At 56.6% G+C, this 557,500-nt stretch overlaps 8 protein-coding genes, 1 long non-coding RNA gene and 1 other non-coding gene across 18 annotated transcripts in view; 5 read left to right on the forward strand and 5 right to left on the reverse strand.

The window, feature by feature from the left end:
* Positions 1-7,595, reverse strand: part of MPC1 (mitochondrial pyruvate carrier 1) — a 10,118-nt gene extending 2,523 nt beyond the window's left edge. Inside the window, exons 1-2 of the mRNA XM_066248241.1 lie at positions 7,405-7,595; positions 1,783-1,786 (exon numbers count right to left, since the gene is read on the reverse strand). Of these exons, the coding sequence (XP_066104338.1) occupies positions 1,783-1,786; positions 7,405-7,475 (75 nt within the window). The 5' untranslated portion in view covers positions 7,476-7,595. The remainder of the gene's footprint in view (positions 1-1,782; positions 1,787-7,404) is intronic.
* A 9,787-nt stretch (positions 7,596-17,382) lies between these two features.
* Positions 17,383-269,364, reverse strand: RPS6KA2 (ribosomal protein S6 kinase A2). 5 transcript variants are annotated; one of them, XM_066248033.1, is made up of 24 exons: positions 269,066-269,364; positions 264,395-264,454; positions 227,648-227,698; positions 101,650-101,766; positions 95,169-95,250; positions 69,738-69,818; positions 67,493-67,572; positions 62,847-62,953; positions 60,820-60,857; positions 58,213-58,355; positions 56,142-56,212; positions 46,720-46,808; positions 46,092-46,156; positions 45,211-45,313; positions 35,009-35,139; positions 34,063-34,188; positions 30,577-30,666; positions 28,753-28,911; positions 26,951-27,112; positions 25,544-25,620; positions 24,363-24,480; positions 22,461-22,598; positions 19,370-20,438; positions 17,383-19,338 (listed from the first exon to the last, which is right to left on the reverse strand). In XM_066248033.1, the coding sequence occupies exons 1-23, from the start codon at positions 269,126-269,128 to the stop codon at positions 20,313-20,315; spliced, it is 2,277 nt and encodes a 758-aa protein (XP_066104130.1). In that variant the 5' UTR covers positions 269,129-269,364; the 3' UTR covers positions 17,383-19,338; positions 19,370-20,312. The 5 variants fall into 5 exon arrangements, with proteins under 5 accessions (XP_066104130.1, XP_066104133.1, XP_066104134.1 ...); XM_066248036.1 differs by lacking the exons at positions 227,648-227,698; positions 264,395-264,454; positions 269,066-269,364 and adding an exon at positions 209,506-209,545; XM_066248037.1 differs by lacking the exons at positions 227,648-227,698; positions 264,395-264,454; positions 269,066-269,364 and adding an exon at positions 186,446-186,557.
* A 22,882-nt stretch (positions 269,365-292,246) lies between these two features.
* RNASET2 (ribonuclease T2) lies at positions 292,247-321,815 on the reverse strand. The gene is made up of 10 exons (XM_066248358.1): positions 321,658-321,815; positions 321,337-321,520; positions 319,009-319,069; positions 316,270-316,325; positions 314,640-314,697; positions 310,446-310,516; positions 304,537-304,650; positions 302,322-302,367; positions 300,747-300,821; positions 292,247-292,616 (listed from the first exon to the last, which is right to left on the reverse strand). Exons 2-10 carry the CDS (start codon positions 321,423-321,425, stop codon positions 292,437-292,439), a joined length of 750 nt encoding a protein of 249 aa, XP_066104455.1. The 5' UTR covers positions 321,426-321,520; positions 321,658-321,815; the 3' UTR covers positions 292,247-292,436.
* Positions 321,816-334,324: 12,509 nt separating this feature from the next.
* On the forward strand, positions 334,325-362,545 carry CEP43 (centrosomal protein 43). Of its 2 annotated transcripts, XM_066248255.1 has the most exons (13): positions 334,325-334,535; positions 334,942-334,995; positions 338,950-339,004; positions 339,832-339,920; positions 340,604-340,738; positions 343,232-343,315; positions 346,816-346,875; positions 351,590-351,816; positions 355,371-355,483; positions 356,804-356,872; positions 358,916-358,955; positions 359,781-359,871; positions 360,720-362,545. In XM_066248255.1, exons 1-13 carry the CDS (start codon positions 334,434-334,436, stop codon positions 360,798-360,800), a joined length of 1,200 nt encoding a protein of 399 aa, XP_066104352.1. In that variant the 5' UTR covers positions 334,325-334,433; the 3' UTR covers positions 360,801-362,545. The 2 variants fall into 2 exon arrangements, with proteins under 2 accessions (XP_066104352.1, XP_066104353.1); XM_066248256.1 differs by lacking the exon at positions 346,816-346,875 and having other exon boundaries at positions 334,326-334,535.
* A 39,961-nt stretch (positions 362,546-402,506) lies between these two features.
* TRNAG-ACC (transfer RNA glycine (anticodon ACC)) lies at positions 402,507-402,582 on the forward strand. The gene has a single exon. It is a non-coding gene; the product is annotated as a tRNA-Gly (tRNA).
* A 6,175-nt stretch (positions 402,583-408,757) lies between these two features.
* Positions 408,758-423,650, forward strand: CCR6 (C-C motif chemokine receptor 6). Of its 3 annotated transcripts, none has more exons than XM_066247725.1 (3): positions 408,758-408,846; positions 422,187-422,288; positions 422,425-423,650. In XM_066247725.1, exons 2-3 carry the CDS (start codon positions 422,286-422,288, stop codon positions 423,541-423,543), a joined length of 1,122 nt encoding a protein of 373 aa, XP_066103822.1. In that variant the 5' UTR covers positions 408,758-408,846; positions 422,187-422,285; the 3' UTR covers positions 423,544-423,650. The 3 variants fall into 3 exon arrangements, with proteins under 3 accessions (XP_066103822.1, XP_066103823.1, XP_066103821.1); XM_066247726.1 differs by lacking the exon at positions 408,758-408,846 and adding an exon at positions 409,142-409,230; XM_066247724.1 differs by lacking the exon at positions 408,758-408,846 and adding an exon at positions 412,015-412,174.
* A 9,102-nt stretch (positions 423,651-432,752) lies between these two features.
* On the reverse strand, positions 432,753-433,953 carry GPR31 (G protein-coupled receptor 31). The gene is given in 5 exon segments (XM_066247727.1): positions 432,753-432,845; positions 432,847-432,978; positions 433,243-433,496; positions 433,499-433,725; positions 433,727-433,953. Coding segments are annotated over 5 exon segments (933 nt in total).
* Positions 433,954-445,625: 11,672 nt separating this feature from the next.
* Positions 445,626-478,624, reverse strand: UNC93A (unc-93 homolog A). Of its 2 annotated transcripts, XR_010727637.1 has the most exons (10): positions 478,487-478,624; positions 468,791-468,927; positions 466,627-466,808; positions 465,339-465,568; positions 463,440-463,565; positions 460,368-460,576; positions 459,164-459,299; positions 457,891-458,022; positions 446,099-446,410; positions 445,626-445,984 (listed from the first exon to the last, which is right to left on the reverse strand). XR_010727637.1 is itself a non-coding variant. In XM_066247723.1 (9 exons), exons 2-9 carry the CDS (start codon positions 468,875-468,877, stop codon positions 446,151-446,153), a joined length of 1,362 nt encoding a protein of 453 aa, XP_066103820.1. In that variant the 5' UTR covers positions 468,878-468,927; positions 478,487-478,624; the 3' UTR covers positions 445,626-446,150. The 2 variants fall into 2 exon arrangements, 1 of the variants encoding a protein (XP_066103820.1); XM_066247723.1 differs by having other exon boundaries at positions 445,626-446,410.
* A 14,971-nt stretch (positions 478,625-493,595) lies between these two features.
* On the forward strand, positions 493,596-498,113 carry LOC136316017 (uncharacterized). Its single transcript, XR_010727641.1, has 3 exons — positions 493,596-493,787; positions 495,870-495,993; positions 497,944-498,113. It is a non-coding gene; the product is annotated as an uncharacterized lncRNA (long non-coding RNA).
* A 41,422-nt stretch (positions 498,114-539,535) lies between these two features.
* On the forward strand, positions 539,536-541,649 carry LOC136316424 (uncharacterized). Its single transcript, XM_066248462.1, has 4 exons — positions 539,536-540,269; positions 540,503-540,878; positions 541,107-541,553; positions 541,595-541,649. Exons 1-4 carry the CDS (start codon positions 540,056-540,058, stop codon positions 541,647-541,649), a joined length of 1,092 nt encoding a protein of 363 aa, XP_066104559.1. The 5' UTR covers positions 539,536-540,055.
* Positions 541,650-557,500: the final 15,851 nt, after the last annotated feature.

The raw sequence follows: 557,500 nt of genomic DNA on the forward strand, positions 1-557,500 counted from the left end.
ATTCTTAAAATGGATGACAGTTTTTCATTTTACAACTATACAGCTGTCCCAGAATACCAAAATTAAGTTGTCCACGTTTAATAGCAGCGACATCCAACTATCGATAAATTTAATTTCTGAGTCTGACATAAGTCCTGTGACTTTTTGCAATAAATTAAAAATTGTTTTATTAATGTACAATCTGCAAATACTTTAAATTACAAAAGAAACCACACATGGTGAGTTAAACACCCTTTTTAGGTGTCAGAACATTCAACAACTTCTGTCTGTCAGCACCGAGATGAATTCAGACTGCAGGATGCATTTTTAAATCTTACATTTTTAATACTGACTAGTAATTAAAAGCCAGAAATTCCGTAAGAAGTGGAAACCGCAGGAACCACAAGATAAACAAGTGAGAGCTACACTCGGCAGGAGGTGGGGAGATCCTGAAGTGCTTACTTAGCGTGCTTCTCTGTAAGCAGGCGGCCAGCCGGATGGCTATGGAGCGGTCAGACCGCCGACAGGCCAGCAGGGCCGCACGGGGGGGGGGTCTGAGGCAGGCCGGTGGCACGGAACCTCACGGGTTCTGGGTGGCTCATCGGTCCCCTTGTCTTCAGTGCAGATGTGATCACGTAGGGCACCCCGCTGGCCCTCGAACACCTGGATGAGGGCAGCACCCCCTCCTACGCACCAGGTCGCCGTGGGGAAGAGCACCCCCCCCCTCCGCCTTCCTTCCTCCCGTCTCTCCTGGGGGTCACTCCATCTACTCCATCTGCACCCGTCTCTCCTGGGGGTCACTCCATCTACTCCATCTGCACCCGTCTCTCCTGGGGTCACTCCATCTACTCCATCTGCACTCTTATTATTCCAGAGTGAGCTTCCTCTCCTCCTCTTCTGACCAATCCCTCTCCACCTGGGTCTAGTTTCAGCTTCCCCTGTAACCTGTCCCCCCCGCTCTGCCCTGCATGGCGGTCTTGGGGTCCACCTTGTGTGCACAGATGCTGGGCTGTCAGAGCCTGTGGTCACCCTGGGAGGAGCACAAGGTGTCCTCTCGCAGTATGGGGGCCAAGTAGCAGAGCCCACACACCACGTGGGAACTGGGGGTGCCCGGGGGTCTCTGTCAGCCGACAGTATCACAGTGTGGGTGTGACAGGACTGGGCTGTGTGAACAAGGCCCCACAAGGCAGAGACGGCCGGGACGGGCCCTGAGACCGTGCACCGCGGGCTGGACCAGGTGAGGCCAGCTGTGCCCTGTGACCGTGAGCAGTGACCTGTCCTGAGACACCATTCTTAGAGAGATAACTTCAACACTAGCGTACGACACCTCCCTCGTCCTCGCTCTCTGGTTCAGGGTCCCGCTCTCTCCGCCCTTTTCGGGAGCACGTTTGCCCTGCACTCAACTCACCAGTCACTGTTTGGAATTTCATGATTAGTGTCTGAAAGGGGAAAAATGAACATACCTTGGATTAAATGGGAAAATAGTTTATTCCATTATAATGCCTGTATCCCATTATACTTCCTCACCGTGGATAAAAGGACATTCACACAGAGGGGCAGCACCACCAGCTGCCCACTGGTTTGGAACCGCCCTGCCCCCGTCCAGCAGTGGTCAGCCTGCAGGGATGCTGGCTCCAGGACGGACCAGGACGGCCGCAGGACACTGGGGCCCGCGGAGCACGTAACTCAGGGGTCGCGGGGGCCAGTCAGGCTACTCCAAGCAAAGGGAGCCGGGCCCGCTGCCCAGAACTTTGTTAGTGCAGAAACCTGCAGGGCCTGCAATGACGTAGAAAATTTTCTTACCGTGCTGTTTTGTGAGAAATCGCCGAGGTCCAGACAGGGGGACATGGAAGAAAAAAGAAGAGAGGAAAGATCAGACACTTCCACAGGCTCTGCTTCTCCCTCGTTACTCCAGCCCGACACGTGCTCCAGTCTCAGCAGCTAACTAGAACGTCAGCCGCACACACGTTCTTGAGACGGTCTAGCAATATTTCTAATAATGACTATAACCTAATGAAGTTAAACCTTAATTTTATTAAAAATAAGCTTAACCCTTACAGGGCACCAACAGAAATACAATGTAGGTCACAGATAGATTTCTGAAAGGAAAACGGAAGTTGATTGTATTAAGTGCATTTATTCCAACGTATCAAAAGCATGTTGACTTGAAGACATCATCGAGGAGAACTTACTGAGGAGGCGTCTCAGGCTGCACTTCGTGCCAGGCCTCTGAGGCCCGGGGTGTGCCCACGCTCACGGCCAGCACTGCGCGTCCCGATGGCCCCGTTTCCAGTGCCCAGCCGCCCTCTGTGGCCTGTGGCTCTCAAACCACACAGCCCAGGTGTAGGGGACCATTTCTTTGAAAATCACAAGTTGGAGAGACACATAACTGCCACAGAATTCTATTAAGAATAAACTTCCCATTTTCATTTACTATTGGGTTATCACCACAAGGAAGCCCCTAGAAATAGGCATGTAATTTTGTATTCTGTGTACTACTGAAACGACGGAAACTCAAGGGTGCCTGCCGTTTTTACAAGGCATTCAAAAAACATATACATATTTGTTGAATAACTGAATAGTAAAACCTTTCAATGTTAAACTGGTTTTCTGAACATGAAACTTCACACCATTTAAAAATTCACCTAATAGTGAATTATTTTTACTTCTGAAACGGCAGTTCTTCTTGCCAGGATACAGAGCAATTATTCTGTTAAGGCAAGATCTTAAACTTTAGCTCCTAAAAGCGATTCTGAAGTGCAGTGACGCAGTGTTTTGTAAACGCACCCACACCCACACGGCGCTCCTAGGGGTTCTGAGCGGAGAAGGGAGGTGCGGGTCTGCAGCGGGAACCACACCCACACGGCGCTCCTAGGGGTTCTGAGCGGAGAAGGGAGGTGCGGGTCTGCAGCGGGAACCACACCCACACGGCGCTCCGAGGGGTTCTGAGCCGAGAAGGGAGGTGCGGGTCTGCAGCGGGAACCACACCCACAGGCGCTCCGAGGGGTTCTGAGCGGAGAAGGGAGGTGCGGGTCTGCAGCGGGAACCACACCCACAGGCGCTCCGAGGGGTTCTGAGCCGAGAAGGGAGGTGCGGGTCTGCAGCGGGAACCACACCCACAGGCGCTCCGAGGGGTTCTGAGCGGAGAAGGGAGGTGCGGGTCTGCAGCGGGAACCACACCCACACGGCGCTCCTAGGGGTTCTGAGCGGAGAAGGGAGGTGCGGGTCTGCAGCGGGAACCACACCCACAGGCGCTCCGAGGGGTTCTGAGCCGAGAAGGGAGGTGCGGGTCTGCAGCGGGAACCACACCCACAGGCGCTCCGAGGGGTTCTGAGCCGAGAAGGGAGGTGCGGGTCTGCAGCGGGAAGTCACTTGCTGGCAGGCTACACAGACTTCGAAGAGGTTCCATGGTGAACCATCGAAAGCAAAGGCCTAACCAATTATCCCCAACACTGCGTTTCACAGCGAGTCCAAGCTGAGCTGAGCGCTTTACCAAAGCAAAGGCAGAGGGTGGATGACCTTACCGGTCGGAGGGACAGCCACCTGCAGTCCCTGACCCTGAAACATCTTGGTTCCGATTCTGAACACAGGCCTTTCATTGAACTGTATTTTAGCAACAGCACATTTTTTTTCCTACAAAAATATTTTATTTTTTATTTTAAAAAATGTATTGGTTTGAGAGAGAGCTGGAGAAACACTGATTTGTTTTTTCATTTATTTAAGTATTCATTCATTGTTTGAGTCTTGTATGTGCCATGACTGGGGATTGAACCCGCAACCTTGGCATGGCCAGACGATATTCTTACCAACTGAGCTACCTGGCCGGGGCCTCCCTACAAAAATATTTTAAAAGGTGCAGTACTTAAAATCTAAAATGTCACTTTGAAAATAATTTAGTTTTCAATTCAAGACTTTCTCCTCGAATTGTACAAAAGTTCAAATTTTACCCTATTTTATAACCGGTGGCCTTCGTATAAATATCAAGAGATGTGAAAAGGAAAATTTGTTGCCTTCATATGCTGCTCAATCCAAAAGTCCTACATGAACATGATCATAATGTTTATATTAACAGCGATTGGTAACTACAAGTCTACAACTCAACAGCCCTTCTATGTCAGAGACATCCAAACAGAACAAACTACTTAGTCAAAAAATAAACCTAAAAATCGTATTTGTGCAGCCGAACTAGAAGGAAAATAAAAAAGCTCCTTGGTATGTGTGAGTATCCATTCCACAGAAAGATAAATCCATAAGCAATATACAAACTACAACCTGGGGACAGCCTGTAAAACTGTCAGAAAGCATTGATTTTCTATCTGGTGTGCTGCTTTTATTTCTGTGAAGGTTAGAAAACAAAAACCCAGAACATATAGTGTTGGTCGAATAAGTCTGTAAATACGATATACAGGTTTGCTTGCTTATAGTTTGCACTGGGTGTGGGGGACAGGCTGTAAGCAGGCAGGGTGGTTATAGCCTAAGGCAGGGGTCACCAAACTTTTTACACAGGGGGCCAGTTCACTGTCCCTCAGACCGTTGGAGGGCCGGACTATAAAAAAAACTATGAACAAATCCCTATGCACACTGCACATATCTTATTTTAAAGTAAAAAAAACAAAAAACGGTAATATAATATTTAAAATAAAGAACAAGTAAATTCAAATCAACAAACTGACCAGTATTTCAATGGGAACTATGCTCCTCTCACTGACCACCAATGAAAGAGGTGCCCCTTCCAGAAGTGTGGCGGGGGCCGGATAAATGGCCTCAGGGGGCCGGATGCAGCCCACAGGCCGTAGTTTGGGGACCCCTGGCCTAAGGCTTAGTTTTAAGACTAAGCCTTTTCCACCCTAAGTGACTTTGTATCAGAGACTTCCTGTTTGTATATTGGATTAAAGGTTTGGATTTCTACACTATAAAGAGGGGCAGACCAGGAGCTTGCTCTCTCAGTTCCTGACATTAGCATTAAGAGAAGAGCAGAGAAAGGCCACGGGAGGAGGGGAGAAGCAGCTAAGATGGTGGAATGCTGGAGGAGAAGCCAGTTTGTGCAGAGAGAAGGAGATGGGGAACAGAGGTGAATAAGGCTGGTGAGCTAGAAACCTTTGATTCTAGGAAACTCGGATAAGTCAGTGGCTTTGGGAGCCCTGAATGGAAAGGGAAGTGTTTCCCACTGTGTGTATTTCTAGCCCACCGGGTGCAAGCTAGGATTAAAGCTAATGGCCCACCAGTTCTTGGCTCCATTGTTTCATTACCATCTGTCCGAATCCAATGCAAACCTGCACGGGTCAGGCGGCTGTGATGGTGGCCGTGGCTACTGGGTTACACATAGGTAAAGGCTTTCTTGGGTTCACCCATGACCTTGAACTCTCAGGGAGGAGCAAGCTCTCTTCCCCTTGAGAATGATTGATGGGGGTGGGAAAGCAGGAGAACTAACATACAGTAAGTTCTATCTTTTTTTCTCCTTAATTTGGAATGGTGATTGGTTGGTTCAGGATTTCTTCTGAGCTAATTTTTATTTTCATAAGTCTCCTGGGCACCGCCAATCTCAGGTTCATTCCTTACTAAAATTACTGCTGTAACTGTCAGCTTCCTCTGCAAGCCTGTGAGTAAGTCGGGTAATTTATTTGCAGCTTGCTTACAGAGTACTAGAAGGACCCATCACCGGCAGGCTGGCAGCCTTCCCACCTCGACATCCAGTGGGGCAAGGTCTGGAGGTATTGTAGGTGAAGGGCTGTAGGCTGCAGACGTTCACCTGAATCTCATATTCTCACCAACTTTAATCTGGTAGTCCAGCTCACGTTTAACAACAAGAATGTGTGATTTTCAACTTGACTTGGGTGGCCCAAACTAAACTGGGTGCTGGGAAAAGAGACGCCTCTGGCCAGTTCGCCAGCCGCTTTGTCTCTGAAGGTCAGTCACACGGCAGGGAGGGAGCAGCAGGGCAGGGAGGGAGCAGCAGCGGGGCAGAGAGAGAGGCCACGGGCAGGAAAGGGTGCTGCACAGAAGGGGCCTAACACCCTCCCACTGTCCAGAGCCGCTCTTGTGCATGCCTCTCTCCCTCCGGTTCTAACTCGGGTGCCTGTCCTGGCCTCACGAGCCGGTGTTTACAGGGGTCTCGGGTGTTCTGTGTGGTGCCGACAGCAGCCTTCTCACGTGGCAAGTGAAATGTCGAAACCGTGCAATTTCCAAGGTCTGTTCCAACTCGAACAACCTTAATTTGGTAACAGTTTCCTGCTGTCCCGGTTAATGAGTGTAAGTCCTTAAAGCGCACCCACGGAAACTTCTTGGTTAAAATGAACAGTTCACTGTCCCTCAGACCGTTGGAGGGCCGGACTATAAAAAAAACTATGAACAAATTTCTATGCACACTGCACATATCTTATTTTAAAGTAAAAAAACAAAACGGGAACAAATACAATATTTAAAATTAAGAGCAAGTAAATTTAAATCAACAAACTGACCAGTATTTCAATGCGAATTATGCTCCTCTCACTGACCACCAATGAAAGAGGTGCCCCTTCCAGAAGTGCGGCGGGGGCCGGATAAATGGCCTCAGGGGGCCGCAGTTTGGGGACCCCTGTGCTAAGTAATCGACCGACCTGCACTGACACTCCATGGTCTGGGTTCGGCTGAAGAAAACAGTCTTTGCACGCCTATCCAAACACGTCCGTGCAAAGAAATGCCTATCTGATCGCCTCGCTGGGGACCAGACACTGAAGTACAGGCCCTTATCCGCTCCTGCTCTCCCTCCTCGACCCAACTCCAGGAGGGGAAGCGCCGTCCCCTCGGACTCCAAGGATAAGACGCTGGAGGAAACCGGCTCTTTACAAACACGGATCCGAGAACCAGGAAGTTCTGGGGACACCAAAAACGTCCTCCTCTTGTCACTGTGACCCAACAGCGACACGGCCGGACAGCGGGGCCCGGCCCCGGGGTCACCAACACGCCGCCATCGCCTCCAGCACAGCAGTTAGCGACTTAATATCGTTTGACGGCGACATCCCGGGTGAATGTCCCCCCGCCGTCGTGGTAACGCCTCCGTGCCGCACAAGAAGCCGTCGCCGTTCGTTCGCAGAATGAGACAACGACGGAAGGCGGACGAGCCCGGCACCTCCGCCCGCGCAGCGCCTCCCCCGCGTCTCGCCCGAGCACCTGGGCGCACACCTGCGGGCACACTAGGCGCACACCTGGCGGACACACCCGGGGGCACACCTGGCGGACAGGGGCGGCGAGGCGGAGCTCCCACCCCACTCAACCAGGACACTGCCCCGCGGGGTCCGGGGTCCGCGCTCCAGCCCCGCTGCTCGGACTCCAGTCCCGCTGCCCGGGCTCCAGCCCCGCTGCCCCGCGCCCCAGCCCCGCGCCCCGGGCGGCCCCGGCCCCGGCCCCAGCAGCCCTCGGCGGTCCCAGCCCCGCAGAGCTCGTCACCTCATGAGGTAGTCCCGGAAGTCCTTGCTCCGGACATAGTCCGCCGCCTTCCGCACCAGCGCGCCCGCCATGGTCGTGCCGCACCGCAGGCAACCCCCGCCGCCCTCGCCGCCGCTCGGAGTCCAACGACACCCGGCGCAGCGGACAGAGCGGACACTCCACCCGGCCGCCGGCCCGCGTCACGACAGCTCGGCCCCGCCTTACGGCCGCCGGCTCTTGAGCCTATGGGAGGGCTCGGGGGTGGGAGGCGGCCAGCGGATTGGCTCGCGCGTGCCGCACACCTTCGCCCCGCCCCCGCGCGCCGCCGCCGGGGGCGGGGCCTCCGCCGTAAAATGGCCGAACGCGGCCGCGATTGGCTGGCGGTTGCTAGGCAGTGACAATCCAGGGCGCGGCGTCCCCGCAAGGGCACTGCGGCCCGGATCTCTGGTGGGCCTTTGCGGGGCCCACGCCGCCGCGCTCCCGCCGGGGCTGGCGGGGTCTGCACGGAGCAGGGGCCGTAGGGCGGGGCGCGGTAGGGCGGCAAGCTGCGGCGGTCCCGGGCAAAGGCCACACGACCCCGCGACGTGCGCGGGTCGCGGAGGGTACGCGACGCCACCCCTGTTGTGCGGGGTTTTTTTTTCTTTATTTTTTTAGATTGGCCCCAAAGGTAGACGACCTGAGTCATTTAAGCTGCCTTCGGTGGCGGTATCGGAGACAGGGACTCGGACGTCGCCAACGACTATACAGCTCTCTTTAGAGGGTGACGGTTCACGTGGATTGTGGACATGCCCCGTGACGCCGCGGGTGCATTAGAGAGACGCCCCCGGGCGGACAGGCCGGGCTGTGCAGGTTCACGCGCAAGCACGGGCTTGCTCACGGGAGGACCGGGAGCGACTGGCGTCCATCCTTAGCTCAGCAGAGAGGGCAGTAGGTCACGGTGGGTCCACTGGGTGGGACACCATGCAGCAGTTAGAAAGGCTGAGGGACTCCTGTGTGTGCTGATACGGAAAGACCTTTTTAGTGTCCCCAAGAAAAACATCGAGGTGCAGAATTGGGTGTAAAGTATGCTGCTGGTTTGTGCCCCGGGGACGACGGAAATAAAACTTAATGTTTGCAAATATATATAGAGAAGAAATATGAGCAACGACTGCCTGTCAGGGCGATCGAGGGGGGCGAGGGGTGGAGGGGACGTTTCACGGTGTCCTCTTCCTCCTTTTGAAGTTTGGTAGAAGGAACATATGCGAACTATTCGAAGTAAGTGGCATTAAAGAGGAAGAAATGCTTCTGAGAATGAAGCGGCAGGCCGTGAAGAATCACATTCCTTTTCTGCTAGGCTCTCTAAGGGTCATACCCGGCCTTGTCCTTTTGTGAGTGTAGCTTAGTGCACAGCATTGCAATCCCATAATAACACCAGGCAGCTTATTCCTCTGGTGTTCCTAGTGGAAGATCGGAGTATACGACTTAAAGAGAAGCAAAGGGGGTTTAATTATTAATATTAATAGCTACCTTTTGTTGACCACTAGGCACGTGAACATTTTCTCCCCTTCTGTCAACCCAGGAGGTGGGTGGATGGACACGGAAGGGCTTCTTGCATAAAAACCAAATGGCTCCTGCCAGGTTGATGGAGAAAGGAGACATGTTCCTCCTCCTCGCCTGCCCCCCCCCAGCCCCTGCCCCCCCCCCCACCGTGTGACAGCAGGCTTCTAGATCTCGCTGTGTTCCGTCTTGCTGCCAAATATTTTTATTTCTCTCATGATCAGTGATTCTGAAATTTGAGGTGTCAGAGGAATGCCCTGCAGATTCTCAGATGCACACCTCCCCCCACCACCACCCTCAGCCTCAGGAACTCTGTAGTGGACACTTATCTGTATGAACTAGTTCAGAGAGCCTAGTGATGAAGGGACATTCAGAAGAACAGTAGGCCGTCCCAGGGATTACGCGCCTGTTGACCAGGAAGAGTCAGCTCATGGCCTCAGTGGTGGTGCCTCCTGGAGCTATATTGCAACACCAAGTAAACAGCACCAGGGCAAGGGGGGGCAGGGAGGCAGGAAACCGTTCACCCCACGTCTCGGATGTGAATCCGAGTGAGCCTGTAGCTCCACCTCTAAGTCCCAGGAAATGAAAGGGTTAGAGGACCCAGTCAAAGACGCAAGCGTGTCCAGGGAGCAGAACACGAGAGAGGACAACGGGACGTCCGAACTCCTGGGGTCCACACACCCCGGCATGAAGAAGGGACTGACCGTCCAGTGGGCACAGCCCAGGAGAAACACAACAGGAACCACGTGCAGAATGTTAGGCTCTTAGTAGCCACATGAAAACGTAAAAAGAAACAGGTGGATACTGTTTAGTAGTCTGTTTAGTGCAATGTATCCAAGGTGGTTTCTTCTTTTTTTCCTCTTTTTTTAAAATTATTTTATTTTATTTTATTTATTCATTTTTTTAGAGAGGAGAGAGAGAGCGAGGAGAGACAGAGAGAGAGAAGGGGGTAGGAGCTGGAAGCATCAACTCCCTTATGTGCCTTGACCAGGCAAGCCCAGGGTTTCAAACCGGCAACCTCAGCATTTCCAGGTCGACGCTTTATCCACTGCGCCGCCACAGGTCAGAAAGGTGTTGTTTCAATATGGAATCAACATAAAAATTGTTATTGAAATATTTTATGTTCTTTTCATTTTACGTCTTCAACATCTGGTGTGAATTTTAGTCTTACACTTCGTCTCAACTCAGGTACCAAACTGTCACTGGCAACGCTCTATCTGCACTTAAATCTCATGAAATTTACAGCTTAAAAAAGTAGATTCATGTACCCGAGTTCTCCCAAACATATTGAAAAGATTCCCCAAACTGAATCGAGTGCCCCCGAAACTCATTTTCCTTTAACGCCCACTCACATGGACAGAACTAAGCTCATCTCTTTTCAGAAGATTTTACTTTGAAGCAAAAGCAGAATCGGTTTCCAAATGACATCGGGGCAAGTTAAGTAAATTGACCTCCCCTTGTGGCAACTGGGTTGTGTTAACTGTGAATCCCAAGGTTCACTGTTGCACAAGTTGAATGGCACCTCCTCCATTGGGGGGTAAATTTGCACTAATTTACACAACGCTCTAGATCATTACTCAGTGCTCTCTGCCTATCCCTGTAAGCCATGTTTATAAAATCATGGTCACTGATGTGTATTCCAAAAGTTTCAACTGCAAACAGGTTCTCCTCCCTTTCTAGCTAGATCACGAATAACCCTGGAAGTTCATCAGCCTCAGGGGTGGTTCATTCACGTGCAGGGTGACACAGAGTAGAAGCCAAGCCCAGCGCCTCTCATCCTCGACCACCCAACGTTTGTTTGGCAAATGGTCCCTCTATGTCAAGAAGTTCTTGAATTGGAGGTGAAGCCCAAGTCCATCTTTGCGAACCTCCCCCAGGACTGCGGTGACAAGCACTGGCTAACGTCCTCACCACGTTCCCGGGCATTGCTTTCTTCCAATAGTTCATGAACCGACCTCGGCGAGTCAGAGCCCTTGAATATGTTAGCCGAACAATTTAAAAACTCCATCTGGGACAACCCCTCAGAGTGTCTGCCTCAGGAAAAGGAATGCAAATGTGTTTAATATGTATTCCCTTCTGGAACAAAGCAGTAATTGAAACAGAGTATCTTTTGTTTTTGTTGTTGTTGTTTGTTTTTTAAATTCCAGTATATCTCACAATTTTCAGCCAACATAGCCGGAGCGCTGTTCATTGGGATGGAAGCGATTTTTCTCGCCTCTAGCTGACACCCTCAAAGACTCCAGTGTACCCACTCCACGTTTCTGTGTTCCGGGCCCCGGGTTGGCAATATGTGTCTGTCTGCATCTGAACGTCCGGTGTGGGCCTGGGAGGTGCTCACACCCCATGCAGCCCGGTGGTCTTCATTCATTCCCATCCCCTTCCACAGTGGAGTGGGTCAGCTGCGTTTTAACTCACTTTCGTATAACTTGTCTTCAATCTAAATGACGTGTCAGGCAGTCGAAAAATGAACGTCTGTTCTGCATACGTCACATTGGCTTAACATGCTTTTAATGAAGGTGAATCTTCTTTTAACGAACACGAGGGGCGGGCCTGCCCGCTGTTCCCCGTGAGTGGCCGGTGGTTCGTTCCCTCTGCTGCCTCCCCACCCCCGTGTCGCCCAGGCCTGGGCAACGGTGCCCCTCACCTAAGTCACCCCTGGCAAGCCCCCCCCCCCCAGTGGTATCTCTTCTTAGCCTGAAGCCAAAGTGTGGAAACTTGAACTTTATTGACTTTGTCAAGGCCTTAGATGGCACGTTTCCCAACGGGATATAAGCCAGGGAGGTTAGAGGAGCCGGCGGACTTCTGGCATGTGGGCAGTGATGACACTGGGACTGGGACCCTCTTACACAGACGAGTCCAGGACAGGGAGGCACAGACAAAGGTCAGTGTGCCTCCTCGGAAATCTTTTACCCAGAGTTTGGGTTAAAGTTTGACTAGGTGAAGTCTGTTGACTCGACCACAGGGCAGCTTCCACGTGGGCTGCCGGGCCCGGCGTGGCGGTTCTGAAGGGCCTTTCCGAAAGCTGATATTTGGGTCGTCTTCCTCCTTCATCTCTGGCCGGCTCCTATGCTTCAGAACAAAGGACGCGGCCCGACAGAATCATGGGCAGCTCACACAAACCCCCGTGTCCTGGGGTGCTTGGCCCGAAGGAGACGTTGGCTGCAATGGCTGTAAAAGCGACTCTGGACGTGGCCAGAGAGAGAGAGGGAAGCGGTGTGACTTCTCCCCTCCATCCTGTCCCCCTCCCTGTGTTCTGTGCACGGCCACACAGGGCCCCCCGGGCAGAAGGAGTAGCACACTGACACTCCATCCCACATTCCTGTCACAGGAGCCAGGAGACGAGGGTCCCCACGCGGCTCAGCGCCGAGCTGGCACGTGAACCGTGACGGTGACTTCCAGCTGCTGAGCAGAGGCGCTCTCACCCGTCACGCACCGCTCAACCTGAGTGTCAGAATGACGTTTTCCAGGGGCTCCAGGTGGGGTGCGGTGGGGGCAGGGAGGAGGGGGTGTTTCCTGATAAGTGAAAGCAGCTCAGGTCTGCATGTGGGCTGCCACCTGTCTCTGCACTGTGGTCCCTCCCGTCCCGGGCTCAGTCTCACCCGTCCGCCCAGCCAGTGCAGAGTGCCCCGGAGAGGTCAGGCGCTTGCTGGGGCTCAGGCCAACACAGCAGGTGAGGACTGGTCCATGATCACAGTCCGACAGGAGAAACAGGCAGAGAGAGAGACGAAGTTAAAGCCAGGCTACACCAAGAGCCAGGATGGAGACAGCAGGGTGGAGAGACAGCGGAGCTTTGACAGGCCAGGAGGGCAGGAGGTTGGGCCGGTGGGAGGCAGCTTGAACTGCCCTCAGGAGGTCCTGGGGAAGGGAGCTCCAGGCCCCCCACAACTGGGAAATGGCCAGAGTCCATGCGAGGCATCCAGCTGGTCCCTTTAGCACCTTTCCCATGGCCTTAGCGGGTGTTCTCCCTGACCAGCCGGATGAGCTGGTGCATAGACTGCTCACGGGACACCCCGACACGCGGGGGCTCCCTGACCAGCCGGATGAGCTGGTGCATAGACTGCTCACGGGACACCCCGACACGCGGGGGCTCCCTGACCAGCCGGATGAGCTGGTGCATAGACTGCTCACGGGACACCCCGACACGCGGGGGCTCCTGCCGGCAGTGACAGCAAGGGGGTCAACCCAGGGCCTTGATGACGTCGGAACCGTGCGGTACTGTTTCTGAGCAAGAGCTCACAGCTGAGGGGGTGCGATGGGTGTGTGAGTGTGTCCTCGCAGTGCGTCTGTTCACTCCTAACCCCAGGGTGATGGTGTTTGGAGGGGGCCTTGGGAGCAAGTCTAGAGGAGGTCAGGAGGGCAGGCCCCTTACAAGAAGGGCAGAGCATACTTCTGACCCACAGTTTCTCTGGAAGCTCCAGGGAGGTCGTCCTGCTGGGCATGTGGGGAGCCAGGATCGGGGTCCCCCTGACTGCTGCCACTCCCGGACTTTCTCCTGGCGCACAGTGACCCCGGGTACCGGGCGGAGCGTGTGCAGGGTTCGGGGTGCAGAGGTGAGCACAGCCAGCCTCCGACCGGGGCAGGTGCCCAGGGCCCGTGTGGAGGGAGCTGACGCCGCCCTCTGGTGGCAGATCGTGACAAGTGCCTGCGTGGAGGGAGCTGACGCCGCCCTCTGGTGGCAGATTGTGACAAGTGCCTGCGTGGAGGGAGCTGACGCCGCCCTCTGGTGGCAGATCATGACAAGTGCAGGCACACGGACTGCACTTTCCAGAGGAGGCGATGATGTTGTGGGAAGAAGAAACAAATTGTGTGACCCCCCCCCCCACTGCCAACAGGCCATCTCGCTCCTCTGAGCACACCGAAGGCATGTTTAGAACCCCGCGGGCCACCGTGTCGTGTCGGCCGAGCGTGGGACTCGAAGATTCTGGTGCAGAACCTCGTTGAAGCGCAAGCTGAACGAGGAGGATCGGGCGGGGCGGGGGGGTTGCCCGCTGGACTTCACCAAGTGACTTGAAGACACACTCGTGACCAGAATCGGGCTCTGGGGCTTCCCGGCAGCCCTGGCACGGGCCCAGTGGCGCCTCCCCCGACCCGTCCGGATTAGCCCACGGTGCCCACCCCACTTCCCACAGCCCTCTGCCCTCTGCCAGGCCACAACGTCTATGCCACTGACTTTGAGACTGCAAAACGGGATCTGTGATCAACCTGACAAGCTCAGTGGCTGACAGTCACCACCCAGGGTGATCTGATCGTGAATTCCTAACTGGGCAGGTAATGGTAAGCCATCACGATTAGCAAAGGTCGATCTGTGCCGTCAGCAATCCCTGTCCACCATTCACAGGCACCTAGGATGACACGCCTGTGACGCGGGAGTCACCTGGGACGGCACGCCTGTGACGCGGGAGTCACCTGGGACGGCACGCCTGTGACGCGGGAGTCACCTGGGACGGCACGCCTGTGACGCGGGAGTCACCTGGGATGACACGCCTGTGACGTGGGAGTCACTTTCTTTCCCAGAACCCTCAGGGCACACCCAGCCACCAGCACTCGAGACCGCAGAGCCCTCCGCGTCATCTCGGTCCCCGCACACCATTTCCACGTCCGCCGATGTTCATAACTATCTTGTCCTCGTCAGTAGGAAACTCTCTGTGTTCCCTTTTCTCCACTCCTCGAGATTCCCACTGCACGCCCTCCCGCCTCCTGACCCCCCACCACCAGTGGGTCCTGTGCACCTTCCTTACACTTTCTCCTCTGACGCTGAACGCCCCAAAGGAACCGCAAAACCGCCATTCCAGAGCGTTTTCTCAATCCGTCGAGATCCTGCTTCGGAGCGTGCCCTCAGAATGTCGGCTCAAGCCGTCTCTTCTCGGACCTTTCTACAGGCCAGGCTGACAGTGACCGGCCCTCTGCTTCTCTCTCCTCCCACTAGGGTGTAAGCCGGTGGGGGGCAGGCAGCTTCGGGAGCCAGTGTCTGATTCGTCACCTCTCCTGGAGGAGGGATGGTGTCGATAAACATTTGTCTGAATGAGGAACAGCTGGGCCAGTGTCTCCACAGTGGCACCTTTCCTGACTAGTTCAGGGCACGGCCATCGGGACCTCAGTGAGTCCCAGAGGTCCTGGGCTGTCCCAGTGGTCCCAGTGGGCTCAGTGGTCCCAGAGGGCCGTCTCCCTCCCAAGTAGGCGGCAGCCACTCCGAATCCCAAGATCCCTCGGGTTGCTGCGAGGTCAAACTTGGTTATTTTATCCTCAATCTTCCTGAGGGGTCAGAGGTTCAGTTTTCATGACTGTTCACAGAGGAATCTTTTCGTCTGGGTACCAGGGGACACTGGTTTCCTGGGACATGTTCTGAGTTTCAGTGAAGACATTTTGTCCACAGGCTCAAGTGTATGTCGTTAGCAAAACCTACGGCTCTAAAAACATCTTTTCAATTTGTACAAAGAAGCTAATTTTGACTTCAATTTCTTTCTCTCCTTTTTTTTTTTTTTTTTTTTTTAAGTTTTCTTTGGTATGAACACTTACCTTTTCAATGGCTGTTTAGGACTAGAATGTCCATAGTCAGACACGATGAAGAAGGGAGTTGGAAAGCCTGTGGGTTCTGACACACGTGTCCACGTGACCCGAGCTGCCAGTGTCCTGTGAGTCCCCGAGTCCGGATCGGAAACTCTGGGGGAGCTAAGAGCCCGTGAACGGAGCCCTCTCCCCTCCGGAGGGAGAAGCGTGTAGGTAGAATTTCTGGGAAAACACGGACACAGGTGGAGCTCGTTGCCGCATGATGCGTCTGAGCCGGAACCTCGGCCGTAACTCAGCGACCGTGGGGTCTACCCGCCGCTGCACTGAGGACTGATTCCAGGCTGGGCGTCTGTTTACCGTCTTCCCTCGTGGGAGTGAAGTAACAAGCATCCACCCAGACTGGACATATGTCAGAAGTGAGTGGGCCAGAATGGGGACGTGTCCACCCCTGCGGGCAGCAGAGCCAGACCCACTGGGGTCTCTGATTCTGGGTCCCGAGTCTCGAGCTGTTAGAATCCACTCAAACGCGAGGTTAGACTCCTTTTACCTGGAAGGTCACAGGCCTGATGGGATGTGTGTGAGGGGGTGTTGGGCCCGAGAACTGGTGACCGCAAGGCTGCATGTGAAGCCAGGAGCCCCGGTCACGGCTCTGTTCCCAGCCTGACCTCGTGCTCAGCATCTAGGGACGTGGATCCAGTGAAGCTCTGGGACGGCATTACTTAGGACAAGGGACCAGATGAATATGAGCACTCACACACGATCTTCCGAGTGAAAGGCGTGTGGCGGGCTGTTTTCCAACCCACAGAAAACAGGTGTTTCTGTCCTCAGATGCATTTGTGGCCGGCAGCTGACGTGCCCACGAGATGAAGGCAGCAGCCCACGCATGGGCCGGCCTCCTCTCCCGGTGGCCTCTCAGATGACATTGTCAGTTCAGCGTTTGGGGACAGCAGACATGGCTGGAGCAGCTCATTGTTGGTAGGTGGGTGATTCCCTAGGGGCCTGGCATTCGCCGATCTTCTCAAAGACATCGGCACAGCACGGCCCAGGAAGATAGAGACTGCATCATGCTTTGGGGCAAAGGGAGGCCCTAACGGATTGGGGTTCCCTGAGTGGGGGGGGGGAGCTGTGTCATAAACCCATTGTGTGCGCTCACCGCCCCCCTAGGCCCCTCTGTCGCCCTGAGGCCTGGGGGCGCGGGGAGCTGATGTGTGGGGGGACTCGCGCTGCCTGCTGTGTGGGGTCTGATCTTAAAAGGTGAGACGGAGGTGGAGTTCCTTGCGTTCACGGTTGGCCCCGTGATTCCCTGTGGTGTCAGTGCTCCTGCCGGACAGGCGTCTCGGGATGGCAGGAAGAGGCCCTTGTTCTGCCGGGGCAGTGCCCAGACCAGGGCAGGACGGTCTGTGTGTCCCTCACTTGCGGACGCAGAGGGTTAAGTATTGACCATGTGGGAGGAAGAATTAGGTGGGAAAGCGGATGACGCACACAGCAGAGCCTCTTGTTTTATTTCTGTATAAAGAAACGATGGGCAGGTGTGAGGGGCAGGGGGGCGCCGGGCTATGCGTGGGGGACAGGTGCCCAGGGCCGGGGGCGCGGGGCTGTGAGCAGGGGCGGGGGCGCAGGAAGGTGCGTGGGGGCGGAGGGACGGCTCCCAGCAGTCACTGCCCGGCCTCCTGCTTCACTAACAACACTGACAGGCCCCTGTCTCCTGAAAGTGCCCCGTCTGGTTGCGCAACGGGGCCCTGCGTGGAGCGCACACGCACGCACGCGCACGCGCGGCTGTCAGGTGGAGCGGGTGGCGATCGGCCCCACGCCCCCGTCAAGTGCCCGCTGGCGGCAGCGGAGGTGACCGCAGCCGGAGGACCAGGGAGTCAGGAGCTCATCTGCAGACCGAGCGGCAACAAGACCGGAAACCCAAGACGCGACGCCAGAGGAAGGTTACACTTCATAAAACCCACGTTTATTTTTTAAAAAAATCTATTCAGAAAGTCCGGAAAGCATAATAAATACCTGTACAGTGGCCGCCCGGCTCTAACACAGACCGGAAGCGCGAACAGAAGGGAGAAAGGCCCGTAAACATACACGCGGCTTGTAAACAAAGTGCTGGGTCAGGTCCGGGCGGAGCGGAGACATCGCTCCCGCTCCCTTCCCGAGCCGGCGAGGACACCCGTGTCCCCTCCGGCTCCTCCTCGCCGCCCAGGCCCTGTTCTGTCGAGTCTTCATGACCGTGCGGGGGTGAAGGACAGCAGCACGCGGGGTGGGGGACCAGAGAGACCCCAGGGATAGTCCCAGCTCGCGGCCTCGGGGACAACACCGTGTAAGGAACAACACTGGGTGACAGGAGAGCGTGTGTCACTCAGGAAGCCGAACAGCCTCCCCAACGGCAACACGGACGAAGCTCGCTCGGAACCCGGACAGCCTGACCTAAGGACAGAAGTGACATCTCTCTCGCTCTCGCCCATCTGACGTGGGTGGGGTGTCTTGAAAGTGTGCACACCCGTGGGATGCCGGCCAGGGTGCGGTGACACCCGAGGGTGTTGTGAAGGGTCCACTTGGAGGCGGGTTAGAGGCTTGAGGTCTGGGGCTCGGTTTTCTTATGACAAATGCTGTGGTTTTATAATCCAGGGGGTGAGATTTTGTGTGTGAGCAGGGGGGGCTCTGTGACATTCTGTCATCGGTGTGAGGCCGACGGAGCGTGTCGGGGAGCCCCGCAGGGGCGCAGTGAAGACACTCGTCACACCGCGTGCAGACGCCGACCCTGTGGCCACCGCAATCTCACTTTTAGAAGCTTGGTCTCCAGTGTGGTATCGTCACTTCACAGGCTGCCTCTCACATTGTCCTGGACGAGGGTGAGGACATGGAGGTGTTCACAGACTCGGCGGAGCAAGGAGAGGCAGCCGGGCCTCCAGGGCCACATGTCCCCTGCCCGCGAAGGGCCGGGTGGGGGTGATGTGAGCCTCAGGGGTCCCTCTGGAGCCGACAGCTTGGGAGTCAGCCCGCACTCACCGCGCTGCAGAGACGATGACAGCAGGGACACATGCTCCTGCCTCGCATCTCAGTCCCTCAGTGCTGGGCCCCCTGAGGCCAGAGCTTGGGGCCACAGGCCACGCAGACCAGCCAGGCCGGACCCCCTGAGGCCAGAGCTCAGGGACACAGGCCACGCAGACCAGCCAGGCCGAGGGGCGGCAGCTACGGGGGGGGGGGGGGCAGGCAGCAAACACAGACGCGCTGACTCTGGTTGCTGTCTAGAGGGAAAGCCTGGGACCGGGGCCTCTGCTTTTTCCTGTTTCTAACAAGTAAATGAAACAATTCAGACCAGAGCAAAATGACTGTGGGAAAAATTCATCTGAGCTCCGGGGGAGCATTTCCTATCGAGAGGTCAAGAAAGGCTTCAGGGGGCTTCAGGGAACAGGTGCAGGCTCTGTCCCTACCTTTTATATGTCTTGTTCTGGGAAAAACAAAACGCTGTGTGGAATAATTACGCTCACCTGCTAAGGTCTGACTGAAAAGCACAGACCGAGCTAAGGGGCAACTTTTCAGAAAGTGGCACATGTGGGTGTGTCAGGTACTAGAGTGAGCTGAGAGCAAGGGACGAAAAACACAGTGACATCTCGCTGTTTCAGCGAAAACTTGGCTATGACCCTGGCTGTGACCGACAGGTGCTTCCGCAGCCCCGCCGGAGCGCGGAGGGACAGATGGCCGGCTGGCGAGTAGCAGAGAGTTCTCCTGCGGCTGGGAGGTGGCTCCCCGGGGTGGGGACAGGCTGGGGACTGAGGGACACACGTTCTCTCCTCCAGATGGGGCGGAGGGCTGAGCCTGTCACGACCTTATTTAACAAAGGACGGCACAGCCCGCGGGCAGCGGCATTGGCTCCTGAGCGCACACCCCGGGGACACACGGACCGTCACTGAACACCTGCGGGGACACACGGACCGTCACTGAACACCTGAGGGGACAGCGCCCGCAGCAGAACAGAACCACGCAGCACGGCTTCCACAAAGCGCGTCACCTCTCTACTAATAATGCAGCTCCTGTCTCCCGGCCGCCCCTCCTGCCTCCCGTGGAGCGACACGGAGGACTCGGCTCAGGGTCTTGGGGGTCACAGCTTTTCCCTGGATGGGGGAGGAGACCAAGCCAGGCAAACCCACTGCTGTGGGGAAGCGGACCCCGGCTGTCAGCTGACCAGCACCAGGGGCCTCTGTTCCCCATGCTGGGGGCGGGCGCGAGGCCCTCGGGGACAAGGGGCCAGCGGCTCGGGCTCCCCGCTCCTTCCGGGGGACGGGTAGTTCTCGTAAGATGTGGTACCAAGGCCGACTGCAGGCCGGTGCTGGGGCTCCTCCACTGAGACCTGCCGCAGAGGACACAATGCCGGACCTCCGTCGGGACCACGGTGGCGACAGGACAAAGCTCTTTGGGTTTTACCTTCAGGGGACCGGGCTCTGCTCCCCCGTCCTGTCACCCTGCAGGGGCGAGCAGCCCGGGGACCTCGCAGCCGGCCTTTCCCAGGGAGGCGCGGCCACAGAGGCTCCCTCTGACACACGAAAGGGACCACGTGTGGGAGATGTGACCCAGGGGCGGGGCGGGGGGAGGAGACCGTCCTGGTCAGTGCAGACGTGTCCACCTGCGTGAACTGCGGCAAGCGGCTGCGGAGCCGGGAGGAGCCCGCCCGCGTTGGGCACGGGGGCTGCGGTGGCCGAGCCCCTGCGGCTTGCTGGGGAAGGAGGCGGCGAGGTGAGCAGAGCAAGGCTTCGGGAGGGCGCCGCCCAGACCCTCTCGGGCTGAACGAGGACGTGCGGACGGAGCGAGGTGCCCGTGGTCACTCGGGCCGCGCCCGCGGCAGGGTCCCAGGCTGGCGCCCGTGCGTCGGGGACGTCGTGGGTCCCGCTGCGCTACAACCGCGTGGACGTGAGTCTCTTCATGCCTCTGCGCTGGGCCAGGCTGGACGACAGCACAGGCTCCAGCCGCGGGGCCTGAGGGGTCCTGTTCAGAGCGAAGTAGGTGGCCGCCATCGCGCCCTGCAACACAAGGGACAGGCCACGTGACCACGGGGCGCGCTCCCGCTGGGGGCTGGGGGCTGGGGGAGGAGAGACCCCTGCAGACACCGAGTGCGGCGAGCTCACGGCCTCACCACCCTGTCCACTACCATCCCTCACTGGCCTTGGACTGTGCTGCTGATTTGGGGTAAATATTCCAGACTCCCACAGGGCCCCAGGCTGAGGTCAGTAGCCTCCCACTCCCGGCAGGACGGCCGGTCTGCTCTGGGCCTGCTGGGTCCGTGACAGGGACACTCACACCAGGCCGGCCCGGCCGCCTCTGCGTGGCCTCCCTGGAGGAGCTCGGACTAACTTGGGTAACAGCAGCAGGCCTGAGTCTTCAGGATGGTCTAGACCAGTGGTCGGCAAACTCATTAGTCAGCAGGGCCAAATCTCAACAGTACAATGATTGAAATTTCTTTTGAGAGCCAAATTTTTTAAACTTCAACTATATAGGTAGGTACATTCCTTATCGAGGTAGCGCCCGTACGTGGTATTTTGTGGAAGAGCCACAGTCAAGGGGCCAGAGAGCCGCCTGTGGCTCGCCAGCCGCAGTTTGCCGACCACTGGTGTAGACCAATGGTCAACCACAGACCAGCGGTTGAAAACCACTGGTCTAGACTGGACTCTCCTAACTGGGTGACTCCAAGCCCTGCAGGCCAGGGCGCCCCCCACTACTCAGAGGAAGGGTCCTCCCCCCAAACGGGGCCCCGGGAGAGGCGCCTGCCCTGGTGGAGGTCACTTGGGGAATGAAAGCCTTGGTGGCTTGTGTCCTGTTTCTGAGTGCTGTGCCGGGTGCAGGGTCTCACATCCTGCTGAGATGAAGGGGCCGCAGGAGCAGAGTGGAACTGCAAGCTAAGACAGGCACGCTGTGGACAGGCGTACAGGGTGGGGCCAAACACCTCGGCCAGCGGTCTCGTGAGCTCACATGGTGGATGACTTCCACAGCTGACCCCGTAGGATGGGTTTGTCCCCCATGGCTGACCCCAACACCAGGCCCAGAGCCAAGGGTCACCGCCTGGCAGTGAATCCGAGCCTGCTGGCTCTGCGGTGTGGACCCCCAAGTCCGTCCATCTGGTTCGCTGAGTCACGACGGAGGTGACCAGACACGCCTGACTTGCTAAGGACGCTCCAGGACGCGTGACTGCAGGGACCCAGAGGTCGTCATTCTCCAAGGTCAGGAAAACTAAGGCTGGGGATGGTCGAATGGCGAGACTACCCCAACGTGCACAGAACGAGCTGAACCCCGTCTGGGAAGATCTGATCCCTGGGGGTGAGCGGTTCCTGCTGAGGGCTGGGGTGAGCATGTGGTCCGTGTGCCCACCCACGCTCAGCCTACAGCCTTCGGCGTCTCTCACAGCCCCCGGGTCTGGGGACACACGCATTTAAGAGGCGGAGCCCGATTCCGAGCTACCTGTGCTGGGGAAATAAATCCATTAGAATTACAGGAGAGCAGGGTGGGGAGGCAGGGCCAGCGGTCTGGGCCAGTGACTGCCCTCTTCATAAATGAAGCTCTCCTGCCACGTCGCCACGCCTGTCCACGCACCTGCTGTCTAGGGGTCTTTCTGTGCTGCGAGGGGTCGCGTTGAGTGAGGCAGGGACATCTGCTCTGAACGCCTAAAATATTTGCTGCTTGGGCTGTTAGAGAAGTTTGTAGAATTGAGGATTTGGGGACGGGGAGTTTGCACAGCCATGAGACACTCCTTCCACCTCTCTCTCTCTCTCTCTCTATCCCTGTGTCTTCCTTTCTCTCTCTCTGTCTCTCTCTGTCACACACACACAGAGTGAAGCTGATCGCCATGTTAACAGAAGTTGTGACTCAGAGTCCTGTGTGTGACTGCACGTATGTGATGAAATGTGAACACACGCCCACTTGGGATCCTCATCTGGACCCGTGGTCGGCCCCCTTCTGCACACTGCGAGTCTTTAGGTTACTGGGGCGACCCCACAGAACCCTTCCTGGGCCCAGCCCCACCACTGGGCTCTCATGATGCTCGTGAATACCTTCACCAGGTGGACATCCTGTCGGCTGAGCTGGTTTTGGGACAAGTACTCTCTGTTCACAATCCACGGGTGTTTCAGGACCTGAACCGCTGTCAGGCGCTGCTGAGGGTCCACGTGCAGCATTTTGGACACCACGTCCTGTGGGGAAGGTCAAAGGCAGGACAGGAAGGGGGTGGTCCGAGCTGCTCACAGGGCCTCCCCAGCAAAACCCCTTTCTCCCGCCATGGCAAAACTCAACCACGGTTCTTAAGGGACTCTATGCATTTTGGGGTCAAATATTTATTTTCAGGTTACAAGGATGTGACTGACTGGTTTTTAAGTTTTTACCCTCACAGGTTTATAGTGTGTTAAAGATTCTAATTCTAAAAAAAAAAAAATCAAACATGGAGATATATAACAATGCTCATAAGTTACTGCAGTGCTACTTTAGTAAAGGTGATACCTTCCCAGGGGGAGAAGCTGAAATAATAAACGTCCCCCAGATAGTGAGCCAATTCACAACAATGTATGGAGCGACACTGTTATCGGGATGACCCACAAAGATCTGCTACACAGCGGAACTGACCCTCTGTAAGCATCACATACGTCCCACAGACTCCTGTCCCATAGACACGATGTGATCATATGATTGTAAAGCAATAATAAAAACACCTAACGCTGGTAAAACACAGAGCTCCGTGTTACACGTACACATTGCATGACATGTACATGCGTGTACACACATGTGCAATCACCACCGTGGTGGGGCGTCTGCACAGCGCTCACACACCTGCTCGTGTGAGTCGTCGGGATCGTCCTTGAGGGAAAGAGGGTACGTGTCACTGTCCCTAGGTTTTAGGTGAAGATGTTGACGTTTACAGTGTTTGGCCCCATGCCCAAGGAAGGCCCATGACGGAAACCCAGGCTTTCTCCCTGGTCTGCGTTCCCCACACTGCAACACGGAATCAAGGAATTCCGGAGGACGCACGGGGTCAAGCCGAAGTCCTCAGCAGATGTCTGGTTGTAAACCACGACGAGGATATACTACACACTAGAACGGTACCTTTTTTTCCCCATAGAGAAACTGATGCCTTTTAATAGGGGATAACATTAATCTTGGTAACTTCTTAAAGTAAACACCTCCTGGAAGTGTTTCTGTTCTCGTATCCAGTGTGATGACAATGAAAGCAGAGACCTGTGTTGACCTCACCCAGATCTCTTTGCAAAGAAATACGTTTCCGTACCTCCCGCGTGTGGGTTCAGTGAGGACAAGTGGAGGGCAGGTTCTGCTTGTCCCTGGAGGGCGGGGGGCATGTGGTGGGGTGAGCACAGGGAGGAGGGCGTGCCAGGGTCAAAGGTCGGGGAGCGTAGTGGGGGGGGACAGCGCAGGAAGACTTCAGCAAGGTCCTGGGGGGTCTGCACAACCACGCAAAGCCAGTTTCCTACAAATGACCCCTCTCCCCGTCTCTGTCTCTCCGTACACATACTACGTCTTACTGGTCCTGACGCACCCCACCCGTAGAAAACCTGGAAAGTACTAGGACATATTCTTGCCAAACATCATTTTTAGCGGAGCAACCTGGGTTTTATTTATTGATTTTAGGAGAGAGGGGGTGTGGGGGGGAGGAGAAGTGGGAAGCACCTGATCGTAATAGTTGCTTCCTATATGTGCCTTGACCAGGCAAACCCAGGGATTTGAACCGGCGACCTCAGCCTTCCAGGTTGACACTTTATCCGCTGCGCCACCAAAGGTCAGGCTTAACTGAGCAGCTTAAAAAAAAAAAAAGCTACGAGGCTACGTCTCTTGTTCATAGGAAAGGGGTCCTCTAGCTCTGTCACTGATAAAATGGTTACTGTAGCCCTCCCACATGGTTACTGTAGTGCTCCCACACCTCCGGAAGGAGGACTCAGGCAGCCGCTCACCTTGGCCGCCTCGGAGATGGAGTCCCAGTTTCCCCCGGAGAGGGCATACTTCCCGCTGCTGATCCGGGCCAGGATCTCCTCGGGGGTATCGTCCGGACCGTTCGCAAAGGGGGTGAACCTATGTGAGTGACGAGAGGATTGACGGAGATGAGCTTCCATCTCATAACCTTCCGTAAGGCTCACAACGGAATGCTGCCTCTGTGGTTCAACGTAGCCTTCCTTCCCCGCTACGCCCCAAATCCAGGACCCGTGGTGCAGCACAATTTACTGCTTAACGTGGCACTCCCGCCCCTCTTTTCTTGAGGGGAAAAACTCTTTCTTGATAAATAAGTGACAGTGATATAAAAAGAGCGACAGTTTGCTGGGGAATGGCTCGGTCAGCGGTAGGGGTCGACGGGCCGGTGAGGAGGGTGCCGTGGGCCCAGGGTGGGCTTCCTTGGACCCTTTCTGGGTTCCTTGGTGACAGGGTACTCCCGTGGTTTTCCTGGAGATTTGGTTTCCATGGAGATAGCGTACTATCACAGAGGAGAGCCTGAGGTTTGAAGTCTTCGCTAGACCCTTGGTTGAACTCTTACCAACTCTGGGTTTTTTGAAAAATTAATTTTTTGAGCTTCAAGGGCAACATGGGTAAGAACCACAGGGATCTCAGCAGGGACACGCACAAATATAAACTGCGTATGGTGCTTGAGGCCTCGTGACACGTTGCTCTGTCACCGCTTGTGTACCCTGAGACACATCAGTACAGGCACCCCCAGGAAAGCACTGCGTGTGGTTCTAACGGCAATGTTGGGATGCCGGTTCCTTCTTCAAGATGCTGTTTGACCGTGACCTTTTACAGGCGCATCTTGGCTCAAGAGGATGATGGGAAGGAGTGAAGGTACCCGGCCTCCTCAGGGAGCCGCCCCGTACGGTGGTGAGAACATGGTCATGTGGCCAGAGGCCGGGGGGTCCCGTGGGTGAGCTGAGGTCTGTAGCCCAGCCCCCTAATTCTGGATAGATCTTCTACTAAAGAAAATGCATGGCTACACCCCCTAGCCTGTTCTTCGGTCCTCCCGAGAGGGACGGAGGAAGTCGGAGGGTCCGCCCGCGTCCGTGCCCTGGGACAGGCGCTGGGACCCGGCCTCTGCCCCAGAGGCAGGAATGGCCTCATGGGGTGGCCTCTATCTGAGGGTTGGCATTACCCCGCCAGCATGGTGTACAGCAGGATCCCAAGACTCCAGATGTCACACGCTGCGTCGTAACCTTGCCGCTTCAGGACCTGGAGGGGAAGAACAGGTGACAGGTAAGCGCGTGGGGAAGACAATTCAACTTCCCAATGGGACAATGATCGCGGCAGCGTGGGGAACAAGGAGCGTCATTTATTAAGCTAAAGCTACACTAACGTGCTGAACAGGGCTCCCCAAAGACCAGCACCCTCAGAGGGCAGAGCTCCTGCCGGATACAGGACAGAGACAGAAGGAAGCATTTATTTTTGTTTGTTTGTTTGCTAAGTGAGAGGAGGGGAGATAGTGAGACAGACTCTTGCATGTGCCCCAACCAGGATCCACCTGGCAACCCCTGTCTGGGGTGGATGCTCGAATCAACCAAGCTACTTTTAGCACCTGAGGCTGACATGCTCGGAACAACCAAGCCACTGGCTGTGGGAAGGGAAGAGGGAGAGAAGGGGGAGAGGGAGGGGCGGGAAGCAGGTGGTCACTTCTCTTGTACGCCCTGACTGGGGATTGAACCCAGGACATCCATACCCTGGGCTGATGCTCTCTATCCACTGAGCCACCAGCCAGGGCTGGAAGAATTTCATTTTTAAGGCAGAAGCATTTCTTTTTTATTATGGCAAACTAGACACAAAATTTACCATCTTAGCCATTTTTAAGAGCGGCATTAAGCACACCCACACTGCTGTGTACCCGCCCGCACCGTCTTCTCCAGACTTCCTCGTCATTCCAGACTGACACACTGGCCCGTCTAGCACTCGCTCCCGGCCCCCGCCCGGCCCCGACAGCCACCACCCACTCTCTGTCTCCAGGAAGCTGACTAGTCCAGCATTATCCCCTCGTGTTCGCCTCCTCTCACTTCGCAGAATGTCTTCAAGGCGCATCGTGTTGTAGCTTGAGACAGGATCTCCCTCTTTCCTTTTTATAAACTAAAATTTAACTTATTGACTTTTTTTTTTTTAGAGAGAAAGGGGGTGAGAGACATTGATTTGTCGTTTCACTTAACTTATGCATTCATTGGTTGATTCTTGTATGTGCCCTGACGGGGACCACACCTGCAACCTTGGTGTGTCTGGATGACGCCACAACCAGCTGACCTACCCAGCCAGGGCAAGAATTTCCCTCCTTTCTAGGGCCGAGTAGTATTCCACTGCATGGATGGACGGCACCTGTTCACCCATGTGGCCATGAACGTGTGTTGTTTCCACCTCTTGGCTATTGTGGACAGGTAGCAAATAACATGACAGGATGAGTTGTGTTGGAGCAAGGTCATTGGCCGACTCTTTTCTGATTCATTTCTGTTCTTGGATGTTACTGCTGACCGGAGCCGAGATTCTGCCACACGCCAGCCCCTTGCCGGCCCGGGGCCCGCCTCACCTCCGGGGCCACGAAGTTGGCCGTGTAGCAGGGCGTCATCAGCAGCCCGTTCTCGGCGCGCAGCTGCTTGGCAAACCCGAAGTCACAGATCCTGATGGACTCGGGGTTCCCGGACTCGTCCATATACAGTATGTTACTCGGCTTCAGGTCTCGATGGACAACCTGGGAAGGCAGGAGGAGGAGTCCACCTAACCTGGGAGCCCAGGACGGAGGGAGAGAGCGGGAGAGCAGGGTGTGTGTGGGGGGGGCAGCGCTCCAGGAGGTGGGGCTTACTCAGGATTTGTTTACTCTGAGCAGACCGGGCAGTGGGGGCCAGTCAGCTGGGGCGCTTAGAAGAGCCCCCTCCTCGCTCTCACACGGACACTCAACTCCGAGGGGCCTGTCTACACCCCTCGGACAGTGAATGCATATTTGAGAAGGCAGCTCTGCACGGTGAGGGGATGGCTTAGGGGCCAGTGGACGAAAGGAAATGCGGTGAGTGTGGGAAACGGACATGAAGATCACTATTCCCTCGTGCCCAGCACGGTCCTGCAGGGCTGGGTGTCAGGAGAGCAGTGACCGACACAGGGGTGGGGGTGAGCAGCACCCCGAGTCCCCGAACTGCGCTGTGCTGGGTGAGGGGCCGCTGCCCGGCGCAGGGAGGACGGGGTCAGCACAGCTGTGCTGATGGCAGGGCCAGCTGCCCCTCAAAGCCAAGCGGCTGGTCAGGGCACAAAGCAGTTCCTTCTGAAGAGGACGGAGGCTGGCTGCAGGGACATGTGCTGTGCCTGCAGAGAGCTCGGGACCTGAACACGTCCACTGTCCTGGGACAACCCAGCGAGAGGACAAGGAGTGGAGTCAAAAGGACACATGGGAGCCGGCTTGGTTCACAGAGGACCCGTCAGCAGGGGACAAGAGAGCGTGGGTCCAGCTCTAGCACCTGCTCGTCAAACCACGAGCAAACCTGCAGACACCACCAGGCAAGGGCTGCTGTGTCCCCAGACCGCGGTGACCGCACGGGAGGACCCAGACCTCGGTGACCACACAGGAGGACCCAGACCTCGGTGACCACACAGGAGGACCCAGACCTCGGTGACCACACAGGAGGACCCAGACCTCGGTGACCGCGCAGGAGGACCCACTGTGTGGTCCTGGAAGAACACTCCTGTTCAGAGATGACTGCACTTAAACAGGTTCTGGCCACACACACACACACACACACACACACACACAGCTGGCCAGGGAAGGACACCTGTCTCCTGAGACATCCCAGAAGGGAGGGGGCAGGTGAGGAGGAGGGGACCAGCCCTCCCCTCCCCATGAGGCCAAGTCTGCGGCTGAGAACACAAGTTGGGAGGCAGTGTCCAGTGGCACCGGCTGTCCCTCACTCGTGTGCTACTCGGGGCAGGTGTTTAACCTGTCCGTGCACCACTGTCCTCATCTGTGAAGTGGGTGCACAGAGAGGAGCTGAGGACAGCCCCTGGACTGTGACGACGGCTCTGAGGACCTCGGTGGGACTGTCACGTTTATCAACAGTGTGCCTTTGCGTTGGTGAAGAAATTCAAGTTTAAATAGGGCAAGCGTGAGAAATTCTAACATTTCCCTTAATCAGACCCAGGTTTTTGCTGTAAGTGACCCAGGTGGATTTGATTTGCTCCCTTCGCCCCCGATTCACCAGGTGCCCAGGTGACTTTGGCCTAAGAGATACTGTGATGCAGAGAGAAGCCTGGGAGGGGTGGGGTACAGCCTCATGCGTTTCCCTCCGCGCTGGTCCCTCCGCGCGCTGTGCCCTCGCCGCGCGGCGCCCTCCCCGCGGGCCTCACCCCCTGCGAGTGCAGGTAGTCCATGGTCTTGGCGATGGCGCACAGCACGTCGCTGGCCTCGCGCTCCGAGAAGCACCTCTGCCGCAGGATGCGGTCCAGCAGCTCCCCGCCGCGCATCAGCTCCGTCACCAGGTACACGAACTTCCCGTCGTCGTAGACCTGGGAGGCCAAGGGGAGGAGCGCGGGGAAGTCAGCACTCTGCACTCCGAAGCGGCCGCCCCGCCCCCGCAGGCCCGCTGGTCCCTGGGGGAGAGGGACAGCTCCCGCGGGCGAGGGCGCAAAACCAATGCGCGGAGGCTGGGGTCTCAGTGCGCCTGTGCGGGCCTGAGTGCGTGGCCAGTCCGGTCACAGCAGACGCGGCTCTTGGGGAAAAAACCAGCGTAATTACTGGGTAGCTGGGCAGGGAGTATGACAGCGAGGCCAAGAGCTCATGACCGCCTCCCATCAGGTCAGGGACTGGGAAGGGGGACTGGGACACAAGCTCCCAGTGCATCCAGCATCCTGAGGTGGGGGTGGGGGGCGGGCTTCTGGACAGGCCGGTTCTGACCTCCCAGGTCCGCGTGGAGCCGCGCCCTGTGTTTCTGACAAGCCCACAGGCCCTCTCTGCTTAGGACAAGGCTTGGAGCAGCCAGACGCCCGGGGGTCCAGACAAGGAGGGCCGCAGAGTCACAGCTCAGGGTGCAAACAGGGAGAGGGGAGAGCTTTCATTTCAGAAAAGCGATTAGAAAGAGCTTTTGTCACAGTAGCATTGACGCTCTGGCTCTTTCCGTGGTCACACTGTGTGGGCGCAGGTCACGCTGCAGGAGCACCCCAGCACCCAGGAGCACTCCACAGACACGGTGTCCAACACCCACACACGGCTCCGTTTCAGCTGAGACATCGGTGCATTTTCAGAACCAGTTATAAAAGGGGTTTGCCCTGACTCTGAACTCAGAAGAAGATGTAACGCTCGTTTGCTGCACGGATGTCTGAATTTATGAACTCAAATCCTGCACTCCACTTTCGAGAATGCACACACGGTGACGTTCGTCATAAAAGTGGGCTACCACGCTCGGGGACTTTCCAAATTAGTTGATTTGTGCTTCTGGTTCTTCGCAGGTGCATGAACATGGGACGGAGTGGACGGGAGGTGACGGTGACCCCGGGAACAGAGCCAGGCTCCCTTTTCAGCTTTGTTGACCAGGTACCTGTTTCCCGTTCTCCCCAGAAGTGAACGGGTGTCGGGAAGTCCTCCTGCTCCTGGGACAGACGGGGCTCAAAGGGAAACCCACTGTCCTGTGGTTTGGGGTCCCCGATGCTGGAACCAGTCTGGAGTTTGGGGGAGGGTAGGATAACTCTCCCGTCCGGCCCCAAACACCACCACAGCCTGTAGCCCTTTACGGATGGCTGGGGGTGCCTCTCCAGGGGCTCAAATGGGGCTCGATTCCTGCTCGCTTTACGTCCAGGGAGAAGGGCCGCTCACCGCCCAGCAGGGAAGGGAAAGGGAGCTGCAGCCTCCGACCTGACCTTCCCACCCTCTCCGCTTGTTATGTGTAGGGGTATTTAGGAACGGACCGGCCAGGGACCGTGTGCATCTGGACCGGTGGGACCCACACCTTTCGCGCTGTGTGACCGGGGAGGACGGGGAGGATGTGAGTAAAGGACCCGCAGGTCAGGCAGACCGGCTGCTGTGTGTTCGCTGCACGTGCGTGCGGCAGAAGCCAGCTGGGGCTCGTGCCTGGGATGCTGTGCAAGGTGGCTGAACCGGGCAGAGAGCAGCCTTTTGGCGCCCGCTGAGGAAACGCAAAGCCGAAAGCAGGTCGCTGCCGCCGGGAGACCACTTACGTCCTTGAGGGTGATGATGTTGGGGTGCTGGCCGTACCTCAGCAGAATCTCAATCTCCTCCGAGGGGTCTCTTTTACTCTTGTCGATGATCTGGAACGGACAGGGCACGGGCTGTGAGGCTCTCGGACGCGCCTGCGGCCCAGGCCCCCTTCCTCCCGCCCCTCCTCCCCCCTGCCGGCTCACGCTCCACCAGGACCACGCGTGACTGTGTAGAAATGCCCGGTGTTCCGTTCCTTCCCGGCTACCCTACGAGCGGCATTTACGGGAGGCGGGCACGACCCTTCAGACAGGAATTTTAAGGTATTCCCGGGTTGGCTGGAGAAGTGTGGATTTGGGGTGCTGACGCACCACTGACATTTTGGACTGGATCATTTCCTGTGGGAACAGTGGGCAACTCCCATCCCAGCTGTGACCAGAATGTTCCTGGACACTCCAGGGTCCCCAGGGAATCATCCCACTGTGCAGACCTGCCCTGGGTGAAACTGTACTGGCTGTGGTCCTAGTGGTCAGCCAAGATTGTAAGTGCCCCTCTCCCCTCAGTCAGTGGGGACATTTCCGAGTCACCACGTCACTGGAGGAGGAGGTCCTGACTGGCTGGGGCTGGACTGCTTTCTTTTCTTTCTTTTCTTTCTTTTCTTTTCTCTCTCTCTCTCTCTCTCTTTCCTTCCTTCCTTCCTTCCTTCTTTTTTATTTATTGATTTTAGCAAGAGAGGAAGAAAGAAAGAGACAGAAACACTGATCTGCTCCTGTATGTGCCCTGACCAGGGATCGAACTGGCAACCTCTGTGCTTCAGGATGATGCTCTGAGCTCTCCGGCCAGGGTGGGGCTGCTTTTTCTGTTTTTGTCTGTTCTGTTGGTAGATAAGTAGGTCTTGAGTTTACTTTGCAAGCGAGACCTGCTCTACCTGCCTGTTTGTTCAGGAGGCCGACCGCCGAGTCAGCTTGACCTCGCTGTGTCTCTGAGGACACCCAGTGGAGGGCTGCTCAGAACGGAGCAGACGCCCCTCCCACCCAGAAATCTGGATCGCTGGGCTCGCAGATGCGTGGGCGGTGGCCGAGTGGGCAGAGCTACATTCCAGTGGCCCAGCCTGACATCCAGCTCACAGGCCAGGCACCTGAAGGCCACACCCCCACTTCTGTGAGAGGGAAGCCACACCACACCCTGCTCCGCCGTCAGTGTGGGGCGCCTGGCGTTGGGCACGAGCAGCGGCTGCACAGAGCCGTTCTACCGGGACCACGCTGGCCACGCAGCACAGCAGTGACCTGGAGTGCGTCACGGCAGTCTGGGTCGCAAAACACTGAACATTTGCCATGGAAATCTTTCTCCTCCAGGAAACCCAGACCGGCTGTGGCCGCTGTTGGCTCAAATGTGCCGGGAGCTCTGGGTCACTGAGGAGGTGGCCGCCTCCTTCCTGTGCCAGGCTGGTGGAAGCATCTTCCAGACACTGAATCGTGACCCGTGCCGTCTCAGAGAGGATGAGGGACACCCCTGGAAGTTCCGCCAGCTCCGGTCTCCAGCAAGTGTTGTGGCTGCCGACGAGGAGTGGGGAGACCCGCTCTTCCTTGACCACCACCCTCGACCGTGGGCCCAGCCCTTTGACCTGGGAGGACCACCGCTGACATCCCCCCAGAAACCACCAGCAGAGTCTGCCCTCAACAAGGTCTCAGGGTGCTGAGTGATGGCCTTGTAACAGAGCTGAATTCAGGTGGTGTCCGTGTGAGCGCTGCACGTGGGGCCCCAGGGGGACGGCACACCACCGCCTCTGTCAGAGGGGTGTTCTCAGAGACACAGTGGTGGCTGCCCGGGCTCACAGGGGCGGCTCTTCCCCGGAAGGCTGTCTCAGTGGCCAGGCTGGCTGAACAATGGACCCGTTTCTTTGCGCTCTCTGGGGGCTGAACTCCCGATAAACCGGGGAAATTCTGTGAGAAATGACCTATGCGGAAGGGAATGCTAAGAAGCTCAAGAACGCTTATGAAGTGTGGGTGACACACATGTCAACGTGTAAACAAAGGCCCCATCTGAGGCAGAAGGTGAGTCTGCTGTCCTCACTCCTGCGTCCAGACGGCACCTGGGTGGACAACGGTGGGCATCCTTCCAAGCCTTCCATAAACATCCACATCTCAGAAACACATCAGCCCATGTGCCCGGGCTGTGGGGGTCACCAGTTTGTGACACAGGAGGGTTTCCCCATTGTGTGACATGCTGACAGGACAGTTTCCCTCATGCTAGCGTCAACCCAAGTCCTCCCCAGAATTTGATTAAAATTCATACTCAGCTGTCTTCCTCCAAAATCTCCTTAATGTGCTCACGACACCAGACAGGCTTCATGGGGACTTTATCCGTGGAACTCACAAATTTAATCATCCGTCCCTATTTAAACACGCTCTTTTTTTTGTTCTTGTTTGAGAAATTCCAGATAAATCTGTCAAAAAGTCATGAGTTCCCAGCCCAAACTGAACCAAGGGGGCCTGAATTGTCTGCTGCATCTTCTTAGACGGGGGCTGAGTGTACTCTCAGTGTGAGTGCAGGGACACCGGGCAGACATCCCAGGGGACATACATGCCGTTCTCGGGGACGCACCTTTTGGAAAAACCTATTTTCACATATAAGCACGGGCAAGCTGGGAAGGAGGAGGGTCATCTCACTGAGCCGTCATTTTTGAAGAAGTTTTTCAGTGCTTAGAAAAATGCAGCCTGCTGGACAGTTTCTAACTTTTCCCAAATGTTCTTTGCAAACCACAGGCAGTGCCACGGGCTACTCCTTCAGGATGATCCAGAGCGGTTCCGTTACAATGCCTCCAGGCTGGACCCGGCCCCTTGAGAGTCCTGTTCAGCCTCAGGGGCAGGTGGTGGAGTCCAGCGTCTTGTCCAGAGAATGTAATACTTAACGCTTTACCACAAATTAGATTACAATGTAGCAGGAGACTTGAGCTGTAATCCACATTTTTACTCACCAGAAAGCTCAAGAAACTGATGTGTTCTATTTCCAGACCACATATTGAATCTGGCAACAATTAACAGAAGCCAAAGCTACTGTGTAGAGAGTGACAAATTGGATTAGAGATCATTGTTACTATTTACTCTTCTTGACTGCTGAGAGTAAAACCATCAGCTTGAGCCTTTGCAAATGTATCCAGTTTGAGCTTATTTGTATTTCTTTGACTTGATTATTTTTGGTGACTACCTACCTTCTCTCCTGACCGCCTCCCTTCCTTTACCAACTGCAATGCCTGTCCCAACTCTATCTTCCAAATACCAAGTGCCCTAAGCTCCAGAGTGTATGCTGTATAAAGCTGCTGAAGGTGGTCAGTCACCTGGACATTGAATAGAACGGAAAATACTCATGATTTGGAAAGCAATGTTCAGAGGCGTGACCGCATGTCAAAGCAAATGGGACTTCATCGTGTTGGAGCTTGGGAAGGTGACCGGGGGCCACTGTGGGGTCGGCGCTTGCACACAGCACTGCCCGGGCACGCGCGGCCTTACCTTGACGGCGTACTCCGCGTCAGTCGCTTTGTGCACACACCGCTTGCACACGGAGTAGGAGCCCACGCCGATGTCCTCCTTGATCTCATAGCCATCGGTGAAGTGGATGTTGTTCCCGTGCAGCTGCTGCAGGGGCAATGGGCAGAGCGCCGTCAGACTCTCGGCACGGCACATGGTGCAGGCACAACGGGAGGGTCCAGATTGGGCGGCCGGGGACACGGAGGCCGGGAGGGAGCGAGGTCCTCTGACTGAGGCCATGGAGCTCGTAGCGATGGCTCCCGATCTGAATCCCAATCTCCCCCACCTCTCGGGTTACGGTCATTTTAGACACCGCAGCACACGGTGGCGGCTGACGGACCACGTTTCCACCTGCTCTGCCCGTGGTGACCGGGGCAAACCCTCTGCCTCCCCTACAGCGTGCAGACAGAAGGCCACCAACAGTCACGGCCAGTGCTCACTTCAGACACACAGTGTTTTCCCTTCTGAAATATGAAATCCAGCTCCATCCAACTTAGCCTGAATGGGTTCTAAATAAATTTTAATCGTAGTTCTTGTGACGTCTCCAGGTCGGGCTATACTAATAAGGTAGGAAACTCTTGATGAAAAGGCCACCCTCGCTGACCTCCCAAAGGGGAATGCACCCACAAAGAAAACTGTGTTCTCTTGGGACCCTGGCTCGACTCCCCACAGGGAAGACACCCACGTGTGACAACTGTGGGTTCCACCACAGTGCACCCTGTGACCATCACCTCGGGTGAGGGTGGAGCAGGGGAAGGAGCCACGGTCCAGATGCCCTGGATGGAGCTCTGACCCCCGTGAAGCCGGAGGAGAGCCAGGGCGGCCAGCGCCCCCACGTCAGCTGGCGTGGCTCAGGCTGCTGCGGCCCTGGTGCCCACGCTCCCCGCTCCCGAGCTGCCAGGGGTGAGTGGCGTGGGCCCTGGCGTACCTGCACGATGGGATGCACCGTGGCTTTGTGCGGGTCCTGCTGCAGGGGCTCCTGGGCCAGGCTGGAGGCCACGAAACTGAAGCCTCTGAACAGGTGGTGGGCGTTGGCGCTGGGGGGGACGCCCGGGGAGTCTGCGGTGACAGGAGAGAGGTCAGCCTTCCGGGAGGGCTGCGGGTGCGGCAACACCTTGGTGTGTGCACTGCGTGTGCATGTGTGTGTATGCATGTGGCGTGTGTGTGCACATGGCATGTGTGTGCATGTGGCATTGTGTGCAATGTGTGTGTGCATGTGGTATGTGGCATGTGTGTGGTCTATGGTGTGTGTGCACGTGGCATGTGGCTTGTGTGTGCAATGTGTGTGTGCAGTGTGTGTGTGTGTGTGTGTGTGTGGGAGAAGGATGTGGAACCACATAGAGCCACTTTAGTTTGGGTGATCCCAATGGTCTTATTTTTAAATGGCAAAAATACCTAGAACGACAAGTTGAGGATAATCCTTGCTCATAACATACTATTCTTTTTTTTTTTTTGATGATAAAATGGTCTTTTATTCTGAGGTCTTGATGTTTACATAGCTCTTTTTTTAAAATTTATTTATTAAATTTAATGCAGTGACATTGATAAATCAGGGTACATATGTTGAGAGAAAACATCTCCAGATTATTTTGACATTTGATTGTGCTGTATACCCCTCCCCCAAAACTAAATTGTCTTCTGTCACCTTCTATCTGGTTTTCTTTGTGCCTCTCCCCTCCCCTACCCCCTCTCTCCTTCTTCACCCCCTCCCCCCTCCCCCCACCCCCCACCCTTGTTGCCATCACATTCTTGTTTATGTCTCTGAGTCTCATTTTTATGTCCCTTCTATGTATGGATTCATATAGTTCTTAGTTTTTTTTTTCTGATTTACTTATTTCACTCCGTATAATGTTATCAAGGTCCATCCATGTTATTGTAAATGATCCGATGTCATCATTTCTTATGGCTGAGTAGTATTACATAGTATATATGTACCAAAGCTTTTTAATCCACTCATCCTCTGACGGACACTTGGGCTGTTTCCAGATCTTCGCTATTGTGAAACAATGCTGCCATAAACATGGGGGTGCATTTCTCCTTTTGGAGCCGTTCTATGATGTTCTTGGGGTATATTCCTAAAAGTGGGATAGCTGGGTCAAAAGGCAGTTCAATTTTCAGTTTTTTGAGGAATCTCCATACTGTTTTCCACAGTGGCTGCACCAGTCTGCATTCCCACCAGCAGTGCAGGAGGGTTCCCTTTTCTCCACATCCTCGCCAGCACTTATTCTGTGTTGTTTTGTTGATAAGCGCCATTCTGACTGGTGTAAGGTGATATCTCATTGTGGTTTTAATTTGCATTTCTCTAATGATTAGTGATGTTGAGCATTTTTTCATATGCCTATTGGCCATCTGTATGTCCTCTTTGGAGAAGTGTCTATTCATCTCTTTTGCCCATTTTTGGATTGGGTTGTTTGTCTTCCTGGTGTTGAGTTTTTACAAGTTCTTTATAAATTTTGGTTATTAACCCCTTATCAGACGTATTGTCAAATATGTTCTCCCATTGTGTAGTTTGTCTTTTTATTCTGTTCTTGTTGTCTTTAGCTGTGCAAAAGCTTTTTAGTTTGATATAGTCCCATTTGTTTATCCTGTCTTTTATTTCACTTCCCCGTGGAGATAAATCAGCAAATATATTGCTCCGAGAGATGTCGGAGAGCTTACTGCCTATGTTTTCTTCTAAGATGCTTATGGTTTCATGGCCTACATTCAAGTCTTTTATCCATTTTGAGTTTATTTTTGTGAGTGGTGTAAGCTGGTGATCTAGTTTCATTTTTTTGCAGGTAGCTGTCCAATTTTCCCAACACCATTTGTTAAAGAGGCTGTCTTTACTCCATTGTATTTCCTTACCTCCTTTGTCAAATATCAGTTGTCCATAGAACTGTGGGTTTATTTCTGGGTTCTCTGTTCTGTTCCATTGATCTATATGCCTGTTCTTATGCCAGTACCAGGCTGTTTTGAGTACAATGGCCTTGTAGTATAACTTGCTATCAGGAAGTGTGATACCTCCCACTTTATTCTTCTTTTTTAAGATTGCTGAGGCTATTTGTGTTCTCTTTTGGTTCCATATAAATTTTTGGAATATGTGGTCTATATCTTTGAAGTATGTCATTGGTATTTTAATTGGTATTGCATTGAATTTATAAATTGCTTTGGGTAATATAGACATTTTAATGGTGTTTATTCTTCCTAACCATGAGCACGGTATATGCTTCCACTTGTTTGTATCTTCCTTAATTTCTTTTATCAATGCTTTATAATTTTCCGAGTACAAGTCTTTAGTCTCCTTGGTTAAGTTTACTCCTAGGTACTTTATTTTTTTGGTTGTAATTGTGAAGGGGATTGTTTCCTTAATTTCTCTTTCTGACTGTTCGTTGTTGGTGTATAAAAATGCCTCTGATTTCTGAGTATTGATTTTATATCCTGCCACTTTGCTGAATTTATTTATCAGGTCCAGTAGTTTTTTGACTGAGACTTTAGGGTTTTCTATATACAATATCATATCATCTGCAAATAATGATAGTTTTACTTCTTCTTTTACAACTTGAATGCCTTTTATTTCTTCTTCTTGTCTGATTGCTGTGGCTAGGACTTCCAGGACTATGTTAAATAAGAGTGGTGAAAGGGGGCACCCCTGCCTTGTTCCTGATCTTAAGGGGATTGCTTTTAATTTTTACCCATTGAGTATGATGTTGGCTGTGGGTTTCTTATAGATGGCTTTTATCATGTTGAGGTATGTTCCCTGTATTCCCACTTTGCTGAGAGTTTTGATCAGGAATGGGTGCTGGATTTTATCAAATGCTTTTTCTGCATCTATTGAAATTATCATATGGTTTATCTCCTTCTTTTTGTTTATGTGATGAATCACATTGATTGATTTACGAATATTGTACCAGCCTTGCCTCCCCAGAATAAATCCCACTTGATCATGGTGTATGATTTTTTCCATATATTGTTGGATCCGGTTTGCTAATATTTTGTTGAGGATTTTAGCATCTATATTCATCAGAGATATTGGCCTATAATTTTCTTTCTTTGTGTGGTCTTTGCCTGGTTTTGGAATCAGAATTATGCTCGCCTCATAAAAGGAGTTTGGAAGTCTTCCTTCCTCTTGAATTTTTTGAAATAGTTTGAGAAGGATAGGAGTTAGTTCTTCTTTGAATATTTGGTAGAATTCCGTTGTGAAGCCATCGGGCCCCGGACTTTTCTTTGTTGGGAGTTTTTTGATAACTGTTTCGATCTCCTTTGGTGTAATTGGTCTGTTTAAGTTTTCTGATTCTTCCAGATTGATTTTTGGAAGATTGTACGTTTCAAGGAATTTGTCCATTTCATCTAGGTTGTCTAGTTTTTTGGCATACAGTTCTTCATAGTATTTTCTTACAATATTTTGTATTTCTGTTGTGTCAGTTGTTATTTCTCCTCTCTCATTTCTAATTTTATTTATTTGAGTCCTCTCTCTCTTTTTCTTGGTGAGTCTACTTAAAGGTGCATCAATCTTGTTTACCTTTTCAAAGAACCAGCTCCTAGTTTCATTGATCCTCTGTATTGTTTCTTTAGCCTCTATGTCATTTATTTCTCCTCTGATCTTTATTATTTCCTTCCTTCTACTACATTTGGGCTTTACTTGCTGTTCTTTTTCTAATTCTTTTAGATGCAGGGTTAAGTTGTTTATTTGAGCTTTTTCTAGCTTCTGAAAGTGTGCCTGTAGTGCTATGAACTTCCCTCTCAGCACTGCTTTCGCTGTGTCCCATAAATTTTGAGTTGTTGTATGCTCATTGTCATTCGTTTCTAGGAATTTCTTTATTTCTTCTTTGATCTCATTCTTAATCCATTCATTATTTAACACCCTGCTATTTAGTTTCCATGTGTTTGAGAATTTTTGAGCTTTTCTGCTGTGATTCATTTCTAGTTTCATGCCGTTGTGATCGGAGAAAGTGCTTGATATGATTTCCGTCTTCTTAAATTTGTTGAGAGCACTTTTGTGCCCTAACATGTGGTCTATCTTAGAGAATGTACCATGAGCACTTCAAAAGAATGTATATTCTGCTGCTTTAGGGTGAAAGGTTCTGAAGATATCTATTAAATCGAGTTGATCTAGTGTTTCCAATAAGTCTGCTGTTTCTTTGTTAATTTTCTTTCTTGAGGATCTATCTAGTGATGTTAGTGGGGTATTGAAATCCCCTACTATTATAGTATTGCTGTTGATCTCGCCCTTTAAATCCATCAAAGTCTGTTTTATATATTTGGGTGCTCCTATATTAGGTGCATAGATATTTATAATAGTTATATCTTCCTGTTGGATTACTCCCTTTATCATTATGTAGTGGCCTTCTTTATCTCTTACTATATCCTTTGTTTTAAAGTCCAATTTGTCTGATATAAGTATTGCTACCCCAGCTTTTTTTTCATTTCCGTTTGCATGAAACGTTTTTTTCCATCCTTTTACCTTCAATCTGTGTGTGTCTTTTGTTCTAAGGTGTGTCTCTTGTAGACAACATATATATGGGTCCTGTTTTCTTATCCATGCAGCTACCCTATGTCTTTTGATTGGATCATTTAATCCATTTACATTTAAGGTTATTATTGATATGTAGTTGTTTATTGCCATTTTCTTCTTTAAAGGTGTATTCCTTTTTTTTTTTTTTCTGTATTCTTTTCCCACTTTATCTGTTTACACCAGGCCCCTTAATATTTCCTGCAGCATTGGTTTGGTTGTAATGAATTCCTTGAGTTGTTCTTTGTCTGGGAAGCTTTTTATTTCTCCTTCAATTTTAAACGATAGCCTTGCTGGATAAAGTAGTCTTGGTTGTAGGTTCTTGTTCTGCATTACTTTGAATATTTCTTGCCATTCCCTTCTGGCCTCAAGTGTTTCTGTTGAGAAGTCAGATGTCATCCTTATGGGGGCTCCTTTGTAGGTGATAACTTTTTTTCTCTTGCAGCTTTTAATATTTTCTCTTTATCGCTTAGCTTTGGTATTTTAATTATGATGTGTCTTGGTGTAGGTTTCTTTGGGTTTCTCTTTAATGGAGTCCTCTGTGCTTCTTAGATTTGTGAGAGTTTCTCTTGCATTAATTTAGGGAAGTTTTCAGCTATGATATGATTGAACAAAGTCTCTATCCCTTGTTCTTTTTCTTCTTCTTCAGGAACCCCTATGATGCGGATGTTATTTCTCTTCATGTTGTCACAGAGCTCTCTAAGAGTTTCCTCTGACTTTTTGAGTCTTTTTTCTCTTTTCTTCTCTGCTTTCATGCCTTCATTCCAGTTGTCTTCTAACTCGCTGATTCGATCCTCTGCTCTATCTATCCTGTTTTTAATTCCTTCCATTGTGGTCTTTATTTCTGATATTGTATTTGTCGTCTCCAACTGATTCTTTTTTATACTTGCTATTTCTTTATTTAGGTTTTCAAACTCCCCCTCCATTGTTGTTCTAAGATCCCTAAGCATCCTTACAATCATTATTTTGAACTCCGCATCTGGAAGTTTGATTATTTCCATATCACTCAGTTCATCTCTCGAAAGTGTCTCTTGTGGTTTCATTTGGATTGCACTCCTTTGTTTTCTCATCTTCTTCTTCTTTTTTTTATTTGTAGAGTTGATTGAGTCTAGGCTTGGTGTTGTCTGCCTCCAGTTTTCAGTTGTGTTATTTTTAGGTCTTCGTGGGTTGGTATCAGCTATTATTTGTAATCCACTTTCGGATTTGGGTAGCTTTGAAGTCTTGATTTGTTTGTTTTCTTAACAGGTGATAGTCTTGTTAACTGATCTCAGCAGGGGGCTTCCTTGAAACTGTATCCAGGAATGCTGTGGGTGTAACCTGAGACGCTGAAGTCCTCTTTAGCCAGCTAATCTCACTGGGGGCAGGGTGTTTTCTCAGCTTCAGTAGGGGGAGGTGTATCTCAGATCTCCATGGAGACCTGAGTTACTGCCCCTCCTCCCCACTTCTTGTTTTCAGCTGTGTCTTGTTGTGCTGATTGGAGCTGGATAGATGTCCGGAGATCTCTGATCCGGAAGCACTTCAGCTCTGTTTTGTGAAAGGTTCAGTCCCTCCCCCAGCTATGGCCGCCTCCAGCACGGATGAGTCAGCTTGTTTATTTTGTTTCTTGCATACCTTAGCCCCTCACAGTCTGTCCCTCTCCCTGTCTTTTCCACTTGGGAGATAAGCTGGTCTTTTCAACCCACCTTGCTCCCTGGTCGCCAGGTAAGTGGCTGTGAGCAGTAGTTTCTGCTCTTTTTCCTCTGTGAAATCCTCTCTGGGCTCTCAGCCTCACCCCCCTCCTTCCCTTCCTGTAAGCAGAGGAGATTCAGGCACTCCTTACCAGGATTATTGTGGCTTCTCTTGCTCCTTGGTTTTTGAGAGCTGTTCTTGCAGTTCAGTGTTGGTTTTTCATGCTGATTTATTCTAAATTGATTTGTATTCCAGTTTGGTGTTGAGAGCTGGGTGTCTGTGCATTTGCCTACTCCGCTGCCATCTTCTCTCCGGGTCCTGTTTTCTTATCCACGCAGCTACCCTATGTCTTTTGAGTGGATCATTTAATCCATTTACATTTAAGGTTATTATTGATATGTAGTTGTTTATTGCCATTTTCTTCTTTAAAGGTGTATTCCTTTTTTGCTATATTCTTTTTCCACTTTGATCTGTTTACAACAGGCCCCTTAACATTTCCTGCAGCATTGGTTTGGTTGTAATGAATTCCTTGAGTTGTTTTTTGTCTGGGAAGCTTTTTATTTCTCCTTCGATTTTAAACGATAGCCTTGCTGGATAAAGTAGTCTTGGTTGTAGGTTCTTGTTCTGCATTACTTTGAATATTTCTTGCCATTCCCTTCTGGCCTCAAGTGTTTCTGTTGAGAAGTCAGATGTCATCCTTATGGGGGCTCCTTTGTAGGTGATAACTTTTTTTTCTCTTGCAGCTTTTAATATTTTCTCTTTATCGCTTAGCTTTGGTATTTTAATTATGATGTGTCTTGGTGTAGGTTTCTTTGGGTTTCTCTTTAATGGAGTCCTCTGTGCTTCTTAGACTTGTGAGAGTTTCTCTTGCATTAATTTAGGGAAGTTTTCAGCTATGATATGGGATTGAACAAAGTCTCTATCCCTTGTTCTTTTTCTTCTTCTTCAGGAATCCCTATGATGCGGATGTTATTTCTCTTCATGTTGTCACAGAGCTCTCTAAGAGTTTCCTCTGACTTATTTATTTATTTAAATAGAAGCTGGAAACGGGGAGAGACAGTCAGACAGACTCCCGCATGCGCCCGACCAGGATCCACCCGGCACGCCCACAAGGGGCGACGCTCTGCCCACCAGGGGGCGATGCTCTGCCCCTCTGGGGCATCACTCTGCCGCGACCAGAGCCACTCTAGCGCCTGGGGCAGAGGCCAAGGAGCCATCCCCAGCGCCCGGGCCATCTTTGCTCGAATGGAGCCTTGGCTACAAGAGGGGAAGAGAGAGACAGAGAGGAAGGGGGGGGTGAAGAAGTGAATGGGCACTTCTCCTGTGTGCCCTGGCCGGGAATCGAACCCAGATCCCCCACACACCAGGCCGACGCTCTACCGCTGAGCCAACCGGCCAGGGCCTCCTCTGACTTTGAGTCTCTCTTTTCTTCTCTGCTTTCATGCCTTCATTCCAGTTGTCCTCTAACTCGCTGATTCGATCCTCTGCTCTATCTATCCTGTTTTTAATTCCTTCCATTGTGGTCTTTATTTCTGATATTGTATTTCTCATCTCTGACTGATTCTTTTTTATACTTGCTATTTCTTTATTTAGGTGTTCATAATGACCATCCATTGTTGTTCTAAGATCCCTAAGCATCCTTACAATCATTATTTTGAACTCTGCATCTGGAAGTTTATTTCCATATCACTCAGTTCATCTCTTGAAGGTGTCTCTTGTGGTTTCATTTGGATTGCACTCCTTTGTCTTTTCATCCTCTTTTTGTTTTATTTGTAGAGTTGGTTGAGTCTAGACTTGGTGTTGTCTGCCTCCAGTTTTTAGTTGTGTTATTTCTAGGTTTTCTTGGGTTGGTATCAGCTGTTATCTGTAATCCACTTTTGGATTTGGGCAGCTTTGAAGTCTTGATTTGTTTTCTTAACAGGTGATAGTCTTGTTTACTGATCTCAGCAGGGGGCTTCCTTGAAACTGTATCCAGGAATGCGATGGGTGTAACCTGAGACTCTGAAGTCCTCTTTAGCCAGCTAATCTCACTGGGGGCAGGGTGTTTTCTCAGCTTCAGTAGGGGGAGGTGTATCTCAGATCTCCATGGAGACCTGAGTTACTGCCCCTCCTCCCCACTTCTTGTTTTCAGCTGTGTCTTGTTGCGCTGATTGGAGCTGGATAGATGTCTGGAGATCTCTGATCCGGAAGCACTTCAGCTCTGTTTTGTGAAAGGTTCAGTCCCTCCCCCAGCTATGGCCGCCTCCAGCACGGATGAGTCAGCTTTTTTAGTTCCTTTCCTGCATTCCTTAGCCCCTCACATTCTGTCCCTCTCCCTGTCCTTCCCACTTGGGAGATAAGCTGGTCTTTTCAACACACCTCGCTCCCTGGTCGCCAGGCAAGTGGCTGTGAGCAGTATTTTCTGCTCTTTTCCCTGGAGTGAGATCCCCTCTGGGCTCTCAGCCTCACCCTCCCCTCTGTTTCTGTAAGCAGGGGAGATTCAGGCACTCCCTACCAGGTTTGTTGTGGCTTCTTCTTTGCTCCTTGGTTTTTGAGAGCTGTTCTTGCAGTTCAGAGTTGCTTTTTCATGCTGATTTTTCCTAAATTGATTTGTATTCCAGTTTGGTGGTGAGAGCTGGGCGTCTGTGTGTCCGCCTACTCTGCTGCCATCTTTTTCCCTCCTCATAACATACTATTCTTAACAACAACCCCCCACCCCTGCCCACTGCAGACTGAGACAAAAAGCCACCATGGACCTTGGGGTGGAATCGTAAGCACTGCGACCCATGGAAATGGAGCCCAGCTCTGAGGGTCGAGGTTCAGCGTGCTATAGGTGCTGAAGCAGAGAACGGAGGACCCGTCCTGCACTCCCACCCTGCGCCCCGCCGGCCCACAGGGCTCTGCGCACAGCGCAGGCACTCAGCTCTGCGGGGGACGTGCAGGAGAGGCCTCCGGTCCCCTGTGGCGGGGAGGGAGCGAGCGCCTCCCATCCACTCTGACGGCTCCAGGTGCTGCACGATGGGTTCAGAAGCCCGCCCGCTGGGGGACTGGGGCCGGTTCAGGTCCCTGACCGACACGAAAGGACAAGTCTCCGGTGGGGAGGAGACATCTGCATCGTCCGTAACAGACCGGGGGCGAAAGGCTCTCCTCTGCCAAGATCTCGCACAGACCGAGGAGGGAGAGCAGCGTGCCCCGAAGGAGAACAGGGCAGAGGTGGAGCAGCAGCGCCCTCCCACCGGAGAGACGGGGCTCGGTCAGACCGAGGAGGGAGAGCAGCGTGCCCCGAAGGAGAACAGGGCAGAGGTGGAGCTGCAGCGCCCTCCCACCGGAGAGACGGGGCTCGGTCAGACCGAGGAGGGGAGAGCAGCGTGCCCCGAAGGAGAACAGGGCAGAGGTGGAGCTGCAGCACCCTCCCACCGGAGAGACGGGGCTCGGTCAGACCGAGGAGGGAGAGCAGCGTGCCCCGAAGGAGAACAGGGCAGAGATGGAGCAGCAGCATCCTCCCACCGGAGAGACGGGGCTCGGTCAGACCGAGGAGGGGAGAGCAACGTGCCCTGAAGGAGAACAGGGCAGAGGTGGAGCAGCAGTGCCCTCCCACCGGAGAGACGGAGCTCGGTCTCCGATACGTGGGCTGGTACCCATCTCACTGGGATAACACCCGGGGCTGACACATCAGCGAACACTCAAGCCATCATCACACCCGGCGGGCTGGGGCTGGACGTCCTAACGGTGGTGGGGCACAGCGGCCATCCCACCTGCAGAAGGTTGACCGGGGGTGTCACCTGGGAGACAGTGAGCTCTGGTGCTAACCCCTAACCCTATGGCACAGTAGACAAAACATTAAAACCAAACAGAACTGACCACTACTTTCCACGAAAGTGTCCCTGAACCTGGGGTTCTCTGGCTCCGAGGCCTCTGTCCCTCCCTGGTCAGGTGGGGAGACCCCACCGCTGGCAAGAACCACAGGGTCACACCCACTCGGCGCGGGCACACACCTGTGGGCGTCCGGGCCGTGAACTCGGGGTCAAAGTGGAAGGTGTCCTCGGGCCGGCCCACCGCGGGCTTGAAGGGCGGCTTGATCTCCTTCCTGTACAGCTTCTGTGGGATGGGGAGCAGGGCTGAGTGGGCGCGGGGGCCACGGGACGCGAGAGCGTGGGGTGGGGGGCGCAGAGGCGTGTGGACCACACGGCTTCCGGGCTCAGGGACCACAGCACCTCACCCGCTCTGACGTATGCACGGGTGGGCGTCGGATCACACAGAGTTGCAGTTCACGGGGAAGGGTGTGGGGACATGCGACGTGTCCCTCATTTTAGGGCATTTATGGTGTTTAGCTTTGGGCTGTGGAGTTTTTCTCTTCAAGGGAAACCCGGCAGGACAGACTGTGTTGCCTCCACCCCAGGTAACTGGCTGTCCCTCATTCCAGCGTCCAGACCTCTCTGGTTGGTGGGCTGGGGCCCCAACACTGAGGCCTGAGCAGCCCTGCCCAGTGTCCCCCGCCCCCGGAGTCCCTCTCTGACCCGCCCCCCAGGTCTCTCCCCCCACTCTGCATCCTCCCCTCTGAGCCCCCCAGGGCCCCTGCAGGCTGGGGAGGGTCTCTGCTCTGGCCCCGTGAGCAGGAGTGGTTACAGTCCCACGTGAGCCTGTCTCTAACAGGCAAGAACGTTGACAGATCTCAGGCCCAGAGCTGGGGGTGGGGGCGGCCCCTGGTCTGTGTGCCCGTGAAACACCAGGCCTCTCAGAAAGCCCCTGAGAGCACGTCCGTCCAGGGGACAGGTCAACACCCAGCTCCTGTTTGTAGCAAGTGGCTGGTGTGCCCTCCACCTGCCTGTCACTGTGTGTGTGTATGTATGGGGGGGACACCGTGGTGGCCACTTACATTCCAGTCTATGGTCACAAAGAAAGGGTGACGCTTGATCTCCTCCACCCCGTCGCTGCCGGCACCTGTCACAGGGCAACACAGAGTGAGCGCTGGGTGGGGCTGCGGCAGGGGAAGCAGCTGTGCAGGCCCCACCCGGCCGGTGACACCACGGGACAGGGGTCCTGAAGGGCAGCCTGGGAAACCCTTCTGTGAAGAGTATGATGAAAATACACCAGTGCCTAGGTAACCACGGAAACCTCGGAGGTCACGTCCCGTAGGCCGAGATCACCTATGTTAAGAGAGATTCATCTGGGAGCTTCTCCCCTGCGCTGTCCTCGCTGTGGAGTTCCGGAGGAAGAGAGTGGGTGGGCGGGAAGAAGAGAGAAGTGTCGCCACGTGTGTAAAAACAGTGACTTGCAGGAAAGAGTTTACACCACTGGGGCGGCGACTGTGCGCTTTGGACCTGACGTCCTTGGAGCGTGGACGTAGGTGAGAGCATGCCCACCCCCCCCACCCGGACTTCTGCTTCCAGTGACCTTGGGAGAAAGTGGAGCTGGAACAAGACCTGGGGCTGTGAGGGTGGGGGGCGGGGACCCCGCATGTCCCCTTGGTGTCCCCAGGGTGGGCGGCGGCTCCAGCCTCTTACCCAGCCGGTTGCAGGGGTTCCGCTTGAAGAGGGCTCGCAGCAGACTCTGGGCCTCGGCGCTCAGGAACTGCGGCATGCCCAGCTTGGCCCTGAGCGGGACCAGGGTCAGGTCAGCCAGGGTCAGGGTCAGGGTCAGGTCAGCCAGGGTCAGGATCAGGTCAGTCAGGGTCAGGGTCAGGGTCAGCCAGGGTCAGGGTCAGCCAGGGTCAGGATCAGGTCAGTCAGGGTCAGGGTCAGGTCAGTCAGGGTCAGGGTCAGGGTCAGCCAGGGTCAGGGTCAGCCAGGGTCAGGGTCAGGGTCAGGGTCAGGTCAGTCAGGGTCAGGTCATTCAGGGTCAGGGTCATTCAGGGTCAGGGTCAGGTCAGTCAGGGTCAGGGTCGGGATCAGGGTCAGCCAGGGTCAGGGTCAGTCAGGGTCAGGGTCAGGGTCAGGTCAGTCAGGGTCAGGTCAGTCAGGGTCAGCCAGGGTCAGGGTCAGCCAGGGTCAGGTCAGTCAGGGTCAGGGTCAGCCAGGGTCAGGGTCAGGGTCAGGTCAGTCAGGGTCAGCCAGGGTCAGAGTCAGCCAGGGTCAGAGTCAGCCAGGGTCAGGGTCAGCCAGGGTCAGGGTCAGGGTCAGGTCAGTCAGGGTCAGCCAGGGTCAGGGTCAGCCAGGGTCAGCCAGGGTCAGGGTCAGCCAGGGTCAGGGTCAGGGTCAGGTCAGTCAGGGTCAGCCAGGGTCAGAGTCAGCCAGGGTCAGGGTCAGCCAGGGTCAGGGTCAGCCAGGGTCAGCCAGGGTCAGGGTCAGCCAGGGTCAGGTCAGTCAGGGTCAGCCAGGGTCAGGGTCAGCCAGGGTCAGGGTCAGGGTCAGTCAGGGTCAGGGTCAGGGTCAGCCAGGGTCAGGGTCAGGGTCAGCCAGGGTCAGTCAGGGTCAGGGTCAGCCAGGGTCAGGTCAGCCAGGGTCAGGGTCAGGGTCAGTCAGGGTCAGTCAGGGTCAGGGTCAGCCAGGGTCAGGTCAGCCAGGGTCAGGGTCAGGGTCAGCCAGGGTCAGGGTCAGGGTCAGTCAGGGTCAGTCAGGGTCAGGGTCAGGGTCAGCCAGGGTCAGGTCAGTCAGGATCAGGGTCGGTCAGGGTCAGGGTCAGGGTCAGGGAGGGTCAGGGTCAGTCAGGGTCAATCAGGGTCAGGGTCAGGGTCAGGGTGACGGGCCCCGCAGTGACCGTTTCTTCACACTTTGCGGCCCTGCTCTAAGAGATCTTCTCAGAGTGACCGGGCAGGGGAGCAGCGCCCCTTCTGGTCTTAGGTGCTTTTCTGCTTGAAGGTGAGTGAGGGCACTGGAGACCGTGGTAGGAATTAAGACCGAGAAAATTGTATAGTAGCCGTGTAATCATTTCTTTAAAAAATAAATAAAAGTCACTAAAATGAAACCGTAACAGTCCCATGAGTATGACGTTTACTTGGGAATTAACTATGATTTCTAAAACGGCCACAGAAAGGCTTTGGTGAGAACTGGGGCAATGTCCTCACTCTGGGAATCTCTTCTTGAGCTGCTGGGAGACCACTGGGCTCATGTCACTCTGTTCACAACCGGGAAGGAGTTGGGGGAAGGAGGGCTTCATTCACCCCCATAAGGGGGGGTCTCAGGCGCCTGGGGACCTGGGGTCGCACTCTGAGAGCCGTCCCTTCAGAAATGCTGTCACTCCCAAGGGATCGGTCACAAGTCCACGCCTGGGATTTGCTGGAGGGAACCACTGCAGCTTCAGGAAAACGCAAAATCTCATTCCCTTGAACGTGCAGAGGGACGGAGGTCATCGCCACAGCAACAAGGGAGCGGTCCTCAGGTGTCATCCAGCCCACAGTGTACGCACCCTCTCCCCTTCCATTGCTATGGTGACGGAATCTACAAGAACCCAAGCTCGTTGGAGGCCTCTGGGTTTATAAAGGTTATGCGTCCACTTGCTGGGTTGGGAGAGCAGGCGGTGAGGACCAGCGGCATCAGGACGCCCCTCCGCTCACTGCCCGCCCCTCCCCGGAGACACAGACTTGGTCCCCACTCCCAGGCACCCCCACACCGCCCCCCTCCTGGAGCACCCCGGACAGCTGCTCAGACGGACCCCGCTCCTCCCGCAGCCGCCACAGCGGGGCCCGGGCTGGGGTCAGTCAGACTGCTTCTGGGGCACCCAGGACAAAACCCATTTCCTGGTAGATGATTCCCCACGAGAAGGAGGACAGTATGTTTGTACTTCGTCAGGTGGCGACATGGAGCCGCCCCGTCAGGCAGGGGAACTCGGGGGTCTGCACGAATGCTGTCAGCGGTGGAGAAAGGGAGGAAACCCCGCTCTGTGCTGTCTGGAGCCTCTAAGTCCTCTGTCCCCGCTGATTGTGGCCTTGCTTCTGAAGGTCACCAATCATCACACCCTAAAACCCTGCCGTCGAACAGCTTAGCGGGTTCTTCTTGATGGACACCCTGTCTGTGGGGGAAGAGTCCACCCCAGTCCCAGACAGCCCCGTTCATGGTTGGTCATTAACTTCATCCACTGTGGGGTCATTATTGCTGACAGCTTCTAAAGGAGGCTGGTTTCCAAGGCTGGCTCTTGATATCAGAAGGTGCTGGCAGGTGTTGGGGGTTCCTGACAGTGGGTGTTTAGTGTAGAAGGTGCTGGCAGGTGTTGGGGGTTCCTGACAGTGGGTGTTTAGTGTAGAAGGTGCTGGCAGGTGTTGGGGGTTCCTGACAGTGGGTGTTTAGTGTAGAAGGTGCTGGCAGGTGTTGGGGGTTCCTGACAGTGGGTGTTTAGTGTAGAAGGTGCTGACAGGTGTTGGGGGTTCCTGACAGTGGGTGTTTAGTGTAGAAGGTGCTGACAGGTGTTGGGGGTCCTCACAGTGGGTGTTTACTATAGAAGGTGCTGACAGGTGTTGGGGGTTCCTGACAGTGGGTGTTTACTATAGAAGGTGCTGACAGGTGTTGGGATTCCTGACAGTGGGTGTTTACTATAGAAGGTGCTAACAGGTGTTGGGGGTTCCTGACAGTGGGTGTTTACTATAGAAGGTGCTGACAGATGTTGGGGGTTCCTGACAGTGGGTGTTTACTATAGAAGGTGCTGACAGATGTTGGGGGTTCCTGACAGTGGGTGTTTACTATAGAAGGTGCTGGCAGGTGTTGGGGTTCCTCACAGTGGGTGTTTAGTGTAGAAAGTGCTGACAGGTGTTGGGAGTTCCTAACAGTGGGTGTTTACTATAGAAGGTGCTGACAGGTGTTGGGGGTTCCTGACAGTGGGTGTTTACTATAGAAGGTGCTGACAGGTGTTGGGATTCCTGACAGTGGGTGTTTACTATAGAAAGTGCTGACAGGTGTTGGGGGTTCCTCACAGTGGGTGTTTACTATAGAAGGTGTTGGCAGGTGTTGGGGGTTCCTGACAGTGGGTGTTTAGTGTAGAAGGTGCTGGCAGGTGTTGGGGGTTCCTGACAGTGGGTGTTTACTATAGAAGGTGCTGACAGGTGTTGGGATTCCTGACAGTGGGTGTTTACTATAGAAGGTGCTGACAGGTGTGGGGGTTCCTCACAGTGGGTGTTTACTATAGAAGGTGCTGACAGGTGTTGGGGTTCCTGACAGTGGGTGTTTACTATAGAAGGTGCTGACAGGTGTTGGGATTCCTGACAGTGGGTGTTTACTATAGAAGGTGCTGGCAGGTGTTGGGGGTTCCTCACAGTGGGTGTTTACTATAGAAGGTGCTGGCAGGTGTTGGGTTCCTCACAGTGGGTGTTTACTATAGAAGGTGTTGGCAGGTGTTGGGGTTCCTGACAGTGGGTGTTTACTATAGAAGGTGCTGACAGGTGTTGGGGTTCCTGACAGTGGGTGTTTACTATAGAAGGTGCTGGCAGGTGTTGGGGGTTCCTCACAGTGGGTGTTTACTATAGAAGGTGCTGACAGGTGTCGGGGTTCCTGACAGTGGGTGTTTACTATAGAAGGTGCTGACAGGTGTTGGGATTCCTGACAGTGGGTGTTTACTATAGAAGGTGCTGACAGGTGTTGGGGTTCCTGACAGTGGGTGTTTACTATAGAAGGTGCTGACAGGTGTTGGGATTCCTGACAGTGGGTGTTTACTATAGAAGGTGCTGGCAGGTGTTGGGGGTTCCTCACAGTGGGTGTTTACTATAGAAGGTGCTGACAGGTGTTGAGGTTCCTGACAGTGGGTGTTTACTATAGAAGGTGCTGACAGGTGTTGGGATTCCTGACAGTGGGTGTTTACTATAGAAGGTGCTGGCAGGTGTTGGGGTTCCTGACAGTGGGTGTTTACTATAGAAGGTGCTGACAGGTGTTGGGGTTCCTGACAGTGGGTGTTTACTATAGAAGGTGCTGACAGGTGTTGGGGTTCCTGACAGTGGGTGTTTACTATAGAAGGTGCTGGCAGGTGTTGGGATTCCTGACAGTGGGTGTTTACTATAGAAGGTGCTGGCAGGTGTTGGAGTTCCTCACAGTGGGTGTTTACTATAGAAGGTGCTGACAGGTGTTGGGGGTTCCTCACAGTGGGTGTTTACTATATAAGGTGCTGACAGGTGTTGGGGTTCCTGACAGTGGGTGTTTACTATAGAAGGTGCTGACAGGTGTTGGGGGTTCCTCACAGTGGGTGTTTACTATAGAAGGTGCTGACAGGTGTTGGGATTCCTGACAGTGGGTGTTTACTATAGAAGGTGCTGACAGGTGTGGGGGTTCCGCACAGTGGGTGTTTACTATAGAAGGTGCTGGCAGGTGTTGGGTTCCTCACAGTGGGTGTTTACTATAGAAAGTGCTGACAGGTGTTGGGGGTTCCTGACAGTGGGTGTTTACTATAGAAGGTGCTGACAGGTGTTGGGATTCCTGACAGTGGGTGTTTACTATAGAAGGTGCTAACAGGTGTTGGGGGTTCCTGACAGTGGGTGTTTACTATAGAAGGTGCTGACAGATGTTGGGGGTTCCTGACAGTGGGTGTTTACTATAGAAGGTGCTGACAGATGTTGGGGGTTCCTGACAGTGGGTGTTTACTATAGAAGGTGCTGGCAGGTGTTGGGTTCCTCACAGTGGGTGTTTACTATAGAAGGTGCTGGCAGGTGTTGGAGTTCCTCACAGTGGGTGTTTACTATAGAAGGTGCTGACAGGTGTTGGGGTTCCTGACAGTGGGTGTTTACTATAGAAGGTGCTGGCAGGTGTTGGGATTCCTGACAGTGGGTGTTTACTATAGAAGGTGCTGTCAGGTGTTGGGAGTTCCTCACAGTGGGTGTTTACTATAGAAGGTGCTGACAGGTGTTGGGGGTTCCTCACAGTGGGTGTTTACTATAGAAGGTGCTGACAGGTGTTGGGGTTCCTGACAGTGGGTGTTTACTATAGAAGGTGCTGACAGGTGTTGGGGGTTCCTCACAGTGGGTGTTTACTATAGAAGGTGCTGACAGGTGTTGGGATTCCTGACAGTGGGTGTTTAGTATAGAAGGTGCTGACAGGTGTTGGGTTCTTCACAGTGGGTGTTTACTATAGAAGGTGCTGACAGGTGTGGGGGTTCCGCACAGTGGGTGTTTACTATAGAAGGTGCTGACAGGTGTTGGGATTCCTGACAGTGGGTGTTTACTATAGAAGGTGCTGGCAGGTGTTGGGGTTCCTCACAGTGGGTGTTTACTATAGAAGGTGCTGGCAGGTGTTGGGTTCCTCACAGTGGGTGTTTACTATAGAAGGTGCTGTCAGGTGTTGGGGGTTCCTGACAGTGGGTGTTTACTATAGAAGGTGCTGACAGGTGTTGGGATTCCTGACAGTGGGTGTTTACTATAGAAGGTGCTGACAGGTGTTGGGATTCCTGACAGTGGGTGTTTACTATAGAAGGTGCTGGCAGGTGTTGGGTTCTTCACAGTGAGTGTTTACTATAGAAGGTGCTGACAGGTGTTGGGGTTCCTGACAGTGGGTGTTTACTATAGAAGGTGCTGACAGGTGTTGGGGTTCCTGACAGTGGGTGTTTACTATAGAAGGTGCTGACAGGTGTTGGGGGTTCCTGACAGTGGGTGTTTAGTGTAGAAGGTGCTGACAGGTGTTGGGGTTCCTCACAGTGGGTGTTTACTATAGAAGGTGCTCACAGGTGTGGGGGTTCCTGACAGTGGGTGTTTACTATAGAAGGTGTTGGCAGGTGTTGGGGTTCCTGACAGTGGGTGTTTACTATAGAAGGTGCTGGCAGGTGTTGGGATTCCTGACAGTGGGTGTTTACTATAGAAGGTGTTGGCAGGTGTTGGGGGTTCCTGACAGTGGGTGTTTAGTGTAGAAGGTGCTGGCAGGTGTTGGGGGTTCCTGACAGTGGGTGTTTACTATAGAAGGTGCTGACAGGTGTTGGGATTCCTGACAGTGGGTGTTTACTATAGAAGGTGCTGACAGGTGTGGGGGTTCCTCACAGTGGGTGTTTACTATAGAAGGTGCTGACAGGTGTTGGGGTTCCTGACAGTGGGTGTTTACTATAGAAGGTGCTGACAGGTGTTGGGATTCCTGACAGTGGGTGTTTACTATAGAAGGTGCTGGCAGGTGTTGGGGTTCCTCACAGTGGGTGTTTACTATAGAAGGTGCTGGCAGGTGTTGGGTTCCTCACAGTGGGTGTTTACTATAGAAGGTGCTGACAGGTGTGGGGGTTCCTGACAGTGGGTGTTTACTATAGAAGGTGCTGACAGGTGTGGGGGTTCCTGACAGTGGGTGTTTACTATAGAAGGTGCTGACAGGTGTGGGGGTTCCTGACAGTGGGTGTTTACTATAGAAGGTGCTGACAGGTGTTGGGTTCCTGACAGTGGGTGTTTACTATAGAAGGTGCTGACAGGTGTGGGGGTTCCTCACAGTGGGTGTTTACTATAGAAGGTGCTGACAGGTGTGGGGGTTCCTGACAGTGGGTGTTTACTATAGAAGGTGCTGACAGGTGTTGGGTTCCTGACAGTGGGTGTTTACTATAGAAGGTGTTGGCAGGTGTTGGGGTTCCTGACAGTGGGTGTTTACTATAGAAGGTGCTGGCAGGTGTTGGGATTCCTGACAGTGGGTGTTTACTATAGAAGGTGCTGACAGGTGTTGGAGTTCCTCACAGTGGGTGTTTACTATAGAAGGTGCTGACAGGTGTTGGGATTCCTGACAGTGGGTGTTTACTATAGAAGGTGCTGACAGGTGTTGGAGTTCCTCACAGTGGGTGTTTAGTATAGAAGGTGCTGACAAGTGTTGGAGTTCCTCACAGTGGGTGTTTACTATAGAAGGTGCTGGCAGGTGTTGGGTTCCTCACAGTGGGTGTTTACTATAGAAGGTGCTGACAGGTGTGGGGGTTCCTGACAGTGGGTGTTTACTATAGAAGGTGTTGGCAGGTGTTGGGGTTCCTGACAGTGGGTGTTTACTATAGAAGGTGCTGGCAGGTGTTGGGATTCCTGACAGTGGGTGTTTACTATAGAAGGTGCTGACAGGTGTTGGAGTTCCTCACAGTGGGTGTTTACTATAGAAGGTGCTGGCAGGTGTTGGAGTTCCTCACAGTGGGTGTTTACTATAGAAGGTGTTGGCAGGTGTTGGGGTTCCTGACAGTGGGTGTTTACTATAGAAGGTGCTGACAGGTGTTGGGATTCCTGACAGTGGGTGTTTACTATAGAAGGTGCTGGCAGGTGTTGGGGGTTCCTCACAGTGGGTGTTTACTATAGAAGGTGCTGACAGGTGTTGGGGTTCCTGACAGTGGGTGTTTACTATAGAAGGTGCTGACAGGTGTTGGGATTCCTGACAGTGAGTGTTTACTATAGAAGGTGCTGACAGGTGTTGGGGTTCCTGACAGTGGGTGTTTACTATAGAAGGTGCTGACAGGTGTTGGGATTCCTGACAGTGGGTGTTTACTATAGAAGGTGCTGGCAGGTGTTGGGGGTTCCTCACAGTGGGTGTTTACTATAGAAGGTGCTGACAGGTGTTGGGGTTCCTGACAGTGGGTGTTTACTATAGAAGGTGCTGGCAGGTGTTGGGATTCCTGACAGTGGGTGTTTACTACAGAAGGTGCTGGCAGGTGTTGGGATTCCTGACAGTGGGTGTTTACTATAGAAGGTGCTGGCAGGTGTTGGGTTCCTCACAGTGGGTGTTTACTATAGAAGGTGCTGGCAGGTGTTGGAGTTCCTCACAGTGGGTGTTTACTATAGAAGGTGCTGACAGGTGTTGGGGTTCCTGACAGTGGGTGTTTACTATAGAAGGTGCTGGCAGGTGTTGGGATTCCTGACAGTGGGTGTTTACTATAGAAGGTGCTGGCAGGTGTTGAGATTCCTGACAGTGGGTGTTTCCTATAGAAGGTGCTGGCAGGTGTTGGAGTTCCTCACAGTGGGTGTTTACTATAGAAGGTGCTGACAGGTGTGGGGGTTCCTCACAGTGGGTGTTTACTATAGAAGGTGCTGACAGGTGTGGGGGTTCCTGACAGTGGGTGTTTACTATAGAAGGTGCTGACAGGTGTGGGGGTTCCTGACAGTGGGTGTTTACTATAGAAGGTGCTGACAGGTGTTGGGGTTCCTGACAGTGGGTGTTTACTATAGAAGGTGCTGGCAGGTGTTGGGGGTTCCTCACAGTGGGTGTTTACTATAGAAGGTGCTGACAGGTGTCGGGGTTCCTGACAGTGGGTGTTTACTATAGAAGGTGCTGACAGGTGTTGGGATTCCTGACAGTGGGTGTTTACTATAGAAGGTGCTGACAGGTGTTGGGGTTCCTGACAGTGGGTGTTTACTATAGAAGGTGCTGACAGGTGTTGGGATTCCTGACAGTGGGTGTTTACTATAGAAGGTGCTGGCAGGTGTTGGGGGTTCCTCACAGTGGGTGTTTACTATAGAAGGTGCTGACAGGTGTTGAGGTTCCTGACAGTGGGTGTTTACTATAGAAGGTGCTGGCAGGTGTTGGGATTCCTGACAGTGGGTGTTTACTATAGAAGGTGCTGGCAGGTGTTGGGGTTCCTGACAGTGGGTGTTTACTATAGAAGGTGCTGACAGGTGTGGGGGTTCCTCACAGTGGGTGTTTACTATAGAAGGTGCTGACAGGTGTGGGGGTTCCTCACAGTGGGTGTTTACTATAGAAGGTGCTGACAGGTGTGGGGGTTCCTGACAGTGGGTGTTTACTATAGAAGGTGCTGACAGGTGTTGGGATTCCTGACAGTGGGTGTTTATTATAGAAGGTGCTGACAGGTGTTGGGGGTTCCTGACAGTAGGTGTTTACTATAGAAGGTGCTGGCAGGTGTTGGGGGTTCCTCACAGTGGGTGTTTACTATAGAAGGTTCTGGCAGGTGTTGGGGTTCCTCACAGTGGGTGTTTAGTGTAGAAAGTGGTGACAGGTGTTGGGAGTTCCTCACAGTGGGTGTTTAGTGTAGAAGGTGCTGGCAGGTGTTGGGGTTCCCTCACAGTGGGTCTTCCCTATAGAAGGTGCTGGCTGATGTCAGGGGATCCCCACGGTAGGCGTTTCCTACTCACTTGAGGATGAGGGCCATGGTCTCCTTCCTGTCCTTCCCCTGGAATGGCAGGGACCCCGTCAGCATCTCAAACTGCAGAGACACAGAGCAGGGACAGTGAGTTCAGACCAACAGACTTAAGAGTAGAGAGAGGACCCCAGATGGGGTGAAATGCAGCTGAAGTTCAGTTATGCACCCCCAGCCCTAATCAGTTAGGTTGGGCACAGCGGACATGCTGGGGACCACCCAGGACCAGATCTGCACATGGGACGCTCCGTTCCGTGGGGAGCTGGGCAAACAGTGAACAGGGTGGGGGGAAGGCCGAGAGGGTGTGGGTGCGAGGTGAGTGGGAGCTGGGCCCTGCATCTTCTCTGGGGGAATGGAACCCTTCTTCCCCGGTGGTTGGTGTGGAGCAGCGGAGTAAGGAAGAGGAGGGAGGCCGGCTCACTGCCTGGAACATCATCACTGTCAGGGCAGAGTGGCCCCGACTAGTCTTTGACACCGCACAGAAGATGGCACAACCCCCTCTAGTAGAGGCTGCCGCACTCTGCACAGAGTGAGTGTTTGTTTGCCAGGGAGGGAGCTGGTATTAGGAGGGTGCTGGCAGCAGTAGAGCGTTGGCCCAGCTGTGGAAGTCCCGGGTTCAATTCCCGGCCAGGGCACACAGGAGAAGCGCCATCTGCTTCTCCACCCCTCCCCCTCTCCTTCCTCTCTGTCTCTCTCTTCCCCTCCTGCAGCCAAGGCTCCATTGGAGCAAAGATGGCCTGGGCGCTGAGGATGGCTCCATGGCCTCTGCCTCAGGCACTAGAATGGCTCTGATTGCATAAGAGCGACGCCCCAGATGGGCAGAACATCGCCCCCTGGTGGGCATGCCGGGTGGATCCTGGTCGGGCGCATGTGGGAGTCTGTCTGACTGCCTCCCCGTTTCCAACCTCAGAAAAAAAAAAAAGAGGGGGCCGGGCCGCCGCTCCTGAGCATGGGTTTCCTTCTCACACCTGCAGCCCAACTTCAGGGGCCCTGGAAGCGGCGGCCTGGGCCTGCAGGGTCCTCCCAGAACACCGGGCACACCTGACCACTTCTGATGGAAGGAATGGGGGAACTACCACCCTTCTCTTAAGGAGAAGACGCTGAGATGACGAGGGCACTGAAGCCCCGCCCCCATTCCTCGCCTTAGTCGCTGTAAACGAGGAGCAAGCGGCAGGTGCTCATAGGACCTTATTAAATGTGCCGTCGTCTCTGCCGCCGTGACAGGGACATCTTCCACTGCAGGTGGGCGTGCGGATTGCGGCCTGGGAACCATGTCCCGAGCTGCTCTTTCAGGTGGGTCTGCCCCGTGGGGGGAGGGCATCAGTCTGTGGGCTGACAGCCAGCCCCCATCTCTGACCCCGTGCGGCCAACAACCACCAGACCCGGAGGCCAAGAGACCAAAGCCCGTGAGACGTCCTGGGTTTAGCCCAAGTCTCTTCCCCTGCGACACTGAACTCGGGGGGGGGGGGGAGGATTGTAGCCCAGGGGCCCCACAGCCAGGGCACAGCATGCAGCTGCTAGAACGGGCCCAGTGAGAGGGCGCGAGGGAGGGCGGGCAGGGAGGGCCATCGGGGGGCCGGGGGCCCAGCCCATCTCTGTTAGGACTGGAGAACGCTCGTTCTGCACAGCGTCGGGTGGTGTGGCCCCTATTGATTCAAGTTTCTGGATCTACGTGGAGCTGTTTAACTCCGTGTGTGTGGTGGCTCCACAGAGATATTTATGACCAAGTGGAAGGGTTTTGTGTTTGAAATGGAAAAAACTATGTTCAATATGGAAATCACTGCATCCCGTAAAACCCTACACCCCTATGAGCATTAAGAATAGAAATCTGACTCTTAATACATGTGCCCCTTGATTGGATCCCAGTTCTGTTTCCTGGTGGTGGAATGTGGGGTGGGGGCAGAGCAGGCAGCGGCCAGGAAACGCCAGGGTCCATATTCGGTGCTGCCCGGTCCGGAGCCACTCCGGTCATCCGGGTCATCTCTGAAACGGCCCAGGACGGGGAGGGGCGCAGGCGAGCGGGGCGGAGCGCCCCACGGGCACCGGGCGGGCAGGACGGTCCTCACCATGAGCACGCCGAAGGACCACCAGTCGGCACTCTGCGTGTGCCCTCGCCGGTTCACCACCTCGGGCGCCATGTACTCCACCGTCCCGCAGAAGGAGTAGGCCCTCTTGTCGTGGTCGATGGCCTCCTTGCTCAGCCCGAAGTCTGAGGGCAAAGCAGCACACGGCACTTTCAGGCTCTGAGGGGCGCGCCCGGCGGGCTGCAGGGTCACTTCTGTGGGCTCTGCCGGACTGGCCGTCACTTCCACACCCGCTCAGTCTGGCCCGGCCCAACCCGCCTCGGACGCCAGCACCATCACGCTCACGCGTGCTGTGTAAAACCTGGCAGTTGCCCTGGCAACCTTCCTTACACATCTACAGATTCAGGAGTCTTGTAAGGACATCAAGAAATTGTACTTCTTGGGTGACCGCCATGAGTTCCCCAGGAGACCTGGTTTTTAACCGCCCCCCCCAAGTCCGCAGCCTGGGTCTGGGAAGCACGGGGGCCCCATGGGGCGGGAGGGCAGGTGCAAGCTCGGAAGGGGGGGGAGGAGGGCTGCCCCCCCCCCGCTGCGTCTGTGTGTTCACGTTCCTCGTGGGTGGGTGGGGGACACGGTGAACACAAGGTCTAAGGCAGGGGTCCCCAAACTTTTTACACAGGGGGTCAGTTCACTGTCCCTCAGACTGTTGGAGGGCTGGACTATAAAAAAAAAACTATGAACAAATCCCTATGCACACTGCACATATCTTATTTTAAAGTAAAAAAACAAAACGGAAACAAATACAATATTTAAAATAAAGAACAAGTAAATTTAAATCAACAAACTGACCAGTATTTCAATGGGAACTATGCTCCTCTCACCGACCACCAATGAAAGAGGTGCCCCTTCAGGAAGTGCGGCGGGGGCCGGATAAATGGCCTCAGGGGGCCGCATGTGGCCCACGGGCCGTAGTTTGGGGACCCCTGGTCTAAGGCGAGGCCACCTCTCAGGTACGTCACCGTTCAAAATAAGGGTGCCATCCCTCCTCCTGGGGCCACGTGAGGGGGCGAGACTATCGAACACCCTCGCTGGGTCTGCGCACTCGCTGCTTAACCCTTTGAGCAGCACGAACGTTCATGGACGTCCTCGTGCCTCCTGACCGTCCAGAGAACAATGGATTCATTTTAAAAATGTATAAGGCCTAACATTAAAAAAAAAGGCAAATGTGTGTTCTTCTTGTTTCCATAAATTATTTATCAAACAAACATGATTTTACGTTAATAAAACTGGAACTGGAACTAATTTCATTTATTGAAGACAAAAACCCCAACTCACTCCCAGGGGTTCAGCGAGCATGAAACAAACTCACTGCTCAAAGGGTTAAGTGACTTGCTTTGCACGTTCCTGTCTGGGGGGGGGGTGTCTGTAGTGTGTGCCTGGCGGAGGGACACGGTGGCCCCAGAGGGTGGAGGAGGAGAGGAGACGGTGGCAACACCTTGATCTCAGCCCCATGAGACCCCCTCAGACTGAGGCCCCCAGCACTCTTGGGTGGCGGGCTGTGCGCGCTGAGCCACCGTGCCGGCGGTGATCTGGGACAGCAGCTCCCCGAGGAAGCTAACACAGATGGGAGTCATGGGACCAGAGGGTGTGTCTTCAGACTGAACTCGCGTTGACGGGGGAGATGGGTCCCTCAGAACTAAATGTGGGACAGGAATGGGGGGCCGTGACTCTGCTGCAGTGGGACCATGGACACGTGTCCTGAGACCTGAGCGGGACGTGGGGAGCCCGGAACCAACACCCAGTGATGCTGGGTCAGCAGGGAAGGCGCTGGCAGGGTCTTAGCTCGGCAGGAGCGACGACTTGGGACGCCTGCACCTTCAGGACACGGAGCAGCATGCTAGGCCACAGCCAAGGACACGGAGCAGCACGCCAGGCCACAGCCAAGGACACGGAGTGGCACGCCAGGCCGCGGCCAGGGACACGGAGCGGCACGCCAGGCCACAGCCAAGGACACCGAGCGGCATGCCAGGCCGCGGCCAGGGACACGGAGCGGCACGCCAGGCCGCGGCCAGGGACACGGAGCGGCACGCCAGGCCGCGGCCAGGGACACCGAGCAGCACGCCAGGCCACAGCCAAGGACACGGAGCGGCACGCCAGGCCACAGCCAAGGACACGGAGCGGCACGCCAGGCCACAGCCAAGGACACGGAGCGGCACGCCAGGCCACAGCCAAGGACACGGAGCGGCACGCCAGGCCACAGCCAAGGACACCGAGCAGCACGCCAGGCCGCGGCCAGGGACACGGAGCGGCACGCCAGGCCACAGCCAAGGACACCGAGCAGCACGCCAGGCCACAGCCAAGGACACGGAGCGGCACGCCAGGCCGCGGCCAGGGACACGGAGCGGCACGCCAGGCCGCGGCCAGGGACACCGAGCAGCACGCCAGGCCACAGCCAAGGACACGGAGCAGCACGCCAGGCCGCGGCCAGGGACACGGAGCGGCACGCCAGGCCGCGGCCAGGGACACGGAGCAGCACGCCAGGCCGCGGCCCAGGAGGACAGACACGGGTCTGCACCCACTGCTGTGGCGAGAGGCTCCCGCGCCGGGGCTGAGAGGAGGTCACCGAGGGAGACCGCGGGGCTTACATACCTGTGATCTTGATGTGTCCCTCTTCGTCCAGCAGGATGCTGAGAGACAGGAGACACAGAGGCTGGGTCAGCGACCGGCCCGGGTGGCGGTGGGCGGGGCACCTCGGCCTCAGGGCCACGCGGGGCTGTGGGGGCCCCTCGGGGAACAGTCCCCCCGTGGGAGTTGCCTGCTGGCCAGTACACGATTAATCTGACAATCGATGTTTTTATCTTTGCTTTTCAGTGACATTTAATTTTTGCCCAGAAATGAATAACTTTTAAGATTACTTATTAATTTTAATCGGCAACAAAATCTTTTTCCTCCAGCCCCTGCAATTATAAATATATACAGGATTACCATAGTATTTTTAACTATAAAGATCCCTTTGACCTTTGAAAAGGGGACCAGGTCGGTTGGCTCAGTAGTAGAGCATTGGCCCAGTGTGTGGAAGTCCGGGTTTGATTCCCAGTCAGGATGCACAGGAGAAGTGCCCCTCTGGTTCTCTACCCGTCCCCCTTCTCTCTCTCTCCCTCTCTCTCTCTTTTTCTCTCTCTCCTCTCCTCCCACAGCCATGGCTCGATTGGAGCGAGTTGGCCCCAGGTGCTGAGGATGGCTCCATGGCCTCCACCTTGGGTGCTAAGAAGAGCTCAGTTGCTAAGCAACAGAGCAACGCCCCAGACGGGCAGAGCATCGCCCCCTAGTGGGCTTGCGGGTGGACCCTGGTTGGGGTGCACGAAGGAGCCTGTCTCTGCCTCCCCTACTTTCACTTAATAATAATAATAAAAAAAGAGAGAGGACCAGGGGCTCGTGGCTCTCAGCACGGGAGAGCGTGGGCAACCCGCCCCTGCTCACACTCACTGGGGGAAGGCCACCCTCATGCACAGGACATTGCTCCCTCTGTGGGGACACTCGGGGGGGCCTTTAATGATGATCTGACCGTTTGTCTCCATGTGCAGCTAGCTGGTGATGCTGTGTGCTGGCAGAGAGGGCACAGCACCACACCCCACACACACCCCTCTGGTCATAGCAGGGGCGTCCTGCACCCCCTGTGTGCATACCGCCACCTGGTTCTGGGCAGACCCAGACGTCTCTGGTGACCCACTCCACACGTCATGAACACGTCAGGAACTGGGAGGAGTTGGTGCTTCCCTCAGTGAATGCAGGAGAAGTGGGAATGTTGTGGAGCACAGCGAGACCCCCTCCTGCTGAGGTCTCAGGTCATCACCCCGGGTACCTGTACCCAAAGCTGGTGGGTCCCTGCAGGCCCCACCTTGTCCAGGGGCAGGTGTGGACCTCACCGGACAGTGACCCCTGAGTGACCAAACCAGTGACGCTGCCTTGGGGGCGACTGTTAGGTCAGCAGCTGGACCTAGGACAGCCCCCGCTGCATCTCCCCCTCTCCAAGGGGGTCACTCCTCACTCATAAGAAACAAACCGGAAATGGGAACACTGGTGGTTTGGAGGGGTTTTCCTCTTTTCATCTAGACCGGATTGGCAGCACACCCCAGACACGACCTTACAGACAGTCCTTGCTCAACAAGCACGAGTCTTGTTGGAAAGGGGGCCTGGGGAACCGGATGCCACTGTCCGAGAAAGACCCTAGGACAAGCTCGTCTGCCTTGTCCCCTCAGAACGGGCCCGTGTGGGTAGTCGAGGGACTTCCCGAATCTGGAGACCAGACCAGAACAGACAAAGCCGCGTGGGGGCGTGGCTTTGTCTGAGATGTCCCCAGGACGGACAGGGTGAGCCACCTCCAGGAGGGGGGAGCCTCGTGGCAGGAAGGGTGTGTGTGTGTGGTCAGAGGAGAGGGTGTGCTGCCCACCTGTCCAGCCTGACCCGGACAGCAGGGACGTGGGCTCGCCTCCCCAGAGAAGCTGGGGGCGTCCATCTGCTCCCCCACGTGGCATCCCCACATGAGCAGAGCCAGCACGGAGGAGTCCCGGCCTGCTCCCTGGTGTGACCGCCCATGGCGATGAAGTGCTGGGCCGTGCCCCCCCAGGTGGGCTGCATGATGGGGTGAGGGGAGGGGCCCTGCTTTGCTCACTCACTTCTCAGGTTTCAGGTCTCTGTAGATGATGCCCAGGCTGTGGAGGTGGTCCAGAGCCAAGGCCAGCTCGGCCAAGTAGAACTTGACATCTTCCTCCGTGAACATCACCTGGAAGGAGGGAGGGAGGGAGAGAGAGAGGGAGGGAGAGAGAGAGAGAGAAAGAGAGAGTGTGAGAGGCTGCCGAGCGGGGCTGGGAGGCCAGTCTGTGTCGGGGGGGCCGGGACTCAGCCCCACGGGTGTGTGTGCGAGCCAGCCCCCCCGCTCAGGACAGGGTCACCCGCCACCAACAGTCCCCATGTGGCTCTTCGCCTGGAAGTGTGAGTTCTATTTATAATGTTTAGATCAGCGAGGGCAGAAGACACGTCCTACCAAGGTGACGTCACCGGTCTTGTGAGCGGAGCCCTCTCCCTGGTCCTTCGGGCCCTCCCAGGGGTCACCCAGTTCTGGAATGTCCTTCTGGGCTTACGTTTTAATACAAGTGCTTCTGATGGGAATTCGTAAGATTTAATGCTGATCCCAAGCAAAAGCCGGGTGAGGAGCTATTCAACATCTCGGCACTCGCCTCTCTCCCTCCCGTTTGACACCGTCACCTGGGTTTATGCAAACTAGCAGGCTGCTGTCTACCCCAAGGGGGTGGATTCTACCAAGGACGACACGCACACGGTGCAGAGTCAGCGGGGCACCCCGAGCCTGGGACACGGGGCTGTCGGGGTCCATGACTCGGCACCCTGATTCAGGCTAGACAATCACACAAGTTCAAGGTCATCGTCTCACAAGGGCATTTCTCCCTGTCCCTGGCGGCTGTCAGAAGCAGCTTGTACTTTTCATAGCCATCTCTTGGGAAGCCAGACCGTTATCAGAAACCATTTTTCACATTTATCACAAAAAAATCAATGTCACAGAGACCAGACATCCATAGTTCTCTCTGTGACGGCAGACGTATGACATAAACATCAACGCAAGGTCACCTGTTAAGCATGAACCTAGTGCCAGGACAGCCCAGGGACTGGATGGCGACCACGTCAGTCTGACAGAGAAGGGTCACATCCACTTCAGAAAAGGATGCTTCCCCATGAGGCAGGGACACGTGCCCCAGGGCCCTGGCAGTGACATCTGGGTGCCGCCTGCCCTCCCTCCCCCTCCCCAGCCTCTGGAATGTCCTGCTCTATCTTCCATGTTCAACCCGCGCCTTTTCTGGTTGGATGTTTCCTTTCTAAACTGTTAACGTTCATGGGTTTCGTTACAGTCAGTTCTGCTGAGCGCCAACTTCTTCACCCGACTTCCCATCTATCGGCAATGACCACAGTGGTGTCTGCAGTTTAGTGCCCACGGGCAACGGGATGTCTCTACTAGTTCTGAACGCACATCTCAGTGTCATCACGAGTACAAGAGACAATCAGTTTCTGGATGAAAGTGAAACGCCCTCAGGATGTGAGTCCTTGAAGGCGGTCAGTGCGGTGATGGACACCCGGTGGGAGGCTGGCGGGTGGACTGCCGAAGCACTTTCCACGGGTTTCCGTGGACTCTGAACACCAGCTCTGCCTACCCTCGACAACGCACCTCCACTCCGAAATAAAGGGGCTTTCGGGAGCCATGTGCTCCGTTGTGCCGCGAGCCAGGGCTTTTGGCTATTTATTGTTGCCTTCTTGGTCAAGAAGACCGACAACAGGGTGTGTCATACCAGATGCAGAACAAAACCAAGCCCAAAGTGGGCTGATGCTCTGTAGGTGAGAGGGAAGGGGACAGGTCAGTGGACATCAGACAACTGGCAGATGGCAATGACTATGTGCCTTGAAAGAGTGAACACAAGTGGGTTGGTGATGAAGGCACCAGACACCTGCTCCAGAAGGGAACTGGTACCAGTTCTAGAAGGCACCGGACACCTGCTCCAGAAGGGAACTGGTACCAGTTCTAGAAGGCACCAGGCACACGCTCCAGAAGGGAACTGGGACCAGTTCTAGAAGGCACCGGACACCCGCTCCAGAAGGGAACTGGGACCAGTTCTAGAAGGCACCAGACACCTGCTCCAGAAGGGAACTGGGACCAGTTCTAGAAGGCACCAGACACCTGCTCCAGAAGGGAACTGGTACCAGTTCTAGAAGGCACCGGACACCCGCTCCAGAAGGGAACTGGGACCAGTTCTAGAAGGCACCGGACACCCGCTCCAGAAGGGAACTGGGACCAGTCCTAGAAGGCACCGGACACCCGCTCCAGAAGGGAACTGGTACCAGTTCTAGAAGGCACCGGACACCCGCTCCAGAAGGGAACTGGGACCAGTTCTAGAAGGCACCGGACACCCGCTCCAGAAGGGAACTGGGACCAGTTCTAGAAGGCACCGGACACCCGCTCCAGAAGGGAACTGGTACCAGTTCTAGAAGGCACCGGACACCCGCTCCAGAAGGGAACTGGGACCAGTTCTAGAAGGCACCGGACACCCGCTCCAGAAGGGAACTGGGACCAGTCCTAGAAGGCACCGGACACCCGCTCCAGAAGGGAACTGGTACCAGTTCTAGAAGGCACCGGACACCCGCTCCAGAAAGGAACTGGTACCAGTTCTAGAAGGCACCAGACACCTGCTCCAGAAGGGAACTGGTACCAGTTCTAGAAGGCACCGGACACCTGCTCCAGAAGGGAACTGGTACCAGTTCTAGAAGGCACCGGACACCTGCTCCAGAAGGGAACTGGGACCAGTTCTAGAAGGCACCGGACACCTGCTCCAGAAGGGAACTGGGACCAGTTCTAGAAGGCACCGGACACCCGCTCCAGAAGGGAACTGGGACCAGTTCTAGAAGGCACCGGACACCTGCTCCAGAAGGGAACTGGTACCAGTTCTAGAAGGCACCAGACACCCGCTCCAGAAGGGAACTGGTACCAGTTCTAGAAGGCACCAGACACCTGCTCCAGAAGGGAACTGGTACCAGTTCTAGAAGGCACCAGACACCTGCTCCAGAAGGGAACTGGTACCAGTTCTAGAAGGCACCGGACACCCGCTCCAGAAGGGAACTGGGACCAGTTCTAGAAGGCACCGGACACCCGCTCCAGAAGGGAACTGGGACCAGTCCTAGAAGGCACCGGACACCCGCTCCAGAAGGGAACTGGGACCAGTTCTAGAAGGCACCAGACACCTGCTCCAGAAGGGAACTGGTACCAGTTCTAGAAGGCACCAGACACCTGCTCCAGAAGGGAACTGGTACCAGTTCTAGAAGGCACCGGACACCCGCTCCAGAAGGGAACTGGGACCAGTCCTAGAAGGCACCGGACACCCGCTCCAGAAGGGAACTGGGACCAGTCCTAGAAGGCACCGGACACCCGCTCCAGAAGGGAACTGGGACCAGTTCTAGAAGGCACCAGACACCCGCTCCAGAAGGGTTTTTTTTCTAGAACTTGGATCTGATTATCCAGCCCTGGGCTTTGCTCCTCTAATGCTGTTGCCCGAGGGACCATCAGGGAATGGAGGGAGGGAGCCAGCTGAGGTCCCTGGGACCCCACACCTGTCCTGCCTTCTGTATCACGCATTTTGTGGTCTCCTGCAAGATGGAGGAGGTCCTGCTATAGGAGTGGGAGGGGCCTCACCAGGCGGTGACGCAGTGGATAGAGCGTCTGACTGGGATGCCGAGGACCAGGTTCCAGACCCCGAGGTCGTCAGCTTGAGTGCGGGCTCATCTGGTTTGAGCAAAAGCTCACCAGCTTGGACCCAAGGTTGCTGGCTCGAGCAAGGGGTTACTCGGTCTGCTGAAGGCCCACGGTCAAGGCACATATGAGAAAGCAATCAATGAACAACTAAGGTGTCACAATGTGCAACGAAAAACTAATGATTGATGCTTCTCATCTCTCCGTTCCTGGTTGTCTGTCCCTGTCTATCCCTCTCTCTGACTCTCTCTCTGTCTCTGTAAAAAAAAAAAAAAAAGAGTGGGAGGGGGTGGACAGGGGGGAGGGCAGTCTGAACTCATGGCCAGAGCCTAGCACAGCGCTGGGCCAGGTGGTCAGCAGGACCGGAAGCCTGTTCTAAGCAGCGTCATGACGTGCTGGTGCCTCTGTCACTGTTTATAAAGGACAACTGCAGAGACTCAGGAGTGGAAGCCTGAAGTCACCACTGACCCGGGCAGAGTGGAGGGTCTTCCCACCCCCTGAAGCAGGGGCTCTTCCAGGCAGTGAGGGGCCAGGGAGCCTTCCTGCTGTGTAAGTAACATCCTGGGACGTTCCTGCGTCAGGGACCATGAGGTCGAGGGTTGCCCTTGGGGCTGCGGAGAGGCTGCTGGTTTGGGGACCTGACTGGGAGTTCCCAGAGCTCCTCCCGGCTGTGTGGTCCACCTGTGATTAGCATGTTCCTGCGGCGGAACATGAGATATCCGGAGATAATCTGTCCTAACTTCCCGTTCCATCCGCTCTGTCCGGGGCAGTAAACGGAGTGCACGGAAGGTTCTAGAGCTTCACGGGGGCCTTTGGAAGCGTCGGCCTAAGATCTCTCAAGAACCACAGAGTTCTTCCCTGTGCAACTTCTGTGACTTCTTCAACACACACACGCACACGCACGCACACACACGTGCATGCACACACACATGCACACACAGTGCCCCTCAATGCTCTCCACCCCTCTTTGTCCCTGATATCCCAGCAGCCTGTCACCGCCTGTAGGAGGGACATTACCTCTTTGGACAGCCTAGTGAAGAGGTCCCCTCCCCGCAGGAAGTCCAGGATCAGGTAGAGCTTCCCTTCCGTCTGAAAGGCTGTGTGGGAGAGAGAGGGAGCGTGTCAGCAGCCCCGTTCCCGGGTCCCCTGGGTGGCCGCATTCCCTCAGGCTCCGTCTCTGTGGCTCAGACAATGCTGTGTGGTCTGTAATCCTGGGTCACTGCAGAAACGGGCTGGAACAGCCTGGACACGGCTTCCCGGGGGCAGGACTTAGGGAAAGGGACCCAATATTAATGGCTTCTGTCTGTTTCTGTCACTTTTGAGCATCTTGAGATTTTTTCTCTTTCCTCCCTTCCTTCCTTTTTCTAATCAAACAGCTGAGTGAAAGACACAGGGAGACAAGAGCTGGTAGGTTCCTACTTGCTGTCATTATGACCATAATCAACGCTGGGCTCTGGGTACCGCGGGGTCTCGCTCGAGTCCCCTGCTGGCAGGTGTTTGGGGAGGGGGATGGCTGTGACCATGTGACCATATCTGGTCTCCAAGTCTTCCTTCCTTCCCCTGGGTTGTAGTCTTTACAACCCAGGGTTCAAGGGCGCCCACCACGCAATTCCCCCTTTCACGGTGGCGTTGGGGACAGTGGCTGGGGAGGGGACACCATGGCAGTGGTGCTTACGTTCTAGGTCTGGTCACGTCCCCACAATTACGGGCTTACGGTTTCTGTCCAGGCCACCGGCCATGGACATAGCAATCGCCCACTCAGCCAGGGTGAGCCTCAGCCAGAAGGGGCTGGACGCACATGCGAGGGTCCAGAGAGACCACCAGTGTTCCTGCCGGTGGTCAGCTCCGTGCTGCTGGCGCTGTCGCCGGGCATCTATTTCATGTACAGAGGAAGCGTGGCGGGAAGGGTCCTCCTGCTCCCGTCTCCCAAAACCTTTTCTTTCTGTTTTCTAAAAGTAGATGCCGGGAGCATCAGCATGTTGGGTTTTAGAAAACCCTTTTCCAGAACTGTGTCCCTTGAAGCAGGGGTCAAATTCTCTATCTCGAGCTTGGCGGGCAGAGGGGTGACCATCCTCCTCTGAGCAGCCACAGAGCTAACGCAGGAGATGCGTGTAAGTCTTGGTAAGAGGCCCGGTTCTGAACATCTTCAGGAACCCGCCGGCTGCCGGCTGCAACGGCACAGGGTGTTGGCTCCGACCCGGAGAACCAGCAGCCGCAGAGGCAGCAGAGCCACAGGCAGGCCAGCCTCCGTGGGGACAGGATCTAAGGGCAGCTGCCCGCGGGCCGAGAAAGGACAGCGCCCCGGGGCTGCTGGCTAGTTCACGCCCGCTCTGTTATTTCTGCAAGGAGAGGCCGCAGCGCGTCCACACGAGATGAGAGTGTGTCTAGTCGTATCAGAAACCCGCCAGCAGGGGGCAGAGGTCTCCGCCCTCCCTGCCCTGGGCCTTCGCTCCGAGTTCCGTGAGTGTCACAACGGCACCCCAGCCTCACCCTCCCTGGCCTTCAGGCCACCGAGGTGCCAGCTCTGCTCCCTTCGCATTTTCCTCAGGGTGAGCCACCCCGGCAGGGCCGGGAGCCTTCACACAGCCCGGTGAGACCAGTGGTCATCATTTCATCCATTCTTAAATAGGAAGGTTTCGCTCTTGCTCCTCTGAGGAGATGAAGAGGCAGAAAGCCCAGTGAGAAGGGGCGTGAGGCCCCACAGACAAGTGGTTTGGAGCCAGCTGTTTTGATCTGAGCCTCAGTTTTGTCATCTGAGAAATGGGAATGACAACCTTCTTGGAAGGGACGTGTTGCAGCTACTCGCTTTAAAATGCTTGAAGCACGGCCGTCACTGAAGATGCAGGAGGATGTCCCTGCTTCTCGCTTTAAAGAAATCACTGTGTCATGAAGCATTTTGTTTTGAGACAACAGAAAAATGTCTTCCAGTCACCCCAGTCGAGGTCAAGAGTTGTTTTTCTAACCACTAAACCAAGGACAACAGTGCAAGGACAATAAGGTGTAGCGGTCTCACACCAGGTCTTCCAGACAAAAATGAAGCGTCTCGCTCGCTCCTCCAGAGAGAGGACAAGGAGGGAGCAGTGAGGACCCGGGGAGGACGGTGACGCCACCAAGCCTGGGTGCTGCGACTCAGGGGGCGTCTCCTGACCGATGGCTCTGTCCCAATGTCCTCCCGTGACTTGGGGAAGGCGGCCCTAGGTCCTCTGACGCGTGGGTTATTTTACTTTTTTATTTCGTATTTTTATTTTTTTGCTGCACTTACCGTAATGAAGCTTCACAATGAAAGGGTGGTTGACTTCCGCCAGGATGTCTCTCTCCATCTTGGACCGGACTCGGTCCCGGACTGCGGAGCAGAAAACAAAGAGGCGGGCGTCAGGGCTCTGCGGACACGAGATGCAAAACACCGCCGTCCACTGTCCCCCCAGGTTCTCGCTACAGAAACGTTCAGACGAGTACAGAGGTTGAGGTATTAGGGTAATGGGCACCCCAAACCCTTCTGTGGCTCCAACAATGGCTGACGCTTGTATGCGTGCTCTCTACATCAACACACACACTCACACACGTGCACGCAACACGCACACACTGACGCATGCACACGTCAGCCAGAAAATTCTGAAAGCACGTGGTCGGCACTGTGACTCTTGACGCCTCGGGGCAGCAGGACCTCCTGAGAATCGGGACGATCTCATTCATAACTTGTAAGACATCACCCTGAGGAAACCAGCTGTCCCTCCATAATATCATTTAATATCCACCCCGAGTTCAAACCCTACCCAGGTCATTGGCAGCTGGCTTCTTCCTCCCACCTAAGATCCCGTCAAGTTCACACATTATATTTCTAGTTATTAGATTTCTTTCTTCCTTTTGTTCTTGGAATAGAATAGCCCCACACCTTCCCCCCTCTCTCCCCACCATGCTTTTAGGCAGACTTCTTGGTAAGTCCAGGCCATTTTCCTATAGATTCTTCCGCAGCCTGGGTTTTATTGAGTCACTGGTCACTCTAACTCAGAGGTCGGGAACCTTTTTGGCTGAGAGAGCCATGAATGCCACATATTTTAAAATGTAATTCTGTGAGAGCCATACAATATGTTTAACACTAAATACAAGTAAACGTGTGCATTTTATGTAAGACCGACACTTTTAAAGTACAATAAGTCTCTGAATTCTTTTTAATAACGTTGTTATGCTGTTGCTAACCAATGATGAATAAAGTACTTCTCACCATTAACGTGACTTCTGGTGCTGCATGGTTTTGCTGATGGCTTTGTAGTCTGGTTGATACGTGGTGAGGTTAAGCTTCATGCAGTTGTTGAGACTTCCATCTGTTAAACGTGATCGTAGGTTGGTCTTAATGTTCTTTAGATGTGAGAAAGACTGCTCACATGCATACGTAGAGCCAAACATTGTCAGTACAGCAATACTCACACGCTGCAGTGTGTGGTATGTGACGGGAAGCATGTTCCAAGTTTTGACAATCAGCGGGTCTGCGGGTTGAAGTTTTTTCATTTCTCCTCACTTGTGTTTGCTCGCCAACTCTGCTTGCTGTCGTGCAAGTCTTTCCAAATCTTCATTCAGTGACTTGAACTTATTCACCCACATGTCTGAGGCCTTCAGGTCAGCAGCTTGTAGCTCAAAATCTCTGACGGAGACACCGGGGATGTAATTCAGGTTGGCGCTGTCCACTGCACACTCGGGTGGATGGGCGATGAACTTAAAAAGACGAGTGCGCTCACGAAATTCTCCAAAGTGTGCTTTGAATGACTGCAGGAGATTAGATGTGAAGCCTGCTAGCTGCTGGAGATCAAGATGTTGAGCAGGGTCACTTGCTGTGCATGCATCTTTAAACTCTCCCAGTTTTTCAAAGTGTAGTAAACGACCTGTTTCAATGTTGGCAATGAAGAGTTCCAGCTTGTTTTCAAATGCAAACACTGCTTGTTGAAGGGATAAGACTGTATTTTCAACGCCTTACATTTTCACATTGAGCTGGTTCAGATGTTCAGTCATGTCCATGAGATAGTAGAACTTCAGGAGCCACTGTTAGCTAACTCAGGATGCTCAACATTTTTCATTTCAAGAAAAGTCCAGATTTCGCTCAGACAAGCCGCGAAACTGCTAAGCACCTTCTCTCTTCACCACCAATGCACATTGCTGTGCAGAAGCAGACCAGGATAATTATTCCCAACTTCATCCAGCAGTGTTTTAAACTGGCGATCATTTAAAGCTCGGGCAACAATGAAGTTGACGACCTGAATGATCAGCGACATCACCTCACCAAGCTGCTCACCACACATCTGAGCACAAAACGCCTCCTGATGTAGGATGCAGAGAAAACTTAGGATGGGTCTCTTTTCATGTTCACGAAGAAGCGCTACGAATCCTCTGTTTTTCCCCACCATGCACGAAGCACCATCAGTACACACTGAAATAAGTTTATCCATCAGTAGATTTTTTTCTTTAGCGAACTCAGTGAAAGACTTGAATAAATCCTCCCCTCTTGTTGTCTCTTTCATAGGCAAAACAGCAAGACTTTCCTCAAGTAGTGTGTCACCGACAGCATACTTTGCAATCACACTGAATTGGGATAAATGGCTTATGTCTGATGACTCATCCAAAGCGAGAGAAGAGAATGGTGTTGCATTTATGTCCTTAACTTGTGTTGCCTCACTTTGATTTGCCATCATGATGGTACGATCATGAACAGTTCTTGCTGACACAGGCATGTCTTTTATTTGTTTGATTATCTTGTCTTTATCTGAAAAGTCGTCAAAAAGTTCATTGGCAACATCAAGCATGAAAGTTTTGGCATACTCCCCATCTGTGAATGGATTTCTGTTTCTCACAATTGCTAAAGCACCAGCAAAGCTAGCCGAATTCCAGTCACCTTGTTGGGTCCAAACACAGAGTTGCTGCTGACTAGCTTGCACTCTGCACAGTAGCTCTTGACATGCTTTCTTCCTGCTGTCCCCCGCTGGATATTTTGATGCAAATGTAGTGTGGTGTGTGTCGAAGTGCCGCTTTATATTTGACCATTCATTGATGCAATTTTATCATTGCATATTAGACACACTGCAGAACCTGCTCTCTCCACAAAGGCAAATTCCTCTGTCCATTCCTGCTGAAAAGTACGATACTCCTCATCTTTTTTTCTTTTAGCCATCTTCTTCATCAAAAGGGTTTCTGCAATTAGCTAGCTGACTACTTGATTAAAAGGAGGGAAGTTTACTTCCTGACCTCACAACGACCCTTGTACATTACACATTATCCAATAAAAATTTGGTGTTGTCCCAAAGGACAGCTGTGATTGGCTCCAGCCACCCGCAACCATGAACATGAGCGGTAGGAAGGAATGGATTGTTAATACATGAGAATGTTTTATATTTTTAACGTTATTATTTTTTTTATTAAAGATTTGTCTGAGAGCCAGATGCAGCCATCAAAAGAGCCACATCTGGCTTGCGAGCCATAGGTTCCCGACCCCTGCTCTAACTCCCGCTTTCTTGAAAGCTGAGGTTAGGCCTGGCAGGCTTTATGAGATGGAAACTAAACATTTTCACAGAGATGCCTCCTGGGTGACGCTATGTGCCTCGGACGGCGGGGGAGGGGTGACGTGGCCCTGCTCTGCTACGTGATGCTGAGTTCAGAGACGTTGTTAATGTGCCCGGTCATCACTCTCTCGCTGTAGAGATCCACACGCCCCTTTGTAAGTAACGAGTCACCGCGGGTGATGATACTTGGGTATCGAATGACGTGTGGGTTCCCTACCAACACTTCATCCATCGGAGTTAGCTTATGTCTATGACCCCTGCTTGACTCCTAAGGGTGACACAATGTCAGTTTTCTCATTTCTGATGGAACTGGAAATCAACAGGAAGTTTCCTTTTCTCTCTCTCTCTTTCTCACCAAGAAAAACTGTGAACTATGGGTTAAAGAAAATAAAAAGGTTTAGTTTGTTATAACCAATGACAATATTATTCTTCTCAGTGATGACATTGTCCAAAGTATAGCCATCTGGGAATACAGATGGAATTCGAGGCAAAAATAAACATAGAGCCAGACTGGGTGGTGGCGCAGTGGATAGAGCGTTGGACTAGGATGCAGAGGACCCAGGTTCGAGACCCCGAGGTCGCCAGCTTAAGCGCGGGCTCATCTGGTTTGAGCAAAGCTCACCAGCTTGGACCCTTACTCGCTGGCTTGAGCAAGAGGTTACTCGGTCTGCTGAAGGCCCGCGGTCAAGGCACATATGAGAAATCAATCATTGAACAACTAAGGTGTCGCAACGAAAAACTGATAATTGATGCTTCTCATCTCTCTGTTCCTGTCTGTCCCTATCTATCCCTCTCTCTGACTCTCTCTCTGTCTCTGTAAAAAAAACAAAAAACAAACAAAACAAAAAAACAAACATAGAAACAAAAAATGTTGCCACTTGAGAATAAGAACAACTCGAAGATCCCTGTAAGCAAATCGGGTGCCCAGCACAGCGTCTACGTGACCTCATAGGTCCCCACACGGGCAACGCAGGGAATGTCCTCAGATAGGTAAGTAAGAATTGTGTTATGGAGCTGGGCACTTACAGTCTTCCAAACCTGGCCTTGTGACATGCACAGTCACAATTTCATAGTAATATGTCCTTCCCTAAGGACAGCTGTAATAAATAATAGTGACCAGCCCTGGAGAGGCCGTGGACGAGTTGGGACCCTTGTGCCCTGTTGGTGGGAGTGTAAAATGCTGCAGCCACTGTGGAGGACAATTTGGCAGTGTCTTAAAATAGTCACACATGTACCATTATATTTTTAACAGGCTGCTTCTTCGCTAAGTTTCCTTAGGCTACTTAGAAACAATCTTTCCAAACAAGTGGCTATGCTAATTTAAAATAACTCATACTCTGTGCTTGACCATGATTCTCTAAGACCAAATACTATCAACACATTGACCTCATCTAAGCTGTTCCTGCACACGAAGGTAACAGTTTCTGCAAAAATAAACTTTAGTTGCAACGAGAGAAATCTTAGCGGCTTTTCATTCCTTTTACTGTTTCAAATTCACAGTGAAAGAGCGCGGTAATTGAATAACTCTAATTTTAGAATATGAAGATGTGTTACATTTTATTTTAAGCACTGGACAACAGATGTCCCCACGATTCCTTTGTTCCCAGCCCTGCTGCCATGAAAAGCAAACTCAGTTGCTGTTTTTTATCTTTTTTTTTTTTTTTACAGTTAAACATGGTCACCCCCTATATGACCCAGAAATCCCACTCCTAGGTATATATCCAAAAGAATGAAAACCAGGGACTCAATTCCCCTGAGAAAAGGTACCGAGGACTCGGGCGGAGAGAAGCACAGGGACGCAGTGGGAACAGAAAGGTGTCTCTCGAAGGCACCGGCTGAGGAGAGGCCTGGACGGCCGCGTTGGCAGCTTCCGGGGGAGGACGCGTGGGAGTGTCAGGGACAGTCGGGCCGCTGGACCATCCTCCCGATACTCTCAGTCAAGAAGCCTCTCTGAGCAAGCTGCCGTGTGGACACACGGGCTCTGACACCCCCCAGAGGAGGCGGGCTCGTGGTGACAACCTCAGCTGGTGCCTGTGGCCATGCAGGAGTCCACAATGAAACCAGACTCCTGTCACCTGAGGTGGGTCCTCTTCTGGGCAAAGTCCCTGTTCCATCCGCCTGTCCAGACCCCCCCCCCCCAGGAAAGCCGGGCGGCAGAGAACAGGGACACCGTGGTCCTGCACACACCGTGCCATCTCCTCGTCAGGTTCCGCTGCCGGCGCTGGGTGTGATCACCTGACATCTGTCTAGGATGGGTGTTATTGTCATGGCGTCCATGGGGAATGTGGTAGAACTGTTCAGTCACATGTCTGACGGGTCACAGAAAACAAAGGTCATAACAAGCCTGGTGCAAAAACTGGGAAAAGATCTCGTGTTCAAATTTCCATACAGGCTGTCTGGTTAGAGTGGAAAAATAGATATTTCCACCCTGCATTTTACACAAAAAAATAAATCCCAGGCCTATGAAAGGGTTAAACCAGGCGCCGGGAATCTGTTTAATAAAAAGCAGTGGAAGAAACAACAGGGGAAACAGTGACACACTGAGTTACCAAACACCTACGAACTGGCCATCAGAAATGAACACCAACGAGGAGGCCAGCAGAAAATTTCGAGATTATCTGAAACAAACAGAAAAAGGGCCAGGAGCCCAAATAAACAGCCTAAATGCTCTTATTATGTCTAAAACAATAGAGAAAGGCCCCGGGACTCCAGCCCCGGCCGCGGACATGGTGACGCTGAGGAAGCGCACAGGCCGGGAGAACATCGCCACAAATGTGCTTTGTGAGACCGCCTGCACTGGCACACACCCGGCCGGACCCCAGCGGTCTGGGTCCAGATGGGCAGGAAACAGGAAAGGCTGTGTTCGCTCCGGCACAGGGTCTTATCACCGCTGACAACCAGGCATGCAACCGACCGGGCCTCGTTCCCGGGGACGAACGCAGGGACACACGGCAGGGCCAGTCGCCACCCCGGGCAGTGCCCTTCAGGCACAAGACAACACGCGTGAGACCGGCTCTCCAGAGGGGAGCGCGGGCAGCTCCGGCCCCTCAGACACGGGACAACACGCGTGAGACCGGCTCTCCAGAGGCGAGCGCGGGCAGCTCCGGCCCTTCAGACATGGGACAACACGCGTGAGACCAGCTCTCCAGAGGGGAGCGTGGGCAGCTCCGGCCCTTCAGACACGGGACAACACGCTGAGACCAGGTCTCCAGAGGGGAGCGCGGGCAGCTCCGGCCCCTCAGACACGGGACAACACGTGTGAGACCAGGTCTCCAGAGGGGAGCGCAGGCAGCTCCAGGCCTTCAGACACGGGACAACACGCGTGAGACCAGCTCTCCAGAGGGGAGCGCAGGCAGCTCCGGCCCCTCAGACACGGGACAACACGTGTGAGACCAGGTCTCCAGAGGGGAGCGCAGGCAGCTCCAGGCCTTCAGACACGGGACAACACGCGTGAGACCGGCTCTCCAGAGGGGAGCGCGGGCAGCTCCAGGCCTTCAGACACAGGACAACACGCTGAGACCAGGTCTCCAGAGGGGAGCGCGGGCAGCTCCAGCCCTTCAGACACGGGACAACACGCGTGAGACCAGGTCTCCAGAGGGGAGCGTGGGCAGCTCCAGGCCCCTCAGACACGGGACAACACGCGTGAGACCAGCTCTCCAGAGGGGAGCGCGGGCAGCTCCAGGCCTTCAGACACGGGACAACACGCGTGAGACCAGCTCTCCAGAGGGGAGCGCGGGCAGCTCCGGCCCTTCAGACACGGGACAACACGCGTGAGACCGGCTCTCCAGAGGGGAGCGCGGGCAGCTCCAGGCCTTCAGACACGGGACAACACGCGTGAGACCAGGTCTCCAGAGGGGAGCGCGGGCAGCTCCAGGCCCTCAGACACGGGACAACACGCGTGAGACCAGGTCTCCAGAGGGGAGCGCGGGCAGCTCCGGCCCCTCAGACACGGGACAACACGCGTGAGACCAGGTCTCCAGAGGGGAGCGCGGGCAGCTCCGGCCCCTCAGACATGGGACAACACGCGTGAGACCAGGTCTCCAGAGGGGAGCGCGGGCAGCTCCAGCCCTTCAGACACGGGACAACACGCGTGAGACCAGGTCTCCAGAGGGGAGCGCGGGCAGCTCCGGCCCTTCAGACACGGGACAACACGCGTGAGACCAGCTCTCCAGAGGGGAGCGCGGGCAGCTCCAGGCCTTCAGACATGGGACAACACGCGTGAGACCAGGTCTCCAGAGGGGAGCGAGGGCAGCTCCGGCCCTTCAGACACGGGACAACACGCGTGAGACCAGCTCTCCAGAGGGGAGCGCGGGCAGCTCCGGCCCTTCAGACACGGGACAACACGCGTGAGACCAGGTCTCCAGAGGGGAGCGCGGGCAGCTCCAGGCCTTCAGACACGGGACAACACGCGTGAGACCAGGTCTCCAGAGGGGAGCGCGGGCAGCTCCGGCCCTTCAGACACGGGACAACACGCTGAGACCAGGTCTCCAGAGGGGAGCGCGGGCAGCTCCAGGCCCTCAGACACGGGACAACACGCGTGAGACCAGGTCTCCAGAGGGGAGCGCGGGCAGCTCCGGCCCCTCAGACACGGGACAACACGCGTGAGACCAGGTCTCCAGAGGGGAGCGCGGGCAGCTCCGGCCCCTCAGACACGGGACAACACGCGTGAGACCAGGTCTCCAGAGGGGAGCGCGGGCAGCTCCAGCCCTTCAGACACGGGACAACACGCGTGAGACCAGGTCTCCAGAGGGGAGCGCGGGCAGCTCCGGCCCTTCAGACACGGGACAACACGCGTGAGACCAGCTCTCCAGAGGGGAGCGCGGGCAGCTCCAGGCCTTCAAACATGGGACAACACGCGTGAGACCAGGTCTCCAGAGGGGAGCGAGGGCAGCTCCGGCCCTTCAGACACGGGACAACACGCGTGAGACCAGCTCTCCAGAGGGGAGCGCGGGCAGCTCCGGCCCTTCAGACACGGGACAACACGCGTGAGACCAGGTCTCCAGAGGGGAGCGCGGGCAGCTCCAGGCCTTCAGACACGGGACAACACGCGTGAGACCAGGTCTCCAGAGGGGAGCGCGGGCAGCTCCAGCCCTTCAGACACAGGACAACACGCGTGAGACCAGGTCTCCAGAGGGGAGCGAGGGCAGCTCCGGCCCTTCAGACACGGGACAACACGCGTGAGACCAGCTCTCCAGAGGGGAGCGCGGGCAGCTCCGGCCCCTCAGACACGGGACAACACGCGTGAGACCAGGTCTCCAGAGGGGAGCGCGGGCAGCTCCGGCCCTTCAGACACAGGACAACACGCGTGAGACCAGGTCTCCAGAGGGGAGCGCGGGCAGCTCCGGCCCTTCAGACACGGGACAACACGCGTGAGACCAGGTCTCCAGAGGGGAGCGCGGGCAGCTCCGGCCCTTCAGACACGGGACAACACGCGTGAGACCAGCTCTCCAGAGGGGAGCGCGGGCAGCTCCAGGCCTTCAGACATGGGACAACACGCGTGAGACCAGGTCTCCAGAGGGGAGCGCGGGCAGCGCGGGCAGCTCCAGGCCTTCAGACACGGGACAACACGCGTGAGACCAGCTCTCCAGAGGGGAGCGCGGGCAGCTCCGGCCCTTCAGACACGGGACAACACGCGTGAGACCAGGTCTCCAGAGGGGAGCGCGGGCAGCTCCGGCCCTTCAGACACAGGACAACACGCGTGAGACCAGGTCTCCAGAGGGGAGCGCGGGCAGCTCCGGCCCCTCAGACACGGGACAACACGCGTGAGACCAGGTCTCCAGAGGGGAGCGCGGGCAGCTCCAGGCCCGTCTGCTGGGCCGAGCGCCCATGCTGACCAACCCGCTGCCCTCTCTTCGTGGCCTCGGTAACCCCCGGGCCAGATCCATGGGTGCAGAGAAAGGGCTGGAACCCAGGCTGTGCGATCGGATCGGCACGGAAGAAACAAACACCAAGAGGAGCCTCCTGTTTTCTGAGGCTGAGCCCGTGCAAGCTGCCTCCGGACAGCTCAGGGTTCTTCAGCGTTGAGCCCTCAGACCCAGGAGCATAGAGCAGACGGCCGGAGAGGTGGTCCCTTCACCCTCCTGTGCTGCTGGTCAGCGAGCCGTGGAGACTGTGGAGTGACGCGGGCCACACGGTCCCGTCCCGCAGCTCCAGCCCGGCGCACTCAGGAGCCAACCAACGGCCCGGGATGCGACTCTCCCGCGTTCGACGGGTCAGTCTGGAATCGAGCAGGCTTGCTACCGTGGACGTAAAAAGAAAAACATTCCACGCTGTTTTGTGATTTGATAACCATCTGTAGGACTTGGGCATAAAATAATTTTTATTTCTTTTCTGCATTTCCAATCAGCCCCATCCTGCGGCTGGCCCGCCGCATGGGGGTGGGGGCTGGGCAGCTCTGGGGTTTGCTCTGCTCTGCACAGCGAGCTGCACCTCCCGGTGTGGTGGCGACCTCACCCGGCCCTCAGCCATCATGGCCGTGCCGCTGCGACAGAGGTGGGGAGGCCGATCAGCTCACCCTGCTGGACACGACACAGCAGGACTGGAGGACTTTCTGAAACCCTGTCTCCGCCGGCTCAGGCACGTCCTCGTGTCCTCGTGACTCCCGAGTCCCGCACCCTCAGGCACGTCCTCGTGACTCCGGAGTCCCGCACCCTCAGGCACGCCCTCGTGACTCCCGAGTCCCACACCCTCAGGCACGTCCTCGTGACTCCCGAGTCCCGCATCCTCAGGCACGCCCTCGTGACTCCCGAGTCCCGCACCCTCAGGCACGTCCTCGTGACTCCCGAGTCCCGCACCCTCAGGCACGTCCTCGTGACTCCGGAGCCCCGCACCCTCAGGCACGTCCTCGTGACTCCCGAGTCCCGCACCCTCAGGCACGTCCTCGTGACTCCGGAGTCCCGCACCCTCAGGCACGTCCTCGTGACTCCGGAGTCCCGCACCCTCAGGCACGTCCTCGTGACTCCCGAGTCCCGCACCCTCAGGCACGTCCTCGTGACTCCCGAGTCCCGCATCCTCAGGCACATCCTCGTGACTCCCGAGTCCCGCATCCTCAGGAACGTCCTCGTGACTCCGGAGTCCCGCATCCTCAGGAACGTCCTCGTGTCCTCGTGACTCCGGAGTCCCGCACCCTCAGGCACGACCTCATGTCCTCGTGACTCCGGAGTCCCGCATCCTCAGGCACGTCCTCGTGTCCTCGTGACTCCCGAGTCCCACATCCTCAGGCACGTCCTCGTGTCCTCGTGACCCCGGAGTCCCACACCCTCAGGCACGTCCTTGTGACTCCGGAGTCCCGCACCCTCAGGCACGTCCTCGTGTCCTCGTGACCCCGGAGTCCCACACCCTCAGGCACGTCCTTGTGACTCCCGAGTCCCACATCCTCAGGAACGTCCTCGTGACTCCGGAGTCCCACATCCTCAGGAACGTCCTCGTGACTCCGGAGTCCCACATCCTCAGGAACGTCCTCGTGTCCTCGTGACTCCGGAGTCCCGCACCCTCAGGCACGTCCTCGTGACTCCGGAGTCCCGCACCCTCAGGCACGTCCTCGTGACTCCGGAGTCCCGCACCCTCAGGCACGTCCTCGTGACTCCGGAGTCCCGCACCCTCAGGAACGTCCTCGTGTCCTCGTGACTCCCGAGTCCCGCACCCTCAGGCACGTCCTCGTGTCCTCGTGACTCCCGAGTCCCGCACCCTCAGGCACGTCCTCGTGTCCTCGTGACTCCCGAGTCCCGCACCCTCAGGCCCGTCCTCGTGACTCCCGAGTCCCGCACCCTCAGGCACGCCCTCGTGACTCCCGAGTCCCGCACCCTCAGGCACGTCCTCGTGACTCCCGAGTCCCGCACCCTCAGGCCCGTCCTCGTGACTCCCGAGTCCCGCACCCTCAGGCCCGTCCTCGTGACTCCCGAGTCCCGCATCCTCAGGCCCGTCCTCGTGACTCCCGAGTCCCGCACCCTCAGGCACGCCCTCGTGACTCCCGAGTCCCGCACCCTCAGGCACGTCCTCGTGACTCCCGAGTCCCGCACCCTCAGGCACGTCCTCGTGACTCCGGAGCCCCGCACCCTCAGGCACGTCCTCGTGACTCCGGAGTCCCGCACCCTCAGGCACGTCCTCGTGACTCCCGAGTCCCGCACCCTCAGGCACGTCCTCGTGACTCCGGAGTCCCGCACCCTCAGGCACGTCCTCGTGACTCCGGAGTCCCGCACCCTCAGGCACGTCCTCGTGACTCCGGAGTCCCGCACCCTCAGGCACGTCCTCGTGACTCCCGAGTCCCGCACCCTCAGGCACGTCCTCGTGACTCCCGAGTCCCCCATCCTCAGGCACGTCCTCGTGTCCTCGTGACTCCGGAGTCCCGCATCCTCAGGCACGTCCTCGTGACTCCCGAGTCCCGCACCCTCAGGCACGCCCTCGTGACTCCCGAGTCCCGCACCCTCAGGCACGTCCTCGTGTCCTCGTGACTCCGGAGTCCCGCACCCTCAGGCACGCCCTCGTGACTCCCGAGTCCCACATCCTCAGGCACGTCCTCGTGACTCCGGAGTCCCGCACCCTCAGGCACGTCCTCGTGACTCCCGAGTCCCGCATCCTCAGGCACGTCCTCGTGACTCCCGAGTCCCGCATCCTCAGGCACGTCCTCGTGACTCCGGAGTCCCGCACCCTCAGGCACGTCCTCGTGTCCTCGTGACTCCGGAGTCCCGCATCCTCAGGCCCGTCCTCGTGACTCCCGAGTCCCGCATCCTCAGGCACGTCCTCGTGACTCCCGAGTCCCGCATCCTCAGGCACGTCCTCGTGACTCCCGAGTCCCGCATCCTCAGGCCCGTCCTCGTGACTCCGGAGTCCCGCACCCTCAGGCACGTCCTCGTGTCCTCGTGACTCCGGAGTCCCGCATCCTCAGGCCCGTCCTCGTGTCCTCGTGACTCCCGAGTCCCGCACCCTCAGGCACGTCCTCGTGACTCCCGAGTCCCGCACCCTCAGGCACGCCCTCGTGACTCCCGAGTCCCGCACCCTCAGGCACGTCCTCGTGACTCCCGAGTCCCGCATCCTCAGGCACGTCCTCGTGACTCCGGAGCCCCGCATCCTCAGGCACGCCCTCGTGACTCCCGAGTCCCGCACCCTCAGGCACGTCCTCGTGTCCTCGTGACTCCCGAGTCCCGCACCCTCAGGAACGTCCTCGTGACTCCCGAGTCCCGCACCCTCAGGCACGCCCTCGTGACTCCCGAGTCCCGCACCCTCAGGCACGTCCTCTTGACTCCCGAGTCCCGCATCCTCAGGCACGTCCTCGTGACTCCGGAGCCCCGCATCCTCAGGCACGCCCTCGTGACTCCCGAGTCCCGCACCCTCAGGCACGTCCTCGTGTCCTCGTGACTCCCGAGTCCCGCACCCTCAGGCACGTCCTCGTGACTCCCGAGTCCCGCAACCTCAGGCACGCCCTCGTGACTCCGGAGTCCCGCACCCTCAGGCACGTCCTCGTGACTCCGGAGTCCCGCACCCTCAGGCACGTCCTCGTGACTCCCGAGTCCCGCATCCTCAGGCACGTCCTCGTGACTCCGGAGTCCCGCACCCTCAGGCACGTCCTCGTGACTCCCGAGTCCCGCACCCTCAGGCACGTCCTCGTGACTCCCGAGTCCCGCATCCTCAGGAACGTCCTCGTGTCCTCGTGACTCCGGAGTCCCGCATCCTCAGCCACGTCCTCGTGTCCTCGTGACTCCCGAGTCCCGCACCCTCAGGCACGCCTCTCGTGTCCCTAGTCCGCACCTCGCCGTCCCGTGTCTCCGGGGATCCTCAGGCACGTCCTCGTGACTCCGGAGTCCCGCATCCTCAGGCACGTCCTCGTGACTCCGGAGTCCCGCATCCTCAGGCACGTCCTCGTGACTCCCGAGTCCCGCATCCTCAGGCCCATCCTCGTGACTCCGGAGTCCCGCATCCTCAGGCCCGTCCTCGTGACTCCCGAGTCCCGCACCCTCAGGCACGTCCTCGTGACTCCGGAGTCCCGCATCCTCAGGCACGTCCTCGTGACTCCCGAGTCCCGCACCCTCAGGCACGTCCTCGTGACTCCCGAGTCCCGCACCCTCAGGCACGCCCTCGTGACTCCCGAGTCCCGCACCCTCTGGCACGTCCTCGTGACTCCCGAGTCCCGCATCCTCAGGCACGTCCTCGTGACTCCGGAGCCCCGCATCCTCAGGCACGCCCTCGTGACTCCCGAGTCCCGCACCCTCAGGCACGTCCTCGTGTCCTCGTGACTCCCGAGTCCCGCACCCTCAGGCACGTCCTCGTGACTCCCGAGTCCCGCACCCTCAGGCACGCCCTCGTGACTCCGGAGTCCCGCACCCTCAGGCACGTCCTCGTGACTCCGGAGTCCCACACCCTCAGGCACGTCCTCGTGTCCTCGTGACTCCCGAGTCCCACACCCTCAGGCACGTCCTCGTGACTCCCGAGTCCCGCACCCTCAGGCACGCCCTTGTGACTCCCGAGTCCCGCACCCTCAGGCCCGTCCTTGTGACTCCCGAGTCCCGCATCCTCAGGCCCGTCCTCGTGACTCCCGAGTCCCGCACCCTCAGGCACGCCCTCGTGACTCCCGAGTCCCGCACCCTCAGGCACGCCCTCGTGACTCCCGAGTCCCGCACCCTCAGGCACGTCCTCGTGACTCCCGAGTCCCACACCCTCAGGCACGCCCTCGTGACTCCGGAGTCCCGCACCCTCAGGCACGTCCTCGTGACTCCCGAGTCCCACACCCTCAGGCACGTCCTCGTGTCCTCGTGACTCCCGAGTCCCGCATCCTCAGGCCCGTCCTCGTGACTCCCGAGTCCCGCACCCTCAGGCACGTCCTCGTGACTCCCGAGTCCCACACCCTCAGGCACGCCCTCGTGACTCCGGAGTCCCGCACCCTCAGGCACGTCCTCGTGACTCCCGAGTCCCACACCCTCAGGCACGCCCTCGTGTCCTCGTGACTCCCGAGTCCCGCACCCTCAGGCACGCCCTCGTGACTCCCGAGTCCCGCACCCTCAGGCACGCCCTCGTGACTCCCGAGTCCCGCACCCTCAGGCACGTCCTCGTGACTCCCGAGTCCCGCACCCTCAGGCACGTCCTCGTGACTCCGGAGTCCCGCATCCTCAGGCACGTCCTCGTGACTCCCGAGTCCCGCACCCTCAGGCACGTCCTCGTGTCCTCGTGACTCCCGAGTCCCGCACCCTCAGGCCCGTCCTCGTGACTCCCGAGTCCCGCACCCTCAGGCACGCCCTCGTGACTCCCGAGTCCCGCACCCTCAGGCACATCCTCGTGACTCCCGAGTCCCGCATCCTCAGGCACGTCCTCGTGACTCCGGAGCCCCGCATCCTCAGGCACGCCCTCGTGACTCCCGAGTCCCGCACCCTCAGGCACGTCCTCGTGTCCTCGTGACTCCCGAGTCCCGCACCCTCAGGCACGTCCTCGTGTCCTCGTGACTCCCGAGTCCCGCACCCTCAGGCACGTCCTCGTGACTCCCGAGTCCCGCACCCTCAGGAACGTCCTCGTGACTCCCGAGTCCCACACCCTCAGGCACGCCCTCGTGACTCCCGAGTCCCGCACCCTCAGGCACGCCCTCGTGACTCCGGAGTCCCGCACCCTCAGGCACGTCCTCGTGACTCCGGAGTCCCGCACCCTCAGGCACGTCCTCGTGACTCCCGAGTCCCGCACCCTCAGGCACGTCCTCGTGACTCCGGAGTCCCGCACCCTCAGGCACGTCCTCGTGACTCCCGAGTCCCGCACCCTCAGGCACGTCCTCGTGACTCCCGAGTCCCGCACCCTCAGGCACGTCCTCGTTTCCTCGTGACTCCGGAGTCCCGCATCCTCAGGCCCGTCCTCGTGACTCCCGAGTCCCACATCCTCAGGCACGTCCTCGTGTCCTCGTGACTCCGGAGTCCCGCATCCTCAGGCACGTCCTCGTGACTCCCGAGTCCCGCACCCTCAGGCACGCCCTCGTGACTCCCGAGTCCCGCACCCTCAGGCACGTCCTCGTGACTCCCGAGTCCCACACCCTCAGGCACGCCCTCGTGACTCCGGAGTCCCGCACCCTCAGGCACGTCCTCGTGACTCCCGAGTCCCACACCCTCAGGCACGTCCTCGTGTCCTCGTGACTCCCGAGTCCCGCATCCTCAGGCCCGTCCTCGTGACTCCCGAGTCCCGCACCCTCAGGCACGCCCTCGTGTCCTCGTGACTCCCGAGTCCCGCACCCTCAGGCACGTCCTCGTGACTCCGGAGTCCCGCATCCTCAGGCACGTCCTCGTGACTCCGGAGTCCCGCATCCTCAGGAACGTCCTCGTGTCCTCGTGACTCCGGAGTCCCGCATCCTCAGGCACGTCCTCGTGTCCTCGTGACTCCCGAGTCCCGCACCCTCAGGCACGCCCTCGTGTCCTCGTGACTCCCGAGTCCCACACCCTCAGGCACGCCCTCGTGACTCCGGAGTCCCGCACCCTCAGGCACGTCCTCGTGACTCCGGAGTCCCGCATCCTCAGGAACGTCCTCGTGTCCTCGTGACTCCGGAGTCCCGCATCCTCAGGCACGTCCTCGTGTCCTCGTGACTCCCGAGTCCCGCACCCTCAGGCACGCCCTCGTGTCCTCGTGACTCCCGAGTCCCACACCCTCAGGCACGCCCTCGTGACTCCGGAGTCCCGCACCCTCAGGCACGTCCTCGTGACTCCCGAGTCCCACACCCTCAGGCACGTCCTCGTGTCCTCGTGACTCCCGAGTCCCGCATCCTCAGGCCCGTCCTCGTGACTCCCGAGTCCCGCACCCTCAGGCACGCCCTCGTGTCCTCGTGACTCCCGAGTCCCGCACCCTCAGGCACGTCCTCGTGACTCCGGAGTCCCGCATCCTCAGGCACGTCCTCGTGACTCCGGAGTCCCGCATCCTCAGGAACGTCCTCGTGTCCTCGTGACTCCGGAGTCCCGCATCCTCAGGCACGTCCTCGTGTCCTCGTGACTCCCGAGTCCCGCACCCTCAGGCACGCCCTCGTGTCCTCGTGACTCCCGAGTCCCGCATCCTCAGGCACGTCCTCGTGACTCCGGAGTCCCGCATCCTCAGGCACGTCCTCGTGACTCCGGAGTCCCGCATCCTCAGGCACGTCCTCGTGACTCCCGAGTCCCGCATCCTCAGGCCCGTCCTCGTGACTCCGGAAGTCCCGCATCCTCAGGCCCGTCCTCGTGACTCCCGAGTCCCGCATCCTCAGGCCCGTCCTCGTGACTCCGGAGTCCCGCATCTCAGGCACGTCCTCGTGACTCCCGAGTCCCGCACCCTCAGGCACGTCCTCGTGACTCCCGAGTCCCGCACCCTCAGGCACGCCCTCGTGACTCCCGAGTCCCGCACCCTCAGGCACGTCCTCGTGACTCCCGAGTCCCGCATCCTCAGGCACGTCCTCGTGACTCCGGAGCCCCCGCATCCTCAGGCACGCCCTCGTGACTCCCGAGTCCCGCACCCTCAGGCACGTCCTCGTGTCCTCGTGACTCCCGAGTCCCGCACCCTCAGGCACGTCCTCGTGACTCCCGAGTCCCGCACCCTCAGGCACGCCCTCGTGACTCCGGAGTCCGCACCCTCAGGCACGTCCTCGTGACTCCGGAGTCCCACACCCTCAGGCACGTCCTCGTGTCCTCGTGACTCCCGAGTCCCACACCCTCAGGCACGTCCTCGTGACTCCCGAGTCCCGCACCCTCAGGCACGCCCTTGTGACTCCCGAGTCCCGCACCCTCAGGCCCGTCCTCGTGACTCCCGAGTCCCGCATCCTCAGGCCCGTCCTCGTGACTCCCGAGTCCCGCACCCTCAGGCACGCCCTCGTGACTCCCGAGTCCCGCACCCTCAGGCACGCCCTCGTGACTCCCGAGTCCCGCACCCTCAGGCACGTCCTCGTGACTCCCGAGTCCCACACCCTCAGGCACGCCCCTCGTGACTCCGGAGTCCCGCACCCTCAGGCACGTCCTCGTGACTCCCGAGTCCCACACCCTCAGGCACGTCCTCGTGTCCTCGTGACTCCCGAGTCCCGCATCCTCAGGCCCGTCCTCGTGACTCCCGAGTCCCCGCACCCTCAGGCACGTCCTCGTGACTCCCGAGTCCCACACCCTCAGGCACGCCCTCGTGACTCCGGAGTCCCGCACCCTCAGGCACGTCCTCGTGACTCCCGAGTCCCACACCCTCAGGCACGCCCTCGTGTCCTCGTGACTCCCGAGTCCCGCACCCTCAGGCACGCCCTCGTGACTCCCGAGTCCCGCACCCTCAGGCACGCCCTCGTGACTCCCGAGTCCCGCACCCTCAGGCACGTCCTCGTGACTCCCGAGTCCCGCACCCTCAGGCACGTCCTCGTGACTCCGGAGTCCCGCATCCTCAGGCACGTCCTCGTGACTCCCGAGTCCCGCACCCTCAGGCACGTCCTCGTGTCCTCGTGACTCCCGAGTCCCGCACCCTCAGGCCCCGTCCTCGTGACTCCCGAGTCCCGCACCCTCAGGCACGCCCTCGTGACTCCCGAGTCCCGCACCCTCAGGCACATCCTCGTGACTCCCGAGTCCCGCATCCTCAGGCACGTCCTCGTGACTCCGGAGCCCCGCATCCTCAGGCACGCCCTCGTGACTCCCGAGTCCCGCACCCTCAGGCACGTCCTCGTGTCCTCGTGACTCCCGAGTCCCGCACCCTCAGGCACGTCCTCGTGTCCTCGTGACTCCCGAGTCCCGCACCCTCAGGCACGTCCTCGTGACTCCCGAGTCCCGCACCCTCAGGAACGTCCTCGTGACTCCCGAGTCCCGCACCCTCAGGCACGCCCTCGTGACTCCGGAGTCCCGCACCCTCAGGCACGTCCTCGTGACTCCGGAGTCCCGCACCCTCAGGCACGTCCTCGTGACTCCCGAGTCCCGCACCCTCAGGCACGTCCTCGTGACTCCCGAGTCCCGCACCCTCAGGCACGTCCTCGTGTCCTCGTGACTCCGGAGTCCCGCATCCTCAGGCCCGTCCTCGTGACTCCCGAGTCCCACATCCTCAGGCACGTCCTCGTGTCCTCGTGACTCCGGAGTCCCGCACCCTCAGGCACGCCCTCGTGACTCCGGAGTCCCGCACCCTCAGGCACGTCCTCGTGACTCCCGAGTCCCGCACCCTCAGGAACGTCCTCGTGACTCCCGAGTCCCGCACCCTCAGGCACGCCCTCGTGACTCCGGAGTCCCGCACCCTCAGGCACGTCCTCGTGACTCCGGAGTCCCGCACCCTCAGGCACGTCCTCGTGACTCCCGAGTCCCGCACCCTCAGGCACGTCCTCGTGACTCCCGAGTCCCGCACCCTCAGGCACGTCCTCGTGTCCTCGTGACTCCGGAGTCCCGCATCCTCAGGCCCGTCCTCGTGACTCCCGAGTCCCACATCCTCAGGCACGTCCTCGTGTCCTCGTGACTCCGGAGTCCCGCATCCTCAGGCACGTCCTCGTGACTCCCGAGTCCCGCACCCTCAGGCACGCCCTCGTGACTCCCGAGTCCCGCACCCTCAGGCACGTCCTCGTGACTCCCGAGTCCCACACCCTCAGGCACGCCCTCGTGACTCCGGAGTCCCGCACCCTCAGGCACGTCCTCGTGACTCCCGAGTCCCACACCCTCAGGCACGTCCTCGTGTCCTCGTGACTCCCGAGTCCCGCATCCTCAGGCCCGTCCTCGTGACTCCCGAGTCCCGCACCCTCAGGCACGCCCTCGTGTCCTCGTGACTCCCGAGTCCCGCACCCTCAGGCACGTCCTCGTGACTCCGGAGTCCCGCATCCTCAGGCACGTCCTCGTGACTCCGGAGTCCCGCATCCTCAGGAACGTCCTCGTGTCCTCGTGACTCCGGAGTCCCGCATCCTCAGGCACGTCCTCGTGTCCTCGTGACTCCCGAGTCCCGCACCCTCAGGCACGCCCTCGTGTCCTCGTGACTCCCGAGTCCCGCACCCTCAGGCACGTCCTCGTGACTCCGGAGTCCCGCATCCTCAGGCACGTCCTCGTGACTCCGGAGTCCCGCATCCTCAGGCACGTCCTCGTGACTCCGGAGTCCCGCATCCTCAGGCACGTCCTCGTGACTCCCGAGTCCCGCATCCTCAGGCCCGTCCTCGTGACTCCGGAGTCCCGCATCCTCAGGCCCGTCCTCGTGACTCCCGAGTCCCGCACCCTCAGGCACGTCCTCGTGACTCCGGAGTCCCGCATCCTCAGGCACGTCCTCGTGACTCCCGAGTCCCGCACCCTCAGGCCCCGTCCTCGTGACTCCCGAGTCCCGCACCCTCAGGCACGCCCTCGTGACTCCCGAGTCCCGCACCCTCAGGCACGTCCTCGTGACTCCCGAGTCCCGCATCCTCAGGCACGTCCTCGTGACTCCGGAGCCCCGCATCCTCAGGCACGCCCTCGTGACTCCCGAGTCCCGCACCCTCAGGCACGTCCTCGTGTCCTCGTGACTCCCGAGTCCCGCACCCTCAGGCACGTCCTCGTGACTCCCGAGTCCCGCACCCTCAGGCACGCCCTCGTGACTCCGGAGTCCCGCACCCTCAGGCACGTCCTCGTGACTCCGGAGTCCCGCACCCTCAGGCACGTCCTCGTGTCCTCGTGACTCCCGAGTCCCGCACCCTCAGGCCCGTCCTCGTGACTCCCGAGTCCCGCACCCTCAGGCACGTCCTCGTGACTCCCGAGTCCCGCATCCTCAGGCACGTCCTCGTGACTCCCGAGTCCCGCACCCTCAGGCACGCCCTCGTGACTCCCGAGTCCCGCACCCTCAGGCACGTCCTCGTGACTCCCGAGTCCCGCACCCTCAGGCACGTCCTCGTGACTCCCGAGTCCCGCACCCTCAGGCACGTCCTCGTGTCCTCGTGACTCCCGAGTCCCGCACCCTCAGGCACGTCCTCGTGTCCTCGTGACTCCCGAGTCCCGCACCCTCAGGCACGTCCTCGTGACTCCCGAGTCCCGCACCCTCAGGCACGCCCTCGTGACTCCGGAGTCCCGCACCCTCAGGCACGTCCTCGTGACTCCGGAGTCCCGCACCCTCAGGCACGTCCTCGTGTCCTCGTGACTCCCGAGTCACACACCCTCAGGCGCGTCCTCGTGACTCCCGAGTCCCGCACCCTCAGGCACGCCCTCGTGACTCCCGAGTCCCGCACCCTCAGGCCCGTCCTCGTGACTCCCGAGTCCCGCACCCTCAGGCACGCCCTCGTGACTCCGGAGTCCCGCACCCTCAGGCACGTCCTCGTGACTCCGGAGTCCCGCACCCTCAGGCACGTCCTCGTGTCCTCGTGACTCCCGAGTCCCACACCCTCAGGCACGTCCTCGTGACTCCCGAGTCCCGCACCCTCAGGCACGCCCTCGTGACTCCCGAGTCCCGCACCCTCAGGCCCGTCCTCGTGACTCCCGAGTCCCGCATCCTCAGGCCCGTCCTCGTGACTCCCGAGTCCCGCACCCTCAGGCACGCCCTCGTGACTCCCGAGTCCCGCACCCTCAGGCACGCCCTCGTGACTCCGGAGTCCCGCACTCTCAGGCACGTCCTCGTGACTCCCGAGTCCCGCACCCTCAGGCACGTCCTCGTGTCCTCGTGACTCCCGAGTCCCGCACCCTCAGGCACGTCCTCGTGACTCCCGAGTCCCACACCCTCAGGCACGTCCTCGTGACTCCCGAGTCCCGCACCCTCAGGCACGCCCTCGTGACTCCCGAGTCCCGCACCCTCAGGCACGTCCTCGTGTCCTCGTGACTCCCGAGTCCCGCACCCTCAGGCACGTCCTCGTGACTCCCGAGTCCCGCACCCTCAGGCACGCCCTCGTGACTCCGGAGTCCCGCACCCTCAGGCACGTCCTCGTGACTCCGGAGTCCCGCACCCTCAGGCACGTCCTCGTGTCCTCGTGACTCCCGAGTCCCGCACCCTCAGGCACGTCCTCGTGACTCCCGAGTCCCGCACCCTCAGGCACGCCCTTGTGACTCCCGAGTCCCGCACCCTCAGGCACGTCCTCGTTACTCCCGAGTCCCGCACCCTCAGGCACGTCCTCGTGTCCTCGTGACTCCCGAGTCCCGCACCCTCAGGCACGTCCTCGTGACTCCCGAGTCCCGCACCCTCAGGCACGTCCTTGTGACTCCCGAGTCCCGCATCCTCAGGCACGTCCTCGTTACTCCCGAGTCCCGCACCCTCAGGCACGTCCTCGTGTCCTCGTGACTCCCGAGTCCCGCATCCTCAGGCACGCCCTCGTGACTCCCGAGTCCCGCACCCTCAGGCACGTCCTCGTGACTCCCGAGTCCCGCACCCTCAGGCACGCCCTTGTGACTCCCGAGTCCCGCACCCTCAGGCCCGTCCTCGTGACTCCCGAGTCCCGCATCCTCAGGCCCGTCCTCGTGACTCCCGAGTCCCGCACCCTCAGGCACGCCCTCGTGACTCCCGAGTCCCGCACCCTCAGGCACGTCCTCGTGACTCCAGAGTCCCGCACCCTCAGGCACGTCCTCGTCACTCCCGAGTCCCACATCCTCAGGCACGCCCTCGTGACTCCCGAGTCCCACACCCTCAGGCACGCCCTCGTGACTCCCGAGTCCCACACCCTCAGGCACGTCCTCGTGACTCCCGAGTCCCACACCCTCAGGCACGCCCTCGTGACTCCCGAGTCCCACATCCTCAGACACGTCCTCGTGACTCCCGAGTCCCACATCCTCAGGCACGTCCTCGTGTCCTCGTGACGCCCGAGTCCCGCATCCTCACTGCAGGGGCTCTGCCCTGTGGGCTCCTCAGGAGCTTCAGGGTCACGACATTCTGTCCCGTTGACTTTGTCTCCTCAGCCACAGGGCCTGTTCTGGGTCTTCAGGGTTGAAACGTTGGCTCGAACCCCATGGCCATCATCGTCGCTCCCTTCCTCCCCTCCGCACCCCCCACCCTCACCCCCACCTATGATTCCTCTGTCTGTGGACCTGCGTCTTCCGGACCGTCACCCTGCAGGACCAGGGTGGGGGATTGTGACCGGCTTCTCTCGCTTAATGTCTTTTTTTTTTTTTCATTTTTCTGAAGCTGGAAACAGGGAGAGACAGTCAGACAGACTCCCGCATGTGCCCGACCGGGATCCACCCGGCACGCCCACCAGGGGCGGTGCTCTGCCCCCCAGGGGGCGATGCTCTGCCCATCCTGGGCGTCGCCATATTGCGACCAGAGCCACTCTAGCGCCTGAGGCAGAGGCCACAGAGCCATGCCCAGCGCCCAGGCCATCTTTGCTCCATTGGAGCCTTGGCTGCGGGAGGGGAAGAGAGAGACAGAGAGGAAAGCGCAGCGGAGGGGTGGAGAAGCAAATGGGCGCTTCTCCTATGTGCCCTGGCCGGGAATCGAACCCGGGTCCTCCGCACACTAGGCCGACGCTCTACCGCTGAGCCAACCGGCCAGGGCTCGCTTAATGTCTTATCTGCAAGATGCACCCACGTTGCAGCACAAATCGGTATTTCATTTCTTTGTTGCTGAATATGTTCTGCAGTATGGCTACGCCACGTTTTATTTACTCACTAGAGGAAGGATATTGTCTCTGTTTTTTGTTTGTTTGCTCTCTGGGCTGTTGAGAATCGGCCGTGTGGCCATGGCCACCTTGTGCCAAGTGTCTGGTGGCCGCACGTTGTCACTTGTCTAGTTCGCATGCCGACGCGTGAACGGGCGACTCGTGAGACGGCTCCGCGGTTCACCTTTTGAGCCCGTGCGGGAGTGGCCATGCGGCTCATAGACGTGCACGTGACCCTGACCTCCCAGAGGCCTGATGTCACTCCGTTTTCTAGGGGACTCCTGCTCAGTGAAGGGTGATCTGATTAACACTCAGAGATAGAACGTGGAAACCTTCTCTGTTTGTTGTATACTGTCCACACAGCTTTGTTTCCCACGTGTTTTAATGCGTATAGAAAAATGACCAAAAAAAGCCTTTTATAAAAAAATTGTTATTACTAGAATCTTGGCATGTTTTGGCCAAGTTCAATGGACAGTTTTACGAAGGTGATCACAGCTGCAATAAACGACGTTCACTATAAAGCCCATGGTTTAGCTCGTTGCTATGGATACTCTGGATTGGGGTCCCCAAACTACGGCCCGCAGGCTGCACGTGGCCCCCTGAGGCCATTTATCCGCCCCCATCGCACTTCCGGAAGGGGCACCTCTTTCATTGGTGGTCAGTGAGAGAAGCATAGTTCCCATTGAAATACTGGTCAGTTTGTTGATTTAAATTTACTTGTTCTTTATTTTAAATATGGTATTTGTTCCCGTTTTGTTTTTTTTTACTTTAAAATAAGATATGTGCAGTGTGCATAGGGATTTGTTCATAGTTTTTTTTATAGTCCGGTCCTCCAACGGTCTGAGGGACAGTGAACTGGCCCCCTGTGTAAAAAGTCTGGGGACCCCTGCTCTGGATTAACAACCCAGGTATCTGCGTTAAAGCAGAATGCCCAGGTCAGAGGACCCACAGCTTTGCGGGCAAAAGAATTACTGGGACGAGTTAAAAAAAAAAAGTCAAATTCAAGGCTCGGCCCCTGAGAGATCGGGCTTCAGCAGGTCAAGTGGTGCCAGGGAACCCATTTTAGCTCCTTTTTCCTCCCAAACACATGTGGGAGATGCAGCCGCCACTGGGCAGAGTGGTGACCGCTGGCCACGCTGACCGCACCATCGTGACCCCTTCCTCCAGTCTGGGCAGAGTGGTGACTGCTGGCCACGCTGACCACACCGTCCTGACCCCTTTCTCCAGTCTGGGCAGAGTGGTGACCACTGGCCACACTGACAGCACCATTGTGACCCCTTCCTCCAGTCTGGGCAGAGTGGTGACCGCTGGCCGTGGTGACCGCTGGCCACGCTGACCACACCATCCCGACCCCTTCCTCCAGGCTGGGCAGAGTGGTGACCGCTGGCCACGCTGACTGCACCGTCCTGACCCCTCCCTCCAGTCTGGGCAGAGTGGTGACCGCTGGCCACGCTGACCGCACCATCCTGACCCATCTTCCCGTCACCACCCGCCAGCCTGCAGGCCCCCCGCCCCTCCCGGTCCGTCCTGCGTGTCCTCGGTGGAGGAGTGCCTTCCTCCTGTGAGTGCTGTCCTAAGACTGCTCGGTCTCTGTACCCCTGCTCTGTGACTCGTCCTCTGTTGTTACAGAAGACACGTCTACTTACCGCTGGACAGCACGTGACTGGAGCACAGAGCATGGCGTCTCTGCCCCCCCTCCACATCCCTGCTGAGGACACTGTGACACTAAGACCTGGGAATTCAGTGTCGCTTTGACACCTCTGAGTTTCGGGGCCCCTGTGGCCTCACACGAGCCCCCTGCCCTTAGCAGGAGTCCCCCCTCACCCAGAGGGCGAGACTCCCCACCCCGCTGGCTCCCAGGCAAGCTGGCCCTGCTGCACACATCCGGTCCTCCGCCCCCCAGGCTGCAGCCCTGTCTGTCCACAGAGTGACCCAAGCCACCTGTCACCTCCTCCGCGGAACCAGGGGCCACGCCTCCCCTTCTCACCCCACAGCCTGCTCTGCTCCCCGGGAATGGGGGTGGGGTGGGCACGTGGTGGCACAGGTGTGGCCGTCCTGTGCCAAGCAGTGCACGGTCCCTCTCCCACCAGGGGTCAGTGGGAGGGGGTCAGAGCGGGGCCCGCAGATGCTCAGCTGGGGGCCATCGCTGGCCAGATGACCGTGAGCCGCTTTATTTTGACCCACGTCCAGCGCTCTGACTTCACTGGAGGGAGATCGTCCAAGGGCTGGGAGCCGGGGTTGGGACTGTGTTTCTACACCCCCGCCCCCGGGACACGGAGAGAAAGAAGACAGGAGTGTGACTCGCGTTCTGTTTAAAACTGAGCGATGCCGTCTGACGAAGGCCGGCCGGCCGGTCGGGTCGGGTCGGGTCGGGTCGGTCTGTCGTCCACACGCGGCCGCGGCAACCGGCTGTCCTCCCTCCCCCGCCCACTGTCTGTGCCAAGTGTGCGCAGACCAGAACATACGCGGAGGGGTGGTATTATGTCCTCTCCAAAGACCGGCGGCGTTTGCCGGGGACGTGAAGCTCGGGGAGACGCTTTTACTGTTTGTCACCAATCAGGGAGCAAGGTATCTGATGTCTTCCGTCACAAGCATCCCCTGGACCGGGCAGTGCTGCGCAGGATGCGCCCAGCGAGCGTAGCGCCGAGCGTGGACCACCGCGGCACGCCCAGGGGAGGCCAGCCCCCCGCACGCTCACCTTTCAAGGTCGCTTTCTTCAGGACTTTCATCGCGTAGAGCTGTCCGGCGTCTGGTCCCTTGACCTTCCTGACCAGGAACACCTTAGAGAGGGAGAGAGAGAACACAGGACGTCGGAAATGGCCAAGGCTTCACCTTCCGTGCGCCCCTTGTTTGATCTGGAAAGGGGCACCCAAGGGAGTTTACAGAATTCCCAGTAATATGAACGCACGCTGGGGAACCTCAAGTTTCCACCAACACCCAGGCTGCAGGGAAACGTTTCATGTCCTTCACACCACTGCGTGTCGACGCTGCCACGTGTCTGTAGAAGGGAGCATCGTCCTGTGTTCCTGGTGCCGTTAACTTTCTGTTAAACATTTTATGTAAGAAGTAATTCCACCCTCCTTAAAAAAAACAAAAACAAAAAACAACATTCTCAAGGTTTAAGGGAGTGTGACTGGTCGACTGTCAATGTCCCTTTGGATTCCCCACCGTGAAGGCGAACCAGCCACGGACCAGGGGTGGTCCTCAGGAACTGTCCCGGTTTGCAAACAAGTTATCCACGTCATGCAGACATTTCACACTTTCTGAAGCATTTTTTTTCAGGCGTATGGAGGAAAAACGAAAAGGAAAGAGAACCCTTTGGGAGAGGCTGAGCTCAGAGTCTTGGCGGCAGCTGTCTAACAAAATCAGTAAAAACAAGGCAGGTGAGGCTGTGTGTCCGGCAGCTTGTGCTGCCCGCATGCCCTGCAGCGTGGACGGGGGCGGTCACTCCTCTCCGAGCGTCCTCCCACAGGAAGCCATGGTGTCCGGAGGACCGGCCACGACAGATGCATGGGGACTCTGGCTCCGCGGACGAGGCTGCTCCCGTGGAGCTCGTGGGAGGGGCTGCAGCTCCACTCGCCACAGAGAACAGCAGTGGACTGCACTCCTGGCTTCTGGCCACCGAGGAGGACAGGGACCGGGGAGGGGACCGGCCGAGGGCGGGCGGTGCTTCCTGACTGCTGTCACCCGCCAGGCCCCTTGCTCCCCGGCCGGACTGTCCAGCACCATGGAAACCACCCTCCCCCTGTCTAGACGGAGGCAGGGGTCAGGAGGGCAGGACTGCCTCCAGGAGTGAGGGCCCTGGGAAACTGTGGGCAGTGAGACACGGGCTTCCCTGCTCCAGGGTTTTGGACGACACTGTCCCTGGGGATGAACACTCATCTTTGGGAGACACCTGGCGAGTGTGTGTCCCGGGTTCTTCTCGTCGGCGGGATAAACAAGCCTCCTGTGGAGAGTCCGGACCCGAGTCTCCCGGCCCAGGCCCACTGGATGCAGGCTCCAGCCCCTCACCACCGCCGGCCTCCTCAGAGGACAGAGCGGATAGCGGGCCCGGCCCGGGATTCCTGCTGGGGATGTGCTTCCTGAAAGGCGGTCAGAGGGCGGTGCAGCGAGAGAGCGCGAAACTTCTGCTTTGAGACCTTCTGCGTCGTGGGAAGCCACGTCACGCAGTGCATTTCCCGCGTGTATCCTGAGTCCTCCAGCCCTCCTGCGGTGCCTGATGTCATCTCAGAGCTCATGGGGTGAGGAGCTGGGGTCAGCAGGGAAGTGTGGGTGGCCCTGTCCCCTCTCTGGGCAGGTGCGGGAGGGTGCGAGAAGGCAGGGGAAGGCCCACACAGGCCAACGGTCCTCCTGAGGGGACAGGGACGTGGACCAGAGCATCAGCTCCCAGAGGACAGGAGCAGAAGCTGCACGTGGAAGGGGGTGGCAGTGGGACAGCTGTGTGTCACCCTGCGTTAGGCGGCGGTGACCCCAGTGAGAGGCAGGTGTCATCCTCTGGGCCGGAGCACGGACGAGCTGGTGCAAACATCCCAGAGGCCGTCTTCCCCACCCTGGTGACTGAGGATGGCTGTGCAGGGCTCCGTGGGTGGACCAGCCTGGCCACTGGCTCAGGGTGGGGAGAAGCCGCCTTGTGTCATTCCTCAAACCTGCCATGGGCTCAGGAGGGGGCAGATGAATGCCCTCCTTCTGTTCCAAGGAGACCCAGTTATTAGTCCCAATAGGAGCCATTCTTATAATCAGAGAACTGGTGATGACAAGGAAACCCCTCTTTCAAAACGAGAGCTCCCCGAAGGGACAGTGAGCAGAGCGTAGGAAGGTTTTGTGTCTGATGGCCCAGCGTCTGGATGGGAACGGCCCCTGTCCCCCAGTGGACCTTGCAATGCTATAGGGGTGGCCATGAACTCACACACGTATATGTATGAGGGTTTAAGGACTCACAGGGGGGTGAGAACCACCTTCCACTTAGGCCTAAACTGAAAACCAGGATCACACAAGCAGCCCCCACTGCAGACTTAGCGTAAAGATGTCGGAGGGCTGCGCATAAAACTCTTCTCTCCTCTATCGTACGTCTTCCGGGCTTTAACAATGAGACGGTTGACGCAAAGGCTATTTTACCTCTCGTTTTAAAAGGAAGGGCTCTACTTTTTTTTTGGACAGCGCAGGAAGAGAACCCACTCTGTCCATGGCTGTCAGCCCCCCCCCCCTGGGTGCCAGCCCTGCAGCGGGACCGGCCCCGGGGCAAACGGAGGGCCCTGCAGTGGGAGACCAGCAGCAGCGGAGAGGAAAGTACTGAATACGGTAAAGTCAGCTTCCGAACGCGCTCAGCCAGTGGAGACGAGACGGGCTTCCTGGGCCACGGGGCCTCACGCACGTGGACTGCGTCCTGAGATCCTCTCTCCTCCTCTCTGTCCCCCTCGGGGAACGTGGGAACACATCCTGATGTCGGGAACCAAGCTCCCGGGCAGCTCTGACAATCGCACCCAATATAGTCGCTGGAGCCAGAATATTTCATGCTGGCGGCTCCCGTGTCATTTTTAGAACTGCTGTCTCAGCAGTTCAGCCTGCGACTCCGCGGAGACGGTCCGTGAGGACGCCGCCCGCGGGGACAGGTGCTCTGTCATTCTGAACCGCCCCGAGCCTCCTCCACGTCTCCGGCATCAACAAGACCCGCTTCCCGGCTCAGGGCAGGATGCTCCGCTCTCCCTCAGCTCTGGACCGTCCACGGGTCCGCCTGTCCCTCAGCACACACGCCCACTGTGACAACCTCCCCCCAGAGGAAGACACGTCAAGATCCGTTCTTACAGTGTCACCAGGGAAGTGACAGGGGAGACGGGCAGTTTGGGGTTGGGTTTGAGCCCCTCCGAGCGTGGGAACCGCACCTGCACCCCACACCCTGGGCACCGAGAGAACACGTTCCCTCCCGGTCGGCTGGTGGTCACCCGTGGCGGGGCGAGGGCGGGGGGGAGGGGCCAGCCCACGCTGCTGCCCCCACTCCACCCCGCAGGGACGCCCCAGCACTGGACGGACTCCCACCTTTCTAGAGTGTTCCACCACTTTCCGAATTCAGCACCTGCACCTGTACTGCCGCCGCCTCTGCCCGGCTGCACTGAAATCCCGACGGTCCCAACACGTGACCAGGGACCACAACTGGCTCCACCGACCCCAGCAACCTGGTCCAGCACGGGTCTCCGGGCTCCCTACGCTCTGCAGGGTGGACTTCCGAGACCTGAGCCCACGAGAGTGTGTGGTCCCCTCCCGGGGGACGCCCCGGGGCTGCGGGCTCAGTGTCCCTGCACCAGGACCCCCTGCTCTGGGGCTTAGCGTTGCTTGGTGACAGGCACAAGCTTACGGCTACACAGCGGAGAGCAGAGGACTAGCAGGCCGGTTAGCAGGGGACCCACGCAGCTAAGGTGAGATGACAAAGTCACTCACAGGGCTCCGGGGAGGGAGTGGGGCCAGGAGCGGGCACCGGAGTGAAGGTCTCCGCGGCAGAGGCTACGTTTCGTTCATTTCTGCGTCTCCAGCATCTGCGATCACAGATGGACGGAGGAAGGACGGGAGGGACTGGTGATGGGTAACAAACGACCCGGGGACGCTGGGGGCCGGACGCACACCAGCTCCTGGCTGTTCCGAGCTGCGTCTGACGAGAGCCTCCTGCAGGCTAGAGACAGCGAGCGCACCCGCCGGGCCTCCTGCAGGCTAGAGACAGCGAGCGCGCCCGCCTAGCCCGTCCGGGCCGCAGGGAGCAGCCTCCTGTCTTAGGACACCTACATTTACGTAGAGATGAAGAATGAAACAACAGGGGACATCAGAACACACGGCTTTCCCCCTCTTGTCGTTACTTCTGCTGTTATAAAACGTTCACCACACAGGCCTGAGTGGACAGACACATTTCGGCTCCTGCTCTCCGGTGCCCGACGCTGGCTCCGAGCTCAGGGAATGTCTGAGTGAAGATTTCCAGAAAAACGCCTCTTCTTCCCGGAGCCCTGTCCTGTCTGTCAGGCCAGCACCCTTGTCCGCAGGCGCCCTGACCTTCCCCTCCACCCTCAGCAGAGGCACGGACCCGGCTGACCCCAAACGCCAGGGGTGGTCAAGCGCGCGTGAGGCCAATCACGGAGGTGAAAGGTCCGTGGGCGCTGCCACCGCCTCCGTCTTCCGGTCTCTCTGCTCGTTACTGTCTCCTGAGCGGCACCTGTGGGCTCCGCGTGTCACTGTGGCCTGAGGAAGCGCTGTGCGTCCTCCCAGGTCACCCGCCGTCCCACGAGGATTGATTCTGCCAAACACCATTTTATGCCTCTGGTTGCTTTTCGAAGAAGGGTTGCTTTTTTAAAGCAAAACTGAAATGCAAAATTTGAAATTTGGAAGGACTTGGAAAAGACCTTTTCTTCTTTAAAAAAAAAAATGTCCCAGATGCGTTAAAAAAAAAAAAAAAAAGGTCGTTTTCTATCTGCGTTTGTTCTGTCAGTTTTCAGAATGAACCCTGGAGCCTCCGTCTGTGTCCCGCTGAGCTCAGGGAGCCCTGTCCCACCTCTGTGCCACCAGCACCTTGACATGCAGGTGGCATCACACCAAATAAGAGTCCCTCGGTGACGACAAGCAGCCATCACCTGGGCAGCGCCCCCTGGGCCTCGTCCCTCAGGACAGACGGAGGGACTTGGCTGACCACGTTCCAACGATGGCCGAATTCATTCTTAAGAAACAGACATGCGGGCAGCACCTTTGAAGGCAGAGGAGGGGGCCCTCCACCTGTGTCCATGTCGCGATCGGGGTCCTTGGGGAAAGGATTGTGCCCCCCACCTCATTTCTAACAAACCCTGGGGTCTCCCAGCACCACAGGAAGCAGTGTTGCTGCTTCCCTGGGAGACGGAAGTCCTGACTCCCCACAAACACCTGTGCCCCACAACAAACGGCCATTTCCGCAAGCCACACGATTCTAGTCCTGGTCCTGGCACAGTTCAAACTAACGGGCTTGTGTCTACCTTAGTGTAAACACGGTCTTTACCACATTCCGGGGGGGGGGGGGGGGAGGAAAAGAGGGAAGAAAAACACATTCTACCTTCTGAGAACGCCAAGAGATACATTTCCCAAACAATCACATTTCGTGCTCGGTAGGCGATTACCCAGAGCAGCACGACCACACTATAGATCCAACACGCACCCACCAGGGGCCGGGTTTCGCCAAGGTACCCAGTCCTGTGGGGAAGGGGCCGGCGTGGCGAGGGTCCACACGCCCTACGGGACCCCGCTCTGCTCACTGTCCGGGAGACGGTGGCTTCAGGGCCACCCCCTGGTCTACGAGCATGCCGTCTGGGTCAGTCCAATCCTGCCAGTCACACCAGGGCGCAGAGAGGAGGCACTGCCCCGGGCAATTCACGTGTTCACATGTCCCTGACACGGAGGAGATCTGCAGACACCCTGCTGTCCACGGACGTGTCCTGAGTATAAAGACCCAGCTAGCTCTCACTTCCTGATGGGAATTCACTTCCATGTGTTTTCAAGGTAAACAGGAAAAGCCGAACAGCTCCGGGCAGAGACACAGCCTGGCAACAGTGGGAAGGGGTTCACGTGGGATGTCCACAGGGTGACTGCACGGAGTGGTGTGTATTATCCCCACGTTACAGACGTTTCAAGGGGCAGAATGTGCAAGTGACGTGCAGGGGGGGGGCAGCCAGGACTGGCCCCCGCCTCCCCGACTCCTGAGGGACCCTCCAAGGGCACCATCTCCCTTTTTCTTTGCTTCTTCTTCTCTTAGTTTTCCTTTCTTCAAAAACCAAACCAGACCTGTGAAGGACTCATTGGCTACAGCTCAATAACCTACTCACCACGATGGTCACGTCACAGCCGGGGGAAGGAAGCCACTACAAGAGGAAAAGATGTGTGTGATGTTCTTGGGGTTGCAGCCCCCGCTCTGCACAGCTCTGTGGTGACAAAATTCTAGCCGTGCAAAGTGAGGCCACAGTCCTGACGCCTGTGTGGGTTTCACTTAGCACGGGACCCCCGCCAGGAGAAGATCACCTGTGAACTCCACTCCCTCAGCCAGGGGGCCATGCTCCCGCTGTGTTTGGGGGTCACCTCCACCACCTCCTCATCACCGGACATCCGAGCGCTCCGCCCTGAGATGGGGGGGACCCGCCACGGGGGAACAGGACTCGCTCAGAGGGAGCTGAAGATGAACTTACCTTTCCGTAGGATCCTTGTCCTAAGACCTTCAGCAGTTCGAACTGGGAAGGGTCGGCCTTTTCGAAGCCCTCCTTCACATGGTGGCTGATGTCAATCTCTTTGACGATGCCTTCTTCCTGCAAGAGAGCAGTGACACTCGGTGAGCCTGCCGACCCTGGGGGCCCGGGACTCCGCCACGGTGTCGCTCTACACGGAAGTGACGGCCTCAGCCCCTTGGGTACTTTGCCAACGGCTCCATCAGTGCCCGTGGTGGGGGGCCTCGCTCTTCCGTCCTGGGGTCTGACCAGCATCTCACGGAGATGGAAAGGGTCTCTCAGTGAGGTCCACTCTGCCTCTGGACAGTGCGGACAAAAGGCTGGACGGGGAAGGACACGGAAAGCAGGGGACAAGAGGACCCTGAGAATTTGTTTTACTGTCCACACTGCCTCTCAGAAGGGTCCGTGGCAGGCGCACGGGGGGGGGGGGAGCAGTTTGTGGAACACAGAGGTCTCCTCCTCAGGCCTCAGGCACCCCGTCCCGGATGTTTCTACCAAGAATGTGGCTCGCCACCCTAGAGGTGGCGTTGCAGAAGAAGCAGAGATTTCTCAGCAGAAAAGAAAAAGCCCCTGATCGTTCAATGGAACCACTGACAGAAATCATCAGAAATTTTCTCCAGAGAACTTCCTGTCCCCAGAGACGTACCGCGTCACGGGCACAGGGCTGGGCTGTCTGTGCAGGTGTCAGCTGCTGGGAACAGGAAACCTGGAGAGACAGTGTGCTCCCCGACATCGGAGCCTGACTGGGCCCTGAATTTATGTCTGTGCTCCTCTGAGACTCCCATGCTGTCCGTCTGGCCAACGGACTGTTCACCCCGGGGCACGGCTTTGGCACCCGGCTGGGCATCGGGAAAACGTCAGAAGGGGCTGATTGAGAAACTCTAAAATACCAAAAACTAGCGACCTGTAATGACATGCACGTTGTGTTCTGGGCACGCAGGACATTTCATATGTTGTTATTATTTTTTATCTCCTGAAAAACCATACAAAGTGGCAGTTTATCTCAACTGAGGTTACGCAGCCCGAGTGTCAGAGTGGGGTCTCCCTCCACTCATGGACGCGTCGTGTCCTGCTGGTATGTGAGTCTAAGAGCGAATATTTCCCAGAGGAATCGTAGCAGCAATAATTCATGTTACGGTGGTCTCTGAGACATTTGAAAAACCTAGCTTCTCAGAAGTTAAAAGGGGTTTGATTTTACCTCCTGGTAACCAAGATCAACCACCCCTCAAAGCGGAGAGCAGGACGTGCTGTAAAACCTCACTGGGCAGGTCGGCCGCTGAGCTGTTACCTTCTCTTTCTTTAAGAGTTAAAGGGCAGACCTGGAACGCTCTCATCTTCAAGGAGTATTTACCATTTTTTGTAAAAGCAGTGTGTGTGTGTGTTTTGTGATGAAGACAGAGAGAGACAGAGAGAGTGACAGACAGGAAGGGAGAGAGATGAGAAGCATCAATCATCAGTTTTTCGTTGCGACACCATAGTTATTCATTGATTGATTTCTCATATGTGCCTTGACTGGGGGGCTACAGCATACCGAGTGGCTCAAGCTTGGTGAGCCTTGCTCAAACTAGATGAGGCTGTGCTCAAGCCGGCGACCTTGGGGTTTCGAACCTGGGTCCTCTGCTTCCCAGTCTGATGCTCTATCCACTGTGCCACCGCCTGGTCAGGCTTTTTTTAAAAAAAATTTGTAAAAACAAGCAATGATTCCAGCCTGGGTGAATATCCCTGTGTGAGCTTGTGAGGTCAGTATGAGCTCAGAAGACAGTGGCTGTGGACGCTCCACGTAGGTCAAGTTTGGGGTGGAGATCCCATTTGGAAAAACCTACAAGCTTCTACCCGCAGTTTTCTGGGACTGCTGGACCCCACTGGCCACTGGAGACTGGGCAGCTTTTGGGGGGAGGTCTCCCCATTTGTATCAGGGAGAGGCAGAGGAAAGTGGACACCTCCGCTTCTCCGCAGCACCACCGTGATTTCCACGGGAGAACTGGACCCAGTGTGGCGGCCGCAGGCGTGATCTCCCACTTAGAAAAATGGCCGGAAGCTCTCTGAGCCCCCAGAGACACGCACGCCCTCCCTCTCCACTGGAGCAAGGAATGGAAAGTCACTTGAAGGAGAATAAAATGCCCCGTGCCTGTAAATACAGGACTTCCCTGGCGACGAGCCTGTGACCGTCCCTTGCCCTCCGCCCGCAGCGGTCATCCAGAACCCCAGACCCCTCCTGAAATAACTCCAACCACGCAGCTGCAGTAACGCAGCACCCGTGTTATGAGGAAGGTGATGATCCACCTGATCACATCTCTCTGTGACTTTGGGAATGTGACCGCGTTCACAGTCACACTGCTGAATAAGAGGTGACGTTCAACACCGCCCCGGAGGCATGGGGCTGGGAGAGGGGGAGAGAGTGTGGGGCCGATGAAAGGGTCAAGGACGCGGGTGACGTGGCTCACCTGCTGGCCCACTGCCCTCAGCCCACGGAGCAGCACGCGTGTGGTCAGCCCCGGAGATCTCCGTTCCTACCCTTCGACCACTCTGTTTGAAGGTTCGAAGACCCAGAACTGGAGCAAGGAGGTCACTCAACCTGTTGGGGCCCCAGAGGGCCCCTCTCTGCCTCTGTGACCCTCTGTGACATCAGACAGGTCTGTCCAGCTCTGGTGGGCGCGTTCTCACAGCGGGAGCCCGGGGCTCCCAGCACCCAGCGTCACACCCTACAGAGTCAGGACACCCCCTGGCACCGCTGTGCCCGGCACGCCCACCTAGCAAGCTGGCTCCACGCCTTTCTGGGAACATCAGGGTCAGCACCTCCGCTGCCCACTTCCCGGTCCTCCCGCCCCAACTCCTTTTCCGAACTTCACCTTCTCGAGTCTGTGCCTTCGCCTTTCAAATCAGAGGTTTCGACACGCTTCCCTCAACGCTGCGGGTGTTGTGTGTAGATTCTCGCTGTCGACGCACCACTGAATTTCACCCCTGAGAGCGGCGTGAACCCTCAGGGTTCTTCCCGGACAAAGCCGTGATGCAGTTCATCTCCTACTGAGCTCAGCCAGGTCTCCCACGGCAAAGACTCCCGGCTGCGCCCAGAAGAGCCGAGCACGTCACACCGTAGATGTGGGCACTTCTGCCGTCGTACTGACATTTTGGCTGGAACTTGCCTGAGGATACCTCGTTCTTCTCTTTCTCAAGAACGTTTCTTAAAGAAGGAAAAAGGGTCTGGAATCCGTGCTGACCGCCGGGGTCTGTGTGTCTAGAAAACACCCGGAAGGAGGCGGAGAGGGGAGCATGCCCAGTGTGTCTGCATCTGTGTCCAGACGGGACGGTCCTATTTCCTTCTGCGTTTCATCATTACAGAGCCAAAGGACAACTAAGAAATAAAATACGACCCGTGCCTCATTTTGAAAGAAATGCCTTCTCTGTTCTATGGGGCAGGTCATTTCATCTAGAACTCTGAGGACGTTAACAACATCCTCTTAAGAAAATAAACTCTGTCCCTACATCCTCACCGTACGGCGGTGCACGTTCAGTTTCTACCAGAACTCCTGTGAGCGGGTTTTCTTTTTTAATATCTTGGGAAATTTGGGGGAAGAGGCTGGTCCCAGGGCCAGGGGCTTGCTTCACAAGCAAGGGTTTCAAGAATGTCCTAACGTGAGATAAAAACTGGGGAAGCAAATCGCTCACGTGACGTGTGTATAGGATAATAGGTGACGGTGAGTATTTAAATCCCTGTTGGACCGTGTTTGAAGCGCTGCCTGGTTGCAGGAGTCCCTGGCTGGTATCCAGAAGGTGCCGCGAGAGGCTGGTGAGTGGCAGAGACGATGAAGACAGGTCCCAGAGGGCGCAAGTCACAGCCGTCTTCTCCTATCACGCCACAGTCACCAGAGTGACACCCTCTGTTCTGACTCCTGGGCTTCCCGGTCATGAAAAGTAAATACAAGTCAAAACTTGGGAAACAGGAATGATAAAGGCACAGAAGATAAAACTTGGGCAAGTGAAAAAAGCATGGTGCTGGGTCATTCCAGAAATCACTGGTTCCCACGTAGGATATCACTTTCCAGGGAGCCCAGGGAGCCCAGGGACAGGTGAGTAAGAGGCCCACCTGGGGCCAGTGGGGACTGGTCACCTGTGAGGCTGTGAGCTCACCAACCCCAATGTCACCAGCTCTGTCCACTGCCCTCCTGGAGGAAGTCAGTGTCCACTGTCTTCACACCCTGGCTTCTCCCTCCAGCACAGGTCTGGGTCTCAGCATCTCCGGCCAACTTCCCAACACACGCAGCATTTAAATATTTTATCCAGAACTTTCCATCACTCTGAGCAAGAGGGCTTGCCACACCCACCTCGCCGGTGGCACTGCTCGAAACAGCAGCTCAGGGACGCTTTCCGAGTGGACAGGAGAGACTTTGATGTGGCTTTAGCCACTCCTGCAGGGTCCCTGTGGGAGGGTGGGCGGAAGCACCCCCACTGCCTGCCCCCCCAACATTGCACAGTCACCCTCTAACTCTTGACTGCTTGCGGCCCACGGGTCTTTGTTGCTACGGCACCAGAGGCCACATGTGCAATCCCAGTCCTAGTGGGCATTGTTCTGCACACAGGAGAGATGACCAATGTGAGGCGAGAACCACTGGACACTCGGACCGCAGATTCTGGGAACAGGAAGAGACCTTCTCCCCTCAGACAGGTTGGGGGACTCTTCCAGGGAACGTAGGCAGCCAAGCCACGAGCACATTCCGGTGTCCTGACTCCCAGACCAGACCCCGGTCAGCGGCCTCAGGAAGGTGTGAGGAAGCAGTGGCCAGAGGACACCAGCATCTTCTCTGCTCTTTAAATTGCCCTTCACACGTTGCATCGCCCGCCTTCACGGTTGTGAGCAAATGTGAAACGAAATTATATGACCAGCCTCACTTGTCCAGCCATTTCCCGGGAAACTACTATGTTTCTACAGAGGGTTCCTCTCTGGCCCTCGTGGGCTAAACATGGGCAGAGCCACTCGGGATGGGCACCATGCCCCATGGGGGGCAGTCAGGCTGGCTGCACGGGCCCAAACCAGGTGGCTTTATTAAAGAGTCAGTCCTCCACAAAACCAGGGGTCCGGGAAGCAGGAAGGACGAGGGGTGGGAACCAGCAGGGAAGCACTGGGTGAGACGAGACAGGAGACAGCAGCCCTGGACACCAGAGTGTGACACGCTGTCCCCGGGTCGAGGGGCGAAGACCTGCCCAGCACCAGACAGGAGACAGCAGCCCTGGACACCAGAGTGTGACACGCTGTCCCCGGGTCGAGGGGCGAGGACCTGCCCAGCACCAGACAGGAGACAGCAGCCCTGGACACCAGAGTGTGACACACTGTCCCTGGGTCAAGGGGCAAGGACCTGCCCAGCACTGCTGATTCTGTGGACAGACTGCAGACACGGACTACGGATGCATTCGACACACTGCCCGGCTGCAGGAAATGTCTCGTCAGCCCAGGGATGCTGCTTCCTCTCTCTCTTACCCAAGAAAGTGAACTGAGTTGGCTTACACAGCCCAGGGTCCTCCTGGACTCTCTTACTAGGCAGCTCACAGCCATCAGCATGGCCACTGCTGTCCCAACCCCGAAAGATTCACCGTGGGGCCCGTGGAGGAATCTGGTCAGCAGATGGACACCCTGCCTAAGTTCCTGGTCATCCGGTGACCCGTGTGGTGTGATTTGAAAGAAGCTCGCTGACCCCGCGAATGCTCCACCGGGAAACCAGAATCCACGCTTAGGGTGGGCACGGGGTCAGTTCCACGACCAGCCAGCTCCCCCACCATCCCCATGTGTGAACACATGTCCTCAGCGGCATCCTCCCACCCCCCCAGCGCCTGGTGCAGCGTTCGCTCCGTGAGCGTCTGTGTGGGAGCGGTGCACACGGCACGGGCAGCTCAGAAACACGCTCACGGCTGGCATTCCATGGATGCCCTGCTTACAGCGTGTGTCTGCAGAGCCACATGCGTGCATGGCCGTGCCCACGTGATGACAGTCGGCCCTCCCTGTGACCTGCAGCACAGCTCGGGAGCTGTCCACACCTCCTGGAATCAGGTCTGCGTTATATGTGATTTTTGAATTCAAAGAAATCATAAACCTTTTATTTTATTTATTTTTATTTTGTATTTTTCTGAAGTTGGAAACGGGGAGGCAGTCAGACAGACTCCTGCATGCGCCCGACCAGGATCCACCCGGCATGCCCACCAGGGGACGATGCTCTGCCCATCTGTTGCAACCAGAGCCATTCTAGTGCCTGACGCAGAGGCCACAGAGCCATCCTCAGCGCCCGGGCCATCTTTTGCTCCAATGGAGCCTCGGCTGCGGGAGGGGAAGAGAGAGACAGAGAGGAAGGAGGGTGAGAGGGGTGGAGAAGCAGATGGGCGCTTCTCCTGTGTGCCCTGGCCGGGAATCAAACCCGGGACTCCTGCACGCCAGGCCGACACTCTACCACTGAGCCAACCGCCTGGGGTTCATAAGCCTTTTAAATAGTCAATCTGAGCTTGGAGTGTTGCCAAAATGCTTCAGCCCTGTCCCACAATTCCAGGCACTCTGCTCCACACGGAGATCGCATGCTGTGTCTGCCACGGGCTTGAGGGATGGAGAAAAACCCTGAGAACGTCTCTGAGGCCCTGGCAGGATGCCCAAACTGTGTAGCAGAACCTGAGGATATTACTCTGAATTACTGAGCGGACTCTCACTTCCTGCGCACAAAGACGACTCATTCTTAATTCCAGGCGGCGGCAGTGACGGACCCACCGCTGCACGTGATCCCCGGGCCTGGTGACAGCTCAGTGGCTGTCTCCGCTAGCTCTGTGGTCAAGCTCTGCCATGCGTCCACCAGGCTGCACTAATGGTTCCGGGTCTGAGTGGTCCCAGAGTTGTTCCGGCACGAGCACACTGACAGTATCGCTGGGTTTAACTTTTCACGGTCGCTGAGCTCACGTGCTGTCGGCATCGAGTGAGAGCGCCTTGACCACTCGCTCATGCTGACTCACACCTTTATTTTCAGTTGAACCCGTTGGTACAAGACAATACCTACAAGGAACTGGGTCCATTTAAACAGACTGGCAACCACTGGTGGGTGTTTCTGGGCCACCGGCACCCTGGGCAGAGCAGGAAGGACCCTCCCAAAGCACAGTCCCGCCTCTCTGCGGCGGCCCGCCCTGACTCACACGCCTACCACCCCACGGCTGACACCGTCCCTGAGCCAGACGCCGGGCACACACTGCTCTAACCCGGCTCGGCTGACTTCTGGGGCAAGGAGAAGCTGATGTGTTTTAAAAAGAAAACCAGCCCGTCATCGCTGCTGTCCAGAATGGCAGCCTCGGAGTGTTGGGCACATACACCCCACAGAGATGCGCCGTCCTGTGGCTGCTGCCCAGACCTGACCCACGGAGCACATGGCTCAGGTCCACGTCTGCTCGTGGGAAACGAGTCCTGGCTGGGAAGGAGCTCCTGCCGGCAGGCTGCCCAAAGCAGTGCTGCGATGGTACCAAGCCCCGTGTGTGTGTCCACGCACATACGTGTGTTCACATGTGCATCGTGTGTGATTGTGTATGCTCACATGTGATGTGTGTGTGGGATGTGCACGCAGGTACATGTGATCACATGCATATGCATCTATGCATGCGTGTGCATGCGTGTGCGCATGCAGGTGAGCACATGCACTGCATGGAAAGGTCTCGTGCGGTCCTTAAGCTGCCGTCACTGAAGCAGGTGATGCAGTTCCTGTGTCTGGTTTCAGCTCCTGCCCGCAGAGCTGACCCAGTTTCTTCCTATCCTGGAACTACTGAAATGACGGTTGCTGGGAAGTCCCTGCTGCCCCTTCCACAGGGGGCAGAGCTGCACGTTTTCACCGATTCCTCAGATTCCCACTCCCACTCCAGCCGCAGGACCACCCCGGGAAGTCCCTGCTGCCCCTTCCACAGGGGGCAGAGCTGCACGTTTTCACCAGTTCCTCAGATTCCCACTCCCACTCCCACTGCAGGACCACCCTGGGGAGTCCCTGCTGCCCCTTCCACAGGGGGGAGAGTTGCACGTTATCACCAGTTCCTCAGATTCCCACTCCCACTCCCAGCCGCAGGACCACCCCGGGAAGTCCCTGCTGCCCCTTCCACAGGGGGCAGAGCTGACGTTTTCACCAGTTCCTCAGATTCCCACTCTCGATCCCAGCCGCAGGACCACCTCGCTCCCAGACGGCCAGGCCAGCTGTATGGGGTCGACGGTGACACGAAGCTCAGCCTGCCTCCTTCTGTTGTGAAAACGGGATGTAAAAGGGTCCTGGCCAGATGGGGCGCTGCTGAGGGAACAACCCCCCACCCCGGACTGTCTGCTCCACCCTATGCCTGGGACATGCATCCCGTGTGGGGGAGGGGAGCTCAGGACAACTGAGTCAGGGCAGCCCTCCGGTGACAGTGAGGGCTTCTTCTGGCCCAGGGGACGTGAGATCAAGCAACCAAACCAACACGCTGTCTGTAACAGTTTTCTTTTTGAAGAAAAGCAGTGTGACCCCCCACCCCCACCCCAGGTGAAGCTGACGGCAGCCGGGATTGTGACGTACAGGTGAGGTGACACAGCGACTGTAGCCGGGATTGTGACGTGCAGGTGAGGCGACGCTCCTGACACCACCAACAACCTAACGGCAAGTGTTAAAAGTACAAAAATTGCACGGACGCTCAGGGCCCATCTAATGAGAAGCAGTCATGAATTTTACAGAAATAACTTGGAAATTTACAGAACCGGGCTCCATGTGGGTTTAGGGCTCTTGTGCAGCTAGAGTCCACGTTCAAGAGGGCCGGCCGGCAGGAAACGCCTGCTCGTACATGAAGTCAGGGTTACGATTTCTTCAGCAGTCAGAACTCGAACGAGCCGGGACGGCCTGGACCAGGAACAGCCGGGAGACTGGCCTTTCTCGCTGACACTGGCAGGCTTTACAGGGGGAGAAGGATGTCCTTCTTCCCTCGGGGTGCCCAGCGTGTCTCGTCAGGAGGCGTTGCCCCAGCGCTTCACTATCTGAGACTCCACGTGCACAGAGGACAGTCCCACAGAGCAAGGCCGCCCCTTCAAACAAAGAAAGGGCTGGAGGGGTGCTGGCCTCCAGAGACGAAGGCCATGGCCTGCAGGTGTGAGTCCCCCCAGATCCATACCTGGAGCCCCAACTCCCATGTGAGGGTGTAGGATGTGGGGTCTCTGGGGGCGATTAGGTCTTGAGGGTGGAGCCCCCTCCCCAGGAGCGGTGGCCTTAGAAAGGGACCCCAGGGAGCTGAAGCTCTGAGGATCTCTGTCGGGTGGCCAGGACCCTGTGTGCAGAGTGTGGGGGGCCCTGCGGTGAGTCACTGGCCACATTCTGTTCTGCCTCCTGCCTTGTTTCCTAAGGACACTGATCTACTTAGAGAAGCAGACAATTAACATTTCCCAGGAAAAAAAACAACAACTCAAAATCCACTTTACATAGTAATTAGACCCATTTTCCTCGCCTCTTGCCATCCCGGTCTCCTCCTCGCTGTGTTATCAGAAGCTCTCTGCCAATGATCAGATCAGAGGTCGGCTCTAAGGTCTCCCACTGGGAGGGGGGTGCCTCATTGCCCCCCCCAACAGTGTCTGGCTGCCCCGTGTTTCCTGGTGACATGTCCTGGGTGACTCTGGAAGGACCAGGGCAGCCCAGGGCATCTCTCCCTTTTTTTCCCTCAGGGCTCACGGCCAACCCCGGGGTCTGCCAGGTGCGGGAGACCAGCCAAGTGCCTGACAGGTCACAGGGAGCCGCTTCTCGTTTCATACATTCTGTATCACGCAGGCTATCTGCGTCCATCCCACGTGGCCCTCTCTTCCTGGTCTCTCCTCCCATCTCAGACAGTTTCCGAAGGGAAGGAAAAGATGACAAAGGTCTCGAGGGCTCTGTCTTCCTTTCGGGGGTCCGTCTCGCACCTGCACTTGAGCATGAAGTGTTTCGAATATTTCTCCTGCTGCAGGAATTCTTACGCGGACTCTCCCGCACACGCATCGTCCCAGCGGATGGATGGAAACCTGGGAACTTTCCGCTGGGGAAAATCTTGCCTGTTTCCCCGAGGTCGCCCGATGAAGGTCGCCTCCCGGGTATCCGCTCACCGTGGCCGGAGCTCACCTTTCCTTCCCGTGTGGCCCGAGGGGCAGCTCTGGTTTCAGCCAGCCAGGGTGCCCAGGGGAGGGCGGTGCTTCTGTGAGCCTGTCCACGTCTGAGCCATCCGTGGGGCCGTGAGCATGTTTTCAAAGGGGATGCCGTAACATTCTTGGTGGCATCGAGTTGGGATTGCCACCCCGCCTGCACATCAGAATGCCATCCTAGGTCGACTTTCCCCCAGGGTAGAAGATCACACACTTCATTTCTTCAAAAACAAAACAAAACAAACACTGTTGCAGACACCTGTTGGTTTGGTTGCTTGATCTCACACCTTGTGGCCCATTAAAGGGGGTTTTACCAAGTCAGCCCGGGGGAGGTCACAGCAGGGAGCGCGCGGAGACCCGGGAGGTTCCCGGGCCCAGCGGAGAGGTCTGCTTTTAGAATAACTCTCTCTTCCCCTTCGGCTCCTGCCTAAGGTCACAAGAAACCAGCAGAGCCTCCTGACCCGTCAGGACCTCCACATTGTGTGTGTGGGGGGAGGTTTGAGAGACAGAAACTGCCCCTTGCAGAACAATACCATCGTCCCATGCCTCCCCCTCCCTCAGGCGGCTCAAGTAAACCCCTAGGAGTAAAAAGAGAAAAGGCAACTGAGTGTCCTGCCAAAATCCCCCCCGAAAGTCACACTTCATGTTGCTGTACAGCAGTGGTGGTCAACCCGGTCCCTACCGCCCCCTAGTGGTGGTCAGCCTGGCCCCTACCGCCCCCTAGTGGTGGTCAGCCTGGCCCCTACCGCCCCCTAGTGGTGGTCAGCCTGGCCCCTACCGCCCCCTAGTGGTGGTCAGCCTGGCCCCTACCGCCCCCTAGTGGTGGTCAGCCTGGCCCCTACCGCCCACTAGTGGTGGTCAGCCTGGCCCCTACCGCCCCCTAGTGGTGGTCAGCCTGGCCCCTACCGCCCCCTAGTGGTGGTCAGCCTGGCCCCTACCGCCCCCTAGTGGTGGTCAGCCTGGCCCCTACCGCCCCCTAGTGGTGGTCAGCCTGGCCCCTACCGCCCCCTAGTGGTGGTCAGCCTGGCCCCTACCGCCCCCTAGTGGTGGTCAGCCTGGCCCCTACCGCCCACTAGTGGTGGTCAGCCTGGCCCCTACCGCCCCCTAGTGGTGGTCAGCCTGGTCCCTACCGCCCCCTAGTGGTGGTCAGCCTGGTCCCTACCGCCCCCTAGTGGTGGTCAGCCTGGTCCCTACCGCCCCCTAGTGGGCGTTCCAGCTTTCATGGTGGGAGGGAGCAAAGCAACCAAAGTATAAATAAAAGATTTAACTATAGTAAGTTGTTTTATAAAGATTTATTCTGCCAAACTTAGTGAAAATCTGACATAAAGTACTTGGTAAGTAATTATTATTATACGCTTTAACTTGCTGTAACTCTGCTTTATAAATTTTATAAAGTAAAGTGACTTCCCGACTTTATAAATCACCATGACTGTGGAACCGGTGGGCGGTTAGAAAATGTTACTACTCACAGAGATACAGAAGTGGGCGGTGGGTATAAGAAGGTTGACCACCCCTGCTGTACAGTATAAAATCGTCTTGAACAGCGGAGACGGGTTTAGGAGAGGCCAGTTCTGGTCTCACGCGAGAACCCATCTGAGCCGTGAACCTGGGTGCACCACCTGCGTGGGGCGCAAATCAAAGCTGCAGACCCTGAGACGGTCCCCCCACGCCCCTGAGACGGTCCCCCCACGCCCCTGAGACGGTCCCCCCACGCCTGCAGCAGCTTCAGCACGAGCGTCGGCGGGTTGGCCACCTGCTGAGGGACTATGGGCTCCCCCTGGACCTCCCTCCCAGGAGTTTAACTGACAACCAATTCTGCGTGATTGAACTCGGATTGCGGAGAGAGGCTCACCGTCCATGCTGAAAGATGGTTGCGACGATGAGAAGGAACTGGCCCAGAAGGTGGAAGTCCTGAGTTTTCTCTTCTGTGCTGTGCCTTTGTCTTTCTTCCAGCTTCTCTCAGAGGCGGTGACGTGAGTCGTATTCTGGCTCGTGGGTCCCTGGGACATGCACACCTGTAAGGCATCGCCTGTCGCCAGCTTGGTGACGTCCAGACCTCCGTGAGTGTACGGCCGGCCAGGTGTGTACACAGTGCCTGCTCCAGCACAGCCAGCCTGCCTGTCCCCGTGCTCTGGCCACCGCCTGGGACCAGCTGTCCGCCCTCAGCTGTGCTGGGATCTCGCAGGGAGGGTGACCAGTCCCAGACAGGGTGGATTTCCATCAGGAGTTGATGCCAGGAGCCAGTCAATGCTCGGCCAGGAGAGTCCAGCACCAGGCCGACAGACGGGTGTGTGAAAACCAGCCGGGTCCCCAGACCAGGTCACCCTTGAAGAAGGCGCACTCCAAGCTCTGTGTGAGGACGCAGGCTTGTGCTGGGACCTGGGCTCCTCGGAGCACTGCAGGAGACACCGTGCGTGAGTTCCTGCAGACAGGAGGCAGGAGGGGTGCCCCCGGGAGGGGCGTCCTCACGTTGGCGTGACACTGCCAGGCAGGTCTGGTCACTACCTGCGCCTTGAGAGACACCTGGAACTCGGGGTTGGGACGGAGAATGGGAAGGTTTCCCCGAGTCCTGGCTAGTTGTGTCTGAGACACGGGACAGCCTGTGCTCATCAGGGTGAGCAGAGCAGAGCCGGCGTCTTCCTCCGCTCCCGGGACACAGTATCCTCGGCCTTGTCACCGCCCGTTAGTGTAGGACGGGCCACCTTCCTTCTCACAACCGCCCTGCCCTGGGGGCGCCCGCACAGGTGCTGCTTCCGGAACACTCCCTGGACGTGTGCACGGGCTGCGGCCAGGCATCGCCACAGGGACCGCCGTGCACACGTGCTGTCCCAGCTGCAGTCTCTCCTCCTCAGGTCGGGCCTGCCCACGTCTGCGGTGGAGGAGCTGCCTGCTGCCACCTCCTCGTCCCCGTGACAGCGTCAGGGCTGGCACCGGGGCTGCTGCGTCCAGACGCCCAGAGCGTCTGTCTGTCTCTGCATGAGGGGCAGGGCTGGCCCTCGGGGACGATGGCCTTTGGGGATGATGGGCTTTCTTCTTAACTCTGTGCAATGCCTTATCATCTGTCCCAAGTCCTCACCTGTGTCATCAGTTTCTGAACATCACCTGACCCATCTGGGCTGTCACCATGCCCTTCAAAAAGAGTTTCATTTATTCCGGCCCTCAGGCCTGCTCACAGGGGCTCTACCTCGTTAGAGGCAGGGCGGAGACAGGTGGGCACCGGCTGGCCTCCCCTCTCCCGCACTCACCGGGGCCCAGAGACACTCCATGGTGGCTCAAGGTCACACAGCGGGTGGACCACAGCAGTGTGGGGCTGCAGAGAACATGGCTTGTCACGTCCCCGGGAGCAGACGGAGTGAGAGGGGTGTTCCCTCTGATTTCCATGACTCACAAAACAAAGTCCTTCTCATGCAGCAGACGGTGGACACGTGTCCTGGAGGAATGTGCGAGCCCGAGTGGGTGCCTGGAAACAGCGCCTGAGGGGCCCAGGTGAACGGGCGTGTCCAGCACCCACGGAGAGATATCGAGGGAAGTCGGGAAGACTGCAGAGCACCAGGGGACCTGCTGCTGCCCCCCCACAAGACAGGCTCTTAAACTGCACTGACTGGGCCTGGCTGGTTGGCTCAGTGGTAGAGCGTCGGCCTGGCGTGTGGAAGTCCTAGGTTCGATTCCCGGCCAGGGCACACAGGAGAAGTGCCCATCTGCTTCTCCACCCCTCCCCCTCTCCTTCCTCTCTGTCTCTCTCTTCCCCTTCCGCAGCCAAGGCTCCATTGGAGCAAAGTTGGCCCGGGCGCTGGGGATGGCTCTGTGGCCTCTGCCTCAGGCACTAGAATGGCTCTGGTTGTGACAGAGCGACGCCCCAGATGGGCAGAGCATCGCCCCCTGGTGGGCATGCCGGGTGGATACTGGTCGGGCGCATGTGGGAGTCTGTCTGACTGCCTCCCCGTTTCCAGCTTCAGAAAAAAAAAAAGAAAAGAAAAAAAATTGCACTGACTGTGGGTTCCGTCCATTGTGGCTTCTGATGTCCTTTCTCAAGTATGAGAAGCCCGTCCCCCACTGCAAGCCACACGTCTCCACATAACCTTGGTGACCACTGTCCATGTGGCCCTGGGCATGAGTGATCAACATGGGGACTGTAACCCTCAAATTCATACCTGGGACTCAATGCCAGAAGGCAGAATGGCAGTTAAGCCAGAGAGATAGGGAGGGAGGCATCATCCCCCCGGGACATCAGAGCAACGACTCATTGTGGTCCATTTCCCAGGGTGCCAATTCAACACAGGTAGGCTTGGACAGGTTAACCATGAAAAAATGCCGATAGGCTAACAGCACAAGGTTCGTAAGGAAATAAATTTTCACCTGGAAACAAGCTTAAAACAGAAAGTGCTTTCTCAGCATCGACCGTCTCGCTTGTCAATGACGTGCAGTTAATTTTCGGGCTCACGGAACCACGCGAGCCCGGGTCGAAGCCGCAGCAGACGGAGTCACATCCCAGCATGTGCCATCCAGTTCGAACCGGGGTGTCCACTCGGGGCTGACCCACAGCACCACCGTGAAACACGCAGAATCTCGCAGACCAGTGCTGTGTGCACGGGGCGTCCTGCCTCTCTCGGGCAAGCCTGCGGCAAGCTTAAATTCCCCAAGGGTCTGTTAGAGATAACGGCCCGGGGAGACCTGCTTCCTTCTCCCTAACCCTCCCCGGGGGACCAGCACAGCTCCGAGGGGCATCATTCCATGCTGGAGCGCCCAGGGGCCAGCGTGGGCACGGGGACCCCTGGAGGGCAGAGGACAGCCCTGGCCAGACGGAGCGCCCACCTGCTCGTCCGGGGGTCACCCCCTTGTGGATGCTCCCCGCTCTAAGTGAGCACCAGAGGGGGCGGGGTGGCCTGCACCCGATCGCAACCCTCCCGGTGACAGAACCCTCGAGGACACGAGGAAATCCTGGAACCTTCTTCCCAGAGAACCACACGACACGTGTCCCAGAACATGGGACTTCCCGGGACACCCCCGCCCCCCGCCACAGACCCCCGGGTTAGGATCATTATGAGAGTTTCGACACAAAACAGGGCACACACTTCACTCGGCTCTCATGAATCAAAACCAGCAGGAGAGTAAACGCAGCAGTCCCCACGTCAGAAAGACAGACTGTCCCCCGGAATCTCACGTTCAGGTCGGGTGGTGGGAGGGAGGGGGGACCCGACTTTCTCGCATTCTGCTGCCGTGACTTCGACATGTTAGCTAATAAATACCAGAGCACAAGAAAGTGTTTCAACTTTCCAACATAAACATGTTCAATGTCTGATTCTATACTCAGGACAGACACATCATAAAACAAAAACTAATTTAAAAGTTAATGGTGTGAGAAGGCGTCCCTTCCTTCCCCGAGCCGCGAGATAAACACATTGGATTTTCAGAGAAGGGGGAAAAAAGCCAATTTGTTTTAAACAGTAATGGACTGATTAGCCAATGAGTTCAGTGTTGATTTTGTTTATCCTCTACATCTGGAACTATCTCAACATTCTGACGCCATGGAAGTAGAGCGACTGTCTTCCCTGCGTGCCTTCGTTGTTAAACGGTTTACAGAAGAGTGAAGAGCTCAGAAAAACACTCCTGCTCACAGGAACCAAAAGAGAAAGGCATGGGTCCATCGCCTCTTTATCAATAAAGTTCACCATCTCTCTTCGAACATTGGATTCTCGCTATTGACTGAGAAGAAGAAGATTTTTCAGGTGGAAGGGAGCTTGCTGGGAAATCAATAGTCACTTCAGATGAAGAAAAGGGTTCCGGAAATGGGAGTGAGCGACTTGAAGTCAAAACCAGGATGAGGCAGGGCTGGACCCCGGGCTCCAGACCCCAGACACTCAGCCAGGAGGGGGCTCCAGACCCCGAAAGCAGGTGCTACCCAGCCTTCACCCCTGCCGGGAACGGGCGGCTGCCGCACGCACAGATGGGCCGCCCTCTGATTCAAGTTTATAATTAAGCAGTCTTAGGAATGAGGGCCTCCCCAAACAGCGCGTCCAGATGGCCCACCTCATCGCGTGAGGCAGCCCGCTAGCACTTAGACCTGTGGACGGGGCAGGGGTGGGGGGCCTGGGTCCCCGGTGCTCACGTTCACGAGCTGCATGACCTTGGTGAGTACCTACGCCCTTCTCTACTCTACTCCTCTCGTCCGTAAAGCACAGAGAGGTGAGGCCTTCAACAGTGAAGCTTAGCAATGGCAGAGGACAGAGGGCCAAGCACGCGTTGGAAGAGTCTTCGCTCTTACAACAGCCCAGTCCTCTCTTCCTTCTGAAAACAGCGATGGCGGGAACACTTCCTCCCGGCCCCCAGCCTCCAACGCAGCTGAGGCTTTGCAAAGCAGACCTTCACTCAGGTGATAGACAGCTTGCGCCTGCACCGGTAGGACGCTTCCTGACGTGCCGGGAGCCAGGACTGACCTGTCAGTCCCGACCTCGGGGCCGACCCAGGGAACTGTCACCAGGTACCCCGGCCCATTTCTCTACAGAACCAGGGAGCCGGGTATCGCAGCAGACAGACGCAGCAGTGGGACTTGCGAGGTTCTGTGTTTAAAACCCAAACTGGACCCTAGTGCCTCCGGAGAGATGCAAACCCCTCTTTGTGTCACCCTGGCACTCAGTGAGGAAGCCCAGGAGGAAGGAAATGGCTGTTCTCATGCAGAACGCGGGATCTATAAAAGGTCACGAACATGCAGCAGAAGTGATGCGATGAGGAGCCGGGTCAGCTGGACAGCCCAGGGCCCTGGATGTGGCCACGTCCGCAGAAGGGTTTTGTGAACACACACCAGGATCAGTTTATGCAGTTCCGTAAACTGTACGCAGTGGTGTTCTGCTTTCTGAGTCAGGTTATTATAAAACCCAGGTTACAACCAGCCCTGTAGACAACCACTGCTTTCTGTACAGAATGAGAAGCAAAGCCCCATACAGAAGGCAGGTTATTTATTACCTGACAGCGTGCTGACCTCTGGGGAGGACAGGGGTGAGCAGAGGGAGGTGTGAGAGTGTCATGCTGTCAGGGGCTTGGTGACAGCAATTCTACTGTGAATATTAAAGATACATTATCATTGCATTGCTAGTTATAAGAAGGTTGAACTGAGAGAAAATTTAGACATAAAATTCTATGTAGAGAATCCTAAAAATCCCACCAAAAAAAAAAAAAATCAGAATTGATAAATGAATTCAGTAAATTAGCAGAATACAAAATGTTCAGAAGTTGGTTGCATTTTCATATTCCAATAATGAACTATAAGAAAGAGAAATTAAGAAAGCAATCCCATTTACACTTGCATTGCAAAACATAAAATACATACTTAGGAATAAATTTAACCAAGGAAGTAAAAATACCTATACTTGGAAAATTATAAGACAATGAAGAAAGAAACTGAAGAAGATACAAATAAATGGGTGCATGTGCTATGCTCATGGACACAAAGAACTAATATTGTTAAAATGTCCATACTACCCCAAGCAATCTACAGATTCAACACAATTCCTGTCGAAACAACAATGGCATTTTCCCCCCTGCTGAACAAGAACAAATAATTCTAAAATTTATATGGAAAACCAAAAGACCCTAAATAGCAACAGCAATCTCTCAAAACAAGAATAAAGTTGGAGGCACCATGCTACCTGACATTAAAGTACTCTTCAAGGCCATAGTAATCAACACAGCATGGCACTGGCATAAAAATGGGCACACAGATCAATGGAACAGGATAGAGAGCCCACAAATAAACGTATGCCTGTATGGTCAATTAACCTATGACAGAAGAGGCGAGAAGAGGCAGTAGGATAAGGGGTCTGTTCCATCAATGGTGTTGGGGAAACAAGACACATACGTGAAAAAAAAAAAAAAAGAAACCAGGCCACTTTCCTACACCACATGCAAGAATAAACTAAAATGGATTAAAGATATCAACGGAAGACCTAAAACCATGAAACTCCTAGAGGAAAACAGGCAATAGTAAACTCTCTGACTCTGCTCTAAGTAATAGTTTTTCTGATGTGTCTCCTCTGGCAAGGGAAACAAAAGAAAACATATACAAATGGCACCGCATCGAACTAGAATGTTTCTGCACAGCAAATGAAGCCATCAACAAAATGCAAAGACAACCTACCAATAAGGAGGAGCTATTTGTCCACGATGTATCCAATAGGAGGTGAATATCCCAAATTTATAAAAAAATTCATAAAAGTCAGCACCAAAATAAAAACAAACAACCCCCCCCCAAACAATCCAATTAAAAAATGGGCAAAGACCCTGAATCGACACCTCTCCAAAGAGGACATGCAGAGGGCCAGTGGACATATGGAGAGATGCTCAATGTCACTAATCATCAGAGAAATGCAAATTAAGATCCATTCTACTTTTAATATGATCTGCTTTTCTCACCATGAAAACTTTTCCGCAGGGTCACATACCAGGACGGTGGACAGGGCACCTGAGCTTCCGAGGTGCCCAGGACAATGTGTCCTCTGGGCCTCTCTGTCCCCAGGCCTTCTCCCCCCAGCTCGGCTCCCGCCCCACAGGGGGGCGCTGCTGTGTCCTCTGGGCCTCTCTGTCCCCAGGCCGCCTCCCCCCAGCTCGGCTCCCGCCCCCCCCCCCCTGGACTCCCGGGGCCACCTTGCTCCACCCCACAGGGGGGCGCTGCTGTGTCCTCTGGGCCTCTCTGTCCCCAGACCTTCTCCCCCCAGCTCGGCTCCCGCCCCACCCCCCCCTGGACTCCCGGGGCCACCTTGCTCCACCCCACAGGGGGCGCTGCTGTGTCCTCTGGGCCTCTCTGTCCCCAGGCCTTCTCCCCCCAGCTCGGCTCCCGCCCCACCCCACCCCCGGACTCCCAGGGTCACCTTGCTCCACGCCACAGGGGGGCGCTGCTGTGTCCTCTGGGCCTCTCTGTCCCCAGGCCTTCTCCCCCCAGCTCGGCTCCCGCCCCACCCCACCCCCGGACTCCCGGGGCCACCTTGCCCCACGCCACAGGGGGGCACTGCTGTGTCCTCTGGGCCTCTCTGTCCCCAGGCCTTCTCCCCCCAGCTCGGCTCCCGCCCCACCCCACCCCCGGACTCCCGGGGCCACCTTGCTCCACCCCACAGGGGGGCACTGCTGTGTCCTCTGGGCCTCTCTGTCCCCAGGCCTTCTCCCCCCAGCTTGACTCCCGCCCCACAGGGGGGCGCTGCTGCTCCCCCTCATGGTTCTATCTTCCAAGGTGGGATTCAGTGCTTCCCACACACCGAGGCAGGGACATCAGCAGAGGTCAGCTCATAGACAAGAGTCCGGCTTCCAGCTGGTGGGTCGCTGGGCAATGCACTGTGAACACCTCCAAGTCACCCGCCAAGGTCAATGACGCAGAATCGCGCTGAGGCACAGGCTGGTTTAGATCCGAACAGCCCTGAGAAATCGTCACGTGAACCTCAGCTGAGCAGGGGCGGCCAGAGCGGAAGCGCCCAGTGAACGGGACGTGGGAAGGCAGACCACCGCCCATGTAACTGCTGTGCCGTCAGAGGTTACAGGTCTCTTCGGCTGGCTGCTAGGGGCACAGGCTTTTTGAAATAAAGACTTTTCATTTGACCAGGACACGTCTGACAAGACCAAATGTCTAAGCAAAGTGAGGTGTTTTTAGAATCACCATCTCCTAGAGCAGGGGTCGGGAACCTACGGCTCGCGAGCCAGATGTGGCTCTTTTAATGGCTGCATCTGGCTCTCAGACAAATCTTTAATAAAAAAATGTTAAAAATATAAAACATTCTCATGTATTATAATTCATTCATTTCCTACCGCTCATCATGGTTGTAGGTGGCTGGAGCCAATCACAGCTGTCCTCTGGGACAACACCAATTTTTTTTTTTTTTGCATTTTTCCGAAGCTGGAAATGGGGAGGCAGTCAGACAGATTCCCGCATGCGCCCGACCGGGATCCACCTGGCATGCCCACCAGGGGGCGATGCTCTGCCCCTCTGGGGCGTCGCTCCGTTGCATCCAGAGCCATTCTAGCGCCTGAGGCAGAGGCCACAGAGCCATCCTCAGCGCCTGGGCCATCTTTGCTCCAATGGAGCCTCCGCTGCGGGAGGTGAAGTGAGAGACAGAGAGGAAGGAGAAGCAGATGGGCATTTTTCCTGTGTGCCCTGGCCGGGAATTGAACCTGGGACTCCTGCACGCCAGGCCGACGCTCTACCACTGAGCAACCGGCCAGGGCAACACCAAATTTTTATTGGATAATGCGTAAGGTACACAGGTCATTGTATGGCTCTCACGGAATTACATTTTAAAATATGTGGCGTTCATGGCTCTCTCAGCCAAAACGCTTCCCGACCCCTGTGCTAGACCATCCATCGCACGGACTGTTCGCACCTGCTTAGCAGATGTGGTGTCAGGGCCTGGGTGCGGTGAGTACGCAGGAATCTTCTCACAAGCGCGAATTACGCTTCACAAGTTACAGATGTCCATGGATCTGTGAAGAGTTATTTTTTATCACAAGTTTTACAGCATGACATGAAAATTTTACAGAATTCCTGGCGTAACATAAACACGTAAAAGATGGAATAGGCATTCATTTCTCTCTATGGAAAACGTGCCAAACTAGAAGCAGACAGTAATAAAAGTTCTGTTATTAAAAACGTTAGATGTGATTTCCAGCTTAACGGGAAAAGCAGAATGCTTTAAGAAAAACCTTTTAGAGGTCGTTATGAAAGGATTGCCATGGTGCATCCAATTTATGGGGCAGAAAAAATGCTTTTGAATACTAAAAGCTATAAAAGGTGTCAGTATGAGGAGAAGCTGGTTTTAGAACCTAAATATTTTCCCGACTTGCTGTGGACAAGAATGTGGAGGTTTGGGAAAAATACTTCATGGTATTTTTTAACCTTTCTGCTACTTTGAAATTCATTCAACTTATCTTCATTTGCTGACCTCTTCCAGTCAGACAGCTCCCTTGGGGAAAACAGAGCTCAAGCGTACACACATACTAAAATTAGAAGAACAACAATGATTTCAACGTCAATTCTAATGAAGATACAGCAGTTTGATAAGCTTTCCTCTGACTCTGCATAATCTTCACAGGACTGGATGACACATGAATTAGTTCTTGGAAATGAACAAATCGCTATCTGTGAGCTAAACGCACTGAAACTGCCCGTTCGGCAAGCATGTGGGCCTGCGTGTGGGCGCGACCCAGTACACCAGTGACCGGGCTCCAGGTAGGAGCCCACAGGCCACACGGTCACCTTTGTTCTGTGACAATGACCCCGTCCACTTGGCTTCCTAAATCTCTTAGCGACTAACAAGCCCCTGAGAGTCTTGCACAACTTCCAGAGTGCAGAGGGGACTCTAGTTGCTGCAAGAACCCGGTCAGGAAGGGCTTGGGCATCCTGTCCACGTCCCGTGGCGATGGTGGGGGCAGCGTGGGTCCCCTTCCCTCGCTGCACTGCCCAGATGTGAAGACAGACTCCCCTGAGGAATGTTTGCATGGGACAGTATGTCATAAAAAAAAAAAATCCAAGCACGTCAATCTCCTTTTGGGTGTTTACCCAAAGCGCCAAGGGCCAAGAGAGACGCGGGTGCCTCCACCTTCCCGGCCTGCCCCTCCCCCGAGAGGTGGGCGTCTCCCTAGCACCATGCAAATGGAAGAGTGTGTCTGTCCAGGACGGCACGTGGGATTTTCTGGTTCTCATGTAACTTTCTGCAGCATTCCATGTCCATAAATGTATCATTCTACGTCCATAAATGTATCACAGGTTCTACCTCATGTTGCCATAGAGCCCATAGCGAGCAGTCCATGCACTTATTTATAGTGATACAAGGCGCACCCAGTGGGGACAGAGACACTTTAATTAAGTGCTCATAAAAATGTACCTCCGATACTCCATTTCATGGCCAGGAAATGCTGTCTAGTTGTGCCATAAAATTAACGTCAATAAATGAAAATGCCCGGGCTTCCTGTGGACACACACGGCCCTCAGCTGATGGAGGCCGTCCACAGGCCCCCGGGTGTAGCAGTGCGCCCGTGAGCAGGTCACCGGGAAAGGGGAGCCGCTTTGACAGGGCTTACTCCAGCGAGGAGAAGGAGGAGGAGGAGGAGGAGGAGGAGGGAGGAGGAGGAGGGGAGAGGAAGAGGAGGGAGGAGGAGAAAGAGGAAGAGGAGGAGGGGGAGGAGGAGGGAGGAGGAGGAGGAGGAGGGGGAGGAGGAGGAGGAAGAGGAGGAGAGGGAGGAGGAGGGAGGAGGAGGGGGGAGGAGGGGGAGGAGGGAGGAGGGGGAGGAGGAGGGAGGAGGGGGAGGTGGGGGAGGAGGGGGGAGGGGGAGGTGGGGGAGGAGGGGGAGGAGGAGGGGGAGGTGGGGGAAGAGGAGGAGGAGGGAGGAGGAGGAGGAGGGAGGAGGAGAAGGAGGAGGAGGAGGGGGGAGAAGGAGGAGGAGGAGGGGGGAGAAGGAGGAGGAGGAGGAGGGCTCTAGGAGGTGGGTGGCCAGGGGTGGGCCCACTGCAGAACAGGAGGAGAAAGCTCTAAGCTCTTTGATGAGTCACGGACAAAATTAGGCAGTGCCTCCCAGGGACATCCAGTTCTCACCACTCTCTCCTGAGTTAAGTGCTTTGTCAAAGAGCCCGGGCTCTTTTCTGGGAACAGATGTTCAGATTGAGACGGCGATGCAGGCCACGGGGCCGATCGCCTCCCAACACTGGCAACAACCGAAGTCCACGGTGTTTTTCACAGCCGGTGTGGAAAAAGCGAGCTCCCCCTCTCGCCATGGACCTGGGTGCGTCCGGGCCGCGACCGGTGTACCCTTCGCCCGTTTGCATATGGAGAAAGAACAGGAATGGGCATGATCGGTCTGCAGAGCCACTCAACTGCGGTTCTGTGAACAGGTGTGCTACACGGTTACCGTGACCCACTCCTGCTGGGCTTGGAGAGGAAGCCAGCGTGACTCAGTGGCCCTGGGGGACCCGGCCTCCACTGCTGGGAGTCCGCGCTGTGCCTGACGGGGGGGCTGTGCCTGCAGACTAGGAACCTGCTGAAATTCCTCATGTTCTGTGAAAAAGCTGCCCCAACAGGCCATCCTGCCTCCAGCCTTCCGTCTCACCCGTGCATGTATAAGTCACGGGTGGAGAATGTCCGAAGGTCCTCTCGGAGGCCGGGAACGGCACTCGTGGCTTCTCCACTGGCTCCGACGCTGACTTCCAGCATAAACTTAGGGGAAAAGAAGTGCTCCGAAGACACCTCCCTCGCACCCCGACATCGCCTCCTTTAAATAAAGGGAGCACGTGATCCCCATCTCGGAAAAGACGGTCGGGAATGTTTGGCCCCATTCGAGTTGTGTTTGTTAGAAATGTTTCTAACATGTCTAACTCCCTGATACTTTGTAAACAAGATAAACTGAACTCCTGTAATGTGACCAGCGTGGAGATAAACTTGTAATCTAACTGGGGAGACAAGAGCTACTATTCCCAAACAGAGACATCGAGGTCGTCCTGGGCACGCAACGTGACCTGTGTGGAGGAGGGGAGCAGGAGAGGCCAGAGGAGGGAGGTCAGAGGATGGAGGTCAGAGGGAGCAGGAGAGGCCAGGGGAGGGAGGTCAGAGGACAGAGGTCAGAGGGAGCAGGAGATGCCAGGGGAGGGAGGTCAGAGGGAGCAGGAGAGGCCAGAGGATGGAGGTCAGAGGACGGAGGTCAGAGGGAGCAGGAGAGGCCAGAGGACGGAGGTCAGAGGACGGAGGTCAGAGGGAGCAGGAGAGGCCAGAGGAGGGAGGTCAGAGGACGCAGGTCAGAGGGAGGAGGTTGGAGGGAGGTCAGAGGATGGAGGTCAGAGGGAGGAGGTTGGAGGGAGGTCAGAGGACAGAGGTCAGAGGGAGGAGGTTGGAGGGAAGTCAGAGGACGGAGGTCAGAGGGATGAGGTTGGAGGGAGGTCAGAGGGAGGAGGTTAGAGGGAGGTCAGAGGATGGAGGTCAGAGGACAGAGGTCAGAGGATGGCGGTTGGGGCCGGCCTGATTAGGGCTTGCTTCCCAGAGGAAAGGGGACGACTCTAGGGATCAAAGGCTGTGGCGGAGCGCTGGCCTTCCAGGTGAGACAGCACAAGCAGAAGTCAGGGACTGGAGGCCGCAGGCATCTTTGTAAACGGAGACTCAGTCTGTCTGAGTAACTCAGGCTACTTTTCTCTCTTGTTTTGTTTTTTACCTTTTGCTTAAAACTTGGAAGTAGGGGGGAATCAGATCAGAATGGTAAGTGACTCGTGTCCATGCTGGTGAGCTTGGAGGAGCAAGCACCTCCCAAGAGCTGGAAGGAAAGAGAGCCATTAGGGTCCAGCCGATAACACATCCCCAGAGGTGACCTCAGGTCTCCCTCAAGATCCGGGAGAGGAGAGATCCTATTTCAGGGCTTGGAGCACCTAAGACGGATGGAAGGACTGCTTTAATCTTTAATAGACGGAGGGACGGAAAGAGAGCCAGCATCAGGGGCTCGGCGAAGACACCAGCCAGGCCCTCCTCTTCCCGGGGGAGCTGAAGCGCACCTGAGTGACATCGGAGACGGAGAGAAGGTCTCACAGTGGAAAAGCCCCATGTGGCGGGAGCAGGACGTGTTCAGACCGGCCGTGGTGGGGATGCTCCCGTCAGAGTGGACATTGGCATGTATTAGGGGTTGAAGTTGTGGCCCCCCAAGAAGTGCAGAGTGAAGTCCTAGTCCCCAGTCCCTGCGAATGTGACCTTATTTGGAAAGAGTTGTTGCAAATGTAGTCAGTTCAGATCAGCGCATACTGGGGAGGGGGGGGGAGGGAGCTAACCCAATATGACAGGAGCCCTGGTCAGGGGGTCACGGGCAGGCACGCAGGCAGAGGCCAGCACCCTGTGACGACGGCACAGGCTGGAGTGACGCTTCCACAAGCCCAGGAACCCCTGGGCTGGCTGCCACCAGAGGCTGGAGGAGCCGAGGCGGACGCCTTCTGCAGAGGCTCTGGGGGGGGGGTGTGGGTCTGCAGAGGACACCCCGACTCCAGACGTCTGCTCTGCAGCTGTGAGGCCCCTGGTCTGGGCAGTGGCGACATTCTCGGGAAACAGTCCAGCCCATTGCAACGCTGACCTTCACTACGATGTCGCTGGGGTCCCAGCATCCCCCCAGGACGGCCAGGACCGCTTCTGAGCATCTGCATCGTACACAGACACTCACTGTGACGCAATGTGCTATGACACGCCACAACAGAGCCCAGGCCACACGGAATCCCGTCACACCTGCACGCAGAGGAAGCGTCTCTGACGTGGAGTCGCTGGGACCTCATACCACGAGCGGCTGATGTGCTTAACAAGACGCGCTTGCTGGACAAGCAGCCGGGAAGCAGCCACCCTCCCCCTCACGCGGTTCACCCACGTTCACCAAGGAGAAGAAAGGCACACAGGGGGAGAGGGGAACCCCACAAGAGGGAGAGGGGAACCCCACAGTTCACATCAGGGCAGGGAGGGGCGGGGCAGCGGGGCCCCAGACACAGCCCGCAGGGGAGTCAGGAGGGGCCGCCTGCCACCACGGTTCCAGAGAGGGGGCTCTGGGGCTGGGGCCGGGCTGGGCTGCGCAGGGGCGCCCGGGACTGGTGGGTGGGCGCCCCGTCCAGGACAGCCGTGGCGAGGCGGGAGAGAGCACAGGAGACCCGCAGGAGCACCCCGGGACTGGCGGGTGGACGCCCCGTCCAGGACAGCCGTGGCGAGGCGGGAGAGAGCACAGGAGACCCACAGGGGCGCCCCGGGACTGGCGGGTGGACGCCCCGTCCAGGACAGCCGTGGCGAGGTGGGAGAGAGCACAGAAGACCCTCAGGGGCGCCCCGGGACTGGCGGGTGGACGCCCCGTCCAGGACAGCCACGGCGAGGCGGGAGAGAGCACAGGAGACCCGCAGGGGCGCCCCAGGACTGGCGGGTGGGCGCCCCGTCCAGGACAGCCACGGCGAGGCGGGAGAAAGCGCAGAAGACCCGCAGGAGCACCCCGGGACTGGCGGGTGGGCGCCCCGTCCAGGACAGCCACGGCGAGGCGGGAGAAAGTGCAGAAGACCCGCAGGAGCACCCCGGGACTGGCGGGTGGGCGCCCCGTCCAGGACAGCCACGGCGAGGCGGGAGAAAGTGCAGAAGACCCGCAGGGGTGCCCCGGGACTGGTGGGTGGGCGCCCCGTCCAGGACAGCCACGGCGAGGCAGGAGAAAGCGCAGGAGACCCGCAGGAGCAAGCTGGCAGCGTGTGCGGTGGCGACCGGGGTCTCTTTCTCGCAAAGACACACAGAACGGGGCAGGACCGGCACAAGGTTAGAGCTCTAAGAGGTGATACAGACAAACCCCAGCCTTTGTCATGAGGTTTCCACTGGATTTAACCAGAAGCGTCCACACAGCCTTCTCCCGAGCTGGGCAGGGGTGACGTGGCGCGGTGTCCCGGTCCCGCTCTCCCGGGGGCCAGCCTGCCGGGCACAGGCCTGCCCTGGCCTCTCCGCCAGCTCCTGCTGCTTTGTTTGGAGCACTTGTCCCCGAAGAGGACGGCGCGGTCACGAGGCAGGCAGAGCTCTGGTGCCGAAGGGTCCACTGTGCTCCATCTCAACGGGCTCAGGAGTGGTCTCGCGACATCTGCAGTCACGCTGGGCGCAGTCCCCGCCACAATGGTCGCTGTTACTACCCCGCTCTCCACCCCTCAGGCAGACAAAGCACTTCTTGGGAGGGAGGGAGGGAAGGAGGCATTGTGGGGCCGAGTGGGAGCACAGACAGCTGGGCCTCAGGCTCTGACCGCCTCTGCTGGACACGGTGCCCATCCTCCTCCTCGGCCGCCTGCAAGGAGTCCGTCCCTGCAGAAGGCGGCAGGGCGGACCGAGCAGGTTTTCCTTTGCTCACGGGCATCAATGCGCTCAGAGGACGGTGACGGGGTTCACAGCGGGGACGAGTCTCCGCGTGTCCACAGGCAGGGGCCACCAAGGTCCGAGGAGTCAGGTTACGTGCGGATCTGTTTGCAAAGCCAGTTCTGGACGGAGGAGCTGGACCAGATGACCCTCTGAACCTCAAGACATGTGGTGAGACAGCCTGGAGCCCGCCCACGTGCAGGTGGTCACACATCATCTGTGTGGGTGAAGCTCTAAACATTACGGTCCTGGTGTCTCTGTTTACACAGCACCTTTCCTCCTGCACGGAGAAGTGGACGCCTGCGTTTCTTGCCTCCCTCTTGTCTGTTTTCTTTTCTGGAGAGAGGGCAGGCAGGGAAGAGACATGTGTCAGGAGACAAAGGACTTTCCGTTCCTCTCTCCCGCCTCCGTCTGTCTTCCCTCCATCCTCTGCTCCTTCCCGGGTGACCAGGACTCAGCCCCCCGGATGTCACCTCCACCACGCTCGGGGGACAGGCTCAGCGGTCCCTCAGGCCTGGGCGGGGAGGGGTGGTGGGAGCAGAAGGTCATGGCCAGGTCCCCTGCCCAGGTCAGCTAGCGCGTGGTCACTGCCTAGGCAGGCTCGTCACTGTGTCACCGCTCGGTCGTTTTTGAGGAAGCTGAACCTATACACTAAGGACCGAAGGGTTTTAGGAAGGCGGATGCGGTGACCCGGAGGCCAGAGACTTGTGTGCAGCTGAGCGTATGCTGCAGCGGAAGCCGGGGTCAGGGGTAGGCAGCAGAGCCACCCGGGAGGAAGCTGAGCGTCCTTCTTGCTGTCACGGGCCGTCCCGGGCAGGTGAGGGCGGGACGGGCAACCCACTGTCTCTGCCTTTGGGGCGGTGCTGAGGGGGGTTCCTCACAGTCACACCGAGTAAGAGGCAGCAGCAGTGACCGCTGGCTCCGTCGCTGCCCGCCCGAGCCCAGCAGAGAGGGGAGCCGCTGAGCTGTCACACGGCCAGCCAAGAGGTCTCTGCCCGGCTGTGTCACACGCCCGGCTGGAGCGGGGACTCCGGGAGCTGCAGGGACAGCTCAGCTGCAGGGACGGAAGGCGCGTCTCTGAAAAGACCAAGGCAGCGCGAGGCTGGACTTCACAGGACGGAGGAGCCAGGCTGGTGGCGGGTTTTAGTTCAGAATTTCAAGGACGTGATGAACGACAACAATGGGAATTCCATGGAACGGGGGAGGTGACCGCGTGAGACCCCGCTGGGTGGGCAGGTCGCAGGGGGTCACTTCCTGTGACTGGCCCTCCCAGGCACGTGCCCTCACCTTGGGCTGGGCTGGTCTCCCGGTCCCCCTCCTCCCCGACGAGTTCCACCCACCGACCCACTTGTTCAGACTCCAGCAAAGGCCACCACCTCCTGGGTGGCTTTCCTGACCACCTGTCACAGGACATCTCAGCTGGCCACTCACAACCCTGATGCTGCTGTTCAGTGTCTGCCTTCCCAGGAGACTGGCTCCGAGGGAGGGGCCGCTCCCATCTCGGGCTGGGAGTCCTCCCCTGGGCAGTGCCGGGCGGGGCAGAGACCCATTAAAGACGAGTTTCAAGAGAACTGAACGGGCTGATCCAGTCAGAGGGGGCTTTCCTCGGTGAATCCACCAACCTTCTCCTCTCCGACCGGCTGCCGTAGGGTGCAGGGACCTCTTCTCCTCTCCGACCAGCTGCCGTAGGGTGCAGGGGTATCTTCTCCTCTCCGACCGGCTGCCCTAGGGTGCAGGGACCTCTTCTCCTCTCCGACCGGCTGCCGTAGGGTGCAGGGACCTCTCTTCCTCTCCGACCAGCTGCCGTAGGGTGCAGGGGCCTTCTCCTCTCCGACCGGCTGCCGTAGGGTGCAGGGGCCTCTTCTCCTCTCCGACCGGCTGCCGTAGGGTGCAGGGACCTCTCTTCCTCTCCGACCGGCTGCCGTAGGGTGCAGGGGCCTTCTCCTCTCCGACCGGCTGCCGTAGGGTGCAGGGGCCTCTTCTCCTCTCCGACCGGCTGCCGTAGGGTGCAGGGGCCTCTTCTCCTCTCCGACCGGCTGCCGTAGGGTGCAGGGACCTCTCTTCCTCTCCGACCGGCTGCCGTAGGGTGCAGGGGCCTCTTCTCCTCTCCGACCGGCTGCCGTAGGGTGCAGGGACCTCTTCTCCTCTCCGACCGGCTGCCGTAGGGTGCAGGGACCTCTCTTCCTCTCCGACCGGCTGCCGTAGGGTGCAGGGGCCTCTTCTCCTCTCCGACCGGCTGCCGTAGGGTGCAGGGGCCTCTTCTCCTCTCCGACCGGCTGCCGTAGGGTGCAGGGGCCTCTTCTCCTCTCCGACCGGCTGCCGTAGGGTGCAGGGACCTCTCTTCCTCTAGATGCTGTAAGACCCTCTGGTTGTGGGAGTGTGAACGCAAACCTTTAATTAAGCGCCCGCGTCCGGGACCATGCCCCGCCCAAAGGCTGGCCGGATCAGTGAATGGGAGCTTCAGACGACGACTCCTTTAACCTAAAAGTTGCCGTTCTTACCCGGTTCTCAGGACAAAGTAACTGAGCAGCAGGCAGACTGTTTGAAGTGAAACAAAATCTCAGACACTGATTTTACCAGAAACCGGCGAGAAAATCTCCTTACTTCGCCGAGTGAACAGAAAGACGGGCGCGTTCTGAACCCGGTCTCATCAAAGCGAGGAGGAAGTGAAATTTCAGACGTGGAGTCCTTTCCACTGAGTTATTCCTGTTGAAATCGGTCTTGCCTGTTTGCCTGGCGGACATAGGGAGCAACTTACGAAACTACCCTACGTCACCACTACCTCTCACACAGAGAGGAAAAGAATGCAACCCCCGAAGACCGTGGTAAATGAAAAAAGAGGGTGATAAATGATGAAAGAGAGTATGAAGGAAAAGTAACAGCAGCAGCTCACCGGTCTGCCTAACCCTGCCCGACTGATGAGCCACTCAGATCCGCACAGGGGGCACAGGCTGCACGCCCTCCAAAGAGAAACGGCAAAACCCAAGCGAACGGCTTTCCTTGTAAGCAGGTGACACACCAGCAGATGCACAGAGTACGGAAAACGCTCTTACACCCGGAGACGTCGCAGCATTTCCGTGATAGGAACATTCACAACTTCAAGTCCACATGGCTCCCCAGGGCTCACAGAACACTTCCACATACAACGTACCCTTTGATTTGTAAGTTAATCTACTCAGGGTTAAAGAGCTGTGTCAGCCACCGGCTGCCTCTCAAGGCTGCTGGGAGCACAAAGATAAGATGACACTGAAGGCAGGAAAGACTGGTCTTTGATCCCGAGACTGACTAGAAAGCAACAATACAAGAGACACGGGTCCGGTGAGGCGAAGGGGCACAGAAACAGACCCGGTCCTTTCTAGGGACTCTTGTGATGTGACAGGGTGACCGGGCAGGTCCGTGGATGGAGCAAGGGTGAACAATTCACCGGGCAGGTCTCTGGATGGAGCAAGGGTGAACAATTCACCGGGCAGGTCCGTGGATGGAGCAAGGGTGAACAATTCACCGGGCAGGTCTCTGGATGGAGCAAGGGTGAACAATTCACCGGGCAGGTCCGTGGATGGAGCAAGGGTGAACAATTCACCGGGCAGGTCTCTGGATGGAGCAAGGGTGAACAATTCACCGGGCAGGTCCATGGATGGATCACGGATGAACAATTCACCGGGCAGGTCCGTGGATGGAGCAAGGGTGAACAATTCACCGGGCAGGTCCGTGGATGGATCACGGATGAACAATTCACCGGGCAGGTCCATGGATGGATCACGGATGAACAATTCACCGGGCAGGTCCGTGGATGGAGCAAGGGTGAACAATTCACCGGGCAGTGTTGGGAGCATCTCAATGAGTTACCTTCGTGAGTTCCGTGTCTGGGTAAAGGCTCTGGCATGGGACGGCTGGGCTCCTGCGAGGTGGGGGGCGGACTGCTCACTGTCCTGCAGCTGCAGCTGGCCGGCTCCCAGCAGGAGGCCCAGGAGGTCCAGGCTGACCGATGGAGCGAGTGAGACAGAGGCCCAGGCGCCACCAAGGGTCCCGAGGGGCCCAGCCTTGGGAGGCAGCTGTGGACTGGCCGCGGCCCAGACGCACCCACGAGCCCCCTCTTCCTGTGGGTCAGGACCTCAGGACGGACCATCGGGGGTTGTGGAACATCCGACAGCCCCCCCTCCACCCCCCCCTCCCACCGGCCTCTCTGCTCCAGGCAGAGACTGGAGGGCTGCCTCGTTTCCATGCCGGCAGGGCTGAGGCCAGTGGCTGAGACCTTCTCCCTCTGATTCAACCGGCCTCCCCCTCTAAGGCCACCAAGGAGAAGGGGAGGGGTCACAGCACGGGAGGAACAGAAGGGCCAAGCGCTCCCTGCATGGCGAAGAGGCGTGCTGATGAAATAAGGGCTCGCTCTGTTCTTGTGCACCCTCTGAAAACACTTCTGAGGAGGCTGTTACCACCCCCAGTGCCTGATCACAAGCGGCACCATCTTAAAAGACACGTGTGCGGACGCCTGCCCCGCAGACGACAGCTCGAGCGTAGAGACGGGTTTGGGCCACACGGGCTGGGAAATAGAACCAGCTCGTAAGACTCCGAGCTCACTTAACGCGGGAGCAGTGCCGTGCACTGAGGAAAGAAAAATCTCTTGCTTCCTTTGCAAAGCCTCCCCCCAGCCAGGTTTGCTTGTGTGACCCATTTTGGGGGTTTGGAGTGAGCTTGTGGAAAACCAAAAAAAGAGGGGGGCAGGGGTGTTGGGGGAAGAGCCAGAGACCAATAGAAGTGACCACACATTTAACTCTGTCCAGAGTGGTTTAACGGTTCCCTGGTCGGGGCACTGGAGTCACCGAGAGCGAATTCAGCTGGTGCGTTCACTAGCTCTCCAGAGAAGGTTGGGAGGCCCTGGGGGCGGGGGCAGGGACAGGTGAGGTGGGCTGGGGCTGGGCACACTGGTCCTCTGGACCCTCAGCAGGTCAGCCAGTCAGCCACCCGGTGCCCTCGCCGCCTCATCCGCGAGGCGGGTTTGCACCAGCACCCGGGTGGGGCCTGTGAGGATGGAACAGACACGGGCATGCTGAGAGCACCCGTCACACACGTCGCTAAGCCAAGGACTGTTGTCGCTGTCACGGGAGATGACCAGGCTGCAGGCCCGCCCGCCCCAGCTCCTCCGCAGCCCACCTCCCTTGGAGACCCTCCCGTTTCCGAGTTCACCATCAGCCTCCCTCCTGCCTCTCTGAAACCACCTCCATCAGACTTCCTCTGGCCAGGCAGAAGCTGCAATCGCAACGAAGTCAACCAAGGTATCCGCATCTGGGTCCCGGCTCCTGAGGCCCACGGTCAGCGGACACTCTGCTCATCATGTCCCCGAAGGCGTCGGCCCTCGGACACGTCCCTTTCCTCCGAAGCCCTGTGGCTTTCCTGCGGGTTTACTGGCAGTCGGCGCCCACTGCGGCCTCCGCCAGGCACATGACGTGAAGCCTTTCCGCGTTCATGTGACTTCAATCATCTCACCTTCGCCTCCTTGATTAGGTTATAAGCTCCTTCAAAGGGACCTCCGGCTCATCCTGGCCTAAAGATGAGATTTCATACGGTGGGGTCCTCAAGTTCTGGCTTGGAATTAAAATTGCTTGCAAAGGCTTTGTCCGATGAGAATGTGAGAATTCATCTCTTGTAAATCTCTGGTGGATATTCCCATTTAGGTTTTTTTTTAAATATCATGCTGTCTATCCGGGCCCTTCAATCTGATGTGACATTCCAGCAGAAGACGAACAGCGAGTAATCCTCTGACTCCTGATTCTGATGGTGGGAGGGCTGCGTGGGGGTGGTTCTTTAGATAGAAACGCAGGCGGGGACACCCACACGCTCTCCCTCCTGCATCCAACTGAGATATTTTAAAGGTGACATAGAAAAAAACGGCACACAAATTTTACGGACAAGAGCAAACCCCGAAGACCACGTGCTGAAGAGGGCGAGACAGAGCGGGCACAGCCCAAACCCTAAGAAAGCTTTCCATTGGCAGGCTGAGGGGAGGTAGCCAATCAGACCACTGGCCTCCTGGTGTCCCTCCCGCCCCCTTCCGCCGCAGGGTCAGAACCTGGGGTCGCTGTCCAGGGAAGGACTGGGAGGCGGGGGCTCTACACACAGTCGTCCGGTCCGGCCGCAGCGGGGGTGGCGGCCCCCCCAGGTCCCGCCCGCAGGAAGAGAAGAAGGTGAACCCAGTACAGGATGGTTCAATGGCTCCGACTCCGGCCGTCTGTGCCCCGTTTCTTCTGAGACCCACAGACCTGAGCGCGCGTAGAGGGTTAAAGTTGATTCCTTTGAATCAACTCCTGTTGAGGAGGCAGGGAGACCCCGCTCCCTGTTGAGGAGGCTGAGGGGGACCACGCTGAAGGGGCCCCTCGTCTTCCTCGCTTTATCTCCCGAGAAAGGCCACAGCACGGCGAATTCAATTCTGCACAGACATCCCTGGACACACAGCCGGCCGACGTCTGCTCTCCAAGGCAGGGGTGCAAAGGGCCTTCCGAGTGACTGCACATCAGGGCGCAGGGACCGGTCAATACAGAAGTCAGGACGCTCGGGCTACAAACAACAGACACCCCACAAAGTGGGGAAAACATGGTTTGCAAGCAATACACCCGGTCAGGGGCTTGTGTCCAGAATATATAAGGACCTCTGGCAACTCAACAATAATTCCTCAAAATCACCTAATTTTTTAAAAAGTGGGCGGACGACAGACATTCCTCCCAGGAAGCCATGACTCCGAGCCACACACACAGGGACTCAGAACCACCAGTTACCGTGCAAATACAACTCAAAACAACCACGACAAACCGCTCCCACCCACTGGGGCGGCTGCACCCGAAAAGGTGGACCAGCACAAGGGTAGGGGAGACGCTGGAGCAGACACCGGAGGCCGCCTCCCCGCCGGCGGGGACACACACGCTGCGGCCACCGTGGGGAACGGCCTGGAAGTCCCTCGGAAGTCCACGCAGAGTGATGACCAGACCCGGCATTCGGTCCCTAGCTTATGCCTGAGAGACGCGCGTGTGCACACAGACACACTCCCAGGCGGACGCTCGCGCACCGTGCTCGTGGCGGCACCAGTCACGGCAGCCCGAGCGCAGGAATAACCCACACCACACGCCCATCTGCCGATTCCGGGATAAACAGTGCGCTACAGCCGGAAAGCGGAACATCCGGTGACAGAACTGCCTGCCACCACGCGCACGGACAAGCCTGGGACACGTCACGGAAAATGAACGGGGCCCGCCACCAAACGTGTGCTTGGACTCCACGTATGTGACATGTCCGGAAGAGGCCAATCCGTAGAGACAGACGGAGCTGAGGCGTCGGGGGGCCCGGGGAGGGTGGTGGGAAAGTTGCAGACGCTGGTGAGGGCTGCATGGCTATTATTTGGCGCCTCCTCCTCCTCCGTGGATCAATGCTTGTCAAACCGGGGTTCTCGGGGACCCTGGAGTCCCGCGGCCAGGACACAGGGAGAGGCGGAGGCTACAGAGAGACCAACACCCTCCCAACCCGACCCAGCCGGGCGGCTCTTCTTCCAAATCTGCCCCCTGGACTGCGTCCTGCACAGGCGGTCTGAACGCAGGGTCCCAGGTGTCTGAAGCGAATGTTAAAACCCTGATTTTGGTTGGCTTTCAGGGCTGTGCGAGGAAGGACGCAGGGCTGGTTGGCGGCTGAAACCAGATGCTCTCTCTCTCTTTTTTTTTTTTAATGAGATAACATCGTGGGTGCTCCAGCGGTGGACCGTGATGCTGGGTATTCACACTGCTGGCCTAGGGACATCGAAGGATCGTGAAGTACATTCCGAATGATCAAAGCTTACTTTTATTTGGAAACGTTTGAGGGTCAAGCATATTTCACTAACCCGTGATGACGTGAAAATGGGGAATTCACAAACTGGGATATTCAGATAATCAGAGGTATCTCTCTCTCTACACTTCTATCAAGGTGAAGAGAATTTATTCCCTTAGAATCATGTAGTCTTGTTCTTTTATATATTTTTATCATCAGTCTTAATTTTTTTTTCTCTTACTGTTATTATTTTCATCATTGAAAACCTGGCTTCCTGGACCCAGAATCCGGCGCTGGGTCGCTCCAGCAGCAGGACCACTCACGTGACAGTGTGAAAGCAGCGGCCACGAGCAGCCTTTCCGTCTTGTTTGGGTTTCTCTCCCCCACCTCCTCACTCTTGCTATTTATTTCAACACCATATCTTCTACGACCAAGCAGCCCGCCAGAAAACAGCAATACGGGGTGGCACCTGCCGCGTAAACAAAGGTACGCTGGAATGGTCGCGTCAGCGTGCCGGTGTTCCCGCCAGCGGGCCGGTGTTCCCGCCAGCGTGCCGGTGTTCCCGCGCCGGGCGGCACATCGTTTGAAAATGTGCGGAAGGCAGGTCCTTCTTTCCAGGTTCCAGCAGCGGAACGATATCCTGGAGGCACATGCAGAGGGGCGTTTCTGCCCGTGAATGACAGATGGTCCAACCAATTCGGACAACGGGGGCAGAGGACGGAATCCTGGAGACACATGCAGAGGGGCGTTTCTGCCCGTGAATGACAGATGGTCCAACCAACTGGGACGACGGGGGCAGAGGACGGACAGGAAACTCACCGGAACTTCCTGGACCCTGGAAGAATGAGCTGCCCAGCACCTCTGAGAACAGAACCCAGGATGGAGGATACAAATGAAGTCCCATGCAATGAGGCGACACGCTTCCTGACAGCAAGCACTGAAACATGCACTTATTCCGTAGTTTGTGGACACTTCCAGGGACAGAGGAGACAGCCTGCTCACGAGTCTTGCATGTTATAGTTTTGTAGATCATTTTATGTAACAGATCCCTTCTCGTCATTTACCAAAATACGATCACTATAGTTAAGAGAGTGCTGGCAAAAATTTGGCCATAAAAAAGCACATGAAATGGAATGGGGGGGGGAATGGTGCAATGTTCTCTTAAAATTTATTTTATAAAATGAATATATGCACAGTCGCTTATTACATAGAGTTATAACTGGATAATGTAGAGAAGGGGAAGCTAACTATATTACAATAACTTTTCTAGGATCCGTATCCATTTCTATCTTGTTTTGGACATTTCTTTAAATTACTATTTACATAGTCTAGATTTTTAGGCTGGAGATTATGGTAAGGAAGCAAAGTACACAGAAAAGGAACAAAAGTATCCTCAGACCCACACAACACGTTCGTTGGAAGAATACAGAATAATTAGGAACACAGAAAACAATATATCTCATTTTCCCCCCCCAACGGATAAAAGAAAAATCAAATTTTAATTTCCCAATGTGCCATCTCACTAAAAACTGGAAGATCTGTAAAAAGTGTTATGTCTACTGTTTTGAAACATAAACACTTAAAAGTATGATTAACTTCTCCAAATACACATACTATGAAGACATGTCCAACGTCTTGACAGGTAACAATGTAGCAGAGTTCTATCCACTGTTTCCAAAACCAGTGAGTATGGCGCCCATAGTGCGTGCACCCCACGGACCAATCGCGAGAGAGCACTGGCAGGATTGGCCCCTCTCTCTCCCTCCCAGATAGAGGAGCTCAGGGCCAGTGCTACACCTGCCACTGCTCCGGTGACAGATGTGTATTCAGAGCATGACGTGTACTTGAACGGCAACTACGGAGAACCGTGGCTTTCCAAATGCCAGGAGAGCTGCCCACGATGACATGACGTGGTGAAGAGAGAAATTCCTCGAGTGCTCTGCTAAACCAGGAATCCTGGGGACGTGCAAGCTGCCGTCCTGGAAGCTTTCATCGCAGATGTTGTGCCAGTTCCATAAATCCGTCCTGAGGCTTCTAAGAAACATCTCCGCTGTCCCCCATGGTGACAATACCGCCTGACATTTCTGCGACACTTTGATTGGTTTTCAAAACCAATCATCCGGTCCCACCTCCGAGGGTCAGGGACGTCCCCAGTGGGGGTGATGGGGAGGCTGAGGGATGGGTCTCCCTGTGGGCGCAGGCAGTCAGTCCCTTTTGCACAAAACCGTCCTCCGAACACCTGGCAGCCTCAGCTGTCCCCACCTGCTGCGCTCGCTACTTCACAAGGAACACTGCCAATTAACCAGCCACGCGACTGTCTCTCCAACGTCCCCCCGGGCCCCATTTGGGTTTTTTCCCTCCCATTTCTCTCTGTTTCCACCCCTGGGTGCCAGCCTCTGCCCACCAGTCCTGGGTGGGCTCAGAGCAGAGGGGCATTCAGTTGTCCCTAAAGAAACCTGGAGGGCTCGCCACGTCCCCCTGCGCCCAGGTGTGATCTAAGAAACCGTCGGGTGTCTCAGTGGTCTGCTGGCGGACGTTTACAATCAGGGCACAGGGTGGTGTCCTCAAGTCCCAGCTCTGCTGCAGGAGGGTCCCCTGGGGAGAGGCAGACACCCCCGGAGACACACGGAGCCCGGGGCCCTGGCCTCTCCTCTGTGCCGCAGCCGTGCTCAGGGTGCCGGGCGGCGGCTCTCACACGCTGGCCCGCACAGCAGCAGGACTCGGTGAGGACGGGGCACCTCCCCTCTAGTGCTGCTCCACCGGTGTCTATCGGACGGGCGTTAGGACAGCTGCGTCCTGTGCCCATGGGGGCTAGGCGCCTGGAACACACAGGGTCTGCTAACGATGGGGCACAGGCTCCACTGGGCACCAGGGGCCCCATCCTGCCGAGGAGGGTCTCTGGACACAGCCGTGCTGACCCTGGCAGACCCCATCACACCCTGCATCGGGGCTCAGGGTCTGGGCCTGAGGTTCTGCTACTGTCCTCTGAGCTGCCCCATTCCCTGGTGACCGAAGGAGCCCCTGCCCTCGACCACCTCCTCTAGAAATGAGAACTGTCCCTAAAACCAGATCGACCCGCTCACCGTGTCTGTCCCCTTCGGCTGCTGTAACAAGTCACCACAAATGTAGTCGCTTGAACGACACAGACTCTCTTACTGATGGAGGTCAGAAGTTGGAAATCGGGGTCACTGGTGTGGGCAGGGCGGGTGCCCCCTGGAGGCTCCGGGTAGAGCCGGGGTCCTGGCCGTCCCCGCGTAGTGTCCCCTTCCTGCAGCGTCACCGTGGCTGCTCTGCTGAAGCCGGTCCCCGTGGCCCTCTGAGCAAGGACACTCGTGGTCACATGTAAGGCGGCTGCTCCAGGACAGCCATTTTAAGAGCTTAACTTTGTCACACCTGCAAAGTGCTTTTTGCCGCATGTGGTGACATTCGCAGGTTCCCGGGACCAGGACTTGGATCTCCTTCGGGCCATCATTCAGTGTCCACCCTGCCAAGGCTCCGTGGGCCACACCAGAGCCCAGCCTGAGTCCACCACGTGGACACTGGGCCGGGTGCTCGGACAGGCCCGGGCTGCCGTGGGGACAGTGGGCAGCCCTGCCCTGTGGCCTGGGGCCCAGTGCCTCTCCTGTCCCCTCACCGTTTGCCACTGACGTCCAGTGGGACACCTGCCCTCGCTCGTGGGCAGCCTGTCTCAGGACTTTCGTCCTACTAAGTGGGTTTTCCGTCTGAGCAGCTGGAAAACAAACGTGTGGGCTGTAAGAGCGTCTCATCAGGGCCCCCAGGCTGCTCAGCTCTGTGCATGGTGGCCAGAGGCTGCAGGAGGAAGAGGGAGGATGAGGAGGGGCCGGCTGGGGTGGACCCCCAGGCTGCTCTGGCGGCTCTGTGCTTGGTGGCCAGAGGCTGCAGGAGGGAAAGGGAGGATGAGGAGGGGCCGGCTGGGATGGACCCCCAGGCTGCTCTTGCGGCTCTGTGCACGGTGGCCAGAGGCTGCAGGAGGAAGAGGGAGGATGAGGAGGGGCCGGCTGGGCTGGACCCCCAGGCTGCTCTCGCGGCTCTGTGCACGGTGGCCAGAGGCTGCAGGAGGGAGAGGGAGGATGAGGAGGGGCCGGCTGGGGTGGATGGTCAGGGGAGAGAGGCACGGGCAGACTGCTGGGGTGTCAGATACGACGTCACTCTTCCTCTCATGGAAGAGGGGTCTGGAGGCAGGAGTGCGGGAGGCTTCTGGTCCCCTCGGGATGAACTGCTGACCAGCTGGGAGCTCAGAGGCACCGACTGTCCTGTCGTAACCACGCAGGAACGACCGAGTAGTTCTCACCCACCAAGCGCCACCTGGGCTGGCAGGACAGCAGGGAGGGAGGATGCTCGGGGTCTGGGGAGGGTGGACAGAGGCCACACCCGAGAGGAAGCGGGCAACACGAGCGCTCGAGGGAGGGCTGGACTGGGAAGGCCACACGGCCCCCCGTCCGTGCACACGGGGGAGGACTGGACTGGGAAGGCCACACAGCCCCCCGTCCGTGCACACGGGGGAGGGCTGGACTGGGAAGGCCACACAGCCCCCCGTCCGTGCACACGGGGGAGGACTGGACTGGGAAGGCCACACGGCCACCCGTCCGTGCGCACGGGGGAGGGCTGGACTGGGAAGGCCACACGGCCACCCGTCCGTGCGCACGGGGGAGGGCTGGCAGGACCCCGGGGGGCCCTCCTGCGTGGAGCCGGTGCCCACCCCGCTCCACGCCCGAGCCACATGGCAGTCTCGGGCTTGCCAGTGACACGACTGATGGCAAAGCGTCGGGCGTGAAAGAGTTCAAACGCTTTCCAATCTGATTAGAAACGGCCTTCAGGGATGTCACAAAGCCACCTTCCCGGAATGAGGGCTCTTCTTCCATCAAGACTGGCTTTTAAAATAAAAACTCCTTGTGACTTCTGTTGGTTTTTTTTTTTTTCTCAGTTATTAAAAATTGCTAGCGTGAAAACGATTTGAAATTCATGAATTTGTTTTTTTTAATGTTGATAGAACCTCAACCTTTTAAGGTCTGCTACGGCCTTTACATTTTTGCAGTGGTATAAATGATTTGTTTCGTGCCCCCCCCCCCCCCCGCCCCATAATCTTTATCGTGAGATGCTCTACACCGGTTGGTACCGCACACAGGTTAGTCCCCGTCTTGGCGGGAAGTTACAGTCTGTAAGCTCCCCGGTGCCGCTCTTGCCTCGAGGTGACATGGCTTTTGTAATGACTTCCTAGTTATTTCACAAAACCAGTGGTTTTAACCCCCTACCCCATAAGGCCCATAAGTGACCCCTTAGGTCACTACTGTTCTTCCTACATTTTAACACCCACACCCATGTCCTATATATAACTTCCAGACGCCTGTTCATACCTGAGACAGAAGTTCCCACAGGAACCCCACGGACCTCACACAGGTTGGTCCAGGAGATACGCACTTCACAGAGAATGTCCACGCCGACACCACAGGGAAGGAGTCCTGATGGCCATTCCGCAGAAGTCCCTGGCCACAGAGTCACCTAGAGCCGAGGATGACGTGTCCCAGATCAGCCCCACGTTGGTTCAAGGTTTTATACAGAGTCACGCTTGGCAGCGAGGCCCTGAGCTGGCAGAGAGGAGTGGGTCCACCCAGGTGGCTCCATTGGGAAGGGCAGGCTGCCCCTCCCCACAGCTGAGGCAGCACGGAGCTCCCGAGATCCGCCCAGCTGCACTGGGGGATACGTGATGTAGGGAAATTTCCAGAAGTCCAGCCCACCACAGAAATGGGTACCCACGCCCACACCGCCGGGGAGAACCCTCCCAGCCCCTCTTCCAACACGTTCCTCTCCTCTCAGATGGGATTCTGAACGTGCTCTGCCCTCGAGACTGGGTCACTCAGCCATGGGCACTTCTCCCCTGTGGCCGCAGACCTTCCTGCCTCAACCCGAGCGCTCAGGGCTGCAGGCCTCCCAAGGAGGCGCCAGTCCTGACTCCTGGGCACAGGCGAGCTCAGAGGTGCGGCAGGGACAGGTGTGGACGAAGAGCAGGTGGACGGGTGTGGGCTGAGCGTGAGTCCGAGTGGCACACAGTCACGGGGCAGGTGACAGAGGGGGGTCCACAGATGGACGAGCTGGGGCAGAGGCTGAGCGGTGACGGCAGAGAGACGTCTCCCAGGTCGTGAGAGGTGCCCCGTGTCATTACCTCCAGCTGGGGGGGGAGGTGACATTCACAGGAGCGACACATGGGTGCTGTGTCAAAACCCCAGTGATGGGCCCTGGCCGGTTGGTTCAGTGGTAGAGAGTCGGCCTGGCGTGCAGGAGTCCCGGGTTCGATTCCCGGCCAGGGCACACAGGAGAAGCGCCCATTTACTTCTCCACCCCTCCCCCTCTCCTTCCTCTCTGTCTCTCTCTTCCCCTCCCGCAGCCAAGGCTCCATTGGAGCAAAATTGGCCTGGGCGCTGGGGATGGCTCCATGACCTCTGCCTCAGGCGCCAGAATGGCTCTGGTTGCAACAGAGCGATGCCCCAGATGGGCAGAGCATCGCCCCCTGGTGGGCATGCCGGGTGGATCCCAGTCGGGCGCATTTGGGAGTCTGTCTGACTGCCTCCCCGTTTCCAACTTCAGAAAAATACACACACCAAAAAACCCCAAAAAACAAAACCCCTGTGACGGTTTGGGGAAATGCCCATCGCCCATGAAGTGTAGGGTCCACTGGGGTAGGGGCAGCATCTCAAACTGCCTCTTCTCCCTCCCTCGAGCTTACACAAAATGACTGTGGCCCATTCGACTGAACAATCGCTCACTTCCTCACATCAGCTGTTGGGGTTCTGTCGTCACTGACCTCGGCAACACCGGGCGCCAAAGAAAACTGTGAGACGTGCCGGTGGAGATTTAAGACAGGCCTGCGCACTTGGGATGGCGGTGGGCGCACCGATTGGGTCCCTGTGCCCTCGGACTGTCTGCCCGACGGGCTCGCAGGCTCAGCATTCCACCCCATCTCCGCAGGGACCCTCGTGTCTCCACTGAGTCACATATCAAGATTGAGCACTCTCCTCCTGCTGAGATCTAGCAACACCCGCGGCCCTGCCCCCCCATGCTGCCCGGGGGGGGGGGGGGCTCCAGGAGGAAGGCCGCTAGGGATGACGGCTCCTGTTCTCCAGCCTCCCACCCCTCCCGCTCCCAGCCTGACCGCACACGGAGCGGATTGCGAGCACCCAACGTGTTCTAAACACACATGCTCTTCCCCGTGCTCTGTCCTCACTTCGTCTTTGGAGTGAACCGAACAGAGTCACTTTCGCAAGCCGAGGACAAGAGCGTCCACTGGGCACCTTCGCGCCTGCCGTGCGGCTGAGGACCTCAGGCACGTCCCTCCAGGACGGCACGGGTGGGGAGGTGGCCTACCGCGTGCATGGCGTGTGAACGGGCACCACGTGAGCGCGGGGGGGGGGGGGACGACAGCGCACTCCAGGGGCCCCACGGTGTCGTGGCAGGGCCCCTGCCTCTCCAGCCCCATCCCAGATCCTCACACAGGTGCCCCAAGGCGGCTTCTCCACTCCCTGGGGCCCCTCACACCTCACAGGAAGGACCCTTCCTCTTGTTTTCCTTACGAAGACGTCCACACGACACTCTGGCTGTAAAAGCACAGTTGGATGTTCATCCCGGAGTGTGCAATCAGTGGGGCGAATGTGACAGAGCTGGGACCCGCGGAGCAGTTTCTACCATAACCGTTCCCAAAGAGAGTCTCTCAGAGAAACACTCCCTTGTCCTTCCTGCCCCCCCCATAAATTTGGCCGTGCCTCCAAACGAGTAAATGCTGGGAACCCGTAGACCTCGGGCGGGACAGTGTGGCTGGAAGGTCTCCCTGCGAAAGTCACAGCTCCCGCGTTCCCCACAGACACAGCGAAGTGTCCGCTGGTGTCCGCCCGGCGATCCCAGACCCGGCACGAAGGGGCAGACAAGTCGATCTGGGCGGGTGTGTCTTTCTCAGCTTGTCCATCTTATTTACAACCTCTTTTTTTCTTTTCTGGCAACTGGAGGGAGCACGCGGCCCCACAGCCTACACATATTCATTCTCCGATTCCTTTCTTTCGAGCCATACTCATTTTACAGGGGAGAGGAGAACAGCCAAAGAAAGGCAATTGCTTTCCATAGAAAGCCAGGTCGGATCAATTCTGCTGGCCCCTCCCCCACCCTCCGCCAGTTCTCTGCGCTCCAGGTGCTCAGGCAGGGGCAGCAGGAGGGTGTCTCTGCTCCCTGAGAGCGGCAAATTCCACGAATCACATCTAAAATGACAGCCGTGCAGCTTAAACCCTGCCTTGAAACACGCAGAGCCGGAGGTGAGCGAGAGGAGGTTGGCAATAGAGGAAGATCATTTTTCCCCCATAAAGTGGTGCAAAACCCCTGCCAGAGAGTCCGACCAGGGGCAGCGGGGTGTGCCACCACAGAAGGCCAGGCGAGACCGCTCTCTGGCAAGGCCTGTGACACCTGGCAGGCACTGGGTGACCTGAGGTCAGCATGACGACACGGTGCCCCCAGGCCACAGGAGCTCACAGCGATGGGGCGGCCCGGTGAGGCCCCCAGCAGGACGAGGAAACGTGAGGGCCAGGTGGAGGGGGGCCAGCCAGGTGGGCACGCCCAGGGCAGGGAGCAGAGAGGGCCCTGTGCCAGGGCTCCGTGGGGACAGGACACACAGCCCGTGGGGCCTCAGGATCTCTGCAAACCCCAGTCCTGGGGGCGGAGGAGCCCCTGTGTTATTTGTGGCTGGAATCCAGCAGGGCTCTCTGACCAACAGTGTCCTGAACACCCTTTAACGAGCTTCAAAGAAGATGTGCAAACTGCCAGTAATAACTACTGTTCCGACACTCGCTGAAGACAGGGGGAAGACTTTATTCAAGGACCCTGCTGTGGGGTCACGCATTAGGGGAGAGAGAGACGGAGCCCAGCTCCAAGACCAGGAGGATGGTGGGCATTTATGGCCAAGGGGTGGGGGCGGAGGTGGGGTGGGTGGGCGGTGGGCGGGCATGTGCTAAGGGGACAGGCTGATTCTCTCTAAACTGTCCCACCAGGGTTCTTGCTGAAATCAGGCTGGCACATCAGACAGCAGCTGGGGGGTGGGGGGGGTGGATGAGGAATCAGATTAGATGTTGAGGGCGATCAGATATGGAGGTAGGGGTCCTCTCTAAGTCGACTCAAGCAGGATCTTGCTAGAACTGGGTGCTGCAGACCCCCACGGGGGCCGCGGGGAAGCCCGAGGTAGCGAAGTGGGGTCAGGGAACGCCCCGATTTGAGTTCGGTGGAGCGTCTTTGTCAGTGCCCACTGGGTGCTTCCGCACCCCGGCTCCTGCCGGGCGGGTGACCAGGCACTGCCGCCGCGGGCCCTGCCCCTCTGTCCTCCCTCTGAGCCCCGGCCGGCCGCGCGTCGGTCTCATCCACGGGCACCACAGCGCATCTCCTCAGCTAACTCGTCAGTCAGCCGGAAGGCCCCTGACACAGCGGCAAATCCGAGATGGTGGACGATACTTTGTTCCAACTCTACTCGTGTCTGACCCGTGTGCTTGATTAAGTCACACTGTAGCCTAACAGAGTATGTGTTGCTAGTTCCCACTTGAGTTTAATTTCCTAGCTTTTTACTAGTGGAAAATGTATCAGCAAACAGATAAGGCTGGGAGGGAAAAAGAATACAACACAACACGTTCCCAGCGTGGAACTCAGAAATAAAAACAGAACATTCCGGAGAACGCTTTTAGCTTTGAGTGCTGGACTAGCGTCGCTGCTTTAACGAGCGCAGAGCCTTGGAGGAACGACCGGGAGTGTTTGTGCCTCCCTCGCTGGTTTGCCACTTTCGGGCAGAGCAAACCCACCCTCCGCCTCCCCACATCTCAAAGGCGCACTTCCCACCAGAGACGCGAGCCTGCCTACCGAGGGGTTCACACAGCACTGTTCCCACGCCTTCTCTTCATCTGCTCACACGTCCAAGATTCCTGTCCCCACCCCCTCCCTGCCTCAGAGAGTTCAGGCGTCTGTTTCCTACCCACTCACTAAGTCGCCACATCTAAGCCGTGGCTCCCCCCAGGGTCCGAGGCACAGAGTGACCTCCTGGGCAGCTGAGGAGTCAGACGATGTCGACGGGCAGCCCCCCTCATTCAGTGAGCTCTCCTGTCAGTCCTCTGCTTCCGAATGCGGGAACAGCACGCTCACAGGGTCCAGCTGCGTGGAGACGAGCCGTAGGAAACAGCGGGTACACGAGTTTACGGGAAGAACGGGTGAGACAGGTGAAGAGAGGGAAGGGGTGAAGTCTCAATATTTTGGGGGTGTCTTTTTCACATATTTTTGAGTAAGCCCCGGTACTTTGGGGAAGTTTCCTTGGATGGAAGGAGAGAACATGTGCCGTGACGCTATATTGGTATGAAGTAGCCACAGAAGCAGTGGCCGCAAATGAGAAACCAGGTTTTCTGTCTTGAAAACAGAATGAAGCATAAAATTGGCAAATCAAGTATTCACTGCCACGGACCATTGATTGCGGTCGTTTCTGATTTTTGTTGTTCCTGTTGTCTGTTACAAGCCCAATAAAATCAAGATGAACACAGAATACCTTCTGGCGCATTTCTTGAAAGTACCTAAAAGCTGCTTTAATTAAAGATGGTTTTCCTGGAAAGCACCCAAGACCTGGGAGAAGAACTTACCCATCAAGCACTGAGAATAAGCCGGAACGTGTAACTTTCCAGGAAGCGTTCTGTTTTCCTATGATTGGAGCCAGTGCTGCTCAGGGTTGGCTAAGAGTCCCCTGAGTTTATCAGGGACATCATGTTTTCCTTAAAAAAGGAGCTAGCAGGGCCCTGGCCGGTTGGCTCAGCGGTAGAGCGTCGGCCTAGCGTGCGGAGGACCCGGGTTCGATTCCGGCCAGGGCACACAGGAGAAGCGCCCATTTGCTTCTCCACCCCTCCGCCGCGCTTTCCTCTCTGTCTCTCTCCTCCCCTCCCGCAGCCGAGGTTCCATTGGAGCAAAGATGGCCCGGGCGCTGGGGATGGCTCTGTGGCCTCTGCCTCAGGCGCTAGAGTGGCTCTGGTCGCAACATGGCGACGCCCAGGATGGGCAGAGCATCGCCCCCTGGTGGGCAGAGCGTCGCCCCTGGTGGGTGTGCCGGGTGGATCCCGGTCGGGCGCATGCGGGAGTCTGTCTGACTGTCTCTCCCTGTTTCCAGCTTCAGAAAAATGAAAAAAAAAAAAAAAAAAAAAAAAAGGAGCTAGCAGTTAAAATATAGTCCTGTGTGCACACAGATAAGGCTTGGTAATCTGCAACCACGAGCTCTCCAAAAGGGTGGACCGCTGATAGAACTGGACGGTTTGCCGCCAACGATGCCAACCGCTTCATTCCACAGGACTTGCACCTGACCCACCCCACCCAGTGGGCTTGCATTCACGTTTCCGCGACTCTCGCTGGATGTTCAGTCCACAGAGGGCGGGGGGGGGGGCATCCTTCCACCCCCATCGCTCAGCACGAAGCACCTGGCCCACGCGACACCTATCTCCAGTGTGGAACAACCAGCCGAGAAATAAGCAAACAAAATTCCTCCCCCACTCACAGTTCACCACCCTCAATACCCCAGTTAAAAATCCTGCATTTTGTCCTTTGTACTCACCCCCAACTGGTCCCCAGTAAAAATGTCAAAAACAGGTCAAATGATAGTAATCAAAGCCCCCCGGCCTGTGGCAACCCCCCACTAAATAACCGTTCTGTCAGTCAACGGACTCTCAGTACGGATACCTTAGGAAAACTGGTAGCTCAATCTTAGGCCGAGTTAACTCATATCACTTTTCATTCCTTTAAGACCCACACGCCCTTCTTCCCCTTCTTCGGCACCCGCTCTCACCTGTCTCCCTCCCCTCTCGATTGCCCGGGCTCCGGTGAGGCTGTGCAGCTTGCTCGTCCTGCCTTGGGTGGCCCCCCTGGAGAAGTGAATGTTGGCGGGGGGGGGGGGGGGAGCTCCTTCCTGAAGCTACATTGGGACATTGCTGCCAGGCACCTCCTGGCTCCAGAAGTCACCGTAGCTCATGAAGCCATGGAGAGAGCACCCGCATTGGTACTGCGTTCACGGTTCAGGGCAGCTGACTCACGGGCACCAGGCACGGCAAGGAAGAGGCACAGCGCCACCCCGGGAAATGTGTTAGCAATGTCCACAGCGAACAGTAGTGACTGGCAGTTTTCTCGTCCAGACTCCGTGTGAAGTCTTTCCCTGTGGTAGCTCATAATCATATTCACCCTGAGGAACGAGGCTTGGAGAGTTTAAGAAACCACCTCGCTCGTGAAAGGTAGAAGAAGTGAGACTCCAGTTTCACTGCATCGGATGCAAAGCCCCCGATTCACCTGAACTTTCTAACTTCCAGAATTTTAGGTGGTGGGACACGTTCACCAGATATCCCATAGAGTGGTTTCCTTTTAAAAGTTAAAACAGCCCTTCTTCCTGCCTCTTCTGATATGTATATGGTGAACACACAACCGAAATGTCTAAGGTGAACCACACAGAGAGCCCTTACACCATTAGGCACTTCCTTTAAAACATTTAGGAGTAGGAGCATAAATAAGTCATTCTGCCTCCCTGGGCCCCATTTTCTCATCTGTAAAATGGGCTGGTGGAGGAGCTAGGCTGTGGTTCCCAGGCAATGTGGTCAATGCCCTGAAGCTCGAGCTTTCTTAGGGGTGAGAGCCTGGCAGATGCTGAGCCCAGATACCTTCCTTCCCAGGACATGGGCATATGTGGGTCTTTGCAAAATACCCAATTTCCCTCTAGAAAGCCCGAAATTATTCTTCCCAGAGTTCATTATGTAGCCATCTCAGCTGGCGCAATGCTGAGACACACACACAAAAATTTCAGCTGTAATTCAGACACAGTTCTCAAATCTGATTAAGTAACCCTGCCTCTCTGTTGGTTAGAGTTGACCAAATGCTAGGTTCTAGATGTAAAGGCAAATTCAAAAGCAAGCATGAAGTCATGAAGTCTCTCCCTGAAAGCCTTTTTAATAAGATGATACTTTTGTTTTGTTTTATTCAGTGAGAGGAGGGGAGGCAGAAACAGATACCCACATGTGCCCTAACAGATATCCACCTGGCAAGCCCACTAGGGGGCGATGTTCTGCCCATCTGGGGCATTGTTCTGTTGCTCAGCAACCAAGCTCTTCTTAGCGCCTAAGGCAGAGGCCACAGAGCCATCCTGGGGCCAACTCACTCCAACTGAGCCATGGCTGCAGGAAAGGGAGAGAGAGAGACAGAGAGAGAGAAGTGAGAGGGGAAGGAATAGAGAAGCAGATCGTCGCTTCTCCTGTATGCTCTGACCAGGAATTGAATCCAGGACATCCACATGCCAGGCCGATACTCCACCACTGAGCCAGCTGGCCAGGGCCAGATGAGAGTTTCTAACTGAAAGTTAACATTGTTACTTTCCTGTTTCTGTTGCTAGATGTTGTCAAAAAAACAACAACAAGATTTTTCAGTCTCCGTGTATACTTTAAGATATAAATTCACAGAAACAATAAAAAACTATTGTTATTATTATTTTTACAAAGTGTGTTATTGTTTTCATTAGTCCAAACACAGGAAATACGCATCTCTTCAGTGCTTTATATCTGATTGCTCAGCCTCAAGTTATTGACAGGCTCCCCTCCTAAATTTCCCATTTCTGGATGAGTGATTCTTAGCTTAGCATCTGCTGTGAACAGACACATAAAGAGGTCTGTATCTCTGGAAAAAGCTGGAAAGGTCGCTGGCAGGAATATAGAATTTACTGGACCAAAACAGAGGGTCAGCGGCTTATTGGATCCCTCACTCGGTGGAGGCGCCATGAGGCCAAGACTTCTGGGTCTTGTATTTTTTTAGAGCTCTGATGCCCAGAAAAAGGGCCGAACACATAGCAGGTCCGCCATACACACTTGCAGAATGAATTAGTTGGTCAGCTTCCAACAAGACCTTCCATTTCTCAGGGGTTCTGCCCCCAGCAGTAGAACCGGGAATGGTAAAACGTGCACACAAGTCTCCATTGATGGAAGCTGGTGAATGCACGTGCAGGCACGTATCCCGTGACGGAAGCTGGTGAATGCATGTGCACGCACGTATCCCGTGACGGAAGCTGGTGAATGCACGTGCACGCACGTATCCCGTGACGGAAGCTGGTGAATGCACGTGCAGGCACGTATCCCGTGACGGAAGCTGGTGAATGCATGTGCACGCACGTATCCCGTGACGGAAGCTGGTGAATGCATGTGCACGCACGTATCCCGTGACGGAAGCTGGTGAATGCACGTGCACGCACGTATCCCGTGACGGAAGCTGGTGAATGCACGTGCACGCACGTATCCCGTGACGGAAGCTGGTGAACGCATGTGCACGCAAGTATCCCGTGATGGAAGCTGGTGAATGCACGTGCACGCACGTATCCCGTGACGGAAGCTGGTGAATGCACGTGCACGCACGTATCCCGTGACGGAAGCTGGTGAATGCACGTGCACGCACGTATCCCGTGACGGAAGCTGGTGAATGCACGTGCACGCACGTATCCCGTGACAGAAGCTGGTGAATGCATGTGCACGCAAGTATCCCGTGACGGAAGCTGGTGAATGCACGTGCACGCACGTATCCCGTGACGGAAGCTGGTGAACGCATGTGCACGCAAGTATCCCGTGACGGAAGCTGGTGAATGCACGTGCACGCACGTATCCCGTGACGGAAGCTGGTGAATGCACGTGTCCTTGTTATCTGTTAGTAGTGCTTCTCTCCAGCTCCCAGCATGGGCAACCGGGTCAGATGAATGCTCACTGATTACGTGCTGATAGACCACGTTCCTTTCTAAAGGGCTAGACCTTCTGCATAGCTGCTGGTGTATTAATGGTTTTTAGAAATGTAATTCTCACCTTGAGGAAATCTCATTCCCATTCCCTCCCACTCTGGGTTCTGTTATATTCTTCTCGGAGGCACTAACACACCCAGTTCTCTCTGCTGAACCATAACACAGAGGTGAGCACAGCCTCCTACAGGACTGTGTCCCCCCCCCCCCCCCGGGAACCACGCTGGGAGCCCGTACATACGTGTGCCTCCCCTTGTTAAGGACAATCCATGAAAGGAGCTGTATGATAAACCAGGTGCTCTGATGAATAAAAACTTGCCAGGTATCAAGGTAAATGCTGTCCTGAGTGGCTGTTTTTGTCGACGCTAGCTTTTTAGAGTGCCTAAGAGACCCAGGAAGTGAAGTTATGTCTAATTTCTGTCAGCGTGAGGTGTAGAGCATGCCCTCCTTCATCATTTAATTAATAAGTTGTATTTGTTTGAAGAGAAGCTTTGCCACCAGAAACCAGCCACAAAGGTCCATCCTTTCCAAATACTGTAAATCCTGATTTGGCGATACCGTAACAGAAACTTTTTAAACAAGGAATTCCCTGTTGCTTGCATGCCTACTCCTTAGCTTTGCTTAAAAGATCTTAATTGTCATGGAACCCATGCCTGCATCTGATATCATGGCAGCTTGAACAAAGAAACCCAGATGATAAATGTGACATTCTTCCAGTGGATCTGACTTCATGAGAAACAGAGAAGCCCAAACCTTCCTAGGTGCCGCCCCGGTGGCAAAAGCAAGGGCAATGTCAAAGGAATTCTCCAGGTTGTGTTATTGCGCCCTCCCTCCCCCTCCCCCGCAGCCCCCCATCACAATGTCTCTTTTTCACTTGAACATATTTCACCATTTTGTGATCTATAGATTCAACAATGCAATTGGGCCACTGGGATGGAGGGAGTAAGATTTGACAGTTGAAATGAAAAAGGCACATTAGAGAACCGTCGTCGGTAAGATGACTTTGGCAACCAGAAGATGGTAAGAGGAGGGACAGGAGGAAAGGACACGACGTCCAGGGTCCTCTGGGTTCCCGGACCAATCTCTATCAAAGCCATCGCTGCAGGGTTATTGCATCAGCAGTGCCTTTCAGACCGGCCAGAGTGGACCGTGTGGCTATATTTATCCATCCTTTTTGTTTGTTTGTTTGTTAATTCTACAGCGATTCAGACACAGGGACGATCTGCACGGTACGGGCGAACCTGTGCGGCTCTGGGCTGCTGTGGACCAAACCCATCCACACGCGCGTGGGTACGGCTGGGGACGTCCTGGAATTGGGACTTCTCAGGTCCCACCCTGCGGAACCGGCCAGCCGTCCGCACCCAGAGCCCAGACCCAGGCCATCCTGCCCAGACCGCGGGACAACAATTAGTTAGAAATTCAGGACGGAGCAGAGTTTATTTAGTCCTCGCGGACGACCGGCGACCGGTCCCGTTATGACGAAGCGCCAACAATAACGTTCTGTTTTCAGGAGAACTGGACCAGCCAGCTCTCGGGTAACTTAAAGCCCCTGACGCGCGTCCGTGGGTACCGCGCGTGTGACCCCGGGCAGGGCTCGGGACGGCCCGGGAGCCGCAGCCTCCTCCGGGGCGCGGCGGGGCGCGGACGCGGGGACCTGCGCGCAGCGAGCGGGGCGAGGCGGTTACCTGCAGCCGGCTCAGGCTGGAGCTCTTGGAGCGCGACTTCTTGCGCAGGTAGACCGAGAAGAACCGGCGCACGGTGAACTTCCTCATGCTCGGCTCCATCGCCCCGCGCCCAGCCGGGAGGAGCCGCAGGGCCGGAGGACGCGCATCATCCGGCGCATCCCAGGCGCGGAGGTCAGGTCCGCGGGCGGGCGCGCGGGGCCGGGGTGCCCGGCAGGGCGGCCGTCCGCGAGGGGCGCAGGCTGCGGGCACAAAGGGCAGGCCGAGCCGGCCACAGCGGCCGGGGCCCCAGATATTCCTCCTCCTCCTCCTCCTCCTCCTCCTCCTCCTCCACCACCTCCTCCAGCTGCTACCGCCGCCGCCGCCGCCGCCGCCGGGCGAGGACCAGGCAGCCCCGCCCCGCCCGCCTCCACGGCCGCCAATCAACGCCCGCTGCCCCGGGCGCTCCCTCCTCTTTCTCCTGCCCCGCAAAGACCAACCCCAAGAAGCCCCTCCCTCCGCGCCCCGCCCCCTGCTACTACCGCCAATCAGCGCCCGTCGCCCCAGGCACTCCCTCCTCTTTCTCCTGCCCTGCAAAGACCAACCCCAAGAAGCCCCTCCCTCTATGTCCCGCCCCCTGTTACTACCGCCAACCAGCGTCCGCCGCCACGCCCAGCCACGCCCACCTCCCTGCTCTCTTCCACTACCACCAATCAGCGCCCGCCGCTCCACCGCCCAGGCGTGCCTCCTCCCCCTTCTCCTCCCTCCCCCCTCAGTAGTACTCACTCCGCGCAGTCACGCCCCGCCTCCGCCCCGCCCCCTGGCCCCGCCGCCAATCAATGCCCGCCATGGCGCATGCCTAATGAGCCCCGCGGAGGACCGCCGCGCCGCGCGGGTTTTGCTCCACCGGCCGCTCGTTCTGTTCAGCGCCGGGGACTTGCTGGGTTTTGTTTTCTTTTCTAGTTTAAGTGGTGTCATTATGTTTTCTTTCCTTAAAACACCCCATTTGCACACTTTGGCATAACGCTGTGCTGTGGCGAACGAAACTTGAATTATTGATTAGCAAACACTTCTGGAACAGGGAACCGAATCCGGGGGGCTGGCGCGCGCTCTGCACTTCTGCGGGCCCGGCCCCGTGGCTCTCATCCTCTCTCCCGGCCGCGGCCCCGCAGACCCGGCGCCCAGCCCAGGGGGCCCGCCCGCCACTGCGCGGTGATGGAAGGATCCCCACGTGGTCGGGGACTGGGCGGCCGGCTGGGAAAGCCGCCCTTGGCAGTGGTCGGAGAACAAAGGCACATCCGTTCTCCATGACCTTCCGACTCCATATATAGAAAATAATTCAAACGCATGACCTAACGGGGGCCTGCACGGAGCGTGTCCTGAGGCAGGGCTCTCAGAGGACAGCTGCTGGCTGCCGGGCGACAAGGCATTTGCCTTAAAGGGAAACATACTTTTTTTTATTTTTCCTACAAAGGCTCGCAAGAGGGCTGTAGGCAGTGCCAGATGTGTGAGCAGGGATCTGTGCAGACCACCGTGTTTTACTCTTGTGCAACGTGCACGTGTTGAGTTTACGTTTAAGACGGGGGTCCAGCCAGCTCTTGAGCGTACTACCTACCGCCAGCCCCTGAAAATGGCAGAGGTGGTTAGTTGGCGCAGCAGGCCGAAAATCCACCTGCGCGCATGCCATCCCCTTGGCAGAATCAAAAAAGTTGCATTAGCACTTGTGATAGGCTACCTGTGCTCGAATCAAGAGGGCAGATGACAAGTTCATACAGCAGTCCGGTCACAGGTGAGGTCAGACAGCCCTCTGGTTTGATACAGTAGATGCTGCCGGCTCCAGTAGCAAGCGCAGAGAATTTAGTGTGTCGAATGCTGCCGGCACTGCCATGCCTTGCTCCGGGACCTGGGCTTCACTGGCCTGTTCTGTGTTCCCATTGCGAATCTCAAGGTGAAAATACTTGGGTCAAAGTCAAAATCGGTCCTGCTTTCCTCCCTCCAGGGTTCTGCTGGAGGGCGATTATTCCTACTCTGGGAACCAGCTTCTTACCAGCCTGTGTCTACCACCCCCGCCCACACCAATCAGGCGTCCAGACTCCAAGCAAATGCAAAGACAGGTGTTGCTGCTCTGGTGAAGAGAGCAGCTGACAGACACTGGCTGGTCACCAGCTCGGGATGCGGGAAGGGCTATCCAGCAAGCTTCTCTGTGGGGAGCTGGTACCACGAACCACCGGGGAGAAACAGGGGCACAATATGCCAACTGCTGGCTCAGGGCAAACGCCTCGGGGGTGCGACGGGGCCGCAAAGGAAACGTCTTATGGGACATTCATGACTCCCCCAAAGTTGAGTGCAACAAAACTGTCCTACTGAACTTGGACAACTCAAAAAAAGGTAGGGGAGCTTTCAAATTTCAACTGTGAAATGTATCTCGTTGCTAGGACAAATCTGCTTGCCTTCGTCTTTGCCCCAGTGAGACAGAGGATCCCTAGCATACGTCCACCGACCACACGGCATGTGCTTGTAGCAGGAAACACGTCAGCTCCCCAAGTCTGGGGTAGAGTATCAGGGCCTGCTTTCACCTGGGTCCCAATACTAGAGAGGGACAGGTGAATTTCGTAAAGGCTGGTGCCTGGAGGAGGGGGTGGGGCTTGGAGAGACAGCAGAAGTCAGCAGACCCCTGCTCATGGCTGGTTATCACGAGGGCTTCTCTTGGACTTAAGCACGTACAGGTGGGACTGGATTCCATGGCTGTGCCCGCATCTGAGAGGGGACCGGGCTGGGGTTGGCTCCTGTGCATCCAGTTCAGGCCCACGGCGGGTGGTGGGTCCCGTCCTAGCGCCTGGACGGCACTCCCATGCAGGATGCAGAAGTGATCATGACACCGCTCCTGACCTCCAGCAGCCGACTGTCGTGTGGATGAGAAGGGGAGGGGATGGACAGACGTGATGTTGCTTTTATGAAACTTGAAGACACGCGTGAGACACGCTGGGTGAGCAGAGAGAAATGACACGTCAATCCCGACTGGAGAAGTCCAGGCAGAGGTGGTGCGGGGGGTGACTCCTGGGGTGAGGGAGACATTTCCGGGGCAGAGGGAGAAGGTGTGGTCTCAGGCTGCGGAAGGGGCAGGGTGACTGAGAACTTGGAACACACGGGATTTTGTGATTGATGAAAGGAAATTAAAACCCCTTCCAAGTCCCCAAGATAGAGGAGGTATAACATTTCAAAATTTCAAGGACGAACAACTATACCAGTGGAAGGCAACGCTGACAGCCTATCCTCAGGCCTGGGATTCCCGCTCTCTCTGAGAAAAGGAAATCAGGGACGGGGGGGATGCACCTCCTTTCTCACAAGCCCCACCATGACATCTGCTCTCTGCTGGGGACATGGCAGCTTAGGTCTGGTGTTCAGAGCACAGCGCACAAACGAACACCGCTCAGGGTGGCCCGGGGCGGGGGGGGACTGTGCAGAGTGACCTATATTCACAGGGCCTGTGTTGTAGAGGACATGTGACAGTTTCTTACAGCACACACGTGGCCATGCGGGAGAGGGGCCGATATGGAAGTCTCTGAGACGTTGCCCGGAGCAGAAGCAAACACACACCAGGCCCAGAGCTGAGGGAAGAATTCTAAGTACAGTGATATCTCAGTTTTTGTCAATAATCCATCCAAAAACAATCTGCGAAATCCGAAACCAAGGCAATTATTTTCACATGAATCAATATAAGTCCAATTATTGTCTGCAGTGATCACTTACGTGTAACTGTAGGATTAGCGCTCACAATCAATAAAAAAAGCACAAGAACACTGGGAAGCAATGGAATCGTTTGGCTAGACGCGGGGGTGATGCTCACACAAGGGAAAGGACGCCACGCTGAGCAGGAGAACCCGTGGGTCGCCTTTGTTTTCGCAAAATTAGCAACGAGGTCACGTGGGCGCGCCGACGAAATCCGAGACAAATTTTTCACAGAAAAGATCAACGAAAACCAAAACCAACAGTAACCGAGGTCAACAAAAACCGAGGTATTACTGGAACCCCTACACGGAGAGGCCTCTGTCTTGCCAGTGGGCTGCAGGTGGGGCGGGCGAGCGTGGTCTCCAGCCACAATCACCTCAGAAGGCGACCGTAAGAGAAAGGATCAGGCCAGGCCTGTGGGTCGGAACGGTTCCGGTAAACCTGTCCAGGCCTTGTCTCTCCTCACCGCCCGGCTCTGACCCCGCCCGGCTCTCTGTGGCCTCCCGGGTGATGGGAACCGAGGCCAGGCTAGGAGAGTGTGTGTGTCTGGGTTGGTTCAGCCCTTCACACGGAAACGTACCAATGTCTTCAACAAGACGAGTTTGCTCATCAGGTGTTTAAAAGTCGAAGCACACCGGGTTCCAGGAGTGGGTCGCAGACGGCAGACGCTGGAAACTGACAGGGAACGCCCATCGCCGGCTCCCCTGACAAATACTGAAGGATGTGTTTTGATCCCATCACAGGCCAGGTTTGTTCAACACGCCGGTGATGGCTGGATGTGGGGGGTAAGCGGGCGGAGAAGTCAGGAGGGCTGTCTAGGTTTGCAATGGCGAGGTGGTTCCGTCTTCACAGCCGCTCAGGCAGGACAGAAGCCCAGCCACCCCGTGTGGGGGTCTGTCTAGCAGGGCTCTGCCCCCCCCCCGGGAGTAAGGTGTACTAACCTAAGCGTTAGTACCCTGCGTTGGTACTAACAGGGCTGGTGGGTAAGAACGGCGACCCCCAAATTCCGTGAGCACAGGCTGTGTGCTTAATTCATTCTCACTCTCCTGTGTTCAGCTGGAGACAGAAACTCAAGCGAAGAGCAGAGAGTGGTCTTAGCGGCATTTGTAAGCCCCCAGTTGGTGGTGGGCTGTCACGGTGGCCCCGGGAGACGGAGCCGTTTCTCATTCCGCACACGTCACCGGGTCACCGGGAAGCTTTGTGACAAGGGTGGTCAACAGCGTGGCTCCTGAGGACACAGAGCAGGTGAGGACACAGGGGTGCACAGGACACAGCGGGGCACAGGGAAATGAGGGGCTGCTGGGGGGTCAGCCCGAGCTGACACAGAGGTGACAGGGGCACTTTAAACAGTGGGGGGGGGCGTTGGCAGGAAAGAGGAAACAGGTAAAACTGCCACAGGAAGGACTTCTGTTATGTTACTTAAAAAGGAAACATGAAATCCTCCTCACAGGAAAGTCTCTCAAGACCTGGCATGGGTACAAAGGAGAATGTGGAATCCGTGCCAGGTTTTTTTTTTCTTCCACCAAGAAATAGTCATCTTTTAAAAAATATTTCGTAGACCTCTACAAGCATTTCAGGCACGCAGTGCTTACATTCGAGACGGGACCTGGCTGGACACACAAGAGAAATGCAACGGGACATCAGCCCATTGGGGTTCGGGCGATGCCAGGGGGGGAGGCCCGGCAGGGGCACCTTCCCAGCAATCGATGGATGACTCGTGTAGAGGGCGGTTTCCTGAGACCCGCAAAAACGCTGGATGCAGCGAGGGGACATCCTCATCCTTTGAAAGCATGGCTGATCCAGTAGGAAGTGGAGGAAAAAAAAAATGGAGGCAAAAAAAAAAAAAATGAGGCTAGGAGGCTATTCCCCAATGTTGCCAGCAGCGTTTGTCCGGGAGTCTGTGTCAGTCCCTGTACCCTGGAGCTGAGGTTTAACAATGAGAAGGACAGAACCCTGCAGAGGGGTGCAGAGGTCACAGCCACCCTGCCGAAATCGGCGGCTCCCAGAGCACACTGTGAGGGTGACCGGGAAACCCCACTTCAGCAGGACAGCTCCGTCTGTGTGGGCCTGGGGAAGGGGAGGGGAGGACTCGTTCTCCCCAGATGTCCGCGGCTCACGGCTGCCTGTCCGTGTGAGGCCGGAACGGCACACCCGGGCCGGCCTGGAAAACACCTCACCAAACTCACTTTTCCAAGTGGCCGGCAGAGGCGACTGTGTGACCTCTGAGACCGGCCTTCACTTCGTCACAAAGCTCACATCCAGAGAAAGTCTAGGGACGTTGACTCACAATCAATCAATCACCCATTGCTAAATCCACAAGGAAATCGGCTACGACTGTGAGTGGGAGTCGGCAGACACAACGAATCGCAGAATCAGACCTGTCGAGACGGCAGAGGTTGCCACCTTTGTTCAAGCGCTATAAAATGTTTGTTGACTAGGTTAAAATAAACACACACACAGAACAAGGGGGACTGACAGCACCCCAAAGAAATGAGAGACCGTAAAACCAGCCAGCAGACTGGTAAACGTAAGGAAAGCTTTAAAAACCAGACTACAGTATTTTAAGTGAAAGAACTCAGTGGCTAGATTAAACAGCAGTTTGGACGATGTCCGAGAAGGTGTTCGTAAAGGGAACGTTAGTTCTGCTGCAAAGGGACAGAGGGCACACCAGAGTCACACAGACAGGAAGGGAGAGAGGCAGGGGAGGAGGCATGGGAGCTGCGGAGGGAAAGGTCCAGCCCCCGTCTCAGGATGAGAGCGGAGAGGAGGGCAGGAGAGGGTCCGCAGTCACAGACGGGGGGCGACACTGGAGAAGCGTTCAGAGTTCATACAACACGCCACCAGTCCTCTTATCTACAAAAAGCCCCCAGATATGAAGAATTAAAAATAAATCTGCACCTACAGACATTATATTAAATCTGCAGTATGCCAAAAACAGGGTGGAGGAAAAAAAAACACCTCTCAAAGCCATCAGGAGAAAAGACAGATTTTCTACAAATGAATGCTAGACTGTCACCCTCACATCTCCCTGGAGGCCAAGAGAGAGAGAACGGAATAACATATGCCATGTGCTAGAAAATAATTCCCACCGCAAATTCTCTAGCTTGCAGGAGATCTTTCAAGAATGTGGGGGAAAGGGAGATGTATCTAAGTCGGCGGCCCGAGGGCACTTGCTCCCCAAGAAACCAGATGGGAAAGCCAAGCACTCACGGAACGCCTAACGAGAAATAAAAGTAGCGCATGTTTTTCGGACTTCCATCAAGCTTAACATCGACTTTAAAAATAGCAATTACGGAAGGGAGGGTGGTCAGAGTTACAATCATCAAACGCAGCGGTTTTCGAAATTTTCCACCTCATGGCACAGAGACTTCTTACTAAAATTCTGCAGCACAACAAAAAAAAATACATTTTTTGCCCCTCTGACAAAAATAACTGGGTATAATTTTGATTCATTCACGCTGGATGTGGCTGTTGTCATGTTGGCTGTTGATTTGATGATCTAAGGCAGGGGTCAGGGAACCTATGGCTCGCGAGCCAGATGTGGCTCTTTTGATGGCTGCATCTGGCTCGCAGACAAATCTTTAATAAAAAAAATAATAACGTTAAAAATATAAAACATTCTCATGTATTACAATCCATTCATTTCCTACTGCTCATGTTCCTGGTTGCGGGTGGCTGGAGCCAATCACAGCTGTCCTCCGGGACAACACCAGGTTTTTATTGGATAATGCATAACGTACACGGGTCGTTGTATGGCTCTCACGGAATTACATTTTAAAATCTGTGGCGTTCATGGCTCTCTCAGCCAAACAGGTTCCGGACCCCTGGACTAAGGGGAAGAGGGCTGACCTGCCATGAACAGGTGCCCTGAGCCGGCTCTCCACGCCCGTCTCACCACACTTTTTCTCTGGCTGCCCCGGCGCTGGCCCACGGACCTGCTTAAACACGCCACACACCTCACTGTCTCGGGGCCACTGTTCATCCAGTCGCCCACCCCTGGGCCGTGCTGTAGCCTTGCTCCAACACCAGTCCTCAGGGACGTTTTCTCTGTCCCCCAGAACCAGCCAGCCCCCGGGTGTAGCTGCTCTGAAGGTCACAGGAACACGCCGATGTACGAGTGAGATCTCTGACTAATGCTTCTGTCCCCACTGGACTGGGGACTCTGTGAGGGCAAGGAGGGTCTCATCTTGCCAGCCACTACCCATGGTGCCTGTTACGCTGCCTGGTACACGCCAGTCAAAGATGCGCTGAGTGGACAGACGGGTGGGCCGGGCAGCTTCCCTTCACCGTGGGCTCCGTGCCGAGGGCAGAGTGTAGACGGAGGACCGAGGCGGGAAGGTGAGCTCCGTCTCTCGGCCATGAACTGGTCCATCACCTGGGCTAACGGAGGGGCATGTCAGGGACCCTAAATAACACTTTTCAGCTGGCTAGGGACGGATGACCTACACTATGGACAAAGTAAGAGTCCTCCAGTAGGGATCAGACGTGAGGTCCCCCATGGTACACCCCGAAGTCCAACAATGTGTACAGCCCACATTTCTGAGCCAACGTGTATCCCCTGTACCGTGCCTGCCCCCCAGTCTGTGACATCACTGCCTGTGGCCGTCCTTCCTTCCCGGGACACCCGGCGGGCGAGTCTGGGAACAGCTGAGGAAGTCTGAGACTCCAGTGCTGTCACCGTTTGCCGGGAAACAAGGGCCATAACTGCACCTGCCAATCTTCTCAGGGAGGGCTTAGATGTCCGTTACAAACACAAAAGCATATTGCCAAAGCGTTTTAGCTTGGGAGTGTTTGAAGTAACAGCTTAACCGTATAAAAAAACCAACCAAACAAAAAGAAATCAAGGTCTGAGACGTCTCCCTCTCCCTGTAGCATGAACACGCTGGTGCTATGGTCTGGGCCTGCACTGGGATGTGTCCACATCCCAGCCCCCAAGCTCGTGAGCAGGACCTGATGCGGAAGTCGTCTCTGCAGATGTCATCAAGCTGGGATGACGTCATCGCCGGGCTAGGGCGGGCCCCCGATCCAGCCTGTCTGGTGCCCTTGCAAGAGGACAGACTCAGAGAATGCCCTGAAATGGAGCAGAGGTCGGGTGACGTGTCCGCACACCAAGGATCGCAGCCACACTCGGAGCTGGTGAGGGGCCCCGCACAGAGTCTGTGGCTTCCTGAGCGGACACAGCCCTGCCCACACTTCGATGGGATGTCCAGCAGGAGAAGAGTGTCCTGGAGTCGGGGTGGGACTGACAGGGTGAACCCCACGGGGTGAGCACTGCTGTGAGAAGCAGCCCTTGTCAAGAGTCAGGGTCCCTGAGGGCAGCACTGTGTCCCCAGGAGGTCCCCCCACGGGGAGGGCATGGAGGGTGGGGGGCAGAGGAGGGAGCCCCAGGACAGACAGTCCTGGCACAGACACACTGTCCGGAATACACCCAGACCCCATCCTGATGTGGGTGTCCCCCTCCCTCGTCAGGACTTACCCTTTAAAGAAGCAATGTTTCTGACAGTCTTTTTTATTCTTTGATGACTAAGCTCGCCCTTCGGTAGGAAGTTGAGTTTGGTTTGGTTCTGGGGCCCCTTGGAAGGTACGGAGCCGGGACGACCAGCCGGCAGGTCAGGACACCATCCAAGCTTCTCTCTTCCGTCCCTCCCGGCCGTGGCTGCTCTTCCTTCCGTCCATCCACAGCCCAGGTGTAGAGTCAGGTCCCTGCAGGTGGAGCCGGGCACGCTAAGGCCATCAGGCCTGCAGCCGGCCACCAGTCTGCTGAGCTGAGACGTGTCATGCAGGGAGATGTGGCTGCCCCCGCGGGGGGGGGGGTACCGAGTACGGAGGGGCCGGCTCTGCCATCTGGGAGAGGCTCTGCAGGGACACGTGGCTGCCCCCGCGGGGTGGGGGAGACCGAGCACAGGGGGGGCTGGCTCTGCCGTCTGGGGGAGGCTCAGAGTGGAAACATGCTGATGTCCCTCCACGCTGCCCTTCGTTCCGATGTTTGAAAAGCTCCAGTCTGGTCCGGCCCCTCTTTCCCCAAGACTTCAGTGATGTCCCGTATTTCCAAGGTGAAGCTCAAGGTCCTCAGGACCCCGCGAGGTCCCCACCTGTCCCTTCGACCTCTTCCTGGGCTCCTCACCCACAGGAGCCCTCACGATGCTTGTTCCGACTGACTCTGAATGTCCCAGACCTGCTGTCGACGTTATTCTCTTAAAAATAGCACCTTCGTTTGACCAACGTCCTCTCATCCTTCAAAGCCTCATGTCAGAGCCGTCTCCTCTGGGGAACGTGCACACACACGTGTGTATGCACACACATGCACACCCGTGCATACACGCATGCCCACACACTGATACACGCCTCCTCGCGCCCTCTCCCTGAGCGCCCGCGGCGTTAAGGACGCATGTCCGTTGTGCATTTTACAATTACCGAAGCGGCTCGCTTGTCTTTGTCGCTGTGGCCGGACCCAGAGCCACCTGAGAGCTGAGCGTGGGTCACGTGACGAGCGGGTGGCTGGACCGGGAGAGAGTTCTCCACTGTCTCCTGACTGAACGGGTGAGGAGCTCCTGTCTTCCCGCACAGGGGATTCTCGCGCGGGGCTCCCCGTCCAGCCGTCCCCGTCTGTCCCCTCACGCAGGTCACTCTCTGTCTGCCTTCCCAGCCGCCCCCACGGTGCTCGACAGCTCGCGTCTGTGTGAACGTGCCTGCCGGAAGCTTCCACCCCGTGGCGTTCTGATCTGTGTGTACGATATTTGCTGCAACACCTGCTTCCTGTCGGGGCCCCTCACCTTTGTACTGTCCCTGTCCACCTCTTGGCCACTGAGCCGTCAGACTGGGATGTGGGTGCCCGGCCCAGGCGGCATCTCTGCCCGCCCCTCCTCCCCACCCCTAGGCCCCCACCCTCCCGTCATCAGGTCCCGTGGCGTGGGCCGAGGCCGCCTCTCGGATCGTCCTTTCCCCGTACGAGCTCCGGCCCCGGGTCTGAGCTGCCCGGCTGGACTCCTTCCTCTGACCTTATCCAAGCCAGTCCACACGTTGCTCACGGATTAGTGCTTCCCCAGCGGGCAGCCCTCGCCCGCTGTGCCACCAGGGCTGACTCAGACTCAAGCCGCGTGCAAAACCCCAGCACTTGTCCCCATCTGGCCTCAAGCTCATCTCTCCAGCCCAGCTGGACCAGGCAGCTGATGTCCACATTCCTGGCTTGTTCTACCCACCTCCCCCCTGCACCCCGGCCCGATCTGCCTGCGGGGAGGGGTCCACTCCATCTTTTATGTGTATGTTTCCCTTTTCCCAGTTACAGAAAACTTGCTTCTTACAAAACCCTCGGCCCTTTGTGTCTGTTACATTGATGAACACATTCTAGTCATTTGCTCGTCTCCTCCTCCCCGTTCAGTCACACGCTGCCTGTGACGGGTTTCACCTTCCTCACCTGTGCAGCCTCCACGTCCCGGACAGGGAGGGACCCGGGAACTGGGGCGGGGCTGTAGACCCTGTGCTGGGCTGAGGAGGGAAAACGCGACCTTGGGGCGCTTCTTGCACCTCAGCGGGCACGGGAGCCTGTGAGGACAGAGGGTGGGGACCACGGCGATGTCTTAGAGAGAGCACAGCCCCTGCCTGGCGTGAACGCGTGGGACCACAGGGCTGTCGGTTCTCATACAGGGCTCACCAGCCCAGACTTCAGGAGTGGGTGTCCGTATTACGTTGACAGGTTGCAGGCCACCGCGGATGGAGGGTAAATTATACTTGTTAAAGAAAAAAAAAAAACTTGTTGCCCTTAAAAAGTCCTTGAGCTCAAAGCTGAAGTGTTAGACGGGCTGATGGGACAGCTCTCAGTCCTTAAAAGACGGTGACCCTTCTGCCACCAGGAAGATGGCCTCACCGTCGTGCTCACGTGTCCTGTTTGGAATTAAGCACTGTCTGCTCCCCCCAGCTGCTCAGCGAGGTCCCTTCTGCCGCAGAGACGAGGACAGCCTCCCCCGGTTCCTATTCTGGGGTTTCCACAGGAATCTCCCATCACTGCATTCTCACTCCTACTAGACTTGGAGACGGTTCAGTGTCCCAGCTGCGTCGGGAGCTGGGACATGGAGACAAGGGGACTCTGGCTGCTCGGAGGCGTGGGGACAAGGGACGAGGGATCCACCGTCATCATCCTCTTCCGACGGCCATCACTGGAGGGTCAGGAAACCATTTCGTTTCAAGCCTGTGTCCTACGTTCACTGCAGCTCGTCTTAGACACTAGGTCCGGTGGCGTCCTCTTCCTTCATGTCCTGTGTCAAGGTAAACCGAGTCACCCACGTGCACCTCGGTGACATTCTATAGGTTCAGGAAAGCTCAGTTTGTTGGCTTCAAACTCATCCAATCCCCCCCTCCCCTGCCAGGTCCCCACAGAAATTCTAAAGGAGGTCAACTATCAGAGTAGTTTGCAGGAAGGTGTCCCCCGGGACCATGGACAAAACTGTGGGGCACATCTGCGCCTGGACAGCTTGGCGAGACTTGGGTGGCCGGCTCAGGTTGGTTTGGGTCTATAGATGGACAGGGCATTTGCTTGTTTGTCTCAGCACCTCTCATTATGACCCATGGACGTCTCCGTGCAAAGGTCCCTGCCTGCTAGGACATGTCCTCGCCGTGACCACGTTGCACACGCTCGTCCAGTCCCTTGTGCTAGAGCTGCGGACACCGTCCACCAGAACATGGAGGTGCACTGCTCAAGGATCCCAACTGAGCCTAAAACCCATATCTCCGAGTTTCACCTTGCTAGTTTTTCAACTTGATCCCAAAGCTGCATCTTGATTTTTCTTTTTTGGTGAAAAGCAGCACATATTTCCACCTCTCGTTGACCATCTGCAACCCTCTGCACAACTCGGCAAGCACAGAAAAGTGTTGCATCATGTGGGCAGGAATTCAAAGATCTTTTTTTTAAAAATCTGATTATGCAATTATCTCCGAGTGCCGCGTTATGTAAGCGTACCTGAACAAGCAGGTTTTCCCCACAGGAAAACGGGAGACTTGGCAGTTGAGTCATGCCTTCCGTGTTTCTGAAGCTGGCAAAGGCTTTGTAACAACCACTGGGCTACTTACTTTCTTGCTTCGTGTAACATTTTATCAAGAGCAGACAATCCTCCACCGAAAGACACAGGAAACCAGAGGAAAGCTATGAGAGCTGCTATCTTAGGAGACGGAAGAAAAATTTCCTGGAAGCACTTTGCACCGCCGCTCTGAGATGCCGGTGACAGGGATCTAATCTGCCACCAATTACTAATCTTGCTTGGGACCCATGTAGATGACAACAACCCTTAGACAGGGCTCTGAAATACTACGTGTGGCCGGCTCGTTCACGGTGACAACGACATTTATGCAGCTGTATACGGCTGGCGAGGGGTGTACACTACACGCTGCTGGCTACTGTTCAGTGTAAGACACCACAGGAAAGGGACACGGCACCCAGGGGCCACGTGCCAGCTCTGCTCTGTGTCATTTCAGACGTCCACACCGCTGTGAACGGTCAGTCCCTTCAACCCCAGTGCGGACAATGTTCTCAGTCAGACGGCAGGGGCAGGACACGTCGCCTTTCAAAGCATGTTCTCATGCGCCCCTCACGTTCCCAAACCTTCGTTCATTCTTGCTATTGGGTTCTCACAAACACTGACGCTAACCAATTTTAAGACTGTTAAAGACTGTTATATTGTTAAAGGCTGTGTGAGACTATTGTTCTTAACACGTCCTCTCTATATGAAAAGTAGATGTGGGAGGGGCTGTAGCTGGTCACCATCTCAGAAGCGCCTTCAAATTACATGTGGCAAAGGCCAGGGGGGGGGGGGGAAGGTATGCCACCGTCTCACCTCTATCCACCATCTTTGTAAAAAAAGAAACTCTCACTGGGAATTACTTCCACGTGCATTTTCATTCCAATTTTCATCTCCACTTCAAAATTTTTATTCTGTCTCTTCAATGAGCCTTCCCCAGGAAATTTACAGCAGCTGGTTTTTACTAGAACGATGGTGGAAAATGCTTAGTCTTTCTCAAAGCGAAAAGGTCTTCTTTCTTTTAAGTGTTTCCCTTGCGGCCGGCTGTGTTTCCTTTGGGGACCTTAGCAAGAGGCACAGGGGAGTCGCTTTCACAGGATGCAGCCCGGTCTTGATCCGTGTAGAGCAGGGGTAGTCAACCTTTTTATACCTACCGCCCACTTCTGTATCTCTGTAAGTAGTAACATTTTCTAACCGCCTACCGGTTCCACAGTCATGGTGATTTATAAAGTAGGGAAGTAACTTTACTTTATAAAATTTATAAAGCAGAGTTACAGCAAGTTAAAGCATATAATAATAATTACTTACCAAGTACTTTATGTCAGATTTTCGCTAAGTTTGGCAGAATAAATCTTTATAAAACAACTTACTATAGTTACATCTATCTTTTTATTTATACTTTGGTTGCTCTGCTACCGCCCACCATGAAAGCTGGAACGCCCCCTAGTGGGCGGTAGGGACCGGGTTGACCAGCACTAGGGGGCGGTAGGGACCAGGTTGACCACCACTAGGGGGCGGTAGGGACCAGGCTGACCACCCACTGGTGTAGTGGAATGGAATGTTTTTTAATTCAATGGACAAGCGGCATAATTACACCCGGCCTGCCACTGGCTCCCCAGAGCACACAGTGGAGCACTGCGCCTCCCTCCTGGTGGCCCCAGCCCCGCGGTGCCCCCCACGCGCAGGCAGGGCTGCCCGGTCACCAGGCGGCAGAGGCCCCGCCATTCTGGAGTAGCCCTGAACCCCTGAGCCGCCCCTGCCTCACTCGTGGCTCCACCTGCCGCTCTAGGCCCTCCCTGGGGAGGGAACTCATCTCCGTAGACGCGTCAGGCTTGTTCTGGGTGTGAGCGCCCATCACACCAGGCCCTTTGGGCTCGTGAATCAGACGCCAGAAGGCAGACTGTCCACTGTCCTCGGCGTTTGGGAAGCTGCTGAGCTCCGGGTAAGTCCCCTGCCCTTCCTGGAAAAGCACACGTTCCCCACGATTTCTTATTCACGACGGATGCTAAACCTTAAAATCGTTTAGCATTAGCTAACAGCACGGAACAGGACAGGGAGTGGTAGCTGACCTTCGATCTAAGAGGCCCTGTCCAAGTCCAGTTAGGGGCGCCCCAAACAATCATAAGAGCAGAACTGAATGAGGGCACCCCCAGAAGTGCTGGGAAGGGGGAAAATCTCAGAGAGCGTTCGCCTGCTTCACAACAGGCAAATAAACGTGTCCATGAATCCCCACGTTTTTACTTAAAACGCACATTTTCAGATGCTTCCTGTTGTGGGTTATGATGCCTTGGGGGGGAGGGGAATCATAAATCTTGTTAACCCCTCCCACAGAGACATGTTATTTATCACAAACCAGGGAAGAGACCCAAAAGCAGGTTGTATTGTTATCTGAGTTGAATGACTCTTCAACTATGTTGGCTGAGTTTTCAATTAAGGACCCTTGTCCGTACTTTGGGGGCACATGATGCTTAACACCCCCTCACGGAACAAGTGTTTGCCTCCGAGCTCTCGGAAAGAGAAAGGTCTTTGTCTAATAACAGAGAACACTGTGCCCAGAACGGCATGTTCCGGTCTGAAAATCAGGTACATCTCCAGGGGCGAGATGACAGAGACACAGGCAGGCTCGTGAGAGCGCTCCGTGTCGGCGTCGGGTGCTGGACGAGCAGCATCGCCGGGGACCCTCGGTGTGCAAGGGTGCGCGGGTCTCGCCCGGCTGGCTCTGTGCTAGCAGCGGACCTTGGCGTCGACACAGGCGGTGGGAGGGGTGTGGGCAGCAGAGAGACCTCGGGAGGACGAAGTCACGGGCTGCATCCTGCACCAGCTGGCCTCCGAGCTTGGGCCGCGGACTTCATCCTCAGTGACGTGAGGGTCAGTGACTGGATGACCTCACAGAGAATTCCCAACACATCACAATGAAAGAATTTTATTTTCTCAAATAAGAGGAAAGATCCCGGGCATTTGTGAAATAAGGTTCTACGGGATGGCCCCCTTCTGCCGCGTGGCGTTTCCGTCCCGTGTTCCCCAAAGTGACGTGGCAGAGGTGGGGGGGCAACCGCCCCTGAGAGAGTCGGCTGAGAGGTGTGGGGGCGTCAGGGCGCAGCGGGACACCCCTCACCTCCTGCTTTCTACCTTCTCGCCACACGACTGTGAGAAGCTGACAGAGACCCACCCGACCAGAGACCGAGAGGGGGCCACGTCCCCGCCGTGGCCATCGGCTCAGGACTGGAAGGGAATTCCCTGCACCCGGAAACCCTGTGAAGGAATTTCCCCCCATCAGCAAGAGCTGACAGACATTTGGCTGTAAAGTGAGACCTCGCCCCCTCATGGAACCTACACTTCGTCTCATCTACGATGTCCCCCCCCACCAAAGACGCACCCCATTTGCAGGATGATAAGTTGTTAAAAAATGCGCATCTCAACCTCAGGAAGCCACGGGGATGTCTTAGCCTTGATGTCACTGGGCTAGTTCAGTTCACAGACCACCAGCACTCTGGGAGGATGTCAGGCTGGAAGGAGACGCTGCCTGTCACAGGGAGTAGGGCTCGATGTGACCGGCCGGGCGTGCACTCGGGGCTGAGGTGAAGTCCACCGCGCACGGGCCAGGGACGAGGGGTGAACACCTGCGTGGGACGGGCCTCCGGGCAGAAGACAGGGAGGACCGAGGCTGGGTGGTCACCCGTGGTTTCCAGCACCCCACATTCAGGGGCAACTCTCAGAGGGAACAGTGGGGACGATTTAAGTGAACTATGCCAAGCACCCTGAGGGCAGACCCTCTCAAGACAGTGACCCTCCTCCCCAAATGTTTACAGTCATGCAGCCCAACCCTTTTCAACAGCAGTTCTCACTTGGGTCCGTATATACTGCTCACAAAAATTAAGGGATACTTCAAAATGAATATGAAACGGTAAAAAAAAGAAACATTTGGTTATTTTTTTATTAAATAAGAGCATCAGAAAAGCAAACGAGCCTGACCTGTGGTGGCGCAGTGGATAAAGCGTCGACCTAGAAATGCTGAGGTCACCGGTTCGAAACCCTGGGCTTGCCTGGTCAAGGCACATATGGGAGTTGATGCTTCTAGCTCCTCCCCACCTTCTCTGTCTCTCTCTCCTCTCTCTCTCCCTCTCTGTCTCCCTTTCTCTCTCCTCTCTAAAATGAATAAAATTAAAAAAAAGAAAATAAATAAAAAAAAAAAGAAAAGCAAACGACAAGTCAAAGAAAGTTGTTCGATTATGGAAATGAGATGCAAAACCAACTTTTATTTCACTGGTGAAAATGCGCCACACTGAGGGCTGAAAGGCCTGGGGTGTCTGCACGGTCCCAGGTCCCCTGATTGCTGTGAGCAGTGCAGATGGAATATTTCCAAAGTACTCCATCCACCTTCCATGGAAACCACTTTCTTCTCTAACTCCAAGTTCACAGCAACTCACGATCCTCCCTACGGGATCTCAGGTAACCCTGATCGCAAGTGCCCTGTGAGGTGCACCCACCACGAAAGAGCACGCTGCCCACTTGGGGGGGGGGCATGCGCTTATTGTGAGAAGCTCTCCGATTCCGGTGACAACATCTACTCCTAGAAAGCCAGTGCCCCATGATGCCACCTCCACACAGTGGTGCCAACAGACAGGAAACCAATACAGGAGACGCTTGGGAGCCTTCTAACTTCAAGGGTGGAGGCTGTGTCACATGAACCGGCTGGAGGGCTCCCCCGAGTGGCGGCCGTGGCCATGACTACGCAGTCAGGGCTGTGGGCTGGACGCCCAGCGGGTGGGACTGAGACCAGGGTTAGACTAGTGGGTGGGTGACTGGAGGTCGGTCAAGAAGGACCCTGCCCGTGATTAACTTTGCATAACATAGCAACTGAAAGAATTCAAGCCCTTCAAGACTTAAGATCCCTGTTCCTGTCTTGTTATAATTCAAAACATCTGGCACCAATAAAGTCCTGTGTGCTCCGGAAGGTGGGTCACCATGCGGGCCAGCCAGAACCCTGGCGGCGGCCGGCGGGATGCTGGACAGCCGCGAGCAGCTGGGAAATAGTGAGTCCCGCTCGGGACCGCGCCCCAGGTCTGCTGTGCGGACACACCTGAGAAGCAGCCTCCCCGGAAGCCTGGTGTCTGCCTGGCGGAGGAGGGACAGAGCACTGGGGAGGAGGGACAGAGCGCTGTGGGAGGAGGGACGGGGCGCTGGCGGAGGAGGGACAGGGCGCTGGGGGAGGAGGGACAGAGCACCGTGGGAGGAGGGATGGAGCGCTGGCGGAGGAGAGACGGAGTGCCGTGGGAGGAGGGATGGAGCGCTGGCGGAGGAGGGACGGAGCGCTGGCGGAAGAGGGACGGATCGCTGTGGGAGGTCGGACAGAGCGCTGGCGGAGGAGGGACGGGGCGCTGGCGGAGGAGGGACGCAGCGCTGGCGGAAGAGGGACGGATCGCTGTGGGAGGTCGGACAGAGCGCTGGCGGAGGAGGGACGGGGCGCTGGCGGAAGAGGGACGCAGCGCTGGCGGAAGAGGGACGGATCGCTGTGGGAGGTCGGACAGAGCGCTGGCGGAGGAGGGACGGGGCGCTGGCGGAGGAGGGACGCGGTGCTGGCGGAGGAGGGACGGAGCGCTGGCGGAGGAGGGACGCGGTGCTGGCGGAGGAGGGACGGAGCACTGTGGGAGGAGGGACGGAGCGCTGTGGGAGGAGGGACGGAGCGCTGTGGGAGGTCAGACGGAGCGCTGGCGGAGGAGGGACGGAGCACCGTGGGAGGAGGGACGGAGCGCCGGGGGAGGAGGGACGGAGCGCTGGCGGAGGGACGGAGTGCCGTGGGAGGAGGGACGGGGCGCGGGGGGGGGGGAGGAGGGACGGGGCGTGGGGGGGGGAGGAGGGATGGGGCGCTGGCGGAGGAGGGACGAAGCGCTGGGGGAGGAGGGACAGGGCGCTGTGGGAGGAGGGACGGAGCGCTGGCGGAGGAGGGAGGGAGCGCTGGCGGAGGAAGGACGGAGCGCTGTGGGAGGTCGGACGGAGCCCTGGCGGAGGAGGGACGGAGCACTGTGGGAGGAGGGACGGAGCCCTGGCGGAGGAGGGACGGAGCGCTGCGGAAGGTGGGACGGAGCGCTGGCGGAGGAGGGGCGGAGCGCTGGCGGAGGAGGGACGGAGCGCTGTGGGAGGTCGGACGGAGCCCTGGCGGAGGAAGGACGGAGCGCTGTGGGAGGTCGGACGGAGCCCTGGCGGAGGAGGGACGGAGCGCTGTGGGAGGAGGGACGGAGCGCTGTGGGAGGAGGGACGGAGCGCTGTGGGAGGTCGGACGGAGCCCTGGCGGAGGAGGGACGGAGCGCTGGCGGAGGAGGGACGGAGCGCTGTGGGAAGAGGGACGGAGCCCTGGCGGAGGAGGGACGGAGCGCTGTGGGAGGAGGGACGGAGCCCTGGCGGAGGAGGGACGGAGCGCTGCGGAAGGTGGGACGGAGCGCTGTGGGAGGTCGGACGGAGCCCTGGCGGAGGAAGGACGGAGCCCTGGCGGAGGAAGGACGGAGCGCTGTGGGAGGTCGGACGGAGCCCTGGCGGAGGAGGGACGGAGCGCTGTGGGAGGAGGGACGGAGCGCTGTGGGAGGAGGGACGGAGCCCTGGCGGAGGAGGGACGGAGCGCTGTGGGAGGTCGGACGGAGCCCTGGCGGAGGAAGGATGGAGCCCTGGCGGAGGAAGGACGGAGCGCTGTGGGAGGAGGGACGGGGCGCGGGGGGGGGGGGGAGGAGGGACGGGGCGCTGTGGGAGGAGGGACGGGGCGCTGGCGGAGGAGGGACGAAGCGCTGGGGGAGGAGGGACAGGGCGCTGTGGGAGGAGGGACGGAGCGCTGGCGGAGGAGGGAGGGAGCGCTGGCGGAGGAAGGACGGAGCGCTGTGGGAGGTCGGACGGAGCCCTGGCGGAGGAGGGACGGAGCGCTGTGGGAGGTCGGACGGAGCCCTAGCGGAGGAAGGACGGAGCCCTGGCGGAGGAAGGACGGAGCGCTGTGGGAGGTCGGACGGAGCCCTGGCGGAGGAGGGACGGAGCGCTGGCGGAGGAGGGACGGAGCGCTGTGGGAAGAGGGACGGAGCCCTGGCGGAGGAGGGACGGAGCGCTGTGGGAGGTCGGACGGAGCCCTGGCGGAGGAAGGACGGAGCGCTGTGGGAGGTCGGACGGAGCCCTGGCGGAGGAGGGACGGAGCCCTGGCGGAGGAAGGACGGAGCCCTGGCGGAGGAGGGACGGAGCGCTGCGGGAGGTCGGAAGGAGCGCTGTGGGAGGAAGGACGGAGCGCTGTGGGAGGAGGGATGGAGCGCTGTGGGAGGAGGGACGGAGCGCTGTGGGAGGAGGGACGGAGAGAGCTCGGGGCAGGGCCCCCTCCACCAGGGAGGACGGGGCACAGCCGCTGAACTCAATAGTGACACGGCGACTCTCCAAGCGCGACGCGGACTGAGACAGGAGGAGACGCACAAGTCAGCACGCAGACGGGCGCTGCTTCCACAAACCTCAGACTCAGGCGAAGCCCGTGTGGCTCAGGAGCCCTGCAGGGGACGACTGCAGACGACAGGGGAAGCCATCTGCACAGAAGTCCGGGCGTGGCCGACCTCCGGGAGGCAGGGGCCAGCCGCTCTGTGTCTTGACCCCAGGCAGTTGCATGCAGCTCTGCCTCGGGACCACTGGTCGGCTGTCCCCACCTCCTGAAGGAGGTGCACCTGGCGTCTGAGACTCAAGTCAACCAGAAAGGGTCTTCATCCCAGCCCCGCTCAGGGCGCCCCCTGCAGGGCCGTGAGCACAGGTACACCCCTGGTGACCACAGTGTCGCTGGGAGCCCCTACAAGGCTGTGCTTAGCAAATGTGGATTGATCAGCACGGAACAGAGCGGTTGGGTGAGAGTCTACGTGACACTCCCCACCGCCCGCACGCAGCCCTGTACTCCGGGGAGAGGAGGAGACAGACGAGGTGGCTCCTGTTCAAGAACTCTCGGTGTCGGCTGCAGGAGCAGGCCGTTGGCATCGAGGCCGTTGGCTGCGAGGTCACGAGAGCCCGGAGAGAGAGCAATATACCGCCACCGGTCAGAGTAGATCCCGGAGGGACATGCAGGGACAGCCTGACGCAGAACACAGGCTCAGGCATGGGCCAGAATGTTCTAGAACCTCTCAAGCCCTTTGTCCAGGAAGACCGCTGCCTCTCCAGGGCTGCTGCCCGGGGGCACGAGGGTGCAGCAAGCAGACGGCGCTCAGCACCCAGCTGCTCTTGCCGGCAGTCGGGGGTCCGCAGACGCGTCCACTGAGGACAAGAGGGAGCACAGTGGCTCTGGCTCTGTTCTCAGGGCTCTGGGACCAGGACTTCGGTCCCTGACGTGCCCCACGACCTTGGGCAAGACCCGTAGCCCTCCCAGCTGTGGCGTCCGCACCTACGTAACAGGAACAGTTAATGAGCGGGCGAGGTGACAAGCCAATGACAAAGCAGATGGACAGCAGGCCCGGCACTGGGACGCGCCGTCCAGGCGTGTGGGACGCGGGACCGTCACCAGGCCCCAGCCCGAGAGCCACACGGTGAAGATTAGGACATCATTCAGGATGCGAAACCCACACCCGTCCGGTTTGGAAACACACAGCCCAGCAATCAAAGCTGAGTCACAGGACAAGTGCCCTCACGCTGCATGAATGTTTAGATGACAAATGATTGTCCTGCTCTTGCTGATTTATTTTTTTAAATCCTGTAGGAAAGCTTTCTCTAGACACTTGGAAAAGAAACCGAAGCTTCAACACTTAAAATTACATTCACCAAAAGACGGTGCAGCTGAGGATGGCCTGTCCTCAGGGTTCCCGGCGCCCACGTCCCGGAACAGAGGGCGCGGGACTCCGGGCAGCCCAGGAGGCCCTGCAGAGCGGGCAGCCACCAGCCACCAGGACAGGACCACTGAGCTCCGTGTGCAAATGCGGGTGAGACATCGGGGGACAGAGGGCCCCACCGTGGGCCGCAGCTCAGTGGAAGGGCAGGCCAGCATGAGCTCACTGTTCTCGGACAAAGCTTGACCACCGACTCCAGGGTCACCGTGAGGGAAGGGAGCAGGAGAGACGTGTCCTGGTGACTCACCGCGCTACCACCTCCTGAGTGAGCGCTCTGCGTCTATGATGCTGCTGAGAGGTTGCCTGGACTCTCCGTCCTAACAGCCCGCTGTCAGGTGACCGAGGCCTCCAGCGCTGATGCTGAGGACCTCGCGCGGCCTCCTTAGGCGCAAACCCCGCGTGTCTGCCGGAGACACCTTGCAGCCAGCCCATCACTCTCTGCAGGCCATGACAGCTCAGCCCCTGTGGCTCACGGGTCACTTTGCTGAGGGTTCTTTGGAAAACGAGGCCTAACCACTTGATAGAAGCCATCTTCTGTCTGAGGATGTGCTGGGAAGCCCTGTCAGGGCCACCCAAGGGCTGGAGCCACGGCAAAGAAACCCGCGAAGAGGAGCTCCCGGCTCCCCGAGCAGACCAGGAGCAGCCGTGACGTCACGCTGGCCACTCCCACCTCCCCAGGAGCAGCGTGACGTCACGCCGGCCACTCCCACCTCCCCACAGCGCAGGAGACTCGCTGAGCTTCTGATGTCCCGAGCAGCTCACGGCCCTAACCCTTCTGCGTCCCTCAGCACCCTCAGAGTGGACACTGGGGTGAAGCTGTGGCTGAGGCTTGTCTCTGGGGGCCGGAGAGGACAAACTCTGACCTCCTGGGACCTTCGGAATGGGCTCAGGGTGTGGGTTTTGGGGGTGGAGGGTGCCACCTGAGATGGAGGGAATCGGGGACACCCCTGACCAGGTCCCCAGACCCAGTCCCAGAGAAAGGTCAGCTCGGCTCCTCCGTTTCCCCCTCCGCTGTGCGTGTGCCCATGTCTGTGACGACGCGCTCGGGGCAAAGAGAGAAACACGCCAGGAACATGCCGGGAACGTGGCCTGAGCCCCAACCTCGCAGTCCTGACGCTTGACCGAACAACCAAACACCACGGAGCAGAGACCATTCCGGGTTCTCCCCTGGACAGGTATGCGAAGGGCCCGTCCCTTCCGGAACTCCATCTGCTCCTGCAGCAAACGAAACCCCTGCCTTCACGTGACTCATCCAGCCCCCTTCCCCGCCCCCGCCACGAGTGACAATAAAGCAGTTTAACTTCTCAAAGGCCTTTTGTGTCACATAGATGGGGACCCCAGAGTCACCAGCTGAAGAGGGTCAGATGTCCCCAAACCAGCACTAATGAGGCAGGAAGAAAAACAAGTCCAATATGCTAAATATATTGACACAGAAAGTCCCATGTCCCATGTATCAGCATATTAATTAAGAACCAATATTAAAATGACGTAGGATCGCTCATTAAGTCTTTGATTTAAACACAAGCTGACAAAACTTAATTGCACGATGACTCCCCACAGCTGTTCCCCGAGGCCTCGGTTCTGGACGGACGCCGGGTGACAGTGACACCCCAGGGGCCGCGTGCCGTCCACAGGAGGACCACACGGTCTGCACCGTGGCCCGTCTGCAGGAGGACGGGGCTGAAGCTGCTCACGGTGACGGGACTGTTTCTTTTTCTCCACTGCCCTGGAAAGAACGCATTGGCTTCCAGATTGTTGTTTTTCTCTTTCCTAAACGGGCTGGGACCATCCATACGCATTCTACTAAAGGCCTACTCTGAGCGAGCGTGGCAGGCTATTAACGCCAGGGACGCGGGCGTGAGCAGCAGGAGGGTGGCAGAAGGCCACTGGTCCCGAAGGCGGCAATGGGCACGCACTGGGCAGAGTGTCCGCACGTGGCGTCCTCACACTCCAGCCCCGGTCCCTCTGCCTCCGGCACCAACCGCGTGGGCAGGGACAGCACAGGCCCTCAGCAGGGAAATGGGAGGAGGCCTGCTCTCATCCTACTGGGCGAAGCAACGGAAATGAAGACTTCAGAAATTCCTTCTGCAAAGTAGGAAGCATTAGCTGAAAGGCATGATTCACACTTGACATCAGGAGAACGGAGGGATTTTAAACTCATTTTCATTCCTTGACAGGACTAAGAATAGGCCGCTGTTCCGCACATCAGATGGAAACCTGCCAATTTTTTTTAAAGTCGAGAATCTTAGTTATGTCATCGGTACTATTATTTTCGCAGGTTCTCTTACTGTGCGTGCATGTGTCAGCCTGTAGCTCACGCACTTTGGGTGCACGTGTGTGTGTGTGTGTGTGTGTGTGTGTGAGAGAGAGAGAGAGAGAGGGCGAGAGAGAGAGCAATTGCTGAACAAATATTTGAGAACTGTTTGAGTGTCTGCTAACACACACACCGGGAACCAGCCCTGAGACCAGGGGCCGACAGATAAACAGAATTCTTACCTCCTGAGCAGCAATTCTACTGGGAGAAGCAGAAACAATCACACAATTCACGTTCCAGCCACAGAAGGGATACTCCAGCGCGCACAGTTTGTGTGGCTGGAGCGTGTGGAAGTAGCAGAACACCCCCCTGGGACCTGACACTTGACGGCTCCCACCATTTTTAAGCCTGATTTCTCCACCTCGTGTCGGATAAGAGCATATTTACAAGCTTATTTTATGGTCACATAATATCCTCCCATTGTGGGCAACATAATTTAGTTTAAAATTATTCTCCCGTTTAAGTATAATCATAATAATAATACTGCAAGGAGCACTGTCAAACATAAAGCGTTAATAGATGTCTTATTGTGTCCTTAGAATACATTCCCACAAACTGGAACACTGAGTTAAAATCACAAAAATTTCAAGGTCAACAATACACGGCACATTGTTTTCCAAAAGCTGAATCCATTGCCGCTCCCCCGGCCGTCAAACACATGACCCACAGAACACGGACGAGGGCTCACATCTGGCCAGGATGCACGACCTAAAATCACTTACCAGTTTCATTTGCCTCTGTTTGGTTTTTAGTAGTGTTTAAAAATATATGGAGGTTGTTCGCATTATTTTTCTACTTTGTAAATTATGTCCACGTCTTTGGTCCATTTTATTTTTGGGAGAGTTAGTATTTTTCTTGTTGTTTTCTCGGAGCTCTTTATATAGGATGGAACTAGCCCTTTCTCAAAGTTTATGTATACATACATTTTTTGACATTTTTGACTCTATTGCCTTGTCATTTTATTTATAAATTTTGACATGTAAACAGCTGGTTAGCACCAGTTCGGGAAAGTAGGGACCTCAGAGCGTGGCTGTGTTTGGGGATGGGGAGAGGTGACCCAGGTGAAACAAGGCCATGCAGGCAGGCCCTGGCCCAGCATGACTGGCATCCCCATGAGGACGCATTTGGATACACACAGAGGCAACAGGCGTGGCTGCAGCCACGGGGAAGACCGCGGGAGGAGGGACAAGGCGGCCGTCGGCACGGCAAGGAGGGCGGCTCCAGAGGAACGGAACCCGCCTATGGTCTCCACCGCCTCCTCCTCACCAGAGCGAGACCAAGAGATGGTCAAGAAACAGCCAGATGGACAACTGCCGTCCTCCGCACTCAGCATGCAGAAAGAACACCCACGTCGGACGCAGCTTGAAAAGACTCCTCGGGGCACGTACTTCGCAAGGTACAGAAATGTCTAATCGTTACAGTGGACACCTGAACCTAATGTAATATTGCATGTCAACTGTAATTGAAAAATAAATTTAAAAACTTTTTTAAATAAAAGAAAAGCAAAGGTCGGCTGCGGGAAGGGAGGAGGAGGAGCCGGGCCTGCTCCCTGCGTCCGCCAGTGGCACTTGGTGGCTTGGTCACCGCAGAACCAGATTCACCATCCCAGGGCACAGATGGCACAGCGGGTCCCCGCCGAGGCAGGCCTCCCCCAGGGCGGAGGGGGCCCCAGGGACACATTAGAGGATGAGGTACAAAAAGGTCTTCACTCCTTGGTGGCTTGGTTCTGCGCCTTCTCCAAAGGGGCGTGTCTTTGCTCTGCAGCGCTCCCGTGGGATGGTCAGGAGGATCGTCCCCGCTGTCTCTGGCTCCTGTGGGATGGTCAGGAGGATCGTCCCCGCTGTCTCTGGCTCCCGTGGGATGGTCAGGAGGATCGTCCCCGCTGTCTCTGGCTCCCGCGGGATGGTCAGGAGGATCGTCCCCGCTGTCTCTGGCTCCCGTGGGATGGTCAGGAGGATCGTCCCCGCTGTCTCTGGCTCCCGTGGGATGGTCAGGAGGATCGTCCCCGCTGTCTCTGGCTCCCGTGGGATGGTCAGGAGGATCGTCCCTGCAGGATCGTCCCCGCTGTCTCTGGCTCCCGTGGGATGGTCAGGAGGATCGTCCCTGCAGGATCGTCCCCGCTGTCTCTGGCTCCCGTGGGATGGTCAGGAGGATCGTCCCCGCTGTCTCTGGCTCCTGTGGGATGGTCAGGAGGATCGTCCCCGCTGTCTCTGGCTCCTGTGGGATGGTCAGGAGGATCGTCCCCGCTGTCTCTGGCTCCCGTGGGATGGTCAGGAGGATCGTCCCCGCTGTCTCTGGCTCCCGTGGGATGGTCAGGAGGATCGTCCCCGCTGTCTCTGGCTCCTGTGGGATGGTCAGGAGGATCGTCCCCGCTGTCTCTGGCTCCTGTGGGATGGTCAGGAGGATCGTCCCCGCAGGATCGTCCCCGCTGTCTCTGGCTCCCGTGGGATGGTCAGGAGGATCGTCCCCGCTGTCTCTGGCTCCCGTGGGATGGTCAGGAGGATCGTCCCCGCTGTCTCTGGATCGTCCCCGCTGTCTCTGGCTCCCGTGGGACGGTCAGGAGGATCGTCCCCGCTGTCTCTGGCTCCCGTGGGACGGTCAGGAGGATCGTCCCCGCTGTCTCTGGCTCCCGTGGGATGGTCAGGAGGATCGTCCCCGCTGTCTCTGGCTCCTGTGGGATGGTCAGGAGGATCGTCCCCGCTGTCTCTGGCTCCCGTGGGATGGTCAGGAGGATCGTCCCCGCTGTCTCTGGCTCCCGTGGGATGGTCAGGAGGATCGTCCCCGCTGTCTCTGGCTCCCGCGGGATGGTCAGGAGGATCGTCCCCGCTGTCTCTGGCTCCCGTGGGATGGTCAGGAGGATCGTCCCCGCTGTCTCTCGGAGAACCCAGACCACCTCCGGCAGCCCCCAGGAAGGAGCAGGTGCTGGAGGTGCTCACCCTTCTCCACCGGAGGGTTTGGGAAGAGGGTGTCCCGGGGGAGGGGCCCCTGCGGACAGGACAGGACAGGGACAGGGACAAGGACAGGGTCCTGCGTGCCCAGGAAACAGGCCAGCGGCCTTGCCCACTCCCTCTAAGAAGGGAGGAGCCCGTTTCTCCGTGCCCGAGAAACCGCGCACGAGAGACCACGTGGCCGGGTCAGGGCCTGAGGGTAAGCTCTCATGGGCCGCCCAGCAGCTGTGGGACTGACCACTGGCCTGGACTCCTGATGTCTCCGTTTCAGTCCCTGGAACTCAGGCCTGGTACTGCCCACCGCACAGGCTTCCAGGAAATGGAAGGACAGTTCACATGTTTCCTGAACTTCGCGTGTGCGGAGGAAATGGAAGGACAGTTCACATGTTTCCTGAACTCCGCGTGTGTGGAGGAGATGGAAGGACAGTTCACATGTTTCCTGAACTCCGCGTGTGCGGAGGAGATGGAAGGACAGTTCACAGTGTTTCCTGAACTCCGCGTGTGCGGAGGAAATGGAAGGACAGTTCACAGTGTTTCCTGAACTCCGCGTGTGCGGAGGAAATGGAAGGACAGTTCACATGTTTCCTGAACTCCGCGTGTGCGGAGGAAATGGAAGGACAGTTCACAGTGTTTCCTGAACTCCGCGTGTGCGGAGGAAATGGAAGGACAGTTCACAGTGTTTCCTGAACTCCGCGTGTGCGGAGGAAATGGAAGGACAGTTCACAGTGTTTCCTGAACTCCGCGTGTGCGGAGGAAATGGAAGGACAGTTCACATGTTTCCTGAACTCCGCGTGTGTGGAGGAAACGTGTCGGCGTCCGTAGTAACGTCTCTGCCCACCTGCACGGGCGAGCGGGCCTGCACCGTGGGCTCCCACGTGTATGGCCCCCACCTCTGGCTGTTCCTGCACCGTGGGCCCCCACGTGTGTGGCCCCCACCTCTGACTGTTCCTGCACCGTGGGCCCCCACGTGTATGGCCCCCACCTCTGGCTGTTCCTGCACCGTGGGCCCCCACGTGTATGGCCCCCACCTCTGGCCGTTCCTGCACCGTGGGCCCCCACGTGTATGGCCCCCACCTCTGGCCGTTCCTGCACCGTGGGCCCCCACGTGTATGGCCCCCCACCTCTGGCCGTTCCTGCACCGTGGGCCCCCACGTGTATGGCCCCCACCTCTGGCCGTTCCTGCACCGTGGGCCCCCACGTGTATGGCCCCTACCTCTGGCCGTTCCTGCACCGTGGGCCCCCACGTGTTGGCCTTCACCTCTGGCCGTTCCTGCACCGTGGGCCCCCACGTGTATGGCCCTCACGGTACTTCGTGGTCACGAGTGTACCTGACACCCTGGCTTCCGTTTCTGCCACCACCTCCCCCAACACCCTGCCTCTGGACACGGGGTGCAGCCGGCGGCCCTGCTGCCCCGCTCGGCACTCGGGGCCCCTGCTCACCTCTCACGCCTGCCCTTCCCGGCACACACCCACCCTGCGGCCCCACGTCCCGCCCTCAGCCAGTGTCCGCAAGGAGGAGTCAAGCCCCCAGCCCCCGGTTTGCACCAAGTGCTCCGTATGTTTTTTCTTGTTTTCCATCACAGCCCTCGAACGTGACGTCAGAGCAAAGTGCACCTGTGACAAAGAGGGGACCCGGGGACCCGGCCCAGCCCAATCACGTTCTGAGGGGTTCTGAACCCACCACCGCGCCTGCTACCCGGCCCACAGCACATGACAGATAACGTGCAGAGTGAGTTACAGAATAACGTATGGAAGCATGTATCCATATTATCAAACTCGGTATCGTCATCTGTACTTGAGATGCCTACTGCTTCTTTCTTGTTTTTGATGAAAGATTAGAGTTCTCGATTGTTGGAACAGGGGGGAGCGTAGAAGTTACCAGAATGAAGGAAATAGTCACCTATCTGTGGGGCTCCCGAGGCAGAAACACCAGCACACAGGCTAACACGCGGGAACACCAGCACACAGGCTAACACGCGGGAACACCAGCACACAGGCTAACATGGAGCCACTCTGGTTCTGCTCGGACGGAGCCGCAGAGCAGTGCCAGCCTGCCGTCTCCTAGCGGTGAGCACACACTCTCCAGGGCACGGCACACAGGTTAACACGCGGGGACGCCGGCACACAGGCTAACACGCGGGGACGCCGGCACACAGGCTAACACGCGGGGACGCCGGCACACAGGCTAACACGCGGGGACGCCGGCACACAGCTAACATGGAGCCACTCTGGTTCTGCTCGGACGGAGCCGCAGAGCAGTGCCAGCCTGCCGTCTCCTAGCGGTGAGCACACACTCTCCAGGGCACGGCGCACAGAGAGCTGGCCCGGAGGGTAAAGCCAGGGCCGGGAGGTATGTTGTCTGGCCCCACGTGCTGTGGACTCATCCACGGAGACTTGAGATATGCATTAGGCAGAGCGCCCCTAACTGGTGTCAAGAATGTGAGGAATGACGAATCGAGGTCAGTTTATAAAGCCCTTTGCCGACGGTGTGGAGCTGGCCCTGGGTGAGTTTCCACCCACCTTTCCCGAACCCCAGCGAGGCTTCAGGCCCCACGACAGCTCAGAAAGGCCCCCAGGCGCTGTCTCCACTTGTGCAGAGTCATCTGTACGGGCGGGGGGGTCACGCAGAAAGGAGCATGGGGGGCCGACATCAGAGCAAACGCGTCACTTTGAGAATCCAGGGTGAAGGCACCAGGCCGAGCAGGGGAGATCCAATCACAGGCAGCCCTGGGGAGGCTGCCCTCAGACCAGGGTCAAGGCTGGGGCTGCCCTCCTGTTCTGTCTGCCCACCCAGGAACCTCAGAGGTCTGAATCAGGGGCCAGAGGTCACCGAACGTGGTCCAGCTTTACGGGACAGAACAGGACAGAACCAGACAGGCCCGTTCTCAGTGGACAGGGAGGAACGGAGGGGTCTGAGACCAGCGAGCCTCCCAGACGCTGTCTCGGTCCCCACCCCGCGAGTTATGAAGCGGAGCCGGTGTACACAGCTGGCCACTCTCTGAGGGTCCTGCCCCCGGATTGGTGCCGCCTGGGGGTGTGTTCTAAGTCTATTTAGAAAGAAATTACAGAAGAACACCTGGGTTAGAATGTTATCCCCGGAGAGGACAAGAGGAGTAACTCCGGAGCCCCTGCCCCACGTGCAGGGATGGTGGGCGGGCCGGAGGGGAGGCAAATCCAGGGAAAGGCGGCCCCAGAGCGTGAACCCCAGAGCACCGTGAACCCCAGAGCACCGTGAACCCCAGAGTACCGTGGTTTCCACCCGAAACCAGCCGCATTCAGGGAGAGAAGTCAGCTGACAGCACTCATCTGTTGGCTTAACACCCGCTAAGAAGCGTAACTAACCAGCTAACCCGCCAAGGCTACTAGTAAGACACCAGATCCTCTTATTTCCTGACTTCCCCGTCTGAGCACTAAGCTGTGACAGTCATCACCCCTTGTCCCTGGAGGAGAGGTTCCACGTCCCCCAGTGGAGCTGGAAACTGTGGGTGGCACTGAGCTCTGCAACTGCCGAACTTTTTCCTGTATGGACAGGACTTCCCACACGCTTTTCTTTTTTTTTTTTCAGGTGAGAGGAGGGGAGATAGTGATACAGACTCCTGCATGCGCCTTGACTGGGATCCACCAGCCCCTGCAAACACCTGCCGCCCTGGGCAGAGCTGCAGCCTGTACATCAGGGAGCCCGGGGCACCAGCAGCAGCTCCTGCTCCAGCTCGGAGCCCGGCGTCCGGACAGTTTGCCGGGACAGCGGTGGCCACTTGCCCTGCAGAGGGAGGGCGCCCGTCAACACACCAGCCAGTGTCCTTAGCCCCCAGGCTGACTGACAGGGCACAGGGGCCGGACCCTCCAGCCTCACCGAGGCCCCTGATGTTGCTGGTGGAACCCAGAAGTCCCGGCTACGACCCTCCTCGCTGAGGGGTGGCGTGGGAGGTGGGAGGGTCCCGGGGCCCCGGAGGTGGCCTGGAAGGGGAGGGTCTGAGGTGAGGACCAGGATGGGGGGAGAGGGGAGGATAAAGACTAGAAACTGCACGTCTGCGGTGTGGGTGTGACTGTCCCAGGTCAGGTCCCATCTTGCACGTGGTCACATCACAGCTCCCAAGTCCTCAGTCATGAGCACCCACGGCTGGGGCCGTAGAGGCCTCTCTCCGATGGGTCTCCCCTAAGTCCACCTCTGCAGGATGACGTGTGCAGGGCCCCCCACCCCCGAGAGCCGTGATCATAACTGCACACCCTGGAGCCAACACAGAAACACAGACATGTCGACTCAGAAGCCCCACAGCCGAGGGGCCTGCGCTGCTGGAATGTGTCCGACGGCCCCAAACACCTCGCCCCTCGTGCTACACCCCCTTCCCCGGCTCTGTCCCTTCTGAGACAGCAGCCCGGCCCGGCGATGCAGTTCCTAAGCTCTGGCTCTCGTCGCCCGCAGACAGGGCCTGCGGTCACTCACTGGGCAGGACGGCGTGGGGACCCTGCAGAGCAGTTCACCCACCTGCATCGCCCCGAGGGTCACCACCCTCTGCCTGAGTGCCTGAGCAAGTCACTCACTGAGAGGACCCCCCGCGTCCTCACGCACTGAACACACAGCGATAGTCTAATCAGCAGACCCTGTGGCAGGTCCCAGAAGCAGCAGGTTTCAGACCTCAATGGCCACATGTGTCCAGTTTATGCGCCACGGGCTTGCCTTGCAGACACAGGTCCGTCTGTCCCCCTCATGTCTAAAGGAGACTTCTGGACGCCCCCACCATGGACAGATGCCTGTGAGGCTTATCGCTCGGCACCCCCCCCCCCCATGGCGATGTTTTACTGGGAACATCCGTTCGATGAAAACATTGGCTAAGCAATGCTTGCACCGGTCACACACAGGGCATGGTAGCTAAGATACCAACAATGTGCCCTTGTGTAATATGGTTCCAATGGCTTTAAAATAGGACAGTGAAGGTTGAAAAATAAATGACAGAAACTCTGGGTTCTAGAAGAGTCAGGCACCGGCGATGCGTGTGGGGAGTCCCAGGCTCCTTGTGACCCTGCGGTTCCTCCTCCGTGTGCGGCTGTGACGCACTCATCACGGAAACCAGGACAGGGGAAGCCGACCGGGCCGCTGTCCTCACGCCCAGCCTGCAGACCTGATTCCCTGCCCGGTGCCCGGAGGCTCTCCCTCGCCCTACGACCCACGGGGGATCACGGCCCCTAACAGCTTCCCCGTTTCAGTTTCTCCTGCGTGACCCAACGTGAGACCTGCCAGGACGGCATTCCCAAAATAGCTCTGTTCCCGTGTCCCTGGCGTGCGGCCCTCCGCCGCCTCTCGCCCGGACGCGTGCTCACCCCCACGCCCGCACTCCTCACCTCGGGCCCGAGAACGTGGAGCTCTCAGCCCAGTGAACCCGGGACCCAGGGAATCCTGACCCTGGCCACACCCACCACAGCGCACTGTCACCACCGCACTCTCCTTCAGAGCCTGTCTGCACCCACCCCCAGTGCCACCACGTGCATGACATACAAGGTCGGTGACATTGCCAAGGGCCCCCATCTAAATCCTTTGTCTTCAGAAGGATCGGGGGCTCCCTGGGCGCGAGGTGAGGGCACACCATGTAGGGACAGTATCACGTCATTCCCGGGCATTTGCCTCTGCAGTGACCTATGGATCCAAAGAGGAGAAGGCCAGCAATCTGCAGAGGGAGGACAGCCACACATCCCAGCCTCTGGCTCCCCTGCGGCCCTGATGACACTCCGTGAACAGCCACTGACCAACTGAAATCACTCCGGGATCAGGAACTGTAACAGGACAGGGCATCCTGGTTTCGGGGGAAAAACTACTAACTGCAAAGATGCAATGAATCAAAACGGCATGGAAGAGCCAGAGGGCGGGGCAGGAGGGTCCCTATGACAAAGGCCCATAGACCAAGCCCGGAGCAAGCAAGGACGTCACCTGCCCGCCAAATGTCACCTTCCAGCAGCTGCTGCTTTAGGGAAGGAAGAACAGGAAGGAACGGGCGGAGACAATGGGGTAACATGCCAACGAAACAGGAGGGAAGATGTATGAGAAGAACATAAAGGAAGTGAACCGCCCCTAGTGCTCCAAGCTCTGGGTGCACGCACCCCTCTGACTGAAGAGAGACCACGGGGATCCGCCTCCGGCCCCGCCCCGCGTCAGCACCGGCAGACACGCAGCCTCCGCGGACCCCGCCACCAGCACCAGTCTCCCCAGACGGAGACGGCCGTGATGCGGAGCAGGAGGCTTCCACAAGCCAACATGTGAAGAAAAACAGAAAAAAACAAAAATAATAAAAGGACCACAGTTTATACCTAAACAGAGAAAAAGTCAGAGAAGTGACTTTTGAAAAGTTTCATGCTCTCCATTTCAGATGAAGGAAAATATTGAAAAAATATTCAATATGCATCATTTTGGAAAAAAAAAATAATTATCTCACGGACTGGCCGATCAGGCTTCCAAATAAGGTTGGGGACTGTCTCTGAAACAAACAAACAAGCAGACAGACAATGCCCCACACAGGCCCGGTGCCTGTCAAGACAGAAACGAGGGTACTTACTAACAGCGCCCCGTAGAACTTAGAGAAGGCGCGGCGGACACGAGAGAGCATATCGCCCGAGGCAGCGCTGACGATGACGACGGCCCGGGAGCCACAGTCTTCCTCCTCAGGCATCCAGATTCTCGCCCCCACCCCCACCCCCCGGGTCCCAGAGCACACACACCTCAGGCAGAGCCTGTGACCGTTCGGGCTGGTCCTCAGCGGGCACCAGCCAGAACCGGCAGAGGGCAAGACTCCCTTTCCGTGCAGCGGGGGTAAGTCAGAACCACTTTTAGTAACCGACTTGAGCCAACACCTCGGGGTCACTGGCTTAATATAGGGACTGCTCTTCCCATTGGGTGGCAAGTGAGCAAGGTTGGCCACCTGCTCGGTGGCAAGCCTGCCGGTCTTGAGCGACGCCCAAACTGGAGGGAGCCACTAATGTGCGTGAAGCCGGCGGCAGCTCCGGCGATGGGGTGACATCTGAGACCGCTGCTGCCCAGCCCGGGGCTTCTGTCCGTCCGCAGGCCGGGAGACTGCAAACAGGTCGCTCAGAAAGGGATTCTTCTCCTCCCCCCGCCCCCCCGCCCCGCCCCCCAGAGGTTCTATTTTAGTCACTTAAAAACCCTGATCTCCTGTTCCGTTGGGCAGGTCCGCTACTAAAGAAACTTAAAACCCGGGGAAGCTCGGCCGCGTCTCAGCGGCAGCACAGCTTAATCTCAAAGCCGCAGAGATTCACTGTTCCTTGTGTGCAGGCGGCCACCCCTGTCCCCCAACTCGGAACCTCTCCCCAGACCTGTCTGTGGCCACAGTGTCTAATGCAGACTCAGCTCGCCCATCAGATGAGCCGCCCGTTCTGAGGTAGCTAAAAAAAAAAAAAAAAACAACCAGAACAAAACAAAACTATGCCATGTGAATGTCCCGCTCTGCCACCCTTGAAGGGCTGAACCCGGCTGATGTCACGTGTGGTGTGCACTCCCTGTTCACGCAGCGTGCTCACCAGACAGGTCCCTTCTCCCTGCTTTCCCGAATGGCAGCTTAACCAGTGTGAGCAATATTTGGGGGAGAGAACCAACAGAAATAAGAAAGAAAAATATCGTATGACCTCAGTCATTTGAGGAATCCGATGAACAGGGTGAACTGAGGAACGGAATAGAGACAGAGGCGGGTTCAATGGGTCCAGAGGGAAAAGCGGACAGAGGGAAAGTAGAAGAGAAGATGGGATCAGAGAAGGGAAGGAGATTAATGAAATTATATACACATAACACAGCGTTATAGAGAACAGGACAGCAAATCCTGGAGGGAAGGGGGAGGGCGTTGGGGGGAGGGGCAGGAGGGATGTTGAGGGGAACACAGGGGTGGGAGGATGTATTCAGTGGGGCACTTGAATCTATGTAAACACAATAAATTTAAATCAATAAACAAAATCAATTTGTACAAAAGAAGTTGCACACGCTTCGCTCGCTGGCCTGGTTTGCTGGAGGGGGGAAGGGGGACGACAAACCTTGTGGTCATCACCTCTTGGTCGTGAGTGTCCCCTGTTCTCCCTGCAAGAAAGGAACTCTCTCGCGCGGTGACGAGTCTCAGCGTCCTGCTGAAGGACAGCGTTGATAAAGGTCTCTGTCGTGCATCATCTGACACTGCCTTTGGAGTGTGCTGTTTAACAAGAGGATACAGACGGTCCGTTGAGCCTGTAACTCTCCACGGAGGGGGGGCCAATCCGATCCAGCCTCCCACACGTGGTTTGCTTGCCACGTGGAGACCCAGGCAGACTTGGGAAAGAACCTCATCTGGCAGCTTGTTGGACCCCCCACAGACGGCGCGAGCTTGGCTTCCCAGAGATGTGGTCACCTGGGGCCGCGACGGACGAGCAGGAGGACTTCCTCGGTGTGGTGTGGAGTCCCCGTCCCGTGCTCTGTCCCTTCCAGGTCCTCCAAGGCAGGGCAGTCACCATCAAGGCAAATGCTGATTCATCAACTGGCTAAAACTGTGGGGCTATTCTTGGCAGAGTTGAGGAGCGGAAGATGCTGGTTCGAAGAAAAAACGCTGGAAGCGGCCAAGTGCCAAGTCCGACCTCCTAGGGTTCCACCTCCCATTTTCCGAAGGGGTGCCAAGCCCTGCCTCGCGGAGCTCACTGGCATCGTCCGAGCATGGTGACCTAGCCCGTCCTGTGCCGGAGGGACATGCCCCCCGCCACCTTCACGTCAGCGTCACACCCCATCGGTCCGTCCCTTCCAGCTGCAAAGGCACTCGATAAAACGTAGCAGAGCAGGATGCGTCCCGTCAGAGAGGCTCACGCACGACTGGGTGTTTTCTTTGTTTGTTTAAAAACCTCTTTTTTTTTTTAAAAGATTTTATTTATTCATTTTAGAGAAGGGGGAGAGAGAGGAGGGGGAGGAGCAGGAAACATCAACTCCCATATGTGCCTTGACCAGGCAAGCCCAGAGTTTCGAACCGGCAACCTCAGCATTTCCAGGTTAACGCTTTATCCCCTGCGCCACCACAGGTCAGGCTGTTTGTTTTTTGGTAGAAGGTCGGGTGGGCGGTCGGGGATGCTGCGTGTCTTCAGAAGCTTCTAGAAGAAGAAAGGGGCCTTGCGCCTCCTTGGCTCCGTCCTGTACGTTATCCACACCTGCGCTGCTACGGTCTTACGAAGTCCTTGTAAGAGCGGGAGGTGTTCGAGGCGCCGGCGGTGCGCGACCTGGTTGGACTCATCGCCCTGACTCTCTGGCGTCTGGGCAGTTGTCTGTCAGATGCCACCTCGCCGCGTAAGCCAAGTCAAGTTCCAGCTCCCCAGCGGTCTGCGAGAAACCTCAGCCGCTGTCTTCCAAAAAAGAAGACAATGAAAATAACAGCCAGCATCGATGCTGGTGGCCCTGAACAAATATGTCCCGTGGGAAACAGCAGCCCCACTGTCCCATTTCTCCATCAGTTACATGTCACCTCCTCATAACTCCCTCCACTCTCCTTTGTTTTTGTTTTTGGTCAAGTGGAAACATTCATGCCTTAAAGCAGAAAGGGGTGCACGAGGTTAATGGAACGGCAGAGAAGACACCGGGAGCTGCCGGCGTGCCGACTGTAATCTGGGTACACGCCTGCGCCTCTGATGCCACCCACGTGCCACGCTCCCTTCCTCCTGTATCTCTTCCGTGAAGGCGTCCTGAGCAACCGGAAGGCTTGAGAAGAAAAAGGGGTGTATCCTTAACGACACGGGCGTGAAGGCAGTGACCTCTTGGGGCTCAGCCTTTCCCGGGCGACAGGCTGCTGCTGGTCCGCCTCAGCTTCGGCCGCGAACCGGCTCGCGAGGCCGTGCGGCTGCCCGATGAACGGGGCCACCAGTGAAGTCGCGTCCTGTGCTCCCGAGTGAGGTCAACGTGGACCGTCTCTGCATTCAAACTCCAGCCCCTGCTCACATGAACAGAACCCTGAGAGTCGGCTGGACCACCCATCCACACAACACTGTCGCCCTCCCACGGAGAAACTCACCTCTCGCCTGACTGCAGGGATGACCCAAAAAGAGAGCGAACGTCTGAAATGTGTCCGGTCATTCCCCAGAGGACAGAGCTTGAAAGAGGGTCTTCATTGGGAGGGTAGACATCAACCCCCGTCTATGAGGGAGTGTCCGCGAGCAGTGAATGTTAAACTGGCGCGTGAGCAATTATGCAGCATGACCTGTTTTGTTGGTGAGAAGGTAATTATGAAAGTTTTTTCCCCAATTCAGAGACACAGTACGGCCATCCAAACCAAATAACGCTCTACGAACCCTCCCCCTGTAAGAAAAGAAAGTCCTGTAAACAAGGTTAAGCGGGTGAGAGGCTCACTGCACGGAGGGCCTGGCTCTGGTCAAGGACCAAGGGCCAAGCGGTCAGACGTGTCCCCGGCTTTCGGGGAGGAAGGTCTTCTGAAGCCGGGACGGTGCCCTTCTAGGAACAACTTCGGTGGAGAGGCGAGGATTCCAGGTGAAGTGTCACGGAAAGGCGCAGAAGAACGAAAACACCTTGTGACGAGCTGGGGACATTTGAAATGATGGAAGAAAATGCCAGGATATGAATAGGATACAAGTGCTAACAAGAGAAAGCACGCCCTGGCCGGTTGGCTCAGTGGTAGAGCATTGGCCTGGCGTGCGGGGGACCTGGGTTCGATTCCCGGCCAGGGCACACAGGAGAAGCGCCCATTTGCTTCTCCACCCCTCCCCCTCCTTCCTCTCTGTTTCTCTCTTCTCCTCCCGCAGCCAAGGCTCCATTGGAGCAAAGATGGCCCGGGCGCTGGGGATGGCTCCTTGGCCTCTGCCCCAGGCACTAGAGTGGCTCTGGTCTCGGCAGAGCGACGCCCTGGAGGGGCAGAGCATCGCCCCCTGGTGGGCAGAGTGTCGCCCCTGGTGGGCGTGCCGGGTGGATCCCGGTCGGGCGCATGCGGGAGTCTATCTGACTGTCTCTCCCCGTTTCCAGCTTCAGAAAAATACAAAAAAAAAAAAAAAAAAAGAGAGAGAAAGCACAATGACCAGGGAGGGTCCCAGACAGGAAGTGGTCCCAGTCAGGAAGTGGTCCCAGACAGGAAGTGGGTCCAGGCAGGAAGTGGCCCCAGACAGGAAGTGGGTCCAGGCAGGAAGTGGAATTCATTAGGTAATTCTCCAAGACCAAAGAATTACCTAATGATTGTCCTTATTATTATTAATTTCCCTGGTTAGCTTTACTTGCTCATATCCTATAACACCCCCCCACACACACACAAAAGAAAAATGGTCTCTATTATAACTAAATATATGTATTAACATTTAAATGCATATTGAGTTCATTAAAAATGTGTGCGACCCTTTTTGGATCTGGGAAAGTCCCAATTGAAGCCAGCATTATTTTTGTTATGTAATGTTTAATTACACTGTCAGCACAGACGACTTCTGAAGTAGTCACGTCTCCACCAGTGATTTTCCAGAGCAAGAAACGACAGAAACAGCCAAGTGTACTCCATACACAAAGAAAAGGTATTATGTTTGTGGACAAAGCTGAGCTAATTAGGTAGACAAGGGGGGAGGGGACAGAAACAGAGGGAATGTGTTGCTCATGTCATCAGTATTCAAAGAAGCAAAACTGGCCTGACCCGTGGTGGCGCAGTGGATAAAGCGTCGACCTGGAAATGCTGAGGTCGCCGGTTTGAAACCCTGGGCTTGCCTGGTCAAGGCACATATGGGAGTTGATGCTTCCTGCTCCTCCCCCCCTTTTCTCTCTCTCTTTCTCTCTCCCTCTCTCTCTCCTTTCTAAAATGAATAAATAAAAAATAAAAATTAAAAATTAAAAAAAAAGAAAAGAAGCAAAAGAAATGAAAGCAGAATTATGTGTGTACCACGAGCTGTGAGCCCGGGCAGCGGCAGCTCCTGACTCTGCCACTGACCACCGCCTGCCCTTGGGACGTCCCTCGTCCTGGTAGGGGCTCCGTTACTCGTCCTTAGAATCGGGAACTAATTCAGGCTGCTTCCCTCGTGGGGTTTTTAGTCAAACATGATGGGATGATGCATTTGGGGCGCTCGCTAAGCTGAGCCCACACGTAACAGATTTTGCCCAGGGGAGGAAGAGGAGCAAGCATCTCCGAAGGCAGAAATAAAGGCGGGTCACATGCTCAAGCACAGGTCCGGGATGGAGGAGACCACCTGAGACTGCTCTGTGTTGTGGCTTGATCTCAGTTTCCATCCCCTTTCCAGTCATTGTTATTCTTTGCACCGCTTTTCTCTCCCAAATGTCAGAATCTCAGATGAAATGGGTGAAGACCCCCATGCCCAGGTGGCGTAAGAGGATTAGTGAATGTCAATGAACAAAGAAGAAAGGGATGAAAGTGACCCCGGGCACGTCCTTCCCTCTGTCCCTCTGTCGGCGGTATTTAATCCGCTGCCTCCCCCCACACCCCCCACCATCTCCCGGATTTACAGGTGCCTAAATTCATTCTCTGTTCTCCACGACGAATTTAATTCCCACGAAGGAGTACTTCTCAAACACACACTCTGGTTTCGGCTTCTGCCTCTGAGTCACCGCAGCAGGAAGCCGAAGCGTTGAAAGGTCTCCACAGTGCGCCCAGAACAACGACGATTTTCTACATGGAAGGACAGCCTCACATACCAGAGAGAGTCTCGATGCTCCCATGTGCCACCGTCTAATTTAACCGGGACCCGCGGTATACACTCAAGCTCAGAATCCCCACGGGAGGCTAATCCGATCAGCACCCCCCACGAAGCTGCATCACATCTGTGCCCTGATTCTCCCGCAATGTTGTCCTCCTTTCCTGCCAATCTCCCGGTGACCGCGGGGAAGGTCCCAGGACGGCATGACCGCGGGTGCCCGTCCACAGAAGAATGTGTGTAACTCGAATCTCTGAACCTCTGAAAGATTCAGTGCAGCGTTGCTGTTCACGCTAAGCCTCATTCCAGATCTGGACCGATGAAGGTTAAGACGTCAGCTTTTTACAGTCGGTGCTACGCTGGGGGTTTAAATCGATGACACCCCACAGGCGCCCAAGCCTGCTCTCAGCACTCTGACTCTTTCCCAAGCTCAGTGTGCTTTGCTCTGTACTCCTGGGCACACTTTTCTCGTACAAGCGCGTGCACATGCATGGACTCGTGCGTGTGTGTGTGTGAGTGTATGTGTGTATGCCTGCGAGGTCCAACACGGTCTCTGCTCGTTAGGTCCTGCAGGTGGACATGTTCTGCTTCATCTTCCACTTCCAGGACGAGGGGGCAGACATGGATTGCCCTGCTTTTCTCATCAAGAATAACAAACACCTGGGCCCTGGCTGGTTGGCTCAGTGGTAGAGCGTCTGCCCGGTATGTGGAAGTCTCTGGTTTGATTCCCGGCCAGGGCACACAGGAAAGGTGCCCATCTGCTTCTCCACCCCTCCCCCTCTCCTTCCTCTCTGTCTCTCTCTTCCCCTCTCGCAGTCAAGGCTCCATTGGAGCAAAGTTGGCCCAGGCACTGAGGATGGCTCTGTGGCCTCTGCCTCAGGTGCTAGAGTGGCTCTGGTTGCAACAGAGCATCACCCCAGATGGGCAGAGCATCGCCCCCTGGTGGGTGTGCCGGGTGGATCCCAGTCGGGCACATGCGGGAGTCTGTCTGACTGCCTCCCCGTTTCCAACTTCACAAAAATACAAAAAAAAAAAAAAAAGAAAAGAATAACGACCACCTGGGACGTGCCATCTAAGACGAAAGTGAGAAGACTGAGCGACAGTGAGGAGGAGGCAGGTCAGGGACGAGGGGCTCAGGGACGAGGGGCTCAGGGACGAGGGGCTCAGGGACGAGGGGCTCAGGGACGAGGGACTCAGGGACGAGGGGCTCGGGGACGAGGGGCTCGGGGACGAGGGGCTCGGGGACGAGGGGCTCGGGGACGAGGGGCTCGGGGACGAGGGACTCGGGGACGAGGGACTCAGGGACGAGGGGCTCAGGGACGAGGGGCTCAGGGACGAGGGACTCAGGGACGAGGGGCTCAGGGACGAGGGATGGCACGCAGGTGGGTTCCCTGGGTTTCCTCTTGTGCGTCCCAGGGGTGGGGTCGAGAAGACCAGCTACCCTCACACGTCAGCGGGCACAGACAGGAAGCGGAGCCCCAACGAAAGCCTGCTCTCTCCCGTGCGGAGCCTGGAGTGCCCCCTTCCCGGGCTGTAATGAGGCACCTCACATCCCCACATGGGTGGTGTCCTCTGCCCCAGGTAAGGAGGCCACCCTCCCCTTTGTGTCCCTGGCGGTCAGGCAGGGTGCTGGGACAGCCTCCTCCCACCCCTGGAGAGTCAACTGAGGCCATGCAGACCTGGGTCCCTTGCACCCCTTCCTGTCGTAACGAGGTGGCACCACTTCCTCTGTGGCAATGGGGTCAGAGCAAGCCCGTTAAACCAGAGCCTTGGAGGAGACCCGCAGACTCATGGCCTACAGCTTTCAATTAAAAAAGAAAATAAAACACACTCATTCATACCAAGCACCAGGAAGGTCTCAGTCAGAACGCAGAGAGACAACTGACCAGTGTCAAACCAAGATGACGGAGATGGTCTCGTTACCTGACAAAGGTTCCGGAGCAGCTGGGAAGGAAATGCTTCCACCAGCGATTGCAAACGATCCGGAAGCAAACGAAAACAGAGAAAACGTTGGCAAACAGATGGAGGGCCTCAGCGAAGAAGCAGAAGATGAAAAAAAAAAAGGAGGAGGAGGAGGAGGAAAAGAAGGAGGAGGAGGAGGAGAAGGAGGAGGAGGAGAAGGAAGAGGAGAAGGAGGAGGAAATTTGGAACCTGAAAATACAATAACAAAAAGAAAATGTTTCCTGGTTGGGATCGTTGGCTGCACCGGGGGGGGGGGGGGGGGCGGGGGGGCGGGGGGAGAGGTACAGAGGAAGAAATAGCGAAGTGGAGGATAAAATGATAGCTCTCCGGCCTCTGAAACCTAGAGGAAAAGAGCAACACGGACCCAAAGCAAACACAAGGGAGGCACACCTGCTCGTCAATAAACACAGGGAAATGAGTGAATGGAGAAACAGAAACGGAGAGCAGAGATCAGTGAAACTGAAAACAGAAAAGCAATGGAGAAAATCAGTGAAACAATGAGCTTCTTAAAAAAAGATCAGTCGACAAACCTCTAACAGACTGACCAAAAGAAAAAGAAAGAGAGAGAGAGAGAGAGAGAGAAGGGAGAGGGGAAGACAGAGAGAGAGGAGAGAGAGAAGGGAGAGGAGGAGAGAGAGAGAGAAGAGAGAGAAGGGAGAGGGGGAGAGAGAGAGAGAGGAGAGAGGGGACACAAATCAGTGACAGATCCTGCAGACTGCAAAGAGGGTAAAGAGGGAACTAACTCTACGAACTTGGCAGGTGCAGACTGAACCACGTTGGTGGGTGGCCCGGGAGTGGTCACCCTGTAGGTGTGGTCCTCCCATGCGAGGTTGGACGGACCTCCCTAAGAGGCCCCACGCGCTCAGGGAGAGGGCTCAGGACCACTGGGGCAGGGAATTCTGAAGGCCAGGCGCCTGCAGCATGCACTAGAATGGGAAGGAGCAGAGACTGGACAAGCACACACCCCAGTGAGGGCCACGGCCACACGCAGGAGCGCACGCCCCAGTGAGGGCCACGGCCACACGCAGGAGCGCACGCCCCAGTGAGGGCCACGGCCACACGCAGGAGCGCACGCCCCAGTGAGGGCCACGGCCACACGCAGGAGCGCACGCCCCAGTGAGGGCCACGGCCACACGCAGGAGCGCACGCCCCAGTGAGGGTCACGGCCACACGCAGGAGCGCACGCCCCAGTGAGGGTCACGGCCACACGCAGGTCGGAAGGGGTGTCCAATGCTCAGAGCCCAGGGCGGGGCCTCCTCTTGTCCGGGTCTGACTCTTGAACTGATGAAGGACTGATTCCTTTCTTGCTGTGGCTAACGGGGTGACACAGAGGAAAGCTAGGTGCTTGGGGCCAGAGTTAACACCCGCTGTGCAGGTTGAGATGAGGCGGTCCAGCTGCACTATGTGTCTCTTTGCAGGTACCCATGGGCACCTGTGATGAGCAGGACTGGGCTCAGCTTACAGTCTGGTGGCAGGAGAGACACAGGCGGGCCACGGCAGCCCGGGGACAAGAGGCCACCCTGCAGTGGTTATGTGTGAGCTCCACACACCCTGGTGTGGTCACTGCTCCCCCAAGCCATCTCCACGGTCCCACCGAGGCCCACAGGGTCGCTGTGCTCCTACCTGTCAGGAAACGGACTGGGGCCGAGGGCTCTGCCTTCTCAGTCCCTCATGATGCGCACAGCCACGCGTGCGCAGACAGACAGACGTCACCTGACGACATGAAGCGTGGGCCAGGTTTCCTGTCTCGATGGGTGAGTAGGTGAGCCCGTCGGCATCTCGCTGAGGTGGGTTTGTTAGAAACTCCAGCACCCCTTCTGTGAAGAAGCCACGGCCAGCTGAGACTTCCCACCTGGCCATCACTGCCTCCCGGACATCTGTGCCCCGTTGCGGGCCCTCTGCCCTTGGGTGGGAGGCAGGGTTCCGCTGGGAGCGGAGGGAGAGCCCCGGGGAAGGCGGCCTGGGGTCCCCACAGCTGTGGAAAGGTGGCCACAAACACAGGCGCAGATCCAGACGGCACGGCCACGTGGACGCTGGACACGACCCGTCCTCCCACGCCTGCCACGCCCTCTCGGACCCGTTCCAACATGGGTTTCAGACGAGCGTCCACCCGGCCCTGCGGCCCACGGGCCACCACGCCCCCTGGCACGTACGCCCTCTGCCGCAGCTACACTTCCCCACCCCCGAGTCCCACTCGCCCACCTGGACACATCATGCATTTTGTTCCTTTTCAAAGCATAGGGACCCCCATCTCCACAGGTTGTCCTGCGGCCAACAGGATCCCCGTAAATCAAGAGAAGAACAAAAACCAGGGCTGGTTTTCACGCCCGGGAGAGTGTGAGGGTTTTTCTGAAGTCATCTTTGAATGAATAAAATGAAGAGGGGGAAAAAAAAAGAAATCTAAGTGATACTGACAGGGAGGAAAGAGCAGCTTTTTATGAAAAATGGATGAGATATCTGTGCAGATGGACCGTGCAGGAACAGAGGAAGCAGCTACTGCTTTTTGTCTGTTTTCTTTCTTTTTTTTTTTAAACCCAATGTCTAGAAATCTGGGTCATAGCCCTGGGCAACAACACAAAAACATTCATGCACGCTTTCAGAGCAGAATCGGACAATTGAAACGTCTGGAAGTGGCTCAAAGCCCAAAGGGAATAAACAGAGTGACTTAGGAGTCACAAGAAGCAAAAGCCACGTCTGACACACACCACCCCCGCCCCGGGCCCCCCATGCAGTCATCTGTTCAGACTCTACGCCAGCAAGTAGGAACCACGGCCGAGCTTCCCGAAAACGTTCAGGGAGACCAGAGGCAAAAATAAATGAGTCCGGCTCGTGCCGTCCCGGAGGTCAACGTTGGCCACGCTATTTGTAGGGGTGATGGATGTCGCGGCCTGATGCTCTAAAAATAGAGGATGTCGACCGGCTCCTCGGCGCGCCGATCCTGGCTGGTCAGCCGGTCTCCACAGCCTATTGATTTTTTTTCCTCCTACAAAGTCACTCTGTCATTACCCACGTGTCCCTCAGGAGGGTTGCCGTCACCTGGTTGAAACCTCCCAGCCTTGCCTGTCTGACCATTCCTCCCCCTCCGCGCTCCCCTCCCTCCACGCTCCCCTCCCTCCGCGCTCCCCTCCCTCTCCGTTCCCCCCCCTCCGCGTTCCCCCTTCCCCGTTCCCCCCCTCCCCATTCCCCTCCCTTCCCCGTTCCCCCCCTCCCCATTCCCCTCCCTCCCCGTTCCCCCCCCTCCTCGTTCCCCTCCCTCCACGCTCCCCTCCCTCCCCGTTCCCCCCCCTCCGCGCTCCCCTCCCTCCCCGTTCCCCCCCTCCGCGTTCCCCCTTCCCCGTTCCCCCCCCTCGCCGTTCCCCCCCCCTCCCCATTCCCCTCCCTCCTCGTTCCCCTCCCTCCCCGTTCCTCTCAGGACCTCCGCGGAGCCAGGGTTCCTAACGCCCGGCTCCCACCATGTGTCTCCCCAGTCAGTCGTCTGGGGTGGAGTCTAGTTCCTGCCCCTGCGAGACCGTGCAGGTTACCCCCAGCGTGCTGCCGCAGGTGTGGGAGGGGGGGGCTTTATAGACATTTTGTTTCGCTGCTACTGGTTTAAAACAGCAAACTCATTTTCACACCAAAACGACACTTTGGGTAATATGTGTCAGTTTAGTTTTTCATCCTAAGCCAGAGAAAAGCTTTCTGACTCGGACCTGAGCCCTGACGGTCCAGCTTCAGGTCCTGAGACGCCGCCGCCATGAGACAGAAGGCGCAGGAGAAAGAAAATAGGCCACTGACTGGTCTGCGGTGGGTTGAAGAGTGTCCCCCCCCCAAAAGAGGTGTTGAAAAGTCCCAACATCCAGAACTTGTAAATGTGAGCTTATTTGGAGAAGGGGTCATCAAGTTAAGATGAGGTCAGGAGAGCGGGCCCTAGTCCACTGTGACTGGTGTCCTTACGCGACAAGAAGGCAGCGGTCTACAGAGAAAGGAAGGCCGCCGGAAGGAGACAGAGAGCGGGGAGATGCGTCTACAAGCCAGGGACACCAGGGGTGGCCCATGACACCAGCGCTAAGGGGACAGCTGTCCTTCAGGGCACCAGGGCTTCGGGCTCTGGCTTCCGGACTGTGAGAGAATTACTTTGTATCGTTCAAGTCCCTCTGTGTGTGGTTGTTTCTTTGTGATGGTGGCCCTGGGAGGGACCGGCAGGAGGGACCCGGGTGAGGGAGGCACAGGGGAAATCGCAGAGCACCTCCCGCCGCCCCCAGTCAGACCTGGAGCTGGACAGCGAGCTCAGAGCAGCCCTTCCTGGGGGCCTGCTCTCCACCTGGCTCAGAGAAGTTGAGAAAACTCTGCCCCGGGGTGGGGGTGGGGGGAAGGAGCATACGAGGAACTAACCTCTGAGCCTTAGTCCTCACGAGCACGTGTGTCCTCCAACCATCAGACCGGGCGAATCCCTGAGAACATGGAGGAAGCCCAAGCAGCCCCCTCAGCTGCCTCTTAAAAAGGAGAATCTTTCGGGGAGTGGGCTAAAGGGCCAGAAGGGGGGTCAGACGTGCCAACCTCTGGTTACAAACTGAAGTCCTGGGGTGTGCTGTGTGCCGTGTGCCATGTGCCATGGTGACTAGCGTTAACACTGTCGGGCTGCCTTTTTGAAACCTGCAGAGAGCAGATCTTCAGAAGTTTTCATCGTAAGAAAATACTTTTGTGACTAAGTGTGGCGACAGATGTTAACTATTTCAGACTCGCTGTGGTGACCATGTTGCAGTATATGCAGACACCACATTATTACGTCGTCCACTGAGACGACTGTCATCGTATGTGGCGATTCTAGCTCCGTAAAAATAATTTTTGGAAAATTCAAAGGCGTTATCCGGGAGGACAAATCTGAGGTTAGCCCAGAAGAAGGACAAAGCAAGGGGGCAGCTTGTCTTCGCAAACAGTAAAGTGTAATAATAAAAATAGTGTAAGGGTGGCAGTGAATTTTTGGGTATGAAACCCAAAGCAGGAAGCAGGAAACACAAACACTGATCCGTGGGGCCGTGTGAGACAAAGCTTCCTCACAGCAAAATACACAAACAAACAAGCAAACAAAATAACCCAACGAGCGAAAAGGCAGCTTGGGGTCTGAGAAAATATGTACAAACTGCGCTTCTGATAAGGGGAGACTGTCAAAAACTCTGTTCACACAACTCAATAACAGACACAAAAAATCAGTTATAAACGGACAGGAAAACTGAATAGACTTTTTTTTTTTCCTAAAGAAGAGATAGCAATGAGCAAAAGGCACAATGAAGAGGTGTTCACATCACTAATCATCAAATGACCATCAAAACCACCAGGAGATGCCACCTCACACCGGTTAGAGTGACCGTCACCACAAACACAAGTGAGAGGTGACAGGTGTGGGCAAGGGTGCGGAGGAAGGCGGACCCTTGTGCACTGTGGGTGGGAGCGCACACTGATCTCCAAAGACGAAACACAGAACGGCCCTGTGACCCAGCAAGTCCACTGACGGACACTTATCCAAAGGACATGAGGACGGATCTCCAACACGTGTCTGCCGCTCATGTTTGCCACAACATTATTCATAACAGCCACGCCGTGAAAACAACCTGTGTGTTCTTCAATGGATGAGTGGATAAAGGAGATACATATATCTGATACACACACGCACACGTGTGCACATGCACACACACACACACATACGCACACACAGAAGAATTATACTCAACCACGAGGTCACATTCACAGGTTCTGGAGGGCAGCCTGCCACTTGCCACAACATGGGTGGACCTTGAGGGCATTATGCCGAGTGAAATAAGTCAGAGAGAGAAAGGCAAACCCTGTGTGAGATGACTTAGACACAGAATCTAAAAAAGCCCAACTCCTAGAGCCAGAGTGTGAAAGGAGATTACCAGGGACTATGGGGCAGAGATAACGGGGAGAGGCTGGTCGAAGGGTCCAAACATCCGGGTATAACAAGAATGAGTCCTCGGGATGTAATGGACAGTACAGAGTGTATGGTTAATACCCCTGTAGCCAGGCCAGGCGGTGGCGCAGTGGATAGAGCGTCGGACTGGGACACGGAGGACCCAGGTTCAAGACCCCGAGGTCACCAGCTTGAGCGCGGGCTCATCTGGTTTGAGAAAAAGCTCACCAGCTTGAGTCCAAGGTCGCTGGCTCGAGCAAGGGGTCACTCGGTCTGCTGAAGGCCCACAGTCAAGGCACATATGAGAAAGCAATCAATGAACAACTAAGGACTTGCAATGAAGAATTGATGCTTCTCATCCCTTCTCTCCTTGTCTGTCTGTCCCTCTCTTTGACTCCCTCTGTCTCTGTCACTCACACACACACACACACACACACACACACACACACAATACCCCCGTAATTATATACTTGAAAACTGCTAAGAGAATAGGTCTTAAATGTTCTCCCCACAAAAAGAAATGGTAATTATATGCTTGGAGGTGTTAACCAACTCCATGGTGGTACTCCATTTTGCCACATATGAATGTACCAAATGAAGGCATTGTGCACCTTGAATTTGTATAATACTGTGTGTCCATTTTATGTGAATAAAGCTGGGAAAATAAATAGTACGAAAAGTCAGTTTAATAGAAGAGAAAAGTCCAAAGATAGATCTGGGTACGTGTAAGAGTTTAGGACAGAAGTGATATTTGAAGCCAGAACAGAGAGAAAAGGTTATAATAACAAGCGATTCAAAAAGAATAGGTGAGCGGTTTGGGGGAAAAGAAAAATAATTCTATCCCTAGGATACGCCTCACAATCCAACGTGCCAGAAAAATCAGGTCTTCGTGTGGGAAGTGAACACCCAAGTGACAGAACAAAATGAGGATGATCGTGTCTGTTATCTTTTGACGGAGGCAAGTTTTCTCAGCATGAAATCAAGATAGAACTAAAAAAAGTTTGGATGTTGAAACCCTAGGATCACAATTTACATAAACTGCAAAGAAATATTCGAAATGGAACAAGCCAGCAAGGGTCACGAGGCCGTAGGAAGAGGAAGAGCTTACACCGGGGTCCCCAAACTACAGCCCGTGGGCGCATGAGGCCCCCTGAGGCCATTTATCCAGCCCCCCGCCGCACTTCCAGAAGGGGCACCTCTTTCATTGGTGATCAGTGAGAGGAGCATAGTTCCCATTGAAATACTGGTCAGTTTATTGCTTTAAATTTACTTGTTCTTTATTTTAAATACTGTATTTGTTCTCATTTTGTTTTTTTACTTTAAAATAAGATATGTGCAGTGTGCATAGGGATTTGTTCATAGTTTTTTTATAGTCCGGCCCTCCAACGGTCTGAGGGACAGTGAACTGGCCCCCTGTGTAGAAAATTTGGGGACCCCTGGCTTACACGGACCAGCAGAAGAAGCAGGCACCTGTCTAGAAAGCTGAGCAGAGGACCCGGCGAGCAGGGGGACTGGGATTCCGGGAAGGAGAAGGGGGATGGACGGAGGGGACAAAGGTAGAGTTCAAGAACAGGGTGGTGGGGGCGGGGAGGATCTCCGCCCGGGACACGTGGAGCGTATCTGTTTAAGTCCAGGAATGTTCTAGAAATTTTGCCAAGTCCCACGTCTCATAATCAACTCTTACTTGGGGCAGGTGCATTGGATGTAGCCTTTTCACTAACGGCTGATTAGACATTTTTCTGCAAACACACACACACACACACACACGCGCGCGCGCACGGCTTTGTGATTCCACATCCACTTCCCCTAAAAGAGTTTCCTTAGCTACAGGCGCCAAGGGAAGTAGTAGAGATGTCATCTGCCACAGGCCACCGGGCTGATGGGGCTCTCAGGGCTGGCTTGGGGGGAAGTCAGCCCTGTGCTGCTTTGGGGAACAGCCTGACTTGTCTGTTTCCTCCTCAAACAACCCATCAGGAAAAACCAAAAAGCCTCTGCAAATGCTTTTCCCTTTAAAAAGACCACAAAGCATTCAATGTTTGTTTCAGAAAAACGAATCATCGTAACCGAAGTCTAAACCAGTGCCTACGACCTTCTTAACCCGACAATAAAACACAAGGCGTCGAACCATACAAGACGGCTGGGTCTGTGCTCACATTCCTGTCAGAGCGGTTAATGTAACTCGACCCCTGTATGAGGGTTAACGAGGATGTGCTTCCTGGAAAGTAATTAGCAGCACGTCTCAGTCTCTCTCTCTCTCTCTCTCTCTCCCACACACACACACACACACACACACACACACACACACACGCATGCACAGAGGTGAGGTCAACCTGGCCAGCCCTAGGAGGTCGGCGATGTCTCAAACCACTGACCTCGAGTTCAGAAAAGGTGACGTCCGAGGATTTCTAAACACACCCAACAGGACTTTCACTCAATAAAATGGGGGAGAAAGGAGGTTAACCAGGTTAAAAATCCAGCCACTGGATTTTTTTTTTTGTCTTATTTGTATGTGTGTCTGGGTCCATGTCCACACATGTGTGAATGAATCACCAAACGCTGAAAGTTTCTAAGACGTGCAGGAAGCCCTGGACGCTGAGGATTACCCCCCTCCACCCCCAACCACAAGGACCAAATCCTCGGCTTCTGACTCTGAACACAGAACCAGCAGATCACGGCAGCAGCCTGTCAGCTTTTCCTGCAGAGGTCACACAGCCTCTATCGCAACCACGAACCTCTATCGCAACCACGAGCGTGGCTGGCTTCTTATCATACTTTATTTATGGACACTGAAGTTTTAATTTCATGTCATCTTCATGCGTCATGAAATTTCTTGTTTGTCTGTTTTTACACCAGTTAAAAATGTAAAAATCATTCTTAGCTTAAGGACCATACAAAGATGGGCAGGTGCTTCCTGGAAAGTAATTAGCAGCAAGGATGAGGCAGAACTAGTGTGTCTCTGTTCCTTGGAGGGTCACCAAAGGGCAAGCGTTTCAATGACAAAACCAAGATCTAACCACAGTCAACCTGTGGAAGTAGAGAGATGGGAAGCCAGGTACTGGCTTCTTTCTGGGGAGGGGCACTGGGGCCTGAGGGTCAGCCCCTCTCAGGGGGGATGTGAGGGGTGGGAAGCAGGATTGGGGGGTGGGGGGGGTGCTCCCCTATCCTGACCTGTTATTCTGCCTGACCTTAGAGACCACTTCCTAAACTGGCTCCAGGCACTAAGGTAAGAACTTGAAGCAAATACATGTGCTGCCCGCCATTACCCCCACTGCCTGCTGTCACGTGAGCAACACACGTTGTCTCTGTATGTCCCCTTCTGTCCTGAGTGGCTTTCTGAAACCCCCATGGCAGATACTCTAGCTCTAGTCCAGTGCTTGGTAACACCTTGCTCTGTTATCAGATGAAGAAAGGAATAGACGAACAGAGGCTTCGCTGTGTCTGCTTCCCATGAAGACGCCCCTCAGCGAGGAGATTACCAACCCACCCTTTTTCCAGGCTGGAAATGACGACTTTCTGCTCAGGAACGGCAAGGCAGTGTGACTAGGAGTAGTCTTGCCTTCTTCCCAATAAACACCATCCTCACCACGCTGGTCACGGCCGTCTGGGAGAGCTTTTGAGAAACGTTCATATTTATCAATATCAAATTCTCTGTCTCTACATCCAGCCACGATCGGCACAAGGGGAGTTCAAGTCAAATCTCTAAACCATGACAGCTGTGGGGTGTAGGTCGAAACATGTAGTTGGCTCGGACTCCCAGTTTAGAAAGCTTCACATTCCCAGATCTTCATAGAGTTCTTTTCTTTTCTTTTTTTTTTTTTAACAGAGTCAGAGAGAGGGATAGATAGAGACAGACAGGAATGGAGAGAGATGAGAAGCATCAATCATCAGTTTTTTCGTTGCGACACCTTAGTTGTTCATTGATTGCTTTCTCATATGTGCCTTGACCGCGGGCCTTCAGCAGACTGAGTAACCCCTTGCTCGAGCCAGCAAGCTGGGGTCCAAGCTGGTGAGCTTTGCTCAAACCAGATGAGCCCGCGCTCAAGCTGGTGACCTCAGGGTCTTGAACCTGGGTCTTCCGCATCCCAGTCCGACGCTCTATCCACTGCGCCACCACCTGGTCAGGCTAGAGTTCTTTTCTTACCGTGATTAGAATGATTTTCACTTCTGAGTACTTCTTTTTCTTTTTTAACTTAAGCATTTATTTTTATATGAGCACTTCTTATTGTAATAACTCTGCATAAGTGTAGATAATAAGATAAAAATAGGCATGTTTTCATTGTATAACTATCCATATTTTTCTTTTCGGTGACAAGTACTCGACGGTTCGGTGAGCCCTCTATGACAATACATAGCGAATGCCATTGTATGTTAAGAACACGGTAGACACTTCAGACCCTCTTGAGCTGGGAAAGTGAAGAAAAATACGCATCGTCCACGCTCACTACAAAAGAGGAGACTCTTCTAATAGTCACAATAAACAGAGGGACATGTCGGCTCGGTAAAAAGAACCCATCTTTCCATGATGGCCGGATGGCGCTGGAAGTTGAGTAACCCTATGTATGCATCTCTGTCCTGCGAAGTTGGGCTGGTAATCCAGTGGGGAAGCCAGGACTGTGCAACCCAGAAAGAGAGTCAGCAACCGCAGAAAACTGCCTCTTAAAAAAAAAAAAAAAAAAAAAAAAAGGTGTAAGATGAAAGAAAGGCGTGATAGGAGGAGACGGAGTGAGTTCTCAGCCCTGAGAAGGTTTGAGCATATTCCTGACTCAGCAGGAGGGAGAGGCGTGGTGACAGGAGAAACGGCCGCCATCGGTTCAATGTCTCGTTCCTGCTGTGTTCTCCGTGCAGCCTCTCAGCTTCTTACGTAGCCCTGTTAGCTTGTTACCGTCGCCCTCATTTCAACTGAGCAGGAAGATGGGGCCCGAAGAGTTAAATGCGTACAGAGCAGCAAAGCCATTCACTGCGGCAGTAACACATCCCAACAAGGTGCCCAGGGGGCTTCAGAGTCCGCTCCCCTGTTTGACCTCAGCTGTTTGACAACAGGCTACTTCCGAGAAGTTGTACGCTTCACACAGAAGGGCAAACTGGCTGTTGAAAGTCCTGCTGCACGGATTGCACAGACAGTGGAAGCCACCTGCCCAGCACGCGTGTAGCACCCGAGTCCACGCAGGTCCTCTGTCTGTTGGCGTGTTACAGGGTGCACCGATGCTTGTTAATTCTGCAAGGCGCTCAGCTCAATATCTGTGATGAACATTAACGTAACTGTTTCCTGTTGAAACAATTCTCCACCAGAGGAAATTAAACAAGAGTGTGGATGCTGGAGACGCTGATGGTGCCGAGTGGGGTCTCCTCGCTTTGATTGGGTTTTCCAAGATGCTGGCAGCCGCACCCAGGAAAGAGTTCGCCAGCCAGGACCCTGGCGCGGAAGGCCATCTCCCGGGCATCGCTTGTCCTTAGGATGACGTTCCCTTCTCTCTCTCTCAAAAAAAACCCATAATAATAAATAACAAATAAATAAAAATAAAAACAGAATGAGCTTTCTCACATAGGAAATTACTCTTTGCTCCTTCCAAGCTAAGTGGGGAGCTCCCCAGCACCAGGATGGTCCCTGCAGTGTGGGGGCTGCTGGTCTGACTCTGGTGACTGTCGGGGAGCCACTGACAGTCGTGACGTGAGCGGCCCTGTCCGGGGAGTGGAGCTCTGTTCGCGAGGGTTTCAGAGAAGAGCAGCCGCGACTCTGACTAACGTTGTCAGAGGCTCAGGATCGACTCACCTTTCCTCACACCACTAATGACCTTGACATCTGAGAAACTGGACCCACATGGAGGGAGAACCTGCCGATCTCACTGGGAGGTGTAAGGACGTGCCCCTACTTTGGGGAAATTTGGAGCAGGAGGGACACGGCGGTGAGAGGCCGTCAGAGGCCACACAGGACCAGGGGCAGCTACTGCGGTACTCACTGCTCAAAAGAATTCTGAAATAGCAGATGCCCTGTGCAGAGGGGCCCTGAATGGACTTCCAGCCCCCTGTATTTCCTCATGAAGAGGAATAACTTCACTTTTCTGACTCGGAGATTAAAAAAACACCAAACACCCACTATTTCTACTATTTCTCACCGCAAAAGAAATGGACAACACCATAAAATTTACCAAGTAAAATAAACATCTTCTGCATGGCGACCACCCACAGAGAAATCGCTCCGACACCGTCTTTCCTGCCCTTCTAGAATGTATGTGTGCATCCACACTTACTTTGAATTAAATTACAGCTTTGGTCATATCACTGCGTCGTAACCAGCCTCTTGCATTTCATACAGGTGGACATTCTTCTAAATTATCATTTTGAAGATCTAGTTTACTGTTGAATATCCCAATCCTGTCGTGATGTATCTTTTGGTTGTTTTCAGTGTATTATTATTATAATTAAATATTATAAATAACAGGGAAGTGGGAACTCAACCATCCCGAATGCCACTGTTTTGAAGGGAAGTTCCCAACATTGTAGAAACCCTGTCAGCAGAGGCCCTGGGTCGGTCCCCACGCACACGTCTTGCAAACCACTGGTCAGTGCTGGGAGGACCACAGGGCGTTGTGGGTGGAGACCAGCTCCGGAGGACGGAGGACTCGGGAAAGACAGGTGCCGGGAGGAGGGAGGGGCCCGATGCTAAGGCCATTCAACAGCAGAACAGAGACCAAGACAGAGCTTAGCTGCACGGGGTCCACCACCAAGGCCAGGGTCAGAGGCCAGAGCTGCAGCAGCAGACACTCCATCTTTCACGATGCCTGTGGGCAGTGCCGCCTTACAACGGGGCACACGTCACTGCCTTCCAGGCTTGACTAAGTCCATTGTCCCGATGGTCCCTAAAGCAGTTCCCAGGGTTAGTTCCACTTTGCCGGTGGAAGAGAATACAACTTCTTGGGTTGAAAAAAAAAAAAAAATCTACGGAACTGGATTTGGTCCAATCTTCCAGGGAGGCAGCAAACTTGGACCCAGCACGAGGGAGGTGCCAGTCTGCGGAGTTTCCAGAGGAACGTCTCCACGGAGAAGTGTTTGATCCCAGCGCGGGGACCCACCACCAAGGAGATGCTCACAGGCGCGTGAAGTTGTTCACGCCTTTCCCGCCGATGGTTCTTGTGAGGCACGCCCAAACCCCAGGTGACAGGCACAGTTAGAGCCCAGACACCTGGTGTTTCTTCCTATTTGTAAGGTGGCTGTTTGTGGAAACATTTACAGTAGGTTTGGAAGGGGACTCAGCCTCACACAAATGCCAGCAACGTGGCTTTAATGGAGACAGTAAAAAAAATAAATTAAAAAAAAAAAACCAAGAGTTATTTTTAAACAGAGAAAAGGGGGAACACCACCCGGACATCAGAAATAAAATTTACCAGAGTTAGCAGACATTTATAAAACTCATGACAATCTTAGCGTCCCGGTGAGTCATTCAGATTTTAACTTGTCTAAACTCATGTCTTCAACTGTCTTACATTTCCTCTTTCACTTGGTACTTTTCATGGCACTAGCTCCGTATTTAAATAGTTCCAAATCTGCAAGTCAAAGCTATAATGCAAAAAAAAAACTCAAAAAGCCCAAAAAACTTAACAAAACTTTAGGCTGACTTCAAGAAACCTCCTCGGTAGAAGGATCCCTCAATGAATTACGTGAACACAACTGTTAGGGCACAAACATACCCTCACTCTCTGTGAGAACTCTCCTGCTTTCCGTTAAGGAGGTCTAGACCAGACCGGGGACTCCGGCGGTTTCGTTTGCTGAGGTTTCCATGGTGCCTGAGTCAGGGCACAGGCACAGACACTAACTTCCACGCAGGACAGAGAAAGAGCTTCTTGTCACCAAAGGAATGGGGATCCTCGGGTGAATGGCCCCCAGTGGCTGTGGAGGACAATCCCACTACCACACAGCCCTCCCCCTGCCCAGCGCAGCCACACCAGACCCCTAATGACAGGACACACCTCTCCACTTGGGCCAGAATGGAAGTCACACGGGAACCTCAGGGCGCGCTCTGTGGGGAAGACAGAACCTCCAGCACACGGGACGCGGCGCCTGAAACCCAGCTTGGCACCGGCTAGGGATCAGAAGCCTGGGCGGCAGGCAAGGACCCTGCGGGCATCCCCACGGCCCGCAGCAGCCCACGGGCAAGAGTGGCACTTGGAGGACACCGCCCTGGGAAGCACATGGAGCCTGACGCACCAAAGACCAAGCCGACCCTCACGCATCCCGAATTCCAGCCTCCCGGCTCTCGCCCTTCTGAAGGAGGGCGTGACAATCAATCACAGCCCGCCCCTTCGGAAGGAGGGCGTGACAATCAATCACAGCCCGCCCCTTCGGAAGGAGGGCGTGACAATCAATCACAGCCCGCCCCTTCGGAAGGAACGCGTGACAATCAATCACAGCCCGCCCCTTCGGAAGGAGGGCGTGACAATCAATCACAGCCCGCCCCTTCGGAAGGAGGGCGTGACAATCAATCACAGCCCGCCCCTTCGGAAGGAGGGCGTGACAATCAATCACAGCCCGCCCCTTCGGAAGGAGGGCGTGACAATCAATCACAGCCCGCCCCTTCGGAAGGAGGGCGGGACAATCAATCACAGCCCGCCCCTTCGGAAGGAACGCGTGACAATCAATCACAGCCGCCCCTTCTGAAGGAGGGCGTGACAATCAATCACAACCCGCCCCTTCGGAAGGAGGGCGGGACAATCAATCACAGCCGGGCAGGCGCGCGAAGCCGCACGTGCTAGAACTTTCCGCGGCGGTTCGGCCTCGGTTGCTATAACGACAGTGCTGCTTACTTGCCGAGAGCTCATTAGTGTTCCCCGCGCCCCAGGGGCCGCCCTGCTCTCGCGGAGCGTCCAGCACCTCGGGACGTACGGTGGGATCTTAGGACACTTGTACCCCTCGGGCTGGCGCATACTGTCCTGTGCACGCGGGCGTGTGAGGGTTCACCTTCTCCTCCTTACCTTTCCACACCTGTCACCCAAATTCCAAATCCGGCCTCGGTCCGGCGGCCCGGGCTCCCGGCCAGCACACGGCCCCACCCCCTCCCGGCGGAAGAGTCAGGGACGTGTCACAGCTCGGTACCGTCTCCTTGTCTACCGGTTTCCGGCACTGCTGTCTCCGTCAACCCCCGAGGGGCAGGCTGGGACCCCCAATATCCCCCGATGGCTAGTCTACGCGTCTCTGTGTGTCCCTTGAGCACCGGGAATAAATGCTAACACGTGCACACGCCACCCCCTCGCCCAGCGCCTGGCATTCATCCACCAACCTGCATTTTCCTTCTCAAAAAGTCTCTGAGGACACACAGCCTGTGGATGTGGGGCTTCCCGAGACCTGCCGTGGGGGTCCCCCGCCCCTCACCAGGGAGGTGAAGGCCTCTGAGCATGGGGTGCTCCTGGCCTACAACCCTGCGGGTCACTCGTGGGCCATGGTGAGGCCAGCAATTGTGGAACCTGCTGTCTGCCCCAGAGGCCTCTGTTGTCATCAGGGTCCCCGGGGCGAGCCGCCTCTGTGGACATGGCCTCCATGGCAACAGCTGGAGGTAGAACAGAGCCGGGGCCTCCGCCCTGAGGATGCCAAAGCAGCAGGTCAGGGGCAGCAGGGTGGAGCAGGGAGGCACACACTGGGTGACAGAGTGGCCCGCAGGGTGGGGGACGGAGCCCAGACAGGTGCGGGCAGCAGCGTCCTCCACCTGGCTCAGACACGGCCCGTCTCCCACAGGGCGAGACTCCAGGGAGAGTTGCGGGTGGTCCAGCATTTTCCCACTAAGGGAAGCAAGAGGAGGGGTCACCCCAATCATGTCAGCGACAGGGTGACAAGAGCATGCACTGGGATGTCCGTAGCTGAGGACGACGGCAGCAGCTCCTCAGGATGGGGCCGCCCTCCTGAAGTTCCAGGGCACAGCGTCCCTGGCACTGGGAAAGCCGTCGGCTGTCTGCCCTCCTCCTCAGAGCACTTGATGCAGCAGTCAGCTCGTGCTGCGTAACAAACACTGCAGACACGTGGCTCAGACAGCCGCCATTGACTCCTCACAGTCCTGGAGGCCAGCAGTCCGAGGTCCAGGTGCAGGTCAGGCTAGCATCTCCCCACAGAGTGAGACAGCTGTCCTCTCCCTCAGTCCTCATGTGGTCACCCCTCAGTGTCTGTCTGTGTCCTGACCTCCTCTTCCTAATGTCCCTTCTGGTGGACAGGGCGGGACAGACTTGTCCAGTGTGATGAAGCCGTTTGTTTAGACAGAGAAACCTTGGCAATAGAGCCAGGGTCCACCCGGAAAGAACAGACCAGGTCTTCAGATTTCCCAGATGGTTCACCCTCACACCCACTGCCCTGGGCACAAGGAAGGCTAACTTTGGAACACTAGTCACCAGCTAGCATCACCAGAGCACTGGCTCCCACTGCCCGTGCCCTGGGCGGGCAGGCACTCCTCCTCACACCCAGAGGTCAGGCTCCTTCCTTCTGGCTCCAGCAGCTCTGCGCCCCCTGCACGGCCTCCTTCTGACCACATGGCTTTCTTTCTCTGTCCCTTCTTTGTCCCTGTGGGCCGTGACCCCCTTTTGCACACATGTCTGTCTCCCAGTCTAGACTGTCAGCAGAGGAGGGTGGCCTCCCTGCTATGTCCCCAGGGTGGGACAAAGGACCTAAGCTGGGTCTACAGGGTCAGCAACAGCACTGCTGACCGGGCAGGGCCCCCAGAGCAGGGGCCCACGTGACTCATGCTCAGCAGATCTGTGACCCTGGTTGTCACTGGGGTGACACACAGAGGTTCAAAATTTCATAAATACAGGCTTGTCCCCTGTGAGTCATTTAAACTGGCGGAGGGGTTTGATCTCTCCCTGGCTGTGTGGACAGTGATCATATTCAGAGAGAATATGAGTCCAGCTCTCCCAGGACAAAGTCCGTTTGTCTTAAAAGAGCCTGGCCACACTCAGAGGTGTGACGTCCCCGAGCGCCCGGTCCTTGCCCCCCTGACCCCAGCCATCGTGGGGCATGTAGGGCTCACACGGCCTTGGCAGCTACAGGAGACGGCAGCCTCCGCGGGCCAGCGGGCAGGGAGAAGGAAGATACAGCACGATTTCTGCAGGTCAGCAGGAGGGTTTGCTCATCCCATGCTGACCTGAAGAGCTCACAGCTCTGACCTCAAAGAGCAGCACCCTGTGGCCGGGGAGGCGTGGAGCCTCTCACAGCCAAGGGGCCGGGGGATCCAGGACAGCGAACTGCGGGGTCCCCACGTTGACCACGCCCGTCACAGGGAGGCTGCCTCCCGGTTCCCCGGCTGCTGGTGATTCCACGGCAGGAGATGCCTGAGCCCCCGCTGGAGCCCCCAGAGGGGAGGCGTGGCCCCAGCGAGAATGACCCTGCAGTGACAGGTGGCAGGTGACGACGGGGCTTAGGGACGAGGATCCTCTCCCCCGCTGGCCTGCAGGCGGTGGCAGCCCAAGTCTGTCTGGAACCTCCTCTGGGAAGGACCCCGTGTGGACAAGGGACCTGGACAAGTGTCCGAGCGCCTCTGAGCTTCACATCCTGGGCTTCCTGATGTTTCAGTCCGTGAGCCCCATGAATCCCACCAACCCCTTTTTTTGTCAAGCCTGTTGGATTGGACTTCATGTCACTGGTGGATTCTAACCTTCAGCAGTTTGGAGGCTTCTTTTGTTAAGCCCACAGACGCACACACTCCTGGAAGTCGACAGAACAGATGTTTAGAATGTTGTTTTGAGTCTTCACGGCCCAGCCCTGTGCAGTGAAGGAAACCCTGTCTCCCCAGGAGAAAGCGGCCCAAGGGGCAGAGGGCAGGACCAGGCGGGTATATGGGGCTATGATACCTCACTTTTCTCCTGTCCCGTCCGACGGGTACAGGAGCTGTCATCTGTGCCGGGTGCTGACAGGGAAGAGACAGGACCTGTTCACCTCGTGGCTGGTTGAACCCACAAATGTGAAACCCGCAGATATGAAGGGGGTTACTGGAAAAAGCCCACCTGCAGCTCCAGCCTGGCTGTTCAGGGGACACAGGCCCGCCGCTGGCCCAGAGCCGGGAGGGCTGCAGAGTGGAGGGGAGGTCCCCGGCCTGTGCAGGGCTGCACCCTGGCACCCGGCTGGTCCAAATCAAGGCTCTGGGACGGGTGGACCGTCATCTTTTGGTTGGACAGCAGTGCTTCCCTGGCTTCCTTCGTCCATTTCAAAATCAACCTCTCGCAAAACAACAGTTTAGCCATGACCTCAGAAAAGGAATTTCTGTGAAGACCCAGCGCCGGACCTTAAAGGCTCCGTCATACTTTTCAACGTGAGCAACCTTGACGCTGACCGGGGGGGGGGGGGGGCTGCCTCAGCATTTCTCCATCCACGTCACCCCTGGTGACAGAAAGTGCACGCCATGATAATTTCCACCCCGTTTTTAAAAAGCGGCGTGTCACCCGCCACGTGCGCCGTCATCGTAAGAAGCAGACACCTGCCCCCGGGGGGAACACTTTGCGATGAGCGGACACGCGATGTCCAGTGTCAGACCCCGACGGTCTGTCAGCAACACGAGGTTTTCAGAGGCACGGGGGTGGCCGGGATGGGAGCCACGCGGACACAGGGCGCCACACCCCAAGGACGACTTCTGTCTCCGCCGAGAGCTCACCGCTCTCTGCAGGCTCTCCACCCTGCACCGCGACAGGTCTGCTCGGAACAGAATTCAAACGAACAAATACGCACACGTTTACTTAGAATTAGACTCTTCCTTTGACGTCGGCCAATATGTTCCCGGAGCCACTTTTCCCTAACAATTCAAATAGCGAATGTCCCCATTAAGCTGTTCTTAAACAACGTGCAGAACAAACAGCTTTATAAAAACCCCTCTGCTATTTGGACGGTCAGTGCCTCCCGAAAGCGGCGGGAACCTTTCTCAATTTTACGTTTTTTTAAAAGCAGTATAATTACATTTCTCGTCCCTGCCTCCGGGCATAGCTTGCTTGGCCTACATTTCATTATGTGACCACTACCTTTGCGGCCTGCACTTGATGTGACAAAACCACTGTGTATAGTGCAGTCGGAAGGTTCTTCCTGCCCCGTAGTCAACGCAAAATGACCCACCGTATTTTTCACTCCATAAGACGCACATTTTTCCCCCCAAAAGTGGAGGGGGAAATGCCCGTGCATCTGATGCAGCGAATGTTCTTTCTTTTTGCTGCTGTGGGTTCCCGGACAACTAGAAGAGAATTTGAACATTAAAGGCTCTTCTCGTTTGTGAATAACAGTGCTAATAATCACTGTGAATACTGCTGCTGAGTTTACATTGTTGAAATGTTATTGTGGTATATTTTATTAAATATTTTAACACACCATTTGGTTCAGAATATCTTTTTTTCTTATTTTCCTCCTTAAAACCCTAGGTGCGTCTCATGGTCAGGGGCGAAAAATCCATTATATCTATACAAAACTCGCCCTCTCTGCATCAACCTTGTTACAGTCTTTTACAGTGATCTTTCTAATAGTTACTGTATTGTGAAAATAAAACAAGACAAAAATGTATCAACTCAGGTCTGTTACCAACAAATCACATCCTAGCTTAGAGACCCATCTTCAGGGCAACAGTGTAACTGCTGCCGTGCTGAGAGTGTTATCACCTCACTGGGAACACACTGCAGTGTTAATGTGACGCCTTGTTGTAACCAAGCTGTTATTATTACATACAATGTGGGTGTCCAACAGTCAAGATCCAGAAAACCGGGGAAGTAAATACAGGGAACTGGTTTGCCCACCGGCTGTCAAGGGTGAACTAGGGTCAGAAGCTTTGGGGTCTCCTACTTGAGGGTGTTCACTCGTCTGTAATCCAGAGACAGATCAGAGACCTCCCCCTCTGACCCAGCAGCAATGAGGAGGATCAAAAACTCTGGGACCCGGCCCTGGCCGGTTGGCTCAGTGGTAGAGCATCGGCCTGGCGTGCAGGAATCCCAGGTTCGATTCCCGGGCAGGGCACACAGGAGAAGCGCCCATCTGCTTCTCCATCCCTCCCCCTCTCCTTCCTCTCTGTCTCTCTCTTCCCCTCCTGCAGCTGAGGCTCCATTGGAGCAAAGTTGGCCCGGGTGCTGAGGATGGCTCCATGGCCTTGGCCTCAGGCACTAGAATGGCTCCAGTTGCAATGGAGCAACGCCCCAGATGGACAGAGCACTGCCCCCTGGTGGGCATGCTGAGTGGATCCCGGTTGGGCGCATGCGGGAGTCTATCTGACTGCCTCCCTGCTTTTTACTTAGGGGAAAAAAAACCCCAAAAAACTCTGGGACCCATCTGCGTGAGCTGTGAAGGTCACCTGTGCTGTTCTCCCTGCCCAGTCCCCAGCCCCAGATGGTCCCCAACCCCTCTCAGGGCACGAGACCGCTCTCGTGTTGGGGTCCACCTTTCATTCCAGCCCCTCAAGGGTCAGCCTTATCACCCGGTTTCTCAGAGATGGGGTGGGGGGCGTCGGTCTTACCTATTGTCCCATTTCTACCACATACAGGGGTGGGCGATAGAGGGCCTACAGGGAGAGAGGCGTGCAGGCTGTGATGATGACAGTCGCCGTATGCACTCAGAACCCTAACAGAATGGCTCGGGAAACCCACTTCTGCTCACCCCTGTGTATGTTGAATATGTAAAAGCAACTGACCGTGTTTTAAAAGCCAGGCCTTGTTATGGCTTAGGGACGGCCCGGGTGGTAAGTCAGGAGAGAATCAACATTGAGAAGTAGGGCGTTCCTCAGTTCTCAGGGGAGGGGCCCCAGGGGAGCCCCAGGGCCAGTCGGGAGGCTGGTAGAGGGGAAGTGCGGGCCACACCGTGTACCGTGGTTTCCACAGGAGGCAGGCAGGATCAGGCGAGCAGGCTTGAGAGAGGCTCAGTCTGAGATCCCAGCGGGCTCCGGGGCCCAGGAGCTGTCCCTGCTGTCTGGTCCTGGCCCTTCGGTGATTAGGGAGGGGACAGAGGCTCTGAGTGTGAGGGGCATAGAGGAGGGGGTTGGGGCAGTTGGTGGCTCTCACACACGAACCGCGTCCAGGTGGGAAGCTGTCGGCTGTTTCTAGGAAAGGGCCCCCCCGGGAGGGGCAGGCTCCAGGGTTCGATTTCCAGATGTCAAAGCACCAGTGACGGAAAAGGAAGACCTGGCGGACCCAGGCAGGAGCTGTGGACCTCCCCGACACCGTTCCTGACCCTCAGGGTGTGAACAGAGGAGCCCCAAGTGGGCGTCTGTAGCCCTGGTCTGCCCCCACCTCTGCCGCTGGCTCACGGTGCCACCCCCAACGTGACGGCGGGGGTGCTGTCTGAGGCTGAGGCGCCTGGCGCGTTTCCAGATGGCAGCAACTGCTCCTGGATGGACTCAGACCTGCGGGGAGCCGCTTGCCCGGACCTCCTAGTGGGCACTTCTGACAGGAGCGCTCTGCCGGCTTTGTGCTGCGGTCTCAGCCCCTCTGCCTAGAACCGAGGGCGTCCCAGAAACACGGCTGAGAATCGCACTGGACATAACAGGCTATTGTGGGGGACACTGCTTCCTCCGCGGGGCCCCTCTAGGAGGACCTGGGGGACCCTCTCTCTGCACAGAGGATGTGTGCACGCAGCCAGCTGGTTCTTGGCTCGGGTTGTTGGCGGGTGGGTTGTTTTTCTGGGCTGTTTGTTTTCGCTAGCACTGGCTTCCGCTCCTGGGAGTCCAGCGAGCTCCAAGTGACCCCCACGGCCCTCCGGCCGCAAGCGTGCTCCACCACAGACCCCCATTTGGAGAACTGAGCCTCAGGTCTCGCTTCAGAGCCGTGTTTTTCTGCCGCATTTTCTTCACCGCAACATACGTATGTATTTTTATCTCCTGTATTTGTGAACGTGACTGAGGTCTTCGTGAAGGAGGAGGTATCAGGAAAGAAATGACCCAGTGATGTGACATTCATTCAATAGGAGCCCATGGTCCCCGAGTAATGGCTGTGGGAGACGGTGAGCTTCGGGCTGGGGCTCTGGGGGATGGGGAGTCCTGAGGGGTCTGGACGTCATGGGCGCTGTCTCCACTGGGCATCCGTCTGTGCCTCTCATGGGTGGACATGCCCTGTTCTCTGTATGCCTCCGTTTTCCTAACCCCAGAAGTAGAAGAATACACCCTTTCATACACCTTATATAAAACCATTGAGACTATTATTCGACAAGTGATTTTTCAAGTGAAACAGGAGCTCACCTTAAAACCAGACGTGCGTACAGAAGGGCCTACAAACACAAAGATATTTACCGGCCACGCCTCTGCATAGAAGGCAGCATGTCCGCATCGTGGAGATGGAGTCACGTGGGAGAGTCAGACGTTTCCCGCCCCACTTAAGAAGAAGTCGTGCTCAGGCCGCGGGGAAGACACACACTCTCCTCCAAAGAGCATGAAGGCTCACAGAGCCCACGCACGTGTCTGCCGGTGTTTCTCGTCCCCCGTGTCCCCTCCCCTTCCTCAGGACAGGTGTGCGGTATAGAACCCAAAGCCGTTTTTCTAGCAAATCCAGCGAGCACTGGAGGAGTCGTGCTCACGACCCAGCAGACGCGATGTGGTGCTTCCTGAGCCCCTCCGAGGAGGAGGACAACGTGGCTGTCGTTTCACTTAAAAAGGGGGCGAATCTGCAGGATTGGGGGGTGAGAGTGTGACGGGGCCGGCGTTTCAAGGGGAGGAGGAAAGAGCTCCAGAGGTCGCTGGCGGCTGCACAAGAGCGTGAATGTCCTCAGTGCCACCGCCTCGCACACCTGACAGGGGTTGGTTCAAATGCTCACTTTGATGTATATTTTATAACAGTAATTTTTTTTTTAAAAAAAGGGCAAAACAAATTTTAAGGGCAAACTGTTAAATCGGACTTTTCACCAACAGCATTTTTTTCAGTCACAGTTTCAATCAACACAGACTTTGTCACATTTTTCCCCCCTTTGCTTCTAAAATTGCAGGAAAACGCCTGTGTTGTCCATGCGCGCGCGGGCACACACACACACACACACTCCCCGGTTGTGGAAATGCACGTGAGCACAGCAGTGCTAGAGCCATTTGGGCTGAGACGCCCTGGGAAACGAGAGCGGCCGAAACCCAGCCCAGCCCCTGAGAGCGCTGGACACACTCTCTGCACTGCCTGCGTCCCCGACACTCCCCGTTTAATGATGGATGTCCACTCTGCCTCAGGTGACAATGTCTGAGTGTCTCTTCCCTGGCCCTCCCACCTCGGTGTCTCACAGCAGCAAAGAGACACTGTGCAGACTCCCCCATCCCCGTCTCCATCCCCGTCCCAGGGCGGGACGCCCCTACCTTTCTGAGAAACAGTTTCTGCAGCGTCCTGTGTGGCAGCCTGGTCATCGCTTGTCCTCAGAGCCCGGCGGCTCCACAACCTCTGAGCCACTCTGCCCGCCCACCCCCAGCTGTGCCTCCCCCACCCCCCGCCCTCCGCCCTCCAGCCGCAAAGATTCCCATCAAAGGAGTCGAGCTGCTGGTCCCCCCCCAAACCCCCCACACACGTGAGCACGGGTCAGGCTGTGAACCGCAGCAGCGCTGACCAGACCCAGCGGGACTCCCAGAGGGAGGGAGGGGAGAGGAGGGGAGGGGAGGGGCCCACTTCTCCTCTAACTGCCTAGTTGCCAACACAGCCGAGTCCTCACACGTGTAAACAGCATCTCTGGCCGAATCCCAGTCACATCCCACAAGTCGAATGTTCAACACAGAGCCCCAGCGCGGGGCTGGCAGTGGGACCCCTTCTCGCAGCACACCTGCCACCTGCCACCTGCCAGAGCCCAGAAAGGCTCCTCCCAGTCTTCTCGTCATTGTCGCTGTGACTAAAAGAGGGAAGTAAGTAAACCTGGTTGCTCATTTGTTTGTTTGGTTTTCTTTAGGGGTTGCTGGGTCAGCGAACACATGTTGATTTAGCAAAGACTGCGCTGGCCACTGTGTTACTCTTCAGTAATACCTCGCCACACGGGCACGCACACAGGCACACACACACCCATACACGCACATGCACACACACGACGCGCACACGGTCACACGCTCTCTCTCTGCAACTCCGACATCCTGACTTAGAGCACGTCCTGTCCAGGTAACAGAAAAGTCTGCTTTGCCGTCCTTGTGACACTGAGTCCCCGCGTCCCCGTAGAACAGCCACGCCCTCCATGGCTGTCACTCACATCAAGCCCGGTCTGGGGACCGCCGGGGGGGGGGCATGCCGGGTGTAGCGTGAAAGCAACCTCTGAGCGCAGAGACCAATGCTGGTGGAGAGGGTCCTTTCTCCTTTTATTTCTTCAGCTCCTTGTTTGCACAGAAACAGGCTCTTCTTGAGGAGACCCTACGGAAAAACTACCGACTAATGACTGGTTTTTAGGCAACAGACAACCGAAGTCAGGGTTCAGCACGTGGATGTGGACACAAGCTGGTCGGAAAATACAGGGCTTGAAAACAAGGCATGAAAGTCGAGGAAAAGTCAAGACCGAAACGGACGGAAATGGCCCTGATTTAGGGACAGCCCCGTCCACCCCTCCCTGACTCGAAGACATTGAAATAGAGAGCGTGACCTTTTCCAATCCGACGCAGAGCGGAAGCACAACTGTCCCTTCTCCAGGGGGTGCTGGTCCGTGGAGCTAGTGACCAAAACCACTTTTCCTTGTTGCTTTGCTCTGGGGGCACATGTGCTGTGTGTGCTCTTTCTCTTGGATGCATTCATCCATGTATGTCATATCCGTGGGCGTGTGTGTGTGTGTGTACATGTGCATACAAAGTCCACACAACAGCACTGAACAGAGTGGGGTCAGCCCTTGGGGGGGTGCATGTGAAGGTGTGATTTTTATTAACCACACGTCCCATTAGAAAAGCTGCTCGGAGCCGATGACACAGGACGTGTAGAACAGTATGCGGACATCTGCCATGGTACAGTGTCTCTCCCATCCGGGGCCCTGACCGTTCATTGGTATCTTCCAGGCAGAAGGGTGACGCCCTTGCGCTGTGGCTTTGAGAATAAGGCAGGGTTTGTTCCCAGACCGAGCAAATGGCTATAAAATGGGAACGAATGGAAACTAGCCTTCTCCTGTTCTCACCAGATTTCTTCCCCGGTGTTTTGTTTGGTTCCAGGCAGTCCCTGCGCCTCTGTCTTGAATCGCCCGTTTGTCAAATCCTTAGAAGCTGAACAGTCTCAGTTCTATTTCTTCTCCCCCTCCCCCCCCCACACACAAAAGCCCACACCTCGCACCTTCCGAAACTTCTGGATCTTAAAATCCACTGGGACTGGCTGATTGGGCTTATCTGGGGCACAAATGTTTTGTACACAGAATAAAATTAAAAGGCTCCTTGGGAAACGGATGAAGCATTTCTGTATCTCAGCACATAGCTCTCTGGTCCGCCAGCTATAAGAAGAAACCCCCAGAGCTGAGCAGCAAGCCCTTCCCCCCACCACAGCCGCTCACAAAGCTCAGGGCTGACCCTGTGGCTACAGGTGGTGCTCAGGACGGAGCCCCCACCCCCGTCTGGCTCTCGGACACGGGGAGTCTGAGGTCTGTCCTTTTTCCTGGGAAACTACCCAGGTTAGGTGAACACAAGCCACAGGAAAACTTGAAAAAGGTTCAACCTGGAGCGTCGTCTTTCCTTCAACACCATGTGACCCGAGTCACTCGAAACCGCCGGCCGAAGGGCCACTCTCGTTGGCCACCTGGGGCGGGGTGCACGTGCCGGAGCAGAGAGCAGGACGGGGCGCAGGGGCGCGGAGGGTCTGAGCAGGCTGTCCGTAGCAGTCTCTGAGCTACGCCCCTGCCACTCAGTGCTCACTCCCGTAAGAATTAAAAGGCAATTCTCTGTGGCTTGGTTCCTTTTGAAAACGCATTAGCCAAACTGGTCAGATCTTTGATCCGGGGCTGAAGGGCAGTCCCGTCCGATCCCGCGGCTCTGCCACAGACACCTGGCGTCTTTAATGAGACTTAATTGCAGGTATGTGTGAGGATGTGAACGGGATGTTGTCATGGTGACGATGAGAAGAAATTACCTCTTAGTTTAGGCAGGAGAGCTTGTCATCACCATCTTGGCTTACTTATCTTCCAAACTGTATTCTAAAAGGAAATTATTTTGGAAAGCCTCTCTCAGTGCCCGCCGGTCACCGCTTCAAAGGGACTGGAACTGCGGTCCTCAGGGGGCACCTGGCCTCTAGCCGGCAGAACAAGATGCTGGCAGGGTCAGGCCGGAGAGACGGACCACCGGGACAGAGAGCGCCCGGTCGAGCGTCCGTCAGCCCAGTCGAGGCACCGGTGTGTGCCTTCTCCGTGAAACCTAGGACCCCGTTTCTTTCTTTTTCTTTTTTTTTTTTTTTTGCATTTTTCTGAAGCTGGAAACAGGGAGAGACAGTCAGACAGACTCCCGCATGCGCCCGACCGGGATCCACCCGGCACGCCCACCATGGGGCAACGCTCTGCCCACCAGGGGGCGATGTTCTGCCCATCCTGGGCGTCGCCATGTTGTGACCAGAGCCACTCTAGCGCCTGAGGCAGAGGCCACAGAGCCATCCCCAGCGCCCGGGCCATCTTTGCTCCAATGGAGCCTTGGCTGCGGGAGGGGAAGAGAGAGACAGAGAGGAAAGCGCGGCAGAGGGGTGGAGAAGCAAATGGGCGCTTCTCCTGTGTGCCCTGGCCGGGAATCGAACCCGGGTCCTCCGCACGCTAGGCCGACGCTCTACCGCTGAGCCAACCAGCCAGGGCGGGTCCCGTTTCTTTGCTTCCACACAGACTCGGAATGGATCAGCCTCGAGCTGTGGTGTCCAAGACGACTCCAGGTGTCCATCTTTCAGCACCCCGGCCCCGGGAGGGAGGGAGGGCGGGCTGAAGCATCTGGACTGGAATAAAGAACCCAGGATGGCGGGGTTGCCAGATGGAAGCTGCCAGAACGGCGAGCCTGCCGGACCTCTGAGGACCCCCTCCCCCCGGCTGGGCGAGCTCGTGAGACAAACGCAAGCCTGCGGAGGTCAGGCCCCGGGACTCGGGGCTCACCAGTCACCACAAACAAAGGAGTCTCGTCCATCCTACAGCTCACGGACAGGCCCAGCGCTCAGCAGGCTGCCCAGGGCCATGGGCAGCCCGCCGTCGCGGAGAAGAAATAGTCGCTGGGTTGAACTTCCAGTAGCTGATAAAAGACAGCCGCCATTTCCCGCGGCTCTTATTCACCCCGAGATCGTAGCTCGGAAAAACGCTGGCCTGCGTTAGAGGACAGGGCAGACGACGTCAAGCTAGCGTGTATATAAAAGCATCTTACTCGTTTGAAGGACACGGCAAAGCACGGGCGTTTGGCGGGCAGAGGGCAAATGACTCAACGTCTCGTGGCCGGCCTATCCTCGTCTGCAAAACACGACAGTAAGAGGGAGCCGGTAACCACGGAGAACAGGCCGGGACCGGGGCGGGCGCTCAGTCGTGACCGGCTCTTCTGATGAGTGGCAGGGGCTGGGGGGAGGGGGAGGTGAGCGTGCGGCCCCCCCACCCCACAGTGATGTGGTTCCCAGGGCCCGTTCCAAAGGAGCAAGGCCACTTCCCACCCCTCTTGGTTCACCGGAGGTCAGTGTCAAAACGGAGGTGGGAATGGCAGGAGAGCGTCCCAGGCACAGGCGGTCACAGACTTCAAACAGAAAGTTTCCTTTGGGGTTTTTTTGGGGGGAGAGGCGGTGTAATTATGATGATTACAATTTCACACTGCATCAGTAGCAGCGGGGGATGACTCATCCGTTAATGAACTGATGACATCTCTTCCTGCTGTTTGTCACTAACTGTCACTTAATGTCACTTTCAATTGGTGAAATGAATGATCTAAGATCAGAGAAGGATCCGTATGTTACCAAACCCAAGACCTCTATGACACACCATCGCCCTCTGATTATCGTTGTTTCAATATTTTTAGAATGAGCTGAGCCTTCACTGTTTAATTTTTTTTTTTTTTGTATTTCTCTGAAGCTGGAAATGGGGAGACAGACAGATTCCCGCATGCACCCGACCGGGACCCACCCACCCGGCATGCCCACCAGGGGGCGATGCTCTGCCCATCTAGGGCATTGCTCTGCCTCAACCAGAGCCATTCTGGCACCTGAGGCAGAGGCCATGGAACCATCCTCAGTACCCGGGCCAATTTTGCTCCAATGGAGCCTCCACTGCAGGAGGGGAAGAGAGAGACAGAGAAGAAGGAGAGGGGGAGGGTGGAGCAGCAGATGGACGCTTCTCCTGTGTGACCTGGCCGGGACTCCTGCACGCCAGGCTGACGCTCTACTGCTGAGCTAGCCGGCCAGGACTCACTGTCTAATTTCTTAAACAATCATGATGTGCTGGCAGTTTGGAGTTCTTTGTAAATTATGGAAAAACTGCAAAGAAGAAAAATAAAAACTACCTGTGATCCCAGAACTTCCTGAAAAGCCTCAGGAATTTTTTTTTCTATTAATCCTGCCTGTTTTGGGGACATAGTAGAATACGCTACAGTTGGGGCTCCGCCTTCATTTTTTCCCCTAACACCAGTGTTTGCTGTTTTTCTCCAGCTAGCCCAGAATGAAACTGGAGAGTCCGATCTCGAGCACAAGCGTCTCCTGACTCCAAATCTGCCTCTGAAACTGACCTCGTTTCTCCGCGGGTGGGCTCCCGGTTTGGGGTTGACAACGGTGAATGACAACAGCGTTCGCCTCTTTTGTGGTTATTCCAGGGGAAATAAATAGAGTGCAGAGGAGGTAGACGAGCTCCCTTTTTCGTGGCAAGTGTTCCCTTCTGCTGATATCAGTTCTGGAACCTTCCCTGGGTACCCCGCCTGCCTGTCCCTGCGGCCCACGCAGTCCCCAGGTGCCGGCCCACCACCGGGGGCCTTGGGTGCCTTGTTTACGTGTCCAAGGTCTGCAGGGAGGGAGATGCCTCCTCCTGCCGTCACCCCAGCCCCACGCAGCTGTCGCTGTGGGTCACAGCGAGTCACGGCCACCTGGATGGACACAGAGGCCTTGACGACCGCTGAGCTAGCAGTGGCTTCCCGGCAGGCTCTTTGTCCCCCAAACAGACAGAGACACAGGGTTCTGTATCTTATTCCCCGTGCCTGACCCACTTTCTGATGTCACGTGTCACTTTCACCCGTCAGCACCGTCAGAAAGCGAAGCGCGTCTCCGGCTGGGCCCCACGTCCTAGGCTTCGGGGGTCGGAGCAGGGGCGAGGACAGAGCCGGGCCCCACGTCCTAGGCTTCGGGGGTCGGAGCAGAGGCGAGGACAGAGCCGGGCCCCACGTCCTAGGCTTCGGGGGTCGGAGCAGAGGCGAGGACAGAGCCGGGCCCCACGTCCTAGGCTTCGGGGGTCGGAGCAGAGGCGAGGACAGAGCCGGGCCCCACGTCCTAGGCTTCGGGGGTCGGAGCAGAGGCGAGGACAGAGCCGGGCCCCACGTCCTAGGCTTCGGGGGTCGGAGCAGGGGCGAGGACAGAGCCGGGCCCCACGTCCTAGGCTTCGGGGGTCGGAGCAGAGGCGAGGACAGAGCCGGTGGGAAGGACAGAGGGGGCCAGGAAATCAGCCTTCCTCGGGGGCCGGTCTGGCCCAGGATGGGAAAGACCCCGGGTCAGTGAGGAGAAGCCAGCTCACGCTCCAGCTGCAAAATTCTAAGCTGAAAACCTGCTTCTGTGACTCACCCTGGGGCCGCGTGGGGTCCAGGAGCCCCCGCAGCGGGGGCCCCCACGTGCCGAGAACTTGCACAAAGAAGCTGGGCAGTTTAACGGTTGACCAGTGCCGGCTAAGTGGCCGCCACGTTCCAGGCATTTTAATTCTCTCTAAGGTTCTTTCCAAAGGATCCGTTTGAGCCCCGGAGTTATCGTGTTCGTATATGGAAGTCTCTCGGCAAAGAACAGATTGTTGCACAAATGAGCGAAGAATCGAACAAGCATCATGGCACAGACACACACCCCCCCCCCCCGCTGCCACGGCCTGGCACAAGCTGTGTGGTCAGTCCTAGTCCCTCCATCCGGAAGCCGCAGCCTGGCCTCCTGTCCGCGCCATGACCAGGAGCGGCCACTCCCTCTGCCCCAAATAGCAGGGGATCGGAGGGGACGACCTCTTTATCTTACTCCAGTCCCGCTGAGTCAACAGACGACCGAGCAGGACCGTCCGTCCTGGGGAGGGGTCACGCGTGCTCGCTCCAAAGCAGGAAGAAAGGAGAGAAAGGATAGGTGGATGGGGGGGGGGCGGGGGAGGCAGCCCGACAGGCACACACCACTCCCGCTCAGCGACCCCTCACGCAGGACAAATACAACCCCCTCCCATATATATATATATATATATATATATATATATGTATATATGTATATATATATATGTATATAAAACGAGTCAAGAGTGAATTCACAGAGAAAGAGAAAATTCAGTGAGCTGGTAAACTGCCCACCTGGGGAGGCACGCAGAAGAACAGATACAGGTACATCTGTTAGCCACCCAGACAGCCGCCACGCGGTCCGGGTAAAACCGGACGGTTCCTCGTCAGAGGTGCAGTCCACCCACGTTGGCCCCAGCCGCTTCGTCTGTGCCCAGATCGTACACGGGAGGCGTGACCCTCTCAGGCGGTGTGACAGCCGGCTCACCACGCAGACGGGCAGAGAGGACGTCAGGGGAGGGGCAGACGACTCACCTCCCCGCCTCCCCGCCCCCCCCCCCCCCCCCCCGCAACCTCTCTGGCTTGTGCTTCCAGACTATTCCCGGGTGGCGCTGGGAGGTTTGTGCTTTTTTGTCCCAAACCTCAGAAGGGCCTCCTGTCAGGCATGTTCAAGGCGAAGCTGAAAACGCGGCCATGTCCTGGTTGGAGTTGGGGGAGCAGACGGAGTCCGGGTGCTGCCACACGGCCCCCCGGGGCTCTCTGCAGGGCCCTGACATGGGATGTGACCAGCAGGCAGGGTCCTGATGGAAACTACGCCCCCTCTTGGGCCATGGCTCTGACTGAGGCCACCTGGCAGGACTGGTCACTGATTTCTAGGGGGTGCTTCAGGGTGACCACCGAGAGGGGTACCCGGTTCTCATGACCCACTGGACACATTCTCGTTCCATCTGCCTGCATGCATTTCTGTGATCAAGGGACAGAAACACGCTGGGTGCTGGGAGTTGCCCCTCCCGTTCCGCGGGGCCCCCTTGGCGTCAACACGGATGGTCCGTGGAAAACCATCCCTTTCGATTTTTATCTTTTCAGGAGACAGCGCTCCTCGCCCGTCGGTATAAAGCCCAAGTTTTGCTAAAAATCGCCACCTAGCAGTGCCTAGTCTCCTTCCTCAACAGGGTCCCACTCGACTGACAGGAGGTCGCGGGGACAGAGGGGAGGGGGCTGCCTCTTCCCACCGCCACAGGCCTTGTTTCCGCGGTTTGTTTCAGACGAGGAGGCAGACACGCTCCTCGTCGCTCAGCTAAAAGAATCGCGGCCACCTGGAGGCTTTACATCCCCGTCCATCGTCCCCACCAACCTCCCAGTCGGCCGACGTGGTGTTTCTGTCTAATGAGGAAATCTAATCTGTACAAGAAACCTTCTTTCTATGGACATTATTGCGGTGACGCTGATTAACATAATCACATGGGTCTCCGGTGCCCAACGCCACAGCACCTCGCTGTACACGGAACTGTGTGCTCACAGCCCCTTTCCGAGTCAAGTGTTCATCGACCACCAAAGAAACTTTTTTTATTTCCACCCAGTTCTTTGTGGCAGGCTTGTTAGAAGCCGAGCGTGCAAACAAAGTAAGACAGTGGACTCAGTGGTGGGCGGTGCACAGTGGGGACGGGCAGCAGTCAACAGCCAGGGTGCGGTCACGCTCTCACCGACCCTGCGGCCTTGGGCCCAGGTTCACAGGCCCTAGGTACCAGCCCTGAGGACTCACAGGCCCATGGTGAGCTGTCAAGAAGCCGACTGCGTCTCCATGGAGCCCCAGCCCGCACAGGTCACAGGGCAGCCCGCACCTTCACCAGGCCAGGGACGCAGGGCTACTAGCAAGCTGCCATCCCTGGCCGGTTGGCTCAATGGTAGAGCATCTGCCCGGTATGTGGAAGTCTCTGGTTCGATTCCCGGCCAGGGCACACAGGAGAGGTACCCATCTGCTTCTCCACCCCTCCCCTTTTCCTTCCTCTCTGTCTCTCTCTTCCCCTCCCATAGCCGAGGCTCCACTGGAGCAAAGTTGGCCTGGGCGCTGGGGATGGCTCCATGGCCTCTGCCTCAGGCACTGGGGTGGCTCTGGTTGCAACAGAGTGACACCCCAGATGGGCAGAGCATCGCCCCCTGGTGGGCATGCTGGGTGGATCCTGATCGGGCGTGTGCGAGAGTCTGTCTGACTGCCTCCCCTCCTCTCACTGAATAAAGGAAAAGAAAGCTGTTAAATACACAGAAAACCAGGAGTACTTTTGTTTCATTTATGTGAATGCATAAAACTACATTCTCATTCTGACTAAAGACGCCCGGCCGGGACCACCATACCTGCCACTCCCACAGTGACACTCAGCCAGACAGTCACCGAGGCCACAGCTTCTCCAGTGCACCCAGCACCGTACCCACCAGGAAGAATGTCACCATGCCAACCTCATAGCTGCTTGAAATACCACCAGAAATCCACCTCCACCTCAAATGACCCATCTGGGGGCCCGATTCCCAGAGAGGAATCCAATGGGAACCCGTACGCCGCGTGTGGGGGGCTGAGAGAGCTGGTGGACCACCCACCCACTGCCTGCGGGCAGACAGACCGGGCCCATTCGTCTCGTTTTGCCGCCTCTTTTGCGGTTTGTAACTCCAGCTTCCTGGGAAAGCGCCTGGCAGGATTTTTAAAAGCATACTGTCCTATAGATCAGTGGTCCCCAACCTTTTTTGGGCCATGGACCAGTTTAATGTCAGAAAGTATTTTCACAGACTGGCCTTTGATGGATAAATGTATCATGTGACCGAGACAAGCGTCAAGAGTGAGTCTTAGATGGATGTAACAGAGGGAATCTGGTCATTTTTTAAAAATAAAACATAGTTCAGACTTAAATATAAATAAAACAGAAATAATGTAAGTTATTTATTCTTTCTCTGCAGACCAGTAGCAAATGGCCCACGGACCGGTACCGGTCCACGGCCCGGGGGTTGGGGACCACTGCTGTAGAGGATCTCCCCTCCTCTGGTCACACGCATGCAGAATAAAACTCCCAGTCTTTTAACAGAAGGCAGGACACTTCCGGCGTCTGGCACCAGGCAGACCCCTGCTGAGCACAGACAGCATCGCCCAACCCAAGGCCCCGAAAACCACATCACTCAGGACGTCAAACACTTTCCACAGCGCTGCGTCGAGCTCCGTTCTTCCAAACGCACGCACAGACGGCTCTGCTGGACTTTGGGCAGTGTAAAAAATAAAAAAATTGAGGAAACGGATAAAAGACTTTTACAGCTAACTTAAAAAAAAAATGTGACCCCTATTTGCACAGAGAAGCAAGCCAACGGGCATGTTTCTTACCTCGACAGGCGCGGCAGGTCTTGCTTCCTGTGAGGTTGAGTCCCTCTTGTCCTGTTCAAGCAGAAAGTGAAGAGAGAATTCTTTAAGTCACCGGATGTCACGGGCCACGAGCAGCTTCGTCAGCAAGGACAGGGACACAGGCACTCACCATGGCTGGGCATTTTTTGCTCCTAAATACTAATCTCCACATGGTTCTCAATAGTCTGGGGAGTTTCTTCTCTTTCTTGCTGTCAGGAAGCCCGTTAGCAAGTTCCCAAAAGAAGGGAACTTGCAAACATTTTGTGCAATGCTTACACTCAGCCAGAGGAAGTGATGGTGTACGCACTGCTAACCTCAGAGCTCAGCCAGAAAAGACACTTGTTTCATCTCCGTATACAATGTTACACTGGTCCCTCACGGGACTGGGCTGACATCTGATGGGGACTTCTAGCCATTCTATCCAAGGCATTCCTTCCCGCTCTCGGGGAGCAAAGACGTTTAACCTGCACACGCACTAACGTGCACCCCGATCACAAGGCTAGTCACGGTCCGTCCCAGCGGTTCAGCCCAAGTGCCGGCACCGACCAGACCACCCACCAGTCCACCGGCCTCGGTTTCCCGTTTGCCAAGTCACGGTGAGGCAGAGCCTACCCTGTGGGGGCCGCTGGGAGAAAGGGGGGAGACGTTTTCAGGACCCAGCATACAGTAGTCGTCAGTCACCGCTGCCCGTGACAATGATGTAGAGCAGGCGTCCCCAAACTACGGCCCGCGGGCCGCATGTGACCCCCCGAGGCTATTTTTCTGGCCCTCCGCCGCACTTCCGGAAGGGGCACCTCTTTCATTGGTGGTCAGTGAGAGGAGCACTGTATGTGGTGGCCCTCCAACGGTCTGAGGGACAGTGAACTGGCCCCCTGTATAAAAAGTTTGGGGACCCCTGAAGGGGCTTCCCAAACTGGAGGCCCCCAGGACAGCTCGCCCTTCTCTGAGGACACTGGCACCCGTTTCTCTCGTCGGTGAGCTTTCAGCTCTTGCCCCCACCCCCAACTCCCGCCCCGAGGTGTCTGAACAGACCTAACTGTCCTCATTTCCGACAGGGGTGCTGCTATCTGGCCCGTGGGGGCGCAGTGGCACAGGAGCAGCAGCAGGGGGCGCCGCGGGACACAGGCAAGAGGACCGCGTTCTATTTCTCACAGAAAACCCGGCCAGACATCCACATCGCGGTCCGCCGTTTCGAAACCATTGAGAAATGACCTAAACGGTTTATGTAAGACGTTGGGGGCCTCCAGACGGTTCTCTGCCCTATGGATTCCCTAACGTGTGCTGGGATGGTGGGTGGCTGCAGCCAACACCCCCCACACCGCCCCCGCCCCCCACATACGTGCTGGAGTCTCACAGTCCTGCCGCTGCTGGCCGGCTAGTGTGGACGGTGGTGCAGCCACACCAAGTCCACCAGGAGGTGGCAGCAGAGGACACAGCCAGCGGTGTCCCCAGGGTGGTCACCTGCTGCAGGAGAAACCGGGCCTTGGTTCTGTGGGGCCTCCCCACGTGCTCCCAAGGGAAGGGTTGCTAATTCCACTCGCGGCCCACGTTGCAGAAAAGGTGAATCTGTTTTTCTTAACCTGCGCCTCCCTGCAAGGTCCCCCTCCCCTCCCCCTGGGGACCCCTGGCGCCTTCCGGTCTCTCGACTCTATTGGGCTCGTGGGTGATGTTGCAGCGTCCACCCGCAGAGCCGCCCTCTTCAGCTGCTGGCTGGTCCTGGATTGTGGCCTGAGACTTTTCTAGGTGAAGCCGGCCAAGAGGAAGAGAGTGACCATGCTCAGCGGGGGACAGGCCATGACTGGAAAAGGGGTGTTCCGATGTCGGCCCTGCCCCCTCCCATTTCCTCCAGCAATGCACAAGGGTTCCCATTTCTCCGCCATCTTACTCAAAACCTCTCATTTTCTATTATTATTATCACTAATATAATTACTGCCATCCTAATTCAGGGGTCGTCAAACTTTTTATAAAAACCGCCCACTTTTGCAGTGCTGGTCAACCTGGTCCCTACCGCCCACTAGTGGGCGGTACCGCTTTCACGATGGGCCAATCGCAGCGCTGTTTGGTTGCGCGGTGGGGACTAGGTTGACCAGCACTGCAAAAGTGGGCGGTCTTTATAAAAAGTTTGAAGACCCCTGCCAGGTGCCAGTGGTGTCTCCCGGTGGCATGGCTCTGCGTTTTCCTAATGCTCAGTGTGATGAGCATCTTTTCACGCGCTGGCTGGACATCTGTGCAGCTTCTGTGCAGAAAAGTCTATTCAAGTCCATTGCCCTTTCTGAAATGGTGTTGTTTGCCTTTTTTGTTATTCAGGCTTAGGCAGTAACACCCGTGGTGGTACAGGGGAGGGGACCCGGCCCTGCGTGAAGCTGGGACCGTCAGGAGCCCGGCTTTGGTGAAGGGGTCAGCTGGTCAGCGTAAGACAAACACGGAAGCTGACCTAGCTTGTCTTGGGCTCAGGTTAAACGATAGTTTTAAGTCATCCCAGATAAATGGACAGGCCGGACCTGTGCCTCCCCTGAGTTGGGACAGGACTGTATAATGGCAGCAGCAGTTTCACGTGAGAGTCAGTCTACACCAGGGACACCCCCAGGTCGCCCGGCAGACGCAGGCACAGACGCCTCCTGACCACGGTGAGACGCCAGGCCGCCAGCACCTTGCCTGGAAGTCCGAGCGAGGCTGGAGGGTGCGCTCAGCATCAGAGGTCTCGGAAACCCCAGGAGACGGCGCGCCCTGGGAAGAGAGGGCGGCTACCGGTGACCGGTGACCAGGGCAGCGCAGTGGTGGAGCGGAGACCGCAGAGAGCAGGCGAGCGGCGTACGAGGGCGGAGACTCGGCACGCACCGTGAAGGAAACGGAGGGGAACGCACTGGGGGGAGTCAGGTAAAGTGCCGACGGTTCGCAGACAGCACGCCTCTCTGTAACATGCAGGGGGTCACGCCAGCGATCTGTTCGTGCTACCAGAGACCACGGAAAGGCTAGCGGGCACAAGAGCAGCAGACACAAGGTCACAGTGCTTTGGCTGAGCAGCAGGAAATGATTTTAAAGAGACGGCACTTGTAATCGCAAAAAAACAAGAACAAACAAACAAAAAACCCCTGCACTTCAGAGTTTTAAGAGAAACACGTTGTGGCCCAAGAGTTCTCTAGTCAAACCAGCTGTTATTCAGACTTAGGACAACAGACAGAAAGTCTCGACTCACCGCCCGTCTTCCTCAGCTCGGGCTGCTGTGACAACATGTGACAGACTGGTGGCTCGTCAAGAATGAAAGTTATGCTTGACCAGGCGGTGGCGCAGTGAATAGAGCGTCAGACTGGGACGCGGAGGACCCAGGTTTGAAACCCCGAGGTCATCAGCGTGAGCGCGGGCTCATCTGGTTTGAGCAAAAGCCCACCAGCTTGAACCCAAGGTCACTGGCTTGAGCAAGGGGTCACTTGGTCTGCTGTAGCCCCCCCCCCCCCCCGTCAAGAAACATATAAGAAATCAATCAATGAACGACTAAGGTGCCACAATGAAGAATTGATGCTTCTCATCTCTCTCCCTTCCTGTCTGTCTGTCCCGATCTGTCCCTCTCTCTGTCTCTCTCCATCATAAAATAATAAAAAATAAAATAAATAAAATAAAAAATGAATGTTATTTCTCAGAGTCCGGGGGCTGGACGTCTGAGGTCAAGGTGCCAGTGTGCGGGGTTCTGGTGAGTGGCCTCTTCCTCGCTCAGAGCTGGCTGGCCCCTCCCTGCATCCTTGCTCATAGCTGGCTGGCTCCTCCCTGTGTCCTCGCGTGGAAGGAAGAGGCAGAAGGCCGCTCTCTGGGGTCCCGTTGATAAAGACATCCATCAAATTCTCAGGAGCTCCCCCCCTACATGACTCAACCCCACCCAGAGGCCCCGCCTCCTAACACCCACACGCCAGGATAACGGTTTCAACATGTGAATTTCAGAGGGGAGGCGGAGATACATGGTAGCATTCACGTTCTTACCCCAGAAGAATTACCTTAGAAAGGACCCTAGTTTAATAAACCCTAATTCAAAATAAAATACATAAGAAAGGAGAATTTACAGATAACTGCCTAGCAGGAAGCAAAGTCAGTCAATCGTAGAATTAGTTGAGCATAATAGTTGCTACTACGGCTATAAAAATGCAAGCAAATGATGTAGAAAAGACACAAAATAATGTATTAATGATAACAGATTTTTAAAAAAAAATTCCTAATAACAATAACAATAAAATATTATAATAACAAATACTTGGTAGAGAAAGAAAACTATAAATGTAAAAAAGTATTTTAAAATTTATTTCAAACAGTGCTAGGATCATAGGTATGTGGCTTTTTATAGAAATATAAATTTTAAAAAGCTAAAGTGTTTTTAAAGAATGCATACCTTCCACATCACTGGAGAAAAAAAAACATGCAAAAAAATCCACATATCAAAAGAGAAAAAAAACACCCCAGAAATAAATGATACCATACTAGATGTTTAGCAGTTGTGTTCCAACTCATCAGTACCCCCTTTATGTCCTTTTATGCTTAATTTTGGCTACATTTTTATCTGTTGAGTGACTGCTCTCACCACGGCCACCAGATGGCAGGAGAGAGGAGTCCCAGAGGGCCGAGAGCGTGACACAAGGGCAGGACTCCCCAGGGGCGCTGGGCTAGGTGGCAGTGCCCAGCCAGGAACGCTGACCCCCACGGCTATTACCTGTGCGCACAGCCCAAGGTCTGTAGAGAAAACTCACCCCAGGAAGTAAAATGTCCTTCCCAAATCAGTCCTAACACATCGTTTTGCATAAGACTTCTAAGATGTAAAATAAGCATTTATGTAAAAAATAAATAAATAAAAATTATTTGACCCAATAACCTATAGTTGATCCGAAGGAAAAATGACTGTGCATGTGGATGTTTATTTATAGTGATTCTATAATGGCGAGACACGGACCATTTGCCCAAATATTCACCAACAGACCCTTGGAAAAATAGATTATAGCCGCGCGATGGGAATGTCTGCCGTTATTAAAATATTTGAGAGCCTTGAGGAAAAGTTATAAAACGTTAAGAAAACCTTGTAAAACGTAGGGGTCGATGTCGATAAGTTAGACAAACTGCGGTGACGTAACCACGGACGCCTACGCAGGTGCTGGCCTCGAGGGCACGGTGGGTGTGCGTGGTGGACTGCAGGTAGAAAGGCCCGGAACACGGTCACGAGGTGAAGAGATCGCCCGCTCGTCAGACTGAGGACCTCTCTGCTTTGTTACAGCGAGGTGACGTCAGATGTTTTCTTTACCCTCGTCCACTTCCTTTCCGTCCTCACACGCACCGTGCTCCTCCTCCTCGAAGCAGGGAGAATACCAGTGTGCGCTGCGTGTATTTATAAAACCGAAGGAAACCCCGCTCTGGCCGGTCAACGTCTGAGACTCCCCACGTGAGCCCATTCGGGACAGACAAGGGTCTGCACATCCCAGCCGGGCTTTTACTGAGCTGGTGGCTGTGTCGAAGCTGTTTCATTCATCCCAAACGGGGAAAATGAAGCCCACGTGGCCTTGAAGTTAACAGAACACAACGCACGCACACAATTGATTCCACTCGAAAACCCTACAGCTACGAGTCGTTAAAACTGGTTCCCAAAGGGAGATGGAACATGACCCTGGGACATCGAAGAGCCGCTACCCAGCCATGGCTCCTGTCACTCATCCCCTGCCCGCCCACCAGGGGTCTTCAAACTTTTTATAAAAACCACCCACTTTTGCAGTGTTGGTCAACCTAGTCCCTACCGCGCAACCAAACAGCGCTGCGATTGGCCCACCATGAAAGCTGGACCGCCCACTAGTGGGCGGTAGGGACCAGGTTGACCAGCACTGCAAAAGTGGGCGGTTTTTATAAAAAGTTTGACAACCTCTGCAAGACAGCAGGTAATCATGAAGATGAGCCCTTCTGGTCCCCTGCACCCAGCTAAGCACCATGGCTCCCTGGAGGAGCTCAGCGCTCAGAGACGCGTGGATGCCGCACGTGGAGAATCAGGTGTGGGGTGCAGGCGCCGGGTGGGACTAAGTCACCAGATCCTGTGCCTGAGCCTGGACTGCCAGGCAGTCCGGAGCAGGGCGGAGGGAAGAGACAAGACAAGCCCGAGCCAGGACAGGGGCCGGGTCCACATCCTGTGGGTGAAGGAAGGGCGGGGCGTGGAAATCGCCTCTGGCTGCTGGGGGGGTCCACTCAGAACTGGCTGTAACCGCTGAGCATGCAATGAGCTTGCTGGGTCTCCATGCACCGTCTCCCCGGCTGAATCGAGTGAACTGTTACTGCCTGGATAGGTGAGCTGTCACCACCATGTCTGGTTCTGTTCACACGTGCTGGGGGAATGTGACCTGTTCAAGAGCCAGCGAGAGAGGCGGCTTCCAGCATGGAGCACTAGCTACTGTAGAAAAGTCAACACCGTGCCGCCGGCACAAAACACCCAGAGGTGTGAGCGTGAGCCCTCCACCGCTGCACGTAGACTCCTCTGGCGTTCCCGTCCAGTGCCCACGTGCCAAACGAGGTCATTCCTGAGCATCCCCCAGCACGTCCCGAGTGACCCCTGCCCACCTGAGTGCAGGCTAGTGTCACCTGCCTGGCTCTCCCTGCAGGCTGTGCCCGGACCCGACTGGGTGCTGGCCCTGCACTTGGGGTGAGACCCTGCCCCCCGCCAGGGCTCTATGGGTACAGTATTTTTAAAGCAATTAGCTGTACTTTCCAGATACTGCTTGCTAAAAGCCATCTAAGAAATCCTCCGCCCACTTCTCCTTTTCTACCTCCTCCTCACAATCTCTTGTTCCCCTTTTCACAAGAAGGGCTCACCTGTCACCTCCCCCCCCCAACAAATCTCCCTCCCCATGCAGTTTTCTGGGGCATGAACCCTCCCCCCTCCCCCCGCCCCAGCTGAGACCCCGTGGAAGGGTGAGTGCTCCCTGGACTCCGACGACAACGAAGGGACTCATCTTCAGCACTCCCCGCCGTCTCCACGTCTGGGCTCTCAGCACAGCTGCAGGGGCCTCTGTGCAAACTGTCAGCCGATGGCGCTCTGGAAACAATCGTCTGGAACAATCACAAGGTGGGTTTCGGCTTGAAAGGAGGACGTCGTGATGTTGTCACTATCACAGACCTCTCTGCGTTCCCACCTTGCGTTCCTGTCGACGGGAGCGCGTTGGTCCAGCTCACGAGAACGGGCACGAGAGGGTGCCGTGACACCGAGCCGGCTTCGTGGCTGCTGCACCCCACGCCTCAACCTGGGGAGGGGGCCGCCCCCTCAGCCCCGTGCTCAGGGTTTCCAGCAGCTGTGTCGCTTGTTACATTTAATAACTACCGGCATTTAAAAAATACATTTTATTTGACTCAATTTTATCCCGATGCTATGATGGTAATAAATTCAAGAGAAAGTTAACCGAGCCTTGCAGTTACCGAGCATGGAATTTAAACGTCAGTTTCCATTTATGAACAGATTTTTTACTGCAAGAGTATGAGGCGGTGAATAAAAGACCGTTGATCAAGCGCCCACGCGTATGACATTAGGGTGACAGTCTACAGGAGTAGGGAGGATGGAAATCGGAGTTCAGGATTAGAAGGAACCACAAGGTTTTTCCACCTGCTCAGAGAAAAGCATTTTCGTTGTAACCTTTCTTTTGAAAGGATGATGGTGGGTTATTAGGTATGCTGTCGCATTTTGGACTTCGGGGAACTGCTTAAAGGTCACGCAACACTTGTATTCTGAAAGAGCAATATATTTTAAATGCCAGAAGCCACCCCCTTGGTAGCTAATAAAACTCACTTTTATTTATTTATTTATTCATTTTTTTTATTTATGGGAGAGGAGAGGAGATAGTGAGACAGACTCCAGCATGCGCCCTGACTGAGATCCACCCGGCAACTCCATCTGGAGCTGATGTTTGAGTACCAAGCTATTTTTAGTGCTTGAGGCTGATGCACTCCAATGGAGCTATCGTCAGTGCCCGGAGCCACACTTGAACCAGTCGAGCCACTGGCTGCAGGAGAGGAAGAGGAAGATAAGGGCAGGGAAGGAGGAAGTAGGTGGTCACTTCTCTTGCATGCCCTGACCAGAGTCAAACCTGGGACGTCCATACACTAGGCAGACACTCTATCCACTAAGCCACCGGCCAGGATCAAACTCACTTTCAGATGGCTTATCTGGTGTCTCCTTGTCCTGCGCCCCAGCTTAGGTGACCCCATGGGCTGTGAAGGGCGGGGTTGGGACTAGCTGAGCAGCCCCATTGGGACTGTGGGTCCCCCTTTTTAAAAAAGAATCAGGTGCCTGTTTGGGTCCTAGCAGCGCTGGTGTCTCTGACGTAATGAACTCATTTAAACCCTGGAAACAGACCACGTTTCTCTCGGTCCCAGTCCTTAGGAGTCCTAGACACGTTTTCTAAGTCGATGAGTCATCTGAGCCCTGACTCAGCAGATGGACATGGGTGCAACGAGCTGACACAGCAGGGGTCCCGGAACAAGGTTGGAGCGACAGCCACCTTTTGGGCAGCGGCTGCATTGACTGCCCCAGGACAAGGGCAGGGGTGGAGCCATAGCCAGCTCCCCGAGGACTGTGGGGTAGCCCCCGTCCACACTCTGGTTCCTAGTACATTCCTGAGCTGGGTCTGATGTCAGTTGTTAAAAAGAAAAAAAAAGAGGAAGAGACTTGGGGAGAAACATGAACCATGAGAATGAGGTACCAGCCAAGTTACTCCTGCACATGTCTGGGTGGTTGCCGTGTACCCAGGATGGCTTCAAATCCCACCTCCCTGACCTCGATCATCTAGCACAGTGGGAAAAATATTCTATTTTGCGAGAAATACTGGAAACAGACACCTTCGTCATGTAACTGCAGAAAATATTCATACTGCAGTAACACGGAGACAGGTCTCCCCATGTCAGCTTTTAAGACAGGAAGAGATGAAAAGGATTAAAATGTCACTGCAAAGGGTTGGATGAATGCCCCCGTTCTGGGTGTAACAGGAACGAGGGTGAGACGGAGACACCTGGCCGTTCACGGACTCCAGCCGCGTGCCGGTAACGGACACTGCGGAGATGGACTGAATTCAGGCCGCCAGCACTTTGGTGAATGGTTTTGCTGAGAGGGCCGTCCTTGGTTTTGCAATAATTTAATTGTGTCTACTTAAAAAAAAAAAGAAATTAATGCATTGAAAGGATCTGATAGGCTAGACGCGGGAAAAGACTAAGTGATGAAGGTGGCAATCGAGCCGCACACCACGACCCACAACACATCCACACACAGGTGCACGCGTGGTGGTGGTGGGCACGGCTGTGGGTGCTCTCCAGGCAATGGGGAGCACCAGAATGCAGGTCAGGCACCCCAAAACGGTACAGGAAGCGTCTCCGCACAACAGGAATCCAGGAGGACCCTGTGTTCTCTCGGGAAACCAGAATTGGACAGAGCAAGTACCCCGAGGTCTGGGCAGCTGGTGAGAGGTTGACAGATGCTCAGAGCCGCGTGCCTCTTAAGGGCTGGGACAGTGACAGCACGTGAGTCAGAAGGACACGGTGAGACCTGGCAAAACCACATCACAGGGCAGGACGGGGGCGCGTGCCACGGGAGTGCCCGGGCGGCGGACACGGTGAGGTTACAATGGAAGCGTTAACACCTCCCAGTTCTCTTCTGTGACTTCACACGGGGGTTGATTTCACCGCCCGGGACCTCAGCACTGCCCACCTGTCACTGTGTGCCCCTCGCCGCCTTAGCCTGAGCTCGCCCCCAAGAGCGTTCTCTCCTCCACGTTTCCCAGTTCCTATGCGTTCGCCCTCATGTCGTGAGCTTCGTTCTGCCTGGTGCGTGAACTCCACGCAAGGAGCGTAGCGATGAGCGCGAACTGAGCCGACACCGCTGACCCTCTCCGTTAGCGGCTTCCGTATTTGTGAATGGGCTACTCGGTAGGATTTACTTGTAACCCCAGGCTGAGCAGTCACGGCGCTATCTTTTTTCACGGTCACTCGCGGACATGCACAGAGGACGCAAAACAGGAGTCGCCCAAAGTGTCCATTCTCAGCGGAAGTCGGACACGGGCAACGCTCGGCCCTCCTTGGCCAGCTCACACCTGTCCTCCTCGTGGTCCACGTGGTGCCATGACTTCTGAATTTTACTGGCGAGCCTGCTGTTGAAAATGGCCTCCAAGCCTGGAGCGGAAGCACTGTCTAGTGTCCTGCGTGTGGGAAGGTCGTGACGGGCCTCATGGGGAAAACACGGGTCAGAGACGCTTCCCTGGGGCCCAAGTTCAATGTTATTGATGCCACAACATACACTGAATACGGTGTCTTTAAGCAGGAACACTCACACTGGATTGTGTAGCCATCAGTTGATGAAATTGTGACCAGAAGGTCACTGGCTCCTGACCCCGTGCTTCAAACTAACTCCTGAGACCTCTGTGTGTCCCCCTGGGTCCTGTCCCTAACTCAGGGGGCTGAGGTGTGGCAGGAGGTCCAGTGGCTGGAGATCAGCGCTCCTGAGCAAACCTCAGTGCCACGCCCCCCCCCAGCTTCCTGTGGGGGCTCTGCCCAGACTCTGGGGGGGGGTCTGTTTAAGGAATTCAGTCTACATTTCATAATCTGTGTCTAAGCTCCTTGGAATTGATTGTATCGGTAATTGTATTGTAATAGATTGTCGTACAGTCATAACAAAGGATCACAAACGGGGTGGTTTAAAGCCATGTAGACCCTGAGTCACAGTTCTGGCGGCCAGAAGTCGGGGATCCAGGTCTGTGCCCTCCTCCTGAGACCTGTGGAGGGTCCTTCCTTGCCTCCTCCAGCCCCTGGGAGTGGCCAGCGGTCCTTGGCTTGTGGCGGCATCGCTCCAATCTCCGCCCCTGCCCTCTCAGGAACCTCCGTCTCTGTGCCTCTCCTCTTCTTAGAAGGACTCCGGTCGTATTGAATTATGGCCACCCTCAGGACCTCAGCGAGGTTCCCTCTGTCAACTCTCTATTTCCAAAGAGGCTCACAGTCGCAGGTCCTGAGTTTGGGATGAACCAACCTCTCTTGGGGACACTCAAGTCAACACATAGCCTATAGAATACAAGATTTACCTGGACTATAAAGAAACGTCTTTGGAGGGTTGTCTTGTTTTGTTTTTTTTCCTAAAGGGAGTATTTTAAAGTTACAACTTATCGATCAATGTCACCCTGTTAAAGTTAGTTTTCTAAATAAAATTTAAAATTAAAAATAAAAATGACCACAGGAGGAAGTGTGGGTTACGGAGTCATGCCTGGACTGGACTGTCCGTCCCTCTGCCCCCAGCACCTCGACGTGGGGATGTTTAGGTCAGGCTGTCCTGTACTTCAGCTGTGATGAGGCCCGGCACCTTGCATTCAGCCTGGCATTAACTGTTAGCTGACTGACTGATGGACGGTTCCTGACTACCACCTTGTGACTGGTGTGCACAGATTTTACCGTAACAAACCTATAAAGCCCTTAAAGTTTTCCAGGGATACAGTGTTATGCTTAAAACATCTGATTACTCCAGAATCTTCTCATTAAAAAACACCACTTGGAAGGCATCAAGTTTTCTAAAAAAAAAAAAAAAAAAAAAAAATTGTAAAACCAGTTATCATCAAGGACCCTTTTAAAATGCTGGCTCCACGAACCAATAAAGAACAAAGAGGCAATATTTCTAAGCGTCTCACCTGAAAAGCACGCACTCTTGCATTTGAAGGCACTGGCGCAAAGACAAGCACCTTTCTTTTTAAACTGCTCGTTCTTATTCACAGAAGCCAAAGAAAGAGGGGGCTTGGTGACAAAGGCTCAGGGGGCGTCACACGCCCGCGTTCGCGCAGGACAAGCTCAGCCTCACGCCGCCGAGACGGCCCTCCGTGGTACAGAGAAGAAGAAGAGAGAGCTCTGAGGATGTGCTGTTTCTTGTACACGAGCGATTAGAGACAGAACGGCCCCCAAATCACTTTCTATGAAGATGGAACATGAATTAAACATCGTTCTGCAGACAGCATCCCACACAGTCTAGAAAAACTGCCGTCTCCTTCTTCTCCCTCTGAGAGATGTGAGGGTGGGGGTGAGGGGGGATGTGTGTGCCCCAGGGCATGTGGGGGGCCTGCAGCATGCCCCAGGAGATGTGGGGGGACCTGCAGCATGCCCCAGGGCATGTGGGGGGCCTGCAGCATGCCCCAGGAGATGTGGGGGGCCTACAGCATGCCCCAGGGCATGTGGGGGGCCTGCAGCGTGCCCCAGGGCATGTGGGGGGCCTGCAGCGTGCCCCAGGGCATGTGGGGGGCTACCTGGGGAGCTGGGCCCAGCGCAGCACAGACTCACCAGAGCCCTGACTGGACGTGATGGGGGAAAGGGGTGAACAGTGATGTTGTCAGACTTGCTGGGTGGTGAGGACGGTGTTACTTGTGTTCAGGCTGTTTTGATTTCTTATTGCTGACATCCAAGAATATGCCTCTGGTTCAGACACTACTGATCCCTAAATTCAAACTAATACGTTCCAGCTTGACCAGGTGGTGGTGCAGTGGATAGAGCAGCGACTGGAGTGTAGAGGACCCAGGGTTGAAACCCCGAGGTCACTGGCTTGAGTACAGGCTCGCCAGCTTGAGCGTGGCATTGCTGGCTTGAGCATGGGATCATAGACATGACCCCATGGTCACTGACTTGAGCCCAAAGGTCTCTGGCTTAAAGCCCAAGATCGCTGGCTTGAGCAAGGGGTCACTCGCTCCGCTGTAGCCCCCAGTTCAAAGTCCATATGAAAAAGCAGTCAACGAACAACTAAGATGCCACAATAAAGAATTGATGCTTCTCATCTCTCTTCCCTATCTGTCCCTCTCTCTGCCTCTCTCTCTCTGTCACAAAAACAAAACAAAGCAACAACAACAAAAAACCAATACACTCTACCAAAAGTTGTGTCACCTAGCCTGTCATCTAACCTACAGGGACCAAGTCATTTAGGAGGCCGCCCAGAGCACAAAAGACATCTCACTGAGAAGGGGAAGACTGGATGGGTGGTCCCATCCTATCTCTTCTTCCCAGGACACAGGGCCCTTCGGCCAAGGGGACAGGCATTTTAGAGAAGGCAGCGTGGGCCGGAAGTACGTTCACAGCAACAGAACCGGAGGGGAGGAGGCGATAAAAAAAGAAATGGAAAAGAAGTGTGGACGGACTGTGTCAAGGATGACCAGAGAAGCAGGGTTTACCGGAATGGGCAGGCGGTACCATGGACAGAGCCCGGTGTCTGCCCAGGTCTCTTAACTTTTCATTAACCAGTAAAAGGAGTGAATTCCAACCAAAGGGCAGCTGACAAGGGGACTCCGCGGTACAACTTACCTCTACAGCAGGGGTCCCCAAACTACGGCCCGCGGGCCACATGCGGCCCCCTGAGGCCATTTATCCGGCCCCCACCGCACTTCCGGAAGGGGCACCTCTTTCATTGGTGGTCAGTGAGAGGAGCATAGTTCCCATTGAAATACTGGTCAGTGTGTTGATTTAAATTTACTTGTTCTTTATTTTAAATGTTATATTTGTTCCTGTTTTGTTTTTTTACTTTAAAATAAGATATGTGCAGTGTGCATAGGGATTTGTTCATAGTTTTTTTTTTTATAGTCCGGTCCTCCAATGGTCTGAGGGACAGTGAACTGGCCCCCTGTGTAGAAAGTTTGGGGACCCCTGCTCTACAGGCACCAAGCCCCTGAGAGAGCTTTCTTTCGGGTAGTTTTTTTTTAAAAAAACAGCGCTGGTGAGATCGACGCCTCTCCGGAAAGACAGAAATGTGCTCAGGGGAAGAAGTGGAAACCCTACACCTTGATTTACACGGCATGATCACGGCCGATCCAGGCGGAAAGGCCATGGCTGAGATTGTAAAGCAAGGTAAGAGTCCCTCTGGGACCTGAGTAGCCAAGTCCTGCTGGCTGCCCAGGGCATGCCTTTGTGACCTCACGGTCCCCATCACAGGGTCCTGACGGCACGTGGCATTTACTTTGCAAAACAATTTTTTTTTTGAGGGAGAGAGTGAGAAGCATCAATTCGTTGCTCCACTCAGTGGTGTCACTGACTGCTTCTCCGACGTGCTTTGACCGGGGGTCAGGGGGTCAGACCTGCAACCCCTCAGGCTCGAGCCGGCGACCTCAGGTTTGGTATAAGCGACCTCCGTGTTCCGGGCTGACGCTCTCTCTGCTGCGCCAGCGCCGGTCAGGCACACGGTGTTTACTTTAAGTACTGAACTGAACAGCACTGGAAGATGGTCCAATCTTCTTCTTTGAGGAAAATACTTGGTAAGTGGCTATAAAGTGACTCCGTCTGATGACAGGATATTTCAAAGAAGACTTCATGCAAGTATCACACACACTCCATGGGAAGTATCCAGAAATTAGAGTCGAAATAGCTCTCATGAAGTTATCAAATCGTCAGACAGGAAAATGGCCAACTTTTAACATCGTAAGTTCTCCTATTACCCCTCTCCTCGGGCAGATGAATTGTTTGGGAGGAAAACCCACAAAGCAGGGCACCGATCCACGGACAGGCGCCTGAGCTGAAAACGGGCCAGAGTCCCGCGGCCTCACACACCCAGGTGTCCACGCCCAAACACACACAGGCCCAGCCCCCCCCCACCGCCACGGGGCTGTAGCAGCCGCAAACCACGACTCCAACACAAAAGACGAGTCTTGTTTTGTGCAGCAGCAGGAGGAAATGTGTGAGAAAAGGGGGGAAAAGAAACAGAAAATATATACACTTCATTTTAATGGCATCTAATAAAAGTCACAACTCGGATCTGAATGCCAAAAAGCGCTGTTTTTCCTTCCTGCCCCCCCCTTTGGCCCCGTGATTTAACTGGATTTGGAAGTGTCACCGGAGACAGCCATCCTCCCAGCAACACAACTTGGGTCCCCTCCTGGCCACCGGGTCTGGCCACGGTGTGTGCCGGGCACAGCCCACTTCCCTGTAACCAGACAGAGCTCAGGTCCACGTGGACCCCACGGGAAACACGCCCACGGCAGGCGGCCGCACACACCACAAGCCACACTGGAGAACTCGCTGCCTGTAAGGTGAGGAGCCACCGCCTGGCCGTGAGCAGGGCCGCCGAACGCAGTATCACGCTTTTGAACTTCCGCAAATACAACAGAGGAAAAGGCATACGTACCCCAGGGGCGTCTCCACTGCACTGTTTTGTCCCCTCACTGCGATTAAGGGTCGTGGGTTTGTTGTTTCTGGGGGTTATTAGTACGTAGTTTTGTCCTTCTTTCTAGGGGCACGTCCAGATGACTAAACAAAACCTCCCCTCCCAGCTCCCCAGAAATTCCAAGCCTGCTCCCTTCTGCACCTCATACTGTGCTGTGCGCGTGGTTATCCTCTGTAAAACGGCCCACCCGCGCCCACCTCGGGCCACTCCGCCTCTCCCAACCCCGCCCGCAGGCCTGGCCGACCCCTGACCATCCGCAGACCCCCTACGCTGAGGCCCCTTTCTCTTCACAGACGTTCCTAATTTCCTTTCTCTATCTCACCCTGAGACTGAGTCACATGCCTCTTCCTCAAGTCCCACATGATCGGACTCATCCTCGGCTTAGATTATGTTCGATTCCCAGGCCGTATCAATGGCGTTTAAAGAGAAACCTTGGGCAACCAAAGGGTTTTGCCCTGAAAATGGGAAGCCCTGGGCTGTTCAAAAAGATAGAACAGCTTAACCAGGTGGTGGCGCAGTGGGTAGAGCGTCCGCCTGGGACGCTGAGGACCCAGGTTTGAAACCCGGAGGTCACCAGCTTGAGCGTGGGGTCGCTGGCTTAAGCCCAAAGGTTGCTGGCTTGAAGCCCAGGATGCAAGCTTGAGCAAGGTGTCACTGGCTTAGCAGGAGCCCCCCCCCCAGTCAAGGCACATATGAGAAAGCAATCAATAAACAACCAAGGCGCTGCAACAAAGAATTGATGCTTCTCATCTCTCTCCCTTCCTGTCTGTCTCTCTCTCTATCTCTATCTATCTCTCAGTAAAAGAAAAAAAAAGATAGAACAGGTCAGGAAACATTTACATTTCAGGAAGCATAAGATTCAAGTGCAGGGGAGGGGGAGGGGCACAAAGAAAACTAGATAGAAGGTGACAGAGGACAATCTGACTTTGGGTGATGGGTATGCAACATAATTGAATGACAAGATAACCTGGACATGTTTTCTTTGAATATATGTACCCTGATTTATTGATATCACCCCATTAAAATTAATAAAAATTTATTTATTAAAAAAAAAGATTCAAGTGCATGCTTGAGTAGTTACCATTAATTTGAGTGCCTGTCTCTTTGCTGTAAAGAACAGAAGCCCTTCTAATGCTATGGGAAGGTTTGCTTCTAAGACCCCAACAAGAGTTGACTTGCAGCCTTGAGTTTTATACAAATGTTATAGAAAACCACATATCTCAGAAGATTTGTTGTCAAGAATTATGCTCGTGAAACTTTAAACCACATTTGTCATATGAGATTAAATTGCCTCCTTAATAAAAAAGAATTAACCCACTTATTATAGCCTCAAATTATTTTAATTATAACGAAGCAATTACTAAGTTAAAAGTGCACTGTTAATTACTAGTGCAGGAACATTATGTTCAATTACTTCTCTTTGCCTGCATTCTATGCAAGTAAGACTCAGTATCTCTAACATGAATTGTTTAGACACGGCACAAAAATAGCGTTTTATCCCAGAGAGGGCTCCCGGCTCAAGGCTATTGAGGTTTGAGCGTGGACAGCGGGGAGGGGGGGAACCTATTTGTAGCCACAGGCTAGCTGAGCTGGGACATGCATTTATTAGGATTCAAAAGTGTAGATTAGGCGCGTTTGAAATGTGATTTCAAACTGTGTAGTGGGTTTCCTTTGAAAACAGAGAGGTGACCATGTAACGCCCGGACAAGCATTGCTCAAGCTCCATTCCCAACAGACATAGCAGGCGTGACCGGTGACGGTCAGAAGACCTCGCCCTCCCTGGAGCACGGTGAAGGGTGGACTAGGGATGTCTTCACTGTGCAGATGAGGCAGAAAGGTAAGGGGTCGCAGACCCCTCCTGAGTGACAGGACTGTTCTCAGCTGTTGAAATTGTGCTGCTGAGTTGTGTGTCTGCTGGTGATCAAATAACCTCCATGAGTCTCATACATCTTCTCCCCCCTCCCGAAAAAAAATCCGGTATTTTTAAAAGTTGTCTTTAATCCCTTTTTCTAGCCCTGGATGGATAGCTCCATTGCTTAGAGCATCCGCCCGAAGGGCAGAAGTTACCGGTTTGATCCCTGGTCAGGGCACGTACAATGTTCTCATCTCTCTCACTCTCCCTTCCTTCTTCACTAAAATCAGTATATAGATATAGATATAGATATTAATATATATTGATATATATTTTTAAAGCATAACTCCTTTTTCTTTTTCCTTGCAAACTGGGAGGGAATATGTCACAACCACCCCTCGTTAGCGGAAGGGACACGTGGTCTCTGAGATTCTCAACTTCTCAGCAGGAGACTGCAGACAGTGCCCAGGGAGTGGGCGTGTTGTGTTAACGAGGAAACGTGGGGTGTGATAACCATGTTCCTCTGAGCTCCTCAGGAAGGATGACAAAGTCCACACAAACACGAAAATGCAAAAGACCTTTTAAGAATATATTACACGTTGCATCCAGACAATGGACTATGATTCATCACTTAAGAAATGAGCCACCACGCCATGAAAAGATCTGGAGAAACAAATGCCTGTTCTCCAGGGCGGGCAGCCAGCTCGCAAAGTCTCCACCCACACGGTAAGACTCCAGCGCTGGGACGCTCTGGAGGAGACAGAGCTGGGGAGACAGAAGGAAAGTCACGCTCCCAGGGGTTTGGAGGGAGGAGGGACAAACACGTGGAGCACAGAGGGTGTTCAGGGCGCGGACACCACTCGGTGTGGCACCACGATGGTGGGCATGTGTCATCATTCATCTGTCCAAGCCCACAGGAGGGACACACCAAGAGGGAGCCCGCCCGCCTATCGACTGTGGACTCTCGGTGATGGCAACGTGCCCACGTGAAGTTCATCAGTTGCAACAAATGTCCTTTCTGGTGGGGACACGGATAATGGGGAGACCGGGCCTGTGTGGGGCAGGGGGAAGTCTCTGTACTTTCCTTTTCATTTTCTTATGAACTTAAGCTGCCCTAAAGTGTCAGGTCTGCTCAAGTTATATTAGACATTACACCGAACACAGAACCACAGCCCTCTGAACACACATCTCTCCTGCTAGAACACCGGTCTTAGACTGGGGGGAGGGGAGGGGCTGAGTTCTCCAGGGATGTTTGCCAGTGTGTGTGGACATCTGGGCTGTCATGACTAGGGGGAGGGCAACAAGTGGGGGGGGGTCCCCAGTGCACGGGACGCCCCACACAGAAGCACCCCGCACACACTGCCCACCATACCAGCCACCATGTGGTCCTGCCGGAAGAGAGCCCACTGCAGCGTCCTGCAGGCCTCCGTGTCCGGCCATCGGGGATGCGGCGCTGCCTGCTGCGTGCCCGGCACGTGTGGATCACAGTGTGTCTGTCTACGAGGAGTTCTGCAGAAGGGCAGAGTCCCTGTGCTAGAGGACAGCTGTGACAGCTCGTCAGGACCCAGGGCCCCGGACGAGGACGGGAGCAGAGCATCAGGAGCACGGAATCGCCACCGGACAGACAACCCGGGGGCTTCAGCCAATCAAAACGCAAGAGCGGCGGGAGCTGGGGGAAGACCACACAGGGAGTGAGACTCGGAGACGCGTCCAACCAGACACAAGGCACACCCCTCACTGGGATCCTGATTCAAACAGTGAAAAGTCAGACAAGCAGGCGGCGGAGCTGAAGACGCAACACTGGTTCGAAACACACTGTTAAGTTTTTATGCTGTGCAGTGGTTTTGTGTGACCGTGCGGGCTCTTTTAAGGCGAGAGCTTATCTTTTGAGACACTTCCTGAAGTGGTTGTAGCTTCTTCAACGTGATGGGATCGGGCACTTCTTCCAAAGAGGCTGGTGACTGTGGGCTCGGGGGAAGGGATGAGGCAGTGGAACAAGGTTCCGTGTGAGGGGCGCTTGTCACGGCCACGCAGTGGGGACGGGGAGGCTTGTGACGCTATTCCTCGAACTTTTGCCATTGCTTAGACTTTTCCATAATAAAATTACGCATAAAACAGAAACTGCTGCAGAGAGACACACAGGGGCAGGTCACAGGCGAGGAATCCGATACAACCAATAAAAGGGTGAGGAGATGTGAACTGGCTGCAATCAGGAAGGTGTAATCGATACTCACTTGATTGTCAGAGAAATGGAAAGGTCTGACCACACCAAGACCGGGGCGGCCGTGGAGACCGGCACCTTCCACGCTTTGGGGTTGAGAACGCACACTGGAAATAGCCTGACCCTCCCTCCGAAAGCCCGAAGTCCACGTTCTCTGCGTGAATTCCGCTCAACGGTTGCATCTCGGGTGGTGTGAGTGTGTATGCCTGCAGGCAGGCATGTGTGCGTTAGGCGTGTGTGCGTGACACACCCCACAGAGACGCTAGCACGCAGAGTGCAGGCGTGCTGCCCACGTTTATGGAAGGTAAACGGGCGCACTGATAAGTCACGGCGAGCGGGGTGGACCCCCGTGTAAGTGCCCCGGACCCAAGCCGGCGCTGGAACCCGTGTGACCCTCGCCCGAGGGACAGCCTCTTTGCTGGGCGGCTCAGGCCAGCTGCGGCCGTCCAGCCCGAAGCCCTGTGCTCCGTGAGCAGGCACCACGCAGACTTCCTCTTCCTGGGACGTGCCGAGGACACGTTTCCCACCTGCACCTGGAGGGGGCTTGGACATTTCATCAGCCCTGACCAAGTCGGGTCTTTCTGAGTGTGTGTGCGTGTGCGTGTGCATGTGTGCGCGTGTGTGTTGCATGTGCACGTGTGTGCATGTGTGTGTGCATGTGTGTGCATGTGAGTGTGTGCATGCATGTGTGCGTGTGTGTGCATGTGTGTATGTGCATGTGAGTGTGTGTATGCATGTGTGCGTGTGTGTGCATGTGCATGTGTGTGCGTGCATGTGTGTGCATGTGTGTGTGTGCATGTGTGTGCATGTGCGTGTGCATGTGCGTGTGTGCGTGCGTGCGTGTGTGTGTGCGTGTGCATGTGCGTGTGCGCCCCTGGGCAGGGGTGTGCGTGCGTGTGTGTGTCTGTGTGTGCATGTGCACGTGCACGTGCGTGTGTGTGCATGTGCATGTGCGTGTGCATGTGCGCGTGTGCATGTGTGTGTGTGCATGTGCATGTGCGTGTGCGTGTGCGCCCCTGGGCAGGGATGTGTGTGCAGGCACTCCAACCTGTCATCCTGAGACATCTCGTCACATGCATCAGAGTCATCGCCACCTGGCGGTCCTTGCGTCCCTGGTCAGGCCCTTCCCACTCCTGTGTGGTGGCCTCTAAGGGACATGACTGTCCTTCAAGTTCCACCCACACAGCGACATCTCAGAGGATCGTTTTTTGTTTTTGTTTTTTTTTCCTTTTTCCCCGCAAAAGACTACAAAGAGCCTTTTACATCCTTTTAAACACGTGAGCTGACTTCCGGCCAGAAAGGCCATTTCAAAGAGAGAGCAGCGACAGGGTCTCCGGACGGATGGAGAAGTCAGAGCTGGCAGTTGTGGTCGGACCAAGAGGCTGTGCCGCCTGCTGACCAGGAGGGGGCGTGAGGAGGGGACCCAACCCTGGGGAAGAGAGACAGAGGCTGCAAAAGGTGGAACGGCCGCTCGTCTGTGCAGCCTGAGACAGCTGAGTCGAGGGACCCGGGGACGGCACAGAAACGTGACGGTTTCTAAACGGAGGGGCCTTGGGGCTCTTCTGCAGAACTCGGATGAGGAAAACCGTCCTGAACCGCTGGTCTCCATCCTGGTGCGTGTATGGGGGTGGCGGAGCACCCTGGTCCCTGGCCACGAACTCTCCCAGCAGGAGAGCCCAGGCCCCTTGATGTGACTGCCACCCTGCTCTCCTGTCTTTCTGATCAACAGTCTTGAGTAGAAAATAAAGAAAACAGGATTAAATTAACCAGAAAAAAAAAATAAATCAAGACAAACACAACCATGAGTCACTATCCAACACTCTGGACATAAATAGATGTTTTCTTCGGGCAAATTTCCTAGGTTGGTGGGTATTTTAAGTTTCACTGAGGAAAGCAGATGTAAATGTTATCAAGCGGCCGGAATAGAGCATAGAAAAAAATGTCCCACAATTTTCCCTTGGTCCTTCAAGTCAGCTCTCAGCTGATACACAGTTTATATTTGTAACCTAAGAACTGATAGGGAACTGTCTGATTGTTCCGGAGAAACAGCAAAGTAATAAATACGCGGTAACTATTTTTCCATCTTTGTTGTTATGTTTAAAATGTTAGGTTCGGTGGTAGGCAATCCACCCAAAGAGCGTCCATTGACTCACAACTCATTAGATCAAAGACCTAACTAAACCTAAAACTGTAAATCTCTCAGTAGACAACAAGGGACAGCTTCATGACACTAGATGGGGCAATGATCTCTGGGACGGGACCAAAGGAACAGCAGCAAGCTGAAAATAAATAAGCTGAACTCCATCAAAATGTAAGACTTCGGAGTGTGAAACGGTGCACTTGACCCACAGAATAGAGACAGTAATTGTAAATCATTGATGAGATAAGAGGTTAGTGTCCAGCATGTATAAAGAATTCTTACAACTCAAAATACAACAAAAATAATACTATTAAAATTATTACTTGAGGCCCTGACCAGTTGGCTCAGTGGTAGAGCGTCAGCCCGGCGTGCAGGAGTCCCGGGTTTGATTCCCGGGTTTGATTCCAGGGCACACAGGAGAAGCAGCCCATCTGCTTCTCCACCCTTCCCCCTTCTCCTTCCTCTTTGTCTCTCTCTTCCCCTCCCGCAGCTGAGGCTCCATTGGAGCAAAGTTGGCCCAGGCACTAAGGATGGCTCTATGGCCTCTGCCTCTGGCGCTAGAATGGCTCTGGTTGCAACAGAGCGACACTCCAAATGGGCAGAGCATCGCCCCCTGGTGGGCATGCCTGGTGGATCCTGGTCAGGCGCATGCGGGAGTCTGTCTGACTGCCTCCCTGCTTCTCACTTCAGAAAAATACAAAAAAATAAAAAAATAAAAATAAAAATTATTACTTGGGCGGGTATCAATAAACAGATTCTGATGTTTGTATAGATACCACCTTGAAGGAGAAGAACAAAGTTGGAGACTGGCTGGCATCACCCGACTTCAGGACTTACTATAAAACGACAGTCATCAGGAATCAGGATGGTGTGGTATTGGCAAAATAATGAGCAAACAATCCGGGGAACAGAACACGGAGCCTAGAAATGGACCCACATAAATATGATCAACTGATCTTTGACAAAGGAGCAAAGCCAACCCAATGGAGCAGAGGCAGTCTTTCCAACCAATGGCCCTGGAACAAAATGACATCTTAGAAAACAACACGGGAGAAACCTAGGTGACCTTGGTATGGCAGTAAGTCTTTAAATACAACACCGACACCAATCCCCGAAGGAAATAATCGGTAAGCTGGACTTCGTTAAAAATGTTTGTCCTACGTTCTGTGAAAGATACTGTCGAGAGGATTAGAAGACAAACCATGGACCAGGAGCTGATATGTACAGAAGACACATAGCTGATGATGGACTGTTGTTCAAGAGATACAAAGAACTCTTGAAGCTCAACAGCAAATAAATGAAATACAATTAAAGATGGGCAAAAGGCCTGACCTGCGGTGGTGCAGTGGATAAAGCGTTGACACGGAACACTGAAGTCACCGGTTCAAAACCATGGACCGGCCTGGTCAAGGCACATAGAAGAGGTGATGCTTCTTGCTCCCCCACCCCCGCCCTTCTCTCTGTCTGTCTGTCTATCTCTCTCTCTCTCCCCCGCCTCTCTAAAATGAATAAAAAATTTTTATTAGATTTCTAAAAAATGGGCAAAAGACCTGAACAGACACATCACCAAAGAAGTTAAAAAGATGGCAAAGAAGTTTGAAAAGATGTTTAACATCATCACATGTCGTTAGGGAAATACCACTTCAAAGAGCCATGAGATAAACCTGCATGCCTGTTGGAACGGCCAGAATCCAGAACACTGACGACACCGAATGTGGACGAGGATGTGGAGCAGCAGGCAGGCTCACCTATCGCCGGTGAGAAGGCACAACGGTGCAGCCGCTTTGGAAGAGAGTCTGCCAGTTTCTTACCAAACGACACCTACTCTTACCAAGTGGTCCCGCAATGGAGGTCTTTACCACCCCAGAAGAGCTGAAAACTTACGTCCATACAAAAACCTGCCCACCGCCTGACCAGGCGGTGGCGCAGTGGATAGAGCGTCAGACTGGGATGCGGAAGACCCAGGTTCGAGACCCCGTCGGGGTCGCCAGCTTGAGCGCGGGCTCATCTGGTTTGAGCAAAAGCTCACCAGCTTGGACCCAAGGTTGCTGGCTCGAGCAAGGGGTCACTCGGTCTGCTGAAGGCCCACGGTCAAGGCACATATGAGAAAGCAATCAATGAACAACTAAGGTGTCGCAATGCGCAAGAAAAAAACTAATGATTGATGCTTCTCATCTCTCCGTTCCTGTCTGTCTGTCCCTGTCTATCCCTCACTCTGACTCTCTCTGTCTCTGTAAAAAAATAAAATAAAATAAAATAAAATAAAACAAAAAGAAAACCCTGCCCACCACGGTTACAGCGTCTCTGTTCATGACCGCCAGGACCCAGAGGCACCCGGGCTGTCCGTCAGGGTGGGTACATGGATAAACAAACGGCGGTCCATCCAGACACCGTTCAGACGGGTCAGCGACGGGAAGAAACGGGCCATCGAGTCGTGACAGGACGTGGAAGAAACTGGCGTGCCTGCAACTGAGTGAAAGAAGCCAGCCCCAGAGGGCCACGTACCGCGGGACGCCACCTCGACGGCATTCTGGAGAAGGCGAAGCTGTGGGGATCGTAAAGGTGCGGGGTCACCAGGGCTCTGACGGGGGGAGAGGGAGGCACCGTCAGGGCACGGCCAAGCCGAGACAGCCCCTCAGCTGTTTTCTCTCTGCCCACTTTGAAGGCGGCTGCACCTGCCACCTGACCGCCAGCCGCCACAGGTGGCGCAGTTCATGTCCCCGCACCCCAGCGAGGGGCTGTCACCCTCTAGGACAGGGCTCCCCTGGTGGCCTTGCTCTCTGAGGGGCCCCAGGCCAGTCGCAGCTCAGAGATGGTCCGGCTCTCGTCCTTGTCAACAACGTGGGCAGTTTCCGCGGCCGAGACCGCACACCGAGGCTCCTGCGGTCTGCCTGCTTGCTTTCCACCAATAACCCCTCCCCCATGGTTTGGTTTCTGTTTCTCTTTCTTCAGAACTAAGCAGAGCTTTCCTGTGACAGAAGACAGCTGAGAAGCAGAGGTGCTGCTTATTCACGAGGAGCTGAAGAGTCCGTCCTCCCTCTGGCTTCGGGGAGCGCGCGCGAGCGTCACGCTGACTCTGTGCCCAGTCCTGGCCTGGCACCGGCTCCGTCGCCAACCCGAGCCAGGGGCTGAGCGCCCTGGTCTCTTAAAAGCCTCGTATGAGGAAGTCAGCCGCTCACCCTCTGTGTTAAAATTAACAGCGAGAAGTCAATGTCCTGTCCAGCAGAGGTCCAGTTCAGCTACAATTGATTTTTTTTTCTTAGAAGGAAATAAAACAACTCGGAGAGAAGGATGGGGAGCTTTTAAATTATGAAGTGAAGTGCTTCTGACCTTCTTCATCCCATGGTTTGTGGGAAGGCAGACTAACACGTCACGCGGCAGAAATCATGGCAGTTGCTTTATGTAGGAAACGGTGTGTCGGTTTGGGTTGCTTGTTTTTCTGAAGCAGGCATATTGAAATATTTAGAGGTGGAATGTATGAAAACTTTCAGAGACGAAAAGGCAACAAAAACGTAACCATGTTCAAAATCCTCCCAATATCCCCCCCCCAAAACTATATTTTACAGTTGTTTTTTATTTTTCAAACACCCAACTAAGTATGCATTAAGGTGAGTGACTCTGTGATAGGCGGCAGTCCCTCAAACTTCTGTCTCATCTCTTGAGGAGACCAGAGCCGGGGTCTCGTAGATGGCACCACGGTGGGGGACAGAATAAAAACGGCCCCCAGGCCCTGGCCAGTTGGCTCGGTGGTAGAGCGTCGGCCTGGCGTGCAGGGGACCTGGGTTTGATTCCCGGCCAGGGCACACAGGAGAAGCGCCCATTTGCTTCTCCACCCCTCCCCCTCTCCTTCCTCTCTGTCTCTCTCTTCCCCTCCCGCAGCCAAGGCTCCATTGGAGCAAAGATGGCCCAGGCGCTGGGGATGGCTCCTTGGCCTCTGCCCCAGGCACTAGAGTGGCTCTGGTCGCAACATGGCGACGCCCAGGATGGGCAGAGCATCGCCCCCTGGTGGGCAGAGCGTCGCCCCTGGTGGGTGTGCCGGGTGGATCCTGGTCGGGCGCATGCGGGAGTCTGTCTGTCTGCCTCCCTGTTTCCAGCTTCAGAAAAATGCAAAAAAAAAAAAAAAAAAAAAACAGCCCCCAAAGGTGTCCACGTGCTGTGACGCCGCCCCCGTCCGTGGCAGCGGGGATGAATGTGGCAGGTGCGTCGGGGCCGTGAGGTGGGAGACGGGGCTGGATGACGCGACTGAGCTGGATGACATCACGGGACCCTCGTGAGGAGGAGGAAGGAGGCAGGAGGGTGGCACTGGGAATACGGCGGGGCGGCGGGGGGGAGGGGGGTGGCATCGGAAGCCGAGGTCCCAGCGGGGCCACCGCTGAAGGCAGCTGCCTGTAAGCCCAGGAACGCAGGCGCCACTAGACGCGGGGAGAAGCGCGGACACGAACTCCGGGACTGGAACGCAGCCCTGCCCACGCCCGGACCGGAGAGCCTCCAGCCTCCTGAGCTGTGACACGGTACAGCCGCTGAGCAGGTGGCCATCGGCTACGGCCGCCACCCAGTGAGACGAAGTCCTCACCCCAGAAGCTCCGAGGGGGGACTTACTGTGCACAGGGTCATAGCAGAGGGAACCACTTAGGATGCAAGCCCTCGGGGGACCCTAATCTCACATGACCGGTGTCCCTACGAGAAGACAGCCACGCTGAAGACACATGAGCAGAGAATGCCCACCAGGGGGAGGAGGCAGAGACTGGGGGGTGCTACGTCCACAGCTCAGGACACCGGGGGTTGCTGGCCACTCCCGAGGCTGGGGGGGGAGGGGACAGAGTCTAGGGGGGTGCTACGTCCACAGCTGAGGACACCGGGGGTCGCCGGCCACTCCCGAGGCTGGGGGGGGAGGAGGCAGAGTCTGGGGGGGTGCTACGTCCACAGCTGAGGACACCGGGGGTCGCCGGCCACTCCAGAGGCTGGGGGGGGGGGGGAAGGGGGCAGAGTCTCCTCACAGACTCAGAGGGGACCTACCTCCATCTGAGACTCCGGCCCCCAGAACCAGAGCACAGATCTCTGCCGTGGAAGTCCCCAGGCTGCGGCAGAGGACACGGTAACAACAGCAGACGACCCTGGTGGCCCCCCAGGAAAGCGAGGGTGAGAGTCAAAGACCTCCCCCGGGCTCCACTGCCCTCTGGCAGGGCCGCTCAGTGTCCTGCCGCCCCCGTGCCCGGTCCACCCCAGGCTGCCACGGGACCCCCGCCTGGAGCCGCCGCCCCCCCTTGTGGGCCAGCCCCTTCCCATCACTGCAGTCCCCACCTGCCCCCACCTGCTGCGGGAGGCAGTCTCCCCGTGGTCACCGCTCTGCCGAGACGACCCCCAGCCCTCCTCACACTCGGTCATTCCCCTCATCCCGCTGTACTGCACTTATCACCACAGTGCCATGGGCGTGGCGGTCAGTTGTTTGTCCGCGGGAACAGCTGAGTGTAAGGTCCTTGCAGCAGAGACGTCCGTCTGTCTCATTTACCCGACTCACCGAGTCGCTGCAGCCTGACCGTGCCAGGCACGTGGCCATCACTCAGGGGACATTCGTCAAAACAATTCAGACAGAGAAGGGAGACCGAGCGAGGGAGGGCGGAGGGCGGAGGGCACTCGGCTTGAGCCACCTGTTCCGTTTGGGGGCTGCGCTGCCCACGGCCGCCCGCCACGCCTGTCCGTGGACACCCGTGAGACCTCCGTTGTTGCGACAGGGACACTTGGAAATACGCACCCGTACGTCTGGACACTCGGCTGTGTGTCTCTGGGACAACAGAGGGTTCGTCTCCCCGTGTTTCTCTGAAGCCGACGGCAAACGCTCAGCAAATGTTTCTCGAGCTGCTTCTTCAAAGAGATGGAGCCCCTCCCTTGTTTTCTGTGGAGGTCAGCTGTGTACCGCACAGGGCGGCAGCAGAGAGCGTGAGCCCAGCCGCGGAGAGCGTGAGCCCAGCAGGGAGAGCGTGAGCCCAGCCGCAGAGAGCGTGAGCCCAGCAGGGGAGAACGTGAGCCCAGCAGGGGAGAGTGTGAGCCCAGCAGGGGAGAGCGTGAGCCCAGCAGGAGAGTGTGAGCCCAGCAGGGGAGAGCGTGAGCCCAGCAGGGGAGAGCGTGAGCCCAGCAGGGAGATCGTGAGCCCAGCAGGGGAGAGCGTGAGCCCAGCAGGGAGATCGTGAGCCCAGCAGGGGAGAGCGTGAGCCCAGCAGGGAGAGCGTGAGCCCAGCCGCAGAGAGCGTGAGCCCAGCAGGGGAGAGCGTGAGCCCAGCAGGGGAGAGCGTGAGCCCAGCAGGAGAGCGTGAGCCCAGCAGGGGAGAGCGTGAGCCCAGCAGGGGAGAGCGTGAGCCCAGCAGGAGAGCGTGAGCCCAGCAGGGGAGAGCGTGAGCCCAGCAGGGGAGAGCGTGAGCCCAGCAGGGGAGAGCGTGAGCCCAGCAGGGAGATCGTGAGCCCAGCAGGAGAGATCGTGAGCCCAGCAGGGGAGAGCGTGAGCCCAGCAGGGGAGAGCATGAGCCCAGCAGGAGAGCGTGAGCCCAGCAGGAGAGCGTGAGCCCAGCAGGGGAGAGCGTGAGCCCAGCAGGGGAGAGCGTGAGCCCAGCAGGGAGAGCGTGAGCCCAGCAGGGAGATCGTGAGCCCAGCAGGGAGATCGTGAGCCCAGCAGGGGAGAGCGTGAGCCCAGGGGCCGACGGGCGGCCCGTGCCCTCAGCGCTGCTCCCACGGAGAGAAGCAGAGGGGAGACCACGCATGCTGGCCCTCACTCAGTGGGCGCTCAGCACGGAAGGGTGTTTAGCACAACATCTGGGGCGGGGGTAATGTGTTTCAGTGATTCCCGAGAGTTTTCATGACTCACACAAATTGCAAAGTCTAGGCGTCCACACCCAGCGCCCAGCTGCATCGAGGCGAAGAGGGTAAGGTTTCACTTTGTTTCATTTTTATGACTTCACACTATCTAAGGGGAAAACAGGCTGGTTTCCTGCCTGACACCTTGCCCCTTATCCGCCCACAGGCACCGCACTGCGGTGGAGAACACGCCCCTTCAACGACAGATAGATAGATACACAGAGCCTCTCTCACCAAAGTTACGGGAATCACCCACGTGAGATTCATTAAAAATCTCAGGATTTTACAAGAGGAACTTCGATAATTTGTGTAAGTCAGTAATACGGTCCACCCATGACAGAGAGAGAGAAATTCAAGAAAAATCTAGAGGGAGTGTAAGTATCTAAAGGATCTCCAGCTAACATTCCCCTGGATAAAAAAAGAAACAGTCTTGCATTTTCCTAACATAAAGAAAGAAGAGAAGGTGGGGGGAGGAGAGACACTCCCCGTGGGACACGGCGGGGTTGGTGAGGGCCACACGGCCCCCGGAAATGCAGACCTCGGCCACAGCGACGTTGCTTCTGGGGTCTCTCGGATGTGGGCGCAGAGGACAGGGCCTGCTGGGACGGCATCACAGGGTGGGCCTGGCCGTCCTGGGGACAGCGGTCCTCACGATGAGCTTCAACCCAGAGCGAGGGAGCAGCTGTTGCCCTTGACCCCGGACCCTGATCGCATCAGCCAAACCCGCCACCCAGCCTCAGGTCGTCAGGGACAGTCGGTGAGTCTGGGAAAATACGTCAGTGGGAAAGGCTTTTGGTTTAAAAGTATCCACTGGTTCTCTGCTGTGCTTAGAAAATCACACCGTCTTTGCTGTCCCAATGTCCCCTCCTGCAGAGCAGAAAGAAAGGACAGCCCCTTCCCACCCCCAGGGGTTCAGGGAGGACGGGAATCAGTGTCACAGGAGAAGGCGGGGTTTTGCTCAACCACGTCACCGGGTCCCCTCTGCAGCACGGGCACAGCCATGCCTGTGGGGCTCAATCACAGGGGCCCCCGAGAAACCCCCGACTTGCTCCTCGGGCTGCAAACACCCACCCTCTGCGTTCAGGTGCAGGGACGGGCAGCTTCCAGCGGGCGTTTTGCCTCGGGAATCGGCAATGACCTGAACGCAGGAGGTACTGCATTCTCGGCGGTGACAGGGTGAGCGCAGTGTCCCAGGAGAACCAGTGTTTTCTGCAGGAGACCAGCCAGGACGTTGCTGGTGGCAGGGAGGGTCTCGCCCGTGGCTGTGGCAGGCCCATGCGGGCCACACGGGCTGCGGCTCGTTCGCATGCTGCAGGCAGCGCGTAGTGCGATGAGAGAAGCTCACTCTGCTCCCCAAATACGGGTCCGCATTGCCTCCTCGTGCGTCCCGGACGGCAGAGCCGGGTCCCCCACGGGCACCAGGGTTTGAGGAAACATTCTATCCACAGTGAGCAATCCTTTCATTTTCAGAGAGAAAGCTCTCCGGAGCGATTCCTGGTGGCCACGAGCGAGCGTGGGACAAGCAGGGGACAGATGTCCACAGGGACGGAGCCAGACTCTCACCTGGTGCTGATCCTTGTCAATAACCACCACTTACACACCCGACGACACACTGCTGTGATTTATAGGTCGGCCTCGGACACTGTCCTTCATGTGTCCTCACGGAGTGCTAATATCTCCCCGAAGCCCACACTGCGGTCAGCCCCGCCCTGCCGTGCGCTGACCCACCGAGGGGGCTCCCAACAGCTCGGCCACTGACCCTCTCTCCAGATGCACCATGTTTACCCTTTTCTAGAATTTCTGTAAGGGTCAAAGTGCTTCCTGTCTCTTGCTGGACAGGAAACAATAAGAAACACAAATGCAACGGGTGACCTAGTCCCCGTGACCCAGGTGACCCGGGTCCTGAGGAGTGTCACCGGTGCTCTAAATGCAGGTGGATCAGCAGGGCTGGGGAGACGAAGCTTCGTCGATCTCTGTTCAAAACTATCAACGCTCGCTGTGAACTGTAACTGCCTGGCTCCTCACGGCCGAGTGAGTCCTGAGGATTCGCCGTTCATTCTTCCCGTCTCATGTCTATTATTCAAAACAGCCTGGGTTGCTTTTTTCTTTTCTAAAGGGACGATGAGACTCTCTGTGGAGATTCCCTGGCAGGTGGGTAAGAGGTCATGCGACGGAATCTACAGGTGCTCTGGGTGCAGGAGGCTCAGCCCCACCCAGGGAGGATGCCGCTGTTACCATGACGTCACTGCAAGGGCTGCTGGGCTGTTCTCTCCTTCTCGCATGGGGGGTTCCTGGTGCTCTCCCCAATCTCCTCCCTGGCCTTGCTCCGTGCCTCTCTCTCCGAGGGGTCTAAGCCTGAGCCGTAGCAAGGTCAGGACTCTGGTCACTGAAGGAGGGAGGACACAGGACTCTGGTCGCTGAAGGAGGGGGGACACAGGACTCTGGTCGCTGAAGGAGGGGGGACACAGGACTCTGGTCGCTGAAGGAGGGAGGACACAGGACTCTGGTCGCTGAAGGAGGGAGGACACAGGACTCTGGTCGCTGAAGGAGGGGGGACACAGGACTCTGGTCGCTGAAGGAGGGGGGACACAGGACTCTGGTCGCTGAAGGAGGGAGGACACAGGACTCTGGTCGCTGAAGGAGGGAGGACACAGGACTCTGGTCGCTGAAGGAGGGGGGACACAGGACTCTGGTCGCTGAAGGAGGGGGGACACAGGACTCTGGTCGCTGAAGGAGGGGGGGACACAGGACTCTGGTCGCTGAAGGAGGGGGGACACAGGTGCTCGTGAGTCACACCGCATCCTGCCCAGGGGCCTGTGCACCGGTCCACCTGACCCCAGAGGAGACACCTGGAGCCGGGCAGCTGGGGCCACCGACACCGTCTTCCCTCTGCCGCCATCACCCCTGCAGCAGGTCTCCCCTGTAGCGCCATTCCAGCTGGCGGCTGACGTCAGGAGGGGTCACCTCCCCACTGTCCGCTCTGCCATACAAATGCCAGAATCTCTGCCACCACCCCCGAGGACAGAATTTTATGGGGACAGGAACCACCCGGGAGTCGTGAAACCACAAGAATGTCGTGACTAACTTCTCTGGACCTGGTCTGAGGTTGACCAAACCAGCCCCCCCCCCAAAAAAAGATAGTGCTTATTAGTAAACAGAACCCTGACATTGAAGCCCTTTAAAAAAACACGTCGGACCAGTTCTGATATTTCCCACAGGTTGTTCTGTGAAACTAGAAACTCGCCTGAAAGGCACCTGTGTGTCTGCAGTGCAGAGACCGGAGGTTCCATACAAGATGGGGAGCGGGGAAGGCGTCTGGGGTGAGCGGCACGGAGAGGCTTAGCGTCCACGCTGTGGAAATGATGGGGCCCCCAGACACGCGACCTCTGGTCCTGCTCCTCCCCGTCCCCGGAGACCACGCCCCACCGAGATGATTAAACTAATGAATCCTCTTGTGCGGTGAGGTGGCCCCAACGGGCTTCCAAGACCCTCTGAATGGACCCTGCGAAGCCCCACACCACAAAGCCCAGGCACAGCGAAGCCTGCGTTTCACATGACACTTGACGCTCTAGCGGAGGCCCTGCCCCCTCCCAACATTATCCTCACTGTGCCTCACTCGACCCGCAGAGACGCCCCCCTGCGTCTCACTCGACCCGCGGGGGCGCCCCCCTGCGTCTCGCACGACCCGCGGGGGCGCCCCCCTGCGTCTCGCACGACCTGCAGAAACGAGGCAGGAAGCAGCACCAGACAGCTCACAGCCCAGGCGTCTCCGCACGTTCACAGGTGACTCTGCTTCCGGACCCCCTCCCAGGACCGTGGTCTGCCCCCACACTGGGCCCCTTCCAATGGCCCCTTCAAGGCGTAGCTGAGGAAACCTTTCCTCGTGGCACCTGTGAGGCTGTTGGCTTTTTGTTTTCCGGCAGAGAAAGGGTGCCTACCCCAATGTGTCAGGTGGAATTAGACTCGGAGTCCACCCTCCCATGAATTTAGGACACGGGCTCCCACTAATGGTTGGACGCTGACTTCTGAGAGGAGGCGCCTCGTTAACTAATGCACGCTGCCTTAACAACAACAGTCCCAACACCCACTGCCCATCCAATGTTCAACCTTGTTCCGGACCCCTCAGAAGTGGACACAGAGCCACAGCCAAGATACAAGGGGGCAGGAATAGCACTGAGGCGTTTATACACGAATGATTCCAAATGTGTTCTATTAAAGTTATTATTATTATTGTTATTATTATTATTAGAGAGGAAAGGAGGCAGAGAAAGACTCCCACATGTACCCCAAATGGGACCTACCTGGTAAGTCTCCTAAGGGGTGATGCTCTGCCCATCTAGGGTGGTTGCTCCATTGCTCAGCAACAGAGCTATTTTAGCACCTGAGGCAAGGTGCCATCCTCAGTACCTGGGGCCAACTTACTCAAATGAGCCATGGCTGTGGGAGAGGGAGAGAGAGAGATAGAGAAAAAAGGGGGAAGGGGAGGAGTGGAGTGGAGAAGCAGATGGGCACTTCTCCTGTGTGCCCTAGCTGGGAATCAAACCCAGGACTTCCATACGCCAGGCCGACGCTCTACCACTGAGTCAACCAGCCAGGGTCCCACACTGTTCTATGCTTATATATAACACATAGGGGAAGAATATTCCGCACACAGCATTCCCCCCACGCTCGTGTGAGATGAGCCTGCTTATCTTTCACCTTCAACATTGAGCATGACCTTTGGCCCACAGGTCATCCATAAATATTATCGAATGACTGCGTGAACGAGCCGTTGTTGACCTGAACTAGTCCTTTTTCCGACATTAGATTGCTGAGTCACCGCGCGCTCTCAGGATGGCGCAAAGTGCGAAGCGTCTTATATTATCTCAGTTAGCTGACTTCTCATCTCTGGGGCCCAGAGCCATAAAAACTTCCGCTGCCGAGAGCAAGCCCCTGGAGGTCAAGGAGGACGCACGAGGAGGCGCTTGGCCCCCGTGACAAAACAAGACGATGGTCCAGGAAACTTGAGAGACCGCCGTCTGCTTCCGGACTGGACGACGGCCACTCAGTGCCCAGCCCCGTCTCCCAGAAACAACCGCTCGGCCCACACATACTGCAGACGCATCTACGCCACAGCAGGGTGTCCCGCCCAACTCTCCCCAAGTGCGTCTGCACACTCTCCCATTCAGTAAGAGCCGAGGGGACTCTGACGTCCTGCCACCCAGACACGGCCATTCTGGAATGGAATGGAAACAGCAACCGTTCTGTCTCATTTCCATTTTCAAAGGCACCTTCGAAGAGGTGGGCTGGTTTTGCGCACTTCTCACAACCCAGAAACATCCACGTTCCCCGTGGCAGCGTGAAGACGAAGACACCTCGAGGCCAGGAGGTCTGGGGCATGACGGTGGCGCGTGAGTTCGAAGGCGCTTGGCCGTGCAGGCACGTGTGAGCACGGCCCGTTACACGATCAGGCTGCCTCCCCAGTCGGGGTGGGCCCACCAGAACGAACACTCCACACACACGCCCGTGCTGGCTCCCAGCCACCGAGCCCACCTCCGGAGGCTAATTGCTAAATTACCATGTTCCACGTTGATCTGCCTGCAAGAAGTACACTGAAGGTTTCCTGGAAACCAGCATCCCCTCCGATGCCCAGTAAAGTGTTACTAGGAGCAACAGGCTGTGCGTGGCTCTCAGGGACCCCGGGCCTTGGACCGTGTTAACTTGCAAGGGGGAGGGGGCCCTGCTCCTTCGCTCACCCTGCTCCTGGGCAGGTGTTGAGGTGAATACCCTGTCTTTCCAAGAGAGTCCCTGGCTCACACGTCTCTGCACCTCTTTCGCCTCCGTGGGATTGGCAGAAGCAGGGCTACCTCTGCTCTCTCAGAAACACAAAGGTCCCAGGCCGGGGCCAGGCGTTTTGTTCAAGAACACAGGGAGGCCGCCGCAAACTCGGAGCTGAGCCAACTCCATCCACATTCCTGGCTGGGCAGCAAAACCTCAGGACCGCCAGGCAGCCAGCTAAGGACGGGGCAGCCTGGTGCCGTTTTTGCTTTATTTAGCCAACATTTGATGTCCCGCCATCACCAGCTCCGGCACCGAGCTAAAACTGCGTATCGCTGCGTGTGCCTTTAGACGGACGTGGGAGGCAGGCTCCTGTCTGGGAGCAGACAGCAGACGGCTCCGCAGAGCCGGCCCTGGGCATCGACCCACCCCCTCCTGGCTTCCCCTGCCCTTGAGGGCTATTTTTAAAAGTCTACAGACTTGCAAATCTTACAACTTTTATGGTTCCAGTTGGCACACAGCTTGAGCGACCCAGGTTGCTGAGTCACCTGTCAGCCCACCACGGTCACCGCTGCCTCTGAAAGAATTCTTTACAGGTGACAGGCGCATGACCCTCGCGGGGGAACCCCTTCAGGACGGCCTCAACTTGGCTTTGGGCGGGCCCTTTCGTGGCCAGTGCTTCTGCATGACACGCCTGTGACCACATCTCCCCGTGCACGGATGTGGCCCGGAGCTTTGCACGCGGTCACTCGTGTTCCCTAGCTCCATGCGGTCACTCGTGTCCCCTAGCTCCATGCGGTCACTCGTGTCCCCTAGCTCCACACGGTCACTCGTGTCCCCTAGCTCCACGCGGTCGCTCGTGTCCCCTAGCTCCACGCGGTCGCTCGTGTCCCCTAGCTCCATGCGGTCACTCGTGTCCCCCTAGCTCCACGCGGTCACTCGTGTCCCCCTAGCTCCACGCGGTCGCTCGTGTCCCCTAGCTCCACGCGGTCGCTCGTGTCCCCCTAGCTCCACGCGGTCACTCGTGTCCCCTAGCTCCACGCGGTCGCTCGTGTCCCCCTAGCTCCACGCGGTCGCTCGTGTCCCCCTAGCTCCACGCGGTCACTCGTGTCCCCCTAGCTCCACGCGGTCGCTCGTGTCCCCTAGCTCCACGCGGTCGCTCGTGTCCCCTAGCTCCACGCATGTCCCCTAGCTCCACGCGGTCACTCGTGTCCCCTAGCTCCACGCGGTCGCTCGTGTCCCCCTAGCTCCACGCGGTCGCTCGTGTCCCCCTAGCTCCACGCGGTCGCTCGTGTCCCCTAGCTCACGCGGTCGCTCGTGTCCCCTAGCTCATGCGGTCGCTCGTGTCCCCTAGCTCCACGCGGTCGCTCGTGTCCCCTAGCTCCACGCGGTCACTCGTGTCCCCTAGCTCCACGCGGTCACTCGTGTCCCCTAGCTCATGCGGTCGCTCGTGTCCCCTAGCTCCACGCGGTCACTCGTGTCCCCTAGCTCATGCGGTCACTCGTGTCCCCTAGCTCACGCGGTCGCTCGTGTCCCCTAGCTCCACGCGGTCACTCGTGTCCCCTAGCTCCACGCGGTCACTCGTGTCCCCTAGCTCATGCGGTCACTCGTGTCCCCTAGCTCCACGCGGTCGCTCGTGTCCCCTAGCTCCACGCGGTCGCTCGTGTCCCCTAGCTCCACGCGGTCGCTCGTGTCCCCTAGCTCCACGCGGTCGCTCGTGTCCCCTAGCTCCACGGGGTCGCTCGTGTCCCCTAGCTCCACGCGGTCGCTCGTGTCCCCCTAGCTCCACGCGGTCGCTCGTGTCCCCCTAGCTCACGCGGTCGCTCGTGTCCCCTAGCTCCACGCGGTGGCTCGTGTCCCCTAGCTCACGTGGTCGCTCGTGTCCCCTAGCTCCACGCGGTCACTCGTGTTCCCTAGCTCTCCTGCATGGCGTGAAAATGGAGGACCAGCAACAGCGCCAGCTCTCCCTTCTTCTCCATTTTCTGTCCACCTCAGGGAGTCATCCTCCTGGAAATATCCAGCTCTCGGTCCCAGAAGGGCCCACCCCTTCTCAGGGGGGGCCTGGGAGCTTCCACCTGTGGTGTGGAGCCCTGGCCTCCTCACCGCACCGTCTGTGTCCTCCCCCCGCCCCAGACTCACTCTGTCCCATGTCACCGGGGAAGGAGCTGCAGTTCCTAATTCACAGCAGGCGGGCCCTGTGGGTCCCTCCTGCCTGTCTTGATTGACAGAAATGCACCATTTCCCCTTTAAAAAGTTTGTGCTTCCCAAAATAACTACTCAAGGGCTATTAACATCCAAGGTCTACATCCCCGTCTGCCCCACCTTCCTCCCAAGTAACCAGACCGTGATAAAACATGGACAGCTGGCCCTGGCCGGTTTGCTCAGTGGTAGAGTGTCGGCCTGGCGTGCAGGAGTCCCGGGTTCGATTCCCGGCCAGGGCACACAGGAGAAGCGCCCATCTGCTTCTCCACCCCTCCCCCTCTCCTTCCTCTCTCTTTCTTCCTCTCCCGCAGCCGAAGCTCCACTGGAGCAAAGTTTGCCCGGGCGCTGAGGATGGCTCCATGGCCTCTGCCTCAGGCGCTAGAATGGCTCTGATTGCGGCAGAGCGATGCCCCAAGATGGGCAGAACATAGCCCCCTGGTGGGCATGCTGGGTGGATCCCGGTCGGGCGCATGCGGGAGTCTGACTGCCTCCCCGTTTCCAGCTTCGGAAAAATACACAAGACAAACAAACCAACAAAAAACATGGACAGCTACCTCTTCCGCGGTTTCTTCCACAGTGGGCGTGGCCTCCAGGTCCACGTCTTCCTCGGTGGTCTGACAAAGAGACACATTAAGTAGAGTTAGTGGGACAACACTCTTGCCAACAGCGTCCGACAGGCGGTAGACACCAAGGACTAACTGGACATGCCACACGAGCCCGTGGGGACTGAACTCACTTGTATCTACAGGGGGCTTCGCACCAGAGACGAGTCCTTCGTATGACAGCCAGTAAACAAGGCAGCGGGTGTCTACGACCACAATCCCAAGTGACTAAATCAACCAAATGTGTGTAGCTTACACCACAAATGGACGGGAGGAAGGCCAGGTGATTTAGGTCACTCCCAGACCTGCGGGTGGGGGTGGAGTTACCAGGGGAGAAAAGAAGGGAACCCAGAGGTGACAGTGAGGGGTTCGATGGGAGGGGCACCACCACCCCAGGCTCAGCTTCGAGAAGGCACTTAACCTGGGGACGTGGCGGCCCACCAAGACAGCGCAGGGTTTCTGAGGGACTGGGTCTAAACAGGCCTGTCCGGGCCTCAGTCTTGGCGCTCGCTGCTTCGTGACTTCAGGCAAATCGCTGAACTTGGGCCTCGGTTTCCCCATCCATGAAATCAGGACGGTCGCAAACCTTACGGCCTAGGGATGTGGGGGGGACGCAGTGACTTGACTCCTACATGGCATCCAGCTCGGCGGGCGCAGGGGGCTCGGTGGGCGCAGGGGGCTCGGTGGGCGCAGGGGGCTCGGCGGGCGCAGGGGGCTCGGCGCACGCAGGGGGCTCGGTGGGCGCAGGGGGCTCAGCACGCACATGGGACTCCTAGGTACGCGTAGGGGGCTTCGCACGTGCATGGGGCTCAGCGCGCAGAGGGCTCGGCTTGCGCAGAGGGCTCAGCTTGTACAGGGGCTTCGTACATGCAGGGGGCTCAGCGTGCAGGGAGCTCGGCTTGCACAGAGGGCTCAGCTTGTACAGGGGCTTCGTACGTGCAGGGGGCTCAGCGCGCAGAGGGCTCGGCTTGCGCAGTGGCTTCGTACGTGCAGGGGGCTCAGCGTGCAGGGAGCTCGGCTTGCACAGAGGGCTCAGCTTGTGCAGGGGCTTCGTACGTGCAGAGGGCTCAGCGCGCAGGGGTCTTGGTGCGCAGGGGTCTTGGTGCGCAGGGGCCTTGGCGCATGCATGGGACTCCTCGGTGTGCGCAGAGGGCTCAGCGCGCAGGGGTCTTGGTGCGCAGGGGTCTTGGTGCGCAGGGGCCTTGGTGCGCAGGGGCCTTGGCGCATGCATGGGACTCCTCGGTGTGCGCAGAGGGCTCAGCGCGAGCAGGGGGCTTCGCCGGTGCAGGGGGCAGACGCTATTTCTAGTTCCCTTCTAGTAACCCTCAGGAGACTGCCAGGAAGCATGTTTAGTGTTCAGCGCTTACAAAAGGGCTTTTCCTTTCTCGGATGCCCGGTGACATCCCAGACAGACCAATCAGGCTCAGTCCTCTGAGAAAACCCCCGTCGAACGGGCCATCAGACCTTGCGGGCTGGCCTAGCCCTCGCCTCCCTCAGCCTTTCTCCCAGGCCTGCCCTCGGCCTTCTGGACCCTACATTTGAGATGTGCCTTTCGCTTACCAAAACACGACTCACACAATACACAGTGTGTGCTTCCTTTGGAAGCCAGACTCTTTGGGGAATTTGAGGGCGGTCTCAGTTTCCATCTTAGCAGACGCTTCCTTGTCAACAACACGCCACAGTGATGGGTAAAATATACCACCCAAAACAATCCATGAAGCCACGGGCACTTTCCCGAGACCGTCCGGTGAATCCCCCTGGTCCAGGTGCTGATCTTTGTAAAAGACAGTGTTTTTGGCACACTCGCTCCCAACTGAGCTCAGGTCTCCCCGAGGACAGATGGGGAAACAAGTCAGAGGACCGACTGCACCTCATCAAGGCTGAGGGCACCCGGAGCCCAGGCCGGAGGCCCCGTCCCCTGGGAAGCCAGCACCCAGGCACGCCCCGCTGGTGTGCAAGCAGCTAACGCGAACGCTGGCATCTCCCGGATTTCCTCGTCACAGCAGTGCGTGTGCTCTTGTGCCAAGATTTTTTTTTTATGACATTTCATTTGGTGTTCGGGGGCCAAATGTTCTGCGCCTCATTCTGCCCAATGCCTTGATGTGTGTGAGTTATTTTCAGATCACAAGCATACAACACGGGCAAAGCCAGAGAGTACAATCAGCCTCAAGTCCCAGGAGAGACAGATCTCACATCTTTCTGGGTTTGGGAATTTTCCTCAGGACTTGAAGTGCCTTGGGGTGGGGCTGGGGGTGGGGGATCCACATTCCAGGCTTAATCTTTGGGTAGAAAGAGCTCTGATTCCTTTCTGAGTCCCAAACGCACAGGCGTTGAACGTTCAGCCTTCATAAACGCAGTCCACAGGGTGCAGTGTTCCAAGGCGTTCACCCAGGAAGCCGGAACACCCTTCCTGATTTTTACCCCATGTGCATGGGGCTGTTTGTGCCTCAAACACTTTAAACGTTGGCCTTCTCCACGGGGTGGCAAGGCCGTGCTGTCCATCGGTCAACTCTGCTTTGAATTCTTTTCGTGTCCAAGTTCTCTCTAGGTGTTTGCAAATGGCTAATTTTGCAGTGTCTAGGGTCATGACATATTTTTACTTTTAATTTTTAATTTTATTTATTCATTTTAGAGAGGAGAGAGAGAGGGAGAGAGAGAGAGACAGAGAGAGGAGAGAGAGACAGGGGAGAGGAGCTGGAAGCATCAACTCCCATATGTGCTTTTTTTTTTTTTTTTTTTTTTTTCTTTTTCTTTTTTTCCATATGTGCTTTGACCAGGCAAGCCCAGGGTTTCGAACCGGCGACCTCAGCATTTCCAGGTCGACGCTTTATACACTGCGCCACCACAGGTCAGGCATGACATATTTTTAAAGTGAGACTACTCCCTGCAGGTCCATAGTCAGTCGATTTTAAGAACAGGGAAGATACCAGCTACTCCCTGGGCCTCCGGTCAGTGGACGTCATGCAAAGCCCAGAGCCCCAGGAGAGATGCTCAGAGCGCCCTTCCACCTCCCTCTGACCTTCCTTCTAGCCCTTCCTTCTAAGCCCGTGGCCAGCCTTGCCCAGGGGCCTCCCTCCTGGGGGCCCAGTTGCTGGCCGGACCTCCACCCTAAACACACATAGTTCAGATGACCAGGCGGGCTTCAGAAAGCACCAGGACACAAAGGAAGGACTCCTGGCCAATCATTAGTTCAATTAACTCATTCGTTCCATTCAAAACAACAACAACTTCAGGTGGCAACCCTTTGTAAGTGACAGGCTCTTTCTAAGGCTCTGCCTTCGAGGCCAACAGGCTTGTGCCACATCACGTACAGGCAGAAGCATCCCCAGCAGTGAAGAGCTCTGTGTCCCCTGCCTCCTGGCCCGGGGGCTTCTCAGGGGCTGCAACGCCTGCCCGGCTCCATCCAACACCAGGCTCCCTGGCCGTGTGCCTCTGCCGAACCCCAGCATACACTCCGAGCATTACCAAGTTAGTGTGCCTTCCAAAAACAAAAAAATACTAAATACAAACTATTCAGTAAATTCTCTTCTACAACAGTTTAAGATTCTCCGCTCGGTTCAAAATTATGTTTTGTGTCTAACTTACTATAGAGAGTACGAGGTACAGTACATACATCATAGATACACAAATCTATAACACATTTAAAATAGTAAGAATTGAATGTATCGGTGTGATGCTGGGCACATTAGGAAATGAGGCAAAAAATGAGAGCTCGGACTTAGTGAAGATTTAGCGAGTGCTGTAGTTAAAATGGGCCATTTGCAAACACCCTTGGCATTGCAGTAAACACAGCCCGGGGTATCTAATAATTCAGTAGGTGGCAGTAACTTTGAGGGAACTTTCTCTTCCAGGAAAAACGTATGTCAGCCAACGGTAATTCAAATGAAACAAGTCAAATTCCAGGGAATAGCGGTCCGCGTCCCCCAGAAAGCACAGAGCGAAACAAGTCAGAAGAGTGTCCTGTCTCCCCTCCCCCGCCTGCCCTGGGCGTAGACCTGGGACGCGGGACACCCGTCACCCCCTGACCTCTTCCCATCCTAGACCCCACCCCCCTACTGAGCAAGGACCTGCTGAGACTGCAGGTGCCTCCGGTCCTTGAGAAACAAGTTGTGCTTGTCCCCTCCGGACTGCCTCCTTCCCTGTGGCAGAGGCGCTTTTCGCCCTTTGAAGCCACTTGTTGAAGGAACATCAAACCGCTGTGGGTTAATCCGTGAGCATGAAGGCGTGAGGACACGGACCAGCATGCTGAGCTTGGCTCAGGGCAACGATATTTGTCTTCCTTTCATTCGTGACCGTGAGGAGACTCACACCGCACACAATGTCGTGTGTGTGTGTGTGTGTGTGTGTGCGCGCGCGCACGCACACGTAGATGATGTTTACATGTGTCTATATACACACATGCACAGTGCACGGTGCAATGCACGCCTCTGGGCACATGGCACACCCAGCCTCTGCCGCATAACTGGCACTGGGTAAGGCTGAATGCGTTATAGTAAACACACGCTCCACTTGCACGGAGCTGGGCTTTTCCAGGGCGCTGTGACCAAGTCCATTCCTCTCTCTCTCTCTCTCTCTCTCTCTCTCTCCCTCCTTCCTTCTCTCACTTCCTCTCCCCGCACTCACCTCTATTTCCATGGGCTCCACCTCGATCTTCTTCCATAGCTCCAGCAACTGTGCAATCGGCATTTTAGAAAACTTTCCCTCGGATCAAGAACTGACAGCGAGGAAGGCGGCCGCAGAGGCGCCCGGCAAGCGGCGCAGAGGCGGGGGGCAGGACGTCAGAGTCGGCGGGGCGGGGGGGGCGGGGCGGAGGTGCGACCCCCACTCCCACCCTGCAGGCCCAGCGGTCCTGGGGGTGAGCGGGGAGCCCAGGGGGCCTCAATATGGCTGCGCTGCTCCGTGTCCTCGCCTCCCGGCTGCGGCTCCCGCTGGAGAGCTCCCTCCGCGCTGGGGCGGCAAGAGCGGGAGGAGGAGACAGAACCAGCCCAGTCCCCGAGGCGACTTCGGGGAGTGCTCGCGGCTTGAGTGGCAGCCTCGGGTCGGGCTCCCGGCCTCCTCCTCCCTCCCCCTGACATCGCCACTCCCTCCCCTTCCCCCCACTATTTTACCTTAATTGGCTCTAAATGATGGGTGAAAGTTGGGTCTGAGGATGCTGCTGCCATAGAAACTGCATAGCAACCAAGGGCTGGGGGGGAGGGGCCCTGCCGCAGGCTCTGTCCTTCTCCCTCCCAGCGCGCACAAACACACAAACACACACATACACACGCACGCACACGCACCTCCCTTCCTTTGCCAAGGACCCCTGTGAACCTCACACGACCACCTTTAGCCTCCGGATACAATACAAGGGGACCGGGCAAGAAGCCAGGTGCCAGGAGAGCTGCTGTCCCCGCGTTAAGGTTGAGACTCTCTGTGTCACCAAATGGCTGCGGAGGGGACAGCATTAGTGACCTCTCCCGACCCTCTATGCCACCCTTCCCTAGCAACACCTGGGAGAAAAGTAACCTGAGACCCAGGGAAGGAGGGGCAGCAGGGTGGGAGACCTGGCCGAGGTCTGGTCACCCTTCACCCTCCCTGCGCCTGGGCTGCCCCCCCCCCCCGACCCCCGCGGGAGCCACAGCTGTCCCAGGGCACAGCTCAGACCCTCGTGTCCCAGCAGTGTGGCTGCGGCAGCCTAGCTCTCTCTGGAGAAAGCATGAGAAGAAGGTGGCAGCTTCCACCCCCACATTACAGGATCTGCTGAAGTCAAGAGCAGGACTTGGGGGGGGTGCTAATTCAAACAGTATAATTCGATGATTTATGAGCCCCCCCCCGAAGAACGCCTCGCTCAACGGGCACATTTTCTCACTTGCACCCTGTTTCCTAGAGGAGTGCGTGTGTCTGAGGCCCCGGGACAGGCAAGCGGGCACTGCCCACAGACACGCACTCAGGTGGCAGGACCGGAAATGGGGTCTTGTGTGTCTGACTCACTTGGGGCGTCCTCTCCGGAGTCGGACAGGCAAGGACACTGGGAGAATGGTTTTCTGGGGGGGGGGGGGGAACGACAACCGTTTCTTGTTTTCTTTCTTTTTCTTGGAGGGAGGGGGGAATTCTTTCTGTCTTTTTTTTTTCTTACCCCATTTCCGTCTCAGAATGTGAAAGAGCTGTGAAAATACATTCATCTCCTCAGACTTCTAAGTGCTCATCTGACACCATTTTTTGCTTGTTTGTTTTGTGTTTTTTTTCCCTCCTTTGGGAAACAGTGTTCGAGTCTAATACATCTTAATGATGGTTCTGGAGTGCATTTGTTTCTATAGCAAATGCCTTTAACTTTGAGAAAAATAGCTAAGAAGGTAGCTGACTGTCAAAAAAATGATCAAGTCCTTTGTCGTTTTCATCTTTATAAAATCCCTAAGAAATCTTACTAGCAAAAAAACAACAACAAAAAAAACCCCAAAAAATTCTTAAAAAGCCCCAATCCCAAATATTTTATATTTCAGAGCGGAAAAAAAAAAATGAAAAAGAGATGCATCAGAAGAGGTTTCACTTAGTGTTGATTTAAGAGAGTCACTTTATCTTTCTACAAAATATGGCCGGTACAGATCTTGAAAATGAATTCCATTCAAAATAAAAATAATACCGGCATTGCTCCTTTTCAGAGCGGACGTTCTCTGGCCGGCAGAGCAGGGTGAAGGCGGCCGCTGTGGGCACCACCATTGGGAAGTTCGGGGCAGAGTGTGGAAGGTCACAGGCGAAGTATGTTATGGAATAAAGGTGGGGAGACCATTGATATAGAAGATTGTGCTGGAGAGATATCAAGATTTTCCCTGAAAACATGGAGCTCCTGAAGGCACATACAGAGGGATGTGAACTGGGTTCCTTCCTGTGTTTATAAAACCTCCACTCTCTGGAATTTTCCATTAGGCATTCTGGGATAGGCCCAACTGAAGGGCATCGTTGGTCCTTTCCTTGGGGAGGGAACGGAGGACCAGAATCTTTGCGGGGACTTCCCGTGAGGGACCTGGGGTGGGGGTTAGGGTGGGGGTCTCGCCCTCCACTGAGGAGGCAGACGTGACCTCCGCTGCTGGAGCAGAGCCCTGGGCACAGGCGGGGGGCCTCGTCAGAGTCAGTCGTCAAACACCGGGGTGCTGCGTCGGAGGCACATCTTAGGGATTGCTGAACGGAGGAGATGGTTCGTAGTGTAGCAAGCGGCCTCTTTTTACACTATGCCGGTGCAACGCTAATAAAGGGACTGAGCGTCCCTTTCACAGGGGAGCGAGGGCCCAGGAGCAAGCAGGTGGTGGGTGGGGCAGGGGCGAGGCGTGGGAGAGGAGCTGCAGCCCTGGGTTCCCGCGTCCCTGTGTGCACCACTCACTCTGCACAGCTGCCTCGTAAACACCTGGGATTGTCACTGATGAGCAAACAGGCACCTTCAAGGAGTGATCTCTCCCCCAGGTTTTAAGGGCACCGTCTGGCACTTCGACGGGTCCAACCAGCCAAGACACGGTGCCAGGGGCACTGGGCAGACAGCGGGCGGGGACCTGCACACAGACTACCTAGGAAACCAGAAAACAAAACAAAAGACCACTTTCAAAAAATATATACGGACCCAGAAACGTATGAGCTGCATTTAAAGTTGAATTAGGAAACACAGACATCCAGAGGACACGTGTTCGGAAAGAAAACGATGGTTGTGTCTAAACACCCAAAAGGATCTCGCTCCGTCCACGTAAAGAACCAAAGAAATCACATCTGACGGGACCCGAGTGTCCTAGTGAACGCTAGGAAAACTCGATCGGAGTTTTCAACACGAACACCACCTTTGAAAAGCTGACTTCCCAGAACCCGAGTACACGAGCGCCCGTTACCAAGAACCTTCCCGCCGGAAAGCGTCCTTAACGAAGCCAACCCACAGACCAGCAGCCGGGGGACGTGATTCAAGAGTCCCTGGTCACCAAGTCATCGTGAAATGAGACGTGTGACTCGGCCTCGAGTGCCCTGCACACGGCGCCCGGTAGAAACTGTCACTCTCCCGAGGGAAGGGACATCTGAGGACCCTGTGTGCTCACTCAGAGCTTATAAAGCATCTCTGGGGTGCAGGAGAGAGCCGTCCGCCCTATGGATTTCCAATAACCAGGGGACCAGGTCACTGTCCCCAAGAACAGGCGTGGGCGCCGGGACACCTGGCTTCGCGGAAGTTGGCCTCCTTGCCGGCGATGTGGATGGAACAGCTGCTGTGAGGTCTCACGTCGTGTGGCCATAAAAGAGTGGGGGGGGGTGCTGCCCAGGGAGAGGGGACCCGGTGCTCGAGGTGACAAGAACGGGCTGACCTCCGTGTTGACTCTAATGGACATTGTCAAACAGCCCGAAAGCTTTATCCTGGGTGGAGCCATTTTGCAAGCGAACACGTCCAAATGATCTGGTGAAGCGAAGAGAATCGTTCGTTTCTGGCGGCGTGGTCACCAGCCTTGGACTTCACTCTCCGGTTTTACAACCTCTCCCAACACCTCAAAACCCAGTGAATTTTCATTTGAACAACAGCAGCAAACACGTGCTATCCACTGTTATAGGCTGAACTATCCACTGTTACGGGCTGAACTATCCACTGTTACGGGCTGAACTGTGTGAGCTTGTTAGGGAGTAGGTAGGGTCTCTGTGGCGGTAATTTCCTAAGATGAGGCCGTTCTGTAGTAGACGGGATGCCTCTTTCAGTACGGATATCCTTATAAAAGGTGGGATGTGGACACGGACACCCAAGGGCCACACCATGTGACGATTAGAGTGATGCCACCACGAGCCAACGAGCAGCCAGCACCGGAGAGAAGCCTGGCACCGACTCTGTCCGGCACCTTCAGAGCGGGCACGGTCCTGCCCCCACCGTGACCTTAGACTTCAGCCACCAGAGCTGAGGCAGCCCTTTCTGCTGGCTGAGCCCCCAGGGGTGGCGCTCTGTTAGAGCAGGGAGTGTGTGTGTACACGCCCCCAGGGAGGATGAGGAGAGACTACACAATGATAAACAGAAAGCCGAAGAATGCCACGGTTCCACCAAGGTCAGGAGCCCGGGGTCCAGGTAGGGCTGGTGTCTACAGACCCCCCACCCACATCTCCTCCTGCAGGGCCTGCCCCAGGGCCAGGGACACTATTTCAGTCCCCAATGGCTAAGCTCCAGAGAGGCTAACACAGCCCCCCTCCCCCACGCCCCACCCCTGCCAGCAAAACCACTTTCTACCTGAACCTTCTGTCGTTTGTCCAGAAGGACACAAAAGGTAATTGGAATGCAATCCCGCCTGTGCTGCAGGCTGAACCCAGAGCCCCATTTCCAACAACAGAGTCGTGACTGCCTCAGCTCAGCCTGCACAGCGGCTTTTATTTATTTTTTATTTTTTTTCCTAAAAGGAATTATTCACAGGGAAGAAAAATAGGCTGAATGCAGAGTAAACATCCTCTCTTTATTATGAAAAGTAAATTATATGCTAGGAGAACAGTTTTGTGGGTTTTTTTTTTTTTCTTTTAAGGAGCTTTTACTTAGAGTCCTCTGGACTACATTTCTTTTATCTCGCTGGTGAGAAACATCCCCCGTGACTCAGCTCGGCCCACGTGGGTCCTCGGGGTCACCTCTAGCCAGGGCCAGGTCCTCCCGTGTGTGGAGAAGGAGCTGACCTCTGAGGCAGAGACAATACTCACCGGTGGTTCCAGCTGCATGAATCCCGTCCTGAAGGAAGAACGCCCACGCCAAGGAAGGCGTAAAAATGATGAAATGTCTCCATCTCCCTTCACAAATCACGCACCTCCTTTGCCCACGAATAATACCTCCCGGGACTTAGCCCAGCCGTGTAGAGAACCTCTCTGGTCATTGCCAGCCCTCCAGGTCTCACCGACCTGCCCGGACAGCGAGGCAGACGCTGTGCCCTTTCCTCATTCGGCACACTCTGCGGGAACGGCCTACTGAGTGAGTCCCAGAGAGCCGTTTAATTCAGCCTCAAGCTGAACGTATTAGCTCCAAAAGGTATTTCAGCCCCCGGAAGGCTGACCATACAGCCCTTCAACGAATACCCCCCGGACGAAACAGCATTAGGAGATACAGTCTGAGCCGGGTCCCCCAGGCCGTGCCTTATCTGAAAGACCTTACCGTCCTGCACGCCAGGTGTTTTAACGGAATCCGCCTGAGTAGCCATGGCCTTAGAGGAAGACGTTTAAAGGAAAATAAATGTCTTTCTAGATTTATTTTCTTAATAAAAAAGCACTTCCTGTTGAACCAACCCAAGTGCCTTTTGAAAACAAAATATATTCATGTTCATTTACGATAAGGGGGTTGTGTAAAATGGCCTTTTAAGAAAAAAGGAAACGTGAAATCTATGGAAACTGTCGACACAGCGTCTGGCCTTGAGGACAAGCAGAAGAACCCCGACCTGACCGGTGACGCGGGGGACAGTCCCCGATGCACGTGGGTTTCTCATCCTTCCTTCCCTGCTAATAATAATGCTTGAGTCTCTACCGAGAAAGACGTGACCGTCAGTTACCGGGTTAAGCATGGAAGAAGGCAGGAAACGAATCCATAAGGGTGGCTGGAGACGGTCACTGGCGAACGTGGTTTCCTGGACTCGAGGCGGGGCCACACCAGACCTTGGAAGGAACTAGAACTGGTCAGAAATTTGCAGGGCGGGGCTCTCGTTTGATCCCTGAAGTCTCAGGGGTCAAGAAAAGGTCCTCGGTCTGCATTCGGACTTTGGACAAGTCTTTGCCAGATAAAGGACGATTGGAGGCTGTGGAGGTTGGGTGCTGCAGAGGGAAGGCCATTAGGATAGGACCCAACGGATCTGTCTCCCCGGATCAGTGCATTGGTGACCGACTTTGCCAAAGAGGTATAATGGTGATTCCCCCCCCCCCAATTTTAAATGCAAATTCAGATGAATATCATCAGCTCTACTACTGAGAACCCTGATTCAGGAATCATCCTCGCAGGGCGTTTTCTTAAAACGCAAGGGCCCCTTTACAACTCCTAGGTGATTTCTTGAGAAGAGTTCAACCTCACCTTGGATTCTCAGACTGGCCTCCGGAATGATGTCGAGAGTGTTTTTTGTAATGAGAGAGAGAGTCTTCAGAAAAGTCCATTCTGGCCCTGCCTCTCAAGTCCTCAGGACCCCCCTCCACACACCACGATGGGAGGCATGTGACCGATGGCCCCAGGGTCGGGCGGGGCACCCGCACCAGGGCAGCTCTCTCAAGGGAAGCAGGAGCCTGTGGCAGGAACCCCAGCCTTGGTAGCCCCCCCCGTTTCCCCTCGGTGCACCCCCAGCCCCAGCCAGGCCCGTCCCACTTCCTGCCTCCGCACAGGCTCCCCACCATAAACACCGATGCCCGGAGAAGCCGCAGGGAGTGGGAGAAGCAGGGGGCTGGGCTGCGGGTGACCAGAGGGGCCCCCAGGGCTGTCTCGTAGAACTGGGGAGAGACCTCGGAAGTTCCCCGAGGGTCTGACGCGATGGCCGCTCGTCTCAGAACTCGTTAGATTTCACAGAGAAGAACTGTGACATCTGCCGTGCCAGAGCCTCCGTGGGCTGTTCTCTACCTACTAGGCGATGGCGAGAACGACCTGTTCCTCGGGACGGACGGATGGGAGGTCAGCCCTGCCTCGGCCACGGCCTCACAGCGGTCAGATCCCGTGGGCTCCCTGAATAATAAAATCCCAGGTGGACAAGCTCGGCCACCTGAGTGACGAAAGAGGAGGCCTGGTTCTTTCCAGCTGTGACCCTTGACCCCGGCGGGCGTGTAGCAACCGCAAGACGGTTTCTCAAAACTCACGCCCCACCGCTCTGCGGGCCTGGCCCCCAGCCGGACCCCCTGGAGCCCTGAGGGATGCCCTGCGGGCCTGGCCCCGAGCCGGACCCACCTGGAGCCCTGAGGGACGCCCTGTGGGCCTGGCCCCGAGCTGGACCCACCTGGAGCCCTGAGGGAGGGCCAGCAATTTCAGCTCGTTTAGTGCTTCCGCAGACCTGAGCTTCTGCCGCATAATAACGCTCCCGTCTCTGTTCTTTGAAACAAGCCCCAGAAGCCTTCTGATTTGTGTGCTCCATCCGGCTTTTTTTTGCTGTCGGTGTTGATTTTCCTTGAAGAAGAGGCTTCTCCTGTCTCGTGTTTGGAATGCTGATGGCGGCAGCCTTTCAGATGGCAATCGTGCCAGCCGAGAAGACTCAGCCCAACGCTTTTCCTCTCCGGTAAAAATAGATGTTTTCCGTTCGGAGTGAATGGCATTTTCTCTGCCTGGTCACATGCTGGTCCTCATCAGCGTGAACCTGTGCTCTCTCTCTGCAGAGACGTCCTCTAACTGACCTTTGGAGAAGCCCAAAGAGAGGAAAGAGGGTTTTTTCCCTTTGACCCCTAGAGCGCGTGTCATTGATTATCGGGTGACCACACTGTGGGGGACGGGCTGTAAGACAATATACCCCTGGGTCAGTGACCACGAGGGGCCGAGATGTCCGACTGAGGCTGGCCAGTGTGTTTCCAGAGAAGTCAGGGTGACGTGGGGTGCCCACACCTCCTCCCTCGGCAGGTGCTTCCCCTCCCCCGACCCACCCGAAGTCATCAGCCCCTGGGCCGGGAAGTGTGCCCGGGCAGGACCGTTCTCGTGGGTCGCGGGCACCCACAGGAGCCTCACTCTCCTGACGCAGCCGGAAGCCTCCCCCGTCCCCCGTCCAGAGGGGGTGGGGCTGTCCCCCTCTTCAAATGACCACACTCATCTCAGCCCCTCCCAGGGAGGCGTGCCCCCCCGGCTGTGCTGGGAGAGCCCTCGGAACACGGGTCACAGCTGTGGCCACTCTCGGCAGCCCCGTCCCTGCTCCCCTCTGTCGGGAGTGAGCGCAGATTGTGGCCCCCAGGACACGGGTCACAGCTGTGGCCACTCTCGGCAGCCCCGTCCCTGCTCCCCTCTGTCGGGAGTGAGCGCAGATCGTGGCTGAAGTGGAGACAGGGCCTTGTCATCTCCGCCACGGAGCCCAGACAGATAAACGACAGCCCCAGGCCCTCTGTTGCTTTAAACTTGTTACCGAGCTTGTTCCTGTGCCCAGGTGATGCCCCCCACGGCCTGGAGACGGAGACCTGACCCAGAGGGACAGATTTCCCCGCCCGGGCTACACTCTAGTCGGAAGGTCAGCAAGAAATAAACAAGTCCTCCATGGCCCATCACACGACGATCGGAGCGTGGTTGGGGCACGCCGGCCAGGGGTGGGGTCCAGACACATCCCCCCCCCCCGGGAGGTCTGCCTGCGAGGATGTGGAGGTGGAGGGAGCCTGTGCCCAGACAGGCAGGAGGGGGATTGGCCGGGAAAGAAGGGCCACAGTGACACGAGCAGGGGGCACAAAGAAGACGAGCCTCCTCCCAGCACCGTTTCAAAGCCGTCCTTTAACACGCAGCGCAGTAAAAATCTCCTCCTGCGTCAGAGCATCCTCAAACCCACCGTCAACCGCTGTGTAAAACTTCGCCGTCTGTATGGGATCCGTCCCCACGGATGAACATCCATCCTTGCTTCCGTAAACATCTCTGCGCACAGCGCTCTGGGCTGGGCTGAGGGGAAATTCCCAAACAAGGCTTGATCGGAGATGGGTGTGAAAAACGCCCCTTGTTATCTGCTCCAAGAAAACACGTTTCGTCTTCCAAAGAGGAGAAAACGAGCGTTGCCTACGTGGGTGGGTGATTTTTAAAGGGTCCTGAAAGATCTCCGTGGCTCAAACACACTGTCCGTTTTGGCCCATTGTCACGAAAGCGGGCACGGCCGCTTTGAAAGGTTGACTTGTTGACAGAAGTGAGTTGAGCCCTGTCCCGTGTTCCTGCTAGGACAGCGGAAAAACGCAAACACGCACACGCTACGGAAGTTCATTTTAATTTTATTGTGGCTAAAGTCAAAACCCAACTGCGATGTACAACCGAAGAGAATAAACCAGTTGAAAACAAAACAACAGAAGAGAGAAGATAGTGAGCGCAATGCCCGCTCTGGGTGACACAGCACAGAGCAAAGGCACAGCTAGTCAACAAAGCGCTGTGGTAGGGGGTGAAGATGAGCCTGACCAGGCGGTGGCGCAGTGGATGGAGCATCGGCCTGAGACGCTGAGGACCCAGGTTCAAAACCCCAAGGTCACTGGCTTGAGTGTGGGATCAGAGACATGACCCCATGGTCACTGGCTTGGGCCCCATGGTCACTGGCTTGAGCCCAAAGGTCGCTGGCTTGAAGCTCAAGGTCACTGGCTTGAGTCCAAGGTCGCTGGCTTGAGCAAGGGGTCACTGGCTCGGCTGGAGCTCCCCAGGTCAAGGCACATATGAGAAGCAATCAATGAACAACTAAGGTGTTGCAACTACAAGTTGATGCTTCTCATCTCTCTCCCTTCCTGTCTGTCCCTCTCAATCTCTTTCTTTCTTTCTTTTTCTCTCTCTCTCTCTGTTTCTCACTCTTTTGCTAAAAAAAATTTGTTTTAGATGTGCACACACATCAATGGGAGAAAGTAGTTCAATTAGTAAATGCAGAAAATGTACATGAACTTAAATATTCATGTACATTTACAAAGAATTAGGTTATTCAATTACTTGTGGGGAAATCAATTATTTTGGGGAAAAATAGTTTTAAGTCTCATTTCCCAAATAAATAAAATTAGTGAGGGATAATTAAAATCTTTCTTGTGAAATATGAAATCACAACCCAAAGAAAATACAGGTGCATATTTATCTGACTTGTTTGAGGAATGACTTTTTACGCACAGAGATGGAATAAGTCACAAAGGAATAGACTAACAGATTTGTCTACATAAACTTTAAAGACGTCTTGACACTGACGTGGACAGTGAAATTTTGCAACAGTGATTTTTCAGCCTGACCAGTGGTGACGGCACAGTGGATAAAGCATCAACCCATAACGCTGAGGTCGCCGGTTCGAAACCCCAAGGTCGCCAGCTCTGAGCACAGGCTCGTCAGTGGGGGGATCGTCCACGTGTCCCCAAAACTCACCAGCTTGAGCCCAAGGTCACTGGCTTGAGCAAGGGGACACTCGTACGGCCCCGGTCAAGGCATGTGCGAGCGGCAGTCAGTACACAACTAAAGTGCTGTGCTGATATTTCTCATGTGTAACACTGTTGATATTTCCTGACACATCCCAATGAATCATATGTCCAGAAGGCTCCTCACAAACGGAGATGTGCCGGATTGGACCGTGCTAGGCTTGCCCGATGCTTAGGTGATTGATTGTGGTTTAATCATCGGAATGAAATGTTCCAAGAAACAAGGAGGTGAGTCTCTGGGTTTGGAAATAGGACCCCTGGGCAGGCAGCTCACAATGACTCGGCTAAAGGTCCAAGGTGACCTGAAAGCCACTTTGCTCTTGGAGGGACAAGAATGCACATCACCGTGCAGCCTTGACAAAAATTTTCCAGGGAATTAAAATCAAAACCGAACAGCTGGACTCATCCGGACCAGGTCAGGGCAAGAGCAGAGTGGGGTAGGCTGGTCACCAAACCAAACGCAGGGTCCGGGAGGATGGGGGACGCTCATGAATAAAACGCAGGGCACCAGGGGCCGCACTGGGGCAGAGGACAGGCAGCAACCCAGGACCCAGGCGTGAATAAAAGGAAGGTGTTAAACCACTGACGGGAAGAACTCGGGCTGGTGACGTAAGGGCCACCATGTCCAAGCTCTGGCTCCATTATTCAGTGACTATGTGTGACCTGAGTGTGTGGCTCCCCCTTTCTGAGCTCAGTGTCCTCCATGGAAATCAGAGGAGGGATTATCGTCGACAGTGGCAGCAAGCACATCTGTCTGAAGATGGCAGCAGCGGGGGACCCGGGAGTTTCTCCAGTCTGGGGTTGGCCAAAGAAGCAGCTGTCACGGATGCTCCCAGAGCCCCCCCACTGGGGGTGGTGTGGAGGCGGAGCCCAGGGAGGACAGCAGGCCAACCTGGGGGGCCAGAGCCCCCAACGCTGTCTGTGCATCCGAGGGTGAGGGAGCTGAGCCCGGAACATGAGGAAAGAGGACAATGAGTCTTATGGGGCTGAAAGCAGTGTTCATGGTGGTTGGCTGGGGCAGGTGTGTGTGTGTGTGTGTGTGTGTGTGTGTGTGTGCGCTGCCAGCTCCCGAATGGGGGCCCAGCTGGGGTGGGGTGATGGGGACCCTTCCATCTCCATCCCCCTTCACCATGTCCTTGTGAGGATCCAATGCGTTCATGTTTGTGGAGGTGCGGAGGGCTTTACTATGTATCACAATCAGCAACGCAACAGTAACGTTTGCTGTCATTGCGGGCAGATTGTTCGGACTTCGGGTCTCCCTCCCAGAGCTGCTGCCCCTGGAGGCTTCCCTGATTTCCTCCAAGGCCCTGCGTGCTGCTGTGCAGGCGGTAGACAGCCCACAGCTCGGGAAGTGGGGAGCGCCAGTGTCGGGGTGCCGGTGCCATTCTGCACTGCCCCCACCTCCCCACCCCCCGTGTACATGTGACCATGCTTCCCCTCGATTCAGCCTGGACTTTGTCAGAACTTCTTCACCACGACCTAAGGGGGTTATAATGACGTTCACGCTCGTTCCCGAGGCGTTGCGCCCACCTGTTCACTCTTCCCACCCGGAGTCATAGGATGTGAGAACAGAGACCTTGAATCGTCCACGTCACCTCTCACCCCCGCGGCGCGCCTGGGCCCGAGCTCCCGAAGCCGTCCGTCCCAGGGACTTCTATGGTATTACAGCTCGAGGCCCGCGTCCACCGCGGGAGGCTTGGACCTCCCTTTAGGTGGGACCGGGCACCACGCGGTCCACGGGCTGACCCGGGTCAGGACGCATACGCAGCTGGCCCAGCCGGCAGGAAGGCGTGCGTCACACGGGCTGACTGGGAGGTTGGCGGGCTGAGCCCAGTCTAGGTCCAGGGCACGAAACAGAAGGTGGAGAGGGCGTTGTCACCGTGGCTGGCGGTACTGGAGGATGGCCCATCCCAAGGTGTCAGCGTCTGGGGACACTACAGGCACAAGACCCAGAAACCAGAGCCTCGCTCGCTGTCAGACCGAGAGCATCCTCCCCTGTGTGCCAGGTGGCCCTGCCGCGCGGGCTCTGTGCCTCCACTGCCCTTCTTCCCTGAGCACGGGCTGCAGGTCAGAACCTGGGGCCACAGTGCAGGTGGGAGTGTGAGCCTCTCTGGGTGGGGGGGCACGGCAGTGGAGTTGCTGTCTGGGGAGCTCAACACCAGAATCCCAGCCTCGCCCATCCAGACGGGGGCGGCACGCCCTCCGGTCACACTCCCCAGCCCTGAGAGTGATAAGGACAGCAGGAGACCCTGTATTATGTCACCACACCTCCCTCCCTCTCTTACAGCCTGTTTGGTCCCTGCTCGCAGCCTTGACCACGGTGGGCGGGAGTGGACTGCCCCTGAGTGAGCGGTTTCCATGGAGGTGACACCACAGCTCTCTGCTCCGGGCGCACACAGAGTGGCCATGCGGAACAGCCACGGCAGAGAGCAAGGACATCCCATGGTCCCGACTTCCTGAGATGCTCTGGGGCCTTCGTGCAGAGAGATTCAATTGTCTTCCGTGCTGGAAACCATGGAGACAGGGAAGGGCAGACCCTCTACTCAAGAAGTGAACCGGATGAGGAGGCAGAGGGAAGAGAAGCAGGTGGGGTCCTGGGCAGCGAGGGTGACCCGTGAGGTTCTCGGTGGCCTCCCCTGTGCACAGCGCGGGGCACGGCCCCCGCCCCCACCCCATTGCAAAGGACCGTTTAAACTTCCATCTCTCCTAACGGCAGGAAGACGGAGGGGCTGCCTTCCTCTCCACCAGGGTCCCCAGCCCTGGCTCTGTCCTCACCCCGAGTGCACACACGGCGGCTGTCACAGACGACTTGGCAGGTAAAGGTGACCGGAGTGGGAAGCACAGGACACGCGGAGGACTCGGGAGAGCCAGGCTCTGCTGAGCAGTCCCCTGTCACCGTGACACACACACCTGTGCTTCCTCGCGGCCATGGTCTGCGCCCTGCACCCCACTCCCGTCTGACTCACTGCGGACTCTCCAGGCCTGCCTGCCAGCCTCCCCCACAGCCAGCTCACCCTCCTCAGCCACAGCTGCTCCGTCCTTGTCTTCTGAGCCGGTCACGGGTCACTTCTCGTTTCCTGCTGGGCACGGCGGTGATGTGTTCCGAATGTGCCGTTCGCCCAGCTCCTCGGAGGCTGGGGATGTCTCGTGTTCCTGTGGACCCTCTCCAGTGCCTGACACCGTGACCACACACACACACACACACACACACACGCGCGTGTCAGGGAGATCCCACTCAGCATGCTCGTGGCAGCACAGCAAGACAAAAATGCCATTCACTCAGAAAAACCAGGCTATAAAATCAGGCGGACAGCGGGCAGGTCCCTGTCTGAGGGGCCCAAGGTCTGAACGGACGTATACTTGAACAAACTATCTTCCCTAAAATCAGCCTGGACGAATCAATTACAGCCACATGCCTGGAACTGACGGTCTGTGGACCCTACCGCTTGTCAACGAAATTCCCTCTTTCACAGAGAACCACGGCATCTCCATCCCGCCTCGACTGAGAGGAGTTATGGGGCTCTGATGGCCCCCGTGTGCTTGTAGCCAGTTCAGTCTCCAGGGTCCAGGAGTCGCTGTGTGGCCCCTCGGCGGGAGGGGGACAAGAGAGTCAGCTCCCCCCCTGTGGTGAGGAGGGGGACAAGACCTTTGTTTCCTCTGGAGTGAGCGGGGGCCGGGAGCCTCCCCAGTGGAACGCTGGCCCCCACTCGCCTTGCGGGAGGCCCTGAGCCGCCAGGGCCCTGGCTCCCCTGCTGCAGTCAGCACTGAAGGCAGCACAGGTTCTTTTTATTTATTTATTTTTTGTTTTTTTACAGAGACAGAAAGAGAGTCAGAGAGAGGGATAGATAGGGACAGACAGACAGGAACGGAGAGATGAGAAGCATCAATTATCAGTTTTTTGTTGCGACACCTTAGTTGTTCGTTGATTGCTTTCTCATATGTGCCTTGACCGTGGGCCTTCAGCAGACCGAGTAACCCCTTGCTCGAGCCAGCGACCTTGGGCTCAAGCTGGTGAGCTTTGCTCAAACCAGATGAGCCCACGCTCAAGCTGGCGACCTCGGGGTCTCGAACCTGGGTCCTCCACATCCCAGTCCAACGCTCTATCCACTGCGCCACAGCCTGGTCAGGCACAAATTCTTTTTAAAAGGTGTTGTCCTGTTGGTGGGAATGTAAAGTAGTACAACCATTATGGAAGAAAGTATGGTGGTTCCTCAAAAAACTGCAAATAGAACTACCTTATGACCCAGCAATCCCTCTACTGGGTATATATCCCCAAAACTCAGAAACATTGATACGTAAAGACACATGCAGCCCCATGTTTATTGCAGCATTGTTCACAGTGGCCAGGACATGGAAACAACCAAAAAGCCCATCAATAGATGACTGGATAAAGAAGATGTGGCACATATACACTATGGAATACTACTCAGCCATAAGAAATGATGACATCGGAACATTTACAGCAAAATGGTGGGATCTTGATAACATGATACGAAGCAAAATAAGTAAATCAGAAAAAACCAGGAACTGTATTATTCCATACGTAGATGGGACATAATACTGAAACTAAGAGACATTGACAAGAGTGTGGTGGTTACGGGGGGGAGGGGGGAATGGGAGAGGGATAGGGGGTGGGGAGGGGCACAAAGAAAACAAGATAGAAGGTGACAGAGGACAATCTGACTTTGGGTGGTGGGTATGCAACATAATTGAATGACAAGATAACCTGGACTTGTTATCTTTGAATATATGTATCCTGATTTATTGATGTCACCCCATTAAAAAAATACAATTATGAAAAAAAAAAAAAAAAAAAAAAGAAGTAAATAAATAAGGGAGTCAATGGAAAAAAAAAAAAAAAAAAAGGTGTTGTCACCACGGCCCCCAAAATGGCAGGATAAAGGGAACTAGAAACACTGTGTGACCCGGCAGGGAGGCGACTCCACGGCCTCAGCGGCCCACGGCCAGATGGACCTCCACGTGGTGGGGACAGCCGTCTGTATTCGCTTAACCCTGAGATGAGGCACTGACCCGTCCTCTCTAGATGGACACGCACAGCAGGTGACTGGACTATAATTATCTTAGCGTCGGCTGTTAGAACGCCTTTGTTACCAAACATTCGTCATCTTCGTCCATCTCCCTGCTGACATTTCTACATCTTCCGTAAGAATGGCGGCGTCCCGGGCAGGCAGGTGCGTGGATTCTGTAGATTGTATCGGCGCTAACGCTTCCTTCCCACCTGCCTTCTGGAGTGTCGGAGCCCCCGCGGGTGAGGGGGCCGCTCTCTGCTTCCCGTGCGTGGGGAACAGCCGCAGAGAGAGGAGAGGGATTGATCACAAAGCAGAGACACTGAGGATGGGAGCTGGGCTGATTGATATGAGAGAAAGAATGAAGTACGGAAGGGAGAGCAAGGTGGTGCCCTCGGCAGGGTTCGGTGGGACTCGGAAGGGCTGGTGTGAGCCCACGGACCGTGGGGCGTGTGGATCAGTGTGGAAACCACGTGGATGTCAGCGGCCAGAAGGCACTGTTCTGTCTGCAGGTGCCGCCGGTTTCACGTTGGAAAGCTCAACAGGAAGGAGCGTGGGACACACCACCGTGCCACAAGGTGAGGAGAGGCTCGAACCAGTGACGTGGACATGTGAAGGGACCAGAAGCCGGCCTGAAGGGCTCCCGCCGGCCACACCGGGGCTGTTTGGGCGTCGTGGGTTATAACTCACGGAAGGAACTCGGAAGCCTGAGTCCATAATGACCTAGATTGCTCAATGAACTTGTAAAAATATGATGAAGAACAGGATATTTCTTTCCCCACCCAAAATAGTTATTCATTACAAAGAAAAAACCCAGAAACCCGACAGTGGGGCAGCTCGCTGGCATCAGCCCAATGGGACACGTGAGAAATCAGTGCCCCCCTCACCCGGACGGGATGTGGGGCGGGGGCCCAGCATTCCCTCTGCAGTGGACTCACCGCGCAAGCATCAGCCCCGAGGAGACATCCCCCCAAGCCCAGTGGAGGAACAGTCCCCAAAGTAACCCGCCCACCGCTTCACAAGCATATGGGCATCGCAGATGTCCTCAGGAACATTCCAGATTGAAGTAAACGAAAGGGGAGTGGCCAGGAAGGGCAAGGTCAGACCAGTCAGGCGGACATAAAGTCAGCCACGCAATCTGTATCTGTGCTTACTCGTTTCTTCTTGAAGGTGGACATTCTCCCAGAAGCCCTGCATGAAGGCATAATGTTATCTCTCCATTTGCCAGCCCCTCCCCGCCCCCCAAAAAAGAGAACAGCAGAAAGGGAACCAGCTTTGAGAAAAACCTGAGCTCAGCTGGGTGGGTGCCTTGCATGAGTCCAAAAGACAATGTTGCCTTTACCCAAAGTGCATGTATCAGTCAGGGTCTCCAGAGAAGCAATAGAGGCAATTATACACGTACACGGACATGCAGGAGAGAGGAGAGAGATTTAGTTCAATTGCCTCACATTATCACGAAGGTTGTTCTGGTCTATCCAGCCCGTCAACTGATCAGATGAGGCCCACCATCATAGGGAGGGCAATCTGCTTTCCTCAAAGTGTACCCATTTAGAAGTTAATCTCATCCAAAGACACCCTCCTGGAAACATCCAGAGTAACGAATGTGCACATATCCAGGTTCCACGGCCCAGCCACGCAGACACATAAAATTCACCATCGCAGTGGATCAAGATGTCATTGAACAGAAAAACCCAAAGAAAGCAGAACAACGTTTCCACTCTTCTGGGCCAAATTGTCAAGTTATAGTTTTGCTATTTCACTACAAAACTGGTAAACCGCTGAACCTCACAGCTACGGTTCAACGAAAATGCGATGACACCTGCAAACGTCCGTGTCTCTGTCCCCATGTTACCGTCTACGATAAATAGTAGAGTGACCCGCTAAAGGTAAGGCAGAAGCAGAACCATGCTGAGCTCAGCCCAAAAAATTAGTGCCCAGTCTGTGGGAAGTAAAACCCGTCTGAGATGTGCCACTTTCGAGAGGTTCATTCCAGCGAGCTTGTCGACTACCGAAGATCACGGGGTGAAAGACACGGGTCCTGGCAGAAGGGGAAAAAGCAAAGGTGTCGTGACGCCCGAGGTGAGTGCACAGCACCCGGTGTTTATCGGTCGCCCCATCACCCACCCGTTCTGCACACTGAGGTCAGAGGGCGTGTTCGTAGCCAACAAGCCATGCTCACTTGGAGAAAAACTAACTGCTTTCCGCCTCCGCCTGTGACCTGAGGCAATTATCACCCATATTTTCTAATCGATAAAACCGGCTGTCCCTGGGAAATTAACTCTGACCGGGCACGCGAGCGACCCTGGGCTCCCGGCACCTGTGATGGGGAGAGACTGCCAAGGATGATGGCCAAGTTCCACACACTTCTCGGCTCTCAGCGTCCTCTCCACCTAAGCTGGGACCGAGTCCGAGGGAACTCGAGGGCTAAGGAAGCTGGAACGGTGACAGGAAGGCAAATCAGACACCATCAGGAAACTAGTTTGCTTCAAGAAAAGTATCCCGTTGTCTGTCTTCGGGGCTGCTGTCGCCAGAACGCAGGTGGCCGTGAACGCTTGGCCGGGGTTTCCGTTTAAAAGGAGGCATAGTTCCTTTTAGCTCTTTCTCATCAGCAGACGCGGCGACTGCGAGGGACACGGGCTGCATGAGACACGCTCCGAGCAGACATCACGAGGCCTGAGTCACCGCCTCTCCCCGGTCTCAGGGAGAGAGACGGAGGAAAAGGTGTCATCGCAAACCCGATTTGCTCTGATGTGAAAACACACTGCTCAGTAATTGATTGCCTTCCCGGCCGGGGGTGGGGGGCAGTGCCCCGAGAGCAGCCTGGTCTCCCAGCTGGACCAGGTGCCCAAGTCCCTGTGCTTTCTCAGCGCTGCCATTTGGTGCACGGTGGACGGCACGCCCTGCCTCGATGGGACCTGGGCAGCGTCCACAGGAGCACCTGGCACGGGGGGGGGGGTGCACCTTCCAGCACGCTCTGGGTGCTTTGACCAAAACAGCCACCTGCCCCAGGGCGGCCCCCATCCACTCCCCACACTCTCTGCAGGACCTGGGGCCGGAAGGAGGGGGTGATAGAAAGGTTCAACCTCAGTTAAGGAAGGTGGAAGATCTGGCCGGCGGCGGCGGCAGGATGTAATGACATCGTCAGCTCCTCCGGCAGCACCAGCTGTGGGCACAGAGCCCCGCGGCTGGCAGGGGACGGGGACGGGGGGGGGGGGGGGTGCAGCGCCCGCCCGGGAAGCAGAGGCTGCTCATTGAGCCCCGCCGGCTCCTTTCACAAAAACACATCCGCATTGGCTCTGACAGGAAGTGGGCTCAGCTGGCGTTTTCAGACGTTCCTTAAAAGGTGCCTTTTTAAATGCCCAGTCAGCGTCACCCGTCACCGTGTCCCTGAGCAAGTTGGTGAGTTATCTAATCCTGTTTTGTAGGTCAATTGGTAAGGATGACACCCTGCAGGAGTGTTGTGAGAATTAAGTAACAACATACATGTCACATGCCCAGGGTGTGAGGTTTAGGTACTTAATTATGCATTTAATGAAGCAGAAAACAGAAACCGTGGTCCTTCCACCAGAATAATCCCCAGGCTCGGAATGACGCCTTGTAAGGAGGGGACCCCTTGTCCTGTCTACACAGAGGAAATGAAAGATAATAGCTAGATAGCTAGATAGCTAGATAGCTGGATGGATGAATGGATGGATGGATAGATAGATGGATATAGATTTGGATACCAAGTCCCAGCGTTTCTCATTGTCTGTCAAAGGTTTTGCTTAGTAAGGAAATCTCGGCGACTCCACCCCCCACCCCCAGAAAGAAAGCACCCCCCCCCCACAAACAGCGTGACAGGGCAATGACATCCCTACAGAAGAAAATGAGAATACCAGAACTGACATTGAACTCCAACCCTTGAAAACATTCCAGAGATAGAAAGTAGGAACCTACATATTTGAAAGAACCCAGTAGTGCCAGGAGAAATTGACCCAGAATGAGCTGCTGAGACTGATTCTAGCAAAATCCATGGGACAAACCTCTGTGGTCCTTTTCAACCATCATGTCCCCCCTCTGTCTTTCCTGGCCAGGGCTAGGCTGTTTGCAGCCTTCTCTGTCTCCCGGATGTCTGTTTATGTGGCTGTTGGTGTCACCTGAAGCCCCAGGAGCCTGTAACCACACTGCGCACATCTTGAATGTATCCGTTGGGAATCTAGTCGGTGTGATCACGTCATTAGTCTTTGCGTGTTATCGGCAAGGCCAGGTTACAAATGATGACCTTCATCCTGTTTAGAAAATCCCTTCAGCCCTGACCAGGTAGTGGTGCAGGGAACAGAGCAGGGGTAGGGAACCTTTCTGGCTGAGAGCCATGAACGCCACATATTTTAAAATGTGATTCCGTGAGAGCCATACAACGACCCGTGTACGTCAGGCATTATCCAGTAAAAATTTGGTGTTGTCCCGGAGGACAGCTGTGATTGGCTCCAGCCACCCGCAACCATGAACATGAGCGGTAGGAAATGAACAGATTGTAATACATGGGAATGTTTTATATTTTTAACGTTATTACTTTTTATTAAAGATTTATCTGCGAGCCAGATGCAGCCATCAAAAGAGCCACATCTGGCTCGCGAGCCATAGGTTCCCGACCCCTGGGATAGAGTGTCGAACTGGGAACAAAGGACCCAGGTTGGAAACCCCAAGGTCACTGACTTGAGTAAGGGGTCACTGGCTTGAGTGTGGGATCATAGACATGACCCCATGGTCTCTGGCTTGAGCCCAAGCTCGCTGGCTTGAGCAAGGGGTCACTCGCTCTGCTATAGCCTCCCGGTCAAGGCACATATGAGAAAGCAATCAACGAACAACTAAGGAGCTGCAACGAAGAATTGATGCTTCTCATCTCTCTCCCTTCCTGTTTGTCTGTTCCTCTGTCTCTCTCTCTCTGTCACAAAAAAAAAAAAAAAAAAAAGAAAGAAAGAAAAAGAAAAAGTAAATCCCCTCAGCCCTGACCAGTAACGCCAGTTTGGTTGCATTGGTTTTCCCCGCGGAGAGACGCCTCAAAGTTCTCCTTCAGAGGTTCCCAGGTTCCTCATTTTCTTAGGCAAGTAATTTGTAGTGGGTCCCACTTTGAAACAATTTGACATCACCACCTTAATAAAAACCCGAAGGTACAAAGACAGGCAGCCAAACAGGTCTCGCCCGTCAGTGGGGCGAATTGCATCCTCTAAAGAAATGTCCACAACCTGACACACAGGGCCTCTGTGAACGTGACCTTGTTTGGAAACAGGGTCTTCGCAGCATCGCTGAGTGGAAACGAGGCTGTTAGGGTGGGCTGGAACCCAGGGTGCCTGGGTCCTACGAGAAAAGAGAGGGAGATTTAGGGACAGAGAGACGCAGACACCGGGAGAAGCCACGGGACCAGGAGGCGGAGACTGGAGTGAGGTGTCTAGAAGCTGAGGATTGCCAGCATCCTTCCTGCCAGAGACCACAGGGACAAAGGTCTCCCCTCCCAGAGTCCCCAGGGTACGGTCCCACCCACAGCTGGTCTCGGGCTCCACCTCCAGAACGAGAGAGCCCAGACTCCCGCTGCCTGAGGCCTGAGGCCACCCAGTACGGGTCCCCTGTTCCGGTCACCCTAGCAACACACAGGAGCCCGAGCGCCACCCTGCAGAGCAGTGAAATCAGGAGCTTCTCTGAGGAGACGGTCAGCACTTGTTTATCTCTTCACGCGAGGGGAATCGGTCATACCTACCTGCTAGCCAAGCACAATTACAAAACATGAAAAAGGAAACACTGTTCCTAAGAGCAGCGCTTTTCACCATCATTCCATGTACAACCCCCCACCTCCCACCTCCCCCACCCCCGCCAGTCCAGTGGTGCTTTCCACGGTGTCCGTTACCGGCGGTCGACCTCAGTCTGAAATGTTCAATGGAAAATGCCAGAAGTGCGCTGAGTGGCGTGTTGAAATCTCACGCCATCCCGCTCTCCGTCCTGCGCAGAACAGGGCGGATCCGTCCGCCCAGCGCCTCCACACGGTACACGCAGGACAGTCACGTATTGTGACAGAAAGGGACAGCGTTCCCATCACTTTGGTTACAGCACAGAGCGGTGACTGTCCTGCTGTATGTCATCCGGCTTCTCTCGCTGTGCCTGCTTGGTAAGTTAGCGGTGACTGTCCTGCCGTACGTCATCCGGCTTCTCTCGCTGTGCCTGCTTGGTAAGTTAGCGGTGACTGTCCTGCCGTACGTCATCCGGCTTCTCTCGCTGTGCCTGCTTGGTAAGTTAGCGGTGACTATCCTGCCGTACGTCATCTGGCTTCTCTCGCTGTGCCTGCTTGGTAAGTTCAAGTTCATCACAGGTGTGTGTGTGCACAGGAGAAACAGGACACGGTGTTGGGACTGTAACCCTACTCATGCCCCCCCTATATAACGAGGTTGGTGCTACCTGGGGTGTCAGGCATCTACTGGGGGTCTTGGAATGTACCCCCCATGGATAAGGAGGGGAGCCACTGAATAGGTTTAAAGAAAAAATAGGATTGCCTTAAAAATACAGTTGTTCCGCCCTGGCCGGATAGCTCGGTAGGTTAGAGCAGTGGTCGGCAGACTGCGGCAGGCAAGCCACAGGCGGCTCTGTGGCCCCTTGACTGTGGCTCTTCCACAAAACACCACATGCGGACGCTACCTCGATAAGGAATGCACCTACCTATCTAGTTTAAGTTTAAAAAATATGGCTCTCAAAAGAAATTTCAATCGTTGTACTGTTGATATTTGGCTCTGCTGACTAATGAGTTTGCCGACCACTGGTAGAGCATCGTTCCAATATGCAAGGATTGCGGTTCAATCCCTGGTCAGGGCACGAGAATAGATCGATGTTTCTATCTCTCTGTCTCCCTTCCTTTCTCTCTGAAACTAATTGTAAAAACATATATATATATATAATTTTTTTTAATAGAAAATGTCCTGAGGATTAAATAAATATTTCAGAGTGCTTAGCACAATGCCTGGCAAATAGAAAGTTCTATTTGAAGTGTTTCTTTTAAAAAATAAAATAAATATCAATATGATTTTAGACAGTTAGATGGGTCCTAGTTTAACCCACATGGCTAAAAACCTTTAGAAAAGGGCTGAGACCGGGGGAAACAAGGTTAAAAGGTGGTTTTGATAAAGCACGGGCAGTCAGGTGACAGACCACTAGGTGTCCTCCCTGTGAACGACATTGCATCACAGCAGGTGAGAACGTGCTCTCTCCTCGTCTGCAGGAAAAGCCACGTCACCCACACATCACGGGAAGGGCAGGCACAGCAAGAACGGGCCCCCCTGACCCAGTGTTGCTCAGGGCTGCCTTCCCACCGGCCCAGACTGCCCCTGACGAGAGGAAGGGGACCCCATACAGACGGAGCTGCGGGTTCGGTTTGCAGGGCGGGCCCTATGTCTGCAGGGGAAGCCACGTGGCACTTTGTAAACACACCCAGATCGCCTCTGGGAGGAAGAGACACCTGTGGTCACCCCCAGAGCACCTGCCAGCCCAGAGGACATGCCTATGCCCACACGAGGCCGCGAGGGAGACACTGGCGGTGAGCGTGATCTGTCACCTCTGGCCCCGTGGAAAGAGAACTGTCCACCCTGAGGCAGGAGGTGGAGACACCCCCTATGTGAGGGCAGGTCCCAAGATGACCCCCGGGAGGAGAAGGCAGCTCGCCCTGGGGGACAGAGGCCAGTTCTCCTGAGTCTGAGCCCCCTGCTGAAACACCATGGCACCAAAGAAATGAACAAAGGAGAAAAAAGAGAAAAGGTAGCTTTATTCCCCGTACTACAGAAACCCACCCTCAGGCGTGAAGTGAAAAGCAGAGAGTGACAATGTTGTAAGCACGAGGCTTCCTGGGGCGTTGCTGGGGGGAGAGCAGAGCTCCGTGAGGTTTTCTCACTATTCCACACACTATATTTCCAGACTGGGCCACAGCGCCTGGCCTAGGGGGGCGGGGGGTAGAAGACGGGGCCATCCTGGCAGACCTCCAGGGCTCTGTCCGGCCTGCCCCGCCCTGCGCGGTGTTTGCTGCCAGCCGGCTCCCCGGGCTCCGTGCAGTTCCGCAGCTGCAAGTCCTTCGTGAAGCACAGCTCGATCTGCCCGAGGATCTGCACCTCCTCACCCTGAACAGAGACGAGACATGCTTTCACTTTCTACATCTGGACCACGGTCACAGTTCTACGCAGTCACGACTTAGAACCTGAGTAAGAGGCGGCTCCAGGAAGGGTAAGCCCCTTCCCCCAACGCTGACCTCGGCCAGGGCCCCCCCAGTGCTGATGTGATTCCAGATCCCCCCCCCACAGATGCTTTCTGAGACATCCCCCCCACTACAGAGTTGGTGTGGGCACGGCCACACACATAGCATGTGCCCCGTGCCGTCAGGAGGAGACGGCTTCACAGGTAAACCCGCGAAGAACATCCCAATCCTGAAAGAATCAAGCCTTCCTCAGCTGACAGAACAGACACAACTCGTCTGTAACCGGGACAGGTAACAACAACCGGAATCTGAACTACAGTGATACCCACACCTGCACCAGCCCATCCGGAACAGGTGCATTCTGGGTAGGGGTGAGCCGTGAGAAGACAAACACTGTCCAGGCGTGGAGCCAAAGAATAAGGTCCTTTCCACCCACACACGCACACGCACACACAGCCCACCCACAGCATCTGTCCCCCCACACGCACACACACACAGCATCTGTCCCCCCACACGCACACACAGCCCACCCACAGCATCTGTACCCCCACACGCACACACAGCCCACCCACAGCATCTGTCCCTTCACACGCACACACACACACAGCCCACCCACAGCATCTGTCCCTCCACACACACACACAGCCCACCCACAGCATCTGTCCACCCACACGCACACACACACACACAGCCCACCCACAGCATCTGTCCACCCACACGCACACAGACACACACAGCCCACCCACAGCATCTGTCCCCCCACTCGCACACACAGCCCACCCACAGCATCTGTCCCCCCACTCGCACACACAGCCCACCCACAGCATCTGTCCCCCCCCCACACACACAGCCCACCCACAGCATCTGTCCCCCCCACACAAACACAGCCCACCCACAGCATCTGTCCACCCACACGCACACACAGCCCACCCACAGCATCTGTCCACCCACACGCACACACAGCCCACCCACAGCATCTGTCCACCCACACGCACACACAGCCCACCCACAGCATCTGTCCACCCACACGCACACACAGCCCACCCACAGCATCTGTCCACCCACACAAACACACACACACAGCCCACCCACAGCATCTGTCCCCCCAGACACACACACAGCCCACCCACAGCATCTGTCCCCCCACTCGCACACACAGCCCACCCACAGCATCTGTCCACCCACACACACACACGCACACACAGCCCACCCACAGCATCTGTCCACCCACACAAACACGCACACACAGCCCACCCACAGCATCTGTCCACCCACACAGACACACACATAGTCCACCCACAGCATCTGTCCCCCCACTCGCACACACAGCCCACCCACAGCATCTGTTCACCCACACGCACACACGCACACACAGCCCACCCACAGCATCTGTCCACCCACACAAACACGCACACACAGCCCACCCACAGCATCTGTCCCCCCACACAGACACACACACAGCCCACCCACAGCATCTGTCCACCCACACAGCCCACCCACACACGCACACACAGCCCACCCACAGCATCTGTCCCCCCACACACACACAGCCCACCCACAGCATCTGTCCCCCCACATGCACACACACACACAGCCCACCCACAGCATCTGTCCCCCCCCACACACACAGCCCACCCACAGCATCTGTCCCCCCCCACACACACAGCCCACCCACAGCATCTGTCCACCCACACGCACACACACACACAGCCCACCCACAGCATCTGTCCACCCACACAAACACGCACACACAGCCCACCCACAGCATCTGTCCCCCCACACAGAAACACACACAGCCCACCCACAGCATCTGTCCACCCACACGCACACACACAGCCCACCCACAGCATCTGTCCCCCCACACGCGCACACACACACACACAGCCTACCCACAGCATCTGTCCCCCCACACGCACACACACACACAGCCCACCCACAGCATCTGTCCCCTCACACGCACGCACACACACAGCCCACCCACAGCATCTGTCCCCCCACACGCGCACACACACACACACAGCCTACCCACAGCATCTGTCCCCCCACACGCACACACACACACAGCCCACCCACAGCATCTGTCCCCTCACACGCACACACACACACAGCCCACCCACAGCATCTGTCCCTCCACACGCACACACAGCCCACCCACAGCATCTGTCCCCCCACACGCACACGCACACACAGCCCACCCACAGCATCTGTCCCCCCCCACACACACACAGCCCACCCACAGCATCTGTCCACCCACACGCACACACGCACACACAGCCCACCCACAGCATCTGTCCACCCACACAAACACGCACACACAGCCCACCCACAGCATCTGTCCCCCCACACAGAAACACACACAGCATCTGTCCACCCACACGCACACACACAGCCCACCCACAGCATCTGTCCCCCAACACGCGCACACACACACACACAGCCTACCCACAGCATCTGTCCCCCCACACGCACACACACACACAGCCCACCCACAGCATCTGTCCCCCCACACGCACACACACACACAGCATCTGTCCCCCACACGCACACACGCACACACAGCCCACCCACAGCATCTGTCCCCCCACACGCACACACACACACAGCCCACCAACAGCATCTGTCCCCCCACACGCACACACACACACAGCCCACCCACAGCATCTGTCCCCTCACACGCACACACACACACAGCCCACCCACAGCATCTGTCCCTCCACACGCACACACAGCCCACCCACAGCATCTGTCCCCCCACACGCACACACAGCCCACCCACAGCATCTGTCCACCCACACGCACACACACACACAGCCTACCCACAGCATCTGTCCCTCCACACGCACACACAGCCCACCCACAGCATCTGTCCCCCCACACGCACACACACACACAGCCCACCCACAGCATCTGTCCACCCACACGCACACACACACAGCCCACCCACAGCATCTGTCCACCCACACAGACACACACACACACACAGCCCACCCACAGCATCTGTCCCCCCACTCGCACACACAGCCCACCCACAGCATCTGTCCACCCACACGCACACACACACAGCCCACCCACAGCATCTGTCCCCTCACACGCACACACACACACAGCCCACCCACAGCATCTGTCCCCCCCACACACACACAGCCCACCCACAGCATCTGTCCACCCACACGCACACACGCACACACAGCCCACCCACAGCATCTGTCCACCCACACAAACACGCACACACAGCCCACCCACAGCATCTGTCCCCCCACACAGACACACACACAGCCCACCCACAGCATCTGTCCACCCACACGCACACACACAGCCCACCCACAGCATCTGTCCCCCCACACGCACACACACACACACACAGCCGACCCACAGCATCTGTCCCCCCACACGCACACACACACACACAGCCCACCCACAGCATCTGTCCCCCCCACACACACAGCCCACCCACAGCATCTGTCCACCCACACGCACACACAGCCCACCCACAGCATCTGTCCCCCCACACGCACACACACACACAGCCCACCCACAGCATCTGTCCACCCACACGCACACACACACACAGCCCACCCACAGCATCTGTCCACCCACACGCACACACACACAGCCCACCCACAGCATATGTCCCTCCACACGCACACACAGCCCACCCACAGCATCTGTCCCCCCACACGCACACACACACACAGCCCACCCACAGCATCTGTCCCCCCACACGCACACACACACACAGCCCACCCACAGCATCTGTCCACCCACACGCACACACACACAGCCCACCCACAGCATCTGTCCACCCACACGCACACACACACAGCCCACCCACAGCATCTGTCCCCCCACACGCACACACAGCCCACCCACAGCATCTGTCCCCCCACACGCACACACACACACACACAGCCCACCCACAGCATCTGTCCACCCACACGCACACACGCAAACACAGCCCACCCACAGCATCTGTCCACCCACACGCACACGCACACACAGCCCACCCACAGCATCTGTCCACCCACATGCACACACACACAGCCCACCAACAGCATCTGTGCACCCACACGCACACACAGCCCACCCACAGCATCTGTCCACCCACACGCACACACACACAGCATCTGTCCACCCATAGCATCTGTCCACCCACACGCACACACAGCCCACCCACAGCATCTGTCCACCCACACGCACACACAGCCCACCCACAGCATCTGTCCACCCACACGCACACATGCAAACACAGCCCACCCACAGCATCTGTCCACCCACACGAACACACAGCCCACCCACAGCATCTGTCCACCCACACGCACACACACACACACACAGCCCACCCACAGCATCTGTCCACCCACACGCACACACACACAGCCCACCCACAGCATCTGTCCACCCACACGCACACACACACACACAGCATCTGTCCACCCATAGCATCTGTCCACCCACACGCACACACAGCCCACCCACAGCATCTGTCCCCCCACACGCACACACAGCCCACCCACAGCATCTGTCCCCCCACACGCACACACACACACACACAGCCCACCCACAGCATCTGTCCACCCACACGCACACACGCAAACACAGCCCACCCACAGCATCTGTCCACCCACACGCACACGCACACACAGCCCACCCACAGCATCTGTCCACCCACATGCACACACACACAGCCCACCAACAGCATCTGTGCACCCACACGCACACACAGCCCACCCACAGCATCTGTCCACCCACACGCACACACACACAGCATCTGTCCACCCATAGCATCTGTCCACCCACACGCACACACAGCCCACCCACAGCATCTGTCCACCCACACGCACACACAGCCCACCCACAGCATCTGTCCACCCACACGCACACATGCAAACACAGCCCACCCACAGCATCTGTCCACCCACACGAACACACAGCCCACCCACAGCATCTGTCCACCCACACGCACACACACACACACACAGCCCACCCACAGCATCTGTCCACCCACACGCACACACACACAGCCCACCCACAGCATCTGTCCACCCACACGCACACACACACACACAGCATCTGTCCACCCATAGCATCTGTCCACCCACACGCACACACAGCCCACCCACAGCATCTGTCCACCCACACGCACACACACACACAGCCTACCCACAGCATCTGTCCCTCCACACGCACACACAGCCCACCCACAGCATCTGTCCCCCCACACGCACACACACACACAGCCCACCCACAGCATCTGTCCACCCACACGCACACACACACAGCCCACCCACAGCATCTGTCCACCCACACAGACACACACACACACACAGCCCACCCACAGCATCTGTCCCCCCACTCGCACACACAGCCCACCCACAGCATCTGTCCACCCACACGCACACACACACAGCCCACCCACAGCATCTGTCCCCTCACACGCACACACACACACAGCCCACCCACAGCATCTGTCCCCCCCACACACACACAGCCCACCCACAGCATCTGTCCACCCACACGCACACACGCACACACAGCCCACCCACAGCATCTGTCCACCCACACAAACACGCACACACAGCCCACCCACAGCATCTGTCCCCCCACACAGACACACACACAGCCCACCCACAGCATCTGTCCACCCACACGCACACACACAGCCCACCCACAGCATCTGTCCCCCCACACGCACACACACACACACACAGCCGACCCACAGCATCTGTCCCCCCACACGCACACACACACACACAGCCCACCCACAGCATCTGTCCCCCCCACACACACAGCCCACCCACAGCATCTGTCCACCCACACGCACACACAGCCCACCCACAGCATCTGTCCCCCCACACGCACACACACACACAGCCCACCCACAGCATCTGTCCACCCACACGCACACACACACACAGCCCACCCACAGCATCTGTCCACCCACACGCACACACACACAGCCCACCCACAGCATCTGTCCCTCCACACGCACACACAGCCCACCCACAGCATCTGTCCCCCCACACGCACACACACACACAGCCCACCCACAGCATCTGTCCCCCCACACGCACACACACACACAGCCCACCCACAGCATCTGTCCACCCACACGCACACACACACAGCCCACCCACAGCATCTGTCCACCCACACGCACACACACACAGCCCACCCACAGCATCTGTCCCCCCACACGCACACACAGCCCACCCACAGCATCTGTCCCCCCACACGCACACACACACACACACAGCCCACCCACAGCATCTGTCCACCCACACGCACACACGCAAACACAGCCCACCCACAGCATCTGTCCACCCACACGCACACGCACACACAGCCCACCCACAGCATCTGTCCACCCACATGCACACACACACAGCCCACCAACAGCATCTGTGCACCCACACGCACACACAGCCCACCCACAGCATCTGTCCACCCACACGCACACACACACAGCATCTGTCCACCCATAGCATCTGTCCACCCACACGCACACACAGCCCACCCACAGCATCTGTCCACCCACACGCACACACAGCCCACCCACAGCATCTGTCCACCCACACGCACACATGCAAACACAGCCCACCCACAGCATCTGTCCACCCACACGAACACACAGCCCACCCACAGCATCTGTCCACCCACACGCACACACACACACACACAGCCCACCCACAGCATCTGTCCACCCACACGCACACACACACAGCCCACCCACAGCATCTGTCCACCCACACGCACACACACACACACAGCATCTGTCCACCCATAGCATCTGTCCACCCACACGCACACACAGCCCACCCACAGCATCTGTCCCCCCCCCACACACACAGCCCACCCACAGCATCTGTCCACCCACACGCACACACACACACACACAGCCCACCCACAGCATCTGTCCACCCACACGCACACACACACACAGCCCACCCAGAGCACCTGTCTACCCACACACACACACACACACAGCCCACACACAGCATCTGTCCACCCACACGCACACACACACACAGCCCACCCAGAGCACCTGTCTACCCACACACACACACACACACAGCCCACACACAGCATCTGTCCCCCCCACACACACACACAGTCCACCCACAGCATCTGTCCACCCACACGCACACACAGCCCACCCACAGCATCTGTCCACCCACACGCACACACACACACACACAGCCCACCCACAGCATCTGTCCACCCACACGCACACACACACACAGCCCACCCAGAGCACCTGTCTACCCACACACACACACACACACAGCCCACACACAGCATCTGTCCCCCCCCCACACACACACAGTCCACCCACAGCATCTGTCCACCCACACGCACACACACACACAGCCCACCCACAGCATCTGTCCCCCCCCACACACACAGCCCACCCACAGCATCTGTCCCCCCACATGCACACACACACAGCCCACCCACAGCATCTGTCCACCCACACACACACACAGCCCACCCACAGCATCTGTCCCCCCACACACACACACAGCCCACCCACAGCATCTGTCCACCCACACGCACACACACACACACAGCCCACCCACAGCATCTGTCCCCCCACATGCACACACACACACAGCCTACCCACAGCATCTGTCCCCCCACACGCACACATACACACAGCCCACCCACAGCATCTGTCCCCCCACACGCACACACACACACACACACAGCCCACCCACAGCATCTGTCCCCCCACACGCACACACACACGCACACACAGCCCACCCACAGCATCTGTCCCCCCACACGCACACACACACACACACACAGCCCACCCACAGCATCTGTCCACCCACACGCACACACACACAGCCCACCCACAGCATCTGTCCCCCCACACAGCCCACCCACAGCTTCTGTCCACCCACATGCACACGCACATGCACGCACACACACACATACATACTCCCCTGGTCCCCACACATGAGCAACTCTGCCCCTGGGAACTCCATGGCGAACACAAAGCCGCCAGGAAAGTGGGACTTGCCTTCCTGGTGGAGACCGGGAGGCTGGCACTGACCTGCTCTGGTGGGAGACACTGGATTTTCGGCGTGACCCCGTACAGGCCAGCAAGGGCGTCTTTAATATCCGCAATCTGGAATGAAACAAAGTGCGTGAGGAATGAGACTTCCCAGAGAGAATCCTGCAGCCCTCTATTCGGAGGTGACTCTGGTTCACACCCTCACGTGACAAGAGGGTGACAACTTCCTCCTTGCTGAGCGCTAATCCTGGCTGGCAGACAGGACAGGAGAGGCTGAGAACAAGCCCCCATCCCCACCCAAGGACAGGATGTGGCCTCCATCCACCAGACCACAATCACACCCTCTCGTTCTCTCTGCTCCACTCCCCCGTCTGCACCCAGAGCCTGGGAGGCGGGGACGGGTGTGGATACAGAAGCAGAAAGTACCCTAATGGTAAATCAAACTGACTGTCACCAGTCAGGACCGACCCAAGTTACACACCCTGCTGGTCCTGATGCCCAGCCAACTGCCTGCCTGCAGCTCCAAAAACACTGTTGCCATTGTTGCTTTTATTATTGTCGAAATCAAATTCTGGGCAACAATGTGACAGACATTCCCCTTCTCCACCTGTCGGGAATCCAGATGAATCCAAGGGCCCTGCAAACACTTTCTCAGAGCTTCCCAGAAGAGTGATCAGGGGCAGTTGGTGCTGTGTCCCCAAGGTCACTGTCCCTCTCTCCTCACCCTCCATGGGGGACAGACACAAATTCCCTGGAACTGGCCACACAGCCCCGCACAGACCCCACGGAGCAGAACTGAAGGGCTTCGACTCCCCCTGTCCAGCCATGGTGCCGGAACCACAGAACTACGATGGGTCGTCGACTTCAAACCTTTCTCATTCACACTTAGGACAGACATAGAACCATCTCCAAGAATCTGACCCACTTCTCTGAAGTGACAGCAACTGATCCAGCAATGGGCCAGACTGCAAGGTCACAGGGTCTCTGCTGGGCAGCTACTCAGAGGTGCTTGCAGGAAAGCACAGGTGCGGCTGGAAACCAGCAGGATTTTGCTTAAAAAAAGCAGCCTGTCCTGAGTGCGAAACAATGACCTTTTGTGATGCTTATCTGACGATAAGACCTGGTCATGCTTAAGTTTCTACAATTCTAACATAAAAACTATATATATCTCTATATAACTATATATATGTCTATATATATGTCTGTATATATATATAGTTATATATAGATATATAGAGAGACACACACACACACAGACACATCATAGTTTCATCATGAGAACAAAAACAAATTTCGTTTCTTCCTGGAACAAAATGTCATAAAACCGAATGCTTTCCAAACTGCGTGTCCCACCTGCCCTGTCCGATCCTAGAACACGCTTCTGGGTTTCAAAATCGTTGGTCTAAGCAGCCTCCTGTTAACACACAATACACTCAGGAAAACAGAGCCAAAAGAAACCACGCCCGTTCAGAAACCTAACAGTGAAGCAGGAGGGAGCTGGTCTGGGTCACTGGAAAGCCAAGCCCCCGTGGAGCGCCCACGCTGTCAGCTCCATCGGCCAGGTGTCCCCGTCAGCAAAGACTCCCTGGGCCAGAAGCTCGAAGCAGGACGTACCTGATAGTAGTTGCCGGACGGTACTATCCCCAACTTCTGGAGCACGCTAAAATTTAAAGTTAAAAACAAACAAAAATATGAGCCATATAATGAAGATCCGTTTTCCTTTCTCGTTCTTTTCAAACAGCACATTCCATAGGAAACCCAGAGATGCTCTTATAGGTAAGTGATGTTTTTCACCCCCGATACTTTGAGCAATGACCCTGCTATGAGCACACAGGCAGCCACGACGACCCGGCCTCCCGCACGCTGCGTGCCGCTGGTCTGGGCTCTCCTTCCAGCTCCTGGATGCTGCCGGGTGTCCGCCCACACCACCTAGTCACCACACCTGTCCTCAAAGACAGATCGCCATCAATTCTGGATTCTAGGCTTGTCCTAGGAAACAGCGGTTTTCAAACTTTTTACCCTTGGGGACTGGTGAAAATAGGAGAACTATTTCAGGGACCATTATAGGCAGAAATCACCCTGGGCACAAACAAATTTGACTAAGACCACTGGGTCTATAATCTTCCTACAGCACCGGAGTGGTTAACTCTTTCGCAGACCGGCATGGAATTTCTGATGGACGGGTCTATGGACCAGCGGTCAGCAAACACTGCTCGGAAACCGCCCTGGGCCAGACCCATATACACTTCGCACGCCTACGGCACGGGGGCCCCTGACCCGGCACACAGCTATGACCAGCTCCGGCGAATCCTAACCAAAGCGCCCTATGATTAACTGACTATATCGCAGAGGTAAAATAAAAATCGTCACATCAGTAATGCCAATGGTACCCTGGCCCCATCGCCCTCCCTGGACTATCTGGGTTAGGACCATGCAGAATGGACACAGGGACCCGGGCTACCTCTCCGGGCACAGACATCATCTGACGGTGAGCTGGCTCCGCAGGGCACACCTGCCTCTCCAGCTGTGGCTTCTGACAAAAGCACCTTGTGACAAAAGACCAGACAGCTTCTCTCAGGACTGCACTGGGGTCTCTGGTCATGGCTGTGATGCCCCTAGAGCAAGGTGGGGGGGGGGTCCTGGAAGACCCAGAAACAAACTTGCCTCGCACCTGCCTTGTGCTGTCCACGCAGGATAAACGCCAGGTCTCAGATAAATGCCCAGACAGAATTTCTCAAACGTTTGTATTTATCACAAGTTGCAGTGATATTTTAAATATGTCATGTTAAACAAAATAAAAAGTCGACCTGTTTCTTCCTGTTCTTTCCCATGAGGCTGACGGGAAGGAAAATTAACAAGGACCCGCGTGGCTTGCCCTCTGCTTCCGCTGGGCAGCGGGGCGAGGAGCCCTCCCGACTTGGTCGTCAAGGAGACGGGGCAGAGTGGGGGCGTGCGTGGGAGACGGCCTCCAGCCCTCCCTAGAGCGTGGGGTTCTCTAGAGTTCAGGTCGGCTGGGTGACCATGTCGGTTCAAGACATTTTACATTCTTTTTTCAGGTTTGCTACCTTGATATTCTATAGAGTAATAAATTATAAATATATACATAAAAAAAAGAAAACCCTGCTAGCTTCAGATCATTTGGCTGGCTTGCCTCTGAGAAAAAGATACTCGGTCGTAACAATGTACAACAGAGAGGCAACCACGAGATTCCAAGGTCTGACTTCTTCATCTGAAGGCCTGACGGGTGGCTAGGGTCCAGCCCCCAGCAGGACGCCCTGGGGGGGATTTCTGAGAGCATGGCAGTTCCTGAGCAGTGACCTGTCCCCCTTGCTTCAGGCTCTGGGTGCTTTCTGGGGCCCCCAGCCCCCTGCCCCACCCCCTCCGCCTGCGAGTTCCAGGACACGGCAGCAAACAGCCGGAGGTCCCCGAGGGTCAGCCTGCAGGGAAGCTGCCCTGTCTACTCAACACGCTCCCGTTGGAAACGACAGATGGACAAGGCACGCCCTGGTCAGTCTTGTTTTCCTCAGGCTAACGCACTGTCCCAGATGTCCGCACCCGGAGAGGTGGCCCAAGTTCCCGTGTCCCCTCTGTGTGACCATGACCCAGAATGACACAGAAAGCCCGGGAGGAGACATGAGCATGTCTCAGCACGATTACACTGGAGTTCACCGAGGTGCACAGCACTGAGAAGGGGGCGGCTGCCCAGGCTGAGTGGCTCCAGGCTCATCCCAGGGACAGGGACGTCACAGCTGTGAGTGTCAGGTGCACAGGAGTGACTACCACACAGAGAAGTGGCCTATGAGGAGCAGCCAGACCGAGCGGCCCCTACCTGTTCAGGGCAAGCCCCCTATACAGGTCCAGACCCTCGCCGAAGTACTTCTTCTGCGAGTTGAGGGTGTCCAGCTGGGCCACACAGGTCCCGTGTTTCTCCCACTCGTGCTTCCTGGAAGAAAGTTTTATAAAATCTTCAGTTAAAACGTCATGAAACCAAGCCACAGTAACAGGCTCACACCAGTTCCCTCCTAGCTGAGGGCATTCACGTGCCGGAGGCAGGATGTGTCTCCCATGGTATGAAGCGCAGCTCCTTATCTGAAACACGGGCAGTGCCTCCACGCCCTACACCTGGAACACAGCCCAGTGGACGCCGCGTGGGCTGTGAGGTCTCCACGCTCTTCCACCGGGAGCCACCACAAGGCCGAGCAGGAGGAAATGCCACTGTCGCACACCCGCAACCACACAGCACCGGGCCCTCCTGGACGAGCCAGTGCCGCAGAGCCGGGGGCTCCACCAAGTGGTCCCTTCTAAGCAACCAGCCAGGAAATGGAGAATCGCTAACTACTAAGAGATGCCTCGGTCTCTGCAAAACGGGAGGAACCACCCGAGAATCTGCTCCACAGGGCGCCGGGAAGCCACCCGAGAGTCTGCCCCACAGGGAACCCCCTGAGAATCTACCCCACAGGGAACCACCCGAGAGTCTGCTCCACAGGGAACCACCCGAGAGTCTGCTCCACAGGGAACCACCCGAGAACCTGCTCCACAGGGAACCACCCGAGAGTCTGCCCCACAGGGAACCACCCGAGAACCTGCCCCACAGGGAACCACCCGAGAGTCTGCTCCACAGGGAACCACCCGAGAGTCTGCTCCACAGGGAACCACCCGAGAATCTGCCCCACAGGGCGCCGGGGAGCCCCCCGAGAACCTGCCCCACAGGGAACCACCCGAGAGTCTGCTCCACAGGGAACCACCCGAGAGTCTGCCCCACAGGGAACCACCCGAGAACCTGCTCCACAGGGAACCACCCGAGAGTCTGCCCCACAGGGAACCACCCGAGAACCTGCCCCACAGGGAACCACCCGAGAACCTGCCCCACGGGGAACCACCCGAGAGTCTGCTCCACGGGGAACCACCCGAGAGTCTGCCCCACGGGGAACCACCCGAGAACCTGCCCCACGGGGAACCACCCGAGAGTCTGCCCCACAGGGAACCACCCGAGAGTCTGCCCCACAGGGAACCACCCGAGAACCTGCCCCACAGGGAACCACCCGAGAACCTGCCCCACAGGGAACCACCCGAGAACCTGCCCCACAGGGAACCACCCGAGAGTCTGCTCCACAGGGAACCACCCGAGAGTCTGCTCCACAGGGAACCACCCGAGAATCTGCTCCACAGGGAACCACCCGAGAACCTGCCCCACAGGGAACCACCCGAGAATCTGCTCCACAGGGAACCACCCGAGAATCTGCTCCACAGGGAACCACCCGAGAACCTGCCCCACAGGGAACCACCGGGAACCTGCCCCACAGGGAACCACCCGGGAACCTGCCCCACAGGGAACCACCCGGGAACCTGCCCCACAGGGAACCACCCGGGAACCTGCCCCACAGGGAACCACCCGAGAGTCTGCCCCACAGGGAACCACCCGAGAACCTGCCCCACAGGGAACCACCCGAGAACCTGCCCCACAGGGAACCACCCGAGAGTCTGCCCCACAGGGAACCACCCGAGAGTCTGCCCCACAGGGAACCACCCGATAGTCTGCCCCACAGGGAACCACCCGAGAGTCTGCCCCACAGGGAACCACCCGAGAGTCTGCCCCACAGGGAACCCCCCGAGAACCTGCCCCACAGGGAACCACCCGATAGTCTGCCCCACAGGGAACCACCCGAGAGTCTGCCCCACAGGGAACCCCCCGAGAACCTGCCCCACAGGGAACCACCCGAGAACCTGCCCCACAGGGAACCACCCGAGAGTCTGCCCCACAGGGAACCACCCGAGAACCTGCCCCACAGGGAACCACCCGATAGTCTGCCCCACAGGGAACCACCCGAGAGTCTGCCCCACAGGGAACCACCCGAGAACCTGCCCCACAGGGAACCCCCCGAGAACCTGCCCCACAGGGAACCACCCGAGAACCTGCTCCACAGGGAACCACCCGAGAACCTGCTCCACAGGGAACCACCCGAGAATCTGCTCCACAGGGAACCACCCGAGAATCTGCTCCACAGGGAACCACCCGAGAACCTGCTCCACAGGGAACCACCCGAGAATCTGCTCCACAGGGAACCACCCGAGAATCTGCTCCACAGGGAACCACCCGAGAACCTGCCCCACAGGGAACCACCCGAGAACCTGCTCCACAGGGCGCCGGGGAGCCCCCCGAGAACCTGCCCCACAGGGAACCACCCAAGAGTCTGCTCCACAGGGAACCACCCGAGAATCTGCCCCACAGGGAACCACCCGAGAACCTGCCCCACAGGGAACCACCCGAGAACCTGCTCCACAGGGAACCACCCGAGAGTCTGCTCCACAGGGAACCACCCGAGAACCTGCCCCACAGGGAACCACCCGAGAACCTGCTCCACAGGGAACCACCCGAGAACCTGCCCCACAGGGAACCACCCGAGAGTCTGCCCCACAGGGAACCACCCGAGAACCTGCCCCACAGGGAACCACCCGAGAACCTGCCCCACAGGGAACCACCCGAGAGTCTGCTCCACAGGGAACCACCCGAGAACCTGCCCCACAGGGAACCCCCCGAGAACCTGCCCCACAGGGAACCCCCCGAGAACCTGCCCCACAGGGAACCACCCGAGAGTCTGCTCCACAGGGAACCATCCGAGAGTCTGCCCCACAGGGAACCACCCGAGAACCTGCCCCACAGGGAACCACCCGAGAACCTGCCCCACAGGGAACCACCCGAGAGTCTGCTCCACAGGGAACCACCCGAGAGTCTGCTCCACAGGGAACCACCCGAGAGTCTGCTCCACAGGGAACCACCCGAGAGTCTGCTCCACAGGGAACCACCCGAGAGTCTGCCCCACAGGGAACCACCCGAGAACCTGCCCCACAGGGAACCACCCGAGAACCTGCCCCACAGGGAACCACCCGAGAGTCTGCCCCACAGGGAACCACCCGAGAACCTGCCCCACAGGGAACCACCTGAGAACCTGCCCCACAGGGAACCACCCGAGAATCTGCTCCACAGGGCGCCGGGGAGCCCCCTGAGAATCTGCTCCACAGGGAACCACCCGAGAATCTGCTCCACAGGGCGCCGGGCAACCACTCGAGAATCTGCCCCACAGGGAACCCCCCCCCCCCGAGAACCTGCTCCACAGGGAACCACCCGATAATCTCCACAGGGCGCCGGGGAGCCACCCGATAATCTGCTCCACAGGGAACCACCCGAGAATCTGCCCCACAGGGCGCCGGAGGGTGATGACCTAAAGGACCCGTTTAGACCCAAAGATAGTTCTCAGCTCAACATCGATATTCAACGACCATTAAAATTATTTTTGGAGCTGGCTTAACTCAACGATGTCAGCCACAGGACACAGACGAATGTATTGCGGTTAATGTCATTCAAAACATTGAACCACATCATTCGGAATTGGACATTTTCCATTTAACACAAAGTTGTCGATTACCAATCAGAAGTGGCCATTGTGTGGGCCCCCCCACCTCTCCCAAATCCTCCAAGAAGTAGATGCCGGGGTCCCCCTTCTGTGACTGCCTGGGTTACCTCAACTATTCCTCGGGGACCGATGGCCAAGGCCCGGGGACACCTGCCATAGTGAGGGGGCAGGGGGCCCTGCCAGACTGGGCACGGCCCACCTCCGGTTCTTCTTCTGACAAGAACCAAAAGGCAGACAGAACCCCTGCTGTGCAGAGGGATATGTGTACATGGCGTCGTCAATGTGGCTAATTTTACCGACAGATTTCATCTCAGGGAAGGATCTTGAACACCCAGGGCTGTCTGCTCTGCATGCTGGATTCTTATCTGGGATTAAACAGAATGGTTTTCTGACAGAAGCCTGCCTCTCCCCGCTGATGATAAAGCTGGGTGACGAGGTCGGGGCACACCTCTGGGATCCCCCACAGTCGAGGCGATTCGGACAACCGGGACCCAGGTATGGCAATTAGGGAGACAGGAAGGCCGTGATGGGCTCCACAAATGTCCTTTTGTACTGAGGGGCTCCGGAAAGCACAGTATGAAGTAGCATGCCATGTTGACCTTTGTCACTTAGAACACAGAGTTTTCAGTGTGTAACCTAACCCTCCAACCTGAGAAAGTAAACCGCTGTGCCCTCAGCGAGCACAAAGCAAGGGCATGCTTCCCCCACACTATTCTGATCACATCTTCAGGGACTGAGCCCCCAGGAGAGGTTCTTTGTTTGTTGATTTATTTTTAAGCCACGCAGAAAAAATCTGACTGATTCAATCCTGCGACATTGTAACAACTGGAAGTATTACACTTTGTATATACTTAGTTACCATACCAGGAAGTGCCCTGTAAATGTTTCTTCACTGTTTTCCCTGTTGACTTCATGAAGGCCGTTATCCATTTGAAACCACTTATAGAACTGTGTAGAACGCAAAAGATGTATGAGCCCCCCGAACCACCCATCACCCCAACTTCCCAAGTGCTTCTCATTTGTATTGAAGATAGGACCCCTCCCAGGATCCATGCATCCTAAAACACGTTCCTGCCACGTCCCCCAAATAAAATCTCACACTGAGCACCAGTGCCCGGGACCACCGACATCATTTTCATTCCACGTTTGCTTTTTTTGGTATTTTTCTGAAGCTGGAAACGGGGAGAGACAGTCAGACAGACTCCCGCATGCACCCGACCGGGATCCACCCGGCACGCCCACCAGGGGCAACGCTCTGCCCACCAGGGGGCGATGCTCTGCTGCTCCGGGGCGTCGCTCTGTCGCGACCAGAGCCACTCTAGCGCCTGGGGCAGAGGCCAAGGAGCCATCCCCAGCTCCCGGGCCATCTTTGCTCCAATGGAGCCTTGGCTGCGGGAGGGGAAGAGAGAGACAGAGAGGAGGAGAGGGGGAGGGGTGGGGAAGCAAATGGGCGCCTCTCCTGTGTGCCCTGGCTGGGAATCGAACCCGGTACTTCCGCACGCCAGGCTGACGCTCTACCACTGAGCCAACCGGCCAGGGCCCACGTTTGCTTTTAAAAGCTTTTCCTCTCATCTTAACTCTTTTCTGAAAACTCTACATTAAGATATTTCAGGTTGAATTAACCTTTCTTTGGACAAAATCCGATCAGCTGTCATCTAACTTATAAACTGACATACCAGAGTGAAGAGAAAAAGATAAAAAAAAAATTATCTTCAGTTGGTAGAAGTATAAATGAAAAGAATGCTAATTTTATCTGCTTCCAAAGCCATGATTTTCAAAATCTGTCTTGAATTACACGCGGCGTTTTTCCGCTGGGCTCAGCTCTCGCTACATTGAAAGGCATTTTAATGGACGGAGACTCAAGTGAAAATTTCACTTTCTCTCCTGCCGAAGCCATTTGAAAGAAATCCTCATCTTCTTAACCTGGTTTTCTTTTTTTTCTTGATCTATTTCAAGACAGCAGCGCAATTTCTCTCAGAAATTCCCTCCTATCTGATGTGCAGTGACAGCTTCTAAGATCTGCAAGTTATTTAAACCTCAGCAGAGAAAAAGGTTTTTAAAATGAAGTAATGAGTAAAAAGAACAGATTAAAAACAAGTGTGTAAAGTGCATTCGCCTTGCCCTCATGCTTGATCCAAGGGAGAGAGGGAGGCCCCAGAATGGCACAACAGATGAGGGTGTTCCGGATTGAAGGCTGTTCACACCTGTCAGCCTCAGAGGACAGGTGCTGTCACCTGTCACCCGTGTTTCCCACAGTTTCACTGCACGGCCTCGGGAGGCGCTCACCTGTGCCTCAGGTGTGATGGCCCTCAGGACGTAGACTTACCAGAAAGAGCTGCGGTTACCGGCCGAGTGGATCACATCAGGCCAGTATATCTTCATGTCTTGCAAAAGATCCTACGTAGGATAAAAAAAATAGTAAGTGCAGATAAACTAATGCACGAAAAGAACTGATCTCTGTGCATTAGAACGCTCAGGCGAGAGTTATCATAATTCTGTGCTTATTTTGTATGAAGTGTTTAAGACGTATCTAAACAGGAAATCTGAGTCCTGGCCGGATAGCTTGGTTGGTTAGAGCATCATTCCGATACATTAAGGTTGTGGGTTCGATCTCTAGTCAGGGCACATACAGAAACAGATCGATTCTGTCTCTCTCTCTCTCTCTCTTCTTCTCTCTCTAAAATCAATAAGCAAATTAATAACACTAATAATAAAAGTAAAAGCTGAGTAACCATAAGCACCTTTGAAAACATAAGCTCTCTCATAGGTGAGTGTATAAACAGACTGTACACTAAGCCCTGAAAAGAAGTGAGCCATCCAGTTATGAAAAAACATGGAGGACACTTACACATATATTACCATGGAGACTGTAAATATCGGATGTTGCCAGGGGTTGGAGGAGAGGAGGTAGAGGGGTGACCAGACAGTCCTCAGCAGACTTTAAGGCAGTGACACTACTCTGTCTGGCACTGTAATGGTGGATACAGGTCATTATACATTGTCCAAACCCACAGAACGTTCAACACAAAGAGGGATACTAATGTAAACTGTGGACTTTACTCAGTAACAATGTATCAACACTGGTCCACCAATTGTAATAAACGTGCCACATGAATGCAAGCCACTTAAGTATCTTCAAGGTTTCTACAACTGCCCTCAAAAGTAACATCTACTAATTAAAGCAAACAAACCACCAGACAAAACACAAGCTGGAGAGGAGCTGGTTGGAGCTGGGCGGTTGACACACTCCCACATCTACGGATAGTGACCCTAAACGGAACTGTGTTCAAGTGTCCTCTTTAATTGCTACCCACCCACTAGGCCAAAAGAAGGTTAGACTTGAAATGGTATGTTAAGAAACAGGACGACCTGGCCCTGGCCGGTTGGCTCAGCGGTAGAGCGTCGGCCTGGCGTGTGGCGGACCCGGGTTCGATTCCCGGCCAGGGCACACAGGAGAAGCGCCCATTTGCTTCTCCACCCCTCCCCTCCTTCCTCTCTGTCTCTCTCTTCCCCTCCCGCAGCCAAGGCTCCATTGGAGCAAAGATGGCCCGGGCGCTGGGGATGGCTCCTTGGCCTCTGCCCCAGGCGCTAGAGTGGCTCTGGTCGCAACAGAGCGACGCCCCGGAGGGGCAGAGCATCGCCCCCTGGTGGGCAGAGCTTCGCCCCTGGTGGGCGTGCCAGGTGGATCCCGGTCGGGCGCATGCGGGAGTCTGTCTGACTGTCTCTCCCTGTTTCCAGCTTCAGAAAAATACAAAAAAAAAAAAAGAAAGAAACAGGACGACCTCACTTTCTCTTGTCACCCCTCCTGGCCTAAGTCCTTCCCATCAACCCATCAGTGCCCAAACCAGTTGAGCTCCTCCCCCACCCCCCTCCCATACAGCCCTGGCATCCTCCTCCTGTGGCCCAACGCCTCTCAGGAGCTGTCCACTGTGCTGTCTTCATCTCTACCTGCTTCCACCCCCACAGTCTGGCTTCAGCCCTCACCGGCCTTGGAGGAAGATGCAGAGTGATAACACAATCTATTGTCCAAACTAGGCCTCTTTTGTTTGTGATGAATGCTGAATTAGACACTCTGCTATGAGACAAGCGAACCAACAGTGTCTGAATCTCACCACTAACATGCAGCCAGAGAGACATCAGAAAGACACACTAGGTTACTTCCTTCTTCGGTTGCAATGCTTCCAGTGATGTCTCGTGGGTCTCAGGTCCGAGAAATGATTCTGAAGCAACACACCAGGCTCCTTGTGACCTGGCCCTGAACACGACCCCGGCTCGCAGCTCACCCTAGCCACACTGGCTTCCTCCCGGTCTCTCAAAAGTTCCCTACTCTCGCCTGACCAGGCGGTGGCGCAGTGGACAGAGTATCAAACTGGGATGCAGAGGACCCAGGTTCGAGACCCCGAGGTCCCCAGCTTGAGTGCGGATTCATCTGGTCTGAGCAAAGTTCACCAGCTTGGACCCAAGGTCGCTGGCTCGAGCAAGGGGTTACTCAGTCTGCTGAAGGCCCATGGTCAAGGCACATATGAGAAAGCAATCAATGAACAACTAAGGTGTCGCAATGAAAAACTAATGATTGATGCTTTTCATCTCTCTCTGTTCCTATCTATTCCTCTCTCTGACTCTCTGTCTCTGTAAAAAAAAAAAAAAGTTCCGTACTCTCTACCCCAGGGCCTTTGCATATGCTGCTTCCTCAGCCTCTCTTACCCCTCACCTAGTTAATCCGGATTCCAGCTCAAAAGTCACCTCCTCAGAGGAGCCTCGCTCAGGTCCGTGGGCCTAAGCTCTGGCCACTTCTCTCTCCGGGCACCTGGTTTGTAACTCTGTGTGGGTGAGGTGACTTCATTAGCACCCACATCCCCAACTGTAAGCGACATGGGCCAGAGACCACGTCTGACTGTTTACTGTGTCTCTAGCCCCGAGCACAGGACCTGGCAGTGGGCACTCAATACATTGTCGCTGAATAAATTAACCTCTAATTCCACTTAGGGGTCAGGAGCCTCAGCCAGGAACGTCCCTAAGGGAGCAGAGGGGACCTGAAGTGAGTCTGGGAAGAGGAATAGGTCTCAGGACGGAGACTTCACCTGGCTTTGGGGTGTACCACTGATTTCTACAGCTGTCTACGCACCCGAGGGTCCTCGCAGGAAAGAAAAAGGAGAAAAGAATCCCTCTTGGACTAGAGCCTATGAGGAGTTTAGAACTGGTTACCTTGACTTTCTGGGGTTTGCACATGCCTGGGAACTGACCCATAATACTAGCAAATCCTGACTCTGCCCCGTGTTGGCAGGGAGGCCCCGGGACCTCGCAGACCCTGTCCTGTTAGTCCAGTTACCAGTCACCCCGACAGATGACTGGTTACACACCCCCCTGAGGAAAGGTAGGCACCTGTGTGTATGGGCACACACACGTGTGCACGCGCACACACATGAAATAGCGGTGTCTCAAAGTAGCACTCGGCTGACCTCTCTTATATACTCTGGCCTGTGAGTTACTTTGTACTGGACTGACCGGTCACTTCCTCCCTGCTCACAACCCCAGGTTAGAGACCTACCCCACCCAGGCCAGAAAGGACAGCCAGGGTACCACGTGACCATTCTGTAAACCACGGCTGTCCTGACGTGCTCACCGTCCACCACACGGGTGGAGGGCAGTGGGGATAAGAAGGTGGGGGATGGGGGGGTTGGACTGTCAGGTGAGAGCCCCTGCTGTCCTGACGAGCTCACCGTCCACCACGCGGGCGGAGGGCAGCGGGGATGGGAAGGTGGGGGGTGGGGGGCTGGACTGGCAGGTGAGAGCCCCTGCTGTCCTGACGTGCTCACCGTCCACCACGCGGGCGGAGGGCAGCGGGGATGGGAAGGTGGGGGGTGGGGGGCTGGACTGGCAGGTGAGAGCCCCTGCTGTCCTGACGTGCTCACCGTCCACCACGCGGGCGGAGGGCAGTGGGGATGGGAAGGTGGGGGGTGGGGGGTTGGACTGGCAGGTGAGAGCCCCTGCTATCCTGACGTGCTCACCGTCCACCACGCGGGTGGAGGGCAGTGGGGATGAGAAGGTGGGATTGGGGGTTGGACTGTCAGGTGAGAGCCCCTGCTGTCCTGACGTGCTCACCGTCCACCACGCGGGCGGAGGGCAGCGGGGATGGGAAGGTGGGGGGTGGGGGGCTGGACTGGCAGGTGAGAGCCCCTGCTGTCCTGACGTGCTCACCGTCCACCACGCGGGCGGGGGGCAGTGGGGATGGGAAGGTGGGGGGTGGGGGGCTGGACTGGCAGGTGAGAGCCCCTGCTGCCCCATCTGTTTCCACCTCCCCCAGTTTGCTCCCAGGGGTGTGGGCCGAGGAGGAGAGGGTCAGCGTGTCTCTCATCTGTGGGGTCACTTCAGACGCTCATGTATACCAGAATGCCAGAGGCTCGATCCTGGTGAACACGCTCGGGACCCCTCGCTGTAAAGCACGCCCCCAAGGTCACACTGAGGAAGAGCAGATACAATCCAGGGCAAAACCCTGCAGCATACAATTAAAAGTTAATACCTTAATCTCATCCAAGTTAAAGGGCCACGATCGGTTACACTGCTCAGCTTTGTCAGCCCTGGAAATCAAAAAGAGAGAGAGAGAGAGATTAGTCTTGGGTGGGATGGGCTCCAAAGGGACATATGAAAACATTTCCACTGAGGTCTGCGGAGGACACGGGGTCTCTAAGTAGCCTCAGGCCCTGTGGGTCACCTAACAGAGTGCCCGGGACCTGGACAGCAGTCACAGACACAAAGAGATTGTGTGAAAACACCCCAGCCTGAAGCAAACAGCAGAGCACGCCTGATGGACACCCAGCAGGGGGCGCTCCAAGTCAGGGCTGTGTGTCCTGGTCCCCACCCTCCCCAACCCAAGTCCCAGGGACGTTCCCTCTGCAAACCCAGCTCCTCAGCCGTGTGAGGACAGCGAAGAGTTCTATCCCTTCACGTGGAGGAGAAGACTAGGGAAACAACACACATAAAGGGCTCAGTGCCTGGTGATGACGTCTGATCAGCTGGGATGATCTCTTGTAACACCCAGACTACGCCCCTCTGTCCATCTGCACGTAACTCTGTCCTCACGTGTCCGCTCTCCGTCTACAGATGCAGCTAAGCCCACGAGGTCTACTCTATAGACTCTCTGTGTTTCCAGCATCAACAGATAACTGTCCCCGACCTGAAACTAGTCCACCCCCCCACCTCCGTGGGGACAGAAGCATCACCATGCACTGTCATCCCTGCTCAGAGGGGACGGAACAGAGTCTTCAGAAAACCCCAGAAAGCCAGGGTCCCCCACAGTCAAGTGTCCGGGTCCCCGACAAGCCGAGGGGAAGGAAGGTGGACGAGAGAGGCCAGGTCCCCCACAGTCAAGTGTCCGGGTCCCCGACAAGCCGAGGGGAAGGAAGGTGGACGAGAGAGGCCAGGTCCCCCACAGTCAAGTGTCCGGGTCCCCAACAAGCCTAGGGGAAGGAAGGTGGACGAGAGAGGCCAGGTCCCCCACAGTCAAGTGTCCGGGTCCCCGACAAGCCGAGGGGAAGGAAGGTGGACGAGAGAGGCCAGGTCCCCAGGTCCCAGCTTGATTTGTTTCCTGCTAACCCCTGTCCCCAAGGAACACAGGTGGTCACTAAAACCAGAAGGACTCCTCCCCCCTCATCTGAGCAGCAGGACAAGTTAGATCCCTTGATGGGGCAAATAAATGTGCGGAATTCCGCACCACAAACGCATACGCAGATAGCAAACTAAACACTGAGCGCAGGCAAGACCGGAGAAGCCAACCTGGGTGTCTGTGAAACGTGTATGAAATAGATTATACATCTGTACACATTTACTTACTGCCCACCCAGAGAAGAAATGAGAGAATTAAAACTTAGCCATCAAGTATACCCAGAGCCCTTCCATGCATATTGAAACTAGACTGTTACTATTCTATCAAAACAGAACTTAAAACAGCAACCGCATTCGGGTTATTATGGTAGAAACACGGAAGATGTTTTCTAAGAGAGGATCTGATCTATCCAGTCCACTGCTGGGTCAATGAAAATAAGCTCCAACAAAGTGACAAACAAGTCTGTGAGTATCAGGACCAGGCTCAAGCTACAGTCTCCCGTTAGCCGGCCCCCTGGGACACTGTTTCCATTGCACTGAGCGCTTGCCATAAACCGTGTATTGTCCAGTAGTCCGGAGGGTCTCTGCAGTCCTTTTCCACTTCCTGGGGAAAGAAAGGACACAGAACACACAATTTCATTGCTTACTGAAACACATGTAGCAATCTTCCTTGCTCTTTCTGAGGCACGGCCATGACACATGGTCCGGGGCTAACACAAAACACTTTCCCTGTTCGACTGCAACAAATTCATCCCAGCAACGCGTTCCTGAGAAAAGGACACTGGGTGGTGTCTTTGCAGTGACTGGACCGATCCTCAATTTAAATGACAGAACTAATAACCTATTTTTGCTCTCTCTCTCTCTCTTTTTTAATGTGCTCGCAAATTAAGTCAAGCTGATGGAAACGCTCCTATTTGCCTCCAAGTGATTTCTGAGTAAACATTTTAGAACGAAAGGCTGATACTGATAATACCCCACCGGCCTCTCGTTTGTTCAGGCACCAGCTCCAAACACATCAGCGAAACAGGAACTGTTGAAAATCTGGAGCCATACACACGCCCAGGTGGGAACAGGCGTCCGTGGTAAGAGAGATACAATCACAGGAATGCCAGTCTCAGTATAACCCTTCATAGGGACCACCAAACTGTTTAGCTGAAATGGAGTTTTTCCAGATAAGCAGCCGTCAGGAAGGCCGTTTCCCTATGGAACCAGGTACCCAAACAGAAAGCAGACGTCGGAGTCTGGTGAGGGCCAAGTCAGGCGGCCTGCTCACGCGTCCAACCCCTCTCCACTCCGAATCACGGTTTGTGGGATGTGGCTTCTTCCACGGTTGGTTTGGACATTAAGGAAGGTCTGGTGAGGTGAGGAAATGTCTGAGAGGGGGAGGCCACACACAATGACCGGGCGGAGGAACGGAGAGAAACAGGCAGCATCAGCCCAGCAGGTCGCAGACTTCACCTCTACCGACCCCCCGGGAACCACAGCCCAAAGCTGTGGGTCAGGGTTCTGAAGAGCAAGCCAGGACCCAGTGCCCAGTGGAGGCCTTCTGCAGGCTCTACCTTCAGGGTCTTGGAGAGTGCATCAGTAACCGGAGCCACAGGGCGGCTCCTGTCATCGTCAGCAAGCCTTCTGGCAGGTGACCCAGGGACCCTGCTGAGCACTGAGGGCACAGACCTGCCCCAGCGCAGGCAAGGTCCAAATCACTCCTGGATGACACCTTGACCTTGACGGGAACAACAGAGCCTCTGCCATCACCACCCCGCATTGAAATCAACTTCTTAATAATGACAGCTCACTAGCGAATAACTTGTTAGACTCTCTCGTTTCTAAAGCCTCCAGGCAAGACGGCAACCCCAGCAGGTTGACACCAGCACACCTGAGCACCCCCACACTGTCAGGTGAATGCCCCCCCCAGAGGACAGCCCCCTGCCCTGCAGGACAACCTCCAGAGTTACCCAGGACACAGCTCCCCACACCGGTCCTTCCTGCCAGAACCCCGAACGGCCCAGGAGCCAGGACCAGGCTGCAGAAGACAGAACGGGACACAGGTGACAGGCAGCTGCCCCCTCCCCCACCCAGCCTTGCCCCAGAGCAGAGAGGCCGCCCTGGGGCAGAAAGGACAATGGCTGCACAGTGTGCAGGACACCGGACAGGCGCTGCCGCCTAGGTGGAGTCTACACTGTCAGAGACGTTTCCAGATCAAGAGTGCAACTTACAAGTGATGTTTCATTTTCATTTATCAACAGAAACATCACTCAGTGGGGAAGTGAAAGGAAGGCCGTGTTCTAAGGGCTGAGGAAAGCAAAGCCCAGGGCCCAGCACACCGGAGAGGACCCCCACCCCACAATTACCGCCTGCTTCCAGCCCTCAGGCATGAGAAGACAAGACCTCTTCTGACTTCAAGAGTCTTGAGCGAAAATTTCAGGAACACCATCGATACAATTAGGGATGGCTCAGCAATCTGGGTAGTTAACACCCGGCTTTACACACCGCCCACAGAACGGTGTGTGGGGACAGGGTCTGTGGGGAGCAGGCTGAGACAGGACCCCTCCGTTTCAGAGACAGCTCCCGCCCCCCGCCACCGAGGCAGGGCCCCCTCTGCTGTGACACTCTGAAAGGACACTGGGCACAGGACGAGACACAGCGACAGACAGAAAGACCAACCCTCAGGGGACAAGGGGCAGCGTTTGCGCTGAGGACCCGGCAATGCTGTGTGGCCATCACGAAGAGAGGAGGCAAGTCAGCACCTGTGGGAGCTGAATCCTGCCCCGGCCACGGTGCCAAAGTCCTAACCCCCCGTGTCTGTGTAGGGTCTTTGCAGATGTCACCAAGTGAAGGTGAGGTCAGCCTGGATTGGGATGGGCCCTAAATCCAACTCTGGGGCCCTGATAAGAAAGAGAGAGACAGAGAACAGAGACCACCAGGGGAACCCACAGCAGACACTGGAGCGATGTGTCTACAACCCACACAACGCCCAGGACTGCCGGCAACACCCGAAGCTTCCAGAAGGGACCCACCCTGCCGACACCCCCAGCTTCAGACTTCCAACCTCCGGACCCGAGAGAATGAATTTCTGACGTTCTGAGCCACCTAGTGAGTGGCGCTGTGTCACGGCCCCTGGAAGTTACCGCACAGCCCTCCTGGAGGAAAGGTCTGGCAGGGAAGGCACAGCCATGGGGCAGACACCCCTGCACCCACAGCAGAGGCAATCAGGGAGGGGCGTCACCTACCCCCCTCTCGCGGGGGTCTCCCTGGATCACAGGGGCCACCGGGGCGGAAGCACTCACCTTGCACACTGTTGTGGGCCAGTGGTGAACCATAATCAGCTTTTTCCATTCATGGTTGCCACTGTTAAAAGACAAGGAACTCCGTTTCCAAGAACTTCTTTAAAGTGACAGGAAAATCCGTCCGTCCGTCCATCCATCCATCCATCCATCCATCTACCCATGATCTCATTCATTCAAGAAACACTGAGCGTCTGCGACAGGCCAGGCACTACTGTGGGATGCGCTGAGTGAGGGACCAGTCCCAGGGCACTGTGGTGAGACAAGGTCACTGCCCTGAGCCAGGAACCAGTCCCCACCTTCCTGAAGCGCACACGCCGGGAGGGAAGACAACGGCCCAGGAAGTAAAGCACATTCGGGGCATCAGGACGTGAAAATGGGGTGAAGAACATGACTGAGGGAGCTCAGGGGCACGGCAGCGGCGGGCAGGGGGTTGACATCGAGGTCAGGAAGCCGGGAAGGCCTCAGGCAGGACAGCTGAGACCAGGGTGGATGAGGCAGCAGCCACCAAGCACTCTGCCCTAAGGATGCTCCTGGCTTAGAAACGGACCCACCGCCCTGTCGTCCTCGGTGACACCCACAGGCCCTGAAAACACAATTGTTCACTTGGCACCAAAAGGACCGCGGACGGGTAGGCTGGATCAGAAGGTGCCCGTCCGACCCCCGGGGGCGCCGTCTAGAATGCGGCACACCACACTGACACCAAGATGGGGGACTCCCAGCAGGAGGCTCCAGCCCCGTTTGTGACGCTCGGGCAGACAGACAGACAGACAGACAGAGGAGCGGCCCCAGTCGCCTGGGAGAGAGCTCAGGCTATGGGTGGAGGGCAGCTGAGGCGGACCTCTGCTCGCTGAGGGGCCACAAGTGAAGCGGAATTCAGTCCTCACACATTCACTCCCGTCAGCAGGCAAGGACTGCCCTCTAAGCACAGAACTCAGGATGTTGCGAAACCTCGGTTTTAGTCTAAAAGAACAAGGCAGGGGGTCAGTATAAAAGGAAAAAGCGCTCTCCCTCTCCAGAGCATGCCTGCACCTTTCTCTTCCCCCTGTCGTTCCCCCCAGGTGTGTGACCTTTGCCCACCTCTCTCCTAAGCTCCATTCTTCTGCCTCTGTAACTTGTTTCTTGAGCCCACGCAGCCCGGCTGGCTCACGTCTACCACCTCTGTGTCTTTCTAAATAAACTTTCTCTTATAATTTGGGGAGTGGGGTGGGGGAGACAGAGAAACCTCAGCGTGAGAATTAGACCACCAGACATTCAGTTTGCCGTTTACAATAAAACAATCAAGACTTAGAACATGGGTAACACAACGTCTACCTGCAATCCAGGCGCTACGGAAGCCTCTTCCCAGAGTAACGGAGAAGCGGCAGGACCCCCTGAGCGAGGGAGACGCCAGAGGCTGAGTTCTCAGCCTGACCTGGACTTGGGAAAACACCCGCTGACCTGTGCAGCCCTAGGGGGTCTGGGCGTTTTTCCCACAAAACACGCCTCGGTCAGGCGGCTGTCCCGTTAAAGCAGGTGCACGACTTATGAGGGTTGGTTGCACACATGCCCCAACCTGTATCTAACTTCGACCGATGAGTCGTGGCCAGACAGGGATTGAAGCACAGCCCGTTCAGTAACTGACTTCTTGCATCCACCCTAGGGGGCAGGGGCTATTTTTTTTTATTTCTCCTTTACAGGTGAGCAAGCTGCCAGACACAGAGCTCCAAGGTCACACATCTGGGTCGGAATACGCAGGTCGCACTCAACCAGTGACCGTCTGAACCAGATGGCACAATTTAACTCATGACTGTAGCTCTTCAAAAAATATGCTTTCTGGGAAAACTAAAATATAAGGTTACCTTTTAAAGTCTACGATGAAACAGCAACAGCAACGGTTGCATTAAAACTTCTGTTAAAAAGTTAACACCCACACCTACTGTGTAAGTTTGATATACTCCTTACCCCTGCGATCACGACTCAAATAAAAGAGAGAAAGGAAAAATCCAAATCCGGTGCTAGAATTCTGGTTTCCTGTACATCACGTGCGAGTCCTCTACAATGTAGCCGATTTGCCCCCGGTCAGTTGTCCGCTGGGACAGAAAGAACGAGAGGGGGAGGGAAAGAGGGGAGGTCTATAGCCTTAAAAGGAGGAACCAGCACCAGGTCAGCCAGCGCGTACTGGAATCCAAACAATCTCTGGTGAGACTGCAGAGCGCGCACCCACCGCGTCTCCCCGGCACGATCCCCCTCTCCGACGCTAGGACCCTCTGCAGTTCCCGCCGCCCGCGCAGGAAACCCGGGGCCCCACGGACCGCGGGTGGGACCGGCACCGCGCGCCCAGGTGCGCACCTCTTCCAGAGCCCGTGCGCGCAGCACAGGTAGCAGCAGGCCAGGCACAGGGCGCGCAGGAGAACGCGGCGAGGGGCTGCAGGCTTCATCGCGCCGGTCCCCGTGGGAGCGACACGGCAGCGGCAACAAGACTCGGCTCCCAAAGCGCGCGGGACACACTGTCCAGGCCGGAGCCTGCGCTTCCCTGAAAATGGACACACTCTCTTCAGCCCGTCTTTGCAACGGCCTGCTACGGGCAGCGCCGCCAGTCCCGCCCACGAGGAGGTTCCCGCCCTCCAGGCCCCGCGAACCTCCTCCCCGAACCCGAGCCCAACGCCTCACCGGAGCCCGCCAGACGCGCCCGCGTCTCTGCCTGCACCGCGACCCCCGGCGCACCCCGCTGTCCCCGCAGCTGCGGCCACCGGGCACGAGTGTTTCCGCCCCCGGAACGGACACGCCCCGACGCCGGACGCGGAGCGCCGGCGGGCAGACCCGCCCCCCGACGCCCCACCTTGGACACGCCCCAGCCGGAGGACTCGCCCCCGCCGGGTCAGTCCCTTTCGGCTCGGAAGAGCCTGTCCTTCCAACCTGGCCCCGACCCGCTCCCGTCCCCGACAGCGCGAGGTCTGTTTCAGAGCCACCGTCCCTGACGTCCTCGGTGTCCCTGCCTGCTCCCTGCGCCTCGGCGGCGGACGAGCTCGTCCTTTATGGCTGGGCTGAGGCCCCTGTCCCACACGGCGGGGGGGGGGGGGGGGGGGGGCAAACCTTGCACGGACTGGACTCACCACTCCCTCCCTCGAGATCTCCTTGTGTGTTCTCACCTCCCCGGTTTTCCAGCCACTTCTTGTCCCTTTCTGGTTGCTTCAGCTCCTTCCTCTAAATAACTTAGGCACGCTCCACAATTCTGTTCCCTTTTCTCTCTTTTCCTTTATGCTAAAAATATATATATCCATGTCTTGGCCCTGGCCGGTTGACTCAGTGGGTAGGAGCGCCATCCTGAAGCACCAAGGTTGCGGGGGGGGGGGGGGTCATCCGCATCTGCGGGAGGGGACCCATGAATTCCCAACTAAGGGGAACCAGTGAAAGTGTCTCTCTCTCCCTCCCTCCCTCCCTTCCTCTATCTCTGTAAAATCAAAAGTATATCCTTTTTTTTTTTAAAGCAAACCTCCCCAAATCCCATCATTCTAGTTCTCTCTCCAACTACAGCTTATATGTTTAAATGCCTCCTCCTCCAGGAGGCCTTCCTGACCATTGCCAAATAAAACACAGATTCCCCGACTTGGTCAGGAGAGACTTGATTGGGGAGGATCATCACTACAGGGAAAAGGGATAGTTGCAATAGGCTAACGCTAACCCCTGACCTTAAGATCTACAGAATTCTCAGGGGCTGTCTGCTGGCTGGGGGGAGGGGGGGGCAAACTCAGGCCCTGGGGGAAGGAAAGAACCTTCACCGCTTTGTTTAACAAGCACTGTGTTCAGATGATCCATGAACACAAGCAATTCAGCTCATCATTTCTGGGGTGAAGAATGGAAATTTGGAGGGCTGCTGTCTTGCCTTGTCCTAGGTAAACAGCAGGTATCCAAGAGTCTTACCTAAGTTGCTGGGGAAGGAGTTCCTTACAGTGAGCTGTGGCCAGCCACACAGACAGTAGGTCCAGGATCATATGGTTCAGGTAAAATTCAGCATTTTAACCAACCAACCTACAGTCGTGTCAATGTAAAAAAAAAAGTTCCAAACCCGTAGAAAATATTTTAAGAGTTTATTTGAGCCAAACTGACATTGCCAGGAAGCAAGATTTCAAATGCTCTGCAGAAGGACAGTTTCTTTTACACCTTTAGAATTAAGGAGGGACCATAGAAAGATTAGATGATGGCGGGAGAAAGCAAGGTGGAGATGGGATTCCAGGACAGCGAAATATATGTGCTCCCTTGAGGGTGGTTTTGCTTTCTGGGGGTCTGGAAAAGAGGATCCTTCTGCCATTTCAAAGGTGTGTTAACCTAGAGCAGGGGTCAGGAACCTATGGCTCGCGAGCCAGATGTGGCTCTTTTGATGGCTGCATCTGGCTCGCAGACAAATCTTTAATAAAAATAATAATAATGTTAAAAATATAAAACATTCTCATGAATTACAATCTATTCATTTCCTACCAGTCATGTTTATGGTTGAGGGTGGCTGGAGCCAATCACAGCTGTCCTCCGGGACAACATTAAATTTTTATTGGATAATGTGTAACGTACACGGGTTGTTGTATGGCTCTCATGGAATTACATTTTTAAATATGTGGCGTTCATGGCTTTCTCAGCCAAAAAGATTCCCGACCCCTGATCTAGATGCATAAGAACTGTCCACAGGGTTTGCTTAAACCTTTCACTAAAGAACCTCAAGGCCTGGGGCATCACCTGAGATTAGGAATTTATGATCTGGTCGGCCACGGAACTGGTCCACATCCCCATTTTCATCCACAGGAGCTACCACGTACTTTTTAATACATCACCTCATTTATTTTCAGCAAAACTCTGTGGACCTCAAGAAGGAATGTATCTGTCAAGAAGGACCCTTCGTGGGTAACTGGGCACAAATTTGTAGCTGGAGGCCACCAGTGTTTGCCTAGAGAGGCCTCTCACCCGTGCATTTCTGATAAAATCTGCGGCCTCAACCTTCAGCCTTCCGCCCTGCACTCCCACTGGTTGAGCTAATCATCCTAGAGTCCTCGTTTGCATCTATTCTAACCAATCAGAGTGGCTCCATAACGACTTATCAGAATGCATGAAGCCAACCAATCAGGATAGTGCTGTTTTGACCAATCAGACGGTGCCAATTTGGATTCCTTATTTGCATACAAACAGACCAATCGGGAACCAGAGAGGAAACTTGATAAGCAGCAGCTGCTCCCTTTTGTCTCCAGGAATCTGCAGTTTTGGTTGCACGGGGGGTTGTGTTTTCTTGGTTTGCAAACCGACCACCTGAATAAAGCCTCTCCTTTTTCCGCACTCCAGATTGGTGACGTTTGTTGACATTAGGGTGGTGGCAGCAAACTTTTGTTGACACATCTCTTCATCACTGAGAGTTTCATGCTTCCGATGTTTCACCGGCTCCCCCAGGAGGGGCACTGACCGTGAAGCTGGTGAGGATGCAGCTCTGGCCCCACCCTCCAGTGGACTCTCCAGGGGTCTGGAACTCATTTTGCCTTCACGATTTTGCATTTCAGTTCCTGGAGAAGGACCACCTCCAAGTTGTATGCTTTCATACCCCCCACACCTGGGTGTGGACTGGAGTGGTCCTCATCTTCAGTGCTGTCCACCTAGCAAGATCCTAAACAGAGTCTCACGCAGAGGGAGTGTCGAATAAATGCTCCTGCAAGACAAAAGAGAGGAAAGAGGGCGGGCAGGGGGGAGAATGGGGCAGCTGCGGCAGAGGCCATGGCTCTGGAGGCTGACCCGCTGTCACAGGAACGAGGGAAGATAACTCCGACATGCAGAGGCAGGAGGAACCCGAGGGTAATGTTATTGGCTCTCACCGCAGAAGTCCCCTTCACTTTGGGCTGAAAGAATAGAAATGACAAACGCCACTAATGGCCCAACAGTGAACACTTGGCACCTGATGTCTGGTCTTCCACTTGAATTGTTTTGGCCGAAACAAGTCCTGCCGGGCATCCATGGAGTTGAGAATACTCTCCTCCTGTAAGGAGGGGCATTGCAGCCACAGGGCACGTGTTGGGCACATGTGGGGAATGTCAGCAAGTTACTGGGACGATTAATGGTCTGCTATGAATGAGGAGGCAGAAACAAGACCTTGAAAAACTCCAGTGCACAATGAAAGGTAGGATAGATGCAGACTGCACGGATGTGCTGGGGCGGAGGGGGGTGCCCTGGGACAGAGCCATGGGGAAAGCACGGACTGCCACGCTGGGCGTGGGCGGGCGGCATCTGCCCACGGGGATATGTCAGAGGCAAACTAATAAACACCAACGCTCAGCCGAGGGACAGCTGGGTGTGCCAAGTGTCAGAAGTTGTGAAACATTTCATTCTTCAATATCTGTATTGTTCTCGAGGAAGCAGATTCCCAGGTCCCTGTGGGGTCATGGATAGCAAGAGTCCAGCAGGAGGCTTGCTAATTGGGTTTGGGGCTCACCTCCGGGGTCTCTAAACACGCAGCCCTGTCCTGGCCAGAGCAGGCTCAGGGCGACAGGGTTCTGGGTCAGGTCACCTCATTGGTGAACCCAGGTTGCACAGTGGTGAGGGAGGGGCTTGTGTTCATGGATAGATTATCAGGGTGTGAGTTCAGATGCTCCTGCCTGTTACCTGGGAGCTAACTGGCTTCTTTAAGCCTCGGTGTCCTCACTGGTAGAGCAGGAATGTGAGACTCTCTAATGGTATGTGGTGATATTAAAAGAGAAACTGTCAGCTGGGGCTCAGCGTGGCCCCTTGTGCCTGGTGCATATGGGGAGCTCAGTGCTGCTTTACGTCTGATTACAGAACCTCTGGACCTCAGCTTGGAGAGAAGGAAAGCTAGAGCTTTCTGGTGGGGAGTCTGGAGACTCTTTTCTGGTGGGGAGTCTGGAGACTCTTTTCTGGTGGGGAGTCTGGAGACTCTTTTCTGGAGGGGAGTCTGGAGACTCTTTTCTGGTGGGGAGTCTGGAGACTCTTTTCTGGTGGGGAGTCTGGAGACTCTTTTCTGGAGGGGAGTCTGGAGACTCTTTTCTGGTGGGGAGTCTGGAGACTCTTTTCTGGAGGGGAGTCTGGAGACTCTTTTCTGGTGGGGAGTCTGGAGACTCTTTTCTGGAGGGGAGTCTGGAGACTCTTTTTTGGTGGGGAGTCTGGAGACTCTTTTCTGGTGGGGAGTCTGGAGACTCTTTTCTGGTGGGGAGTCTGGAGACTCTTCCTCCGGCCTGAGCCTGGCATTGGGGGTTTGGTTCTAGACCTGTGTGATAAAGACGTGGCAGGGATGACATTGTCCTCAGTGTCTGTCGCACCCATTTAGGATTCAGGCTCCGAATAGCTTTGTCACACTTTTGGGAATCTTCCCTTAAACACTCCTTTGCGTTCTAAGTTATTTTTTACCAAGAAAGTTGGGATACATTCTGGGTGCTTCCCCTCTGACTTTTCTCTTCCGGTATACAGTACCAAGATTTATGGCCTTGTCACATCGGCCTGGCTGCCATGGTACAAATTTCATGAAACTGGTGTTTGTTTGTTTGTTTGTTTGTGTGAGAGGAGGGGAGATAGTGAGACAGACTACCGCATGCGCCCTGAGTGGGATCCACTCGGCAAACCCCATCTTGGGCCAATGCTCGAATCATCCAAGCTAATTTTAGTGTCTGAGGCTGGAGCTATCCTCAGTGCCACACTTGAATCAGTAGAGCCACTGGCTGCAGGAGGAGAGAAGGGGGAGGTGGAGAAGTAAAGAAGCAGACGGTCGCTTCTCCTGCGAACCCTGACCGGCAATCAAACCCAGGATGTCCATATGCCAGGCCGATGCTCTATCCACTGAGCAACTGGCTAGGGCCTCATGAAACTGTTTTATTCTCAGCTATGGCTATGACAAAACAGGGACAGGAAAGGGACGGAAAAAAGGCCTCAGAAATGTTTTTCACAATGTGATTCTTCTTAAAGATGTCCCTTGCATTGTTGGAACCATAGGGAAGAAACTTTTCTGAAATAGAACGTGAGACTAAATCAAATCCAACAGCATGATGTTCTGAAATGGGGGATAAAGGAATTTATTACCTTTCCTCTGTGATGACAAATTTTGGACCTCAAAGGCCAAGGAATCATCTCCAAATTTTTACCTTAAAAGTCTATTATTTACACTATTTCTGACTGCTATCATAAAAGGCTTCGAAAAAGGAAAAGAATGAAATGAGCTCACTTTCACACACATGCGCACGTGAGCAGACCCGTCACATACATGCACACGTGAGTACACCCTACACACACGCACACGTGAGTACACCCTACACACACATGCACACGTGAGTACACCCTACACACACGCACACGTGAGTACACCCTACACATACATGCACACGTGAGCAGACCCGTCACATACACGCACACGTGAGTACACCCTACACACACACACGCACACGTGAGTACACCCTACACACATATGCACACGTGAGTACACCCTACACACACGCACACGTGAGTACACCCTACACATACATGCACACGTGAGCTCACCACCCCACACATGCACACGTGAGCACACCTCTCACACACATGCACATGTGCTCACCCCCATACATATGCAGACCTGAGCACACTTTTACACACATGCACATGGGCACACACCCCACACATGCTAATATGCACTCCTACATGACATTTAAAAAGGGCTGTTCACTTGGATAGTTTTCGAAAATTATTCATCTTAAAAAAAATAAGTAGACTTCTGAGGCTTTATTTCATACCCGAGCTGCTTTTCCTTGGAGAAGCGCTCTGCATTACGCATAATGGTTGCCTGTCACATTAACAGTTAGTGGAGTGGACAGTCCATGAATAGTTAGTCTTGACTGATAGCTCTCAGCAGCTGATACAGATACAAAGGACTAATGCCCAAACATAGCGAACACAGCGATGGCAGAAGAGCTGTCCTCAGTGCCTACAGTTTGGCTTGAACAGGTGCAGATGAGGTGTCCAGGTCTGACCACGAGCACCGAGGAGAGGGGCTTGGAGCCCGTTCATTCCAGCCACCCACCTCCTCCCAGAGAGACCCTCTGAGTAAACCAGGCAGAGGGAGCCCCTAATGTTCCTGATATGGGGAGGGGGAGACTGTAAACATCATCTTGTGCTTGCTTTCATAATGACTAACTCTTCCTTCCATAGAAGCATGTACAATTCAAGTGAGAAAAAAATCTCAGCTCTATCAAACAGAAAGAAGCTTTCTCTTCCCCTCCCCCCAAAGTCAAGGGAGAAACAAGGGCTTCCTGCTGGGGGTGCAGCTCAGTTCTCCTTCTCAGTTCCGGGTCCTCGGGTCTCAGTTCCTCTTTCGCGGGCCCGTCTCTTCCTGGACCACCGTGCACTTGGGGCCAGGGCATCACGGAATGCTGCCATCGAGCTGGGTCCTCTCTTAGCCTGTCCTCAAGCTGCTAACATGGAGTGACAACCCCAAGCCTTGTTAAAACGGTGTGGCACTTTGTGTCTTCCCAAGAGGCACCGCGCCACGTTCTTCCCTGCCCGGAGACCGTTCCGGAGCCTGGCACGTTCCAGCAAGATAGGGAGCCCTCCTCCCGGGACTCTGGGTGGGCTGGCTGGCCCCTGCCGGGTGGGACGCAGCAAAGGGACGCTGCGTGTCTGCTGAGGATACTTGGCCTCCTCCGGTTTCCTGCGTCTCCTCTCAGGACGCCCAGTGTGAGGAAGCCAGCCAGCAGGCTGAGAGGGGGCGAAGACTCCTCACGCAGAGAGGCAGGTAGACGAGTCCCCGGAAAGGCAGTCGAGTTCACAGCCCCTCTGAGGGAACCCCACACCCGCCTTGGACCCGTCCAGCCGAGGCCCCCACGTCACAAGGCAGAGTCCAGTTGTCCTGTTGTGCTTTGTGCGGATGACCCACAGAGTCAGCGAGGATAATGCATGGTGGCACACGCCACTGGGTTTGGGCAGTCTGTCCCACGGCCTTAGTAACTGGGACAGTGGTTATCAACGGAGAGGACAGACAGACAGAAGGGATAGGGATGGAAGCCAGAATTCCCGGAGGGCAACTGTTTTGCAGATTAACCTCTGAACTGTGTAAACATTTTACATAATTACAAACCAATTTAAATCTCAAAAGGACAACTCCTAAAAATGGAAAGCAAAGTGAAAGAGCTGTCAGGACATCCTGAGACAAAAAAAACAAACAAAAAAAACCAAACACCAAAAATAAACACCCGACCTGCAGAGACACCTGACTTAAATAAATAAAATAAACAGGGCAAGCAAGAAAAGGCAGCAACGTGACCAAGGACGTTTTAATCATAAGAGAAAGATGATGCAGAAGTAAAAATGAAAGACATCAAGAAAGACCTGAAAAATGAAATAGAAGTCTTGTCTTGCTACATTTGAATTGCAGGTGTTCGTAGGAAGTCAGGATAGATTTTCTGCAAAATGAAAGAAACCAAGGAACAAAGCTGCCAGAGAGAAAGCCTTCTTACTCCACGTTCACTTCTGAAAGGTCCTACTCGTGATAACCAGCTCAGTGATAACCAGCTCCGTGCCAGCAAACACCAGTACTGTGGTCTCTAACTGCAGATTTCCCTAAAAGGAACTGGGCTCCTGGGGACCTGGCTGCTTCCCGTCTGGAGATGTTCAAAACGAGCCTGGAAGACACTGTCACAGCAGAGAGCAAGGGGGCTGTCCACACGGTGGGGCTGTGTCCCAAAGGACTCAGAAACAGACTCGAGGGGTCCCCACTGGCAATATCTATTAAGTGATTTCTGAGCCTCAGAGAGAATAATAAGTAGGCCGGGCTGAAACACAATCAAATGTGTTCAAATCCATGAGTGCGTAACGACAGCCCCTGGAAAGAAACCCTCGTTGGCCAGCTGCAGGAACTGCAAGGACACCAGCTCACTATTCTGAAGGGCTGGGAGTTGTCTTCCCTCCCTGCAGGACGCGCGCCTCCAGTTCTTCCCATAATTGAGGAGGAAACGTCGTCCTTTAGGGAATTCCGGCTGAAACACGGAAGAAGGGATGACAGTATTGTACCATTTAGCGACCTCCCCTCCCTCAGATAATGAACCTGGGCCTTGACCATCAACGGAAGCTAAACTAGTGGATAAAAAGCTCAGAGAAAAATTTGTAACGGACGGATGGACACGGCGCCCCTTGAAGCCACGATCTGCGTCGACATCGCGGAGAGATGACTGGACACGCCCACCAACTCCCGATCTGGGAGGACGGGAAGCACACCGCGCCTCCCCATGGTGCACAGGCCGCGGGTCCCGCGTGGCCGAGTAGTCTGCTTTTGGATTGTTTGATGCTCCGATTTCAGGGCTTCTTCTTTTATAAAAATTCCCTTTTATAATTAAAAAAAAAAATTCCCCTTTTTATTGTAACATGTTTGCCTCAAATTCCACATCCGTCAATAGACACATTGCTACTCCCGACTTATTTTGTAGAAGAAACCTTGGTTCCTCGTAGTGGAAACCTGTCTTTAGAGACCGTGGCCCTGGTGCTCATTGCGACAGGGAAGGTCCCCGCTCCTAGGCCTCCTCAAAGCTAGGAAATCAGTGCCGTAGGTCCACTTGTCTGTTGTAAGGAAAATACATCACGAGTTTGTACTGACCTTTATGAATGCGCTTAGGATGAAAGGCCTTTCTTATTTTTGTATCTCTTTGCCTCTCCCTTTGATCTCTTTTCAAGCATTTAATAGGTCACAGATTAAAAAGGGGGGGAGGACTCTATTTAGTCTGAATGCTCAAGGCGTCTTCTTCAAAACACAGCTTAGTTATTACGGCCATTCCCCTTTCCCTGGGGCTGGTTCTGGCCCGGGAAGCTAATTAAACCAGGGAAAAGTTTACTTGGGCCTGATGCAGACGGCGACTCAGCTTGTCTTAACCAGCCTACTCAACGCTTCTTCATCATTAACTCCGCCGTCAGCATAATCTTAGGAAGTCTGTGTTGTGGGGTGGTCATTTGGCTGGTCAGGAATATTAACCGGCTGTACCTATTACTACAACATCAAACACGGCGAGGGAGACACAAGATGAAAGTGAGCGGGAGGGGGAGTGAAGAATGCCGCACCCTGCCAGAGCAGCAGCAGGAGGACCGCTGAGAAGTGCCCGGATATAAAGGCGGCCACGGGCCACGGCACGCAGACGGAGAATGCCGGCAGACGTGTGTGTGTCCCAACCTGTGTGTCACTGTCCCTGCGGACGTGTGAGGTCTTTGTTCAGTTCTGCTGGGAGCTGCTGTCCCTCTGGTACATCAGATCAGATCCATGCCAGCCATGCAGCGTGGCGTCTGGAGTCAACAATACTGGATTGGATATTTGAAAGTTGCTGGCACTGGCCAGTGGGCTCAGTGGTAGAGCGTCAGCCTGGTATATGGAAGTCCCAGGTTCGATTCCCGGCCAGGGCACACAAGAGAAGTGTCCATCTGCTTCTCCACCCTTCCCCCTCTTCTTTGTCTCTCTCTTCCTCTCCCGCAGCGAAGGCTCCATTGGAGCAAAGTTGGCCCCGGTGCTGAGGACCGCTCCATGGCCTCCACCTCAGGTGCTAGAATGGCTCCATGGCCTCCAAATCAGGTGCTGAAATAGTTCAGTTGCTGAGCAACAGAGTAAGGCCCCAGATGGGCAGAGCATCGCCCCCTAGTGGGCTTGCCGGGTGGATCCCGGTTGGGGCACACGCGGGAGTCTCTGCCTCCCCTCCTCTCACTGAATTAAAAAAATAAAATTACTGAGAGTAGATCTTAAACGTTTTCATCCCAGGATGTATAAAAATGTATAACTAAGTGAGGATGGGTGTCAACTAGACAAACTGTAGCGATCCCTTCACAGTACACTGATGCTTGAACAACCACGTTTGAACTGCGCGGGCCCACGTTTGTGCCGGTGTTTCTCAGTCAATAACTGATAAAAGTATTTTCTCTTCCCTATGATATTCTTAACATTTTCTTCTTTCCGGCTTCTTTGTGAGGGTACTGTATGTAATAACACAGCATACAAAAAAACGTGTTAATCAGTTGTTTAGGTTATTGGTTGGGCTTCCAGTCACCAGGAGGCTATTAGTGGCTAAGTTTGGGGGAAGTCAAAAGTTATGCACAAATTTTCAACTGCACTGGGGATCGGCGCCCCTAACCCTCATGTTGTGTAAGAGTCAACTGTGCAGTGTATACAAATATCACATCATTATGTTGTATACCTAAAACTAACAAAATGTTATCAATCAACTCTATCTCAATAAAAAAAGAAAGAAATCCTATCTGACATCCATCAAAGCACAAGTCATGCTTGATCTTTTTCTTGCAACCTGACCTCTTCGTATATAGCTCCCATTCCCAATCTGAGCTCTCCTTTCTCTCTGACTAAAGCGATTTACAACACACCCTCACACGCTCATTTGATCACTCACTCACACAGGATGATAAACTCAGGGCAGAGCTGTGTCTTGTAATTCCTTCAGGACACCATTATGCTGTGACGAGGGTGGGCATTTCACAGACACTCGCTAATTCTTTGTTTTAGAACCGGCTTTATCCACTCAGCAAAAGCAATTTGTCCACAGATATATATCCCTCTGTATGGGCTAAAAATATATATACCGTTTTGAATTCTGAATTAGAAAGCATTTCACTTTAATTATCTAATTTAGTCTCCTGACAACCCCGTAAGTAGACAAAGCAGGTGTTTGTGCCCATTTCCCAGGGGAGGTAAGGGAGGCCATGAGGAGCTCAGCGCCTGTGGAAGGAGTCAGCTCCTCCGTAGGTGAGCCTGGTGCCCTGAGTCCTCATAGGCCTTTCTTCCCCAAAACCACAGGGGTTCTAGAAACTATCTAAGAAATGTTACCTAAACCTTGGAAATAATGCAAAAGGGTGATTACAGGTCCTGCCAATGTCTCCCAGAACATTATTTCACAGGCCCAGCTGAGGATCCCTTTATTCTCTATGGTAGCAGTCCTCAAAACGTTTTGGTCTCACGATCCCTTATAGACCCTTAAAATTACTGAGGACTCCAAAGAACTTTTGTTTGTATGTGCTATATTTGACAATAGTCACCTAATTTGAAATTAAAACAAAAAACATTAAACACATTTATTAATTCAAAAATAAGGGTAAGCCCATTATGTATGAACATAAGTGACATATTTTTAATAAAAATTAAATTTTCCAAAACAAAAACAATTTAGTGGGAAGAGTGGCATTGTTCTTACGTTACTGTAAATCACCTTAATGTCTGCATTAGTGGAAGAAAATAGGAGTCTTGTGTTTGCTTCTGTATTCAGTCTGTTGCAAACAGGTTGCTTGTTAAAGTTTACAGAGAAAGTTCAGCCTCATACTGATATGCAGTTGGTAAGGGGAAGACTATTTACAGCCTTTTAGATGCTAGACAAGAACTTTAAAATTTATAAAAATATCAGCAGGAATGTGGAAGCTGGAATTACAGCAACGAACTCTTTGCAGGCTGTCCCCTTAGGATCCACTGCTCCCCCAGGAATTTGAATCTATCTTCTGTCCGCACGCACCCATTTACACACTCTGTTACCGTGCACACACACGCATGTATGTACATGCTCTGCGCACACGTGTGCATGCTTTCTATGAATGTGCACGCACTCTGTGACCGTGCACACAAACGCAAGCACATGTATGTATGTGCTCTCGGTAAGCGCGCACACATGCGTGCATGCACACACATTATCGCCCACACCTTGAAAAGTGGGTGTCAGCACGTGTGGCTGAACAAGCAGCACGTCCGTGCACACAGGAAACATTCCAGTCCCTCTAATACCCAGTGTGGCCCCCGTCCCCGCCCCGCGCGCCTCCCGCTCGGCTCTCAGAGCCCCTCAATGTATTTCTGTATGCAGCTGTGTTCACGACGCATCAGCTGCGGCGTCGCCAACCCGCCCGGCGCCCCAACCCCACCCGACAGCCGTGCAACAAGCTTCCGGCTGCGGTCTCCGCCGAGCCAAGGGCAGATGGCCTTGCCACACCGAGGCCACACCTCCGCACCGGAGGCCCCGCCCCGAGGCCCCGCCCCGAGGCCCCGCCCCGAGTCTCCCTTAACCCCTCCCAGGGAGGGGAGCGCCAGAAGGCCGGACTTGCGCCTCGACCCTCAGAGCTCCCGCCTCCGGAAACCCTGGAGCCCCGCTGCTCAGGACCCGCCCTCTAGCCCTACCCCCTGCGGCCCCACCTCCGGCGTCGCTACGAGGCCCCGCCCCGCTCCCCGAGGATCCGCCCCTAGACCGCTCACGCCCGAGGCCCCGCTCTCGCGTCCCTCCGTCCCTAGGCCCCGCCCACACCCGAGGCCCCGCCCACGCCTTCGCCCGCCGCGAGGCCCCGTCCCCAAGGTGAAGTCGGGCTGCACGCCGGCGCGGGGGCGTGGCCACCGCCGGGGGCGTGGCCTCCGCGGCGCTCCGCGCGGGATCTGCGGCGGCCGTTGGCCGTTGGCGCGGCTTGGGCGGTTGTCTTGGAGAAGCAAGATGGCGGCGACGGCGGCCGCAGTGGTGGCCGAGGAGGACACGGAGCTGCGGGACCTGCTGGTGCAGACGCTGGAGAACAGCGGAGTCCTGAACCGCATCAAGGTGAGGCGGGAGGCCGGGCCCGGCCTGGCGCGGCGTGGGGTCGCCGGCCGAGCGTGCGGCCGCAGGGCCTGCGTGGACGGCGGGCGTCACGGAGGGACGCGGGGTGCGTGGGGCTGGACCCCCGGGCGTGATCGGGAGCCGCGGGCGGGTCGGGGCGGGCGGCTTCGGGGTCCCGGCCGCTCCCGGGAGACCCCGGCTGCCCAGATGGCAGCGGCGGCGGGACGCCGGCTCGGCCCGGGGGTGGGCGATCGGGGTGGACGGCGCCTCCCGCCGCGGCGCCCTCGCCCGCACCTGCCCGCGAGCATCACTGTCCGGCCGGGGGGGGCGGCCCCGTGGGACCCGCGTCTGTGCCCGGCCGTGCCGGGAGGACTGCCTGGACGCAGTGTTTCTCCCTCTTCTTTTCCAGGCTGAGCTCCGAGCAGCCGTGTTTCTTGCCCTGGAGGAGCAAGAGAAGGTCGAGGTACGGAATCGACATCTTCTTCTGTGACCGTGTTCGCCTCTGTTGACCCTCCTGATGCCTTGAAAACCACTGGGAAATGCTCCTTATTGCCGAGTGCAGACAGGGGTCATGATGGAACTTGACTGTAGGAAGAGGGTCAGACTGCGCTGTGCGCGGTTCAGAGTTTTGAAACGATGTAAGAGAAGTTGAGGGACCACAGGGACTCTGGGGCCAAGACCAAGGCTTCTCGGGGGACCCTGGCGGTCCCCGGCGGTCCCTGGCGGGTAGCAGGTCGGGGAGGTGTCGGGGGAAACGGCCCCACTCCCAGGATGCAGCGCAGGCCCCGGGCACCTGCAGTGATGCCCGTGCGCGCTGTGAACCCGCCCGGTGGGGACTGCTGTGCGCCTTTCCCCACACTGCCGACACCCCCACCCGCGGGCGGTTTTAAAATCGCGCAGCCTTTCTTCCTGTCGAAAGACCTGCGCCCTTGTCCGCGTTTAAGTCGATGTCGTGTTTTCTGTACCCCGAGTCCTGCCACCGTCCTGAGGGAACGTCCCGGAACTTGTCCACAGGAACCCCTCCATAGCCCTCGTCTTCTGCCTCCTCGGTGACAGACCGCTGTCCTCTGCTGTCCCCTCTTTAGACCCGGATGCTGCTGTGCTTCACCTCTGTGGAGCTCTGCGACTCGGCTCTGCGTTGGTCCAGCGTCAGTTTCCTCTTGGCCGCCTCCTGGTCTGGACCGGTCTGAACCCCATGGTCCATGCTTTGAGAGTCTCGTCTTCCGGCCATACATGGTCTGGAAAGAAAGGTCTTAATGGTCCTTTAATTCAGCAAACTGACTCCCTCGTTTGTGATGCGCGCTCAAAGTCACCCAAGCCGATGCCACTGAGTGGTGGGTACCACCCTAGCGAGGTCCTTCCACCTTCCTCTCCACGGAATGCAGCACCATGAAGTCCTGGCCCTGTGTCCTCCCCCAGACAAAGCTCCCGGGCTGTGCAGGTCTGTGCGCACCTGTGTGCAGTCTCCCCTCCCGCCTTAGGGGAGGGGGCTGGGCCTGGCCGGGCCCTTCTCTGGGCTTGCCCTTTTCTGGGCTTGCCCTCAGGGTACCGTCAGCTCCTCGGTGAGTTGCTGTGTCTCTGCCTCACCCTTGCTGTTGGCTCGTCTCTGGAGCTGGACATGTGTCCCTCTGACGTGTGGTCCACTTTTCACACCAGTCTTTCCCTCTCACAGACCAGTGTTGTGTGACTTACACTGTTTACGTCCCAGTGCTGTCTGACACGGGACATCTTTGAGGCCGTTGCCACTGCACCTGAGTGAGTTCTTCTGCTGCGGTCAAGGAGAGCCCAGCTGAGTACCCCTTAGTTCTGACCTACCAAGGTTACTCTGTGGCACTGGACGTTCTTAATTCCTCCTTCCTTCTGAAAATCTGTTTGACTTTGGGGATGTTTTCTGTTGTTTCCTTTGAGCACTCCTCGGTTTCTCAGCACACTCTCCTGCTCACCCCTGAAACGATGCAGTATTCTGTAGCGGTCATTCTGTGTCCTCTTCCGAGTGACCGTAGCCACGCCAGCAGCTTCAGCCCTGTGTCTTGGGTCTGTGCCGCCCTCCTGAGCTGCAGACCTGTGTGTCACCCCAGCTGCTCGCCTGATCTTAGGCACAGGCTCCAGTCCTCAGCCAAGCAGGAAAGCTGAGCGGCCCTGCTCTCCTTTCCACAGGCCCCGTCTGGTTCTGTCGGGTCTGTACTGAGCCCTCTGAGGAGCTTCTGGCTGCCTCTGCTAGTTCTTTCTCTAGATGGCTTTCCCTCCCGCTGTCCTCTGCTGCCCCTCACACCGTCCTGAAGGCTCTGTCCATGTTGCTCCCGGGTGGCCTGTTCATAGTACAAACTGCAGCTCGCGCTCCATTGTCCTTAACTGTTTCAGTTGACTCACCGTCTTAAAATTTCCTAGGCCAGCCTACTGAGGACCTTGGTGATGTTTACCTTTCTGGGATTTTTTGAGTTTTCTTTACGGATGTATAATTGACCTGTATATATTCAGTATATTTAAAATGTGTAAGTTTAACATTATAACCCACTTATGCATCTGTGGAACAGTCAAGATAGTGAACACTACATGACTCTCCAGTGTCCTCCAGCCCCTGCAGGCGTTTTGTGGCCCCCTCCCCCAGCCTGGGCACCCCAAGTGTGTTCGGCAGCGTGAAAGCTGCAGTCACAGTGTGCACATTCTTCTTTCTGTCTGGTGGCATTTATTCGCATAACGTAAGGTTCGTTCATGGGGCCATCTGTGTTAGGGGGTGGTCCGGTGGGTCCCTGGGCGTTGTTCCGTGTGAACACACATGTGTGTGACGGGGCCGTCTGTGTTAGGGGTGGTCTGGTGGGTTCCTGGGCGGTGTTCCGTGTGAACACACGTGTGTGACCGGTTGGTTGTTCCCTGCAGGTGGATGTTTTTGGGGCCGTCTGTGTTAGGGGGTGGCCCGGTGGGTCCCTGGGCGGTGTTCCGTGTGAACACATGTGTGACGGGTTAGTAATTCCCCTGCAGGTGGATGTTCATGGGGCCGTCTGTGTTAGGGGTGGCCCGGTGGGTCCCTGGGCGGTGTTCCGTGTGAACACACGTGTGTGACGGGGCCGTCTGTGTTAGGGGTGGTCTGGTGGGTTCCTGGGTGGTGTTCCGTGTGAACACACGTGTGTGACCGGTTGGTTGTTCCCTGCAGGTGGATGTTTTTGGGGCCGTCTGTGTTAGGGGGTGGCCCGGTGGGTTCCTGGGCAGTGTTCCGTGTGAACACACGTGTGTGACCGGTTGGTCGTTCCCCTGCAGGTGGATGTTGGGTGGTTTCCAGCTCTCAGCTCGTATAACGAAGGCTGCTGTGGGCATTCGTGTGCGTGTTAGTTGCTGGCGCTGGGCCTTCTCTGCTCTTGAGGAAGCAGCTCGGAGGTGGATAGCGCCGGGAGCATCTTTAACTTGAAACACTCCGACCGCCTTCCAGAGGGGGTCCCGTTTCACACCAGCCAGGTGTGAGGCCGCCACAGTAGCTGTGATCATGTGGACTGCCTAAAGAAGCTCTGATGCACTTTTTCTGTATTTATTCAAATAAACGTCTAATGGCAAGGTGAAGTTGGCCTAAGCACTACGTAAGGTCATTTCACCTATTGCAGATGGACGGGGGACAGCAGGTGTGTAACTGAAGTCCTGTTCGTAGAAACTGGCATAAATGTAGATAGCAAGGTGACAAGGTCACACTTCAGAGAGTTGAAATAATAACCAGTTGTTTGGGTTTTTTTTGTATTTTTCTGAAGTTGGAAACAGGGAGGCAGTCAGACAGACTCCCGCATGCGCCTAACCGGGATCCATCCAGCATGCCCACCAGGGGGTGATGATCTACCCATCTGGGGTATTGCTCTGTTGCATCCAGAGCCATTCTAGCACCTGAGGCAGAGGCCATGGAACCATCCTCAGTGCTCAGGCCAACTTTGCTCCAATGGAGCCTCAGCTGCGGGAGGGGAAGAGAGAGACAGAGAGGAAGGAGAGGGGGAGGGGTGGAGAAGCAGATGGGCGCTTCTCCTGTGTGCCCTGGCTGGGAATTGAACCCGGGACTTCCACAGGCCAGACCAACGCTCTACCACTGAGCCAACCAGCCAGGGCCATAACCAGTTGTTTTTATCATATCAGTAAATTTAATATTACACAGGAGTATTTGAAGATCTGGCTTCTAAAGCCGTTTATTAAGCATTTTATAAAACATTTAAAAACGAATATAAGTCTTCCTTTATGGTTTTGTTTTATTAACTTTGAGATATAATTAAGTAGCATAAAACAGTTCTATTAGTAATCAATACATGTGGAGTGGGGGTAACCATAATTTTATGTGTAACAGTATTTTGCTTACATCTTTGCTGGAAAATTATACTTTAATCCACACTTTGTAGTTGTTCTTATGATAAACACATGACACTTAACAATATTTCATTTTTTTTAACAGAACAAAACTCCTTTAGTCAATGAGAGCCTGAAAAAGTTTTTAAATACAAAAGATGGTAAGATGTTCTGCTTGTTTTTGCTCATTTTGTCCATCTGAATTTTTAAAACTTGACTTCATTTGGGAGAAATCAGGAATTTAAGATTATTTTTTGAAGGTTGTGATTCTTCTAGGTTTTTATTTTAAAGTGGTATTTTTTTGGACGACTATTAAGTTGCTTTAAATATTGGTCACAGGAAATTGTTGGGCAAAACCAGTTTTACTATAATCTGCAGGATACTTTAACCCATTTATGACCTGTCACATTGTGTCACTGACGGTTACTGCCAGGTTGAGGACCCTTGTGAAAAAATGGGAAGACCGGAATTGTCATTACTTAAATGTATTATTCAAAGAAGAATTTGTAATTAAATGGTTTAGACTAGGGGTCGGGAACCTATGGCTCGTGAGCCAGATGTGGCTCTTTTGATGGCTGCATCTGGCTCGCAGACAAATCTTTAATAAATAAAATAATAACATTAAAAATATAAAACATTCTCATGTATTACAATCCATTCATTTCCTACCACTCATGTTCATGGTTGTGGGTGGCTAGAGCCAATCACAACTGTCCTTCAGGACAACACCAAATTTTTATTGGATAATGGGTAACGTACACAGGTCGTTGTATGGCTCTCACGGAATTACATTTTAAAATATGTGGCATTCATGGCTCTCTCAGCCAAAAAGGTTCCCGACCCCTGGTTTGACACTCTTTGTCCCGTTAATTTAGATTCTGCGGGCTCAGTGATGGTGAAGAGGTGAGGTGAGGTGAGGTGAGGTGAGGTGAGGTGAGGTGAGGTGAGGCTCACCAGGACTTGCTCACGTCTCTCTCGCTCTTTGCAGGCCGGCTGGTGGCTAGTCTGGTGGTAGAATTTCTCCAGTTCTTTAATCTTGACTTCACCTTGGCCGTTTTCCAACCTGAAACCAGCACAGTAAGAATGATGGTTTTTCCATCACCGTTGAAATACAAATAAGTTCATAATTATAAGCTGAAAGTTAACAGTATTTGACAATTTGTAGCATCTTTCATTGTGGCAGTTTTTGTCATTGTCTGTTTCTCTTAAACACCATTTGAGCTGTTGGCTGACACCAGGGTCCTGCTTTATTTAACTTGAAAGGACTCTTGTGGTAAAGCGAATGTGTTATGTTGGACTATATCTGTTAATGTAGACTTTGAACATAGGGACTGGTGAAAGCGTACATAATTTTAAAAAATTGACTCTTGCATCTCCCATATGCAAAATTCCAAACAGAAATTTGCTCATGTTGCTGGTGGCATTGTATCTTAAGTGTTTACGTCACACCAAGCAGCTCTGATTCCTGTAGGGAAAAAAAACATTAAAGTTGTGGGTGTTTGAGTCCATTATTCCATTCGTTGGGTGTGTATTGGGGAGTAAGCCTCCGGTAGGCGTGAATGGCCCCTTTCAGACCTCCCTCCTCAGGGGTGTGTGTGTGTGTGTAATTTTAAAAAATGGTCATTTTATTCATTAGAAGAACAGTCTCTGAGTTTAGAGATGTCTTTACATTCTGAAAATACCTTTCTTTAAACTCTGGGAATAATTTTGTTTTCTGTTTGTGCACTTACAGCTTACCTTACACCTTCTTTCTTTCCTAGTTTCAAGGTCTGGAAGGTCGAGAGACCTTAGCCCGGGACTTAGGGATTGTGGAAGCAGAAGGTGCACGGGGCGGACCCCTGTTGTTAGAAGTGCTCAGACGCTGTCAGCAGGAGAGGGGGCCGGCCCTCGGGGAAGTAAGTGCCGCCCTGGGCTCTGTCATCTTTCCGTTTTACCTGTTGGCGGCCGAGTGCGGCCACGCAGGTCCGTATGTACGTAGCGGATCAAGGTTTACGTTTACAGAAAGCTGCTCCCCAAAAACAAAGTGAAACACCTCAGGTTGGATACATGTGCGTTTCAATGGAAATCGGAGCTGTGGACGCGCTGAGGCTGCAGCCACCCCTGTTCTGTGGACCACCCCCCTCTCCCCACTGACGAGTGCCAGCCTCCCCCTCCTCTGTGGGGGTCCGGGAGCTCCTCGTGGGTGTCCAGGGGCTGCGCATGGGGCGCGGTGAGCTAGCGAGGTGCTGAGAGCACTCAACTGAGTGTAGTCCTCGGCTGTTTTAATCATGGGAGCCCCGCCTTACAGGCTAGTCAGTTTTTGAGCTGACTTTTTTAACTAGACCTAGAACGGTTTAAGATGTTGATTTTGCTTAATTTCTGAACATTTCAAAATTTCTGTGTTTTTGATTAGCCATTACCTTTCTCACTGTTGTCCTTCCTTTTTAGAAATACTACTGATGAGGTTCACAGTCTAATTTCTATTTACATACATTAGATTTACAGAAAGATACTGTTCACAGATGTAGACAGCATCCTAAGGGCCCAGAGCGCTGGCTGACTGTGCTTCTAGTCACGGGGTACGGGGCTGGGTGTGAGTCAGGCTGCCTGCTCTGTACCCCATATGGGGAGTCTCAGCTTTCCTGTTAGAACCTCTGAGGGTCTGCAAAGCTTGACCGCGTTCTCATTACATAATATATAGGTTCTTTTTAAATTGAAAGGTAAAATATAGGAAATTCTATGCGCAGAAGGGAAGTGTCATACAACCAAGGCTGGTTCTAAGCACCCTGAGCAGTGCTAGTGGCATGTAGAGCTTCTGTCAGCTCAGCCCTGATGGGAGGGGCGGGCGTGGACGGGGCAGGGCGCCCAGGGAGATGGGAGCCCGTGGGCGTGGACAGGGCACAGGTTGTCATCGCAGCAGCGCGAGCATTCTGACCAGGGTTTGGTGTGCACTTGCTGTGGGGTGGCACTGTGCTGGCTACTGGGGAGTAAGGACACACACCTCTAAGGAGCCCCGAACAGCTGCGATTCCCACTCTCTCCTGACCCAGCCGCTGGCGTGGTACTGACAGCTCCTCCCTCCCCTGGCGCTGACCTCTGCCCCTGACCTCTGACTCTGCCCTTGCCTCTGCTCCCTTCCCGTGTGCTCCTGGGTCCTCCTCGTGAGGGGGGCTGCTTGCCTTCCCGCAGCGCCCCGGGCATAGCTTTGTGCTCTGGAGCCAGGCTGCTTGGGCGCACGTCCCGGCCGCCACCCCTGTGTGCGACCACCTCCAGTCGCCAGCCTCCACGTGCCTTAGGCCCCCGCCTGTCCAGGTGGGGCTGCTGTGAGGGTCACGGGCACCAGTGCACTGGCAGCACTGGAAGGTGCAGGCACTCAGTGGTCGTACGACCACTTGCCATTGTCACTGCTGTGTCCAGTACTGTTACCTTCACTGTAGGGGGACTCCCTGAGTCCTTCCCTCCGGCTGGAGACCGGAATTTCACACTCCGCCCATGACACACCCACCTGGTTAACCCCCCAGAACCTTGGAATCGTGTGTGACAGTGTAACTGTCGTTTTAGTTCCCATAAAGTGGAGGCGACAGGGAAGTCCCTGCTGTGCCCCACCTTCCACACTTCTGTTTCCCTGGTCCCACCCCTCCGACGCCCCGTTCTAGCCCAGGGACCTGCCTGACCCTCGGAGGGCTCCTTCCTGTGCCCGGGGGCTCCGAGGACGCTGGTGCAGTGAGGACCGCAGCTGGGGCCCTGAGAGGGGAGAACAGGGGTCCTGAGAGGGGAAAGTAGGGGTCCTGAGAGGGGAGAGCAGGGGTCCTGAGAGAGGAGAGCAGGGGTCCTGAGAGGGGAGAGCAGGGGTCCTGAGAGAGGAGAGCAGGGGCCCTGAGAGGGGAGAGCAGGGGTCCTGAGAGGGGAGAGCAGGGGTCCTGAGAGAGGAGAGCAGGGGCCCTGAGAGGGGAGAGCAGGGGTCCTGAGAGGGGAGAGCAGGGGTCCTGAGAGGGGAGAGCAGGGGTCCTGAGAGAGGAGAGCAGGGGCTGAGAGGGGAGAGCAAGCCGCTGCCCTTTGAAGAGCGGTGTCTACCCGGCAGCGTGGAGGGCGGCTGTTGGATAAGATTTCTTGAGACGAGTGAGGAGGGCAGCTGGTCCATCGGTGGGAAGAGCGGGTGTCTGCCGAGTCAGGTCGGAGCCCTGGGGGGCGGCAGGGGAGTGGGGTGCACAGAGTGCGGACTGATGGAGTGGAGAACTCAGCAGGTCCAGAAATTAAAGCTAGGGGGACTCTAATAAGGGTGTGTGCGTTAATTAGGGAGAAATCAACGTACCAACCGTGTGTGATTTTAAATGCTAAAGTTCTGCTGAGGTATAGTTAGTACCTTCATGTTGTATGTTTAAATGTTTTAATTTATACTGAATGTTCCAGGGTGCATTAGATCTGACTGATACACGTTCTCCACCGAAGTCACCCCCAGAAGGAAAGGCGAGCACACCCGCGGGGCCCAGTAAGGTGAGTGGGCGGGAGGGCGCAGGGCGGTCTGGGCGGACGCACGCCCGGTCCCTCCGGTCCCCCTCGTCTCGCAGGTGCTGGTCAGTTTGTGGACAGTGCTTTTGTCCTTTGGATGAAGTGTCCATTTAAAAATATTATTTTGCTTTATTGGTAATTTAAAAAATTTTGTGTCATAGAAATAGGGGTAGTAAGTAGCAAAATTGTGGAATGGTTGTACTCATTTGGTACTTTGGACGTTTTTTCCCTTCCTGAACATGTGTTTTATGTTAATGAGCCATTTTGGGGATTTATAAGAAACTGTGTGCTTGGGTAGTATCGGAGTGTGGTCTGAGTTGTTAGAGGCAGGCCTGCTGACCCAGGGATTTGGTGTGGTGGAAAAGTAGATTGGGTGAAACACCTGATTGAAGCCGGGGATGTGGTGCTGATGACAGGAAGGGTGAGGAGGCGGCTGTCAGGAAGCGTGCTGTCCTGGGCCCCGGAGCAGAGCATGCTGTGAACCTGCTGTCTCCCAGGGCTGGGTGTGTGGCGGAGCGTGGGACCGGCCCCTGACTCCAGGCCCCGGGTGGAGCGGTGTCGGGTGCAGCCGGACGTGAGCTGCACGGGGGCCTGCGGGAACCAGGAGAGCGCGGAGGGGCGGCCGCTACATGCTGCCCGGCGCTGTGGGCTGGACACTGGCACGGATGGAGGGGCTCCTGTCTGATGGTGACCCTTTGTGTGGCTTCGCATTAGGAGGGAGAGGAGTCGGACACTTTGTTTCTGGGCGAGCCCTGGCACTGTTGACTCGCCTGCTTTTCCTCCGGCCGGGCCAGCCCTGCTCTCCGGGTGGCTCTCGGGGGGGCTTTTCCAGGTGCTGCTGGGGACAGGTGGCGGAGCACAGGGTCCTGAATATAAATATCGTGAGTCCCTTGAGCGATCGCCAGATAGAAGAGCCTTTGTGAAAAGCTTTGCTTTCTCTGAAATACTGGTTTCAGCGGGGTTAAATTTAACACGTACTCAAAATACTTACTAGTGCCTAGTGTGCTGAGCTATTTGAGAAGTAATTCTTTTCTGTCTTTGGCAAGTAATTATTTTTTAAAACAAATTAGCAATACAGGGAGTCCTCGGGTTACGACAGTTTCAAGTTGACGATGCTGACTCCCATAAAAACTTAAAAAACTGAGACGTGAGTGTTTTGGCTTCTGTCGTTAGTGTCGTAACTGCTGAGTGCGTGGGCGAACTGGTGTGGTTGCGCAGCGGAAGAGCACGCAGTCCAGTGTGCAGTCCATGTTTGTGTCCTTCCCCCTCTCCTGTGGCTGAGCTGTGTTTTCATGTTCCAGCGGTCTGAGGGCAGGGGAGTGACTGAGGTTGGGGGGTGTTTTGACTCACACCGAAGTTCGGGTCATGTCACTGGTCACTGTCGTAGGAACAGAACTGTGTTGTAGCCTGAGGACCCCCGGTGTCTACACATGGTGTGTCTTCAAGATGAAATATTGTCTGTTTTATAGACAATATACTCTTCTCTACATAACATTATTTAAGTTTAAGAAGCATGATGGGAATCTGTTATTTTAGGTTGGTCAGGAAATGCTGCTCTAAACCAGCGAGTTTCAACCCAGGTGCCACAAGAAGTTTGAAACATGTGATACCTCACCATGTAGTCAGGGGCACTGACTTCTTTTCCCTTAGAGCAGTGGTCCCCAACCTTTTTTGGGCCACGGACCGGTTTAATGTCAGAAAATATTTTCACGGACCGGCCTTTAGGGTGGGACGGATAAATGTATCACGAGACCAAGACAAGCGTCAAGAGTGAGTCTTAGACGTATATAACAGAGGGAATCTGGTCATTTTTTAAAAATAAAACATCATTCAGACTTAAATATAAATAAAACAGAAATAATGTATTTATTCTTTCTCTGCGGACCGGTACCAAATGGCCCACGGACCGGTACTGGTCAGGGGGTTGGGGACCACTGCCTTAGATGGTCAAGTAAAAAATGACAACAGCCAACACAGCAGTAGCCTGGTGTGAATGAATCAGAATTATACCTATTTTTTTTGTTAGATTGGCAAAAAAGTACATGTTTTGGTGTGCCACAGTGTCAGTAATTCATTTATGTGCCATGAGATGAGAAAGGTTGGCAGTCACTGTTGTAGACAGTCCCAGAGACGTGGTGGTGGCCTCTGAGGTTGGTGAGAGACAGTGACCACACCTGCAGGCCCCACAGTCCTGGGTCCGCTGGTATCTGGGGGGCTCAGCCCCAGGCACGGTGTGGGCTGTGTGGGGACCGTGTGGGGACCGTGTGGGCTGTGTGGGGACCGTGTGGGGACCGTGTGGGCTGTGTGGGGACCGTGTCTGAAACACCAGCGTCAGGTCCGCTGGTTCCGCACTGCGGGCAGCTCCCCCGGCCCCGAGGGGTCTGGACGTGGTTCCTGCACTGCGGGCAGCTCCCCCGAGGGGTGTGGACGTGGTTCCTGCACTGCGGGCAGCTCCCCCGGCCCCGATGGCTCTGGACGTGGATCCTGCACTGTGGGCGGCTCCCCCGGCCCCGAGGGGTCTGGACGTGGGTTCCTGCACCTCCTGCACTCTCTTCTCGCCGCTTCCTGCTTTCTCAGTGGTCTCCGATTTTCCAGGAGGACACATGCCTTTGGTGCCCCTCCGTCCGGCGTCCATGGGGAGCACAGGGACTCTGGGAAGTGTGGACAGGCACTGGGTCCAGCCCGACCCTTGGGAACCTGCTTTGTGTGCCGAGGAGGGGAGGCAAGGCCAGGGTGGTGCTTAAAGGAAGCCGCCCAGGAGTTCAGGCCTGGCCTTTCCAGGTGCTGCTGCAGGGAGCAGGGAGCGTGCCTGTCCACGCGGTGGGGGAGACCGCCGTGTCCACACAGCGGGGCGAGGTCGCCGCGTCCACGGTGACCAGTAGCTGTTGAATGGAGTATTTAAACATGAGATGAACTACTCTAGGCAGCGAGTTAAGAATACGACCAAAAAAGTAGGTTTCAGGCCCTGGCCGGTTGGCTCAGTGGTAGAGCGTCGGCCTGGCGTGCAGAAGTCCCGGGTTCGATTCACGGCCAGGGCACACAGGAGAAGCATCCATCTGCTTCTCCACCCCTCCCCCTCTCCTTCCTCTCTGTCTCTCTCTTCCCCTCCCGCAGCCGAGGCTCCATTGGAGCAAAGATGGCCCGGGCGCTACGGATGGCTCCTTGGCCTCTGCCCCAGGTGCTAGAGTGGCTCTGGTCGCAACAGAGCGATGCCCCAGAGGAGCAGAGCGTCGCCCCTGGTGGGCGTGCCGGGTGGATCCCGGTCGGGCGCATGCGGGAGTCTGTCTGACTGTCTCTCCCCGTTTCCAGCTTCAGAAAAATAAAAAAAAAAAAAAAAAAAAAAAAAAGGTTTCAAAAAAGAATACGTTAGTTGATATCATTTTTAAGAAATTTTGTAATAAGAACACTTTTTAGTTTGGTTATGAATTAGTTTATTATTAAAGTTTGTGCTTTGTGGTAAAATGTCACTTTATTCCCATGCTCAGATACCAAGGTACACAGGACAAGGTAAGAAGATGACAAGCGGGCAGGAGTCTGGTGCCAAGGTAACACGCGTGAGGGCAGGGCACACGGGGCCCCGGACGCGCAGTGCAGGGCCCAGGTAACACGCGTGAGGGCAGGGCACACGGGGCCCCAGACGCGCAGTGCAGGGCCCAGGTAACACGCGTGAGGGCAGGGCACATGGGGCCCCGGACGCGCAGTGCAGGGCCCAGGTAACACGCGTGAGGGCAGGGCACACGGGGCCCCGGGCGTGCAGTGCAGGGCCCAGGTAACACGCGTGAGGGCAGGGCACACGGGGCCCCGGGCGTGCAGTGCAGGACCCAGGTAACACGCGTGAGGGCAGGGCACACGGGGCCCCGGACGCGCAGTGCAGGGCCCAGGTAACACGCGTGAGGGCAGGGCACACGGGGCCCTGGGTGCGCAGTGCAGGGCCCAGCCTCCCTTCCTTTTCAGACGTCACCTTTGTTCTCTCTGGTGGGACGTGGTAGGCATGGTGGCGTAGAACTGAAGGTGGTTTGACTTTCAGTTTTCATCCAGGTGAAAACATGCTGTTTCATTTTTAAACTATGCTGTCAGTTTTATTTTGAGAATTTCTTGTTGTTTTGGCAACAAAAAGTTGAAAATGCTTATTTTTTTTGAATGGATGGTCATGTACATATTCTTCACATTTTCATTGTTATCTGAGACCAATAGAACATCATACTACTTTCTGATGCGTTCCAGTCGGTAAACAAGAGGCCAGACGTAGTTTCCTTCAGGTTGTTGTGGTCAGCATCTGCGAACCATTGCCCAGTGGTCAGCCCTCAGAGCCCCGGCTCCCAGGGCCGCCTGGTGAGCAGCACGCGGCCCTGACCGCACGTGACCTGACTGCTGCCCGGAAGGTCGGCTTGACACTCCTGGCTGCATCCAACCCAGGACTGGACGTCTGAGCGTTGCGTGTCGGCTGGGCCCCGTGCTGCTGGCCGGGTAGTGTGTGCGAGGAGCTGCTGAGGGCGTCTGTGGCCTGGTTTCGGGGGGACCAGGCTCTCTTGTCACCTGCAGCCGTGACTGGTCGCACAGAGCACAGGAACAGTTTCTCTGGAAACACGTTGAGAAAGGGGTTTAGATTTTTGGGATTCTACAATTCCACCGGGTTTTCTTTCTAGGTGAGTGGATTAAACTTTTAGATGTGCATGTGTGTTACACCTGCAGTAAAGTGACCTTTCTAAATACAGTGCATTAGTCTTGGGTCCAGACTGCCTCTGGCGGGTTAAGGCATGGGCAGGAAGAGAATTTGCATGACTTTTTAAAAACTTTTTTGCAAAACTTGTTTTGGCTTTGATATTTCTTTTTTTGAGCAGTTCAGGGTAAGCCTTTCGTTTGAAAAGCAGGTTTTTTTCCCCCTAGGGTCATAAGACATTCTAGTGATAATGCAGGTGTTTGGCTCTTCAGAGTTTAATCGGTATTTTTTCTGTGAAACTCCTCTCTAGGATGCTAATTTATGTCATCCTAGAGAGGATGGAAATGTGTGTGTGCAGAGGTACTAGCAGAAAGTTAAATACACAGTAAAACTCTCCCATGAAGCTCACTAATCCTGAGAGTCCCTGAGGGGCTTGGGGGGCCGCTATGCAGCGGGCCCCTCACTTCCTGAAGAGACAGTTACTGTCAGTGCCTGTATCTGCCACCGTTGTTCACTGGAAACCCCCCATGAGCTCCCGGGGCCCCGTTTCAGCCCCACGGGTGGTGCTTAAAGCAGCGGACCTGTGGGTTCTGGACACTGGGCGTCCCAGACCAGGGGACGAGCACCTCAGGGGTGGCTGCGGCAGTCCTGGGCTGGTCTCTGCTGCTGTCACGGTCACACAGTGCTCTCTGTGTGTCAGGACACCAGGCCCCCTCGGTGACCCGGTCTGGACACAGAGGCCTCTCCGAGGTGCTGCGGGTAGGACTTGCGCTTGTCTAAACCGCACACTGGGGGCCCCTGGGGGGGGCGCTGAGGTGGGGGCGCTTCTGGTGTCCTGTGGACTCTCCGTGGCTGTGGGCCACACTTCTCTGTTGTAAACATTCTTACCCTTCGCTGAATCAGTTCATTCTGAATTTCAGCACTTGTTCATTCACAGCTAGGGCAGCGGACCTGGTTCCCAACCTGTCTGCGTAGAAGATCAAGACCTGCCTTGAGAGAGGTTTTTAAACAGCTCCCGGACGGACGTCATGATTTGTTGTTGCTCAGAAAATTCAGACCTCCGAAGGAAATTGCTCTTGAAGTTTGGCAGTACTTTTGTTTTTAATCTGCAGATGTGCTGGTCAATCTCTTAGTGTGGGTTTTTTCTTTTTCTCTTTTAAATTAGTATAAGTTACTTGCAATTAAGTTGACTGACTGTTTTAGTTGACCCAGTTTGGCAATGGCCTTTTTGGTAAAAAATAAATAAACCATAGTTATAAAGTAGTGACATATTTCTCTGCAATTTAGAAGTTGACTTTGAGAGCAGCTCCCAAGCAGACATAGCATACATAGAACTGCAGTTTTAAAACAAACTAATGACTATTTTAAAAAATACGTATTGTGTTCAAGATCGTAATGTGCTTCTCCCTGAAACTTGTCTTCCTAAAACTAGTCTTTTTTTCTATAGCAAGAATATTGCTAAAACCAGCCAAAAAAATAACCATGGGTATGTGTCAGTCAGCGAGTTAGGCAGCTTGTTCAAGGACTTGTGTGTGTTGGTGGCGTGAGCTCACGGGAAGAGGGACCTGGCCGGCCAGTTGTCTGCTGTGGCTTGCTTTCCGTCACACTCCCCTCCGTCTCATGCCAGTGACCTTTGAACCTTCGCAGGAGAGTCTGAAGGAAGAAATCAATATTTGGCCCAGAATGTGTTCCAGTGTCACAGGACTCCGGGAATTTGTTTCCAACTGTGTGTGCCTTTGAAAAGATGTGAATCCATTTTTAAAACATTTATGTCGTAAATTACAATCGGCATGAATGTAGTTAAATATATGGGTGATGGTGCTTCTCCTTATTTGAAAATAGATACCAAGAAAACTTAAAGTTGTTAGTAAATTTTTAAAACTCTCTGCTTCTTTGAAAATGTCCTCTGAAACGGATGGTAACTTGGTCTTTTTCCAGAGGGCTCTTTCTGTAATCGTTCATGGGCCTGTGTTCATAGCGTGAGGGTCCGTAACTGTCCAGGGCCTGGACATTGCAGAGCGTGGGCTCTGCTTGCTGTCAGCTGCAGTGCTCACGGCCTCTAATAGAGTGGAAACATGGCCTGGTGGTCCTCATCGCACGCAGCACAGTCTGTGCACGTGCCCGTGGAAACCAGCGTCAGGGCCGGTCACCTCTGACCCCGTGTGACTGCCTGCTCTGTGGCCAGCGTCCCCCTCCCACTCTTCTTCCCAAACCCCAGTGGCCCCGTGACTGGGCCGTGCTGCTCTGCTTCTGTCCTTGAGGAAGCTCATGCTTTTGAACGTGACGTTTCCTAAACGCCTAGTGGGGGCAGAGCCGGACCGTGGTCCCACCGCCTTTCCGGGGTGGGGGCGCTACCCGCACACTCCCCAGCCCCCTTCCACGGCCCCACTCTCTAGGCTGAAGGACGGATCTTGGGAAATGGCCATTTTGAACCCACAAAAACGGCAGTTTTATAAAACTCAACCTAATGGCACAGCATGCAGAGTAAGAGCTTCCCTCGGAATCGGATTGGGCTATTGGCTGACCCCTAACTCCCCAGGGACCGTGGCCAGGGACTGACCTGCCTGTCCGTCTCTTCCCACCTGTGGCCAAACAGAATGTGCCCCATGCCGTAGGGTCGGGGGGCTAAACAATGTGTGGGAGCGTTTGAAGACATTTCATCACGTTAGCTGCTTTTGTTGTTGCTGTTGTGTTGTGTTGTTGTTCTGTTGTTGTGGACACGGCTGGCCTGAGGGGAGAGGACCCTGGAGGACGGGGTGGAGTCAGGCTGGGAGGCAGGCTCACAGAAGACGGGTGTGGTGCTGTTCAGTGCAGCGTCCCCCGGCCACAGGCCCCAAGCCACCGTGCGGGACTCGTGCACATGTGTCCTCGCTCCCTTAGGGGGTGGCTCAGGCGTCACTGGCGGCAGACCTGTCCCTTGGAAGCAGGAGGGCCGAGGGCGTCTTTTGTCCCGGGCTCTGTGCTGGGTGCCGGGTGGGAAACTGCTGATTCTCTTCGTTGTCATTCTAGGCTCATTGTGTGAACTGAGCTTCCTTCTCTGCTTTGCTTCTAATGCCTTCATTTATTTCACATTGAAAACATTAGTTTATGGTGATTGATGAAGCACTGATATTTATGTAAGAGGACATTGAAAAGTTGTTTGTAAACGGAATTGGCAAAAGTGTTTCCATTTGGGGGTGCAAAGGAATGGCATAAACATATATCTTTGGACCTTTCCCCCTCAAAGTCTGGGGCCCTGGAGCCCGGGGACGGACTGAGAAGCGGGGGGTCTCTCACGCCAAGTGCTGCCCCCCAAACCCCTGGGCCACGTGCTCACACACAGAGAGAGATGTGCGTGTGTTGACGGCTCTTTACTTGAACTCTTTTTTTAATTCATTTTTAGAAAGGAGAGAGAGGGAGAGAGAGAGAGAAGGGGGAGGAGCAGGAAGCATCAACTCCCATATGTGCCTTGACCAGGCAAGCCCAGGGTTTCGAACCGGCGACCTCAGCATTTCCAGGTCGACGCTTTATCCACTGCGCCACCACAGGTCAGGCTCCTTGAACTCTTAGTACAGTTTTATTTCACCAAGGAGACCTGTGCTCTTCCCGCCTCTTTCCAGAAGGCCAGCAGTGACTCCAGCCAGAGTGACAAGAGCGTCTCCTCCTCGGAACCGAAGAGCAGGAGCGGTCTTCACTTGCCGGCCCACGAGACCAAGGCCGGGTCCTTCTTACCCAGCAGAAGTCTGGATGGCAAAGAGAAAGCTGGCCTCTGTCCCCCGGAAGACGACCTGGACGGGGACTCATTCTTTGACGATCCCATTCCCAAACCGGAAAAAACTTACGGTTGGTGAGTCAGCTGTTTTTGGGGTTATCAAAACAGACTTAACAGTATGGTTTCTAAATATTTTGTTTACATTTAAAAGATGAGCTACTAAAGGTTCTATACTTATTGAATTCATAAATCTGATTTTGTTGTTAAAGCCTTTTTATTTAACATTTTTCTTTTGATGAGAGAGAGAGAGAGAGAGAGGGAGAGGGAGAGGGAAGGGAGAGAGGGGAGGGGAGAGAGGGAGAGAGAGAAGGGAGAGAAGGGGAGGAGAGAGAGAAGGGGGAGGGAAAGAGGGAGGGAGAGAGGGGTGCAGCAGCAGCTGGCTCTCCCGCTTGGTGCTGATGTCGCTGTGTGCTCACTGCCTGCGGCTTGTGCGCATCCTGACCTGGCATCTAACTGGCAAGCTGGGCGCAGGGACAGCGCTTTATCCACTGAGCCTTTTACGTTGTGATACAGCTCCAGGCTAGGAAACCTCGAAGTTGACGACTTCCGTGGGCAGGAGGGTGCTGAGTGCTGCTCGTGTGCCTGCTGCCCTTTGAGGTGCAAGGAGCAGGAGGGATGGCCGCAGAGCCCGGCCGCTGGGGGCGAGGCCCCTGTAAGGGTCCCAGTGTGTTGTCCCTGGGAGCAGGGCAGTGTGTAGGGGGGTGTCAGAGAGGACAGTGAGGACAGACAGAGAGGACAGTGTGACAGAGAGGACAGTGGGGGGATGTCAGAGCAGGCAGGAGGAGGTGCCAGTGTCTGCCCAGCAGGTGACTGGGCTGCAGCTCTGGGAGGGAAGCAGTGTGGGGGGTGGGCTCAGGCTGGGGTTCGCCCTAGCACGGGGGACCTGACTGTACTCTGAGGGGTGCAGGAGCTGGTCCTCCAGGCATCGTCACGGTCGTGCCGTGAGCCCCAGGCCTGGGCGCAGGTACCAGGCGTGGAGCCTGCAGGGCTGTCCGCGGAGGGGTGGTGTGGAAGTGGGGGGCGGCAGGGGACCAGGCAGCCTTCCGAGGGAGAGTGTGGGATGCGTCGTGGTGCTGCAGGGCCGTGGAGCCGGGCGGTTGCGGGGTTCAGGCTGAGCAGTGTTTCCGGAGGGGAGGAGTGGGATGCGTCGTGGTGCTGCAGGGCCGTGGAGCCGGGCGGTTGCGGGGTTCAGGCTGAGCAGTGTTTCCGGAGGGGAGGAGTGGGATGCGTCGTGGTGCTGCAGGGCCGTGGAGCCGGGCGGTTGCGGGGTTCAGGCTGAGCAGTGTTTCCGGAGGGGAGGAGTGGGATGCGTCGTGGTGCTGCAGGGCCGTGGAGCCGGGCGGTTGCGGGGTTCAGGCTGAGCAGTGTTTCCGGAGGGAGAGTGTGGGATGCGTCGTGGTGCTGCAGGGCCGTGGAGCCGGGCGGTTGCGGGATTCAGGCTGAGCAGTGTTTCCGGAGGGAGAGTGTGGGATGCGTCGTGGTGCTGCAGGGCCGTGGAGCCGGGCGGTTGCGGGGTTCAGGCTGAGCAGTGTTTCCGGAGGGGAGGAGTGGGGCGCAGGGCGGGTCGCACAGCTGGCAGGTGACGGGGAGGCTGCTGTGACTTGCTCAGATTGGGAAGATTGTTGCCAGCAAGGTGAGGGCGGCGGTCACGTGTGGGCCTGGGACTAAGGGAGAGGTCTGGGCGGGACACGCTTGGGACTCAGCAGTTGTGGATACTGTGGAGAGCTGGGAGGGTGGGGGTCACCAAGGCAGTGGGCCCTGCAGCACCCCAAGGCGGCCAGGCGAGGACGGGGTGGGGCTGAGAGGCTGGAGGCACAGGCTGGGCGAGCAGCGCATCGGGGCCTGAGGACCAGCCATTGCGCTCACAGCGCGGAGCTCAGTGATGGCCTCATGACCGGTTTAGTTGGGGTGGGGGAGGCTCTGGGGGGTTAGCTGTGCTCGAGGAGGAACAGGGAGGGCTGCAGCTATTCTTGTGAGCTTCACTTTGAAGGGTGCCGAGGAGTTGGGGGGCTGGGACTGGTGGGGGCTGCGAGCAGCGGGGGAGCGTGTGGACAGGACAGTCCAGTGCTGCAGGGGAGAGCTGGTGTGGGGATGGGGGACGTCTGGGGAGCCGCCAGCCAGCCCCAGAGCTCCGTCTCTGCTGGAAGGTGGTGGGTGTGGGTGTGGGTGTAGGTGCGGGCGGGTGGGTGGGATGGTAGGAGAGTGGAGGAGGGGCGCTGCGATGGGAGGTTGCAGGGGGCAGGGATGAGGGCTGGGGCGTGGGCTGCTCATCTCCCTCAACAATGGCCCTGACTGGGCTGCGGTGTCCCACACAGTGGGCCTGTGCTGCCCCTCGCCCGCATTTCTGCGCTGCCTAAGGGGTTTCTGATAGAGCCGCAGGCAGTGAGGGTGGTGAGGGGGTAGCTGCCCGCAGCGCTGTGGGCCCGCTGGTGCGGCATGCTGCGGGCGCTGTCCCCATCCCCTGTCCCTGTCCCGGGCGCCGTCCCTGTCCTGGGCACTGTTCCTGTCCCGGGCGCCGTCCCTGTCCCCGTCCCTATCCCTGTCCCCGTCCCCGTCCCTGTCCCGGGCGCCGTCCCTGTCCTGGGCACTGTTCCTGTCCCGGGCGCCGTCCCTGTCCCCGTCCCTATCCCTCTCCCCGTCCCCGTCCCTGTCCCGGGCGCCGTCCCTGTCCCTGTCCCTATCCCTGTCCCCGTCCCCGTCCCTATCCCTCTCCCCGTCCCCGTCCCTGTCCTGGGCACTGTCCCTGTCCCCGTCCCTATCCCTGTCCCCGTCCCCGTCCCTATCCCTCTCCCCGTCCCCGTCCCTGTCCCTGTCCCCGTCCCTATCCCTATCCCTGTCCCCGTCCCCGTCCCTATCCCTCTCCCTGTCCCCGTCCCCGTCCCTATCCCTGTCCCCGTCCCTATCCCTATCCCTATCCCCGTCCCCGTCCCTATCCCTCTCCCTGTCCCCGTCCCCGTCCCTATCCCTGTCCCCGTCCCTATCCCTATCCCTGTCCCCGTCCCCGTCCCTATCCCTCTCCCCGTCCCCGTCCCTGTCCCTGTCCCCGTCCCTATCCCTATCCCTCTCCCCGTCCCCATCCCTGTCCCTGTCCCCGTCCCTATCCCTGTCCCTATCCCCGTCCCCGTCCCTATCCCTCTCCCTGTCCCCGTCCCCGTCCCTATCCCTGTCCCCGTCCCTATCCCTCTCCCTGTCCCCGTCCCCGTCCCTATCCCTGTCCCCGTCCCTATCCCTCTCCCTGTCCCCGTCCCCGTCCCTATCCCTGTCCCCGTCCCCGTCCCTGTCCCTCTCCCCGTCCCCGTTCCCGTCCCTCTCCCTGTCCCCGTCCCTATCCCTCTCCCTGTCCCCGTCCCTATCCCTCTCCCCGTCCCCGTCCCTGTCCCTCTCCCTGTCCCCGTCCCTATCCCTCTCCCCGTCCCCGTCCCTGTCCCTGTCCCCGTCCCTATCCCCGTCCCCGTCCCCATCCCCGTCCCTATCCCTGTCCCCGTCCCCGTCCCCGTCCCTATCCCTGTCCCCGTCCCCGTCCCCGTCCCCGTCCCCGTCCCTCCCGGGCGCCGTCCATGCGTCTGCTCGCGCAGCTCCGTTGCGCTGCCTCGTGGGGCGCCCTTACCTGTGCACCTGTGTCTTGTTAGGAGAAGTGAGCCTGGTAAGCCAGGAGGAGGCCTCGTGTCGCTCTCTGATGTCCCCCCCGTAAAGACTGGACTCAGCTCCCTGACTGGAGCCCCCTCCCTGAAAGACTCGGAAGGTGAGTTCCCAGGCCCCTTGTCAGAGGCGCTGAACACTGACGCTCTCTAGCTGGCGGAGTCGTGTGTGAGCATTGCCTGTGTGTGTCAGAAGAATGTGTGTAAACGTCACCGTCCAGAGACATCTCCTGTTGTGTTCTGTTTTCTCATTTCTTTCCAGTGTGGTCTGTATTCTGTTTTTCCTGTGCCGCTAAAGTACTTTTAGGAAATTGACTTTTTAGCTGTCTTTCATATAGAGAGATACATTATAATTTTTAAACCATCTCTCTGTTGAACATTTACACTAACTTGAGTGGGATTTAAATCCATTTTAAAAATGTGTGTCTGCCGCAGTGATTGTGTCAGGGACTTGGGCCGGCTGGTGCTCTGGGCAGCAGACACAGGGTCAAAGACAGCAGGCCGCAGGAGGGGTGCGTGGCTGTGGGAGGGGGCGTGGCCACAGGAGGGTGTGGCCACAGGTGGGCTGGGCCACTGGAGGAGGGCTTGGCCTTGGGCAGAGGGCGTGGCCACAGGAGGAGGGCGTGGCTGCCACCATGGCCCCCCCCCCCCGCCACAGGGCAGGTCCCAGGCATAGAGCCACGTTGATGGAGACGGACTTGTATCCTGTTTCGTAGTAAATAGAGCGTTGAATTAGCAGTGCTTAGAGCTCAAACATGCCTCTTCCGAGAAAGCTTTCTAAAAAGTAGGTGTTTGTTAGGAAATCACAGTGTGATTTTGCATGGTTTGTATCACACGACACACTGTAGGGTGTCCCAGGACAGACAGCAGGTGGCTGTGGCTTCTCTTACCCCCGAGTCACCCGCCGTGTGTCTGGATGTGGCCCACGTCTCCTTCCTTTTTCTTCCTTCCCCTGGCCGTTGTCACTTTCAGTGAAGGGCCCAGGAGGTGGTGATCAGGTCACTGTGGACAATGATTAGGAAGAAGGACTGAGAGAGGACACCGAGCACCAAGGACTGAGGACGTGAGGTCAGGGAGGGAGGTCAGTTTGGAAGATGAGTAGTGATTGCGTTGGTCGGAGGAGAAATAGCACAACTGAGACAGCTGCAGGCCATGCGTTCCTCCCTGGGGACGTCACCCCCACAGAAAGCAACTGGGTGGAAATCCCGTCACTGGTCAAGTTCGGTCAAGGTTGTCCTGTGTGTGGTCACACGGGGATGTGCTGCACCCTGTGAGCTACCGTTACGGTCTGTCATCCTTTGTCTCTTACTTTTAGGTCAGTAAGCTTCTGTCTTAAGGAAGCCCTATTTTGAAAGAAAGTGATGTGTTTTAGAGATGGTCACACTGTAAATGTTGATCTAAGGTGACATTTCTCCTGTTCGCAGGCAGAAGGGGAAACGTGGCTCTGAAGGAGCTGAAGGCAATCGAGGATCGACTCGGCTCCCTCGGGCTCGGTGAGCAGCTCCCAGTGATCGTGGGCCCGCGCGGAGGCGATTACTGCCTAGAATAAAATCTTCAGTGCCGTGGCTCGGCCAGCCCACAGGCGCCCTCAGGGGCACGCATGTGGCCAGTGCGCTGCGTCCAGGCTCCTTCCAGCGCCTGGGTGGGCCTGGCAGCTGCCACCGCAGACTGTACTGCAGGCGGTTACATTCTGGGGGAAGGTGGTGTTCAGCAGGGGCCTGTGGCCCCTTCGAGGGACAGAAGGGTCGCTGCCCCAGCTGTGAAAGGGGGGAGTAGGTCTGCCTAGTCCAGCCTGGACATTCATTCCAGAAGGCCCGTCCTAGGAAGTGACCTCAGCCCGGGCCACTGTGTGTTTTTTAATAATCCTTGAAGAATGTAAAAGCCACCCTTAGTGTGCAGGCTGCTGTCCAGATGTGGCCCGTGGGCCACGCTGACGTGTGCTTGTAGTTAGGTGTGTGACCAGAAAGTCAGACACAGTGACTGGTGTGTCCCCACCCAGCCACTCGGGAGTGCTCTGGCTCGGATGAACCCCTGTCTTGGCTGAGGTCCTGCTTCTGCCCTGGCGTGTGCACGGGGACGAGGACGGGGGCGGTCCAGCCCCTCAGCATCTGGTTGTCCAGCTGCTGGCACCCCTTCCTCTTCACTGGAGGGCGAGCCCTGGGAGGTTGGAGGTGCCGCCCACACAGTTCTTTGCCTGGGGACCCTGCAGTCCCTCGGGTCTGACAGTGGCAGCTCACTCAGGGAACTTGATCGGGAGGGTTTCGCCTGGTCTGACTGCCCTTCAGAACTTGAACTCCCTCAGCAGTGCCCAGGACGCAGTCTGATCTGGTCCTTGAGGGACTTGTGGGCGGACGCCCCAGGGAGCTTCGCTGCCAGCGCCGTGCCCAGCGGTGACAGCTCCCGTCGGGGGCGGCACTCTTCCGCTGAGGGCCACACGGTCCCTACCTGTCTGCCACGTACCAGCCATGCACAGCTGGCCTGCCTCTCGTGGGCCCTGTGTCTTTGCTCTGAGGTTGACCATCCTGCTTCCTCAGCTGTCCCCCAGAAGACAGGGTGGGCTGAAGGGCGGTGTAGAAGCCAGCTGTGTCCTGTCACAGTCAGGCGCACTTGAGACATCGTGGGACTGCTTCGTTCGTGAGCACCCTCAGTGGTGATGTCCCTTCCTGATGTGCTCACCCTGCAGTCCTGTTAAGCCAGTCGCAGGCGTTGACCCTTTGTTAACCCCGCTGGGGTGGCCACAGCGTAGAGCTGAGGGCACAGCCAGGGGGGCGCAGTGTCCCCAGGCCGCAGGGCACAGCCAGGGGGACGCAGTGTCCCCAGGCCGCAGGGCACAGCCAGGGGAGCGCAGTGTCCCCAGGCCGCAGGGCACAGTCAGGGGGGCGCAGTGTCCCCAGGCCGCAGGGCACAGCCAGGGGGGCGCAGTGCCCCCAGGCCGCAGGGCACAGCCAGGGGGGCGCAGTGCCCCCAGGCCACAGGGCACAGCCAGGGGGGCGCAGTGCCCCCAGGCCGCAGGGCACAGCCAGGGGGGCGCAGTGTCCCCAGGCCGCAGGGCTGTCCGGGCTGGGTCCCGCCCCACCCAGCTGTCTGGCTGAGGGTGTGCGCCTTTGCCGTGCTCGGGGTTTACCTTGGTCACTGTATCGACGCGGAAGCCTCATCAATTCAAATACCAATAGTAGGGATGAGAATGTGCTTTTGCCGTGTACCCAGCTTGTGACATACTTGGTTTTTATATCAAGTGACATTATAGATAGTGAACATACAGTGTATTTAAGCTTTTGAGTAGTTGGAATGTGAAAAATGATATTAATTACATATAATGATAGGATATAATGTTTTATTATTTTTAGGTAGTTTTTTGTCACTTGCTTTTATATTATATTTGGTAAAAATGTTATTTATTGTCTTTGAGACTTACTTTGTAATGACACATTATTTTTTAGTAATGGAGTTTCTTGGAAGCAAGTATGTGTGTTTGTAGCTGAACTGTGAAGAGTGCTTGTGCAGCTGTAACATGTATCTCTCCCCAAACTCACCAGGGGCTGGAGAAGATGACGACTATGTCGACGATTTTAACAGGTAAGAAAGTCCCCTGGGCAACAAAGGCCTGAACTGTGAGCACTTTCTGCACACAGGGAGTGTGACACGTCACATTGGTGCTTGTCTGGTGGCCTTGGCTCCCTCGTTCCAGCTGCTGAGGGCGGGTGGCCTTGGCTCCCTCGTTCCAGCTGCTGAGGGCGCGTGGACTGGACTGTGGTCCTGAGTCCGCATCAGAGTGTGGACGCTCGGGGCCCCTCCGGGTCAGGCGGGGGCGTGAGGAGCCGACTGGGCAGGGCCCAGCAGCGTGGGGTCACCGCAGGAGACGGACTCTGGGGGTGGGGCGTCCACACTCCTGGTGAAACACTGCCCTCTCTGACGAGTTTGTGACTTGGTGACATACCTGAAGGTACTGTATAGGTTGGCTGGTAATTAATTTGGAAGTAGTATTTATTTTGGGTATGATTAGAAGTTTTAAATCACAGGCTGAGAATTTTATATAATTGGCAGGGTTTTTTCCCCAATTTGGAATTTTTACTCATTTCTTAACGAAATGATTTATTATACAGTTACTTTTTGAGAAGGCAGCATGAGCTTGTGGATGAAATGAAAGTCTGGGTTTGCTCCTTTCCTGCTGCTGTGACCACGGCCACCAGGAGCCTGTGTTTGTCATCTGGTCAGCTGACTGACCCTGTGCCTTGCTGAAGGGTCATGTGAGATGACACGTGAAACCCATGTCATTTAATAGTATATTTTATGTAAACATGTAAAATAAATGTTTGAAAGGTTGAAGAATGTTTTTAATTCTTGAAATGTTTATATTCAGAGTTTTTCTTTTTCTCCACCCCCCCTTGAAATTAATACCAGCCACCGCTCAGAAAAGAGTGAGCTCAGTATCGGTGAGGAGATCGAGGAAGACCTCTCTGTGGACCTAGACGACACGAACACCAGCGACAAGGTGGGTGGTGCATCCCCAGAGCACGCGCCTGTGTGTGCCTGGTTTATGCGGGCGGGGGGGGGGCACGACCGGGTTTGGGGCGATGCAGTAGAAAGTTGTGGCAGGTCTGTGACAGCGTGACCTCGTTCAGGTCTGAAAAGCTGTCCTCACTGAGTGTGTGTGGGATTTTGGATCGTCCCTCTGGTAACAGTCAGTATCACTGGGGTGTCTGGGCGTCACTGCTGGGGGGTTCAGCGGGCACAGGGGGCAGGGCGGGGTCACATCGGCCGCTCAGTGGGTGGACAGCCGGTACCAGAAGTGGCCATTTTCCGGGAGGTCGCTGTGGAGGTCAGTGTGTGTGAGCGCCGTGGGTGAAGGAAGTGTGCTTGGGGGGCTCTGCACGGGCAGGGTGCCCCCCCAGGGTCCAGAGACAGCACAGCAGAGATGGAGTCGGGGTGGACTTTGCACTCTGTATTGGGACCCTCACTGGGCCTCTGGGTTAGGCGGAGAGCAAATGTCCTTGGGTGTCAGCTGTGATGCAGGCTCGCGTCTGGAGCCACAGGAAGCTGCCCATCTCGCCGCGCCTGCCTCTCGGGTGGCAGCTGCTACTGCCCTCGGAGTGCTGGGCCCCCGGAGGCAGCCTCTGGCGCGCCGACCGCTCACGCCACGTGTCCGCAGACAAGGTTTCGTGGCCGAGTCCGCTGTCGGCTCAGCCCTTTGCAGGGTCACCCACGTCAGGGCAGGAAGAGGAGGGGCGGGCAGAGCACTTCTGGGTGCCTGGCAGCTCACCGTTCAGTTCCTGCGTCTGTTTCAGGAACGAAAACTGGACTTGAGTTGATGCTGACCTTTTCTCTGTTTTGAACCCCCAGCTGGACAGCCTGACCCAGGACCTGACGGTGTCCCAGCTCAGCGCTGTCGCAGACTACCTGGAGGACGTCTCCTGCACCTGAGGACGCGAGTGCGGAGGACGGGGCTCTGACCGGCTCGTTTCTTCAGACAGTCTTTGCTGGGATGTCTGCTCCCTGTTGGTGCCTTGTGTTTCAAAAAGACAGCAGATATTTTAAAAAATTAATTTTTCATTGTGCTTAACAAAATACTTCCTCCTTGAGCCCATGCGTGGAAGAGTTAATAGTCTTAATTTGGTTTACCTACTCGTTTCTCTGGAAGTTGATTAAGTTCAAATTTGTGACGAGGAATGGACCCACGAACCAGTGGTATTGAGAGCAGAGTGACAGGTGTGGGCGATGCTGCCAGTCCCGGCTCTGCACGCGTGTGGCCAGCTGTCGGCGTCGAGCATGCTGGCGTGGGCAGGGCTGCGGTGGCCACAGCGGCCTGACCGGAGCCCGCGCTGGCTGAGAGCACCGTGGCTGCTTCTCTGGGCACGCCTTCCTCAGGAGGGCCTGCCAGGCATGGAGGGCACGGCCCGTGCTCCTGTACTGCTGCTTAGTTTTGTTTGTGTTTAGAGAACCTAGAGGCGGTGACTTAGCTGGTGCAGTTGTCACCGGCAGCGCTGGGGTCGCCGCCCGAGTCCCCGGTCAGCATCCGTCCCAGGCCTCCGTCAGAGCTGCTCTGGGTCACTGTGGTGCCCCTGGCGCCAGTCAGCGCCACCCTGCGTCGGGCCTTGAGCGGGGTTCTGCGTCAGAGCCGTGTGTGGTCGTGCTGAATTCCAGCTGCGCTGTCCCAGTCGTCATGGCGAAGACCACGCCAGGTGGCAGGCCCCTGCATGCCGGTTTCCCTGCCCGCGGTGCTGCGGGTGAGGTGGGCCGACACGCCCCAGAACCACCGGAGACTGATGTGCATGCGTGTTCATGTGACGAGCACGCTGGGCCTGCGTGGTCAGCCTTGTTCTTGTATTTCACTTAGATTGTGGCTTTTTATTAAAAGTCACCATTACTAATAGAGAAGTTAAGGGTCTCAGTGGGCGGCAGATGTGGTGGCCAGGCAGTGCCAGCTCTTCATGTCCCGTCAGCCTCGGGCACAGGAACCCCTGCTGGGCCCGTGTGCGGGGCCGCGGCGATGTGGGCACTGAGGTGATGGGACTTTGGGATCTGCGTCTGGAACATGTGAGGGAGCCGTAAACACCAGAGGAACCGGGCAGCCTGGGTGCTGCAGTCCTGCCCGCCGAGTGCCGCGCGCCAGCCGTGGCTGCTCCCGTGTTGCTGCTCCCGTGTCGCTGCTCCCGTGCCGCGGGCGTGTGCAGCCCGTGAAGGCGCGGCCTGCTGCTCCACACGCCGGTGCTTGTCACTGCAGCCCTGTCCTCGGGCGGCACTCTGCCCTCCGTCAGCTCTCTGGAAGCCGCCCTGTGCGCCCCGCATGCCACCTGCCAGGAGCCGGGTTCAGGGATGGCAGGGTGCCGGGAGATGGCTGTTAATGAGAGAAACGTTTGCACAGGGAGATCTGAGCTTGCCGTTTTCTGTTAACAGAGATTCTGACTGAAGAGCCCGGGGTGGGTGGGGCGGTGGCGGCCACGGCTCTGCCCTGCGTCCTGCGTCCAGCTCAGCTGTGGATCCCCTCGGCAAGTTGCTTCCATGAGGGGTCTAACGGGGCAGGGATTGAGTGTGATTAGTGTTTTTTGTTAAGTACATATTGAAATATTAGCCCACGAAATATGTGTTTATGGTAAAATCTGTTTTTCATTGCTAGGTCTCATTTATTTGGTGACAACTGTGAATGAATAAAAAGCTTACACCTTTTATATGTTGTCTTGTGAGTGACCAAGCGTCTGCTGTGCCACGTGGGGCTCCCTCCTGTCGTGGCCCCTTTCTGCTGCCAGCACAGCGGGGCCCCCGCCCGTGCCCTCCCCCACCCCCATCCCAGGTGTGCTCACGGCTCTGTCTGGCTCGCCCGTCCCCCAGAACTGTGTCCGGCCTGCTTGTTTCCCTTGTTCTGAGAAGCTCCGGCCTGAAGGCCCCGCCCTGCTGTCCCTCTGTGGTGTTGACCGGTGTCTGCTACTCCTCTCGGCACTCTGGAAAGGGCGGTTTCTTGGTCCCCTGTACCCCTTGGTGGCCCGGCTGTGCTCACGAGGCTCAGCGCTGGCGAGGGGACCTGGGCGCTGTAGCTTCTGGCTGGCAGCTGCCTCCCGAGGACAGTGCTCTCTATGTGGGGGACAGCTGTCCTTACTCTAACCCTGAGGGGAGTGGGCTCACAGTCCAGGAAAGGTCCCTGGCTGCCCCTTCGCCCACCAGGATGAGTTGGACGATTGTTCTTGAAGGGAATGGACAAGTTCTGTTTGTGGTTTGGTGTGGCTGCTGGCACAGGACGGCAGAGTGGGGGGCGGGCTGGCTGGGCTGCAGCCCCCGGACGATGGAAGAGGGCAGGCCAGCAGGGCCACCGAGCCTGGTACAAACCCCGTCAGTCATCACCAGGCGGCTGGTGTCTCGCCTGGGCCCTCACGTGGCCTACACTGCCAGCGTCCACTCGGGGGGGGGCATGTCTGTGGGACAGCAGGGAGCAAGCCAGGGAGCGGGGAACGCGGCGTCCAGGACCAGGAGCCCGGCTGAGGAGACGGCCACGGGCCCAGGGCCACGGCGCACACCCGGCCTGGAGCGGGCGGCACAGAGAGCAAAGCAGGAGAGTCTGCGTCACCACCCCCGGTGGGAGGTGACCTTGGACCTTGAGGACGCTGTTGTGCGAAGGGCACAATCAAAGTGATTTTTACTAAAAATTTGTCGGGCAAAGTCATTCTGCAAAAGAGCTGAATGACGGTCAGCTCAAAAAAGGAAAAATTAGTAAGTCACCCCAAGACTTCTCTGTGCTCAGCAGGGCGCCCCAGGTGGACACAGGGCAGCCCCGGGAGGTGGGCAGCTGCCGCTTGGGGGCTGCAGTATGGACGTGTCTAGGACAGGAGCTCCTCGGGGTGGAAACAGGCAGGCGGACATTGGCAGCAGCCTGCCCGGGTTCAGGGATACCTGGTGCCAAGCTGGACGGAAGACAAGGCCCACGCCAGGTGCACCCCTGTGACTGGACAACGGAAGATAATGGACTGAGCAAAGGACATTGTCCACATGGACGCTAGAAGTCAGGGCTGTGACCACAGTTAGGAGGAAAAGCATTCTAAACACGGAATTTCTACCCTGGTGAGAAAGGAACCCTCCTGCCAGTAGGAAATGCACCCCAAAGCCAGGTGGGGACCTGTGGGCTCACCCCCTCTGGACCAGGCTGTGCCCCTGCGCGGCTCTGATGGCAGGCGGGGACCTGTGGGCTCGCCCCCCCTGGACCAGGCTGTGCCCCTGCGCGGCTCTGATGGCAGGCGGGGACCTGTGGGCTCGCCCCCCCTGGACCAGGCTGTGCCCCTGCGCGGCTCTGATGGCAGGCGGGGACCTGTGGGCTCGTCCCCCCTGGACCAGGCTGTGCCCCTGCGCGGCTCTGATGGCAGGCGGGGACCTGTGGGCTCGCCCCCCTCTGGACCAGGCTGTGCCCCTGCGCGGCTCTGATGGCAGGCGGGGACCTGTGGGCTCGCCCCCCTCTGGACCAGGCTGTGCCCCTGCGCGGCTCTGATGGCAGGCGGGGACCTGTGGGCTCGCCCCCTCTGGACCAGGCTGTGCCCCTGCGCGGCTCTGATGGCAGGCGGGTTGTGCGTGGTCGGCCGCTTCCCCAGGAGTGGGCCCTGGATCTCGGGGTGTGGGGGTGTGGGGGTGTGAGGAGGGAGTGCCCGGAAAGGAAGTGGGTGGGAGCTGCAGGAGGAAGTGTCCGCGAGACGGCCATTTCTGATCTTTGAACTTGAGTTTGCTGTTTTCAGCACTTTGTGCAATCTTCAGGTTGGATGAAATTACTCTTTTTCCATAAATGTTTAGTTTTCAAACATTATCATTGCTAAAAAAAAAAAAAAAAAGCCAGTTTTGCCAAACTATTGGGTATAGATGTTGATCTTTTCAGCGATGCATAGCTGTGGACTGGGAGCCCTTCTGGAGTGAGAATTTCCATGAAATTCCCTGTTCACATGAAGCATTCAGCATGCTCGCCCCATCCTCTCTCGGCCCACGTGGGTGTGGTTTTGATCTCACCTGACTTAAGCTCTAAACTTGGGCAGAAAGGGGGTACCCTGTGCCAACCACCATCAGGGCCGGAGGCAGGCGCTTCCTCAGACCCGTGCACGGACCAGGCTCTTGCCTGGGACACGCAGCTGGCTCTCCCTCCTCTGCCCCGTCTCCTCATCGCACGCCTGGGCCAGTCCTTGTCTTTGTTCTCTCTCGAAGCTCGGGTTATTTAGAGCAAGGTTCTCTGTCCCCTTTGGAGTGCCAGGTGCTGGCACTGGGACCTGTTCCCTTTTCCTCCCTGCACGTTCCGTCCCGGGGGAAATAGTACTGACTTCCCTTCACATGTCGACGGTGCTGCGTGCAGGCCACTGGGAGGTCACGTGCACCGTGAGGGTCCTGGTGACCTCCCGGTCGGGGATGCTGACCTGGGGCATGGGCGCTGTCCTCCGTGCCGAGGTCGGGGTGAGAACTGGGCAGCCTGCCGGGCCTCTGAAAACCCGCTGGACGGAGGACACACCTGGACTCTGTGTGGGGCTGGAAGAGAACCACGCACGACCCCCAGAAGGGCAATGTGTGAGACGAGCCTTGAAATTTGGGGCCCCAGAAGACGTGGCTGCAGGGTGTGCCCAGGACCGATAGAATCACACGCAGTGCGGGGTGCTGTGACCCGTGCCCATCTGGGAAGAGGGGGTGCACAGCCTCTGACTCACAGCGCCATGGAACGTCAGCGTTGTTCCCGGCAGACAGTAGGTGCCAGGAAACACCAACTCTTACTGGGAAGGGAGGAGCCGCAGGACTCGGCTTTATGGGTGTGGAGGGAAGGAGAAGAGAGACAAGCAGGGTGAGCAGGGTTTCTGATCATCTCTGTTCCTCCTCCAAGGCCCGACTCCCACGGCACGCCCCCACCCGAGCCTCCCTTCGGTCCTGAGCCGCCGGCGGCCGGCCGTAGCACACCCTGGGATCTGGGTGCTCTTGGACCCCTGAGAACAGTCACCAGGGCCTGGCCCTCTCGCCATGCCCCCACCCGAGCCCCCCGTTGGTCCTGAGCCGCCGCCGGCCAGCCGTAGCACACCCTGGGATCTGAGTGCTCTCGGACCCCTGAGAACAGTCACCAGAGCCTGGGCCTCTCGCCATGCCCCCACCTGAGCCCCCCGTTGGTCCTGAGCCGCCGCCGGCCAGCCGTAGCACACCCCGGGATCTGAGTGCTCTCGGGCCCCTGAGAACAGTCACCAGGGCCTGGGCCTCTCGCCAAGCCTCCACCACACACAGGAGGCAGAATGCACACTGCCGCTCAGCCAGGAAGACCGGGGCACACCAGGAAAGGTCACGAGTGTGGTCTCCTGACCCCAAAATGCATCGCAACTCTCCTCACACATGAATTACAGGATAAAAACCAGGTCTCGGTGCAGAGCCGACGGAGCCGTTGGGCCAGGTGTGAACATCACCTCCAGGTGAGCATCCTCACCCCGGGGTCCAGCCACAGCCGTGAATGACGGTGCCGAAACTTCTCCCATCTGGCCAGTGGTCACAAGACACTGTAGTTTACACTAAAAACAGCAATTCATGAGTTAAGTTTTGAATAGAAAAAATACTCTTCTATTATTCGAAAATCAAATCAGTGAAGAGTGCACTGTATAAGCGCATTGTAAACATACTTACCGTTACTGATTTGACAAGATATAAAGGTCACTTCACACTGGAGTATGCCATCCTGGCAAGACCGTTAGTGAAAACCTGGTGAGTGTACATCCTTAGGACCATGTACATTAACTAAACTGTTAGCAGTCATTGAAAGGAAATTGGAAATGCTGTAAATCCTAAACTCTTGTGAAAAAAGAATTTTAAAAAAGTTCTGAATATTTGACAATGCTAACACTTAAGATGTTTCCAAAATGAATTGTTAAGTTTAGTGAAGCTCTTCTATCAGTAATTAAAGTATTTTAATCAATCATTCTAGAGTACAGTTATTTGTATCTCCGTAGAAAGATTTTTAAAAGGCATTCTGACAGGAGAGCTGATACAAGAAGGCCCACCATCAGAGCAAAGCAGGAGAAATGCAAATACAGGTCAGGCCGTTCATAACAATATTTTCTTTTGCTACGTTTTGTGAAGTTTGCAGTATTTGTCAGACTGTTTCAAGTTTATACTTTGTTGGGATTTTGTTTCTTATTCCAAGTGTGTACATTTTTAGCTTATTTGTGTAATTGTGTATCCCTTTTCTAAAAGAAGGCAACAGTGTTACAGCTTCAAGCCTACAGACCAAAGCCCGGCCCTGGTCAATAGGCAAGGACTCTAAAGAAGAGAAAATAACGGAGATGGGGGAGCCGTTTAAATCTATCATCAAGTAGCATCAGTTATTGAAAACAGATAGTAGCCTGCAGCTTGGGCAGAGTTTGTACATCAAATTGCTTTGAGAAATACTGAAAGTTTCCCTTAAACTCAGATGCTGAGAAGTGTTGATAGTGGGCCTGCACCTTGCATGTCCCCCTCCCCTGTGGTCAGGAGGCTTCATGTCTCAGCCCAGCCTCAGCCCAGCGGCAGGTGGGCTTCCTGGGTCCGTGTGCCGGGACCGCCATCTGCAGACGTGGTCAGCGGCGCCCGCTGCAGCCCTTGGTTCAATGCCCAGAGATCCCTGGCTGCACACAACAGGCTCTGTGTCTCCCTGACTGAGAGTGGAAGCTCTTGGAAGGATACAGGATGGAATTTCGGGCGTAGGGAACAGGTAGGGAGCCAGAGAGGTTCGGTGACTAAGCCGTCGGGCGCTGTGGCTGCAGGATGGTGACACACTGCCGCGTGTTGGCCACTGACAGCCCTATGCCGTCACCTGGGTGGGGCGGCCGGCTCTCCCTGGCCTGTGCCCTGAGTGGGTTAGAACGCACCCCGCCCGCCATGGCCCCTGCAGAAGAGAAGGCTCCCAGCACAGGGACCTGTGCTGGCCAGTCAGGAGCGGCTGTGGCCGTCCCCTCAGACCGCCTCGTCAGGACTTCCCAGGTGTCCTGTGGTGGAGGGCCGCAGTGACCACGTGCCACCTGACTGCGAGCGTCTGGGCGGCGCTGTGGCCCTGCCGGGCTCCCATGTGACCCACGTGACTTCGACACAGTGACAGCAAGCTGCAGCACCTCAGCAGCTTACCCAGTGCAGTTGTTGTCCTGCTCACGTTAGGACCACTGCATGTCCGGACAGCCACGCTCCAGATGGCTCAGCCCGCCTCCCAGCCTCCCTGGAGGGTCGGCCCCGCAGCTGCAGCTGGGCACCTGTCTCCGCACCCAGCCTCAGGGAGCAGCAGCCGGTGCAGCGCCCAGGGTGCCCATGGGCAGCCGTGGACCAAGCCCCCCGAGGCCCTGCCATGCCCTGAGGAGGGTGGGGACCGGGGTGTCCAGCAGGGGGAGAACCGGAAATGTTGGTGAGAGAGGGATTCCGTTTACCAGGCAGACACCTGCCGTGGTCACCCGGGAGCCTCGTGAAACCGGCCCTTGCGCGACCCAGTTCAGCATCATTCCTCCAGGTCCTTCATCAGATGCGTGCTTTGTGGATGTTTCTCTCAGTCTGGGGCTTGTCATTTCCATCCGGTCCTCGGTGACATCCTCAGGGAAATCCTACATTTGAGTACAGTCCACCCTCGGGGGGTTCTCTTTTATGGGTCACGCTTTTGGTGTTACACCCAAAAACTCATCGTCAAACCCACAGGCCACCGACACGTTGTCTCACTTCTTCCTGGAAGTGTTCTGTGAGAGGTGTGAGGTCTGCCCCTGGATTCATTCTCTTCCGTGTGGGTGTCCGGCTGTCCCAGCACCCTCTGTAGACGAGATGGCCCTGGTCCACGGAACCTCCTGCGCTCGTCAGAGACCGGTGGGCTGTGTACAAAGACCTCCCCAAAGAACCTAAGTGGAAGGAGCCACCGGTCACTCTCATTTGTTTCTCTTTTGCCTCTTAGAAGAAAATGATTTGCATTGTCAGCCGCTACTAAAATAACTGCCACTCAGAACCATAGGCAGTGGGGGTCAGGACCAGACCCCGAGAGGGTCCCCAGGAGGGTGTGAGCTCTGCAGCCGGGGGCACGTTTCTGTCATCGCTGTCTCCTTATTTCAGGGTCCGGTGTTGCTCCCGTTGATGCTCCCGACAGCCCAGGGTGGAGTGGCCCTCAGCCTCTTCTAACAGGATGGGCGGAGCACAGGACACCACTACCCTGCAGAACCGGGTCGCTCAGAACACGGGCCGCGGGGACCCCGGGGCTGGGCCTCCGCTCCCTCAGCCTCTTCTAACAGGATGGGCGGAGCACAGGACGCTGCTACCCTGCAGAGCCGGGCCGCTCGCAGAACTGGGTCGCTCAGAACACGGGCCGCGGGGACCCCGGGGCTGGGCCTCCGCTCCCTCAGCCTCGTCTAACAGGGTGGGCGGAGCACAGGACGCTGCTACCCTGCAGAACCGGGCCGCTCAGAACACGGGCCGCGGGGACCCCGGGGCTGGGCCTCCGCTCCCTCAGCCTCGTCTAACAGGATGGGTGGAGCACAGGACGCTGCTACCCTGCAGAACCGGGCCGCTCGCAGAACCGGGTCACTCAGAACATGGGCCGCAGGGACCCCGGGGCTGGGCCTCTGCTCCCTCAGGCAGATCCGACACCATTTAGTGTGAAAGCTCCGGTTGAAACCTGTGGAGTGGTCTGGAGTGGGTTCCGATGGTGACAAGGTCAGGAGTGGGCATGGCCTTGTGAGTTTTCAATCTCTATGTTTGTTTGTATCTTCATGAGAGTGGACATGGGGTTTCTGGGGGCAGGAATCAAGTATTCCCTCGAGGAGCAGCCGCATTTGTGTCCTTACAACGGCTCCTCCCCCTGCGTGGCGAGGTGCCCAGGGGGAGTGAGCATCACCTTACCCGTTCCCCAAAGTGCTGGCTCTGGGGGCGTTGTCTACACATCATTCCTGTCACTTCAGAGAGGAGGGGACCTTCCGTCCTCCCAGTGCCACTAAGCCCTCTTCAGGAAGAGAAGCGGAGAACCTTGGAATGCCATTAAGTGTCCCCAGGAGGACATGTTGTTCCCGGGTCTCAAACACTTTTGAAGTGTAGTTAAGCACAGACCACAAGAAAGTGAGTCTCTCTCTCGGTGTATTTAGTAAATTCCAAAGCCTGTCCTGTCCCAGGCCCGAGTGAAATTTGTTGCCTGTTCTGGACGTTTCTTATAAATGGAATTTTGCAGAATCTAACATTGTCTTTCGTGACTGGCCTCTTTCCCTTAACGTAATGTCATCGAGGCTTATCCGTGTTTCAGCACCTTTCACGGACTCGTTTCTTTTTATTGCTGCGTAACAGACCACTGTCTGGGTCGGCCCTACTCCGCATATCCACTCACGAGTGGGTGGGCCCGCGGGAACACGGCTAAGAGCACCACACGCATGGTCTGTGTGTGGACATTCATTCCCTTGGCTGTTGGGGACACATGTGGAGGTAGAACTTCTGAGTCGTGTGACAATTCTGTGTCGCGTGTTTTGAGGAGCTGCACCACCATCTTCCACGGCATCTGAACCGTCGGCACCCCCTCACCCCCAGCCGGGCGCGAAGCTTCCTATTTTTTCATGTCTGCACTCAGTATTCTACCTCTGTCGAAATGTCGCCGTTCCGGCAGGGGTGGGGTGGCAGTGCCCCATGGCTGGGGTGGCAGCGCCTCATGGCTGGGGTGGCAGCGCCCCGTGGCTGGGATGGCAGCGCCCCGTGACTGGGGTGGCAGTGCCCCATGGCTGGGATGTAGTGCCCTGTGGCTGGGGTGGCAGCGCCCCGTGGCTGGGATGGCAGCGCCCCGTGGCTGGGATGGCAGTGCCCCGTGGCTGGGGTGGCAGCGCCCCGTGGCTGGGATGGCAGTGCCCCGTGGCTGGGATGGCAGTGCCCCGTGGCTGGGGTGGCAGCGCCCCGTGGCTGGGATGGCAGTGCCCCGTGGCAGGGGTGGCAGCGCCCCGTGGCGGGGATGGCAGTGCCCCGTGGCGGGGATGGCAGTGCCCCGTGGCTGGGGTGGCAGCGCCCCGTGGCTGGGATGTAGTGCCCCGTGGCTGGGGTGGCAGCACCCCGTGGCTGGGGTGGCAGTGCCCTGTGACTGGGGTGGCAGTGCCCTGTGGCTGGGATGGCAGTGCCCCGTGGCTGGGGTGGCAGCACCCTGTGGCTGGGGTGGCAGCACCCTGTGGCTGGGGTGGCAGTGCCCCGTGGCTGGGGTGGCAGCGCCCCGTGGCTGGGGTGGCCGTGCCCCGTGACTGGGGTGGCCGTGCCCCGTGGCTGGGGTGGCAGCACCCTGTGGCTGGGGTGGCAGCGCCCCGTGGCTGGGATGTAGTGCCCCGTGGCTGGGGTGGCAGTGCCCTGTGGCTGGGGTGGCAGTGCCCTGTGGCTGGGGTGGCAGCGCCCCGTGACTGGGGTGACAGTGCCCTGTGGCTGGGGTGGCAGTACCCTGTGGCTGGGATGTAGTGCCCCGTGGCTGGGGTGGCAGCACCCTGTGGCTGGGGTGGCAGTGCCCTGTGGCTGGGATGTAGTGCCCCATGGCTGGGGTGGCAGTGCCCCGTGGCTGGGGTGTCAGTGTCCCGTGGCTGGGTTTGCACTTGGAGCCTGGTTCACATGTGCTTGAGAAGATTGTGGCTGTTGTTCGGCAGAGGCCCTGGCGACGCCCTGCAGGTTAGGTGAAGTGCGATGTTGTTCACGATCTCTCTTTCCTTGTTGATGGTGTTCTGAGTGGTTCTATTATTGAAAATGGGGTATTGACATCTCCAGCTATCATTGTCACATCATCTATTTCTTATATTCTGTTCTTTTGTGGTTTTGTGTTTGTTTCTTGCTATTAGCGGTCAGCTTCAAAATCTTAGGGACTTAACACACTAGGGCTTTTTTCTCCCTCCCTCCCTCCCTTCCTTCCTTGCTTTCTTCCTTTCTTTCTTGACAGAGGGAGGGACAGATAGGGACAGACAGATAGGAACGGAGAGAGATGAGAAGCATCAATTCTTCGTTGTGGCTCCTTAGTTGTTCATTGATTGCTTTCTCATATGTTTCTTGACTGGGGGGCTCCAGCAGAGCGAGTGACCCCTTGCTCAAGTCAGCAACCTTGGGCTCAAACCAGCGACCCTGTGCTCAAGCCAGATGAGCCCGCACTCAAGTTCAGGGTTTTTAACCTGGTTCCTCTGCATCCCAGTCCAATGCTCTATCCACTGTGCCACTGCCTGGTCAGGCAAGACTTATTTCTAACTCCTGGCCGGTTGGCTCAGTGGTAGAGCATCGGCCTGGCGTGCAGGAGTCCCGGGTTCAATTCCCGGGCACAGGAGAAGCACCCATCTGCTTCTCTACCCCTCCCCCTCTCCTTCTTCTCTGTCTCTCTCTTCCCCTCCCACAGCCAAGGCTCCATTGGAGCAAAGTTGGCCGGGGCACTGAGGATGGCTCTGTGGCCTCTGCCTCAGGTGCTAGAATGGCTCTGATTGCGGCAGAGCGATGCCCCGGAGGGGCAGAGCATCGCCGCCTGGTGGGCATGCCGGGTGGATCCCGGTCAGGTGCATGCAGGAGTCTGTCTGACTGCCTCCCCGTTTCCAACTTCAGAAAAAAAAAAAAACCACAAAAAAAACACAACAACAAAAAAAACCCGTCCTCTCATCAGTGCTCAGAAGGAGAATCTTCTCCACATGGCTCTCAAGAGACCCAAGCTCCTCCCTCTCGTGGCTCCTCAATTCTCTGTGGTCCCTGTAGAGTGGCTTCCAAGGTGACCAATGAGGTATCCCCTGGAAAATGGTAGCATTTGGGGTTTAGCCGAGTGCTTTTCCTACGGCTCTGAAGCAAGAACGGGGCTATCACGCAGTCACTGACATTGAGGATGATTATACTGAAAGGTTCTACATCATGAAAGAAGTTGAAAATGGGACATTCATTAAAACAGCTCATTTCCTTTTCACTTATTTAGTTGGAAGTAGAATTTAATTTTCATCTTAAATGTTTCCTATGTTTCCAGTTTCCAAATCGCACTTAGAGAGAAAACTTAGTTGAGGAGAGCACTCCGTCTCTGAGTCCCCTCACCAGCCAGGGTTTTCCCTGACTGCACAAGTGCGGCTGCGTGAAGACCGAGGGACAGGGCGTCGACAGCCAGGACGCGATTACATAACAGAAGACATTCAGTAGGCACACCGTTTCTGAAACCACCGAGGCCAAACCACAGGGGAAAATTCAGCTTCTCTGGAGAGAAATAACAAGATAATCTTGTGCAAAGTTTCCTATTTTGGCATGCATTCTAAGGTGGCCTAAATTTCTAGTGCTTTGTAAAGCCCACACAATTAAGGAGGAGTGAGTCTCTATGCAAAATGAATGTTTATATACACTTCATAGCATGATGGTTAACATTGGGAACATATGGTACATGAAATGGTGCTTATAGTACAGTGCTCTGTGGAGAAGAGTCATTTATCCATTCATCCATTTCTTCATTCATGCTTGTAATAGTATTGGCTGTCAGCCTTGTGCCAGAAATTTTACAAAAATAAATCCCTTCTGTTAAGTTGTATTCTTGTTACTTGTTTTAAAGGTAACACATAGAAATAAGTTCTAGTAGAATGCTTCTTATTAGAGGGATTCAATCAAATACAAAGTTTTACTTGAAGAGGTAAAATACGACCTTAGAGGAAATAATAAACATAAGTGAGTGTGAGGAGGGATGGCCATAGCACCACTGAAAAGTTACATTTTCTTGGTCCTTTTCCCATGCCATTGAGAATAGTCCTTGTCCACCAAAAATGCTAGCAAGCCATGCTAAGGAACTCAAGTGTAAGTTTTTCGCTAGTTAAAAAATTAATACACTCTTAATTCCATAATTCTGGCCAAAGGGCTCTTAGAAAATCAACAATAAAAGAAAGAGGACAGAGTAATGAGTTGTGAACAACAGAGAAAAAAGAGGGATAATCCTAGAGGCTAACATCTGTGTCATTGGAATACCAGAATCAGATAGGAAAGAGTGTACAAGAACAATAGTTGAAGAAATAATCACTAAAAATTTTCCAAATCTAGCAAAACAGGTAAACATATCTATAGATTCGAGAACTGCAAAACCTCCAAACAGAATAAACCCAAAGAGTTCCATGTTTAGACACATTGTAACCACACTACTGAAAGCCACAAAGACTCCATCCAGTGAGAGCAGGTGTCTCATTGGAAACCAGGGAGGCCAGAAATAAGTGTTCAAATTAAAAAAAAACCTGTCAGCCCAGAATTCTATATCCAGTGACAATGTCCTTCAGGAATACAGGCGCAGTGGCGTTATTTTTAAATGAAGGAAAGCAGAAAACCACTGGTAGCAGATCTGTTCCAAAGGGACGGATCAAAGAGTTGTTCAGACAAAGAGAGAATGCAGCCAGCAGGGAACAGGAAACACCAGGAGGAAAACACCCATCCGCAACAGTAAGTAATTATGTAGCTAAATATAATAGGCCAACCTTCTCTCGAGTTTTAAAAATATGTTTTATAATAAAAACAGAAATTATAGCATTGACAAACCTGTAGCTTAATTGACTACTACTAATAATAATAAAACCCTCAAATTACTGGAATCAGAAAGATAAAATGTTACTTCTGAATTTACAGCAATAAAAAGGATTTTAAAGACATATGAACAATTGTATGCCAACAGATTAAGTAACATGGATGAAATGGGAACATTTCTAGGAAGACAAACTACCAAACTGACTCAAAAAGAAATAGAAAATCTGAATAGACTTATTATAAATAAAGATATTGAATTAATAGGTTTTTTTAAAAAGCCCAATGCCAGACAGCTTCATCACTGAATTCTATCAAATATATATTTTTAGAAATGAATACCAATTCTTCACAAGTTCTTCCAAAAAAAAAACGAAGAAGAGAAAACAGTTCCCAACTCATTTCATGAGGTCAATTATCCTAATATCAAAACTAGACAAAGATCTCAAAAGATCTGAAAACTACAGACACATTTTTTATGAATATGGATACAAAAATCCTCAGCAAAATACTAGCAAACAACATATAACAGAAATGATCCACCGCTAACAGGTGAGGTCACAGGAATGCCGAGTTTATTGGATATCTGAAAGTCAATAGATGTAACACATCATGTCAGCAGAATAAATACAAACACCACAGAATCATCTCAAAAGAGGCAGAAAAAGCTTTTGACAAAATTCAACACCCTTTCATGATAAAAACACTTAACAAACTAGAAACAGAGAGAAACTTTCTCAATCATATAAAAGGTACCTATAAAAAGTCTATTGCTAATATGGCCTTTAATAATGTGAGAACGAATGCTTTTCACTTAAAATCAGAAATAAGACAAGAATAACCATTTTGCATTTCTATTCTATTGTGCTAGAGGTACACCCAGCACACTCAGGCAAGAAAAAGAAGCAAATAAAATCCTAATTGGAAAGGAAGAAGTAAAACTAAAATTGCAAATGGCATAATCTTGTATGTAGAAAATTCTGAAGACTACACTAAAAAAAATCGGAACTAACAACTTCAGCACGGTTGCAAGATTCAAAATTAATATACAAAAATGAACTATATTTTGTACACTTGCAAGAGACAATATAAAATGAAATTAATAAAATAATTCCATATACAATAGCATCAAAATGAATAAAATTCTTAAGAATAAATTTAAAAACAAAATACAAAAGTTATACTCTGAAACTATAAAACATCTTGAAAGAACTTAAAAATCTAAATAAAAGATATGTATCCCATGTTTATTTTCTATTCCATGTTGATGGAATAGAAAACTTAACATTATTAAGATGGCAATACTCCTTAAATTGTTCTACGGATTCAAAACAATCCCATCTGATTTTTTGTATAAATTGACAAGCTAGTTCTAAAGTTCATACAGAATTGCCAGGGATTCAGAATAGCTAAAATAATCTTGAAAAAGTACAAAGTCGGAGGACCAACCCTTCCTGATTTCAAAACATACTACAGTGAGAGGGTAATCCAGACAGTGTGGTACCACCACAGGGTAGCTAAGGATTGATGAAATAGAATTGGAAGTTCAGGAGTAAACTCATATATCTATGGCCGAGTGAGCATTTATTTATTTTAATTTTATTTTTCTGAAGTGAGAAGTGGGGAGGCAGAGAGACAGACTCCCACATGCGCCCGACCGGGATCCACCCGGCACGCCCACCAGGGGGCGATGCTCTGCCCATCTGGGGCATCTCTCTGTTGCAACCAGAGCCATTCTAGCACCTGAGGCAGAGGCCATGGAGCCATCCTCAGTGCCCGGGCCATCTTTGCTCCAATGGAACCTTGGCTGTGGGAGGGGAAGAGAGAGACAGAGAGGAAGGAGAGGGGGAGGGGTGGAGAAGCAGATGGGCGCTTCTCCTGTGTGCCCTGGCCGGAAATCGAACCTGGGACATCCACACGCCGGGCTGACGCTACACTGCTGAGCCAACCGGCCAGGGCCCAATGGCCAAGTGATTTTTGACAAGGGCACTGATACCACTGATTGGGGAAAAAATAGTCTTATCAACAAATGGAGCAAGGACAAATGGGTAACCACGTGGAAAAGAGTGAAGTTTGACCCTTACCTCACACCATATACAAATATAACTAAAAATGGATCAAAGACCTAAATGTATGACCTAAGAGAAAAACTCTTATAAGAAAACACAGGAGTAAATCTTCTTGACCTTGGATTTGACAAAGGAATCGTACATTTTTATATCAAAAGTACGAGGAACAAAAGAAGAGTAAGTGCGTTGGGCTTATCAAAATCACAGGCTTTTGTGATAGCAAGAAAGTGACCAGACAACCAGAGCTAAGCACGAATGACCAGCTGTCGCCATCTGTTCGCGGGAGGAGCTGGATCAGGAGAGGGAACCCCCGCCCGGCACAGGTGCCCAGCAGAGGGTGGGAGGGAAAGACAGAGCAGGGCCAGCGAGCAGATCCCCGGGCGCCCCAGCAATCCATGGGCTCAGGGTCTTGAAGCCCGTGCTGTAGGGAAAATAATGATGAAAGACAAAACAAAACTCCAGCCCAGCTCAACTCCCGACTCCACTGGAAACCACCTTCCCCTTTGCACCTCACATAAGATGATTTTTTTTAATAAGATGATTTTTTATAGGCGTAACAACAACTTACTCCACTGTACTGTGTGTATAGGTGTTAGCAGTTGATCAAAAGTTGACACTGAAAAGCAAAGCAAAACCGAGCGTCGGCCTGGCGTGTGGGGGGACCCGGGTTCGATTTCCGGCCAGGGCACACAGGAGGAGCGCCCATCTGCTTCTCCACCCCTCCCCCTCTCCTTCCTCTCTGTCTCTCTCTTCCCCTCCTGCAGCCAAGGCTCCATTGGAGCAAAGATGGCCCGGGAGCTGGGGATGGTTCCTTGGCCTCTGCCCCAGGCGCTGGGGTGGCTCTGGTCGCGGCAGAGCGACACCGTGGAGGGGCAGAGCATCGCCCCCTGGTGGGCAGAGCGTCGTCCCTGGTGGGCGTGCCAGGTGGATCCCGGTCGGGCGCATGCGGGAGTCTGTCTGACTGTCTCTCCCATTTCCAGCTTCAAAAAAAAAAAAAAAAAAAAAAAAAAAAAAAAAAAAAAAGCAAAGCAAAACCAAACCCAACCCACTGGTTGCCAGTAGATACAGCAATCAAGTGACCCAGCGCGAGAGGGGATGACCCCGATGTTGGAACTCTAAGACGGGGACTCCGTAGTAACCGTGATAAAGATACTAAATGATGCAGAGGAAAAGGTGTATAGCTGGCAGGAACAGGTGGCAAATTTAAACAGAGGTATAGGAACTAGAGGAAAGAGGCAAATAGGAACCACTACAACTAAAATAATTACAGGAAACATAAATATTTCTTTTGGCAATCGTATCCGTAGACTAGTCTTAGCTAAAGAAATATATAATAAACCTGAAGATAGGTCAATAGAAATCACATGAAGTGATACCTAAAGAGAATAACAGCACATCTCGTAGCCACAGGACAATATAAAATAATCTAATATATATAGCAACTGGAGTCCCAGAATAAAAGACAAAGAATAGAGTATAACAAAAACAAAAAACAAACAAACAAACAAACAAAACAGATGATGGCTAATAATTTTCCAAAAATGATGCAAGACAGTATATCTCCTTTCCATGAGGCTCAGAGAACCCTGCCAGTATAGATACAAAACAAGAAACACACACACAGATAAATAAATAACAAATCCTGAATGAAAGAAACCTGCTGAGGCAATTATAACTAAACTGTGAAGAAAAAAACAAAATACAGAGACAAGGAGAAAATAGACAAGGAGAAAACAAAAAAATGCTGAAGAAAGTTCTTTGGGCTATAGAGAAATTACACCTGAGGGAAATGTGGACCTCCACGAAGACAGGGAGAGAACAGCACTAGTAAAAATAATAATAACGTAGGCATTAAAAACAGTTTTTTCTCTCAGTCTCTGCGGAGAGAAGAGTCGGTGAGGGTTAGGACACCTGTGGAAGCAGAGCCGTGGAGACAGTTACAGGAAAGGAGGGAGGCTTGGGAAGTGTGATGTTGTAAGTGCCAACAGCTGAGGTACGATGCAGTTTTGACGTTTCCAGATGTTTTGTTGCTGTTGTTGCTTGTTTATTTAGGCTTAAAGTCGTGATTTCAGATCAGTTGCTGGTATCAATACGCATTGTGACACACGAAAAAGTGTGAGATGTATGAGTCAATGTGAGACTTTGACTTTTGAGAGGGGAAAGGCAGCTTGCTTATCGTTTAGTCGGTGGTTCCGAGGTTTATCTTCGTCAGAGTCTCCCGAGGGAGCTTGTTGAAGACTGAGCTGTCGGGGGCTGCCCCCCCCCCAGAAGTCTGATGCCGCAATTCCCCTCAGGCATCCGCCCTGAGTAACTTTGCTCCGGCCCCCTAACACCTGTCCCCCAGTCACGCCTGTGGAGATGCTGTGTCACTGGTCCCTGAGCCGAGCGAGTCAGGCAGGGCCACAGTCCGGCAGGAGCAGAGGGAGGTCCGGCTGCCCAGAGACCACCGCCCCGGCCAGCGCCAACACAAGCCCTTCCTTTCAGCAAGAAACTGCATTCTCTGCCGGTCAGCCTGGGGAACCGGGAACCCCCGGGAAGAACAGAGTGCTCTTGACAAACCTGAGGACCTCTCACCGCAGGAACCCGGGGACCACGGAAACCGTGGCCTCTGCGTGGTCAGTCTCTGTGTCACACAGTGAGATTCCCGCACCCCCGATCTCCAGACAGAGGCCGGAGATCAGAGGTGTCTCTTCAGGGACTCATGTCGGCTCTGGGACACCTGTGGGCCCATTCCGCGAGGCCAGACTTGTGTGGACAAGGTGGCCTAGAGCTGCCAAGCCCATCACGGCTCTGGCCTGGGGGCTGGACGAGGAGCTGAGAGCAGAAGGAGCCATCAGCGTTGTCCACATCCCCAGGAACGGGGTCCGGAGATGGGTGGAGAGGTGGGAGGGGGAGTCTGCTAGGAGCTGGGGGCCCCGCTGGGCTCCCTGGGGTGGGCGGCCTGGACAGGACCCAGGGGATGATGGCTCCGCCCTGGGGTTCGCCTTGTCCTCCGGCCCGGCCCGTGGAGCAGCCCACAAAGGACCTGCTTTCCCACACTCAGGAGCGTCGTCCGTTTTCAGACTCTGCTAAGTGACAAGAAGTAATAGAAACCCCTCTGCTGTCTCCTTCGTTGGCTCTGTGTGTCCTCAGGTGGCAGGGAGAGGACCTGTCCCCAACTCTTGTGGCTGTGCTGTTTGTCCCTTCTTTTCTGTTTCTCCAGACCCGCTCCCTCCGTCCGGGGGCTCCTGTGTGTAAAGCACCGCCTGCTGCAGCCGGTGTGCCCACATGCTGCCCCCGAGTGGTCATTTTCCTACCCGCCTTCTGAAGAGCAGCTTCCTGGCAGCTGACACTTGGCCGTGGTCGGTCAGCAGGGACGGTGTGGATGGAGCTCCGGTCTGGAGGTGCGTCTGGAAGCCTTTGGAAAGCTGACCAGTCAGGTCACCAGACAGTTAGATCTCCATCCTTCACCTCCTTCCGAGAACTCAGGCAGACCTCTTGGATGGAGAATGCCCATGGCGTGTGCGATGCCTCCCATGCCCTGGTGCCCCATGCGCGGGCACGGAGGCCCGGAGAGATCAGAGCCCCACATGGGTCCCCCGACGGACGCCTGGAAGCCGTCAAGATCCAGCTGCTGCTCCCAAGTCCAAGGTCCGTTTGGCTGTGACCTCCCGTCCCACCAAGACCTGGGTTTCAAGCATGTCTGCCCCGGTGACCCCGTCCACGCCACTCACAGCCCCCAAGGGCCCCCCACTGTCCCTGACTTCCACGCCCGAGGCTTGTGTGCTTTTGACAACTGAACCAAGGGGTGGGGGGGGCAGATTTCAGGTTTGAAAGGAAATTCTAAAGTGAGTTAGCCCCGTCTGGGGGTCTGTTTGTTCCCCTGAAATGTGCTCGTCCGACGGCTGAGAGTGTCTCTGTGTATCCTGTCTCCCCTCAAAAAAAAAAAAAAAAAAAAAGCAAAAATTAAAACGCTTTATTGCACAATGTGTTTGCAGGTTGCTATGGCCTCTGCTGACCATGGGGCGGGGGGCTCTGCGTCTGCCGCGAGAAGTCGGAAAGGAAGCTGCCTCCCCCACCTCGGAGCTCGGCAGCCTGTTCCACATAAAGGCCACCTACTTTTTTTCCTCTTTCAAGTTAAAACCTCTTCCCTTTTTGAGATGACAAATCACAAAGCCGGCTGCCCCAGATTGCGGCCTCGGCCCCTATCTCTGCATCAACAGCGGGGCCCACGCCAGATCAGATCGGGCTGCCGACCCAGAGCAGCTTTCAGAAAGCCCACATGCCTCTTGTTTTTTAATTTTTTAAGATTTTTTAAATATTATTATTCATTTTAGAAGAGAAAGAGAGACAGAGAGAGAGAGAAGGGGGAGGAGCAGGAAGCATCAACTCCCATATGTGCCTTGACTGGGCAATCTCAGGGTTTTGAACCGGCGACCTCAGCGTTCCAGGTCGACGCTTTAATCTGCTACGCCACCCCGGGCCAGGCTTTTAAATTTTTTTAAAAATTGAATTTATTGGGGTGACACTGGTTTGCAAAACCACCCCGGCCCACGCTCCTGAACGTTCACGCTGGTCTCTACTTCCTTCCTCCATTCGTCCCCCTGGCGAGTACGTCGGCAGCGAGTCTGTGGGGCCCTGCTGCTGCGGAGGCCCCAGTTCCAGGCGGCTGGGAGGCGGCCCCGAGCGGAGCCGGCCAGCAGGGCTCCCTCGCTCCAGGCTCTGCTCGTTGGTGGCAGCAAACACTCCTGTGCGCCAGGCCGGACGGCCAAGGCCAGAGGCCCGAGAGGCTGAGCGCTTGGGAGACCCCTGGAAGGGGAGGGGGAGGCCCTGTGGCAGCCAGGACAGAGTCCCCGAGAGGCAGGAGTGTGCTGAGCAAACCCAGGGGGAAGCCCGGTTGCCGGGGTGACCGGTGCCATCCATCCAGAGCCAGCAGGAGGTGAAGCAGAGAGGGGCGGGTGCTCATGGAGGACACGTCCTGGGTGTGCCCGGAGAGGCCACGGTTGGGATGCAAGCTTGTACATGGACTGACTGACCGCAATGCCAGGGCCCGGAGGGCAGGGTGTCAGGCTCAGGGGCGGTCTGGGTGAAGCCACACAGGGCCTGAGCCCAGGGCACCACCACAGCAGAGGGGACAATGGGGAGGAGGACGGGCGGAGGAGCATTTAGGACAGTGGCCAGTGGGAAACAACGGGAAGAAATAGAGGGTCAACGTGCAGAGTGACCCCGGGCCACAGTGACCATTCCGTTACATGCCTGTCCCCGGGGCCAGCGCTGGAAGTCAACCCAATGATATCTTGGCTAGCTTGGGAGGGGCATCATATTTCTATAATCAACTTTATCGAGATGTCATTTACATGCAACAAAGCGCATTTGTTTTGGGGGTGATGCCAATGAATTTTGACAAGTTATATACGGTACCGGGACAAGCACCATCACAGTTAAATGATGGGATGTTTCTACCACCCTCTAAAGTTTCCTAGCCCCCCCCCATCACATCCCTGCCCCCGCCCCCTGCCCCTGTCCACTCCAGGCAACTGCTGACCGATCTTCTGTGATGGTCCACTGACCGCTTGCTCCAGAACCGTGTGTCCACGGAACCACATAGACTGTGCTCTGTGTGTGCTGTGTTCAGAGACCTCCATGGTGTGGGTTGTGTCCAATGCTGGGGGGGGGGGGAGCCTGCTGGTCAAGGCTGTTCATTCTCCCTCTCCTGGCAGGTGACCACGGAGGTTGCTTGACTTTGGCCAAGATGGGAGCATTTACACCAGAGCAATGGGCAAGAAGGATCAGCGAGGGACTTTAAAAAAAATTTTTTTTCCCTGAAGAACACACAGATGAACACTCACCAGCCGACCACTGGTCATGCCGTGGAATATTCACACTCATTTCCCATCACTCTTCTGGTCACGTGAGCAGAAAACCCAGGTCGCTTGCTGCTCCTGTCTCCCCAGCCTTGCTCACGCCTTGTTGCCCTGTGACCCCATGAGTCCGAGCACAGAGAAACAGAGGAGGACTCTGACCCATCTCCTAGCTCACGTGCCCGGGGCGCACTCTCCACAGTCAGTCGTTGGCTGTGCCGCAGACGACGGTCCCGTGGCCGGGGGTCGGGGGATACGTGCTACCCTGCTGTGGTTGGTCGAGAACCTTGCACAACCTCGGGGGCTTTTCAGAAGAAGCAGATGCCGCCCCTGAGTTTAGGGTGCTCTGTGCCCACACACGCTCAGCGTTGCTCCCTGTGCACTCAGCTCCCCGGCCGGGGGGACAAGAAGCATCTGCTCAACCTCGTCCCTGTCAGTCCCCTTGTCTTTGTGGGCTGTCCCCCTGGGGGCTCCTGGTGTGCTTTCAGCCAGAGGACCTCAGCTGAGACCACACGATGCACCAGAGAAGTTTTTAACAATGCTGAACCTTGAAAGAAAAGCAATTTCCTTTCTCCTGGGGCCTCTGATACTGACATTCCCAGGTAGGTTGAAGGGATTTCTTCCGGAGCCTCCCAGTTTTCAAATTCAAGAGTCAAAGAACAGCCCCACCCGGGCCAGCACCCAGAAGCACTCACGGGGGCTTGCCGCCCTGGCCGTGGGCTCTGTGCTTGCTAACATCCGAGCGCCCAGGTCTGCCCCAGGCTCCTCACTGCTCCTGCCGGGGGCGGGGGGTGGGGTGGGGACTGTCCTCTGGGAACCTGCACATTAGTGTGGCCTTTCCTTCCTGCAGGATTGGCTGTCACACCCGTGTCCCCCACGCATTCCTGGACGCTCCCTGACCATCTCGCATTTGCAAGAAATAGTTCCGCGGGCTGCTCTCGTCTTCACGCAGAAACATCTACGCCTGGTCGTTCTGAATGCCGCTGCTGGCTCTGTTCACGATCTGATGAGCAGGACCCTCCAGTTCCAGCGGTTTCTCTGTGGGAGGAAACAGAGTGAGTCAGCCACCCGGGGAACCAGGACGACTCGGCGTTCGGGACACATGGCATCCTTTCCGGTCTGTGGTCTGGGCCCGGGACCGGCGTGCCTGGCACCGCTGATGGGCACCCACACTCTCCGTTTCACTTCCAGTTCACTGCCTGGCCTCGCGTGATCTCCAGCCACTTAACACCCGGTCCTTTCCCAACCGTGTTGTGGAGCAAAAAGAAGTCACTCAACACCCAGTGACCTGGGGCTGATCTCAAGCTGGGCCCTTACGTCCGTCCGAGGAGAACACGCCGCAATTCTGAACGGGTTTGTGCGCACGGAGCGTGGTGGGACGGGCTGCCCCATGCGAACACTCGGAGGCCGGCGTCTCGATCCGAGAGCCGGGCGATGTCCCCGCGGGAGCGCCGTGACCCACGCCGGCAGCGGGCTCCCTGTGGGACTGACTTCCCTGCCCCGTGCCTTCCGTCTCCGAGCTCCCCTGCGCCGGGTGGCTTGTTTGATAGGGGTGGTTTGGCTCACTCGTTAGAAAGTTGTCCCTCTGGAGGAGCCAGTATCTAAGGAAACTTCCCTCAGTCTGCCTGTCTCTGCATCCGGCCCAGCTCCCGGCAGGGGGCAGACCCCCAGAGCCGGCTGGGGAACTGAAAACCAGGCTGTTCCCCCGGGCAGGGGTGCGCGTCACGATTTGAAGAAAGGTTTCAGGTTGCTCCCCCATTTCCTCATTTTGGGGACTACACATATTCAGCTTCTGAAAATTCTTTGAAAAAGGAGTAGTCCCCAGCGCTGACCCTCCGAGTGGCGTTCCTGCCTGTACACACACACACAGCACATCTCAGGTGTGGTGCCCAGGCCTGGGAGAGCGAGCCCCAAGTTGTCTGACCCGTGTAGACCTCGGTAGTCCGCCGCTGACGTGGATGGATGGCCTCAGGGGCCCCCCAGTCATGGGCCCCGGCACCCCTGCCCTTCGCGACGTGACCTCCCAGATCTGCCCTGGGCAGTGAATCGGCCTTGGCCTGTGACGTGCTTTGGTCAATGGGGCGTGGCAGAGGGACGGTGTTCCTGTCCTGCATGCAGCCCCCATCACAGGAACCGGCTGGGGCTGGCCTGGGAGCAGGAGAGGACACACAGGCCAGAGGTGACTGTCCCGGCTAAATCCACTCTAGACCAGACAGCCGAGGCTGAACTCAGCGTGTGAGTAGGTCCGGTCACACCGCCAGTCTGCCACCCAGCTCTCCTGTGGACCGGTGAGCAGTACCACAGGGTCAGTGTTGCGTGCCACTGAGTCTCAGGGCTGTTTCTTGTATGCTGTACCACCGAGTGCCACCCAAGACTGAATGATCTGTTACGGTGGCTTCACCAAGCTTGCAACCAGTAGTTACCTTCCCCTGGTAATTTTTACACATACCGATCTCTTTTTTATTATTTTTATTATTATTATTGTTTAGAAAAAGAGAGAGAGAGAGAGACAGACAGACAGACAGGGACAGACAGACAAGAAGGGAGAGATGAGAAGCATCAACTCACAGTTGTGGCACTTTTTTTGTTCATTGACTGCTTTCTCATACGTGTCTTGACCAGGAGGCTCCAGCTGAGCCAGTGACCCCTTGCTCAAGCCAGTGACCTTTGAGCTCAAGTCAGTGACCATGGGGTCATGTCTATGATCCCATGCTCAAGCCAGTGACCTCGTGCTCAGGCCAGTGAGCCTGCACTCAAGCCAGATGAGCCCACGCTCAAGCCAGCAACCTTGGGGTTTCGAAGCTGGGTCCTCAGTGTCCCAGTCCAACTGAATGGATAAAGAAAAAAAAGACTCAACTATATGTTGCTTACAAAAGACTCACCTCGGCCTTAAGGACAGAGGTGGGCAAAGTGAAGGGATGGGAGAAGATATTCCATACAAATAGAAATAATAATAATAATAAAAACAGAGGTAGCTGTAATGATAGCTATAATTATATCAGACATAATAGACTATAAGCCAGAGACTGTAACAAGAGACAGAGGTCATTATACAATATAATAATAAATGGGTCAATTCATCAGGAGGATGTAATAATTATAAATACTTATGCACCCAAAATAGGAGCAGTTAAGTATACAAAGCAAGAATCCACACCTCTGAAGGGAGAAAGAAACAGCAATAGAATAATACCAGGACATTTCAATACTCTACTTTTAACAATGGACACATCATTCAGACAGAAAATCAATAAGGAAAAGTTAGACTTAAACTACACGTTGGATCAGATGCACCTCCCAGACCTGTTCAGATAATTTCTACCCAACAGCAACAGAAGGTACAGTCTTCTCAAGGGTATAGGAAACATTCTCCAGGGCAGATCATATGTTAAGCCATAAATCAATTCTTAGTGAATTTAAGAAACCTAAAAACCATATCAAGCCATCCTTTCCAACCACAAAAAGGAGTCCGAAGAGGGAAGTGATAAACATACGTGAAGGTAAATGCGAGATCTCAAATAAACAACCTAATTTTACACCTCAGGGAACTTTACACCTCAAGAAACTTGCAAAAGCAGAACAAACTAAACCCAAAGTTAGCAGAAGGAAGGAAATAGCAAAGACCAGAGCAGACATCAATTAGATAGAAACTAAAAAGACAGTAGAAAAAAATCGATAAAACTAAGAGCTGGGTTTTTTTTTTAAAAAACAATAAACAAAATAGACAAACCTTTAGCCAAACTCAATAAATGCAGAAAAAGAATCTGAGAACATTTTAACATCCTTTCATGAGAAAAGCTGTCCACAAACTGAGGGGGATGTACCTCACCATAAAAAAAAAGGCCGGTCCCCCAACTCTCAATGGTGAAAACAGCAAAAGCTTGATCTCAAATATCAGTAACAAGATGTCGACTCTCACCCCTTCGGTTCAACAGATGCTGGAAGAGCAACCAGGAAACTAGGCCAGAAAAAGGAAAAAAAAAAAGGACGTACAAATTGGAAAGGAAGAAGTGAAATTGTCTCTATTTGAAGAGGACATGATATTATATGTGGAAAACCTGTCACACTTGACTGAAAAAACTGTTCAATTATTTCAGTACCGTTGCAGGATACAAAACCCATTCACAGAGACGGGCTGCACGGCCATACATCAACCACCAACGGTCAGAAAGAGAAATTAGGGAAACCATACCATTTATGCACAAAAGATCAACGAGATAGGAATAAATTTAACCAAAGAGGTGAAATACCTGTACACTAAAAACTGTAAGGTGTTGATGGAAGAAGTTGAAGAGGACACAGAGGGGTGGAAAGATGGTTGATGCGTTGGAAGAATTAATACTGTTAGAACATCCGTACTACCCAGAACACTCTACCGAGTCAATGAAATCCCTATCAAAATTTTAATGTATTTTTTCCACAGAAATAGAACAAACAATCTTAAAATTTGTGTGAAACCACAAAAGACCCCAAAGAGTCAAAGCAATCTTGAGAAAGAACAAAACTGGAAGTCTCACACTTCCTGATTTCAGATGATATCGGCACACACACACACACACACACACACACACACACACGAACACCAGACACACAGATCAATGGAACAGAATAGAGAGTTCAGAAATAGACTCACACATGCTCTGGTCAACTGGTTTTCTACGGAGGAGGCAAGAACATACAATGGGGAAAAGGCGGTTTCTTTCATCAGTGGTGTCTTAGGAGAACCGGACAGCCACAGGCAGAAGAATGAGACTGAATTCACGCTACGTTACACCTTACACAAAAATGAACTCCGGACAGATGGGAGATTTGCATGGAAGATGTGAAACCATCAAATTCCTATGAGGAAACAAAAGGGGTGAGCTCCTGCACATCTGTCTTGGCATTTTATTTTTTTTTATTTTTTATTTTTTTAGTTTGAAACCAAAAGCAAAGTAACAAAAGGAAAAAGAAACAGGTGAAGACTCCATCAAGGGCCAGGCTTCTGCGCTGCAGAGTAAATGTCAACAAAATGAAAACGCAACCCGCTGAATGGGAGACTGTATCTTCCAACCACATATCTGATAAGGGATTAAGATACAATATTTACCAGGAACTCTTACAACTCAATAGCAGAAATACAAAAAACAACACAAACAAAAAACCCAAAATAAACCCGATTGATAAATGGGCAAAAGATATAAAAATGGCCAACAGGTACCTGAAATATTGCTTAACTCTTCATCAGGGAAATATGCCAATTAAAATCTCAAGGAGAATTTATCTACTATAAAAAAGAGAAGAGATAACAAATGTTGATGAGGATGTGGAGAAAAATGAACTGTCTTACCCTGTTGGTAAGAGTGTCAGCTGGTGTAGCCGCTGCAGAAATCAGTAAGGGGATTCCTCAAGTAATTAAAAATAGAACTACCATCTGACCCAGGAATCCTACTTCTGGGTACATATCTATCCAAAGGAAACAAAGTCACTATCTTGAAGAGATGTCACTCCTCTGGGGTCCATAGCAGCTTTCTTCACAATAGGCAAGCTTCGGAAACAATGTAAGCGTCCACCAATAAAGGAGCCGATGTTCCGTGTAAAAATACAACGGAACATCCTTCAGCCTTTAAAGAGAAGGAAGTCCCGTCGTTTGCAACAACACAGAGGCTGGTGGAGGGCGTTACACCATGTGAAATAATCCAGAGACAGAGCCACACCGCATGGCATCACCGACTCGTGGAATGAAAAGGAAAAAAGAAGAAAAATCAAGTCACAGAAACCAAGAGCAGAACCATGAGCTTGGGGTTGGGGCTGGGGGACCCGGGAGAGGTTGTTTCAAATGTCACAAACTTTCAGTGATAAGATGGACGAGGTCTGAGCCTCTCATATAGGACATGGTGACGGTAGTTGATAATAATACTGTATCGCCTAATTGAAATTTGCTGAGAGAGAAGAACTCACCAAGAAAAAAAAAGGTTAATTCTGTGAGGTGATGCAATGCATTCACTCAATGAGGGTGGGGGGGTGATGCTTCTGCAATGTATCGAATTGCGTCGTACACTTGAGGCATCTTACCGTTTTTATGTGTCAATTAAGCCTCTATAGAGCTGGAAAAAATAAAGAAATGGAATTGTTCTGTGACGAGGCCTCCGGCATGTTTACCACACTCTTTCCTGAATGGGTCATGGGTGCTCAGCCCTGCGGCACCCACAGCCTGTGCCCGGCAGTGACCGGGAGACGGGCTGACCCGTCCGCCCTGTGCCCCACATGGTCCGACTCCCATCCTCCGCTCCGAGCTCTTCTCCTGCGCGGCTGAGGTGTTCTCTCTCCTTGCACCCGTGTGGGGGAGGGAAGACACTTTCTCCCGCCCCCTCCCGGTCCTCTCGCTGGGTCCCATCAGTGCAGTGACCGCTCCAGATGAGCCGGAGAGAATCAGCAGCAGCTTCTTCACACGGCATCCTGCTCACACACGGGTGGTTGGAACCCTCGTAGGCGAATCTGAGGAAAAGGGGGCTTCTGGGTGCGGGAGGAGGGTTGTGTGGGCAGGTACTCAGGGCTGTGGGATCGGGTGTGTCTGCAGATCTGGCTGCCTCCTGCTCTATAGAAACATCGTCAGAGTCTCCTCCCTCCCCGTGTGGTGAGGGACACTTGCTACAAACAAAGTTGTGCTTTTTTTCACAGAGGAAAACATGTTGTGTTCTCTGAGGCCCCCCCCCCACATCTGCTGATCCTCAGTGGTATTTGGTCCAAATAATCCCTCTGCCAAAGAGGTAGATTGTGTGTGTGTGTGTGTGGGGGGGGGGGTTTCCACACCCCTTGCCCGGGAATCAGACCAGAACTCTGTGCCCGGTGGCTCCCCGCTCTGCCGGGTCTGCTTCCCCGAACCCAACGGCCTCCTGCCTCCTGTGGACGGACCTCGCTACAACACAGCTTTCCGCAGCCTGCCCCCCTCTCCCCACCGTGTGTGACCTTCATGGACCCCAAAGTAAGGTGACCAACCTTTTTACAATGAAGAGGAGGACAAAAATAAATGGAAGAAAATAATATCGTAAATAAAAGACACATTTTATTCATTGCAACAATTAATACACTATAATATGATCAATGCATGATAAAAGTATTCGTGATATTTTATATTGTAATTATGCTTACATGCCGATTAATTTTTAATAATCATGGTAAGAAAAAAGTGCTCATTTAGATACAAAGACGTCACATCACACGCAATGGATCGAATCTGCATCAATCGAATACGGACGTTTACAGATGAGTCTTCCAGCATCAAAAAGGAGGACAGGTAGGAGGACACTTTTCGAGGGAGGACGGAACTTATAAAAGAAGGACTGTCCTCCCTGAAGGAGGACGACTGGTCACCTTACCCAAAGGCCCCTGGGCGGGGGTCAGATTCCTCCCGCAGACCGGCTCTGCCTTGTGGTCGCCTCCTGGCGTCTCCCCATCTGCGTCGGGGTGGCGGGCCGTTGGGCAGGGCTGGCTCTGCACTGTGGTCGTTAGGTGTAGGCTCTAGGGCAGGGGTCCCCAAACTACGGCCCGCGGACCGCATGCGGCCCCCTGAGGCCATTTATCCGGCCCCCACCGCACTTCCGGAAGGGGCACCTCTTTCATTGGTGGTCAGTGAGAGGAGCATAGTTCCCATTGAAATATTGGTCAGTTTGTTGATTTAAATTTACTTGTTCTTTATTTTAAATATTGTATTTGTTCCCGTTTTGTTTTTTTACTTTAAAATAAGATATGTGCAGTGTGCATAGGGATTTGTTCATAGTTTTTTTTATAGTCTGGCCCTCCAACGGTCTGAGGGACAGTGAACTGGCCCCCTGTGTAAAAAGTTTGGGGACCCCTGCTCTAGGGGGATCCTGTGGTCAGTTCACGCCATTGTCCACTGTGAGCCCTGAGTGGTCCTCCACAGAACAGAACAAGTCCTCAGACCCGGGACGTGCCCCGACGATGCAGACTTCCCTGGGACGCTCCTGCCGACACAGCAGGGCCAGAGCCCGGGACAGCCTCACACCTCGGTGCCCCGGAGGCCGGCGTGCAGACTCGGGGCCTCTTCTCTGGGCGCCCGTGTGTCTGGGCAGAAGCTCTACTGGGGAAGAAGGAGGGAACAGAAACGCCTTCACCATCTCCACACCCTCGTGTCTGAACGGGGGCAGACGCCTCTCAGACCTTCATCTCCCCCACGAGGCCACGGACGGGCCCACAGACGAAACAGACAACCAGGAGGCTGTGGCTCCTTCTTCCTGGGTTTCTGCTGGTTCAGGTGGGACGTCCAAACCCCACCGTCTCCCCTGAGCCCAGTCAGTGTCAGCGTGTGGTGTCCGTTCCCCACAAAGGGTGCAGTTTCGTGTCAACCTGGAAATGCTGAGGTCGCCGGTTCGAAACCCTGGGCTTGCCTGGTCAAGGCACATATGGGAGTTGATGCTTCCTGCTCCTCCCCCCTTCTCTCTCTCTGTCTCTCTCCTCTCTAAAAAAATGAATAAAATAAAGTTGCTGAAGACCAAGCAACAAAGGGTGCAGTTTCAGCTGCTCTAAGATCAGAAGGGGAGCAGGGGACACTCGTGTCTACGACATCGAGGGAGGAAGGACTGCCGTCCCTCTAGGCCTGCCCTGCAAACGGGTGGACACCGCTGAGACCCAGAGGGGCCGGGAGGCTGGGCTCGCCACCTGCCACGTCGGGACGGAGACCAGAGGAAGCCGACACCATCTGTGGTGCAGGACCCCTCCCTGCGCTGTTGGTAATGAGCACGCTCAGGGTTGGTCTGGTGAAAACCACGACCCCCCCCACCCCGGAAGTGAATGGGAGAAAAATAAGAAACAAGAGAAATAGCCCCTGTTTCCAGGATGCTTAGAGAAAGTACATAACTAGTGACTTTGTGTTGTCTTTAACACTTTTGATTTTTTTAATTGACTGATTTGAGAGAGAGAGAGAGAGAGAGAGAGATTCACTATTACACTTAGGCACTCACCGGTTGATTCTGGTCTGTGCCCTGACTGGGGTCAAACCCGCAACCCTGGTGTACAGGGACAATGCTCTAACCAGCTGAGCTGCCCGGGCAAGGCGTCATTGCTAACACTATTTTTTTTTTTTTTGTCTAGGAGCCAAAGGTCATGCTTTCGGAAGACATCTTGATTCTAGGGAATAAACGAAGACTGGAACTCTGGATTCGGTGATACTTCTGCCAGACGCACGTGCCCTGAATCCAGTCGCAGGGTTCCACTGGACAAACCGGGATTGAGGAACGTTCTCTCGTCTGTTCCCGTCTGCAGCGCCAAGGTCGTGAGACCAGGGCCAGACTGAGACACTCTTGACGCTGAAGGGCGCTGAGAACTCAGCACGCGTGATTCTAGATCGAAGCCCGTCGCTATGAAAGAGGGTGATGGGACGCCTGCTGTGAAGCTGAGGGTGTCCAGGGCCGTCGGGCGGATCTGTGCCGACTGCGGGGGGGGGGGAGCACCCTTCCTGCCCAGACGTATCCATTTCCACCACATTTGCAAGATCGCCAGGCGCCCATCGGCCACAAATAGTTTCTCTTCACGTTTTCGGCTCACTGCGAGCTGCCACTCGGGATGATGACAAGGAAAATAGAAAAAGCACCATGTTAGTGAGAGAGAGAAGCATCTTCAAACTAGATCTGGAAGGAGGTGGTGGAGAGAGTAAGGGAGGAGACATGGGTCCAGAGCTTGCCTGGAGCAGCCGGTGGAATCAACGTTCTATGTTCACGACCTCTCACCCGTCCAGCGCCAGAACTCTGGGACCCTGACTACGCATTAGGGTTCACTCTCAGTTGTTTTCATCTATTCACTCTTTGGTTTTATTGGACTGCGTGTTGGTTCTGAAGCACCGACCTACAGAAGCCCTCAGAACCTCCCTTCTGAACTGCCCCCAGGTGACAGATGTTTCAACATGTGATCCGGAGAAATATATAATAAGATGATGCTTGGGGGAGATAGTGACGAGTGAGAATTATTCAGGGTCCGGCTGAGACAACCTTTCTCAGGGGAGGTGGGAGGGAAGAGCAGGGGGTGAAGGGCGTGGCCTCTGTGTGTTCTCGTCATGAGAAGGTTGCTATTAGTTCACAGTCGTGTCAACACCATCCGTACTGACAGATGCCAGCTGGCGACCGTTCTGAATCAGCGGGTCTGAAGAGACAGTGAAGGCAGTTGGTGATCACCAGGGCTGTTGGGATGGTTAGGTCGCCGTAGGAGGGACGCTCAGGCCTGATGAGTCCTGTAGGAAGGTTACGCACCCGCGCACCGTCGAGCTGAGGCCCTGGTGGCTTCGGCCCGAGAGGACGGGAAGCTTCAGCCGGCCCGGGATGGACCTCGGCTGTATTTCTCGCCACCACACGGGGAAAACGTCCATTACCTGTGGCAGTTAAACAGGGGACGGGGTGGTGGTTAAACAGGGGAGGAGGTGGTGATTAATGATCAAGCAACAGAACGCTCAGGTGAGCGCAGGGGGACGGTGGGTGTCGGGCTGGCAGGATGACCGAGGGTCAGGCGAAGGCAAGCCATCAGCCAGGATTGCCCAGGTGGGGAGGTGGGAAACTGCCCCGGCCCCCGGCACCTGACATTCAGCCTGGCTAGTGGAGGCTTTGGTGGGGGACCCTGGACCCGAACCTAACGGGAATGAGCAAGCTTGATTACCTTCACTGAGCCTGGCCAGGTTAGAGCACCACCCCCATACAGCAGGGGGGAGGGTCCTACCCCCCCGGCCAAGGTGCATGTAGGAGTCAACCAGCGGAATGCATGAAGAAGTGGAACAACCAATAGATGTTCCTCTCTCTCTAAGATCAATCAGTAAAACATAATTTTAAAACGCCATTGATTTTTCAAGGAAGCTGGGGTCTGAGGAGCAAGGTCATTGAAGTCGCACTCGCCCCAGGAGTCTTGGTGAGGACTCTCTCACAGTATCTGTGTCCTTAGGTGCCGGGGTCAGAGGCAAAACTGCGGGTTGTGTCTGAAATTAGACGGGATGATCCTTCTGCTTCTATCAATGAATCTGGGTGGAGCGGTTAGGAGACAATGTAACGCTTCCATCACCCCCCGTAACGCTTCCATCACCCCCCTCCCCCCAGCCCAATAGCCCTTTCTCCGTCTTACTCAGCTGTCTAAACAACAGCTCTGGTTGAACTCAGCCTGCCTCCCACTCAGCTCTTGCGCCCACACCAGTGGATTGTGTCTCTAGAAAAAGCCAGCGAACCCGTGTGGCGGCTGCTCTCGCTTGCTTTAGATTCCCGGTGGCTCACCTTATGGTTTCCCGGCAGTTATATAATTCGCTAGCTCCTCCCCCCCCCCGGCCGGCCCCGCCCCCAGCCCCCCCCCGTCCCCCGCCCCCAGCCCCTCCACCCTGTCCCCCGCCCCCAGCACCCCCACCCTGTCCCCGCCCCCAGCCCCTCCACCCTGTCCCCCGCCCCCAGCCCCCCCACCCTGTCCCCCGCCCCCAGCCCCTCCACCCTGTCCCCCGCCCCCAGCACCCCCACCCTGTCCCCCGCCCCCCAGCCCCTCCACCCTGTCCCCCGCCCCCAGCACCCCCACCCTGTCCCCCGCCCCCAGCCCCTCCACCCTGTCCCCCGCCCCCAGCACCCCCACCCTGTCCCCCGCCCCCAGCCCCTCCACCCTGTCCCCCGCCCCCCAGCCCCTCCACCCTGTCCCCCGCCCCCAGCACCCCCACCCTGTCCCCCGCCCCCAGCCCCTCCACCCTGTCCCCCGCCCCCAGCACCCCAACCCTGTCCCCCGCCCCCCAGCCCCTCCACCCTGTCCCCCGCCCCCCAGCATCCCCACCCTGTCCCCCGCCCCCAGCACCCCCACCCTGTCCCCCGCCCCCAGCCCCTCCACCCTGTCCCCCGCCCCCAGCACCCCCACCCTGTCCCCCGCCCCCAGCCCCTCCACCCTGCCCCCCGCCCCCCAGCTGCGGCTGCTCATTCCTTTTCCTCTCCTGTTGAAGCAGAGGTTTCTCTCGTCACCCTCCGCCCGTGACCTGGTTTCACATTGCCTCGAGAACAGGAACCCGTCAGAAACAACCTGCTGAAGCACTCGGCGCCCCCCTCACCTGCCCACCTGTCTGCGGGCCTTCTTCTGGCCACGCCCGAGGGAGAGCGCCCGCTCCTAGCCCGGGGCAAGCCCTCTCCCCTGCACTGCCCCCGGGCTCCCGGCTGGTTCATTCTCACAGATGGGGGAGCGTGCCCTTTCTCCTGTCCTAACAGAATAGCTTCCTGACCCTGGCAGCACCCCTAGCGAGGGCTCCTTCTCCTCACTTCAGGGACCCCCCTGTCTTCGCCCCGTACTCAATCCCCTCCCACTCGGGTCTCTAGAATGTGTTTTTCCTACGCCTCTCCGCCGACATCGGGTCAAGGTGGCAGTGATGCACCTGCTGCTAAATCTAATGGTCAATCTTTTCCTTTTCTTTTTTTTTAATTTTCGTGTCGCTCCATCTGCCAGCAGCACGGATGTGGTGGCTGGAGGATGCTCTTCTTGAAACACTTCTGCCCTTGGGCCTCCAGGCCTCAGACCCTGGACCTCCTCTTCCTTCCCTGGGGCCTCTGTGCCCGCCCCCCCTTGCTGAAGGCATCCATCCACAGGCTGATGACCCCGAAGTGGGCACCTTCAGCCCAGGGCCCCCCAGGGCTCCATGTTCACGGAAGGAGCTGTGTACAGGGATCGCCGCGGGGCTGGTCCAACGGGCAGCTCCCCGCTCTCGAGTTCCTGACTGACTCCCTGATGCCCTGCCCCACCCACACCTGCTCCTCTGAGCTTCTCCCCACATTTCCACGGGTCTCCTTCTATCCGCTGTTCAGGTCAAACACCTTGGAGCCTTTTTCTGTGTCCTCTCTTGCTCTCAAACGCCACATCCGCCTGTGTGGTGTGTACATTCCATTAATCTCCAGAACGTCCCCTGCAGGAAAATGGCTGCAGACAGCAGCCCGGGGACAAGTCTTTGGTGCGGACTTTGGAACGCGAGTCCTGCGGGGGCAGAACGCCGCTCCGTCCGGCTAGCGCTGCGACGATTGTTTAAAGGAACCAGCTGGTCCCTGTAACCTTTTCCTGTCTACCTGAGAGGTATTAGTTAATCATCCTCTGCACCTGGACCCAGGCTCTGCTAATCTGCTTGATGAGCAAAGACACGAATAAACAGGAGGAGGCTGCAGAGGGCTGGGCTCCCAGTCCTGGAGGCCGGAGTCCCCTGAGCCCGTCTCTTCTCTGTGCTGTGTCTTGCGTGTGTTTTTTCCTCAGTCCTGCAGCGCCCTCCTCTCGTGCACGCTCACGGCCGAGCTGCTCTCACAGGCCCCGACGTGTCTGACCGGGATGCTCCCCCGAGTCCCCCCTAAGGCCCTCCTGCTCCACTGGAACATGGCCTCCCGGGTCCTCGCTCCTGACAGTGTAAGGCGGATGCTGTCACTCAAGCCTCCCCGGCTTCCTGTGGACCCTGAGGAGCGGGCGCAGTCCCTCTGCTGGGCTGCAAGGCCCCACCGCCCGGCCCCCGTCACCTCTTCACCCCTCAACTTCCATTGCCTTCCCGCCCTCTGGCTCACGCTAGCCACGCTGGCCTCGCACGGGCCGGGCGGACGCATCAGGGACACTGCTAGGACTGTCCCCTTGTCCTCAAACGCACCCTCCCCCGCCTCCAGACACTCGTGTGGCTCCCCCCTCCCCCTCAGGGCTCTGCTCACAGGTTGGTTCCTCAGGGAAACCTTCCCTGTTTGTTCCATGTCACATGACCTCAGCCATCCCCATCTGACCTCCCTGCTTGACTTTTCTCCATGGCAACCATCATCACCTACCATACTCTACACCTTTTCCTTTATTTTGTCTGTGGTCTGGCCTTCCCGGACAGAATGGACACCCCTTGGGGAAGGGAGGGGGAGGGGCCAAGGCTTTTGTCTGTTTTATCCCCTCCTGTCACGCTTCTGCCTAGAAAGTGTGCAGCACACACAGTAGGTGTGCAGCCAGTGTTCGCGGCAGGAAGGGATGAATGGTCGTGGGGTGTGCGTGTGTGGGGGGGCGTGGGAGACCCAGGCTTCGGTTTTGCACTCACTGCTCGGATTCAGACACCGCCCACCAAATTACTGAGCATCTCCTGTGCTAGTTTCTTTCTGTCTTTGAAACATTTTACCAGAATTGTTTGTCAGGGTTGAAGGAGACAAGAAATAGGAAAAGTAACCTTTTCATCTGTGTAAGCACAGTGTTAGTGCACATTAACAATGCTATTTATACTCATAAGACAAACCACAGATGTGTGTGCCTCCCCGCTCTTTGCCCTGCAGTGTCTTGGGGCTTGTATTAAGGGTTGATCTGGGACTTTTCTTGGGGGCACTCGTCTCTTGACTAATGCTTATTTCAGACGTAGGTGGTGAAGGCAGTCCCGGCTAATACCCAGAATGAACGCTGACAGTTCCCGGGGCGGGGGCGGGGTGGAAACTCAGGGTTCGGCCGTCCCTAACTGGGTCACGTTACAGTGTCACGGCCACGTGCCGTGGGAGCCCGTCGATGAAGCAGCATGCGTCCTTGGAGGGTGGCATTTCTCTTGGTCAACTGGGTCATGCCTCCTTTTGGGTCACAGACCTATAGTATTAGTGACGTGCGGTGTTCTCCTCATTACGTCTTCACCTGGAAAAGCATCAGTCAGGTAGTTTTTCAGGCGTTCTACTCTTTTAAAGAACAGGATCATGGGTAGTCACCCATCACATTGACTGGGCTTTTCAGAGAACTTCACCATCGTTCTCCTGAACTTGGAATTTCCGAGAAGAATCAGAAATATTCCACAGACCAATAATTCTGAAACACGCCAAAAAAAAAAAAAAATTTCATCTCTCAAACTGAAATGATCAAGTGACCTAGTTACATAAACTTGCCTTCCTGCCTCCACCGATGTGTCACCTTTCTATGATCTGAAGTGTGTATTGAAGAATTAAATGTGTGGTGAGGTAGTTTCACCGCACGGCCCGGCGTGTGGGTGCAGAGCAGAGCGCACTTGAGGAGAAGGCGGCTGGGTGCCGGCCGAGAGGACCGACGTCCCCGGGGCAGGAGCCCGCAGGTCACAGGCCATCGACACCGTCCACACCATCGACACCGACACCGTGCCGACTCGTCGGAAGATTCGCTGCATTTACACCGAGGAAGAGAAATCTGAAATTTCTCAGAAATCTGAAATTCCAGAGAGGACCCTGTGGTGGCTGCTGGTCTGTTGGTGAGTTTGTGTTTTTTTCCTGGAGTTTAGAAAATGCTCCATCCCTGTTGCCAAGTCAGACGGATTTCCTGGGACACTTCAGTCGTGGCACGGGAGGGAGAAGGGACGTCTCCTTCCTTTGGCGGCATCTGTTCGGGGTGACACACTGTTCCTGGGACGTCACCTGCCTTATTTCGTGGATTCTGCCGGAAGGCCTGGGAGACAGGTGTGGTTACAGGGTTAGAGGGACAGAGTCCCCCGTCCGTCTGGGGCAGCAGAGTGCTATGGGTCCAGGGTTTTCTGATTCCAGAGCCTGTGCTCTTTCTGTCCGATAAGGACATTCACCTGTGACCTGAGGTCGGCCGACTGGCACTTGGGGAAAAAACTGTAGGCGCCTTGCAAAGCCGGTGAACCAGAGCTGCCTCTGCAGGGGCAGTCGGTCTGGGGGCGGCTCAGCTACAGAGAAGGAACGCAGATTCCACAGCCCCAAGCCGGGAACACAGTGCCCGGAGCGTGCCGTGCACCTGCGCGCCCCGGGCTGCAGCTGTGCGCACAACCAGGGGGCGGGGTGGGCGTCCACGCGCGGGGAGCACAGAGGGGCGATCGGCCGGCCGCGTGCGGGGAGAGGGCGCTGTTCCGGGCGAGCAGGGCGGGGCGGGAGCTGGTCCCACGCGGACGGACGGGGCGCGGGCCGCAGGGCGTGATGGGCAGCCGGGAGCCGGGTCAGCCGCCTGCACGTGCCCACGGGAACACATGCCCGCACGCGGGCGTCCGCACGGTCTGGGTCAGTTCGGGAGGCTGTGGTTCATGGGGAGACGTTCCCGTGACAACACCGTCTTCCCAGTGAAAGTGTTAACTGGATGGAAGCCAGTTTCGCTGTGTCGGTGATTAACGTGTTTGCGCCGTTTAGAGACATTATCGGCATTTACACCACACGGTCGCAGGCGTGGGTTCTGACCAGGCTGGAGGTCTCTTCTCTGAGTCCAGCTGCTGAGCCCCCCTCGCCTGGAGGCCCATGACCCGCCATCGGAACCCTGTGTGACCAACAGGGAAAGAGGAAATGAGCAGAAATAGAAACTCGGGGGCCCAAACAGACACCCCGAAGCCCGTCCACGGGGCCTGTGAGCTCTCTCCCGGGGGACCCTGAAGCCCGTCCGTGGGGCCTGTGAGCTCTCTCCCGGGGGACCCCAAAGCCCGTCTGTGGGGCCTGTGAGCTCTCCCGGGGACCCCGAAACCCGTCCACGGGGCCCTGTGAGCTCTCTCCCGGGGGACCCTGAAGCCCGTCCGTGGGGCCTGTGAGCTCTCCTAGGGACCCCGAAGCCCGTCCATGGGGCCCTGTGAGCTCTCTCCCGGGGGACCCCGAAGCCCATCTGTGGGGCCTGTGAGCTCTCTCCCGGGGGACCCTGAAGCCCGTCCGTGGGGCCTGTGAGCTCTCCTGGGGACCCCGAAGCCCATCCATGGGGCCCTGTGAGCTCTCTCCCGGGGGACCCCGAAGCCCATCTGTGGGGCCTGTGAGCTCTCTCCCGGGGGACCCTGAAGCCCGTCCGTGGGGCCTGTGAGCTCTCTCCCGGGGGACCCCAAAGCCCGTCCATGGGGCCTGTGAGCTCTCTCCCGGGGGACCCCGAAGCCCGTCCGTGGGGCCTGTGAGCTCTCTCCCGGGGGACCCCATCCGTGGGGCCTGTGAGCTCTCCCCCGGGGGACCCCGAAGCCCGTCCACGGGGCCTGTGAGCTCTCCCCCGGGGGACCCTGAAGCCCATCCGTGGGGCCTGTGAGCTCTCTCCCAGGGGACCCCTCAGGTGCATTCAGATGTGCTGACTCCTATTTTAGGTGCAGTTCTGATAAGTGGACCTGCTCAGGTTCCCAGCCCAGACCTCGTGAGTTCTGGAAGGGGCGCAGTGGGAGCGTCACCCCTGCAGTCAGAGAGAGCCGGTACCCGGGCAGGACAGGGGGCCCCTGCCATCAGAAGTCGGGATGGGAAACCCCGCTGTAGAGAGAGGACAGCTCAGCCTAACGGAGAAGCAAGCCGGCCTCTGGTGCAGTGCTGCAGAGGGGGAGGCCCTGGTCCATGGCGGGGGCCACAGGGGCCGGGGGCAGGGCTGGGCCACACGGAGCTTTTACCAGAAGACACACTTGAGCAGAGATTTCATCAGTCAGAGCTCAACTTTTAAAAAATATTTAATATCCACACAATAACGTCAGCGGCAAGCCCATTCAAACACCTTTGCCCAAGAACAAGATCGGGCGGACATGGGTGTGTCCCTGTGACCAGTGCTAAGCGTCCAGGGCAGGGGGCCCAAGCTCAGAGGGTACCACGGCCAGGCACACAGTTCAAAAAAAGAAGATCCCCTATCGGACCGGGCTGGTGATCAAAACACATGGCTTTTACTTTGTAAGGTGTTTCTGTTGTGGGGGGAGGGGCTGAGGTGGGGGGGGGAGGAAGCTGAGCAGAGAGAATGACAACCTGAAACAGGAAAGGGGGGCGGGACAAAGGAGAGGAGAAATGTGAAGACAGCACCCAGAGCCGGGGGGGGGGGGGGCGGGGGGGGCACGGGCAGTCACCTTGACCAGGTGGGGGGCAGGCTGACCCCGTGACTGTGACCCTGGGCTCAGCGGAATCTCACCTATCAAGTGCTCACAGGCAGAGTTGGGTCACCCACAGTCCGGGGCGGGGGGTCCCCTAGAAATGGGGTGGGGCCAGGTTGTTTGGGGCCCCCCGTTGCTATTCTGTTCAGCGCCTCTCTCCCTTGACCGAGTTCAATGTCACGAGGACTCCGTGGTCCCCTGCTGTCCCCCCACTCGCCACACACAGCAGCTGGAGTTCTCGGGGTGCACAGAGCTCTCGGGGTGCACGGAGGATGAGCGTGAGGGGTCAGCAAGGGCGTGCACTTGGCTGAGGCCTTCCGGAGCCTTCTGCGTGGGTGTGGTCTCCCGCGCGGGATCACAGACCGTGCTCCTGACCGGCGTCAGACGTGTCTCTCCCCCCGGGAGCGGTGACTCGTGAGCTCGGGCGCCAGGACGCCCCTCTTCCCGACGTGGAAAACCCCAGTCCGTTCGAGGGGAGGCCGGTGTCTCCGGCCGCTGCGCTCTCTCTGCGTGGTGGACGTGGCTCAGGGTGGGGCAGGCTCCCGTTCCGTCGCTGTGACCACCGAGGAGGGGGCACCCAGCAGCACCCTTCCTCATTTCTGTAGTACCTGTATAAGTAGCCAGCCGTTCCTGTCAGACAGAACGAAAATGCAGGCCCTGAATCTGGGTCACTAGGAGAGCAATGACTCAGTGGAGGCCCCAGGCCCTTTGCTCGGGCTGCCCCGGCCCGTCCTGCACGGGGGAGCACCGGGGAGCAGGTGAAGGCAGGGGTGTCTCGACAGAGGAGGGAGGAGGCTTTAGATTTCATTTGTGGGTTTATCCAACAGCAAAACTGTTCGGCGGGGACCCCAACACCAAAAGGATGTGTGGCTTCTTTCGGGCAGACACACAGATATTTTAGTAAATCTAAAAATCACTGTCTTCTGTGGATCCTGAAGGGAAAACGCAATAACATAAATCAGTCTCCTTGGGTCTGGTTTGTGAATTTGAGCCATTTCAGATCCCATCAAACAGGGTAGAGTGGTTTTCACCTCCTTCTCGGGGGCCATAGATGAACACCTCGATTGCTTCTGGTCAGACTTGCCATGGGCCCTGGCTTCGCGATGGGCGTGGCCAGAGGCTCTGGGCCCCGGGCTGACTGGGTCGTGGTGTCTTTTGAGCTCCTGGTTTGGCAGAACCGGTGAGAGCGGGCCTTCCTGTCACCCCACCCTATCCAGCATGGTGAAGTCCATTACGCACTCATTGAAGAGTTCATGATGTTTTTTAAGTAAGTCCGAGCAGAGAGAGCCACATCCGCTGGGTATTGGTGGTAGTAGAGCCACCGAGAGCTATGTTATGGATAGCAGTCACCCCGTGAGGTCACCCCGTGAGGTCACCCCGTGAGGTCAGCCCGTGAGGTCACCCCGTGTGGTCAGCCCGTGAGGTCACCCCATGAGGTCAGCCCGTGAGGTCACCCCGTGTGGTCAGCCCGTGAGGTCACCCCGTGAGGTCAGCCCGTGAGGTCCTGTGAGGTCAGCCCATGAGGTCAGCCCGTGAGGTCACCCGTGAGGTCACCCCGTGAGGTCAGCCCATGCAGCCTGTGAGGTCATCCTGTGAGGTCACCCCGTGAGGTCAGCCCATGAGGTCACCCCGTGAGGTCATCCCGTGAGGTCATCCCGTGAGGTCAGCCTGTGAGGTCACCCTGTGAGGTCAGCCCGTGCAGCCTGTGAGGTCATCCTGTGAGGTCATCCCGTGAGGTCATCCCGTGAGGTCACCCTGTGAGGTCAGCCCGTGAGGTCAGCCCGTGCAGCCTGTGAGGTCATCCCGTGAGGTCATCCCGTGAGGTCACCCCGTGACGTCAGCCCGTGAGGTCACCCCGTGAGGTCAGCCCATGAGGTCAGCCCATGCAGCCCATGGGGTCACCCTGTGAGGTCAGCCCGCATGTACCAGGGCTCTTGCTTCCTGTGCGGCGAGGGCTGTGCCCTCTTCACCATTTCCTGCGCCCGACGTGAAGCAAACAACACGTTCACTGTTCTGGAAACTTGACCACGGAGGACGCCGTGATTCTGGGAGTGCTCGGACGGTGGGCGTCAGGAACTGTGTCGTCTTCCTGCTGAGCGTGGGTGGCACGTCATCAGTCCTTTGGGTGGTCTTCCAAGTTCGGTTTCCATCAGACAGCGAGGCCCCTCGCAGTCACGCACAGAACGCACGGAGCTGGGGGACCCGCTGCCTTTCTCGTGTTTCTGCCCCCCCCCGTGCAACCCCCATCCTCACTTTAACGGATTCCTTCCCGGGCTCCGTGCTGAACACAGCCCCGCCTCCGTGCCCACTTGTACTTATAGACGTTGGTGAGAAGGAGGCCGTGTCAAGGAGGTGGCGGTCAGGGTGGGAACTTTAAATTTGGGACGTCGGATAAAATTTTGCAGAAGGACAGCTGTTTTCACGAAGCCGGCTCAAAAATTTGGCACACACCCCCCTCTCCTCCTCCATTTGTCAAAGACCCCCCCCCCAAACATGGTAGAAAGAAGGAATATGGGTTCAATCAAAGTCATCTTTAAAACAGTTGCCGTGGACCCTGGCCAGTTGGCTCAGTGGTAGAGCGTCAGCCCACCATGTAGAAGTCCTGGGTTCGATTCCCGGCCAGGGCACACAGGAGAAGCACCCATCTGCTTCTCCACCCCTCCCCCCCTCCTTCCTCTCTGTCTCTATCTTCCCCTCCCGCAGCCAAGGCTCCATTAGAGCAAAGTTGGCCTGGGCACTGAGGATGGCTCCATGAACTCCACCTCAGGTGCTAGAATGGCTCTGGTTGCAACAGAGCAACGTCCCAGAGGGGCAGAGCATCGCCCCCTGGTGGGCATGCCAGGTGGATCCTGGTCGGGCGCATGCAGGAAGAAGTCTGTCTGACTGCTTCCCTGCCAGCTTCTCACTTTAGAAAAATATTTTAAAAAACCCCCAAAACCCAAAACAACAACAAAAAACAGTTGCCCTGACCCATCGGACATGCCGCTCCCTGAGTTGTGAGCACGGGGTCTCCAGCCCTGGGAAGCAGGCAGCTGGCGATGGGAGAACACGGGGGAAATTTCCAGACTCTCGCTGTGTCTCTTGAAGGACACGCAGGGCACGTTTCTGCACCGCCCTCCTGGGCTCCCGGATTCTCTCAGCCTCGCCGGCCGTTCTGGGGAACTTCTGCAGAAGCCCGGACTCGCTCGCCCACTTCCAGACTCTGCCTCCAGCTTCCCCTTTCCACCGCCTCCTGGCTCTTCCTTGTTGAGGTCGGGAGGCTCTGGGCTCACCCCTTTTCCCCTCTTCCTCGTGCACACGGAGCCGTGACGATCTTTCTCCGGTTCCTCTCCGGAGCCACACAGGACGTCTGGGGGAGGGAGGGATGGGCGCAGAGCCCGTGACGACAGGGTTATCTCCACGCTCCTCCTTCCTCCCGGCTGGGGGGCCCCTCCTCGCACCTCACACCCTCTGGCCCAGCTTTCCTTCTGGGACAACCGGGGTGAGGCCAGTCCCCTTCTCAGCCGGCGCTCCTCACACGTGGAGGGCACCGTCTTCCCGACGGTCTCCAGTTCTCCCCTGTTGAGATGGCCACCTCCTCCTTTCTCTGTGTCCTGGGTCCAGGCCCATCCCCACCTAATCACACTCTGTGACGAGGCACCGGGGTGTCCCCAAGCCTCGCAGAGCAGAAGACCCCTGCACGCCGTTCTCAGTGCCTTCCCCTCCACCGGACCCAGGGCCACCAACCTTCCTGATTCCCCCAGGACTGTCCTGGTGGTAGCACTGAAATTTCCACACCTCAGAAACCACTCCAGTTCCTAGAGAGCCAGGACGGCTGCCCACCCCGAGGCCGGGAGCCCCACCAGGTCAAGAGCGGGGAGACCGTGCGAGCGTGGGTGGCGGCTGGCTCTTGTCCACCGCTTGACTGAGGGGCCCCGCCCGTGTCGGTCCATCAGTAAGTACTTCCGGGTCATACCATGTGGCTGAGCAGAAGAAGCTTCGGGTCAGAACAACAGAGCTTGGGGTGTTGGAGATGGGCCTTGTCCACCACGGCTGTGAGCTGACCTCAGGAGTGGGTCGAGCGGTGTGTGAGTGGGAGAGTCCACAGTGGTGTCCGCGGGTCCCCAGGGCTAAACAGATACACAGTGCTTGTGTCTGCCGCCTCCCACAGCTCGTTCCTCTCCTTGCGTCTCACCGCCCAGTTTTACAACACATCTGCTGCACCTGTGTCACTGCCCAGTTTTGTTTTTTGTTTTTTTTTGTATTTTTCTGAAGCTGGAAGCAGGGAGAGACAGTCAGACAGACTCCCGCATGCTCCCGACCGGGATCCACCCGGCACGCCCACCAGGGGCGACGCTCTGCCCACCAGGGGGTGATGCTCTTCCCCTTTGGGGCATCGCTCTGCTGCGACCAGAGCCACTCTAGCGCCTGGGGCAGAGGCCAAGGAGCCATCCCCAGCGCCCGGGCCATCTTTGCTCCAATGGAGCCTTGGTTGCGGGAGGGGAAGAGAGAGACAGAGAGGAAGGAGGGGGGATGGAGAAGCAAATGGGTGCTTCTCCTGTGTGCCCTGGCCGGGAATCGAACCCGGGTCTCCCACACGCCAGGCTGACGCTCTACCGCTGAGCCAACTGGCCAGGGCCTCACCGCCCAGTTTTACAACACGTCTGCTGCACCTGTGGTCTCCGTGCCCTCGGTGTTCACGTGCAAATCCTGGCAGGAAAGTTTTGCTTGGACAGTCATACCCCAGGCTTGTCTCCAGAGAGCTCTGTTCACGCTGTGTCCTGCAAGGTCAGTGTCCAGTCTGCAAGCCGCCTGCTCTGCAGGCTGTCCTCCAAGTACTTTGCTCCCTGGCCCGCCCCAACCATACTGTCTTGACTTCTGAGTGACCTATTCTCATGGCCACTTTTTTCTGTCACTCTCCTAATTCCAATCTGTCCTCTGCTCCTTAAAGACAGACACAGGCTCCCAGAGCTTCTGTCCGTAATTCTGAGCTGAGTCATGCCCTCTCTGTACATGACTTACTGCACCTCTCACTGTAGCTCCTCTTTAAGAGCCTATCACTACTGTCACCGCCATCACCGCCATCGCCACCAACACCACCAACACTGCCATCACCACCATCATCACCATTATCACCACCATCACCACCATCATCACCACCATCACCACCATCATCACCACCATCACCATCACCATCACCACCTCCATCATCACCATCATCACCATCATCACCATCATCACCACCACCGCCTCCATCATCACCATCACCATCACCACCATCATCACCTCCATCATCACCATCATCACCATCATCATCACCATCACCACCATCACCACCGTCATCATCACCATCATCACCACCACTATCACCACCATCATCATCACCATCATCACCACCATCACCACCACTGCCTCCATCATCACCATCACCATCACCACCATCATCACCTCCATCATCACCATCACCATCACCACTATCATCACCATCATCATCACCATCACCACCATCATCACCTCCATCATCACCATCACCATCATCACCACCATCACCACCACCATCACCACCATCATCACCACCATCATCACCTCCATCATCACCATCACCATCACCACCATCATCACCATCATCATCACCATCACCACCATCATCACCTCCATCATCACCATCATCACCACCACCACCATCGCCACCACCATCATCATCACCACCATCACCACCATCATCACCACTACCATCACCACCATCATCACCTCCATCACCATCATCACCGCCATCATCACCATCACCATCGTCACCTCCATCATCACCACCACCACCACCATCACCATCGTCACCCACCATCATCACCACCATCACCATCACCATCACCACCTCCATCATCACCATCATCACCATCATCACCATCATCACCACCACCGCCTCCATCATCACCATCACCATCACCACCATCATCACCTCCATCATCACCATCATCACCATCATCATCACCATCACCACCATCACCACCGTCATCATCACCATCATCACCACCACCATCACCACCATCATCATCACCATCATCACCACCATCACCACCACTGCCTCCATCATCACCATCACCATCACCACCATCATCACCTCCATCATCACCATCACCATCACCATCACCACTATCATCACCATCATCATCACCATCACCACCATCATCACCTCCATCATCACCATCACCATCATCACCACCACCATCACCACCACCATCACCACCATCATCACCACCATCATCACCTCCATCATCACCATCACCATCACCACCATCATCACCATCATCATCACCATCACCACCATCATCACCTCCATCATCACCATCATCACCACCACCACCATCATCATCACCATCATCATCACCATCATCACCACCACCACCATCACCACCACCATCATCATCACCACCATCACCACCATCATCACCACTACCATCACCACCATCATCACCTCCATCACCATCATCACCGCCATCATCACCATCACCATCGTCACCTCCATCATCACCACCACCACCACCATCACCATCGTCACCTCCATCATCACCACCATCACCACCATCACCATCACCACCATCATCACCTCCATCATCACCACCATCATCACCATCCCTGCCCTCCGTGTCTCCTCTGCTCCGTGCCAGCTCTGTGCACCTGACCCCTGGCCCTCCACAGCTCCTGGTCCCTCCCCCCCCCCGTCACGTTCAGTCTGTGTCTGCGCTGTCCCTCGCTCCTGCTGTCCGCCTCCCCGCCCCTCCCGCCTGGCCAGCTCTCTGCCGTCTCCACAAGGACTGCTCAGCCCGGGGCGGTGGAGGGTGGCCCTGGAGTTCCCCTCCCTCCTCTGACGCCCCACATGCATGCCCGGTGCTGTTTCCTCCACGACTGATCACGCAGCCTTGTGTGGCTGGCGGCGTGGCCTGCTGGCATTGCCACGCACTGCGCCTCCCCCTTCCAACCCCGGGAGTTCCTGCTGCGGGAACCCCCCACGCAGTGAGTGCCCGCAGGAGTGACCGGAAATGTTTGCTGAGAGCAGGCTGGCTTCCACTTGGAAATACAGAAGGAATATCAGGACACGGAACATTCCAGGACCCACCCGAGGCCAGCGAACCCGTGTGTGTGTGTGTGTGTGTGTGTGTGTGTGTGTTCCTCTGTGAGGTCAGCCATTTCCGTGGCTGTTATCATCTATAAAAAGGTGCCTTTCCCACCTCCATACTAAATAATGCCTTTGTGGGGGGCTTGGAGGGAACCGGTGGAAAAGACGGGTCTGGTCAGCGTAGACGCACAGGGCCCCAGGCTCCTCAGGTGGCCTGTTCCTTTCTTGCAAGGAATTTGGGGGCCCCTGTGAGGCAGCTCTGCCAGAAGCTCCCCCCCCAGCAGGAACGAGAACCTCAGTGGAGATGGCGGACGTGATCCTGTGACCCTAAGATTGGCGAGCCTCGCAGAGTCAAACAGAAAGTCTCTTCCGCAGGGTCAGGGAAGGCAGGCTCCGTGGAGGGAAGTGACCCCTGGGTCTGCCAGGAACGGGGTCCCACTGCGGTCAGGTGTGGAGGGAAAGGGCAAGGGGACATGGACATCCCGCCTCGTAGCGCTGGCTCAGGCTTGGGGACAAGCAGAGGGAGGGGGTCGGTGGGAAGGACAGCCTCCTGCATCGTGTTGATCGAGACAGCCCCGGGGGCCAGGAGGCCCCGGGCCCTGAGGGGTGAAAGTGTGAGTCACCCTGTCTCGCTGTTGATTGATCTGTGGGTCCCTTGGCTATAACACTTTCGGTTTGTCCTAGGGCGTGGTTCACAGCCACACACTACTTGATAGTAAACACCTTTATGATGCTAGAATCCTTTTTCTTTAAAAAAAAAATTTTTTTTTAAATTACTGGCTTCTAAGAATGAGTTCCCCTAGTGCGCCATCAACGTCTATTTCTCCCCTCAATCGTCATATCTAATGCAAGGGCACTCGTTAGATTTGTCACCTGCCCTTGCATAAAGATCATGGCCCCTGTTTCTTTAGGGACTTGTGTTGTTTCTCTTTTTGTTATTATTGACATTTGGTTGATATGATTGACATGGCTGATATGACTAATAACACTGGATTAGTTTTAGGTGCACAACGTAAAGATTGATATTTGTCTATATTGATACTGTGAAGTAAATGGTGGCCACAATAAGTCAAGTTAACGCTCGTCACTATGCATCGCGGTGTTGACCCCACATTGATCCGTAATACTTCACATCCTTTTCTTCTTCTCATCCCCAAGTCACAACAAAACGAGCTGATGTTTATTAAGAGCTGCTTTAGGTGCTGTCTGAACTCTGTGACATGGCCCAACCCCTGAGTCCTGTGACACTGTGCGGCTGGCTCTGTCACAGTCTGTCACACAGAGGAGGGAACTGTGCCGTGAGACGGGCCGGTGACCTGCCTCTGGGGGCACTAACCACATGTCACCTCCTGTCCACATGCCCAGATCTCCCCGGACAGCGAACGGAGAGTCCCCGCTGACCGGCGAGGGCAGGTGGAGGCGTGTGGGTGTTTGAGGCTTTCTCCTGGGGGTGCCGGCCGGGTCTTCTCCTCAGCTCCACTCCTGGCTGGATGTGTGTTCGGGGGAGGGGGGGAGTCATGATTATTTTTACACTCTGCAGAACCTAGACGGTTAACCATCTGCGTTTGGGCAAATAGGCGTTCCTTTTAAATAGGAAGTGGTAATTCAGCAATTTGCTTTTGGCCAATTCCCGTCTCTCTCTCTCTCTCTGTGTGTTTTTCTTAATGACCACTAGAAATCCGACCTTGTTCTCAGAACCCCACCGGTGTGGCGTGGGCACCCGGAGGGTTACCCGGGCGGGGGTGGGGAGCAGCGTGACAGAACAGCTCTCTGTGGGTCACACACAGCGTCGCTCCAGGTAAGCGCGGTTACGCCACCTTCGCCCTTTTGCAAACGTCTCGGTGTCCTCTCTGGTCCCCTCGTCTCAGGCGTGGTGGACGTGGCACTGTTTCGCTCGAGGGTGCCCGCCCTTGACCAGACGCTCGCACTCTCAGATGCGGTCCTTCCAGTTTCAGCAGCAGCTCGGGGCTGTGGAGAAGTCCCCGGATCCTCTGACTGTGCACTCAGTGGTTTCGCTCTGACCACCTTCCCCCGGAGCCTGGGTGATGGCTCGGGCACCACATCTGGAGGGAAACACGGTTCTTTCCTTAACGATGGGCCCGCCAAGGGTCCGACATGCTAAAAAGCAAAGCCAAGAGGTGTTTCTGGGGGCCGTGCACGAAGTGCTTTCTGCAACGCCGAGGTAAGGAGATGGGCGTCTGGGTTGGCTGGGGTCTGCGGTGGGGAGCTTGTAAGGACAGCCCTGAAGAGAAATGGACCTGGCTCAGGGCAAAGCAGGAAAAGCTCTGATCACAGATGCAAATGTCACAGGAATGATGGAGCCTGTGTCTTGTGCCTGTAGAAGGTACACAAAGATCTTTAGGAGAGACTGCCACAGAACACCCCCCCCCTGCCCCCGCTGCAGCCAAACCTGCGGGGTGGGGTGGGGGTCAGAAGACGGACGTGGCAGAGGTCAGCACTGTGAAGGGATAAATGCAAGGTCTGCATGAAAGCGATTCTTAAAAGGATCCAAGTTCTGCAAAGAAAACGGAAAAGCAGGATTTCAAACAAGCAAAGGGACCAGTGAGAGAGAGAAACAACCCACCCACCTCTATACAGATCACTGGAAAAAACCTTCGGGCTGCTTTCTTTGGTAACTAACCGCTCTTACTCAAAAGCAGAAGGAAGCCCGAGGAGGGGTCGGCCCCGCCGGGGCGTGTCGGAGCCAGGCGAGCGCCCTGCGTGCCCAGGGATCCAGATGCCCTGAGAAAACACACCTTGATCCTGAGCGCCAACGGGCGCGGGAGCGGGCGGCTGCGGGCACAGACCGGCGCGGGAGCGGGCGCGCTGATCGGGAGCTGGTTGGGGGCCCACACACTTGTGTTTTATGCATTTCTGAGCGGTGCAGACGGACCCACTAGACTGGCTGGAGGCCAGTATGTCACCCAAGGGCGCAGGACCCATGTGCCTCGGGGGCCCCCCTCGCAGGCTCCCTGTTAGCCCGGGGAGGCCGAGCTGGAGGTGAGCGGCGTGTGCACCTGTCAGTGAGTGGGTTAGCGAGCGATTCCTCAGGTCCGCCTGTCCCCAGTACTCCCCGCTGGGTGAGGTGGTTTGGGAGGGGACGTGCTCCTTGGGGAGAACTCCGAAGAGCCACTGATCGGGGCGTGATGCAGACATCTGAGAGGGGGGTGCGGTCAGCATCTATCTCCCAAACCGAGCTATCCCAGGGCAAGTTTTCTCCTCCCAACCCCAGGGCTGACATCTAAATGCTGCTCTGTCCCCGTGTCCAGTCATTTGAATCCCCTCTGATGCAACAATTCTATACGCGGCCACGCACGCCTTCCAATAACGAAGCCACTCGTAGGACCCACCCGTCTCACTGATATCAGACCTGACCCATGACTCAAAGACACAGGCAAGCACCGGGCAGACACATCCCTTTCTTGGAGAAGCCCCAAGCCCTCTGACAGCGTCCTCACCACGGGCTCTGGTGACAGATGGGCACGGGGCACCATGACAGTCCGTGTGAGAGCGCTGCTGGTTGTATCGTGGGGTGGCCCAGGTAGAAGCCGCCTGGGAGCTTCGTGCCCGTGGTCCTCCATGGACGGGCGGCCCAGCGGTCCATAAAGTCCAGATCCGTGTGCAATAAGCCGTCTGGACACATAGGGACAGTCTGCTGAAAGGCAGGTTTCTTTCCCTTTGTAAATGACGTTAGCACAGTTCCCAGGGCAGGCTGGTTACGGTTCCTCAGTCCTGGTGTTCTCCAGCTGGAAAGGGGGGGTGTCTTGGCTTACATTAACCCTTTCCTTCCCAAAGAGCAGTGCTCTGCGTCCAGAGATTCTTACTCAGCAGGTCTGATCTGCCTGCTTCCGTCCTCACATCCCATAAGGGTCTCCCCCCACCCAACCCACCCCACCAGTCAGAGAGCTGGTCTTCTCCTAAGGCAGCCATGTCGTTCTTGGTGAGAGCTGTTCGAATAGTCTTCCTCATGCAAGGACAATTCTCCTGCCGTCTCTACCCGCTGGGTGTATTCTCACCCTGGGTGGGAGGAGGTTGTCAGTCTAGACCCTCTTTCAAGTGACACCGGGTAGCTGATGACCCCGTTCCTATCCAACTCCAATTCTTGGTTGGGCAGAGTGGTTTCTCTCCTCACCGTGGCCGCTCTGCTTCAACTGCGTCCAGCCAGCCCCTTTTCCATCACTGGAAGTCACTCTGTGAATCTGACCAGTGCTGGATGGATAGAACTATCACTTGCCCCATTCTAAACTTTTTTTCTTAAGCGAGAAGCGGGGAGGCAGAGAGACAGACTACTGCATGCGTCCCGATTGGGATCCACCCGGCAAGCTCCCTGTGGGGTGATGTTCTGCATCTGGGGTTATTGCTTCGTTGCTCGGCAATTGAGCTATTTTAGCGCCTGAGGCAGAGGCCATGGAGCCATCCTCAGCACCTGGGGCCAACTGGCTCCAACCAAGCCATAGCTGCAGGAGAGGAAGAGAGATAGACAGAGATAGAAGCAAGACGGGGAGGGGTGGAGAAGCAGATGGTCACTTCTCCTGTGTGCCCTGGCCGGGAATCGAACCCGGGACTCCTGCACGCCAGGCCGACGCTCTACCACTGAGCTAACTGACTAGGGCTCATTCTAAACTCCTAAGTTTTAATGATTCATTGACTGAGCCCGGTCCTTTTTTTTTTTTTTTTAAATGCTGCTGCCAGAGGGAATCACCACAAATTAGCAGCTTAAACAACCCAAATTCTGCACCTTCCCGTCTGTGGGTAAGAAGTCCGACACCCAGGCCTCCCCAGTCTGAAATCGAGAAGTTGGCAGTGCTGCACTCCTCTGGGAATTTCTGAAAGAGGCTGCTTCCTCGCTCAGCTGGGCTGTGGCCAGAGCTCAGCTCTCAGTGGCTGTGCCACCAAGGTCCCCATTTGCATGTAGGCTGCCGGCGGAAGGCCATTCCCACGCGGGTCCCAGAGGCCACTGCATTGTGTAGCCTCTGGTCGCAGACCAGCAGCGGGGCCCCGGGTCCCTCTCGTGCTTGGGGACTCTCGTCCTCCCTCTGTCTCAGCCGGGAATGTGTCTCCACTTTGAAGAGCTCACGATCACCTCGGGCCCATCTGGAGAACCCAGCACGCCCTCCCAGCTCAAGGTGGGTTCCCTCTTCCCTTCTGCCTTGTGGAGCCGCCTGTTTACGGGTTCCAGGGATTAGGACGGGACATCTTTGGGGCCAGGGTTTGCCCACCGCCAGGGCCAGAGCTGTTTCTGTGCATCACACAGGTATCTGCTCTTAAGTATGAAAGCAACCTGCCCTGTGGTGGTGCAGTGGATCAAGCGTCGACCTGGAACGCTGAGGTCGCTGGTTCAAAACCCTGGGCTTGCCTGGTTAAGGCAGAAATGAAAGTTGATGCTTCCTGCTCCTCCCTCCTTCTCTCTCTCTCTCTCTCTCTCTCTCCTCTCTCACTCAAAATGAATCAATAACATCTTATTTAAAAAATGGGGAAACCTTTAAAAAAAAAGTAGGAAAGTCACCGTGAGTAGGGGTGGAACTGCCGTGTGGGTGAACGTGCCGTTCGATGACCAGGCAAGGACTGCACCCACGTCCTGACTCATTCACTCGTCTCCTCGTGACCTCAGGTAAAACTCCTCAAAGTTCTGCTGCCGCTCAGCTCCCCTCTGTTGTCTGTGTGGTGGGCCCTGCAGGACCTCCTGTGTCCCTGGTAGGGTTTCCGGGTCGGCTCTGCTGTGCTGGACTGTGCTCAGGGTTCTGTGCCTGGACTCGTTCCAGTGTGGGCCGCCGCCGTGTTCAGACCTGACTGACGAGCTGGCCTCCTCTATTTTCATCCCTGAGGTTGGGGTCAACCCGGGCGGCTCACGGCTGCAGGCCAAGCACAGCGCCACCCCAGGGAGGGTCCCGCACTGGGCGGCGTGAGGCGGTCCCCTTCGGGCAGTCCCCAGACCACGAGCCAGCGTCCAGCTGTGCTTCCGTCCGGCTCACACGTCCCCGTCCCGATTACTTACACGTTTCAGGTTGAATCATAGATTCGTAATGTCTGCAACACCCCGCCCCAGCTGCTGTCTGCACAGTCGCCGGTCATCGTGACCGTGGCAACCGGGGCTGGGAGCTGCCAGGGCTGTTGGCAGACACGCGTTGGCAGAGGGCGCCCTGTCCACCCCGAGCTCGCCTGTCTTTCTTTCTCGGTGACCTGGGGCCGCCCGCCCGCAGTCCACAGCAGCCGGCCTCTCCCAGATGCACAGGCAGTGAAGGTCACTCTGTCACTGGGCCCTTATGCAGGTCCATTCTCCAGGGCTCCCCAGGCGTCATTGTTGGGGCCGGGCACCCTAACTTCCAGGGCCTCGTCTGGTTCCACATGGGCCCTAGGTGACAGACACCCCAGGGGACGGGAGGACGAAGACGCCCCGTGAGGAGCTGACACTCAGGCAGGTGGTGACAGTGAGTCACTGGTAGGGTGGCGCGCCCCCCCCCCCGCCCCGAGGCAGCCGGATGCGAGAAGAGAACCCTCTCTCAGCTGGGCAAAACCCCAACTGGCAGAACAGCACTCCTAACGTGCTGTCACGTGATTTCCCACTGGGGACCTCAGAGCCCTCCCTCCCGGGGACAGTTCAGAAGCTCGTCCCCCTCCTGCTCTTCACACCAGCTGGCTTTGCAGAAGCATGTGTGTGCCGTCTGCCTGAGAAACCTGACTTAGGAAATACGGAATTGTGAGGGTCATTTCAGCCAGGTGCGTCTTATACGTGACTTAAAGACCGGAGAGAGGTCTGGCGAGAAGCGTAGGGGTAAGGAGTGCATGCGGGGAGGAAAACGCGTCAGGACAAGGGGGGCTGGCCCCCATTCCGAGGAGCTTCACAGGGTGTCGATCGTGGGGTCCCCGAGAGACGGACAGACAGCCGAGTGCATTCACCGGCCTCTGCCTGCTCCAACCTCACCAACCAGCTCACTGCGCTCTGTTCATCAGCGAAGGCGCAGAAATATCTATTTTAAAACTTCTCAGAGTCTTTTTTCCCCGTCACAATTTTCATAACGGGAGCAGCCTTGTCTCCAGAGAGCAGGGCAGTCGCTGCTCACGAGCGGAGGCGATTTATGTGAACAGAAATGGGCCTGGGCTCCCCAACGTGTCGTGGTTGGCACTGTGTCACCCACACGATTTCTCCGAAACAACAGACGTGACTCTTGTGGTGAAGATGGCGGTCTGGAGGCAGGCTGAATCATTTCCAGTCACCGTGGTGGGGGCAGGGGGGGCTGCCGCACACGTGAACATGGCCACGGTCTCTGAGTGGAGAGTCCTGATTCTTAACCGTAACAGCGCTGGTTTCATCGTTATCCGGGTTCGGGTACCGTGTATACCACGCAGGTCCGAAGCACCATCCGTAAGCAACACGGAGTTTCCATGTTTGGGGTGACTGTGATTCGTTCTGCCATCCTAATCAAAACTAAGAACAGCCTGACCAGGCGGTGGCGCAGTGGATAGAGCGTTGGCATTGGCCTGGGATGCGGAGGACCCAGGTTCGAGACCCCGAGGTCGCCAGCTTGAGCATGGGCTCATCAGGTTTGAGCAAAGCCCACTAGCTTGAGCCCAAGGTCACTGGCTTAAGCAAGGGGTCACTTGGTCTGCTGAAGGCCCGTGGTCAAGGCACATATGAGAAAGCAATTAATGAACAACTAAGGTGTCACAACGAAAAACTGATGATTGATGCTTCTCATCTTTCTTCGTTCTGGTCTGTCTGTCCCTGTCTGTCCCTCTCACTGACTCTCTCTCTGTCTCTGAAAAAAACAAACAAACAAACAACCAAGAACAAGTTGGAGGACATTAAAATGGCGCCTCCCACACGAGCATCATTCAGGGCAAACGTCTAGCGCCTCTGAGCATCCAGCCAGCTCCTCCCGCCAACCCAGCCCACGACACAGCCTTGCCCGACAGCGGACTTCCCTCCACCCAGAGCCAGCCCCTTGCTTCTCTGCGCACCCACTGTGGTTGCCAGGGTCCCACAGGGTCATCACGTTCCCTGACAACTCCTTGACGCTGGAGCAGGCGTCTGACTCCACCTCAGTGCTCACCCTCAGTAGACGTTCACAAATGCTTGTTGAACCGAATTAAGGCTGAGTTCAGAAAGCACTGTCTCTTCGTGTGGTCAAGGCATTTCCCTTCCCGTGGGTGTTAGCTTGGGCGTGGCATGCTGGCTCGTCTGGGCAGCCTATCCCTGCTGCCCCACACCCGTCAGGATGGACCCCACCTCCGTGTGGCATGAGTCGTGGTGTGCCAGCCCCACTAGTGAATGTCTGGAGACGCCCCCCACCCTTGGTTTGGCATTTGGTCCAACACAGCCCCTTCCCACAGTCCCTGCTGTGGCCCTGTGGCCCCCACGGCCATGCCTTCCCCCTGCTGGCTCCCCCACCCCTTCCTGCTTCACACCCTTCCCACTCTCTGCACCTTTCCACCCACTGCCCACGCAGCTCCCACGCCTCCTTAGTCCCCAGGGGGCCCCCTTTCTTTGGCCTTGAGCACCTGCTGCCTGCACATTTGTATGGAACTGTTGGGGGTTATTTTATCTATCTATTTATATTAAGTGAGAGGAGGGGGAGGCAGGGGGACAGACTCCCGCATGCGCCTGACTGGGATCCGCCCGGCATGCCCACCAGGGGGCGATGCTCTGCCCATCTGGGGCGTTGCTCTGTTGCAACCGGAGCCATTCTAGTGCCTGAGGCAGAGGCTACAGAGCCATCCTCAGCATCTGGGGCCAACTGGCTCGAATTGAGCCATGGCTGTGGGAGGAGAAGAGAGAGAGAAAGACAGAAAGGAGAGGAAGAAGGGTGGAGAACAGATAGGTGCTTCTCCTGTGTGCCCTGGCCAGGAATTGAACCCTGGACTTCCATACACTGGGCTGATGCCCTACCACTGAGCCAACTGGCCAGGGCTTGGAGTTATTTTAAAACTGACTTTATTGATATATGAATGCAATAAATGTCACTGATTTGAAATACAGGCATATGGAGCATTTGGCTGCAGGCCACCACAACACAGCAATATTGTAATTCAGCATGTCACACAAATTCTTGATTTTCCAGTTCATATAAAAGTTATGCTTCCATCACATTGTAGCTTAGTAAGTGTGCAATAGCATTGTCTAAAAATGTGTACATGTCTTAAATACTTTGTTGCTAAGAAGGAAATGCTAACCATCATCTGAGCCTGTTGGAGAAATGGGGCTGATACACTTGCTCAGTGCAGGTTGCCACAAACCTTCCTCTGGTAAAAAAAAGTGCAGTCTCTTCTGAGTGCAATAAGAGGAGGCGAGAGACACACCACCCTCACCACCTTCCCAGCCAATCTCTTCTCAGGCCCGCCCAGACGACCACGGGTTTGATTTCCACCACCGTTGTGTTGCCTTTTCTAGAATGTCGTCTAAATGCAACAATGCAGCACCTGGTCTTAGATGTCTGGATTCTTTACCCAGCAAACACCTTTGAGAGTCACCGTGTTGGAGCGCATGCTGGTAGCGTGTTCTCTTTTCCTGTTGAGCAGTGTCCCACCACGTGGGGGTGGGACGAGTTACTTATCTGCTCACCAGCTGATGGAGAGTTGGGTTCTTCCTGTTTGGGGTTGTTAAGAATAAGTTTTTTGGCCCTGGAAGTGGGTGGCTCAGTGGACACAACATTAACACGGTGCTCCAGAGACTGCGGGTCCGACCCTTAGGTCGGAGCATGTACAAGAAGCAATCAGGCCCTGGCCAGTTGGCTCAGTGGTAGAGCGTCAGCCTGGCGTGCAGGAGTCCCGGGTTCGATTCCCGGCCAGCGCACACAGGAGAAGGGCCCATTTGCTTCTCCACCCCTCCCCCTCTCCTTCCTCTCTGTCTCTCTCTTCCCCTCCCGCAGCCAAGGCTCCATTGGAGCAAAGATGGCCCGGGCGCTGGGGATGGCTCCTTAGCCTCTGCCGCAGGCACTAGAGTGGCTCTGGTTGTGACAGAGCGACGCCCCGGAGGCGCAGAGCATCGCCCCCTGGTGGGCGTGCCAGGTGGATCCTGGTCAGGCGCATGCGGGAGTCTGTCTGGCTGCCTCCCCGTTTCCAGCTTCGGAAAAAATGAAAAAAAAAAAAAGAAATAATCAGCACGCAACTACACGGGACAACCAAGGGCAACAACAGAGTCGGGGCTCCCCTCTCTCCCTCCCTCTCTGGTTCTCCCCTCCCCGCCCCTCCCCCCGGAAATCGATGGGAAAATTAACAACAAAAACAAAGAGTGAGCTTGCTGTGCACGTTCAAGTGTGAGCCTTTCGCTTTCACTTCTCTTGGGTGCATGGGTCGGAGTCAGGGGCTGATTCATATGGTAAGTGCCTGTTCAGCTTTTAAGAATCAGCCGCATGGCTTTCTGTGCTGAGGAGCGCTGCTCTCCACCACGGGCGTCTGAGAGCGCTGCCGCCTTCATCCTCATCTGCACCCCATTCCCCGGTCTCCTCTGCCCCCAAACTCTAGCCCTCGGAGTGGGCGTGAGGTGACGTCCCCGCCACAGCGACGGGGTGCGTTTCTCCAATGCTGAAGGGTGCTGAACCTCTAGCCCAGGGGTCCCCAAACTACGGCCTGTGGGCTGCATGCGGTCCCCCGGAGGCCATTTATCCGGCCCCCGCCACACTTCCGGAAGGGGCACCTCTTTCATTGGTGGTCAGTGAGAGGAGCACATTGACCATCTCATTAGCCAAAAGCAGGCCCATAGTTCCCATTGAAATACTGGTCAGTGTGTTGATTTAAATTTACTTATTCTTTATTTTAAATATTGTATTTGTTCCTGTTTTGTTTTTTACTTTAAAATAAGATATGTGCAGTGTGCATAGGGATTTGTTCATAGTTTTTTTTATAGTCCGGCCCTCCAACGGTCTGAGGGACAGTGAACTGGCCCCCTGTGTTAAAAGTCTGGGGACCTCTGCTCCAGCCTCTTGTGCTTATTTGCAATCAAGCATTTTCTCCGGTGAGTTGAATTCAGTTTTTTTGTTTTGCCTGTTTCTTCTTGACCGTGAGTTTTAAGAGGTCTTTGCACATTCCGGATACAAGCCGTGATCAGATGTAAGTTTCCAAAAAAAAAAAAAAGAATTCTCATTTGATGCTTTGTTGTTTTTTTCATCCTTGAAATGTCTTTCAAAGAGAGGAAGTTTTAAATCCCAATCAAGTACCGTTGAACAAGGCTTTAACAATTCATGCTTTTCGCAATGTATATAAGAAATCTCTTTCATTCCCAAGGGCACAAAAGATCTATGTTTCTGCTGGGTATATTTTTGGTTTTAGCTCTCTCAAACTCATTTGGAGTTATTTTCTTTTTATTTTTTTTGCCTATGGTGTGAGGTAAGGAATAGGGTCTATTTCTTTTATATGTGCCTATCCAGTGGTTTCCGTGCCATTTATTGAGAAGGCTGTTTTGTCCCCATTGAGCTATAATCGGCACCTTAGCTGTGGATCAGTAGATCACGTATGTGGGGGCCTCTTTCTGGACGCATTCTGTCTCACCGATCATATGTGTCTCCCCTTTATGTCATGATGGCTCTAGTGTCTTAGGAAGCTTTGCTATCAGGTAGTGTGAGTCATGCATCTTCTTCTTCTTATTATTATTATTATTACTCTTCCCCCAAAATTGTCTTGGCTATTCTAAGTCCCTTGGATTTTTTGTATACATTTTAGAATCATCTTGTCAATTTCTACAAAAAAAGTCTCTGCCACGATGGTGATTTAGATGGTGTTGCGTCTCTAGGTTAATTAGGAGAGAGCTGACAATGAACACGGAACCCCTTGATCCTGAACGTGACGCCATCTTCCCATTAGTTTAGGTCATATTTTGATGGGTCTTGGCAAGGCTGTGCAGTTTTCAGCATATAAACCTTGTATAAACTTTACTAGATGTATTCCTGAGGACATCACTTCGTGTTTCTTTGATCTGTGTATCACTTTTGTTTCTCAGGTTCAATTTCCAAATGCTTGTTGCTAGGATGCAGCATTTGTGTATATAGAGAGAGTGTCACAGTGTCTCATCTGATGTCCATAAACCTTGTATTTTACGTGTGGTATCCTTCATCTATGGAATCTTTATTTGGGTCTTTTTATATCTTTCAGGGCCTTCCTTATTACGTTTATGCTCTTCTCTCCCTTCTTGAATGCACGGAGTACATTTACAATATTTTTATAGTAGGTTTTGGAGCACTTTTTTTCTGCTAAGTCTATCATCTCTGTCACTTTTCTGTTTCTTCACACACATACACACACACACACTAATAGGTCATGTTTTCCTGTTTCCTTGAATGTCCGTGTCTTAGTGAGGCCGAGCTGTATGACAACGTACCACGGTCTAGGGGCTGACACACAGACGTTCATTCCTCTCAGTTCTCGGGGCTGGAAGTCTAGGGTCCAGGTGCTTCTGTCTGGTGAGGGCACTTCCGGGTCTGCAGACTCCGCTCTGCGTCCTCACCTGCAGAGAGCAGAGATGCAGGATGCAAGCTCTCGAGTGTCTCTTCTCCCGAGGGTCCAAATCCCACGCAGGCGGGGTGGCCCCACCTCCAGATGCCATCCCACTGGGGACTCGGCTTCAGCATACGAATTTTGGAGAGACACAAGCATTTGAGCTACCGCAATCTAGAAACTTTTATTCCTATGCCTGACATCGTGGCGGTCTGGGGCTTTCCTCTGGAATGCAGTTCTAGCACCGGAACCGAATGGGGCAGTTAAGCTGTGCTCTCAAGCTTTGTTGTGGCAGGGACCGGGCAGCACTGACTGTGGGATCATTCTCGCCCCACTGCCCCCAAGGAGGCAGCCCTCTGAGGATGCCACCCGACCGATGCCCATGACTTGGGAGGAGGGACGCTCTGTCCACGGGAGAGACCTGTTTCCAGCCTGCGAGAGCTCTGGGGGCTCTTCTGCCCCCCCTTTCTGGTAGCCGTTCGTCCAGCCCTGTGTGGCTTCCTCTCCAGGACTCCTCATTCTTCTGAGTGTCACCCCCTCCTCTCTCCTCTCTTGCTCTGCAAAGGGCAGCTGCCCTGGACCCCTGGAAATCTGATCCTCGTCCCCTCCTCTCGGCGAGATCGGCCCTCTCTGTTCGGGGGATTCCCCCGCTCTCCGCTGGGAAACAGCTTCCGGTGTAAGCTGGGGGCTTTCTCTCCTCCTGGTCAGGAGCCGCACCTCTGTGACAGCCGCCACCCATGTCCGAACACGGTCGCTCCCTGTGTCTGACAGGTGGCGCTGGTGGCGGCTGCCGCGGAGCTGGTCTCTGCTAACCCACCGCGGCTGGAGGCGCCAGTCTCACCGGCAGGTTCCCGCTGACGTGCGCGCAGACGGCCCATTCGAGGCGTTGTGCATCTCCGCACGTGTCTGCCGCAGACGCTCTGCACGCGTGTATCTCCGCACGTGTATCTCCGCACGTGTCTGCCGCAGACGGTCTGCGCGCGTGCATCTCCGCACGTGTATCTCCTCACGTGCGTCTGCCCGCAGACGCTCTGCGCGCGTGCATCTCCGCACGTGTATCTCCTCACGTGCGTCTGCCCGCAGACGCTCTGCATGCCCGCGCTCTGTGCCCCCAAGCGCTGCGCCCCCGTGGGTGCCGGCAAAGGGCCGAGGGGGCCCCCGCCTTCGCCCCCTCCAGCCTCGTATTCAGAGTGACGGACGGGCAGCCAGTGACAGCTCCAGGCGTCAGGAAGGCGGGCATTGAGGCCACCAATCCGGGACGGTGTGAGCAACGACGTCAGCGTCACATCACACAGAGGACGCTCGGGCCTCCCCTGCAGGTCAGTGTGGATCCCGACGTGGGAGGTGGAAGTGGGTGCAACGCACGCTCACCCAGAGGGCGCTCTGGACCCGCGTGTTGCTTCCTCCTCCCACGTCGGGGTCCACACTGACCTGCAGGGGAGGCCCGGCCGGCCCGCGGGACGGGCGATGGGGAAGTCTCACCTTCGCAGCCAGCGCACCCGCCGCCTGCACTTCTACTATTGCTGCTTCTTGACCCCTCAGGGCAGCGGGCGGGGCTGGGAGAAGCGGGGAGTGGGTGGGGAGCACACTGCACGTGAGCACAGAGGGTTCTGGGCCAGGGGTCTCGTTGGGGGGTGGGATGCCGGCGACAGAGAGCAAAGCAGGATGTAACTCCAACCGGAGACAAACGAGTGAGCGTGGAAACAGCAGAAACGTCCTCCCCCAACTGCGTTTGTTCCAAGTGACCAATGTCAGCGTCCTTGGCGCTAGGACTGCAGCTCTACCGTTCACTCACCTGCTGGCCAACGTCCAGCGCCTGGCACGCTCAGGGGAGGTGTCCGACGGTGGAGAGGGCTCGGGCAGCCGGTCGCACTGCCGCACAGACGTGCAATGCTTGGTATTCCTCTTCAGCTGGAGCTGCCCTGGTCACCTGCTGGGGACGCCCTCCCCTGCCTGGCCCTGTGTCCATCCTCCGTGGACCCCCCAAGCCAGTCTGTCCATGGAGCCATGCCTAATCACGCCGGCTCTGACCCCTGAGCGCCCGACACTGGTTGCTGAGGCTCTGCTGTGACTGCCCCCGCAGATGAGTGGTTACTCAGTAGACCACGCCCTGGACATATTTGTAGCTTTTATTCCTACTGCCTTTCCCGGCCGGAGAGTCGGGTTTAGCATATAATCATGAGAGGGACCCTCACGTTCAAACTTAAAAAAATAAACACCACCAACAAAAACGATCAAAGATTCTCACGTGCCTGCGTGGGTGAAAAATTACCGAACTGTATTATAAACGGCCTGCAGGCTGGAGCCGTAAGATAGAAATGCTTTGGACCTCGCTTCACTTTTTATACATTCTGTTCGGGGAAACCTTGTTGGTGGTGCTTGAAACTTTGCGTGGAGACTTTTGTGCAGGTCAACGTCCGTGGTTTTGCGGACAAAGCCCCTGTTGTGACGACTGCGGGCACCCTGTCCGGGCGAGCCCATTCCTGTGTGGGGCTAAGACCAGGGCCACCTGCTCGTGACGGTGACCATCGACCCGCAGAGACTAAAGGACGTGCCGTCTGGCCCTTTACAGAACGGGGGAGCCAACCCCCCGCGGGGAATGGGTGTTTTTGGGGTGGTGCACAGGTGTGCACTCCTGTTCGATTCGGATGGAGGCTCCAGCGTTCCTGGAACACGTGTCCTGACAGTGTGCTCTGCTTCCTTCCTGCTCAGGTCGGCTCTCCCTGTCACCTCCACTGAGGAGCGAGGGGCGAGGCCCGCCGCCTTCTCCATCAGCCCGGATCTCCGCCCAGGTCCCGCGGGACAGTGAGCATGGTGAGTGTGAGCGTCACTTGGGCCGGGAGTGTGGGCAGTCCCACACGGTGCCTGCGTGCGTGGGGTCTGCTCCTACACAGACATCTGGCCGCTGGGGAACGACCGACAGCTAACCCCACCCTCGCTCGTTTTCCAGGAGCAGATAGACTACAGCAGCGGGTACTTCTACGACGACGGCAGTGAAAACGCCAGTGTGGATTACCTCCCGTCCAATGACACGGCCCCGTGCAGCCTGCAGGAGGTCCGGGACTTCTCCAGGCTGTTCCTGCCGGTCGCCTACTCTCTCATCTGCGTCTTTGGCCTCCTGGGCAACGTCCTGGTGGTGATCACTTTCGCCTTCTATAAGAAGGCCAAGTCGATGACCGACGTGTACCTCTTGAACATGGCCGTGGCAGACATCCTGTTCGTCCTGACCCTGCCGTTCTGGGCGGTGACGCACGCCAAGGGCCGGTGGGTCTTCAGCAACGATGTGTGCAAGCTGGTGAGAGGCATCTACGCCGTCAACTTCAACTGCGGGATGCTGCTGCTGGCCTGCGTCAGCCTGGACCGCTACGTCGCCATCGTCCAGGCCACCAAGTCCTTCCGCCTCCGCTCCAGGGCGCTGGCGCACCGCCGGGCGATCTGCCTGGCCGTGTGGGCGCTGTCGGTCCTCATCTCCGTGGCCACCTTCACCTTCAACCAGAAGTACGTGCCGCAGGGCAGCAAGGCGCCCGTCTGCGAGCCGCGCTACCGCCAGGTGTCCGCGCCGCTGCAGTGGAAGCTGCTGATGCTGGGGCTGCAGCTGCTGTTCGGCTTCTTCGTCCCGCTCGTCTTCATGACCTTCTGCTACCTGCTCATCGTCCGGACCCTCCTGCGGGCCCAGAACTCCAAGCGGCACCGGGCCATCCGTGTGATCCTGGCGGTGGTGCTGGTCTTCCTGGCCTGCCAGGTCCCTCACAACGTGACGCTCCTGGTGACGGCCGCCAACCTGGGGAGGGTGAACCGCTCCTGCCGCGGCGAGAAGGCGCTGGACTACGTCAGGAACGGCACGGAGGTCCTGGCCTTCCTGCACTGCTGCCTCAACCCCGTGCTCTACGCCTTCATCGGCCAGAAGTTCAGGAGCTACTTCCTGAGGATCATGAAGGACCTGCTGTGCGTCAGGAGGAGGCCGAAGGCCCCCGGCTTCTCCTCCTGCCGGCTGCACTCCGACACCTACGTCGCCCGGCAGAACAGCGAGACGGCCGACGTCGACAACCCCTCGTCCTTCACCATGTGAGGTGCCCTGGGGCGGGGGGTGGCCCCCCGACACGTGGGAGCGTGGACACTGAGCGCAGGGGAGCCGTGTCCTCCCCGTGGGACCAGGACAGCCGTGGGCACGGGCTGTGAGACTCTCTACGGGGCTGGGGGTGGGGGAGGGCGGGCTGTGACGGGGGGCGTCTCCCGGCTCCACGTGACCAGATCGCTGGGACCCTGGTCTTTACAGCCGGCCTCCCGCAGGGCGGCAGGCTTCGGGAAACACTGGATTCCGGGGATGTGCTTACGAACGCGAATGTTTTCAGACGCTCTGCGTGCAGCGGCCCCCACACCACCATTTCTTCCCGTCGGAGCCAACAAACGGACAAACAAACAAAAAAAATCTCACGGTTTGAAAAACCAAACCAGAAAAAATAAAATAAAATAAAAGCCCTCATACCACGCATTCTAGGCCAAGGGTCAAACATTTCGTCCACCAGGGCGTCTGCTGTTGCTACACAGAGGTAGCCGAGGCCCGGCCGGCATGTCAGCCCATGCCCGTCGGTGCGTGTGGCAACCGTCGGGTTGCAGAGGGCGTGGGGAGAAGACGCTCAGAGCAGTGGCTGAAATGCTGACCAGAGAGACGGGCGAGGCTGGACGAGTGCTCTGACGTCACCACGGGCCTGGCTTCGGGCCGTCACGGGCCATCCGGAGGGGGACGTTTGCTGTGACCCCTGTCACCGGTCTCCCCCTCTGAAAGCCCATCCGACGGAGAGTTCTAGGAAGATGGGGTGTCAACAGCGGACGTTCAGCCGGCGGGCGGGGCTCAGATACCCGTCTAGCGAGCCACGAGGAAGTGGCGCTCGTAGGCAGCTCCCAGTGCGAGAGGTTAAAGTAGGCTCATACGTAGAATACTTGAAGAAAAAAAGTAGAAAAGAACCAGGCAGCTTTGCTGAGAAGATACAGAGGAACTTGCGTCCCCTGTCGAGCGGAGCGGGAGCGTGTGTGGCCCAGGGTGGGTCAAGAAGATTCCCGTGGAGGTGGAAGCGTGCTGTCTCCCACCGCGGACTTCAAAGTGGCTCCACCTGGACCCTGAGGCTCCGGGGGGGGGGGGGAGTCGGATTCCAACAGCCCCCTCCACCTGCTGCGGAGGTCACAGAACTCGGGTTGGGAAGTTTGCTGTGTGAACCGAGGGACCCAAGAGGCAAACGCCACGTGTTCCGAAGGGCCAAGCGTGTGAGCAGAGGCCGCGTGCTCTGCCGGCCACCGGGACGCCTCACGCACACGGACGCGCTCTCGGATACTCGGTCTCGCTCTCTCCAGCTTCAGCTCGGTCTCTGTGGAAACTGAAAGCGGTAGCTTAGGGTTCGAGGTCTGTGTTTTAAAAACGAGGTGTTGGTGCCTGACCTGCGGTGGTGTCACAGTGGATAGAGCGTCGTCGACCAGGAACGCTGAGGGCGCCGGCTCAGAACCCTGGGCTCACCCGGGCAGAGCACCTGTGAGAAGCAACTACTCCAGGAGGCTGCTGCCTGCTCCTCCCCTCCCCACTCTCTCTGTCTCTCTCCCCTCTCTCTCTTAAAAAAAATAAAATAAAATCTTTAGAAAACAAACAAGAAACTGTGGTGTCAGCTTTGCAAAGTTAGACTGATTTGCACGTGGTGGTAGAGACAGACGATCTTCCAGTTCAGCGTCCTGTCTGTCCGTCCGTCTGGGGAGACGGGGGTGTGTGAGACCCTCACCTCTTCCCGCCTGTCTGTGGCCGGCTGAGGAGTCAAAGCAGAGGACACGCCGCTCAGACGCCTCCTTCGCTGCGTCTGCCGCGCGGATACGAAGACGAGCGGGCCTCCGTTTCCCGCCCAGCACAGGAACCTCTCAGTGTTTGGCACAGCGGGAAACGAGCATGTCGTATCTATAATGTCAGATCACCTCTTAAAGCAGTAGCGCTCCTAACATTTCAGCCTGGATAAATAAAAATGTTTCCAAAATGTTACCAAATGCTTTACTTGGTGAAGCCACCTCTTTGCTTTCTTGCTTTGGGTGAGTTGGGCAGCTAGCTAACAGCACGCGCCCACACGGTGCCTGCGTGCGTGGGGTTTGCCCCTACACGGACGTCCCACACGGTGCCTGTACTCGTGGGGTTTGCCCCTACACGGACGTCCCACACGGAGCCTGCACTCGTGGGGTTTGCTCCTACACGGACGTCCCACACGGTGCCTGCACACGTGGGGTTTGCTCCTACACGGACGTCCCACACGGAGCCTGTACTCGTGGGGTTTGCCCCTACACGGACGTCCCACACGGAGCCTGCACGCGTGGGGTTTGCTCCTACACGGACGTCCCACACGGAGCCTGCGCGCGTGGGGTTTGCTCCTACACGGACGTCCCACACGGAGCCTGCGCGCGTGGGGTTTGCCCCTACACGGACGTCCCACACGGTGCCTGCACTTGTGGGGTTTGCTCCTACACGGACGTCCCACACGGAGCCTGCGCGCATGGGGTTTGCTCCTACACGGACGTCCCACACGGATCCTGCACGCGTGGGGTTTGCTCCTACACGGACGTCCCACACGGAGCCTGCGCGCATGGGGTTTGCTCCTACACGGACGTCCCACACGGATCCTGCACTTGTGGGGTTTGCTCCTACACGGACGTCCCACACGGTGCCTGCACTCGTGGGGTCTGCCCCTACACGGACGTCCCACACGGAGCCTGCACTCGTGGGGTTTGCTCCTACACGGACGTCCCACACGGAGCCTGCACACGTGGGGTTTGCTTCTACACGGACGTCCCACACGGTGCCTGCACTCGTGGGGTTTGCTCCTACACGGACGTCCCACACGGAGCCTGCACGCGTGGGGTTTGCTCCTACACGGACGTCCCACACGGAGCCTGCGTGCGTGGGGTTTGCTCCTACAGGGACGTCCCCGGGACTGTCCTTGGTAGCTCTCGTGCCTGCTTTTCCTCGATGTCCTGCCCCCCCTCGCTGGCAGGCTCCCGCTGGACCCCCTGGTGCTGCCGTAGTCTCTCCTCTGCACTCCACACTATCCTGCTGGGTTTGGGGACCTGGTCCTCTTTCATGGGGCAAAGAGTCACGCCGTCCAATCTGCCATTAATGAAGTATTTCTACACCTGTGCACACACATATGATATGCACACATGTGTGTGTTTATGTATAATCACGTCTGTGCGTCGACCACAGACAGTTTTTCTTGGTTCCTGCTACAAAGTAGTCGAGCACCGGCTGGAACAGCCCGTGGAGGCTGGGACCCCCATCCGCCTGCTCACTGGTCTGCCCAGGGCATTGCTGGCTCCTGACTCTGGGTGCCAGTTTGTCGTGACCCAGCTCCTGGGGCAGAGGGGATCCTCCCTGCCATCTCTGGGAGACAGAGGCTGTTCACATTCACTACCGGGCTGTTGGGATCAGTTCCCCTCCCTCTGCAGAGCGGTGGTCCTCTGATGCAGTGTGCATGCTGCCCGGTGCCCAGGGAGTGGACACAGCAGGGGCTGCAGCATGCCCAGCTCAGAGTGACCTGCCGGGACTTCCACAGCACGTGATTCGGTGCATACGCCGTAACACTGCCTGCAAACCACCAGACGCCTTCTCCTGTTCTTCCTTGAGTTGTCTCTGCTACTGTAACCATTTCCCTGATGTTTTACTTAGCTGCCTCCACACGGGAGCCAAAGACAGAGCTGGGTCCTTCTCCATCCCTCGGTCCTTTTCTCAGTTCTGTTGGGGTCCAGGTCAGCAGTCCTGATGATCAGCTGGGTGCTGTTGTCCAGGCCGTCCTCACAGTCCAAGTGGGCTGCTCTGGCTCCGGCCATTGCACTTCCGTTCCTGCCAACAGAAAAAGCAAAAACGAGGGAGCCGTGGCCTTTCCTTTACAGGCTCAGCTTGAAAGTTGTGGAAACGACTTCCTTCCACCTCTCTCCCGGAACTCAGTCCTGTGGTTGCACCAGGTGAGAGGGAACCCCGGACACGTCCTCTGCTGGTAGCCCTGTGTCCTCCTGCACGTCACCACCAGGACCCGCGGTGAGTCCACCACCAGGCGGGCGGGGAAGGCAGGACGCTGAACCCTTCACTTCAGAGGGGAGGGCGAAGGCCGTCAGTTTTCAGGACATAGCTCAGGCCATGCTAAGAGAGCAAAGAGGACGAGAGGCCACGATGGTTTCTGCTTCGGCCTCCGGGACAAGGCCAGAGATGGGTGGTCAGGGAGGGAGGTCAGCCCAGGGCCTTCCCTCCAGAGCCCCCCAAGGGCACCTACGTACGGACGGATGGACGTGGCCTCTCTGCATAATCCACCAGCCCCCCACCCCCACCCCACCCCCAGTATCTGGAACCGTCGGTCTGAATTTTCAAAGCACCGTATTTGGAATGAGGGTCAATGTGTTTTCAGTGAGTGTCGTTTTCTGCCTCACTTGGGAAGAGGAGCTGGATTCTTGGATTTAAGAGGACGCGTAGGAGTCTTCTGTGTGTGTGAACCTAGCATGCACGTCCGGGAGGTAGCACACCGTCGGGCTGAGCGGGAACAGTCCTGCTCAGGGATCGCAGCTCCTCACTCAGAGACAGTGGCCTGGGAAGGTGGCTGTGCCCCAGGCAGACCGATGCCGCCGCCTCCACGGGGCGCTGCTGCCCTCTGCTGGACGCAGCCCGCACCCGCAGACACGCTCCCTGCTCCCCTATCTGTCGGGGGTGGCTGGCTGAGCCCTCAGCCCCACACTCCCCGGGCACAGGGACAGATGGACAGACTCCCAGCCTCCTCTGCCCGTGACTCCGCCCCAGCCAGATGCCGAGACCAGGGCAGCGTGTCATTGCCGGGTCCCGTCCCACCAGGGGGCCTCCTCGCTTTTTCCTGTTGGCTGGAAGGGAGCCCACCCCTAGGTGACCTTGGAAGCCCCCTGTGGCAAACAGCGGAACCTGCCTCCGCTGACCGGTTGCTCCCTGGAGCGCCCGTCTGGGCCAGGAATGACTTCTGTTGTGTTCGAGCTAACTGACGTTTTACTGTTGCTTTTTCACGATCGAGCCTGTCCGAGGGGAGCGGTCCGTCTGGGGCTGGAGGTCTTCCCCAGACAAAGGACCCCTTCCACCCCGACGGGCTCCCCCCGCTGCTGCCCTTGGCCGACACCTCACCCAGGGGCAGGGCTGGGCAGGACCCCTCCCACCTATTCTAGAAGCCTCTGCATCTGTGCTCAGACCTCACAGTCCTGTCCTGCAGGTGGAGGCAGCCCCCGTCCAGGGAAAGGCTGGTGGGTAGGATATTGGTCTAAATTCTCACTCTCCCTGTATGACACGGCCACCCCCTTGCCAAGTGGGCCCTGCCAACCCCGACCCCTGAGTTTGCATTCTGCCCTGCAAGTGCCATGGCAACATTGTAGACGAGACCCGAGCAGAGGCTACAGTGTGCTCTTGAGCTGGGCTGGGCTGCTCTTCCTGACCTTGGCCATCAGTGCCCGGAGGTGACAGGCCCTTCAGCCAGGACAGGTGGGAGCTTGCCAGACAAACGGAGACCGGGGACATTGCAGCGGGGTGTCCAGCACCTGGAGGACTTGTATACGGCCCGGGAGGAACCGGCGGCCGACTGGATTTTGGAAAAAGAGACAAGGAGATGAACAGTTTTTAAAACGGTGACCGCACGGCCTGAATGGGGCAAGAAATGTGTCACCCAGGTGGAGGTGTGGGCTCTCGGCCGGCAGACCTTCCGGATGTCCCGGGGCTCAGACGTCGCTGAGATTTGCAGGACTCACACGGATGTGGCTGCGCACCTGCTGGGTTACCAGAAACGAGTCACCTGAGAAGAGAAACTGAAAGTCACTCCCAGCAGCAGAATGCTGTGGACAGAGGCTGCCGTTCACTGTCTGCTCCCACTTCCCTTCGGAGTCTCCTCCCCCCGGAGGAAATCATTCGGAGAAGAGGAGGCGTCTCGTCCATCCGCCCCTTTAAAGAAGGAATGCTCCCTGGCGGGCACGGAGCCGCAGGGCGTCCTGGAGGGGCGTGCAGGGCACAGGGCACCGAAGACACGCCCTCTGACGAGTGTTTGCCAGTCTGGAATCTTCCCGTGGGAAGGACTGTCTCACCTCACAGACCCAGAGAAGCTGTGCCAGGAAGAAGGGCAGGAGGAAAGCTCTGCTTCCGCAGAACTGGTCAGTGTCCAGCAGAACTGGTCAGTGTCCAGCTTCCCAGGCACCCGCCCCGCCCCCGGCTCTGCGTCGAGCGGGTTGCAGGTGAAAAACCTTTGTCCCCAAAGGGCGCACAGGGTGGCTGGGGATGTAAACTAAGATAACAGAAAAACCGGTCACGCAAACCAGCAAAGTGACAGCCACGGAATGTCTGTGATGGGCCAGGCACAGTGCTGAGCAGACGACTCATTATCGTATTGACTCCCCACAACACTCCCACGGTCGGTCCATGATATCTCCATGTGACAGCAGAGAACAGTTCAGAGAGCTTGGGTGATGTGTCCCGGGTCACAAAGCCGGGAAGTGACCAAGCTGGGTGCTGACCCCCGTGCCCTGAGGTTGGCCACAAACCCAGTGGCCTCAGCGCTGCCTGTACAAGTACCACGTCCAGGTTCCTCCCAGGCCAGCTGAGTTAGAACCCACGGTTGGCCGAGGCATCAGTGTTTCCTCAGAGCTCTGGGGCCCCAGCCGCTGTGCCGGGCAGGCCCCGGGCTGAGTGGGAGGCAGGGCTGCCGGCTCTGCCCACGAAACCGACACCGGCAACGAGACCCCGAGGCGCAGCCGCACTGTGAGGTGACTTCCTCATTTTTCCAGGCTGACACGTGAGCCCGGGCTGAAGGACGGTGCAGAGGCCGGCCAGTGGCACCTCTGGGCATCACATGGCGTGCACACAGGACGGGGAGGGGGGACCCGTGTCTGGGCCGCAGCTGCGCCTGGTGCTGGCCCGCCAGCCCTTCACTCTACTGGGCACGGGCTGGCTCCGTCCCACCCGAGGCCCCGCCAGGTGGCAGCGACGTCCCTCAGCTGACCGTGTGGTCTCATTGTGCTGTGGCTTTACCTGTGCAGAGAGCAACGGGCCCCAGGGTGCCCTCTGCAGGGTCAGGGTTAAGAAACATCTCCTGGATGGATTTCTGGGTAATCCGGGAAAGGATGCCAGCGGGAGTTGACCACAACATGGAAAATGTTTGTGTGTGAGGTTATATATATATATATTTTTTTAAAGCAGTATTTCAAGCTGCACGTGCTGCGGGGTCAGGGGAAGGAAACCGGAGATTTTCTCTCACCTGAGAGGGAAACGCCCCCACCTGAGAATCCACAGCTGTGCGCCCGCACCTGCTCCCCTCCCTGCTGAACCCCTCGGGAGTCTGTGGCCTGAGGGGGAGGGGCAGCCGGGGGGGGGGGACAGCCCAGCCTCACGGCTCCATCGCGCCTCCCCCACCGCCCGCCCAGGACCCCTGCACACACCCCTCTGCCCTGCTTAGACTGGGACACGGCTCCCGAGCACACGCGTGGGGCACGCCCACCATCCAAGCTCCCGTCCTGAGAGGGAGCCTCCTCGGTGAGCAGACCGCCTCGGAAGTGGCAGTGGTTTTGCCATTGTTTATTGCCTAATATCATTGGTTTTTTATTTGTTTGGTTGTTTGTTTGGTTGGGTTTTTTTTTTCCTTTTATATTTTTCTGAAGTTGGAAAGGGGAGGCAGTCAGACAGACTCCCGCATTGCGCCCGACCGGGATCCACCCGGCATGCTCACCAGGGGCGACACTCTGCCCACCAGGGGGCGATGCTCTGCCCCTCTGGGGCGTTGCTCTGTTGCGACCAGAGCCACTCTAGCGCCTGGGGCAGAGGCCATGGAGCCATCCTCAGTGCCCGGGCCAACTTTGCTCCAATGGAGCCTTGGCTGCGGGAGGGGAAGAGAGAGACAGAGAGGAAGGAGAGAAGGAGGGGTGGAGAAGCAGATGGGCGCTTCTCCTGTGTGCCCTGGCCGGGAATCTAACCTGGGACTTCTGCACGCCAGGCCGACGCTCTACCACTGAGCCAACTGGCCTGGGCCCTAATATCACTGGTTTTAACCTCACATATTCCAGAGATCATGGGACCACCCTCTGGAAACAACGTGTCCTGTCCGTGCAGGCAGCACAGGTGGGGCTGCAGGGGAGCCGTGTCGTGACAAAGCCCTGCCTGTGCCTCTGCTTGGCATTTCGGTGAGTCCCTTTAGGGGGCCACACTTCCAGGTTTGAACAGAGAATAAGCAATGAGACAGTTAGGAAGGTGGACTCTCAAAATTCTTTGCCACCAGCGTGAGCGACTCACGTGGGACCTAATTTGAGAGGGATGCCGTGAAAAGAAGCAGCTATGCCCGGGTGTCCAGGGGCCGGGGTGGAGGCCGCACCCACCTTCTCCGCAGAAGTCCCCAGGCGATTTCTGTGCCAGTCACACCGCCAAGGCATCGGGTTGGAATCCCCGCCTCCCGGGCCCTGGTGTCTGATGTGCATGTTTCTCCCGGGAGGCACACAGTCCTGTCACTTCTTTACAGCAGGGGAAGCCGACCCAGCACATTCTGAAGGCCTTCGGGCACTCAGCAGTAGAAAAATGCTCTAGAGGCGATTTTGAGAAATTTAGTAACAGAGTATCCTCTGGTAACGAGCCAGGGAGCTGCGGTTGCCTTTGATGTAATGTACAATCTATACAAATGGAAGGAACAGGTATGAAACAAACAAACAAAAGACCAGTTCTGTCAAACAGAGCCGAGCAGGAAAGACAGCTCACAGGGCACACGGAACCTCTAGTCGACCCCCAGTCCTGTCTGAAGCCTCACCTTCCCGTGTCATCGTCATGGTCACCAGCTTGTGTGACAGGTGGCCAGGAGCACAGCTTCTTTGCATGTACACATGCAAACGAGGTCGGAATGACTCGCAAAGACCCAACGGAGTGAGAGTAAAAGGCCCCCAGCCCCCTTCCCTCCCACGGCTGACCCCTCAGAGTACGGGGCACCGTCCTTCAAGTGTGGACAGGCGGGGGCGGCCTGCATCTCCACGGCAGCAGTGTAGCTGGCCGGGGGACAGTGACCCGAGCAGGCGCTGGCTTCCTGGCTCTGCCCTGCTGCTCCGCTGCGTGCACTACGGGAGACCCCGGGGGACAGCGGAGACGGAGCCTCAGCTGCTGCAGTTCTGCTGCCGCGTGTGAGCCGACCCCGGCCCCGCCGTCTCGAGGTTTCTCTCCGCCCGGGAGCCTCATGAAGGCGCCCTCTTCCTGGGGTCCCGGGTCCCCGGAAACCGGGGCTCAGGAGCAGGCCGCCCTCAGGAGTCGGAGTCTCTGAGCTCGCAGCCCAGGGCCGGGCCCCCCCCCCGCCCTCGGCCTCGCAGGGTGGAGAAGACCTTCCTGTAGGAGTTGCCGAAGCGCGGGGTTCGAGAAGCAGGACAGCGCCGGATTCAGCACGCTCTGCAGGCCCGAGAGGCCGCTGGCCACGTCGGCCGCGTGCCCCAGTGCCCTCCAGACCCCGCAGTGGTCCGCCTCTCGGAAGGCCTCCAGCAGGGCCCGGGCCAGGGAGCCGGGCAGGAAGCAGAGCAGGAAGAGCACCACGGCCGTGGCCCCCAGCAGGGCCCGGGCCAGGGAGCCGGGCAGGAAGCAGAGCAGGAAGAGCACCACGGCCGTGGCCCCCAGCAGGGCCCGGGCCAGGGAGCCGGGCAGGAAGCAGAGCAGGAAGAGCACCACGGCCGTGGCCCCCAGCAGGGCCCGGGCCAGGGAGCCGGGCAGGAAGCAGAGCAGGAAGAGCACCACGGCCGTGGCCCCCAGCAGCGCCCGGGCCAGGGAGCCGGGCAGGAAGCAGAGCAGGAAGAGCACCACGGCCGTGGCCCCCAGCAGCGCCCGGGCCCGCTGCAGCCTGGGCTGCTTGTCGGGGTCTCGGAGCCGCCGGCGGAGGGTCCTGAGGATCCCGGCATGGCAGAACAGGATGAGGCCGAAGGGCAGGACAAACGGCACGGGGGACAGTGCCCTCTGCCGGGTGAGGCTAAAGGAGGCGCCTCCACCGTGGCCAGAGCCTCGGCCGTGGACACGCTCTGGGGACCGAGGACGGCCATCAGCAGCCAGACGGAGCCCGAGACCCCCCAGGACGCCCGAGGGGACAGGAGGTTGACCCTGAGCCGAGCGTGGACCCCTCGGAAGTAGCGGTCTAAGGCCACCGCGGTGAGGAAGGTGACGCCCGCCCCCCGGCTGAGAGCCCACAGGGAGAGTGGGACCCAGCAGGACGCGTGTCCGAGCTGTAGTCCCTGTATCGCAGGAAGGAGCCGCCAGGAAGGGCAGGCAGAGGGTCAGCAGGAGGTCCGCGACGCCCAGGTTGAACAGGTAGATGGCGGGAGGATTCCTCACCTTCGGACGGAAGAGGACCGTCCACAGCACCACCGCGTTGCCCGGCAGGCTCAGCCCGCACCCCAGCGCCAGCAGCGCGGCCACTGCCGTCCCCACTGCCCTGCTGTGCTCGGAGCAGTTCGGGGGCTGCATGGCTGTGCGGACCACGCAGGGGCGGCCCAGGGTGGGGACTCCGACCCCTGTGGACCCTATTCCCCGCGGAGGCAGGGGAGGCGGCCTTCTCCTGCCCAGAGCTCACAGGGTCTGCGTTTCCTCAACGCGAAGACAGAAATGCTGAGGCCGCTCCGGAATCGAGTCAGAAGCAAACTATCAATAGAACTTGTTCGGGAAAGAGGGTCTGAGGCTGGGAGAGAACCCTGCGTTCATTTCTGTCTTGTTTTGCCTTAGAAAGGGGAGACTGTGGCTCACTCCGCATCACCCATCCAGGGTTAAATTGAAGCACAAATGTCCTGAGAATGCCCGGGGGGGGGGGGGCGGAGGAGCCGCCTCTGTGTCCCCAGCTGCTACGGAGGAGGAACAGGGAAGCCGAACTGTGTCTCCATACAGTTACCATGATGGCTGAGACAGAAAGAGTGCTCTGCAGGCTGGACCCGTGCCGTGGGGGGCTGGGACCCTCCTGTGGGGGCTGGGACCCTCCTGCGGAGAGCTGGGACCCTCCTGTGGGGGCTGGGACCCTCCTGTGGGGGCTGGGACCCTCCTGCGGGGGCTGGGACCCTCCTGTGGGGGCTGGGACCCTCCTGCGGGGGCTGGGACCCTCCTGTGGGGGCTGGGACCCTCCTGTGGAGAGCTGGGACCCTCCTGTGAGGAGCTGGGACCCTCCTGTGGGGGGCTGGGACCCTCCTGTGGGGGCTGGGACCCTCCTGTGGAGAGCTGGGACCCTCCTGTGGTGCTGGGAACCCTCCTGTGGGGGCTGGGACCCTCCTGTGGGGCTGGGACCCTCTGTGGAGAGCTGGGACCCTCCTGTGGGGGCTGGGACCCTCCTGTGGGGGCTGGGACCCTCCTGTGGGGGGCTGGGACCCTCCTGCGGGGGCTGGGACCCTCCTGTGGGAGCTGGGACCCTCCTGTGGGGGGCTGGGACCCTCCTGTGGGGGCTGGGACCCTCCTGTGGAGAGCTGGGACCCTCCTGTGAGGAGCTGGGACCCTCCTGTGGGGGGCTGGGACCCTCCTGTGGGGGCTGGGACCCTCCTGTGGAGAGCTGGGACCCTCCTGTGGGTGCTGGGACCCTCCTGTGGGGGGCTGGGACCCTCCTGTGGGGGCTGGGACCCTCCTGTGGAGAGCTGGGACCCTCCTGTGGGGGCTGGGACCCTCCTGTGGGGGCTGGGACCCTCCTGCGGGGGCTGGGACCCTCCTGTGGGGGCTGGGACCCTCCTGCGGGGGCTGGGACCCTCCTGTGGGGGCTGGGACCCTCCTGTGGAGAGCTGGGACCCTCCTGTGGGGGCTGGGACCCTCCTGTGGGGGGCTGGGACCCTCCTGTGGGGGCTGGGACCCTCCTGTGAGGAGCTGGGACCCTCCTGTGAGGAGCTGGGACCCTCCTGTGGAGAGCTGGGACCCTCTTGTGGGGGCTGAGACCCTCCTCTGGGGGCTGGGACCCTCCGGGTGTTGGGACCCTCCTGTGGGGGGCTGGGACCCTTCTGCTCCGGGCTGGGCTTTGCCATCAGCAGGAAGAGGACTGGGGGGATGGCCTGGTCACTTCACACTGGTCACATGTTCACTTGTCCTTTGATCAACGTTTCTGTTCTGCTGAGACTTCCTTTTGCCCTGACACCACCCAACGTAAGGGGATCTAGATCCTTGGACCTCGCTGGCCCGAAAGCATCATAAAATCAGTGGTGGGTCGCGATGCCTAGAGTCCACCCCAATGCCAAGTCCGTGAGCCCAGCGACATGCTCGGGGTGTCGGGGGACAGCACCACGCTGGTGCACAGGGGAGCCAGTAGATACATAGTGAATGAGTCCAGGCATCCCTCCTCCTGACACCCCTTGGTCCTGACACCCTGCCGACCCCCATCCCCCTCGGGTTCTGTTCAGCCTGATCTGAGCTTTGGAATCAAATGAACTTTAGTTCTAATTCTGGCTTCTCCACGTAGCAGCACTGTGGTTTTAGGGAAGCATGTGAATGTGTGTGTACCCCAATCTCTCCACCTGTAAGGTGAAGGTGAGAACACCTGCTTGCAGATCATTGTATTTGAAAAAATATTTAAAGATTTTTATGTATTGATTTTACAGTGTGTGTATGGAGGGAGCAAGAAGCGTCAACGCACATAGTTGCTTCACTTTATTTTTTATTTTTTTAATTTTTTTTTATTTTTTATTTTTTTAAATTTATTCATTATAGAGAGGAGAGAGAGAAGGGGGGAGGAGCAGGAAGCATCAACTCCCATATGTGCCTTGACCAGGCAAGCCCAGGGTTTCGAACCAGCGACCTCAGCATTTCCAGGTTGATGCTTTATCCACTGCGCCACCACAGGTCAGGCTAGTTGCTTCACTTTAGTTGTTCGCTGACTCCCTGTCATAGGTGCCTTGACCAGGCAAGCCCTGGGTCTTGAACTGGTGACCTCAGCCTTCCAGGTTGACGCCCTATCCACTGCACCACCACAGGCCAGACTGTTGTATTTGGATGCAGTTAAAGCATTTTGCACCATATCTGGGACATCACAGTGCCTGACACAGTGCTACAGTTGCTGTTAACTGCGGTGTGTGCCTACCATGCATGTTACTGCAAGGAACCCTGCGACAACAGGTGAATAGATACAATGTTAAAAGGTCTCTTTTGTGGATGAAGAAACGGAGGCACAGAGAAGTTAGCTGAATTGCTCAAGGTCTCAGGCTTGTGAGCCGTGGGAGCTGGATCCTCCCAGGGGCCAGGTTCAGACCAGAGAGCCCAGGGTCTTCACCGCCCTGCTCTGAGGCTCTCTGAGTGGAGAAGCCTCGCTGCTGGGCTCACAAATGAGCGTGTCTCTGGGAGCCCGCCAGAGCGATGGGGGGGGGGGGCGTGCTGTTTCGGGCGATGTGATTGCATTGTCTTCGTGCTTTAATTTCATGAGGGTGTCCCTTCCTACTGGACCAGCAGCCCTCTTGGCGACACACGGGGTCTTTGTGTGCTGAGAAAGTCCTCTGAGCATCCAGAACTGTAGAAATGTCCCAGAGGGTACCCCCACAGGGATGCCTATGAACAAGGGTTCGCCAACTGTGTGCCCGCTAGGAACCATTCCCGGGAAACAGGAGGGGACGGAAAAGAGGCACCGGTTCCAGGAGAAGGCTGGCCGGAGAGAGACCACCCGTTTCTCACCTCGGAGGATGCTGGTCACACAGTGACAGCCCTTCAGGGAGGCAAGTCACATAAACACAGGGAGAGAAAGGAATTCCACTCCTCTCTGAACACACTGAAAACTCTGACAGACCTTAAAAGCTACCCTTTGTCTACAAATTTCAGTGCACACTCAAACTTTCCCAAGTACAGGTATTCTAACTCGACAGGACAGACACAAGCATGAATAACAGGAAACCTATGTTAACATTTTTACCGAAGTTCTGCTTTTACTCGGCACACCAACTTGTTTTCTTTTCTTCTCAAAGAGTACATTGTTACTTCTTTTCTTTATTTTGCATGTATATTATTTGAGGCTCGCCCTTAGGGGTCTTGTCTTATTAAATCTTATAACCTAGACACTCTGTGTTCGGTCACTATTCCTCCATGTTCTCCTCACTTAGGAAACTTCTCTGTTCTCCTTTCAGTTCCTAGGGTGTAAATCTATATATCAGGTCTACCAGAAAGTTCTGTCCTTTTCTAACACAACAAGTTTCGACACGTAAGCACATGTTTATTTGGCGCATGTGTGCCTCTCTATTTTTATCACTTAATGTATACATACTGACGTAGCAAATCAACTAAAACAAAGTTGATTCACGTTAGTCTTCTGTGTGAAGCGATAGTGTACCCATGGCTACTGATAAAGTTCATTTACGCCACTGTAATTTTTACGAATTTCAACAAGGAAGAAATGCTACAGAAGCATGTCGAAATTTATTGAAAGTGTTTGGTGAAGGTACAGTTTCTGACAGGACATGAAGAAGATGGTTTGAAAAATTCGAAACAGGTGATTTCGACCTTTTTGATAAGCCACGTTCTGGGTGACTATCTTTGATCGATGACGATGTTGTTAAGACCATGTTGGAGCAAGATCCTTTTCTGACAACATCGGAGATCGCAGAAAGGCTTAATTCAGCTCAGCAAACCATTTCGGACCATATTCGGAAGATAGGATTGGTGTGGAAATATTCAAGATGGGTGCCACATAAATTAAACTAGAAGAATTTGGATGATCGAGTCGTCATACACACATCTCTGCTTGCTCGGAACAAAATCGAGCCCTTCTTGAACCGGATGATAACTGGGGATGAAAAGTGGATTACCTATGAAAACATCGTAAGGAAAAGGGCATATTGTGAACCCGGAAAACCTAGCCCTTCCACTTCTAAACCAAATTTGACTCTGAATAAGAGAATGTTGTGTATATGGTGGGACATTTGAGGACCAATACATTATGAGCTTTTAAAACCAAACGAAAAGCTCAGTTAGGAGAAGTATTGTCAGCAACTGGATAATTTAAAGACAGCAGTCCAAGAAAAGAGCCCGGCGATGTTCAATAGGAAGAACATCATACTGCATCATGATAATGCCAGGCCACATGCTGCTTTGGGGACTCGTCAAAAAATTGCAGAACTAGGCTGGGAAATTCTGTCATATCCACCATATTCCCCGGACTTAGCACCCTCTGACTATCACTTGTTTTTGTCCTTACAAAATTTTTTGAAGGGCAAAAAATTCAAAAATGAAGAAGATATCAAACGAGCACTGGTTCAATTTTTCGCATCAAAAGATAAAACATTTTCCAAAAATGGGATATACAAATTGCCCTCACGCTGGCAAGAAATCATTAATAATAATGGCAATTATATTATTTAATAAAGTTTATTGACGGTAAGAAAAATTTGTATTTTGTTTTATTCCAAAAACGGACAGAACTTTCCGGTAGACCCTATATATCTATATTTACACGTTTGCTCCTAAATTTAAATAAAAATGGAACCATCGCTTTTAAACCTACCCACGAATGTAACTCTATTCACTGTTCCTTCCAGCTTTTCTCTTGTGTCTACAGCTTACCAGGAGGAAGACTTTGTAAAGGCTGACTTAGCTTTCCCTGTGACGTGCTGTGGAGTCCGCCACCTGCAAAGTTTGCGGGGAGGACAGTCCCCACAAGATCGGCCCTCTCTCTGACAGCAGATGTAGGTCTGAGCGTCCTGGAGGGAATCACGGAGCTCACTGGACGTGGTTATGTTCAGAGCTGTGTTTTTGTTGTTGTTGTTTTTTGTATTTTTCTGAAGCTGGAAACGGGGAGAGACAGTCAGACAGACTCCCGCATGCGCCCGACCGGGATCCACCTGGCACGCCCACCAGGGGCGATGCTCTGCCCACCAGGGGGCGATGCTCTGGCCCTCCGGGGCGTCGCTCTGCCGCGACCAGAGCCACTCTAGCGCCTGGGGCAGAGGCCAAGGAGCCATCCCCAGCGCCTGGGCCATCTTTGCTCCAATGGAGCCTTGGCTGTGGGAGGGGAAGAGAGAGACAGAGAGGAAGGGGGGGGTGGAGAAGCAAATGGGCGCTTCTCCTATGTGCCCTGGCCGGGAATTGAACCCGGGTCCCCTGCATGCCAGGCTGACGCTCTACCGCTGAGCCAATCGGCCAGGGCCAGAGCTGTGTTTTATTACGGAGGAAGGACACACCGTAGGATCAGCCAAAGGAGGAGGACGGAGGTGGAGGACCGAGTCTGGGAAAGTGACCGATGTGGAGCATTCGTGTCCTCTCCCCGTGGAGGTAGGACAGTTCTTTCTCAGCATAGACGTGTGGGGGACGTACCCAGCACCCTGTCAATCAGGGGAGACCCTGAGCCTCCGTGTTCAGAGACGTCACTGGGTTCGTGGCCGACCTCAGCCCCCAGCCCCGGTGGGGGTCGAGATGAGGCTGTGTGACCCCACGTCCCTGCCCACATCACATTATTGCTACTGGCAGGCCCGGGTCCCCTCGCAAACAAAGCTACCTGACCAGGCTTGATATCCCAGAGGACTTGGAGATGGGCTCCCAGCAGCCGAGGGCAAAGGTCAGACCTCTTTTGGGGGGCCACGTTAAATTCTTTACTGCACACTTATTTATTCAAAAAAATTTAGAGCGTAGTGTTACTCATTTTGTGCCGAGAATACAAATACTCACGTTGCATCTAATCCTGCCTCATTTTAAGAGACTTATACTCTAGTGGGGAAGGGTCAATATGTCAGCACAGCTGGGGACCACAACATGACACAATTAGAGGTGTGACAGAGGTGAGGGGGGGTGGGAGCGGGTCAGGGAAGGAGGAGAAAACAGCAAGTCCGCGAGCGCTGGGGCGAGGTCCAGGGCAGGGACAGCACAGCCGGTGGGACCCTTGGTGTGAGCTGTTGTGAATGTTTGCACCCTGGCGGGGGGTAGGCTGATGATTCTCCTCAGCCTCAGTGATTTCTTGTAGACGCACTCCGAAGCTCCTTACCTTTCATTTTCTTCTCTTGGTCCCGTGTCCCAGTGACTGCCCATCCTTGGAACGCCACTTCCTTTCCAGGCAGGGATGTCTAAGTCACATACCCAGGGCCACTCGCCTCCGGCCACCGGAAGGCTGAGCGTCAGGAGGAAGGGGCTGTGGTCACTTACAGAAAAATAGAATCTTTTTTTTTTTTCAGTAAAAGCAAGTGGAAGTTCCTGGTCCGGGGGCAGGAAGTCACAGGACGTGGCACCGTCCCGTGGTGGTCCCGCGTGCTTCTCTGAGCGGGCCGTTGGTGCCAAAGAGTTTCAGCCACCTCAGAATATTCCTGTGACGGGCACATCAGCCAAGGACTGGATTGCTAACGGACTCAGTGCTTCAGGCACAAGCAGTCACTTTGATTATCACTTACTATTACAGGAAAAACTCAATCCTCAAAAAGATAAAACGTTAATGTATATAATAAAGGTACTCCAGCTCCAACCCTGGGTCAAAACCATGCCTCCTTGTTTAGAAAGCTCTCTTGTTTCCTTCACTTTTTCTGAGCGCTGGTTAAAATGAAAGTTTCAGACTCACGCTGGTGGAAAACCCCTGGACCGCTCACTTTCCCAAAGTGGACACGCGCCAGGAAACTGCGCGGAGGATCAAATGGCGACTCGCGGGCGGCGACCGGGACCGGGATTCAGGGACGTTCCTGTGCTTTCCTCACCGCGGGGACCTCGGCCACACGGAGCAACATGGCGCTCCGTATGGTGTTTCTGTGAAACTGCGATTTCTTTTTAATCCAGCAATATTGCTTTATTTTCTTACTGTGTTTTATTTAACTATTATTTTTTTAAAAAAGTTAAATGCGTTGGGGTAGCCGTGGTTATTAAGATTATATAGGATTCAGGTGCATAGTTCTATGATACATCGTCTGTCTATTGCTGTGTGTGCCCGCCACCCAAAGTCAAGTTTTCTGTCACCATACGTTTAGTCCCCATTACCCTTTACTGTTCCCCCAAGCCTTCTTCTCTGGGGACCCCCAAGTTGATGTCTGTGTCTGTGAGTTTCAGTTGTATGTCCCTCGTGTGAGTGGAATCATATGTTCCTTAGCTTTTTCTGTCAGACTGGTTTTACTGAGCACAGTACTCTCAAGGTCCATCCATGTTGTCACAGAAGGTCGTATTTCATCCTTCCCTGTGGCTGACTAGAGTCCCATTGGACATGTGTCCCACACCTTCCTTATCCAGCCCTCTGTGGATGGACACTTGGGTTGTTGCCTTGTCTTGGATAATGCTGCCACAAACATAGGGGTACGTGTGTCTTTGAGAATAAATGTTTTCAAATTCTTCAGGTCGATACCCAGAAGAGGGGTTGCTGGGTCATAGGGTAACTCTATTCTTAATTTTTTGAGGAACTGTTTTTGATTGAAACTGGTCATTTTTAAACGTGTCACCTCAGGGGCCCCCTCACCACACCTCACAGGGAACAGTTTTCAGGGTAAGAAAGTTAATAAAATAGTGTGAACCGCTCGTTGTCTGACCCAGAACATGCATGCTGAGAGAGGGCACGGGGCTCTCGGTGCCAAAAAAAAGAGCCTGCATTCACCCCAACCAGGGTCCACCTGGCAAGCCCACTAGGGGGCGATACTCTGCCCATCTGGGGCCATTGCTCTGTTGCTCAGCAACCAAGCTCTTCTCAGTGCCTGAGGCAGAAGCCATGGAGCCATCCTCAGCACCCAGGGCCAACTTTGCTCCAATGGAGCCTTGGCTGCGGGAGGGGAAGAGAGAGAGAGAGAGAGAGAGAGAGAGAGAGAAAGAGGAGGGGGAAGGGTGGAGAAGCAGATGGGCTTCTCCTATGTGCCTTGGCCGGGAATTGAACCCAGGACATCCACACACTGGGTTGATGCTCTACCACTGAGCCAACCAGCCAGGGCCTAAACCTGCTGGGACTTTTTTTTTTACCTTTTTCCCCCTTTTTTCTGAACTACCCAGGCTAGCTCATAGCCCTTTCCAGCCTGGTCCCATGCCCCTCCATGCACACGCCATACAATGAGCAATCATTATCTTAATACATAGTAATAATTTCCTGAGTTTTGCTTTTTACACTCCTATCGCTCACGACGCATCACTGTCCACAATAGTTTAGCCTTGCGACCTTTCTTCTGCTTTAATGTTTTTATTGTGGTCACATAAGCATGACACAAAATTTACCGTGAGTGACATTTAGCACAGTGTTGTGCAACCATCACCATCATTGAGTTCCGGAACATTCTCGTCACCCCAGAAGGAAATCCTGTACCCATGTCCCCACCACCACAAGCACCCCCCCCACTGCTCCCCCAGCCCCCCGGAAACCCCCCGCCTGCTTTCGGCGTCTACGGATCTGCCAGCACTGGACATTCCGTGTCCATGGAATCATACGTGTAGCCCTGTGTGCGTGTGGCTTCTTTCCCTCCGCGTCACGTTTTCAGAGAAATCCTGGGGCTCTTCCCCTGGGGGCCCCCGGATGCTCTCTCGTCTGGCAGGAAGAGAGCACGCCCGGGTCTGGAGGGTCCTGACGTGGCAGACGGGGACGGCAATCTCAGAGTGACGAGGAGAGGAAGACAACCAAGGGGACGTAGACAGGAGCAGGGGGGGCCCCGGGGCACAGGCCACCTTCCGGGGGTGCCAGGTGGCCCCACCGCTGAGCTGCTGGCTGCACGCCCGCAGATGGGACGGCACGGCATCCGCCGGCTCCTGGCACCTGCTCCCCAGACGACCGACAGACAGCCCGTGCCCGTGCCCAGCTTGGCTCGCACCCTCCGGTCACTCGAGGAGGCCCGGGCTCCAGCCACCTGCTCCCCAGATGACCAGCAGACAGCCCGGGCCTGTGCCCAGCTTGGCTCACACCCTCCGGTCACTCGAGGAGGCCCGGGCTCCAGCCACCTGCTCCCCAGATGACCGGCAGACAGCCCGTGCCCGTGCCCAGCTTGGCTCGCACCCTCCGGTCACTCGAGGAGGCCCGGGCTCCTGCACCTGCTCCCCAGATGACCGGCAGACAGCCCGTGCCCGTGCCCAGCTTGGCTCGCACCCTCCGGTCACTCGAGGAGGCCCGGGCTCCTGCACCTGCTCCCCAGATGACCGGCAGACAGCCCGGGCCTGTGCTCAGCTTGGCTCACACCCTCCGGTCACACGAGGCGGCCCGGGTTCCTGGCACCGGTGTCATCTGGCGCGTTTCCTTCTGCGCGTCCACGGCGGCAGAACAAGGTAATCAGCTCGGACGTCTGATCGGAGTTCTGCTCGCGTGTTAGCCCCCAGGGAGGTCGTTGAAGCCAGGGGACCCTCTCGTCACTGACATGCAGAGAAGCAGCTCTGCTTCTTATAATGGGTGGGAGGTGGGCCCTCCCATTGGGCTTCAAGTTCAAGGCCGAGCCTCTTTGCCCACGGTCTCCTCATTTGCCAGTGTGTCACGGGTCACCAGAGAGGTCCCCGCAGGCAGAGTACTCAGCACCAGCACCCTGGCTTGGGAGCAGCTGAGCACTCCCAGCAGCAGCACTGAGCCAGGCCGGCTCGTCCACACGGCTCACTCAGACGCTCCCCAGTGAGCTGCCCCCCGCCATCCCCGAAGCCGTCAGCCACCGAGGGCACCAGCCAGGCTTCCACAGTAATTAACAAAATAAAACAAAGCTTAGGGTGGCTTGGCTCCCGTCTGTCCCTGGGCTCTGACGCTGGGGACACTGGTTTGGACACGTCCCCCTGGAGCTCCCTCGAGGCTGTGTTGGACACGTCCCCCCAGATCCCCCTCGAGGCTGTGCTGGACACGTCCCTCGAGGCTGGGCACATGCTTCCTTGGTCCTCTCTTGTCAGTCTCTTCCTGCTGGACCTTTGGTGCATGGCACACTCAGTGCCACCTATATCCTGGGAGATGGGCTTAGTGACTTCCAGAAAACCTGGTCTGTTTTCTCCAGGATGATCCTCAAGGCCTCCCTAGCAGTCATGACAGGCCCCTGAGTAAGTCAGAGTAGCTCCCAGTCAAATGTTCTGTGCTGAGTGAATAACTGAGGTCACTCCCAAATCTAACTGTCCCAAACTGGATCTCCATCCAGGATGACTACACGGTCCTTACAGAACCCTAGCCCTCCGAGTCGGAGGGGACCTCTGTGTCATATGCCCCTTGCTGAAGGCCTTCTGCACAAATGCTTACTGAGCCTCGTCTGACCCTTTGTGAGATGACCCAGCCCCCATGTGGTGGAAAGTGCCAAGATGGTCCAGCCCCTCACGAACAAACGCCACAAGGCAGCCTGTGACGGTCCAGAGGACAGAGTGCCCCTGAGAGGAACCGAAGGGGCCCCCTGCAGCGTACTGCACTGGACTGGAGAACTGGCCTCGCCTCCAACAGGAGCCACCGAGGGGTGTAGACACGAGTGTGACCCGACAGGGCTTTGCTTTAGGACAGGAGGGTGCCGGGCGGGGGGCGGGGAGGCTTGGCTGAACCTCGGAGAAAGGAGCACAGACTCGGAAGGAAAGCGGGGTGATGGGGGGGAGGGAGACCCGCAGGGAGCACCAGTCAGAGAGCGCAGGGTGCACAGAGCCACACGGGGTGGCGGGCAGGGGGAGCTCAGAGAAAGTGCTGCAGACGGTCTCTCTCAGCCACGGAAGGCAACAAAGATTGAAAGGGCTGTTGGGGCCTTGACCGGTTGGCTCAGTGGTAGAGCGTTGGCCTGGTGTGCGGAAGTCCCGGGTTCGATTCCCGGCCAGGGCACACAGGAGAAGCGCCCATCTGCTTCTCCACCCCTCCCCCTCTCCTTCCTCTCTGTCTCTCTCTTCCCCTCCCACAGCCAAGGCTCCATTGGAGCAAAGATGGCCCGGGCGCTGGGGATGGCTCCATGGCCTCTGCCTCAGGTGCTAGAGTGGCTCTGGTTGCAACAGAGCGACGCCCCAGATGGGCAGAGCATCGCCCCCTGGTGGGCATGCTGGGTGGATCCTATCGGATGCATGTGGGCGTCTGTCTGACTGCCTCCCAGCTTCTAACTTCAGAAAAACACAAAATACAAGGGCTGTTGGTTGTTGGTGCACATATGTGCTGACCGCAGGTGGCCCGGCACCTCACAGACACACTCGGTCCAGGTCAGCTTGTGCGCAGCCTAACTCGCCGCCTGTCGGGAGACTTCCGATGGCCACCACGTGCGGACTCACCTATCTGATACTGTGCATGTGTGTGAGACCTGGGTGCACATTTAGAATAAAAGTATCTGGCCAGGAGGTAAGTTCATACTCCAACAGCGTTTATTTAGAAACTCACACTCCACACGTTTCAGGAAATAGAAGCTCTTGTCTGGCTTTGTGACCCACCGACCCCGGGAGGCGTCCGTTCAGTCTATCTGCCTGGATGTCGGGGTCATAAAATGATGGTGTCGGACTGCGTTCTTTCAAGAAGAATCTTCCAAGTCTCAAAAACAACACCCAGAACGACAAGCAGAAAAACACATCTAACTTGTCGCTCCCACGATTCTAAGCAAGCTCCGATCGGCCCCTCAGACCCTGAACCTTTTTTTTCTTCTGTGTCCGAAATCAACAGATTATGTTTCACACACACTCGTCATCTCTACGGAGGGCATGGTGGACTGGAAATCTGATGGGACAGGGAAAAAGACATTACATAAAAATATAAAAGTGTCGTGCGTCTCTCCCAGGGCCACCTCTCGCTCACACAGGCGGGAAGCGTCCGCTGGACACCCCGAGGCACCTTCAGGTAGAGCTCCGGCCGGCGCCCTGACCCCCCTGTGGGGCGGATGCGTCTACGTCTGTGCCTCTCGTCCCGCGGCCAGGGTGGTCACTTCCACGTCGTGTGGCCCAGCCGGGTCCCTGGCCTCCAGGTGCTCGACCACGGCGTAGCCCAGCATGGCCAGACACAGGGTCCCCAGGAGGATGTAGAGTTTGACGCTGACGCACAGGAAGGTGCTGTAGCCGAAGGCGATGACGAACCCCAGGGCTTCCCAGAGGCGGTAGTTGGCGAAGGCGGCCTCCTTGGTCTGGTCGAACAGGACGCCGTAGAGGGCTGCGGAGGAGAGAGTGGGTGAGTGCAGGACGGGGACACCACAGGCGCGTCTCCCCATCGCTGCCGAGCGTGGTGGCGCTTTCCCACGGCCCAGTGTCCTCGGCAAAACCAGGAGGACCTTTCCCTTTAAAATAAACAAAAAAAAACACAAAACAAATAGCAGAACAGTTTTAGCCTGGCCTGGGGTGGCACAGTGGATGGAGCATTGACCTGCAATGCTGAGGTTGCCGGTTCGAGACCCTGGGCTTGCCTGGTCACAGCATAGGACAAGCAAGCAATGAACAGCTAAAGTGAAGCAGCTATGAGTTAATGTTTCTCCCTCCCTGCTTCCTTCCATTTTTCTCTCTCTGTAAAAATCAATACATAAAAAAAATATTTTTGCATTTTTCTGAAGTGAGAAGCAGGGAGGCAGAGAGACAGACTCCTACATGCGCTCAACCGGGATCCACCCGGCATGCCCACCAGGGGGTGATGCTCTGCCCATCTGGGGTGTCGCTCTGTTGCAATCAGAGCCATTCTAGCACCTGAGGCAGAAGCCATGGAGCCATCCTCAGCGCCCGGGCAAACTTTGCTCCAATGGAGCTTTGGCTGCAGGAGGAGAAGAGAGAGACAGAGAGGAGGAGAGGGGGAGGGGTGGAGAAGCAGATGGGCGCCTCTCCTGTGTGCCCTGGCCGGGAATCGAACCCGGGACTTCCACATGCCGGGCTGACGCTCTACTGCTAAGCCAACCAGCCAGGGCCAATACATAAAACCTTTAAAAAATAACTTTAGGCAGTGGATTATATTACGGAGAATGGTGACACTGTCTAGCCGTGAAGGGACACCACAGACGTAAGAACCACAGGATTTATGACCCGTGAGCACTGGTGACCCCGTGCAGTGTCCCCGCCAGGCCTCTGCGCTGACCGCCCGCCTGTGATGATTTTCCGAGCTCTGTAACACCATCCGCCCAGCGTCCGCTGGGCCCCTTGCTTTTCTCTGCACGTTGGTACAATCCCCCCAACACCTCTCACACCACCCGTGTGTCCTTCTGTCCTCGTAGACTGTGCCCTCCCTGAGTCGGGGGCCCGTTCTCATCTAGAATGGTCATTTCCAGGGCCCCCAACGTGTCAGCAAGAATTCTTAGCAAATGGTTAAGTGGGCGAATAGGTGGACAGTGACTCCCTGGGGTGAGTCAGGCACCGACAAGCCCGTGCCCCCAGAGCCACCACGCTCGGTCAGAGACCCACATGCTCCTCCCGAGGGTCAGTGGTGACACGAGACGGTGGTGGGCGATTCCAGAGGAGACAGAGGCAGCCCTTCCTCCGCTCCCTTCCGGCTACAACCCGAAGCCCAGGTCTCCTGCATCTCTCAGCTCAGATGCGTCACTGCCCAGAAGACACCTCTTGGCATTTGGTCCCTCAGCTGTGAGGCCATCGGGCAGATATCAGATATAAGTTAAGTGACACGTTTTAACAGCCCATGGGCTTCGGGAGAACAAGAGTCCGGAGCGTCGAGAACAAGGTGCCCTTCTTGTCCAAGAGTCAGCTGAGTGTCCCCTTCGGAAAGTCGATGTGCAGAGAGAATCCAGTGACAAAACCTGGCTTTCTCCGGGTCTGCTTCTGAAATCGGACCCTGAGGAGGAGGAGATGGACCCGCGGGGAAAAGCAGCCCAGAAGCTCCGCTAGCTCACACGCCTTGCGTTCTGAACACCCCGTCCGCGTCTGGGAGCAGGGGAGCCCTCGGGACGGACGGGACGGGACAGGAGGACTCGGGACCCGGGGGTGGCGGGAAAGCTGGCCGTACCTCTGGCCGTGCAACAAGGGGACAAGACTGAGGAGGCCATGTGGCCACTGGACAAGAGATGGAGCCCTTTCTGCTTCCTCCCTCTGAGCGGGGCTCTGTCCCAAGGAGGCTGGATCGGGACCAGAGGGAGCAAGCCTCGAGACACCTGACACCAGCAATGGACTGGCCATTTAAGAAAACGCAGAGAAGGGGCGTGGGCGGAACCACTGGCCCCGTTTGGGAATATTCGTGAGTGACTTCGGGAGCCGTCTGGGGAGGAGCAATAAACAACGTCAGGCTTTTCAGGAAATTACTTGTGATCTGGTTCCTACTGTCATCCACATGTCAAGGAAGCAACCCATTCACCCTGGCCCGATAGCTCGGCTGGTTAGAGCATCGTCCCGAAGCACAGAGGTTGCCGGTTCGATCCCCGGTCTCCGGTCGGGGCCCATATGGGAACAGTTGTTCCTGTCTCTCTCCTGCTCTCTCCCTTCCTCTCTCTAAAAATCAATAAATAAACGTTAAGAAAAAGAAGAAGAAGAAAGCCACAGCTTCACTGTCAAATTCCAGCAGTGGACGGAGGTCACGGTGGGCAGAGGGGAAAGACCCCCACGAGAGAGGGAAGTAGCTAGAAACAGTATTCCAGCAGCTCTGAAGTCACTTCCCAGGCATGCGGAGGACTGGACAGGTAAGTAAAGGTGGTGTGCGTCGCGGGGACCGGTTTGCTCGCTGTCAGGGGCGTCCCAGAGCCGGGGGGAGGGGAGGACAATGGCGAGATGAGCCTGGGGTGCAGGAACCAAGGCGGGGACACCCGTGTGCACGCAGCCTCGTTCAGCAGACGTGCAGACACAGACCCAGAAGTCAGTACAGACCCGTGGGTGTGCGTGGGTCAGCATCCACACCCCCATCTCCTCACCCGTGCTCGAGGGCGAGCACGCCTGGAAGCCATGTCACCTCAGTGGCAGAGTTTCTGCCACCACGTCCACAACAAGAGGACCTTGGAGAAATGGCTGATTCTAAGAGAGTTACAGGACGGACCCGGAATGTTTGGTAGTCCAAGAAAGTAGGAACGGACTTAAAAAACAGATGGGGCGTGTCCGAAAGGACACAGGCGCCCCCGGTGGGTGTCCAGGGCTGGGACAACCACAGAGCGACTGAACGAACAACGCAGGCTTGGGGTGCAGCCAGAGGGCACTGCGGGCGCACAGCCTCCGGGGCAGCGCAGGTGAGCGGCTGGGTCCGCGCCTCAATCTTCCTCACAGAAGAGTCACACTGGGTTTGTGTACACGCCCCCTCCCTGGAGGGGGAGGGCGGGGAGCCGCCCTGGTCGCTGGCAGACAGGGCCACTGGGGAGCAGAGGGCGGCAGCCCTGCCGTGGAGAAGTCTGGCAGGTGCCCGGTCGGCCGGCGAGGAAGGCTCACCCCCTCAGCGCTGGTCACGAGCTCCCTGGACTGATGTGATGAGAACGGCACTTTACCCCGGGGTCTTTCTTCCTTCCCCAAACCCACCATCCCGGGCCAGACACGAGAAAAATATCAGACAAATCCACATGAAGGGGAAATCTCTAAACCGACCCATAGTCCTCAGAAGTGTCAAGTTCACGAAAAAGAAATAATAATAATACTAATAAATGAGACACTGTCGCAGGCCAGACTAAGGAGACGTAGGACTAAGGGCAATGTGGCACCCTGGATGAGATCCTGAGGACCCCAAGGACAGCAGAGGGGGAACCCCACATAAGGTCCGAAGCCCAGTTCGGTCACGAACCCTCGTTAACGGCTGTGTTTTGACAGGAGTACCAGGTTTTCTAAGACGTAACATGACAGGAAGAGGTGATGATATACGGGAACTCTCTGCACGGGCTTTGACACTTCTCTGTAAATCTAAAATTATTCCAAAATAAAAAGGCTATTTAAAAAGGAAAAAAAAAAAAGGCTTGCTCTCAGCCTGACCTGTCTCTCATCGTCCCAGAGAGGACCCCCCCCCCCCGTGAGAGTGACTGGACGCCGACTCCCGTCCTGGGGGGGGGGGCGTGGACAGGTCAGTGGTCAGGCAGTCCCGGCCGGTTGGAAAAAACAGGTCCGTGAACGGGGCACGTGAGAGAAGTCAGGTTTCCGAGTCGATCAGCCGGAAAACGGGAGTCCTGGCGGCGACCAGGGCACGGGAGTATTTTTAGACCAGACATCCCAAATCTGAAAGGCAGCTCACTGGCATGTGAGGGTTGCTGTGGCAACAGCACCCGCCCCGTCAGGAAGCTGTCATTGTGAATAAACAGATGGGAGCCACTGGCCCGGATCAACCAGGACTCGGGAGGCGTAGGAGCATCCGAGCACCGCGGGAAACAGTGACCCGCCAGGAAAGTCCCTGCCTCTGACTTGCTCTCAGCTGGGGAGCTGTGACAGGTGACAGTCAGTGTGACGCCCAGACAGGGCACAAGGGGCAGGCTGCTCTGACGGGCACTCCATCTCGGTCACTAGGACGGGGTGTGCTCACGGGTGTTCTTAAAAGAGAGGCACACATTCAGCAAGAATAGCATTTGAAATCTTATTTGCGATTAAAAAAAATGGTTTGACCATAAAAAGAGAGAGAGAGAGAGAGAGAGAGAGAGAGAGGCTCTTGGGAGGTGACAAAAGCTTTAGAAATTTCTAGTTTTTAAAATACAGAGACGGCCCTGACTGGATGGCTCTGTTGGTTAGAGCTCGTCCCTGTACACAAAGGTTATGAGTTCGATCCCCGGTCAGGGCACATACAGGAAGAGATGAATGTTTCTATCTCTCTCTAAAAACAAAATAAATCAATAAATAAGTTAAAAACAAGTAAAATACAGAGACCACACAGACACACCACGGCGCAGGGTCGCAAGCTCTCAGGGTGCCTGGCTGTGAAAATATCATTCCTCGCTGAGACTGGGGTCCGCAGAGACCCCAGGGACACCCTCAGATGCATGAGAGTTCCCTGAGCACTAAGCTTTTTATCTACACAGAGAGACAGAAATAATCCACTTCACAGGCGCCTCCTCCTTCCGGTCTTTCTCCGAGTCGTTCACTGGACCTCGCGGCCACCGCGCACAACCCACCAATGTCTCTGCGTCTGGGAGGATGACAGCGAGGACTCCTGTATCTCAGGGAGAAAGGAGACCAGGCATTTTTACTGCCGCCTCTGAAACTCGTGCAGAATTACAGTAGAGCACGTCCTGCGGTTTCTTACGCCGGCCCCCTCACCCGACGCCTAATGTGTGAATGCGCTTAAAACTCAGGCGAACTCGGCACGTCAGCTGACCTTTGGGGAAGCTGAATGGCATAAGTACGCACTGTAAGGTCGGTGGATAGAGGGATAGTCATGTGGAGAACTCAGACCCGCCCACTTTGGCTAGGACCGCCCACAATCAAGCCCGCCAAAGGAAGCTTCCCAGGAACCATTTGGAAAGAAGCGATCGTCTGCCAGCCAGTGAAATTTCACCACGTCATAGTAGCTCCACTTCCCTAGAGGGACCCTTTAAATATCTCCCACACGGTTTAATCCGTGCAACTTCCTTGACCTCCATCTCTCCTCCATCTTTCTTTCCTCGGGGCCAGGGAACCTTGCCGGGCGGGATGTGTGCTCTGTACCCAATAAAGCCATCTGCTATTCCACACTTTGTGGCTCTAGCCTCTTCCTTCCTTCTCGCGGGGAAAAATACCTTACATGCACGTGGAGCATTCAGCAAAACCCTGGGTGCCTCTCCCGCCCCCGCGGGGGTGCTAACTGATACTCTCTCCCTCTGCTCACTGGGCAGAATCCCCGCAGGTGACGTGGCCAGCCGCTGGCGTATAATTCCGACGCCAAGGACAGCTAGACGGAGTTTCTGTTCATCCCTCCCTGAATCTCGCTCCTGCTGTCGGCCTGTGAGGGGTCTCAGTCCTTCCCCCCAGGTGTGGCCCTTGATCCAAACACACCCCAGTGACAGCCCTGTGCCAAACACGTGTGTCACGGGCTCAGGACGTCACAAGAGCCACCGACCGCCCTGCGCCAAACACGTGTGTCACCGGGCTCAGGACGTCACAAACGCCACCCCCCACCCTGTGCCAAACACGTGTGTCACGGGCTCAGGACGTCACAAACGCCACCCACCGCCCTGCACCAAACACGTGTGTCACAGGCTCAGGATGCCACAAACGCCACCCACCGCCCTGCACCAAACACGTGTGTCACTGGGCTCAGGACGTCACAAACGCCACCCACCGCCCTGCACCAAACACGTGTCACGGGCTCAGGATGCCACAAATGCCACTGGGCTCAGGACGTCACATATGCCACTGGGCTCAGGACGTCACATATGCCACTGGGCTCAGGACATCACAAATGCCACTGGGCTCAGGACGTCACATATGCCACTGGGCTCAGGACATCACAAATGCCACTGGGCTCAGGATGTCACAAACGCCACCCACCGCCCTGCACCAAACACGTGTCACGGGCTCAGGATGCCACAAACGCCACCCACCACCCTGCGCCAAACACGTGTGTCACTGGGCTCAGGACGTCACAAACGCCACCCACCACCCTGCGCCAAACACGTGTGTCACTGGGCTCAGGACGTCACAAACGCCACCCCCCACCCTGCGCCAAACACGTGTGTCACTGGGCTCAGGACGTCACAAACGCCACCCCCCACCCTGCGCCAAACACGTGTGTCACTGGGCTCAGGACGTCACAAATGCCACCCCCCACCCTGCGCCAAACACGTGTGTCACTGGGCTCAGGACGTCACAAACGCCACCCCCCACCCTGCGCCAAACACGTGTGTCACTGGGCTCAGGACGTCACAAACGCCACCCCCCACCCTGCGCCAAACACGTGTGTCATGGGCTCAGGACGTCACAAACGCCACCCCCCACCCTGTGCCAAACACGTGTGTCACTGGGCTCAGGACGTCACAAACGCCACCCCCCACCCTGCGCCAAACACGTGTGTCACGGGCTCAGGACGTCACAAACGCCACCCCCCACCCTGCGCCAAACACGTGTGTCACTGGGCTCAGGACGTCACAAACGCCACCCCCCACCCTGCGCCAAACACGTGTGTCACTGGGCTCAGGACGTCACAAACGCCACCCCCCACCCTGCGCCAAACACGTGTGTCACCGGGCTCAGGACGTCACAAATGCCACTGGGCTCAGGACGTCACAAATGCCACTGGGCTCAGGACGTCACAAACGCCACCGACCGCCCTGCACCAAACACGTGTGTCACTGGGCTCAGGACGTCACAAACACCACCCCCCACCCTGCGCCAAACACGTGTGTCACTGGGCTCAGGACGTCACAAACGCCACCCACCACCCTGTGCCAAACACGTGTGTCATGGGCTCAGGATGTCACAAACGCCACCCACCACCCTGCGCCAAACACGTGTGTCATGGGCTCAGGATGTCACAAACGCCACCCACCGCCCTGCGCCAAACACGTGTGTCACCGGGCTCAGGACGTCACAAACGCCACCCACCACCCTGCGCCAAACACGTGTGTCATGGGCTCAGGATGCCACAAACGCCACCCACCGCCCTGCGCCAAACACGTGTGTCACTGGGCTCAGGACGTCACAAACGCCACCCACCACCCTGTGCCAAACACGTGTGTCACTGGGCTCAGGATGTCACAAACGCCACCCACCACCCTGCGCCAAACACGTGTGTCAGGGGCTCAGGTTGTCACAAACGCCACCCACCGCCCTGAGCCAAACATGTGTGTCACTGGGCTCAGGACGTCACAAACGCCACCCACCACCCTGCGCCAAACACGTGTGTCATGGGCTCAGGATGCCACAAACGCCACCCACCGCCCTGCGCCAAACACGTGTGTCATGGGCTCAGGATGTCACAAACGCCACCCACCACCCTGCGCCAAACACGTGTGTCAGGGGCTCAGGTTGTCACAAACGCCACCCACCGCCCTGAGCCAAACATGTGTGTCACTGGGCTCAGGACGTCACAAACGCCACCCACCACCCTGCGCCAAACACGTGTGTCATGGGCTCAGGATGTCACAAACGCCACCCACCACCCTGCGCCAAACACGTGTGTCACGGGCTCAGGACGTCACAAACGCCACCCACCACCCTGCGCCAAACACGTGTGTCACGGGCTCAGGATGCCACAAACGCCACCCACCGCCCTGAGCCAAACATGTGTGTCACTGGGCTCAGGACGTCACAAACGCCACCCACCACCCTGTGCCAAACACGTGTGTCATGGGCTCAGGACGTCACAAACGCCACGGACCACCCTGCGCCAAACACGTGTGTCACTGGGCTCAGGACGTCACAAACACCACCCCCCACCCTGCGCCAAACACGTGTGTCACTGGGCTCAGGACGTCACAAACGCCACCCACCACCCTGTGCCAAACACGTGTGTCATGGGCTCAGGATGTCACAAACGCCACCCACCACCCTGCGCCAAACACGTGTGTCAGGGGCTCAGGTTGTCACAAACGCCACCCACCGCCCTGAGCCAAACACGTGTGTCACTGGGCTCAGGATGTCACAAACGCCACCCCCCACCCTGCGCCAAACACGTGTGTCATGGGCTCAGGATGTCACAAACGCCACGGACCGCCCTGCGCCAAACACGTGTGTCACGGGCTCAGGACGTCACAAACGCCACCCACCACCCTGCGCCAAACACGTGTGTCACGGGCTCAGGATGTCACAAACGCCACCCACCACCCTGCGCCAAACACGTGTGTCACGGGCTCAGGACGTCACAAACGCCACCCACCACCCTGTGCCAAACACGTGTGTCATGGGCTCAGGATGTCACAAACGCCACCCACCACCCTGCGCCAAACACGTGTGTCAGGGGCTCAGGTTGTCACAAACGCCACCCACCGCCCTGAGCCAAACATGTGTGTCACTGGGCTCAGGACGTCACAAACGCCACCCACCACCCTGCGCCAAACACGTGTGTCACGGGCTCAGGACGTCACAAACGCCACCCACCACCCTGCGCCAAACACGTGTGTCACGGGCTCAGGACGTCACAAACACCACCCACCACCCTGCGCCAAACACGTGTGTCACGGGCTCAGGATGTCACAAACGCCACCCACCACCCTGCGCCAAACACGTGTGTCATGGGCTCAGGACGTCACAAACGCCACCCACCGCCCTGAGCCAGCAGGAAGACGGTGAAAACCAAGCTCTGGAAACCGCCGGCCTTGGGTTTGGTCAAGGATGTCTTCCCGGCTGCTGCAAGCCGGCAAATCGCAGCTCCTAAGACAGGAGCCGCCCGGGAGACCCGAGTGCTTGACCGTGAGGTTGTGGGCACTGCTCTCCTCCGTGCAGGGCTGCGGCCAGGCCTCCGTCCCTGGAAACGCGGGCTGGTGGCTTGTCTGGGGACTGGCCCACTGCAGTTCCCGGCCCCCAGGTGTTCCCTGGCTGGGGGTGGGACGTGATGTCTACAAGGGAAGGGGATCTCTTCCGAGACAAAGCCAGCAGCCAGGGGCACTGGGAGGTCTCGCCAAGCTGCCGATTGCCGGGGCGCCGATGGCCAGCCTCCTGGGGCCTCCGACCCCCTCCCCCAGTGCCGGCCACGGAGGGGTCTGCAGGGAAGTCGGGGCTGAGGCGCCTGCCCGCATCTCCCTTGTTTCCGGCCACCATCCAGACGCGGCCTGCAGTCTCCACCCTCTGCGCACTGTCCCCACACCCTGCTTCCTCCTCTCTCCGGGGCCCTCGGAACCCCTCAGACACAGCTCGTCTCCCTGTGGAAAGCAGGACCTGCCACCCCAAGGCGCCTCCTGGACACTCCAGTCACGTGGGTACCGCCGACTTTCACGTCTGGCCCCCCGTGGGGGTTGCCCGAGCCCCCCTGCTCTGAGCTGCCCAGAGACTCCCGGGACCTCAGCCCACCCCCCTCCCAGCCCTGACCCCTCACATTCCCCCCACGACCCATCCCCGCTGTCCTGCACGACGTGGGTGACTGTGACCTCTCTGTCCAGTCCTCCCCGCTCAGCCGAAGGCTCACGAGGCCGGGCTGCTCCCTGTCACACTCACGTGGACTGGCATCTCCACCCGGAGCATCAGGGCTGCCCTGGCCTCTCTTCTTCCCCCGTGGACCTCGGGGCCCAATCCCTGCTCTGCCCTCATGGCCGGCCTCTGCACGCGGCTTCTCTCTGCCCCGTGACACACAGAGGAGACCAGCACCCACCTGGGAGGCCACCTGAGTGAGCGTCCCCCCCGATAGGACATCCGGCGCCCAGTACACTGCACAGGCTCGGTGTGTGCCGTCTGCACAACTGTCGTCGGCTGTGACTCCTTGAAAAAAATCGCGCATATCAGGCACGACCATCCCTCACCCCGTCCTCATGACGCCCGAGTCCCCATGTGCTGTTACTCCAGCTTCCTCCCCCGACCCCCCACCGGGTCAAGAGAAACCCCCCCCCACCCTTCCGTCCATCCGCACCTGCTCCCACGATTCCCTCCTCGGTCCCCCCATCTTCTCCGCCCCCTCTCCTGGCTCTTTCCGCCACCTTCTCATCAGAACCCTCAACTCTGAAACGGAAAGTGGCCGTCATCAGTGATAGGCGTGAGAACCCACCACCCTCCGTGCTGTGCCCCCCCCCCCACCGGAGCCCTCTCTCTGTCCCATTTGGAGCAAAGACCTGCCACCTCCATCCGTGAGTCAGGTCCCCAGGCTCCCAGGAGCGCCCGTCACTGGCCGACTCACTGCCCTCAGCGCTAACTCCCCCTCCCCCCACCTCCCTTGCCCTGGACGCACGGCGCTGCCCCCAGGTGCGTGTTGTCTGTGTGGGGTCCCCCCGGCAGACCTGTCCCTCGCACAGCTGAGCGTGTCACCCCGTGTCCTCAGCCTCTCCGCCTCGCCCCCTCCCGCACCCCCACCCCGCCCGTCCCTCTGTGTTCCCCGTTCGCCGTGGCGGGAACACAGCGTCCCCAGTGCGATGGTGCCGGAAAGGGGCCTGTGGGAGGTGACGAGGTCCTGAGGGCGGGGGCCCCAGGGTGGCATCACTGTCCACATGAAGGGGACCCCAGAACTCCCTACCCATCTGCAACGTGAGGTCGTCTGTGAACCGGGCAGTGGGCTCTCACCAGACCAGAATCTACGGCAGCCTCGACCGTGAGCTCGCAGACTCGGAACTGTGAGGAGTACACGTCCACTGTTCACGAGCCCCTGGTGTGTGGTGTCCCAGACAGACAGACAGACAGCGTCCTCCAGCACCACAGCTCCGCCTGGACCACCTCAACCAGGACCTGACTCAGGTGACCTCCAGGATGAAGCCGGACCCCCCTCCCGGTTCTCCCAGGACACTAACCCCCGCCCCTTCCACACACACACACCCTGATCTGAGGGGGACGTCGCCATAGGAACCTGTGAGCTGCTCTACTGCAGAAGTTACACCTCCACCTCCCACTCAACGAGAGCACCCGAGGGTCTGTCTCCCATGCCCCGCCCCCGCACGCAGGGGCACAGCCCACCGCTCGGCAAGCGAGGAGCGTCCTCAGGAAGGGACTGGGCACGCGGGCGGATCTCTGTCGCATCGTGGATGTGAGTGAATGCTCAGAGAACCCCTCACACCCCCGGCACGGAGCGGGACCCTCCCGTCCCGTGTGGGTCCCCGCCCTGCCCTCCCTGCCGGGGCGCCTCTCCGCGGGGCTCTGAGCGGCAGGGCCTCCCCACACCCTGTCCCCCCAGCTGCCCCGACGCGGGGCCCGGGCACTCACCATTGTTCTGCGTCTGCCAGACGGCGTCCGCCATGCCCCAGAGGCCAGAAAACACGAAGAACACGGCCAGCTGGTCCGGCTTTGGTTTCCACAGCAAGAGGGCGACGATGCAAGACAGGTGGGTGACCGCCCCTGCACGGGCAGAGGGGGGAGCACCACCCCTCAGCGGAGCTCCGGCCACAGGGAGCTCGGGCCACAGGGAGCTCGGGCCACAGGGAGCTCCGGCCACAGGGAGCTCCGGCCACAGGGAGCACCTCCCGGCCCTCGCTTCCCGCGGGGGGCAGTGTTTCCTGCGAGCTCTGCAGCGGGGTTTCTGCAGGCGGGTCCGACAGCAGAGTGCGGGGCGCGCGTGCACCCTGCCGAGTGTGACCGCAGCCCTGCTGACCCCTGGTCTCGCTCGCCGCCCGGCGGGGCAGTGGGGTGGCGGCTCACAGAGGAAAACCTTGTCGTGCCCGGGCAGAGACGCCCCCAGTGATGCGGGTTCAGGCATAACGAGAGAGAAGGGCTTCTCATTGGGGCAACGGGAGACCCGTGCCCACCGTGGAAGCTGGCCTTCCGGACGGGGAGGGGGCAGCAGAACCCTCGACCTCAGCCCTCCTAACTTTATCCTCATGGGCTGTATTTATTTCTGCTGACAGCGTGCCTCTGGATGCAGCCACAGAGCGGCTCACGACCCTCCCAACGCCACTGACCACGTGGAACGTGGGGGTGGGTACCGGCCGCCCTGAGGCTGTGTGCCCTCAGGGAAGCTACTACACTTCTCTGTTCCTCATCCGCAGAGTGGGCAGTGCCTACTCCGTAGGGCGGTTTGACTGGGGGGTCAGCATGAGAGGGAAGAGAATATGCTAATCGCTTGGCCCTGGTTGGCTTCGTGGACAGAGACCCTTAGCCCTCCACTGGGCAGCGGGTGACCGTGCTGTTAACACCCTGATTTCTCATCACTCACATTGTCCCTGGACCCTCTTCCTTCCCTTCCTGAGAGAGAGAGAGAGAGAGACAGAGAGAGAGAGAGAGAGAGAGAGAGAGGAGGGTGTGTGTCTAGCAGAGGGGTGGTCAGCTTTGGAAGATCAGGTGGACACAGGGCACATCCCACAGGAGACACGCCCGACTCCCCGCCTTACCCGTGACCAGAGGGCGGGTGGGCCAGTGCCCCCCCCACCCTCCCCACTCTGCTGCCTCAGGGTCCCCGCTCACAGCTCAGCCACAGCGCCAGCCCGACAGAGCCGGCGCCCGAGGGGCGTTCCTGGCGGGAACCCGGCCGGTGCCCACCTACCGAAGGCGTAGAGCGCGATCCTGCCCGTGTACTGAGACGCCTTCCCGTACAGCAGGGAGCACAGCGCGTTGGTGGCCGAGAAGCAGATCATCACGTAGCCCACGAAGTGGATGCCCAGGGAGCAGGTGGCGTAGGACTGAGGGGGGAAGAACGCAGAGCCGGGTCGCACGCCTCCTCGCGCCGAAACGCGTCCCGCCCGGGGGCGGCTGCCCGGGGGCGGCTGTCCGGCTGAGCTGGCCGGAGAGGCCTCCGCCCGGGCTTTCCACCTCCCCGTGCGGGACGGCGCCGACCCTTGTAGGAAAAGCCCGTCCCACGGTGAGAGCGAGCACAGTGGGCGGGCGGGCGTCAGGACGCCTTTGGTGGCACAGGGAGCAGTGATATGGGGTCGAAGGAAGCTGCTCCTGGCGGGGCTGACCGTGTCCTACTCGGCCGATGGGACAGCTGTAAACAGGAGGGCTCAGGGGATTTCAGGGCAGTGACACGTCCCGTCTGACACTGTAATGTGGGTGACATGTCCTGTCTGACACTGTAATGTGGGTACACGTCACTGCACCTCTGCGAAAACCCACAGAGCGTCCAACACCAAGAGTGACCCTCATGGAGAATGAGGACTCAGGGGGTTCTAACGTGTGGGGGCAGCTTCACGATGGCCACCAACGCTCCCTCTGGTGGGGGGTCTGGGGGTGGGGGGCAGGAGGGTGTGGGCAACTGCTGTGCCGTGCACGTAAACCTGCTATAGAAGTAAAGTCTTCTCTATGGGGGTTTCTCTTAGTAAGTTATAGAAATGTCTCTCACCTTCCCTTCTCTACGGGGGTATCTCCTAGTAAGTTATAGAAATGTCTCTCACCTTCCCTTCTCTACGGGGGTATCTCCTAGTAAGTTATAGAAATGTCTCTCACCCTCCCTTCTCTACGGGGGTATCTCCTAGTAAGTTATAGAAATGTCTCTCACCCTCCCTTCTCTACGGGGGTATCTCCTAGTAAGTTATAGAAATGTCTCTCACCCTCCCTTCTCTACGGGGGTATCTCCTAGTAAGTTATAGAAATGTCTCTCACCCTCCCTTCTCTACGGGGGTATCTCCTAGTAAGTTACAGAAATGTCTCTCACCTTCCCTCGCGCCACTGCCCACCAGGCTGCACTGTCTTGTGGTCACCCCGCCGGGCCCCACCCACGCGTCACCCGCCCCCCGCCGGGTGCTACCTACCCTGGTGTATTCGCCCGCCAGGAAGGCCTGCTGGAACCCGCTATACATCGGCAGCAGGACGAGGAGACGCAGGCGTTTGTCTCTGAGAAGCTTGAAGGTCTGCAGTAAGGTGGACCGGACCGATGGCGTCTCTCCCTCCCTTTCCAGCAGGTCCTCTCTGAGGGGTTCGAGGAACAGGGCCACCAGCAGGATGGCCAGGATGCCGCTCCCTGGGAGGAGAGCACAGGGCAGAGGCTGCTGTTAGGGAACAGTGACACTGTCCCCTTCCTCCTCCTCCAGGGGCGACGGCCAACCTCAGGGCGGGGGCTGGTCATCTTTTAGAGCAGATGTGGATTACTTTATCTCTCTGCTTCCTCTCGCCAACCTGATCGCCTCTCCCTCCTCGTACAGCTGCCGGGAACGGTCACTCCGCCCGGGCGGCCGCTGGGCATTGCTGAAACCCCTGAAACCCATCGTGAGACTCACAGACGGCCCTCGTCTGCGTTGTTTGCAGACACGGTAAAACCAGTCCTCACACTCACTCATCTCGGAAACCTGTTGTCAATACGTTTCCACCCCGAGAAGCACGAATTTTATTTCTCAGCTTTATTTCTGGAGCTAGGACCCGTTTGCCCTCATATCCTGGTAAAACTCAATAAGTTAATAAGGCTTCTGTGATAGCCTGCAGAGCTAGTGCCCCCCAAACCGCCAAGCTGGCACCACACCTGGGCACCGGGCATCCCCTGGTGTGTGCAGTCCCGTGGGAAAGGCATGTCCGTGGTCCACTAAGCGGGCACGGTTCCCCCTCCGCGGTCCCCCCTTGGGTATTTTGAGCGTCCTGCTAGGACACTAACCTCCCCCTGCCACCCCCATGGACAGGTGGCACCCAGGAGCCTCTGAGGGGTGGGGCCACGTGTCTACTGGGAAGTACGTGTGTGTCCCGAGCGGCCCCGGGACCCCGGCCCCTGCGAGGGTCGTGCACCGGGAAACGGCTGGAGTCGCACAGGCGTGGGCTGCGCTCTGAGGAGCCTGAGGGGCAGACAGGGCCCTGCAACCCAGTGGTCCCTCCAGGGAGGCCGTGCTCTCTGCCTTTATAGCCCGTTTTTCTCCTTTCTTCTCTCTTCTTCTTTTTTGTCTTTACAGTAACATGGCCTTGCTTCAAGGAAAGAGACTTACAAAACCCTGCAAGAAAGCCAGGAATCAAATAGTAGGAGACACTTCCTCCGGGCTCCGTGGGCGTTAACTGTCTCACGTGAACTTCGGACCTGAGCCCCCGGGGGCTGCGGATTCTCTGAACAGGGAAGTGGGTGGAACGCGCCAAGGGGCTGTGAAGGCGCCCCCCCCCTCTCCCCGGGGACGCACGCTGAGAGCCCGCAGACGCGCACGGTGCCTGGTCCCATGGCCTGAGCTGTCCCTTGGGGACAGGGTCGACAGACCGCAGTCCGGGGCCAAGGCCGGCGGTCTGCCTGCTTCTATAAATAAAGCATGGCCGGCACGGAGCCACAACTGTGGCGGACACATCGTCCGGGTCTTCTGCTCCGTGGCAAACACAGCAGGGAATGGAGACCATAGGGTTCCTCAAGCCTGGATATTTGCTGTCTGGCTCTTTGCAAGGAAACTCTCTGGCCCCGCCCGGTGGGCTCGGTGGCAGTGTCAGCCCTGCGTGTGGTCACCCGGGGTCCCGAGCTCCACCCACTTCTTCCCGCAACATCTCACCGCCTCCCTAAGAGCCTCCTCTGCTCCCGAGATTGCAGCCACCACCTACACGATCTTCCCACCTGCACGCCTGCTCTCTGGTGCCGAGTGGATGCACCCGTTCTGCCGGCCGGCCCGTCAGGCTGGACACTTCCCAAAAGGAACAAGCTCCTCCTTCAGCCTCGGGGTGTGTGGCCCACCCTCCCCCGCACCCCAGTCCCAGCCACGCCTGAGCCTCTGCTCTCTGCTCTCTCCTCCCTCCCCTCTCCCCTCGCTCTACCCCACCCGTATCTGTCATCCCTCCCGGGGTCCCCTGTCCTTCCACGCTTCCCGGTTATGCCGACACCCCACTCTGCCTGGGAAGTGAGCCTGCCACCGCCACGCTCTCAGCAGCCACGACCTCGGTGTGGAGACAAGCTGGGCAGAGCCCTGGGCACGGCTGGTCATCACTCCTCGGACACCCTGGGACAGTGCGCCCATGGCCTTAACCTCCCATTCCCCGGAGACCCGCGGGACACGGTCCCTCCAACTCCACACACAGCACCCCCTTCACTCTTAAGAAGCACACCTTCCACGACCCTCACGAATTTCAAAGTCAAGAACGACCAACAACAGATTTTAAGTTCCCTCCAAAACTGTAACAACAAGCAAAACCTGTCAAAGGCAGCCCCTTCGCAGTGGGGTTACACCTGTGACGTAGGAACGGGTCATTTAGAAGGTCCTTCACAGAACTGGTTTCCGTAGAGACGAGCTTCTAAGGATAAGAACCATCATGACCGTGACCCTCCCTTGGGAAACCACCTGTCACGGGCGCCGGAGTCTGGGTGCCTTGCGCTGCCCTGTGACCAGTGACCGAGTGCCCCGAGGACCCGAGGACCCAGGGTGACGGACGCAGGAGGGAACTGTGCCCACACCAGCCTTACAACAGGAGCCCCTCAAACACAGGCCTCAGAGGGAGGGTCCACCCTATAGAGATTTTGGACTCCCAGGGTCATTGGACAGAGGGCCCCCCCCCCCCAGGACCGTGTCTCCCGTGTGCTGTCCAATACGGCGGCCATCAGCCCAGGGAGGCCATGCAGCCCTGGGGATGTGGCTCTTGTGACTTAGAAAGAGCATTTTGATTTGGTTCAGTGGAGTTTCAATAAGCACGCGTGGCGAGTGACGACCGTGTTGGGCCGTGTGGAGGCGTGACGACCGGTCATCACGGGCATTTGAGCCCTGGCCGGCTGTACCTGCTTTCACACAGAAGCCTGAGAGCCAGCCACAGCTGGACGCACCGTGTGGGGCTTCGCAGGCGCGGGGGGGTTACGTGGACTCTGGGGAGGTGGTCTTTTTCGGCACAGGAAGGAGCTGGGGTTTGCTCTCGGCGAGGCTCGCCCAGAGTGGCTGAGCACAGACCTGTGTAGATGCCCAGCAGGGTGTAGATCAGCTCCTGGGCGGGGCGCTGGGTGCTGTTGGCGGGTGCCGTGGCCATCAGGCAGTCACTGGCCCCACAGGACAGGAGATGCTCCTCTGGGACGGCATCTGAGGAGGGGGCAGGGGACAGGGGGCCTGAGGACACGGGTGGTGTGATGGGAGACAGGCCACGGGGAGTGAGAGTGCCCAGGGGACAGGGGGCCTGAGGACCCGGGTGACCTGATGGGAGACAGGCCACGGGGAGCGAGAGACAGGCCACGGGGAGCGAGAGTGCCCAGGGGACAGGGGGCCTGAGGACCCGGGTGATCTGATGGGAGACAGGCCACGGGGAGTGAGAGTGCCCAGGGGACAGGGGGCCTGAGGACCCGGGTGATCTGATGGGAGACAGGCCACGGGGAGCGAGAGTGCCCAGTGGAGAGGAGGGTGGACACAGCCAGAGCAGGGTCACGGCGGCTCCATGTCCCCAGACACGGCTTGTTTGACCAAGTGTCAAACACATTTCCCGTAAGGCACATGTCTGTGCTCTTGATTTTAGGACAGACTAGACAAATGTGCAATAAATGTTGGTTACTCTTTTTTTTTTTTTTTTTTTTGCAAGAGATAGAAAGAAGGACAGCTAGGGACAGACAGACAGGAAGGGAGAGAGATGAGAAGCATCAATTCTTCCTTGAGGCACCTTAGTTGTTCACTGATTGCTTCTCATATGTGCCTTGACCAAGGGGCTCCAGCAGAGCGAGTGACCCCTTGCTCAAACTAGCAACCTTGGACTTCAAGCCACAACCTTTGAGCTCAAGCCAGAGACCATGAGGTTGTGTCTATGACCCCACACTCAAGCTGGATGAGCCCGTGTTTAAGCTGGTGACCTCAGGGTTTTGAACCTGAGTCCTCTGCGTTTTTGATCCAGGACAATGCTCTATCCAGGCACCACTGCCTGGGCAGGCTAAATGTTGGTTATTTGTTACATTACTTTCCTGACATAAATGAAAATCTTCAACTTTTAAAAATTAATCAAGAACGAATGAATGCCTTCTAGGCTGGGCGTCCAGATGGCTGGTTTGACTCACCGGGCCGGCCCCACGACCACGGGCCGGTTACTGCCCGTCTTCTATGCGGGACAGCAGACGAGGACCAGAGCGAGGAGCTAGAAGGTGTCCTGTGACACTCAGGAGAGTGAGGACCTCCCCCATCGACAAAGGTTTCCTGTGAGAATTAAAGAGACTCACGTCCTCCGTCCTCAGTTTAAATCCTCAGACATCAAAGGGTGCAGACCTATAACAGGGTGCCGCTTTGCGCGCAGGTCTGGGCAGGTGCGTTAGTCAGATTTCAGCCTGCCCTGTGGGCGGCGCAGTGGATAAAGCCTCGACCTGGGATGCTGAGGTCGCCATTCGAAACCCTGGGCTTGCCCGGTCAAGGCTCACACGACAACAATCAATGAACAACTAAAGCGAAACAACTACGAGTTGACCTTTCTCAGTCCCCGCCCCCTCTTCTACCTGTAAAATCAATAAATAAAATCTTTAAAAAAAAAAAAAGTCAGGTTTCCAATCAGCTAAGCAATCAATGGTCTTAGGTGTAACATTTCAAACTGTGGTGAATTCAGTGGGAAAAAATACGGCCCTCCAGCCTGTCCTCGGACAATCTGAGAGCATAGGGTTGACCCCGTAGACCCGAGTGTCACTGGCGGGGGCCTCCACTCCCCCAGCAGAGGGGAGGGTCGGACTCCATGGGGACCCGTCAGGCCCAGCCACCCAGTTCCGGAACCGGGAACCAGGGGAGGCTGAGCCACAGGCAGGTGGAGAATCCCGTGCTTAGGGCCTCAGGCGCGCGCCTGGGATCGGGGGCCCTCCCGGGGGTCTCCCCGGAGCCCCCATCTCCTTTTACCTTGCGTGGGCGTCTGGCCAAACACCAGGGACGAGATCAGGTTTCCCCAGACGCCGGACGACTGGAAAATGAGGAAGAAGATCCCAAAATACTGGTTCACCACGTCCTGGCCGCGTTTGCCGGCCTTCTCCGCGTGGGCGTTCCCGGTGACGGTGAGGTAGGTGCAGTGAGCCGACCAGAGCGGGGCCGCCCCCAGGCCCAGCAGGACGGAGGTGGGGATCAGCGTGTACCTGTGCGGCGGGACACGGGGTGAGGGCCGTGGTCCTCTCTCCAGACTCCCCTCTGCCGGCGGAAGTGGGGGCGGGGGAGTGGGGACCGAGGAGTGGGGGTGGGGGCGGGAGGGAGTGGGGGCGGGGGGAGTGGGGACCGAGGAGTGGGGACGGGGGCGGGGGAGTGGGGGCGGGGGAGTGGGGGCGGGGGAGTGGGGGTGGGGGCGGGGGAGGGGGGTGGGGGTAGGGGCGGGGCCCTGATGCCTGGCCCCCGGGAAGCCTTGTTCTGTTCACGGGCTGGCTAGACCGGTGGGTGTGTCCCCTCCTAGCCACCACGAGAAGCGATCACTGACCAAGGCCAGCGCCTTCCCTGGTCCGAGTTCACTCCCTTTGCAAGAAGGAAAAGCAGAGGCAGGGACTCCCTCGCGTTTGAAGGCCGCAGCAGCAGGAGCCGGGATTACAAATAAGAGCGGGCGGACCTCGGTGCTCCTGGCCGCTCTGCGTGTGACCGCAGTGAGGGGGCGGGGTGGGCTGAGGACCTCTGCCACCCTCAGTGAGGGTTCGTAGGAAAGCTCCGTGGTGACAGCAGGAAGCAGACTGCCAAGCCCTCGTAATCAGCAGTACGTCCCGATGACAAGCGGGTGCCCCTCAAAGGAAGGCTTGGTGGGTGCACCTGGGACCAGGGCGTGTGGCCCATGGGCTTAGAGCATGGTCCCAGAGGGTCCCTTTCCTTCAGGGAGAGAGTAGAGCTCGGATCGGGTGAGCCGGGCACTGGCTACGGCCCTGCTGTGTCCACTGTCTGTGTGAAGGATGAGGGGACAGTATTTGAGCCACCAGTCTCCCTGCTAAGTCCCCCTGAAACCCTCCCTGGACATTTTAGGTTCTCTTGGTCATTCCTGGGACCGAGAGGGAGGCCCACCCACCCGGGCCTTAGGAAAGGTCAGGGCCGGAATCGGAGCAGAGGGACAGGGGAGGGGACAGAGCCAGGCCGGTGTCCTGCGCGGAAGCCCAGCTCTCAGCGCCCGCCGCTGTCCCCGAGGGAGGCCCCGGCGCCCGGGGCCGCGCCCTGCGGGCTGTACCAGCTGGCGTAGAAGTTGCCCAGGGAGAAGGTCACGTAGCAGGCCATGGAGGCAACGATGGTCCACTTGCAGCCCAGGGTCCTGATGAGCAGCGGCGGCAGCAGCATGGAGGACAGGAGCACCGCGCCGTACAGGGCGCTCAGCACCGTCACGCCCAGGCCCTCCTCGCGGTACAGGCTGCTCTGCGGAGACAGAGCCGCCCACTCAGAGGGGCCCAGGCCGGCGGGCAGGGCTCGGCTCACCTGCAGCCCCCGGGTGCTCCAGCCCGGGCGGGAGGCGGGCTCTCCTCCGGCTGGAGGTGGGAGTGGGGGGAGAAAACTGCTTCTAGAGACCCCAGGAGGGACAGCGAGGTGGTGGCAGTGCTGGCCTGAGAGGCCTCCTGCGCTCGTGACAGCTGTGGTCCGTCACCCGGGGACCCCGAGGCTCCAGAGGGAGGGTGTGTCCGGCCCCGCAGGGGAGACGTGTGTGGGGTCAGAGGCAGAGAGCAAGGCTCCCTGTCACATGTGTAAGCGAACTCACATTCTTCGTATTTTTGTCACTTTTTCAGCTGAGTGCCTAGACTAGCCTCGTGAGAAGTGACCACTAGGCAGATAAGAAACCGGACCAGGCTTTCTCCACTGCCTCTCACTTGTCGGAGGCAGGGAGGGGAGGCGGGCGTGGAGGGCGAGGGGAAGAGGAAGAAGAGGGAGAAGGTGGACAGAGGGGAAAAGGTCAGGAAGGGGATGGGAGTCCAGGACCGAGGGGCCAGGGCAGCGGTTCAGGGACGATGACAGGAGCCGACAGGTGTCGGCAACAGCAGCCACCGGCTCGGGGGTCACTCAGGTCAGCCCCGTGGAGTCAGGAAGGCTTTCCTAGCGGGACGCAAGGCCACGTGAGCTCAGGAGGGTGAGGAGGGGGCCTGGGGAAGGGTGGGACGTGCAGACGAGGGGACGCTTTGCAGGGGATGCGTCCCGAGACGCATGGGGCTTGTCCCGAGAGGACAGACAGCAAGGGACACGTCTGCCTCTGTGTGGCTGTGCTGGGGCGGCTGGACCAGACCCGAGGAGGCCGGACTCCAGGCTGGGATGCCGGATCGGACCCCCAAGCTCACGGAGAGTCCAGCGGGAGGTCAACACGCCTCTCCCAGACTTGCGTCCGTCCGGGGGCGCAGGGGAGGGGGAGAAGGAAGGGACGTCCAGGGTGAGATCTGAATGACCAGAGAGGTCACTTCTGTCCGTATCCTCACGTTATTTAGCTGAAGCCTAATGTGTTTCCTCAGCCTGGGTTGGGGGCCAGGAAAGAGGCGGGGTTGGGGCTCGGGTGGTGGGCGGGGGGGACAGTTCCAGGCTGGTCAGAGGTCTGGCCCTCTGAGCTCTCCCGTCCCCCGAGGCAGAGGGGACCGCACCAGGACAGCGGGTGCTTCCACTCCCGAGGGTCCGACTGGATGTTAGCGGGGTGCTCCCCCCACCCTGGGGCTACACTGCTGCGCCCACACTGCTGTCACTCCGTGTCCTGAGCGAGGTCCCCAGGGGGCCGGGCCCACAGTCAGAGCCTGAGAGCCGCGCCCCCAGCAGCCTCTGACCGCCCCCCTGCCCTGTGCTCTCCCCCCCAGCGTCCACGTGCAGAGGTCAGGTCCACAGCCGTAGCTTCCTGAGGAGCCTGACCCCGTGGTGGGAGGCTTGCCCCCAGGGGAGCTGCCCTTACCACTCCCCGAGGGTCCAGTCACAGTTCAAGATCAGACTTAAATGCAACCCCCCACCCTTTAGAGAGACCCGGGGAGGAGAGGGTGCCACAGGGGGTCAGTCCCACACCGCCTTGTCCAGGTCACACTTTTGTGCAAAGCAACTCGGAACCCACACGGTCCGGAAGACCTGATCCATTCCCACCGGGACCCCTGACCACACACGGAGAATTCACAGCGATTCCTCCCGCATCTCCTTGACACCAGCCAGAGGCAGGGAGTATCTTATCAAGTCACTAACCCAGACCTGCTGCCAGGTCCGAGGGTCAGATGCAGGCCCGCCCCGCCCTTGTGCAATCCGGCTGGGCTGCACCTGAGATCCGCCCCCCACCCCTCCACCCCGCCCCGGGGCTGCCTGTCAGAACCAGAGCCCTGCTGAGGGTTTAGGGGCAGACCACAGGGGTTCTCAGAGGCCCAGATCGCAGGACAGGTGTGCACGCTTACCTGCAGATTCTGCAGACCTCCGTAGGCGGTGAAGAGAAGCAGAAACCCGAGGGAGACCACCAGCACGTTCCTCAGACTCCTGTCCATCGGGCCGCTGGGCAGGGTCCACCCTCCGCGGACGGGCAGGCCGTAGCTCCCTGCAGGGGCGGGACCCGCCCCAGGAGTCAGCCCGCACCAGGAAGTCTCCTTTGCCCCTGTGAGGCAGAGGGTTCATCCTCAAGCTTGCCGGGACTTAGTGCCGACTCTCCCCGAAGCCGCCGGCACTCCAGGGCTACCCGGCGAGCTGGCCGCCACCCACCAGAGCCACTTTCCGACGGGCCGGCCGAAGATCAGGACGCCCCAGCGGATTGGCCCCGGCCCCTGTTCCATATTCATTTCTGGTAGCGACCGGTCCTTACAGCAGAGTGGTGACTTCACACGACAGAACAGAACTCCACGTCGCGTCACACGGCCCGTGCACGCCACCACGCGCGCGTAGCATGGCACCGTCCGCGTCAAGCGGCGCTGTCAGCCGTGCGGGACGTGATGTGAACTTCAGTCTTAAATGAGAACGTAAGACCAGGAGCCGCCCTTGTGGCCATTCACATGCAGGTTCCCACTGGATTTGGGCAGATGGTAAAGAAATGGCGGAGTCGGAGGATGGTGGGCCATTCTGTGTGTTGGTGTCTCACCAAGACAGGCAAGCCACAGGGGAATACAAGGGAAAAGCAGAAAACCTGTTTTTCCCATGGAGGACAAGGGGTCAGGGAGGCCCCTGCAATGGTGATAGCAGGAACCCAGAGAGAGAGCAAGCTCCTGGTCTGCCCCACTTTATAGTGTAGAAATCAAAACCTTTAATCCAATATACAAACAAGGAAGTCTCTGATACAAAGTCACTTATCTGAAGCATAATGGGATTCCTCATGAGAGTGCACCACCCCACATCATGCAATCAGTCAAGAGTGTGGGGAAAAGCTTAGTCTTAAAACTAAGCCTTAGGCTATAACCACCCTGCCTGCTTACAGCCTGTCCCCCACACCCAATGCAAACTATAAGCAAGCAAACATATATCATATTTACAAACTTTTTTTTTTTTTGTATTTTTCTGAAGCTGGAAACGGGGAGAGACAGTCAGACAGACTCCCACATGCACCCGACCGGGATCCACCCGGCACGCCCACCAGTGGGCAATGCTCTGCCCCTCTGGGGCGATGCTCTGTCGCGACCAGAGCCTGGGGCAGAGGCCAAGGAGCCATCCCCAGCGCCTGGGACATCTTTGCTCCAATGGAGCCTAGGCTGCGGGAGGGGAAGAGAGAGACAGAGAGGAAGGAGGGGGGGAGGGGTGGAGAAGCAGATGGGCGCTTCTCCTGTGTGCCCTGGCCAGGAATCGAACCTGGGTCCCCCGCACGCCAGGCCGACGCTCTACCACTGAGCCAACCGGCCAGGGCCTTACAAACTTATTTGACCAACAGAGAACAAAGTGTACACCTCGGCGTCCAGACCTACAGGTCAGCTTCTGAGCGGTAGCAGGGTTATAAGAGCTAGGGGTCAAAGTGTTCATGCCTTGAAGACTGTGTGACTTCACCACCCTGCCGGCCACGGAAAGACAGCGCCCCGGGGGACTGCGCACTCCACGGTCGCCGCGTTTCCTGTTGTTTGCAGGCGGACTCCGGGAGTCACTCCCAGACGGGGCGCTGACCCTCAGAGGGGCTTGGAGAGGCTGCGTGTCAGGTGTCCGAGAGGACTTTCTGCACCGTCCTCACAGAGGTCCCTCCCGTTAGGGCGCTACGGGCCCCCGAGACGTGGCTAGCCCAGGGAAACTGCGGGACTGAAGACAGGACCGCCGTTGACTTTCATTAATTACATTTTCAATGTAAGCGTCCACCTGTGTCCAGTGGCTACCTTCTTGGATGACTCACAGCTGATAAGGAAGCAAAAGAATGTATTTCTTCCAGTTGTTAATGAAACTTGACGTGGACGAGCGTTTCCAAAGTCCTCTGAAGCCAGTAATTCCTGTCTCACTGGGGTCAGGGAGGCAGGACTCGGAGCCCATGGTGGCAACACTCGGCAGGGGGAGCCTCGTGGCACCGTCTGGGCAGCACGAGGAAACCGACTCCAGTGCCTGGAAGTGGACACTGAACCGTGTCACTCTGCGGGGAAAGGGTGATTCGTAGACCCACCTGCGCCCTCATTCTGGGGACGCCGCAGAGAAAGGCCCAGCGGCAGGGAGCAGAGACCCGCAGGACGCTGGATGGCGCGGGGAGGACTCCGGCCACTCGGAGTCTCTGTCTCGCTACCGCAGAGGTCACCAATGCGCCGGGAACTGGCGTGAGTCCCCTTCTCGCTCAGAAACCGTTTAGTTTTAAAGAAGAGAAAAAAACTGCTCCAATTTAAGGGAAGTGTAACCAATGGCTTTCTCTTTTCTAAGGAGGCACTTTAAGTTAACACCACCAAATGCACTTTCCTGCACGTGAAGCTGAAAATGCCTAGAAAGGGAGTGGGGTGGATCGTGGCCGACGTCAGAGATTCTTGCCTTTAGGAAACACATCTGCTTGGTCTTTATTGTTAAGCACGCTCCTTAGCACGCCTCTGGCTGGAGAAGCTGTTACAGCCGTGCAGTGGCCGGGGAGCCCGTGGTCCCCTTGTTGAGACGGACTTCTGTGACCGTGAGCCCGGTGACACAGACCCGGGTACCAAGTGGGGGTCCCTCTGGACCCTGACCCGTGGCACAGAGCCAGGGGAACAGGGGTGTCTGTGGGCCAGTGGGGGCAGAGCCCCCCACCCACCCAGGGCACCTCACCTGCAGCAGGGCCCAGACGGTGAAATAGTCTAAGCACGTTCACCTGGCGCGATCTAAGGCAGGGGTCGGGAACCTATGGCTCACGAGCCAGATGTGGCTCTTTTGATGGCTGCATCTGGCTCGCAGACAAATCTTTAATTAAAAAAAAATAACATTAAAAATAGAAAATATTCTCATGTATTACAATCCATTCGTTTCCTACCACTCATGTTCATGGTTGCGGGTGGCTGGAGCCAATCACAGCTGTCCTCTGGGACAACATCAAATTTTTATTGGATAATGCGTAATGTACACGGGTTGTTGTATGGCTCTCACGGAATTACATTTTAAAATATGTGGCGTTCATGGCTCTCTCAGCCAAAAAGATGAATCGTGGGGCCAGTTTCTGTGTACCCGACCCCTGCTCTAATGAATCGTGGGGCCCTCCAAGCTGTGAGAGATTCAGGGTCCCCCTTGCCCTGGGGCCCTCAGCCTTCATTCCCTCCTGGGACGCTTGAGCAGCCTGAGTGTGCCGACACCCTCTACTGCGGGAACCCGGGGGACCCCGGCCCACAGGAGCTGGGGTCCTCCCCTCACCCCTCTGTCCCTGGACATATGGAAGTCTGGGCTGCCTGTCACCAGTTCAGCCAGTAAGTAGAGGCGAGGATCGAATCCTCATGGGTGCTTTACTCAGATGGCCGGCGATCAGGGAGAGGGGGCTGCATCCCCAAATCACCTCTCCCCCCTGTCCCCTGCCAGGCTCTCCGTAAGGGGCAGAAATGGCAGCTTAAGGGTTTGGGGGTTCCCAGGGAAAGTCACGCAGGTCGCAGTCAAAGTCAACTGGATCATAGCGGGCGGAGTTGCATCCCTGGGGCACGGAGGCTTCGCTTGCAGACCCCCGGGGCACACGGGTGAGTCGCTCACAGACCTCCTGAAGTCCCAGCGGCCCGTTCCGGTGCCCTGGTTCCCAGAACAAAGTCTCTATTTGAACTGACCATTAAGCCCACTGGCCATAACCAAAGCCGCCATTCCTCAAGCTAAAATTTAAACTCGCGAATTCCCTGCCCCCATCACATCCACTTAGCACTGGGTCAGAGGGGACATCTTCACTCTCCACTCGGGCGCTCAGAGCAATGACGGAGGCCCGCTCGTTGCACACGTGGGCGTGCATAGACAGCTGACGCGCACACCTGCACACCCCCCCCTCTGTCCTCCAAGTGCAAACCCTCCTCCCTCTCCCCTGAGCCCTCTGCTGCCTCTCATGTGGGACCAGCTTCCACGGTCATCCCACAACTTCGTGGCGGATGCACCTGTTCCAGGTGTCATCCTCGGCGGGGGCCACCGCCCTCACGGGGGGGGGGGGGCGAGGGCCCCTGTTCTCCGAGAGGTTCCAGCCAGATGGAGGGAGCAGACAATAAATGAACGAGCAGACAGAGAAATCACGCCATGTTCTGGCGGTGAGATGTGCTGTCCCCCAGATCCAGCAGGCGACGCCATAGAAAACGGGGGGGTGCCCTTGGGGTCACACCCCCTCTGTATCCTCGCAAAGGTGGAGGGACAGCCCCCCAGCCCCCACAGCAGCTGCTCAGCCCCAGGGATGCTAGCAGACTTTCCGCAGAAACTGGAAGTCCCAGCCCCTCAGCTCAGGGACCCCCTCAGTGAGGCAGTGGGGGGGGGAGGGGGGAGCTCGTTTCCCTAAGGGTCCCGCTGAGCGCTGGCAGCTGAAGAAATCGGACGTATGAGACCTTGTCCATGACGCCCCAGCCGAGCGACAAAAGTGATGATTGTGCTGGGATTTTCTGGGTGGTTTTCAATACACGATTTTGTGCCCAGGTAAAGCCACCATGACGTGGAGTGACATTGGTCAAGCTCCCAAGCCCACTCTGTGCCTTTGCTCCCATGATGTAGTCACTGTGACATTTACAATGCAGCCGCCAAACCCAGTAGTCCCAGCCTCTGTTGGCCTCGCCTAGTGTGGTGGCCTGTGTCCCAGTCCCTGCTGGGCTTTTGCCTATTGTGGTGGCCTCTGCCCCAGTCCCTGCTGGGCTTTCGCCTAGTGTGGTGGCCTCTGCCCCAGTCACTATTAACTTCCCCTAGCACAGTGGCCTCTGCCCCAGTCACTGTTGGGCACATGGCTCCTTAGATCTGGGTGCTGTCAGACCACGGACGTGCCCACCTGGCTCGCTTTCAGTCTGCAGGTCAGTAGGACCCTGGGAAACCCTTGGGAAACACCTAGATCGTGGCACAGGAGGCCGGACCTGTGTGTAAATGACTGTCCTCGGGAACTACGTCACTCTGGGGACGACTTTGCTGGCACGCAGTGGACAGCCAGACTGGAAGAGCGCTTGGTGTGATCAAGTGAGGATGTTTGCGAAAGACTTCTCTTGGAAATTATTGCACGGTTTCTGGATACAAACAGTATGAGCTCGTTTCAGTGGGAGAAAACATGCATGTGTGTGTGCAGCTATGACCATGAACGTGCACACGCACACACGTGTATGTATGTACACGCACACACACACCGGCATGTGATACACGTGCAGGGAGACTCATAGCACAGCCTTCCCTGGACAGGACAGTGAGAATTTGCAGGAGGAGGGGACCCATGCATGTGGGTCATGAGACGCATCTACGTACTATTTCCACCCTTTTTTTGTGTGTGTGGGAGAGACAGAGAGAGTCAGAGAGAGGGACAGACAGACAGGAAGGGAGAGAGATGAGAAACATGAATTCTTCATTGCGACACCTTAGTTGTTCATTGATTGCTTTCTCATATGTGCCTTGACCGCGGGCCTTCAGCAGACCGAGTAACCCCTTGCTCGAGCCAGCGACCTTGGGTCCAAGCTGGTGAGCTTTTGCTCAAACCAGATGAGCCCGCACTCAAGCTGGCGACCTCGGGGTCTCGAACCTGGGTCCTCCGCATCCCAGTCCGATGCTCTATCCACTGCACCGCCTGGTCAGGCTATTTCCACCCTTTTAGAAAGAACGTAGATTTTAAAAAGAGTGTAGATTTTGAAGGAAATGTACTTTGACAAGGAAATGTTGTCATGAAGAACTCCGAAGATCACACTAAACTCCATCTATTTTTAGGCGTCTGGTGTCCATCCTAACCGGTTCCCCCTCAGCTGCTCTGAGGCCGCGGTCCAAAGCCAACGATTCACAAAGCAAACGCCGACCAGCGCACAGACCTCCAGCGTGAGACGCGACACCGCAGCTCACAGCACCCTCGCTCTGGACGGACCTCACGTGTCCCTCCTCGTCCCTGCCCTGCACGCCCACACGGGCTCAGGCAGGCCGTGCTCCGGGCACAGCGTGCTGCTGTCCTGGTCTCTGTGTCGTGACCCCCGTCCCAGAGTGGGTCCCCCACGGGACTGTCTCTCCGGGGTGAGCTGGAGCCACGAGACGAGTGGCAGGGTCTGGATCAGGCCGGGAGGGTGCTACTCTGCACAGGACACAGGGGACAACGTGTGGCTAAAGATGCAGGGGCCTCCTGCCGCCTGGCATCCATGGCCATGGGGTGCTCTCCCTGCCGGCCAGCACGCTTGGACCTCGCTCTCTGTCCTCAAGTCTCAGCTGCCCTCCCTCTGGAAGGCAACCACACACCTGCTCGTTCCATTGAGTCGAGAAGTGCTTCCCGTGACGGGGACAGGAAGGAGGATCAGCGGGCAGGGCAGGTGGGAGCGAGGTGGGCAGTGGTCTCCGCTCAGGTGAGGGCAGGCGGGAGCAAGGTGGGCAGTGGTCTCCGCTCAGGTGAGGGCAGGCGGGAGCGAGGTGGGCAGTGGTCTCCGCTCAGGTGAGGGCAGGCGGGAGCGAGGTGGGCAGTGGTCTCCGCTCAGGTGAGGGCAGGCGGGAGCAAGGTGGGCAGTGGTCTCCGCTCAGGTGAGGGCAGGCAGGAGCGAGGTGGGCGGTGGTCTCCACTCAGGTGAGGGCAGGCGAGAGCGAGGCGGGCGGTGGTCTCCGCTCAGGTGAGGGCAGGCGAGAGCAAGGTGGGCAGTGGTCTCCGCTCAGGTGAGGGCAGGCGAGAGCAAGGTGGGCAGTGGTCTCCGCTCAGGTGAGGGCAGGCGGGAGCGAGGTGGGCGGCGGTCTCCGCTCAGGTGAGGAGAAGCCAGGTGCTGCTGTCCCTGAGACTGGGGAGGACTGTGACTCACAGGTGAGTTAGAGGTCTGAGCTGACAGCCTGTGGCCGGCAGGAGACTGGGCCTCGGCGAGACTGGGCTCAGACACCCTAAGCCGCGTGCCAGTGTGCCCAAGGCAGGTCACCCCACTGGCGTGGAACCCAAGAACCTCCGTGGCCACCGTCTCTCTGGGAATCTCAGTGCACCTGCCGGGGGCCTTCTGCATCCTGACCGTGGGTCCGCTCCGAACTCGGGCTCTCCCTGGAGCATGGGCTGTGTCAGGCGCTGCGAGCCAAATCCTGTTCTCCCAGTGTCCCCAGAGTCTCAGCGGTCACCTGCGGGCTCGGTGCAGACAGGGAATTCACCGCGTGCTCCCTGTCGGGTCATCCCTGGTCGCCTGTGGACGCCATGGGAACCGGGACGCAGGGAGGAGGTGGCACTGCCCGTCCGACTTGCCAGCCCGGTGCTTTCACGCTGTTTGAAGAACTTTTCTCACTGTGTCCGCACCTGACTTTCTAAGAGCCGAGCGGGACCCTTCCTCCGCGGCTGTGCACCCGACACCCGGGGCCTCTGGGGGCCGTGACCGTCGGCCCTGAGTGCACAGCAGAAAGCGCGACGTGAAACTCAAACACGGGCACACGGAGAGCAGGCGTGTGCGAGGGCTCTGAACCGTCTGCCGCGTGAGGCGGCTCTGCGGCCGGTGTCCCGGGCTCGATGGGCCGCGGGCCCTGTGCTCTGCACTCAGCAGGCAGTAAATGTCTCTATGTATATATGGGATCTGGCAGCACAATAAGACTCAACCAAAACAAGAGAAAGGCTGACTGTGAGTCTTAACGCTCCCAGAGGGGAAACATTCCGTGAGATTCGGACTCCGTGAATCCCCTTCCTGGTGTCCGAGGGAGGCAGTTGTCGTTGGCTGAGCAGCATGCTGGGCTGCTGGCCTGCGGAGCTGAGGTTGGCGTTGCGTTAGGAGGCTGCTTCTCGGGGCCATGTGCTCCCAACGAGAGAACTGTTGTCATTTCTCTCTCGCCATCGGGAGGGTCGCCGTGACCACGCCTCTTACTCTGCATGCCCAGGACTGATGAGGGACAGGAAAGACAATGTGTGCACGTGCCTGGGACCGAGCACACGTGTGGGCGCGCGTGCCTGGGACCGAGCACGCGTGTGGGCGCGCGTGCCTGGGACCGAGCACGCGTGTGGGCGCGCGTGCCTGGGACCGAGCACGCGTGTGGGCGCGCGTGCCTGGGACCGAGCACGCGTGTGGGCGCGCGTGCCTGGGACCGAGCACGCGTGTGGGCGCGCGTGCCTGGGACCGAGCACGCGTGTGGGCGCGCGTGCCTGGGACCGAGCATGCGTGTGGGTGTGTGTGCCTGGGACCGAGCATGTGTGTGGGTGCGCGTGCATGGTTTTGTGCATGCACGGGTGTGTGCTTGTGCATGTGCGTGTGTGTGTAGATGTGTGTGCATGTACATATGTGCGTGTGTGGGAACGTGTGTGCACAAGTGTGTCCACGCACACCTCAGTTTGAGTTCTGTTTCTCACTCTTGCTTGCTCCTAGTCACTGAGGGAGAAGCTGAGTCAGGGCTGTTTCTCACACAGTCATTTCCAGATGGACGCCCCATCCACCTCCTTCTCCCCGACCTCACCCACCTGGACTTTCCCGTGTGGAGCCACACCCGTGCTCGGGATTCCAGAAGCAAGGGCAGCTGACCCCCAGCCCACGGTCCTTGAACATTGTGCTGTTTTTCACTGACAGTGCCACACTCCTCCTGAGCCCCCTGGCCCCAGCCGGGCGCACAGTGCAGCTATGAGACCCCCCCTCCTGGTTTCCAAAGCTCCCTCCCCCGTGTGCTCCAGGGAAGAACTCACCCCCGAGAGCCTCTCCCCGCAGGACGCAGCGGAGAGCCCGTCCACACTTGTGACCCTGTAACGCTCACGGAGGACCCCCTGTGTCCCCGCGACAGGGCAGACCAGCCCTCCAGCCCCTGTTCTGGGGGTCGCAGTGGCGTAGCTGCCATCAGAGCGGTCTGTCCCCCTGGAGCCTGCCAGGAGCCGAGGGGACACTTTCTGATCAGCTCTGTGACTGAGATGCCCGGCTGGCCGTGGCCACCGTGGCTGGTCTGGCCCTCCACAGGAAGCCCAAGGCCACCCCTGCTGCCCCTCTGACCGCAGCTCTGGGGCTCCCTTGCTGCAGCGTCCGAGCACAGCCGGTCCCGGACCTGTGTGCTGCCCGCCTCGTGCACGCATTGACGTTTGTGTCTCACGGACAGACCAGGCTGTCGCTCTCAGGACGTCACTGGGAGACAACCTTTCCTCCCGGGGGTGTGAGGAAGCCTTTTCTCTGCCTCAGGGGCAAGTGCCGTCTCCTCTGAGGAGTATCGGGGGCTTCCGGGGTCACAGCAGACTCTGCCCGGGGGCATGTGGCCGGCTGGACCACGGACCAGGCTTCCGAACCACCCCCTGCTCAGTGGGGCTGGCCGGCACGAGCTCCCGATAGAACAAAGCCTGTCGGTGGGAGCTGGCACCTCGGTGCCCCCCAGCCTGGCACCCTCGGCCAGGGCTCGGTCCTCGCATGTCTCACGACGGGGCCCGGAATCTTCCGTCACCACAAACAGACCACAACGTGAAATGACACTTCGAGGCGCGTCGGCCACCTGGGCCGGCCTTGTCCTGGGGTCGGCCCCTGCAGACACACCTTCCCCTCACCTCCACCTCCAAGTCTCCTTTCTCAGGGGTCTCGGGCCAGGCCGGGGAGCGCGGGGTGCTCCCCTGCCCTGGAGCTGGGTCTCCTGGCCTTTCCTCCGAAAGGAAGTCGACCGCCTACCTTGTCCTGCACGCCGCGCCCTCCGTCTAGCTCCTGGTCAGCGAGGCCATCGAGGCCGTTTGACCTCGTGGGACTCGGGTGGCCCCAGTGGAGAGGGGAGAACTGCTGACGGGACCCCCCAGGGCTCCGTGAGGGGGGAAAGCCAGGCTTCTCGAGGGGACGTCCTCCTGAGCAGCCGCGATGACTTCCACTTCAACAGCAGCCGGCAGAGCCTGGGCGTGTCTGCTCCTTGTCCTCCTTAGGGACACGCACGAGGGCTGGCTCTGTGGCTCCTCGTCACTGCCTCCCACGCTGCCGGCTGAGAGGCGTCCTGACGGGCACAGCGGGAGCCGCCCGATGACACAGGTGGCCAGGCTCCGCCACGGCGTGTGGCTCAATGAGAGAACTCACTCGTTCGCTCTTTTTCTTCTCGCCCCAGCCCTGAGTGAAGAGAGCGCCTCAGCTCCGACAGCCCGAGGCGAGCTCTCAGGAGAGGGAGAAGCTGGTGGAGCGGCCTGAGTCGGACACCCACCCGTCGTCCAGTTCACGCTGGGGCGGGCTGGGGGGCTCCGAGAGCGCCCGCCTGGCAGGGGCGTCCCACAGTAATGAGCGAGGCTGGGTGGGGTGGAGGGCTGTGGGGGGCAGTCAGGAGCCTGGGGGGCTGTCTGGCCTTAGTCGAGAGCCTGGGCTTCAAGCAGGGAGGGGTCAGGGTGGTCTCCCTGACCTCTACCTCCGTCTTGGGCTCCGCTTTCTGTCTCAGGTCCTATGCAGGGTTTTGTTTGTCTGTTTAATATACAAGGAATTCTTCTCTATCATTTCCCTGCTATTCACTTTTTTTAATTTAGCAACACCCTCGGCCGTCCCCCGACGTGATGAGACACAGACCGACCGCTGCTGCCTCTGTGATGCCGCATGGAGTCTCCTCGTTTATCCGGCAGCCGGCCCCGTGCAGCCGCACCGCAGCCGCTCCTGGTTCTCCGCCCCGTGCGGCCGCTCCTGGTTCTCCGCCCCGTGCGGCCGCATCACAGCCGCTCCTGGTTCTCCGCCCCGTGCGGCCCCGTGCAGCCGCTCCTGGTTCTCCGGCCCCGTGCGGCCCCGTGCAGCCGCTCCTGGTTCTCCGCCCCGTGCGGCCGCATCGCAGCCGCTCCTGGTTCTCCGCCCCGTGTGGCCGCATCACAGCCGCTCCTGGTTCTCCGCCCCGTGCGGCCGCTCCTGGTTCTCCGCCCCGTGCGGCCGCTCCTGGTTCTCCGGCCCCGTGCGGCCCCGTGCAGCCGCTCCTGGTTCTCCGCCCCGTGCGGCCCCGTGCAGCCGCTCCTGGTTCTCCGCCCCGTGCGGCCGCATCACAGCCGCTCCTGGTTCTCCGCCCCGTGCGGCCGCATCACAGCCGCTCCTGGTTCTCCGGCCCCGTGCGGCCCCGTGCAGCCGCTCCTGGTTCTCCGCCCCGTGCGGCCGCATCGCAGCCGCTCCTGGTTCTCCGCCCCGTGCGGCCGCATCGCAGCCGCTCCTGGTTCTCCGCCCCGTGCGGCCGCATCGCAGCCGCTCCTGGTTCTCCGGCCCCGTGCGGCCCCGTGCAGCCGCTCCTGGTTCTCCGCCCCGTGCGGCCGCATCGCAGCCGCTCCTGGTTCTCCGCCCCGTGCGGCCGCATCGCAGCCGCTCCTGGTTCTCCGCCCCGTGCGGCCGCTCCTGGTTCTCCGCCCCGTGCGGCCGCATCGCAGCCGCTCCTGGTTCTCCGCCCCGTGCGGCCGCTCCTGGTTCTCCGCCCCGTGCGGCCGCATCACAGCCGCTCCTGGTTCTCCGGCCCCGTGCGGCCCCGTGCAGCCGCTCCTGGTTCTCCGCCCCGTGCGGCCGCATCGCAGCCGCTCCTGGTTCTCCGGCCCCGTGCGGCCCCGTGCTGCCGCTCCTGGTTCTCCGCCCCGTGCGGCCGCTCCTGGTTCTCCGCCCCGTGCGGCCGCATCACAGCCGCTCCTGGTTCTCCGGCCCCGTGCGGCCCCGTGCAGCCGCTCCTGGTTCTCCGCCCCGTGCGGCCGCATCGCAGCCGCTCCTGGTTCTCCGGCCCCGTGCGGCCCCGTGCAGCCGCTCCTGGTTCTCCGCCCCGTGCGGCCGCTCCTGGTTCTCCGCCCCGTGCGGCCGCATCACAGCCGCTCCTGGTTCTCCGGCCCCGTGCGGCCCCGTGCAGCCGCTCCTGGTTCTCCGCTCCGTGCGGCCGCTCCTGGTTCTCCGCCCCGTGCGGCCCCGTGCAGCCGCTCCTGGTTCTCCGCCCCGTGCGGCCGCATCGCAGCCGCTCCTGGTTCTCCGCCCCGTGCGGCCGCATCGCAGCCGCTCCTGGTTCTCCGCCCCGTGCGGCCGCATCGCAGCCGCTCCTGGTTCTCCGCTCCGTGCGGCCGCTCCTGGTTCTCCGCCCCGTGCGGCCGCATCGCAGCCGCTCCTGGTTCTCCGCCCCGTGCGGCCGCTCCTGGTTCTCCGCCCCGTGCGGCCGCTCCTGGTTCTCCGCCCCGTGCGGCCGCATCGCAGCCGCTCCTGGTTCTCCGCCCCGTGCAGCCGCTCCTGGTTCTCCGCCCCGTGCGGCCGCTCCTGGTTCTCCGCCCCGTGCAGCCGCTCCTGGTTCTCCGCCCCGTGCGGCCGCATCGCAGCCGCTCCTGGTTCTCCGCTCCGTGCGGCCGCTCCTGGTTCTCCGCCCCGTGCGGCCGCATCGCAGCCGCTCCTGGTTCTCCGCCCCGTGCGGCCGCTCCTGGTTCTCCGCCCCGTGCGGCCGCATCGCAGCCGCTCCTGGTTCTCCCGCCCCGTGCGGGCCGCTCCTGGTTCTCCGCCCCGTGCGGCCGCATCGCAGCCGCTCCTGGTTCTCCCGCCCCGTGCGGCCGCTCCTGGTTCTCCGCCCCGTGCGGCCGCATCGCAGCCGCTCCTGTTCTCCGCCCCGTGCGGCCGCTCCTGGTTCTCCGCCCCGTGCAGCCGCTCCTGGTTCTCCGCCCCGTGCGGCCGCATCGCAGCCGCTCCTGGTTCTCCGCCCCGTGCGGCCGCATCACAGCCGCTCCTGGTTCTCCGCCCCGTGCGGCCCCGTGCAGCCGCTCCTGGTTCTCCGGCCCCGTGCGGCCCCGTGCAGCCGCTCCTGGTTCTCCGCCCCCTGCGGCCCCGTGCAGCCGCTCCTGGTTCTCCGCCCCGTGCAGCCGCACGGAAGCCGCTCCTGGTTCTCTGGAGCACTAAACAAAACCACGGCAAACACGCTTCACCTCATTCATAACCCCCTGTCTGCGTCAGAGAAAAACATCCAGAGACCAGAATGATCACACAGGCACCTGTGAGGTTCCCGCCTGCAGAAGGCGATCCGGCCCCAGACACAGCAGGTGTCGGGCCCCCAGGCCTCCCACTCGGCTGTTCTCAGCGGGCGTCCTCTTCCCTCTGTCGGGTGAAAAGGTGAACACTTGGTTTACCTTGCATTTCCTTCATTACGAGAGAGACTAGGCACTCTTTCCTGCGTTTAGAAGTGGTGTGTGCTTCTTCTCCTGTGAGCTGGCTTCTCATATCATTCTCTTACTTGAGTAAGTCTGTTAGTGTCTCGGTGTTCACTCGTTGTGAAGGACACACAGATTCCTTCAGCCCAGCCTGATGGTCCCCTGCCCCACGTCCCTGGGGACAGGCCAGGGGTCACTTGGCCCCTGCAGTACCCACTGGAATCCCTGTCCTGCTGTCCTCACCTAACTTCATTTCTTCTTGAAAGATTCCACTCACGGGGCACTTTCTTGAGCAATTGTTCCTTGAGAGATCCCCTTGTGGTCAGTATTGGCGACCCCCTCATTTCCACAGACTTCCTGAACTCCTGGGTCCCAACACCTGCCACCATCGGGGTCTGCGTGCTCCACGGAATTCCTGCGGGACTTTCCCTCTGACCTCCGCAGGTCGGCACAGTGCCCACGGTCAGCTGTCTGAGGAATACATGACGTGAAGCCCGGTGGATCCATCCCACACGGGGAGTTTGCTGGACCCGCTCACACGGCTGATGAGAAGTCCCGGAACTGAACCTTCGACAGCTCGCTGCAACTTCCTGATGTTTACACCCCTGCGTTGTGACCAGGTGTTTGGCAGACAAGCAGCCGGTGACTGGTAAAGTGGAAGAAGAAACCAAGGTGGAGAAGGGAGGCGTTTAAGTCCATTAAAATTTTTAAAATGATTTTACACCAGCCAAGCGAGCAGGGTCTGAGCGGACCCCCCGAGGTTCGGAGCGCACATCTGAGGGTGGATACCTTGCAGAAGAGGTGGTCTCATGTTTCTTACTGCCTCTCTTACTTGCTTCCCACTAGATCTTTGCGGATTGTGGCTGAAATTGCAACCCAAGGCATTGTGTGCTTCTCTCAATGGAGATCAATGAGATAATGGCTTTCCAGGTCAACGAGGCTTCCAGACAAGACCGCCCGCACCTGCCCGTTCCCGGTGTCCTGGTGTCCCGGTGTGCCTGTGTGCCGGGATGGAACTTCCCGCTGAAGGAGGAATTCTCAGCCCGTCCCCAGCCCAGGATCAGCAGACCTGAGTCGGCACCCTGGCCTCAGGTGATAACTGTGCTATAAGACAGCCGCAAAGTAGAACAGTGAATTTGCAAACGGTGCATCTGATCAAGGCCGTAGTAGCGAGAATACACAAAGAACTCGGAACTCAACACTAAGAAAATCACCCAGGTGAAACAACAAGACATTTGTTGATAAAAAGACATTTCTACCCATGGCCAGTCAGCACATGAAGAAGATACTCAGTGCCCTTAGTCAGCAGCTTGGTGCAAATCAGAGCCGTGATGCTTAAGAGAAAGTATGCATCCTTCAAACTTCAAGACTGAGGAAATATATACATACATACACATACATATATACATACATATGTACATAGATATATATACATACATATATTCAGTATATACATGTATACTTATATATGTATATTATATATTCTCGGAGATGAAGTTAGCTGAGTGCACGTTTTTTTTTACAGAGACAGAGAGAGTCAGAGAGAGAGAGAGAGATAGGGACAGACAGACAGGAACGGAGAGAGATGAGAAGCATCAATCATCAGTTTTTCGTTGCGACACCTTAGTTGTTCATTGATTGCTTTCTCATATGTGCCTTGACCCTGGGCCTTCAGCTGACCAAGTAACCCCTTGCTCGAGCCAGCGACCTTGGGTCCAAGCTGGTGAGCTTTGCTCAAACCAGATGAGCACACGCTCAAGCCGGTGACCTCGGGGTCTCAAACCTGGATCCTCTGCATCCCAGTCCAATGTTCTATCCACTGCACCACCAACTGATCAGGCAAGTGCGCTTTTTAAATCACCTGCATGTCTACAGATTTAGCTTTGACCTGTTGGTTCTGGCAGAGATCAGAGGGGACCCAGCACTGACCACAGGCATTTTCCAATCACTCCCCATGGTGAGCCGCCAGTTTGGCTTTAAATGTTCCCAAGCGATGTCTCTACAAGTTTAGTGCTGTTGTATCTTTTCAGTGAGTCCATCCTTACAATGATACAGTCACCCTATTTATTCATAATAAGGTTCTTACTTGTCCTAAAGACCTTTGACCCAATTGTAATATTGGTACATGTCTCAAGAGTCCTAATTGCATAATACACCTTTTTTTTATACCTCCGTATGCCCTCTGGTGGCTTTGTTTCTCTGGAGAACATGATGCGAAGACAGTAAGAGATTTGTCCATCATCAAACAAGTGACAGCTGAGAGGATGGCAGCATCCAGGGGTATTTAGGAGCACAGACCCTGTACTGTGTCTTAAAGATGTTAGGCAGGTTCTCATGAAGACTGAATAATAGTATGACTTAAAAATAACTTGTAGCCCTGGCCGGTTGGCTCAGTGGTAGAGCGTCGGCCTGGCGTGCAGAGGTCCCGGGTTCGATTCCCGGCCAGGGCACACAGGAGAAGTGCCCATCTGCTTCTCCACCCCTCCCCCTCTCCTTCCTCTCTGTCTCTCTCTTCCCCTCCCGCAGCCGAGGCTCCACTGGAGCAAAGATGGCCCAGGTGCTGGGGATGGCTCCTTGGCCTCTGCCCCAGGCGCTAGAGTGGCTCTGGTCACGACAGAGCGACGACGCCCCGGAGGGGCAGAGCATCGCCCCCTGGTGGGCAGAGCGTCACCCCCTGGTGGGCGTGCTGGGTGGATCCCGGTCGGGCGCATGCAGGAGTCTGTCTGACTGTCTCTCCCCATTTCTAGCTTTGGAAAAATACAAAAAAAATAAATAAATAAAAATAACTTGTAAAGGAAGCAACCTGAATCTGGGAGAGCTAGCAAGGTGTTTTTTGGGCGGCTGAACCGGGGTCCGTGGCCGAGACCGACCCCACGCCCCCTCCCTGACTAAGGGAGCACCTCTCTGCTCACCGCTCTCCTCCGAAAGCAGTCTTCGCTCTACTCAGAGATTCGCGGAAAGGACCCCGACAAGTCCAGTTTCTGAAAACGTTCAGACTGCACCACTGAATGGGAGCAAAGACTGGCCTTGAACCTTCTTGGAAGGGCCCGGGCCAGGCCGTCCTCACTCACCAGAGGGCAGCCACAGCTCAGGGACCTGAACTGCAGATCCGCCTCCCCCGGTAACAGGACCCCCAGGACTCGGACCCACACACCAGTGGAAAATGGGCTGAGAGGTTCCCTCCAGAAGCAAGTGACATCTTGTGGTGGGTGGACAGCTCCCCCAGATCCGAGATCACGATCTTCACCTCCAATCGAAACCTTCATTCCTGCTGTCTTTTCATTACCCGGTTGAGGCACGAAAAGACAGAACTCCTCACTGTCACCTGTCGCTGAATCGACCTCCAGGGGCCACCGCGGCACCACACAAGTCCCCCGCTCCCTGGCTAAGCGTTGAGGTCACTTACTGGCTGAAGGAGGAGGAGTCGGTCCCGTAGCCAGTAGCTCCTGCCGCGCCCGCTCAGCGCCTCTGGGGTGGGGGCCACTGCAGGACCCTGTCAGACAGGTGGCTTGGCTGAAACAGCCCGATGTCCTTGCTCAGGTGCCTTCTGTGCTTTCCGGGACACCAGCCGGCTGAGGTCACGGGGCCCGGGCTGCGGAGCGCGGCTCCGTCTCCTGGTCCCGTCCCCCTGACCGTCAGCAGCACAGTTCCTGCGCTGCGTGGTGTCCTCTCAGAGGTCTCCCATATCTGTTCCCAGCCATCAGCAGGACATCACGTGCTCTCCCCTGGCTTGGAGAAGTAGAACGAGATGAACAAGGAGATAAATGGGGAAGAAACCAACCAAACAAACAAACAAAAAAACACGTTTCTTCCATGGACCTGAGGTCGGAACCAGTGTTTTATAATGAGACTCTGGTGGGGCCCCAGAGTGGCGCTAAGACTAAAATTCGGGTCCCTCTGTCACGTCTTGGAAGATGACCACAAGGGGGGAAGAGTGAAATGAATGAACCGAGGCGGCCACCAGAGTGAGCCGGTCCTAACAACACCTTCAAGCCCACGTAAGCACAATGAGACCCAAGTCTAAGATGCCTCAAGGCTGAGAACACAAAACTCCAGGATGAAGCATCACAAGCCAACCAGGCCCCTGGGGACACCGGTCAACGTTGTCTGTGCTTTGGGCTCCGCCGTGTCTCAGGACAGGTGGCTCCCCGGCTCCTGCCGTCCACCACGAGCCACTGCCTGTCGTCACCGCCCTATCGGAACCCGTGTTCGCTCAAGTAAACTCTTAAAGTTTCGTGGTTATTTTCTGGCGTGCCTCAGTTTACCTCGTAACAGCATCTTCCCCCGGGTGGCCCATGAGGGTCTCCAACTCGGGTAGATGCTCAGCAGATGGGGAGGAAGGGAGTAAATACCTGTTGATAGCTCCCCGTTCTATCACACAACCTTGTGTGTTGCTAATGTGATCGTGAGTGTTGACTGAATCACCCACAGGGGAGGAGGAGAAACCCTGAATTTCCCACCGCTCCGTAAAAATGACACGTGGCCCGGGCAGTAGACCTTGGGGGGTGCAGGAAGAAAATAATCAGAATAATTTTATTTTCCTGTATCCTTCTAAGTTCTCATCTAGAACCTCTAACAAAAACAGATTAGGAAGAGAAAACACACAGACGTGTATTAGCAGGTAGAGGTGGGAGACGCCCAGGGGAAGATGAGCAATTCCTCAGGGAGGCTCAGAACTTGGGCGTAAGGATCATCTTCAGCTGGAGACAGGGGTGAGATGCGTCTGGAGGCCACCAGCCCGGGGCGAGCACCGGGGGCCCCACAGTGAACCGGGGAGCAGCTCCACCCCCGGTGCTCGCCTGTGGTCAGTCACACTGCTTCCGGGCACCGGGAGGGAGCCACGCTCGGATCAAGACTTCCTTTCTTAACGCCCTCACCAAAGGCACTTGTGCTCTTGTTTTCAGGGATTCTCCTATGTCCTTCGTTTCTCCAAATAATCAGCTCAAAATAATTCTTATGCTGAAGAAGCATGTTTGGGGGGGAGGGTGCTGGGGGTAACATATTCTGGGAATTGTGGTGAAAACCTCCAAGTACCTATATCTCTCCTTCCTAATTCTTACATTCCCCACACCCTCTGGTACCTCCGTCTCCTCCTCCTCCTCTTCCTCTTCCTCTTCCTCCTCCTTCTCCTCCTCTTCCTCCTCCTTCTCCTCCTCATCTTCTTCCTCCTCCTCTTCCTCCTCCTCCTCCTCCTCATCCTTGTACCTCCATCTCCTCCTCCTTCTAACACCTGCATCTCCTCCTCCTCTTCCTCCTCCTCCTCATCTTCTTCCTCCTCCTCTTCCTCCACCTCCTTCTCCTCCTCCTCCTCCTCCTCATCCTTGTACCTCCATCTCCTCCTCCTTCTAACACCTGCATCTCCTCCTCCTCTTCCTCCTCCTCCTCATCTTCTTCCTCCTCCTCTTCCTCCACCTCCTTCTCCTCCTCCTCCTCCTCCTCATCCTTGTACCTCCATCTCCTCCTCCTTCTAACACCTGCGTCTCCTCCTCCTCCTCCTCCTTATCCTTGTACCTCCATCTCCTCCTCCTTCTAACACCTGCATCTCCTCCTCCTCCTCTTCCTCCTCCTCCTCATCTTCTTCCTCCTCCTCTTCCTCCACCTCCTTCTCCTCCTCCTCCTCCTCCTCCTCATCCTTGTACCTCCATCTCCTCCTCCTTCTAACACCTGCATCTCCTCCTCCTCTTCCTCCTCCTCCTCATCTTCTTCCTCCTCCTCTTCCTCCACCTCCTTCTCCTCCTCCTCCTCATCCTTGTACCTCCATCTCCTCCTCCTTCTAACACCTGCGTCTCCTCCTCCTCCTCCTCCTCCTCATCCTTGTACCTCCATCTCCTCCTCCTTATAACACCTGCATCTCCTCCTCCTCTTCCTCCTCCTCCTCATCTTCTTCCTCCTCCTCTTCCTCCACCTCCTTCTCCTCCTCCTCCTCCTCATCCTTGTACCTCCATCTCCTCCTCCTCCTAACACCTGCGTCTTCTCCTCCTCCTTCTCCCCCTCCTCCTCCTCATTCTCCTCCTCCTCCTCCTCCTTCTCCTCCTCCTCCTCCTCTTCCTCCTCCTCCTCTTTGTACCTATGTCCTCTATGCCTTCTGGTGCCAGTGCCTCCTACAAGCTCTGGTTCTGGACCTGGTCCAGACTCACCCTGGGCACATCTATCCGCTGTAGAGAGCCTCCAGCCCAGGTGAGCCCCCCCCCCACTTCTGGCCTGGGAGTCCAGGTCCCCCAGCACTCAGGGCTTCACACTGTGTCTCTCTGGGAGCTCTTGTGAGCCCAGCTGCATGGTCCCCAGAGTGCCCACGGGCTCTCTTTGAATCTCCGAAGACCCCGATGTAAACAATCCTGATTGCCTTTTACTTCAGCAGGACCAACCGGCCAGAGAACTCCCACGCGCCTGGTTAAACATGCACAGCCCTTTGGAGACCAACCCCAAGGACCCAGCGGGGCTTTGAGAGACAGTTTGGTGTCATGTACGGGGACCGCTGCCTTTTCTGAGACGGCGTGGGGTCTATAGCCCATAAAGCACATCTCTTTCTCTGTCATCGGCAAGCACGCACCTGTACCCCAACCCCATCCTTCACCTCCCCGCCTCCACCGATGTCCGAGAGGAAACCATCGGATTTCAAGCCACACCTGCAGAGGGCACAGTGAGGCTGTGAGGCGAGGACTTAGTTCTGCTGGTGAGGGACCTGGCTCTCTGCTTTGGGGCGTCTAACATGCAGTGGTGTGTAGCCAGTAGCCAGGGCCACCATCACAGCCGCCTGGCCCATGCAGCTTCGCATTGGATTCAGACAGATGGTAATGAAACAACAGAGCCACGAACTGGTGGGCCATCATCTTTAATCCTACTTGCACCCGGCGGGCAAGTAAAAACACACACTGGGCTCCAAAACCCACTCATTCAGTGCTCACAAAGCTACTGACTTATCTGAGTTTCCTAGAATTCACCCCTGTTCCCCATCTCCTTCTCTCTGCACAAACTCTGCACAAACTGGCTTCTCACTCAGCACTCCGCCATCTTGGCTGCTTCTCCTCTCCTCCATGTGGCCTTTCTCTGCTCTCCTCTCTGCTCTCTCCTCTAATGCTAATCTCAGGAACTGAGAGAACAAGCTCTCGTTCTGCCCCCATTTTATAGTGTAGAAATCAAAACCTTTAATCCAATATACAAAATAGGGAAGTCTCTAATACAAAGTCACTTATCTGAGGCATGATGGGATTGTACCACACGACATCAAAAAGGGTGGGAAAGGCTTGGTCCTAAAACCAAGCTACAAGGATCCTGCCTGCCCACAGCCCGCCCCCAACACATATTAATATCACCTGGGTGACGGCTTCCACGTGGGCAGCACCATCTTTAACAAAGTGAGCGTAATATATTTTATCTGCCCAACACCTTCCTCACAGCTTCCCCTCTGATTCTAATTTATAAAATAAGTGGTGAAAAACCGCCATTTTCTGGAGCATTTTCTCAATCTGTTGAGACTTAGCTTCCCGGCAATTGTCAACAGTTTGGCTCAAATAAACTCATTAAAAATTCTTGCAGGTTTGGATGCCTCTTCTATTGACCTCAGTGCTTCCCTTCCTGCTAAAGCCATGTCTTGCCTGAGGCCAGCAGGCCAATCTGGTCTGGTCAGGCCAGGATCAAGGAGAGGATATGTTTTTCTTTTCTCTTTTAGAGTTTTATTGACTGATTTTACAGAGAGAGGAAGGGGGAGAGAGAGGGAGAAACAGTGATTTGTTGGTGCACTTATTTATGCATTCGTTCATTGGTTGATTCCTACATGTGCCCTGACTGGGGATCAAACCCACGACTTTGGCGTGTCAGGATGATGCTCTCTAACCGAGGGAGCAACCCGGCTGTGGTCCTAGAGAGGAGACGTTTTCTGATTCCTGGAAGCCCGTGGCCTAAATGCGCCTTCACATATAACAGAGTATTAGGCCTGGCTCACACGTCTGAGGAGTGTCCACGTAAGACCCGTCCAAACCTGTGGAGAACTGGTGTCCGTTTCTTTGAGCCAAACTGACGGCAATTGCAGGGAAGCAAAATCCCAAGGGATCAGGAGAACGCTGCCGACCAGGAGGGTTTCACCCTCATTTTATCAGAATCCAAGCGGAAGGCGTCAGGGGGCCCCACGGAATCCGTGGGTGGTGGAGCAGGGAGGCGGGACAGCGAGGGGGGGACGTCTGCGGGATTGGAGGAGGAGTGCAGGGAAGACACAGGCTTCCCTAGGCAGGGGTCGGAGAGTTCAGTTCACAGTGAACGTGGTAATAACAACAACGAGATGATCTGTGGTCTCGGCTCCCCTGTGACGAGAGGTCCGGAGATAAGAAATCGCTCTGGCGTTCCAAAGGCGTGTTATCGGGTGTGTTATCTCAGATGAGAAGAGAACAGACAGGCTCTGTGAAGGTCAAGATTGACCTTTGTTAGGGAAACGCACCGCCCTCGGACATGACCACCTACCACAGCTCGCTGCCAGTTAGAAAGTGTTCATTTCAGACCATCCTGTGGGGTGACTTTGGGTCCCCGAGTCTGCGAGGCCACTGTGGATGGAGTCCTCCCCTGAGCCTGTCAGGTTAGCATGTGGCCCCCATTTTTGTCCACAATGGGAATAAGTGGGACCCGGGTCAGATGTGCGGAAGGAGGGACGTGGCAGAGCCGGAACGTGAGCACCGCCAAGTCTCCGGGACGTGGCGGCAGCTGTGGGTCAGCCGAGCCGCAGACCGCAGGGCTGGTGGTAAGTTCCCGGGCCCGTCACGCAGGAACGACCCTGTTGACACCAGGCGGAGAAGACGAGGGACTGGGGGAGTAAGGGGCCTCGCACACTGTGGGCCCTGAGTGACGGAAGCCGCCTCCTCGGCAGAGTCTGGGGTTTGCAGGCGTGACGTCGCCCCGGGTGCCGGGGGAGGAGCCTGGGGTTTGCAGGCGTGACGTCGTCCCGGGCGGCGGGGGAGGAGTCTGGGGTTTGCAGGAGTGACGTCGTCCCGGGCGGTGGGGGAGGAGTCTGGGGTTTGCAGGTGTGACGTCGTCCCGGAGGGCGGGGGGAGGAGTCTGGGGTTTGCAGGTGTGACGTCGTCCCGGGTGCCGGGGGAGGAGCCTGGGGTTTGCAGGAGTGACGTCGTCCCGGGGGGCGGGGGAGGAGTCTGGGGTTTGCAGGAGTGACGTCGTCCCGGGGGGCGGGGGGAGGAGTCTGGGGTTTGCAGGTGTGACGTCGTCCCGGGGGGCGGGGGGAGGAGTCTGGGGTTTGCAGGTGTGACGTCGTCCCGGGGGGCGGGGGGAGGAGCCTGGGGTTTGCAGGTGTGACGTAGTTCCGGGCGGCGGGGGAGGAGCCTGGGGTTTGCAGGTGTGACGTAGTTCCGGGTGGTGGGGGAGGAGCCTGGGGTTTGCAGGTGTGACGTAGTTCCGGTCGGCGGGGGAGGAGTCTGGGGTTTGCAGGTGTGACGTCGTCCCGGGGGGCGGGGGGAGGAGTCTGGGGTTTGCAGGTGTGACGTCGTCCCGGGGGGCGGGGGGAGGAGCCTGGGGTTTGCAGGTGTGACGTCGCCCCGGGCGGCGGGGGAGGGTTAGGGAGGACACGACATCTCAGGAGCAGTCACCAGAGACAGAAGAGGACGCACCCTGCTGCTCTGAGAGCCACACCCACTGCACAGGCGGGGACGCCGGGTCACCCGCCGCTGCTGGAGGTCTGCTGGGTCCCCTCCCTGGCCTCCCTGACTAGCCACCTCAGAGTTGTGCCCGGGAGGGCAGAGTGCCCCCACAAAGCACACGCCTTTCTCAGCTCCCTGCCGTTGATGGCAGTCAGGATCACCCTGTGAAATTGGCACGTCTCGTGGGCGTGCTCCTGCAGCTCTGCTCTGCCGCCCCTTCCGGTCCTGGGGACGCCCCTTCCCGTCCTGGGGAGGCAGAGGTGAAACTGCTCAGATACGGGCAGGTGGGAAGGGCGGAGGAGCCGTGTCCCCTCCCGGGTGACGCGTGGGCGCCTTGCACCAGCCCCGGGCCACCGCCTCCAGACTCCTTGTTGCATAAGGAACAGATACGCCTGTTTGTGAGGCCGCTCCTGCCTGGGTAACAGCTGTGACTTCCAGCTGAGCACGGTCCTGTGCGACAAGCTTGTGGACGCACAGGGGTCCTGTGGGAAGTCGTGACCTCACCAGGCGATCTGATCACAAATTTTTCACTGGGCAGACCGTGGTGGGTAGTCAGACCGCGGGCACATACCTGCCCCAGCGAAGGCTTCCTGCTGACCCCCGCGAGCCCCATGCCATGCGTCTGGGCCTCTAGGTGAACACACCTTTGAGACACCTCTTTTCAGAGCCTTCTTCTAAGAAGCGTTCACCCTCGAGAGAACACGACACCAGTGACTCTCGGTGATCTCATCCCCACCTTGCTGTAGCTCACCTCCAAGGAATCTTCCTAAGTTCCCTCCTTAATTTCAAATGTACACACCAAAAAAAAAGAATAAAAAAAAAAAATTGCGAAGCTGTTCTCGGGGAGGCTGTGAGCCCTTGCTCCCGGCCTACATCATCATGTTGGCTCAAAGGAAGTCTTTGTAAAACTTCTGTATGGGTCTGGATGTTTCCTGCATCAACAGGAGACTCAGGGTGCCGCCGCCCCCCCACGCTATGCCGCTCTGGCGTCAGCATGATGTGGAGCCAAAGGCAACTGAGAAAAAGCAGGCGTGAAACCAGCTCTCTGCAGGCCCGATGTCATCTGACAGCAGAGCACCAGCCCCCTTGTGAAGGTGTCCCCAACCCCCGGACCAGGCCGGGCGAGCTGTCCCATCACCCAGGACGCGTCTGCACTGACAGCCAGTGGCTGCTGTCTCCTACGTGCCCCCAGGAGACCCGGCTCCCACCGTCTGCCCCCCCGGGAACGCGAGTCCCTGCCTGCACCTGGCCCCCGCCCACCAGTGTGGTGTGGCTCTGCTGCTGCGATGCGGTGGAGGCCCGAGTTCTAATCCCCCCTCCACCGTCTCCCCTCTGCAGCCACGCTGAGCTCCTGGGGAAATTCCCGTTTGTCTTTCTCCTCTTTGTCCGTCTGGTGTCCGTCTGGTGTCCGTCTGATCTGCGGGGCCGCAGACACAGAATCTTGGAGGGAGAAGGAAAAGGAATTCTTTCCTCCCATCCGCTCCCACGACGGAGGTTATAGGTCAGAGATGCGGGCGAACAAGGTGCTGTAATCGGTCATTAGTCCTTCACTGGGCAGACACAGTGGGCGGTCAGGACCCAGGCCTGTGACCGGTTCAGTCAAAGGCCTATCTTTGCCTCAAGCGGCCCCGCCCGCCGTTCCTGTGCGTCTAGCTCGCCACCCCTTTGAAATGCCAGCGATAATCCCCACCCTTCGAAGGCATGGCCTCCCTCACGAGAGCCGTACCGGTTCACCTGCGGCCCGATCCCCACCCTGCATTCTCCCGGGTCCCCGGAATCTTACACCCCCTCCTTAATTTCAGATGTGTAAAGGAAGCAGCAAAGCTGTTCTGCCTAGAAGCTTTGAGATCTGGCCTCCCAGCCCAGGTCAAAGGTTGTGGCTCAAGTACGATTTTATAAAAATTCTCTACAGGTGGGGACTTTCCTTATGGCGGCTTTCTTAAATGCTTCTCATCTCGGCGTGCCTGGAGCCCAACCCCAGAGAATGTAGCTCAGCTCCAAGTCAAAAGACAGACTCCTTAGGTCGCCCGTGATCGGCGATACCGGGGGTGAAGCCACACCCGCTGTTGTCACCGGGGAAGTGGGACCTCGGAGGAAGAATTCAGAGCCAGCAACTCGAATGATAAGGGCAAGTTCATTTAGAAAGTGCACAGAGGTAGTCAAAGGAAGACAGGTGGGCTGAGGGGCTGAGGGAGTTACAGACGCAGGAGACGGGAGGGTCCCTGGAGCTGGGAGCCACAGGTAAAGGTAACACACTTGGGTGGGGCGGGGCAGGGAGGAAGGGGGAGGGGAAGGGGTGGAGGTGCTCCTGAGAGCGCACCCTGGGTCCTGAGTCTTGGGGGCTTTGAAGGCGGGGTGCTCAGGGGAGGTCTGAGGTCAGGAGCCCAATAGAATATTCACCAGCTCTAAGCTGATGTCCCCCAGTGAGATTTATGTCACTGACTTCAGCCATCCTTGGGCGTGGTTGGCACAAAGGGAGCTCACTGGGTTTCTTCTGCTCTCTGGCTCCCAGAGTAGGGTGATTTGAGCTGTGTGCCCTCTGGTTGGGGAGGAGATGTGTACACCGTTTACTGCTCAGCGTCCTTGGCTAGGGAAAGATAGGGTTTTGTGACTGACGAGAGGGCTATAAACTGCTGTGTGTTTAACTCTGTGTCGGTTCCTCTCTGGCAAAGGGCCCATGCCCCTTGTCCTGTCTTCCGAGCCTGGCTCCCCAGAGCCCGCGGTCAGGAGGGGCACTGTGTTTGCTCAGGAGGGACGGGAGCAAAGGCCGAGGCAGACCTGGGGAGGACAGTGTGCTCCTGTTCCGGGCAGGGGTGCCCGGGGCCCCGCCCCGAGGAGGAGGAAGAGGAGGGGGAGGGGAACCGAGCGAGGCCAGCTGGTCTGGCAGGTCCGCCCTCCCGGGACTCACACCGAGGACTCTGACTGCCCGGGCGTGAGGACTGCGCGGGCACAACCTGCCCACGTTGGCACAGACCCTCTCGACTCTCTAGCTGGCAGGCAGTGCCCGGCCCCCATTGCTTAGGCCCCTGAACCCCGCCCGGCTGGTCGCCGGAGGGGTCGGCGGGCGCTGCCCCGAGGCGGCGTGAGGATGACTGAGCTGAAGCATTGACAGAGACACGAGGAAAACTGCCTCCTCTCCCCCCGGGGAGGGCAGGGCGACTCTTCCTGAGCAGACAGCCCGGACTCCTCAGCCCCCAGAGGGCATTGCACGCCCTGCTAAGCAGCCCCGTCTTCAACAGCTCCCCGCCCCCGACTCACCTCCCCTCCTCTGCTGCCCCCAGAAACCCGACTGCCCTTCCTCTGTCTCACCCCGTCTCCACAGACATGTGGGTCCAGGACGCAGCCGAAGCCGAGCGCCCCCCGCCCCTCTGACGGGCCCCCCCGGGTTCCCCCGTCTGCAGATGCGGAGCACGTGGTTAATGGCTGCTGTCCGTTTTCCTCCTGCGGGCCCGTCTGCAGTCGGTCTGATCTGCAGAGCCCAGCGGGGGACCTCGGAGGAGGAGTGACCCTGAGGTGTCCCGGGTGGGTGGGAGAGGGGGGCAGGTGGCCCTCTGGTGTCAGCGAAGTCTTCATCTGAGGTTTCAGTTCTTGGAGACTGATCTGCCTTCCCGGACCACTTTGAGAATTGTCTGGAAAATGGAGGGCTTGGGGGGAGAGGCAGGTTTTATTAAACAGACAGACAGACAGACAGACAGGAAACCCTCAGCCCCCGAAGCTGCCAGGTGCCTCCACGGTGGCCAGTCCTTCCCTCGGCCGATGGCTGTCCTGAGGAGGGAGAGGAGGCAGCGGGACTGGCCGGACAGGAGGCCTGTGACTGGAGGTCCACAGGCCTCTCAGGGTCTTCACAGGACGCGAAGTCAGAGGAGAGAGGCCAGGTGTCTCCAGGTGCAGCTTCCCAGATACCTGGGCCCTGCAGGCTGCACCCCAGCTTGCAAGGAAGCCTGAGGCTGTCCCGATGAAGAGACCCGGGCAAAGGGTGTTTCTGAGAGAGGGAACAGGACGATTAGGTCCACGGCCGGAGGGCACCGTTATCACTGCAGATAGCATCACACAGTGACGCCTGGTCTAAACAGTGCCTGTAATTTCCAGTCTGGTGGTCATCTGTCCAGTACCACGACTGCTCTCCGTCCAGTACTCACAAGGACTGCTCTCCTGTTGTCTTTGCAAACAGTATTTTTTTTGGGGGGGACACAAGGTTGCCTCAGGCCCTTTGCAGAAGTGACTTGGTCCCATTTTAACATCCAAAGGTTTGAGGATCAGATGGGCAAGGCAGCTCCGATCCTGTTTTAAAGCGGCCATGTTTATATTCTGACAATCCCACAGACTCCTCCAAACAGAGGAGCCAGATGTTTCACCTCCTGCGTCCAGCGTTCCTGCATTCCTGCTGAGAAACGCCCAAGAGCGAGAATTTCAAAGCCACAGGCCATCGGCCTTCACAACGGGCAGGGTGGGTTCCTTGTTCCTTGCAGGTTGGGTCAGCGCATGCTGAGACCGTGTGTGCAGACCTGCGCTCTCCGGGAGCCGACTTAGACGCCAGGCTTCCCGGTACAGGGCACCCTTCTCCTGGTCGCCACGGTGACTGTGACTGCGGGGAAGACGTCCCCTAGGGGGCGACGCCACACCGGTTGACAGGCACTGAGATGAACATGTGGTCCGAGAGAGAGAAAGAGAGAGAGAGAGAGAGAGAGAGAGAGAGAGAGAATGAATGAAAAGGAAGAGAGGCCCTCAGGGAACCCTCCTCGGGAAGGGAGAGAGGATTCTGCTGCCAGGGGCAGTGGGCAGCCCCCGGGGGTGGGGGAGGCGGGCGAGGGTCCCACGTAGCGTGTGATGGATGAAGCGAGGCCACGTGTAAGCTCAGAGCCATTCAAGGACTTCCTGTGTGGCTGTCACCCGCGTCACACGTGTTCCCGTGACTGAGACGGGCGTGCTCGTGGCACTGGGAAAATGCCCGAGGAAGTCGGGAAGGGCACACATTTTTGTGTTTAAACAGGGAGTCTTTGTAAAGGGGGGGGGGCAGGGAGAGGCTGCCCGGGTCCTCCCTGGGAGAGGCGGAGGGGGCCTGGGTGAGGTGTAGGCAGCCGGCTTTCGTGCAAAGCTTGAGACACCACTGACGGCCAAATCCTTATGTATTACAGAGAAAACGGAGGCCACAAAGAACAGACATAGGGAACCAGCAGTTTCTATGCAAATGCAGTCAGGATCAGGTGCTTTCTACATGCTGTCGATTCAGTTATCAGAACGTCCCTCTGTAAGCCCGGGAGCGAAGTGACTTCTCCCGAGACACTCAGTCCTGGGGGCTGCCCTGGGGGCCCCCCGGCCACTGCCCTCAGGTAGGAAAGATCTTGCTAGAACCAGGACTGCTCGGAGCTTTTCATGTTCCTTCTCATTTCCTGGGGCTGAAAGACAGACTTAGCAGAACATGACAATAGACATTCTGAGGCAGAGAATCTCACCTCCCTTAGCTAACGATATTTTGCAGGGAAGTCTACTCTCTCCCTCTATCATCTTAAAACGGGTGACCTAGGCCCTGGCCGGTTGGCTCAGCGGTAGAGCGTCAGCCTGGCGTGGGGGGGACCCGGGTTCGATTCCCGGCCAGGGCACATAGGAGAAGCGCCCATTTGCTTCTCCACCCCCACCACCTCCTTCCTCTCTGTCTCTCTCTTCCCCTCCTGCAGCCAAGGCTCCATTGGAGCAAAGATGGCCCGGGCGCTGGGGATGGCTCCTAGGCCTCTGCCCCAGGCGCTAGAGTGGCTCTGGTCGCAACAGAGCGACACCCCGGAGGGGCAGAGCTTCGCCCCTGGTGGGCGTGCCGGGTGGATCCCGGTCGGGCGCATGTGGGAGTCTGTCTGACTGTCTCTCCCTGTTTCCAGCTTCAGAAAAATACAAAAACAAACAAACAAACAAAAAAATGGGTGACCTGTCTGGGACCCCCGGCTTCAGTTTGCAGCAAGCATCAAGTGACCTCATCAGAAGTGAGGTCTGGCTGAAGGCCCCTCCCTTCCCTCCCTCACACCCACAGGGGACAGCAGGCAGTGCCCACAACAGACTCCCCAAGCCCCGCCCTGCCCCGCCCCCCAGGGCTGCAGTGCTCAGAGCGGTCCTCGGGCAGTGCCCACAACAGACTCCCCAAGCCCCGCCCCGCCCCCCAGGGCTGCAGTGCTCAGAGCGGTCCGTGGGCAGATTTCCCTGGGCTCCATCCAGCGTCCTGTGCAGAAACCCCATAATGTCACTACAAAAAAAAAGGGGTTCACTGATCTTTTCAAGTGAGGTTTCCAGCTGTGTTCTAGAAAGCCAGCTGAGACCTGCAAAGAAGCCGTTCAGAAGCTGGGAGTCTACTGGGGGTCACTGCTCAAAGAACATGCAGGCATAAAGGTTGTCATTGTTTTAAACCTGGCAGCGTCAGAAGTAACTTCAAATTCCTGAGAGATATTTTTACTGAAAAAGCCAAGTTGGACGGGAACGCCATGAGTCTCCTTGTGGCTCCAGAGCCTGCGGGAAGGGGGACGACAGAGCCCCCTAGTGAAAGTGCATCTCAATTGCAGGCAAAGCGCCTCTTCCGATCACACCTCATTTCTCGAGGGACAAACTTGCGAGTTTCTTGATGTACGAGGGGAAAATGACCACGCAGGTTATCTGGGTATATGTCACAAAATGTGGTTGAAAAATTTTATTTTGCTTTTAAATTATTAAAAACATTAATTAAAAGACAATAGAAATAACAAACATTTTATTCTTATTATTCCAGTATTTTAAGACATTTATATATCGTCGTTTAATATTATTGGTACACAAACAAAAATGATTATATGAAAAACAGACCACTGAAATTATAAATGAAATCGAGGAAATTTGATCATCTATAAAAAGTTGAAATGACATACTATTTGGCACATTTCACAAAAGTTATCAATGGTGCCCTTATCGTGAGAGCAGCATTTTTGTGTTTGTGCAGAATTGTCCAGAGTAAACCAGCAAGACTGCATATCGGTTTATCTTTTTCTACATAAACTTTAATATTTGAGTCAATGATCTTGATACTAAAGTGTAAATAATTCAGATTTTAATTTTCTGGAATAGTGGCAAATTATAATGCGCTCACCAAAGTGCTGCTATTTCAGTACTTTACCACAGTGCTGTATATCAGCATCTCAGACCGTAAAAGAAAATGCATGTTGCTGTCATTTTCACTGTAAAAGGCTTTTAGGATAAGTGTAAGTATTTGATAGTCATTTCAGACTCATCAATCATCGTGTCTTCTTTGGACGGCTCTTTGCAATGAATCACAGCCTTAATTTTGAGCAATATTAAGGAAGGGAATTATTCATAGCAGAGATATCTCAGCCTGCCTGGTGGATTTCATTATCATCTAGTTAAAGGGTCTACCCCTGAAATCTTGAAGGAAATCACAGCTGTCACCCCATCAGCCTGTATAGTCTAGATCTGGTTCTCACTGTCAGATTCTGCCATCTCCAACGTGAATACAGAATGAAGAAGATTTATGAATGTGGAAGTGATGTGTGTGGACCCAAGGGAGAGAGGAGCACCTGCCCTTGTGGCAAACCTTCCGGGAACTCAACCCTCCAGACCTTAGACCTGCGTCCAGCACTCCGCTCGCACCTCATTCCACACGCCCGGCATGTTTCTCTGTGGAATCAGGGAGACGGGACAAAGAAAACCTTTGCTCCTGCTGCCGCTGTATCCATCACCGGCCGCTGCGTAACAAACTGGCCCCACGCTCCGCCGCTTAGAACAGTAAGCATCTACTATCTCAGCACCTGCGGTCAGGACTTTGACGTGGTTCTCTGTGTCCCCTGCCGAGGTGGCCGGCAAGGTGCCAGATGGGGCTGCAGTCAGCTGAGGGTCTGACCGGGGCAGCGGGCAGGACCTACCTCCTCGACGATGCACTCGCAAGGGTATCGGCCGGAGACCCCAGTTCTTCACTGGCTGTTGGTGGGAGGCCCCCATTCCTGACCACACCGGCCCCTCCATGGCGCTGCTGGGGTGTCTTCCTGACACGGTGCCAGCTCAGCCCAGAGTGAGCGCTCCCCGACAGAGCGAGGGTGGAGCCAGATGCCTCTCGGGCTTGTTCAGGAAGCGACGTGGTTACTTCCGTTGTAGCGTGCCTCCTGAAAGCAAGCCACCAAGTCCAGCTCACATCAGGAGCGGCGACGAATCAGTGAACACGCTTCCAACCATTCACCTTCCATGAAAACTCAGCTGCAGACTTCCTGGCTCTGTCGGTTCTGAGTGGGATCACCTCTTGGAAAAAAAAAAAAGATGGAGGAGAACTGATGGTGCCACGTGCATCTCCGCATCTCTCTGTTTTGTGGATAAACTGGGTTAGAGTGCTAGGAACTGGAGCCCGAGACTAACTGGCCTTGGTTTAAAGTATCACACAACGTCCCCCACCTGGGACGGGTTGAGTGCTGTTCTTCACACAGGAACATCCCCATCGCCCTTCTGGGTCCGTGTTAGGTACCTGGGGCTCTTTGTTGCACAGGACTCCAAATTCTCAAGGAAGGATTCGTCTGGTTACTTTGAAACGGAAGCCAATCCATTATGGAAGTGTTTACACTGCCTCATTGTATCAGAACATCAAAGCTTACGCAGCCCGCCCCCACATTGTGGTTTACTTTAGTCATAGCCCCAGCCTTAAAATCACAGAACCGTCAAAACGGCATGATTGGTGATAAAACCACGGGAGACGGTGAACCCACCGGAGCCTTGCCATTTAAGGAGGGGTCAGAACTGGTCTGACTTCATAATCGTGCCCGATAAGTTAATCAAAGTTTTGATAACCTAGGTGATTGGTTGTACAGGTGTACAGAGTGTCTTTGGCCAAAAATAAAAGTGCATTCACAAAGTTTCTCTTCTGCCCCTGCCCCTTACGTGGCCGTCACCCTGCTCGGGTAGGTCATTACAAGCCTTCTAATGAAAAAGCGAAATTGTAAGTCGGAGCATTTGCTGACCTCCAAGGACAATCGGTAAGTCTGGAATGTGACCCCTTAAAATGATCAGGTCGGGGTTCAGCCACGAGGGAATAGCCAGCCTGTCAGCGGAGGGAGTTGGAATGGGAATGACGAAAGGTTTACCAGTTTTCTTTTTCTTCTTAAAAAAGAAATGACTCCAAACCTATAATTATGTCAGGTAATCAGCATGTCTTCTGAAATCACGCCGAAGGGCAGCTTGCGTGAAAAGCAGAAGAGATTGCCCAGGAGCAGAACTGGGAAGACGCCACCCTGCTGCCCGCAGGCCCGACCCGGGAAGCCGCACGTGGGGGCCCCGCCCGCGCCCAAGCTCGCCACTCCGAACGGACCTGGTCCTGACGCGCTCTGGAGGCCGGTTTCAGTTTCCCAGGCCGGGCTGCGGCCTCGCGTCCGGAGCTGAGCCGTTGCCTGGAGGGTGGGTGGGTCGGACCTCACTCCTCTGCCGGAATGCATCTCCGCTCAAAGGTGCTTTCCCAGGCTGCCCACAATGAGCAGAACAGAAAAGGTCCTTGACACGTGTGAGGGGTGCGGCCCCCGGGCACAGGGCCGAGGGCGGGGCAGGGTGGGGGAGAGACAGGGAAGCCAGGTTGAATGTGATCATGAGTGGAGACAGCCGGACGCTGGCTGGACTGATAATGATGTCCAGTCGGAGACCCTGTTCTGCCTCTCGTCATGAGCAAGGAGAGGCGGAAGGAGACTTGATGGAGGGTGCTGGACCCACAGTTCAATGTACGGGGAATGGATTAGAGAATGCTGCCCACGAAACCTGTACTATTGTATTAACCAATGTTGCCCCAATGCACGCAATAAGAATGTTAAGAAAGAGGCCCTGGCCGGTTGGCTCAGTGGTAGAGCGTCAGCCTGGCATGCGGAAGTCCCGGGTTCAATTCCTGGCCAGGGCACACAGGAGAAGTACCCATCTGCTTCTCCACCCCTCCCCCTCTCCTTCCTCTCTGTGTCTCTTCCCCTCCCGCAGCCAAGGCTCCATTGGAGCAAAGATGGCCCGGGCACTGAGGATGGCTCCATGGCCTCTACCTCAGGCACAAGAATGGCTCTGGTCGCAACAGAGCGATGCCCCAGATGGGCAGAGCATCGCCCCCTGGTGAGCGTGCCGGGTGGATCCTGGTCGGGCGCATGCGGGAGTCTGTCTGTCTCTCCCCGTTTCCAGCTTCGGAAAAATACAAAAAAAAAAAAAAAAAAAAAAAAGAATGTTAAGAAAGAAATAAAAGAAAGAGCGAGGAGAGGGAGACAGAAAGGGGGCTGGGGTCGGGAGGGAGGACCCTCAGCTGGCAGGGGCTCTGTTTCCCGGGGCCCGGACACCCAGCCTATCAGAGTGCCCCCTGGAGGGAAACATTTTCTAGCTCTCTTGCAGCCACACTGCGTTTCAAAGTTACTGTCTCCTGACAGCAGCCCTGGTCCGTTCCGAAGGAGCGCAGCCGGAGGGGACACGGCTGGCGTCCCTGGGCTTCCCTGCGGGCTTCCAGTGCCCTGCAGTGAACGAGGACATTGAAACCTCCGGCCTCTTGTACTCACTCCTGCTTCTGCCGCACTTCCCTGCGGACGAGGCGGAGCTGTGGGGTACCAGAAATCCACCAAATCCACTGTTCCTTCTTCCTTTCTTAGCAAGAGAGAGAGAGGAGAAGCATCAACTCATAGCTGCAGCACCGTAGTTGTTCATGGATTGCTCCTTGAGCGTGGGGCTCCAGCTGAGCCAGTGACTTGGGCAGAGTGTGGAGCGTCGGTGTGCCAGCTCTGGCCGGAGGCTTTGGTGGCTGGTCCCGTGTGCTCCGGCTGACTCCCTCTGCCCACTGGATGCTCCGCCGTGAGATGAACACACCCCATCGGCCGCCCCAGAAGTACACATGGGGCGAACTGGACCTGGACTCACAGCCGGGAGCCAAGCCTCCCGGCCCACCCAGCCAAGCCGACTGTAGACCCGTTGAGCCACGGCTGACCCAGACACCCACAGAGTGAAATGCAATGCCTATTCTTGCAATCCACCCAGTTTGGGGGTCGTTTCTTAGCTAGCATTATCATGACAAGTGCTGACTGATAAATCAGCCCCCTCCCAGATTGGTTGTGACGTTCTCAGGAAACGGTGAATGTAAAATGCTCTGCAAGCTGCTCATATATATATATATATATATATATATATATATATATATTTATATATATGAGAGTTCCTGAGTGAGCTCTCCATAAAGGCAGAAGCTTTTGCTACTGTACCTAGAAGAGCTCCTACCACAAAACAGCAGCTCAATAAACACGATACTTATTGAATTGAAGGATGGATGTAGGTGGGTGGACAAACGAATGGACGGACGGACGGATGGATGAATGTTTGAATAGACGGATATAATAAAATATATGTGTAATAAGTTTGAAACTTCTACCATGGGCAATTTTTCCTTGGCCTTAAATTAGTAATTTCTGTTAAACATAAATACTCTTGAGAATGATAAATTTTTGTCATAACACTTTAATTCTGAAGGTGACCAGTGCTTGACGCCTGCAGTGGTCATAGAAATTGTTAGAAAACCAGAGCTAAAGAGCAGGAATCTAAGAAAAGGATTTCCCACCTTGGTCCATGACTTGTTTGGAGAGAACCTTTGGCAAAGGCTTTTGGGAGTTTTACCAAAACTAGCATTCTGCCCCGAACACATTTCTTGCATAATACATGCACAGAGATAAACACTCAATGATGAGCACTCACATGGTCCTATGTGCATTTACGTATGCTCTGTTTGTGTCTGTCTACCTTCTACCTCCAAGTAGAGGGGGATTTAGTGGAATGACTGGGGAACTGGTGGTCTCATCTCTCTAACTATAATATCTGTCTATCTTTCACCTTCCATTTCTCCATGAAAAGAGAGAGACTGGTTGGAACCACAGGGGTCTGATGTGCTTTTCCCCCATTGCTCTGTTCTGGGAGTCAGATATGGCTCTGAATCATAAGGACCAAAATGTGTGAGTTTTGATGAGCAGTGCCCAGAAATGGAGGCTGGAACCTTAATCGGAACAGAAAGTAGGGGTCTGGGTTAGCTGAATTCTAGATTCTCTGAAATTTAACTATGCCCTATAGCTTCTGAAGGCAAAGAAGAAGAAGAAGAAGAAGAAGAAGAAGAAGAAGAAGAAGAAGAAGAAGAAGAAGAAGGAGGAGGAGGAGGAGGAGGAGGAGGAGGAGGAGGAGGAGGAGGAGGAGGAGGAAGAGGAGAAGGAGGGAGGAGGAGAAGGAGGGAGGAGGAGGAGGAAGAGGAGGAAGAGGAGGAGGAGGGAGGAGGAGGAGGAGGAAGAAGAGGAGGAGGAGGGAGGAGGAGGGGGAGGAAGAGGAAGAGGAGGAGGAGGAAGAGCAGGAGGAGGAGGAGGAAAGAGGAAGAGGAGAAGGAAAACAATAAAAAGAAGAAGAAGAAATGTTCACCTGAGTCGTTGGGTGACCGCCTGAACTGGGCTGTACAGGTGTGGCCAACACCCACCGTGCGCTGTTCCTTCAAAGACCCATCTGGAGAGCTTTAATCTCACAGTCTGTGACAGCGGTCATGTCCACATCATTCCCCCACCCACTACCCCCATGCCTGGGAAAGGGGGTAAAGTGGCTCACTCAGCATATTTGCTGAGAAACCTGCAGCTCTCAGCAGACGGCCTGAGGTCAGCGTGTTGTCTAACTGATGAAGAGAGACGTGTGTCCTGGCGGAGGAGCCTGGCAGCCCTGTGCGGCCACCACACGTCGCTGCTGGTGTGTGTTTTCCTGCTATTCTCTGTGATGGTCAAACCTCCATGCTCCTCGAGGCCAAACGCAGCCATCTGGATGCTCGTAAAACTCCCACTAACCTTCATTACATGCCAAATGGCACCACGCTGACCACATTCACACTTCAAAGGTGGACAGGGGGCGGGAGCTCCTCACCAGCTGTTCATGATCAGCCCCGTTTGTTCTCCCCTGCAGGGCAGCAAGGAGCACTTAGAGACCTCCCCAGTGGTGGCCGGGTCACACTGTGCCTGTGGGTCACCCCCACTGTGCCAATGAGGTCCAGGTTCAAAAGTTCACTGAAGTGTGGTCATGAGAGACACTTGTTCTTGGGACAGGACCTTCATTCTGCAGGTCCTGAGACAATCCCACTGCATTACCTCTCTGCAGATGAGAAATGGTGGCCCAAAGGAAGTGACCAACAAAAACTATAGAGCTGGGATGACGGAGCTGGGATGAGGGAGCTGAAGTGAGGGAGCTGGGATGGCAGAGCCAAATGGTGGAGCCGAATGGTAGAGCTGGGATGATGGAGCTAGGATGGGCAGAGCTGGGATGAGCAGAGCTTGGATGGCGGAGCTGGGATGGTGAGCTGGGATGATGAAGCTGGGATGGCGGAGCCAAATGATGGAGCTGGGATGGCAGATCTGGGATGATGGAGCTGGGATGACAGAGCTGGGATGATGGAGCTGGGATGGCAGAGCTGGGATGACAGGGCTGGGATGACAGGGCTGGGATGATGGGGCTGGGATGACAGGGCTGGGATGGCAGAGCTGGGATGACAGGGCTGGGATGACAGGACTGGGATGATGGAGCTGGGATGGGCAGAGCTGGGATGGCAGAGCTGGGATGGGCAGAGCTGGGATGGGCAGAGCTGGGATGGGCAGAGCTTGGATGGCGGAGCTGGGATGACGGGGCTGGGATGATGGAGCTGGGGTGGGCAGAGTGCTCCCACCTGACACCACTTCTGTGTGTCCTTGCTTCTCCACAATGCTTTTGCTCTCAGAATACTCAGAAACCCGCCCAGTGCTCCCTTTGCTCCGCCAATGTCCTAGGTTTCCCGAAGGATCACGGGCTCAGGGAAGAGACGGAACTGTCTCCCGGGAAAGGCGGGCTCCGCCCATCAGTTTCACCTCAAAGTTCCGAGCTGCACTCAGCACCTGGCTGGGAACCTGGTGGCCCAGCACCCACCTGAGGGCATTTCCGCACACCTGGGATTGTCCTGTCTTTCTTTTGCATGACGTCATTTTGTTGTGACCGGACGTGCTGTGCTGCTCTTGGCGAGCGAGCCTAGGAGGTCCCTGGGTGCCATCCGTCAGCCTCGTAAGAGAGAGCTCTGGCCCTGTCCTCACACTCAGTGTCCTCACGTCTCAGTGACACTCAGCACGGCACGGGCTCACCTCCCCTCTGCAGCCGTGCCAGGTAGGAAGTGAGGCCGACCTGCAGGTCCCGACCCACAGCCATGTTGGTGACATGTGAGAAGAGGGTCACAGCAGGCCGAGAACACGTGGTCCTGGACACGTCCCTCGGGACAGCGGTGGCTTCCCCTTCCTGCTTTCACCCTGCGGCCCGCAGCTGTCTCGGTCCAGACAGACCCCTTCATCTCTTGGGCAGCTGGGTTGGGTCAGCTGTGGGTGGGTTGAGACCCCCAAGTCTCCCCCTAGGGTGGTGCCCGGACCCCCCAGCCTCCTCCGCCCCTCGGGGCTCAGGAGAAGGGGCCACGGAGAGGGGTTGCAGGGGCTGGGAAGGAGTGGGTGCTGGGGGGCGTGGAGGGGGCCGATGGGTGAGGCTGGGCCACCCTCGCCTCCCTGCCAGCTTCCCGCGAGGCCACACGCAGCGCAGGGGGCTGACAGACGGGACTCTTTCTCATCTTGTTTTCCTCGTTTAAAATGTCAAGCTAGTCGTTACCCAGCTGGAGTCCCCCCTTCGTGGCCGCTCGCTGCAGAGCAAAGTGACTTTTGATTTGTGCCTGTGTTACAGTTAGAAAGAACAAGCCGTCTCATTGCGCCCCAGGGACCTTGGTGAGCACGGCCACCCAGGGGGGAGGCACTCCAACGGAGAGGTGCCCACCCAGGGCTCCACACCCAGTGGGCGTCTGATAAATGTTTATGGCGTCGGATTGAAACAGGGGAGAGGGTGAGGCTGGGGCCCGGTGCCGTTGGGTCTAACGTGACCAGCGCTCGCTGTTGTGCCGCTGAGGTGAAGCCTCCGCCGTCCAGGGCCGGGGCTGCTTTCTGTCCCGACAGCCCCGGGTCAGGACCCTCTTCTGAGGCTGTTATGGGGGGACACGGGCCTGTGGCTCTGGGTCCAGCTCAGGGACCCATTAGGCTTGTGGGTTTCAACATGAAGCCAAGTGCCTGGCCTCAGCTCCCTTGCTGTGAATGGGGTGACAGGTGTTGGAACGGGGCCGGGTCAGGAGAGCTCTGACCCCTCTGGGATGCAGCTCTTCACTTGTACAGAAGAGCTGGTGCTGGAGTCCAGTGACACCGCACGTGGAGATGGAGCTACGTCTCACAGAGGTCAGTTCCAACACGCTGGCCTCTCGACCTTCCCCATTGTCACAGCAGCAGCACTCGTGACCCCCTCTCTTACCTGTGAGCACTGCTGAGGTGGGGGTCCCGGTCCCTGCAGGGCCAGAGAGGTCCCGCGCTGCGAGGCGGGCTCCTGCCTTCCTCCCCTCGTGCTGCTGGGCGGGGCTGGGTGACCAGCGCGTCCCCCACGTGGAGGGCTCACCACTGTGGACGTGACCTAAAGTCAGCTTCCTCCATCACAGAACTCGTTTACTTTCTCTTCAAGCATGTTCGCAGCGTGGCTTCCAACTCCCTACCTACCTCTGGGGTGACGGATGAGTCTGGGTTCTGCCACTGACCCTCTGCCTGGCGGTCCACCGGACCGTCCAGTCCCGTGTAAGGACCGTCCCCACGGGGGCGCTCACCGCAGCGGCTGAGGGCGCATCTCCGGTTCTCCTCTCCTCGAGGACACTTCTCCCACGTCTTCAATCGTGACGTGTCCTGGCACGGACGCGCTCAGAAAGGGACACCGGAGCTGGCGAGGCGGGAGCGGGCAGGGGAGCAGGAGGCCCGTGGAAGACGGGGTTTCCTTCTTTTATTGTTCACGGGCTGGTTTGTGGCTGGTCTGAGCTTGCCTGAGTTAGAGTCGGTGTAAAACATTGCACCCATGTCGTGGGTGCTTCTCAGTGAGTTTGGCCCTATGCGAACACCTGTGACGCCGTCACCACGGTCCGGGTGCTCACCACCTCCGCAGCCCCGCCCTGAATATTCACTGCGTGTTCGGCGTGCAGCACAGCCAGCGGCGAGGGGTTCTCAGGTTCCTTCACTGGCTACAGAACAGCCCTCGAGGGAAGGGGCGGGGGGTGGAGACGGCTCTTGCCCCTCGCGACCTCAGGCGGCTTGCAGGCTCTACGGGAAGGGACTCAGAGACTGACCGTCAACTGCTGCATACTCGGCACGGCAGCCCTCAGTCTTGGTGTGCGGCACGGAGAGAGAACCGTGACCTTGACCCGGGAAGTCGAGTCTCCTGGCTCCAGGAAGCAGGAGAGTCGGCCAGGGACGTCGCCGTCTGGAATGGAAACAGGTGGACGTCAGAACTGGGCTTGTGAGACAAAGCATTTCTTTTCTTTCTTCTTTTCTTCTTACTGTTTGTTTTGTTGGTTTTAGAGAGAGAGAAAGGGAGAGAAAGAGACAGAGGACACCCATGTGCGCCTGTCTGTGCCCTGACCGGGGATTGAACTGGCAACCTCTGTGCTTCGGGACAATGCTGTAACCAACCAAGCTGTGCACCCGGGCGAGACAAGGCATTCTGACGGGACCCGTCCAGGCGACGGCACTCGTGACCCCCTCTCTCACCTGTGAGCACTGCTGAGGTGGGGGTCCCGGTCCCTGCAGGGCCAGAGAGGTCCCGCGCTGCGAGGGTGGTGTGGGGCTCACGGGCTCAGGTACTCCCGAACCTAAGAAACCCGTTTCTTTGGGTCCACACTACAACTTAGGTGAGGAAAGCCGGGCCCTGGTCCATGACGTTATTATCTGACTGTGAGGTGCCGTGAAGCAGCTCAGTGCACACAGCCTGGGGTGACAGGTGTCCCTGGGGCCCAGACCCTCAGAAGCAGGTGGAAGGGGCTTGGAGGTCTGCACTGGCCAAAGGGCAGACAGAGGTCAGACTCTCAGAACGCCTGGCGCCTTCCCTCCCACCTGGGGTTCCAGATAGCCATGAGCTAAGAATTGGCTCTCCCTAAAACCCCGGCACTGGGAATGAGGTGTCCCGGGTGAAGGAGACACCCGTGACCATCACGGCAAATTGTCTGCCACCCTGCAAGTCAACAACTGCCACTCTTCAACGAGCACACGGTTCTGTTTGCACCAGGTACCAGGTGAGTCACGTCTGCAGCTGGAATTGCAGGTGAAAGTGCGGAATCACTCCCCTATCGAGGTGGGCTTTCATTCCAGCCCTGGGGCACCCCACGAAGAAGCCAGCCCCTGTCGGGCCCTGGGGGAGCCGCTGGTCACCTGCTCTGCCGTTATGTCCCAGAAACCCCAACGGCGATGACGACCTCTAAAGTGACAGCCCAGAAGCTGGGGGTTTGTTTCACATCAGCAGAAGCAGGAAGGTCTCCCTGGGCCTCGCTGCCTTCGCAAAGCAGGTCAAGAGGATATAAAGGACTTCTGTTTTCAGTCTCCCGCCCTGGCCTCATTGGAAAGTCCAGACACAGCTGTTACAGACTCTCGGGGAACGCCTGTGAGAGAGGGGGAGACGTGAGCAGAGGGCACGCGCGGAGCCGGGGAGGAGGGGGCTGTGTTGCCCCCACCCACCGCCTCCCGCGCAGCGGGCCACGCATCTGGGAGGGGGAGACGTGAGCAGAGGGCACGCGCGGAGCCGGGGAGGAGGGGGCTGTGTCGTCCCCACCCACTGCCTCCCGCGCAGCGGGCCACGCAGCGGGGAGGAGGGGGCTGTGTCGCCCCCACCCACCGCCTCCCGTCGCAGCGGGCCACACATCCGGGGAGGAGGGGGCTGTGTCGCCCCCACCCACCGCCTCCCGTGCAGCGGGCCACGCATCCGGGAGGGGGAGATGTTCTCGGCCGTGATCTGAGCGCGGTCTCAGTGTTGGGGGGGGGGCCCTTGGTCCCTCCGGCCAGAGCGGCGGACAGTGGTGGGTGGTGGAAAGTCACGCGTGTTCCAGCCCGGCCGGCACCCCCTCCACCCGATGCGGCAGCTTTCTGACTGGGATCGGAAACGACCAGGACGATGAGGCTCAGAACCTGTTTTCTACACGGTGTGGCATTTGGATGTCCTGGTCACAAACCAAAGCGGCTTCTGGTCCAGCTCCCCGCATCCTTCTGGTCCAGGACCCAGACACGTAGACACGGCGTTCCCCGGGGGACTTCCGCCGGCAGCCGCGGGCCGGGTGCCGCAGTCTCTGCTCAGCAAAGACAGATTCACCCGTCATGAAAAAAAGAAAGGAGGAAAGAAAAAGAAAACAGCAGCAAAAGCTGTTTGTTACAGTTTCAGCATTTTGGCAAGCTTGTTGCTCAACATAACCACCATTCAATTTAAATGACATAAACGCTCAATGAAATACATTATATTTTAAAATGTAATAAATACGTGAGACTCCCCACCCCCCACCCCCGCCACTTCCTGATGCTGATACCACACTTTACAATTCCTTCACTGTGGAGGTCACTCACGCCCCAGATGTACGAGATGGGGCAGCGGGGCGGGGTGAGCGATGGTGCCCCTCCGCCCAACTCCACACTCTGCTCATCAGAGGCTCCACATCAGCCACGGCGGCAGGGGGATTTACACCACAGGAAGTGGCAGATGTTACAAACCAGGGCTGGATTTACGAGTCTGCAAATTGCCTAGAGGGGAAGACAGTGATGAAAGAATGTTTCCACAGCAGATTGAACGTGCGCTGCTGTCTAGTGCCGAAGCTGAGACAGGTACAATAAAGGCGGAAACAGCTTACAAGCGGGGTCGGTGTCTTAATGCAGGGCGACCACAACACACTCGAAGGGAGAAGGCTTAGTGTGCACTTTGATTTGTCACGTCCCACAGGCATCGGTGGAGACATCCTGGGAAATTCAATTTGTCGTACGGACGTCACGCTAAAGGGTGCTGCATACCTGGTTGTCATATGTCAGTTGTGTGCCATATGCCCTTTACGTCTGCAAAACTCATACACACGCACACATGTGTGTCACAGGCGCAGTGTTTGGAATGCAGTGTGAACACACCACTATAGAGACTGAAAATGCACGTGTAACTCAAACGCGTGATCCCAGATACCGTGTTGCACGGAAGAGACAGAGAGGGTGGGGGTCACGTTAACTGTGCCGTTGGCCCGGACCCCTTATCCTGAGGCCTCTTAGATCTGGGGCCGGACATTCCGAGCCAGTGCACCCGGGCGCCTCGGGGCTGGGGGGGACTCCTCAGGAGCTGTGACGCATGTCAAGTCTGGGAAGCGCTGGCTGTACAAAGGACATCACAAAATGCTTTCCCTGTTCTCACAAGGGTCAGTGGTGACGCCTGTGGCTTCTTAGCGGAGGGTGTGGCATTGCTCAGCCTTCAGCGAGGTGGCAGCCTCGTGGTGTCCCCCAGGGTTTCTCCGCAGAGCAAAGCGCTGTCTCGTCCCAGGCGTCCACTCAGCGTGTGTGTGTGTTGGCCAGGGCCCTGCAGAGAAACGGAACCAGTGGGAGACGATACACAAAGGAGGAACTGTGTCAGGGGTTAGCTCGCGTGGTCATGGAGGCCGGACAGTCCCACCATCTGCCGTCCACAAGCTGGACACCCAGGACAGCCGGGCATGGGGCTCAGTCCGAGACCAGAGGCCTGACAGGCAGGGAAACAGATGTTGTAAACCCCCGTCTGTGGGCAGCAGAAGCAGAGGTGAGAGGTCCCAGCTCAGGGCGTGAGGCAGGAGCCAGGCCGTCGGCAAAGTTGGTGATTCCCCCGGCCCCCCCCCGGTGGGGAGGGTGGTCTGCCCACCGGGTGCACAGGCTCGAACGCCGCTCTCTCTCACCTAGGCGCTCTCTCACGGACACGGCCAGGGACGCTGTGCAATCTGGGCTCCCTGCAGCCAGCCGGCTGCCACAGAGCATTAACACGATGGTGAGCCAGTCACCCAGCACTGCAGGGCCAGGGCACACCGCGATGCCGCTCCAGGACGGCAAAGAATGTGCCGGCGGTGTGGACGCGGAGTCTTTGCTCCCGCCCGAGTGTCCGCTCACCTTACGCAGAGGAAGCGATCGATCCCAGATTCGATGACCCCCCCCCCGGTGATTAATCTTTTCTCTGTCGCTGTTCCGCTTCCTGTCTCGGGCCTGAGACGTGAGGGAGCGTCTGAGGGCCCCTCAGCCCCGGTGGCAGCTCTACCTGGGGCCCCAGCCCAGAGCCGGTTCCACGGGGACCTCCCGCTCAGCCTGCGTCCCCACGTCAGGACGTCAGGGCCTGAAACCTCGTGTCCCAGCCAGAAGCGCTTGAATAGAATTGTCTTTCCACAGTCACATTCTCACTAAAGAATGTCAAACTAAAAAAAAAAAAAATCAAAAATAAATTAAAATATTAAAAAAATAACCTGAGAGAGAAGCAGCGCGTGTGTGACTATAAATTAAATACAATAAAAAATAAAGTGAAATGTCTCCCCCACCAGGGTCTGCCTCCCCCCCTTCCTCTGCAGAGTTCTAGGTCCCAGTGCCTCGTGCTCTGTGGGGCTCAGGTGACGGCTCCCCGTGGAAGGGGCGGGGTGCTGGGTGAGGGAACAGGAGACATGGTGGAACATGGGGTGAGCAGGATGCTTTGCAGGGTGGCCAACTCTGGTCCAAGCTCCCCTCTCTCCTCCTCTCCTTTGAGGGGAGCCCTTCTGAGTCCTCAGACGGCAGGGCCGGGCCTTGGGGACGAGACAGAAAGTGCGGTTCCATCCAGGAGAAGCATTCTGGTCTGTCTGTGCAGAAGAGGAAAGTCTGGGTGTCACCTGCTGCTCCCCCCACCCGTTTGCCTGTCCCAACAGCACGTGCCCACAGCCCCCGCCAGTCTCCCGGGAGGCTCAGGGAGGGTCAGGGAGGGTCAGGATGCCCGAGAGAGCTGCACCTGGCCCTGGGGGCATCAGGCAGGGAGGCCGGAGGGACGGCCGCCAGCCACAGTCCTCTGGGCCACCGGGAGTCCCATCCTCTCTCCTGCTCTCCTCTGTCTGAAACACCAGCTGCTCGGAGACGCTGCCAAGACGCTTCCTTGAGGTCTTTCTCCACGGAATCTGCCGTCAGGAATGACCAGAGCCACTTCAGGCCCCAGAGCCTGGACCGGAGCCTGGGAGCCTGGACTGGATCCTGGGAGCCTGGACCGGAACCCGGGACCTTGGGAAGTTCCAGCAACAGAGAAATTTGCGAGGGAACGCAGTGAGCTTGAGAACCTGTCCACGGTCCCTGACTGGGGTGGGGGCTCCCGTGAGGCGGGTCTCGGAGGAGAACCAGCTCAGGCCGGCTGTGGGAGTTGCAGTGGCAGGGGGATGTAGGCGGGGGGCAGGGGCAGATGCAGCGGCAGGGGGACGTGGGCGGGGGGCACTGTCCTCCGAGCCCACCCGCCTTCCCTTCCACACCGGGACGAGCGGCAGACAGGAGCACAGGCAGGTGCCCGGCTCCAGGACGGGAGAGCCCGGGCGGTGACCAGCTCAGGGTGGAAGCTTCCATCTGGAGGAAACGTAGGAACAGATGGCCGCAGCACTGACGATCTCCCGTGAGGCGGGCAACACAGGGTCCCCCCGGGGCTTCGAGGCTCCCCGCTGCCCCCTGACCCCCTATCCTGAGCCTCCCTGGACTCGACGGTGTCCACCTGCACGTGAGTGGCCGTTCTCCCCTTCCCCACGACCCGAGGAAGCGTGGCTCCGCAGGGCGCACACACATCAGGCACAGCCGGGCAGCGCTGACGAGGACGCCGGCTCTCGCCAGGACCACCCTCCGCTCAGGGAGCACAGTCAGCTCCGTGGGCTGGAATGAGCGTGCACCGCCCGGACCTCAGCGTGGCCGTCCCCCAGGACAAAGCCGCTCTGCCCGCCCGCTCTCCAGCCAGCCCACGTCCCTCCCGCAACCATCCCTTGAGAGGGAGGTGGGGACAATCTTCAGGAGCCTCCTGGCCCCGCAGGAATCCCGGTGGCAGCCCGGCCCCCTCCACGGGCGGCTCAGGAGGACACAGCACTCATCACCTCATCACCGCAGGCCCCAAGTGGGGCGGGCTTCATTGCCTAGGCAACGGGGAATCTGAGGAAAACAAGATCCTGCCACCGAAGAGGAATTTGATAGAAGGGAGAGGGAGCGGAGGAGGGAGGCTGGTTGACAAAGTGTCACGGCTGACAGTTGTCTGTGAACAATGGAGATAAGGGACCCTCTATCCCGCCAAGCCCAGGATGGCGGGTCCCCGTCCCCGGGGGGCCCATCCAGCACCCAGCCAGGACCTCCCCTCCTGCACTAAACACTCCCGAGCAATGGGCTCCATTTTACAGCCCAATGAAATCATCAAGACAGACAAGGAGGCGGCATCGTTCAGAAACAGGTCCCTGAGACAAACGTAAGGTAGTCCTCTGGACACGACCCTAAATGACAACACAGAGCCGTGTGAGCAGAGCGTGGACCTGCATCTGAGCAGGCAAGACCTCAGTGTCCCCGGCCCCTCGTGGTGGCCGCCGCATGGCTGTAATTCAGATGGAAACCCTTGAGCCGTCATCGTGTCTGCCAGCAGCGCCTCAAATTCCCCCACGGGGGGTGGAGAGCTGTGCCCCGGCAGGGTTTCCGGGGTGCCACCTCCCATTCCGAGGGGGGATCCTGCTCGGAATGTCTGTCCCCCCTCCCCCCGAGACGGTCTCTGCTTCCAAGGGCACAGCTGTCCCTGACAGGCGTGAAACACGTATGTCAAAACAAGTCATGTTTGGGATTCGTGCGGCTCTGAGGTACAAGATGAATGAAATGCTCCCCGGCGGGCGTGGCAGTGTGAGCACAGCCAGGGAGGGGGACGGAGGGGACGGAGGGGACAGGAGCAGGCACGTCCCCAGGGGGCTGGGGCGACAGGGCTGGTTGCACCAATTCGGTCAGGAAGCCGAGGGTCAAGTGAGCCAGTGCCGAGTATAACGGAAGGTAGGAGCTGCCCATGTTTTCTGCGTCTAAGGCACGCGGATGTCTCCGTTCCACGGAAGAGCATGGTAATCAGATGCAACAATTGCTTTCTTTTGGTTGGACAAGGGGCTTGAGGCTCTTCCCAGCACCCGTGACCTCCCATCAGGAGGACAGAGAGAGCCCGGTCCTGGGCAGAAGCCGTGATGGTTTAAAGTCCTGTTTGGAAACATCCTGCACACTGTACGCCCCCTGAGGACAAGAGCCATCAACGTGACGATCAGAGAAATCAGGACACTCTTGTGCCAGCAACCCAGGCGGTGGTCTTCCCGCTGTTCCCACGCCTCCGTTCCAGAGAGACGGGTTCTGAGATGCGCTCCCACCTCCGCCCCAGGCAGCCGGTGCTGGTGAGCCAGTCCCCAGCAAGGGCTCCAGCGCAGGTGACGAGCAAGGGGGCGTCCTGTGTGTCCAGGGAGAGAGAGAAGACAAGTCCTGTGTGTCCAGGGACAGAGAGGAGGCAGGTCCTGTGTGTCCAGGGAGAGAGAGGAGACAGGTCCTGTGTGTCCAGGGACAGAGAGGAGGCAGGTCCTGTGTGTCCAGGGAGAGAGAGAAGACAAGTCCTGTGTGTCCAGGGACAGAGAGGAGGCAGGTCCTGTGTGTCCAGGGACAGAGAGGAGGCAGGTCCTGTGTGTCCAGGGACAGAGAGGAGGCAGGTCCTGTGTGTCCAGGGAGAGAGAGGAGACAGGTCCTGTGTGTCCAGGGACAGAGAGGAGGCAGGTCCTGTGTGTCCAGGGAGAGAGAGGAGACAGGTCCTGTGTGTCCAGGGACAGAGAGGAGGCAGGTCCTGTGTGTCCAGGGAGAGAGAGGAGACAGGTCCTGTGTGTCCAGGGACAGAGAGGAGGCAGGTCCTGTGTGTCCAGGGACAGAGAGGAGACAGGTCCTGTGTGTCCAGGGACAGAGAGGAGGCAGGTCCTGTGTGTCCAGGGACAGAGAGGAGACAGGTCCTGTGTGTCCAGGGACAGAGAGGAGGCAGGTCCTGTGTGTCCAGGGAGAGAGAGGAGGCAGGTCCTGTGTGTCCAGGGAGAGAGAGGAGACAGGTCCTGTGTGTCCAGGGACAGAGAGGAGGCAGGTCCTGTGTGTCCAGGGACAGAGAGGAGGCAGGTCCTGTGTGTCCAGGGAGAGAGAGGAGACAGGTCCTGTGTGTCCAGGGACAGAGAGGAGGCAGGTCCTGTGTGTCCAGGGACAGAGAGGAGGCAGGTCCTGTGTGTCCAGGGACAGAGAGGAGGCAGGTCCTGTGTGTCCAGGGACAGAGAGGAGGCAGGTCCTGTGTGTCCAGGGACAGAGAGGAGACAGGTCCTGTGTGTCCAGGGACAGAGAGGAGGCAGGTCCTGTGTGTCCAGGGACAGAGAGGAGACAGGTCCTGTGTGTCCAGGGAGAGAGAGGAGACAAGATGCCCGTGGTCCAGAGGCTGCGGGCGGGGCCGAGGGCAGGACCAGACACCAGAGGGAATCCTGCTGTTTCTCCAAGCTGAGCATCCTTCCCTCAGAGTTCTGGTAAGAGTTCCTGTCTGGTGACATCAGCCTCGGGGGTGGCCCATCCAGGGGATTGTTTCCTGCTCGTATTAACAACTCGTTATCATTCTGTTGCTACTGAGTTTCTCGGGCTCCTTCCTGCCTCTGGTTAAGGATGCACCTCTTTGATTTCATGGGTCATTCTTGAGTGGTTGCAGACCCTATGCCTTCCAGGGGATACCTTACGTTTCCAGACAGGGAAGCCACATCTACCTGCCTGTGGGTCACGCCTCGATAGCACCCATGTGCCTTTTTTCCATATATATATATATATTCTTTCCGTCTATGGGCATCTAGAAAGTGTTTCTCCTCCGTGTCTGGTTGCTTTCTGACCTGGTCCCTCACTTCAGGGTCCAGCGGTCAGCTCCTCACTGCCCACCCCTCCCACCAGGCCGGGGGCTGGGACCACCTCTTCCCCCACTCTCAGCGGGACGGCCTGTGGTGTACAGTGTGGCTTCTCTCCGCAGGCGTGCTTCCTGACTGCCCACTGCAGCCTGGGCTCTGGGGTGAGGCCGCGAGGCCTGGGGGGAGGGGCGGGATGGACTCCCGGGGCTGAGAAGCAGCAGCACGCTCGGTCCGATGCAGGAGAAACCGCTGCAGACGTCACTCCCACCGGCTGCGGGGAGAAACCGCTGCAGACGCCACTCCCACCGGCTGCGGGGAGAAACCGCTGCAGACGCCACTCCCACCGGCTGCAGGGAGAAACCGCTGCAGACGTCACTCCCACCGGCTGCGGGGAGAAACCGCTGCAGACGTCACTCCCACCGGCTGCAGGGAGAAACCGCTGCAGACGTCACTCCCACCGGCTGCGGGGAGAAACCGCTGCAGACGTCACTCCCACCGGCTGCAGGGAGAAACCGCTGCAGACGTCACTCCCACCGGCTGCGGGGAGAAACCGCTGCAGACGTCACTCCCACCGGCTGCGGGGAGAAACCGCTGCAGACGCCACTCCCACCGGCTGCGGGGAGAAACCGCTGCAGACGCCACTCCCACCGGCTGCGGGGAGAAACCGCTGCAGACGTCACTCCCACCGGCTGCGGGGAGAAACCGCTGCAGACGCCACTCCCACCGGCTGCGGGGAGAAACCGCTGCAGACGTCACTCCCACCGGCTGCGGGGAGAAACCGCTGCAGACGCCACTCCCACCGGCTGCGGGGAGAAACCGCTGCAGACGTCACTCCCACCGGCTGCGGGGAGAAACCGCTGCAGACGTCACTCCCACCGGCTGCGGGGAGAAACCGCTGCAGACGTCACTCCCACCGGCTGCGGGGAGAAACCGCTGCAGACGTCACTCCCACCGGCTGCGGGGAGAAACCGCTGCAGACGTCACTCCCACCGGCTGCGGGGAGAAACCGCTGCAGACGCCACTCCCACCGGCTGCGGGGAGAAACCGCTGCAGACGCCACTCCCACCGGCTGCGGGGAGAAACCGCTGCAGACGCCACTCCCACCGGCTGCGGGGAGAAACCGCTGCAGACGCCACTCCCACCGGCTGCGGGGAGAAACCGCTGCAGACGCCACTCCCACCGGCCGCGGGGAGAAACCGCTGCAGACGCCACTCCCACCGGCTGCGGGGAGAAACCGCTGCAGACGCCACTCCCACCGGCTGCGGGGAGAAACCGCTGCAGACGTCACTCCCACCGGCTGCGGGGAGAAACCGCTGCAGACGTCACTCCCACCGGCTGCGGGGAGAAACCGCTGCAGACGTCACTCCCACCGGCTGCGGGGAGAAACCGCTGCAGACGTCACTCCCACCGGCTGCGGGGAGAAACCGCTGCAGACGCCACTCCCACCGGCTGCGGGGAGAAATCCCGCTGCAGACGCCACTCCCACCGGCTGCGGGGAGAAATCCCGCTGCAGACGTCACTCCCGCCGGCTGCGGGGAGAAACCGCTGCAGACGTCACTCCCACCGGCTGCGGGGAGAAACCGCTGCAGACGCCACTCCCACCGGCTGCGGGGAGAAACCGCTGCAGACGTCACTCCCACCGGCTGCGGGGTCCATGTGCGTTTGGTTGTACCGTTTGTGGCTCCCCCCCCCCCGTAAAAACTCCGCAGGCCTTTGCTTGACGTCCTGACGTGTGGTGCACCTTCCACCGGCTTTCAATAAAATGCCTTAGAGTCGGTTCCAGGCTCCTGGCGTGCTCTTAATTTTAAATATGTCAACACGACCCTCGCCTGCTCATCGCCGCGCGGGGCTGCCCCTCCCGTGCAGCCCGAGGGGTCTTCCTTCGCTTCTTCAGTTCCGCCTCTCCTTGAAGACCACGGTGCAGAGCGCCGTAGTGATGGGTGGTTCTCTTCCCCCTCGTGCGAATCTCATCGTTTTGCAGGAGCACCGGTTGTGTCTCCTGAGTGGATCTGATGTTATCTTCACGTCCCCACAATCCGGAAGAGCCTTGTAACCCTGCTGTCCCGACGGTGACCCCAGTGTGAGCGCAGGACAGGGAGGCTGCGATGGCAGAAGTAAGTGAACGCCCGTGTGACCCGGAGAGAAAGTTCCCAGCAAGTCAACACCCACTTACGTGACCCAGGTCTCCACAGAAGGGGCCCCGGGGGCCAGGACGGCCCTGACACTGGCCTCCCACTGGAGACCCTGGCCGCTGGGCAGGTGTGGGGCTGACCCTTGTCAGATCAGGGTGGGGGACAGGGAGGCCGCTGAGAGGTTCACAGGGAAGAGCTGTGGACTGCGTGAGCGTGCGCCCCGCTGTGGACGCCACTGTGCAGGGTCAGCCTCGCTCCGTCCGGGGAGGAGGACGGAGCCCCCGCCCAGCTCTCGGCTGCCTGACCTTGATCATCTTTCGGTACCATTGGGATGCCCTGGGGTGGTCTGCACCCTGAGCATTTTATAAACAGAACCCCCCCCCCAAAGAAATCTCTGGCTTTGATTATGTCTACGTCAGCCGGGCACTTACAATTATATAACGACAGCCCCCACGGTCGGTAAGAAGTGACCCGACGTTTTTAGAAGGGACGGGTAGGTGACAGAGCTGAGTGCCCCAAAGAGACCTCTGTGTGAGTGCATGGGTCTATGTTCAGGTAAGTATACACACACGCCACACACATGCGCGCGCGTGCACGCATTAGTTAATATGACATATCTATACATTCACAGATGAAAAGAGCATTAACATAACATACGGGTCCCCAACCGCCAACATCGCAGCCCAGATGGTGCCTTCGCACCTCCCTGTTCGCACTGCGCGGCGGCAGACGCACAGCCCTGGCTCTGTGGTTGACGGAGTCGCACGTCCCCGCAGCTCCTCCGCCGGGGGTCCTCTGCGTTGTCAGGACCATGCCTTTCCACACCGTCCGTCCGCGTGCAGCAGGAGCCCGGATCCTCTGTCCTCTTGGGGTTCCCTGAGGACACTTACCCTGGCAAGGGAATCTGAGCCGTGCAGATCTTGTACTCCGGGGGTGAGTCCTGCAGAGACAAACTCGCCCAGCTCATGGTCCCAGGACCTTCACTTCCGTGGAGGCGTAAGCGTCTATGACACCCGTTTACTCATCGTGGAAGGACTGTCGTCCGTCGGCCGCACAGACGCCCTCCTGGGAACAAGTGAGGCCGCGGGGTGTCAGTGCGGTCACAGAAACACGCACAGGCTCCTGATTAATCACTGGCTCTCCCAGGGCTGGGACCCGCCTAGCGACCTCTGGGGTGGTGACTTTGCCGAGAAAGGAGGCCAAGCCAAGAAGGAACTTCAAACCAGAGTGTCGGCTAAATAAATGAACACACGCTGGAGGAGATGTGAACTCTTGTCTGGAGCTCCAGTCCGAAAGAGAAAGTGTGGAGTGTTGCAGACTTCCACTTAGAAGAAAGGGGTGTGTTCCGGCACGGAGTGGCGTCCCCATCGGCGAGGGCTGTCAGCCAGCCAAGGGCACACTCAGATGTCAGCCTGGTGCTGAGCTGCCCCCGGCATCACCCCGGTCCTGAGCTGCCCCCGGCACCAGCCCGGTCCTGAGCTGCCCCCGGCATCAGCCCGGTCCTGAGCTGCCCCCGGCATCAGCCCGGTGCTGAGCTGCCCCCGGCATCAGCCCGGTGCTGAGCTGCCCCCGGCATCACCCCGGTCCTGAGCTGCCCCCGGCATCAGCCCGGTCCTGAGCTGCCCCCGGCATCAGCCCGGTCCTGAGCTGCCCCTGGCATATGCCCGGTCCTGAGCTGCCCCTGGCATCTGCCCGGTGCTGAGCTGCCCCTGGCATCAGCCCGGTCCTGAGCTGCCCCTGGCATCAGCCCGGTCCTGAGCTGCCCCTGGCATCAGCCTGGTCCTGAGCTGCCCCTGGCATCTGCCCGGTGCTGAGCTGCCCCTGGCATCACCCTGGTCCTGAGCTGCCCCTGGCATCAGCCTGGTCCTGAGCTGCCCCTGGGAGCGTGGGTCGGGCTGAGCAGAGGCTGTGGGATGAGCTGTGGGGGGGAGAGGGACGAGGACCCCAGCACGGGAGCTCTAACATGCGACATAGAGACCCCAGGGTCTGTTCCTCGGAAGCGTGGCCGCCAGGGTCTTGAGCAGAACCGTCTCCGGAACCCCGCCTGGCTCTGCGCATCTCGTCCTTGGGCACCTGCCCCTTCCTCCCAGGTCTTGAGAAAATACTCCAAGGCTGTCAGAGTGGAGAGACCGGGACCTGCAGTGGCAGAACCTGGGCTCCAATGCCCACATGACACTCGTCACCTGTGTCACCTCGGGCATAGGCGCTCTGCACCTCAGTGCTGTCATCACAAGCTCTTCTCACAGAGGGGGAGGGGCGGGGAAGATGAAATAGCCGTGGTTGTGAATTCACTCCGTGACTCTCACACCTGTGCGTGTTCCGACTGCAAGGATTCCACTAGTCCACTGTGGGACAAGCGTGCACTAGTCAGCTCAGGCTGCTGCTGCTGCGTAACAAAGTGCCCAGGAATTTATTTCCTCACAGTTCTGGAGGCTGGAAGTCCCAGATCAAGGTGCTGGCCCCGCCTCTGTCCATCCCCCTGGCTGCCCCAACAGCGGGAACGTTATCCTGAACCTTGTGTTTATGGCCCTCCTGATGTTCCTATTTCATAGTGTTAGCAACCGTGTGTGTGTGTGTGTGTGTGTGTGTGTGTGCACGTGCCTAAGGAGAGATGCTTTGTTTAGCTTTGGTGGCTTTCACACTTTATGTTTTAACAGATATTCTGCAGGCAGGCAGCTATCAAAGCTTCATCTCCACCCTGCAGCGTCTGCGAACTTGGAACTCGTCAGAAATGTCGGCTCCCGTGCCTCTCCGCTCCCCCAGACCCGCTGAAGCAGAAGCCGTGATTTGCGTGTCTCTGATTACTCACGACACCAGCAGCCTCCGCATTCCCTCACTGGGGGTGCGTGTTCTGTCTCCTCTGGAATAAACGTCTGGTAGCTTTTTGCTCTTTTTTTTTTTTTCCTACTGGGTTGTTGATCATTTCCTAATTGACTTAATTCTTTATGTCTGGCTGACACTGATTCATGCCGGTGGACGCACTGAGAGAATTCTCTCCCAGTTATAGTCTGTTCTCCTTCTGACGTTGTCTTACGATGAACAGAATTTTTAATTATATTATAATCAAAGGCATTAATTTGTGTGTGTGTGTGTGGCCGACACGTTTTGAGTCTTATTTAAAGAAGTTCTTCCTCATCTCCAAAGAGCAAATAAAAATTACATCTCTATTTCCTGCCAGCGGTTTTTAAAGTGTTTGCTTTTTACACATAGAGGCCCAAGACCTTCAGGAATTGCTCTGTGTGTGGTGTACGGTAGGAATCCCCGCTCAGTAGCTTTTCCAGACGAGGAGTCACTTTTCCTGGCTCCGTGGTCACCTGGTTCCTGCTCCCCGCCCCCCATGAAATGCCGTGACCCCTGGGTCACGGGTCCAACCTCTGATGTTTGCGGGCTTGTTCCGGGCGCCCGATTCGGTTCTGCACTCCGATGTCATCAGCAGCGTCTTCGTTTCAATAGCATCGAAATCGATGTTGATTTCTGGCACGTGAGTCCCTCCTCCCCATGTGTGTTGACTCTTCCTGAGGCTCCAAGGTTTCGTTTCTTTTCCCCTCTGAGAACCGGCTTATCGGGGTCCCTGTAGCACCCCGCTGGGAGTCTGCCTGGGCTTGCGTTAAGCGGCTAGCTCAACCGGGGAGGAATCAGCACTTCCTGCGTTCTGTCTTGAGACGCCCACGGAAGCCTGGGACCTTGATTCAAGGGACCGTTCTCGTTTCCAAGCCTCCGCTCACATTATTCTATTTCTCCCCAAGTCCCCGGCCACCACCGCGCTCTCCCGTCCTGTGTCCACTCCCCACAGCCCCGCTGAGCCCCCTCCGCGAACCTCCTGCAGGCGCCCACGCCCGGTCCAGACGCAGCGAGCCCGGTGAGGGCGCCCTGCTACACGTCCGCCTTTATAACCGTCGTGTCACGTAGCCCGCTTCCTGACTCAGTGTGACGTTTGTTAGAAAGGAAATTTTACCCTAAACATCCCCCCACCCCCGCACACCACCACCAAATTACTATAATCCTTAACGTTGTCTGTCATCTTCGGAAAGCACAGCGATGGGGAGGCCCAGGGGAGACTTCCGAGACTCCTTCCCACGCCCCTCGCTCCCAGCAGGAGAGCGGTGAGGCGGCCCCTTGCTGGTCTGTGGTGTTCCCTCCAGACCGTCGTTGACACATTCTGCATGGTCTCAAGATGAGGCTCTGCTCCACCACCCACCAGCCCCTTGTCTGTACACCTACCTGAGTACAAAGCCACCAGGCTGGGGACTCTGAGGCCGACGGCTTCCTGGGCCGCGTTCACCGCCGTGAAGACGCCTTGGAGGTGACCCGCAGCCGCTGGTTCTTTCTGTCGAAGGTGGTGAAGTGGCGGCTCTCCGGTCACTGGCTTCGTTTCCAAAATCAACGCACCGGTTCTTGGGTCGTCACCTGAGTGATCTATCCGTAGGATTATCCGAATGTCCAAACGGTAAAACAGCCCAATTTTAAGACATCAAAAGGCTAGTGTAGGGAATAAGGTTTAGCAAAGCATCTGTGATCCCAAGAGGCATTTAATGAGCCATAATCCAAGTCCCAACGTCGGTTTGCTTGTTTTTTCAATCTAAAAATCAATCAGACGGAGGAGGAAGAGAGTTGTGGATGACGGACAATTGGGGAGATGATTAAGATGTGGCTTCTTCCGGTGATTTATGCAATAACATGAAAGTAAAACCTTCTGGGTGTGAGTGCTTGGTAAGTTCCACGTCGACCCGAACGACGGCTAGGAAATAGTCCTCCTGAATGCCACACAGCTCAGTGAGTGTCGAGGTGTAAGAATCTGCTAACTGCCGAAAACAATTCGATCTCGTAGAACCTGACAACTCGGGAGACGGCAGCGTCATCCCAAGCAGGTGACTCATGACGGTTTTGGTTCTGCGAGGAGCACCGATCGGCAGCGAGTCGGCCGCGTGGTTTACGGAGCACGTCCTTATCGGCGGCGCCTTGTTACTATTTATCTAAAAGAGGTGAGGACACTCGGCCTGACCGTGCAGAGTGGCTGGGGAGAGAGAACGCAAGGCACCTCTTCCCAAGTCTTAAAAGCCGTGCAGGTCCCCGGTTTCGGTGGGGACGGGCCATCCCTCTCCGGTGAGCTCAGTCTCATGAATCAAACGCGTCTCCCTCCTGGCCCCGGGGGTGACGCGTGGAGCCGGACCAGGGCAGGGATCCCCGGCAGAAAGCACGGAGCTACGGCCGGAAAGACCCCTCTGAGCAAGGGCGGAGGGAGGCGGATTCTAGAAATGTTTCTACCAGAATAAGGATGTTTGTCTACGACTCGGTAAAGAAAATCTCAGGTTCTGTGCCAGAAGCCCCGGGGGCAGGGCACAGGTCCGGGGTGCCGTGCCCACACCTGGGCGTGCGTAGGGAACAGGACGGCGGGACAGGGGTCGCTGTGTCCGCGCAGACGCACAGGCCCCCCGTCCGGGTTCTGGATTTCCCGTTTCTTTTCAGAGGCCCGTCCTGCGCAAGCACCGGACCTTCGAGCCGCAGCCAGGTGGCGTTTTCAACCGTCAGGCAGAGACGGGGAAGCTCCGGGCGGCGGCGGCCAGGCTGGGAGGGGGCGGGCCTCCTGGCAGCGGTCAGCGGTCAGCGGGAAGGGGACAGACACAGCTCCCTCGGAGGACGAGCCGCCTCTATCAAAACGGGACAGCAATGCTCAGACTTCCTGGTTACCGGACCCCGTTCCTCTCTGAAGAATCGCTGAGTAGTGTCCCAGAAAGCTCCTGATATCTGCCATCTGAAACATCAAAAGGGAGGTTCTCGATGATCTTGGGAAGTAAGTGTGTGTGTTGCCTGATCATGTCAAGAACGCCTGTTTATTTATTTCAGGATCACTTTTGAAAAGGAACGAGTGAAAAGAGGGCACTTTTTTTTTCTTTCTACATTTTTGCAAATGCCTCTCCCGTCCAGCCCGAGAAAGGACGCCCGGGCCCCTATATCTGCGTCTGCGCGATGCTGCGCGATGTGCCGCTTTGGTTGAAGCCTGCGGAGGAAGCGTGAGCTCGGTCCGGAAGGGAACCCCTGGCAGGCCTCCGAGGCGTTGCTGGTACCGGGGAAGGATGGCGGGGTCAGAGTGCCCCTGAGGAGAGGGCCGACCCAGTGGGGGGTGGGGAAATTCTGTGGTGCTCCCACTGAAACGAAGGAGGTCTCATCTGCGCTGACAGGGACCGATGCTGAAGTCCTGCGTTGTTCTGTGGAGATGAAGGGCATGGTGCTAGGAGCAAATTTTAAACGGTTAAGGTAAAAATAAGCATTTGACCACCACCACTGCTGACCGTGATGTGTTGGACTCCCACGGTCCCAGACGATGATCCTCCTCAACACCCCATCCGACACTTTTACGCTCATTCCCACCCTCCAAGTTCCTGTCGTCTCCACGACTCCTCCCATCAAAACTCTGGAAAGGGGTATATATGTTTGGTCTCAGAGTCTGAAGCCACATGGCCACAGTCTTGTTAAAGCCACACTGTCAGCACTGGCCAATTGGCTCAGTTGTAGCACATCAGCAAGGCGTGTGGATGTCCCAGGTTTGTTTCTTGGTCAGGATACACAGTAGAAGCACCCATCTACTTCCCCACCCCTCCCCCTCCCCCTTCTCTCTCTCTCTCTCTCTCTCTCTTCCCCTCCTGCTGCCATGGCTCCATTGGAGCGAGATGGCCCTGGGTGCTAGGATGGCTCTGTGGCCTCTGCCTCAGGTGCTAAGAAGAGCTTGGTTGCTGAGTAACAGAGCAATGCCCCAGATCAGTAGAGTATTTGCTCGCCGGGTAGATCCAGGTCGGGGCACATGCAGGAGTCTGTCTCTGTCTCCCCTTTCTCTTACTGAATAAATTTTTAAAAAGCCACATTGTCATGCCCTGGGCATGTGTGACATTTGCTGAGGTTTCTGGGCTATTCCTCTCTGGAGTGCATTCCTTCCTTCCTTCATTCAGTCTTTCCTAAAACTGTTGAAGGTCTATGGCAGGGGTCCCCAAACTTTTTACACAGGGGGCCAGTTCACTGTCCCTCAGACCGTTGGAGGGCCGCTACATACAGTGCTCCTCTCACTGACCGCCAATGAAAGAGGTGCCCCTTCTAGAAGTGTGGTGGGGGGCCGGATTAATGGCCTCAGGGGGCCTCATGCTTCCCACGGGCTGTAGTTTGGGGACGCCTGGCTATGGTATAAGTATTAGTACAGTGGTAGTCAACCTGGCCCCTACCGCCCCCTAGTGGCATTCCAGCTTTCATGGTGGGCGGTAGTGGAGCAACCAAAGTATAAATAAAATGATAGATTTAACTATAGTAAGTTATTTTATAAAGATTTATTCTGCCAAACTTAGCGAAAATCCAACATAAAGAACTTGGTAATTATTATTATATGCTTTAACTTGCTGTAACTCTGCTTTATAAATTTTATACAGTAAAGTTACTTCCCTACTTGATAAATCACCATGACTATGGCACCGGTGGGCGGTTAGAAAATGTTACTATTCACAGAGATACAGAAGTAGGTGGCGGGTATAGAAAGGTTGACCACCCTGGACTAGGAGGTAAAGGATGATTACTAACATACGACCCAAAGGCAAACTCAGAAACCTTTTTCTTTGACTGCCCCTCTTGTGGCTGGAAAAAAGAAAGAAAGAAAGAGAGAGAGGGAGGGAGGGAGGGAGGGAGGGAGGGAGGGAGAGAGAGAGAGAGAGAGAGAGAAAGAAAGAAAGAAAGAAAGAAAGAAAGAAAGAAAGAAAGAAAGAAAGAAAGAAAGGGAAAAAAAAATTTTCCCTGCTTTTCGGCAGTCTCAATGGCTAATTTTTCTTTTCTTTTCTGACGCCTCTTTTCTTTCCCTACGCCTCTCTTAAAACTTTCATCTCTGCCTAAGTCCCCATAAGTAATACAAACTGCGGGCAAGCTGACAAACTGTATATAATCCACATCTCGCTTTGAAAAAATGAAGCCGCACGTCTTCCCCCTTTGGCCGGGGGTGCTCCTACCCTTGATCGCTGGCCCCAGAACATACTGAAGAAATTATTTCCGTGCAGATAGAGCTTTCTAGATCATAAATACTTGACGACTTCCAAAGCTACAATGTAACATGACAGTGAACAAACATCACGTCAACCGAAGGACACCACAGGGGCCCCCCGGTGGCTCAGCACCCCGGTCGCCAGGTGGGGAGCAGGTCCTGCCCCTGGTGGCTCAGCACCCCGGTCGCCAGGTGGGGAGCAGGAACTGCCCAGGGCGCTGGCGGCACCTTCTCCGCAGACAGATGGCAGTTCTGGACCGAACCTTGCACACTTGCATTCAAGCAATAGCGGACAAGGCCACGGTGTCCTCTGCCCCACCTCGCCCCCGTCACCAAAAGGCCACACCAGCCAAAAGGCCAGGGAGCCCGGTGGCTGCGGGAAGCAACCAGCGCTGCTGTGGGGACCAGCCTGGTCCCAGCTTAAACCGACCCTCGCAGAAGGAGGGGAGGGCTGCGCTCGTGGGTCAGTCTGGATGACTCTGGATCCCTCGCGGGGACCAGCCTGGTCCCAGCTTAAACCGACCCTCGCAGAAGGAGGGGAGGGCTGCGCTCGTGGGTCAGTCTGGATGTCTCTGGATCCCTCGCGGGGACCAGCCTGGTCCCAGCTTAAACCGACCCTCGCGGAAGGAGGGGAGGGCTGCGTTCGTGGGCCAGTCTGGACGTCTCTGGATCCCTCGCGGGGACCAGCCTGGTCCCAGCTTAAACCGACCCTCGCGGAAGGAGGGGAGGGCTGCGTTCGTGGGCCAGTCTGGACGTCTCTGGACCCCTCGCTCAGACCACGTCTTCGGGACCCTGTTTTCCTCTCCCCCTTTACTTGGCTCTGTTCCATTCGGTTTCAAAGCAAATTATTTTCCCCTGGCCCATGCGGCACAACCTCTGGGCTCACACGCCCTCCCCCCATTCCTGGGGACTCCCGCTGAAGTCCCAGGGCCCCGGGCCGACTGCTGGACTTGGGTCATGTGGCCGTTTCTGAGTGGCGGGCTGTCCGGGAGGAGACACCCTCGATGTGTTTGGTGGCAGGCCTGGGCTGTCCGGGAGGAGACACACTCGATGTGTTTGGTGGCAGGCCTGGGCTGTCCGGGAGGAGACACACTCGATGTGTTTGGTGGCAGGCCTGGGCTGTCCGGGAGGAGACACCCTCGATGTGTTTGGTGGCAGGCCTGGGCTGTCCGGGAGGAGACACCCTCGATGTGTTTGGTGGCAGGCCTGGGCTGTCCGGGAGGAGACACACTCGATGTGTTTGGTGGCAGGCCTGGGCTGTCCGGGAGGAGACACACTCGATGTGTTTGATGGCAGGCCTGGGCTGTGTGTGCCACGCCCAGGTCTGCGAGGACATCACCTGACCCTCACACACTGCATGGCTGGGAGTGCGAGGACATCACCTGACCCTCACACACTGCATGGCTGGGAGTGCGAGGACATCACCTGACCCTCACACACTGCATGGCTGGGAGTGCGAGGACATCACCTGACCCTCACACACTGCATGGCTGGGAGTGACGCCCTGGAGGGAACGAGGTGGTTTAACGACAGGGAGGGGGAGCAGCCAGCATGCCCCGGGGGGGGGGCACTGGCAGGGGGTCTCCTGAGTGAGGACAGAGAGAAGGTGTCGCGAGTGCCAGCGGTTTTTACGGACCGGTGTTTGTATTATACTTAAGCCTCCTGACCTCTAGTCATTGCCTGCTGGGTTATTTTAGGGGAGCACTAGCTGAGATTTATTTTTCAAGTATGAGGAATTGCCTTTTGGACAATCTGTTCTTGTCTCTGGGTTTTTTTGTTTGTTTGTTTGTTTGTTTGTTTGTTTTACTGCTATGCAAACACAATGGGATATTTCTCATAAAACCAACTAAATTCATCTGTCTTTCTTTTCCTTTTTATTTCTTCTTCCATTTTTCTTTTTTCTTCCCCATTTTGTTCCTTAGTCCCTCCTGTTTTTCTACTTCCAAGTGTTTAAATAAGTCCGGTAACACAGCAGCCTGCCTTAAGTTTATTTTTCTTGGAACAAGGAAGGGGATGGATGGATGCAGGGAAGGATGGATGGATAATGGAAGGATGAAGGGGTAGATGGATGGATGGAAGGAGGAATATATGGATGAATGGAGGGATGAGTGGATGGATGGGTGGGTAGATAATGGATGGAAGGATGGATGGGTGGGTGGATAATGGAGGGCTGAAGGGGTAGATGGATGGATGGAAGGAAGAATATATGGATGAATGGAAGGATGAGTGGATGGATGGGTGGGTGGATGAATAGATGGGTAGATAATGGATGGAAGGATGAATGGGTAGGTGGATAATGGAGGGATGGAGGGGTAGATGGATGGACGGAAGGAGGAATATATGGATGAATGGAGGGATGAGTGGAAGGATGGATGGGTGGATGGATAATGGAGGGATGGAGGGGTAGATGGATGGGTGAATGAACGACTAGTCAGCCACTGTGATTAGTGCTGTGTTGACTATTTCATGGACTGACACAGTGCTGTGTGAATGAGTGAGTAAGCCCAACAAGGCTGGCTGAACAGCGTGGCTTGTCACTGCTATGTGGGAGGGTCACAGTGGAGTCCAGCTCACTGTTGGTAAAGGACCCCAGACAAGGGAGTTTCCCCTCAGAGGACAGTACTGAACTCTGGAAACTTGTTCTCTGGGGTCATCCTGGGTGCTTTCTTTGGCAAGAGAGAAAGTTTCTTTCAAGAGAAAAGCCAGACTTTCTACATCCCTGCGTGTCGATGCTCTTTGTTGCTGTCTAATCTTCGATGGCCGAGGCCACCTGCAGGGCAAACACTTTTCCCACGATTCCTCTTCAACGGAGAACTATCAGCGGCACCGTAAATTGAAATGTAACTCGTAGCCCTGACTCCCTTCTCAGCTTCACTGTGGAAACAGCTGAATGCAGGTGCAGGAATTCCGAAATCTAGACTCCGAGGCCGGGTGGGAGGGTCTCACAGACCACTGTCCACACGAGAGGTCTCTGAGACTCCTGCTGGGCGGCGTGTCCTCGCGATCATGCCGGGTATGGACCGACCGCTGGCATGTCCGGCCTCCCCCCTGGTCCCAGGGCTCAGGACACCCTCCTGAGCCAGACCCCACGGGAGCAGGGCTCCCAGGCCGCTCGCGGTGGCCGGCCCTGCCCCGCTGCGGGAAGCGGGGGTTCACAGGGCGACGTACCTGTGTTGTGTTTGAGCTCGTTCCAGGAGGGGGTGGCTCTGGGGGAAGGGCTGCTTTTCAGGCAGTCTCAACGGCTGATTTTTTTTTTCTTTTCTGATGCTCTTTGTAAATAATAGAACAAAGCCCATTTTCTGCCAGACGCCTCCCACCGGCTGGATGCCCAAAGAGCTGTCTGCTGAATGATCCCACGCACTGTTCTTGTTGGAAACACAGGGAGCTTGGGGAGGCGCGGGCGGGCCGGCCGGCCGGCAGCAGGGGGTGGGGGCCTCGGAGAGCTGGACCGCGGCCCTGCGGCTGCAGAACTGACCGCCTGCAGAGGCCCCTCCCCCCGCCCCCACCGCCGGTCAGCGGGTGCACACTCCAGACGGCGGACTCCCTTCTCGCCCTGCAGCCTGCTTCCTGTTCCTCATTTATTTCTAGCGCTTGGGCCTGGCCTCCGGGGAGAGATGGGGCGAGGCTCTTTGAACATTTTCTGCATATTTTATGACACCCTCACCCCGCATTCCCCCCTCTAATGCCAGAGGGGGCCCGCGCCAGCAGCTGCCAGGGAGGGGTGTCCGGCCACGTGTCCAGCAGGTGGCTGTGTGTCCCCACAACTTGTTAATGAAACCCCCCTTGGAAAGCAAACCACAGAGGAGGAGCGCGAGTCCCCGGGGGAGTCACATGGTGATCGGGGTTGGTTCTCCTGCCTCTGCTGCCACTGGCGAAAGGCATCGCTCAGAACAGAACACGCAGGCAAAGACACCAGACTCTCCACTGTGCAGCCTGACGACGGACCACGGGCGCGCTCCGAGTCCTGCAGTGACAGTCGCGCGCGCACGCACGCCCGGCACGCCCCCTTCACAGAGCAGGCACCCGAAACATAAACCCACCAAGCAGACCCTGACCCTGCGGTCGTGGCTGCGACATTTACACACTCATTGCAGCCAGCAGCTGTTTTCACCCCTTGTTAAGGTTCCCGTAGGCGGTTTCCGAAGGGCGCGGACTGGTCCATTGTGGTCCCGGGGGGGGGGGGGGGTCACACCTAATTTTTTTTTTTTTTTCTCCAGCTAAGTTCTCTTATGGGGCAGGCGCACACGAAATAATGTCATTTTCCTCCCAGTTCCGAGTGAGGAAATTCCGCTGAAACCACGGGAATTTAGGCTTCAGTAGGAATCCAGCTCTGGTGCGGTAAGGTACCAAAGAATAGAAAATTGATATTAATATTTTAGGGAGAATAGTTAGGTTTCTAGTCCTCTCCTTTCTGTAGGGAGTGAAAGTAAAGGTTTGCAGAGACGTACTGTGTAGGAAACCCTTTTTCTCAGGAAGCCTAAAGGGCATTTTATAATTTAGGCTAAGCACAGAGAGATTTTATAAACATGATTTTTAATTTTATTTTATTTTTAAATTATTTATTTATTTATTTATTTATTTTGTATTTTTCTGAAGCTGAAAACAGGGAGAGACAGTCAGACAGACTCCCTCATGCGCCCGACCGGGATCCACCCGGCACGCCCACCAGGGGGCAACGCTCTGCCCACCAGGGGGCGATGCTCTGCCCCTCCGGGGCGTCGCTCTGCCACAACCAGAGCCACTCTAGCGCCTGGGGCAGAGGCCAAGGAGCCATCCCCAGCGCCCGGGCCATCTTTGCTCCAATGGAGCCTCGGCTGCGGGAGGGGAAGAGAGAGACAGAGAGGAAGGAGGGGGGGAGGGGTGGAGAAGCAGATGGTCACTTCTCCTGTGTGCCCTGGCCGGGAATCGAACCTGGGTCCCCCGCACGCCAGGCCGACGCTCTACCACTGAGCCAACCGGCCAGGGTGTAAACATGATTTTTAGACCTGTGTGTGATTTGCACCAGCTCGGGATAAGCAACAACATTGTGTTGTAAAGAGGTTTTGTGCTGAGGAGTCAGGGAGAGATGGGGCAACCCACTCTCCTTCCTCTGTCTTTCTGCTCTAATGGGTGTTCGCAGGTGCTTAATCCCCTGGGGCCATGTAAGCTCCCCCTCCTGAAAACACGTGCGATGGATGTGTGTACCTCTAGACAAAGGCATGGCAGAGGAACACTAGAAAATTTGAGAATATCTTCTAACAGGTAGAACAACATTTTTCGCTATGGTGTTACCTTATAAGTTTTAATATGTGGAAATGTTTTTAATAAATCCTATAGACGAGGGTTATAAGCTTGCTAATGAATTGTGTCATCTCCTCCCTCCTTCTTTCCCCACCACCCAGTGTGTGAGCAAAGGTACATCACCTGCCTCAGGGCTGTGCGCAGCGCATGATGCTTTGGGTCAGCTTTGCCCCGGTGTTAGCCATATGCGGCCGGCATATTCAACTTCCTCCTTTTAATAAAACTCCTTAAAAATTCATTTGGACTTGGTGTCTATGTCAACCTGGCGAAACGGTACTTTGTAACACAGGTTTGTCTTTTCTGGGCTCCGCCAAGGGAGCCCAGAGGCCACACATGCCCTGTGCAGAGCAGGGGTCCCCAAACTATGGCCCGGGGCCGCATGCGGCCCCCTGAGGCCATTTATCCGACCCCCGCTGCACTTCCGGAAGGGGCACCTCTTTCATTGGTGGTCAGTGAGAGGAGCATAGTTCCCATTGAAATACTGGTCAGTTTGTTGATTTAAATTTACTTGTTCTTTATTTTAAATATTGTATTCGTTCCCATTTTGTTTTTTTACTTTAAAATAAGATATATGCAGTGTGCATAGTGATTTGTTCATAGTTTTTTTTATAGTCCGGCCCTCCAATGGTCTGAGGGACAGTGAACTGGCCCCCTGTGTAAAAAGTTTGGGGACCCCTGGTGCAGAGTGTCACAGCTCAGGGTGCCTTTGTCCACTCAGGAGTCCTCGAGGTCCTGAGAGTCGGTCTCAGATTGAGGATATGACTTCCTCTAAAGTCCAGGGAGCTCGTCCTCTGTCATCCCACGAGGCATGAAATCTTACCACTTCCATTTTCCACAGGAGGAAAGTGAGGCTCAGAGCAAATCGGCACTCTGCCAGCGGCCACCTGGCAATGATGTCACCAGGGAGGCCAGGTGGCCTGAGTTCAGGACACCAGTGCACACGCTGGGCACAGGCGAGGTGGCTGGCCACACCTGGGCAAGAACTCCAGGAGGCGGCCCCCCTCCTCCAGGGCCCCTGCCTGCCCAAGGGGACAGAGGAGAGGTGCCCTGAGGTGGTCTGCCCACGAAGACACCCACGAGGATGGAGGAGAAGTGCCCCGAGGTGGTCTGCCCACGAGGACAGAGGAGAGGTGCCCCGAGGTGGTCTGCCCAAGGGGACGGAGGAGAGGTGCCCCGAGGTGGTCGGAACAAGGGGATGGAGGAGAGGTGCCCCGAGGTGGTCTGCCCAAGGGGACGGAGGAGAGGTGCCCCGAGGTGGTCTGCCCACGAGGACAGAGGAGAGGTGCCCCGAGGTGCTCTGCCCAAGGGGACGGAGGAGAGGTGCCCCGAGGTGGTCTGCCCACGAGGACAGAGGAGAGGTGCCCCGAGGTGGTCTGCCCAAGGGGACGGAGGAGAGGTGCCCCGAGGTGGTCGGAACAAGGGGATGGAGGAGAGGTGCCCCGAGGTGGTCTGCCCAAGGGGACGGAGGAGAGGTGCCCCGAGGTGGTCTGCCCAAGGGGACGGAGGAGAGGTGCCCCGAGGTGGTCTGCCCAAGGAGATGAAGAAGAGGTGCCCCGAGGTGGTCTGCCCAAGGGGACGGAGGAGAGGTGCCCTGAGGTTGTCTGCCCAAGGGGACGGAGGAGAGGTGCCCTGAGGTGGTCTGCCCAAGGGGACGGAGGAGAGGTGCCCCGAGGTGGTCTGCCCAAGGAGATGAAGAAGAGGTGCCCCGAGGTGGTCTGCCCAAGGGGACGGAGGAGAGGTGCCCTGAGGTTGTCTGCCCAAGGGGACGGAGGAGAGGTGCCCCAAGGTGGTCTGCCCAAGGGGACGGAGGAGAGGTGCCCCAAGGTGGTCTGCCCAAGGGGACGGAGGAGAGGTGCCCCGAGGTGGTCTGCCCAAAGGGACGGAGGAGAGGTGCCCTGAGGTGGTCTGCCCAAGGTGACGGAGGAGAGGTGCCCCGAGGTGGTCTGCCCAAGGGGACAGAGGAGAGGTGCCCCGAGGTGGTCTGCCCAAGGGGACGGAGGAGAAGTGCCCCGAGGTGGTCTGCCCAAGGGGATGGAGGAGAGGTGCCCCGAGGTGGTCTGCCCAAGGAGATGAAGAAGAGGTGCCCCGAGGTGGTCTGCCTAAGGGGACGGAGGAGAGGTGCCCTGAGGTTGTCTGCCCAAGGGGACGGAGGAGAGGTGCCCCAAGGTGGTCTGCCCAAGGGAACAAAGGAGAGGTGCCCCAAGGTGGTCTGCCCAAGGGGTCAGAGGAGAGGTGCCCCGAGGTGGTCTGCCCAAGGGGACGGAGGAGAAGTGCCCCGAGGTGGTCTGCCCAAGGGGATGGAGGAGAGGTGCCCCGAGGTGGTCTGCCCAAGGAGATGAAGGAGAGGTGCCCCGAGGTGGTCTGCCCAAGGAGATGAAGGAGAGGTGCCCCAAGGTGGTCTGCCCAAGGGGACGGAGGAGAGGTGCCCCGAGGTGGTCTGCCCAAGGAGATGAAGGAGAGGTGCCCCGAGGTGGTCTGCCCAAGGAGATGAAGGAGAGGTGCCCCGAGGTGGTCTGCCCAAGGAGATGAAGGAGAGGTGCCCCGAGGTGGTCTGCCCAAGGGGACGGAGGAGAGGTGCCCCGAGGTGGTCTGCCCAAGGGGATGGAGGAGAGGTGCCCCGAGGTGGTCTGCCCAAGGGGACGGAGGAGAGGTGCCCCGAGGTGGTCTGCCCAAGGGGACGGAGGAGAGGTGCCCCAAGGTGGTCTGCCCAAGGGGACGGAGGAGAGGTGCCCCGAGGTGGTCTGCCCAAAGGGACGGAGGAGAGGTGCCCTGAGGTGGTCTGCCCAAGGAGACGAAGGAGAGGTGCCCCGAGGTGGTCTGCCCAAGGGGACAGAGAAGAGGTGCCCCGAGGTGGTCAGAACAAGGTGGGAACGGGAGGGAGAGCCCCGCCAGGCGGAGCCGGGACCCCTGGGCTGCTGGGGTTCCCCTCAGGCTCCGTTACTGCTGCAAGGGGACTTCCTCTCGGGGGATGCCTGCAGGGCACTCTTCTGTGAGTTTTAGGAAGTTTTTTAATTAGAAAAAGGAAGTGTGTGTGAGTTTTATTGGACTCCAGCCAAGGAGCAGAGGGTGACATGTGCTGACTGCTTTTACAGTTTATTAATCCTGAAGATGACGTCTCCAGTAAGTCTCAGTTCCTCGGAAGCTGCTTCCGCACAGCCCTGGGACGTGTTCCAGCATGGAGACTCCCTGAGGGACTCAGAGGTCCGGGAGAGGACCTGAGCAGGGGCCATGTGTCCCCTTCCGAGCTTCCCTCCCCCAGCGGCCTCCTCCCCTCCCTGTGACTTCTGACGGGGCGTCAGCACCCGGGGTTGACCCAGCTCCTTGCTCGGTGTGGTGGGTGAGCTCTCACATCCCTAATCTGCTTCTGCTGCAGCTTCTCGGCCCCAGGCTGGACAGCAGCCTCCTGTCCGCTGTCCCCTGCTCTCCAGCGTCAGGGACTGGCCCCCGAAGCATCGCCACACTTACGGGAAACTCAGACTTCCGGGGACTCGGGACGCACCGACGCAGAGTCCACATCTCCCCAAGATCACCAGGGGACTGTGCACACCTGGGTGGTTGGAACACACCCTCCTGGGCCCCTGGGGAGTCTCGTGTCCACAGACAGTGAACTGTTTCTAGAAGCAAGAAGGACAAAGCCAGAGTGGCCGTTCCTCCCTGGGGAGCGCCGAGCCGCTCACACGCACTTCAGACCACGAACGGCATCCGCGAGTTGGTTCTGAGTAACAGACCTCACCCCCCGGGGGCTTCACAGTCAGAGACGGGGTTCCACTTGGGGTCACGCCACATCCAGGGTTCACTAACTCCTCTCAGCTTCCGTTTCCTTAGATATAAATTGGGGGTAAAAAAGAATGACCCCCCCCCCCGCCCCCATGAAGACCTGGGCAGACCAGGGCAGAGGAGAACTGAGAACCCTGTCCATGGGGACCGACTGCAGGTGCCTCCTTTTGCAAAGTCAGGCTACGTACTGTCAGAAGTCAGCAATTCTTTACAAAGGAAGACTGCCTCTGCCCCGCCCTCGGCCTTGCCCGGCCTGTCCCCGCCGAGCACCTGCTGAACAGGTGGCGAAGGGCCTGGGCCCCCACCTCCCCTCCCCCCTGGAGAGAACAAGGCTGCAGCCTCACAGACAGCAACCTGGGCGGGGCAGGGGGGGGGGACAGTGGGGTTTTGGTGGCTTTTCTAGGATTAGTTCACGTCAAGGTGTGTAGCCGAGGCCACCCTGGGTAGACTGGACTGAGTACAACCTGAGGTTTCGTTTTCATGGGTGGATCTTTCGCGGGCGGTGACCGGGAAAGATCACCGCCCCTGAACCTCTCAGAAGGAGAGTGAAGTGGGTGGAGGACAGGAAGAGAAGACTCGGGACCCACCCAGGGGGTTGGGTGGCCTTGCCTCCAGTGGGAGAGCTTTCCTGTTAGGAGAAAAGAACAACAGTTTTGTTTTTGTTTCTTTGGTGGTGGGGGTGTTGGTTTCTGTCTCCTTTTTCGGTGAAAACCCAGTGTTTTCCCATGGAGAGCTCAGTGGACATTTTTGGCAAGACGGAATGTCCTTGTGTTGCAAGTGATCAGTGTCCCTGAAGCCTCCCATCACGTATCTGAGGCACCCCCCACTCCCTGTGAAAGCTAATCCCCCACAGATGTTCCCCAACATCCCCAGAGGGTGCTGACAGCCCTCACTGGAGACCTAACCAGCGATTACTTGAAAGGTGTTTTTTTTATTCATTGTCAGTAGAAACAAGACTTTCTAGAAACACTTTTCTTCTAGTAAGGGACTAGGAGGGAAGCTATTAGTTGGGATCCTGATTAATCATGTCCCTTCTACCCCCACTCAGCGGTGGTGTAAAGCCAGTAGCTGTGGCCACCATCACAGCCGCCGGGCCCGTGCAGGTTTGAATTTGACTCAAACAGACGGTGTTGGGCAGATAAAATATATTACGCTCACTTTGTTAAAGATGGTGCTGCCCACGTGGAAGCCCGTGCCTGGGTGATTGCTTGGGATGGGCGTGATTGTATTAATGTGTGTTGGGGGTGGGCTGTGGGCAGGCAGGGTCCTTGTAGCCTGGGGCTTGGTTTTGGGACTAAGCTTTTCTACCCTTTTTGATGTGGGGTGGTGCACTCTCATGAGGAATCCCATTATGCCTCAGATAAGTGACTTTGTATCAGAGACTTCCTTGTTTGTATATTGGATTAAAGGTTTTGATTTCTACACTATAAAATGGGGCAGACTGGGAGCTTGCTCTCTCTCAGTTCCTGAGATTAGCATTAGAGAGCAGAGGAGAGAAAGGCCACGTGGAGGAGAGGAGAAGCAGCCAAGATGGTGGAGTGCTGAAAGAGAAACCAGATTGTGCAGAGTTTGTGCAGAGAGAAGGAGATGGGGAACAGAGGTGAATGAGGCTGGTGAGCTGGAAACCTTTGATTCTGGGAAACTCGGATAAGTCAGTAGCTTTGTGAGCACTGAATGAGTGGGATTTGGAGCCCAGTGTGTGTTTTTACTTGCCTGCTGGGTGCAAGCTAGGATTAAAGATGATGGCCCACCAGTTCTTGGCTCTGTTGTTTCATTACCGGCTGTCCAAATCCAATGCGAACCTGCATGGACACAGGTCAGGCGGCTGTGATGGTGGCCGTGACTATTGGTCTTACAGGTGGTAATGAAACAATGAAGCCAAGAACTGGTGGGCCGTTACCTTTAATCCTAGCTTGCACCCAGTGGGCAAGAAATACACACAGTGGGAAAACACTTCCCTTTCCATTCAGGGCTCCCAAAACCACTGACTTATCCGAGTTTCCTAGAATCAAAGGTTTCTAGCTCACCAGCCTTATTCACCTCTGTTCCCCATCTCCTTCTCTCTGCACAAACTCTGCACAAACTGGCTCCTCCTCCAGCACTCCACCATCTTGGCTGCTTCTCCTCTCCTCCATGTGGCCTTTCTCTGTTCTCCTCCAGCATGGGTCCTCTGCTCATTTTATAGTGTAGAAATCAAAACCTTTAATCCAATATATAGATACAAACAGGGAAGTCTCTGATACAACGTCACTTATCTGAGGCATAAAGGGATTCCTCGTGAGAGAGCATCACCCACATCATGCAACAGTCAAGGGTGTGGGGAAAAGCTGAGTCTTGAAACTAAGCCTTAGGCTATAACCACCCTGCCTGCTTATAGCCTGTCTCCCACACCTAATGCAAACTATAAGCGAGCAAACATATAGATCATATTTACAAACTTATTTAACCAATAGGTGGCCATGGCATCTGAGGTGACGGGTGCTCGGCTCGGGGCTGGGACCTACGACCCAAAGGGAGTAGCCGTAGATGACCACAAGCTGCTTCTAAGACGTCAGTGTGTGCTCTTCTGAAAAAAATTACTCGTCTTATATGTTCTTAATAAAAAACAATAACACACACACACATGTGCACACACACATTCACACACACATACACACACACACTTTTCACAACGTACCCAACTCCTTAGCCTATTTTTCTTTGAAATGGCCACAGGGCAGGTGTGATGAATCACATGACCTCGCTGACATCACCCCATGAACCACAGCCCAGCAATGACCTCTCACACACTCATTTGTCCCCAAATCGTATATTTTACCATGTTTGGCTTTCGGGGGGTGGGGGTGGGGTGGCATAGACATACTTTTTCTGGAAAGAGAGAAATATCCCGTGTAAGTCCCCTTGAACCTTGTCTCTGGACTCAGCTTAGAGGTGCAGGCTGACCACGGACTGGCCCTGGCCGGCCTGGCTGCGGGGTGTGGCCTGGCCGAATCCTGCCAGAGCCGGCTAAGCCAGGGCCAGTCCCAGCGTAGATGTCACCTGCCCCCTTCCAGCCGTCTCTGGCCTGATGGAACTTGTGCGTTGTTGTTTTTATAGCTTAGGGAGGAGCGGGTTGGAGGGGAGAGTGGGCAGGTTGTGTGGTGTCTCCTTCCAGGCCTGGGTCGGACGCCCAGGAGCGGGGTGCAGTGGCCAGGTGTGGACGAAATAGCTCTCTGGAGATTCAAGGGCCTGCCAGCTGCTTCCGGCCCCAGGAGGGCACGGAACCGGCCGGAGGCCTCTGCTCTGTCCCAGCGACTCTGGTCGGGGGTCGTGGAGAACATCAGAGGCACCGTGGGTCCCGGAGTGGCTCCTCTCATGAAGGGTCCCCCAAGGCAACAGTGCGGCTCCGTGGACAGGGATGTGACCCCGGCCCCGTCTACCAGAAAGAGCGCAGGTTCTCCTGGGGCAGGATGTCGCTCAGACGGTGGGGGTGCCTCGAATGTTTGTCGTGTGGACCCCAAGGGACAGCCACTAGTGGGACAAGCCCGTCGGCCAGGGTGGGGCCGAGGCTGCTGAGGAACGGGAGGATGAGCGGGGGAGGCAGGGTCCAGCTGTCCCCCCCCCCCCGAGTCTCATGTTAGAGCTGAAACTCTCGCCATCGCCGGGTCACCGTGGCCAGCACTGCGGTGTTCAACGTCCAGAGCCAGGCGGCCATCCACTCCTGGATTTTTTTCCTCTTCTCCAGACGTGGAGCTTTCTGTTTTCCCCTCTGAGCTTCCTAAACGCGCCCACGTGTGAACACCTGACCTCAGGGGGCACCTGAAATTAATCAGAGGTCGCGCCTTCCCTTGGGAGTGAAGCCCTTGCCTGGCCTGTCCAGAGGAAGTTATTTCTGCCAGGGGATCCGGTGAGTTTATCAACAGTCCAGCTGCGCTCCCGGTGCACAGTGCTGGGTCTCAGGGCTCCCCTGCCCGGAGAACACACCTTCCATCCCGGGGGACACACCTTCCATCCCGGGGGACACACCTTCCATCCCGGGGGACACACCTTCCACCAGGCTCTCCATCCCGGGGGACACACCTCCCACCAGGCTCTCCTGCCCGGGGGACACACCTTCCATCCCGGGGGACACACCTTCCACCAGGCTCTCCTGCCCGGGGGACACACTTTCCATCAGGCTCTTGGGTCTCATCTCCCCCTTAGAAGCTGTCCCCCGCACCTGACGTGATGACAGTAGAAAAGCCTGCCGTGTGCAGGTCCCGCCCGGCTGGACACGTCCCAGCACCCACCCTCTAGGCAGCTCTGGGCTGCGCAGGCAGGCAGGGTCACAGAGATGTCCACGCGGCTTTGCCTGGATGCTGTGGGAGCCAGTGGGCCTGGCAGCTGCCTTCACCCTCAGGCACCTTGCCCATCCCCTCAGACCCTAACTGCACCCACAGTCTGACACGCCTCCGCCATGTTGGATCTACTCCATGGGCGAGACTGAGTGCCCACACGTGTAACGTGGAACCACGAGGGTGTCCAGCTCTTTCGGGGCAGCCTGGCCGCCCGTGACCCACCTCTGGCCAGCAAGATGTCCCCTCCACAGGCAGGCTCGGCCGGAGCCACCTTGTGGCATTGGCAGGAAGCCAGGGCCGTGGCGAGCGCCTGGTCCTCGTCCCATCGTGTCCTGTGTCACAGTCTTGCTGCCGCTCAAGAATACCCCGCAGGGCAGGTGGCAGACACTCCACGCCCGAGGGCCACGCGGCCTCACTCGCTGTGCTCAGCTCGGCTTTGCCCAGATACAGGTGAGCCCTGGGCGCATCTTAGCTCCCGTCTCTCGCCTGTGAGATGTGAAGATGGGGGTGACCCACCCCAGGCGGCTGAGGTTGGGGGCTTCACGGAGACGATGGACATCCATCCGGGTAGTTTGGGCTTAGGGTGCGGCCAGTGGTCATTCTTATCTGCCTCCCCCCCACCCCGGTCCCCACCCCGCCCATGTGTGCCCAGTGTGGCCTGTCTCACCCTCCTCTTCCTCCAGGACCACCACGGAGCAGCCCTGGGATTCTCGGGTCGCAGCCAGCGTGGCAGGGGCGGCGGCTTCCCAGCTCCGAGGTCCCAGAGGAAGCCCCACCCCCTGCGCGGTCAGGCAACGAGGGAGACGCCCGTGTAGCTGCTCCTCCTGGAAGCCCACCCAGCTTGCTCCCACACGGAGCAGATAGGGGGAGGCGCCGTGCTCCGGGCAGAGGAGGCAGGACCTGGGAGGAGCACGCCGTGCTGGACGGGGCATCCGGGGGGACGTTTCCCCTCAGGGCCCTGCTCCTCTCCAGCTGGAGTGTCCTCAGACAGCCCGCGGCCACTGTGAGCCTGCCCACAGCGGTCTCAGGCCTGATGGGGGTACTGTCCGCAGCAGACAGGTGAGGCTGCTGGGACGCAGGGCTGGGCTGACCTCTGTCACACGGCTTCCTTGCCAGATCGTGGGAGGTCCTCCCAGCATGGTCTTCGGGCGGGGGGGGGGGGCTGGGGTTCCAGCGCTCGGCCTAACCCCACCTCCCCGGGCTGTTCCCGGATTCATTCCCCAGACACTGTTCTGTTATTGGCAAAGACTTTAAATAATATAAAATTCTCTCTCTTTTTTTCAACAGAGAGAAAACAATTACAATACCAATTTTAGATCTCATACTGGCCAAAAATGTGTCTCCAATTATCCCTCTGAGTGGCCCCACTGGACGAGGGAGGATGAGGGGACTCGGGCCAGCTCGCTTCTCGGTCCTCAGCCAGAAGACGGAGCTTCTCGGCGAGGCTGTTCCCCTGACCGGGGTCTGCCGTGTGGCCAGTCACCTACCCCCGGGAAGTGAGCAGCATGTCCATCCCAAAGCTCTGGAGTCTGGGACTCAGACCCGAATGTGGATTCACGGCCCTCGCTGTCCAGAGCCGGACGCGCCCCCTGCCCGGCTCCCGGGCGTGCTCTGTTCACGCTGCCGATGGCCACGCTCCTGGTGCGGCGGGGGGGCCCGAGTCGGTCCACCCTGGAGTCCAGGACACAGGTGTTCTGGAAACAGCGGAAACAGCACGGGACCTGGAGCCAGCAGGTGGCGGCTCCAAACTCCAGCATCCCCTTGCTTCGTCCAAGCGTCCCTGCTTGCCTGTCCCACGGGGAGGGCGGCGGTCTTTTGGGGAAGACTTAGATATTGGACGCGAGTATCCCTAAAGTTCTCACCACTGAGCAGCTCGACGGATAAACATGGAGACCATCCCTCAGCCTGGTCCCCACCCGTGTGTCCATCTAATTCAGTGTCGCTGGGGTCGGGCAGCAGCGTGCGTGAGGGTGACACTGTGGCCAGCTTTGCTCGCTGTCCCCACAGAAAGGTCGCTCTGTCCTCGCCTTTCGTGTCTACAACCCACAGGTTTTCCCAAAACGAGCTGCTTCCAAAGGACAGTGTCCTAGTAACAAGATCTGCATCCCCCCCCCCCCCCCCCCGTAAAGAATGTCCCGTGGCCGGAAGCCGTGTTTCCAAAGACCGGCACTTTTGTAAACTGGAACCCAGGAAGGTTCCAGAAGGTTCTCTGATTGGCACTCAGTAAAGGGAGAAGGGGGGAGGATCTTACCCTGATACTTCCTTTTGACATCAAGCTGTTACACCTAAGCTCAGTGATCTGCCTTGTGGGGCGGGTGTGACACCCTCTGGGGTGGAAAGGTTAGGGTTAGAACAGTCACCGTCCACGTCTTCAGACTGGACACTAGTCACAGCACTGGAGTCGCACCAGCAGGACACTCAGGGAGCCCAGTACCGGCAGCCACCAAGCTGCCCCAACCTCCCTCTGTCCCTCAGAACGCCTCCCGCTGTCTTTCCGGGCTTATCTGGTGGTTGGAAGCACCAGTCCGGGCTCCTGCCCCAGGGACAGGGCTTTGCCCACTGGACACAGGGTTCGAGCTGCTCCGGCCCCATCAGGCCTCAGGTCCCACTAAACTTTGAGTAAGACTGGCGTTGATGATGGTCTGTGTGTCACAGTCTCATTGAGACCCCGCTCTCCTCCCGTGGAGAAAGGAAGCCTCGCCAACAGATAAGGAACTGAGCAGAGATGCCCTTACCTGGGAGGACTGCCCCCCCCCCGGCTTCTCTCTGCGCCTGCTGCCGGGGCCCCTGGCTGGGCGGTCAGGGCCCTGCAGAGGTCATGTCCTGCCCCACAGGAGGCCGACATTGTTGTGTGGTGAGCATCCGCCTGTGTCCTTCAAATAAAATGTAAACAGGCGTTTCCGTAAACAACCCACGCGGCATAAACACGGACTGCGCACTTCCTCTGTTTCCTGTCTGAGACTTGGGTCCCAATCCTGATGTTGGAGGAGAGAACCCCCAAAGTGCACGAGGACCCTGGTTTCTTACTCCTCGTGAAGGTGAGGACACTGGGGCACCCTCACCCCCTGCCCGGCCTGCCGCACGGCCTCCGCCCTACGTGCAGAGCAGTGTCCCCGTCACGGGGCCTCACCTAGACCCAGCCTCATGCGTGTCCTTTGAGGAACCTGTCCTCAGAGAACGGCGCTTCCTCCACAGAGCAGAGTGTTCAGGGGAGGAAAGCCCCAGCCTCCCGTAAGGGGCACACGGGTGATGGCCACCCAAATCTCCTCACCAGCGTGGCCTGTGGCAGGATGAACAAAATGCCACCCTCGCCCACGACGGGCACAGCCTGAGCGCCAACATGTCCTGCCCCGTGGGGCCGGCGGGAGGCCGTGCCGGGAGGAGTTGGTGCCGGGCCACGGACACTGGCTGGGGAGGGCCCACCAAAGCTGCCACCGGTGGACACACGTCCCCTCCCTGAGGCCGGGCCCCACGTCGGCCGGGTGCTGGGGGAGGGTGGCGTCCACAGGAGAGGACGGGAGGGAGCCAGGGAGGAGCCCCGAGCCTGGGTGCTGACGCCACAGCCCAGCCTGGCGGAGAAACCGGCTGGCGAACAAGGGAACCAGCTGGCAGGAGGCTTGTGATCTGATCTCACCAAGTGCCGGTCTTCAGGGGCCTCCCCGATCTTCAGGGGCCTCCGTGGTCTTCAGGGGCCTCCCCGGTCTTCAGGGGCCTCCCTGGTCCTTCAGGGGCCTCCGTGGTCTTCAGGGGCCTCCGTGGTCTTCAGGGGCCTCCGTGATCTTCAGGGGCCTCCCCGGTCTTCAGGGGCCTCCGTGGTCTTTATCAGGGGCCTCCCTGGTCTTCAGGGGCCTCCGTGGTCTTCAGGGGCCTCCCCGATCTTCAGGGGCCTCCCCAGTCTTCAGGGGCCTCCGTGGTCTTCAGGGGCCTCCCCGGTCTTCAGGGGCCTCCCTGGTCCTTCAGGGGCCTCCGTGGTCTTCAGGGGCCTCCGTGGTCTTCAGGGGCCTCCGTGATCTTCAGGGGCCTCCCCGGTCTTCAGGGGCCTCCGTGGTCTTTATCAGGGGCCTCCCTGGTCTTCAGGGGCCTCCGTGGTCTTCAGGGGCCTCCCCGATCTTCAGGGGCCTCCCCAGTCTTCAGGGGCCTCCGTGGTCTTCAGGGGCCTCCCCGGTCTTCAGGGGCCTCCCAGGTCTTCAGGGGCCTCCCTGGTCCTTCAGGGGCCTCCGTGGTCTTCAGGGGCCTCCCCGGTCTTCAGGGGCCTCCGTGGTCTTCATCAGGGGCCTCCGTGGTCTTCAGGGGTCTCCGTGGTCTTCAGGAGCCTCCCCGGTCTTCAGGGGCCTCCGTGGTCTTCATCAGGGGCCTCCGTGGTCTTTATCAGGGGCCTCCGTGGTCTTCAGGGGTCTCCGTGGTCTTCAGGGGCCTCCGTGGTCTTCAGGGGCCTCCCCGGTCTTCAGGGGCCTCCGTGGTCTTCAGGGGCCTCTGTGGTCTTCATCAGGGGCCTCCGTGGTCATCAGGGGTCTCCGTGGTCTTCAGGGGCCTCCCTGGTCTTCAGGGGCCCCCGTGGTCTTCAGGGACCTCCCCGATCTTCAGGGGCCTCCCCAGTCTTCAGGGGCCTCCGTGGTCTTAAGGGGCCTCCCCGGTCTTCAGGGGCCTCCGTGGTCTTCAGGGGCCTCCCCGGTCTTCAGGGGCCTCCGTGGTCTTCAGGGGCCTCCGTGGTCTTCATCAGGGGCCTCCGTGGTCATCAGGGGTCTCCGTGGTCTTCAGGGGCCTCCGTGGTCTTCAGGGGCCTCCGTGGTCTTCAGGGGCCTCCCCGATCTTCAGGGGCCTCCCCGGTCTTCAGAGGCCTCCCTGCCTGGGGAACAGGGAGTGTCCCCGTGGGAGCCCACCCCAGCACCCCCGCAGCCAGCACCACACTGATCACAGCAGGTGCATCCCTCCGTCCCTGCTTTAGGACTCGGCTGAGTCACGCGACAGAACCGTGGTCACAGCAGAGCAGAGGCAGGCCCCTGAAGACTGCTGCCTGCCCCTCCCCCACAGGCAATGCTGGCCTCCCAGGGGGACACCCCACAGGATGTCACCCCCAGGTCCACAAGTCACCGCCCAGGAGGAGGCATCCCCGGTGCTTCCTGCTGTTTTTCCCAGAGGGCAAAATAGAGGACAGTGGAGCAACTGGACCCCACCCTGGCCTCGGACAAGCCAGGCTGACCGCCCGCACTGTGGGTCACCAGCCCGAGACCCCTACCCTCCGGATAAACACACCCACTCCCCGATGCCGCCGGGCTCACCGGGCATGGAAGTCGTTCTGCTTCTATTTTTACTTTTAATGATGAAAAAATAGGTCACATCATATACTCACGGGTAAGGAAGACACTGTTTACCAGATCCTACGTTGCACTTTTTAGGCGGGAAGAAATGACATTGGCCATTCTGGTGGTTGGCGACATCGCAACTCGAGCTGGTGGTTGGCGTTTCCCTGGTGACCAGTGACGTTGACCATCTCTGTGCGGTCTTCTTTGGGAAAATATCTATTCAAATCTCTTGCCCACATTTCGATGGGGTTGTTCTTACCCGAGTGTCAGAGCCGCTTGAGTCTTCTGATGCGGATCCTGTGTCAGACCTGCTTTTCTGCAGGCTACCTGACCCTCACGGGCGAGGCAGGACCTCCCCGCTCACAGGTGCCTCTGTTCTTGGGCAGCAGAGCCGAGGCTGGAGCGGAGAAGTGCTGGAGGACCCGTGGGGTCCCGCTCCTCCGAGACGGCCCCGCCTGTACTGCCCGGTCTGGGGGTCAGCCAGGGTCGGCCTGAGCCTGCAGGGACCACTGCTCCGTGAAGAGGATGGATGAGGGCAAGGAATAACACCGTCCCGGGCTCACGGGAGGGCGGCGCTGGTGGAGACGTGCTCAGAGAAGCTCCGGTCCCTCCTCGGCCGCCGCCTCTCCTTCGAAGCCTGCTCTTAGCCCCGTGCGACTCTGGGTTCTGGCTCTGCTTACCCAGCCTCTGCGGCTTGACCACTTGGGACAGGCCTGCACCCACAACTGTGGCCGTGGCTCAGGACCCCCTGCCCTGGCCGGCCCTGGGACCAGGGCATTGGGTCGGGCAGACGTCTCCTTGCACCGGAGGATCCCAGTTGCTGGGTTGGCAAAGGACGTCTGCCCTGAGCCTTCTGGAAGGAACCTCCCATGCCTACTGATTTCCCCAGCACCCCTGACTCCCACCGTCCACCAACTAGAGATGAATGCAGCTGGCCGGGGACTCCTGCTCCAGCCACATGGCCGGCATCGGCCGGCAGGTCCATCACCAGGACAGAGCAGGGCTTCTGTGCTCAGGATCTTACCCAGTCGGGGGTCAGGGCCTGCAGACGGGGGGTGGGGAGGTAGGACGACCGGACGGGAGAGACTGGGCATTTATTTGTAGGCAGGCAGGTGGGGGGGCGACGAGGGGTGGAGGGCTGAGGGAGGTGACACTGGGGGTGTGGGAAGAGGGAAACCTCATTTCTGGAAGGTTCCCTTGATGCACAGGAAGTGCCTTCTTTTTAATGACGGCCTCTCGTCACTTGGGCCCGAGGGGCGGCCCCGGGGAAGGACAGTCTGTTCTTGACCTCCGAGGCCTGAGGCCGACAGGCAGGGAACATCTGTCCCTGCGCAGCGGAGGCAGAGGTCCCAGAGCTAAAGCGCTTTGATTCATAAGATCCCGGATCGATCTGTCCAGAGAGGAAAGGTTTTCCTTGGAAATCCGAGAGCTGTGCTTTGAATACAAATAGTGAAGTCAGGGTGAGGAGGCGGCTGCTCAAACCGGAGCGTTGGGTCAAAGCAGCCGGCAGGGCAGTGAGGTCCTTCCTCAAGAGAGATGGAGGAGCGGGAGGCTGGGTGGGGGGCCCGTCGCTTGTCCCCTTCAGGATCGCAATCTGGGGGGCTCCGGGCAACAGGACACTCAGCTGGCTTCCCAAGGTGGGGTCCCGGAGAGAAGTGTGGGTCCAGCACGGCCCCTGAGCGGGAGGTTAACAGGCGGGTGGTGGATAAGCACCTTCGAGCATGGAGGGTGGGGGGGAAGAACTGACCCTTCTCCCCTCCCAGGGTCCCCACCTGAGCCGGGGGTAAGGGGAGGCTGAGCACAGACCCGGCTTCCACACTCGGATGAGGAGCAGCCTGTGACAGGAGCCGGGATGTGACGGTGTAACCGGGGACGGGAACAACACGACCTTCCCCGTGGAGTGTAGGATGACAGATCAGCAGTGGGAAGTCCTGAACGGCAAGCTTGGACCCATAAGGTCACCGCCTGTGAGTTTCCTCCATGCTTCCTCTCCTGTGGTCCATCCTAGCACCCCGAGAGCCGGGATGGGCCCCTCACTGCCCAGAGAGGAGAGGACCCCCACATCTGTCCACCCTACAGCAGGTCAAAGGCACCCCTTCCTGGCTGCCTGCTGGAACGGCCGCCTATGTTTGGCAATAACAAACAGTCATCATTCGAACACAGTACCGGGGTTCCCCCGTCACGAGCCAGGACCTTTCTTTGGGACCCGTGTCCGCTCAGTTTCCTTCCAAATGTTTTTTAGTAGCTGCAGCCATACTTCAAGGAAGGCAGAGGATGACAAGGCCACCCCCGAACAATGTGCCACCTTTGAAGAATTACCCCGTGCCTCCTTGTCTATCCTGAGCACCGATCGGTGCGTGTGCTCCGCCTTCAGGGTTCTCCCTGCCCTGACCTCCCCTCTCCCCTCCTGCCTCGAAGAGAGACACGCCCTCCACACTCTTCATGCCACGAGGAGAAGGTCGGGACCTCGTTTGCAGGACGAGGCAGATTTCTTTCAGCCTTCCCGGCGTTTCGAAGGTGACGGGGCCGGGTACAGGCGGCCGAGTGGCTCCGCGTTGCCCTTCACGGCTCACCCAGTCATTGCAAAACCACGTCTGAAGACAGCCAGGTCGCAGTGGTAACGGTTCCTTATTTTTGTGTAACAAACTACCCCCGAAACTTAGTGGCTTAAAACAGTAACAGAAATATATCCACTCTCCCCATTTCTGTGGGTTAGGGGTCCAGGAGCAGCTTGGATGGGCTGCCCCGGCCTGAGGTCCATCATGAGGTCGCGGGGCGTGGTCACCTGACCGGCTGCCTGGGACAGACACCCCACGTCTGTCCGAGGAGGCGCTGCTCTGGCTGTGGGCAGGGGCCTCAGGTCCCCTCCACGCAGGCCTGTGCCCAGCGCTGCCTGAGCGTCCTCACGCATGGCCACCACTTCCCCTCCCCGCCCGCCGGAGCCCCTGATCCGGGAGGTCACGTGGGGGCTCAGGGGGGGGTCTTCACGGCCTCCCTTCCCCATCACTGGACGCTCGAGTCTGGCCTTCCTGCCGAGTGTGACCGTGGAAACAGCCCTTCAGGCGAAACCGCCACGTGGGACTTGACGATCCGATGTCTGGCTGGGACCTGCAATCTGAACAGGACATCGAATTGCCCCAGGGACTCACCTCCTCCCCGGGAACCCAGTGTGACCAGGGTGATGCAGACTGGGTCTGCTCTGACGGGTCACTGTCGGGGTGTGGAAGGGGGGTGTGGATGGGACAGAGAGGTGACCCGAGGTGACCCGGTACCCTTCAGGACTCGCGGACTTCAGAGAAGCAAACGGTGAATTTGGGGTCTGGATTCCGGCTCTCTGGCTTCAGGCACTGACTCACTGACTCCCTCCCCCACAACACACACACACACACACACAAACACACACACATACACACACACACACGACCCTGCCTTTCAGCTTGTCCTGACTGGAACCTGCAAGTGTGGGAGGCAAACATGGCCCAGGACATCGGCCACAAGTGATGTCATGAGGGATGTGGCTACCGGAGCCCCTGTCAGTCCCGACCGGACCAGCTGGGAGTCGGGAGGGTCTGGCTGAGGGAGGAGGAGGAGAATACAAAGGAGCAGGTGCCGGCCACTGCCCAGGGCCACCCTCCCTCCTTCCAGAGAGCCCAAGCCAGAGCACGCAGCCCAACATCAAACTCTGATTTCACAAAGTCCTGCCACACCCAGGTGCCCAATCCGGCCACACAGCCCGACAAAGCGCGTCACCGGCCCTCCTTTCGACGGTTTCACATTTCCTGCTCTGCCGTTGAGCTTGTACGTTTCAGTGACACAGACGAGGCCACCGGCACAGCCCGTGGCCGGGAAAACCCAGAGGGAAGCGACGTTGAGCAGAACTACTCTGAGGGGCCTGGAGTCTGAAGACAGGTGGACAAGCTCCAGTCTCAGCTCGGACAGGTCCTCGTTTCGTTACCCAGCGAAAAGATGACATTCCTTCACCTTCTCCCAAGCTGAGACGTCACCGTTTATAACACAGACCCGCCACGCAGGCCTGCCCTGCCCCGCGGAGTCTCTCCGCGGGGAACACGCAGAACAACGCCCGGCGGACGTGACTGAGGCCAGCGTCTTGCCGAAACTCGGGCCGCCGTCTCTCACAGGGCACGTCCTGCTTTTGGGGTGCCGTTAAGAACCCCCCCAAAAAAAAGAGAGAGAGAGAAGGTTGGTTATTAAACATGCTATAAGGCAGATCCCAGTCTTGGAGGTGATAGACTGGGGGTGGGGGAGTTGGGGGACGTGCATCCGACAATTGGTGGGCTACGATATTACTGTGATGCTTCATCGAGCGACCAGAGACCATGAGGGCAGCGGGCAGACGCGAGCCCACGCTGGCTGGCTGAGCACGAGTGTGGGAGGCCTTCGGAACAGCTCTGAACACAAGACGATGAGCTGGGGACAGGAAGCCAGACCCCGGGTCCCAGTGCCCGGGTGCACCTGCTGGTGGTCAGGACCGAGAGGTGGACATTAGCCCCTCGGCGTGTCCAGCCCCTTATCTTATCCCTCCAAACCGCCCAGATACGGTTTAGTTGTCCCATTTTAAACCGGGAAACTGGGGGTGTTAGACATCACTCGTCGCAAGGTGAGCTGCTGGTGAGTGGTCTCCAGTTCTGCATTTTAAAAAAACACCCAATTGGTGTTTGTGGAATAAGGGATGTTGGTGTCAAAACCCGACTTCCGGCATTCAAAACCTCAGTGCCAGACGGGCTACCGCAGGGCCGTGCATGCGTGGAGCGGGCTGGCCGGTTTCGAGGCCCCCAACAAGCCTTCGGCACGGAGGGGAGCAGGGAACGGGAGTCCTCCTTCCTGCTGGTGACCTGCACGGCCCAGGACGTCCCAGGCAGCGCGCGGGTGGCCCCTCCACAGGTGGGGGGCGGGGCAGCAAGTGTCACAGGGTTGTGTTATTTCCCGGGGTCCATGCTTCCTTCACCGGTTTCTCTTGGCTGTCCATTTTTATCTTGTTCAGTCTGTGTGTTTTCTTTTTCCCAAGGCTCTTTAAATCTTCCCTGGAATGGAACAATCTGGAACGTGACTCTCTAAGCCAAACAAAATAACACCTACCACAGTGCTTTCTTCTCAGGCTTTGCAAACACTGGAGAGTTTCTTCCTGTTCCCCCTGTATTTCTGTCAATAGCGGGCGGGGCCGAGAAGAGAAGGGAAGTGTGGCTGCGATAAGCACACGGGGAAGCAGGGAGGAGGCCACGCTGCGACAAGGGTCGGCTGTGTGCTGCTCCCAAACCACAGCGTGACGGCTTCCTGCGGCTCTGCGTGGACGTGGTCCGGCGGGGGTCCCTGTGGGCCCTCTCCTGCGGGGGACAGCGTCCCGTCAGGGCCCGTGGGGACCCCCGAGAGGGCTGCTCCTCCCCCCACCCTCCTTCTCGGGCTTCTCACGACGTGGTGGCTCGAGCTGCGAGACACCAGTGACATCGTGTTGCCACGTTCTGCCATGAAGCGAATCACAAGGCCAGCCGGCCCACGGAACGGAGCAGGAGAAGGCCCCTGGGGGCCGCTGTGGCCGTGCTTGTCATCCGCACGTGTGACAGTGGAGGAACTGTGGGCCAGAACCGGGTGATTTAAACTGACTCCTCTTCACATCCCGCCAGTATTACTGATAAACCATTTTTCATAAAAATGAAGTGTCCTCCCCCCACCCTACCCAGGATGTGCTAGATGAAGCACCATGTTCCCGGCGGCTGGGCGGCCCCTGGACAGGACAGCCGGGCGGTGCCGGGGCGTCTGCCGAGGACGAGCTGGTGAGCGGACCGCAGGGGCGGGGGAGGGGCAGCAGGGGCGCGGGGGAGGGGCAGCAGGGGCGGGGGAGGGGCAGCAGTGGCGCGGGGGAGGGGCAGCAGGGGCACGGAGGGGACGGGGCTGCCGCAGCCGGGGGTGCAGAGGGGCTCGGGACGGGGGTGAGGGCCACCTGTGCATGCACAGAATGCACAGCCAGCGTGACTTCCGCGATGGGCCGGTTTGTGCACTGTATTAATATAGGTCGTGTTCATAGAGCCCCAGTCACCACCGGCAAGAACACAGACCTGACAGGTTCACGGACACCGAAGGGGTCAGAACTCTCTCACCATTTCATAGGACAGGGTCAGAAAACCGTGGGTCAAACTCAGGCCATGCAGACTCCCTCAGAAAGAACTACCGTTTCCCACTCCTCTTGGGGTCACCTAATATGCATAAATATCCCCCTAAAAAAGCCCCAAATCAGGGTTCTCTTTAGAGATTCCTGCGTGGTAGGATGGAGAAAAATGAGAAAAAACAAGGGGCCTAAGGAAAACAGGATTACGTGGGCATGATGAAGCCTCCAACGGATGACAGATGTTCTGTAAGCTACACACAGGGAGAGGTTCAGAAACATACTCGCAAAGGTCATCAATCCTCAAAACTCAGGTTGGAAATATAAAATTTAAAATGATAAATCATTAAAACGGCAGCAGATGACCTAGTTCATGGTCTTATATAGGTTCTAATTGTATCATCACCACCACCACCACCATTACCACCTTCACCACCACCATTACCACCACCTTCACCACCACCATCACCATCACCATTACCACCATCACCACCACCACCATCACCACCCCCTTCACCACCACCATCACCATCACCACCCCCTTCACCACCACCATCACCACCATCACCACCACCATCACCGCCATCACCACCACCATCATCACCACCACCACCTTCACCACCACCATCACCATTATCACCACCACCATCACCATTATCACCACCACCATCACCACCATCACCACCTTCACCACCACCATCACCACCACCACCTTCACCACCACCATCACCACCACCACCTTCACCACCACCATCACCACCACCACCTTCACCACCACCATCACCACCACCACCACCTTCACCACCACCATCATCACCACCATCACCATCATCACCACCACCATCACCATTATCACCACCACCATCACCACCATCACCACCACCATCACCGCCATCACCACCACCATCATCACCACCACCACCTTCACCACCACCATCACCATTATCACCACCACCATCACCATTATCACCACCACCATCACCACCATCACCACCTTCACCACCACCATCACCACCACCACCTTCACCACCACCATCACCACCACCACCTTCACCACCACCATCACCACCACCACCTTCACCACCACCATCACCATCACCACCACCATCACCTTCACCACCACCATCATCACCCTCATCACCACCACCACCCACATGGTAGCGTGAGCGCCCCTAATGCAAGCACTGTGTTCAGTACATGACGTGCATTGTGTCCTCTGGGCTTCACAATGACCCTATTGCTTTATCCTGGCCTTTTGTAGACAAGGTAACAACGGCCCAGGGAGTGCACTCCTAAGCCAAGAGGTTGGTTCTGGAATGTGAGCCAGGGTTGCCCGACTCCTCAGCCGGTGTTACTAACCACTCTGCTTCCCTGCTGTCGAGCAGACAGTGACTCTGGGACAGCCCCACGCTCAGAGCAGGCAAAAAAAAAATACGGCAGAAAGAATGCTCCTTCCAAATATGTAAATAGCGCACATCTGCACTGTTTTTTATTCCACCAATTGTTTAAAGTTGGGGGGGGGGGAGTCAATTTGCATCTAAACAATTTATTTCTAAAAATCCCATTCTGATTTTGAAAGTGGCACGCACAAAGTGGAAACTGAAACGAACGTGAAACGATTGACAAAATGCTCCATGTGAAGACAGTCGGTGTGACAAGGCTGGAATTCGCGATGCGTCTGCCCCGGGGCGACACCATCGTCCCACGCCACATAAATCATCCTTGTTTTCTGCCACCGTGAGCTTATCAGGGAGTTCTTGCCCTGCCATCCGTCCTGACCACACTGGGCTGTGCTTTTGGAAAAGTAATTAAGGACTGCCCCGCTGAACGAGATAACGATTTAGAGCGCATGCTACACAGAGATTAGAATGTAAACACAGAAATCTCAATTAACCTTCTAATCTGTGGGTCAGAAGGAGGGGTCTCCGAGTTACAAGGGAAATACAGTGCCCGTTTCCTGCGGACCCCATCCAGCTGGTGACAGAATGCAGGTCACAGTGATTAGTTATAATAACAGGAGGGAAACAAAAGGTCACGCTGTTCGTTTCTCAAACGCCCAGTGCCCGGCCCCCGCTAATCCCCGGAGCTGAGCTGTGCGTGAGCTGGGGGCAGGGCGGCCCCCCTGGCCAGCCGTGGAGTCGTCGGACAGGTACGAACAATCGCTTCCCCGTTAAGGATGTGTGGGGGGAGCCAGGATGAAGACTCGCACAGTGAAGGGCACACCCCATGCCTGTGCGGCACTGTGACCGCCTGGATTCGGGTCCAGGTCAGGGTGCAGAGCGCCTGGCTGCAGCAGCCCAGCCCACCTGGGCACGACGCCACGCGGACAGGAGGGACGCAGCGGCGTGGTCTTCCTGCCTCCGCTCCTGTGTCCCAGTGGGATCTCCGGTGAGGAGGGTTAGCCATGATCAGGGGCCCCCGACACGGACGGTCCCTTTGATGTTGATTTTACGTGTCCGGTTGGGTCGACCATGGCACCCATTGTTGGGTCGTACACCGGTGTAGGTGGCACGTGAACGCATTTTTTTAAATGCAATGAACTTTAAATAAAGCAGACGGCCCTCTGCCATGTGGGTGGGCCTCGCCCGATCAGGTGAAGGCCTGCCGAGGAGAAGGACTGGGGTGGACTGGCGAAGAAGGGGTTCTGCCTGCACACGCTGTGGCCCGGAACTCCGGCACCAGCCTGCCGGCCAAGCCTCACAATTGTGAGCCGAGCCCTTTCAATAAACAAGGAAACACACAGGCACACACGCACACGCGCACACGCACACAGGCACACGCACACACACGCTCAGCCTGCTGGCTGTGTCTCTGGGGAGCCCCGACTAACACAGTCCTCGGTCCAGCTGCACAACAAGGGCCCAGCCGGCTGCATGATTTGGAGCAACTCTGCTTACCCCTGACCCTCAGTTCGCTCCCTTATAAACTGAAATAATCCTATCTTCCTCGTGGGTTAGATGGGATGAAAGATGTCAACGTACTTCATAATAAATTATCTCTGCCAAGTCGTGGTTTGCGACTGTCAGCTTCCCGGGACAAAGGACCGGCTCTGCTGCTGTCCTGCAGGGCGGGGCTCCGTGGCTGTGCCCTGACCGCCGGCCCCGGCCCCTTCCAGACCCAACACACATGCCGCCTACTCTACGGCCCCCCTACCAACCGTCTCTGAGAAAACCAGGCTGTCCTGCGGCCGAGACAGTGATTAAATCGGGGTGCACGGAGGTCAGATGACCGCGGAATCTTCAAGGGAACCTCCCAGCCTCACATCAAAGACCTGTGTTTCTCAATCTGTCTGTGTCTGCCGGCCGGATGCGTGTCTGCCAGGCACCTCGGGGCGGTCAGCCAGGCCTCCGGCTGGCTCAGGTTACCGACGGGTAACTGCAGACGGCCGCACTGTGGTGACTCGTCCCTATCTCCCGGCGCCCTGAGATGGCCATCTCGGTCACAAGTCTGGCGGCGAGCACAGCTCCTCCGTGTGTCCTGCGGAGCCGGCCGGGATTCCCAGCTGACCGTCGGGCTCGTGGTGGCCGGGAGAGCCGGTCGGTCTGGCTGAATCCGGAATGTGTTCCCAGCGCCCCGTGCTGTCCCGGGGGTTACCGGGAGTGGACGCAGACTCGGACTCCAGGCAGGTGGAAGTGACCACCTGCCACGGTGTCTTTTACGAGGACAGCGGCTCTCTGATGCAGGGGTGACGGAGGAACAGCAGGACAGCTCTCACAGGTCATACTCCTGGGCTGCTGGCACCAGCCCCGAACCCTCACTTCCCATAATCCCCCGGGTGTGGTGGTTCTGGCTGTCTGTGGGACCCCGACCTCCAGGACCAGTTCCTTCCACCCCTCCTGCTGACTGGCCTGTGCCCACTCAGGAGGAGACAGTTGGCATGAAATCACAGACTGTCATGCCTGGAAGGATCCCCGGGAAACACCTAGAATGGCTCATTTCAAAGATGGACAGAGATGACAGCAGGGAATCCTATGTTCACATAAATCTTTCCCCCAGATACAAGTAAGTGAAACACACAGAGGTGCCTTGAAGGTGGTGGGATGGCTGGTTGAGGAACAGGAAAAGCGGGAAACCGGCTGACCCACCCCACACCTCCTCAGCAGCCCCTCAGGGGTTCCACGGCACTGGCTTTGGGGAGCACAGTCTGAGAACCGGCGACCAGGCCCCCAGCTGAAGGACGAAGAGCTCAAACCCTGGTCCCACATCCAGGTTACAACCTGGCTCCTGTCGTTACCAAGTGTATAGCCAGTTGCCGCGGCCACCATCACAGCCGCCTGGCCCATGCAGGTTCGCCTAGATTCGGACAGTTGGTAAAGAAACAACGGAGCCAAAAACTGGTGGGCCATCATCTTTAATCCTAGCTTACACCCGGCAGGCACTGGGCTCCAAAACCCACTCATTCAGTGCTCGCAAAGCTACTGACTTATCCGAGTTTCCTAGAATCAAAGGTTTCTACCTCACCAGCCTTATTTACCTCTGTTCCCCATCTCCTTCCTTATCCCTGAACAAACTCTGCACAAACTGGCTTCTCCCTCAGCACTCCACCATCTTGGCTGCTTCTCCTCTCCTCCATGTGGCCTTTCTCTGCTCTCCTCTCTGATGCTAATCTCAGGAACCAAGAGAGCAAGCTCCTGGTCTGCCCCACTTTATAGTGCAGAAATCAAAACCTTTAATCCAATATACAAAATAGGGAAGTCTCTGATACAAAGTCACTTATCTGAGGCATAATGGGATTCCTCATGAGAGTGCACCACCCCACATCAAAAAGGGTGGGAAAGGCTTAGTGCTAAAACCAAGCCCCAGGCTACAAGGATCCTGCCTGCCCACAGCCCACATTAATATCACCTGGACGATGGTCTTCCATGTGGTCAGAGCCATCTTTAACAAAGTGAGCATAATATATTTTATCTGCTCAACACCAACAGCTCTCAAAGCAGAGGACAGGATTCCAGTTCTAAAAGTTCCCTCTTCTGTGCCGGCCAGTGGCTTTAATCCTGCAGCTGGCTGCCTGGGGCTCCTGCTCTCAATCCCATCCCGAGATCCCAGCTCCTCCAGTGGCCAGTGGCCAGTGGCTCGATTGGTCCCAGTGTTGGCCTCAGGCACTAAAAATAGCTTAGTACTTGAGCATCGGCCCTAGATGGGGCATGCCGGGTGGATCCCAATCAATCGAGGGGACATGCGGGAGTCTGTCTCATTGTCTCTCTCCTCTCGCTTAAAGAAAAGTAAATAAAAAAGCAGGCTTCTCCCATGCTTGTTGTTTTAAAATGGAATCATTCAACGTTCTTTGAGGGGAGCCTTACTTTGTGCAAATAAACCCCTGACCCAGCGGGATGTCGGCACTCCCTGGGAAAACTTTTGCAAACGCTCGCTTGGAAAGGAAACGCTCGGTTGGGAGAGAGAGCAGCAGCCCCACTCCGGACGCCTCGCCGCGTGCCAGGGCAAGTCCGTGCACTTCGCGCTGAGCTTCTTGAGGTAAGAAAAGCAAGGTTGTTGGGATGTTTCGTGAAAAACGAACCCGCCCAGAACCCCCTGGATACACATCTAGAAACACTGGCCTCATTCCTTTATGGGCGTTGGCCGTGTGTTGGGAGCAATGTGGGGAAGTTACCAAGGGGGAGTGGATGCTCCAAGAACAAGCCCCACGCTCACATTTCGGCAGGAAATAAAGGCTCCCCGCCCCCGCCCCCCCCCCCCCCCCCCGCACGAGGGCTGGCCCTACAGACGCTTGATATCAAATCCCCGTGCAGCTGGGAGAAGGGGCCACCAAGAGGGCTGACGAGGAGAAGGAATGAGGAATTTTATCAGGCTGCTTCGGGCCCTGATAACAGATCTGTGCGGCTGATCTGACCCCGCCCCCTTCGCCTCCGCACACGCCTGGCTTTCACTGCAGCAAAACATTTCGCAAATATTTTTATACTGGATGAATTGGATCGACGTTCTTCACAAGAGCAGGGTCCCCGCCTTCTCCCTGGTTTTCTGAGTGAGTGACGAGGCCACCCCAAAGTCCACGAGCTGTTGAAGGGGGGGTGGCATCGAAACCCCCGTGGCTGGCAATCCACTGTGGTTTCTCATGAGTGATGTTTACCTTTCGGCTACAGACTGGTTAGACCAGTCCTCAGCTCTCCTCCTTAAACACTTTGAGAGGTAAAATGAAGCGTCCGTCTGGGTATGTCTTATCAACAAGAGTGAAAACAAGACTCAAGGCCCTGGTCAGCTGACTCAGTGGTAGAGTGTCTTCCCGGCGTGTGGATGTCCGGGTT

Source organism: Saccopteryx bilineata, chromosome 12 (genome assembly GCF_036850765.1).
Source record: "Saccopteryx bilineata isolate mSacBil1 chromosome 12, mSacBil1_pri_phased_curated, whole genome shotgun sequence".
Classification (NCBI taxonomy): domain Eukaryota; kingdom Metazoa; phylum Chordata; class Mammalia; order Chiroptera; family Emballonuridae; genus Saccopteryx; species Saccopteryx bilineata.

Excerpts from the sequence above, each read along its gene's own strand:
- RPS6KA2 (XM_066248033.1), bottom strand. The coding sequence starts at position 269,128 with ATGCCGATTGCACAGTTGCTGGAGCTATGGAAGAAGATCGAGGTGGAG. Across the intron at positions 69,819-95,168 it reads GAAGAAAGCGACCTTGAAAG|TCCGGGACCGAGTCCGGTCC; the intron begins GTGAGCGTGCGG and ends TCTGCTCCGCAG. Across the intron at positions 22,599-24,362 it reads CCATCTCCGAGGCGGCCAAG|GACGTGGTGTCCAAAATGCT; the intron begins GTGAGCGGCTGC and ends CCTTCCCCACAG.
- RNASET2 (XM_066248358.1), bottom strand. The coding sequence starts at position 321,425 with ATGAAGCCTGCAGCCCCTCGCCGCGTTCTCCTGCGCGCCCTGTGCCTG. Across the intron at positions 316,326-319,008 it reads GGCCCACAACAGTGTGCAAG|GAAGTGGAAAAGGACTGCAG; the intron begins GTGAGTGCTTCC and ends TTCTTTCCCCAG. Across the intron at positions 314,698-316,269 it reads TGGACAATACACGGTTTATG|GGCTGACAAAGCTGAGCAGT; the intron begins GCAAGCGCTCAG and ends TTTGATTTCCAG.
- CEP43 (XM_066248255.1), top strand. The coding sequence starts at position 334,434 with ATGGCGGCGACGGCGGCCGCAGTGGTGGCCGAGGAGGACACGGAGCTG. Across the intron at positions 340,739-343,231 it reads GGGGGCCGGCCCTCGGGGAA|GGTGCATTAGATCTGACTGA; the intron begins GTAAGTGCCGCC and ends TGAATGTTCCAG. Across the intron at positions 359,872-360,719 it reads ACACGAACACCAGCGACAAG|CTGGACAGCCTGACCCAGGA; the intron begins GTGGGTGGTGCA and ends TTGAACCCCCAG.
- UNC93A (XM_066247723.1), bottom strand. The coding sequence starts at position 468,877 with ATGGACAGGAGTCTGAGGAACGTGCTGGTGGTCTCCCTCGGGTTTCTG. Across the intron at positions 463,566-465,338 it reads TGGCCAGACGCCCACGCAAG|ATGCCGTCCCAGAGGAGCAT; the intron begins GTAAAAGGAGAT and ends CCCCCTCCTCAG. Across the intron at positions 446,411-457,890 it reads CTGGCAGACGCAGAACAATG|CCCTCTACGGCGTCCTGTTC; the intron begins GTGAGTGCCCGG and ends TCTCCTCCGCAG.
- LOC136316424 (XM_066248462.1), top strand. The coding sequence starts at position 540,056 with ATGTCCCCTCCACAGGCAGGCTCGGCCGGAGCCACCTTGTGGCATTGG. Across the intron at positions 540,270-540,502 it reads TCGGCTTTGCCCAGATACAG|GACCACCACGGAGCAGCCCT; the intron begins GTGAGCCCTGGG and ends CTCTTCCTCCAG. Across the intron at positions 540,879-541,106 it reads GTACTGTCCGCAGCAGACAG|AGAGAAAACAATTACAATAC; the intron begins GTGAGGCTGCTG and ends TTTTTTCAACAG.